General features: G+C 45.6%; 1 protein-coding gene across 2 annotated transcripts; it reads right to left on the reverse strand.

The window, feature by feature from the left end:
* Positions 1–2,536: 2,536 nt before the first annotated feature.
* CRHR2 (corticotropin releasing hormone receptor 2) lies at positions 2,537–271,260 on the reverse strand. 2 transcript variants are annotated; one of them, XM_065399012.1, is made up of 13 exons: positions 271,156–271,260; positions 237,750–237,843; positions 175,337–175,456; positions 100,097–100,182; positions 92,557–92,663; positions 69,314–69,431; positions 66,895–67,048; positions 63,808–63,868; positions 58,506–58,578; positions 32,521–32,606; positions 26,877–27,012; positions 24,475–24,516; positions 2,537–2,677 (listed from the first exon to the last, which is right to left on the reverse strand). In XM_065399012.1, the coding sequence occupies exons 1-13, from the start codon at positions 271,258–271,260 to the stop codon at positions 2,537–2,539; spliced, it is 1,323 nt and encodes a 440-aa protein (XP_065255084.1). The 2 variants fall into 2 exon arrangements, with proteins under 2 accessions (XP_065255084.1, XP_065255085.1); XM_065399013.1 differs by lacking the exons at positions 237,750–237,843; positions 271,156–271,260 and adding an exon at positions 175,588–175,705.
* Between the last annotated feature and the right edge of the window lie 305,456 nt (positions 271,261–576,716).

The raw sequence follows: 576,716 nt of genomic DNA on the forward strand, positions 1-576,716 counted from the left end.
CATAATCTTGACACAGGGAATCAGATCAACTAGGTAACTCTCAGAATGGGAACTGCTACAACACATTGGACCTGATTCCGCAGCCTTTACTCAGGGTGAGTCGCCGTTACTGCTAGTAATTCGACCTGTCCCACTGGACTCAGTGGGATTATTACAAAAATCTGACTATGAGGGACAAATATTCTGCTGGTGTAAGTGAGCAAAACTCTGTTGAAGTCAATGGATCTGCATCCATTTGCTCCTGCAGATAATTTGGCCCAGCATGAGGAAGGGCTGTAGAAAGGGGCATGTACTGATACATGCACTGTACAATAAGGGAGTAGTTCTAGAAGTTTACTGTGACTGGTAACAATACACTAGGGCTAGTAACGGTAAACGTTGCATTTACACTCATCTGAGACCATATTTGGCTCCAAATGTTAAACCCTTTTGAAGGCCACATGGATGGTTTTGATGAATACACACTCAGAATTGCTGGGCAAACCTCTAGCAGTTCAGCTGAAAGAAGCACCCAGGAGACTTCCAGGTGGGTTTTACGGACCCAGGAAGTTCCGAGAGTTTGGACAAGCATCTGTACGTTCGGGTGCTTATTTCAGCTGAACTGTTAGGGGTTTGTCTGGTCTCCGTTCAGTGGGAAGCCAGACTGCTTGAAATAGCCACATACCTGATTGAAATTCCCCATGAAAATGGGACCATTTCTGCGTTTGGAAGGAGACAAAAACTGAATTGACCTTGAATAGTTTTGCTTTTTCTTGCAAATATCTTGCACACCTCTGTGCTTTATAGCCTCGGAGGGACTTTAAGGATATGATCTAATTAACCACCCCCAAAGTGGGCAAGTACTTTCTCCAATCAGATACTCCCAGGAAGCAGCACAATTTCTTCTTGGCGCACACAGCTCATTCCCTGAAATGAATCTAAACATTCAGGGTGTGGGCAAGTCAGACCATGTTAATGGGCTAAAACGGTCCCAGCCTTTACCCACGACATGTTAGAACGTTCAAGGAGTCTGGCTTGCTACAGAGGAGATGCCAGTTTGAAGAGAGCAGAGAGGTTTGTGGGCTTAGAGACCGAACGCGGCAGGGAAGTCTTTGGAGCTCCACAAACCCGAGAAGGAAAAACGCAGCTTCCCTCCACGAAACCCCTGGCAGCTGTGTTGCCGCTCACCTGAACAGAACAAGTCACCCAGATGCTGGGGGAAGATTCTTTTTTCTCGGGCGAGAGAGGATATTTTATAACCTGCTTTCTTCTTCGCTACTGAAACTGAGTGTGATGAAAGGAACTGTGCACAGCAACGGGATGTCATCTAGGCTCTGCTCTTCAGGGATCTGATGCAAGGAGAGTACTCTGAGAATGGAGGAATTTCTTGTTCCTTTGAAGGGCCCTTTTGCGATATGTTCTTTTCAAGTGGGTTCTCATTGTCCAAGATGTTTTGTTGTTTTGCATTTCCCATGCTTAGGTATCAAACCCTCTCACTAACACCCAGGCCCCATTTCCTCTTCCTCCCCAATCTAAAGCAACATCTTGAGCAATAGAAACCAACCCAGAATCGTGTTTATTATTGAAAATATACAATATTTCTGAACATCACATAAAAAGCCTCGTAGATACGTTTGCTCTAGTTCAAAATGCAAAATCGATACTCTTTGTGCAGCACTTTGCACATTCCTCGTAACTCAAATATCATCCCCGGCACCATCGGCGTTATTCGTTTTTACACAGCTTCCCTTTTATTTTATGATTTTGAAACCCAAGCAATACAGCCGAGCAAATCCTCAGTTGTCCTTTCCTCGCCACCAGGTAAAACAAAGACGTCCAGTGGCTGCTTACACAGTTTCAAAACTATTCGGCTAAGCAGAGATGAAACACAGTAATTTATAGAGAGATCCAGAGATACCGCTGAGTTTGTCCATTTCAAAACCTCGTATGTGAACAAGGCTGGGCGCCAGCAGGACAGATAGCCAGCTGTTAAATAGCTCAGTGATTCCCTAACCCAGCAGAGGGAGCAGTGGGGAAGATATACACATCCCGATCCCCTCAAACACCTGCCAGATCCCCTTTTGCCTGCTCCCTTGCTCACTAGGCGAGACTTTTACCAAGCTCAAAGAAGGAGACAGACAGACAATCTACAGAACAAACCTGTTGAAATCATTGGGAGCTGAAGTGTGGAATGAGATGGGCAGTTGGTCAAAACAGTCTCTTTAACCACAATCCTTAAAGAAAAAGAAAATCGATCGTTCCTTCCGCCAGGTTGTTTTCCACTTTGTCGTTAGAGGCTGAAAATCTCCGAATGGGGCTACCAGTTTTAAATCCCATTCTTCCTTAAACCTGCACCCCCCCACCTCCCTCCCGCGCTCCTTTCTGTGTTATATTTTTGGCTGGTTGCCTTAAAGCAGCATCATATATAAATGGACAAATGTCCACCAAGACACAAGGGGGCGTCTCGCTGCAAGAGCACAGTGCCGAGAAAAGGAGGCAAGACAGACAAAAAGGGGGAAGAGGGAAAAACTCTGAAGGTGGCCGGACGTCTGCGTGGTCAAACTGCCGCCGTCTGTTTGATGCTGTGGAAGCTGATTCTTGTCGGGGAGGTGGGGATCGACATAGCCCGGGCCACGCGCACGCGCAGGGCGTGGTGGTCCTGCCAGCGATGCCAGCGTTTTCTCGCGGCCGAGCGGACCTGAGGGGAGAGAGGGAAGGGTGTGAGTATTCAGAAGGAACCTGCTAACGGGAATGCTGTCAACTTGCAATCGAGTCCATTTCAAAAGAGGGAGTGCCGGGTTCTGCAATGACCCAGAGTCTCCTTTGCTAATGTTGGGGGTTTTACAATCTAGCTTATGTGCTTCTACAGCCCCCCCATCACCGCAGTCCCAGAGCACCTCATAATTACGGCTCCCATTTTGTCACGGGGATTTTTAGTAAAAGTCACGGACAGGTCACGGGCAATAAAGAAAAATTCACAGAAGCCCGTGACTTGTCTGTGACCTTTATTAAAAATATCCAGGACAAAATTGGGAGGGAGAAGGCTCCAGCACCCATCCCTGCTGCTGGGGCTCTGGGGTCCCCCACCACCCGCGGCAGCTGGGCAGTTGCGGGGGCCCCGGCTGGGAGCTCCCAGGGTCCCCCAGCCGCCCGTGGCTTGGAGCTGCGGGGTCCTTCCGCCGCCTGTGGCTTGGAGCTCTGGGAGCCCCGGCTGCCTGTTGCAGCTGCGATTTGTGGGGGCCCCTGCTGCCCACGGTGGCTCGGAGCTGCGGGGGGCCCTGCCCGTGGGGATACTCTGCAGCTCCCAGCTGCCGCGGTCGGCGGGGGGCTCCGAGCCACCGCGGGCAGCAGGGGACACCACAGCGCCGCCCCGCCGTGGGTTGAAGTCACGGAGGTCTCTGGAACAATCACTGATTCCATGACTTCTGCAACCTGCATGACAAAATAGTAGCCTTCCTCATAATCTCTATTGTATTTATCCCCACAACCCTCCAGTGCGGCAGGGCAGTGATACTGTCCTTGTACAGATGGGGAACTCAGGCCCGGAGAGGGTACGGGGCTCGTCCCAGCTCACACACAAAGTCTGACTTTCCTATTTTTTAAACAACATTTTCCTGGCTGCTGCTGCTGCGTGGGACGTCCACACGTACTACAAGGGCAATAGACTGACTCTCCGACTATACAGCAGACGGGGGGGGGGGGGGGAGGAGGGGAAGGGAGGGAGAAGGAAGGGGGAATCGCGACCAGAAGTGCTCTGGAGATAGACACCTTAGGTGAAGGGGAAAGATGGCCGTATGGTTACGGCACTGGGCTGGCACTGAAGAAATCTGGGATGAGTCCTAAGCAGTGTCTCTAAGAGACCTTGCAGCCCACGGGAGGGGGGTGATGGTGGCTTTAAAGCCAACCTTGTGCCCTCTGATCCTTAACTGCCCTGCAGCTCCTGACACAGTTTAGAGAGCCCTGGGGACCTCCCAGGGCGGCTGCCTTAAGGGCTGCAGTGCTACCTGGAAACTCTGTCGCAGTGTGGCCCTTCTCCTGATACGCCCCTCCCACCATCAGCTCGGCCCCGGTGCCCCTCTCCACTGGGGCTCATGAGTGGGTAAGTGGAAGGCTGTTTTTCAGCTGTCTTCCACAGTGCGTGAGCCGGGGGATTCTCCAGCAGCCAGAACCGGGGCTGAGAGGGTATGTGTCTACTGCAATGGAAAACCTGTGGCTGGCCTGTGCAGGCTGGCTTGGGCTCATGGGGCTGTTTCATTGCAATGTAGGCATCCGGGCGCAAGATGGGGCCCGGGCTCTAGGATTCTGTGAGGTGGGAGGGCCCCAGAGCCTGGGCTCCAGCCCGAGCCCGGAAGTCTCCACAGCAATGAAACAGCCCCGCAGCCCGAATTGGCTGGCACAGGCCAACCGCGTGTGTCTAGCTGCTGTGTAGACGTACGCTTAGAGCCTCTTTATGCCGCTCCAGCCCTTTTATCAGGTGTAAAGTGGCAATAAGGGTCTCATCCCTGGGTTCGATTCCTGACTTTGCCACATACTTCTTGTGTGACCTTGGGCAATGAGTTAGTGTCTCTGTGCCTCATCTGTAAAAGGGCTGATAATGCTTCCCTTCCCCCCACCCTTTGTCTGGTCTATTTCGAGGGTAGGCTCTTCACAACAGGGGCTGTCTCTTACTCCGTGTGTGCACTGTCACGATGGGGCCGCGGTTTCTTTTGAAGACTTTAGGTGCCGCGCTAATACAAAATCATAATACTTGTATGTAACAATCGTAGGCAAAATGTCCTCAGACAGCAGTGTGAGTTTGAAGTGTCCCTGTAAGTTGCTGCCCACTCCGAAACTTGCACACACTACAAATTGGGTGCTACTCACATTCCTTGTTTTCCTAGTCTAATTTCCATAACCGTCATAAAAAGAGACTTGAATTATGAAATAGTGATTTTTACCCAGATAAAAGAGACTATTGAACTCTCCTTGGGGAAGGATAGCTCAGTGGTTTGAGCATTGGCCTGTTAAACCCAGGCTTGTGAGTTCAATCCTTGAGGGGGCCATTTAGGGAACTGGGGTAAAAATATGTCTGGGAATTAGTCCTGCTTTGAGGAGCGGGTTAGACTAGATGACCTCCTGAGGTCCCTTCCAACCCTGATATTCTATGGAGTAGGTCTTCTGCAGTTATGTCAGAAGCAGGCCAATAATGGTTAGTTGGTTCTTTTTATTGACCGTGTATCGTACAAAAAGAGCCCCCTGGCCTATGGGAGCGGCAGAAAGACAGATGCTGACGTGTGCTACAGAAATGCGGAGTGGTGAGAAAGTCAAGTCATAACCTGGGGGCTTGGTTATGCCTCTGATGTTGCCTGTAGGCAGCCCAAGGTGGTTCAATATAGAGCAGTGAAGGGATATTTCCCCCCTTCTGTTTCTAGGTGAACACACACAATAATGATATGAGCATCCCCGTCATGGCAGGTTTTTAAGAACAGGTTGGACAAACACCTGACCGGGATGGTCTAGGTTTCCTTGGCCCTGCCTCAGTGCAGGGAGCTGGACTTGATGACCTCTCAAGGTCCCTTCCATTTCTGTGATAACACAAGGATGGCACCCAAACGTGCTGTGGGTCATACAGAATCTAAGGGGTAATGGGGCGGTTGGAACTATCCTGTACTGAATGTGGGTTTTCCCCTTCCTTCCTTCTGCAGCACATTCGAGACCTCCCTTTGCACATTCCATAAGCACACATACACAAAATGTCACCAGATGCTGAGGTTTCGTTAGGGAAGAGATTCCTCCCGGAGTGAAATACATCCCTGTGCAGGAGGCCAACTTAAGCCCACCCAATCAGTGAATCACCCCCTGTAATACAGAAGGACGCTTGAGTGGCTGTCCTGTGTAGCCTGATAATTATCTCACAGACAGCTTGACAGTCCTGACTTAACTAATGCATCCCAGGTGCTTGCAGAACAGCACGCTGGTGGGTCATGGAGATAATGAGTTATTGAATGGCCCCGTATGCTTCTGTTTTGACCAGATACTTACCTGGATAATGAAGCCAGATTAGATTTATCAATTGAGCTTCAAGCCAATCAAGTCAAATAGAGTGACCTGGAGATAAAGACGTGAAGCTGAACAAGCAGTGGTTTGCACGCGTTCACGAGACCGCTCTTTACTTGAGACGTTTGAGACAGGACAACGGGCAATAACTGCAGTGCCGAGCTGTACAGCTGAAGCTGCCATTACCGGCCATACGGGTGTAAATGTGCTGCATGTTTAAGGAGATGAGCCGACACACACTTGGCAGTGCCATGCTGAATCCAACAATGCCCAGCATGGGTTAGAGTCATAAGGAAAAGTAGACACGGTGCCACTGAGCATCACCAGGCCTAACTTTTAGGCACCTGGACAATCACTGGGATTCACAACACCTGAGCTCCCTCTACCATGAATGGAGAGAGACGGGCGCCTCAGAATGGGATTCATAAAAGCCAACACACTAGGCGAGGAGCTGCCTCAGCTAGCCAATGGGGATGCCAAGGAGAAGGATACATGATAAGCCCCTCTCCTCTCAGAGATAGGCGCCTAAAGTCTGGGCTGCCGGGAGGCGCCTGCCTGAGCTTGGGACTCTCAGCTGCAAACCTCTCTAGGCATTAGGCACCTATGTCATTGTAGCAGGAGGTGATGATGTCACTGTTCACCTTCTCACTTTCAGCCCAGTGGTTACAGTGGGAGACACCTGGGTCAAGTCCTGAGGGGAAGCAGGGATGTGAGTTGGGATCTGCCACCTCTCAGAGGGGCGTCCTCACCCCTGGGCTACGGGATATCCTGATGTGGGGCTGCTCCAGTCTCTCCTGTTGAAGCTGTTCCACCCTGGATTATTAAAAAAAAGTCACTGGAGCACTGGGCCAGCCAGCTCCCAGGGCAGAGCTCTAACCAGCAGCCTACACAATTGCTCTCCCCACTTCATCATTTATACAGCACTGAAGACTGAGGGCATCGCATATCAGAACACCCCATGGCCCAGTGGATAGAGCACACGCTGGAGAGGGGACAGATCCCTGTTCAGACCTCTTCTCTGCAGGCAATGGTGGGACTTGAACTGGGGTCTCCCACATACTAGATGAGTGCTGTAATCACTGGGCTGAAAGTTATAAGGTGGGTACCAGCATCACCTCTTCCTCTGGCTGTTTGTGTAAGCTCACTCTCTAGGGGCCTGCGCCAGGAGGTGAGGTCTGACCACTTTTATGGGCTCAGGTCCCACAGGAGAGTTAGGTGAGGAACAGCTGTCTTCTCTCAGTTTGTGCACGGTGCTAGGGGTCTGGGTCCAGCCGCCTGGCATGAGGTGGCCATGCGCATGCTCGGAGGTGAAACATAGGCACCTAGGGAACTTTTACTGCAAAAGTCTAGGCTTGGAAACACTGAGTCCAAAAGCCCGGATCCCACAGACCCAGGATTACAATGCAGTGTAGACATCACATATGGCATTTGGGGGCAGCTGAGCGGGGGCTTTGTGCATCCCAGTGGGGCCTGTTTCTGGGATTTAGGTACTTAGAGTGGCAGTTAGGTGCCTCAATCCTATTGTGCATCTAGCCCGATGTGTCTAAAGCCCAAGCAGAAAAGGGTAATTCTAAATTTACCTCACCTCACTATGCTCAGAACTGAAACTCTGGCAGCGCTCAGCTAAAACCGAACTTTTGGATGGAGCATTTCAGGGAAAAAATAGCTGGGGCGGGTACAGCAGCATGTTAAAAAACAACAACAACTAATAAAGCCCATGGTGAGAGGACAATAGAAAAATAGCACCGACATTTAAAAATAATCTGCTTGACATCTGAATTGATCTCTTTACGACAGATGCTGTGCCTGTCTATCTAGCATTTCTGGAGCCAATCATCAGCTCCTAGCAACAGCATTAGTATATCAATGACGTGACATTCACAACACTAGCCCATCATAGCACACGGAGGCATAAAGACACAGACACCAGCATCAATGGCTGAAGCGCACACAAACGCCTGGAGAAAGAGAAATTAGCACCTTTGTCTCTATAAGCATCAATCACTTGAGATAACAGAGGTTGTCTGTGCTATTAGATCACAGAGTTCAGTTCTCCAGGCTCCAACTGTTTGGTCAAACTATGTGTTGCAAACAATTTATTCATGTGATTTGACCCTTTCTACCCTTTGCAAATTGCGAACTGATCATGCCCTTCCTGAATTTGTTTATCCCTTGGAATTGTTTGTCAAATACTATTTACCAACACATTTGGGCCTATGGGTTACCATGGGTTTGTTCTTTGTGAGTATTCCACTATTCAGTTTGTAGAATCTGGGCTGTGGGATTGGTCACGGAAGTCACCTGGTTATGGTTTTTGATTCCTGATTGAATGACCTACCCCAGGCATTCTCAAACCTTTGCATACTATGGAACACATCTTACTGGAGAGACTCCTGCGGACACCTCCATTCCCACTACCAGCCATAGGGACCATCAAGGAAGGGGAAGAGAGAGGGATAAAACCTGCAGTACTCTCCCTTGACCATAGTAGTCGGCTAATTTCTTGCAGCCATCAAGTAGAAGTTTTTGCTAAGGAAGAAGTGGAAGTAGAAGAGTGTAGCGGCCTTACAGATCTGTTTTGGGAGGACGTTTCATGTGTTGTAGGCAGAATGAAAGAAAACTAGATATGTTTGTACCATCCTTGACACGGTGGGGACCCAATCACTTGGGGCCTCTAGGTGCTAGGGCAAAACCCATAAATAATAATAAAATAGGTAAAGGGGTGGGAAGGGCCTTGGGTTGAAGACATGAAGCTTGAACATGATCTGGTGGAAAAGAGGGAGCAAATGGATGCATTCGAAGAAGGGGCAGCTTGGTGAGAACAATGGGAAATGATCTTAGCAGCTGCATTTCATATGGATAGAAGGGAGGTGATATAGGTGTTGGGTAGATAAGAAAGGAACAGGCTGCAGTAGTTATGATGGGATGACCACAGTAATGACCATTGTACCTGATTGTATATGGTTCTGGACTGTTCAACACTGCTTTGCTAGTGGCTAGGTCGCTACAGCTTCTAGACTCAGAGTGCCGGAACTAAAGGCCCCTGAAGTAAATGGAAAGGCTCACACTGATTTTCAATGGGCTTTGGCTCTGGCCAAGAGTTATCCCAATGTTTCCATAAAAACAAGTCCAAGCGATGAATTCACCAACAAGTTCCATCTGCCTTCTGCACGGAACGAGCTCATGCTATGTTCCAGTTCCCAGCACTGTGCTATGAACCGAGATAACTGAATTTGCAACTTGGCTTTGTGGTAACAAATGGATTTGGGGGATGACTCCTGGAGAAGCTGGGTGCAAGTTCCATTAAATTCACCCTGTAATCTAGAGGAGAGGACAAGGTGTGCGGCACCAAGTCTCTGACTGTTTTCATCATTCTCTCTATGCACCAAAGAGATTCAGAAGAGAGTCTGACAGTTATGCAGGAAGATCCTCTAGGTTAGAACCAAAGCTATTAACTAAATATTTAGTTAGGCCTGATCTACACGGGGGGGGGGGGAGGGGGGCGAGGGGGAGGGAGATCGATCTAAGTCACGCAACTTCAGCTACATGAATAACATAGCTGAAGTTGACGTACTTAGATCTACTTACTGCAGTGTCTTCACTGTGGTAGGTTGATCGCCGATGCTCCCCCATCGACTCTGCCTGTGCTTCTTGCCCCGGTGGAGTACCGGAGTCGACGGGAGAGCGCTCGGTGGTTGATTTATCGTGTCTTCACTAGACGCGATAAATCAACTCCCACTGGATCGATTGCTCCGGAGGTAAGTATACACATGCCCTTAGTGTTTCTTTCATCTCCCCCGGCCCCCAACCAGATTGCCTCTCCTTTATTTGCATGGACTGCAGCTGCAGCGGTCTGGGTGTTAGGCGGGCTCTTTTGACCAGTATACTGTCTGTCTGTCTAAGGCCCTCACCGTCGTAACGGAGGACCTACAGGAATTAGAAAAACAAGCAGGTCTTTGATTCTGGATTCTTGGTTTATGCTCAAAATATAAAGTTTGGCTTAAAAACCCCATTAAAATTATAATTGAAGTAGTGCCCTGCAGCATTACAATGTCAAACAATGCACCGTCTGCAGTAAATAAATCTCCCTGTCAACTGACCAATCACGTTCAATTGTTCCAAACCGTGTAAAGGGCAAAAAGTACACTGACTGGGCCAACAAGGAAAAGTGCAATTAGATTTGAAACGTTCATTAGCTCTTGTCGATGAGCATACACCTCTGTGGCTTCCCCGGAATCAGTTGTCCTGGGGGCTACCCAAGTCTTCTGTTTGGTAGTGCAGATCATTGCTGTTATGATGAAAGACAATCTCACATGTCATCAAAGCCAATGGGTGTGCCAAGCATACTGATTCAGGCTCAACAGTGGGATCAGTTAAGAATGTTCATGTAGTAAAGATACATTGCTGCAAACAATGGAGGTCTACTGCCCAAGGCAATAGGCCACATGACAGGTCAGAGCTAAGTGGACTGTGGCATCATCTCTATTTAAAGGAGCCCCCGATTAAATATTGCCGTTGGTTAATAGCCACACACAAATGTTGCAAGGGAAGTAACTAAATTGAATAAAAGTCAAAGCTCCTACATGAATCAATGCAATTGATTATTTAATCTTAAGAAAAGCAGCTCACATGGCCATTTTTTTCATGTCTGCAGATGGTGTGACCCAAGAATTTTATGTCACATCATTCTTTCCTTTTTTTCTAATATTTTTTTCCAGTTCATCATATTACAATTTAATCATTTTTCAGGAAACTAGCCTTTTGGCACCAATTTAGCAAATCCTGGTAATGAATGGATGGGTGTTTGCCATTAATCAGACTGGACCGCTGGGGTTTATTTTCTAAGATAACTAGAGCGATGTATTTCTATGCATGAAAATCTTCATGAAGACAGTGTGGGTTTTGCACAGTTTTAAGGACACACAGCACATGGTGCAGACATCAGGACAAACCCAGCGCCTCTCCACTGGAGTATAGAATGTCCAGCAGACAGTAGGACTAGCCCAGTTCCACAAATGGGGGCCAAAAGCGCAGGGAGCCTACTCCAGGCACCGGCACCTCCTTTGGGCCACGAAGCTCCTTCTACCCTAGTACAGTTTGGAGTGACAGGGTCAAGGGTTGGGGTTCCACTAGTCACAACATCCCTGTCTAGGGGAGAGGCAGGATCTAGGGTATGTCTACACTGTAAATGGAGGTGTGATTGCAGCGCAGGTAGCTACACCTGTGTTAGCTTTAATCTAGCTAGCGTGAGTAACAGTAGTAGTGAATATGTAGCGGCACGGACCCTGAGTATGTATCCAGGGTCCCCAGCGGGCTTGTACTAGGAAAGACAGGATGGGGTGGTGTGGGCTCACTACCACTGTTACCCGCACCGGCTAGATTTAAAGTTGGCATGGGTGTTCTTACTCACGCTGCAGTCATATCTTCATTTGCAGGAGAGGTTACTGCAGCCCTGAGGCGGTGCTGCTACTCTGGGGCCTGAAAGGGAAGATTTTGTCCCTCGCATGACCTTGCACTAAAGGGTAATCTCCAGTAGTAGTGCTTACATTCTCTTTGTAGGCCACCAGCCATCAGGCAGTGAAACCATACTAGATACACAATTAAACCTCCACCCACAGAGTCACATTCATTCAGCAGTTCTGAGGCACTCCTAATGCATGTCCCTCAGGTTCAGAATGAATATTGTGAAGACTGTTTTGATAGATGGCCAGGTGGATGACTAACCATTTAGATGGTGATTCATAGCTGGCTGCTATAATGAACAGGCTTCCAAGTTGATAAATTCACAATAGGCCACTTTTAGCATAATAGATTGTGTGAGATAGATAGTGCCTGGGCTAAAAGGGGAAGATGCTCTGAATCCAAAAATTGGACAAATTTATCCTTGCATTGTACCTAACTCCAAGGCCAATGAGATTAGCCATTCCAATCCTCCCTGATTATCCTTCTTTGCTAACTCGCCTGTTATCTATCTGTCTAATGATGTAATTTCTTAATCTGGTGCTATCAATTTATTAAGCCATCTATTCTATGGCACTCTATTGTACCATCACTACTTTATGGGGATGGAGTTGTTATTCTCCCAGGAAAGCTGGTAACATCCCTCCAAAGGGTTCCAGAATTTGAGGGATTGGGTTTCTCAATCCTTCGATGACTCCTCTGATGGCTTTCTGAGATATTATAAAACCCTTAAACATAAGCATACATGGACTGGCATCTACAAGAGACATTATCCTTCCCCCTCACCATCTTAGCAGGTCTCCTTGTCTCCATCATACAACTGATGAGGCAGCAAGGTCACAGGCCAGTCCCACTGGTGGAAAACTCATTTGGAGTCTGATCAATAGTTGCCAGGAGAGATTTTTTCTTCCTGTGCTGTGGAGGTGGGGGAGTCCAAGATATTATCTTCTCCTCTACCATCACATCCATGAGGTCTAGGCGAGCGGAACAGATCGGAGTAGTGGACAGGCTGATACATTCAGAATGTGAAACAGGGCAGAGTTTCTCTCTCTTTTCTGACGTTTTCGACTTTCATTTGGGAGGAGACAGACTGTATTCGAGCGGGTCAGGCTGACACCGTGTAGACAGTGTTGGAGAAGAAGAGGGCAAAAGCTCAATCTTCTTTTAGTAGGGTTTTATCTAGCCTCACTTAACGAGGCAGAAGATATTCTGGGAATTCAGCATCTAATTGCTTGTGAAGGGACCTACCTACCTCGAGGCTGAAAAAAGAACTCCATGAAGGCACTGGGGACAATGTTTTGAAAGTCAACAGAATTTAGGCTTGTAAGTCACTGAAGTGCTTTTGACAGTTTTGTCCTGGGTTCTTTGTGGGTTTCCCTTCATTCTTCCTTTTGAGGAGGCAAGACACCAGCTGACTTCAACTAGCAGTACTTCAGCCTGACACAAGAAAGCATCGTTTAACTTTGACAGTCTCGCCAAGTATTGTCTGGGTTTCAGAACTCCCTTTTTTAGGGAAGATCATGGAGACAATAGTTAGGAGGCTGTTCTGGTTGCATCTGGAGTCTATGAAGCTCCTGGATCCTCATTAGCTAGATTTGAGACCAGGCTATGACTTGGAGAGGACCATGACATTTTTGTCTGATGATCCATTTCTAGAAGATGGATGCCAGAAAAAGCATCCACACTGGTTATCAGATCTATCAGCAGCCCTTGAAACCACTTACTGGGAGTAGTTTAGCCCACTCGCTTACAGTTCCTCATTGGAGAGGAGAGGGGTCCTCTGGCAGAGCCTAGAGGGGGGTATTGGGTATGTAATTTTCTTCCCCACGGACTCTCAAATGTGGGATACAGCAGGATTCAGTTTTGTCACTTCTCCCATTCAATGTGTAAGCAAGGCCTCCAAGAGATTACGAACACCTGTCAGGGATAGTCTAGATAATTGGTAGTTCTGCCTCAGTGCAGCAGACTGGACTAGATGACCTGTCGAGGTCCCTTCCAATCCTACATTTCTGTGCTTCACCTGCCCCAGGTGTAATGCCATCCCTTTCTGTCTACCCAGCCAAGGCTTCATACCACTCTTCTCACCATGGTCTATGGGATACCTTTTCTAGTGTGGTTTACTGTCTCAAGGCCTAACCGAATCCTTGGGTACCTGGGTAGGACACATAGAAAGCAGCATCCTTTTCCCTTTCCCGGTAGCCAGGAAATCGACTATCCCTTACAGCGCCCTGTGCACAGGGCCCATTGGTGCACCATGGCGGTGCCTGTGCCATATGACTGCACCCAGCCAGTGTGCCCTATAGCCTTCTCTGTCTGTGGGGCCCATGGGTACAGCGTGATGGCGGCCTGCAGGCAGCGTGGCCTGTAGGGGTGAGTGGGAAGCCTAGGGCGGATTGAAAAGCAGCTTCTTAGTGCACACTCTTCTGTTCCAGGGCACCAACAGATCCCAGCTCTGGGACACAGTGTTTGCCGGCCAAGCCTTCCTGGAGGTAATGTTTCCTGTCGTGCCAGCCTGTTGGGCTGCCCCCCAAGGGACGTGGGTCTCAGACAGGCACCATCCTGCACTTTCCTCAGTGCCGTGGCTCTTGGGGCCCCGGCTCGTACAGCGTACGCTCAACAGCAACGTGAGAGAGAGGCTTCTGCAGCCTCAGGTGTGAAGACCAGACAGAACTGTTACGATCATCTGGTCTGACCCTCTGCATAGCACAGGCCAGAGAATGTCCCCCGGCGCTCCCTGCGCTGAGCCGGTAACTGGTGGTGCAGCCAGAGCGCAGCTCTTAGAGAGAGACCTGCAGGCTTGCGATCCCAAAGCACTCTGAATGCCTGCTAAGGGCTAGTCCAAAGCCAGGATCGATAACGTCACAGGGGGTCAACAAGCATGTGGGCAAGGGGGATCCAGTGGATAGAGTCTACTTAGATTTTCAGAAAGCCTTGGACAAGGTCCCTCACCAAAGGCTCTTAAGCAAAGTAAGCTGTCATCAGCTCTCATCTTACGCTGCATCCACCTGAGGATGCTTATTTCAGCAGTGTAATATAGTTGTTCTTCTCTCTCCTTCATTGGCCAGCATTCCAACCCGTACATCATGGCTGGCCGATTATGGTCTTATACACTTTGCTCTTTAGTTTACTTGGCTTATTCTTATCGCAGAGAATTCCTATCAACCCATACCATTTATACCAAGAGCGCTCCATGTGGCTCTTAACATCTGCATTTATATTCCCATCATGAATCAATGCTGAACCAAGGTATTGAAACTGTTGCAGAGTTTAATGCTCCATTTCTTGAGGTTCTTCCTTTCTGGAAGTTATGTTTTAGTCAAACACCAGTTATTGCACTCAACACTGGGGAACTGGGTGAAATTCTATGGTCTGTGTTATACAGGGGGTCAGACTAGCTAATCTAATGGTCCTGTTGGATTTTAAAATCTATGAATCTATATATACATACATACACACACACACTCAATAAGTATATAATATAGTGGAAGCATACACCTGACAGTATGCAGTTTTGCTGTACATTAACACCAAAATACATAGGTATATAGAAGTCAAACACATCCCTGGGAAGTACAAGATGACCACAGCTCCATCAATTAAAAAAATCTGAAATAATAAAGCTCTTTTAATGAAAGTACACTCAAATCTACCCTGTAGAAGTGTTGCATAGATAAGCAGTTCTCTCCAGAACAACCTCCTGCCAATCCGCCTACACATGCGGCAGTGACGTTTTAATTAAACAAACACGTTACATAAAATTAAATGTGCTGTTGTGACCTGTCAGTCAATTTAGAAAAGTCTTTCTGGAACATCTTGATCCATATTGTGATTGACAAATATAAAAGTTTGCAATCAAGGTTTATTGTTGCTAAGTGGTTTGTAACATAAGTGCAGGCATCTGTGTACGCTGTGTCATTTTTCATAAATTCATAGCTTCTCAAAGAATATATCAAATCTGCCTATCAGATTAAAAAACTAATTTAAACACACAGGGCTGAATCCAATTCACAGATATGCAAGGACTGTTTGCATCGAAGTCTACAGGTAGAAGTCAGCTCCATGCACCACTTAACATCCCCCAGAAGTGCTGTTTTCAGGATTTAAGTGGTATTTAGGCCTTGTGCCAGGGGTGAATTTGCACCTACACATTTGAGAGCAGCTTGCTAATGGAGGTTTGAAATAGCAGGCTTGAAATCCCACAAAAATGGGTTGTTTTAGGGGCCCCCTCCCTGTGCCGCCTGATTTCAGTCAGGTTTGAAATATCACAGGGTCATCTCTTCTCATGCTCTTTCCATCCCAGGGGAGGCCAGGATATGCAGAAAGCTACAAAACTGTGTGTTAAAAACACATTACCCAAACGCTTATGAACCACAACATAACTTTGGATTCAGTTGGCCTAGTATTTTGGGCGAAGGTTTGGGTCAGAGCTTGTTTTGTTTGAACTGCTTTAGCCATCCCGAGTGCTGATGCATAGACATTGAACAATCCAACCGAGCCGCAATCTGTGTCAAGGCCATGGCAAAACGAAGTTCTCATCTTACAAACTGGAACCAGGGGAGAAAGGAAGGGGAGAGGTCTCGTGGGTGAGGCGTGGCGGAGTGTGCGTCTGGGGCTGAAGAGACTAAGGTTCAGTTCCCAGTGCTGTCAGAGACTCCTTGTGAGATCTTGGGAAAGTCACTTAGGCCTGGTCTACACTGGGGGGGATCGACCTAAGATACGCAACTTCAGCTACGAGAATAGCGTAGCTGAAGTCGACGTATCTTAGGTCGACTTACCTCATGTCCTCACGGCGCGGGGGTCGACTGCCGCCGCTCCCCTGTCGACTCCGCTTCCACCTCTCGCTGCGGTGGAGTACAGGAGTCGACGGCAGAGCGATCGGGGATCTATTTATCGCGTCTACAATAGACGCGATAAATCGATCCCCGATAGATCGATCACTACCCGCTGATCCGGCGGGTAGTGTAGATGTACCCTTAGATTCTTTGGCCCAGATCTTCCAAGGTATTTAGGTGCCTAAATCCCACTGAAATGCATACATGTGCCTCTATACATTGAGGGCAGGAGCTCTTCCCTATCCGCCGGGGCCTTGTGGGGATAAGTACATTAAAGATTGCGAGATGCTTGGGTACTACAGTAAAGGGGCCCAGTTAAATAGATAAGATAATTAGCTGGAACCATATTTGGCCCATTTCTTGCCCTCAGATACATGGGGCCAGATCCTTATGAATGGAGCTACGCTAATTTACACCAGCGGGGGGATCTGACCCAAGGACTCAATTCTCACTGCAGTCAGTGAAACGACACCTGCCACCACTGGCCCTACGGTTGTAGGTGCAATGGTAGTTCTGTGCTTGGAGCACCGTCCCACGCTAAAACGTGAGGAAACGGAGGAGTAAAAAGAGACTTCCTTCACCTAATTCCAGGCACTATTGAAAGACAGTAATTTAATAGCCTAGCTCTTCCATATGAAGGATCTATATACACTACTGCCTACTCTAAGTACCGACAAATCATGAGTCAACCCACCCCCTCCACAAACCGAGTTTTTAGAAAATAATAAAGTTGGGGTTCTTTTTATAGGCCTTCTGCTCTCTGAGCCGTTAGGTTATGCTTTCTCACATTTTCAAGTTTTTCTCCACAACCACAAGGGCTGGAAACTTCTTCTTTTTAAAGAAAGCGGCAATTCTTATGTATTCCCATGACTCCAGTAGCTGGGGCTTTAAGAAAAGAACCATATATTGCACGAATTAGCAACATGGCATATGAAGCAGCTGCCGTAGTGCCCTGGCTGGTGTAGTGAACATTCCTCTCTGGAGCATTACAGCAGCAGTATGATGGCGGCAGAAGATGACTTGAAAGGGACCAGGGAAAAAGTTATCTTCCTAGTGACATGGGTTAGCTACTGACCCCGCCCCTAAACATGAGCGTAGGGGGCCAAAAGAGTGCTGCAAATGGTTGGGGGAGGATGGAAAAGGGAAGCAGTGGCTGTGTGTCAAGCTCCCCCCTCTCGCACCCCTTCTGTGCAAACATCTGGGGTGGGGGTGGCCAACCTGAGCCTGAGAAGGAGCCAGAATTTACCAATGTACATTGACAAAGAGCCACAGTAATATGTCAGCAGCCCACCATCAGCTCCCCAACCCCGCTCCCAGCTCCTCCCACCCACCGGTAGCTCCGCCCATCAGTGCCTCCTCCTCCCTCCCCGCACCTCTCGATCAGCTGTTTTGTGGCGTGCAGGAGGCTCGGGGGGGGGGAGGGGAGGAGCGAGGGCACTGCAGGCTCAGGGGAGGGGGCGGGAAGGGGTGAAGTGGGGGCAGGGCCTGTAGCAGAGCCAGGGGTTGAGCAGTGAGCACCCCCTGGCACATTGGAAAGTTGGTGCCTGTAGCTCCAGCCCTGGAGTCGGGGTCTATAAGGAGCCGCATATTAACATCTGAAGAGCCGCATGCAGCTCCGGAGCCACAGGTTGGCCACCTCTGATCTGGCAGATGTGGCACGTCAGAAGGAGGGCGGAGTTAGGGAGCTTTCTCAAGAAGGAAGTGGCAATAAAGACAGGTCCTATTTGTGATGCTCTAAGTTACTGCCCAGGAGACACTAAACTCTAAGACATAAGGACATAGTTGCTTAATCGAACTATAACTACAAGATTTTAGCCTGCCTGGCGAAGGTTGTTATCCAGGCCTTAGGCTAGAGATGCCACTTGCCTTTGCTCTTGTAATTTACAACAGAACTTGCTTTTCTAAAGAAGCTTTTGGATTCTGGCTGTTATTTGGGCAACCCTGGCAGGTCTCCTTGGGGGCAAGGGAAATTCACTTCTGGCCTCTGGTCAGAGGCAGGAGGGGGCACAAGGTACTGGATCACTCAGTCCCAGAAAGCTCCTAAGAGGCAACCTGTACTGAGCAAGGTGCACAAGAAAACCTCATGGCCTCAAGAAGCGGCCATATGGATCACCAAAAGCTGCACTGTACTTGAGTCCATTTTGTTTCCCATTAGGATTTATGGTTGGCCCACTTGTTATTCTTATAGTTTGTGGTAGAGTAGTGTCAGAGTGTTAGGTGCTGTACAGACACAGAGTAAGAGACAGTCGCTACCCCAAAAGGCTGATGGTTTAAACAGACAAGGCAGACAGAGGGAGAGAGATATTAGTATCCATAATTCCCCAACATTATGCCTTTTAAGTTTAACATAGATTAATATAGCAAAATGAACAGAAGGCTGAATTGAAATGTCATTTTAACTGGCTTTTTAAAATTAAATTTGAACAAAGAATGAGTTTGGAGAGAAGAGATGAGCAAAAATAAGCATCACTTAAACTTCCTTTTCTAGCAAACCTTTGCTAAACTATGCCCAGGATTATCTGGGCAGAAGATTGCCACAAAACACAGAAAGGCTCAGCTCTGAGAAATATAGACCCCAATCCACCTTTGATGACACTAGTGTAAATCTGCAGTAATTTTACTGCAGTCAACAGCGTTACTCCAGATTGACTCCAGAGTAACAAAAGCAGAACTTGTCCCCAGATGAATAAGGCACTCAAAGATGCACCTTTCTTTGAAAGCAGTGAGACCATCCTTAAAACAGGCACAAAAAGACCCTCATCTTTAGCTATCGTGGGCTACAGCCCACTTTATCGGATGCATAGAATGGAACATACTATGCATCCGATGAAGTGGGCTGTAGCCCACAAAAGCCTATGCTCAAATAAATTTGTTAGTCTCTAAGGTGCCACAAGTACTCCTGTTCTTTTTGCAGATACAGACTAACACGGCTGCTACTCTGAAACCTCATCTTAAAGTCTATCTCAGAAAAATCCCAAACACTCTCTGAGTTTGGAAATGTTGCAGCTGATGTTTGAAAGGATGGAGTGGAGAGACTGCATTCTCTGAGCCTTTTCTCTATGATCTTTCCAGAGGTGTCTGGGGAATGCAGAAACAGCTAGAAGAGCTGTGAAAATTACCAGGAAAGCCTACAGCAGGGAGAGAGATGGATAATACAAGTAATTGCATAAAGTACTACTGGTGAGGAAGGAGCATCTATCTGCAGGCACTCTGGAGAGTACTACAGGAGCAAAGCAATATCCAGTACTTGTAAAGCAGACAAGATTTAGGAATGATTAAACTTGGGATGAAATGTTTTCAGGTGAAGAGTCTAAGAGCCAATGATCTAGACATGAAAGAGACCAACAGACACCACCATATCCACTTCAGCCTCCAGCTTTGTATTCAAACACATAACACATTTTGCCTGATAAATCCCCTTTCAGCGGGCAAGTTTCACAGATGACAGATTGTCACCAAGTCAGGGACTTCAATCATTTTCATCTCCAGTCCATATTGCTTGAGAATTGCTACAGACAGTCAGTAGTTCATCAGTACCCCGCGGGGACAGAGGAACATCAGAACACAGAACTGCAAGAGGTTTAAAGCAATGATTTTTCCATACTCCTGTCATTGCTAAAAGTGGGTTTGGCCATCTAAGGGATGGATTGTTTGTTGGATACAATAAGGCTCCCAATACCATAGTGTCTGGGCAAGAATGGGCACATACAACCTTTTGAGATGTGGTACTGTAAGTCCCATCTATCACAGAAAGTAAAGTAGCAATCCAGCAGGGCACAAAGTGACATTTAAAAAGGCTTAGGGCTTGTCCGTATGGAGAAATTGACTGCATTAGCTATTCTGGAATAACTTTCGGCAGGGACACACGATTCTGGAAAAAAAGTTGATTTTATTTCAGAATAATTACTCCGCTTTGGATATGCATTAATTATTCTGGAATTAAGTGACTTTTATTCCAAAATAGAATGTTCACTTGGGGAGCTATTCCAGAATAGCTATTGCAGAATAGTGGATTCCACAATAGTTTCCCTGGTCAATTCCCCTATATAAACAAGCTTAGATATAGCTATTGAGAATGAGGTTCTAAAGCAGAGGTCACTGAAAAGAGAGGTGGGTGCAGCAACATCACAAGATTAATGAAGGTTGTAATTAATATCAATCAAATGAGCAGCCAGTGAGGGCATGTTTTTGGTCTCAGTAAACTGGTGTAGCTCCACTAGTTTGAATGGAGTTCCTTTGATCTACACTGGGGTAAATATGACACACTAAATATGTGGATGATGTCAGAAGAATGCAAACCATATTTCTGTATTTCCATTCTTCTGTCATTATTTCTGTTCACGTGCACTGAGAAATATTACGTTTCTATAGTAGACACGTGAATAATGTTAATATCAAGGTGTGGCCAAGACAATGTAGCAGTATGTGATATTACTTTCTGTCACTGTTTAGACATGGAAGGGGTTAATCATAAGCATATATATACACAGCCAAAAAAAATGCATCACAGAGAGAATAGTCTAATACATGAAAAATTAGCATACGTTTGAATAGCTGACTATCTTTTGGCAATGATTAGGCCAACCTGCTAAGGCATTGAGATTCAAATTGTCCCAACTGCGCTGCGGCTTTTGAAAGCCTAAACCTATCAAACAGCTTTACCAATAATGTTTTTCTAGATCTGGATTTAAATAATGGACAATACAAATTCAGAAAGCAGGTATAATAGCTATCTTTTAAAAGAAGCATTCTTAAGAAGATTTCAAAGAACTGAAACACGCATTATGCAGGCAAGGTGGCAAGATGGATGCATGTTGAATTTCAAACACGACTGGAAAGAAATCTATCGGACTGGATCATGGAACAATATATTACGTGTCTGGTTTTACATTATATATTCTTCCATCCTTTCCCTTCCCTCATCCTCTTATCTATACTTACAATATATAGGGCTAACTTATGCTCTCAGATGTATACACAAGGTTTCCCTTGATCCCAAATCAATGAGAGCCTTACTTATATCCTAGGGCACAATTCTATTCATAGCAGGAGATGCTGTGGGATGTTATGCTACAGAATGAATGCAGTATCCATAAGTATCAACAAGCACCTAACATGCTAGTGCTTGAGTATCCTAATAAAGGAGTGTGGTTTCCTGAAAGGTGGGAAGATTACAGGGATGCCTACCACAGTGAAGTCTCCTCAGGTTAGGATTTGCCTGCCCTGTATTAAAACAGATACAGTATGAGCTTAACTGGCTCATAGCGGACATCTGCAGGTCAATTTTGCCTGCCCAGTTTCAGAGTCACCAAGCGCCACTTAGCTCCACTCTTTCACATATTCCATGAGAAACAAGCTCACCTGTGATTCTTTTCATGAGCACAAATTATTTCAGGGAGCGGCTGGAATAAACAATGTGCAAAGAGGTGCTTTTGGCTTCCTTGTCAACAGGGGAGTTCTTTGCCTAGCTTGTGATTGTACATATTCCCCAACTAACTTCAAGACGTGAATGTAAAACTGCCTTTTTAGTACCAATCACCATATCTTTGGGCTCGTCTCACCATTAAACGCCCCCCTCCCAAAACCTAAAATAAAGCTGAACCAATGGCTCAGAGCAGCAGCCATTTGGGTAAGGAAAAATGATTATCTACAAGAGGAGGTAAAAAAGGAAGAAATAAAAGGATCAAGGACGAGTTGACTTGCACAGAATTAAGTAATTTAATAGAATGGAAGAGAATCAGCACTCACAGGTGGATTGAAAGTGCAGGGCATCAATGTGTGATCGCACAGTGGGTCCTTTCGGCAACGAATGGATTACACTCTGCCGCACATTGAATGGTATTTTTTCCCATCTGTGACATTCTTTTAATAGATCATGTGGAATTCAATTCAAGTTAATAGAAGCCTGAACTATTTTTCATTTTATTGGGTAATGCCAAGCACAAATGAATGGAGAATGCTTGCACAAAGCGGAATAAGGGGTGTGAGAAGATCTGATGTATGGCATGCCTGCCAGTGAAGGGAAAGCATCTCACACACTGGCTTGACAACTCAGGCCCTCCCACAGCCTAGGTGGCATGGCATAGCTAACAAGCTAGCTTTCTGATAAGCCTTTCTCGTCACAAAGAGGCATTGCTCAATCTCTACTGCAAAATGCTGCAACTGATGCGGCATGCTCTAGTACAAGGGTCGGCAACCTTTCGGAAGTGGTGTGCCGAGTCTTCATTTATTCACTCTAACTGAAGGTTTCGCGTGCCAGTAATACATTTTAACGTTTTTAGAAAGTCTCTTTCCATAAGTCTATAATATATAACTAAACTATTGTTGTATGTAAAGTAAATAAGGGTTTTAAAATGTTTAAGAAGCTTCATTTAAAATTAAATTAAAATGCAGAGCCCCCCCGGACCGGTGGCCAGGACCCGGGCAGTGTGAGTGCCACTGAAAATCAGCTCGCGTGCCGCCTTCGGCCCGTGTGCCATAGGTTGCCTACCCCTGCTCTAGCCCTTCCATGCAATAGAATCACAGCGAGGCTCTTGAGAACTAGTGGCAAATATGAATACTTCTTGTAATTCTTGCTCGTATCTAGGTTGGCTATTCTGCTTGGAACCTTCCGTTTCAAATGAAAAGTTTGCATTTGTCATATAATAACACATCGCCCTTATGTACCGCATTTCATCTTTCGATCTCAAAGCACTTTACAGCGTGGAAGTCAGTATCATTATCTAACCTGGTCCATGTTACATCTCATAAAGAAACAGCTAGGAAGCCCACTGGGGATTAGGCAGTCAAAAACAAGGCACACAGGAGACATAAAAAGACACAGAAACCCAGATAGGGACCCTAGTACTGATGAGCCACAGTTGGGAGAAACACAGACCTGGAAAGCACACCAGATCTGGCAATACACAGCTATCAAGACATACAGAGAAGTATATGGTAGCTCTTCTAGGGGCCAGGTCATCCTTGGTGTAAGCCCATTGAAATGAATGGAGTTACAGGAGGAGTGAATTTGGCTCAGGGTCTGGAAAAAGATCTTGGAACCCTGCTATAGAGAAGATGCATCTTTGTCCACGCAATATTGCTCCCACCTCTAGAAAACTGAAATATCCCCAGAATAATCTGCTAAAACAAACTACAGCAAGGACTGCCCACCTGCTCCTGGTCCAGTCCATAGAGTGGAAAGCTACTGGGATATGCAAGGCAATGGTAACATAGTGCACCAATCAGTGAGAGTCTGGGGTGTTTAATGAAATCAGTGGGCCAGATTCCATGTTCATTACTGCAGTGATGAGAACAGACCACTGTGCCCCCCTGGAGAATTTGCCCTGTGTAGTAGCAGCATAAAGTTGTCATATATGGCCCAATAGTGATAGAAGGATATACTTTTATGCACAATGCATAATTAATCTGTGGAACTCATTGCCACAAGATGTCACTGAGGCCAAAAACTTAGCTGTATTTAATACAGGATTACACATTAATATGAATAATGAGATCATCCACCGTTAGAGTAAGCAGGATAAGAAAAAAATGGAGAAGGGATATAAACCCTCATACTTCAGGGCCTAAGTCAGCCACTAACTGATAGGAATTAGTAAGAAACTTCCTGTATGGGCAGCTTACTCCACAATTGTTCATTATGGGTTGCCCCCTTGCTCCCCATGCTGCTTCCCTCCCCCTTCTTCCTCTGAAGCATCTGGTATGGATCACTCAGAGACAGAATACTGGATAAGAAAGACCACTAGACCAGTTCAGTTGGGCAATTCCTATGTGAAATGTGCTGTCATGTACTGTGGATTCTTAACCAATGCGTGATACAAAAGATATTGAATCACAATTAAATAAACAAACAATCGTCTATTGAACAAGCTCAGAAGTCATACACTGAATTAAATGCAATGAATTATTCAAGCGAAGAACAAAAATCAGCATCTATAGGTACGTCAGCATTGCATTAAGGTGTCAACCTCTGTTTGATAAAGGCATTGTAAGCAAAGGGCAAACATGTAGCGGGTTGTAAAGTTCAGAAGCACATCAATGGAGATGTCTTCAAGAGTACCAAAGGTGATGTGCAGTGCAAATGCAGTTCATTTCCCTAAAGTCAGACACTCAAGCAGCTTACACTTTATGATAATTAATTGCACTAACAGTGTAGGATGCTACTTACCTCGCCATTCAAGAAGCAGTAAAATACTGACACAAAGAAACCCTGGAAAAAAACAAAGGGAATCATTATTAGATCATTATTTGAATAAAGCATGGTGAAACATGTAGAAAAGTGGGTTTAGATGTGTCCCAGAGTTGTACTGCCACAATGTCTGACAGAAACTTACCACCCATCTCTGTTTTCTGTTACTGTTCTTAGAGGAAGATGGCTGCAGTTCGTTAGACTTCCTTGGGATCTGCTTCTGCAGCCACAGTCATGTCGAAGAGCACTTACCAGAGTGGCCCCATTGCTACTCAGTAGAGTGTGGGGCCCAGAGAGTTAAAGACGTAGGGCTGGAGTCTGCCACCCTCAGGGTATGTCTCTACTGCAATTAAAGATGTGATTCTAGCATGGATAGGCACATCGGTGCAAACTAGCAACTTGAGTACATACCCAGGGTCACAGGTGGGCTTGTATTGGGGCAGCTAGCCTGCGCGGCAGCCCATGGCACCATGTTTTCACTATTATTATTGTCTGTGCTAGCTAGATTAAAGCTAGCACAGGTATGCCCACCTACGCTGCAATCACACCTTCATTTGCTATCTAGACATACCTAGGCTTGTGTTCAGTGTGCTTTACACTGCAAGTAGACCCACTGCTTTGGGTGGGATTATGCTGGGAATGATGTACTACTCCATTAAGTCAGGGTGGTAAAATATCACCCATAATAAATAAGAATGCATTAAAGATAGCTGATCTAGCTACACAGGGTGAATTCCTTGCCCAGCTGAAGTCAATGGCAAAGCTTCCATTGACTTCAATGGGCCCAGGATTTCACCCATAGTTATGTAACCATTGACGTTACAAATGGAAAACGCCTATTAGATCACCCGCAATCGCAGCATGAAGTCCCCTGATGCAGGACATAGCAGATAATATGCATTTTCTAAAGGAGTATTTTAAATCCCGTTTACTGTCTCAGCTACTATTGTTATTATTTATTGGTACTGCGCTAGCACTGAGCCATGGACCAGGACCCTACCGCATGGGCCCTGTACAAACACAGAACAGAGGTTGGTTACAGTCCCAATGAGCCTATGACGGTTGCTCTTTCCATGAGAGCATCATGTTACTAAGAGTCCCATTCTGACCAAAAAGGGAATGCGATGCCCAAGTGATTGTAGGGCAACGGCTTACTCCTACTGAAACCATTGACTTCAGTGTGCGCAGAATCAGATCCTTGCGCTACAAAGTCATAGAGAGAAATATACTGTTTAGTGCAATGACTGAGTTTTACTTTCAGCAATGGGGTGTACTACCTCGTATGGTAACACAGATCTACTTCCCAGCTGCTCTCTCTTTCACATACCGCTCTGCAGCGTCATCGTTCTTCTGCGGGCAGCGAGCATGACCAGGTAAAAGATGCAATTTACTTTACACAATGAAAAATGTAGTGAATCTTATTGCTTAGGAACAAAATCCCTCCTTTAATAGTTTAAAAGGGGCTGTTTTTCTCCTTTGCTTTTGTGCTTCTGTTACTGGAGTGACACTTTGGGCTTCAAATACAAATATGAAATCATTATCCATATCCGAAAGCTTTAAGAACCCACAGTCATAGACCCTGCCTTTCCGCAGTAGTTCCCAATCATCGGCACTGGTGTTCTTGGCTGTATCCCTACTTTAGGGACTGATCCCATGGAAGTCAGTGGCAATACTGAACGTAGGCCCCTAGTCAGGAAGGTGAATAAACTTTAAGCACATGCATAGCTCCAGTGAAGTGCTTAAAATGAGGCATGCGCTGAAGTGCCTTCCTGAATCGAGCATTCAATGATGAGTCTGTGTGCTGGACCCGGAGTGCTGTTACTACTTCTGCTCATTGCCCATTCAAACCTGATCCTGTTCCCATCACAGTCCTGGCAAAACTCCCACTGACTTCAGTGACAGGAAAACACAGTCCTCAGGGGTGCATGCTCCAATCAGCAACAAAGTTTGGGACGGACCAAGTTCCACTGCAGATTAGAGCATGCGCCATTGCACAAGAAGTGGGGCAGGACCACGATTGGTACAACCAAACTCTTGATCAAGTGAACGCTTGCTTACTTAACAGGGGGTCTCTGCCGCATGCGACATACTATATACAACCACGTCATTAAAACAAACAAGCATTTAAAGAAAATGACTAATTATATGTATTGCAATGGTACCCAGTAGCCCCAGGCATGGAGCAAGGCCTCATTGCCCCAGGCACTGTACAAAGACAAAAGCAAAAGACAGCTCCGGCACCAACGAGTTTACATGCTAAGCCAACCTGTTTCAACAGTTATTTCTACTAAGAGGTTCTCATTGCCCCAAGCTTCACAGCCAAGAGCACTGGGGATCCCTTTAGCAGTGCCCAATACTTGCAATTAAGCGTTCTCTCCTACCTGAAAAGACTGCAAGAAGGAATTGAAGTAGATGAAGACTATCTGGGAAATGTCGTCTTCGCCGGGGTTGACAAAGAAAAGCATGTAGGTAATACCCAGAAGAGGCAGAAGGACTAACGTAGCCTTTACTGCCTTCCTGCAGGGTGCAAGCAGAGAGGAAAAGTTATTAGGAGAGGAAAACCAGGCTGAGTGATGTAACCCTCAGAGAACCACTCACCCACAGGGAATTACAATGAAGAACTGGAGAGAGGAGGCCTGAGACCAGCATAAACCAGGCATGACTCCACAGGGCTTACTGGAGTCACACTGGTGTGAGATCAGTATCATCTTTCTATCTTTTCCCAACAGATACTCCTTCCCCTCTTAGAAGTTATTCCCATCTTCTCCAACCCTCCCCGAATCTTTAGCACTCCCTTAACATCCCAGATTCCCCGCCCCAAGCCAGTTCCCCCCTGCCTCTACTCTGCCACCAGGCCACCTCCATATTTTTTCTCCTCACCAGTTCCCGCCTTAGACATGCACCCTAGGCTGCGCTCCCGTCTGGTTTCCCACCAGGGAGAGCAATGGTGAAGATCGATGAGGCATTTTAGCAGCTGGGAAGTGCTTTGTGTTGGGATTCTCTCCACACCTGCTCTTCCTAGTGGTGGTGGGAAACCCACATAGATATTGGTGCTTCTACTTACCTTCTCAGTGCTGGAAAATGAATTGAAAGGTCTGACAGAGAAGTACATGCTACTCTACAGTATGTTTCATGTTTACTACTACATTTACTAGATAGGCGTTGCAAGTTCAAGGGGGTTCAACATTGCTAGCAATTAAAGATGGGCCTGGATTGACATCTGGATTGAAACTACTTTGAAGTTCAGAGGAGTTGTTGGGAGGAGTGGTTTGGATCCAGTCCCATATTTTTAGCAATGACTGCAATATACCACTGTGATATTCAAGGAAGCTGGCAGTAAGCTGTGAAATGATTTGTGGTGGTGAGATTTTGTGACGTGATCAAATTACAGTCAGTCTATTCCAGCAACTTTGCACTGTGATTAGTGTGTCATTTCCAGTCTGCTAGTTAATTAAGCAACAAGAAATTACTGATTTATAATTATAATATTAAGGGAGATTACAGAGCGTAAATTTAACAGCCAGATTGGATTTGCACGGCTGATAGGGATTTTGAAAACAATATGCGACTGGTGTCTCTTCCTATCAGACTTCAGGAGTAAGATGCTGTATTTAAACAACTCAGGCCTGGTCTACATTGGGGGGAGGGGGGAATCGATCTAAGTTACGCAACTTCAGCTACGTGAATAACGTAGTTGAAGTCAACATACTTAGATCTACTCACCGTGGTGTCTTCACTGCGGTAAGTCTATGGCTGACGCTCTCCCGTCGACTCCACCTGCACCTCTCGCCCTGGTGGAATACCGGAGTCGACAGGAGAGCGCTCAGTGGTCAATTTATCGGGTCTAGACTAGATGCGATAAATCGCCCCCCGCTGGATCGATCGCTGCCCGTCAATCCAGTGGGTAATATAGACAAGCCCTGTATTGGTGACTAGTGCTGGCTATGCACATTATCTTACACAGCTCCTGTCAGCATGGGTATGCGAGCACCTCACCATTATTGATGTATCTATCCTCACAGCACCCCTAAGTGGTAGGGAGCTGGTGTTATCCCCCCTAACAGCAGGGAGACTGAGGCATGGAGAGATTAAGTGACTTGCCCAGCACAGCTAGGAAGCCCCAGTCTAGCGCCTTAATCACAAGACCATTTTTCCTCTCACCTCCTCTACGCCAGGGAGGAATGTGGCCCCCATATCCCTAAAATTCCTGAAATAAGGATTAAAATCATCCTTCTACTCTTTGATTTCAGGAACATTTGGGCTAAACTGGGGAAAGCTAGATAACAATGGATTGAAAATATGAGTTAACGTCTAATCTTGCCCTGGGATTCCAATTGATATGGACAGCTCATAGACTCATAGACTCATAGACTTTAAGGTCAGAAGGGACCAATATGGTCATCTAGTCTGACCTCCCGCATGATGCAGGCCACAAAAGCTGACCCACCCACAACAGAATCCTCCAGCCTGCGACCCCTGCCCTATGCTGCGGAGGAAGGCGAAAAACCTCCAGGGCCTCTGCCAATCTACCCTGGAGGAAAATTCCTTCCCGACCCCAAATATGGCGATCAGTAGAACCCCGAGCATACAGGCAAGATTCTACAGCCGGACCCTCTTTTTACCCTCGATGGCACGTTAATGCCTAATTGACTAAAATCACGTTATCCCATCAAACCATTCCCTCCATAAACTTATCAAGCCTAATCTTGAAGCTGATGGATTATTGTCTGCCCGGAGACAGGTAAAATCCTTCTATTTGCTCTTGCGAGTCAAACTAGCACTTAACCAGCATGGCGTTCCTATGTGTCTTTAAGGTCCTCATAAATGAACTATAATTAATGGAGATATTCTATCTCCTAGAACTGGAAAGGACCTTGAATCCTGCCCGCTGCCTTCATTAGCAGGACCAAGTACTGATTTTGCCCCAGATTCCTAAGTGGCCCCCTCAAGGATTGAACTCACAACCCTGGGTTTAGCAAGCCAATGCTCAAACCACTGAGCTATCCCTCCTCCCTCTGAAGACAAACAGAAGGCAAAAGGATAATCATGTAAGAGGAGGACAGGCAGATGGCATGCTCCGTCACCTCAAGGAAATGCTTGTCATTATGTACAAGAAAAAAGAAGGAGAAGAAAATAAAGAATAACCCACGGCCATTTCTCAGTGAAAAGGAAGGGAAATAATAGAAATCCCTGCATGTAACAGGGTGCTGAGCCCCTACTCTGATCTGGCAGGCAAGGAGTTAACTGTCTATCCCAATTACTGGCAGTGCAGTGCGGGCAGAGGTTAGCAGAGGGCAGGGGGAATGGGAAAGAACAACCACCATCGCACCAGGTTATGAAATACCATGTGGCTTTTCTGTCTGCTGCTGCTACTAACGGTTGTGACTCAAACTCCTGGCCACAAACACTTGGGAGAGGCGGCGCTCTGTGAAAGGCTTTTGATCATGCTGGCCATCCCTGCCAGCGAACACTGCATTTTGAACCCAGCGCAGCTCTGCAGTGACATGCGGGTCAGGTGGAAACATTCATTACCTCCATTGCGTTCCCTCTCTAGACACTCTCTGACCCACTTTCTCAGTCGCACTAGCAAGAAGCCTGAGCACAGCGAACACCCTGAGATTCTTTTCTGGGCTAGTGAGTGATTTCCTTCCAGTACAGGCAGCTCGCGTGCCCATCCAGTATCCTCCCACTGGTACCTTGTGCTCCTGCCTGTTTGTTGTATCCACCGGTTGTTTATCATCTTATACTTTGATTGTAAGCACTTTGGGACAGGGATTGTCTCTTTGGTGTATGTTTGTACAGCATCTAGCACAATAGAGCTGGCTAGGGCCTCTAGGAGTTACCACAATATCAATAAACAATACGAATATGGGGTATTCTTCACGCTTAAGTGACTATTGGGGCAATACTATTAGATATTACTTGTATTGCAGTAGCATGTAGGAGCTCCAGTCATGGAGCAGGACCCCACTGGGTGCGGTACAAACACAGAAGAAAAAGACAGTCCCTGCCCCCAAGTTCCAAGTGTAAGAAAAGAGACAACAGGCGTATAATAATAATAGCACCTAGCTCTTACATAGTGCTTGTCACCAGTAAATCTCAACGTGCTTTACAAAGGCAGTATCATTCTCTCTATTTTACAGATGGGGAAACTGAGGCACAAAGCGACCAGGTGACTTGTCCAAGGTCACCCAGCAGGCCAGGCATAGCACCCAGGTCTCTTGAATCTCAGTCCAGTTCTCTCTCTACAGACAGACAGACAGGGAGCACAAGGAAACAATGCTGGTCAGCACGCTAGGCAGTGGTCTCAACCCACAGCTGCCTAACCATTTAAAAAGGGCAGATTCTTTCATGACATTACTACTGTGAAGTTTAAAAGATTAGGTGAAACATGAGGGACCCCCGGTGCACTGCATGAGGCTTGCATGAAATTTAAATGTTTTTTTATTCACCGTGTGCAGAAGCCGCTTTGCAGCTTCTTGAAAACCGTTTGTGACAAAAATCTGATCATCACCACTTGTGCAGGGATAAAGCCAGCTCGTCTTATTCAAGCTGTCTGGAAATGTTTTTACATGCCCCACCATTCACCCCAGGGAGAGCAAGGAGCTGAGATCTCAGTCTTTCCCCCCTTTTGGTTTTGGAACCATTGCATGAGGCATGAGCAGGGAGAACGGAATTTTTTTCTACCATGGGCTTCATTTCTCAGTGAATGTGCAGCGGGGAATCGAAGCAAGAGCATCAGGCCAGTGCATTAACCTCACAGCTTACCCTGAAACCATGTTTCAAGGACAGAAGCAAAAGGAAAGCAATGGACCAGACACCAAAGCCACGTTACTCAGGCAAAGCTCCCTTTCAAGACACAAGCAGGCCAGACTTCAGGGTTCAGCGCTCAGCTTGGGAACCTGAGATTTCACACAGTAGTGACGGGTGACTTTGGGAGTCCCAGTTGTGCCTGCCATAAAACCCCTGCAGAGCTTGGGAGACCTGCATAACCACACAAGATCTCACTCTGTACTCTAAAGGTCCAGTCTTACAAGGCGTTCAAGTCAGCATTTCCTGCAAGGTGCTTACGGCCTTTACATTGCTCCCTGTATTTGGATGTACAGTAATCTGTGGGCATGAACAGAAACATCTCTGTGTCTACCTACTTGATCCATGGGCTCAAGACTATGACCCAATCCTGTACTCCTTGTTTCCCCTCAAACGCCTACTGCCTTCGGTGGGAATTTAGGAATGCAGAAAAGGGATCCGAATTTGTGCCTGCACATCAACTATTTATTTGGCAGTCAAAGTATTATTACATGCACCCACAAAATTGTGTGCATAAGCGGAGAGGCAATTTGGTACAGGTTGCGCATTTCTACACTCATCAGTCAACTAAGATCCATAAATATTCTAGCCATCAGTGTAGTGGATTACAGAAAAATGTTGTTTGTATAGCTATTGTAATATATTTTGAAACCGGTAGTTAAATGCTCTCCTCCCATGAACCAATCATATTTTACTGGAGAGGAAACAGTGGCCTTCTTGATGTATCACTTTTACACCAGACTGACCTAGCTAGTGACATTGGGCCAAATTCTGAAATAGGTACCTTTGCATATGTACAGTAGAGGCACATGAGCACCCTGAAGCATGTAAACAGGTTAGGAGATGCAACACCGCATATCTATCTGCACATAAATTCCAGCTGGGTGTACCTGATTTCATCCATGCACATAATTGGAATGGGTGCAAGAATGTATGCAAATTTCTGTAGATGCATTTTAAAAAAAACCCTGAAAATAACCTGCCCCATGAACAATGATATTGTGCCCTAGCAGGGCATGCCTAAAGTATAAGGAGATACAGTTACCAAGCCTAGGTGTACAATCCTAAAATACAAAGGCAGAACAACATCAGGGCAAGCGGTGGAGTATGCAGCGTTTTGGGTGTCTAATTAATAAAACCCCCACAGCGTACATACTGCATAGAGGAGGTCAGAACATTTCTTATAACAATTGTGAAAAGCACTGGCCAACTTACCTGTATTGTATTGTTTCTGAAGTGGTTGAAGCTCTCAGTTTTGTCATTAAAATCCTAACGATGTTAAATAGAAATACAAAATTTATCTGGAAAAGGGAGAGGAAAAGATCAGTGAGCTAAAACTGGAGTTAAAAAATGAGATCTACAGAGAAGAGACATCAACAGTCATTTACAATGAGCCTGATCCCACTGAAGTCAATGGGAGTTTAGCCACTGACTTCAATGAGGCTGGGATTTCCCACGTCATATCAGTGCGCATGAAGTCTGGTCACCTTTGGACAGCGGAAGCAGGTGCCATCTGAAAAGAGGTTTGTGAAACCGACTGTGAGGCCATGAATTCTTCCTGAGGCCATGCTGGTCCAACCCTCCCACTCCACCCCCGACAAATGGAACCATTCCAGCCAGCTGGGGTGCCAGGAACTAGTCAGGAATCTGGATGGGAGGCTCCAGAGCTATTTTCTAAGCCTGTAAACTCCTCCTTCCCTTCACAAGCCTGCTTTCTGCTGGAGTATCATGTCTGAGCTTGATGCAGATTTGGAAACACCTAGAAATCAGGCCCGATATACGTTTTCATGCATATTAAGGAACTGGAAGCACTGCAGTATTTGGACTCAGAGGAAGAGACCAAGGACAATGCTGCAGTGACCTCATACAGGATGTACCTGAAAAGTAAAATATTAAACAACAAATCTTCCCAAAACATCAGTGCAAAGCGTTTCTAGTGCTCCACTTTAGAAAGGTTTCAGCCAGCTACAAAATACAATTTTCCTGATTTCGATCTCACTTATACAAGCTTTACACTAGTTCAACTCCACAGACTTCAGTGGATTCACTCCTCCTGGACAGTGGTTATTGTTGTGGTAGCTAGAAACCTCAGTGATGGACCAGCAGGGCTGGATTAATCTTTTGTGGGCCCAGTGCCAAACATATTTGTGGGCCTCCATGGAGGCAATGGAGCCTGGCGCGGGGAGGTCAGTCCCTGGAGCGAGGGGCCAGCCAGAGGTAATGGGGCATGGCATGGCAGAGGAAGCCCCGCTCCGGCCAATGCAAGGGTAATATTTACAAACCGGCAGTTGCCAGACGCACAGTGGCCTGCCTTGCCCTGTGCTCCCAGTGTGCCCATTCCCCTTGGGGGCGGGCCCAGGCCACGCCAGACATCCCTCCCTGCCCAACAACCCCTGACTCCCTATGGCCAGAGCCGCCCCAGACCCACTATGCCCAGCGCCCCCCAGACCCACACACCAATGCACAGCGCCCTGCACAACACCACCCCTGCCCATAGCCCCACCACAACTGCCCAGCACTGCCCTCACAGAACCCCCACTCCCTAATGCCCCAACACACTGATCCTCCCCGCCCCTTCACAGCCCAGCACCCCCCCACACTTCCCACAGACCCACTCCCCCAAGCCCTGCCTCCCAGCCACACTCACCGGCCCTGCTGGAAGGGGACAGTGTCTACCGGGCTGACCCAGAATTAGTAAAGTTTGACTACATTTATTTCAGAAGCATTTTGGCTGTAGAGCAGTGTAATCTATTGTTGAAACAAGCCTCTGTACCAGATGATTGGAAGGTAGCTAATACAGTAAAAGCTTTTTTATCCAGCATGTTAAGGGAATCGGGGGTGCCGGTAAGTGAAAAATTCCAGTTAACTGAGAGGGAGGGAGTTTGGGGGCTGGGGCGTGGGATCTGGGAGTGAATTTCGGTGCAGGAGGGGCTCGGGGCAGGGTGTTGGGATGCGGAAGGGGGTGTGGGGCACGGGCTCTGGGAGGGAGTTAAAGTGTGGGAGGGGGCTCAGGGCAAGGGGTTGCGGTGTGGGAGGGGGCTTGGGGTGCTGGATCTGGGGGATGCTTAATTGCTAAGACAAACAAGTTTGTCTACCCTTATGGGAGATAATTTTGCCGCTTCTTATTTATAATGTCACCTGAAAGTGAGAACAGGCGTTTGCATGGCATGTTTGTAGCCAACATTGTAAAGTATTTATGTGCCAGATATGCTAAACTTTCGTATGCTCCTTCAGGCTTTGGCCACCATTAGAGAGGACATGCTTCCATGCTAATGGCGCTCGTTAAAAAAAATGCATTAATTAAATGTGTGACTCAACTCCTTGGAGGAGAATTGTATGTCTCCTGCTGTTTTACCCACATTCTGCCATATATTTCATGTTCTAAGCAGTCTTGGATGATGACCCTGCACATGTTGTTTGTTTTAAGAACACTTTCACTGCAGATTTGACAAAACGCAAAGAAGGTACCAATGTGAGATTTCCAAAGATAGCTACAGCACTCGACCCGAGGTTTAAGAATCTGAAGAGCCTTCCAAAATCTGAGAGGGATGAGGTGTGGCCAATGCTTTCAGAAGTCTTAAAAGATCAACACCCAATACGGAAACTACAAAACCTGAACCACCACAAAAGAAATCCTGATGGCATCTGACTTTGATGATGAAAATGAACATGCGTCGGTCCGCACTGCTTTGGATCATTATTGAGCAGAACCTGTTATCAGCCTGTCCTCTGGAAGGGTGGTTGAAGCATGAAGGGACATATGACTCTTTAATGCCACTGGCATGTAGCCGGCATTGCTAGATATTTACAACAGTGCCATGCGAACGCCTGTTCTCACTTTCAGATGACATTGTAAACAAGATGTTCTCCCGCAGTGAAATGTACTTGTGGCCTCAGACATACAGGCGCCACGCACACCAGTGGAGATAGAACCCTGGACTGTTAGCGCAGCCCACTGCCATTTGAACTATAGGAATAACTCCATCAGCTGTGGGTATATAGTGGGCTTTATTCCAGCCAGTAGGAGATATAACAACACATTAAAATCCAACGTATTACTTATGCAACTTGTCTACCTCGTGTAACATACCAGATCCCCCTATGGCCCTATGTAAATAATAATAGTGACTGAGGTTTCAACTTATCTGAGATAAAAAATGGTTTAGCGTAAGAGTTCTGAAGAAGAATGATTTCCTTGCAGTGCCTACACATTCCAGTAATATTATAATTGCATGTGTTTCCCCCGCTAGCCTCCCATTCTTGATAGTCTATTTGGTGTAGATATCCATTCTGGTGCATTGTCATCTAATCATTTATGCCTCCAAACCCCCAAGCTCCTTTCTACCCAAAAATAATTATTATAAATAGCTTAATTGCAAACATTCTTCCTTGAAACCCTTTGGGGTGAAATCAATATTTGGATATTATGCACACAGTTTAATATCTTTTCCTGGTTCACAGAAGGATCTCCAGCTGTTTCTCTGTCCCAGGAGTATTGGTGTCATGTGTTTTAATACAAAACTTGTTTGGTGACTTGGCACAAATTTGCTGCTTTGTAGTAAGTAGTATTGGTAATATATGTTATTAATACATGTTTTATTTATCACTGCAAAGCAGCTATTACCAGGAAGCATTTGGTGATTCTTGAGGGGAGGCACAGTAGAAGTTTAATAAAAATTGATCATTTCTTTGCAAACGGCCTTGCCAAAAATTTAAGAGGAAGGGAGGGAGAAGGACAGAGGAGCTTTAAAGACTTGAAGCAGCTGCCGTGGATCAGAGTGAAAAAAGCCCAGTGATTCAAATGACGTAGAGATGCAGCCCATGGCTGTGTAAGCGGTTCTGTTCTGCACAAAATCTGCTTCTCCAAACTTTGTGGCCTGATGCATGTTGTGCCAGACAACTAAGCAAGCTGTGTCTTAAAGCAAGTGACAGTGGAGTTCCTGGGATAGAGTGGCAGCGGCGCATCTCACTATGAACCTGTGAAGGAATCTAGATATTCAACTGGATGCCAGCCAATACCAGTGATTGGGGCCATGGGGTCAGAAGGACAACAGTTAACAGTAACTTCAGGCAGTTGCACTTGGAAAGGAAGGGACGGTAGGGGCACCTCTTGGGATGCTGAATAGAACTTACTGCAGTAAGATTCAATCCACATCTTGTAGTAACGTCTCGGGGCCATCATTAACTTTGCTGGCCAAAGCTTTCCTTTTTGCACAGCGCTATTGTTAACCTTGATTTTTCCTGAACCCCCTTGGGAAGGGGTTTCTTGGACCAAGCATCAGTTGAGCCAATAAAAGGGAAAAGTCTCTCAGAGACATGCTAAAGCATCTCTCCACATCCTCACTGGCTCCTACATCTCACTGTATTTTTTCCCTGTGGGTGAACTTTCCTGTCCACATCCACTCTCCTATTTCCCAGGCTGATGATGTTAGATTGTCCGATAGGGCCCACAATGAATAGGTCCCGACAGTGGTCTGGTTTGGAACTCCACCTCTCATTTCAACTTCCCCTTTGAATGAGATGCTAAACTCAACGTAACATTGTTTTGAAAATGTTTCTAGGATAGGAATATCACTGTACTCGGTAGGACAGAAAATGTGGCCTCAGTCTTCCATAGCCCTGACACCTGCTGCTTGAAAATTATTCTTGCACTTTGTCTCCTTTTTAAAATATACGGTCACTTTGAGGAGGAGATTTTGATTCATGATCTTCTTGGAAGAATTGTGCTTTCAGGACTGACTTGAAAACACTTAAGAACACATTGGTTTTAAGCATGTATTTAAGTCCCCTTATCTTTAATGTGTTCTCCTGCATATGGATGCTTTTTCTAAATCAGGGCTTAATTCAAGACTGGAGGTCCTCCTAAAAGATATGTTGAGTTCAACCAAAGTTACTGGTTTCAATTCAGCAATTGCTGGCCAAAATTGCACGGCCTGTGTTATGCCAGAGATCAGACTAGATGATCACAATGGTCCCTTCTGGCCTTAAAATCAACAGGTGAAATCTTGACCCCACTGAAGCTAATGGGAATTTTGCTACTGACTTCAGTTGGGCTGGGATTTCCCTCTGTGACTCTGTGAAGATGGTACATCAGGTCAAAAAGGAGGGTTGAATGTCTTATCAGGACCCCATGTGGAAGAATACCCTGAGGAGGAATTAGCTGAGGGTTGAATACAGAAGACCCAACAAGGAGGTATAAAAGTAGGGGAAATGCATGAATTTCTTCAAGGCATTGTCTATGGCAATGGCTCTCAACCTTTCCAGACGTCTGTACCCCTTTCAGGAGTCTGATATGTCTGGCGTACCCCCAAGTTTCACCTCACTTGAAAACTACTTTCTTACAAAATCAGACATAAAAATACAAAAGTGTCACAGCGCACTAGTACTGAACAATTGCTTATGTTCTCATTTTTGCCATATAATTATAAATTAGTTGGAATATAAATATTGTACTTACATTTCAGTGTATCGTATATAGAGCAGTATAAACATGTCATTGTCTGTATGAAATTTTAGTTTGTGCTGACTTCGCTAGTGCTTTTTATGTAGCCTGTTGTAAAACTAAGCAAATATCTAGATGAGTTGATGTACCTCCTGAAAGACCTCTGCATACCCCCAGGGGTACATGTACCCCTGGTTGAGAACCACTGGTCTATGGTAGGGTTTGGCGTCCTTTGATTCCCTTCACCTCTTTATACAGTTTAGCTACTTAGACCTCATATTTTTATCTTACCTGCTGGAGAAATTAGGAATTTAAACTCCCTATGAGAGCATCTTGCCTGCCCCCTGCCAATCCAATCCTGGCAGCCACATTGACTAGATGCCCTCAAACACATCTTTTCCCATCTATAATTTGTATAATGTATCTAATAAAAAAATCCCTATACTTGCTATCTCTTCATTTGCATCAAATTTAAATATTAATCCATTTGCCGCTCTTTGCCATTTTATAAAACGCAGTAAAATCCACCCTATGATTTAGTAACCCAAGCCGAATGCAAAGCAGTCATCTCATTATATACTGTCATCTTGACCTCACTGAACTAATATTCTGCCAGCTTCTTAATTCCCGTTTTAATTGCCCTGCCACATTGCTTTGACATTATTATTAGATGGAGCTCTTTCATTACAAGAGTGCCCCTTTCAAAGCTTACATGCATCAGAGTGACTCCTTTTGGCTTCTAGCAGGATGTGGAATCATCTCACTAGGGAAACAAGCCCCAATGCTTAAATTATTTAAAACTGGATTAGATCAATTTCTGGAGAATATAGTGGAAAATTTCACTGGTACTGGCTAGGGGATAGAATAAACGGAACAAACCGTCATTTACCCTCCCAAACTTTTATTCTAGGCTTCAGAACATACACACTTGTCTCTGACCATGAGAAACGCTGGACTGGAATGGCAGGGATGCTTCAGATTGGGCTGGAGGGGCATCTGTCAAACTTGGTGTGGGACAGCATGCCCGGCACCTGCCTGAGTCACGCCATTGCTTAAACAGGGACTTATCAGACCCCCGTGGTCAGCTTCATTGGGCAAAAACAATCTCAGATCAGATGTTTCCACGATGTAACAGACACCATCTCTTCCAGCTATTCAGCCTAAATTTTCATCCTCTTCATTTCATCCCATTATTCACAGCTATACCGTATTTCCTGCTTGGTCCCTCCAGTGCTTCTTAGTCTCAAGCAGTGAAAAAACATCCCAAAAGAACCACTTATTTGCGATATTTCAGCACTTCCAGCCCTGGGCCTAACCACAAATCCCAGAGACATGAGAGGAACGTGTAGGGGAAAGTTAACCAAACCTGTTCGGCCTCTGAGTCTTTGGGTTTGAGATTTGTGACAGAGTTTTGGTCCGTTCAACTGTCCCTCACTTTAGAGCTAAATTTACCTCCACCCCACACATATCTGCTGTTATCTCAGGGTTTATTCTGGTGCATTATTTACATATGAACTGCTGAATCCCCCAAAACATTACTGATATTACATTAGTAGTGCATCACCCATCAGCAGTGTCCCGAAATCAATATTTTTCTTTAGTTTTTCATTTTGCTTGTCTGCCTCATATTCAAGTCTCAACAAAGAGGTAGGCTGGTAACTGAGCTGAGCCCTTAATGCACATTAATGGAAAGGGAACGACTCACACCAATGCTTCATAACATGCAGGTGGTGACAGAAATGCAGTAGATTACACATTCCTTTTTGATAGCGTCCTGCCTATAAAATATATAAACAGGAGACTTCAGAGGCACTGCACAATCCATTCGGAGCAGTGACATGCCTGTACAAAAGTTAATACAAAAATTACCATTAGTTAATATATTACATTGTAGCTTGGTAATGCTTTTTGTTCAAGAATTGCAAAGCCTTAAAATACATAATGCAACTGACTTCTATGCAGACAGTGGGGTGGGATGAAGACCAATATTTTTGTAGGGGAGAATTTGCCATTAAGCATGTACTGGCCCCTCTGTTATCAACCCTTAATATACATCCACATCCTCCCCCCCCCCCATGCATTAATAGTGATGGCCTAGGCAGGTAACAGATTTTGCACCATGGTTTTATTAGGAAATGAGACTGCACAAAGAGGGCACCTTCCACTTTAATAGACTTGGGCTCAGAATCATATTTGCTTACCATAGTGACTAAAGTAAGCATGCACAACTTTTTACTATTGGTTCTGCAGGGTATGTGGTATGCACCTAGATGTGACCGAAAGCACCCCTGTATTCATACCCCACACTCTATTGTAAGAATATTTGTCCAAAAAACACACCTTGTGAGGTATCATTTGAAAATTAATAACTCACAGGATTTGAAAACCACTTCCCAGCCAGCTCTCCCTACATGGTAGTCTTCACTGAAATCTCTGGGTGGTTAAAGAAGAGAGCTGGATTCTAGTCTAGCTCATACACCATCAACGGAATTCAGTTCCAATGACAGAGCCAGTCAGCTATCCCTGTGCAACCACAATGAAGTCAAGGGGGCTACTCAGGTGTCACTGAAGCCAGAAAGCAATGGGGCTGTACAGGTGTATAGTCACTGAGTTCTAACTCTGGCAGAAGAACTTTTGCTACTGCTGGGTGAGGGACAGAAAGGAAATCTAACCAAACGTTTTCAGTCTTCGAACTGGTTTGCTATGAGGTTTGGTTGTTATTTTATCCAACCCCGTTTGACCAGACAGCTGTACCACCTGGTGTGGTGACCCAATGCTTTCACAAGCAAAGCAGCTCTAAGCCAGGTCAGTGTTAGACTAAGGGCATGTCTACATTGCCATTAGACACCCCATAGGGCTCGGGCTATAGGGCTGTTTAATTGCAGTGTAGACATTTAGGCTATGGCTGAAGCCCGAGTTCTGGGACGCTCCCACCTCGCAGCCCAAGCCTGAACATCTACACTGCAATTAAACAGCCCCTGTACCCAAAACCTGCAAGCCTGAGTCATCTGGCATGGACCAGCTGCGAGTGTCCAATTGGAAGGTAGACATACCCTATGAGACATCCACGGAACACCTACTGCAGAGCAGATGCTTAAGGAAGTGTTACTTATGGTCCAGTAGGTGGCACTCTTCCCTTTGAGTTAGAATCAAAACTCTGCTTGAGAGCCTTAGGAACAATCCTTGGAGGGAAATTCACATTTAAGGCATGTCTTCACTGCACAGCTAACCTGAGTGATCGGCACCTGGGGCTGAGCACTCTGGTTAGCCTAGCCCAGGTGTGAGCATCGCCCCAGCAGGGCCCCACCGTGCTCACCATTTCTGCACTTACCGATGGTCGCCTGGGGCATATCCCAGGGTTCTTTGTGCTGAGACGCTCTAGGATTCTTTATCAGTCAATTGTGACAGTTGCATTTGAACTTGTCTGTCCTTTGGGAGGAATTGTGGGAAGGGATTAGATAACTATCAGCACTTGAGGATTTTTTGCCTGTGTCCTCCAGCCTGAGTTAAACTGGAGGCCAGGTTCTAACCTATACTCCCTGCCGGATCAGTTAGCTTGGCTTAGAGCACCTCCAAACACGTCTCAGAGGTTTTTCTGTGTGGGTGCTATAGGGGTTTGGGGTAAGAACCAGCGTTAGGTGTGCAGTGAAGACATTCTCTTAGACCTGGCTAACGCTGCCCCTTGTTCTGCCAGTGGAGCAGCTGTGACCAGTCTTTAAAGTACAAAACTTGTCAGCTTTGACTCACTATTCTACTTGACTTAATGATTCTATTTGTCAGGGCTGCCCGGGGGGGGAGGACAAGTGGGGCAATGTGCCCCAGGCCCCGGGCCCTACAGGGGCCCCCACGAGAGTTTTTTGGGGCCCCTGGAGCGGGGTCCTTCACTCACTCTGGGGGCCCCAGAAAACTCTCGTGGGGCCCAGGCCCCCGGAGCTTCTTCCACTCCGGGTCTTCGGTGGCAATTCGGCGGCGGGGGGTCCTTCCGCTCCAGTACCCACCGCCAAAGTGCCCTGAAGACCCGCGGCGGGGGGTCCTTCCGCCCCGGGACCTGCCGCCGAAGACCCCAGGCCCCCTGAATCCTCTGGGCGGCCCTGCCATTTGTACTTGGCATAGACGCTACATCTAAAACAGAGGGGGACCTATAAAATGCAGGCTCTAGAACAGCAAGATCTCTGGAATATGAAGAGGATGGGTTTGATCAGAATGCCAGCAGTGAGGTGTTGCGTTGTTCAAAACCATCTACAGGAGAAGTGAACAAGCTTCCTACCAAGAACTAATTTAGAAAACTCCAGTTGAAGGCTTATGTGATGCAGATTCTTGTCTACATGGGAGGATCCCTTTCCGGAAGTCAGTTGGTGACTCCTTCTTCAGTATCTCTGGCAACAGAGAATGGGAGAACCAGGTTATTTAAAACAACTCCCCCATTCCCTCCTAGAACCTTTGTCCAGTTTTAGAATCATCATTGAACTAAAACTTTTGGAGGTTCTGAAATTTTTTTTTAAATTCACTTCCTGATTCCATCCAGGATCAGACAGAAAGTACTAAAATAGCATGAGGCTTTTTGGTGAGATTTATTGGTGGGGCAGAAGCACCAGAAATTTTGCAAGAAAGTTTGTTTGCATGAGAATTCGAGCTCATTGTAGCAGTCTCAAAAAAAAAAAAATCAAAACAAGTTTGGGTCAGTCTCTGACCTTTTGGATGACTGTCTGAACATATATTCCAAAATTTTAAAACATGCTTTTCCCTCTTTTCTTAATTTTAATAATATGGTTTTAAAAAATTCAATCAAACCTGCCACTGCAGCTTCACCCAGAAACACATACAGCATCTACTCCCAGGCACCAAGATCAAGCAAAACATCCAACCTATCTTACCTGTCTCCGGTACTTCTATGGCCCATATTACCACAGTACCAGAGCACCTCACAATCTTGAATGTATTTATCCTCACAAAACCGCTGTGAGGTAGATAAGTGCCCTTACCTCCGTTTTACAGATGGGAACTGAGGCAGAGAGAAGCTAAGTGATGGACGAAAGGTCACACAGCAAGTCTGTGGAGGAACTGGGTTCTGCTGGTCACACAATGGTAACTGGTTACGTGAATTCAAAACTACTCCAAATCTTTCGAAGGTTCATAATTTCTTAGTGTGTAGCATGTCTGTCAATGCCATGCTGCTTTGTAATTTAAGCCCATTAGATGTGCAGCAGAATATTCCTTGGTATTACAACCATCAGCTCTGCTTTGCTTACCTGGCTTTAGCTCTATCTTCAGTCAGGGTTTATCTGGCCTGATTAATCTAAGAGGTTTCATTGTATTTTGTGCTCTCTCCTACAAACTCTGACCTATTTGGGATCTCCGTTAAACAGTGCTGTACTAACCCTAAAAACTAGTAGAGAAATAAGCTCATTGGATCACTATTTTTCACAGTGCTGAAATGTTATAGATTGTGGCCAGAAAGGACCATTATGATCTTGTCTGACCTGCATAATAAACCACAGAATTTCACTCAGTGATTCCTGAACAAAGCCAGTAACTTGGGGTTGAGCTACAGTGTCTCTTTTAGAAAGACATCTGCGCTGCTCAATTTAAAGATGCCAAATGATGGAGGATTTGCTACACCGCTCTGTACATCGATTAAACAGTCTATTTAATGTTGCTCTTGTCTTCTTATGTTATGACAAAGTGAGATGCACACAGTAATTGATAGCAGAGCCGTAAGTCATTAAGAACACTTGAAAATGGATTTAAATTATCTCAAGCAAACCCTGGAGAACAAGGGTCAAATTCCACATTGCTGTACGCAAGCCTGCATCCATAAACGTAATAACACTTAGCTCATCTCTAGTGCTGGGCATCCATAGATCTCAGAGCACTTTACAAAAGAAAGTCTGTAGCATTAACCCCATTTTACAAATGGGGAAACTGAGGCACAGAACAGTGAAGTAACTTGCCCAAAGCCAAACAGATGATTAGTGGCATAGCTGGGACTGGAACCCGGGTCTCCCTACCTACTTACACTAGTAGTGAATTTATCCCTGTGAATTATTTTCAATTAGGTCCAAAATGCACAGGCCAGGAAATTGCTTAATTCTCAATCATAAAAAAAAAAAAAATCTGTTAAAGCTAAAGCACGTTTTGAACAGTCTAAATGTTATTAACCAATCAGCAGGGGAGCTCTGAGGTCTAGTGGTTTAAAATACCGAAAGTTAACAAACTCTTAGCTCCCAGAAATATTGCAGAGTGATTCAAATCCAGGTCCAGGAGTTAGTTAATACCATCAGATGCTGAATCAATTGAATCCACTGCTCATTTATTGATGGTTAGCCATGTGTGTATTACAATATTCTTGTAACCTTTTGATGGCTCGCCTCTGAGATGGATTGGGTGGAAGGCACTATATCAAATAAAGTCTTATTATTTCTCAGGAAATTCGTGTTGAAATTTGATGCGTTGGCACGGACTCTCAACCCTTCGCCTCCTGTGCCATGCCCCCACCCCAGACAGAGACATTAGATTAAAACCAGACTAGGCTAGTCCGAGCAGCAATAATGGGATTAGTACTACACATTCCAACTGAAAACATTTAGCAGAACCCTATTTTACAGCACCACAAGAAATTGAATTTCAGAGTATCAAACACGTTTGCAGGGCTGCATCTTTTGGTATTTTGCCAGGACTGGGATGCATCAAGGGACAAAAAAGAAATATAAAATATGATGAACTACAATTTCTCTCTCGTAATTTACTAGATAAAGAGATAGGCTACGGTGAACAGGATACAGGCTATGCATTTTATATTCATGGGTTCCTCTGAGATCCAAACAAAAAGCAGCTGGCAAAGAGTAATCTGGATCCCATCTTCCAATTTTTAATTTATGAAAACATTTTTATTGCTTCCAAAACCACAAAGAAAGCAGTTAAGCAATCATGATTCATGCCCCATTCAGAACCATAGTGCCTTGAGACTCAAGAATCAAACATCATGGTCTCGGGAACAAGAATCAGATGACTTTGTTCTCTATTGCCCTGCAGTTATTTACACCAGTAAAGGTGAATCCAAAATCAGAATGGTAGCAATTTGCACACCCCCTTTGCATTCATTTTGTACTGGTGTGATTGATTGCACATGGTGCAGGACAATGGTGAACCAGGTCCAAAGGGTAAAAAAAATTCAGAATGCCTAAGGCTATGTCTATACTGCAGCCAAAAAAACGCCGGCACCACACCAAGTCTCAAAGTCGAGGTCAATGGAATCGGGCTCACAGGGTTTGGGCTGCAGGACTAAAACTTGCAGAGTAGATGTTCAGGCTTAGGTTGGAGCCTGGTCTTTGAGATCCTCCCACCTCACAGGGTCCTAGAGACCAGGCTGCAACCCAAGTCTGAATGTCTACACTGCAAATTTTAACCCCACAGCCCATGAGCCCGAGTCAGCTGACCATGCAGCTGGTCTTTTATTGCAGTGTAGACGTACCCAATGTGAGTTAGGAGCCTAAGTCCCATTGACTTTCAACATTAGATGGATCTAGCTACATCACACGGGGCTGTGAAAAATTTTGCACCAAGTGCTATAATTAGGTTGACCTTAGCCCCAACGTAGATGCGGCTTGAATTCTTCGGTAGATCTAGCTACTGCCTCTCAGAGATGGATGAGCTACATCAACAGAAAAGCCCCTTCCATTGATGTCAGAAGCGTCTCCACTATGGTGCTACAGTAGCATTGCTGCAGTGCCATAGCGGTGCTGGTGTAGTAGCTGTAGTGTAGACATGCTCTTAGGAGCCTAAGTGCCTACATCTCTTTTGAAAATGGGTTTTAGGGCTTATCTACACGGAAATTTACCAGCAGGACTGTACCAGTATAATCATAGCATTATAGTTATACCAGTGTAACACCTCATTTGGACACTCTTCTTTGGGAATAAGAGTGCATTTTCCCGGTACAGTTTATGTGATTTTACACCAATACAATAATAGCAGTATAATTATACTGGTATAGTTCTGCTGGCAAATTTCCCCATATAGACAAGCTCTTCGGCTTTTAAGTCACATAGGAACATTTTACCCAAAGTCTTTAACTCATCATTGGTTCAAATCCACCTCTCATCAGTAATGACTGAAAGCTGTTACACAGGTTAATGGTGGTGTGTGCACAACTTCATTGTGGTCTTTTTTCCCTTTTTAGGGGGCCAGGCATCCACATCACACACAAAGACAAGACTGAATGGGCATGGAGACTGAGCCATGCTTTCATCCTTATCTGAATCAGGGCAAAGGCACTCTGGCACACTGGTGAGGAAGCTTGTCCTACCATTACCTGTACAGCACCCACTTAGATAGAGGACTTCAGTCTTCAGTGCTGTCAGTCCAGCACTTCTCACAATGTCCCTTTAAAGGTGCAGTGATAAATGACGTTTGGGCTGTGATTCGCTTGAATTGACTTCAATATACATCATATAATGACGGTATATTTCGTTGCTTTAGCACAATTTATGGGTATGCATTTTATGAGGCAGATTCAGAAACAAAAACCACAACTATGCAATCAGAGGACTAATTTAGAAAGAGTGTTAAGAAATATATTTTAAGTTCCAAGACAACGCGCCCTCATCTCTCGACCAAACAAAGGTGCAGCTGTGGCCTCTTATGTAATTAACAAAGATGGCGAGTTTTTCTCACCTAATTTCCTAAAATGTATCAAACTTTCTGAGCTATACAACGTAATTACTGTTGTATTCACCGGGGCCTTAATTAGAGCCCTAATGCAGGCCAATGAGAAGGGCCCAATTTGAAGGAATACCTGAGCTCTTTCTAGCGTAGCGCTCCCCAGATTTATGGTCTGTATGGTGGCCAGGCTGGCCTCTGGCTCAGTTTAGAGCAGTCTCAGGGCTGTTGTAAATTTCAGCCAGCTGCAATGGCCACCAAGGGACTATTATGGCAACAAAAGTAGGCAGTCTAGCTGTATCTCCACTTCCCTGGCTATGCCCCCAACATGCTGAGGGATGCGAGGGGCTATTCCACTCACTCTATGTCGCACAGGGCATTCCACAGTCAATTTATAGCCCTTTGGCACTTAGGATGACCACCTTTGTTGGATGGAGTTCAGGGAAAACCACATGAAAAACAAGAGACAATGCTTTATTTTAAGCGACATTTTAGGGAAATACCGTTCCTCTTAACATATCATGTATTTTTTCTTTCAAGTGTACATTTGTACTACCCTCAAGTATACAAAGCAATTCTTATAAGCTTCGATTTAATGTTTAAATGGTCAAGGGACATCCCTTAAAATAAGGGATGGGTGGTCACCCTAAGAGAAATCAATGAAATAAGGGATAGTTAAGGGACAGGTAATCACCCTATTTACATACAGCAGGGGTCCCCAACGCGGTGCCCATGGGTGCCATGGTGCCCACCAGGGCATCTAAGTGCGCCCTCGTACTGGCCGGCGGACGAGCATCCGCCGAAATGCTGCCGACAAGCAGCGTCATCCAGAGGCGTCGCCGCCGAAATGCCGCCTCTGGATGACACTGCTTTTCGGCGGCTTTTCGGCGGCTTTTCGGCGGCGACGCCTATTGACGTTGCCGCTTGTTGGTGGCATTTCGACGGATGATTGTCCGCCGTCACGGTCCTCCGCGGCTCGTCGTCTGGCGCCCGCCAGACGAAAAAGCTTGGGGACCACTGACATACAGCGTAAAGGGGCCATAACAGACCCATGATTCAGGCCTCAACATGATGCTGTACAAAATTAAAATACTGTATAGTCTGGCAAACCTTCTAACTACTGATGTCTAAATAGGACTCACCACTATAGAGTCACAAGCAAGTCAGCTTAGGAGCTACCTCTGCCTTGTGGTAAATGGTTTACTGAGAGATCATTTCTGCTGACTTTCTTGGCAACATATATCTATTCTCTTGATTTGTTTGGCTAAGAACATTTGCAAGAAAATAGGCTCTGTGTTATTGAGAGTTTATCCCCTCCTGCTGAGAGAGTTTTTACTCTCCTGCACACACACAATAATCTGTTTGCGGTATCTTCATAATTAACACAGCAATTAACTCTCCTGATTTCAGGTGAGGAAACAGTCGTGGCAACTGCTGAACTGCTAGGCAACGGAGAGGCTGGTTTAATGCAAAATTAAATGAAAAAGAGAAAAGGACAGAGCTAGGTTCTCCACTGAGACCACTGTCTGCGGGGCTCCAAAGAGCGGGTTACAGCTCACACATCCTGGGGTCAGTTCTATGCCAACCATGCACCATCCAGATCCCCAGCATGCCACTTACTCTTACCGTTTACCCTGAGGAAGTCTGTAGACCACAGTGGGGTAAGGCTCAGCTATGCCCATTCTACGTCAGTTGGAGGGTCTCCCAAGCTAAGGGAATCCTGAGGGGTGGGGATCTGCCTGCTTTTTGACCCTTGTGTACCATAAGTGTGCTGCAAAGGATGAAGAAGAGAATCTGCTCCCAAGCCTTTGGCATCCTTCGTTCTAGAGAGGATGTTTTCCTGAAGTTTCCCCATGAAGCATCAATAGGTTTTAACTAAGCATGGGGCTTATCGACCAGCACAAGGTCACTCACCCTGTGCAGTAACTGAGGTTCTGTGAGATGGTTGTCCCTGTGGGTGCTCCACTTTAGGTGAATCTGCACTCCTGAGCTTGTAAACGGCAAATTTGTAGTAGCGGTGCCTGTTTGGGTCACACATGTGCTGTCCCCATCTCACACTGCCTCTGGCGGTTACATAGCGCTGTGCGACCAATCCCCCATTGGTTCCTTCTTTACCACAGAGTCTATGGCGCAAAAAACCCTCTGAAATAGAGGGGAGGATGGAGGGTAGTGGAGCACCCACAGGGACAGCCATCTCGAAGAACTTCAGTTACTGCACATGGTGAGTGACCTTCTCTTCTTCTTCAAGGGATGTCCCTGTGGGTGCTCCACTTTAGGTGACGGTAGAGCAGTGCCCCTCAGGGGAAGGGAGGGGTTTCAGAGTTGCAGTCATGGCAGATGATAAAACCACAAGTCCCAGTACAGCGTGTGATGTCGAGCGCTGCTCTATGGCACAGTGCTGTGTGAACATATGGGTTGACGCCCAGGTTGCTGCTCTGCAGATGTCCACAATGGGCACATTGTTGAGGAAAGCTATCGATGTAGAGAGAGCTCTGGTGGAGCGTCTGTGGGTCCCTGGTGGGGGTTGTAGCTATTGATGGCGATAGCAAAAGTCAATGCAGCTGGAGATCCATTTTGACAGCCTTTGTCTGGATGCGGCGTATCCCTTAGATTGTTCTGTGATGGAAAGAAATAACTTTGGTGACTTTCTGAAAGACTCTGTCCTTTCAATGTCAAACGCTAGCACCCTTCGGATGTCCAGGGTATGAAATATTGCTTCTTGCTTGTTCCCGTGAGGATTTGGGAAGAATGATAGTAGATGGATGTGTTGATTCAAGTGGAATGATGGAACTATTTTAGGTAGGAACTTGGGGTGTGGTCATAGGGTAACTTTGTTTTTGAAAAATATTGCCATGAGGGCCCCCTGCTCTCCTACTTGTGGGGTGGATGTGATAGTGATGAGGAAGGCCACCTTCATCAAAAGGTGGAGAAGTGAACACTTCTCTAGTGGTTCAAAAGGCGCCCCCGTAAGGCATCATAGCACCAGAGTGAGGTCCTATGTTGGAAATAAGGGGCTCTTATTTCAGGGTAAAGGTTACAAAGACTTTTGAGGAAGCATTTAGTGGTAGGGTGGGCGAAGATTGAGAACTTGTCCACTTCATGGTGGAACGCCATGATTGCCACGAGGTGTACTCTGATCGAGCTCATTGAGAAACCAGGTTTCTTGAGTTCCAGTATGTAATCCAATACCATTGATAAAAGAGAGGTAGTTGCTATTGTTTGCCTATTCTGGTACCATGTATGGAATCTCTTCCATTTGCGGAGATAGGTATACTGTGAAGTAGATCTTCTGCTGTTTAAAAAAATGTCCCTTACCTCCTTTGAACAGGTCATTTTATTATCTTGGAACCATGGAGTAGCCATGCCTTCAGGTTAAGTCTTGCCAGATTCGGGTGGTAAACAGGTCTGTGTGGAATATATACTCTCCTGAGCCACCCTTGCAGGCATTGCATGTGTAGTTTGGCATGCTTGACAAATGTCGTGCTGACATATGGCCTAATAGTTGGAGGCAGGTCCTGACCAATGTCTGTGGGCTGGCTTGTGTTATAGAGATTAGGTTGCCAAGGGTGGTGAATCTGTGCTGGGGCAGAGAGGCTGTAGCTTCCAAAGGGTTAAGGTAGGCCTGATGAACTCTAGTCTCTGCATAGGTGATTTTTGTTCTGTCTTTTGGGTAGCTTCAAATGCCTCTTCTCGAGTTGAGGCTTTGAGTAAGCAACCATCCAGATAGGGGACTATTATGACTGCTCATCTGTGGAGGTGAGCTGCCACAACCACAAGGACTTTTGAGAATACCCGTGGAGCCGTATATAAGCCGAAAGTGAGTACTTTGTACTGGTGATGATCTGTTCCCAGAACAAATCTCAGAAACCTCCTGTGTGAGGGATGTATCAGGTGGAAATATGTATCCTGGAGGTTGAGGGCTGAGAACCAGTCCCCTTGTTCTAGGGCTGGAATTATCATTGTTAGAGTGATCATCCTGAATCGCTGGGTCTTCACAAATTTGTTGAGTCTTCTTAAGTCAAGAATGGGCCTCCATCTTCCGTTTTTTTCTGGGTTAGAATATAACGGGAGTAGAAATGCTTCCCTTTGTGTTGTGTTGGTACTGGTTCTACAGCGCCTAGATGGATGAGATGGTTTACCTCCTGTCACAGTAGGTGTTCATGAAAAGGGTCCCTGAAGAGGGATGGAGGTAAATTGGATGGAATAGTCAATCTAGATGATTTCTAATACCCATTTGTCTGATGTGATGTTTTGCCACACTGGGTGGAATGGAGTCAGACGGTCTCCGAATGGATGGATGGTGTCAGTTGGGTCCAGCAATAGAAAAAGTGGGAGATGTGTCTGGTCTCAACCCTGTTGTTTAGAGGGAGGTTGTTGAGATGTCGAGGGCTGAGAAAGGAGTGGTCACCGTCTTGCAGGTCTCTGCCTCTGCCTTTGTGGGTCATATTGCCTATGAGGTTGGGTGTAAGGCACAGATCTAGATCTTTGCATCGAGTAATCCTTCCCCTGTTTTTTCTTTTGTGTAGGCGTGTATATGCCCAAGGATCTCAGAGTCGCCCTGGAGTCCATCAATGTGTGAAGGGACTCATACGTATTGGCTGCAAACAGCTTGAGGCCTTTGAACAGGAGGTCCTCGACAGTTGATTGTACGTCTTTGGGGAAACCCGAGAGGTGGAGCCAGGAAGCTTCTCACATTACTATGGCTGTGGCAATGGAGCGCGCTGCCATGTCTGCGGAGTCCAATGAAACTTGTAAAGCTGTGTGAGCTAGGAGTTGACCCTTGGATATGAAAGCTTTAAATTGTTCTTTTTTGTCCTCAGGTATGTGTTCAATAAAGTCAGAGATTTTTGAGAAATTGGAATGATTGTGTTTGGCCATAAATTCTTCATATTGTGCAATCCTGAACTGTAGGGTTGCTGAAGAATAAGCTTTATGGCCAAAAAGGTCCAATCTCTTCCAGTCCTTGTCATATTGGGTGGATCTGAAAATAGAAATTCCATCCCCTTGGAAGGAACATAGTATTTTTTATCCACTCTTTTGCAGGTGGGCAGAATTGTTGCTGGGGTCTGCCAGGTGGTCTTGACTCAGTCCATAAGGGCCTCATTTATTGGGAGGGCAATCTTGGAAGAGATTGAAGTCTGGAGGATGTCCAACAACTTATGCTAGGACTCCACAACCTCTTCCAGCGGAATCTCCAGTGGGTGGTGTGGGCGTGATAGCTTCATCTGGAGAAGAGGATGAAAAATTGGCAGCTGGGGCGACTTCCTGATCCCAAGTCTCCACCAGTTCCTCGACTGCCTCTTCTGGAGGTTCAGAGGGTCCAGGTACAGAGGACGATGGAGAATGTCTCGACCTCTCCCTGTGTGGACTGGGAAACTTAGGATAGTGTTGGTGGTACGCTGCCCATGGGTCCCAATAAGGTCACTGTGGGAATGACATTTGTGACAGCATCCATGGGTGTCAGTACCATCCTTGAGTTTTAGGTCTGGGGTGGCATTCATGTTGGTTTAGTGGACCTGGTCTGGTAGTTGTGTGGATAGGCGAGAAGTGATGGGAGGAGTAGATTTCCCCTTCATCCTCCTCCTCCTTGTCGTTGGATAAAGGATGAGCTGATCTGGGTGGTGTGGTAAGTTGGCATGGTACCGAGCATGCTGGAGTGAGGTCAGTACAGGAGAGTGGAGATTCCGGTGTCAAGGAGACCAAAAAGTCTTTATGTTGGAGAAATTGCTGCGGTACCGAGAGCGTCGATACTGAGGAGGGTGTTGTCGGCGGTACCGGTGCCTTTACCGTGGTTGTTGGTGCCGAGGGTCGTGTGCTATGTGCTATAGAGGCAGAAGGGTGGCACCATAGATTGTAGCGCTGCCAAGCTGATCGGTGCTGCATGTTTGAACGGCTCAGGCACTACCGAAGCAGGGATGGTAGGTTTCCCTTTTGTGCCTTTTTCCGAGCCAGCCCACTTACGGGCTTTGGCTCACATGGTACCCATGATACTGGATGGTCTTGCTACTTCAGAGGTGGACACTCTCAGTGTAGTCGGTACTGATGGGGTCTGACAGGTCGGGGAACATCTCTTTTTGACAGGCTCCCAAGAAGGGGAGGTCAGAGCCTGTTTCTTTGTCACCGTTTTGGAGGAGTGCCCCTTCCTCAGGGAGTGGTGGGGAACCTCTGTCAGACGCCGCCATTGGAGACCGTTGTCCAGAAGGGGTTCGTGATCCTGGGTTGGACACCGGGCTCAGAGACTTCTCCACCATGAAGAGTTTTAGCTGTAGGCCCCTTGCTTTCCTGGCACGGGTCTTCAGATTGTGGCAGTGGGAGTACTTTTGGGGTGTGTGTCTCGCCAAGGTAGTGAATGCCTCTCAGAAACTGGGAGTGGTGACCGGCAAGTGAGGCAATGTTTAAAACCCAGGGAGCCAGGCATGCCCCTTAGAATAGGGTTTCTCCCATGAGGAAGGGTAACTATACTGCACTAAGGGGTATCCTAATAACTGAAACTTAAATTCATAAGATTTTTTTTTAAAGAAATAGATAAATGGGGAAGAGATAGGGTAGTTCACTATTAACTAACGAGTACTCTAAAGTTAAAGCTAGACTAAAGATAAAGCTCAGAGGTGCTGCCAATTACTCCGTTCAAGCTGAGGGCGGTAAAGAAGGAACTGAGGGAGGGTTGGTCGCACGGTGCTATGTAACCGCCTGAGATGACACAGCGCATGTGCAAACCAATGAGGCCCTGCTACTAAAAATGTCCAATTACAAGAGCAGGGGCGCAGATTCACCTAAAGTGGAGCACCCACAAGGAAACCTCCTTGTAGAAGAACTTGCTATTTTGTGGTCTACTTGCCCATCCCAGGTTTCATGTTTGCAGAAGGGTGCAACGTATGTAGGTGAGCAACTTGCTCATGGTCAATCGAATGATCATGGAAAAGTCAGAAATGTAACGTTAAATCATAATAATATATTTAATTCTTTAACGTCACTTTTCCTCTGTCGACCGCAAAACAATTTATGAAGGAGGGCAAGCTTCATCACAGAAGAAGAAACTAAGTCACAAAGAGATGAAGTGACTTGCACTAAAGTCAGCAAAAGAGGTAGGAACTTAGGTCTCCAGACTCCCAGAGCAGTGTGCTATCCACACGACCACCCTGCCTCCCAAACACTTACTGATTTGTTTTTATATCAAGCATATAATTGCACCAAAAAGCACCAGGGAGATGGTATAAAAATCCATGGAGTTGGAGAGGTTTGTACTCAATTAAGACTGAGCCAGAGTGTAAGGCCAGAAGGAACCACCAGATAGTTTAGTCTGACCTCCTGTATGTCACAGGCCACCACCACCACCCACATCTGCACACTAAACCCACCAACCTAAATTAGACCAATGTATCACAGCCCACAGGAGACTAGACTATTATGTGCCACAGCCAGGGAATAGGAGGGACGGAGGTGCACCAGTGCCCAAGGCCACTGCAATAGCAGGGAAATAATTAAGTGAGCTATACCCAGATAATCCTGGCAAGTGACCCACATACTGCAGAGGAAGGCACAAAAACAAATCAACCAACCAACCCCAGGGTAACTGTCAGTATGACCTGGGAGAAAATTCCTTCCTGACCCCACATATGGTGATCAGTTAGACCCTGAGCATGTGAGCAAGAACCAGCCAGCGAAGTACCATCTCAGAGCTCCAGCCTACCTCACCCAGTGTCTCATCTCCAGCTGTGGCCATCTCCCATGCTTCAGAGGAAGGAGATTAAAAACAAAACAAGAAAAAGAATACATGTGGGGGGAGGGGGAAATCCCCTGACCCCTGCAGGTGGCCAGCTGAAATCCTGAAGCATGAGCTTTTAGGAACATAAGACAAACCTTAAAAGAATCACAGGGTTGTTGAGCCCTCCCCCTACCACCACAAGCAACCCTGTCATACAATCGCACCCATGAATTTGTCCAGCTCTCTCAAAATTAATTAAGTTGTTTGCCCCCCACAACTCCTATTCGGAAGGCTGTTCCAGAACCTCACTCCTCTGCTGGTTAGAAACCTTCCAATTTCCAGCCTGAATTTGTTCATAGCCAGTTTGTTGCATTTGTTTTTGTGCCAATATTGTCTTTTAACTTAACTAGCTCTTCACCCCCACTAAAGAAGCCAAGCTCTTCCAGTCTCCTCTCATAAAATAGGCCCTCCATTCCTCTGGTCATCCTAGTAGTTCTTCTCTGAACCTTTTCCACTGTGAATTCATCTTTCTTGAACATGGGTGACCAGAATGTTACACAACATTCCAAATGAGGTCTTACCAGTGCAGTGTACAATGGCATTAATACTTCTCTCTCTCTTCTTGCCTGATACATTCTAGGATTGCATTTGCCTTTTTCACAGCCACACTACATTAGTGGCTCATAGTCATCTTGTGATCAGTCCACACACCCAGGTCTGTTTCCTCCTCTGTGACTTTCAACCGATAAGCCTCCACTTTGTAGCAGAAATTTTTATTATTAAACCCTAAATGCATGACTTTGGACTTCGGGCTATTGAATTTCATCCAGTTTCTGTCACTTCAATCTTCAAGGCCATCCAGATCTTCCTGTAGAACATTCCTATCTTCCTCTGTATTGATGATACTTCCCACCATGGTATCATCAGCAATACTCCTACTTTTTGTGCCAAGGTTGTTAATAAAAATATTGAACAACATTGGTCTCAAGACTGATCCTTCAACTTCACTAATAACCTCCCTCCAGTCCAACAATTCACCTTTCAGCACAACCCGTTGCCATCTTCCCTTTAGCCAGCTCCTTATCCACCTTACAGTTCTTGTACTGACCCCCATCTTCCCTAATTTAACTAATAACATCCCATGTGCTACTGTGTCAGATGCTTAATTGAAGTCCAAGTATATGAGATCTACTGCACTCCCTTATCTAAAAACAAACAAACAAAAAACACAACACTTGTGAGCTTTAGTCATCACTTGAGTAGATGCCTGCAAATGCAGTGGAATAACTAATGATTTAATTGCTTAATTACCAGCTGAAAACTCAATTTTAAACTTCCTATTACGTGTCTGCCATTTTATAATTATCCACTTTGTACTTGCCAAAGGCTATTAAACAAAACATATGCAACAGCAACAAAATAGATTGCACTTATGTAGTTGCTTTCATCAGAAGATCTCAGAGTGCTTTATGAATGGCAAGTAAGTATATTTTATATAGAGGATGGAGACAAGAGGTGTCAATCTTCTAATTGTCACAAGCCCAAGGCGTTGATCCTACAATTGACTACATGTGGACAAACTTCAGAGGGGCTCTGCACAGGCCAAGATGTGCATCTGCACAAAGTCAGCTGCAGGATCATGACCCATCTGAGCATTTACAAATGCTGTAAAAGTAAAGATAATAAAAGGTATCAGTCTCATTTGTTTGCAGGGTCCCAGTTTAAGACACTTTGTCCAGTGCCATGCTTCAGCTACAAAGACACATTAGCTTATTCTGCCTTGCCAGAAAGATACTAATTAGAGAAGGTTAACAAAACACTTTTTGTTGTTGTTGGAAAATCGACTTTTCTCTCAATGGAAATAATTTGCAAAAAAAAGTGACATGACAGGAGAAGCGCGATGTTACGAACACCCGTCTTATGAATGAAAAAATAGTAAAAATAAATATCACATAGTGAAAGTGAGGTCAGTGAACAACAAATTGACATCCCTTCATATTCCGATGCCTTCCATGCCCTGGAAATGGCTTTGCATTGCTCTGAAGGACAAGAAGAAAGCAACGCGGTGCACCATACAGCAACTTAAGCGCCGCATCTACCGTGATTTTGAGATGTTCATAACACTGAGAAATTCATAAAATTGAACTCGTCTATCAGTTCATGAAACGGGGGCTCTACTGTATGGAAGTCTGTCAAGTTTTTGTGATTTTGGGTGTTATTTTTCCCATAGAAATTTTTAATCAAACTTGTTCATTAACCAAAAAGCTGTTTTCCAGTAAAGGAAAAATGTGAACATTTGGAAAAAGTTCTGAAAACTGCTCGTCAGCTAGCAGCTCCCATTGTGACATCTATGGCCAGATTTTCAGAAGAGCTTGGTATATTGGATGGGAAAATATGGCCACAAGTATTGCAGTGAGAACTCCCGGGCATTGAGCACTTGCAGCAACTTCTGCTAAGTGTGCACATTTTCCATTTAACAAAAACCAGAGTTTTGGTGAGTACAAATGTTGATAAACACTTCTATTAAAACACACAAAAAAGTCATGAGAAATCTAAAAAATGTCAATAATGCCAACAGCATGGAGGGGGAGGGAGAACTTTGTTTTTAAAAAAAGGCCATTTCCCAAAAGAACTTAGCTACTTTTTTTCAGTGTCCCAATGGGAGCTGAGAGACCTTGGCAGGAACTGGATTGTCACAGGAAATGCTGCAATTTTGACTTTTTTTTCCATCCCAGGATGGAACAAAACCAAAAGTTTCATTATTTCCCACATGACAAAATTCTGAAAAACTTACTTTGGTGTCAACCCAAACATTTTTTTTAATAAAACTAAAACATTTCGTTCTTTATTTTGACTTTTTATATAAAAACAACGAATTTTGTTTCAAAACAAAAAATCGAAAAGGTCCATTCTGAAAACACTGAAATTGGATGCTTTTCACATTATTGACGTGTTTCATTTCAGTTTTTTTAAAACAAAATGTTGTCTAAATGGTCACAATTTTGAAAGTTTCGATTTCACCAAAACCAGCATTTTTGGTTAAAAAACGTTTAAACTAAAAATTTCGGAGCAGCTCTAAAGATGCGCTCTTTAGAAACTCCGGCCCAATGTGTCTGAAGTGTGTTGATACCGCAGTTACAACTAAGTGGGAAATATAATGTGTACACTGTTTGTATAAATAATATGAGGAAACCTGATAAGGACATGGACAGCCAGCTGAATTAGAGGAAGTCGTTTCAGGGAGATTAATTGATACTTTATTTAGTATAAAAACTTGTTGATGGGTGCCCAGAGAAGACTGGAGAGAATTTCGGATATTCTTTGCCCCTCATGGAACGTCCACACTGTAATCAAGGAAGTAAGGAGGGTGACTGCAGGTCAAGTGAGCGTAAACCTAGCCAGTTCAGGTACAGGCAGCCATGAAGCCATGGCAGCATAAAGTTTAGCATTGGCTGTACAAGCCTGCTTGGAGCCCGGGGTAGTTACTCTGGCAGCTAACCCATGCTGAAACAGCCTGCTGCGATGTCACTGCTATTGGTATCTGAACTAGCTAGATCAAAGCTAGCTCAGGTACGTCTAACCGAGCTGCAATCACACCTATGACTGGAGCGTAGACATCCCCTCCAATCTTAACAGCAATATACTGAGCTTCATCACCTACACTACAGTGTGGCTTAAGCAGCACACGGCTCCCACACGTGACCAGTCATATCGTTCTAAGTGCTTATTTCAGCTCCCAGGGGGATAGTCATTACAGACACGACTGCCACTAGCTTGAAGATGCAAGAACTCAGTAATTAACTGATGGACACAAACGAGGGGCTAGATTCATCCTCATTGGCACAGGCAGGTGCCAGCTGCATCTCTTGGAACCATCCAGGCTCCCTGTGCATAAAGCGGAATTCTGTCCTAGGCCATCGAGGGCTCCGCGGAATCCCCACCCCAGGAGGTGTAGCTGGGATGTGATGAAACTGCACATCACTGTTATCCTGGCTGTGCCCCCTTCCCATCCAGTGCCACCTAGCCCCATGCGTATGTGGAGGAGGGGAAGAGAGATTGTTCTATGTTTGTCAGGCAGGACTCAACCCTGTTTGCACCAGCTGCTGCGTAAACCAAGGCTAACAGCAGCTAAAAGTCTGCAGGTAGGAAGCGCTGTAAGACAGCAACAAGTTAGCCTGTTAACACTACACTGGGCTCTTCATTAACCAGTCAGGTGCCAGCTCACACAGCACGTTACCTAACGCACCTGCCTTCAGAGCTCTCTTCTGAAACCCTCAGATCATTTCCCCAGGTTTTGTTCACCGGTTGTTTTGTTTTAGTTAATTACACCTGGAAGACAGCAGGTGCCTATAAGATCATTTCACTATTGCCTCTTAGTCCCACGCATGGTCTTACCAGAAGAACGAGAATCACTGGGCCTTGATATATGTAGTCTATGTACTTCCCTGGTTCCTTTCCAAACCAGCATCTGTAAGAGAAAAACTATGGTTTACAAACATTCATGCATATCCCATATTCAGATTATGTACCCCTTAGGGAGATATGCACTTATACACCTGAAATGCTTGTGTTTAATTACATAGCCAACATGCAACTGCGCCACCTTTCTCCTCTCAAAGCTTTCACTGGACACAAATCCGAGCCCCAGTTTTTGCTGAGGGCAGCCAAGGCATGTACCTGCTCAGTTTCTGGCTGCCAACCCTAGAAACATTTGCCTGGAAACATGAGAATGTTTTGAGATCAGCTATAAAGGAGGATGTGAGCATCCTCACTGCAGATTCAGAACTTATGTTGCAAATTGTAACCCGCTATGTCAGAAAGAGGGCTCTTCCTTTGAATGAAACCTCCTGCCCCCTGAGCTTTCTAATTCAGTGCTCACAAATGATTCAAGGAAAGTCTGTTTATGCAAAGGCCTCTAAATCCACAGGAAGACTTTTCCAAACCCTGGTTGTGTGTAAACAGGGAATCCAACCCATGGGCCTTGAACAGGCAAAGTTTCCAACCCCAGAGTGCAACAAAGACATACCCATTTAAAGCTAGCTGGTCTGACAAGCATTCTCATCCAATATAATTCCAGGGAAATTCACTGAACTTCAGTTAAAAGGCAACGGGAGTTAACGGAAGGTCAATAAACCAGAGTCACGTACTGCAGAGTCGTTGCAAAGGGTTTACTTTGTCTTCATTTCTGTTATATGATTATGTGACAGGATTGCCTTAGATATCAAGGGACTGGTGTCAATGACCCAGGAGCTCACTTCCAATCCTATGTTAATGATGAACAACTAATTCCTTTCTCTGATACATGGCAAACTAAACCTGTACTTTCATACTGCCATATACTGGCTTTTGTGTATACCTTTTAGTGGATGGAATCCAAGTAGCCCAGTTCCTGTTTCCGGTGTCTAACATACAAGAGGGTATGACATCTTGAACCCTGACCTCAATATGTCACAAGCCCTTTAAGGTCTCCTACATGGGTCATGGGAGTTTGTAACCCAAGTGATGTGTTCTTTTTGGAGTTCAGAGTTATGACTTCTATTCCCATTTACTACGGTGATTTCATAGACGGCCACATTGTCAGTTGGTTTATGGCCATGGTACATTGCAACATCTGATTATGTGTAAAGCACAGACAATGCTTAGAAAGCCAAGACATAAAAATAAAGACATTCCCAGCCCTCAAGGAGTTTACAATCTAGATGACAGAGACAGATACAGGTTGGGGCCCCAATCATATAGTACAAAACAGTCATATAGTAAATAACAATCTCTACCCTGCATCGTTGGCAGGGCATTAGACTAGATGACCCTTGTGGTCCCTTCTAACCCTATGGTTCTATGATTCTACCCTGAGGAGCTCATAGTCTAGGAGACAAGAAAGAAATAACAGGCAAATGAGACAAATGAGCTGGTTTGAAGGAAAGCATGATTCAAGCAGAATTACTTTAAGAACTGCAGTGGCAAAAAAAAATCTTCTCTAATATGGGGGTGGCCTGCTAATGACTCCTAGACTAAGAGAATATATTTCTCGATGGCACAGCATTCATGGCACACATCGAGAAGAACATTTTCTTAGTAGAGAAACATTACAAAAATGTAACAGGTGCGATAGTTCTCAAACGCCAGAATTCACGCCTTTTCTCAGCTTGATATCCACAATAAAATCAGATTGAATGAGATCATTTTGAATCATTTGCACTAAGGTGTCTGATAAGTTATTCAAATGTTATTCCTGGTTGCACACAATATAGCTTTGTGCAACCTGATAACTATTTGCAAAAACATTTCCAAAATTTGACACTGAGAGAAGCAATTGGAAAGAGCTGTTTCTTGCTGCCCAAATTATTATCCAACTGGACGTGAGACCCCCCCACTCCCCTCAAAAAATGACATGGAAGAGAAAAAGAATGACTTGCTGGAGCAGTGTGTGGACAGAGAAGGGTATTGTGGGATGTATCAAGGAAAGGAAACAAGAGTTTCAGTGAAGCTGCCAGGACCTGGAGGAGTTTGGGGAAGCTACCAAGGAAAAAGAACTGAACTGTCTGAGACCTTCAGGAAAGGACCTTCTGGAAAGCAGGCTGTGCTAGTCAAGGAATCCCAGTGGGACTAATAATGAGTTTGACTGAGGCATATGAAGGAACTCAAAGACCAAGGAGTAGCCTGTGGAGAGCCAGCAGCTAATGCCCTGAGATTTTTGGGGAAGAAGTTACTGCCAATGCAACTGGTCCAGTTCTTTGGAACCAATACATCCATTCTAGTGTAGAATTCATATTTCATAGAATAAAAGCATTATCTACACCGAGGTAGTATCTAGGAGCCCCAGTCATGGACCAGGACCCCTCTGTGATAGGTGCTGTGAAAATACAGAACAAAAAGACAATCCCTGCCCCAAAGAATTTATAATTAAGTAGATATCAGGTGGCATATATCAATGCAACTGATATAATTCAGTGACCTAGACTTTCTCCCTTTACCTACATTAATTTTCACCTTTAAATCCAAACTAAGGCCCCAATCCTGAAATGAAAGCCACACAGCTTTTTTGTGTGTGTGTGTGTGTGTGTACAACAACCAACCAACCCCCCTGGGACTTCCACCTCCTAATCCCAGGGAAGTTATTATTTTGTTTATTTGGGTTTTTCGATAGGGTGGGTATGACAATTATATCTGTAGTGGAGAGCCATGAAAAAACTGCTATAACAACATATGCACTCCACCCATTCCCTGCCTCCTTCCACCCTCCTCCAAGAACAAACAAAAGCTTTTTCAATGTCAGGGAGGACAAGCCATTGAGTAGATCTCGTTAGGATGAAAGAAATAGGAACACCTGCACACTGAATAATGCTAATTAATATTCCCCCATGCTTCCCTGATAGGACTTTACATAACTCAAATATCACTGTCCTTTCATCATTGTTAATGAGACTTTTATTACTGCTCTTATCCTTACAGATTGTCCATCACTGAAATTGCTATAGAAGTAGCTCTTCATCACTTGTTGGTTGTTTTTACATGGTGCCTATAGTACTTCTCTTCTGGAGGGTAGCCAGATTCTACCACAGAGTTAATCACTGGACAAGATGTTCTCAATAATCCTAAATTAGATTTTTCCCTATGTTGATCAAAGGCTCTAATGCAGGTGAAATCAGGAGCTTTTCATTTGGTTTCAGGGAATCATTCATTATTTAAGCATATCTATTCTTCCTTGTGGCTGTAATCTTATTGATTTTATTATCTTTATAGCTACACAGCTTGAACCACAAAAGTACTTCCAATCCGCCTTGGTTATATTTCAAATTGCTTCCCCAAACTAATAGCAATATGGTCACATTTTGTCCTTGACTTTGAACAGTCCATAGGAACTTTTGGAGATTCCTCCCCCTCCTTTCTCCCCCCCCCCCCCCCCGTTTATCTGAATATTTTTGGAGGCTGCTGTTTGTTCTGTATTTCACATCTGAATTTGGTTTGTTAGGTTAAATCACATGGGAGAAGTCACATGTTATTTCTCCATGTCTGAATAGGCTGAGCACATCCCATGTGATCATAAGAGTCAGCCTGGCTTGGCAGAGCTGATTCCACTTAATTTCTCAAAAACAAAGAATCAAGTTTTACTCTTAGCCTTACATTGGCACAGATTTATGTATTTCACATTTCAGCCATTATTTCTGTATCTTTTCGGCACATGGAAAGACTTCTGGAGCCGTCACGAACAGAATGTAGTCTGAACATCTGGGCTGACTCATCCAGAAGGAGTTAGAGTTAAGTAGACTTTTGATTAAAAAACATTTTGATCTGTGCTTTAATTTTTCTGTTTAGTAGGAGTTATTAGCTATACCACCTGATTAAACAAACGTAATGTCATAGAAAATGCGTGCATATTTATAGCAATCAGCAAAGCACTGGCAAACAATTCATCTCTTGCTTTTGTTTTAGTTCATTAAGGTATGCTAAGTCTTACCCTGTGTATACCATTAATATAAATGTGAAGAACAGAACAGCTTTATTCCCTTATCAGCTATTCATTTATATGAGCTTTATTGTATCTGCATGATTGTATGGGTAAGATCTTCTGGAGACCAGCATCTGATATCTCAGTCTCTGATAGAGTGCAGAAGTACATGTATCCTCGGCCTCTCTGATGGGTGCCTGACATTACAGAATGTTTCATGCTCCAGCTCATAAGCATTTCCGGATACTAGTCGGGTGGGCAGATGACTGGATGCTTTGTGGTCTTGCCCAATATAAAATCATTTGAAGTCATGGCATTGATCTCAAAAGTCTGTTCATGGGGCATTGCAGGTTGTGCAAGGTTATTGTACGCCAGTGCAAATGTGAATGGAAGCTAGCTATATCGGAGGGCAAGAAAGACTAAGCACTAGGCATCATCCTCCATACTGAGTGATACTAATGCAACCCCCTTGTGTGGCCACTGCCTTATTTGCTAGCATACGGGGCAAAAAGGAATGGAGCATGGACAGGGAATGGGTGCATCTGTGAGGATATGGAGCTGAAGCGTGATTCCTATTTGTTAATGCAGCAGAATTATTCTTGCTACTAGGCAGGGATAACTGGGCTCTGTACAATTGCTCTCAATGTCAAATCAGATTCCCTTGTGCTTCCCACCCTGCCCGTCACATTTTACCTTGTCCTTATATGTATAACACCAGCGCTGCGCGGGATCAAAGCCAGTATGTGGGCCCTTTGTTTAATATGATTAAGCTGCAATACCATGAAGACTGTTCTTGGAACCTTTACAACCTACATGCATCCGATGAAGTGGGCTGTAGCCCACGAAAGCTTATGCTCAAATAAATTTGTTAGGCTCTAAGATGCCACAAGTACTCCTGTTCTTTTTACAGCCTAGTTCTGTGATCTCAAAAGGCCAAATCCTTAACTCAGTCGTTTTAACTCAGTCCCACTGAAGGAGTTTTACCTGAATAAAAGCTATTCAGGAAGGATTTCGGGATTTGGCCCAGGAATTTTAGATAAGCCTTTTAACTTCGGGGTGTTCACTCAAGCTGAGGTCAGAACTTTTTGAAGTTGTCGATTCTGAAGATCAATGGGAATGAGACAGCCACATCTGTTAGTTTTCATCTCCACAGTCTATGTAACTTTTAACATAATTGTTTCCGGCACTGGATATGTTTATGCTGGCTGGTAACTTGTTTATGTAAATAAAATCGTTAACATTACTTACTGTTCATTTTCATAATAGAGCTTGCCAATGGCCCAGGCAACAATGATCGGACAAGGAATACCTAAAAAAAAAAAAAAAAAAAGATCAAGAGTAAGTCACAATCCACACACACATACAGAACACTGTCAGTCAGTGTGTGTGTGTGTGTGTGTTGGGGGCGGGGAGTATAAGGAATAACGTTGATACCTGCCTTTGGCCATGGGCTATAGACCTCATGCATCTGCTAACTAGTTTTATGTAAAAGGAATAGAAGTCCTAGCAAGACAAGAGCTTTTCACAGTTTTAGTGCCATTGTTCGATAAGAGGCAGATTATTACAACAATTACAGAAAAATTGAAAAGCTACTTAAGAAACAGCAGGAGGTTCTGGACGAATCATAAAATGTTTTCTTCGTTCCGCGCGATATCTTAAAGGCAGGTTGAGCTTTCTGGGGGTTTTATTATCTGAGTTGTATTACCAGGCTGCAACCTCCTTATGGTTCTGCTGCACCATATGGATTGGGTGGGAAGCTCTGAAATTAACCGTCCCAAGGTAGAGGGCAACGTGGAGGAATTCTCTCAAGGTTTAGCTCTTGCCTAGTTCAGATGTTATTCTGGAAGTCTCTGAAGAATGCAATTTCTCCCAGCTCCACTGGTGTGTTCCATGACCTCCAACACACCATGTGTCCTGTCGGTGGCTTTTTTTAAATAAATGATTCTGAAATCCCATTAAGCCATGTGTTTGCTTTGCATGTCTTTCTCCCACTAACCTGGAATGCATTAAGGCAGATGCACCATTGCTCACTGGGAATTTAATACATCTGTAAGCTTCCTGTCCCTGCCGGGCTGTTGCCTCTGCTTTCACTCCTACTGCTTTATCTGTACTTTGTGCCCAGACGCAGTGGGCCAGATCCTTGCCCTCATAATGTTTATTTTGTGCCAGTCCCTTGGCACAAGCTGATGAGTAGCTGGCTGGTGGAGAATTCCCATCACAAAGAAGGAATCTCAAGGGGACGTAGAGTTAGTGTAGTCAGCTCTGTACCGTTCCCCTCCCTAGGCAAGTTCCCAGGGAAAAGGGAACGTAGCTGAAGCATCTTGTGCTCCAGTGACCCCTTGCTTCCAGGAAAGATTCTTGGAGGAGCTGGCACAGTTTACAGCAGCTCTGCAGCTCCTCTGACCTATGCAGGACAGGGAGGGGACAAAAACAGCTGCAATATCAGAGGAGCAAGCAGCTGGTTTGTGACCCTTCTTATCCTCAGCTGAATTTAGTGGGAGCAACTGAGAACCCAGCCCGGTAACATGGCTGGAACACAGTAATGTCATGCTGAGACAAACTCTCCTCTCACTCACACCCGCCTCATGTGTCCGTGCCCCCTGAGATTTCGGGGAGTGAACTCTGGAGTCACACCCGTGTAAGGGAGAGTAGAATCAGGAGAGTTTTCCAGCCCGATTTGTACACTGCTTTCAAATGGACCTCTCTCAGTGCTGTCAAACATCCCTGGTAAATCAGGCCAAAAGGCATCTCCAGGGCCACCCAGTGTGCTGGCTACCAGGTCAGCATTGCACTGCATTGCAGGTCAGCCTTTCCAAGGCGAAGCATGGCCTTAATTCCCATTGAAGTCAATGGGATTCGGGTACATAAGCTTTGCTGAACTGAGGTCTATAGCTGCGCATTGACCTTCAAAATGCTGACGTTTCAGTAGACTATGGCCAATGTAGGGAGACATCATGGCGTAGCCTCTGCAGCGGAGGCCAGCAGGGATAGGATTAAGGTGCACATGTAAAGATCAAGTATGCTTTGGGCTGTGACTCTGGGGATCTGCCCTGCCCTCCTGAGAAGACACATTCTCCTTGTTCAGAGTAGCAGCCGTGTTAGTCTGTATCCGCAAAAAGAACAGGAGTACTTGTGGCACCTTAGAGACTAACAAATTTATTAGAGCATAAGCTTTCGTGGGCTACAGCCCACTTCTTCCGTGTTCTTTCTCCTTGTTCAATGACTCAAGAAGACATCGTGCTTTCCGTTCTCACGGGGATGGGATGGGATGGAAGCGTCCATGCCCTTGTTGCTGGATAAGGACCTTTGGCTATTCCTGGCCAAAGCCTCAGTGGAGATCAGAGAACTGGATGTGAGATTTGCCAGAGGCGAAGCAGAAAGTAGGGCAGAGTGACAGGCACAGGAAAGGATCTAAAAGGGCGAGAGGAAGGGTGTGCTCAATCAGAGACCTAGATGTCTCAGGACTAGAGTCATGGACCAGGCAAGCTACTAGGACCTGTGATGCAGCCACAAAGGGGTCAGGGCACTGCTTGCTCAGTGGTGGGGAGGAGGGGAGGAGGATTGGCAGTGGCCAGGCCACTTCATGCTCCGGCCAGCAGAGCTGAGCTGGGGGTAGTAATTTAATTAGAACACCCATAGATTACTAATTCCTGGGAACAAGCTAGGAGCCACATTTCCTTCCCCATGCCTCTCCTGGGGTTGCACAGGCACATACCACCCTTTATTAAAGGCTGTGTTTTAGGAAGACAATCTAGCCCCTAGTGACCTCAAATGCAGCTGCAACATTGTTCCTGCACGGAAAGCGGCCCAATTAACTCCATGCTGAAGTGTTTTTCCTTGTGTCTGATTTGTTTTGTCTGTTTTAAAGCTGTAAGGGCCTGTAAGGCCAGGGACAATGTCTCCTGTTTCCCACTATTCTGAGCGCACTGTGGTGTTAAACAAATACAGACAATTTAGGGACGGCTGATCACCCGGAAGCAACACCACTGTGAACTGCTGCCCCTTGAAACTGCTGAGTCATGCACACAGCACCTGATGCTCCTGCCTTAACCCCAGCCATGGTTGGGAATAAAATCACAATGATCCGAGTGAAAGACGCAGACCTCAGCCATAACCTTTCACTCCTTGGCCTGCGTTGAGCTGTGACATTAAAGTATATTTAAATATCAACATTTAACTCAACCTGCTCTGATATTTGCCTTTGTTAAATGGGGTGAGATTTGAATGACAAAAATATCACTTCTCCGGGATTTCTTTTTTGTCAATCTTGGTTATATCGCTTCTTTAACACTGACTGTCCTATAGTACAGGAGTTCTAAAGCACACGGCACTTACACCATCCTATGAAGAGGAAGACCCATTTCCTCAGCTTATCTGTGGAGTAAGTCATCACTATCGCAGTGTGCAAATAGCAGCCTTCCACAAACATCCAGAAGAAGTTGGTCACCACAAAATAATTGTAGATCGTTGTAATACACCGACACCAGGGCTGGAACAAAAATATACAAGTGCATTTTAAACCCTGGATGATTTGTTGTTGTTTTTAAATCACTCAGCATTGGACGAATTCTAGCGATCGATCTATCGGGGATCGATTTATCGCGTCTAGTGTAGACGTGATAAAATCGAGCCCCGATCGCTCTGCTGTCGACTCCGGAACTCCACCGCGGCGAGAGGCGGAAGCAGAGTCAGCGGGGTAGCGACAGCGGTCGACTCGCCGCTGTCCTCACAGCCAGGTAAGTCGACCTAAAGTACGCAACTTCAGCTACGCTATTCGCGTAGCTGAAGTTGCGTATCTTAGGTCGACTCCCCCCCCCCCCCCCCCCCCCGTAGTGTAGACCTAGACTGGGTTTGTTACTATAAAGGCATGTTTTCTAATCCTTTAATTATTTGTGTGTCTCTTCTTTGAACCGTCTCCAATTTATCAACATCCTTCTTGCTTTGTGGACCCAAAACTGCACACAGGATTCCAGCAGTGGTCCCACCAGTACCAAATACAGAGGTAAAATAACCTCTCTACTCCCACTCGATATCCCCCTCTTTATGAATCCAAGGACTGCATTTGCCCTTTTGGCCACAGCATCACACTGGGAGCTCATGTTCAGCTGATTATCCACCACGACCCCCAGAACTTTTTCATAGTCACTGCTTCCCAAGATAGAGTCCCTCATCCTGTAAGTATGGCCTACATTCTTTCTTCCGAGATGTGTATATTCACCCATATTAAAACACATTGTTTGCTTGAGCCCAGCTGATCAAGTGATCCAGATCACTCTCTATAAGTGACCAGTCCTCTTCGTTATTTACCACTTCCCCCAATTTTTATGTCATCTGCAAACTTTCTTTTATGTTTTCTTCCAAATCATTCATAAAACTTTTAAATGGCATAGAGCCAAGAACTGACCCCTGCGGAACCTCACTAGAAATACATCTGTTTGATGATGATTCCCCATTTACAATTACGTTCTGAGGCCTATCATTTAGTTAGTTTTTAATCCATTTAATGTATGCCATGTTAATTTTATCTTTCTAGTTTTTTTAATCAAACTGTCAGAAGTATCCACTCAAATGCCTTACAGCAGTTTAAGTATATTACACCAACACTGTTACCTTTATCAACTAAACTTGTAGTCTCATCAAAAATATGTTGGCTGGCATCAATAATATTGCCCTCCTTTCATTCTATATTAATCAAGTCCCAAATCAGCTGCTCCATTATCTTGCCCAGGATCACCATCAGACTGACCAGCCTATAATTCTCTGGGTCACCCTGTTTACTCTTTTTAAATATTGGCGACTTTATCTTTCTTCCAGGCTTCCGGAACTTTTCCAGTATTCCAAGCCTTACTGTAACCTGGGGAGAATGATACTGACCTCCTTTATAAAGCACTTTGAGATGTATTGATGAAAATCCCCATAAAAGAGCTATGTATTATTATTATTATTCAAGGGCCCAATACTCCTACTCTTGTTCACGCTGAATGACTCCTAACTCTGCAATCGTCCCAGTGATTCGAGTGGGTAAAGTCCTTCTCAAAGTCAGTCATGAGAGGTGAATCAGGCCCCGAATGACCAAGTTGATAAATGTCACATCACTTACTGACATGACAATGAATTTAATGCAACAAGGAGTCCGGTGGCACCTTAAAGACTAACAGATTTATTTGGGCATAAGCTTTCGTGGGTAAAAAACCTACTTCTTCAGATGTGGGGGCATCTGAAGAAGTGGTTTTTTTACCCACGAAAGCTTATGCCCAAATAAATCTGTTAGTCTTTAAGGTGCCACCAGCCTCCTCATTGTTTTTGTGGATACAGACTAACACAGCTACCCCCTGGATACTTGAATTTAATGCAGATATTTGCATGAGCCAGAGTATCAGATAATTTGCTAAAGACACAGGAGTAAATATAAAACCACTTTACTCATTAGAGGCATCAATGCTTCTATATAATGGGATAGACAGATGGACAGGGTATACTGCTCTCCGTAATCTGTTTTCAATGCACTAGATTGTATTACATTCCCTTAGACCATAATGCACTATATGAAGTTACTGAATACGCAAGGAAACCAACAGTGAAAAGTTATGAATATTTATCTGATCAACACATATTGTTTATGCACTCAAACTTTTTAAAGTTATTTTAAGGGTGCAGAGAGCATATGGATGCTACCCTTTTTAGTATTTTTATACATCTAAATAAATAATTCAGTGTGCCCATGACAAGTGGATACCGTAGCCACATCACATACCTCATTGCTTTCATGTATGTTATGATCAACCATCTGAAGCAGGAACCACATCACATTCCGCAGAATGAACGTGGTGATCAGGTTCCAGTGGATAATATTTCGCAGGCATCTGATGCTCCTAATGGTGGAAGAAGGGAAAGATATGAGTCAGTATACAATGCCCACCGCAAATCTTCATTGTTTGCCTTTGGTAAGTTGTGGCATGTGTCAGTAGCACATGTGCATTAATCCTGCCTCAGCTAGGGGGTGGACTTCTTGAGATCCCTTCCAGTGCAAGATGTCTATGATTCTATATGAAAACTACCAAGGGAAGTACAAAATGCAAAGCCATTTGAATAGCTGGCCAATGGAAATAATTCAAACAAATTAAAGAATCAGTTGAACAAACACAAGCTACTTGCCTTTATTTTCGAGGCCCTCCACAGCCTATCCCAAGCTACCTAACACTTCTCACATGCTACTGAAACATTGATTCCTGCCTCTGATCAGCCAACAATGCCAGCCTTCAATGCCCACTTGTTAAACCTTCAAACAAACACCTTTGTGCTTTCTCCCATGCAGTGTCTCATGCTTGGGAGGAGCTCCCCAGAACCCTCCACAAAGCCACCTCATTTCCGCCTTAAAATCCTCCTTAAAACTCCTTTCCCAAGATGCCTACAACAAAAAGCCCAACGATGGTTAGACAGCTGGGATGCTAAGACTACTGCCCACGATGCTCACCAGTGTCATCTCATTTTCCTTCTGCTCTTCTGTCTGCCAGCCTGTATCCACCTGTTGACTGTCTCTGGGCTGGTCTAAACTGGAACTTACATTGGCATAGCTATGTGTCGCAGGGATATGAAAAAATCCGCACCCCTGAGAGATGCAGCTATTCTGACCTAACCCCCTAGTGTAGACAGTACTAGGTCAATGGAAGAATTCTTCCATTGACCCAGCTACCGCCTCTTGGTATGGTAGATTACCTACACTGATGGGAGACCCCCTCCCTGCGGCATACGTAGTGTCTACGCTAAAGTGCTACAGTTGCACTTGTTGCTGTAGCAATTTAAGTGTAGACATTCCCTTATACTTAAATTGCAAGCTCTTCTGGTCAGGGAATGTCTTTGTTCTGTTTGTACAGCACCTAGCACAGAGAGATCCTGGCCCACGACTGGGGCTGTCAGGCGCTACCACAACAACATAAAATAGTGAGACTTCTCCCCGCTCTGTTTTCAAAACACACCCTGTTAAGAAAGGATGCGTACCGAATGACAGGTTGGTGCAGGGATCTGTAGAGAGAGAAAGCATGAGTGGGCATGCCTGGAATTGTGGCGCGGTGGGGAAGACGGAGAAAGAAAGCACCCACATGAACACAAGATAAACAATAGTGCCGAGACTTCCATTTTTTCTGGTAAACTCTTCACTGTTACCTCATCCTCCCCCCTGCCTGTCCACCTGCTGCCTCTCAGACCATAACGTCTCTGGGGCAAAGACTGTCCTTGTGCGTAGCATACTGAATCCCTGATCCTTTCTCCGGGCTTCCTGGGTGCTAGCCCAGTACAAATCATAATGAACTAACTAAACAATATCAAGAGTGCATGAGCGTGATTAAGGCCCTGATCCTGCCTAACTTTAACCACGCTGAGTAGCTCGGGTGACGTCAAAAGGGCCACTCACATGCTTTAAGTTGAGCACGTGCACAAGAATTTGCAACAGCTGGGCCTTAACAAGACTGAGAATGCATTTCGGGGGATGGGGTATTGGTAGCATGTGTGGCGCACTTACATTCTGCTGGAGTATGTCGCGGTTCGGATCTTTACGGAACCTGCTGTGTATTTAGAGTGAGGAACATTTTTAAAAGCAGCACAGACTTTTAAAATATATTTATGCGAGACACAGCCTGGGGCGCTGAATATTTTTATTTCTTGATTGGAGGCATGACGTTTATGTCCCCAGAGGGTCAGAAGCACTGGCGTTTTTAAAAATCCAAACACTGCTCCACTGAAAGTCACCGGAGCGGTAAGACAATGCAACATGCGTAGCCAGGGGCAGAAAAAGATGAGAAATACCAGTGACAAATTAGCACTAGGTAGCAAGCATCAGGGGAATAAATAGACTGTATAGAGATGGCAGGGCAGAACACTAGAAAATTAATGAAGTAAAGTCAAACACAATAATACAGAGGGAGTTCTGTTCCCAGATACATGCAACAGGTGCTCTCATTTACTGCAATTGCATCTGAATGTGATTGTTATTTACAGTACAGTAGCACTTAGAGGGCCCAACTGAGAGAAGGGCCCCAGTATGCTGGATGCCGTATACAGACACAATGAGAGAAAACCCCTGCCCCACTGAACTGACAAGACTGCCAAAGGGAGTATTATCATCACCATTTAATGCATGGGGAACTAAGGCTCACAGAGATTAAACGACCTGCCCCAAAAAGTCTGTGGCACAGCCATGAATTGAACCCCAATCTCCTGAGGCCTAGCCTACGAGAACTAGCAGGCTCAACCAGATCCCTGGCCCAACTAGTCTAACACCCCAGCCCTAGCAATAGCCGGCAATAGATGCTTTCATGCTTCAGAGGAAGGTGCAACAAAACCCACAGTAAGTGGAATTTGGGATCGCCTGTCCCCCATGGAGCAGGGATAGCTGAGTGGTTTGAGCATTGGCCTGCTAAACCCAGGGTTGTGAGTTCAATCCTTAAGGGGCCATTTGGGAACTGGGGTAAAAATCTGTCTGGGGATTGGTCCTGCTTTGAGCAGGGGGTTGGACTAGATGACCTCCTGAGGGCCCTTCCAACCCTGATATTCTATGGAAGCCTTAACCACATGACCATCCTTCCCCTCCATGTTCCTATGAGAAAACTCCTGCGGTCATGAGTTCCACACTTCCTCTGGCCCTGCTCCTGCCCAGTCAGGTATCCTCGTCTGCTGGGTGTAAGGGTGGCTGGGCCATGGAGATATTCCTCCTCATCACCCAGGAAGTTCCTGTACACAGAGGACAGCATCTGCAGCCTGGCACAAGGGGTTAAAGATAATTAAATTGAATTTTAAAAAGAAAGAAGGAGCTCCAAGGGGACCCAAATGGGTTAAGCCAGCAACAGATGGTAGATCACAAAACCCTGTGCATAAATGACATGAAAAAAAATCAAAGCGCCATGGCAAGCGAAGTCCCTTTCTGTGTCAATAGGAAGCACGGCATGTTGGGTAGACAATGGCCGTTGTGCAGGATTTAGCTCAGCTTGCAGATACGTGGGAAATCAGGATAGCAGCACACAGGAAATACCTTCCCAGGATGACAGTGGACGTGTCAGAGGGAGGACTAGGAAGAAATAGGAGATCAGGGGCTCGTCGCTGAAATGCCATCGCAGCTGCAGCTGCAGAATTGTTAGCACGCTGCTATGATTTGCTGGTGTATAATTAACCCCCGGGGCCTAACATAAGGATTAAGAGGAAAGCTGCCACCATTATGTCAGAGTGAAATCTCCTGTTCAAACTGCTAATGAAGTTGCTGACCTCTCTACTCCGTTTACCACCCTTGATACGTATCCACAGGCCAGTGGCTGGCATAGGAACTGTACAGCCCTGTCACTGGAAGGAACCGAAGCACAAGTTTAAAATTACAGAAGCCTGGCGTGCAAATATGTCTCTCCTTTCCCTTCAGCAGGGACAATCCAGTGATCTAGGGTACAAATGTCTTCTGCCTAATTCCATCCTTATATCCATGTCCTTTACTGCTCCTTCTTAGTTAAGGATAATTAAGTCAAAGGTTTAGATGCACTCCCCTCCCTTCACATTTCCCTGCTGCACAGTCCTATGAACGGTAGGAATCAGAAAGGAGGTGATCCACAGACTTCAGGAATTCACTTAGCATCACAGCAGAGCTATCGAGACTACTGAGGAGCTGGGAAAAGCCTATTGTAATAATTGACGATGTGCAGGGATCAGACCAGATGATCTGAAGCTAGGTCCTTCTCGCCTCAAATCTATGAATTCAATCTCTCTGATACAAGTGACACTGCAGAACCACTTCATAGCAGTCCACCAGGCTCAGCGTAATGATGGGGTGGGCAGGGGCACCCTAAGAAATTGTTCCCGTGGTACGTACCCTCAACCTTGTGGAGACACTCCCACTGCAGCTGCTGGCCCCACAGACTCAGCAGGCGAGGCGCTATCACCCTCAGCCCCTGCTTTCCCTCCCAGCCTGCCCTGGGGCAGCATCACTCCCCATCCCTGAGAGGGCACACGGGCTGCAGAAAGTAGTGCAAGGCTGCACAGGCCCCAGAAGGAGAGCCCTGACCCAGGAGCCAGACCCACAGCAGCGGCGAGGAGCAGCAGCGCTGGCTGCCCCACTGCCCAGTGCGCCCACTGTGGTTTGGCCCCGCGGCCCCTCTGTCTGTTGTGATGGGGTGGGGGGGAGGCATGTACAGTCAGCGAGTGGTGTTGCGACCTGGTGCACAGAGGCCGCAGGGTTAATCCTGAGCAGCGCAGCTCTGAGACCTCCTTTAACCAGATTGCACCACCACTCACTCAACTTTGGCCCTGCTATTTCCCCTGGTCACGACAGAGGGCCGGCCTGGCCAAACCTGAGCAGGAGCAGGGTGGCCAGCGTGGCCGCTCCTCACTGCTGCCAACAGTATGCACCGCACGCTAAGAGCGTACAGCTGCAAGCGCCAGTAGGTTTGGGAACAGAACTCAGGACCAAAGGCACAAGCTTCTACAACCTGTGTTAAAGGAGGAACTCTGTTAGCTGGTGGCAGGAGTCGTCTTATTCCATATGAGCAAGAGCCACCTGAGGGACAGAGTTACATGCCCTCAGACTGAGGTCCTCAAGCCTCACAGTGGTTCCCCAACCTCACAGTGCGGCATAGTCTAGCCGTCATGTTGTGCTCACAGCAGGGTAGAGAGTGACTTGGACTGCATGGCCATGCGGGGGAAGAAGAACCCCTCTTACAATGCTACACAAACTACCCAGACCTAGGCTATCCCTGGCACTACTTGCCTGCTTACTCCCCCCTGCCCCAGGAACAGTTTGGTGGGGAGGAACACAGCCTTGGCTCCCCTTTCCCCACCAAACCCCGAGATGAACAGAGATGAGATGAACAGCAGTAAGTCACTAACACATTGGGATCCAGGAGGAAGCAGGGGAGGATTAAAGGTCTAGAAAACATGACCTATGAGGGAAGATTGAAAAAAATTGGGTTTGTTTAGTCTGGAGAAAAGAAAACTGAGAGGGGACATGATAACAGTTTTCAAGTACATAAAAGGTTGTTACAAGGAGGAGGGAGAAAAATTGTTGTTCTTAACCGCTGAGGATAGGACAAGAAGCAATGGGCTTAAATTGCAGCAAGGGCGGTTTAGGTTGGACATTAGGCAAAACTTCCTACCTGTCAGAGTGGTTAAGCACTGGAATAAATTGCCTAGGGAGGTGATGGAATCACCATCATTGGAGTTTTTTAAGAGCAGGCTGGACAAACACCTGTCAGGGATGATCTAGATAATACTTAGTCCTGCCATGAGTGCAGAGGACAGGACTAGATGATCTCTCGAGGTCCCTTCCAGTCCTATGATTCTATGAATTGCAACGCAGAGATGCAGCTCTAGTTACGCTGCTTGCTGGGGCTACTTGCGGTGTGGTGCAGTTTATGCCCCCACCATTGCTCGGGTATGTGCCTAAACACACAATCCAACCCTGGGCTACCCCAATGAAACACACATATTTGGCAGGGCACTCAGCAATCTCAGCTGAGCAGGGTAAAGTAGCACTTAAATGGACAATGCAGGGCCCTCAATCTGTGACTGCAAACAAATCGGAGAGATGGCAGTTCCAGGCAAGTTACGCCGAGAAGAAATCTGAAGGCAAGGGAGGAAAAAGTTCCCTAACACTAGTCATCACATGCGCCTAACTAGCAGGAAGCAAAACCTTCCTCACAGCCCTGAAGCAGGAGGTTTAACACAGGGTATGTCTGCACAGCAAAAGCTGTGCACCAGCTAAGCTACCGAAGCTAACTTGTATCCAGCTAGAGGAGGTAACAAGAGCAGCGATGTTAGAGCAGAGCGGGTAACACAAGCCCAGCACGGAGCCTGGCTCACTCGCCTGCGCTGAAGCCCAGCCCTGCCCTGAAGCAGTGAGAGGCAAAAAGGCATCTTTTAAAAAGTGGAAGTGAAATCCTAGTGAGGAAAATAGAAAGGAGCATAAACTCTGGCAAATGAAGTCTAAAAATATAATTAGGAAGGCCAAAAAAGAATTTGAAGAACAGCTAGCCAAAGACTCAAGGCAATTTTTTTTTAAAAGTACATCAGAAGCAGGAAGCCTGCTAAACAACCAGTGGGGCCACTGGATGATAGAGATGCTAAAGGAGCACTCAAGAACGCTAAGGCCATTGCAGAGAAACTAAATGAATTCTTTGCATTGGTCTTCACGGCTGAGGATGTGAAGGAGATTCCCAAACCTGAGCCATTCTTTTTAGGTGACAATTCTGAGGAACTGTCCCAGACTGAGGTGTCATTAGAGGAGGTTTTGGAACAAACTGATAAACTAAACAGTAATAAATCACCAGGACCAGATGGTATTCATCCAAGAGTTCTGAAGGAACTCAAATGTGAAATTGAAGGATTACTAATTGTAGTCTGTAACCTATCATTTAAATCAGCTTCTGTATCAAATGACTGGAAGATAGCTAATGTGACGCCAATTTTTAAAAAGGGCTCCAGAGGTGACCCCGGCAATTACAGGCCGTAGCCTGGCTTCAGTACCGAGCAAACTGGTTGAAACTATAGTAAAGAACAAAACTGTCAGACACATAGATGAATATAATTTGTTGGGGAATAGTCAACATGGTTTTTGTAAAGGCAAATCATGCCTCACCAATCTACTAGAATTCTTTGAGGGGGTCAACAAGCATGTGGACCTGGGGGATCCAGTGCATATAGTGTATTTAGATTTTCAGAGAGTCTTCGACAAGGTCCCTCACCAAAGGCTATTAAGCAAAGTAAGCAGTCATGGGATAAGAAGGAAGGTCCTCTCATGAATTGGTAACTAGTTAAAAGATAGGAAAGAAAGGGTAGGAATAAATAGTCAGTTTTCAGAATGGAGAGAGGTAAATAGTGGTGTCCCCCAGGGGTCTGTACTGGGCCCAGTCCTATTTAACATTCATAAATGATCTGGAAAAATGGGTAAACAGTAAAATTGGCAAAAATTGAAGATGATACAAAACTCCTCAAGATAGTTAAGTCCCAGGCAGACTGCGAAGAGCTACAAAAGGATCTCTCAAAACTGGGTGACTGGGCAACAAAATGGCAGATGAACTTCAATGTTGATAAATGCAAAGTAATGCACATTGAAAAACATAATCCCAACTATACGTATAAGATTGATGGGGTCTAAATTAGCTGTTACCACTCAAGAAAGAGATCTTGGAGTCATTGTGGATAGTTCTCTGAAAACATCCACTCAATGTTCAGCATCAGTCAAAAAAGTGAACAGAATGTTGGGAATCATTAAGAAAAAGATAGATCAGGGGTCGGCAACCTTTCAGAAGTGGTGTGCCAAGTCTTCATTTATTCACTCCAATTTAAGGTTTCACGTGCCAGAAATACATTTGAACGTTTTTAGAAGGTCTCTTTCTATAAGTCTATAATATATAATTAAACAATTGTTGTATGTAACGTAAATAAGGTTTTTAAAATGTTTAAGAAGCTTCATTTTAAATTAAATTAAAATGCAGAGCCCCCCGGACCGGTGGGCAGGACCCGGGCAGTGTGAGTGCCACTGAAAATCAGCTTGTGTGCCACCTTCGGCACACGTGTCATAGGTTGCCTACCCCTGAGATAGATAATAAGACAGAAAATATCATATTGCCTCTATATAAATCCCTGATATGCCCACATCTTGAATACTGTGTGCAGATGTGGTGGCCCCATCTCAAAAAAGATATATTGGAATTGGAAAAGGTTCGGAAAAGGGCACCAAAAATGATTAGGAGTATGGAGCGTCTGCCATATGAGGAGAGATTAATAAGACTGGGACTTTTCAGCTTGGAAAAAAAGACGACTAAGGGGGGATATGATAGAGGTCTATAAGATCATGACTGGTGTGGAGAAAGAAAATAAGGAAGTGTTATTTACTCCTTCTCATAACACAAGAACTAGGGGTCACCAAATGAAATTAGTAGGCAGCAGATTTAAAACAAACAAAAGGAAGTATTTTTTCACAGAACGCACAGTCAACCTGTGCGGAACTCTTTGCCAGAAGATGTTGTGATGGCCAAGACTAACAGGGTTCAAAAAAGAACTAGATAAATTCATGGAGGATAGGTTCATCAATGGCTCTTAGCCAGGATGGGCAGGGATGGTGTCCCTAGCCTCTGTTTGCCAGGGGATGGGCGACAGGGGATGGATCATTTGATGATTGCCTGTTCTGTTCATTCCCTCTGGGGCACCTGGCATTGGCCACTGTTGGAAGACAGGATACTGGGCTAGATGGACCTTTGGTCTGACCCAGTATGGCCGTTCTTTTGTTCTTATGCTATTGTTACCCATGCTAGCTGGACTCAAGCTCGCTCAGGTAAACTAGCCCGTGCTCAGCTTTGGCTGCGTACACATACCCATAAAGGCAAAGCGATTGAGGTGAAGGCAGGCACGTCTTTCATGTTAGCCCCAGTAATAGATTATTTCCCTCTTTGTCGAAATACTAATTACGTTTTTTATTCCATTAAAAAAAATCCTGCCTATTTTTGATGCTCCCACCCGGATTCCTTCTTTTCCATCTGTGTTATATTTACAATGTCCTGCACTGTGCTGAGTGCCCTAACAAGGATTCCATTTTCAGTGCCCACAAAACTGCTAACAAGCATAACGCACTCAAAATTCTTCCAGTCCATCTTCAAGGCAGGTAGATGGCAGAGTATCAGACTGGCTGATGCAAAGCCACAATCAGGCATTTAAGACATTTAACTAAATTTTATGGGCAAAAAGTGAAGCCAGGGTTGGCAAACCCACTATTACTTGGAATACCCTATGGGGTGGGAGCTAAATGACTATACTATTTCTCTACAGGCTTATCCTGGAGCTGTTGAAATCAATGGGAAAGCTCCCATTAAGTTCAATGGCTCAGAATCAGACCCCTAAAAAGGATTTACATAATAATGTTTGTATCACAAATGTATCCTTTTAATTCATTCCCGGTTCCCTCCATCATTGTATCCATACATTTGTGGTTTTAATATGGAGCCTGTGAAGCCCTTGTTTTCAAACGAGCCCAATTAAGTGAGGACACACATAATTAAAATTAGCAATCATACTAATGTGCCGGTGATGTAGAAAGCTAGTTGAATTAATAGAATAATCTGCATGGAATTAATTGGAAACAATGACTTTACTGAAGGCGCCTAGTGGCCTCCTATTAATTCATGTACCGTTCCATTAATAATGATGTCCAATTAAAGCATCTGTTGAAAAGTCTGCCATGAAAAATTTGGCAGGAGAAACCGAACAGAGCTTTGCTGGACTTTCGCGTTCACTGAATGTTACAAGCTGCTAGTGGAAGTCTTCAGCAATATTTAATAAGCCACTTCACAGATGGGACTCTGGCCTCTTTTGCTTTTGCTAGGCTATGCAAAGCTAATGGGCAAACCATAAATGGCTCAGATTGGGAAGGCTGCCTTTACATCCATCCCTTTCCCAGGCTCAACACCTGTTTTGGTCCACTACTTTCTGTAGCCTGTGTCCAGGCATCCTCAAGTAGACTGGGACTTCCCCAGGGTACGTATGATCTGCTCTGTCTGTGTAGTCTGGTACTCCTAACAGCTTGCAGACGGCGAAAGCATCTGGGTGGTTTGAAAGGACAATGGTCGTGTTGGTGACAGTTGTCTAGGAGAGCAGAAATATTCCCAAATGTAAGGTTAGGGGAGCCATGTGGGAAGCACTGCAGATGCTCATTCTGGATACTTTCTCTATTGCAGGAGAATAATGGGCCAGTTACTGAGGTTAGAGCTTAATCTGCTGGAGGAAGGGAGAGGGAGCCAGTTAAGTCAAGGCTTAATATGTAAATAGACTAATAATAAACAAGGGTTTAGTTGCGACACACACACAGGCCAGGGCTCAACCTACTTCATATTTACAGTATTTTTCTTCTGCATTCTAGCTGATTCTCAATCGCCACATGCCGAGGGTGGGCGCTGTTTTGCAGTTCACGTGTTAAGACTCACACGCTAGCCCTCCAAGTTTCGAAATGTCCGTGTAAACAATGCAGCACGAAGAACAACTGTAGCACTCGATGACTGTAAATGTTCATTGTTAGCAATAGTGCGGAGCATTGCAGGGCTGGGTGGCACTGTACTTAGGAGTACAGCCCTGAGCAAGAGGTGACGTGTGAAACTGGCCTGCCCCAGGAGTAACCCCAGGAGGCAGCTCCCGTTTCTTCCCTGCCTTCTCCTTGCCCTGGAGGGTAAGTGGGGGAAGTGTGTGTCTATAGGAGAATAGTAATATACCAGCATTAAAGTATGCCATCCCTGCATCAGTTCAGCTATGGTGTCCGGCATATTGGGATGGGGAAAGCGGGCAACTGTTCACGGATTTTCCCCTCCCACCCAGCCACCTGCTCCAGCATAGGGGCTGTTAGGGAGCAGGAACACACTACATCCAGAACCGAGGTGCAGGTGGCCTGCAAACTGGTATAGGGGTACTTACTTTCCCAGAGATGTGTAAGCCTAAATCACAAGCCAGCATATAGCAAATCAAGCCGCAGTCCCTGCTTTAGTGATCTGACAATCCGAAGTGATCATGACAAGGACACTGGGGAAGAAAGGACAAGGAGAAGGAATACACAGGAGACAGCTATAGGGTTGCCAGTAGGCTAGTGCAATGTTTGAATATCAGGGTGGCAGTGTGACCTAATAGATAAGGCCCCACACTAAGCTTCAGGGGGCCTGGGTTCTATTCCTGGCTCTGCTGCTGGAAGTCTTTCGGAAGTCACTTCACCCTCCCCCCCTGTGCCTCAGTTACCCCATTTGTACAATGGAGCTAATGATCCTTACCACGCTTTGAGGTCTGCTGATGAAAAGTGCTATATAAGAGCCAGATATTATGCTCAAGGCTACAATTTAGTCATGGACAATTTAGTAAAATTATGGACAAGTCACGGGCAATAAACAAAAATTCACAGCCCGTGGCCTGTCCATGAACTTTACGATAAACACCACTGATTAAATCTTAGCTGGGGGGGCCCCAGGAAACCACTGCTCTGGGGGGCAACCAGGGGGCTGCTGCTCTGGGGGACCTCTAGGGCGCCCCTGCTCTGGGGGGCCCCGGGGGTCAGCGCCACCGGCAGCTACTGCTCAGACCATCTGCATGGCCAGCGGCACTAGCCGCTGCTCGGGTGGTTCCCGGGGCCAGCAGTCGGGGCCACTAAGCAGCAGCTGGTGTGGCCACCATGTAGGGTGACCAGGCGTCCGGTTTTCAACCGGAACTCCCGGTCAAAAAGGGACCCTGGCGGCTCCGGTCAGCACCGCCGACCAGGCCATTAAAAGTCCAGTCGGCGGCGCTGCAGCGCTAAGGCAGGCTTCCTGCAGCACCCCGGAAGCAGCCAGCAGATCTGGCTCCTAGGTGGCTTTGGTTTTGTTTGGTTATTTGATCATGAATTTAAGTCTTTCAAGGTTGTTACCTTTATTGAAGATTTTCTCTCCTGGATATATGTGGGAAAAAAAGAATTAGAGTTTTGGATTTTGGCAAATGCAGGAAACAAAACAAGAAAATTAACTTACAAAATAGTGGGAATGTTCAGTTAAGCTACAGTATAAAATGCACATGAAGAAAGGAAGGGAAGAAAAATGGAATTTTAAAAAGGGAAGAATCTAGGGATTTGATAAAAATACAGGCTCCAGTCCTCTATGCATGACAGGAAATGCCTTCACGTGCCCTTTTTCCATGGTATAGAGCAGTGGTCTCCAAACTTTTTTGATCGTGCACCCCTATCAGTAAAAAGTTTTTGAGCACGCACCCCCTGCCGCGCCGGCTCTACCATTTTTGCCAAAGCAAAAAAAAAAAAAAGCCGCTCGGACTCCTGCCCGAACTGACGAAGCAAAAAAAAAAAAAGCGCTCCTCCTGCCGCACACCCCTAAGGATCCTCGTGCGCACCCCACTTTGGAGGCCACTGGTATAGAGTTCTCACATAAAGCTGGCTTAGTTCGTGGTCTGATCCACTGATCAGTTTCTGGTTTTCCTGATTCCCAATGTCTCAAATTGTGGCTGTGTAACTATCATGCTTATGCTTATCCAGATTAACCCCCCTCGCTCTTGATTTTAATTTTCCGGGCCTGAAGGTTGGGAGGCAATCTCTGGCAGGAGGAGGAATGGGGGAAAGAAGGCACAGAACCGGAACAGTGAAGCATGTGCGGAGGAATGGGTCGGGAGCTAAGAAGGCAGGCAAGGAGACCCAGAAGAACTGCTGGCTCTCCGTGCCAGCCAATAGGAGAGCACAGGGCCATGTATGCAATAGGAAGAAGCTATGTACCAACAGCCAGGAGGACAGTGAAGGATGGTGAACAATGAGGAATTCAGCAGGACAGACCGTTGGGGATGGCTATACATTGAGGGTTTCTGCTTTCTGGAAACTAAAGGGTTAAATTGCCTTTCAATCTTCCCCATAGTTTAGGCATGTCATACATAGTCCAACAGCGGAGTACGGCTCCAGTAGCAACTCCCAAACAGATGGATTTTTACGATGGGAAATGCTAAGAAAACACGTTCACAGTCGCCACCCGAGCAATCAGCCTGGGAACACAGTCCCCAACTCAGCAAAGCACTTCAGCGTGCGTGTAAGTGGTTTGCTGAATAGAGAAGGACTCAAGCAGCTGCTTATGTTCAGTGCTGAACCAGGGCCATGATCTATTCAAAGCAAACCAACACTCCTGAAATGGCCTAAGTAACTCTATTGAGCAGAATCTATGGAACTACAAAATCCTGACACCTTCTCCAAGGTCTCAATTTTTGTAACCACGAAGTGTGTAAGGAGTTTTAACGTATCAGGGTCATATAGGCAGCATCGATGGATGTACTCCAAGAGACTTATCTAATACGTTACACTGCTGCCGTACACTGTAGTCACCAGTCCAGGTAGCATCCATTACCATATATTTTTAGAAAGCATGATTTATAAAGCTGGAATAGACAAGCTGGAAATCCAGTATGCTAACACTGAGGCAGATTTTGTCCCATGGCTTAGTTAATGTGCTGCATCTGAGTGCATGACATGGCACTGCGTCATTATCCTCTCCTCGTTCTATGCAGAAATGGATCAGAGAAAATTAATTTAATACTTAAGCAGTGATTGCACAGATTATGTTTTTTTGCTCTCAATACGTACATCACTAATTATATCATAACATCTCATGTTTTTATATACCCCCCACCCCAGAAAATTCTTGAATGTGTCATCATCTGTCTTATGATTTCTACTAAAAATACAGCACAATTTTAAAGGACTACAGAAGAAATTTGTACAAGGTAATTCTTCACACTGATACCCCAGCGACTCAAAGACCCCCTGAAAAATAAAATTGAAACACTAACACAAATAAATCAGGCAAATAAAACAAGCAATAAATACCCTAAGTAGATTTGTTTTTACCCTATGAAGGGAGAAGTGCCAGAGATGCTATAGAATGCAACAGGGACTTTGCAATTGCTCTTGATTTTACTTGGAAGGCATCCAGACACTATGGTGATGGGCGGCAGGACAAAACCCTAAAATTAGATTAGATGAAATAGAACACTGTGTGCGCACATACACTGAACATCTACATTGACACTGAAGTTAATGAGAATTGCAAGTGCTCAATGTTTCTGGGGAAAAAATCAGGACTTTTCTACTTAAGTGTCTAATTTTAAAGACCCAGGTTTGAAAATATTCATTCTGGTTGCTCTTTTTATAAATACCTTATGTCATTGGCTCTCAACCTTTCCAGACTACTGTACCCCTTTCAGGAGTCGGATTTATCTTGAGTACCCCAAGTTTCACCTCACTTAAAAACTACTTGCTTAGACAAAAAAAACAGAAGTGTCACAGCGCACTACTACTGAAAAATTGCTGACTTTCTCATTTTTACCATATAATTATAAAATCAATCTATTGGAATATAAATATTGTATTTACATTTCAGTGTATAGTATATAGAGCAGTATAAACAAGTCATTGTCTGTATGAAATTTTAGTTTGTACTGACTTCGCTAGTGCTTTTTATGTAGCCTGTTGTAAAATGAGGCAAATGTCTAGATGAGTTGATGTACCCTCTGGAAGACCTCTGCATACCCGCAGGGGTATGTGCACCCCTGGTAAAGAACCACTGCCTTATATTACAGGTTTCAGAGTGGTAGGTGTGTTAGTCTGTATCAGCAAAAAGAATGAGGAGTCCTTGTGGCACCTTAGAGACTAACAAATTTATTTGGGCATAAACTTTTGTGGGCTAAAATCCACTTCATCTGATGCATGCAGTGGAAAATACAGTAGGAAGATATATATACACACAGAGAACATGAAAAAATGGGTGTTGCCATACCAACTATAATGAGACTAATCAATTAAGGTGGGCTATTATCAGCAGGAGAAAAAAAAACTTTTGTAGTGATAATCAGGATGGCCCATTTCCAACAGTTGACAAGAAGGTGTGAGTAACAGTAGGGAAAAATAGTTTTACTTTGTGTAATGACCCATCCACTCCCAGTCTTTATTCAACTCTAATTTAATGGTGTCCAGTTTGCAAATTAATTCCAATTCTGCAGTTACTCATTGGAGTCTGTTTTTGAAGTTTTTTTTGTTGGAGTATTGCGACTATTAGGTCTGTAATTGAGTGACCAGGGAGGTTGAAGTGTTCTCTGACTGGTTTTTGAATGTTATAATTCTTGATGTCTGATTTGTGTCCATTTATTCTTTTGCGTAGAGACTGTCCGGTTTGGCCAATATACATGGCAAAGGGGCATTGCTGGCACATGATGGCATATATCACATTGAAGTGCAGGTGAACGAGCCTCTGATGGTCTGGCTGATGTGATTAGGTCCTATGATGGTGTCCTTTGAATAGATATGTGGATAGAATTGGCAACAGGCTTTGTTGCAAGGATAGGTTCCTGGGTTAGTGTTTTTGTTGTGTGGTGTGTGGTTGCTGGTGAGTATTTGCTTCAGGTTGGGGGGCTGTCTGTAAGCGAGGACTGGCCTGTCTCCCAAGATCTGTGAGAGTGAGGGATCGTCCTTCAGGATAGGTTGTAGATCCTTGATGATGCGCTGGAGAGGTTTTAGTTGGGGGCTGAAGGTGACGGCTAGTGGCGTTCTGTTACTTTCTTTGTTGGGTCTGTCCTGGAGTAGGTGACTTCTGGGTATTCTTCTGGCTCTGTCAATCTGTTTCTTCACTTCAGCAGGTGGGTATTGTAGTTGTAAGAATGCTAGACAAAGATCCTGTAGGTGTTTGTCTCTGTCTGAGGGATTGGAGCAAATGCGGTTGTATCTTAGAGCTTGGCTCTAGACAATGGATCGTGTGATATATCTTCCTACTGTATTTTCCACTGCATGCATCTGATGAAGTGGGTTTTAGCCCACGAAAGCTTATGCCCAAATAAATTTGTCACTCTCTAAGGGGCCACAAGTACTCCTCATTCTTTTTGCCTTATGTTAGTGTCTTTTGTAAAGTAAATGATGCTCACAGGTGCTGATTTACACTTACCACTATCATGGTAAAAACTGAAATTTCGACTTTGTCTGCGATAGGGAAATATTTCAAAAACTTTCCCAGCATTTCCCAGTCTAGTTGACCTCCATGAGTATTAGCAACGGAGGGAGGACTGGGGTAGATGGGCCTCTGGCATTTTAGGAAACGTGTCATCTAATCTTGCACAAAGCAGATCTATTCAATATGGTGCTTAAAGGCTGGCCCCCCGTCTACACTAGGGCTCCCAGTGCTGCTAATACCAGTAGTGCTGAACCAGCGTTAGCAATAACAGGGAAATTTAAAAAAAAATCTCCTTCTTTTAGACTTGGCTTATGAGCGTGTAGTTCATTAACACAGCCCTGCATACATACACTATTAATGATTTGTATAACCGTAGGACCTAGATACCCCAAGTCTCATTGGAACCCCACTGTGTTAAGTGCTGTAAATAATAAGAGGCAATTCCTGCCCTGAGAAGCATACAATCTAGACCAGAGGTGAGCAAACTACGGCCTGTGGGCCAGATTGTTCTGCCCGGCCCTTGAGCTTCTGGCTGGGGAGGCTAGCCCCCGGCCCCTCCTCTGCTGTCCCCCCTCCCCCGCAGCCTCAGCTCGCCGTGCCGTCAGCACTCTGGGCAGCGGGGCTGCATGGCGGCGGGGCTGGCTCCGGCCCGGTGGTGCAGCTAACAGACATGCTGCTCTGAGCGGCATGGTAACGGGGCAGGGAGCGGGGGGGTTGGATAAGGGGCAGGGAGTCCCAAGGGGCAGTCAGGGAGCAAGGGGGCGGTTGGATGAGGCGGAGGCCCTCGGGGGGGGGGGCGGTCAGGGGATGGGGAACGGGGGGGTTGGATAGGTATGGGAGTCCCGGGGGCCTGTCAGGGGATGGGGGTGTGGATAGGGGTTGGGGCAGTCAGGGGACAGGGAGCAGGGGGGGTTGGATAGGGGGTGGGGTCCCGGGGGGCAGTTAGGGGCGGGGAGTCCCAGGAGGGGGTGGTCAGGGACAAGGAGCAGGGGGCGGTTGGATGGTCCTCGGGGGAGGGGGGGGATCAGAGGACAGGGAACAGGGGGGGGGGGTGGATAGGCGTGGGAGTCCCGGGGGGCCTGTCAGGGGGCAGGGGTCTGGATAGGGGTCAGGGCAGTCAGGGGACGGGGAAAAGGGGGGGTTGGATAGGGGGTGGGATCCCGGGGGGGGCGGTTAGGGGCAGGGGTCCCGGGAGGGAGTGGTCAGGGGATAAGGAGCAGGGGGGGTTGGATGGACTGGAGGTTCTGAGGGGGGCAGTCAGTAGGGAAGTGGGAGGGGGCGGATAGGGGGCTGGGGCCAGGCTGTTTGGGGAGGCACAGCCTTCCCTACCCGGCACTCCATACAGTTTTGGAACCCCAATGTGGCCCTCCGGCCAAAAAGTTTGCCCACCCCTGGTCTAGACAGACAAAGGATGGGAGAGGAAAGAGGAAGACAGTGAGTTGCCCAAGGTCGCAGAGTAGGTATGTGGCAGAGCAAGGACTAGTACTCAGGTTTCCCAGACCAGTGCCCTTGCCACTAGATCATACTGCATCAGACGTACTATAGGAGCTTCAGCCCTTTTGTTCCCTAATACAAAAGGTTGTAACAATGCCTCTCTAGTATCTAATTAGGTAGCGTTTCTTTGCAGAGATCTTTCCTTCAGTCTTGCAGCAGGAAGGGAACCTTCAACATAAACACATAATGGACGGTGCCAAATTCTGCATTCTTAAACCTACAATCTGAGTGCTCAGCTTCAGTCTGTCCCCGAGCATCTTTTTAACACGTCTTGGCACCGCCAGCTTTTGCAATAGAGTCTCAAATACGCCTCTTGTTTAAGTCACCATTTAAGAGCATTTTTCATTTTTCATGCCCTGCTGTGATAACTGGCAGACAGAAGTGGATTAAATGAGGCTAGTGAGAGAATGGCATAATGCACACACCTGCTACATTGCATTCATCACAGGGAATTGCTCTTTTCCCTTGCAAGTCTGAGTGCTGCTGTACAGAAAGGTACATTCAGATGCGTAAATGTCTGAGCCTATATTCCTATGATCACAGTAAACGTGGCCAACTTTTTAAGTCTCAGTCAGTATTAATTGCGCAAGATCTCCGCGCAATTTGGTCAATTCCCCAGTGTTCGTTATTTGCTAATGCAATGTCCTAGTACTCCACGTTATTAAGCCATCTCTGCAGGGATGCGCTGCCTCTCCCTTGACTGGTTTCTGTAGGCCACTCAATCATCCTCTTTCATCCTTACCAGCGATACTGCATCAGCTGGCAGAGTTTTCTCAGCAGCCTACGGATCAAGAGACAGTCAAAGGGACTCCTGTGACTTGGGGGATTGGAGAGCAGGCCCTTCTGCTTCCAAAACCACAGGCTCTTATCACAGAAGCTAAAGGGGAATCTTGGTTAGTCCCCTCATGGGGTTTCAGAGCCCAGGCAGCAGCCCGAGCCCAAATGTCTACGCTGCAATTTTTATTTCCGCAGCCCGAGCTCACTGACCGGGCCAGCCGCAGCCACGCCGTGGGTCTTTTATTGTAGTGCAGACGTACCCACAGACACTTAGAGCTGGCTGAAAAACGGCAAACATTTTTCATGAAAAACATTTGAAATATTTTGAAGAAAAAAAAAGGCAAAAATTTGAAAGTTAGAAAAAATGAGACCAGCTCTACAAACATTTAGAGCATCTTATTCCAACCCCTGGACAGCCTGGCTACGCTTAAACCAGCCTTGTAAAATCCTGTTTGCCCCAGGTCAGTAACGTTGTCAGGCAAGCAAAACCTCCTCCCTCCCCCCAGTCACCACCATGGCATTAAGGGTGGTCTCAAAAAGATTTTTGTGCCTGGGCTGATAAAGTCTCATGATAATGTCGCAAGGCTGCACGTTAACAGCAATGAGCGCATTAAGACTTTCTTCATTTTCATGTAAAAACCTGTACCCTGACTCATTCAAACGCGAGCTCACATTTTCCCTTTTCCACCTAGAGTTCTTAACATTCACAGAGTTTTACCATCCACACTTGGCACAGCAACGATGCAGGCTTTCCCGAGAGCAAAAGTTATAACAACATTGGTTCCTCAGTGATCATGGCAATGGGGTTGGTCAGTGCTAATAACGGTCATTGACAGCTGTCTAGCTGCAAGCTTTCACAGCATCCTTGTCTTACGGGAAGGAAAGCATTTGACAAGGGAGTTAATGATTGCCAACCCCGCCCCCCCCCCCCACACAGAGTGCCAGTCACATGTCAGGTGTACTACCACTTGAAGGCAAGCACTGTAGGTGCTAGCCCTGCTGGGTCCCAAAAACCACTCAGACACATGGCTAAGGGTCATTTACCAGGGCTGGTAGGAAAGGGAAGGGCAGTCTAGTGGAGACGGGACTTTTCAGGCCTAGTGCCTGAGATGCCCGCTCCAGTCCAGTCTCTAGACAAACAAATAGGAGCTTGTGGGTTTCTAAGCCAGGCTCAGTTAGTCTCTCTCATTGGGGCCCCTCCGCATTGGCTCCTTACGCAGCCACTGCTGCTCCCCCACAAGTCCCACACAGACCTGCACCCAGTCACAGCCTGGTCCACACGCACCTCTGCACATGGGTCCTGAGCCTTCTGCTTCGAATTCAGCTTCTCTCCAGCTCGCCACATGGCTGCTGCTTCAGCTTCTCTGCAGCTCCTGGCTACCCGGGCAGCTGCTGTTCTCATAGGGTTGCCAACTTTCTAATCGCACAAAACTGAACACCCCTGCCCTGGCCTTCCCCGAGGCTCTGCCACTTCTCCGAGGTCCCGCCCCTCTCTCAGTCCATCCCCCCTTCCTCTGTCGTTCGCTCTCCCCCACCCTCACTCACTTTCACCGGGCTGGGGCAGGGGGTTGGGGTGTGGGGGCGGTATGGGCTCTGGGCTGGGGATGCAGGCTCTGGGTGGAGCCAGAAATGAGGGGTTCAGGGTGCAGGAGAGGGCTCCAGGCTGGGGCAGGGGATTGGAGTATAGGGGGGTCAGGGCTCTGGGCTGGGGGTGTGGGTTCTGGGATGGGGCCAGGGATGAGGGGTTTGGGGTACAAGAGGGGGCTCTGAGCTGGGGCTGAGGGGTTTCGAGTGCGGGAGGGGGTGCGGTGAGGGCTCTGGGGTGGGGCCGGGGATGAGGGGTTTGGGGTGTAGGAGGGGGCTCAGGGCAGGGGAAGTGAGTTGGGGTATGAGGGGGGTTGCGGGGTGTGGGTTCCGGGAGGATGTTTGGGTGCAGGAGGGGACTCTGGGCTGGGGCAGGGGGTTGGGGTGCAGGAGGAGGTGCCCTTGGTTATGTGTGGGTAGGATCTGTGTCTGCAGAGGGATGACTTAAGCCTTTAATATCTGTGCCCAGAATATTCAGCCTTTGAGTTAACACAGTAGCAAGGCACCATGCAATCGGCACTGAGTAAGACTCCAAAGCACATTGCAGAAGGCGAGCACCATGGAACAAATACACCTGGCCCCTGCAGAGAGAGCCCGCTGCTTCTTTTAAATGGCTATTATTCCTTGTGAACAGATGTCAGGCTGGCAGCACCAGGGAAGGAGGTCCGCTGCTCTGCCCATAAAACAGCACAGGTTTACCTGGCGCTGCTTCAGCCTGGACCTTGAGGGACCACCTTAAGGAATGAGGCGGTAGTTTAACCTCTTTGCCAGTTAGAGCATTGGCTTCTCTGATAGGGACATCTGGTTCACTGGGTACTCAACTGACAGCCCACAGCCCTATTTCACACAGGCCATTAAAGAGTCATCAGGTGGTAATGACTTGTAAGTCACTACTAGCTTTGGGCCTGATGCTCCCTTCTACCTGCCCTGCCAGAGCAAAGGAAAAGCTGACAGACTGGGGGTGAGAAGATGGAGCAGCAGCTCCACAGCGTACTCCCCATCCATTGGAGCCTTCCTTCCATGGCAACTGTGGCTTGGGAGCAGGCATGTCACAGAGCTAAGGACATGTGGTGGGACGGGGAAGGGGAGAAGAGGAAGATAGCTAGAAATGACCAGGTCTGGTTCTACTACTGCTTGTAGCATTTAGTCCTGCTTATTTTATGAGAGAATATTCTGAATTCCCTTATTTTCCCTACTTAATCAGTGCCCTCATACATCCAGAATAAAAAAAGAATAGAAAAAAAAAAATAGAAAAAAGCCCCGTTGTTTTGCTTGTAGAATAAATTTTTTGGGAAAATGTGTGAAATATTTTTTGGGTCAAAAAAAGAACTGCGCAACAGGAATCTGGATCACGGACAATGGACCAGATCCTCAGCTGCTGTGAGGGCAGCTCCGCTGAGATCAATGGAGCTTATGCTGATTTACACCAGCCAAGGATCTGGTGTAATGTTCGTAGGGACTTTTGGTACTAAAATGACCCAGATATGTGCTGTATGGAACATGAGATGATCATTTTAAAGCACTTTAGTATTAGGTAATATATTAATTCATGGCATCTATAAAGGTAGCGGATACTATGGTGATGAACATGGTATAAGAGCCTATCTAGAACAGAAACCACTAAAATACTGCAATCATTTTTAATAAAAAACTCTGAAGTTGACTGCTGGGCTTCAGGCTTGAATTCAAGGTTTACAAGGCAAAAAACTAATTTAGAAGAGAGCAACTAGGTTACTTCTATATTAGAAGCTAGGCAAATTATACATTTATGAAGAATTATCTAATTGCGGCTTCCTTATTTACTTAGGCATTTATAAAAGATTTAGATTCAGAGAGGGAATGTAGTTAAAATGAATTATTTGCATCTTTTATTAGATATAAATTAACCAAGGTGCCCAGACATCATGGTGATTAGTGATATAGAAACAGTAAAGAGTCTGGAAAGTTAAAATGTCAGATCCCTTCTTGGAGAGCTCTCAGATATATTGGATGATAATGTTTTTTTCTTCCACTATTCTAGTATGGATGTTCCATGAAAGAATTTGGAGGGGAGGAGGAGATGATGGGTCAGATGTTGATAAATTTGTTACTCTTTGTAGGGTGGCCCAAGAGCAGAGCTTCGAGTAGGCTCCGCAGAATGATGGGCCACATTCTGCAGCAATGTTAACTCATGCCATCTTCATGAAAAACACCCTTCACGGCCATCATGTAATCCCTACAAAAGCCACACACAACTATGGCTTCCAGTTGAAAACAGTCAACGATGTAAAATTAACCAGTGGTAATTTTCAACTGTTTCTCCCCTCACACATGTGTTCTCCCAGCAGGAGCGCTGCCAGCTTTTCTGCCGCCCTAGGCGGCAGAAGGTCCCGCCCCGAAATGCCGCCTCCCACAGAGGCGGCGGAAGGTCCCGCCGCTGAACTACCGCTGCGGTCGCCGCCCCCCAAATTGTAGTGCCCTAGGCGACCGCCTAGGTCGCCTAATGGGTTGCGCCGGCCCTGTCTCCCAGCAGTCCCATATCCTCTCCCCAGGCCTTGCTCTCCCGGTGGTAACTTCTGCTCCCAGCATAGAGGAGAGCTCGTATCTGGTTTCAGTGATTCAACTCCCCTTAGTCCTGGGCCCTGGCTGCCCAGTGATGATGGTGGTATAAGAACCTACACAGAAGAGAAATCCGAAGGTCCTTATTCAGTTTATGCACAGTCCCTATTTAGGTGAACTCCTAAGGATTTCAGTGGGAGCAGGATCATTTCTGAGCACCGTAAAAGGTGGAGGAAGTCGATAGTTGCCACGATGGGCTTGATCCACTGAAGTCAATGGAAAGACTCCACTGAGTTCATTGGCTCACGCCCAGTTCGCACATGCAGCTCCTGACCGCGTGCAGATGATTATGCGCCCACCCATTCAGAACGCTGGCTAGGCTGGTCGAAGGACTTAACAGAAATTAACACGGATGGTGCCAGCAAGGGTTTTCATCAAAGGACAACACATGTGGCCAAAACAGAGATTTAGTCCAGTCCCAGGACCCTGAGTGGGAGGCTCCCTTCCTTCTCACGGGCAGGCTCCTGCATCTCTCTCTCAAGCGCCAATATATAGTGCTTCCTCTGAGAGCCAGTGCAAGAGCCAGGGGAAGCTGCAATTAGGATCAAGGTTTATTCTTTGCAGGCTGGTCACTGGGGGTGACAATCCCAAACACTTAGTGAGTTTTCATCCCATCTAACGGGGGCGATGGAACAGGTAAAGCCTGATCCAAAACCCACTGGCGTCAAGGGAAAAACTCCCAACGACCCCAGTGGGCTTTGGATCAGGACCTTACTCATCAGCTAGCATGTAACACACCTCATTTCCATGCATTTGCATAGCAATTTGCAAGGTGACCCACTCAAATACCAGCTCACGTATCCTTCCCTTATCAAGTGTTCTTTGCATTCACAGGTCCTCTGCTGTAGCATTAAATCATTCCATTTTACTTCTGAATACAAATAGGGCTCTTAGCCCTCAGAGCAGTAGCACATCACTGATATTATATGTACACTAATCAGTGGAAACTCCATACACAGTCAGAAGAATTGGATCTATATAGTTTTTCAACACCATACGCAATCCGGAGGATGCTATCACAGGGACTGAGTAACGTGAGATAGTCACACATCCAAGAAAATTAACCGAATATGAATAGATTACTCACCTCAAGCACAAGAAAAGCATAAAGGCAACAATAAGCGCTCCTATAGATATACAGTGCCCCAGGTAGTTTATGATGAGAGCAATCTTGTAATGGAGTGCATACTTCCTCTGGAGGTAAAGAGATAACATGATTAAATCAGCAGAGTCTCGGAGCACTGACATTAAGGAACAGTTAATCAGTTTAGGAAACTATAATTACTTTTCTTGATTTTAAGATTATGTTATTATAGTAACCCAAGGGCTACAGTTTATGGATTAGCCAAGCATATTGTCCAGACATAAACAAGCAGTTCTTCTAACCACAACATATGTTTCAGTTTGGAATTTTTTCCATATAGATCTGGCCAAATAGAACTTTTCTGTGGAATTTCAATAGGATTCAGTATTACCTGGCTTATACTGTTTAAATCTTCACACCTTAAAGCCAGCCATGGTGTCAAAGGCATGGGACACTCTGGAAAGACAAACTTCTCACGATTCCGACAGGAAACGAGACGGCAACATTTATTTTCTTTGTTAAATGTCCAGATATTATTTGTTCAGTAGCCAGTGTTAAGGTCGGGCTGGTTTCCCTAATATTAACTCTAATGGTTAAAGTTTTCTTATGAAACTAAATAAAAATAAATAATATTCTGTGTCATTGAAGCACTGTGCAAACTAAGGGCCTGATCCTTCAAACTTGTATTTGAATTTATAAAGATTTGAAAGAGCTGGAATCTGGTGATCTGAGCACAGGACTGGGAGCCCCCAAATTCTACACCCAGTTTTGACAGTGACTTGCTCTGTGGCAAACTTTAATGTACATTTCTCTCTGTCACAGGGTATTGTAAGAATAAATCAGCTAGACCCTGATCCTGCAGACAAAGGTCTAGTTTTAAGCACGTGAATACGCCCATTGAAATCAATGGGATTAATTTTGTGTTTAACTGATTAATTCTCACAACAAATACATAAAAGATTGCCTGTCTGTGAGCTGCAGTCAGAAAGAAGCAGCCCATACTTCATGCTAGTGGGTGGCAGGAATGCAGTATTAAAATGAACACGAGCACTGGTAGAAAGCCAGCAAGGATTTTCCATTGAAAAATCTTAAAATAAAGAGAAACATTTTCCTTTTGTTCCAATTTTTCATTGAATTGGTAAGTTTTTTGACTAAATGGAAAATTTTCAGTTTCTCCCCCATTTCTATCGTTTTTTCCCTCCCCACACTTGGTCCCACTGGAAGGCAAAAGAAAAAAAAAAGAGAAAGGGAAAGGAAACTTCAGAAAATGAAAAGCAATTTTTTTTCGTTTGTCAAAACCCAACAATTTCAGTTTCCCATCAAAACTCCCTTCGGCCAAAATGAAAAGTTTGTCAAAAATTCTCCTTTCAGTTGAAAAATCCTTTGTCGTCACATACAGATTTTGAGGAATGATTTTTCCCACCAGCTGAAGTAAATAGCTTTCTCAAGGCTGAAAAATGACACCCACCCTGCAGCAGCTCTCTAGAAAGACTGCCCTGCAGGCAACATTTTCATGATCAAATCTACCTAAGTCTTCAGCAGATAACATAATATGCTGTCCTTTGAGAGAAGTAAGTTATATGTGGCGGGGGAGTTAAGTGCATTCTGAAATCCCTTAAACTCTCACTCTCACCTGCCCATTTCTGAATAGCCCTGAGGAAGAACAGAAACAAGAATCGAACAACCTGACCTTTATTATACCAATGTCACCAGATAACCAAAGGGCGAGGGGATGTCTTATAATTTGAACTGTACCTAACTCATCAAATGGCAGTTTGCATACATCATTCATGTAAAAATATATTGATCCGATGCATTACAGTCTTTATTTTTTGCTTAAATGCCATTTGAGTGCTAAGCACTTTCTGGAAATAATATAATATTTCCTCCTGCCCAGAAGAGCTTACATTGTAAATTAGATATTACTCATCTCATTTGCGTCATGACTATTATTTTAACTTTGCACAACTTTGCACAGTGTTACAGTTTTGAAGACAAACTTTGAAAATATGAACTCCCTTTTCAAACACTGGCACCGGAGAGGAAAAAGGACCGCCTTTGCTGTCGGTGATGCTAATAACAGACTCAGGTTTTCCCCAAGGCAAACTCAGAACCCGTAGAGAGAAGCATGGTATTAATGCCTGTAAAACACTGGGCTGATTTGGTGGTAAAGCCACCCACGGTCCGCCTATGCCAGAGTTCACATCATGTGTAGAAACTGGAGCAACAGCACAAGTGCTGCAACACGCTGACACATTTTTTCCTACAGCCAACATACCCTGATCCCCCTCCTACACCCCAAACCCCCTCTGCTAATGTAACACATTGGTAAACTGTATGTTGCAGCCCCAACCCCGCCCTACCCCATGTCTTATTCACATAGAGGATAATAATCTACTACTGCTGCCAGACAGATTACGCCTTCAGTTCAAGTCGTTGATGTCAGTTTTGCACTGCTGAAGTTACCAGGATAAAATCCGGCTGCTAGCTCATGAGGCAGCTCCTAACACTAACAAGTGAATAAAGAGTCACATGGTATACAGAATAACATGGCCATCTCATAGCAGCCATGCCTACCAGACAGGCACAGCTCATGCTACACACACTAGAATGGGAGCGATTGGCTGATATGACAAAGTGACAATCATTACTGATAACGTGGTCATGCTGCACATATAGCGACATTGTTTCGAGTCAGCCTCTATCAGTTAAACTGGGACCAGGTGCAGGAAAACCAATTCAGTGTCTTGGATTCACAGGGCTGGTCCAAATGGTCTCTTTACAGCCAGAGTTCAAACAAACGCAAGATGCCTTTCTTCCTTCAACAGACTCTCCCTGTCCCAGCTGGGGTCTGATTCCCTAATCTCTCCAAACCATCCTGGCCAATGACTCAACATCTGACTGTAATCATAGCTCCACTTAACCGAGCACATCTCCCCAGCCTGAGCTGGATCTCATTTTCTGCTGGTTGAGTCCCCAGACAGTTCCTGCAGAAAGGGCAGGTATCTCTAATAGATTCCCTACTGAACCCCTTTGCAGAGTGTCTGGTCAGTCTAGATTTCATCCCGTACCTGCACTGAACTATCATGTCTAGGAGCCCTGACTGTTAGTGCTGGCACTGTCTGCTGCCTTGGTCTTACTGCACACAACACACAAATTTTCTAGAGTCCCTTGAAGAGCTGGTTCGAATTGACCTGTGAGACAAAGGAAAACTAGGAGCCCTGTTGTCTATGCTACCTCAAGGCTTCTGTATTTTCTCCCAAAATATTCCTCTAGGCTCCTGGGGGCTTTGACATCCCATGTACCATTTTGATACAAAAGCACATTTGTTGGCTCCTGCTCTATCTCCTAACGCAGCTACTTCTCGTCCCTTCTCTCTTAGCAATGTCAGAACATGGTCGCCCACCAAGCTTACGCAGAACAAAACCAGACATGCCCTGTGCGCAGGTGTAGCTACAGAAAGTCCCCCTTTTACAGCGCCTTGTGCACTCTCGCATGGCCTGCGAACGAGAATGTTACTTCAGGCCAGTTACGGGGAAGGTTTCCATGAGGCGCAAACCTGCTGAGCTGAAACTGTACATCAGTTTCCCAGGATGCTACCGAACAGTCATCAGATCATAAGGACTCCTGGTCACCCAACAGTGCAGGGGGAGGGGCACTGCCCATCACTCAGGGGGAACTTGGAAGTTGAGAGGCAAGAGTATGATGCACCAGCCATCCCCATTTACATAAGGGGCCCCACTTCAACGGGACTATTCGTGAGAGTAAAGTTAAGCATGTGTGTTTGTGGAACTCCCCCGTGAGTGTGTGCTAAAGGCCACCCCCCACCCCCGTGTGTCTGTTAGTGCCCCAGCTAGAAGCTAGCTTTAGCAAAAAGCGTAGCAGCTTGTGCTTTTTGGCTCTGAGGTTTCCAGTTCCGTTCCTGGTGCACCAGTCACATTTGAGGAATCAGGGCCCAGCCTGCTTTGAAGATAAGGATTTAGGCTCCCGAGCATAAGCATCCAGGCCTGAAAATGGCACCTTTTTATATTAAAACCAGATTGATGGATGTGGTCACTTGGCACCAACTCGCCCACCTGTGGCATCTATTAGGATTATTCAGTAACAATAGCGCATGCATGTGGGTGCATCTCACTTTTAATCAAAAAGGAGATTACAAGGAATCTGTGGGGAACACATTTGTTCACAAATCAACCCAGGTTTTATTCTTAGGTATTTCAGGAATATTCATAAACTTTAATACTTGTAAAGTTTGTCATAGCCCTTTAAGGATCTACTAAATGAGTTTTTAAGCTTTTGCAAACACAGAAGGTTGGGGGAGGGGGGGGGGAGGAAATCACAACTTTCATATACTTAAGAAATAGGTGGTTTAAGAAGTTTTATCGTATTATCATAGCTGTAGGATTTTAAAGCAAAGAGCAAAGGAGAAAATCCCCTACCGCAGTGGCAACACCTATCCAACCCCTGCAAACAAAACTCATCTGCATTTGCCTTTACAAAGATGTTAACTGTTCAACGTCATGCAAGAAAAAGGAGAAGTGGGTTTAGAATGTGTTTCCCTGGACAGGAACAGCAAACGATACTATTTGGGCACCACACCTGCCTGACCTAAGTTAAAGGAAACATATTTCTTGCGCTAAAATCACCTTCAAGGCTTTGCACATGACTGTTCCTGCCTCCATCTGAACCTTAGTTCCCACCTACATTAGTTCTCCCTGTGCACTAGGCTCTACTAACTCCTTTAATCGCAGGGTACGTCTTCACTACCCGCCGTTTCGGCGGGTAGCAATCGATTTATCCGGGATCGATATAGCGCATCTCGTTAAGACGCGATATATCGATCCCCGAACGCGCTCACCGTCGACTCCGGAACTCCACCAGAGCGAGCGGCGGTAGCGCAGTCGACGGGGGAGCCGCGGCCGTCGATCCCGCGCCGTGTGGACCCCAGGTAATTCGATCCAAGATACTTCAACTTCAGCTACGCTATTCGCGTAGCTAAAGTTGCGTATCTTGGATCGATCCCCCCCCCCCAGTGTAGACCAGCCCTTAATGAGTCCCTGGTCTCCTTCCACTGGTGACTGATTTTTCCTTAAGCCACCCTCGATGCCTCGAACAGTCTCCCCCGTCCAGTGCACCTGTCAGTCTCAGGATAGATCTACAAAAGTCATGGGTTGTGACTGCACCACTAACCACCTCTCTGCTGCGTTACTAGGTCTCACAATATGCAGTGCTTTTCTTCAGGCCGCAACTCCCGGAGTCATGGGATGTGAGAGAAGCTCAGGGTTCATTTTTAAAATAAATGTTAGTGTCTAGCCCGCAAGGTTGCAGGGAAGAGCTTGAAAACGTGACCTGAGTGCACTCTAAAGGCTCGGAAACCAACCAAAAGGGAAATGAAAAGCAGCCCATTATTTATGTTTTTAAACAAATCATGATTTCTAAGGCCTGGTCTACACTAGGGGAGGGGATCGATCTAAGTTACACAACTTCAGCTACGTAAATAATGTACAGGAAGTAATAATGTAATAATGTACATGTCGCTGGAGTACAGGAATTGACGGGAGAGCGCTATGGGGTCGATTTATTGCATCTACGCAATAAATCGACCCCCGCTGGATTGATCGCTGCCCGCTGATCCGGCAGGTAGTGTAGACATACCCTAAGGCACTCTCAGGATTTTGGGGGCTCTGTCTGACTCATGAATGTTGAATACTTGGGGTTGGCAATACAGAAAGTCCTGTGCCGTCTATTCTTGCTTTCACACCTGCCCTTAATCCACCTTAACATACAAGTCACATTAAACTAAAGCAAAAAGTTGGAATGAACAACTGAATTCTGAACACGAGCCAGCTATTTTTGGTGCTTCCCTCCCTGTCCCCCCTCCTTTGCTAGAACGAGGGCTAATTTTGATTATAAACTCCTCAGCCAGGTGAGACTTTCATCTTCACATATGTTTGTAAAGGGCCTTGCACCTCTCTAGGAAAGGAGAGAAAAAACAAAGAAATATCCGTAAATCCCTGTACTTCTAGAGTGAAATTCACCCCTGGGCAGAGGTTAGCACAACGCCTAGGTACCATTTACAAACTACGAATAGGAGAATAGAAAGGATTAAACTGGCACATGGGTGTTGAACCTGTGCTCTGTGCAAGGGTGAACTTCCCTTTCATCTACGTGGGGAAGTTGCCAATCTGAGAACACAGAATTTCACACAAAGCTTCCAGCCTTCTTGAAAGAGTCTGTAGAATTTAACAAAGAGGAATGACCTTTCCGTAAGCTCTTGTGGATTACAGGGTGTGCTGGCTCTGCAGTCCAACCATTCTGCTACAGGACTACATTATTGTCAGTTCTCCCTGTGTCTGCTGATGATAAAATGAGGTTGAGGATTGGGAATGCTTGGGACCGACAGATGCCATGTACCCTGCAGGACCAGGTGGTAAAAACACACCAGGCAGCAGTGAATATATTAGTACAGTAGTAGTAATAATAGTATGACAGTAGCAGCTATTGGTCCCAAACGACATTCAGTCCCCATTGTGCTAGGGACTGCACAGACACAGAATAAGAGGCAGTCCCTGCCCCAAAGAGCTTCCAGTCTAAGTAGCCCAGACAGACTGAGGTTATATCTATGCTGCACGTGTAGACATTCCTTAGCTAGCTTGAGCAACAATAGCAGGGAAGCCGTGGCAACACAGGCTGCACAAACCCACCCAGGGGGTGTGCAGAGAGAGGGGCAAGCAGGGGCATGGTCCCCCCACCCAAAATCTCCATGTGTCCCTGCAGCCCGGGGAGGGAGAAAGCTGAGCTCCTCACCCCCTGCTGGAGTCCCACGTTGCCTCTGCCTTCACACCCCCCCACTCATCTCAGAGGGGGTCTGCAAAGCAGGCAGAAGCACTGGGACTGCAGCAGCAGGGAAGGAAAAGCAGGAGGCTGCAGCTGTAAGGATGTGGGGAGGAGGATCTCAGCCAGCAGCCAGCTGCTCTGCTGTTTCCTCCCTCCCTGGACTGCAGAGACAGGGAGAGTGCTGCTGCCACGGGGAGCTGCTCCTGGGTGTCCCCGTTAGAGACGTCCTGAGAAATCTGGGGGGGGGGGGAAGGGGTGTCACGTGAACCTTTCTTTTGTGGGTGTTTAATGTGCCCCTCCAAAAACGTTCAAATTTAAATTCCTGTGCACGCCCCTGAACCCACCCAGGACCCAGGGTATGTACTTGAGCGGCTATTCGGTGCTGCTGTGGTTTCAGTGCTGTTATTTGAGTGAGCATGATCAAAACTGGCTTGAGGACGTCTACATGTGCTGAAGTCACGTCACTGGTTGCAGTGCAGACATAACCAAAGAATGGGAGTGTTACTATACCCCTCCCGCTTTTTAATTGACACATATAGTAAATGACTTGCCCAAGATCCCACTGGGACCTGTGGTAGAGCCAGAAATAGAATCCCAATTTCCTGACTCCCAGACTAGCACCTTAACCACAAGACCCTCCTTCTTTTCCAGTATGCTGAGAAAAATGACAACATTTGGAAAAATGGAGAGAAAGAGAGATACAGACCTTGTCGTCCAGAATAGGTTCGCACTGAGAGTAGTTGATCTTGGAAGTCCATGTCCCATTTCCCAGGCATTCTCTGTAGGCGTTTCCTAATAGGGACCAAAATAAATAAATAAATGCGCAAGTTAACCAACCTCCCCACCCCCCCACAGTGATAGCTTTACAGGTATAGATGTTAAATGAGAGCATTTTCTCTGGGTAAATAATGAATTCTGCCTCTGTGGGCTTTGCAGAATAGGTAACCTGCCACACTCAGTAAGACAGGAAAGGACTGTGAAGGACACACAAAAAAGAAGCTTAAAAATAAGGTACATTTTCTCATGTGCCTGTATCTGTCCTCTGCAGTCACTCTAGGCTCCTGTAATTGCCAGCAGTTACAAGTTACCACACAGCTCTTCCTAAGCAAGCACATTTATTCTTAAGGTGAAAACATTACAGAGAAAACATTAAAAACAATAAAAGAACCTACATGCACGCTACTAGCTTCCCAGAGATCACCCACCAACTCCAACAAGGGCTCTGGTAGGAGTCACTCCTTCAAACCTCACCACTGGGTTTATCTGTGGTTACAAGTTCTTAACAGCCTTAGCTCCGAACTATCACCCCCATGCATAGGTTAGTTTTTCTTTTATACAGTTGGACCTTTGATATTGAGACTCTGGGAACAGATGATCAGCAGACAGTGGTCCCATCCTCAGACCGTAGCTTCAAAAGGTTGGTTTTTGCATAGCCAGGAGGTGAGGGATTTGCATTCACCTCTCCCTAGAGACTCCCGAAGCAAACAGCTTGATACTGTTTGTCCCAAGAGTCCATTCACCTCTGGTACTTTGTTCAGTACAGTCCTTTGAAATTCAGAACACTTCCCAGGGTTCACAGCACATCTGCCCTCACAGAGTTTACATACAGTCTCACCCATTAGAATACACAAACCATTCATTCAATACAACGGACCCAGAACACACTTAAACTTAATTCAACAAGGTTTCCCAAGGATATTGCAGGAAATTGCCATATCTCTCACAGCCTTATGGAAAGGAGGTTAAATAAATTGTGCAAAAATTTTAGTGGATGCTTGGGTGCCTAATGCCACAACTTGGAGTGTGTCATGTAGTTTACAAAGTTGTTACTATACACAGAAATCATAGAATATCAGGGTCGGAAGGGACCTCAGGAGGTCATCTAGTCCAACCTCCTGACAGATTTTTACCCCAGTTCCCTAAATGGCCCCCTCAAGGATTGAACTCACAACCCTAGGTTTGGCAGGCCAATGCTCAAAACACTGAGCTATCCCTCCCCCCCTACAGACTAGGGCCTTGTTCCCCTCTCCCTTACACTGATGTAAACTGGGAGTAAGGCCAGGTCTACATTGCAAAGTTTTGATGGCATACCTGTCGGTCAGGAGTGGGAAAAAACCACACCCCCTAGCTGACATAGCTATGACGTCAAAACTCCTAGCATAGATGCAACTACTCTGACAGAAGAGTGCTGCCATCAGCATAGCTAACGTCATTCGGGGAGGTAGTGGTCCTACACTGGCAGGAAAGCCTCCTTGTGTTGGCCTATGCCCTGTCTACACTATGGAGCTCTGCGGACATAGCTACACCAGCAAAACATGTGTAGTGTAGACAAGGCCTAGCTCCCTTGGAGCCCCCGACTCTTCACACGTGCCGCCTTCCTATACAGCAGCATATAAAGCAAACGACTCAACGATTCAGGATTTGGATCAAGCTTTCTGGCCTTCCTAACAAACCAGTCAAACTAGTCACGCAGGCTGAATTCAGGCCAGCTGGCTTTCCCATTGGCTGTTAAGATTCTCACAGTCAGCTGCATGAGATGCCACAAGTGGGGACAAAACAACATTTCAGTGAGGCTGGGAAAGCAACACATGAACTTTGTCTGAATGGATTTCAGTTTTAATTGAGCGTTGTTCAGGCCCAGCCACCCGTCCTTTAAAAAACAAACCGCCCACAGAAAGAGTCTGAATGTCCGCTGGGGAACACGGGCGCGAAGGAGGAGTAACTGCCGGGCAGTCAGTGGCGTTACGCAAAACTGGCCTGAGCTGCTTCTGCCTTTTTGCCCAAACATTCTGGATGTCTCAAAGGCCGCCATTTGGTTAATGAGAGTTAACACAATACAGACTCTAGTCACTCTGGTTTTTAATTCCCCCCTCTGATATAATTGCTTTCTCCTCACTGACTTCTCTGAAAGCAGATAATAATATCATCTAGCCCCTGTCAGAGCTCCACCTAATTACTTGCCAATTCGTCCTGCTTCCTTATTTTAAAAGTATTGTGTCACCTACAGGAACTACAGAGCTCCTGCTCCGCACATCAGTGGACCGGAGACCATTCTGTGCTGTGAAAGTTAACGCTCTCTCACACACACCTCCTCCCTACCCCCGAAGGGGTACCAGTAAACCAAACGTTTGAAGTCCTTGCCGAGAAATGAGTTGCTAAATTCATTTTCATGTTCATTTGAAATATAGCCTTAAGGGACCCATGGGCTGTGCAAAACAGCATGCGTCTATTCTAGCTTTGGGGAATACGCCAGATAATTCCATGGCATCTTGAGAGGAAACTACGACTTTGAAGTACCAACTATTTTATTGTATATAAATTCTCTCACCTCCCCACCCCACACAAAAGCTTTGTGTAACTACAACATTTCCCCCTTTGTCTATTGCAGGCGATAGCCTATGAGAGAGTCACTGACAATTAGATAAACATAAAATAAAGAATAGACACTTCATTAAAATGCACACAGGACAAAGCTAAGCAACTGCATCCTCGTCTCCTCATCTCACCTTCCTCCTCTCTTTACCCCCATCCTTCTTTTTGTCCATTTGTCTTCATCATATGGCGCTGGGTCAGCCCAGCTGTTACACAGCTGTGCAGCATGGATGGTGGGAATAAGGAGCAAACCAAGAGCCCAAATGCTTACATGCTGCTTAAAATGCCTTTAAAAAAAATCACTGAAGCAGTTGCTAGGATAGGGTAGGTTGGGTCTTTTTTAGTATTTTTAAATAATGGAAGTTGATGGCATAAGTCTTCTTAAACCTACCGGTACCTAAGGGTACGTCTACACTTACCGGAGGGTCCGGCGGCAGGCAATCGATGTTCTGGGATCGATTTATCGCGTCTGGTTTAGACACGATAAATCGATCCCGGATCGATCCCGGAAGTGCTCGCCGTCGACGCCGGTACTTCAGCTCGGCGAGAGGAGTACGCGGCATCGACAGGGGAGCCTGCCTGCCGCGTCTGGACCCGCGGTAAGTTCGGACTAAGGTACTTTGAATTCAGCTACGTTATTAACGTAGCTGAATTTGCGTACCTTAGTCCGAAGTGGGGGCTTAGTGGGGACCAGGCCTAAGTTAACAGTAGGATAGTACACAGAGGGCAATACATGTGGCTTAGAATCCACATGTATTTGTTACAAGACATTTATGATCATTTGAGAGTTGATGCAGGGGTGGGGGGAATCTCACGGATGGCTACTGACATCTCGTGCTGATGCTGATGGCTAGTTAGCATTACTGACAACTTTCAGGGTATTCAACAGAGCTGGAAGGAATGACACCTAGATGCAAAACTGCCACAAATCGGGGTGTGAAGTGACACACAATGGATCACCTCGTTGCTTATGGCATGTGCTACATCTGTAGAAGACCATTCAATTTCACACAGTGTTGCATGCAGCTGAAACTTGGCTACCTACGTGTGCAGATTCACTGCTTTCTCCCATAGCAACAGGGTGGATACAATGGGTATGAAACATTGTCAGTGCATTAAGCCAATGAGGCGGGATGATTTTATAGCTCTGATCTCAGCTCTCAACATAAATGTTCATGTTATTCTCCATTCCAGCACGCATATATTGTATGAAGTGGCCTTACTATACAAGTCAATGGAAGTTAATTTTATCCTTCCGTTAGCTGCATCTGACACCAGCTGGGAACACCTGAGGGAATGAGCCATCACTACAGTAGACACTGGTTGAGAAGATACTTAACAGTATTCCATTACCCTCTGTTTTCACACACATAAGTACTGAAAACATTCACTTTTGGGGATGTAAAAAGCGACAAAGAGTCCTGTGGCACCTTATAGACTAACAGACGTATTGGAGCATAAGCTTTTTTGGGGATGAAATTTTCCATGCTTATTTTCGGACCAACGGAATTTGGGGTGTATTGAAAATTGTGTTAAAAATTACAAGCTATCACTTTAAGTGAAGGGGTTTCCAGGTCCTGCTTGCACTGTAGGGAAGCATGGGATCTGGGGCTCCAGTCAGTCAGTCTTCAAAGAGCTAGCCTAAAGCAAGGTGGGTCCCTCTGTCTTAGGGAGCAGCCTGTTTTGTTTGATTTTGGTTTCTTGTGTGTTATTCTAAGAAATAAAGTAGTGTTACAGTCCAACGTCCAGAAAGAGTATTTTATGTTTTTTATTTACATTTGTGTGTATGCTGTAATCATAAAAGGTGATTAGGGTTTATTTGTTTTATTTTCTGAAAGTTTGGACAAAAACTTTGGCAATTTTTGAGTTATAGGACAGTAAAAATATGTACATTTTCCTTTGTAAATAATTCTAACCACGCCTCTTGAGTAGTGCTACAATAAAAGACTACTGGAGCTTGGAATCTGAAACTTGGCATGACTATATCCTCACTGAGGACTTCTATTTTGCACAGTGTGAAAAAAAAATGGCTTTGGATTTAATAATTATGTGATGCTTGGACAATTGTGTCCTGAACATATTGCAGCAGACAATATTCTTTAAGTCTTTAAGGAAGCACTTAAATGGCTTGAATTTCCATTCCCGGGCTCTGCTTGTGAATACACAAAATTGCACACGCACTTTGTAGGTGCAAGCCCTTAATGGTTCTCATACCTGTGCATATATGACAGATTTTTCAGCTGCAAAACCCACTTCACCCAATGGGCTTGATGAGTGCAAATTCTCACACTTGCTCGTGTTCAGATGCTGGAATATTTAAAATGCAGATGGCAGGTACCCATATCTGCAGAGATCAGGTGCATGCACATTCTGGGCATGAACAATAAGTTCAGGCAGCAGCTCAGTTGAAAGTCTGGCCTCAAGTGCCATGTCCATCCTGCACTGCTAGGGGGAGACAATCAGAGAGGAGCATTTGCCCCCAGGGACAGTGAACTCCCAGGCAAGGCAGCTTTAAGTTTTCCATGGGGTCTGTAAGAATTCTGCCAGCAGAAGCTGCACCAGGGATGTGCAGAGTAATGGAATCTCCCAGCTGCCATAGTCTTGCCCCTTCCTCAGCCGGCCCCACTCACTTTTTGGTTGCCTATGTTAAAATTGACTCCAGGAGCAGTGTTAACTCAGCCGCATGGCACAGCTGTACCATTAAACATACAGCTGAAGATGTTCGTTTGTATCTTATAGGATGGGCAGTGCCGCAGAGTGCGCTTTCCTTATGGACTGTACTTCCCACCCATCAGCCCATGTACACAAAGCCTGAAGTCTCCAGCAGGGCTCGCTGCCACAGCTGCAGTGACCCTATAAACCCCCTGCTGTACTGTGCTGCTGGGAAACCCTTCAGTATTGCACATGCCTGCCACTGGCTTCAAGGGTTGCCAGGCACATGCACCCAGGGGGCAAAATGTTAGAGTTATAGCAGATTATCTCGGCGTTCTAAGAAGAGAGAAGCAAAGAGAAAATCACCCCTGAGATGTCACCCCTTTATCCTTCTATGTATTGCCCCATTACCACAGTATCTCCACAGTAGCCAATATGGCTATTGGGGAAAAAGCAATAATTTGTAGAAACACAGAGACACCAGGGGTGAAATCCCAGCCCCACTCACATCAGTAGGAGTTTTGCCAGTGATTTCAATGGAACTGGGATTTTATCCTAGAACTTTATTAATGGTTGGAAACTAATATCAGCATATAGGATCCACTTTAACCCTTAAGAGGATGGATAGGCTGGTGGTTAGGGTGCTAGCCTAGGATGTGAAGAAACCCCACTTCAATTCCTCGATCTACGAGAATGACCTTGGGCAAGTCACTTAGCTTTTCTGTGCCTCAGTTCCCCACCTGTAAATATGGGGATAATAGCATTGCCCTGCCTCACAGGGGTGTGTGAGGATGAATGCATTAAAAATTGCAAAGAGCAGTAGGGGCCATATAAGTACCCAAAAGAGAAGCGCACTTGACTGGTGTAGGAGTTACATACTCATTCAAAGGCCTGATTGAAGGGTCACTAATCATGAATCCTCCTCTGTCACATACAAACTTCCAGCTAATGAGCACAAAAATACTTCAGATATTTGACCCTCAGTTTGAATGCACTTGTCTTAATCGGCCACAAAACCATTTCACGGGGTTTCTTGCCTTTTGGAGGATGGCTTAAGAGGACACTGGCATGGGGGGAAAGTATTTTTCACAGATTCAAACCTATGCCTAGGAGATGTTATTTCATTTGTCACATGTGGCTCTCAGAGAGAGAGAAATTTATTTTGTTAATGTCAGTGGGTTAAAGTTCAGCTAACAAAGCTGAAAATCAACCTTGGCTCAGCAAGTAATGCCCCTCGTAAACAAGGCCCTTAATGAGGGAAATGATCCTTGAAGAAACATGTGATTTTTTTTCGAATCTTCTTCCCCGAGATGTTCCTGTGACGAGCATAAAGAAAACTCTTCTTGGCACCAGAAGTGATCCCATTTGAAAGTGGGGTATGAAGTAGTAAGTGAAGGCACTCTAAAAGCCATAGTAATGAAACAGAGGCTTAGTTGTACAGCACCTTCCATTTTGAAGGACCTCAAAACTACAGCTAGTCAGACCATTTTTACTGAACTGTTTCAGGGAGACATAATGGTTTCCAGATCTGGGATGACAGTTTGTGGCAGGGTTAGGCACCTGCAATCCATGCAATCGATGGGGGTCCCCAAGGAACCAAGGGGGGGTCCCCTGAAAGCCAGATTCGGTCCACGAGGACCTTCTGTTTTGCCTGCCAGGCATTAGCTGCTCCATCCTGGTTCCCACTGAGGGGTCCACAGTAGCGATGGCCCTGATACCTGGCTCCAAGCGACTGTGCTTCCCTGCCCGGCCCTGGCTGCAGCATTTCCACGCTGACCTGCCTGAGTGCCCCCCAGTCCTGCCAGCTCCAATGACGCTCTGCAGCCAGGAGGGAAAGGGCCAGAACTACCAGGAGCCCGAGGCCAACCAGAGCCAGCTCGGGGGGCTGCCTTTACAGCAGAACCCCTAGTGGGGACCAGGAAAGAACAGTGGACACCTGTCAGGCCAAACAGAAGGCCCTCGCCTGTGGCTCCAGCTCCTGTGTTCCCATGCCAGGCACCCCCTTTCACTCCTCTGCAGGTCAGCACAGGGACACTGCAAGCCAGGAGAAGGCCGGAGAGTGTAAGGACTGAGCAGCTGAAAGCCCAGGGTGGATCCAGAGCTGAGTAGCAGGGCCACCCAGACATCAGAGCCCCAGGTGGGGGCAGGAGCCAGGCATGGGGCAACAACAGTTTGGGCCCCACAATTGAGCTCTTCAGGGGCCCCCCCAAGGGCAACACTGCCACTGGTGACAGTGATTCTATAAGTTAATGATTAGGGCAATGTAGAACTGATGAATGAAATTGTTTTTAATTGTTTACTTTATTAATGTAACTTCATAAGTAAAGTTTTATGAATGAAACAATATTCATTCATAAAACCGGTTACCCCAATAACTGGCTAATTAACAATTAAGATGCTTGTTAAGAGCCATAGCTGTTCAGTCAGCTGCCTTTGTAAGTTTCACTATCAATCCAATTCCTGCTTAAATCACTGAGGCCTGGTCTACACTTACCCCCCAAGTCGAAGTAAGGTACGCAAATTCAGCTACGTGAATAACGTAGCTGAATTCGACATACCTTACTTCAAATTTACCGCGGTCCACACGCGGCAGGCAGGCTCCCCCGTCGACTTCGCGGTACTCCTCTCGCCGAGCTGGAGTACCGCAGTCGACGGGGATCACTTCCTGGTTCGATTTATCGCGTCCACACCAGACGCGATAAATCGAACTCGGAACTTCGATCCCCAGCTGCCGAACTACCGGGTAAGTGTAGACTAGCCCTGAGACTTGCACTGTTTCAGTATTGTAACTTCTGTTCACCATTTATCCATTACACTTGCCTACAGTGTAACTTCTGTTCACTGTTTGCCATCCATTATACTTGTCTATATTGTAACTTCTGTTCACTGTTTGCCATATTGTAATTCAAACCCCATTTTAAAACGCTTACTCCATTTTGTAAGGGCTTGCTGCAACCTTCATTTTTGCAAACCCTGCTGTAATCTTATTAGTTTAGTTTAGATGTGTGAATGAGGTATGTATGGATGATGGAATCAACCTCCAGCCCCAGCCTGTCTTGATTAAATAGAGTTCAACCACCAAAGGCTGAAGATGCAGACAAGAGCCCTAACAAAGTAAGAAAAATCCACCCTAAAAAGAAAAGGTACAATAGAAGGAAGATCAAAGCCCGGTCCGAGGCTGAAAGTCATGTCTGCAATTGACGGGTGATCAATCACCAAACCCGGAGGCAGCGTGACACAGCAAGACCTATAGGCCTGGTCCACACTAACCCCCCACTTCGAACTAAGGTACGCAAATTCAGCTATGTTAATAACGTAGCTGAATTCGAAGTACCTTAGTCCGAACTTACCGCGGGTCCAGACGCGGCAGGCAGGCTCCCCCGTGGATGCCGCGTATTCCTCTCGCCGAGCTGGAGTACCGGCGTCGACGGCGAGCACTTCCGGGATCGATTTATCGCGTCTAGACAAGACGCGATTGTCATAACTATAAAGGGAAGGGTAACAGCTCTCCTGTGTACAGTATTATAAAATCCCTCCTGGCCAGAGACTCCAAAATCCTTTTACCTGTAAAGGGTTAAGAAGCTCAGGTAACCTGGCTGACACCTGACCCAAAGGACCAATAAGGGGACAAGATACTTTCAAATCTTGGGGGGGGGAAGGCTTTTGTTTGTGCTCTTTGTTTGGGGGTTGTTCGCTCTTGGGACTGAGAGGGACCAGACATCAATCCAGGTTCTCCACATCTTTCTAAACAAGTCTCTCATATTTCAAACTTGTAAGTAAACAGCCAGGCAAGGCGTGTTAGTTTTACTTTGTTTTCTCAACTTGTAAATGTACCTTTTACTAGAGTGTTTATCTCTGTTTGCTATACTTTGAACCTGAGACTAGAGGGGGGTCCTCTGAGCTCTTTAAGTTTGATTACCCTCTAAAGTTATTTTCCATCCTGATTTTACAGAGATGATTTTTACCTTTTTCTTTAATTAAAAGCCTTCTTTTTAAGAACCTGATTGATTTTTCCTTGTTTTTAGATCCAAGGGGGTTGGATCTGTATTCACCAGGAGTTGGTGGTAGGAAGGAGGGGGGATGGTTAATTTCTCCTTGTTTTAAGATCCAAGGGGTTTGGATCTGTATTCACCAGGGAATTGGTGAAGGTCTCTCAAGGCTACCCAGGGAAGGGAATTAGCTTTGGGATGGTGGCAGCGGACCAGATCTAAGCTGGTAGTTAAGCTTAGAAGCTTTCATGCAGGCCCCCAGATTTGTACCCTAAAGTTCAAAGTGGGGAAGCAGCCTTGACAGTGATAAATCGATCCCAGAAGATCGATTGCCTGCCGCCGAACCAGGAAGTAAGTGTAGACCTGCCCATAGACTCTGGATTCAAACTAAAGCCTACAAAAAGGATGGGTGAGATGGAAAACTTTGGAGGAGGGTAACATTCTGCTGCCAACATGGAAGGGCATCGGTGCATGCCCAACAAAGACCCAGCTCGTCCTTGTGCCCGGCTTTCCTGGCCAGTTAGCCGCCACAAGCTACGAACCCAAGCTGCAAACTCAAGCCACAGACTCAAGCAGGACTGGTAACTATGCAGCAGCTGCAGAACATCTGATGGATGTGTGTGTGTGTGTGTGTGTATGTATGTATAGGTATTAGGTATAATGTGTGTGTATAAGGATTAAGATATTAGTTATTGGTCATAAATCAAATTGTTATCATAATAAATGTGGCATCTTTATCTTGTCCCCTTTAATAAGATCCTGCTAGTTTTTATTGGTATAACAAGGCATGGGGCAACAACAGTTTGGGCCCCACACTTGAGCTCTTCAGGGGCCCCCCCAAGGGCAAAACTGCCACTGGTGACAGTGATTCTATAAATTAATGATTAGGGCAGTGGGATGGAATGTGGGTGTTGTGGGTTCAACTCCCTGCACTCTCTTGATTTAGAGCAGAGCATTTCATCCCAGATGACTCCAAATCAGGCAGAACAGGGACTTGAACCTGGGGCTCCCAGGTCCTAGGCCAGTGCTCGAGCCACTAGGCGTCTCTCTCTCTCTCTCTCTCTCTCTTTCTGCCACAAAATGGGATTGTCATTTCCTGGTCAACTCTGTTCAAAACACTTCACAAGGCTGTGACCCAAATTCTCCTGTCTGCCTGAGGTGGGTTAAATTGGAGGGGGAGACAGAGGGCTTCTGATTTTAGGTTTTAACTGATGAACACCCCTGATTTAAAAAAGAAAAGGGGGTAGGGGGAGTTATCCAACAAACAGCAGGCATAGTTACTCAATTCATGCTGATTTCCCTCCTTTCCCATTGCAGTGTGTATATACAGGATGTCCCTGTCTTGCATTAAGGACTTGTCTACATGGAACAATAATGCAGGCAACAGAGATGTGATTTCTAAAGCGCACTAACATGTTGTGCATTAATTGGTCTGTGTAGACTAGGGTTACCATATTTTAATTTTTAAAAAGGAGGACACTCCATGGGGTCCTGGCCCCACCCCAACTCTGCCCCCTCCCCTGAACGCTCCGCCCCCTGCTCCTCCCCCTCCCCTGCTTCAGCCTGAAACAGGGAGGCAACAGGTAAGCTGGGGCGGGGTGCAGCGCGGCCCAGTCCGGCCCCCCGACCGAGTGGCTCCCTCTGGCGGTCGGCCGGCCAGCCGGCGCCAAGAGGCTCTGGCCCCGGCGTCTCCCGCCCGGCTCGGGCCCTGGGGCGCCGGCCCCCGGCCAAGTGCCCGCGCCCCCGGCCCCGGCGCCCCGGCCGAGCACCGGCCCCCGGCCGAGCGCCCGCGCCGCCGGCCCCCGGCCCCGCACCGCCGGGCCCTCCCTCCCTATTTTCCCGGACATGTCCGGCTTTTTGGGATTTCCCCCCCGGACGGGGATTTGAGGCCCAAAAAGCCGGACATGTCCGGGAAAATCTGGACGTATGGTAACCCTAGTAGACAAGTCCTTAATGTGAGACAGGGACATCCTCTATATACACACTGCAATGTTAATCTGCCTTAGGGAATAAAACGCCCTAAACCAGGGGTTCAGTAACAAGAATACATAGTTTAAACTAACTGCCCTATGCCTCTATTCCATGTGGAACATAAGGCCTTCACCACTACACGCCATCTTTGATGGTTTCTTGCTGCAGTCTTCGCTTCTTCTCAGGTCATTTTGATAGCTTTCAATTCTCCTTCTTGTTTGCGTGTAATAAACCAGCCACTAGGGGAGAGGGGACAGATAGCCATATGTCTCCTGATTTAACTATCTAGTTTTAGGTGTGTTTGTTGTTGGCAATGGCGGGAAGTGCGGTGCCTGTGTAACGCCAACAAACCCCGGTCGTCGGCAGCCGGATTGAACCTGGGACCTCTGGAGCTTAGTGCATGAGCCTCTACCGCATGAGCTAAGCGCCAACTGGCGGTTAGCGAAGGCTGTAGCAGACTCATTTATCTCTCTCTCTAAGTGGTCTCGGTGCCACTAGATGGGACAGAACACCACACCCAGGCGGTGTGTGAGTTACACTTGCAGAGCCACTGCAGACATGTGTTTGTTTTTGGCCTGAGTGAAGACTGTTAATACCTAACGAGGCTGACGTGTGTATGGTTTTACAATACAACATATGGCGATGAGACAAAGCTGAATTTACAAGAATGAAAAAAAAAAAAGAGAAAGATTTGGGAAGTCATCTGTAAGGAAGGCCTACAAACCCTTACAAACATAAGGGAAATGACTACAGCCTCTGGGACTATTTCACCACGATTTAATCCACCACACCAAACTTGGGAAGAATACCGTGAAAGAGCTTATGTTTTCCACAGCTAATGATATTTCAGATGACGCTAAAAAGAAAACTATCACAGTCAACAGCGTAGGGGTCAAGACTTACAGTTTAACGAGAAACCTGTTAATCCCTGAAGAGCCTGCAGACAAAAGCTTGATGAGCTAGGAAATCTGTTAAAAAATGTTTCAACCCAACACCTAGTGAAACAGTAGAACGATTGAAGTTTAACTCTCGGTCAAGGGCAGCAGGAAGACAGTAACGGAATTTGGGGCAGAACCGAGAAAGCTCTCTCAAGATTGTAGTTATGGTGTGTCCCTGACACAAGTGCTAAGAGACCGATTACTTTGTGGCATTAATGATGACAAAAAGGCAAAGGCGATTACTGTCTGGACAACAGTTAACATTCGAAACAGCTCTGAAATTGGCACAGCCTATGGAATCAACAAATAAAATTTTACAGGATTTACAAACACAAAACACAGGGCAGATGGAAACGGCACACAAGAAATAGAAGGTAGGTGGGAAAAAAAATATGCAAGGCAACCTGGGAAACAGATCCAATCAGCTAGCAGAGAGTGTTATAGTCATGGAGGCAAACACAACCCAATGGACTGCGGGTTGAAAAAATGAGAAACGTCACATCTGCAGGTTGACAGGGCACATCTGAAGTGTGTCAAAACAATACCAGGAAAGCAGAGACACAAAACCAGGATAGAAAGCAGCCTCATAGCCTTGGTACTTTTAATGTACTTCAGGTGAAAAGTAGTGAAAAGGAAGATGAAATAGCAGCTTATACTATCTATAGTATAACAAACAAGTATTCCTGAAATAGGTCCCATTCATATTGGGCTGTCTGTAAAGAGAAACAAAACATATGATTTGAGCTGTACATGGGAGATAATGTAACTATTATAAGCCAAGAAGCATATGGGACCTTGTGGAAAGATAGTGAGCCACCTCCACTGCAGAAATGTAGGACAAAATTACCACCACGCTGGAGAAGGCATAAAGACACTGCAAGCCACCAATGTGAATGTTTGGTACCAGAGACAAGTAAGGCATCTACCATTTTTAGGAGTCACAGGCACTGGCCCTGACTGGCTCAGAAGAGGGTGACTGGCTGTCCTTTCACTTTCACTGATTTCACTTGAAATCAGAACATGATCTAGTTCTGGAAACTTTGAAATACACATACAGAAGTATTTAAAGATGAACTGGATACTATAAAAGGCACTACTGCTAAAGTCTATGTAAACCCAAATGACACGCCTTGCTATTTCAAACCCAGATCTGTACCCTGTGTCATGAAACAAAACGTTGAAATTAAGTTAAAAAGACTACAGGCAATTGGCATTATTGAACCTGTAAAGTTTTCTAGATAGGCTGCCCCAAGAGTCCCAGGGAAGAAGCCGGATGGCTCCATATGCCTATGTGGGGACTGTCAATACGGTCTCAATTAAAACAGTGCCCAATTCCAAACCTGAACTGCTCTTTGCCGTTTTAGCAGGAGGGCAATTGTTCACAAAGTTACATCTGAGCCATGACTACCAACAGATCATCCTGGAAGAAGCCTGCAAGCAGTAGGTCATTGTAAACTCTCAAAGACTGTTTGAATATGATCAGCTACTTTTTGGTATGTCCTCAGACCCTGCTATTTCCAAAGAACTGTGGTGGGATTGATTCAGGGAATTCCACGTGGTGGCAGTATCTCTGGATGATATATTAATCACAGGTCCCACAGAAACAGAACATTTACAAAATTTAGTAGAAGAGCAAAACAGGCTAAAGGAAGCAGGTCTGCACCAAAAACGGAATAAGTGTTCCTTCCTGGCATACAAAGTGATATCCTTGGGCTGTAAAGTGGATGCCCAGGGACTCCAGCAAGTGAGAGATAAAGTCAAAGCAATTAGAGATGCTCTGGCACCTAGGAATATTTCGGAGCTGACAGCTTACTGAGGCTTGCAGAATTTCCCTAGTAAGTTTTGGCCAAACTTAATACTTCTCATGCCTCTGTATATGCTACTTAAAAAGGGGGTTGAACAGTATTGGAAATCAGCTCACGAACAAGTGTTTCAGGAGTCTAAACTATTGCTGCAGTCCCCATAAGTCCTGGACCATTATGAGGCTGACAAACAACTGATATTGATTTGTGATGCATCTTCAGAATTGGAGCCGTTTTAGCTCACCGGATGGAGAATGGATAAGAAAAGCTAACTGCATTTGCATCCCAGACGGTCTTCTGCTGGTCATAATTATTAATAGCTAGATTGAGAGGGATTAGCTGTTATGTTCGGGGTGCAGAAGATATTTCTATTATATATAGGCACCGATTTATAATTTGCACCGATGAAACCCCTACTCACATTGTTTAATGAGATGAAAATTATGCCACAGATGGCATCACTCAGGATCCAGAGATGGCCAGTGACATTAAGAGAGTATGAATATACCATTGTATACAAAACTGGTCAGAAGTTGGGAAATACAGATGCTTTAAGCCAGCTGCTTTTACTAGAGACACGAAAAAGATAAAAAAAAAAAAAAAAGGGAAGAGAGTGTTACTAATGGACTGTCTTCATACACCTCCAATGACACCATTACAGGTAAAAGTACTGGATCTGTACCAGTCCATGATTCACAAAAGTTTGAGAATTTGTGCTAAGGGGCTGGCCCCAGACCAAAGCTGATTAGAAGCTCACACCTTATTATAAGCGACACCGTGAACTCAGTGTGCAAGATGGGTGTGTATTATGTGGAGCACGGTCCTCATTCCACAGCAAGGATGTGAAGTAATAATGGATTAACTCCATCCACACACCCCATGCATGCACTCATGACCCCAAGAGCTATGCTGGCAGAAGTATAATTCCTGATTGGTCACCCGTGACAGACAGACCGAACGCAGCCCGCCAGCCCTCCTGGTAAGGGGTTGGGATTGGGCTAACAACCTGTTCCCGTTTAAAAAAGTAATTACAGAAACCTATACTTCTGCTCAGCTCACCCAACCAAGTCATTGTTAGACATATAATACAAATACAAGTAGATCTCATTTAGATGAAATCTTTGGGAAGTACCTGAAAAAAATATCCTCTCGTTATGGTGTGAAGAAGAAAGCCCCGAAAATTTTTTTTTCCCCCGGACATTACATAGTACTCAAAAATTGCCAAAATTAAACCCTGAAAAACAGCAGCCCCGTACTCAGTTCCTAATCCTGGTGCAACATACAACAGCCTCAGGGGTGCCCTAAATTTCATCCAGCTGCCTATGGCCAAAATACCCTGGGGATTGCTGCTCAAGAAGTGAGAGCAGTTAGTGATAACAGGCAAGAGATGTGAGAAAAAGCAAGGGAGAGCAGGAGGTGGGAAGGGAGGCAGAGGGATTCGGGATGAAGGGATTTAAGCAGGACTGAGAGCCAGGGAAGGCCAAAAGAAGGAGAGAAAAGTAATTAGTCACCAAAGCTCACTTAAAAAAATTATTTGATTTGAACTAGAATGTATGGATTGTCAGAGGTCAACCCAGTTAACTGGCTAATCCACGTGCAATGTCATCTCTTCCTTCACTGCTTTCACACTCAACTCCCTTTGGGGCTGCTTCTTTTTATAGCAGCAAATTCCCTTTCCTTTCAAAATACTACAGCACTGTAAGTGTGGCTTGAAAATCCCACTAGCCTTCAAATGGACTCAGCTTGCACAAGAGAGGCCTACTTTTAATTAGCATCAAAATTAGCAAAACACTGTGGATTTACTGCAGATTATGCAAATAATTAGGTTTCTAAAAGCTTCCCTTCCAACGTGAGGTCCACAGTCATCTCACTGTCCTCTGTTCTCTCTTGCCTTACACTTAAATGCCCAAAAGAACTTTCAATGTGTTATGTTTTTACAGTGGCCAGCACAACAGAGCCGTGGCCGCTAGGTACTACCTTAATACAAACACATTGTATAAACAAAGTCCCATTAAAGGTCATGTAATTTTACTGTCATGATTATTTGCCAGCTTGTAGGGCCAATTTGTGATCTCTGGATGAGTAGTTCCAGGGAAAATGGAGGAACTGCTCACCAATGAGAGTTAGGGATTCACAGTCTGTACCATTGAGCGCTTTGATTCCCCAAGTACTTTATCATGCTGTCTCATCAGGCAGAATAAGAGAAAAAGATAAGGATCAATATAAAAGGGCAAAGGCAATTAAACCTAACATTCAAATACATGAATCTTCCACTTAAGGTTAGAAACAATAAAACAGGCCTTTTGCTATATATTCAGAGAAAGAAAATGCATGAGCAGGAGCACCTAAATCTATGCAGTTCTTCTTTGGGTACTGAGGGCTGCCTTTGAGATCCCCAGCGCTCGTGATCTCTTCAATGATGAATAAACTGAAGGATAAGAACATTGGCTTTGCCAGACTAGATCAGACCCATGGTCCATTGGGTTCAATATCCTGTCTCCGTCAGTGCAAGAAAACCTGCAACAGGGAGATGTGGGATAATCTGCCCTCCCTGATGGTCTCATTCCAATCCTTAATAGCTAGAGGTTAGTTCACACCCATTTTACACCATCCACAAAGCCTTTTGTTACCCACTTCATCACCGTCTATTGCTAATGCAAAGAGTGTCGGTGACACCACGCATCCTTATCCAACTCCAGTCACAATATCAAACCACTCACCCAGGCTTGTTTCCAATCTTACTAGGCATCTAACTTCCATCATATAAACTCCTTATTATGTTGATCAGTTTGTCTTGCATCTCTTAGCTGCTAGCAATATCCACAGGGTCTCTCTGGGGACACTATTGAATACCTTCTTTAAGTCAATAAAGTCGATTAAGATGGATTTTTGCAGGCAGTGGCTTCTTTGATGATCTACCTGGATAGAACCCAGTCTTCTTCTAGTAATATTTCATCCAGCATCTTGTTCATTCTGTTCAGCATAACAGTAGCCAATACTTTACATGGGATTGATAGCAGTACAATACCTTTCCAGTTCACGCACTGAATAAAGTCACCCTTTTCCGGCAATTCTGGCAAGTCACTTGTTCTTCCACCCATATTTCATTAGAGTTTTGTTAGCTGCTCCATCAGAATTTCACTTCCTGCCCTTGCTACCTCTACTTGAATTCTATTAGTTCATTGGGTCCCAGCTCTCCCCTGTCTCCAGCATCCCTCACCAGCTATCACTTCAATGCGGTGGCAGTCCACCTTTCGGTAGGTAGCGATCAGGTCACCAATCAAATTTGCCCCCTTCCAGGGTAACAAAGTCCAACAAAATACACAGTCCAACATCCCCCCCAAAAAAGGGCTTTCAGCCCATCTCCAGACCCCTGTGGATGGCACACCCTCGAATTCAGACTTACAATGTCTTTATCCTCTCCTCCTGTCCAATTAGGGTGACCAGACGTCCCGATTTTATCGGGACTGTCCCAATATTTGCTTATTTGTCCCATGTCCCGACCTACCTTTGGTCGGGACGGGAATTGTCCTGATATTTTGCCTCGCCCCCCCCCCCCCCGCTCCGACTCCACCCCCTCACTCCCCATTGGATCCCTCACCAAATCCCCGCCCTGGCCCCGCCTCTTCCCCAAGCACGCCGCATTCCTCCTCCTCCCCCCTCCCTCCCAGGCTTGCGCTGATCAGCTGTATGGCGGCGCAAGTGCTGGAGGGAGGGGGGAGGTGGAGATGGAGCGGAGGCAAGTTGGTGCGGGTGGGGGCGGGTTTTTTTTTTTTTTTTTTTTTCTCCGCAGCCGGCTTTTTTTTTTGCTCCCTCCTCCAACCCCCCATGTCCCGATATTTCACCTGTGTGATCTGGTCACCCTATGTCCAACGGGGAGTGGGAAGGGGTTTATGCCCTTTCCACAAAAAGGGTCATTGGTAGGGAAGCCCAGCCCCTCCCTCTCTACCAGGCTGACAGCCAGGGCCCTATGAGAGGCAGTGATATCCAACACCCTGGAGTGCTTCGATGCTGCTTCCCTCGGCCACTTCCTACCACTTGCTTCTTCACAAGGCCTCAAAGTCCTTCACTTAAAGTCCAACAGAAAAATAGCAAAAAACAACTGAATCTTCAGCCCAGATGGTAGTCCTCTTTCCAGGCTATTCCCAGCTTCCAACTGGCCCAACTTCCTGGGTTTCACTCCCAACACCCAAGGTGGTCCCACTCCCCCTCAACCCAGAGTTTCAGGCAGGCTGTGGTCCCTGGTTGGGTCCAGTCTCCAGTCAGGCTTGCAGCTCAGCCTCTCAGGCATCTCTCAGCCTAAGGGAGAAAGCTCCCCATGTACCTCTCACTTGGTTCTCTTCCCTTGACCCTCCCTCTAGGACCTGCGGTAGCTGCCACTTGCAGGAAGGACTCCTGCTGTACCCTTATTCGGGATCTCCCAAGATAGGCCTCTCCTCCAGACAGTTTAATACGGAATGAAAACGTTCTGTCCATTGTCTGGCTTGTTTCTTATTAGTGTTCCTGAAAGCCCCTGTTCATCTGTTCCTGAAAGCCCCTGAGAGGCATTACCTGTGACAGTCCGGTTCTTCCAGAGAAGTCTGTCACTATTCTATAGAGCTGCTTAAGAAGTTTTCCCTCTGTGCTGCTGCTTCTGCCTCTGCAGCTTTCATGTGGCCCCAGGTATTTCTATCTTGCTTGCATCTCTCCTTTATTTCTCTGTCCCTCTGCATCTTCCTTTAAGAGCTCTGCTTGTGTCTTGCACGGTTCTTTTTTTCCCCTTCGGAACTTTCCACTCAATCACTGCCCAGATTCCAGATGTATTTTATACCTCTTTCTTCCACCCTCTTCGATGGCCCATTACTTCCTCTGCTGTCTCAACTCCCGTCTTCTTCCAGTTTGACCATTTGTCTTCTAGACTGTCATCAGCTTGGTTCGGTAAAACACTGGAACAATTGCTAAGTGCAATCTTGAATCTGATCTCCGTTTCTTGGTCCTTGAACTTCTCTATTGCTGCAACAGTCTTTTTGTCAGTCTTTGTGATCTTTTTGAGTTTAAGCTGTAACGCGGCCACTAAAAGATAATGATCTGAGACAACATCTGCTCCTCTGCTGACTCTGACATCCCTCAAAGATACCCATCTCTTCATCTATCTGCTTGACAGTCACATTGGTGATCTCCATGTCAGCTTGTGAATACTGAAGAAACTGTCTCCTTTGAACTGAAGATTTGGCTCAACCCTTTGATGGACTAGGAATGCACGGACTCTCTGTGAGGAACTGCAAAGAAATGCCCATATGGAAATCACCCCAGCAGTTGGGTGGGGAGTTATGAAAAGGAAAATTATCTCAGACGGGCTGGAACTTTAAGACAGTGGAGCCGAGCACCCTTAATGAGCCAAGGGAGAGTGGTCTAGTACAGGGCAGGAGTCAGGTGATCGGAGTTCTATTCCCAGCTCTGCAATCATGGGCAAGTTGCACTCCCTTGAATGGTGAGTTGTAATCCTCCTCAGATCATCTAGGTGGTGGGAAAGACTTCTTAAATTCACATCTCCCTTAAGAATAACTTTGCAGAGCAGGGAAGGCAGAATCTGGCCCTTGCTCTGAAGCATCAGGTGCCAGAAGAGACAGAATTAAATTTGCATATTCCTGAAGGATACTCAAAAAATAGCCAGGAAAAAAAAAAAAGGTGCAAGGGAGAACTCCGGTATGAAAGAGTGTTTGGAAAGTTCAGAGTAGGTGAACGTGTCCTCTAGGATGATGATAGTTACCAGTAGCTATGAATGTTGTTTCATTCCAGTGAAACAGACTATTAGTAGTTTTCATGTACTTACAGTGCTGAACTACAAGACATGTTCAAGCTGGGAGGGTTGCAAGTGCTTTGGAGGATAGGATTATGATTCAAAATGATCTGGACAAACTGGAGAAATGGTCTGAAGTAAATAGGATGAAATTCAATAAGGACAAATGCAAAGTACTCCACTTAGGAAGGAACAATCAGTTGCACACATGCAAAATGGGAAATGACTGCCTAGGAAGGAGTACTGCGGAAAGGGATCTGGGGGTCACAGTGGATCACAAGCTAAATATGAGTCAACAGTGTAACACTGTTAAAAAAAAAAAAAAAAAGCGAACATAATTCCGGGATGTATTAGCAGGAGTGTTGTAAGTAAGACATGAGAAGTAATTCTTCCGCTCTACTCCATGCTGATTAGGCATCAACTGGAGTATTGTGTCCAGTTCTGGGTGCCACATTTCAGAGAAGATGTGGACAAATTGGAAAAAGTCTAGAGAAGAGCAACAAAAATGATTAAAGGTCTAGAAAACATGACCTATGAGAGAAGATTGGGAAAAAAATGGGTTTGTTTAGTCTGGAGAAGAGAAGACTGAGAGGGAACTTGATAACAGTTTTCAAGTACATAAAAGGTTGTTACAAGGAGGAGGGAGAAAAATTCTTCTTCTTAAACACTGAGGCTAGAACAAGAAGCAATGGGCTTAAATTGCAGCAAGGGAGGTTTAGGTTGGACATTAGGAAAAACTTCCTAACTGTCAAGGTGGTTAACCACTGGAATAAATTGCCTAGGGAGACTGGAGATCATTGGAGATTTTTAAGAGCAGGTTAGACAAACACCTGTCAGGGATGGTCTAGATAATACTTAGTCCTGCCATGAGTGCAAGGGACTGGACTAGATGACCTCTCGAGGTCCCTTCAAGTCCTATGATTCTATATTACTTCTGTAATATATTTTCCTTCCTGTATGCCTCTCCTTTGTGGCTTACTTTATACTAAGGGATACAGATTTGTTTGAAGAGACCGATGGTATACATTTAATCATGCATGCACCTAGATTTGTGCACATACAGTTATTGCAGCTCATCATGCAATTCTGGCCCTTGTGATTTGAGGATTTCAGTAACTTAGCCAGAGGTTAGGGGTCTATTACAGGACTGGGCGGGTGAGGTTCTGTGGCCTGCAATGTGCAGGAGGTTCGACTAGATCAGGGGTCGGCAACCTTTCAGAAGTGGTGTGCCGAGTCTTCATTTATTCATTCTAATTTAAGGCTTCGCGCGCCAGTCATACATTTTAATGTTTTTAGAAGGTCTCTTTCTATAAGTCTATAATATATAACTAAATTATTGTTGTATGTAAAGTAAATAAGATTTTAAAAATATTTAAGAAGTTTCATTTAAAAATTAAATTAAAATGCAGAGCCCCCCCAGACCGGTGGCCAGGACCCGGGCAGTGTGAGTGCCACTGAAAATCAGCCTGCGTGCCGCCTTCGGCACGCGTGCCATAGGTTGCCTACCCCTGGACTAGATGATCATGATTGTCCTTTCTGACCTTAAAGTCTAGGAGTAAATGGATATTTGGATGTCTAAGCTGTTGGACAGACAACTGCTCAACTCTGCATGCAACTGCAACAAATGTAAACAAGCAAACACATGCACACTTCCTTCCATGGACCTCTGGACTTTAATTTCTTAAGTCTGGACCTAAATATCTCTTTGTCAATTAATGGTGTTTGCAGCGTTTGATTATTTCTGCCTCACCATCACTTAGCTAGAGGGCAGGGACGTGCAAGTGACACCCTATTAATATTAAGGAATTGTGCATACAAGTCCATTTTCACGAATGTCCAAACTCCAATTAAGGTCATTGGTTAGAGCTCAATAGAAGAGCTTTTATCCTCTCCGGGCTGGCTACTAGAGCATGTATATCACCACATTCACTCTAAGGACAATCACTCATGCTGAGCAGTACCTTATTCCATTAGTAGTCTCACTGGCTGCAATGGGGCTAAATCCTGGATAAGGTAGGAGTAAATGTGGCAGAAATGGGCCCTAAACCAATACATTACAGTACCCAACTCCCAGTTCTACTTACATCTGGAGTATTCACAGGAGTTCCATTTCTGACAGCAGGGATATATATATATATATATATATATATATATATATATATATATATATATATATATATATATCCATTTTTTTTTTTTACATACATACCAGGCAAAGTTTCAAACCCAGGTGTCTAAAATTAGGTTTCTAAATGTATATTTAGGCACCTATATAGAGGTAGCAAGAAGTGCTGAGCATTTCAAGCCCCCACTGACCCCAATGGGATCTGTGCGTATTCAGCAGTTTTCGAACAAAAATATTAGACCACCAATCTTAGGTACCCAGACTTGAACATGTTCGTGATGAGTCTTTATCAGGGACAGAATCCAGAACCTCATGCTCCTTACCCCAGACAACCTATACATGAACCAAAGGAGAATCTCCATTCTGTGCAGCAGTCTTAGGAGTGAGCCATGCTGGACCAACCCTTAGAAGGTGACATGATCACACATACCAGACCTGTACATTATCCTGTCACTCTTAGGGAGGCATCTCAAGTAGCTCCTACCTTAAGGGCCGAAAGATGTATTTCCCTTAAGTTTCCTATCATGTGAAGTGTGGGTTCATTCAGTGGATGAGGAGGAACTAACTTGAGTCTGATCAAACACTTCAGGAGTGTCATGTGGAGCTTGTTATCATTAAGTTTCCAGAGATGAATAATGAGACAAGCATAATGCAGGAAATAATAAAGCTCCAGCCCGTTTGCAGTTTTAGCATTTATGAGGATGCTGTGGCCAACACAGGAGAGTATTTTATGGCTCTTTGGTGAATTAAGTTAGAGAAACAACCAGGTAATAACAGAAATCGCCTCATAAAAATTATACAACTATATAAAACCTTCAAGTTGGTTTGATGGAGCATAATGATTTAAGCGCCAGCAAGATATTTCAAAACATAGATTAGAGGCATCTCGAATGGCAAAAATCTTTTTCTTTAATTATGCTTGTTATATACAGTGTGATCATACTATCCTCAATCATATTTAGGGCAACAGAAAACTAAAGAATTTTTTTTTTTTTAAACTCAATTGAAAAGACCAAGGCTATTAGTTCTTGAAATACAGAGAAGTTGGTTAACCCAGAAATAAAAAAGCTACCCAAATAGCATCCCATTATCCCACGTAGACAGCTTGCCATGCAATTCTGATCTCATTTAGAAGGATATCTGAAAAGTGTGCAGGCTTGAAGCCCTCTTTTTCCAGCTGCTCTGCACGGCCTCAATTCAATTCAATTCAGCCTCAATTCAATTCTGCCACAGATTCACTGAATGACCTCAGTGTAAAGTTCCTACTATGATGGGGGCCATATAAGTACTGGAACAAGAGTGGAGATTCTATCTATAAGGTCTCTCACAGTAGCTACTAATTTCCATGCAAGGAGAACGGGATGAAAAATGATTCACTTCCTGACAACACAGCTCCTAAACTGATCAAGGACCCCTGTGCCTTTTCCAGTGGGCAAATGGAAAAACAAACAAACTATATTTGTAACTCTTCTAGCCCCTCTCCTGGTCTAGGGTGCTATAGGCTAAGTCTTGTAACACCAACAGACCCTGGTTGTTGGTGGGCAGGTTTGAACCTGGGACCTCAATGCATGAGTCTCTATTGCATGAGCTAAAAGCCATATGGCTCTTAGCTAAGGCTGCAGAGTAAACTCATTCATTAATCTCTCTCTCTCTCTCTCTCTTCCCCTTCCTCCCCCCCAGATGGGACAGAACACCACACCCATAAGGTGTGTGGGTTACATTATGGTCAGTCCTAATCTGAAAGTGGATCCTCGTTACAGCTGATGATTTACGTAAAGACTGTCCATTGTATGCAATAGTGGATTGACAAGCTGCACCAATACAATTCCATTGGGTTTTGCAGCAATTGCTAGGCAGAAAACATTTGTATCCACCCAACACTGGCTCAGCAGCCATGGGAAATGATTTTTAGGTCTGGCAAAATTTACATCAATTTTATAGTCAGAGACTTTAATCTTAATTTTGTTGGTTACAGTTGGAAAATACAAGGAATAATATTTGAGGAGCATCTTGACATTTGGCTGTACCTTAAAAGAGCAATACGCCTTTTAGCTAGGAATAATCCAAAAGATATTCATTGGGGTTTTTTGCTTATATTTATTCAGTGAAACCCCATCAAAGACCTAAAACAAACACAAAACTGGCTCAAGGCTGTTATTTGTATGTATGTAATTCTTGGCGTTCAGTTAAGCACATCCTTCCAATCATTAGGAGGAGATAGACAAGTCCAGACAATGTGCACTAGTATTACCGCCATGGATCTTGCATTGTTGACAACAGGGACTAAGCTAATTTTGAATTGAGTTTAGTCATCTCGTTGTGTTTTACACAGATGATTTTCTGACAGGTTTCTATTTCAGGTCATCACAATTAAAACAAAATGCATCTTTCCCCAGCCATTCACCTCCTTTATCGTGGATTCCATACGCATGGAGAGCAATGCCCTGCAAATACTGGGGCAGATTCATCCCCAGCGTAATCAGCAGAGTTACTCCAGGGATCAAATGCAGCCCATTAAATAAGAGCTTTGCGCATATTAAAAGACAACCATATGGTTTGACAGCTGGCTGACAATGGGCTCAGGAAAGCTGAAAATAAGGACTTGTGAAGAAAATCCAGCTATTGAAATTGGAAAGTTTTGGAAAGCGGAGTTAACTGTGGCTAAGGCGATCTCAGAGAGTCAGACGTTACAGATGGAAGAGCCCACAATGGGTTATTTAACCCACTCTCCCCACCAACCTGAATTATTCAGTCCAGATCCCCATGGCTTCCACAGTTTTACTTTCCAACTGTACCTTTGTGAGACTAAGTATCAGAGGGGTAGCCATGTTAGTCTGAATCTGTAAAAAGCAACAGAGGGTCCTGTGGCACCTTGAAGACTAACAGAAGTATTGGAGCATAAGCTTTCGTGGGTGAACGCCCACTTCATCAGACGCAAGTAATGGAAATTTCTCCTCCTTTGGTGTTCACACCTCAACTGCTAGCAGAGCACCTCACCCTCCCTGATTGAACTAACCTCATTATCTCCATACTGATTTATACCTGCCTCTGGAAATTTCCATTACTTGCGTCTGATGAAGTGGGCATTCACCCATGAAAGCTTATGCTCCAATACTTCTGTTAGTCTTCAAGGTGCCACAGGACCCTCTGTTGCTTTTGTGAGACCATTTCACAGTCTAATAGCATGCACGGTTAGGAAGATTTCCTGATAGCCCAAATGAGGTCTTCCTTTTAAAAAGGAATGTCAACCCATTTCTTCTACGTATTCCCCTTCAAACCAGGCTAAATAATTCATCTTTCTTCTTGGCAGTTACACCCTGTTTGTAGACAGTCATCAAGTCCCACTTCACCAAGTTAATCTCTCCTCACAAGTCAACCACTGATGGCAATGGGAGTCTGGATCCCATGCACAACTCACCGGAAGTGAGTGCAAGGATCTGAGGGGAGAATTTTGCCCTCACAAGAAGCAGCCCTAAGACACTGCAGAGCTAAAACTAAAAAAGGGACCAACCTATATTGAAGTATCAAGTGTCCACACTACACATGAATCACCAACCCAGGGAAACTAGACTGAAAACAGCTTGCTTGTAAGCCCATCATAAGGAAAATTAAAGCAGAACAGAAAAGTTTGCGTGGTTAATTCTCTCTCTTTTGGCGTGTTCAGTGTTGTGCGAGAATCTTTTCTCTCGAGCTGGGTCTGCATTTGCAGCGTCAGGGCACCCGTCCATCTCTGGCAGCATGAGTGCTATGAAGCAGTAAAGCAAAAAAGATCAGAACACAGCTGGGATGAGTTTTCGATTTGGAAAACTGACAGATTAGCTCCCTCCCTTTGGCTTTAATGTTTCCGACTGAGGATAAAGGAATCATTTTGGGTTGAAGTTTCTATCACATGAACCACCAACAGGTTCAATTTACACGAAGGCTCCTTGAAGCCTCTCAGGTAGCATTATGGGGCCTTAAAAATCAGGCATAAATTCATTTTACTGCCCAAGGGGTTTAAAGGGGCCTTAACGTAAATGAGAATCAAGCCTCATATGCCTAGAACAGCCACACTCTGCAGTTATACAGCACCTTTCACTCAAGCTTCACAAAATACTTTACAACCATTAATTAATCCATTCTTTTAATGCCATCATCCAGGATTGTGAATGTTATTTTACAGATGGGGAAGCTGAGGCAAAGAGGTTAAAGTTCCTCTAGTCCTGGTTTTTGAAAGCACTGAGCAGGCTGGGATGAAACTCCTTCAAAAGACCATCTGTCCCATCACAACCCTCCGGGACAGCTGTTATCCACAGGCACACTTTCCCTGCATTGGCAAAGATAAGACTCTGAAGGTATGTCTACACTGTATTATAAACCTGAGTCTATGAGATCCAGGCTTGTGGACTTCGTGTTTCCAAACCCAGATTTGAGCATCCATACTGCATTGTAAGCCCAGGTTTACAGTTCCTGGACCCAGGTCTCACAGCTGTGCTAACACATCCACAGTGCACTACTCAGACCTTCTGACTTGGGTCTGTGGCTTGAGCTGCGTCCACACTGCAAAGTGACAGGGGTTGGACCTGACTCTCAGTGGGACCTGGACTCTCACCCACACCCCCATGAGGGTCTGAGGACCTGGATCCTGGGTGCTTGCTGACCCAAGTCAGACTGATTTGTGTGTAGACGGAACAGGGGCTTGGGCTCAAACTGGAGTCAGACCCTGGGCTTAGTGGGCAGTGTAGACATATCCTCAGGTGCAAAAGGGCATCTTCAATGGCAGGATCCCAGCTGACCCCTTTCCAGAGAGACTCTCAGGAAGCCAGGCTGAGTTTGAACCCAAGCAAAGGAACATAGGATGGGCAGGGATCTCCTGGGTCACTGAATCCAAAGTACTACTACTGCAGGCCAACCTGTCATATAATCCCATTCATAAAACTTATCAAGTTCATCAAGTTACATCTGTGTCTTACCACCATATTCATGTCTAAATGCAAAGCCTCTCCCCCACCTGCGGTAAAGCCTTCAAACAGTAACGGCATCTTTCCAAGACCAACACGCAATTGGTTGCTGGAGTTCTCAGCTCCAGCTGCCTTAGGCGGTCAGCCCTTTAACTTGCTACCACCTTTATTCAGCACACACGCCTCTGTTGCCAGAGCGTGACAATTTCGGCTCAGCACATGCTGCAGTAATATACTGATCTATGACCCCTGCTTCACCCCGTATTACTGAAACCAACTGAGTTGCTGCACCATTGTCAAGCAGTTGTAACCGAGTGGAAATCCAGTCCTATGATATGTAACACTACGCACTGCTCTTCTGCCTAGCAAGGGGCAACGAGACAAGCGGAGGACAGCAGAGACGATTCGGGTGGCTAGTCTCCTGGGAATGCATGTCATAGCTCTCACCTGTAACAACAGGCCCAATCTTGCAAGATGCTCAGCAAATGCCAACTCCAAGTGAAGTCAGTGGGGCTTGAGTTACGTGCACCTCGCGAGGGAGGCTCATATTTTAGCAGGATCAGGCCCAAAGGGAGACTGAAATAGGAAATTGCATCACATAAAAGGACCTTGCACTCCCCACTGTACACTATTCTTGGCAGGTTTTTAGAAGCTTTGGAAAAAACTGCAACATCTGTAGGCTAAAAATAGGAACCAAATCATGTTCTTTCAGTTGTTTTCACAGGTGCCGTCCCCCCCTGCATGCTATATTCAGTTGAGTTCTTTTTATTTTTGGAACAATTGTGCATATCCAAATAGGATCTATGGCTCCAGTCTGTTACTGGCGATTCCAGGAGACACAAGGTGAGGGCAGCAGCATCCTACCATAATTGCAACAGCTGGAAGAATTGTCTTGATTTGATTATTTCTTACAAAAGGTGAGGAGTTTGGACTTAAAGGGCTTTTTTTATTTTTTAAGTTGTGGGGGTGGGAAGAAAGTCCCAGCGGCTATGCAAAGTAGTCATATCAATAATGCACACTCCCTGCGTTTAAGATGCTGCTACCCAGAACCCATGTTCTGCACAAAGGAAGGGTTGTTATAAATATATTCTAATTTTGTTTTACAGTGAAGTTAAGAAGAAATAATCAGCTTGCAGAAAAGAAGAACTGCGTAGGAGTCAATTAAGGAACGTAAGCAACACATGATCCCCTGGAAGAATATTTCCAACCACGACATAGCTTTACAGTTGCACACACATGCAGATTTTCTAAAATTCGAAGAAAAGAATAAAATAAATACTTAATCCTTCTAGAGTGCTTTTCCTCCACGGAGCCTAAATTCTTTACCCAAAGTAGATCAGCGTCATTATCCCCGTTTTAGAGATTAGGAAGAATTAAAAGGACTCACCATAGGTTGGATAGCACATCAGTAGTAGAATTAAGAATAGAACCCAAGGGTATGTCTACACTTACAGTTCCCAGCCTTAGGCTTATTCCATGAAGCAAATTACTCAGAGTCCTGATCTTGCAAACACTTATACACATTTCAGAGTAGCAGCCGTGTTAGTCTGTATCCGCAAAAAGAACAGGAGTACTTGTGGCACCTTAGAGACTAACAAATTTATTAGAGCATAAGCTTTCGAAAGTACTCCTGTTCTTTTTACTTATACACATGCCTCCTTTTACTCACCTGAGCAGTCCTATTGAACTCAATGGGAACTACACTCACTAGTAAAGTTTAGCAGGTGCATAAGTGTTTTCAGGATCAGTGCCTAAAACCATGGAAGCCAAATTTCCAAAGGCCTATAAAATCGACCCAGAGTATTCGCAGTCATACTAGGCTATGGACAGAAAGAGACACCCCCCTCCCAAACAAGTGCTCAAAAGCAAGAATGCTCATAGTAATGCCCATAAAAATTGTGGGTGCATTTTAAGGGTCCTTCAAAAACATGGCCTTTAAATATAATGTCACAGAAATCAGAAGAGCTGGTCAAAATGTTTTAAAATTAATTGAAAATAATCTAAATTCATCAAAAACTACCCTGCCTCCAAACAAAAAACCCTAGAACATTTTTAATAAAAATGATCCAAATAGTTTTGGATGTTGATCAACTCTCAAAACCTATTGGGTCACCTGGTGTCAATGCAAGATTGTGCCATAAAATACACTTTGCAGTTAATTTTAAAGGCCTCCAGATTTGGGGCTCCTACAGTCATGTGGCAAAGGTAAAGAATCACAGAAAGTCGCTTTCTCCCAGCACTGAACCAGTGGTGGTTGGTGAACTTTGGGGCAAGTCAGACACCCCTGGGGCTCCCCCACACCAGAACTCCCCACTTAGCCCCAGACCTCCGGGACCTCTTCCCCCAATTCCCATGCTGTTTAGCCCTGGCGGTCTCTCTCCTCCCTTCACCCTAACTCCTCCCTTCTCCCAGACCCTGGGGCTTACTCCCTGACCCTTCCCCACACAGGCTTCACCACCTCCCAAACCCCCTAGGCCTCCCCCGCCCTCCTCTGGGCCAGGAGTGACAGATTTACCAGCTCAGTGGAGTGGCTTGTCTGGCCTATCTTCCTGCTTCCCCAAGGCATCCCCCAGCTCCTTGTCAATTTGCCCTCCAGCTTCTCCTCCCCCACAGGCTGTGCAGGCAAGGACTGATGGGAGGCAAACCGCAGGGATGTGGAGTCTGGGACACTGGATTCACCACCCAAGCCACAGGCTGTGGTGACTGTACAGCACACTGAAGTGTTACTCTGTCTACCCAGGGCAGTTGGAGTGTATCTATTCTGTGTTCACAGCCCAGTCTCAACCCCCCTCCCCCCACAAACCCCGACACCCATGTGTGCTTTTGTGTATTTTGGTGGAGCCCCAACACGTCTGTACAAGAGCTGCCACTGCACAGGACAAGGGATATCTGAACAAGGAAAACAGATTTATCATTGAAGTGATTTTGTCTCTCTCCTCACTATACAGCTCCTGCCTAGAACCTTCTCCAGCTCTGTTCTGGCTCGCTTCCTGTTGCAGATTTAAAGAAACCATATTCCTATCCTTACACATTACCAGGTGCCTTGAGAAACTATTCCACAGCCTAATAGAAGAAGGCTCTAATGCTTAAAGTTTTAGAGCCAGCATTTCAATGGACAAAGGCCCTTTGGGAGACACACAGATAGGCACAATTACTGTAATTCTACCAAAAGAATCGGGGGAATGCACTCAGTAGTAGTTAGGCGCACTGTTAAAACCTGTGTGTGTAAGTACTTGATCACAGCAGCCATGCAAATACACCCATTTTTGGTGTGCATGGACATCCATAAAGAGTGTGAGTGAAGATGTCTGAAGCATGAAGGAGATTTTTAAAACAGCATTTAAAATAAATGGCACCTTCTTGATCCTGGCAGAAAACTGCCATCGCTTAAGAGGTTGGAGTGCTCTCCTGACAATGTCTTGCAAGACTCATCTGCCGCTAATGAATGAAAACAATCTGTCTTGCTATTATGCTAAAGATACAGATATGCACAGCAACCATGCCACTTTAGTTGTTATCACACCTCACCGTAATTCACAATTCCCCACTGCATTATCGCCTCTCCAGCACACACAAGTGCATCCTATTATTAAACTAAAACCAGGGAAAAGGAAAGTAGTCAGCAACTTATTGTAGCTGGTGTATTCCTCATGCCATTACCTCTTCCCATGGCCTCACTGTAAACAGTTGAAAGCCAAAGAACCATTCTCTGCACTATCAGCTTTAACTGACGATCTCTCAGAATCTATTTAACCCCCCAACAGAGCTCTAGCCTGGACTATCACAACTACTGTCAGACCTCCCCACATGCCTGCTCAAACCAAGTCCACTTTCTTTGTCAATACTTGCCAGGCACAAAGAGAGTCAACTAACCAACCACTGCCACGAGGAATTGGTAACATTTCCCTAATTCTTTTGGTTTTGTTTTATTCCAGGATTATTAGGCTAGGCGACAATTTCAAAAGTAGAAAGGTTTGGTGTGGGAACGTGCTGAATTAGCCCACTCCCTAGTCACTGGGGTTTTGCTGCTTTCCCAGTCAGCGCTGGCCCCTTATGGGCAGTGCTAGTTCCTCACATAGGAGGGAAAAGTGGCTTTCTGCTGCCAACATCTCCATCCCTCCCGCCCCCTTCCATGGACTTTTGCCGCTAGGGATCCTCTACTAAGGGTACGTCTATACCCAGCCGCTAGTTCGGCGGCTGGCAATCGAACTTCTGGGTTCGACTTATCGCGTCTTGTCTCCCCCTGCACTGCTACCCCGTCGTGACCACATCTATGTAGGTCCACATGGCTGTTCCCAAGATTCATTCCGGATAAAGTTCATGTTACTTATTTCTATTTGAACAACAACAAAAACGTTATTGGCCCTAATGTAAAGAACAGTTCCTTCCCACAGGAACCGGACCCCTCCACACCAGTCAAATTCCTGGATCCCTAAGAAAGATTCGGAAAGACAGATTTTTAGAACAATATAGAGCCTTGATTTAACCATGCCATCACTTGAAGATGGGATGTCTTTCTAAAAAGATATGCCTTAGCTCAAACAGATGTTACGGGTTTGATGCAGAAATTACTAGTCATGGAAGCTCCTTCACTGGAGGTTTTCAAAAGGAGGCTGGAGAGCCATCTGTCTTGGATGGCTGAGACACAACAAATCCTGCATCTTGGCAGGGGGTTAGACTAGCTGACCCCTGCGGTCCCTTCTAACCCTATGGCTCTATGAGTCCATGGCCTGTGTTGTGTGGTCAGACTAGATTAGTGGTTCTCAACCTATTTACCATTGAGGGTTGCATGTGTGTTATGTGGGCTTCATCCAATACTACCTCTATGGCTCTGAGGATATCACATGGGCTGCATCTCTGTGCTGACTGGGCCAGAGATTGACAACCACCGGCCTAGATAATCACAATGACCCCTTCTGGCCTAAACTATCTACGAGTCTCTGTCTCACAACTTTTCAAATCTTAACACTGGGAAGACTGTGGAACCCCTGCTGGCCCCACAAATGTCCTCCCTCTTAATTGTACAGATCAGTTAAGCACACTGGGTGTTTCTTCCAAGTTAATGCATTGGATTTCCCCCTGCCATAGCAATATGGTTATAGGCTAGCGGTTGAGGTCCCGATGTTCACCATGACTGTAAGTTGCAGATAGGTCTCCTTTCATTTTCATGAACAAGATATATATCAAAATGAAAATTGGCGAGATTAAAATCAAAGTAAACAGTTCTCCCACTGGCCCAGTATCTCATTAACCTTCAAAATTTTCAATTAATGGTGTTGGGCAATTACACGGCATTAAAGCTGGGAGAGAAAAATTCATTATCCAGGTTTCGAGTGCAATTCAGAATTGCAGTTCTTGCTCAGAAAGCATACAAGAGCCACAGAGATGTCTAATGTAGTGACTAACCCTGTCCCTAATGTCTTCAAGCCCCTGCCTGATAATGATGCCGGATCTTTATCGTAATTGCCTCTCCACTGAAATTCAGAATTCAATTAGTCATTTGCTGCAATTGCCGAACACAGAGAGATGAGTGGCAACAATGGCAGGCGTAGCTGTTCTTTATTACCTGCCAATAAAGCAGAATAGAACTCAGGCAATACACGCTGATTCACACAGCAGCAGGGAGAGAGGCGTGTGTGCTGGAATTCTATTAGGGAACCCTGACCTAGAAAAATATTTGTACTATCAAGCCTGAAGGGAATGGGTCAGAGGCTGATGCCTCTACTCAGCAAAACTTCTACTGAGGTCAATGGGAATGTGACCATGTCAGGACTTGAGCAAAGCACTGGTGCTCAATGGAAATAAACCCTCTGGTCTCAGCTAAAGCTCTGCAAAAGTCAATAACTTAGGCCAGTGTCTGGGCTGACTTTTCCCTCTGGTGTCACTCAGTAGGTAGCACACGTAAGGAGTGAGCCATGGCTGGGGATTAGACAGTGAAGCGAAAGAAAGGAGCAAAGGACCCACCTGAAGCCAAGATCCTCAAAGCTATTTAGGCACCTATCTCTGGGAGTTAAGCACTAAATACCTATGAGGAGCTGGGCCTGAGTGACTTAGGAGCACAAGAGCACATTTACCAAGTCAAATAGCAGCCGGGGGCTAAATCCAGTGACAGCCAAGAGAAGCTGAGTGCCACTGGTGCAGCACTTGAGCCTTTGAACATCTCCCACCCAAGTCCCATTGACTTTGGTTTGTGTGTTCCTAACTCACTTAGCCGTGGTTGGAAATTCCCATTCCAAAAGCAGGAGAGAGGGAAGGGCTGAAAGATGTAAACCCATTGTCTGAAATTAAATGGAGTTAGTCACTGTTTATACCAATGCAAGATTAGAATTGGGCCCCGGGCATTGACAGCAGGGAGGAAAAAAAACAAAAAAAACAAAAAAAACCCCCAAGAATAAAGTCAGATTCTGATCTCAGCTACACTTGACTGAGACCAATGCAGTTACCCCAGATTAGAGCCCTGCGGCAGGACTAGGATTCCCGCAGAATCTGCTGCTATAATAGTGGGAGCACATAAAATGTAATTTGTTGCAGGCAGCATTGGGTGGGCAAAAAAACCCAAACAAACAAAACAGACTGGTAATTTGCGGGAAAATGCAAAATCTTTTTTTTTTTTAAATAAAGGTTTTAATATGTAAATTTAAGTGAGGGATAGAAAGATTTGATGTCGATTATAATGGGAGTTAAAGTATTTTTTACGTGGTTTAAGCAAGATTTGTTTTATTCTTTTAGTGGTAAAAATTGTGTCTGAATTCTGTTTATGTATATAATATATTAACTGGCTTTTTTTTTTTAGTATCATGGGGGAATCTCTCTCTTGCGGGATTTGCAGGATCTAAGGATTTTGCAGGTGGGAGTGGGATAAAACTGCAAGAAGCAATGTGGCAGCGGGTGGGAGTGGGTATTGCAAGGTGGGACTGGAGCAAGATTTAAAAAAATAGTCCTGTGCAGGGCTCTAACCTGGATTTACCCCTGTTGTGTTGACAGCAAAACCTTGCCTGTGACATTAAATCTAGCAGCCCCTGAAAGCTGCTACCTTTTAGAAATTTAAATCCTTCCTGGATGTCACTCTCATCACAAACAGCTCCTGCAGCCTGAAAATGTGACGCGACAGCACAAACACTGGGATGTCAGTGTATGGACAAAACTTTGCAGACATTCCAGTCAACTCGCTGCTGAATTTGGTAGGCACCCGTAATCATGGGTATAGTTTTGCCATCCATACATCTGACTACTCAAATTGTGAGTGCAGCCAGGTAACTTGCTGTCTAAGCTGCAGGCACAAAACATGAAGTCACTTGTCAAAATAATGCCTCCAGACTGAAGAGTTAAATATTCAGGACTCTTCTTAGCCTACACCTGCTTTAAACCAGGTATCCTGATCCACAGTTTTTGTTTTCAAAATTTAAACTTTAAGAAGGTTTTAGGTAAGGAAGGGGTTATTTTTCCTTTTAACACTCTCAATTTCTGTAAAGTCAAGTCTATTTTCCTGTTATAAAATCCCCCATGTTATTATACCACAGGATGAACAAAATATTCAATAACCCTAAGAACACGGGGTATTATATGTCTGCTGATTCAAAGATGGATGGAACAATCTTGGATATAAGCAAGTACATGGTCACAGAGGATACTCATGGTTTGTAGAGAAGAAAAACAAAGAAAAAACCCTACAGATGTAGGGAAATGCAGTAATGTAATTCTAAATATTACATTATATTAAGCATAATACAATACATGCCGGCCGCTGAGGCCAACCAGACTTTTAAGGGCCCAATCAGCTGTGCTGACCGGAGCCGCCAGGGTCCCTTTTCCACAGGACATTCCGGTCGAAAACCTGACACCTGGCAACCCAATACTTCCCTTTGCACACCCCATGCAGAAGGCTGAAACAAAAGTAACCCCTGCTTTTGTAGAATATCAGGGTGGGAAGGGACCTCAGGAGGTCATCTAGTCTAACCCCCTGCTCAAAGCAGGACCACTCCCCAACTAAATCCCCAAATAGCCCCCTCAAGGATTGAACTCACAACCTGGGGTTTAGCAGGCCAATGCTCAAACCACTGAACTATCCCTCCCCCCACCATGCTGCAACCATGCCTTAGCAACCCACCTCAAAAGGGGCAAGAAGGGGTGAGGCCACCAGCCCACAGACTTAGTCAGGCACCCTCAAGGAAATGGGCTGCAGCATGCAAAGAGATAGGTGTATGCTCACTGCACTCCCTCCCTCCCCTGCCACACAATTTAGAGCTGCCTCCTAGCATATTCCCAGTCCAAGGAAGTGCTGGACACCACTGCTGCCCTGCACAGACGTGAATCTTTCCTCTAGTGCAATGGGCTTGGGTGGTGCTGACAGCGGCCTACATTACTCCTCCCTCTGCCAGGGTTAAATTTGATCCAACGCTGGCAGAGCTTGCACACCAATTAGAGAGATACGAGGGCAAGTTTCCTAATTTCTGTTTAGGCTGTAAGCTCTTTGGGGGCAGGGACTATCTACTACTCTGTGTTTGTACAGCCTCTAGCACAGTGGGGCCTCATTCTCGGCTGGCTCTTCGGCACTACCGAAACAAACATGATTAATAAGAAGTTATCAAAATTTCCTAAAGCAATCATCCAAATAGAAGGAGCTAAGATGTTGCAAGGATAGCCAAAATCCAAAGAGACCCTCCCCCCGGGAGAAGACTATTAGTCCTGTTTTAACAACGATACTCCTAAAGCAAAACAAGAGCACTAGCGGACTGTAATAGCAAATGCTCTCTGTAATTTAGCGGACAGCCCACTTAGACAGCTTCCACTATACAAGCCCCCCAGGGTTCCTCAACCCTGACCAGGAAGGAGCACGTGCCCGGATGGGAACGCAATTCGTTCTCCATGCCCAAATCTTTCTGCTGCCAAGGGTTGCAACAAGGTCCAGTGAGTATGGTGCTTTTTGTCATGTGGCTTATCGTCCATTGGAAACTAGATTGTAACCACTAACTCATTTTGCCCTGGACACAAGGCTTTTGCTTTACCCACAATTTTGTTTCTCAGTCTCCTTTTGTAAGGGGCTGTATCCAGATCTATAAATACAGAGCTTGGCTTTGATGCCAGGTAAATGATGAACAGATTCTAAGACCAGAAGAGACCACGGTGATCATCTCATAGTCTGACCTCCTACATAACACAGGCCAGAGAACGAACATCGCTGAAATAATTCCTCTGAACTGCAGCATAACTCCACTCAAACCACGCTAGTGACATGAGAGGAGAATCAGCTCCGTAACAGCCTATCGGCTTCTTGAAACGTTCTGGGTCCTTTCCAATCACTTCACTTCTGTCCAGGTTTCTCACTGCTCACACTTCATTTCAAAGCACATCCTTCCCCCCCCCCCCACACCCCTTTTGAATTAGAAGCTTTTGTTAGGCTCTGCCTCCAAGTCATTTTATTGCCGTTTGTACTTCTGTATTTGGCTCAGCTTTAAATGTTCCTTTTAATCTTACTTCTGGTTACAGAAATTCACAGCAGTTTTCCCATGCCAGCAAACTAGCAAAATAGGGAGGTTACTTCAGACCCTTGCAGGTTTAGTGATCTTTTTTAGCTATATCTTCATGTCCCAAATGGCTAATGCAGACCTTTCCCTTCATTTCTGAGAGAAAGATTTTTAGTCAGAGGGGAAACATCCATTTTTAGAAATATTTCCTCCCTACACAACAGAGATATTTGGCATTTTTCCTTCCTTCGGGAAGTTTGAGTGAAAAATACCAATTCAGAACAAAACTGGTTATTTCATTTTTTATATGGTTCCAAAAAAGATCCATGCATTTCAAAAATCAGTCAGATGACAATGTGACAAGCTTACAGTCTAAACAGAGAAATGTCTACAGATGGAAGACAGAAGAGAGTTGTTTCGGTTGTTGTGTCCTAAGGTCAGGTCTACAGTACAAACTTAGATTGGTATAACAGTTGCTCAGGGATGTGAAGAAAAAAAAATCTACATCCCAGAGCGACACAGTTAAACTGACCCGGTGTAGACAGTGCTAAGTCGATGGGAGGGCGTCTCCCGTCGACACAGCTACCGTCTGTTGTGGAGGTGGATTAACAACACTGAGGAGACGCTCTGCAATCGGTGTAGGAGCATTTTCACTGAAATGCTACAGTGGCACAGCTGAACTTGTGCAGCGGCGTCACTGTAGCACTGTACATATGGACAACCCCTAACCCTCGAACATGTATTTAGTGAAGTAACTGCAGACTTTCTGCCACATTGCACTGTAACACAGACAAAGATGAGCACAAAGAGAGCACCTGTTCATGCCAAGAGATGGGCTTTACAGAAGGGAGAAGAAATAGAAAAAACACACTTATGCAGATTTACCGTTTCCTTTGACAAAAGGACAGAGGATTTCTATGCATAAGATCAGTCAAGTAATTTAGGTAGTCAGTTCTGAATGTGACATTCGCTGATTTGGGAACAGCATTAAAATCTTGGCATTCGCTCCCATTCAGTCTAGAGCCTACCCTTCAGATACTTGCCACTCTGATTGGTAGCAGGTGGTCTTAGAAATAGTCAGTGATTTTTTTCTTACAAGTCTTGTGTGTTATATTGGGCCAGATACAGCGATGGCGTCGCTCCAAATCCATCCCTTAAATAACTCCAATGAAGCCATTTGAGTTACACTAAGGATGAATAGGGCGTGCAGTATTGAACTGATGAACACACAAATTAAGACCATTCAATATGCATGCAGTTTGACACAGAACAAAATCTTCAAGACAAAGTGCCCGTAACTACCATGCAGTAACAAAGAAAATCAAGATGTGCACACTGCCAGGTTAACTGCATTGAACAGAAACGTATCTAAAATAAAAACAGATCATTGGTTGGGGAGATTTTTCCGGGAACAGAGCTATGATTTAATTTGCTATACAAGACCAAGCCTCTCATACCCCTCTGGTAGCCACTTTCTGAGCTGGGACAACCAGTCCCTCTTCTCCAGACTCTCTTGCTGACTCTTCTGTGGCTCAGCCCTCTGGCCAAGTCACTCAACAATTCAGTCCCCTTACAGGGCTCAGCTCTAAACCAAAGGTTCTTTGCCCCTCCTGGGTTCAACTTTGATTCCTCCTGCTGGGAGTCCAAGTACCATTAGCCTTCCGTCCTTCACGGGCTTTTGTCTCATTCCCTGGTCCTCAGTGACCTTCGCTCAGGGCTCCACCACAGGAGTTAACCTGCTTCTGCAGCTCTGCTTTCTGGCCACAGCCTATCCCAACTACTGGCCTTTCCTCCAGACCTTCCCAGGGAGAGGGACTTCTCCCTCACTCCTCCTTCCTGGGTCTCCTCACCCTCAGCTGAGCTCCCTCTGCTCTTTCTACAGCCTAGTTCCACCTTCTCTGGCCAGGAGGCAATTAATCCCCTCCCTCGTGCAGAGCATAACTAACTAGGTTCCTTCCATTGCCTCACTGAGGTTAAGCTCCATCACATATTGTGTTTCGAGGGTGGTGCCCTGAGAGTCCTTTCCTGCCTCAGTCACTCACCACAACAACCTAACCACCATCAAGCTTTATTTGATTCTTGCAGCAGGCCACAGCCTGTAGTGTTATCTACAGTCCCTAGCCAGCTCTCCCCACTTACCTCTGGGGAAGGGAAGGGAACAGTAGTAGTAGCAGCAGCAGCAAGCCCTGCCTATCTGTTTTCCTTCAGGTTCCCTACTCTTCCCTAACACTTCCTTCTTGTCTGCTTATACAGTGCCAGCTGCTGGGGTTGCTTCCCCCTTAATTAGCCTCTCAGCTGTAGCTCTACTTAGTGAATTGGACTCCTCTACCAGCAGCCTGTCTTTTAATTAGCGTCCAATTGATATAAACTGGTGGGGAGTGGAGTGACAGGGTGCTGAGTTAGTGCCTGAGTCTATACACCCTGGTACAGGGAGGTAGTTCTGATTGCCTTTATCAAGCGATGAAACATTTTGTATGGCAACACAACCCCGCTGCATGTGTTACAATCAGGGCTATATGAAAATTACACATTTATGGGAAACAAATCAAGTTATTAACAACATGGTGGCTGCTGCCACAATCCTGCGGCGTTCTATTCTTCTACAGTTGATTTCCATGGGAGGAGGAGGAGTTCTTCACTGCAACTTCAACCTCTGGCCCACAGACACTCAGTTTTACAAAGCAGATAAAGTGACAGCCACTTCCAAACAAATGACCACATCTTGAAGCCTTCACTCACTCCACCGGCAGGCCATACTCCTGTGTAAGGACTGCGTAAGGAGTGCAGGACTTGACCTTTTCTGCCAGGGAAGCCGTCAGTGCTACTCCACATCTAGATCTATTTTCATCAGAAATGTGCATACCAGTCCTGATCTTCAGCTGAGGTGAATCGATGTAGCTCCATTCAGGGCAGATGGTTCAGACCTCATCACTGAAATGTTTCATGTTCTCAAGTTTCAAACTTGCCCTTATGGAAAAGTCTTATAGAATTTGATAGAAAATAGCAATGTTTTCAATCGAAAGGCAGATTGGCCAGTGGGTAGGCACTGGACTGGGTTGCAGCAGCTCTGAGTTTTATTCCTAGCTCTACCACTGAGCTGCTGTATGACCTTGGGCAAGTCACCTCCCCTCTCCATGACTTGGTCTCATCCCACACCTTGTAAGTCTTGTCTAGTTGGACTGTAAACACGTCAGGGCAGAGTCTGTCTCTTAGATACTATATAAAAACACAGTAACACAATGGGGCCCTGCTCTCAATTGGGGCCTGGACACATCACTGCAATAAAAATAATAAATCATAATACTACAGACAGAAAAAACCACCTACGTTTAAATAATGTTAAGGTTGCAAAAGACAAGCTCTGAAAAGTTAGGATATGCCAGTGTTAAGGTTGCCTGGACAACCTTAATTCAGCCCTCTTGTGCAAATGCATTATGATCAAGGCTAATTAAATCACACTATTTTTTCCTTAGGACATCGGCCTCATTTAGTGCAGTACCTGTGCTGCCTATAACAGAACATTTGTATCATGTTATAGAATTTAAGCTTTATATCCTTGCTATCGAATTCTAGAGAGAATGAAAGAAAAGCTAGAAAAGGGCAATTAACTCCCTATTAAATTCTATAGGCTTTTAGAGCATCATCTTTACAGTCTCTTAAAATTCTATAGGACTTTTCGAGAAGGTGATAGTGAAACCCAGCTCACTTTAACATGGCTTTGGCTTTCAGTGCAAATATTGTGCACATCAGTCAATAAAACCCACTGATGGCAGCTCTCTTCTATTCTATCCTATATAGGTTTTTATACTGCGTTCATTGCCATGATATCTGAGTGCCTTCCAGTAGTGCATTAAGCAACATGACTATGCATCTGTCACAAGATGACCGATCTGCTCTTAGCTAAAAAGATCTATTCTGGAGACGCCAGTTAATGTGAAATAAAAAAGAAACTGCTGACAGAAAGGGTAAAGGAAACGTAGTTGTGTTTTGTCCTAGCTCCTGTTGCTAGTTATCTGCCCTACATAAGTATGTAGGTAGCCAATGAGAAAGGCCATTAATGGGAAGTCAAGGCATTGTGTTTCAGGCAGGGCCGGCTCCAGGCACCAGCTTAACAAGCAGGTGCTTGGGGCGGCCAAGGAAGAGGGGCGGCACCTGCGGCAATTCAGGGGCGGCAGGTCCCTCACTCCCTCTAGGAGCGAAGGACCTGCCGCTGAACTGCCGCCGCCGATCGTGGCTTTTTTTTTTTTTTTTTTTTTTGCTTGGGGCGGCAGAAATGCTGGAGCCGGCCCTGGTTTCAGGATAATTATGTCCTGCTCTGTTGATGCCTGACAACTTTGTTTTACTCAGTGGCACTTAGTGGTGGCTGGTGTTCTGTTGCTTGCAGCTCTCATTGTTTAGTTGTATGTAGAAGATGGGGACAGTTATCTTGTTGACCCATAAATAGCCTTTCCTTTCATGCTCCTGGTGGGAATTGTGGATGCAGTTTCCATTACTGCCCCTCTCCTCGCTGTCTGCTTTAGACCTTTGCTGTCTGCTTTAGACCTGTTGCAGGCAGGTTCTTGGCTTTAAGATGATTATTCAGCATGTTCCCATTAGTCTCACCAAAGCGGAGTGTGCTTTGGAGAAAACTAACAACCTTGAGTACTGCTGGCCAATGCTGGCTAGAGGAGATTTTATGCAGATAAATGGAGTAGATGCTCCAAAGGATGGAGTCAATGGTTTGGTACAGGTATCGTTACAAGCAAAATTAAGAGCATGCAAAACAAAAGGTCCAAATCCCACAAAGTGTCGAGCACCTTCTATGTGGTACTTCATCCCGAGGAACACACAGAAGCCAATGGAGCTAGCCTGTGAGCATGACTCAGCAAGACTAAGGTGGCAGAATAGGGTCCTTGGTTCCCAAATGTTTGCAAAACTTCTTCAAGATCCTTTGCTGAATGGTGCTGTACAGGTGCAAGCTGTTATTAAAGGGCATGTGACTCCAATAACTTTTTCAGTGGAGTTATTTACTCGAGTAAATGATATTCAAAGTAAGGATTGCAGAATCAGGTCCTAATTAAGCCTCACAATACCCTGTGCTGAGTCGCATACATTACCCATTTGAGGGATGTTGGCGCCCCCTGCCTGTGTGAGATGTACACCAGTTCATTACTGGCCCTCTGGGGAAGAAACATCCACTTCTTCACTAACTGCCTTATGGTGTTGTCCGTCTTATTGAGAGGTACCTTTAGGGTGACCAGATGTCCCTATTTTATAGGGACATTCCCGATATTTGGGGAATTTTCTTTTATAGGCGCCTATTACCTCCCACCCCCTGTCCCGATTTTTCACACTTGCTCACCCTAGGTACCTTCGTCATGGCAGATCCCATCAGGACAAATGAAATACAGGGGATTAGGAAGGTGTTCAAGCCATTGATCTTCTGCCAAGGTGCCAGTAGGGAGGAGTCGATCTTGGCCATGTCCCGTAGGATCTCCACAATGGTATCCTCAGGTGTCTGCTGGACGCGAAAACCCGTGGGCGTGCCAAGGTGTGATTTGTAACCCAACACCAGCCAAAAAGGGTCATTTTGGCCAAGCAGCTCCAGCTGTTGCTCACCTCAGCAGAGTAGGCGTGTTTATGCAAATACAGTCACCTCCTGTAGTCTTTTACCCCAGTTTATCACTGGATGTCAGGGGAGAGCTCATTCAGATGCTGCTTACATTAACAAAGCACTGAGAACCTTTTAGTAAATGGGAAATGGTTGTGACTGAAATGCAAAGAGCCAGCATACAAAACAGTAACATTTGAGATGTGCTGATACAGTTTCATACATTGGATGCAACATTAAGCCAAGAACGGGTCATTATGTAAAATTACAGAGCTTAATTGTGAGAGATTGAACACAAGCGACCTGGGGTGGAAACTTCCTGGACAAATATTATGGACTGTATGGTAGTTCTGGAGAAAGCTGATGGGGCTACAATCACTAAGCAACGGCAATCAAGGCAAATGATATTGTCTGCAGGATTAATGACTGCTTGGGAGGAACTGAAGGACAGATCTTAGCAAATCCCCCAGAAATGCCTTGCACTGAGGTCACTACTGCTATAATAAAAAGAAAGATATCAGCAGTATAGATATTTCCCTCTCCCCCAATAGATTATGTCACTTCAGACTTGATACTTAGAGGATATTTCTGTGTAACCAATACTCATAACATTAGCCAGCAATCTTTTTGTCTCAACAGTCCATCCAACTTAACATTATGCTTAGACTGCAAGTTGCCACTTTTCTTAAGAGTCTACAAACCACAGAAAGGAAGCAGCTTGCATACACTATCAGGGTGCTATGCCTGGCAGCAGTATTGCATTGGGGACTCTGGTAAATTAAGGGCAGGATGCTATCCAAGGGCTGGATGCAAACTCCACTGAAGTCAATGAAGTTTTCCACTGACTCGGATGGCCTTTTGCTAAGCCCTTACATACAGAACTGGTCAATTTCAGAGAGCTAACCCCAACTCTGCCATGCTCAAGGAAATGGATCTTGTGAGAAATTCAACTTGGGCACGGCATGACATGCAACAAACCTTACTTCCAGGATAAAAAGTTGGGAAAGAGCACTTACCAAACTAGTCGTTGGTCCCTTGCTGACTTCAGCAAGAATTGTGGGGGCTGAAGAGCTCCCAAGGAATAATCAGCATCTTTCAGGATCAGCGCTTTCCTTCTAAAGCATTATTTGGAGCCGGAGTGGCATTGACTATATTTATTACAACTATTAATATTAATAGTTTATTTGTATGTTAGTAGCTCCTCGAAGCCCCAGTCAGAGATTCTGGCCCCGTTGTGCGAGGCACTGCACACACATGTAATTTAAAAGAAATAAGCTTACAATTTAGGTCAGTGATGGGAGACAACAGGTAGAAACAACCAAGTGAGTTATACACTCGCTAACACTAACAGTAAGAGGACTGTGAGCAGTGTAATAAGCAGGAACCACTGGACATTGCTAGTAAAGATCACTGACATTCCAGGAGAGACGTCACTAACATATTTCTTATTAATTGCCATCAAACTCGGCACATCTTCAATGTGCTCTAAAAAAATGTTAACTTACAGAAGAAGTTGAGTGGCCAGACTGCATACTTTGGAACACTGTCCAACACTGTTATAGTATTGCACACAGCAACGACAAAAATATTCGTGGGGTCGGGACTGCTACTATAAGCCCCTGTTTTCATGGGGTTTTAACTTTAGTATACAGATTCTCCCCAGGCTGACGCGCAATAGTGCAGAAGGTCTTTACTCATAAGAAGTTTTTCTTCCATGTGGACAAAATTGGTTGTTGGGATTCTGTGTTACACACAGTAATGATGTATGGGATTTTTCAAAGGGACCAAGGAAAGCTGGGTGCCTAGCTCCCTTAGGTCCCGTTGGCAATCCCATCCAATGCCTTGAATGCATATAGTCTCTTCACCTCAGCTTCACTCATGCCTCCCCTTTTACCCTCCTCTCCCCTGCCCTGTCCTCCTCACCCTCTTGCTTTCCCTTCACAGCTCCCCGTTTTAGCTGTTGCTCGCCTAACTTAACTCTCTCCCCATGCTACTCTGCAAAACTGTGGCATTAACATGCCCTTTGCTGTCACCACATTGTTCACTGTGCATCTGTGTTCTACCCTTTCCCCCACTCAGGGTCTGTCTGGTCTATTTAGATTGTTAAGCTCTTTGGGACAAGCACTGTCTTTTTGTTCTGTGTTTGTACAGTACCTAGCAAAATGGGATCCCGGTTCATGACTAGGGCGCATAGGTGCTACGATAATACAAACAGTAGTAATAATAATAACCTCTTAACCCAAAGTATTTTTTTTTAAACAGACTATGGGCTCCATTCTCCTCTATTCAGGAACAGACCATAATGGACATAGGAAATTCTAAAATATTTAAACTCCGGTATGATCTGAAAAATTGGCCCATTATATCTATGTGTAATATCACATCCAGGGAGAATGTTGTTTAGGGATGGTTCAATTTTCAATCAACTGAATACTGAAACTCACTTATGAAAATGACTAACCTAATATTATTGTTTGCAGAGGATCTATCACACTCTATGGGAAGTGCTAAGATGCCAGTTTTTAAAAATTTTCCAGTTAAAAACAAAAACAAAAACGTCCCAATTACCATTTATACCTAAAGCAAAAATATTCTAAAACATACTTTTAATTTAGATGTTGTCTCCATGCATAATTCTGCATAATTTCTCCCTTCCCCCCTTAAAATATTATTGTATTTATATGGTAGATCCAAGGTCCTGCAACAGGAGTGCACTGGAAATTAGAATTATTATGCATCCAAAAAATTAGGTGTAATAGACCGGGGTCAGGATATATTAATATTATTTTGTGAGCCACATAATAGGACCGGTATGTGTAGCTGCTTACTGCATCATTATTTGATATAATGTATTATTATTCTGCATGTAACCTGTGCTTACACAGTATGGCTCTGGCCCCCTCTAGTGGTAGGTTCATGAGTCTGTCACTGGCTTTGAACTAACAAATGAGGGTCTTTTAGCTCAAGCAGTAAAGGCCCAAGCTTATAACTCCCCACGTCTCAGGTTCAATCCCTAGTTCTGTCAACTTATCCAGGGATGCAATGTTACAATTATGTAGCACAACAGTTGCACAAGGTGCATTAAAACCTAATTAAAAATAGCTAGACAGGAAGAAGTGTACAACTGTAGGGCCAGATCATATTGGGATTAGCCGAAGTCTCCAATCATTTCACTATAAGAGAGAAATCCCCACATGGACCAACCCACAATTCTCCGGTCTTAACATTTTTCATTCTATGGATGATCAGGAACGGGCTGCAAGACCTCAGTTGGAGGACCATTGCTCAAGCACATCCAGTGTAGCTCCATTTACTTCAGTTTGTGCCAGCTCAGGATCAGGGCCACAATGGGGGTGGATCATCAGGTAAGAGAAGAGTCCTCATACTAGAAGGCGAAGCATGCATTGCAGTCTTAAGCCATGCAAATAACACTTATACTTGCATATTATTGCCTCATTTCTAGATTCATTGACTGCTTATTCAGCCCATAACCAGATGAAACATCTAGCTCAAGTGTGGATAGATAAGTGGTCCGTGCATTTCTATGTCAGTGTTACTTCCTTCTGTGAAATTCAGAATGCCTTCAGAAGAGTCACAGCTGATTAAAACGAATATCTGCAAGAGTTTAACCACCAGTCCTTTACAATACCCTGTGAAAACACAATGCTAAGGACAATTTGTCTGGAGATAAAGGCAACAAAAGCAGATTCCGAATATAAATGCTGCAGAAAGCTGAAGTTCATCAAGAACAGTGAATGAAGCAGAAGTACTGAATCAAAGGCTAAACTTATCTCACTGCAATTTGTTTGCAATGCCTTAATAACCAGCCAATGGCACCAGTCACTATAAAAACAGAGTATTTTATTTTTGGAATAGGGGTCAGACAGAACAGTGGAGCATGTTAAGATTGCACAGCCTCTGGGAATTTTAGGGATCAAGTTACATTTTTTTAAGAACACCACTGAAGTTTGAAAGCCCACTGTATAAAACAATGGTGTGGCTTGCAAAGCAGTCTGGTGCAGAAGCATGAGTGATAAAGAGACTGCAGGTTCATCGCCGACCGGCGTTTAATATGAGATGTGTCCACACCGTAAGAATTACACAAAGAAACGGATTTTTAAATGAAAGTATTAGGATAGAAGTCAATGTCCATGATGTGTCTCACAAAATCCAGGAAGCACAACTTTGCTGCTTCAGACACATGCAGAGGATGAACGAAGGGGACCTGGTGAAGATAGCATGGCAGGAGAAGATGGTAGGAAAGAGACCCCAAGGAAAGCCAAGGAGGTGATGGATGGATTGCATCAGAGAAGATGGTAAACAGGTGGACCTTAGTGCCGCCTTGGACAAATGAAGAGGGCAGATGCTTGTACAACAACCCGGCCCCAGTGGATGGGATAAGGGGAATAAGTAGTAGTTTGAAAGTACTGTTAGGCAATGGTGATCAGTAGGGTTAGGTAGGCTGGTTACAAAGAAATAAGAATTGACTCCAACCTTTGGATTTCAAGGACAGAAACGGAACTCTGCATCGGTACATAAAAAGCAAGTGAATTTAGTTTAGTTTAGTTTCTCCATTTTGAGAAGGAACACAAGTGCTATAGGCAAGAGGCACTTCCACCTGTGTCCTCATTAACATGCCAATTGATGTAAGTGCCATCCAGTTCCCATGCTCTTTTGAGCCTTGGTCTCTTTGCTGAGTCTGGCAATAAAGGCATCATTGCTATAGTACGTTGTCCTCACCCACAACTATTTCACATTTGGGGACAATGTACACCTTCAAGTCAGCGGCACTGCTATGGGTACCCGCATGGCCCCACAGTACGCCAACATTTTTATGGCTGACTTAGAACAATGCTTCCTCAGCTCTCGTCCCCTAACGCCCCTACTCTACTTGCACTACATTGATGACAACTTCATCATCTGGACCCATAGAAAAGAAGCCCTTGAGGAATTCCACCAGAATTTCAACAATTTCCATCCCACCATCAGCCTCAGCCTGGACCACTCCACACAAGAGATCCACTTCCTGGACACTACATTACTAATAAGCGATGGTCACATAAACACCACCCTATACCGGAAACCTACTGACCGTTATACTTACCTACATGTCTCCAGCTTTCATCCAGACCACATCACACGATCCATTGTCTACAGCCAAGCTCTAAGATACAACCGCATTTGCTCCAATTCCTCAGACAGAGACAAACACCTACAAGATCTCTATCAAGCGTTCTTAAAACTACAATACCCACCTGCCGAAGTGAAGAAACAGATTGACAGAGCCAGAAGAGTACCCAGAAGTCACCTATTCCAGGACAGGCCCAACAAAGAAAGTAACAGAACGCCACTAGCCATCACCTTCAGCCCCCAACTAAAACCTCTCCAGCGCATCATCAAGGATCTACAACCTATCCTGAAGGACGATCCCTCACTCTCACACACCTTGGGAGACAGGCCAGTCCTCGCTTACAGACAGCCCCCCAACCTGAAGCAAATACTCACCAGCAACCACACACTACACAACAAAAACACCAACCCAGAAACCTATCCTTGCAACAAAGTCCGTTGCCAACTCTGTCCACATATCTATTCAAGGGACACCATCATAGGACCTAATCACATCAGCCACACCATCAGGGGCTCGTTCACCTGCACATCTACCAATGTAATATATGCCATCATGTGCCAGCAATGCCCCTCTGCCATGTACATTGGCCAAACCGGACAGTCTCTTCGCAAAAGAATAAATGGACACAAATCAGACGTCAAGAATTATAACATTCAAAAACCAGTCGGAGTACACTTCAACCTCCCTGGACACTCAATTACAGACCTCAAAGACGCAATACTTGAACAAAAAAGTTTCAAAAACAGACTCCAATGAGAAACTGCAGAACTGGAATTAATTTGCAAACGGGACACCATTAAATTAGGCTTGAATAAAGACTGGAAGTGGATGGATCATTACACAAACTAAAAACTATTTCCCCATGCTAATTTCCCCCCCTACTGTTACTCACACCTTCTTGTCAATTGTTTGAAATGGGCCATCCTGATTATCACTACAAAAGTTTTTTTCTCTTCTGCTGATAATAGCCCACCTTAATTGATTTGTCTCGTTAGAGTTGGTATGGCAACACCCATCTTTTCATGTTCTCTGTGTATATATATCTTCCTACTGTATTTTCCACTGCATGCATCCGATGAAGTGGGCTGTAGCCCATGAAAGCTTATGCCCAAATAAATGTGTTAGTCTCTAAGGTGCCAAAGTACTCCTCATTCTTATTGCTATAGTTCAGGGCCAGTTTGTGATGCCGACACCTGTCCAGTGAAAAATGGGAGGAGACCACAAATGATTTTACGCTAGCCACCAAGGAGCCATGCCATGGTAATGATTTTTGGTCATGTCCCACCTCCCTTGTATTTCAGCCTTTTGCCTAGGAGTGGAAGACTGCATTCTGCAACCAGTACACAGAATCACACAGTCCCCTTGAATTTATTTTTAAGATCTGAAAAGAAAAAGTTAAAATAACTTTTGTTTTGATTTTTTCTTTTCATTTTCTTCCCCCTCCCCCCACTCTCCTACATGCTACATTCTACTTTCCACATTTTCTGGGGTTGATCAGCAGTGAAAACAGAAGCAATTAACTGCAAGGCAATCCTAGCATGTTTTTATGGCCGGGGCTGTCTTTTTTGTTGTTTTTGTACAGGGCTTAGCACAATCGAGCCCTGGTCCATGATGGGGGCTCCTAGGCACTACTGCGATGCAAATAAATTCATTACATCATAATAAATATCAACAATAATTTCCAGCCTGGACAAAACTGCAAAATCTTCCCTGACGATATAAGATTTGCAGTCTCATCTCCAATCCAAAGACGATCGCACACATTTCAAATTTGGATACATTTTAAGAGACTCATCCAAACTTTTGGACACTTGCTGGTATCAGAGCTGAACTCTTGGGAGTTTGCCCAACCATTTGTAATTATTTGACATTTCTGTGCATATATTATCGCCTACTTCCTTGAAAAGTGCCTGGAAATGTCTGCAAATCCTTTCCTTCATCATCAACTTGAGTTACATTTATTTTTTTCATATAAAATTACTCTTGGAAAGCTTTCTGCCAGACACCTCCTTTTACAATAGCCAAAAGAGTGTGTGTAACGTTATTTCCAATACAGATGTCTGGGTCCAGTTCTCCCCTCTGCCTTGTACCTTGTGTAATATATATCCCACCTCTCACATACATAGATTGATGAGAGTGTGTGCAAAGAGATCTGGCCACCGTCTGTTTTTCCAAAGAGGGAGGTGCCTGTTAATATGGGGCCTAATCCTGCAATCCGTAGCCTTGCAAACACTTCTCATCCATGCACGTAGTGGTTCCACTGAACATCAACTAGTGAAGTGCCTTCAAACCTCATGGCAGAATTGTGCCTGTAAAGACTATTCCCACAACTACAAATAACCTGGGACACAGTATTTTCTTCTTGTTTGTGGCATTAAAGCCAAAAAAACATTGTTTGGGCAAGGAGAAGAGCAGCCCTGATTCTCCGCTGCCTTGCAACTTGTGCAGTCATCTATACTGATGCAAAAGTAGGTGGAGGACATGACCTTTCTGATTGCGTAGCATTTTACACCCTCTCTGCACAGGTGAACATATTTAGGCAGCGTGGTGTAGCAGACAGCGCACTGGACTGGGATGCTAGAGACTCAGATTCTAGTCCCGGCTCTGCCATCAGCCTGCGTGACCTTGGGCAAATCATTCCACCTCTTTGTGCTTCAGTTTGCTCTGCCTCATCTGAAAAATGGGGATAATGTCCCTGACCTACTTTGCTGAGCACTTTGAAATCTACTGATGAAAAGTGCTCTATAAAAGCGGGGTGTTATTATTACTACTACACAAGGATAATCAGACATGGAGTCTTTTACAGATATGATTCTGATTTAATCTATCATATTGAACATGGCTCATGACTGTTTTTGAAACCTTCACAAATACGCTGGATGCTCCACTATTTCCAGAGCCGCTGCCATGATCAACGTAATTGAAAAATTAGCATCTGGAAAAATTGAATCCAGGCCTAAATAAATCCAAAAGGTCAGACACCTAAATGCTGCATCTCAAGCAAGACTTTAATGGTAATAACTACTCCACTGTTTAGAATTACATTGATATAGCAAACCACTAACTCTGCATCGCCGGGTGTGATTCAAAAAATGTCGGATCCATGTTCGCTGATCACCGTGATCAGTGGCAACGGGATTCGTTCAGAAGGTTGAAGAGAAGGGAAAGTCTGCCTAAGGTACACAGTAAAAACATGATGCCCCAATTCTTTCTCAGATTCCCTCCTCTCACAACCCACCTTCATCCTGAACGCACCACAAACCAAAATCTATTCTTCCGCTAATTGCATGAGCCCAGACGTGTCCTTTATTTTATCTATATTCACCCCAATCCATTTCTAGTCCCTTTGATTCTTCTGCCTTTCAGCATCCCCGGTCTTTGATGTATTACATCACTCATCTGCACTGCTCAGAGACAGACACACCGCAGCTACATTAAACACACCACATACTTCAAGCAGGCAGAAATCCGTAGGAGAGTCAACATACTGGAACTTGGTTTTGGATTGGCACTAGGGTGCCATTGTGGAGGGAAAAGAAAATAGCCTTCGTAAATTCCTAACATCATAATCCTTAAACGTGCATCTGGGTTCCAGAATTTATGTTTATCACTAATGTAACCCCCGATCGGCCCTGTCCTTCCCAGGCTTCGGGCAGATTCTCTGCTGCTTCACTTCTCCAGGGCCTGCAGGCTGCCTCTCCCTCTCCTTGGAGCTCCAGCGCTGCCCCCTGGAGTTTCCCTCCTTTTTTCTTACTCTCCTCCTCCCCCTTAGGAAAAAGATTTAAAGGGGCCATGCTCTCTAAACCCCAAAGGGGTTACACTAACATGCTACAGTGCTTCTATATCTGAAAAGTCATTTTCATATTGCAATGTTACTATATTAGTATTTACAAAACGAAACTCTGTTCACCAAAAGTATACCTCCCTTCCCAGTCAGGGCAGTTCGAAGGCTCCTCTCTATTGCACCGTGGAAAGGGGCAGAAGCCCCACTTTGTGGGCTATTTGAAACCAGACTATGCATAGCACTAGAAAATGTAACCTAGGAACCAGTCCTGCACTGCAGCGAAATAACCTGGATAACCTAGGAAACCAGCTTTTTTAAGACTGTGCATGCACTTTTGCACATACAAAAATGTGCATGCAATTGTCCCATTCATTTGCATGCACAGAGGTGATAAGGCATGCAAATTCATGGTTATGTAGCAAAGGGATCATTTGTATGCGCAACCATGTGCAGATTAGACTTGCAAGTGTGTGTATATTTTTGGTGATGCAGCTATGAAGATCTGTCTCATCTCGATAGCTATTTTCCAAATCCATCTCTAACTTTAATGACTGTTTCTAGGCCATAACAGGAAGGCGTATTTTAATTCACCTTGCATTGACATTCAGGGAGTAAAAGTACCTTTTACTATTGAAAGAATTTAATCCTGGTTTGTTACACTCCCAATGATGGCAATAGATTAAAAACAAATTCTACACATTATAGCGTTTTGCATTTCTCTAGCAATCTTCTAAAAGGATTTTAAATGGCATTTTAAACATTAAGAGCCAAATTCTGTCCTTTGAGGTATCCTATCTAGCCCCCACTGAAATCAAAGTGACGCAGGGAATAAGTTAGAGTAAATTTTCAAACTAAGTAATAAGGCATCTACCACAATGCCCTTGTGAGGTAAGTGATTACCTAATACAGATGGGCCTTAGCTACAAAGTCTGAGGGATTTGGTCGAAGTTCTCGTTCAGGCTCATCTCTAATTATTGTTATGCCCATTTACAGATGGCTAGGTTGAAGGACAGAAGAGATAAGTGGCTTGCCCAAGGTCACTTGGCAGGGCAGTAACAGAGTCGGAACTAGATGTAGTTGGTCCTAGCAGTCGGTCGCCTGATCCAGGCACCAGGACATGCACTCACAAGATCAACAGAACTCTTTGGATCAGGGACTGTGTTTTTGTTCCGTGTTTGTACAGCGCCTAGCACGGCAGGGTCCTAGTCCCTGGCTGGGGCTCCTTGGTGCTATGCTAATACAAATAATAAATAATAATGATGTAAGTTGGAATAACTCCTGCCCTACCTATTAGCACAGAAGGAGAAAGCATTCTATTCGAGTCCTAGGTGGGGGTCCATTTCACTCATACGAGTGCCAAGTGATCCAACTCAATCACACGCCTCCCTTTGCTTCTCACACAGACACCTTTGCTTCCACACGGGATTCTGTATTCATCGCTTGGAGACGTCGGCTGCGCTGCGGTTGCTAATTGCGGCTATTTTCCCTGCCTGTGCGACCCCAACTGCAGTAAAGCATTTATCGCATTCGTTCTTTGCATCCTGAGCTTAACTAACAATTTCCCCTTCCCAGCTGCTGTTCTTTTGAAATTACAATTCAGATGATTGTGCCTTCATTGTCTCACTCGCTGTTGACAGCTTGCTTGCCTGACCCTTTGTACTTTCCCCATTGCTTTGCTTCTGCTTGCCATCAGTTCTCTCATTCAGCTCCCACACATGGTTCCTCTACACCTCTAGCTCCTTACTCTTTCCATCTCCCCCTCCCACAGGCTTTCCTCCAGCCTACGCCTTCCCCTAACAACCACCTCTTACCTGGCTCTTCCTACAGCTCATTAAGCACTCCTTCTCTCTTCTCCTCCAGCCTTTCCATGACCCTGAGTAACCCAATGAGCAATCCAAGTCGTCCATGTCAACCATGCTCTACGCCGATGATACTGTTCCCAGATCCTACCCTAGGATGGCTATTTTCTACTCCTAAAATATTCTACAGCAGACCTACCTGACAGAACAAGGAGTAATGGTCTCAAGTTACAGTGGGGGAGGTTTAGGTTGGATATTAGGAAAAACTTTTCCACTAGGAGGGTGGTGAAGCACCGGAAAGGGTTACCTAGGGAGGTGGTGGAATCTCCTTCCTTAGAGGTTTTTAAGGTTAGGCTTCACAAAGCCCTGGCTGGGATGATTTAGTTGGGGATTGGTCCTGCTTTGAGCAGGGGGTTGGACTAGATGACCTCTTGAGGTCCCTTCCAACCCTGATATTCTATGATTCTATGATTCTACCTTCCCTCACCCCTCATGTATGAGCCCTTCCACGTCTAGCCTATATTTTCCTCTACATTGCTTTCCCCTGTCTACCTTGCTTTCTCCCCAGGTTCTAGCAGTCAGTCTCCGCTGGGTTTCCACACGCCCATTCTCGCCACCGCAGTGCTCCCTCATCCCTTGCCTTTCTTCTGCATCCACTTCCACCATCACCACTCTGCCTCTCATTTCCAAGCCCTGTCTTTTTCGCAAAGAAGTTAGCTTTGGAGACCAGACAAAACTGATCAATCCCACTTAGCTGAAAATGTCTGATCTCTACATTTAGCTCTGAGCAACTGAAAAGAAATGACAAAATCAGACATTATGATTCCCAGATGCCCTTCATCTTCCAGTTAAATTACTATTATTATTTTTACACCACTCAAAACCATGCAAGGTGCTTTCCAATAGAGATAGAAAGATGAGGTCTTTGCCCTGGAGTACTGGAAAAGTAATAGTTAAAACAACGAGTGAAACTTTTCTTAAGAATCAATATGTCATTTAAAGAATTATTATAAAAACCAAGCGAATAGGCTGTCTTGGTCTGATGTGATATGTCACCCTGCAACATAGTCGTTCTTAGACATCAAAGCCAGGACTTCCAAATGGGACTAGTGATGCCGGATGCTCAACTGAAGACATTTAAAAGGGGCTGAATGTTCAAAGAGTAGTAAGCAACATTTTCAAAATGACATAGGAGCCTAAGTCTCAGTGAAAGAAAATTTATGCCTGTATCTGTAATTTTCACTCCATGCATCTGAAGAAGTGGGTTTTTTACCCACGAAAGCTTATGCCCAAATACATTTGTTATTCTTTAAGATGCCACCGGACTCCTTGTGGTTTTTATGGATACAGACTAACATGGCTACCCTCTGATATTTGGAACCATTGGAGCAATTTACCAAGGGTCGTGGTGGATTCTCCGTCACTGGCAATTTTAAAATCAAGACCGGATGTTTATCTAAAAAAGATCGGCGCTGGGAATTATTTTGGGGGCAGTTCTCTGGCCTGTGCTATACAGGAGGTCAGACTAGATGATCACAATGGTCCCTTCTGGCCTTGGGATCTATGAATCGGTACTCTGGGTTCTATTCTCAGGTCTGGATGCTCTGAGTAAGTTTCCTAGGTCAACACTGAGAAGCATCTACTAATTCTGGGCACCTCAATTATTGAGTTGTCCCAGCTTGACATACCCACGGCCCAATTTTCTGCAGTTCTGAGCACCCATCGCTCCCACTGATTTCAGACAGGAACGGCAAGGGCTCAGCACCTCTGAACAACCAGTTTCTAGGTGTCCTCGAGTTAGGCACCCAAAAAGCAAGGCCCTCAAAAATCGGCAGATGTGTTGGAAAATGTGGGCCCTAAGCTCTGTGTGCATCAGTTGCTCCGCTCGTAAAATGCTGAGCACGCTTATGGAGCTTGCAGAGACGTGAGAATTAATGAAGGTTCCCTGTGCTCTTTCAGACCTGCAAACAAATGGGGCTACAAGAGTGTCACGGACTATTATTATGCCCATGTCACACTTCTGCAATTAGAAACTGATTAGTAGTAAATTCCCAGTTTTTTTTTTTTTTACATCTGAGGTTGGATAGAAAAATCAATTACTCATCTCTCACTAGCACAGCTGCCTGCATGATATCCAGACTCTGTAGTAGGGCTTCAGGTTCCCAAGCCTCTCTTCGTTCCCTGTCTGCCACAGAGGAACGCTTTGGGGGCAGCAAGCAGCAGCGAGCAACCCGGCCCCAGCCCACCCCGCTCCACTCCACCAGCTCCCAGCATCCCTCGGGGGATGGGGCGGAAGCCAGAAAGAGGCAGGGTGGGGGCGGGGACTTGGGGGAAGGGGTGGAATGGGGGCGGGGAAGGGCAGAGCAGGGGCAGGCTGGGAACGGGTTGCTCACTGCTCCCGGCGCCAGGCCCCCCGCTAACCCCCACAGGCCACCCTGGACCCCACGTCCCCCTGAAGCGCGGGGCCCCCCAAAGCGCAGTAAGCCCAAACATTGGTGGAGCTGGGCCTACGTTCCTAAATATTGGTGGAGCATGGGCACCATGGGCCCATATAACTCGCTGCCTATGCTTATAGCAGGAGAATGAGTCCCCAGGTGTCCATATCGGAACTGAAACGAGTCCATTTGGCTGAGGTGGTGAACTACCCTCACCTCAAGAAAGTGCAGGGCCGATTCACTGTTGTGTTACTCCAATTTTCCACCATTGTAACGCCACTGGAATCAGGGGCACCAGGGCAGCATAGAACCAGAGCAATGCAGTGGTGAATCAGGACTTGTGCCTCCAATTGAAAGAGGAGGTACTGTTGGTGGGGTAGCGTGGGAGAGGTTTTCTCTGCTGCTGCCCCATAGTATATGCTGTGTGACAAAGACAGGACCTTGTTCTCAGTGAGTGTGCTGAGCCCACTGCTTACCATGCTGACCAATACTGTCTCATTGTTTCTTTGGACTCCTGGTCTGTCTGCCTGCATCCACATGTTGTCTTATGCCTTATGCTCAGATTATAAGCTCTTTGGGGCAGGGAACATCTTTTTCTGCATTTGTACAGTGCCTAGCACAATGGGGTCCTAGTCAATGACTGGGGCTACTAGGATCTACCGCAATACAATACAAATATATTATTATTAATAATTCTCCATGCCTGGCTGTAAATAATATATGTAAAGTAAAGAAGAAAGTGCCAGTTGGCATTTTCAGTGAATTTTCTGGATTGTCTCTCTTTCCAACCTTACATAACAACATACGAATGGCCATAGAGGGTCAGACCATCTAGCCCAGTATCCTGTCTTCTGACAGTAGCCAACACCAAGTGTTTTAGAGGGAATGAACAGAACAGGGAATCATCAAGTGATCCATCCCCTGTTGTCCACTCCCAGCTTCTGGCAAACAGAGGGTAGGGACACTCAGAGCATTCTGTGGCATCCCTGCCCATCCTGGCCAATAGCCATCGATGGACCTATCTTCCATGAACTTATCTAGTTCTTTTTAAAACCCTGAACCTTAAGGATAATTAGGTGTATTTTGTGTCTGAGAAATCTATTGTCACATCACCAAGGTCCAAAAATGAATCCACATCCTAATTCCTACATTTGTATGTTTCCCTCCATTGTTTCTCTCTCTCTCTGTCAGGCCCTGGGGTTGCAAGAGCAATCCAATGCCTTTCAGAAGGAGCAGATCCTCTTTCTAAGCCACTTTAACATCTTCTCACCAGAGTATTTATTCTCCTATCAGAGAAATTATCCTGCCTCTGCTCCCTTTTATCCTTGATGCTGTGTGCAATTGCAAAAAATTGATCTAGCTCAGTGTCTAAAAGCCATTTTCCAGTCCAGTGTGATAGTGCAGCAGCATTATACAGCACTGACTCAGGAGCAGAAAGAAACTCAGACCCTGGCCTCCTAGGGCCAGATTCGGAGCTCATTTGTACTGGTCTAAATCCAGAGTAACTTCATTGCTGCACAGAAGGGAGTATAAATCTTTTCAAATTTTAGTAGATTTGGGGAACTTTTCCCAAGAGACAAGGACGAAAGAATGTATGTTTTATAGTCTATAGCAGGGGTAGGCAACCTGCGGCACGCGAGCTGATTTTCAGTGGCACTCACACTGCCCGGGTCCTGGCCACCGGTCCGGGGGGCTCTGCATTTTAATTTAATTTTAAATGAAGCTTCTTAAACATTTTAAAAAACTTATTTACTTTACATACAACAATAGTTTAGTTATATATTATGGATTTATAGGAAGAGACCTTCTAAAAATGTTAACATGTATGACTGGCACGCGAAACCTTAAATCAGAGTGAATAAATGAAGACTCGGCACACCGCTTCTGAAAGGTTGCTGACTCCTGGTCTATAGGAATTAAAATGGAGTTGTACAGCAAAAATATTCTGTGTATTAAAAATAAACCCCCCTGCAATTCCAATTGGACACTGGGTTTTTCACTGCCTACCCCAAACTAGCATGAATAGCTGAACTACTTCGCTCCAGAAGCGGCTGCATTTCAGTGGTGAGTTCAGTGAGCTGGATCTCAATAGGGCAGCAAGGCTGAGCCTCCTGAATGGGCTGGCAGACCTGTATAGGGCTTGCTAGGAGGACTCATGGGGGTGAATTCCAATGAGTAACACTGAGTTCCTGTTAAAAAATAAATAAATAAAAATAACCCTGCCTCCCACAGAAGAGAGAGAACTTTAGGACTCCAGAGATTATTTTAAAAGTTTCAACAAAACAAAATTTGGATAAAAAACTGGGGGCTCATTGAGTCGCACAGAACAGGTTTCTTTTCATTTCTATCCCCAGAAGTCCTGCTGAAGGACAGACTAAGGGTATGTCTACACTACCCGCCGGATCAGCGGTCAGCGATCAATCCAGTGGGGGTTGATTTATCGCGTCTAGTCTAGACGCGATAAATCGACCCCCGAGCGCTCTCCCGTCAACTCCTGTACTCCAGCACCGCGAGAGATGCAGGCAGAGTCGACGGGGGAGCAGCAGCAGTCGACTCACCATAGTGAAGACACCGCAGTGAGTAGGTCCAAGTACTTCAACTTCAGCTACATTATTCATGTAGCTGAAGTTGCGTAACTTAGATCGACCCCTCCACCCCCAGTGTAGACCAAGCCTAAGGGTGGGACTTTTAGGCCCCGATTCCACACTGACTTGCACCCTGGTATGTTTTATTCCCAGTCTGCACAAGGCCATGGAGAACCAGGCCATTGGAGTTGCGTTATTGAAGTGAACAGGAGTAGCCCCTGCAGCTTGTCAGAGGAAAACGCCAGAGCATGGGTGGACTGACTCTGGAACAGATCTTATTCCACGATTAGCTGACATTGCAACATGGACAAAACGGAAAGGAAGAGCAAAATGAAATATGCTTGAAGAAGATCGTAAAGGGAACAAGAATCCCTTAATATTTAGATCACAGTTGCCAACCTTCATGCGGTAAATAAGCACCCCAACTTTCACAACAAGCCAAAAATCAAGCTAATCCGATTTCAAACCAAGGCCAAAACAAGCCAATCCCTAAGAAACCCAACACTATGTGACTAGATCCCCCCGGCGTGCAGTCTGGGACTGTGGTGGGCCCGCTGCACCCCAACTCTCTCCCCCCTTTGCCCCTGCTTGCCCCTTGCCCCTGCTTGCCGGGAGCTGATCAAAAAAAAAAAGAAGCAACAAGCTACAACAAGCAACGAACTACAAGCCAAAAACTAGCCAACAAGCAACTCACAAGCCAATTAAGCCAAAACCAAGCCCAATTTCTGCGGGGTTTTTTGCAGGTTTGGCATGTCTGATTTAGACATATAATGACAAGGGGGAAGTGCTCTGTGGGATCTTGGCACCTTTGACAAGTTAGAAAGTACAACTGAGAGACCCCAGCAGCCTCCTAAAACCTAGAGGTGACCACTGATACCAGATCAAGCTACGTTCAACATGGCCACATCACTGTCACCCACAAGTGCTGGCCCTTATCATGGGCGTTTCCACCTCTTCAATAACCTGTTTAAAAAAGGATCTTGTAGCATCCCTGGAAGGTCAGCAGATTCAGGTTCATTATGTTTATTTAGGAAACTCCCATGACTGGGATGTTGCTAAGTGGACTCAATTAGGTTTTCCCACAATGCTGAATGCTCTGGTAGGACTCATTCCGTCTTAAGAACATAAGGATGGCCATACTGGGTCAGACCAAGGGTCCATCCAGCCCAGCATCCTGTCTGCCGACAGTGGCCAATGCCAGGTGCCCTAGAGGGAGTGAACCTAACAGGCAATGATCAAGTGATCTCTCTCCTGCCATCCATCTCCACCCTCTGACAAACAGAGGCTAGGGACACCATTCCTTACCCATCCTGGCTAATAGCCATTAATGGACTTAACCTCCATGAATTTATCTAGTTCTCTTTTAAACCCTGTTATAGTCCTAGCCTTCACAACCTCCTCAGGCCAGGAGTTCCACAGGTTGACTGTGCGCTGTGTGAAGAAGAACTTCCTATTATTTGTTTTAAACCTGCTGCCCATTAATTTCATTTGGTGGCCTCTAGTTCTTATATTATGGGAACAAGTAAATAATTTTTCCTTATTCACTTTCTCCACACCACTCATGATTTTATATACCTCTATCATATCCCTCCTTAGTCTCCTCTTTTCCAAGCTGAAAAGTCCTAGCCTCTTTAATCTCTCCTAATATGGGACCTGTTCCAAACCCCTAGTCATTTTAGTTGCCCTTCTCTGAACCTTTTCTAATGCCAGTATATCGTTTTTGAGATGAGGAGACCACATCTGTATGCAGTATTCAAGATGTGGGCATACCATGGATTTATATAAGGGCAATAAGATATCCTCCATCTTATTCTCCATCCCTTTTTCAATGATTCCTAACATCCTGTTTGCTTTTTTGACTGCCGCTGCACACTGCGTGGACGTCTTCAGAGAACTATCCACGATGATGCCAAGATCTTTTTCCTGATTTGTTGTAGCTAAATTAGCCCCCATCATATTGTATGTATAGTTGGGGTTATTTTTTCCAATGTGCATTACTTTACATTTATCCACATTAAATTTCATTTGCCATTTTGTTGCCCAATCACTTAGTTTTGTGAGATCTTTTTGAAGTTCTTCACAGTCTGCTTTGGTCTTAACTATCTTAAGCAATTTAGTATCGTCTGCAAACTTTGCCACTTCACTGTTTACCCCTTTCTCCAGATCATTTATGAATAAGTTGAATAGGCTTGGTCCTAGGACTGACCCTTGGGGAACACCACTAGTTACCCCTCTCCATTCTGAACATTTACCATTTTCTCCTACCCTTTGTTCCCTGTCTTTTAACCAGTTCTCAATCCATGAAAGGATCTTCCCTCTTATCCCATGACAACTTAATTTACGTAAGAGCCTTTGGTGAGGGACCTTATCAAAGGCTTTCTGGAAATCTAAGTACACTATGTCCACTGGATCCCCCTTGTCCACATGTTTGTTGACCCCTTCAAAGAATTCTAATAGATTAGTAAGACACGATTTCCCTTTACAGAAACCATTTTGACTTTTGCCCAACAATTTATGTTCTTCTAGGTGTCTGACAATTTTATTCTTTACTATTGTTTCAACTAATTTGCCCGGTACTGACGTTAGACTTACCGGTCTGTAATTGCTGGGATCACCTCTAGAGCCCTTTTTAAATATTGGCGTTACATTAGCTATCTTCCAGTCGTTGGGTACAGAAGCCGATTTAAAGGACAGGTTACATCCACAATTTCACATTTGAGTTCTTTCAGAACTCTTGGGTGAATGCCATCTGGTCCCGGTGAGTTGTTACTGTTAAGTTTATCAATTAATTCCAAAACCTCCTCTAATGACACTTCAATCTGTGACAATTCCTCAGATTTGTCACCTACAAAGGACGGCTCAGGTTTGGGAATCTCCCTAACATCCTCAGCCGTGAAGACTGAAGCAAAGAATTCATTTAGATTCTCTGCAATGACTTGATCATCTTTAAGTGCTCCTTTTGTATCTTGATCGTCCAGGGGCCCCACTGGTTGTTTAGCAGGCTTCCTGCTTCTGATGTACTTAAAAAACATTTAGTTATTACCTTTTGAGTTTTTGGCTAGCTGTTCTTCAAACTCCTTTTTGGCTTTTCTTATTACATTTTTACACTTAATTTGGCAGTGTTTATGCTCCTTTCTATTTACCTCACTAGGATTTGACTTCCACTTTTTAAAAGATGCCTTTTTATCTCTCACTGCTTCTTTTACATGGCTGTTAAGCCACGGTGGCTCTTTTTTAGTTCTTTTACTGTGTTTTTTTAATTTGGGGTATACATTTAAGTTGGGCCTCTATTATGGTGTCTTTGAAAAGTGTCTATGCAGCTTGCAGGGATTTCACTCTAGTCACTGTACCTTTTAATTTCTGTTTAACTAACCTCCTCATTTTTGCATAGTTCCCCTTTCTGAAATTAAATGCCACAGCGTTGGGCTGTAGAGGTGTTCTTCCCACCACAGGGATGTTAAATCTTATTATATTATGGTCACTATTTCCAAGCGGTCCTGTTATAGTTCCCTCTTGGACCAGATCCTGCACTCCACTCAGGACTATATCGAGAATTGCTTCTCCCCTTGTGGGTTCCTGTACTTGGTGCCCGAAGAGAAGTTCCTCCTCATCCATCCTGTATGTCTAAGCTTTCCTGCGATCTTAACTGCAGTTTTCCAATAGCCTACAGGGGAACATCTCTTCCCGGGACTCAGGGTAGGTCTGCAATGCAACTGGAGGGTACAACTGCAGCATGTGCAGATATACCCAAGCTAACTTATCCTAGCTATCTCCCATACTGATAGCAGTAAAGCCATGGCAGCACATGTTCCAGCATCGGCCAGCCACGCGAGTAATTACCCAGCGTCCCAGGCAGGTTTGGACGGCCTGCACAGCCACAGCTTCACCGCTATTGGGTCTCATGCTAGCTAAATTAAAGCTAGCTCAGGTACGTTGGCAAGACCTGCAGTTACTCCCCATGACTGTAGTGCATATCCTCAGGGTGCTCTGGAGGAGCTCTCCCTGCTCCTCCCACATGGAGCAGCTCCTCAGAGGTCAGCAAGCACAAGACTGGAGTTCCTTCCATATCTTTTTCCAGGTGCTCCCTTTCCCCATTGTAGCCCTTGATTTGGATTCACCATCTACCTCAGCATCCCTTTTGCCCATCTTTAGTGGCAAAGGCAGCATGGCCTATTAATTAGAGCAGAGGACAAAAATCAGGACTACTACTCAACACCAGTGTTCTGACCCACTTTTCCACCACATGGCATTTACACCACAGTGTAAATCACCAATACATTTGGCCTTAGGAGACTGACTTTACCTGCACTCTAAGTGACACCTAGGGGCCAAGCAAAGAAATTGCAGGTGTATATTCACCCTGAATATACTTGTCTTTATGGGGCTCCCTTTTCTGTTACATTAAAGGTGGTGGCTGGAATACATGCACTGTAAACCACTGTCGTCAGCTGATCTCACGTGGTAGGCCATTTCTTAGGAGAGAAATTGTGTCCTGGCCAGCTCCCCTCTTCATCCCAATTCCAAAGCTTCCCTCAGGCAAGTGCTGGATTACATGACATAGTAGGGGAGGCTAAGGAAGGAAATAAATGTCACGCTGGACCTTATCGACAGCTCATTAAACTCAATGGGAGATTTGGGATCAGGAGCGTAACATACTGGGTGCGGGTATTTGGTAATATCCACTCATTCTGTTCTATGTAGGTTCTTATACTGCCCTCATCACCGTAGTATCAATAGCTTTCACTAGTGCATTAGGGGTGTGTCTACACTGTGATAAAAACCCTGCAGCACCAAGCATCAGAGCTCAGGTCAGCTGACTCAGGCTTGCAGGGCTTGGGCTGCGGGGCTAAAAATAGCCATGTAGAAGTTTGGGATCAGGCTGGAGCGTGGGCTCTGGGACCCTCCCACCTCGCAGGGTCTCAGAGCCTGGGCTCCAGCCCAAAGCCGATCGTCTGCAATTTTATAGTCCTGCAGCCCAAGCTGGCTGACCTGGGCCAGCCGCAGCCATGCCACGGGTCTTTTATTGAAGCATAGACATACTCTAAGCAAGGGGACGAGTATTGTCACATGTGGTTCATTCTCTCGCTCATTGTCTCCCCAGGCAGAGTTGTGCGTGTAGTATTTGGTTTTGCTTTGGCTCCTCCCGCTCCTCCCACACTCCTCTTGTATCTGTGCTGCTCATTTCCTATCCCTCTGGGTAGGGATTTACCTTAATACCAGATTATGTCCTCAGTGCTCCACTTCCCCAATTTCTTGGCTGCTTTGCAGTTTGATTCTAGGTGTTTGCTGCTCGTCCAGGATCAATCAAAAAGTGATGCACCATTCTCTTTGCACCAAAGAAAGACCTGACAAAGGAAGATATGGAGTAGCCATGCAGAGTGCAGGGATGATTTCCTACACCCACTGGGTTGGTCCCAAAAGCCTCTGAAAACCAGAAGAGTGTCCTGGACTGGCTTAGCCTATGACTAGTGACAAACACTGCTGCTTGACGACTGACAGATATTCCACCAATGTGACATAGACGTCTTCCCTGGGACTAGTGGGAAGTGATCCCTGAGCAACCAGTTGAGAATCACTTCTCTAAATATTTGGATGTCTGAGTCAGAGCGGCCAAGGACATGTTTCCCAGTGAAGTCAAGGAACCAGTTTCCCAGCTGGTATCCATCAGTGTTACACCACGGAGGTTGATCCCGAATTCCATCAGTCATAGCTCAAGCCCAGTGGGAGTTGTGCCTGAATCCGAACAACAGGATCAGGCCCTGATTTTGGAAGATTTGCCGAGTTTGCACAACATCAACAGAAACCTAATCATGCATGATCTGATTAGCGCACAGAAAACCGTCCTAATAACCCAACACAAAACCACACCAATTAGCATTTGATTAGCTGGAGAAAATTCTGAAAAAATGATTGAAACCCATTATTAATAATCTCCTTAGTGTACCACATGCTATTAACTGCAGTTTTATACTCAATGGGGAGATTACACATTTCAAAGGGTGATGATTGAACAAGGGTGAAAAATTGGTTGTTTTCATTCACTTTTTAAATGTTGCTTTCAACATGCACTTTCCAAATTGCAGCACCCATCAGGACAATCTTAGCAAAAATTATGAGAAAGAAAGAAAGAAAGAAAGAAAGAAAGAAAGAAAGAAAGAAAGAAAGAAAGAAAGAAAGAAAGCAAGCAAGCCTTGGGGAAAAAATGACACCCAACATTTGTGCATGAATTCAAACACATAGCCTCAGACCATCACAGCCAGGGTACAACCTGATCTAAAACTGTCAAGCGACCAAAGGGAATATCCACGTGATAGGTCAAATCCTCAGCTGTGCATAGCTCCATTGAAGTCAAGCCAACTGACACCAGCTCAGGGTCTCTTCTCAGATATTAACCCACAAATCTCATCTGCCTAAGAATCTACATCCCCTCTCTCCATATCTGACCTCTTCTCTGCCTCATTCTCTTCTCTATTTCTCACCCATCTCCTTTATCTCCCCCCCCCCCACCACCATTCTCTCACTTAACTTTAAGGTATACAAATTTACTCCCCAAACTGCAGTAATGATCGGGGTGCTGGAACAATTTGTATAGTGGGGGTGCTGAGAGCCACTGAACCAAATGCTAAACCCTGGATATGATGGAAACCACTTCAAGTCAGGGGTGCGGCAGCACCCCCAGCACCCCTAGTTCCAGCACCTGCCATAATGATTTTGTTGGGCTGAATCCTGGTTGCTGTAGTGCTGCTGTGCTGCCCACGACAGGAGGCCCTTCTTCCATCCCTAATGCAACCTCTGGAGAAGGCAGCCATTGTTTGGATTGGATGCACGGTGGTAAGCAGGCTGGGCACAATGCCAATGGAGCGACCTGCCCCGAGGGTGTATTATCTGAGAAGGGCCTCGCAATGTCCTGCTTTTCCCATCCCCACACACCAGCCAGTGACTGGAGAGCTGTTCTGAGTGCAGCACAGTTCACACCTGCAGAACAGGTGTCACATAGGTAGCATCCCAGCAACGTCCTTGGAAATGAGCTATTGTGGCCTGATTCTCCTCTCACACGGATTCCACTTCACTGGACTTTCTCCTGATTTATAGCGCTGTAAATGAAAGAAGAACCTAACTCTATAGCTGCACCTGCTTTCTCTAAAGGTGCCCCCCTTATGTAGGCTGCTCCCAATGCTGCTCACCCTGAGAGCACCGATAGGACATGGTCCCTTTGGCTAAGCACAGGGTAATCTTATCCTTCCAGTACAAGGAGACCATTCTGTAGGGTTGTTGGAAGTCAACTTTTCTTATTGGACCTCTGCTCATTTCCCTTTCCTAAAAATCCAATGAAAAACACTCATGGGATGGCCAGAAGCATGACAAGAGTGACAGAGGGACAGGTGGACAGTGCTGGGTCTCTGCAGAAATGTTTTATGTCCAGTGGATGCATTGACTTTGCAGGGTAAAGAGAGGGACGTGCATTTGGCTGCAAAACCAAATGTTATCTCCAGCTCTCTCTTGGCAAGGCCCTACTCTTCAAAATCTACTTTAAACAAATAAAAAGGCTCTGGTATATTGTCATTCTGATTTAATTTCAGGTTGGCTTTCAGGCATTGATGGAAGCTCTTGCCTTCCCCCTCTCCCTCCAATCCACACATCTTCTGTATCTCTGCATTGCACCCAACTGTATTTAAAAGGCGCCCGACTAACCCTAATTGGTCAAGCTGCATTGATGGGTATTTCATTTCTCTCCCTGACACAGAGTGAGGCTACCAGAACATAAGGTGAAAATCTCTTACCATGGTGCTCAATTTTCAAAGAAAACTCTCCATTAACCAACGGAAGAACCTCTTACAAAAGGAGACCAGGCAAAATTGAACTATGAATAGAAGGGCTCATAGGAGCAACTTCTGGGCTAAAGGAAGATGATGGGAGCGTAAGTAGAAATACCAGTACAGCATTCAGGGCAGCCACTTATAAAATGAACAGATCTATAATTACCCGAACAGTTACTGTGCTATAAAGCATGAACATGGCTCTAAGACTGATGATTTCCTAGAATGACTCCTGTTTTTATGCACTTAATTACAACCTACATTTCAGAAACATTTTCAGCAATTCCTTATTCAAAAGAAAAGCAGCAAGAATTTGTTCCCATTCAATGTGCTGTTGCTTAACTGATGACAATTATCCCGGTGAGTCTCTTTGGCCCAGTTAAACAATACATTTCCTACATTTTCCTTTAGAAAGGTGAAAAAAAGGGCCCTTAATGCCCCCCTTCCCCTATAAACACACACACAAAAGATTATTTATCTATGCTCAAGGCAAAGGTGACGAAACAAAGCACCGTGGGAAATTCTCGATGGAACATGAAATAGGTGATGCCTTTAATGGCTGAACTAATTTCTGATAAGAAACCAACAGCCATCTGCAAATACCTTGTTTTGTGGGTGTGCATGACAGACAAGTTGCGAGGGAGAAAGAGCTCAGTGGTTTGAGCATTGGCCTTAAATCCAGGGTTGTGAGTTCAATCCTTGAGGGGGCCATTTAGGGAACTGGAGTAAAAATCTGTCTGGGGATTGGTCCTGCTTTGAGCAGGGGGTTGGACTAGATGACCTCCTGAGGTCCCTTCCAACCCTGATATTCTATGATTCTAAGTTCTCTTGAGTCCCTTGAAGGGCTGGTTTGAATTGAGCTGTGAGATAAAGGAAAACAATTGTACTTGCTAAGACCCCAATTATCTATGCTAACTCAAGTCTTCTGTATTTTCTCCCAAAATACTCCTCTAACCTTCTGGGGGCTTTGACATCCCACGTACCATTTTGATACACAACCACATCTGTTGGCTCCTGCTCTATCTCCTAACGCAGCTACTTCTCGTCCCTTCTCTCTTAGGAACGTCAATGCAGAGATGCCCACTAAGCTTACAAAGAGCAAAACCAGACGTGCTCTGTGCACAGGTGCAGCTACAGAAAGTCCCCCTTTTACAGCATCTTGTGCACGGCCTGCGAATGAGAACAGTACTTCAGGCCAGTCATGGAGAAGGTTTCCAAGAGGTGGAAATCTGCTGAAGTGAAACCATGAATCGGCTTCCCAGTATGTTGCCAAACAGTGATCAGATCATAATGACTCTAGGGCTGGGTCTATCCTTACGGCGGTGAGTAGAGTAGAAGCACTACATGTGTAGCTACACATTGCAGTGAAAGGCTCTGGCAGGGGAGAGGCAGCGGGACACTACGGTTAGAATAGCAGTGTTGACATGGGAGGTACTGCTTGGGTGTGTAGAGAGCCTAGGTAGCGTGCATACCTGGGGGTTGTGTAAGGCATTCTGCTTTACTCACCTAAGCTGTGTCCCACTGTCTATAATGCTATTTATTTATACCCGTGCTAGCTAGCCATGCAGTGCCTGTACTCTACAAGCCACTGCTAGTGTAGATGTACCCTTAGAAAGATGGACCTTTACACAGATGTCTTGATGCAACCCAGAGCTCTGTCAGTGCACCCCAACCCTCTGCACTTTGTGCTTTGGCCTGGTCCACACTACCCCCCCACTTCGGACTAAGGTACGCAAATTCAGCTACGTTAATAACGTAGCTGAATTCGAAGTACCTTAGTCCGAACTTACCGCGGGTCCAGACGTGGCAGGCAGGCTCCCCCGTCGATGCCGCGTACTCCTCTCGCCGAGCTGGAGTACCGGCGTCGACGGCGAGCACTTCTGGGATCGATCCGGGATCGATTTATCGCGTCTAGACAAGACGCGATAAATCGATCCCAGAACATCGATTGCCTGCCGTCGGACCCGGAGGTAAGTGTAGACGTACCCTTTGTCAGTGCAGTCCAACCCCCTGCACCCCCTACTTTGTCAGTGCACCCCATACCCCTGCACATTGTGCTTTGTCAGTGCACCACAATCCCCTGCACACCCTACTTTGTCTGTACATCCCAACCCCCTGCACCTCGTGCTTTGTCAATACACCCCAACCCCCTGCAACTTGTGCTTTGTCAGTGCACCCCAATCCCCTGTACCCCTACTTTGCCAGTGCACCCCATACCCCTGCACCTCATGCTTTGTCAGTACACCCCAATCCTCTGCACCTCATGCTTTGTCAGTGCACCCCAACCCCCTGCACCTCATGCTCTGTCAGTGCACCCAATCACCCTGCACCCCCTGCTTTGCCAGTGCACCCCAATCCCCTTCACCCCCTACTTTGCCAGTGCACCCAACCACCCTGCACCCCCTGCTTTGTCAGTGCACCCCAACCACCCTGCACCACTTGCTTTGCCAGTGCACCCCAACCCCCCTGCACCCTCAACCCCCCTGCATCTCTCAATATCGTTGAGGAAAAAATAAGACATGTGAATGGTTCCTGGGAAAGGAGGGGTAATTAGGGGGTAGGGGGTGTGGGAATACGATAGAGAGAGGTTTGGGCTGCAGCAAGAGGAGGGGGGCTATAGGGAGGCAGATAAATGAGGGAAGAGTAGTAGAGAAGAAGAGAGAGGCTGGAGGCTCAGGAGATGGAGCCTTGGGGGTTAGAAGGAGTGGAGGGGTGGGACAGTGGCAGGGGGACTAGGGGAGAATAGAGGCAGGGATACCTGTCAGCCTCACATGCGCCCTTCCTGTGTGTGCACCCGGATCTGGGGGCCTCTTGCTCCTCTAGGGGGTTCTGGACTGCCCCTCTCATGAGATTGTGATTTTACTAAGAATTTCAACATAGTCCCACATGACATTCCCATAAGCAAAGTAGGGAAATGTGGTCTAGATGAAATTACTAGAAGGTGGGTGCACAACTGGTTGGAAGACCGTTCTCAAAGAGTAGTTTTCAATGGTTCACTCTCAAAGTGGGAGGTTGTGTCTAGTGGGGTCCCACAGGGGTCAGTCCTGGGTCTGGTCTTGCCCTCATCTTTCCTAAGTGTAGTGCCGAGAAGTTGCCATACCAACTCTAACAAATTGAATCTATTTCCCCACGTTAAGTATCCTCACACCTTCTTGTCAACTGTCTGAAATGGGCCATCTTGATTATCACTACAAAAGTTTTTTTTCCTCCTGCTGATAATAGCTCATCTTAATTAATTAGCCTCTTAGAGTTGGTATGGCAACTTCCACCTTTTCATGTTCTCTGTATGTACATATATCTTCTTACAATATGTTCCATTCTATTCATTTGATGAAATGGGCTGTAGCCCACGAAAGCTTATGCTCCAATAAATTTGTTAGTCTCTAAGGTGCCACAAGTACTCCTGTTCTTTTTGCGGATACAGACTAACACGGCTGCTACTGTGAAAGTTGTTCTCCATGTCCACTAAAGGTCGGACAAGAAGTAATGGGCTTTATCTGCAGCAAGGGAAATTTAGGTTAGATTTCAGGAAAATCTTTCTAACTATAAGGGCTGGTCTACACTGGGGGGGGGGGGATCCATCTAAGATACGCAACTTCAGCTACGTGAATAACGTAGCTGAAGTCGAAGTATCTTAGATCAACTTACCTGGGGTCCACACGGCGCGGGATCGACGGCCGCGGCTCCCCCGTCGACTCTGCTACCGCCGCTCGCTCCGGTGGAGTTCCAGAGTCGACGGGGAGCGCGTTCGGGGATCGATATATCGTGTCTTAACGAGACGCGATATATCGATCCCGGATAAATCGATTGCTACCCGCCGATATGGCGGGTAGTGAAGACGTACCCTAAGGGTAATCCAGCTCTGGAATAGGCTTCCAAGGGACATTGTGGAATCCCCGTCATAGGAGGTTTTGAAGAACAGGTTGGACCATCACCTGTCAGGTATGGTCTAGGTTTACTTGGTCCTGCCTCAGTGCTGGGGAATGGACTAGAGATGATCTCTTGAGGTCCCTTCCAATTCTACATTTCTATGATCTGGGATAAGGGAGGCTTTGCGCATCTGGAGATATCTGAGCCCATTTCACTGCCCCCATGTGAATGCCAAGATCTGGGGCTCCAGGTCCATCTACAGGGATCGGAAACCCCCCCTTGCTCCTCTCATTTGAGCCAGGTTCGGGGGGAGGTTGCCCTTTTGGGAGGGTCTGAGGTCTCCTCCCTGCCCATCCACCCCCCATGTGAGTCAGAATCTGGGGACGTTCTGTCTCTCTATTTGGGGAGCTGAGGATGGGTATACTTTTTGCATGTCATAGGCTCTAAAGCACTCAGGACAGGGATAGGAACCCCCATTGAGACGGATAGAGCTGTTATTTCAGGTTGAATACATCTCCATGGGGGTGTTCTCATTCAGCTGAGAATATCCACTGAGATGAATGGGCCACTGCTTCCCTTTCAGAGCTTCCTATGCTGCGGAGTGATGTGCAGAGGAGCACGGGAGGGTTTATATGCAGCCACTCTACGGTTACCTAGGCAGTTTGAGGGAATATGTGGATGCCTTGACCCCGCTGCTGCTATTTCTAGTCTGAACCTTTGTACACCTGCGCAATGTTCCTTGCTACACATTGTCTGTTTTAATAGCGGGTGTTTTTATGGTACAGGGAGGTTTACACTGAGCACAACAGAACAGTCAGCAGCCGACCTAACAAGAACTTTTATTATATTGGATGGGGATGAGTCTAAGACAGAGGACTTGCTGGGTGGGCAGCATGGGGAGAGCGGTTGTGGAGGGGTTAGGCAATGAGAATGGGTGGTAGACAAAACTTGGGCCGGTTGTTTGAGAAAAATCTGTATTTTCCTGGCTCTGGGGAGGGAGGGGATTGTGTAGCAAGTGGCTACGAATTAATGTGGTGTTCCCAAAGACACACAGTGCAGAGGTTTGGCCTTCAAGCACAGGCACCTTGACTGCTGCGGGGAAAGAAATACGTGCAATGCCAGGCTGACTGTGGATTCTGGGCTATTCCTGGATCACACGGTTGCAGAAGTTAGCGGGAGAGCACCGAGCACCCCTGGCATAGGAATGGCTCACTACAGGCGGCTTTGGCTTGGTATGCAAATTGCAGGACACGATACCTACAACTGCTTAAACAACTCTTCCCAACACCACATCCTTTCCTGTTAAAAAACAAACAAACTAGGAAATGTAATGACACCCCCCCACACACACATCTCTATTAGTTCAGAGTTAAGGTTGCTTGGCGGCATGTCGTCCCCTTGCAGGACACTGAGCTGAGCAAAACTCAACGTCTGAAGATTAGGAGATGTACAGGCAAGGTCACCCATGCAAGCTGAACTCTGTCCTTGTAAAGCAATGCGCCCATATGTCTCCTTCACACATATACCCCCGATTTGCCTCCTTTTACAGCCCATTCACTCTCCCTTACAGGATTCCATCCAACACCATTAAAGGACAAAAAGGTGTATGCTCACGATTAGCCACGTCCTTAGAAATAATACAATAGACGGACAATTTAAGAACCACTCCACAACCTCTTAAAGCTCCTCACACTTCTTCACAGGATACCATCTCAGACCTACACTTTCACTTCCCCATCATTAAAGCATTCAAAGCCTGTCATCTTCCACCTCACTGCTGATAGCATCCATTCAAATAAAAGTCTTCTGCCCCACTGCTGACAGAACCTGCCCAATTATCCATAGAAATGAGGCATACTGCATTCTGAAAACAAACAGCATCGCTTCCCTTCCCCCCCACACACACTTTGGAGGGTGGAAAACATACCTCTCATATCACAGTCACAGCTCTGTCACACACTTCACACTAATCCACACATCTCCCAGACACCCTCTCCTGACCAGAGCTAACTACTGCCTCCACCATTCAGTATAGCTACACCTAACACCGACCACAGTCACTTTACCTGGCATTTATGTTGATAATAAAGCCAACTCATATCCCAGCTTGCTACTGACAGTACCCCTTTAGTATTCTGCAAAGGGATGACATGCCATCAAGCTGGCTTAAGTCCACATTAATGTAGCTTTTTTTTGCCACACACACACACACACACGTATATAAAATGGTAGGGCTTTTATTTTAATTTGGGGGGGGTGTCTTATTTCTTTGTAAATTCGATGGCAGCTCAGTATATGAAAAGCAACTTGGCAACGGAATTTCCAGAACCCTGACCACAGAATTCGCTCTTGTTGGTACTTATTGGCGAGTAGGGTGAGTAGAACTGTGTTTAACATGTCTTGGCTTCATGAAATACGTAGGGAAAAAAGAATTTGCCGCCATAATGGAGCACACAGAATAAAGAGAGCAAACCTGGACCTGCTGCTTTACTAACCCAGCTGAAAGTTAGCAATGCCACTTGATAGCTCTCAGGGGGAAAAAATAATCACAGGGTAACTTACAGCAGAAGATTTTAGTTACAATCACAAGCTGCTCTCTCTGTCTCGTAGCTGAATGGAAATATCTGTGTACTGACTCTGGGTAGTTTGCATCTTCTTGTCTGTAGTGCCTTTTGGATCAATTCTGCTGGATCGTTTGAGGGTTTCCATTGTTACTGCATCTGCCTGCCTGAGTGCATGGGTTTTTGTAATAGGCAAGGCTGGAGTTGAGGCATTAGGATTCAGGAATATGGATTATATATTGGAGTTCCTGCATGATCCTTCTTTTGGTGGCAACTAGGGGGTTAAATTCACCTCTGGGGTAACTCCATTAAGAGCAGTTTGGCTCAGAGGATCAGTGGTACTACACTGATTCGGGCCAGCTGAGGATCTCGCCCACTGTGTTTAGAAGACCAAGATCCACGACTCCATCATTTGATTCCCAAGACTTTACAGAGATTAAATATGCAACACAAAAATATGGAATGGTTCCTAAGGGGTAATTGCCCTCAAACCAATAACCAAGTATCTTCCTTCTTCATGTCAACAGGATAATAGTAATAGCTAAGACAAACATTTGAAGTAGTGAATTTTGCAGTATGAGCATTTTTGTCTATAGTCCAAGGAACCAGATAAGAATGCAGCATAAGCACTTACTGGGGAATAACATCAAACTATTTCTTATCTGTACCTCTTGGTTCGATTTAAAATTGATCATGATGTTGTGCCACAAGCAGAAAAGAATTGAACTAAGCATTTTAGGGTAGAAATCTCTTGTGTCAATGCAAGTTATCTCCAAAGCAATCCTTCACTCTACGGTCGGCTATTTGCCCTTATTCGTGAGATTGAGTTACTGTTATATTCAGCTGACTGTGTTTATTTTACTATTTGCATAATGTACACAATCTGCTCCCAGACAGGGTTCTGCTGCAAAGGGTGTCCTAGTACATTTAATCAACTAACTAAGTGACACATCTCCAGCAGAAGTAGCCAAAACGTGGGAAGCAGCTGAGTGTCCAGGAATATCAGACATGCCCTGACTCTATTCCTGGACATCTCTTTCAAATTCCAGAAGTAATTGCATCTTAACTGTAGCAGACTGGTTAACAATTAACAGTTTCCTGTTGAAATATATTTAGGAAGCTCGTTATTAAGCAGTTGATTTTACAAGCTGTCTTGAACCCAGGCCTCATCTTGCAAACTGTCTTTGTTCACGTGAGCAAGGAGTTGAAGGATCGGGTCCATAGCTAAATAAACGGAAGAGTAGAATTTCTCTAGACATCTGCTACAAATTGTCACTGATGCAGAACCCAAACATCTCTAGGCGTTATTGAAAAGTGGTGCAAACATACCCCAACTTTCCTATGCACACATATAAATGTTTCCAATTTAGACACAAGTTATGATCCATTTCACATGACTATTGCAAATAGATTTTCCCATGCAGTATCTGAATATCTATTTGTGAGCATGTTATCCTGGAAACAGCATGTAACTAATGCCGAGCAGTAATAACTGTGCCATAGATCTTAAAGCCGGGTATTTAGAGGAAGTTTACTGCGAATGCAAGGTAAATAATCACCACCCGGAGACATTATGCAGAAAAGACCGAGCTTCCAATTAAATTAAGAAATGTTGAAAAGACCAGTTATAAAGAGTATCTGCATGAAAAAAAAAAGGGGGGGGAGTTAGGTCTTTTTGTTCGGGGCACAGGAACTCCATTTAACATCTCTCCCGTTTGTCTTTAAGGATGCAACTAGTTAATAACCATACCATGCTGTTTCCATCAAGCCCTTTGGGAAGTATAAAAACTCAGAAAAATCAATGAAACCAACTTCCCATACACACAGGGAAAACGGAAGATTAATAGTCCCCGTTCTTCTTTTACATACACTTACACGGAAGGCACATCGGCAGCTTTTAGGGCCAGATTCCTAATACCCCCACTCTTGCTGAATTGTTCCTGGCTCCTTGAATAGTTCCATTAATGTCAACGGTACTTGCTTGTGAAGTAAAAGAGTATTCATTCTGAGGAAGGGCATAGCACATTTCACCACAAAGAGCACGGCTTGCAGAAGGTTAATCCTGCAGCCCTTACCCAGGTGAACCTATGGCTGACTTCACTGGGTGCTTTGCCCAAGGAAGGGCTGCAGAAGGAGGATCCTACGCTGATTTTCAGGAGTGCTGGGCCTCCAGCAGCTCCCTTGGTTCTCAAATGGGAGATACTGGGTGCTGTGCCCTTTCGCAAATCTGGCTATTAACCCATAAAAGAGAGGGAGGGGGAGAGGAAATCCACTTCCAACAAGTTAAAATCAACCTCTAAGAGAGACACAAGGTTCCCGGAGACCCTCCCGCTTCAGATTTACAGACAGAAAGCCAAGTGAATTTGGAGCCTAAGAAAAGACTAAAGCCTTATTAACATGAATTAATTCCCCACAAGGACAAGGGCACAGTGAACCTTCCAGGGATGCAGAAACAGACATCAAAAATGTTCTGAAAAAGACTGTTAACCAAAGTCCTATGCATATGCGGAGCTAGCACTCAGGGCACTTAATCATCCAAAAGCTCCTAAATGGATTGATCAGTATTGACCAGAATGAGGGGAAATGAGTCTACAGCCTGAAAACAAACCCCTCTCAAACATGTGCCGGTGACTCACTATTGTGTAGTTATTAAAATATTTATAGCCAGCGGCAAACAATTTGTATGATACACATAAGACTGCACTTTACCGTGCTGGTAAATTTGATCTGTCTAATGACATCCTAGTACAGGCTCACCTGAGTTCCTGATGCAACCGGCTTAAGGCACTGCATCCATTCCTGATTAATAAGCAAACTGCCAGTGGAGTTAAGTAGATTCGGCACCTCAGCCTCTGTTGTTAGATCAGGACTTCAGGGCTTTCCAGTCCACTCTAATCCCTATTCAGACGCACATTGTTCCCTCCAGAGGGTTGGTTGTTCCCAAGCACATCACCAATTTATTAATTAAGACTGAGGACTAAGCAAGCCAGAGAGATAATTACTTTAATTGAAACATGTGCACAAACCAGGATCACACTTATAAATACCTAAGAAATTCAGTGGGCATGTTTAAATGTCCTTGTCTCCTTAAAAGACACAGCGTGTTTTCTTCTCCACATCTGCCTGAAGAAACATATGCAAGTGTTTAAAAGGCCAAGTTTACATTAAAATCGGTATCACTCAAAATAGGAATTTGCAGGCCTCACTCAAAATGTGCAGGAGGTGTCAATTCCCAGCCAAACACTTAAGAAGCTGCTTTTTATGAGGACGCATTCAGGGGCTTCATAAGAGCACTTTTCTCAGCACAAGCTACAGACAGAGAAGAGGGGAGTTTGTACTTACGGGTGGTGTTGTACTTGATCCCGTTGAAAAACTCCGGGCAGGGTCTCTCCACCAGTTCCCCAGCAGTGGCCCGGGGCCAGCAGGTCCCTATCTGATCGGTGGTGGCATTGCAATATGGACCTTCACATTAAAAAAAGAGAAACGAAAGAGAAGCGATTGAGAAAGCCCGTTCACATCACAAAGCAAAGTGTGACTCTAAGAATCTTAACCCCAGGCTTTTCCAAGCCCTGTTATAGGCTAACACATCCTACCATCAAAGCCAAGGAAGGGAACAGAGGAACTCTCGATAAAAGTATCCTGCAAAGCATCTAGGAGGCTGCAGTTGGCATCAAATTCGTCAATGATGATCTGAAATATGGTCGCATTCATTATTCGCCCCCCGGGGCTGTGGGATCTGAGCTCCTTTTCTGGGATCTTTCCCTCCCTTCTTTTCTCTTTCAAAGAGAAATCAAAATCTGAACACTCTGCAAGCTCCTGCATGCGCCTCTCGGTGCACTGAAGGGTGGGCTGCAATCCGGTGGCTGGCTCTGCAGCTAATTCCTCCGAGCGCTTCTGCTTTAAACAGCAGCTCGGTAACCAATAGAATCCCAGCGAGTGCGGAATAAAGGACAGGCCTCTCTCAGCTAGCCCCCCTCGCTTGGCAGCTTGCCAATTCCTGCTGGCATTGTCAGCCTTGCTATTCTGCTTCCTCCCCCCCTTCTCTCCACGCACCCAGGTTTATCATCAGCTGTTACTGGCTTGATTATTACCCCTCAGCAAGAATGTTTAATGTACATTAAATCAGCAATGAAATCTCAAAGGAAAGTGACACAGTGAAATTAACCTCTCGTCCATCTGCAAGCGAAGCAATTCCTGCCTTTTCTGTGTGGATGGGTGAGGGACGGCTTAGACAGAAGCATGGGGAGAGATAGATTGGGAAGTGGGAGTAATATCTATAAAGGGGCCAGACCTTGAGGAAAAGTGACAAAAATTGGAGGTGTGGGTAGAGGAGGGGGACTTTGGAGGAGAGCCGTGAGGAAGAGGGGTACTGGAGCAAAGGGGATGCATAGATCCATAGGCTAGAAGGGACCACTGTGACCATCTAGTCTGACCTCCTGCATAACAGGGGCCGGAGAACTGCCCCAAAATAATTCCTAGAGCGGATTTTAGAAAAACATCCCATCTTGATTTAAAAATGGTCAGTGATGGGGAATCCACCACAACTCGTGGTACATTGTTCCAATGGTTAAATAGCCTCACTGTTAAAAATCTTCACCTTATTTCCCCTCTGAATTTGCCTAGCGTGGATCCAGCCATTGGATTGTGTTAAACCTGTCTCTGCTAGACTGAAGAGCCCATTATTTAAATATTTGTTCTCCATGTAGGTAATTATAGACTGCAAGCAAGTCACCCCTTAACCTGCTGTTGGTTAAGCTAAAGAGATTGTGCTCTTTGAGTCAATCACTATAAGGCAGGTTTTCTAATCCTTTAATCAGTCTCGTGGCTCTTCTCTGAACCCTCTGCAATGTATCAATATCCTTCTTTAATTGTGGGTACCACACACAGCATTCCTTCCTCGCCCTACTATGTTCTGCTTCCCCACCTCGGCTGCTCCAGCTCCATGCATGAGCGAAGCAGCCAAGTGCAGGAGGAACATGACCATCATCAATGCATTTGTATGCTTCAAAAGAGCTTTCAGGACAAAACCTTACTGGACACTCCTAAGTTGAACCGGGCAGGAGATGGCTTTCCCAGTCTACAAAACTTTTAGATTTCAAACTACTTGCCATTCCACATCAAGCAAAAGCCAAGCTCTTTGGAATTTTTTTGTGAAACCCGGGGGGTGGTTACCGACTCCAGAATAGCCAGTAGCCTGGTGGTTGGGGCACTCATGTGGGATGTAGGTGACTTGGGTTCAACTCCCTGCTCCAAATCTGGCAGAGCAGTGAGCTGAAGCTGGGTATCCCCCATCCCAGCGGAATGCCCTAACCACCAGCTTGTTGGCTAGTCTTCTAGGACAAATCTCTCTCTTTCATATCCTGGAACTGAGAAACATTTCCGACAAGCGTTTAATCAAAACCCCAAAAGGGTTTGGTTTCTTCAAATTAGCATTGTCCAAAGAAAGAAAAAAACTTTTTGTCTGCATCCTCCCAACCTACAGGCTGCAGTACTCCTGGGTCCTCGAAGGTGATCCGAGGGCAGACTGAAGAATGTTGTAAGTGAGAGCACTTAACTGAGGCTTCTGCACTATTTAATCCTCAAGCTGAACATCACTGATCTGTAGTTAGCGTTTTTTAGGCCATGCGCCCTCAGAGGAGTGTGTGGGTATGCTTTGAGTTTGTGAGAGGAAAGCTTCTATTTGTTTGAGGCAGTGTAGTCTAGTAGATACAGCATTGCACTGGGGTTTATGAGACGTGGATTCCTTTTGTGCTTCTGCCACAGACCTGCTGTGTGACCTTGGGCAATTCACTGTAATGGTGCCTCTGTTTCCCTGCCCACCTGTCTTGTCTGTTTAGATTTGTAGTGGGGTGGTTACCCCGCTCCTGCCCTCAAGGGCTTAAAACAGCCCTGGGGGAAGGTTGTGGCTGGGGGCTGCTAAGCTAGGCTGATTGGGAAGTGGCTGCAGCTGGGCCACGCCCCAATCAGGTTTCAGCTGGCCCTATATAAGAGGCTGGGAGCCAGGAGCTCAAGAGTCTCTCTCTGAGTTCAGAGAGAGAAGGGCCTGGCTGCAGAGAGCTTTACCAGACACCTAGATTGGGAGCAGGGCTGGGGAAGGGCCAGAGGAGCTGGGAGCTCTGGCCTAGGAAAGCCCCAGGCTGCAGGCCTGGCAAGGCCTAGTAGGTATAGGGTTGCAGGGGGCAGCCCATGGGTAGGCAGAGGCAGCAGGTCTGAACCCCTTTGCCTGTGATGAGTGGCTGATACTGCAGTCTGCCCTAGTGAATGGGGCTAGATGGAGACTGGGCAGTAGCCAAAACTGAGGTGAAGTGGGGGTAGTGGGTGGGGGTTCCCCAGGAAGGGGAGACCCTAAGACTGAGGGGTTACTGCCAGGGGGCAGCACCCCAGGTACAAGGGCACCGGGGTCCTGGGAGGGCCACGGGGCCACAGGTAAGGCGGATCAACAGCCTGCAGGGGGCGCTCCGGACGCTGGAAGAGCTAATTCCCAGAAGTCACCAGCAGGTGGCGCCGCAGGGGTGAGTCCGCACTGCTACAAGATTGCAAACTCCAGAACCTGGTTGGGATCTCTAGGCACTACTGCACGACAAATAAAATAAGAAGTAATAAAGAAGCAGGAAAAGAAACAGTGAATTAACTAACCATAAGTAAATATGGATGGAAAAAGGGTAACACTGATGCTTCTGAAAGCACATTAGCATCATCATTCGAAAATCTGAAATAAGCTGTAAGTTGGTTTCTTATATAAAAAACTGCTCTTGGATACCATCCCCATATAAGACAGGACATACGTTTGCCTCTGCTGGGTCTAGTCTAATCTTGAGCATTTCATTCTGACTCCCTCAGCAGCAAAATGTTTCTATAAAAGCATTTACAAAAAATATATAATCAAATGCTGGAATCAATGGAGTTATTTAAATACCGGCACCAATTTAGAGGGAGCAAGAGAAGCTGCTGATACAGCACCGTTCTGTGGTGCACCTGATGCCCTCAAAAAGGTTATTCAGATCTCACTATTTGCCAGGGGACAGAATTGCCGATCAGCCAGTGCAAGTTTGTACTGGTTATCAAACCACAGCCAGAAAAGACTTTGTACACTTAAGGTTGATGCTCGGTGTGTATATAACGGTTTAGGAAAATGAAACATGAGAGTTGGAAGATAACGATTAAGAAATATCCAGATACACTCATCACAGTTCACAGCTTCCTAAATAGGAGATACACATGTAGAATATCATAGTGCATATCCCCCAAAAATCTTAATCCCAGCCCCACGCCACAGCCCAGCAACAGCTTATAGACCAGAAACCTTTTTAGCCCCTCTCATCACTATGTGCATTTCCATGGTAGGAACACAAGACATAGGACTAGAATATGAACTACAATATTGTGAAGTCTCCCCTCCCCACCCCTGACCTCCTATAGTCTATAAACTCTGAGCGGCCTTCAATGCACCCACCCGTTACTAGACAGACATGCCAACCTCTTGTCTTCAAAAACGCCGCTCTCTCCAGCTACCCACCGCGGTCGAGAAACCACAAATCTCAGACATTATTTTCTATATACAGTCAAATAAACAACTCCGTTGCCATCCCATTATTTAGCACTCCTTCCCTCCCCTACCTCACTATTAAGCAAAGCCCAATTCACCCCATCTAACCTCCTATACAGACTGCACATACCATTGTACCTTCCCTATTCCACTTCCCAATGCAAGTCAACGAATCGACCTTCCACATACACACATCAGTCTTCCAATCCATTCTTCACATACAGACTAGACTACAGACCAGCATGTACACCAGTCATCAAAAAGACCAGCATGTTATCCTTCTTTGGTAAACTAAATATGTACTATATTTTCATCTGTTCTCAATGGATTTTCCACACCAGTATAATCATATTCCTGCTAGATAGCTGATGGGCAGCTGTTCAAGGTTGATTTTGGAAGTGCAATAACATAAGAACATAAGAACATAAGAAAGGCCGTACTGGGTCAGACCAAAGGTCCATCTAGCCCAGTATCTGTCTACCGACAGTGGCCAATGCCAGGTGCCCCAGAGGGAGTGAACCTAACAGGCAATGATCAAGTGATCTCTCTCCTGCCATCCATCTCCATCCTCTGACGAACAGAGGCTAGGGACACCATTCTTACCCATCCTGGCTAATAGCCATTTATGGACTTAGCCACCATGAATTTATCCAGTCCCCTTTTAAACATTGTTATAGTCCTAGCCTTCACAACCTCCTCAGGTAAGGAGTTCCACAAGTTGACTGTGCGCTGCGTGAAGAAGAACTTCCTTTTATTTGTTTTAAACCTGCTGCCTATTAATTTCATTTGGTGACCCCTAGTTCTTGTATTATGGGAATAAGTAAATAACTTTTCCTTATCCACTTTCTCAACATCACTCATGATTTTATATACCTCTATCATGTCCCCCCTTAGTCTTCTCTTTTCCAAACTGAAGAGTCCTAGCCTCTTTAATCTTTCCTCATATGGGACCCTCTCTAAACCCTTAATCATTTTAGTTGCTCTTTTCTGAACCTTTTCTAGTGCTAGAATATCTTTTTTTGAGGTGAGGAGACCACATCTGTACACAGTATTCGAGATGTGGGCGTACCATGGATTTATATAAGGGCAATAATATATTCTCAGTCTTATTCTCTATCCCCTTTTTAATGATTCCTAACATCCTGTTTGCTTTTTTGACCGCCTCTGCACACTGCGTGGACATCTTTAGAGAACTATCCACGATGACGCCAAGATCTTTTTCCTGACTCGTTGTAGCTAAATTAGCCCCCAGTGAGTCCGAACTGCAGGTATATTTGGATCTTTTACCTATCTTTGCTTGATTGTTCTTTCATACTTTTAAATATGATTTTTAAAGGCACCATGAGAACCTAGATCCCCAACTTCTCCTTTGTGGCTTTTAAAGTTTCCCTCAGCAGTCCGTGTGAATGTGGTGGAATTTAGAGCTCACAGGGCCTGATCCTGATGTCAGTGCTACTCCTCACCTGAGTAAGGATTGCAGGATCAGACCCTTAATAAAAGCTATTACTTTACTGACTCGCCTTTAGACCCAATAACTGGGGGGGTTGCATCTCAGTGAGGATTTCAGGACTGGTCCTAGTGCTCTCAGCTCAAACTCAAGGGCAACCTGATGCTAGCTGGGGAAGGACTTGCCCCTATTTTTTTTCTTCAGACAAGCCAACAATGATACAAAGCACGAGAAGACAAAGCTCCTAGACTTGAAGGCAAATGGGACATGCTCAGAAGGCACCGTGTAATGCACTCAAATACCACAGCGATGGGCACCATATCTGAACCTCGCTAGGTCAGGTTTCAGAGTAGCAGCCGTGTTAGTCTGTATCCGCAAAAAGCACAGGAGTCCTTGTGGCACCTTAGAGACTAACAAATTTATTTGAGCATAAGCTTTCGTGGGCTACAACCCACTTCTTCGGATGCATATAGAGTGAACCATATATTGAGGAGATATATATACACACATACAGAGAGCATGAACAGGTGGGAGTTGTCTTACCAACTCTGAGAGGCCAATTAAGTAAGAGAAAAAAAACTTTTGAAGTGATAATCAAGATGGCTCAGTACAGACAGTTTGATAAGAAGCAAGTGTGAAAATACTTACAAGGGGAGATAGATTCAATGTTTGTAATGGCTCAGCCATTCCCAATCCCTATTTAGCCCTGAGTTGGGTCATTCACTCACACATCTAGAAGAGAAGCATCCCCGATGATGCTAACTTAGTGCCATATTTTGATACTCTTACTCACACTGAACAGCGCCATGCTCCAAGAGTACGCCCTTGGAAATAAACAAAGTGCTACTCATTTTATCGGAATCTGCTCCTTACATTCATTCACAGAAGCTACATAGGGTCCAGATTTGTGAGTTTTGCTCTAGACAGATGGATATTAAATGTAAATCAAAACAGAGCTCTGTTTCAGCTGATAGGATCATTTTTAAGCAGAAGACAATTTCCTTATTAGTGGAAATGAAATATGACTCTAGCGAGCAAGAAACCAAAAAACCCAATATGCAGATTTACAGTGATGAATCTGTAACTTCGTTGAAGTTGGAAATATTTACTGCAGGTGTAAAAAGATCCTAACAGCATAAATAATATATGGCTCCTAACTACATGCTGATATATTTCATCCAGAACATTAATACAGTTGTCATTCTCTAGAGCTATAAAAGCTGTAGAAGTGAACCATGAGACATGAGGAAAATGATGAGACATTGCAAGAGGATTAGAAGAACACACTTAAAAAAAATAAAATAAGGCAGCCTATGCACATTTGTAAGCTGTCAAGATTTTTTTTTAAAAGGTGATTTGAATCACCGAACACAGTAAGAGACCACAGTGATACTCATTTCAACAGAATTATTTATTCACACCATGCCAACAACAAGGGAGGTGCTTCACAGACAAATATGAAAACAAGGGGTCAGATCATCAGCTAGTGGAAGTACACTGATTTACACCAGTTGTGGATCTAGCACAAAAGGTTAAAATGTAAACAATGTACAGACAAAAAGAAACAGACGATGGGTGGTCCCAGAGCCCCGATAATTGTCAAGCGCTTTGTTAGTCCCGCTATTTTTTTTGGAGCGCACTGGAGTGTCGTTGGATAAGAAGTGCAGGATCAGACGGTCTTGCTCCGTGTACAGTTTAAGTGCAAATATGGGTTTGTTACCAGGTTGCACAACACCCATCATAACATGCACAGAGGAACTGTGTGCACGCTGCAGCTTGTTACACAAGAAAACTGTGTGTCAATCGCGTTTCTGTTGTCTACACGTACCATACGACTTCTTTGCATCAATGCAATCTGGCCAGCTACCCCATGTGGCAGTCTGTCCCCTGCTGGGGCACTGAGGACACAGACCCACCCAGCAGGACGTGAGGCAAGGGACTCTAGAACGCCTTAGCACTCAGAAACCTGGGAGGAAAAAAGGAGCTGACAAAATGGTAGGAACATAGGAATTGCCAGACTGGATCAGATCCACGGTCCATTTTAGTCCAGTATTTTGTCTCCAGCAGATGCTTCAGAGGAAGGCACAAGAATCCTGCAGTCCGCTGGTTACACAGGCAGTTAGGGTGTCTGACTACACACGTCACAATCAGGCAGACAACCCTGTAGCAACGGGCAAGGCACTGTTAGCCGCTATGAGAAATAACTCTACTGTGTGTGGACCAAAAACCAGGCCACTCCCTGGTTACAAACTCAGAAGTCCTATGGTGGACAATGCTTCTCAAAACCCATTATCCCAACCAGCTCAACTCCTCATTCATAAATCTAGGGGCCAGAGAAGACCAGTCTGACCTCTGATTGCCTAAAGAGGTTCACAGGCTGCATTACAGGTGGGCGTTCCAGAACAGGGCTGGGACACATTGGCAGAGCTTTTGGGGACCCTTGCCCTGCTACTGCCCAGGCTGTTCTTTGCCTAGAGACTTTTGGTCTCATTGGACTAAAATCTGAACATTACACGAGCCCTAAAATCCTCTTTAAGAAAAATCCCTATTTTCCAACATCATAATAATAGCTCAATAGGTGGAATATTTAGAGCAAACCATGCATTAGCCAACAGGCAGAATTAAAACGGACACTAGGCGGTGGCTAAGCAAAGAGCCGAGTGGTAGTGTGTAAGGACCAGGAGTTCTGTTCTTGGTTTTCCCAGAGACTTCCTGCATGACCTTGGGCCAGTTTGCTTGCACCCACAGTTCATAGCAGGTTTTATTTGGGGACCCTGAAACAGTGCCGTCCTTATTTAGCCTTTGTCTACTTGCAATAAAAATCAGGGTGCAAAAAAAGAACAAGATAAATTCATGGAGGATAGGTCCATCAATGGCTATTAGCCAGGATGGGCAGGGATGGTGTCCCTAGCCTCTGTTTGTGAGAAGCTAGGAATGGGTGACAAGGGATGGATCACTTGATGGTTACCTGTTCTGTTCATTCCCTCTGAAGCACCTGGCATTGGCCACTATTGGAAGACAGGATACTGGGCTAGATGGACCTTTGGTCTGAGCCAGTCTGGCCGTTCTTATGTGTTCAGCCTTGGTTCAGCTGCAGCCATAGTCAGCACTGGACAATTTCTGTTGTGTAAACAAACCCTGAATCTGGCTGTGTTACAGTTTCCTCATCTATAAAATGGAGCTCCTCATATTTAACAGCTTCACAGGGGTCCGATGAGGTTAGTTTAGTTGACATTTATAGACCTTAAAAATCGCAAATTATTATTATACCATACTTCTGCTGCACTGTAACATAGCACTTCCCTATTACAGTATCATGATTTGTATTATAGCAATGCCTAAAAGACCCAACCAACACCGGGGCCCTATTCCATAAGGCACTGTATAAACATGTAGTGAGAAATTGTAAACTCTTTGGGGCAGAGACTATCTAAATAGAGGTAGGATAGGAGGGGAAAACAGACATAGAGACTTGCCCAAAAATCAACTAGCAATTCAGTGGCAGAGCTAGGAAGAGATCGTAGGTGTCCCAAGTCCTAGTCAAATATCCTGTCCACTGATCCAAATCATCTTCCAATCCTCCGTCTGACAGAGCCATCTTGCAGTGAGAGCCATGTGAGCTGAAAACTAAAGATGTACCAACCTGGAGCCTGTCGTGTAATGTAGCTATTTAAACAAAACAGATTGACCATTAAGTTGAAAAGGCCCCATTGAGCTAGGAATGTTAAGATACCAGCAACATATCATTATGTGCTTAGTGATTTTGCTTCGTAAGTTTCATATAATTGAATGTTAAAAAAAAAATCAACACATGAAAGGAGAATGCCAAATAACAGTCAGATCTATTTCTCTGTTGATAACCAGCTGCTTATTATAAGAACTCTGTGGCAGTTAGACAGCACAGGAAACTCCTGGAAATTAAGCAGGAAGAAAATATCAGCAATCATGCCAACTTCTGGAAACGTGCTAGTAGTTCTCAAGTACATCTCCTCCACAATCGGGAAGGAAAACTAATAGGACCATATACAATCATATCAGGCTTGGGGGAAGCTGGATTAATTAAAAGTGTACTTTGCATACATAACATTTTATGGTGTCTTCCTGCCAGAGGTCACTAACTCTGGGAAACTTTTAAAGGAATACCTAGGAGCTCAAGGAAGTAGCAGTAGGTGGTAAGTCAGTAGGTGCCACTTTCCCTCTGTCAGTACTAACCTATGCCCTTGCTGCTATGCTGGGGCATTACACTGCCATCATCAGATCTGCTGGGGATGTGTCTTACAGGTGCCATCCAGGATACAACTGGTCCTGGCTTCTTGTAGTTATTAAAGATGTGATGACACTTTTTGTAAAACTAGAGGTGTGAATGCCAGTGTCCTGGCCAAATTCCAATGTAGCTGATCCCATCCTCTATGTCTAAATTGGTTCCCCCCGGCCCCAAGAGTTTTCAACTTGATAGAAAGCACTGTATTCTCCATTGCCTGCCCTACTCTGTTGTAGTGCTGCTGTTCACTGGACAATAAAGTGACTCTCGGTCGTATCATTTGTATGTCAGTCTACAAAGGACTCTGAGGTAAGAAGCTATATGCAGAAGTCTGATCATCACCCAGGGCTGCCACCTGCCAACATTTTACCTACAGAAGTGGAGTTGGAGATTATGGCTGTGTGTACAGATTAGAAACCAACCAAGGATTCAACCCTGATGCGAGCATTCACCAGCTGATGAGATGAGGCCATTCAACAGCTGGCATAGCTCATTCTGGGTCCATACTGAACCAGTGCCTTGGCCAGTCCCTTCCAGTGATGGAAGAATTTGGAGAATTTAGTTTTGCTGCTCACCTCATGAGAATGTTCTCTCAGAAAGGGGAGAATCTGAACCTGAGCAATTAGCAGAAGGGTGATAAAGCCTTTATAGGGAACACCAAGGTTTCAAAACTCCAGGCCATTTGCGGTACTGCTAATCCCAAGCATTCAAAAATCATGTCAGGCCTCAAAAAAAAATATTTTTTTAAATAAAAAGATGCTAGATTTTCTTTGCTTTCTGTGCATTTAGGGCACACTTGGGTCCTGTTTTCAAGCTTCTCAGTAACCGTGAGGGCTAGATGTTTGCTTTTTTCAAAAATGAAAGCAGTCAGTCTCATGAGATCTCTTGACTCCATCAGCTGGTGATTTAAGAAAAACATTAAATATTGCAAGAGTCACGATAAAAACAACGAGAGTTTGCACCAAATCAAGCACTGATGCCATCTAGTGTCTTCCAAAGCAGCAGCCACGACAAATAACAGGCCACTCTAAAATAGCTTTATGAGCCAAAGTTAAAATTTATCTTTCATCGAGATGGCTTAACGGTATCCAGAGTGGGGATGAATTGCACTGAAAGCCAAGAGATCCTGCCTATCTCTTTGAATGCTGTCTACTATTAATTGTTATGATGATGTTTCCTCAGACATGCACACACATGCTCACTCAAGCATACAGAGATATACAGAGGAGCGCAGCAGATTCTGAATGAACTAGCTGGTGTCATCTCATTTGCTTTCCATAGGCTACATAGTAGAGAAAACACGCTATAAATCTTTAATTACTTAAAGGGCACAGCTTAAAAATCTTATGTTGTAAACAAACATTGCTTTGCTTATGTTTCTAGTAACACCTTAAATTATTAAAAGTGAAAATAATAAAGAAATCCACTTATCACTATTTATATCTTTTGTTTACCGTTTGCATTTCTCTCAGGCTGGACAATCAAAACCAATAAGTCCCTTTCCCTTTTATTTATAGTCAGTTTCACTTTCAGGTAAATCTTAGATGCCAGTTGAGCAAAGAACTTAGACACCAGCTTAATTTTAGGCACATACTTCATTCCTTCCATTGACTTCAAGGTTAAGTAAGCGCTTCAGAGCTTTGGTGAATGGATACGTACTGCTGAATTGGGGCCTTAGTGCGGGTAGAAAGTGCATGCATATTTACTTGAAAATGACGACTTTCATTGGATATTTGATTTTTTAGATTTGATCTTGCAGTAAGCTTTAAAGAAGCTTGTTATTCCAAAATGTGTAGTTTGGCCAAATGTAAGTTGACCGTGTCAATTTAATTAATACATAACTCTCAGATTTAGTTTCTGTAACGCAGGAGACGTTATTCATGACTTAAGTGCTTGCTTTCAGTCTAGTGCTTAGACAGGAAGGGCCAGAACCACAGGTGCTGTCAATCAGTGTAGATCAATTGGTTTAAACAGAACTAAGGTGATTTAAACAAGCTGAGGATCAGACCTGAGGATTCAAAGGCAGGACAGCTGGGAGAAAAATGATGTAACTTCCTACATTAAACAGATGGATTGTCATAGGGCAGGTATACCCCGTAACCCTTTGGGGGGGGAGAAGGGGGCGTTATTGCCCTGGGGCAGAGTCCAAATAACCACCTTTAGTCTCAGGGCAGTATGGCCTAATGGCCAGAGTCAATAAGACAGTCTTCCCCCCCATGCAGGGCTGCATGGCCCAGTGGCCAGAATCAATATAGCTGCCCTCCTATGCAGAGCTGCGTGGCCTAGTGGACAGCGGGGAAGTGGGCCACCACCCAAGGGTGGGTGGCAGCCAGGGTAGGGGGACCCAGGCCCTCCCTACTCCACCAGGTCCCAGCCCAGGGGCCTATCAGTGATGACTGTATTCACCACTATGTCAGCAGGGATCCATCCAAAACATGCTGACTTTGCCCCAGTTCTACAACTGGACCAATATCTAGTTCCTGGGGGCTACTTCCTACCCTGTTTTCCAAAGCTGCCATTCACAGGTCTTCTGGGCCTCTGGGGTCATCGGCCAGCAAAGCTCCCAATGACTCTGTCCCCTCTTGGGCTTCCGCGGGCAGCCGGGTATCCACTCTGGGTCTCAGTGCACATGTCCTCTGTGGTCTGGGGCTCCAGGAGCCTGCAATACGCATCCTCTCTCCTCAGCAGTCAGCCCAGACTGAGTGCTCCCTTTTATACTGAGGCTCCAGTTGGAGCATGCCCAGCAGTGGCGAGGGGGTGTGGATTCCTTAGCCCACAATACAGGTCTGTCGCATCTTACGCGCATTTAACACGCGCGATTTCAGCTTTACGCGGTTGGCCAAAACAAAAAAAACAACAACAACAAAAGAGAAAAATAACTATTTTAATACTGTACCTGTAGTGCGGGTGATTCCGCCCACCATTACACTCAATGTAATTTTGATTAGACGTGATTTTCGCTTTACGCGCTGACTGCGGAACGTAACCCCAGCATAAGATGCGACAGACCTGTATGGGGTTAACCCTTCTTGTCCAGTGTGGGGCAGGTATACCCCATCACATGGATATTACAAAAAATGAAATTAAAATATAAAATTAAAAATAGACAATGGTGTGCTGGAATTTTTAACAACAGGTGCTGCAAACAGTTATCTACTCCCCGAGACTGACAATTTCAATACATTTGACTGATTATTTCACGCTGGCTTTTATGATGATGAATGGGGTATATTTGCATTTGATATGCTGTTTGTCTCGCTCCAATGAATATTTAAAAAAAAAATCCGTTTTACTTAAATGTGTGGCAGTGTAATTCGAATGTTTCGCCATTCAATCTGTTCTCACGCTGAATTACAAACATAAGACTTATAATTGTATTGCTAGAAGACTGCTGCTGTTATTAGAGATTCTGCAGACTGACAACATCTTTATCAACATTTTCAGAATGTTTTGCAAATGTACCTGCAACCAGGGAAGCCTACGTGACTCCGCTAACTTGAAATTGCCATGAGCAGATGACTCAATAGGTGGATTGATGCCCTGAAAACTCCATTTTTCAGCATTTCTTCCCTTCCGATGGCTAATAAAGTTATCCAGCTCACATTTACAGCAGTGTTTATATGCAGCAGCCGTTTGCCATAAAGTATTTCGTAGTCACAACTTTACTCTTTTCCACAGTCTATTTAAAGAAGAATTAACTACTGTTTCTGAGCTGATTTGTCTGAAGCTATTAAAGTCTGTAAACTCAGAATTACTGAACAAGTAGCAAGCTCGCATCACTTATATTCCACGTACAAAAGTCTTAACTATAACCCACTCTAGTTTAGTGCACCAAGTATTTTTCCACTCCTTCATATAAATAATCCATCCCTAGAAAGGATGAAAAAAATACATATAACAATACTCATCCAGTGATACAGATACAGTTTGACTTCTCCTGGATTAAAGGCAAAGTCATTCTTACCAGCATTTGCAGTGGCTACCTTTGAAATATTAAGTACATACTTTCCCCACTAGACTACACAGTCTTTTGGCTCGCCTCTGTGGAAACATGTATTTCCTATGTTAGCCATTGGAGGGCTCCCATCATTCTCCATTAATGCTAGGGAAACATATTGGAAATGACTGGAAAAAATTGTTCCCTGCATAATAAAGACTACAACATTCAAAGTAGGCGTTTCCTAGGTCCTTCTTAGATCTAGAGATGTGCAATGGAGATATTACTGCACTTTCTGCTTCTACAGCCAAAACAGTGCAACAAGAAGAGGGAAAATTTTCATTGAACAGCAAGTTTCTCCTTAAGCACAAGATTGTTACTTGCCGGATACAGCTGGGTTATGGAGTCAGGAATGGGGAATAGCCCCCCTTGCTCACAAAATGCACCAGCCACAAATCACTGTATCATTCTAGTCTAGGGTGACCAGACGTCCCGATTTTATCGGGACTGTCCCGATATTTGCTTGTTTGTCCCGCGTCCCGACCAATGTTAGGTCGGGACACTGGACAAACAAGCAAAGGCTCCCGCGCACAGGCAGAGACCGGAGGGGCTCGCCCCCCCGACTCCGCCCCCTCCTTCCCCCATTGGATCCATCCCCAAATCCCCGCCCCCAGCCCCACCCCCTCACTGCCGGATTGGATCCCTCCCCAAATCCCTGCCTCTTCCCCAAGCACGCCATTCCTCCTCCCTCCGCAAGTGCTGGAGGGAGGCCCGGGAGACGCAGGGGAGCGCGGGGCCGGGCTGAGTGTGAGTCCGGCCTGGCCCCGAGTGCAGGCAGGACTCGGGCGGGGCGGTACCTGGAGGAGGAGCAGGGAGGCGGCCCGCGGGGCCAGGCGGCGGCTGTTCTCCCCACCTGGGCAGCGGCCAGTGGGACTCGGGAGCAGCCGCTGCTGCAGCTCCCACTGCCGCGGCGGGAGGAAGTGGCTGCTGGCCAAGCACGTGGCGCTCGGCGGCTGCGGCTCTGGCACCCGGGGCGCGAACCCCCCGAGCCCGGGCCTGCTGTGGGGACCCAGCAGCGCGCACGCTGCGCCCAGCCCCTGGCCAGTCGCGTCTCGGCTGGCTGCCCAGCTGGTGCAATCCCGCGGCGGCCCTGGGGCGGAGGCAGCGGCAGCCCGGTTTGTTCCCTGCGGGACCTGAGCGGGACGGGGGGGCTGGGGCCTGCACCAGTGGGGGTGGGGGGTGCTCCGGCGGGTTTTTTTTTTCTCCGCCCCCCGTGTCCCGATATTTCAGTTTTGACATCTGGTCACCCTATTCTAGTCATCACAGTTTTTTAGCTAAGTGTCCTTCCAGACCCTTGCTTTCTATTTTCCACTGTATCCTCCCACCCAAAGTCCCACCTCTGTCTGATCCTTTTGTTTCTGGTTAAGCAGTAATGGGTAATCAGGAGGCAATAGCATCAGAAAGTTTCCTTCAGGGGCTCAGAAAATCCACAGTGCTCCTAGCCCTTACAAACTCAGGAAGTTCAAGAAGGACCCAACCATTGCTCTGCGTACAGCACCATTTGCTGTGAATCTGTAACTGGAAAGAGGCCCTGCAACTGCCCCAGTCCAAGCTAAAAGGGATTAAGAGCAGCTGAGGGAGGCTGGCGAGGTAGTTGGCCCCAGGTGTGGCTGGCTTAATCAGGCCACAGCTGGCCTGGATAAAAGGGCTGTGGGGCCAGGAGACAAGGAGTCTCACTCTAGCCCTGGAGTGGGAAGGGTTAGCTGCCTGAGAGCAAGGTATCTGAAGTAGAGTAGTACTGGGGAAGGGCAATAGGAGCTGGGGAGCTCCAGCCTGGTAAACCCCCAGGCTGTAGGCCTTGGTGAAGGCCTACAGAGGTACTGAGACTGCAGAGGTGTAGCCCGGGGATAGACAGAGGCAGCTGGTCCAACCCCCTTGCCAATGATGAGTGGCCATGACAGACTGCAGTCTGCCCCAGTGAGCGGGGACTAGATGACAACTGGCAGTAGCCACTGAGGCAAGGTGGGGATAGAGGGGTGGGGGTTCCCCTGGGACAGGAGACCCAGAGTGTGGGGGTATTGCTGGGGCAGAACCCTGAGGAAAGGGGCACCAGGGTCCGGGAGGGACACAGGGGCCTGAGGCAGGCGAGCCACAGGCAACAGAGGGCGCTCCGAGGGCTGGAAAAGAGCTAATTCCCCCAGCAGGAGACACAGCACTGGTGAGCCCGTTATTTGCTACAGGCCCCAATTCGGCTGTTACAGTGGTGTAATGCCACTGAGTTCAGCTGCATCACTTCCCATTGACTCCAATCAGAGTGCGATTTAGGTGCCCCTGGGTCAGGTTTAGCCAGTGATGTTTTCTTTCCACTGAACATCAGAGGATAGCTCTGAAGAGACAGTCCTGAGCAGGAGAGCTCTCCTTGCATAGGTGACAGAAAATCCCCCGCCAAACTGGGTTTGTGTGTTCTGACATCTACTTCCACCGCTGAATAGCAGATGAGCTATGGCTGGGCTTGGGTGCACTCAGGGCAGTGCTAATTACATGTTAATTAGTTTATTTTAAAAAATCACATGGGGATATTAGCTTGCCAGGTGACAGAGGAAAGTGCTTGAGATGAGGGGAATTAAAAATGTATTGTTCAAGACCCAGGGATCAGCAACCGTTCAGAAGTGGTGTGCCGAGTCTTCATTTATTCACTCTAATTTAAGGTTAGGCACGCCAGTCATACATTTTAACGTTTTTAGAAGATCTTTCTATAAGTCTATAATATATAACTAAACTATTGTTGTATGTAAAGTAAATAAGGTTTTTAAAATGTTTAAGAAGCTTCATTTAAAATTAAATTAAAATGTAGAGCCCCCCGGACCGGTGGCCAGGACCCGGGCAGTGTGAGTGCCCCTGAAAATCAGCTCACGTGCCGCCTTTGGCACGTGTGCCATAGGTTGCCTACCCCTGTTCAAGACCTTGACTGGGAATTTACATAAATCATCTTAGATTTATTACATGACTGTGATATAGTACAGCAATGCAATGAGATGCTGCTAGCTTTAAATTTCAGCTGCTGAGCTGCTTAAGCTATTGGCATTAAATTGAAGTCCATGACAGGAGTTAATAATATTTATTGTTTGTATTGTGATAGTGCCCCCAGTCCGGGACCAGAGCCCCATTGTGCCAGGTGCTGTAAACAGTCCCTGCCCCAGAGATCTCACAACCTAGTCCTTGTCCATTCTGCAGACCAGCAGGTATGTTCTTCCTCGATGTACCTGGAATGCTTTAGCTGCTCTCCTGGCAGTTCAGAGATAAAATCTTGACCCCATTGAAATCCCTGGCAAAACTCCCATTGATACCACTGGAGCCAGGGTTTCATCCTACATGTCATCATCTTCTATGGTCTGAGAAGATTTGACCCCCTTTTTGCTCAGTCTAACTTTTCCCCCTATGCAAACATTAACCTCCTTATAGGAGACACCCAAGGATAAGAGGGGATTTGTATTTTTGGGCAACCAGCTGCATTCCAATGGCAAAAGATATTGCTTTTTCTGAAGTGTTTTTATTGCCTCTAAACTGTGCTAGTTTCTGTGGATCCTAATCTCTGCAAATCTTTGCCATTGACAAAAAAATAGGAGAAAACATAAGCAGCCTTACTCACTAGGAAGTGGACAGATTCATGTCCTGTAATGTTCGGGCCAAATTCACTTACACACAGGTAGAGATGACCAAAAAACAGACAAACACTATATGCATAAGTTTTTTTTTTTTTTTAATCTAAAAATAGCCTCTTTTCTGCAAGAGCTTTCCATGGACCACTATCAATGATTACATTTTTTGCTCTTTGTGAAATTTCCCACTCCAATTTTTACTGACATTATCATCTTTTTTACAGCAAGACCTGGTTTTCAGTAAACAAACAATAAAAAAGTGGAAACGGAGTCAATCAAAAACCCCAAGAAACAGAAACAACTTCAGCATTTTTCATTAATTTGTTTTCCAGCCATGCCACCAGCCCTATACACATGTAACTCCAGCCAAGTCCCACTGGCTCTACTGCCCTGAAACCTGTTCTGTTCAGCAACTCCCAATGGAAGAAACCTTCCACACCAACCAATAGAGACTGCCTTAGAAGCTGTTATCCAATAGGTGACCTTTGACTTTATTAATGACCATTTTCTTATGTAGCCATTTTCTTATATAACTGGTACAGTCAGTCCAGACTAATCTCAGTACATTTGAAAATTCACTATTTTAAGAATAAATGAAACCTGTGAACTGTAAGGGACTTATGAAGATGGTGGGCACATATATTACAGAAGAGTCCATTTCTTTATTCCCCAGGAGTTTATAGAAGCCACGTTGTGACCCCCAACCTTTGCTTCTGCCTGAGGAATGCTTGGGCAAAACCAAGATGGCTGGGTGGAAAGATGTCTCTAAGCCAGCTGTCTGCACCCCTTTGGCATAAGTCAGAGTGGTCTTCAGTCTTCTCTAACTTGCATATTATGTGATGGGGATTGTTGGACACAGGCCCATTTCAGCCATATGCCTCCCACACAGGCAACATAGGTGGAGCCACTACAGCAGATATACACCCCTAGAGGATTCTCCTTTGGAGGGCTTTTGGCCTATGATTGAATGGACGTGGAAACGAAGCTACCTCACCTTTCATTGTGGTCCACTAGTTCAGGGTCAAGGCACAGAAGCAAGGTATTGTGAGGAAGCTTGTATGACGGCCGCCATCTTGGTTAAACTGGGGACCGCCAGAGCGAAAAGCACAAGGCTTTGCAGCTTGAAGCTACAAGGCTCTGTAGCTGGCGGCTGCAACAGACTCATCCACTGTGGTCAGGCCCAGAGGAGGAATGTAAAACGCACTGACCAGTGGGTTACACCCTCATGGATGGTGTCTGTTCTGTACCTGTTTGGTGGAGATGCAGGAGAACTTTGCTCTGCAGGGTTGTGAATCCAGTGCCATTTGAAATAGCACTAAGTTCAGACAAAACAATACCAATACGATGTAGCCCTGAATAATGGTCTTTATGCTGACTAGATTGGCCTGGATGGAGATACCATCTGTGACCTTCTGGGGCTTAAACATCCACCAATAATATATTGCATTCGATTGGGACCAGCCCATTTTTCAAGGTAGCCAAGAAAAGTGTTAGCTAACAATATCACATCTTTAACAACTCTAAGCGTATATGAATAAACACATAGGCAGTGCACAGTTCAGGAAGTTACAAATTGCTACTAGCTCCCAATTTGTAACGTTTTGTTTCACTATAGGTTAGTACAGCACCTAGCACAATGGAGTGCTGATCTGGAAATACAAGACAAAAGGCTACACCCCAATTTCTAATTTCATAATAATGCTTTGCAGTTATGCAGTGCTTTTTATCGGCACTTCTTAAAGCACTTTACAGAGGAGGTGAGCATTATTATGCCAAATTTTTACAGATGGGAAAACTAAACTGAGGCATAAAGGTGCAGCAACTGGCCCAAGGTCACGCAGCAGGCAGGAATAGAACCCAGTTCCCCAGCGTCCCAATTCAGTGGGCTGTCCATTGGGTCACAGTGTATTCCCCATATACCACATGCATGTTACTCTTCTATCTGCAATGATGTAATTGGGCCCTCTTTATGTTTTTCACATGGGTCACAATTAGTGTGAAATATGCCCTTTTCTCTCTAAAGAATGTATATATTGTGTCATGTTATTTAAGCTAACCTATATGCAGGCTAATAACTATTACAATCAGGGCAAAGTTGGCTGGATGATCAGCACCTAAGTTTCCAGATGATGTTTCTGCCCCTGAGCGGAGTGAGATAAATGTTTATGTACCATATAATCTACCCCTCTAATGTACTGATAAGATCTTTTCAAGCCTTAATGTAGACTGTTTCATTATGATGAATCACTGGGAGCAATCCTCAAATGGCACAAAAACTGTGGAATATTTGAACAGAGCAGGTAGCAATCACAGAGGAAAAGTAAACTCATTTTTAGCACTGTGTCTGCAACTTACACTACTGAGTCACACAGTTCTTCTAAACAGCAGTTTCCTTGGATAATTATGAACAATTATGTGAGAAACACACAAAGAGCGAGACCCAAGATGACAAACACAACGTTTATGCTGGTCTAATACCAGTGAAATGAATGTCACAAGAGAGGATCCCAGCTTGGTTCCCAAGACCTTCAGGGTAGGTCTACACTGCAAGTGAAGGTGTGATTGTAGCGCAGTTGGTCATACCCAGGCTACAATCAGACCTCCACTCGCTGTGCAGATGTACCCTCAGACTGAGGTCGTCATGGAGAGAGGATGACTAGGGAGTAAGCTCAGAGTGTGGAGTAAGCACTGAACTACTTTCATCTCTTTTCACTTGCCCTTCTGGCCTCTGCACAGAGCTGCATGAACCACCACGGCCAGGTGACAAGTAGCCACAAATTGGGATGTTGGAAGCTGTGGTTTAACGAGCCGATCATTCATCTAGGACTGAGGTCAGGGCTACACGGTGCTTTTCCTAGTACTCTCTCTGAGCACAGACACAAAGCCAAACATGTTCTGGCTGTCAGCACAGACCAGGAAAAACAGCAACGTGTCAGCAAACAGCAAATAAACCCAGGGGTGGGAACTCCAGCTCAGTGTTGAATCGTATTGACAGGGCAATGGGTGGAAAGCTCGTGCTGTCACTGCCCAGGATGTCCCTCTCATAGAGGAATGGATGGTTTGGGGGGTGGAGGAGGGGGAAGAGAGAACCTTTCCCCAGCGTTAACACCTGCTTAAAAAAATTAAGTAGGATATATTTTATTTCATGAATGTTTTGAGATATTAATATGTTAAAATGGAGTCTGCAAAACCATTTAAAAATATGAAATTCTCATAAAAGGTAGCATTTCTTTCCTTTGTTAGCAAATCCGTTACTAATCAAAGAAAGTGTTAAGTTTTGGGTTTTGTTTTTTTTAACTTATAGGAGGTTTTACATTAACTGGTTCTGACAATTTCCAGTTTGCTTCGTCTGAGCAGACATAAATAGCAAGTAAATTGACTGCAGATGCACACTGTTGTTGAGAAGTATTGGATACAATATGGAAAAGAGGCGGTTCGAGACAAAAGGACAGCTTCTAAAAAATTAGAAGTCAAATCTTACTGAGGAAAATAGAAAGGCGCATGAATTCTGGCAAGTCAGGTGTCAAAGTATAATTAGGTGAGCCAAAAAAGAAGTTGAAGAGGAACTAGCACAAGAGAAAAACAATCAGCATATTTTTTTAGTGCATCAGAAGCAGGAAGCCTGCCAAACAATCAGTGGGTTCACTGGATGACTGAGGTGCTAAAGGAGTGCTCACAGAAGACAAGGCCATTGCAGAGAAGCTGAATGAATTCTTTGCATTGTTCTTAATTGCAGAAGATATGAGGGAGATCCCCACATCTGAGCTTTTATTTGTAGGTGACAAATCTGAGGAACTGTCCCAGACTGAGGTACCAATAGAGGAGGTCTTCAAAGATATTGATAAATTAAACAGTACTAAGTCACCTGGTCTAGATGGTATTCTCCCAAGAGTTCTGAAGGAACTCAAACATGAAACTGCAGAATTACTAACTGTGGTATATAAGCTATCGCTTAAATCAGCCTCTGCGCCAGATGATTTCAAGATAGCTACTGTAATGTTAATTTTTAAAAAGGCTCCAGCAGTGATTCTGGCAATCACAGGCCAGTAAACTTCACTTCAGTACCAGGTAAAAATTGGCTGAATTTGTAGTAAAGAACAGAATTATCAAACACGTAGATGAACACAATATGTTGGGGAAGAGCCAACAAAGCTTTTGTAAAGGGAAATCTATTAGAATTCTTCGAGGGGTCAACAAACATGTGGACAAGGGTGATCCAGGGGATATAGTGTGCTTGGATTTTCAGAAAGCCTTTGACGAAGTTTATTACCAAAGGCTTTTAAGCAAAGTAAGTTTACACAGTGGAGAGAGGTAAATAGTGGAGTCCTCCATTGATCTGTACGGCGACCAGTGCTATTCAACATAATGCTAAATGCTCTGGGAAAGAGGGTGAACAGTGAGGTGGCAAAGTTTGCAGATGGTACAAAACTACTCAAGATCGTTAAGTCCAAAGCAGACTGTGAAGAGTTACAAAGGGACCTCACAAAACTGGGTGTCTGGGCAACAAAATGGCAGATGAAATTCAATGTTGATAAATGCAAAGTAAAGCACATTAGAAAACATAGTCCCAACCATACATACAAAGTGATGGGATCTAAATTAACTGTTACCACTTAAGAAAAAGATCTTGGAGTCACTGTGGATAGTTCTCTGAAAACATCCGCTCAATGTGCAGCGGCAGTCAAAAAAGCGAATAGAATGTTGGGAATCATTAGGAAAGGGATAGTTAAGAAGACAGTAAATGCCACTCTATAAATCCATGGTACAGCCACACCTTGAATACTGCATGCAGATTGTAGGATGGAGGGGAGAGAACAGGCCTAACCTGAGGGAAGCCCTCCCTTATTCAGAGGGTGGATCTTGGTGTGTATTAAAGGTGCCAGGACTGACCAACTTCTGCCAGGAACATACTGCAGTGAGGCACCTAGATTTTTTTTTTTTTTTTAAATGCTTACTAAGGTTTTACAGCACAATTCTGCAACAAGGTCTGGGACTGCAGAATTGTGAGGAACACAGGGCCCTGGCTTTGGACAGGTTCTACAGGAGAGGGTTCAAAGAAGAGCCACAAGAATGACTAAAGGATTAGAAAACCAGCCTTTCAGTGATTGAGCTCCTTGAGTCTCTGTCTTTAGCTTAACAAAGAGAAGGTTAAGGGGTGACTTGATCACAGGCTGTAAGTACCTACATGGAGTACAAATATTTAATAATGGGCTCTTCAATCTAGCAGAGAAAGGTCTAATTCAATCCAATGGCTGGAAGTTGAAGCTAGACAAATTCGGGCTGGAAAGAAGATGTAAATTTTTAACAGTGAGAGTATTTAACCATTGGGACAACTTACCAAGGGTCATGCTGGATTCTCCATCACTGACCAGTTTTAAATCCACATTGGATGTTTTTCTAAAAGATCTGCTCTAGGAATTATTTGGGGGAAGTTCTATGGCTTGTGTTATACAGGAGGTCAGACTAGATAATTACAATGATACCTTCTGGCCCTGGAATCTATGAACCTACAGTACTGCTGTTTCTCAATGCAAAAAAATTTAACACTGGGGGTTATCCAACTGATCAAAGCAAGACTACCTTGACTTTAAGTCCAACCTAATTAATGCAGCCAGAGGTCTCAAACAGAAGCACCTGTGACCCTAGACATGCTATAGGAAGCACCACAACTATGGAGACTTTCTTTCCATCCCCTAGCAGAGGGAGAGGAAGCCCATTATCAAGGTCAATGAGAATTTGTAACAGTGTAATGTAAGGAAAGATCATCTCAAAAAATACATCTTTGTAATGAAGGGACCATTTTTCTACTTATGTCACATTAGTGGCTAAGGACTGATTTACAAAGCACTTTTTTATTTATCTACCAGCCTAGTGCGCAAACCAAACATCAGCTATAACAATCCATGTGACAGCAAATCAAAAAATAAAACTAGAGAACAAGAAACACATTTTTTGTGTGACCTTGAAAATAATAAAGGAGGCGCAGAAAAAAAAATCAAGATGTAGAAAGAAATTCCACCAGCCTGGAGTCAGAGGCCATGAAGCTGTTGGACACCATGGCATAAATGCAGAGTAGTGCTGCCGAATGCAGCGGGCTCTACCCCAGATTTCATGCTTATGTAACAGAACAGAATTGAGCCCCCTATGTTTGGAAAATACACATGGCACAATAACAGGCAAGCTAGCAGAGCGTAGGAAGTGAATGAAAACATGAATCAAATTGCATCGTTAAGAAGGGAGATAATGAGGGAGCTTAAGAACGAACCACTTAAAATACAAGTTTCTAGGAAGAATAAGTGCCCTATTTGTTGAGGGGTTGCGTCACAATTGCAAGGCTAGCTTATTCATAGATTACAAGGCCAAAAGGGAACATTGTGATCATCTAGTCTGACCTCCCATATAACACAGGCCTGAGACCTTCCCAAAAATAATTCCCATCCAATCTTGATTTAAAAAGTGTCAATGATGGAAAATCTACCACAACCCTTGTAAATTGTTCCACTAGTTAAATACTCTCACTGTTAAAAGTGTACATATTATTTCCAGTCTGAATTTGTCTAGCTGCAACTTCCAGCCATTGGATTGTGTTAGACCTTTCTCCACTAGACACAAGAGACCATTTTCTTCATGTATAAGATGGGGATAATACTCACCCACTTACTTCACAGGGGCATTGGAAGCATCAATTAGCTACATGGTGCAGAGAGCTATGTACAGCTGCCCAAATGATCTCAGTTACATCAGGGTAAAGAAAGCATAGCTCAACGTGAATGGCATTAGAGTAATTGATATCAGAATCAGGGCCTATACATCTGGGGTTTATAAGAGAAGCCAGATGAAGAATAAAAGTTTGCTCTCAGCTCTGCAATGCAGATCTGAAATCCAATATTCTGTCTTACTTCCTGTGGGGACATACAAAGAGCAGAATAGTGAAGGCTAGTTATACTATACAACATACCAACTGCTTAGCATAATTTTGCCCTTTCTCAAATAAATGCACACATTTCTTTTTCAACATTATTGATGTCAGTGAAATTCTAGTATTGACAACAGGAAACTAGAAGAGAGGACTATTTCTGTTCTACACTACTGACTTCCTGTGTGATCTTTGCCTATGTAAAAAGAGCAATGATACAGTTGGCTTAGGGAAACGGTAAGGTTTAATTGGCTGGATTGTGCTATAGCAGCAAAGAATTTTTTTAAAATCCCATCATTTTGTTGGTTACCATGTTATTAGACAGCTTTTTTTTAAAATGTCAGAACAGTGCAGAATTTCTACATAGCCTGTCTCAGAGGCTCGGTCTGTAACTAGCAAACTTTTACATCTTTTTTATAACAACCAGAAAATTTGCATATTTTTGTAAACAGCTGCTGCCAGAAATCGTATACTGAATAAAAGATTCACTGATGGAGCCTGACAAGGAAATATGTGGAAAATCAACTAAACAGCCAGAGAACTAAGGGCTTAGCAAACAGCATAGGTTGCCTCATTATGCAGAAACGTACATTGTTACAAGACGAGCACATTAAGAAGCTACTATACACTTGATATAATTTTCCCTTCTGGAAGTTGAGATATTTAAAAAACAAGAAAAAAAAACGGTGACAAGATTTCTGCATACATTATTTTCAGGGTTTTATTTGGTTTTGCTGTTTGTTTTTAGAGTAATTCCTTAAAACTAGAGACTTCAATGTGAATTGTCAATGCAGTTCAAAGGAGATTTCATGTTTTCTGGAGGGAAAAAAACCAAACAAAACAAAGCACTTTTTTTTCAAAATGCACCATTTAAAGCCCTCAAGACGATTCCGCTTCGGCAGCAATGAAAGCTTTCATGGCCAATAAGGACGTAAAAAAAATCCCCAAACATGGCTCATGTCAATAATTGTATATCTAAAAGAAAAAAGAGTACACGACTCAGGTGTGAAGACAAACCGTGTTTGAAGTGCAGCAAATGCAGGAATTGTGCCCATAGCTCATGAAGTTTAAAGAGCCCGAGCTTCAGTAGAAGAGTCTATATGTCAGGTGCTCATCTAGTAAGAGAACTATCTGGAGGTCTCATGCCTAGATTCATGGTGACGGATCACAATGGCTTGGAAAGATTGAGCTATCTAGTGTTGCCCATAACCCAACTCCTGTCCACACCCAAAAATGTTTCTAGCTCAAGTTAAGTGGTGCTTAAAGCTCAAGCTAATTGGCCCAGGCGATGAGGGTGGGGACAGCTGGAGGTCGAACGCCACTGAAGCTGGAGCTAGTAATGTAGTGGGGATGCTGCAATTTGAATGACTACAGCACACCAGCTGTTAATCCAATCACTTCGTGTAGCCGGAGTGTTACTTTGCAGCGCGGTTGCTCTCACTCAAGCTAGGCTAGCTCAAGCGGAGCAACTCGAACGTACTAACTCGAGCTAACTGCCACCAGGTATGTCTACCCTTGGAGCTGGGGGTGTGATTCGAGGAGACATACCCATGCTAGCTCAGGTAGCCACAGTGGCGCAAGCGGAGGGAAGGACTAGCTGCCTGAGTACAATCCTGTCCGAGACTCAGCACATGCCCTCGTGGCAGCTAGCCCCTCCCGCTGCTGTGGCTACACTTTGTTAGTGCACTAGCTCAATCAGAGCCAGCATCAGCATGTCTCCTCAAGCTGGGAATCATACCCCCAGCTCAAAGGGTAGATGGGGGGAGGGATAGCTCAGTTGTTTGAGCATTGGTCTGTTAAACCCAGGGTTGTAAGTTCAATCCTTGAGGGGGCCACTTAGGGATCTGGGGCAAAATCAGTACTTGGTCCTGCTGGTGAAGGCAGGGGGCTAGACTCAATGACCTTTCAAGGTCCCTTCCAGTTCTAGAAGATAAGATATCTCCATTAATTTATTTAGGGATGTGCCAATCACTTTCAGGAACCACCCGAGGTAAGTGCCGCCTCCCACACCCCAACCCTCTTCCCCAGCACAGAGCCCGCACCCAAACTCCCTCCCAGAGGCTGCACCCTTTTCCCCCTCCTGCACCCCAACCCCCTGTCCCAGCCTGGTGAAAGGGAGTGAGGGTGGGGGAGAGTGAGCGACGGAGGGAGGGGGGATGGAGTGAATGGGGGCGGGGCCTCAGGGAAAGGGCAGGAAAGGGAGCGGGGGAGGGGCTAAGCAGGGGGACTTGGGGGTCGCTAAAGTTTGAGAACCGCTGCCCTAGGAAATAAACAGGTACCTATAGGCGCCCCGCATTGCCATAACATCTCAGCGCCTCGACTAAATATATCAACACCCTGCCCTTCCTAGCCTACAGGGTAGAGCCCAGAGGCAGGTTTGCAGCCCCTTCTTGTTTACAGTGGAGAAGACTTTCAAAAGTCACATGTGGTGGGTCAGAGCCCATCTCCCATTCACTTTCAGGGGCACTTAGCGGCCTAATTGCCATTGTGCAATTTACAGATCTCCCCGGGCATCTTTTCTTGATCTGACAGTGCCTTTTTAAAGACCCAGTTTCTGTTGTGATCTTAAATTTAATGGGTCACATGACTCAGAAAGGACCACAAGTTTACTATAAACAAAGGGGTATATGTTAATAATGCCTAGCTCTGACAGGCTCTTTTCATCAGTAGATTTCAAAGCAGGTCAGGATCACCACCCTCATTTTATAGATGGGGAAACTGAGGCACAGAGCAGTGACGGGACTTGCCCAAGATCACCCAGCAGGTCAGTGGGAGAGCTGGGAATAGGATTCAGGTCTCCAATGTCCCAGCTCAGTCCTCTGTCCACTCAGCTGCACTGTCTCACTGCTTGATATAATGAGTATTCCAGTAACATCTGGAGGCCCTAACTAAAATCGGAGCCTCTTCGTGAGAGACACTGCACCGTACTAACACAAAGCAAAAGATAGGCCCTGTCCCAAAGGACTTACAGTCTGAAAAGACAAGACACACTAAGGTGGGAGTGTAACCGTGCCTTAGTAGGTCACAACTGAAGATGCCACATTCAGGACGAACGGCTGAGAAATAGGGCAAACACAACCCAAAATTGGTGACAGCTTTCAGAGGGGTAGCTGTGTTAGTCTGTATCAGCAAAAACAACAAGGAATCCTTCTGGCACCTTAGAGCCTAACAAATTTATTTGGGCATAAGCTTTCACGGGCTATTACCCACTTCATCAGATGCATGGAGTGGAAAATACAGTAAGCAGGTATAAAAATGTTGGGAATGGGCCACTTCCACCCTGATTGAATTGGCCTTGTTAGCATTGACCCCCCACCCCCCCCCACACACACACACTTGCTAAGGCAACTCCCATCTTTTCATGTGCTGTATTTTTATACCTGCCTACTGTATTTTCCACTCCATGCATCTGATGAAGTGGGTTATACCCCACAAAAGCGTATGCCCAAATAAATTTGTTAGTCTCTAAGGTGCCACAAGGACTCCTTGTTGTTTTTGCCAAAACTGGTGGTTATTCTTTTATAAGATATACTAAACCAGCCACAAAAGTAAACTCCTGTTTCACCACATTGGCTAACAAGAAAACAGAAAGGCAGTTTCCTCAGGCATTCCAGTTCTTATATCACCACCAAAACACTCAGGGCCGGCTCTAACTTTTTTGCTGCCCCAAGCAGCAAAAAAAAGTGCCGCCCCCCGAGCCCCTCCCTGAACGCCGCACCCCGTGCCGCCCCCCGCCGAGCGCCACGCCGCCAGAGCCCGACCCCCCCGCAGAGTGCCACCGGAACCCCCCCCAAACGCCGCGCCCCGTGCCGCCCCCCCCGCCGAGCGCCGCGCCCCGTGCCGCCCCCCCGCCGAGCGCCGCACCGCCGGAGCCCGCCCCCCCCGCTGAGCGCCGCGCCCCGTGCCTCCCCCCCGCCGAGCGCCGCCAGAGCGCGCCCCCCCGCCGAGCGCCACCGGAACCCCCCCCCGAGCGCCGCGCCCCGTGCCGCCCCCCCGCCGACCGCCCCCCCGCCAGAACACCCCCTGAGCGCCGCGCCCCGTGCCGCCCCCCCACCGAGCGCCGTGCCGCCGGAGCCCGCCCCCCTCGCCGAACGCCGCACCGCCGGAGCCCGCCCCCCCCCCGCCGAGCGCCGCGCCCCGCGCCGCGCCGCTGGAACCTCCCCCGAGCGCCGCGCCCCGTGCCGCCCCCCCGCCGAGCGCCGCGCCGCCAGAGCCCGCCCCCCCCCCCCCGCCGAGCGCTGCCGGAACCCCCCTCAAGCGCCGCGCCCCGTGCCGCCCCCCCGCCGAGCGCCGCGCCGCCAGAACCCCCCCCCGAGCGCCGCGCCCCGTGCCGCCCCCTGCTGAGCACTGCGCCGCCAGAGCCCGCCCCCCCCCGCCGAGCGCCGCGCCACCGGAACCCCCCCCCGAGCACCGTGCCCCGTGCCGCCCCCCCCGCCGAGCGCCGTGCCACGCCGCCAGAACCACCCCCCCGGAGCGCCGCGCCCCGTGCCACCCCCCCGCCGAGCGCCGCCGGAGCCCGCCCCCCCCCCCCCGCCGAGCACCGCGCCGCCGGAGCGCCCCCCCCCCCCGCGGAATGCCACGCCGCGCTGCCCCTCCCCCCACCCCAAGATTGGCCGCCCCTTACCAGGTGCCGCCCCAAGCATGTGCTTGGTTGCCTGGTGCCGGCCCTGAAAACACTGGATTCAGAGATAAGAGGTTCTTTACAACCAGTCTCATCAAATAAAAGGTTCTTCTGATCCCAAAGGACCAGCCACACACCCAGGTCAATATATAACTTAGATCTTACCCAAAAATCACGCTGGTGCAAATCCTTTAGTATCTAAAATCTAAAGGTTTATTTATAAAAAGAAAGAAAGGTGAGAGTTGAAATTGGTTAAAGGAATCAATTACATACAGTAATTGCAAAGTTCTTGCTTCAGGCTTGTAGCAGTGATGGAATAAACTGCTGGCTTAAATCAAGGCTCTGGAATATATCTACAGCTTGGGTGGCTCATTCAGTCCTTTGTCCAGAGCTTCAGTTTGTAGCAAAGTTCCTCCAGAGGTAAGAAGCAGGATTGAAGACAAAATGGAGGTGTTTCCACTGTTCTATATTTGCTGCAAATATAGAACAGTGCTTGCGACAATGATCTATACGGTCATATTTTAATCAGATAATGTCATAGAGAGAGAGGAAGTATTATCAACCCCATTTTACAGCTGTGGAACTGAAGCACAGAGTGCTCAGGTGGTTTGCTGAAGAGTCACAAAAGGAGTCTGTGGTAGTCCCAGTGCAGGGCACTAACTACCCAGCCATCCTTCCTGCCATCCGGCTGAAAGAGGAGAGTCATTGCTGCTGTTGGAGAGCACAGTTACACCAAAATGGCTGAAGAGGGTTAATAATCAAAGACATTGTAGATTCCATGTTGAGGAAGACAGAGTCCGGCGCTTCTCCCCATGTAGCAGCATCTGCTGTTGGGAGCATGCAGCCAAGTCCAGATTCCATCCCCCCCCATAGCAGAGATACCTGACTCTCAGTGTAATGGAGCCTCCCCTGCCTCCGGGGGTGCTGTATTTGTTTTAGGCGCACAATAGAACAAAACACTCCAAAAAACATAAGGCCGAACCACAGAATTCCCCGCCTCAGCTCCACTACCATCTCCCTCAGCAGCATCAGTTATAAAGAATGTAAAATAATAATGGTAACAACACCATGGAAGAGTTACCCCTTCTAGCTTGTTGGCCTACAGGCCACATTGCATGTGGGTGGGCTGATCTGAGCTCTCAGGGAAGATCAGCAAGTTCTGTGTTTCCTATTGGATTAATTGAGAAGGGAATTTGGCCTCCTGCCAAGTAAACAGTCATTTGACCCCATACAACCCTACAGCGGATACAAGGATAGTGGTGAGGGGGTGTTTGTTATGTTTCCTTTCCCCTACAAGGCCAGTCAAAGAGGGTTTTGTCTGCCCAAAAAAGTTCTTCCCCGACCCAAAAGGCCAAATACAGCAATCACAGGGCTACCACATCCAGCAGTGAGCAGCTAGCTTATCCAAGTCTTCATGGGGTGAGAAAAAGGACTATGCACTATTAGTTGCCATTGTCCCCTATAAGCTCGGTATATACTGAAACACGTATAGGTCCCACGCCAGTACTGTATATGGATTTCCCTGCCAACAGTAAGTTAAGGCTATTCAGAGCAGCAAAAACCTGGCTATCAGTTTCCTTTAGCAATTCATATTGTTTTTTCCAGGATATGATGTGGTCCTGCGGCTCTGGCAAGCCACACCCCTTTTTTGGAGTTTGCCAAGTTCCTGAGTGTGATGCTTTTGGCGTATGCTGCTTAGCAGCATATGCCAAAGGAGGCTTTCTCTTGTGCATGGAATTCGTAAGCCGGTACTGTAAGATGAGGCTATGCTTTTCAGTGCAGGAGCCATGGTACATATAACCCAAAAGTCCTAGAGGTAAACCATCTACATTTGACTTAATCCATTCATGTAATACGTTTCCCTGAGATATTTCCTGAAAATCTAAACCAAAAGCCCTTTAGGCAGTCTCAGAGGGAATGACTGCATCAAAGGATGGGTTGGTGGGTTCTTTTAGAGCAGTAAGGAGGGCACTTCCCGGCTTGGGTAGATGTACAAGCGCTAATCCTGATCTACCTGATCTTGGCAGCATGGACAACAGCTTGAGCTAGCTGCCCAAATACAAACGCGCTCAAGCCCCTGGGTAGGTACCTGGGCATCTAGCATGAGCTGCTGCCCATGCTGCCGTGAGTACACTATTTTCAGTGCACGAGCTAAGCCAGGGCTAGCACAGGTATGTCTACCTGAACCGGGAAACAACCTCCCAGCTGTTGTGTAGATGTACCTTATATGTATAGATTGAAAATCTTCCCGCTGAGAGCATTCCAAAAGGCACAGATGGGAGATAGACAACCATTCCCTCTTGATTTTCACCTACCTGGCATTTGTGTTTGTAAAAATCTCCTTCTCAGTCTTTAAAGAACATATACCAGTGTTTATTTCTCATGTCAATTATAATTAATAAGTGTATTTGTCAACAGTATTTTACACTGGTAAGACATCTGATCATGCAAACCCTTACACGCCTGAGTAAATTTACTCAGTGGAGTAAATCATTGCAATCAATGGCACTGCTCACTTGAGTAAAATTAAGTATAAAGTTACATATGTGCAGGATGGGGCCCATACTGCCTTGCAAAAGATCCATATTACAAATTCCGTGAGTCTCCAGAGAGATCAGATGTGGTCTATGCAGATTGCACGGTACAGTAGTTGATGGGAAAGATACAAGCCTGGAGGAAAAATTCATAGATCTTTTAATTTTTAATAGAACATATGATCTCAGAGGCTTATAGCCGGCAGTTTGGGAATCAGCTGTGTTTTTGTTAACTTCAGCGCTTTGACATTTTATCATGAACCTGACTTTAAAATATGGAATCTGCATTTTAGGCTTATAGGAGTCTGAAACATCTCCCTCAAGCAAAAAGGCCTTGACTTAGATGAGGGTCAGAACCTGAGGTGCATGTGCTCTGTTAAAGAATTGAGCAGGTGCAGAATAACCACCAGTGCCAATTCTGGTGACTTTGAGCTTCCCCCATTTACAGCAGCTAAGGATTTTATCCATTATGCCCAAGGCTGGAGGCAAAAGTAAGAGGGCCACCGACTCTGTATCAGCATTGTGTCTCTATGGACAACACCATGCAGCATCGGCAGTTGGTTGGTGAGTCGCAACCTGAAGGGGGTCACAAAAGGCAACTGGTGGGAGGCGAAGCATTGAAAATGTCATTACAGTTAAATGCAAAGAAAATATTGCTCTCCCTCCTTCTGCACACCCTTATCCTGTAAGGTTAACTATTTTTTGTCAAACTCTCAAAACACGCATGCCTCCAAAGGCTTATCATTGATACATTTTTTACTCTTACATTTACTATCAAAGTAAGGGGGTCATGAACATTTTTGACTTCAAAGAAGGGGTCACCAACCTGAAAAGGTTCAGAAACACTGATCTTGGGGGAAGGACAGTACATGTTTTGATCCAAGACCATGATTTCCTTTAAATGAAAACCACATCACATCTGTTTAGCAGAACTCTTCAGAATCAAGAGTTTTGCAGAGTATATTTTTATCCAGAGACAGTGCAACAGCAAAATCTAATTTATAAGACGCACTCAGGAAATGACTTATAGTATGCCAGATACACTCCAATCTTTGAATTCATTTATTTGCATGTTGTGCTTGGTGATGTGTGGCATCATAATATTTTTATTGCCAGGAGTTTGGGGAGATCACAATCACTCAGCAGCAGCAGAGCCAGGATTATGGGATACAAGTCTTCCTAAATAAGAGGCAATAAAAATTCAATAGTGTTCCCCCAACTATTGTGTGTATTCTTTATGACACATACCCACCTTTCTTTTCTTCTTCAAACTTTTTGCCATTTTTAGTCTCTTTCTGGTTATTATCTTTAGAGTCCCAGGGAGGTTCAGGCAAGCAGAGTGACATCACCCATGTGGGAAATGTTGCCCACACACAGTGGTTAATGCTGCCATTTTACAAAAAAAGCTCCTGGAATCTTTAACGGGCACAAGCAGTCAGCAGTGCTGTTCTACATCCCTTCCAAAAGCCAGCATGTGCCATGTCTCAGCGCCTCCGGCTATCATTGCACTGGCAGGGGTGTGTTACAGACTTGCTCTTGCAAACAGCTCCAAACAGAGGCGGCTCGATGTTTTTTGCCGCCCCAAGCATGGCAGTCAGGCGGCCTTCGGCGGCACGTCTGCGGGCTGTCCGCTGGTCACGCGGATTCGGCGGTGTTTCTGCGGGTGATCTGCCGGTCCCACGCCTTCGGCGTACCCGCCGCCGAATTACCACCAAAGCCGCGGGACCGGCGGACCTCCTGCAGGAGTGCCACCAAAGGCTGCCTGACTGCCGCCCTCACGGTGACCGGCACGCTGCCCTCCGCAGCTTGCCGCCCCAGGCACGCGCTTGCTGCGCTGGTGCCTGGAGCCACCCCTGGCTCCAAACTGGCAGAGTGCTGTGCCCACATGAAGCTCCACTGACAAGCTCTGAACACGCAGAGGTTTCTGAAGGATTGTTATCTTCCAAGGAGGCACAGATTGTGGGTGAAATATTGACCCCCATCCAATGGGAGTTTTGCCATTGACTTCCATGCAACCAGCAATTCCAAGTGAAATCCTATCATGATGTCCTGTGGATGGAGGTCTCATCTGTCACAAGGCCAGTTCATTTTATTATTTCTTGAGGTTTATAGAGCAAAGCACCCACACATTGGCTCTAGGCACTTTTTACTTAAACACACCTCAGCAACATAACCAAAGCAATGGAAACAGTCCTCAAACAGCCCTAACCACTGAACCCTCCTTCCTCTCTGGAATTAACCACATACAGAATAAATAAAACAAATGCCCCCCTCCTCCCCAAGAATTAATTACTGAATTAAGTTTAAGTGTCTTAGGAGCTCATTGTATTAAAACTGCAAATATATACGTACTATTGTGGGTTTGACCATAAAATCCCTGAGGAGGTGGCCTGACTAATGTAAACTCCGGCAAGTGTTACAAGCTGCAAAAGGACTGGTTCACAGTCATGCTGGAAGGGCATAATGAGTGGGGTCCCGCAGGGATTGGTTCTGGGTCCGGTTCTGTTCAATATCTTCCTCAATGATTTAGATAATGGCATAGAGAGTATGCTCATAAAGTTTGTGGATGATACCAAGCTGGGAGGGTTTGAAAGTGCTTTGGAGGACAGGATTAAAATTCAAAATGATCTGGACAAACTGGAGAAATGGTCTGAAATAAATAGGATGAAATTCAATAAGGACAAATGCAAAGTACTCCACTTAAGAAGGAACAATCAGTTGCACACATACAAAATGGGAAATGACTGCCTAGGAAGGAGTACTGCGGAAAGGGATCTGGGGGTCATAGTGGATCACAAGCTAAATATGGGTTTCAGGGTGGTAGCCGTGTTAGTCTGTATCAGCAAAAAGAACGAGGAGTACTTTGGCACCTTAGAGACTAACAAATTTATTTGAGCATAAGCTTTTGTGGGCTAAAACCCACGTCACCGGATGCATGGAGTGGAAAATAGAGTAGGAAGATATATATACACAGAGAACATGAAAAAATGGGTGTTGTCATACCAACTGTAACGAGAGTAATCAATTAAGGTGGGCTATTATCACCAGGAGAAAAAAAATTGTTGTAGTGATAATCAGGATGGCCCATTTCCAACAATTGACAAGAAGATGTGAGTAACAGTAGGGGGGGAAATTAGCATGAGGAAATAGTTTTTACTTTGTGTAATGACCCATCCACTCCCAGTCTTTATTCAAGCCTACTTTAATGGTGTCCAGTTTGCAAATTAATTCCAATTCTGCAGTTTCTTGTTGGAGTCTGTTTCTGAAGTTTTTTTGTTGGACTATTGCGACTTTGAGGTTTGTAATTGAGTGACCAGGGAGTTCTCCGACTGGTTTTTGAATGTTATAATTCTTGATGTCTGATTTGTGTCCATTTATTCTTTTGCGTAAAGATTGTCCAGTTTGCCCAAGCTAAATATGAGTCAATAGTGTAATGCTGTTGCAAAAAAAGCAAACATCATTCTGGGATGTATTAGCAGGAATATTGTAAGCAAGACACAAGAAGTAATTTTTCTGCTCTACTCCGCGATGAGTAGGCCTTAACTGGAGTATTGTGTCCAGTTCTGGGTGCCACATTTCAAGAAAGATGTGGAGAAAGTCCAGAGAAGAGCAACAAAAATGATTAAAGGTCTAGAAAACATGACCTATGAGGGAAGATTGAAAAAATTGGGTTTGTTTAGTCTGGAGAAGAGAAGACTGAGAGGGGACATGATAACAGTTTTCAAGTACATAAAAGGTTGTTACAAGGAGGAGGGAGACAAATTGTTCTTCTTAACCGCTGAGGATAGGACAAGAAGCAATGGGCTTAAATTGCAGCAAGGGCGGTTTAGGCTGGACATTAGGAAAAACTTCCTAACTGTCAGAGTGGTTAAGCACGGGAATAAATTGCCTAGGGAAGTTGTGGAATCTCCATCACTGGGGATTTTTAAGAGCAGGTTGGACAAACACCTGTCATGGATGGTCTAGATAATACTTGGTCCTGCCCTGAGTGCAGGGGACTGGACTAGATGACCTCTCAAGGTCCCTTCCAGTTCTATGATTCTATGAAATGATGAATTTTTTATAGTTAAGTGGATTTCCCAGGAAGCTGCTCCATGAAGATGTATGCAAATGTAAACTCCTCTAACATAAAAATCCTCTAGACAAATTAGAGGATTGGGCCAAAAGAAATCTAATGAGGTTCAACAAGGAGAAGTGCAGAGTCCTGCACTTAGGACGGAAGAATCCCATGCACTGCTATAGACTAGGGACCGAATGGCTAGGCAGCAGTTCTGCAGAAAAGGACCTAGACGTTACAGTGGACGAGAAGCTGGATATGAGTCAACAGTGTGCCCTTGTTGCCAAGAAGGCTAATGGCATTTTGGGCTGTATAAGTAGGGGCATTGCCAGCAGATCGAGGGATGTGATCATTTCCCTCTATTCGACATTGGTGAGGCCTCATCTGGAGTAGTGTGTCCAGTTTTGGGCCCCACACTACAAGAAGGATGTGGAAAAATTGGAGAGAGTCCAGCGGAGGGCAACAAAGATGATTAGGGGGCTGGAGCACGACTTATGAGGAGAGGCTGAGGGAACTGGGATTGTTTAGTCTGCAGAAGAGAAGAATGAGGGGGGATTTGATAGCTGCTTTCAACTACCTGAAAGGGGGTTCCAAAGAGGATGGATCTAGACTGTTCTCAGTGGTAGCAGATGACAGAACAAGGAGTCATGGTCTCAAGTTGCAGTGGGGGAAGTTTAGGTTGGATATTAGGAAAACCTTTTTCACTAGGAGGGTGGTGAAGCACTGGAATGGGTTACCTAGGAAGGTGGTGGAATCTCCTTCCTTAGAGGTTTTTAAGTTCAGACTCGACAAAGCCCTGGCTGGGATGATTTAGTTGGGGATTGGTCCTGCTTTGAGCAGGGGGATGGACTAGATGACCTCCTGAGGTCCCTTCCAACCCTGATATTCTATGATTCTGATATTCTATGATTCTAAGGAGGGAACCTTTGACTGCTCATCACCTGGATCATGAGGACAGATCAACAATGTCCAAACAGGAAAAAAGAGTGACTCACAGATTCACGGGTGTACTTGTTCTGAGCCAAGGCAGTTATGAACTTGTTACCACAGAAAAGCCCCAGGGTGGGGTTTGAAACACTGACTCCTACCACAGGTGTTGTTGGAGTGATCTCTGGTAAGCTTACGGGCATGCATGAAGGTTCTCTTATTGTTGTAATAGGTTTTCTCGGTGATGTTTTCACCTTAAGAATAAATGTGCGCCCTTAGGAAAAGCTGTGTGGTAACGTATAACTGTGGGAAGTTTTGCTGTTTATAGCCTCTGAAGGGAAAGCAAAACAGGCTACTTAGGCAGTCTGACCTGCTGGGGAATTCACAGCGTAAGAAGGGAACTGGGCAGCCTGGAAAAATCCTGGTCTGGAGGGAGAGAGGCAAGTCTTTGCCCAAGAGAGGTGACAGCTGGGGATCTACAGAAGTGAGTGCCATTGCGGGACCATAGATGGAGGTACAGGTGCAGTTGCCCTGAACTCTAACACCCTAACCACCCAAAAAACTCCAACCACCACCAAATGCCAAAACTGAAGGGGTGTTGCTGCATGACCCGAAGATCAATAAATGGGCTGTTTCGAACCAATTTGGTAAAAAGGTGGGGGAAGAGAAGCAAAGATTTCCAAGTTTGAGAGAAAATACCCTGCCAGCTTCACCCTCCCTTTTAAAAGACATGGGAAACTGCAGCTAGAGCACCCCAGCTGATCACAATTGAGGGGAACTCACATGAAGAGAAAGGAGGGGGAGGTAATATCTCAAGGAGGCTGGTCCCAGCTTAACTCTGCAGTCAGTGGTTAAATCTATGAGGTTTCCACCCTTTGTTTCCAATTGTTTTTAAATCAGGGGAGGCCAAACACTGGCTTGTATGGTACGATGACCCTAGATGAAACAAATGTCAAGTCAAAAATTCACCAGCTTATTACCGTTACTATTAATCTAAATAAATTAAAAGAAGTTGGAGGACAGTGTGTGGTTTCTAATAACAAAAAAGCAGATTTAACATAACTTCATCTTTGCTTGTATGACCAGAAACTTCAGAGAGGGCGCCTAAAATATTAGACATGTTTACTTCCCAGGAATACATCGCTTGCAAAATAAGCCGCAAATGGTTTAGAAAGAGATGCTCCAAAATGTAAATCACTTGCTGTCAAACAACATTCTGGAGAGTAAAATGAACCTTGCCAGAACGGTCAATGTCGATTTTCAATCTATCACATAGTTTAAACAGCAGTGATCACTTTCTCCCGTCTGTTTCCCTCAAAAATGTCGCTATTTTTGAATTGCCCAAGGCTTAAGAAGTGTGGGTTTTTTTCCTTTCTTGAAGTCATAAGAAACAAGATTAAAAAAAAGACATTCATATACTACGCACACAGACAGATACATAAATACACTTCAGAATCGACTTTATATTAGGAAGTGCAAACTACTGCTGCCTATTTGAGGCAGACGGTCTGGTAGATAGTTTGAGGCAATGAGAAAGTAACCCACTGTTATTGCTTCACTTTTAACTAGAGGTATCATTGCATCTGAAACTGTAAAGTGCCATAGGCTTCTAGCTCTCATCCTGATCCTGCAAATGCTTACACTCACGGTTAACTTTATGTACACGAGTAGTAGCTTAATTTTATGAATGTGAGCCAAGTACATGCCTAAATGTTTGCTAGTTAGGAGCCTTAGGGTGGCAGTTTTGTGCCAATCAAACTGCCTTGACATACGGGTATTGTAAGAAAAATGACTATCATATGACATTGTAGAGTCCCATATTTATTCTCTTTCCATAGCTTCTAGATCAAATTGGCTCCATTTACAAGTCGAAGGTTGATTTTTTCTACCTACCAGGGCTGCAAGCTCCCCAAGCAAGTCTGTGTTCAGTCCCTTCCATCAGAACCAATCAAGATTGTTCAGCTGGAACTTAGCTGTTATTTTTGTTGATGATGAACAAGGCACAGTAGAAGCCTGTTCATTCATCCAGAGGAACAGGAGGAGTTCCTTACTCATGTTTGTCAGTAAACTAAGCACATGTGCCTGACAGTGGTTCGGATGCTGACCTGGGAGATGTTGGTTCAAATTGCTGCTCCACCACAAACTTCCTATGTGATCGCAGGCAAGTTACTTTGCTGCCTGGACACCATTTGAAAATCTGGCCTCAAAAACCTTTGAAAATTTGGCTCTAAGGGTGGAACGCGCAACAGGAGTTAAGTTCCTCACTTCCATTGATGTCAGTGTGACAAGGGGTGTGTGTGTGTGTGTAAGATGATCTCTCTTATTGGACCAACTTCTGTTGGTGAGAGAGAAGTCCTCAAGCTATACAGAGCTCTTTTTCAGGTCAGACCCTTCTCTCTCACCAACGGAAGTTGGTTCAGTAAGAGAGATTCCCTCACCCACCTTGTCTCTCTCATATCCTTGGTCCAACATGGCTACCACAACACTGCACATTGAAACCAATGGAAGTTAGGAGCCTACCTCCTTTTGAGCATTCAAGCCCAACTGTGCCTGAGTTCCCCATCCGTAAAACAGGGATAATAGCACTTCCTTACCTCCCATGAGAGTTGTGAGAATAACTACACTAAAGATTGTGAGGTGCTCAGATACTATAGTAGTGGGGGACATATAAATACCTTAGATGGATAGATATTGTCACCGTTCAGGACAACAGCACCTTTGTTTCCCCCCTCCAAGGGCCTTTGGGGGCACCCACTCTAGGGTCCCAGTTCCTCAGCCATCATCTCATTTCACTTCCTCCTGATTGGGGTTTTTCCCAGGCTACATAGTACCCTGCCTATACTGTGATAATCCCAGCAAGGCAGACTGCCTAACCCGGCCAGCGTCTGTGCTTTGCTTTCTCTCCAATGGCTATGAACAGCTGTAATTGCCAGCCGTTACAAGTTACCACACAGCTCTTCCTAAGCAAGCACATTTATTCTTCAGGTGAAAGCATTACAGAGAAAACATTAAAACAATAAAAGAACCTACATGCACGCTAACTAGCTCAGCAGAGATGAACCCCAACTGCAGCAAGGGCTCTGGTAGGAGTCAGTCCTTCAAACCCCATCCAGGGTTCTTCTGTGTTATAAGTTCACAACAGCCTTAGCTCAGAACTATCACCCACATGCATAGGGTAGGCTTTCCTTTATACAGCTTGGGCCTTTGATATTGAGATTCCATGAACTGGTGATCAGTAGACAAGGGGCCCCACCTCAGGGCGTAGCTTCAAAAGGCCTGGGGTTTTGCATAACCAGGAGATTGGCAATTTACATTCAATTTGTGCTAGAAGTTCCCCTGGCAAACCACTTGATACTGTTTTTCCCAAAAGTCCATTCTTGTCTGGCACACTGTTCAATACAGTCCTCTGAAACTCATAACACTCCCCAAGGTTCACATCACATCTTCCTCCTAGAGAGATTACATATAACTCCATATAACACACAACCTTTAGATTTAACACAACAGACTCCAAAGATACTTAAATTGAATTCAATACAGGTTTTCAAGGATACTGCAAGAAATTGTCATCTCTGTCACAGACACAGGGCTGGATTTTTGAACGTATTTTTGAAGTCACCTCATTGAATTAGAGGGCAGGAGTCGCACCTCTGAAAAAATCAGGCCCACAAAAAGCAGATGGGTTGACTAATATGATATATGCCATCACGTGCCAGCAATGCCTCTCTGCCATGTACATTGGCCAAACCAGACAGTCTCTACATAAAAGAATAAATGGACACAAATCAGACATCAGGAATGGTAACATACAAATCCAATAGGAGAATACTTCAATCTCCCTGGACATTCTATAACAGATTTAAAAGCAGCCATCCTTCAAAAAGAAAAAAAACTTCAAAAACAGACTTCAAAGAGAAACTGCAGAGCTACAATTCATTTGCAAATGTAACACCATTAATTTGGGCTTGAATAGGGACTGGGAGTGGCTGGCTCACTACAAGAGCAATTTTCCCTCTCTTGGTATTGACACCTCCTCATCAGTTACTGGGAGTGGACCACATCCACCCTGACTGAATTGGCCTTGTCACCACTGGTTCTCCACTTGTAAGGTAACTCCCTTCTCTTCATGTGCCAGTATAATAATACCTGCAGCTGTAATTTTCACTCCATGCATCTGAAGAAGTGGGGTTTTTTACCCATGAAAGCTTATGCCCAAATAAATCTGTTAGTCTTTAAGGTGCCACCGGACTCCTCGTTGCTTTTGTGGACACAGACTAACATGGCTACCCCTCAGATACTAAGAAAGTCTTGTATTTATGCAGGTAAGTTTCCAATTCCAGCCACCCTAATTTCACTATTTTTAAAGAAGAAATGAGGCACAGTGAGGCTGAGAGAATGGCAACAGCATTCTTGCAAGCAACAATCTTACTAGGTAAATTCCTGTTGTATCCACCAAGCAAAGTATTAACAACTTCAACAGAACTTTATTTACAGTGGAAGTCTCTTTTCCAAGCTGTAGCTGCACACACTGTAACTCTCCCAGCCCCCTCAACTCCTCCCCCCTCCTTCCTGTCCTTTCAGACTCCCAACAGCCAGTGCTCCCAGTTCTAATAATCACATGCAGCATCTAAACACCACATTCCCTCCTCTCTTAAGAAACTTTCCAAATTAAAATAAACATTGTTGTTCTAACCACAGGAACAAATATGAAACAAGACACTATACTGTTGGCAGGAATATTACACTGAAAACACTGTAGATACTACATAACATAGTCTTTAGTCCAGGCAGGTGGTCGTCTGAGTCTGACAGACCATCTCTCAAGCCCCGGTTCCAGTGCAATGTCTTGTTGTGTTGGTTCTACAGTGAAGTCATCCAGTGCAGACTGGGTGTTGGCATAATCTCCTCTTGGTGCATAGGCAGGTGCAAGATAAGAAGCATTCCATACCCGCCCATCAGAAAGTCGATAGGTGTAAGGTCCCTTCTTCTCTATGATTTTAAGAGGAGCTGTGAATTTATGGTCCCCCTTGCGTAAGAGTCCACGTTTTCGTATTCTAACAAAGGAACCACACTCAAACTTTGGTTCCTTAGCACCCCGCCGTTTGTCTGTGAAAGCCTTAGACTTTGCTTGGTTCTGTTCAACTGTCTTTCTTACATCATCCTTGTGTGGGGCATCAGGTCGTGCCTTTTACAATCCAGCAATGTTCAGTTTAATAGTCATCTGTTTCCCATGAAGTAACTCTGCGGGTGATCTTTGCATTGTGGCATGTCGTGTAGCCTAGTATGCTTGCAAGAAATCAGTAGTGAAGGGTATCCACAATCCCCCTTCCAGTTTAGCTGTTTGCAAACTCTCTTTCAAACTTCTGTTAAACCGTTCGATTTCCCCATTGGCTTGAGGGTAATATAGGGATGACCTCCTGTGTAAAATGTTTCTCTCTGCTAGAAAAGTTTCAAACTCCAGGGAAGTAAATTGACTACCATTATCTGAAACCAGTTCTTTGGGGTTACCTTCCCGGCTAAAAACTGAAGAGAGGAATTTAATTACTGTAGCAGAAGAAATTTGCGATGTAAACGCCACCTCAGGCCATTTGCTGAAATAGTCTATTAAAGTGATGGCATAACGACAGTCAAGTGGAGCAGTATCAAAGGGTCCTACAATGTCAATTGCCACTTTTTCCCATGCAGATTCAGGAAGAAGAACAGGCTGTAATGGAGGGGTACATGTCACTGCTGTCTTATCATGCATTTGGCAAGTGACACAGGATTTTATGAGTGCTTCAGTTTGTGAGTCCATCCCTGGCCACCAATACAGATCCCGTAGTCGTTGTTTGGTTCTGACAATTCCTTGATGAGTATCGTGTGCCAGGTGTATGAGTTTTGACTGTAATTCTTCTGGCACAAGTAGCCGGTGTGTACCTCGTAGCACACAGCCATCGAGCAAAGAAAGTTCATCCCGAACTCTAAAATAAGGCAGCAAAACTGGGTCAAGGTTTTTAGGGTTACTGGGCCATCTCTTTGTCAGAAATTCCCGTAATTTGTGTTGAATTGGACATGCTGAACAAGCAGCTTGAAATTGTTCTCTTGTAACTGCAGTAAGAGTGCTTGTAATAAGCGCAACTACTACATCCTCATCCTCCGGTGGACCATCTGGTGAAGGCAAAGGCAGGCGAGAAAGGCAATCAGCTACCACATTTTTGTTTCCAGGCTTATATTCCAGTTCATAATTGAAAGAGAGTAGTCTTGCAGACCATCTAGCAATACAATATCCTGCTCTTCCCAGTCCTTTCGTGGTAAGCAACGTTGTCAAAGGGCTGTGGTCTGTGCGCAACTTGAACGTGCGGCCCCACAGGTAAGTTCTCCATTTTTCAGTAGCCCAGACACAAGCAAGTGCTTCTTTTTCAACTGTAGAATATCTTCTCTCAGCATTACTTAGTGTCCTTGAAGCAAATGCAACAGTCCTCGCTGTGTTGTCCTCATGAAGTTGTGTGAGGACAGCCCCAAGTCCATAATCAGAAGCATCAGTAGTTACAATTGTGGGCAATGCGGGACTGAATAGTGCAAGTACTGGACTATGTACAATCAAGTCTTTTACCCTTTCGAAACTAGCTTGTGCATCCGTTGTCCACACTAAGGTTGAACTTCTCCGTAGTAATTCTCGTAACGGTTCAATGACAGAAGCATAATTGGGAATGAATTTTGCATACCAGGAGGTAAGACCAAAGAAGGAACGTAAGGTTTGCAAATCTGTTGGAGGAGGAGCATTTGAAATTGCCAGGATATGATCTGGATCAGGTTTTAGTCCAGCCTGTGAAATTGTATGCCCCAGAAAGGAGAGTTCAGTTTGTCTAAATTTGCATTTAGACCTATTGAGCTTGAGGCCTGCTTTGCTGATGCAGTTTAGTACAGACTGCAGGTTATTGTCAAGCTCCTCAGTAGTATTTCCAAACACAATAATATCATCCAAATAGCACTGAACTCCATGTTGATTCTTCAGAATCAATTACATCATTTTTTGAAAGGCACTTGGGGCTGATGCGAGACCGTATGGAACACGTTTAAAACGAAATAGTCCCTCGTGTGTAATAAATGCTTTGAGGTCTCTGCTATCTTCATGCAACATAACCTGGTGGTATGCGCTCTGCAAATCAAGAGTAGAAAACCTCTTTGCTACACGGAGTTCTGCAAATACTTCCTCTTTGTGAGGAAGAGGATGGCTGTCAATCACAATCGCTTTATTTGGCTCCCTTAAGTCCACACAAAGGCGAATGTCTCCACCCTTCTTCTGAGTCACTACTATAGGTGAAACCCATTCCAAGGAGTTAATCTCTTCAGTAATGTCCTTTTGAACAAGTTTTCTAAGTTCCTCTGAAACAGCTTCCCTGACTGAAAATGGTAAGCGCCGTAATTTCTGTCATACAGGCAACACATTATTCCGCATTTTAACTTTATGCAGAAACCCATAAGCACAGCCGAGTTTCTCCTCAACCTGGAGTTGGGTCCCAGCTGAAACTGGTGTGTGTACCGCAAGAGTGCTTTGCTGAGGAAGATCAATTCGTCCATTAACTACCCTGAGATTTAAAGCAGCTAATAAATCTCTGCCAAGGATAGGAGTGCCTTTGTGGACAATGTAGAATTCTGCAGTTACACAGCGATCACCAAAAGTAACTATTGCTGGCAGGCAGCCATGTACTGGAATATGGTTTTTCACATAGCATACCAAGTGAAGTTTGGGTTCAGTAAGAGGCACATCTTTAAAGTAACGCAAATAGATGGAATCAGGTAGTATAGATACTGCTGAGCCAGTGTCCAACATTAGCTGAATAGAGTGTGATTTGCCTGAGGGTATGGCAGAAACATTTACAGTGCACTTTATCTGTTCTGGAATATGTGCAGTAGTGATTTTGTCTACACTCAGCACAGTAACATCTGGTATTGTAACTGCATGCACCTGTTGATTGAACTGGCTACTGCGACATACTTTAGCAAAATGCCCAATCTTTTTGCAATGATTGCACTGAGCTACTTTTGCTGGACATCCTGTGTAGCTTGCAAGATGTTGTGGGGATCCACAGCGAAAGCATGCTTTTACTGTATTTTGCATTTGCTGATTCAGTGGCTTTTCATTAGTTTTCCTTTTGCAACTGTTTGTCTGCAGTGATAGTGAACTTTTCTGCAAAGGAGTCACAGCCTGGACTGGGCCTCCTGTACCCTGGCTCATTATTTTGGCTTCAGCTGTAGCTGACTCAATCTGAGTAGCAATGGTTATTGCTTTTTCTAGTGTAAGTTGTGGTTCTAGAAGTAAGCGTTCTCTTACACGAAGCACTGTTGTTTTCTCAATGAGCTGGTCTCTAATCATCTCATCTGCCATATTCCCAAAGTCACAAGTTACAATCAGATTCCTCAGGGAAGCAATATACTGCATTATAGTCTCCCCTGGTTTCTGCTCACACTGGCGAAATCTGTAGCGATTAGCAACTACATTCACTTTTGGCACAAAAAAGTTCTTTAATGCAGTGAGTGCAGTCTCATATTTATCATCTGCAAGGGGAAAAGTGTAAAATATACGCTGCCCTTCTGCTCCAAGGCAGTGGATTAGCAGAGCACGCTTTCTTACTTCAGAAATCTCTGTAGCACGGATTGCAAGCAGATAAGTCTCAAACATACGGATCCAGGCAGTAAAAGCAATTGGAGGCTCACCTGGGCTTTGCAGAAAGGGTGCAGGTGGGTTCAGAGGCAGAAGATCCATCCTCGTCGCCAAAATGTTGTATCCACCAGGCAAGGTAGTAACAACTTCAACAGAACATTATTTACAGTGGAAATCTCTTTTCCAAGCTGTAGCTGCACACTCTGTAACTCCTCCCCCCTCCTTCCTGTTTCCTGTCCTTTCAGTCTCCCAACAGCCAGTGCTCCCAGTTCTAATAATCACATGCAGCATCTAAACACCACAATTCCTTTCCTGTCCTTTACCCTTGGGCCCCCTCCCCAATATACTGCACACAATTATAACAAGACAAATTTTTGGGATGTGTTAATTACTATTGTGCAGTGCAGAGGTACAGGCCCAGCATTATTATTAATCTAGGCAAGTGGTGCCCTCTCCCCCCAGTGCCATCCTGAGGGACCTATGAGAAGTGGTTGCCACTGGTACCAGCCTAAACGCACCAGCTGAGGTAAATGTCAATGTAAAATGTTTGCCTGGCAATGCTGACCATCAGTGGCTTCAGAGAGAAGAAAGATCCTGCCCGGGAGCCGCCCCCAAAATGTCTGCCTAACCTGGGTGTCCGACACAGATAGCGGATCAAAGAAGAGGAGAAAGTAACTGCATCAGGAGCCTGAGAGTGACGTGCTAGGGTAAGTGCTGTATATAATCGTTCATTAGCCCCTTCGTTTATAAGCCAACTCCCCAAGATGGTTAGGTAAAAATAGCAAAAACTGTATGACCCTTTCATAAGCTGACCCTGTATTTCAGGGGTTGGCAAACTTTGGCTCCTGGACCGTTAGGGTAAGCCTTGAGTGGGCCTTGGCACACCACTTCCCGCAACTCCCATTGGCTGGGAACGGCGAACTGCGGCCACTGGGAGCTGAGGGGCTCCAGGCCTGCAGATGCTCCAGGTAAACAAAACGACAATGTATTAGATATTCAATTCAATGATTCCATAGAGTTTAAAATCATCAAAGTTTGGTGTAGACCCGTGTCATAACTATAAAAGGAAGGGTAACAGCTCTCTGTGTACAGTACTAAAATCCCTCCTGGTCAGAGACTCCAAAATCCTTTTACCTGTAAAGGGTTAAGAAGCTCGGGTAACCTGGCTGACACCTGACCCAGAGGACCAATGAGGGGACAAGATACTTTCAAATCTTGGGGTGGGGAAAGGCTTTTGTGTGTGTCCTTTGTTTAAGGGGTTGTTCGCTCTTGGGACTGAGAGGGACCAGACATCAATCCAGGTTCTCCCCATCTTTCTAAACAAGTCTCTCTTATTTCAAAATTGTAAGTAAAAGCCAGGCAAGGCGTCTTAGATTTACTTTGTTTTCTCAACTTGTAAATGTACCTTTTACCAGAGTGCTTATCTTGTTTGCTATACTTTGAACCTAAGACAGAGGGGATTCCTCTGAGCTCTTTAAGTTTGATTACCCTGTAAAGTTATTTTCCATACTGATTTTGCAGAGATGATTTTTACCTTTTGCTTTAATTAAAAGCCTTCTTTTAAAAAACCTGATTGATTTCTCCTTGTTTTAAGATCCAAAGGGGGTTTGGATCTGTATTCACCAGGAGTTGGTGAAAGGAAGGAGGGGGGAAGGGTCAATTTCTCCTTGTTTTAAGATCCAAAGGGGGTTTGGATCTGTATTCACCAGGAGTGGTGAAAGGAAGGGGGGGGAAGGGTCAATTTCTCCTTGTTTAAAATCCAAGGAGTTTGGATCTGTATTCACCAGGGAATTGGTGAAAGGTTTCTCAAGGCTTCCCAGGGAGGGAATTCTTAAGATGGTGGCAGCGGACCAGAGCTAAGCTGGTAGATAAGCTTAGAAGTTTTCATGCAGGCCCCTACATTTGTACCCTAAAGTTCAAAGTAGGGATACAGCCTTGACATGGTGGCACAGCGGTGGGATCGTTTTAAACCCAAAAGCCAGTAAGAGATTTTTTTTCCCTTCTAGCTGCTTGGAGAGCAGAGCTGAAGGTAGATGCATATCTTATCTCTCCTTGCCTGAAGGCAGAGGTGTTACGTTTTTTTTAACAAGGTCCTTTGTTAAGAGAATGGTTCAATCAGTGAGCAAACTTTGATCTGGTAAAGGTAATTTACAATCTGAATTGTGTTTTTTTTCTTTTTACATCCTCGGGAGTAGCTTGTTAGAAAGTCTCTGTTAACTCAGCAGCACTCAGCAGGAGCCTGAGCTAAATACATCCCAGTTTCAGTCAACTGCAGAGGGGTGTGGCCCAGCACAGGAAAGCAGGAAAATGACTACCAGTGAAGCAGCTAGCAAACTAGAACTGGCCAGACTAGAAGCAGAAGAAAATGAGAAAAAACATCAGAGACTACTTCAAATTAAAAAACTCGAGAAAGAAGCCAAAGAGGAGGCCCACAAGAGAGAGATGGAGCTGGAAAAAGCCAAACATGACAGAGAAGAGAAAGCCAAACAGGAGGCCCATGAAAGAGAAGAGAAAGCCAAACAGGAGGCCCATAAAAGAGAGATGGAGCTGAAAGAAAAAGAGATGGAACTGGAAGCAGCAAGGACTAGGCAGGGTGCATCAGACCATCCTAACAACTCCTCTCCAGGTACCACTTCCCATCCCAGGAAATTCCCCACCTACAAGGCAGGCGATGATACTGAGGCCTTCTTAGAAAATTTTGAAAGGGCCTGCCTTGGATACGACATCCCTCCAACCCAGTACATGGTAGAGCTGAGGCCGCAGCTCAGTGGACCCTTAGCAGAGGTGGCGGCTGAAATGCCTAAGGAACACATGAACAGTTATGAACTTTTTAAAAACAAGGCCAGGATCAGAATGGGGCTAACACCTGAGCATGCCCGTCGGCGGTTCAGAGCCCTAAGGTGGAAACCTGATGTGTCATTTACCCGACATGCCTACCACATTGGGAAAAATTGGGATGCCTGGATATCAGGAGCAAATGTTAAATCTACGGAAGAGTTGCCCTTCCTATTGCAAATGGAGCAGTTTTTAGAGGGTGTTCCTGAGGAAATAGAAAGGTACATCCTAGATGGGAAGCCCAAAACTGTAACCGAGGCGGGGGAGATTGGAGCCAAATGGGTGGAGGTGACAGAAAAGAAAAAAGCTAGTAGCAGTTGGAGCGAATATCAGAAGGGGCAAACCGAAACAAAACCTTATCACCGGGGACAACCCAAGGCCCCACCCACATCCCAAGAGAAACCCCAGACGCCTTCTCACCCCACCACACCAGTCTCCATCAACCAACATCGCCCCGGTGATACCTTAGCAGGGCGATGTTTTAAATGTAATGAACTGGGGCATATAAAGGCTCACTGCCCCAAGAACCCCAACCGATTACAGTTCATTACACCCCAATCACACCAAAGAACCCCAGACCCAGATGCCTCTCTCATACCCTCGGAGCGAAGGGAAACCTTGAGAGTGGGCGGAAAGAAGGTTATCGCTTGGAGGGACACTGGGGCACAAGTGTCAACTATCCACCAATCCCTAGTGGACCCCAAACTCATCAACCCGGAGGCTACAGTGACAATTCAACCCTTCGTGTCACAGTCTGTAACCTTGCCTACAGCCAAGTTGCATGTCCAGTACAAGGGCTGGTCAGGAATGTGGACTTTTGCAGTCTATGACAATTATCCCATTCCCATGCTACTGGGGGAAGACTTGGCTAACCATGTGAAGCTAGCCAAGAGGGTGGGAATAGTCACCCGCAGCCAGGCTAAGCAAGCTTTCACCCCCATCCCTGTTCCTGAGCCGTCCACCAGGATCCCGTCTGTGTTACCGGAGACCCAAACACAGGTGGTGGAACCGGATCCCCTGCCAACGACTGCAACAGCCGTAGTGGATCCAATCCCAGAGACCCAGCCAAAGCCAGTCCCAGAACCGGAACTGGCAACGCAACCAGCACCAGAACCATTGCCAGCACTGAGTCCAGCGCTTGCAACCCCGTCTACAACTCCAATGCCAGAGGGCACCAGCGAGCCTAAACTGGCGGAAGCAGCAGATAACCCTACCCAAGAGGCTCAGCCAGAGCCTGAAATACCACATAGTGCACCAGCGGACAGCGGTTCACAGTCAATGGAAAAAGCCCCAGCACCTGCATCGCTTCCAGAGGGACCAAGCCCCAGTCCACAGTCCAAGGAGGAACTGATGTCTCCAGCATCAAGGGAACAGTTCCAGGCCGAGCAGGAAGCAGATGACAGCCTTCAAAAAGCTTGGGCAGCGGCACGGAGCACCCCACCGCCTCTCAGCTCTTCTAACCGATCCCGGTTTGTTGTAGAAAAAGGACTTTTATACAAGGAGACTCTTTCTGGTGGGCACCAGGAAGACTGGCATCCTCAAAGACAGCTGGTAGTTCCCACTAAGTATCGGGTAAAACTCTTGAGCTTAGCCCATGATCATCCCAGTGGCCATTCTGGGGTGAACAGAACCAAAGACCGGTTGGGGAAGTCTTTCCACTGGGAGGGAATGGGCAAGGACGTTGCTAATTATGTCCGGTCTTGTGAGGTGTGCCAACGAGTGGGAAAGCCCCAAGACCAGGTTAAAGCCCCTCTCCAGCCACTACCCATAATTGAGGTCCCATTTCAGCGAGTAGCTGTGGATATTCTGGGTCCTTTCCCAAAGAAAACACCCAGAGGAAAGCAGTACGTACTGACTTTCATGGATTTTGCTACCCGATGGCCGGAAGCTGTACCCTTAAGCAACACCAAGGCTAAAAGTGTGTGCCAGGCATTAGCAGACATTTTTGCCAGGGTAGGGTGGCCCTCCGACATACTTACAGATTCGGGAACTAATTTCCTGGCAGGGAACATGAAAAACCTGTGGAAAGCTCATGGGGTGAATCACTTGGTTGCCACCCCTCATCACCATCAAACCAATGGTCTGGTGGAGAGGTTTAATGAAACTTTGGGGGCCATGATACGTAAATTCGTAAATGAACACTCCAATGATTGGGACCTAGTGTTGCAGCAGTTGCTTTTTGCCTACAGGGCTGTACCACATCCCAGTTTAGGGTTTTCACCATTTGAACTTGTGTATGGCCGCGAGGTTAAGGGGCCATTACAGTTGGTGAAGCAGCAATGGGAGGGGTTTACGCCTTCTCCAGGAACTAACATTCTAGACTTTGTAAGCAACCTACAAAACACCCTCCAACACTCTTTAGCCCTTGCTAAAGAAAACCTAAAGGATGCTCAGAAAGAGCAAAAGGCCTGGTATAATAAACATTCCAGAAAACGGTCCTTCAAAGTAGGAGACCAAGTCATGGTCTTAAAGGCGCTCCAGGCCCATAAAATGGAAGCGTCGTGGGAAGGACCATTCACGGTCCAGGAGCGCCTAGGAGCTGTTAACTATCTCATAGCCTCCCCCACCTCCAACATAAAGCCTAAGGTATACCATGTTAATTCTCTTAAGCCCTTTTATTCTAAAGAATTAAATGTTTGCCAGTTTACAGCCCAGGAAACTAATGACGCGAAGTGGCCTGCAGGTGTCTACTATGAAGAAAAAAGGAATGGTGGCGTGGAAGAGGTGAACCTCTCCACGACCCTGGGACGTCTGCAGCGACAGCAAATAAAGGAGCTGTGCACAAGCTTTGCACCGATTTTCTCAGCCACTCCAGGACGGACCGAACGGGCATACCACTCTATTGACACAGGTAATGCTCACCCAATTAGAACCCCACCCTACCGGGAGTCACCTCATGCCCAAGCGGCTATACAAAGGGAGATCCAGGACATGCTACAGATGGGTATAATCCGCCCCTCTACCAGTGCATGGGCATCTCCAGTGGTTCTAGTTCCCAAACCAGATGGGGAAATACGCTTTTGCGTGGACTACCGTAAGCTAAATGCTGTAACTCGTCCTAACAACTATCCAATGCCACGCACAAATAAGCTATTAAAAAAATTGGGACATGCCCAATTCATCTCTACTTTAAACTTAACCAAAGGGTACTGGCAAGTACCACTAAATGAACCCGCTAAAAAAAGGTCAGCCTTCGTCACCCAGGCAGGGGTGTATGAATTCAATGTACTCCCTTTCGGGTTGCAAAATGCACCCGCCACCTTCCAAAGACTTGTAGATGGTCTCCTAGCAGGATTGGGAGAATCTGCAGTTGCCTACCTCAATAATGTGGCCATTTTTTCTGATTCATAAACAAAACACCTAAAGCACCTAAAAAAAGTCTTTGAGCGCATCCGGCAGGCAGGACTAACTGTTAAGGCTAAAAAGTGTCAAATAGGCCAAAACAAAGTGACGTACCTGGGGCACCAGGTGGGTCAAGGAACTATAAATCCCCTACAGGCCAAAGTGAATGCTATCCAAAAGTGGCCGGTTCCAAAGTCAAAAAAACAGGTCCAATCCTTCTTAGGCTTGGCCGGATATTATAGGCGATTTGTACCACACTACAGCCAAATCGCCGCCCCGCTAACAAACCTAACCAGAAAGAAACAGCCAAATGCAGTTCAGTGAACTAATAAGTGTCAAAAGGCCTTTAACCACCTTAAGGCAACACTCATGTCTGACCCTGTGCTAAGGGCCCCAGACTTTAACAAACCGTTCCTAGTAACCACAGATGCTTCCGAGCGAGGCGTGGGAGCAGTTTTAATGCAGGAAGGACCGGATCAAAAATTCCATCCTGTCGTGTTTCTCAGCAAAAAACTGTCTAAGAGGGAAAGCCACTGGTCAATCAGCGAAAAGGAATGCTACGCCATTGTGTACGCGCTAAAAAAGCTACGCCCATATGTTTGGGGACGACGTTTCCAACTACAAACAGACCATGCTGCGCTACAGTGGCTTCATACCGCCAAGGGAAATAACAAAAAACTTCTTCGGTGAAGTTTAGCTCTCCAAAATTTTAATTTTGAAATACAACACATTTCGGGAGCTTCTAACAAAGTGGCTAATGCACTCTCCCGGAAAAGTTTCCCAAAGTTAACTGGTTAACAATTGTTTTTAAAATGAAACATATTGTTAGTTTTTATATAATCAGTAGTATGTCTAAAGGTACGTGTGTCTTATTAACTCTGTTTTCTCCTAGAGCTCCAGGAAAGAAATCACAGCCAGTGTGAAACCAAACGTCCAACACTATCTGTAATTTGGGGGGCGTGTCATAACTATAAAAGGAAGGGTAACAGCTCTCTGTGTACAGTACTAAAATCCCTCCTGGTCAGAGACTCCAAAATCCTTTTACCTGTAAAGGGTTAAGAAGCTCGGGTAACCTGGCTGACACCTGACCCAGAGGACCAATGAGGGGACAAGATACTTTCAAATCTTGGGGGGGGAAAGGCTTTTGTGTGTGTCCTTTGTTTAAGGGGTTGTTCGCTCTTGGGACTGAGAGGGACCAGACATCAATCCAGGTTCTCCCCATCTTTCTAAACAAGTCTCTCTTATTTCAAAATTGTAAGTAAAAGCCAGGCAAGGCGTCTTAGATTTACTTTGTTTTCTCAACTTGTAAATGTACCTTTTACCAGAGTGCTTATCTTGTTTGCTATACTTTGAACCTAAGACAGAGGGGATTCCTCTGAGCTCTTTAAGTTTGATTACCCTGTAAAGTTATTTTCCATACTGATTTTGCAGAGATGATTTTTACCTTTTGCTTTAATTAAAAGCCTTCTTTTTAAAAACCTGATTGATTTCTCCTTGTTTTAAGATCCAAAGGGGGTTTGGATCTGTATTCACCAGGAGTTGGTAAAAGGAAGGAGGGGGGAAGGGTCAATTTCTCCTTGTTTTAAGATCCAAAGGGGGTTTGGATCTGTATTCACCAGGAGTTGGTAAAAGGAAGGAGGGGGAAGGGTCAATTTCTCCTTGTTTTAAGATCCAAAGGGGGTTTGGATCTGTATTCACCAGGAGTGGTGAAAGGAAGGGGGGGGAAGGGTCAATTTCTCCTTGTTTAAAATCCAAGGAGTTTGGATCTGTATTCACCAGGGAATTGGTGAAAGGTTTCTCAAGGCTTCCCAGGGAGGGAATTCTTAAGATGGTGGCAGCGGACCAGAGCTAAGCTGGTAGATAAGCTTAGAAGTTTTCATGCAGGCCCCTACATTTGTACCCTAAAGTTCAAAGTAGGGATACAGCCTTAACAACCCGTGTATAAGCCGACCCCTGCTCTTTGATGCGTCACTTTTTTACCAAAAATATTTGGCTTATGAACAAGTATATACGGTAATTGCACTCTCAGGATAAGCCACCACATGGACGGGGCTGCCCAAATACTTCCACTAAGCCAGGACAAGCCCAGTAGTTAGAGGAGGGGAGTTGGCAGCAATGGCTGTTACGTGCCTAAATACCTTGTAGGATCTGGGCCTCAGCTTCCAGCAGGAGAAGACAACCAGGCAAGTTCAGCTAGCCGGCAGAAAGCAAGAGACTTCTCTGCCCTCAGCATGTGGCCACGTGTCATTCCAAATGGCCACATTGTCAGAAATGCTCACCCCGGGCGAAGTGCAGCAGCTCCTGATCAGTCAGATGAGGACATTGCTATCATCAGCGCAGTGCCACTGGAGAGCATGGTGCTTTGTAGACATGTAAGAAAGCCAAGTTCCCTGCCCCAAAATAGGTGATACCATGCAATGTACCAGAATAAATAGAGTTCCCTTGACAGTCTTTCTTCTGTGGTTATAAATATATAGCAAGTTTCAGAGGCCTGGGAATCATAATCCACTGAAAGACTGGAGCAGTCTGACACTAATAGTGTAGCAGATAACAGAGAGCCACCATCTCTTTTGGGGGGAGTAAAACCTTTACACTGCATCCTGCATTCACAGCACTAGTGAAGCCAAAAGAATTACACCTAGATTCTCTTTTCTGGCCAATGCATCAGTCTCCAGAATCTCTTGCCAGAGCAGAATATCTCCAGTTCCATAAATGGAACCAGCTGCCAGAATGCACATTTAACCCGCTGGTGAGTGTGTGCTACAGGTCTGCCCTCTGTACCTGATCTACAGAGGCTAGGAGGCTAGAACAGCCCCAGGTAGGGCGCCCTAGCTCAAGCAACGGCTACTCTTGCTTTTAGCTTGAGAGGTTCCTGCTTCAATCACCAGAGTGGTAGCCAAGATGGGGGCTACCACAGGTGGCAGAACTGAGTAAAGGAAGCCAGCACTGTGAATTTGGAGCAAATCTGCACGGTGCCATGCTGGTCTGGGACACAATGCTACACTGAACTATTTGCTTACACAGGTCTATCTTACATATTTCCAAGCTGTTGATATTTGATGTCCATAGAGGCTGCAACCAAATGCATAGAATGAACGACTCGGGGGAGGGTGATGGACACCAATCAAATTAGTGGCATATTGGCCAAGTGTTGGACCGAGCAATATCATTTTAAATATACTTGGTGTGCATAAACAGACCATAAGCTGGATGATTGTTATTTCGAAGGGGCTGTTGTATCACGCAGCCCCTAAGAAAGGGCACAAAAGTAAAAGCATACACAAGTGTAAAACAATCCAGATGAAAGAATAAAGTCCTTTGTGCTGTGGGTGAAAGATTCCCAGCCGGTGAGGGCGATTCCACAAATTAAACTGGCCTGGACGGATACGCAGTAAACAAAGCCCCGCTATTGTTTGGATAGAAATGCAAGTGACTGGGGATCGCTTAAAAATGGAACTGGACACAGGGTCTGCAGTGTCAATTATCTCCTGGAGGGATTGTGAAAGGCTGTTTAGAGCCATCCACAGTTGTGCACAGCTACAGTCTGTCTTGGGACATATTCAAAACAAGACACACAGCTAGGGCAAGGCCTCTACGTTGAGGCTGAATACAAAGGTGTGAAATGCTGGTTACATCTATTTGTTGTGGAGTCACAGGGACATCTGGCTCTACCTTTGGAAATTAGATTGGAACGACATCAAAGCAGGGCCATAAACACACAGTTATAATAATACCCAGCTCTTGCATGGCATTTTTCATCAGCAGATCTCACAGTGCTCTACCAAGGTCAATATTGTTATCTATATTTTACAAATGGGGAAACTGAGGCACAGAGGGGCAAGTGACTTGTCCCAGCTCACCCAGCAAGCAAGCCAGGAATAGGACTGAGGTCTTCCAACGCCAGTGCTCTATCACTACTCCACATTGCCTCCCCTCAGCCCTGGAAGTGATGATCTTTTAGTGTAGGCTCATGAAGCTACTGTGAAGGGAGAGAGGTGAGAACACATATGCCTTCCCTCTCCGTTCCATAGTCCACGGAAGGAACTGGCCATTCACAATGGCTACCAACTTGTGTTGGAAAATCTGTGCTCCAGGCCATCTAGAACGAAGGAGCTGTTTTTAATAACAAAACATTGATAAACAAATTGAAAAGTTGCCCAAACGACAGACAGTGTGTCAGCAGCCGCAAAATGCACCAATCCACCCTTGGGAATAGGGAGTGGCCAAAGATTTCATGGGACCTGTCCAGGCCCAAATGCACCTCGTTTTGGTCAATGCCCATTCAGAATGTGGAGGAAAAAATAGTCTAAGGCCTAAACTTTGGTCAAGTGAACTGTATGTAGGGTCAGATGAACTGTATCTGTGGACTGGAGGAAGGAGAAAAGGGTGGGGGGAAGTAAAAGGAGAAGGGTAGACAGAAATCATAAAAGCAGAACTAACTGTAGACATTATAAAAGTAGAATTAACCTTTGTAACATTATGATTAATAGATGTCAGGTGACAGAGCAAGAAACCGCAAAGGGCAAAACTAAGAAAAACAGGAAAACTTGTTTTGCTTTATTCCTTATATGGATGTAAAACTTTAAGGAAGTATATGTAATTTTTGTGGTTTTATCCTATATAATCTCTCGCATTTTATCTGTCGGGGGGGTTCGGCTGCGTTGGCTGACTCCCCCATGCATGCATGTTTGATTGTCAATAAAGGAGCCTCAGGCTGTCTGATCCAAAATCAACAGTGTGGACAATTTTCCACAACAAGAATGACCAGTGGTATTTTGCATGTCACCTGCAACATAAGCATGTTGAAATGTGACACACTTAGGATGGCCAGGTGTACAGTTTTTGACCAGGATGTCCGGTTGAAAACGGGACCTGATGGTGTCCGGTCAGATCTACAGACCGGACACCCAAAGTCCAGGTACTGTGAGCAAGGGAGGTGGGGAGGTGCAGAGTCATCACCCTCGGCAGCCCCTACTCAGCTAGGACCATCTCCTACCTGCATCGGGCGGCTGTAGCACCCAACTCCAGCTCTGCAGGCAAGTCCCCCCGACCCATGCAGGGAGTGGGGGAGAGGGGAAAAGAGAAGCGAACTAGGGGTGGGACCTCACGGGGAAGAGGCAGGGCAGGAGTGGGGCCTTGGGGGAAGAGGTGAGGCAGGGGTGAAGCCTGGGGGGAAGGGGCGGGGCAGGTCCTCTGGTCCTCTGGGGAAGCAGCAGGGAAGGGGAGGTTCTGGTGAGTAAACTTCTGTGCTGCACCTCTTACAGGTGTAGCCTACGCCTGGCAGCCCAGAGGAAAGAGGGGCTAATGTGTCTTTAAGTTACCTTTCCGCACCCTTCCAATCCTGGGCTGTTCTGAGATGGAGACACTCCTGAGGTAACTCAGAACAACATGGGTAGGCCCCAGGGGCTGTGGTCACCTCCCAGGGCTACCACATCAGATGCAGCCCTGTCCAGAATCTCTGCAGCACTGCATGCTGCCCTGACACATCCCCTCCCACACAGACCTAGACCTGTCATACTGCTCACACGCGGGATTGTGAAGGGCCAAAATCCATGTGCTGTTTATGTAAAAACCTGATACAGAGCGTGTCAGCTCTTTTTACAGGCCCAAAGTCCAGAGTTTGGTCCAGAGGCCAGAGACCCAGTAAACAGTGAACAATATTAGCTAAGAGAAGCAGCGCAAACAAAAGACAACCTTGCTTTTTACTAGGATAAACTTGGTCAGCACAATGCCAGAAGGGGACCAATCATTGGCACTTTTATCTGAAGCTGCAAACAGGCCAAAGGAATGAAAGGAGGCCATTAGGTTTGTGTCCACTCCTCTGGCAGAGGAGGTGGCCATACTCTCCCCACACATCAACCTTGAGTTTATGGAAGAGGTTCAAGCATGTCAGTATGAGGGATGACATCCTCCCTCCTGCTTCCCACAGATACCAGTGCCTGCCTTTAGAAGCACAAATGAGCAACATGGAAAACAATTTCTATTGCCAGGTACTTTTCAAATGTCTTTTTGTTTTAACCCCCAGGTATGTACCTGTTGGACAATCAGAAGGGCTACCTCATTCATATGGAACTCAAATCAGAATTCAACATATATATTTTATACTAATACACTTTATACATTGTTTAAAGAAAAACACCTTTGTACTAATTGTATGTTACTTGTTAACCTGAAACCAGGGGCAGAGACATTATGTAATCTTTGACTCTTGGCTACTGTGCTTATCTTGTCTTGCTGCTAGACCTACCCAGGGGCTCGGGACCACCCACCCCGTCACTTTCCTCTGCGTTATGAAAAATCCATATAATCCTTTGTAATCAATTGTTTTGCAGTGCCTCTGAGCCTAATAAGCAACGTGACACTCCGCCAGCGCTGCGTGTAATAAACCCACGTGCTTGACTCTACACAGTGTCCATTTTGTTCCTTTAGATTGCAAGAGGGGCCTCAGGAGACTGCCTTACAGCTGTCTTCTGCAGCAGTTGCAGCAAGGGAATCCTCCCCCTGCCAGAATTGGGGATGGAAGAGCCTCTTAATGCTGCTCCAGATCTTTGACCTAACATAAGAGGAGGGAGCACGGGTGAGATCTGCAGGAAGTGATACACCAGAGCAGTTCACTAGTGATAACACCGTTTACTTCAGCAAAATGTCAGAAATTCATTAAGTTAAATGGAATGGCACATCTAACCACAAACCCATACTATCTGTCCTCCAGTGGCTTGGAAGAAAAGTGTATTAATAATTATAAATGGAGATATCCTATCTCCTAGAACTGGAAGGGACCTTGAAAGGTCATTGAGTCCAGCCCCCTGCCTTCACTAGCAGGACCAAGTACTGATTTTGCCTCAGATCCCCAAGTGGCCCCCTCAAGGATTGAACTCACAAGCCTGGGTTTAGCAGGCCAATGCTCAAACCACTGAGCTATCCCCCCCGGGATATCACTATTCAACCACTATACACAGAATAACAGCCAATGACGTGAAAAAGGCCACTCAGGAAAAAGAAACTGGCCACCTCATCTAGACAGAAACACTCCAGGCAGCAGCACTGGCCAGCCACCATCTGTTTTATTTTTTGGACGACTCTGATTTTCAGCTGGGTCTCCTCAAACCAGACCTTTGAGGATTCATTTAAAGGTCAAAAGAAGCTGCCAGAAACAACATGCCATATTGCACAAATTGCACATGGGCCAAAATGTGCGGGCAAGAGACTTCCATGGAGACCAAAAATGCATCGGAAGTGCTCCTTGGCCATTGATGTACACAGTAAAGGCCAAAGATGACAAAATCGGGTGCAAAGACACAGGGTGGGGTTTTCAGAGGTGGTTAAGGGAGTTGGGTGCCCATCTCCCATTGAATTTCAATGGGATCTGGGTGCCTTGCCTCCCATGGGTTCTTTTGAAAATCCTGGTGTGTGTGTGGCACATACATACGTGTAGCCAACGTATTACAGAGACTCCTTGATTACCAGTGGCTACATCAGCTGAGTTACAACAGAGAAATCAAGCTACTTTGGCAGTTTCCCCTTTGCATGCAGAAGCAGAGCAAGAACTACATACATCCCACCTTGAGCTGATACAGGCCTGGTCTACACTTAAAATTGGTACTGGCCTAGATAGATGGCCGTAGGGACACAGATATGTCAACCTCCGCGCAGACACAGCTCTTCCTACAGAAGAATACTTCTGCCAGAATAGCTAGCATCGTTCAGGGAGGTAGGTGGTGTTACTACACCAGCAGAAAAACTCCTTCTGTGGGCAAACGCTGTAGCGAGCATAGGCACTGTAGTACAGGCATGGCCACAGTGCAGCAGTGTCAATACATTTCCCCCAAGGAGACAAGGCCAGGTAACCTAGGGATTTTTTCCAAGAAGCAATACCCACTGAGAGGAGCGCCATTTACCCTCCCCTCTTAAAAAGGCTTTGGTCAGGTAAACACATTTAGACTCTACTTACAGTGCCATTTATTCAGCGTAGCACTGAACTTACGCCCAGGTGACGTTACAAAAAGGCAGTTCTCACCATTGCTTCATTATACGTAGCGAGAAAGTTTTTTTGAAAGCGAAGCATAAAGGTGGTGCCAGTGTGGTGCCATGGGAGTGACCCACCTTAATTCCCCCCCCCCCCCAGCTGAGGCAACATTGGGTACAATTTAACAGCCCAGGCCAAGGAGAAGCCAACACATGCTAACAAATTAGCACATCCTCTTTTACCTGGGTTTCGGGACAGGAACAATCACAATACACAGTTTACAAGGTCCTTACCACAGAACCCTGGTACAGCATTCCCAAACTTAAAATTCACCAAACAGCATAGCTGAGTTTAGTAGGACTAATCTCCTGCCACCCAGAAGAGGAAACCCCCACATGTTACACCATGCACAACTTCTACTCCCCTTCAGCTTCATTTTCCTGTTTATATAGCCCAGCCCCAGGGCAGGGCCTCCTTGAGTACACTCAGGCGTCATAGAATCATAGAAGATTAGGGTTGGAAGAGACCTCAGGAGGTCATCTAGTCCAACCCCCAAGCTGAAGACTCCAGCTTGTCCTTTAAAGGGGCAGTACACACTTTCATGTGAAGTTAGCAGTTCTGCGGGGAGGAAACTCAGATATTGGACTGTTACAGAGCTCTCGTGACTGAGCGACAGATAAGGTAGACCAAACAAGGATTTTCATATGGATTGTTCTCCATGGTTCTTAATAAAGTTTATTCAAGATATTTGTGTGTGGGGGGGTGTCTGAGTGTGAGTATGTGTGTGAGTGAGAGAGAAAGCACGCCCCAAGAAAGTTTAAAGAGTACATACTAGAGCCGAGGGTGGTGTGTTACATAAAAGTAGTAAGTTGGATGGCTTCATTATAGATTGAAAGTCTGTTTAGTTCCGAGGCTGGTGTTTTGCTGATACCTTATAATGAGGATCCATGGTCAACTAGGTTCTCCTGATTTGCCTTCTGTATCTTCTATTGTCCCCTCTCTCTTTAAAATGCTGTTTCACTAGTGGAAATCTGCTTTATAAGTTTTGCCATATTCATGCCTTGCATAAAGAGCCCAGAACATTATTTATGCCAGCAATTAAGAAGTTACTTGTTTGCCAACATCTCAGACTGGCTGGTGTGAAATTTAATTTGTGCAATTAAATCCATGGATGGGGAAGCATGAAATGCCCATTATGAATTAATGGCAAGTTTTATTGTAATACTTAAAATAATATTCAAGAGGCAAAGGACACCTGAATGAAGTATTCAAAATTATGAAAGATATCAAGGAAACTGATCGGTCTTTCCTTTGTACTTTGTCTCATACTATGGAAGAGTAAGGACATTTCATGAAATAAATGACTGGTAAATTGAAATAAAAAAAAAATAGCAGTACATTGCATAAAGCATAGAAGGTAATGCCACAAAGTGCAGAATTCAATGTCGCTGCTGGATGCAAGTCATTGCACACATTTATATGCAAACTAAGGTACAGCTAAGGCAATAAGTGGATCACCCATTACTGTCAGGAGGATATTGTTGGGCGTGCGGGCACACACAGTGAGGTATGACTGGCTATGTGTATCATAGAGGGGATTTTACCTTCCTCTTGAGCACCAGGTGTTGGTCATTTCCTGAGTGTAGCGGGGTGGTTACCCGCTTCTGCCCTGAAGGGCTTGAAATCAGCCCTGAGAGAGGGCTGGGGCAGGGAAAAGCTGGGCTACGCCCCAATCAGGCCACAGCTGGCCTGTATAAAAAGGCTGTGAACCAGAGGCCCAAGGGTCTCTCTCTGCCTTCAGAGAGAGAGGGGCCTGGTTGCTGGGAAGCTCAGGGTGCCTAGAGTGAAGCAGGGCTGAGAAGCTCCAGGCTGGCAACTCCCCAGGCTGCAGGGCCTTGTCCAAGGCCCCACAAAGGCACTGGGTTGCAAAGAGAGGCAGCAGGTCCAGACCTAACCTTGCCTATGATGAGTGGCTGACACTGCAGTCTGCCCCAGGCTGCAGGGGCAAGTTGGTAACTGGCAGTAGCCTACGACTGAGGCGAGGTAGGAATAGGAGGTGGAGGTTCCCCTGGGTGGGGAGACCCTGAGACTGTGGGGGTATTGCCAGGGGGCAGCACCCCAAACACAAGGGGCACCGGGTCCTGGGAGGGACATGGGGGCCAGCGGCAGCGGGACACTGGCCTGCAGAGGGCGCTCCAGAGGGTGGAAGAGCTAATTCCCGAGACAACCAGCAGGAGGTGCCACAGGGGTGAGTCCCACGCACGCTTACACTGAGGCATGAGACCTCATCAGGGGCTGGTCTACACTCCCGCTTCAGTCACTGTAACTTATGTCGCTCAGGGATGTGAAGAAGCCACCCCCCTGAGCGACACAAGTTACATCGACCTAAGCGGCAGGAGACTCTCTCCCTCCGACATAGTTTCCGCCTCTCGCGGAGGTGAAGTAATTATGCCGATGGGAGAGCTGTGCTGGTGTAGCATGGTAGGGTAGACTAGCCCTAAATGGTAACTTCTATGTTCCTCCACATTTAAAAAAGATTCTCATATCATTTCAAACTTCTCCATTATACTCTATCGTGGTGCGTGCCTCATTTTGGTCCTCTGTCCCACACTGAAAAGCTAGAGTTAGAATCTGAGGCCTGAGAACTGGCTCACCACATTTAGGTTCTGAAGTTACAGAAAAGAGAGTCAGCTCCCAGTTTGCACCACAGTTTGGTGTCCAGGAGTAAGTGTGGGCACCGTTCATAGCACTTCAGTGTCTCACTGCTTGGTTTGGTACAATCAGACTGATAGATGTTTAAGGGCTATGAAGTCCTCCTGGAGTGATTGGTACCTTCCAAATCATGCCTGCAGTTGTTTCCAGGAATAGAAAATCTGAGGGGCCTGCTCAAAAACCAAACCCTTATAGACTGTTGCCGCTAAGAGGACCCAGGTGACTTAGCTATGTTTATCTCTGTAGGGATATACAATAATGGATTGAGGGCATTTTCAGAATGCTCTCTGATGGCAGTGATAGGCAGCAGTGTAAAAACTGACTGTTGATAGAAGTGAACGGAGTATATACCTGTGACATTGTAGAAAGGTGACAACTCTTCACAATACCTTTCCAGCAGAACAGACAAGGGCAGGCTCACAGAGGATTCACAGTGCAGAACTAACTAGATGAACAAAAGGAAAAGAAAAAAAAAACACACAATAAATATTTATACTTAACAAGCAGCAAGAGAAGGACAGAATTCTCTCTCCTGGGAGCATGATAATAATACGTGGCACTTTTATAGCAGTTTCAACTTACAGAATCATAGAATATTAGGGTTGGAAGAGACCTCAGGAGGTCATCTAGTCCAACATCCTGCTCAAAGCAGGACCAACACCAACTAAATCATCCCAGCCATGGTTTATCAATTGTGCAATTGTGGGTGAAGGCACTCCTGGGAGTTAGCAAATCAATACAGGGATCACTTCCACCCCTCAGTAAAATGCAGCCACCTCTGAAGTGGAGCGTGGCAGGTGTTTAACAGAGTACAGCAACAACACTACACAACAGTGTAGGATAGGACATGAAGAATATTGTATCCCCCTGAACCAACAGGGGGAACTTAATCACTGCAGAATGGAAGTACGATAGTTTTTATCATGGAGTCATAGAATCATAGAATATCAGGGTTGGAAGGGAACTCAGGAGGTCATCTAGTCCAACCCCCTGCTCAAAGCAGGACCAATTCCCAACTAAATCATCCCAGCCAGGGCTTTGTCAAGCCTGACCTTAAAAACCTCCAAGGAAAGACACTCCACCACCTCCCTAGGTAACGCATTCCAGTGCTTCACCACCCTCCTAGTGAAATAGTGTTTCCTAATATCCAACCTAGACCTCCCCCACTGCAACTTGAGACCATTGCTCCTTGTTCTGTCATCTGCCACCATTGAGAACAGCCGAGTTCCATCCTCTTTGGAACCCCCCTTCAGGTAGTTGAAGGCTGCTATCAAATCCCCCCTCATTCTTCTCTTCTGGAGACTAAACAATCCCAGTTCCCTCAGCCTCTCCTCATAAGTCATGCGCTCCAGACCCCTAATCATTTTTGTTGCCCTCCGCTGGACTCTTTCCAATTTTTCCACATCCTTCTTGTAGTGTGGGGCCCAAAACTGGACACAGTACTCCAGATGAGGCCTCACCAATGTCGAATAAAGGGGAACGATCACGTCCCTCGATCTGCTGGCAATGCCTCTACTTATACAGCCCAAAATGCCGTTAGCCTTCTTGGCAACAAGAGCACACTGTTGACTCATATCCAGCTTCTCGTCCACTGTGACCCCTAGGTCCTTTTCTGCAGAACTGCTACCTAGCCACTCGGTCCCTAGTCTGTAGCAGTGCATAGGATTCTTCCGTCCTAGGTGCAGGACTCTGCACTTGTCCTTGTTGAACCTCATCAGGTTTCTTTTGGCCCAATCCTCTAATTTGTCTAGGTCCCTCTGTATCCGATCCCTACCCTCTAGTGTATCTACCACGCCTCCTAGTTTAGTGTCATCGGCAAACTTGCTGAGAGTGCAGTCTTTAATGTGGTCAGAGCTTCCTCTGAATGAGCGTTCCCTGACATCATCAGCCAGCTGTCCTCCATACAGCTATCCTTCTCTTTGAAAAAAGGACTATCTGCCTATTTCCCCCTTTAGAGTGCTAAAACTGTCTCCCCGGTACTTAAAATCCCCAAGGACAAAGTCAGGATTCCTGCACGGCTCATTTCTACATCGTCACTCGGGCAGTGATACTGTCAGGGGCACTTTCAGGAAAAGTCACAGGTTTGTTATGGGGGGAAGAATAAGAGTCACAGAACGGTACTGGGAGACCGCCAGCCCTCATGGCCATTCATCTATCTTCACTTGAACAAACAAAATCGGAATAAGTTACAGTTAAGGAAGAGCTTGGTGTACCAAACAAGCAACCTACACAGCTGAGATATGATGTAGAGAGTAATTTCACTTGTAAGTCTTCTTGCAGCAAGAGGCATGGGGTTGTAATACATTCCTTCTCCATCTCACTATCCCCATGTAAACTAAAACTGCACAGCTCTCTCTTCTCTAATAGGTCACGTATTACTTAAGTAGCAGCTAGAGGGGGAGGGATAGCTCAGTGGTTTGAGCATTGGCCTACTAAACCCAGGGTTGTGAGTTCAATCTTTGAGGGGGCCACTTAGAGATCTGGGCAAAAATCGATACTTGGTCCTGCTAGCGAAGGCAAGGGGCTAGACTCGATGACCTTTCAGGATCCCTTCCAGTTCTAGGAGATGGGTATATCTCCATATATTTTATTTATTATTAGGGTGTGAAAAGGTAGCAACAAATGGGTCTCTTGCACTGATGAATTTAGCAAGCTGCTTATGCTAGTATCCATTGGTAGATATTACTGAAGTGATTTAACTTCAAATTGTTCAAAGCCATACAACATGGGATAGAACTTTGCTTATCCTCCTAACAAGACAATATTTCTTTAGACATCTGACAAAAAAAACCCCAGGATTTTAAGGAATACACTTAATACTGAGGCCAAAGAATCGAATCTCATTTTCACCCCCAAAAGGGAAATGAATTACTGCACATTGGAGGCTCAGCAGAGGTAGCTCCCAGAACAATACATGTAAATGATCAGTAGATGGCAGCCAGTTTTTAATAGGGAATAATAGCATTGCTACTGAATGCCATAACAGAAAGGGAGAATTAAAATATTCAAAAGTGACAAATTACTGACAGACACCGCTGGGCCATGAAATCAAACCTTTCTGACTCTTTATGAGGGTATATAATGCCTTGATAACTCACAAAATGCCTTCGATCTTCTATTTAAGCCGAGTGCCACACACAGCTCTGACTCAGGGAAAATAACATATCCACTGATGGTTTACATTACATTTATGAGCTTTAAAATGTGTTCAGTGATTGTAAAACACCATCTGTATTACTGACTTCCTTGTTGCATAACAAGGAGAAATGGAATAAATGATGGTGAAAATATGAACTCCTCAGGAACATTAATACATTAAAAACTTTCATTCCTTTTAAAATAGCTTTATATTTTTTCTTGGCATTTTTCAAAATGAAAATTCTTTAAACAAACAAACGAACAAAAACAAACAAACCCCTTCCAACATTTTTATTCCCATTGAGTGACATAAGTATGGTCTGATTTTGACACCACTAAATAACAAAATTATTCGGCATCAACAATAAATAATAAATACTTTGTACAGTGCTTTCCACCAGTAGATCTCAAAGTGCGTTGCAAAAGAGGCCAGTATCATTATTAGGGCCCTACCAAATTCCCGGTCGATTTTGGTCAATTTCACAGTCATAGGATTTTAAAAACTGTAAATTTCATGATTTCAGCTATTAAAATCTGAAATTTCACAGTGTAGTAATTGTAGGGGGTCCTGACCCAGTAAGGAGTGTGTGTGTGTGGAGAAGGTTATTATGGGGGGGGGGGGTGTTTGTGGTACTGCTACCCTTACTTCTGCGCTGCTACTGGTGGTGGCGCTGCCTTCAAGGCAGGGCAGCTGGAGGGCGGTGGCTGCTGGCTGGGAGTCCAGCTCTGAAGGCAGAGCCACTGCCAGCAGCAGCGCAGAAATAAGGATGGCATAGTATGGTAGTGCCACCCTTCTGCATTGCTGCCTGCAGAGTGGGGCCCTCAGTCAGCAGCCGCCACTCTCCGGCCACTCAGCTCTGAAACCAGCTCAGAAGTAAGGGTGGCAATATCGCAACCCCCCCTAAACTTACCTTGTGACCCCCCCTTCAACTCCCTTTTGGGTCAGGACTCCCAATTTGAGAAACGCTGGTCTCCCCAGTGAAATCTGTATAGTATAGGGTAAAAGCACACAAAAGACCAGATTTCACGGCGGGGGGGGGAGAGGTGGGGGGGAGACCAGATTTCATGGTCTATGACGTGTTTTTCATGGCCATGAATTAGGTATGGCCCTAATCATTATCTCCATCTTACAGATGGGGAAAGTGAGGCAGAGAGCAGTGAAGTGACTTACCTAATATCATCAGGAGGCTAGTCAGTTTATATCCATTTGTTCTTGTGTCCACATTAGTACTGAGCTTAAATAACACTGCTCTACAGCCAAAATGCTTCTGAAATAAATGTAGTCAAACTTTACTAATTCTGGGTCACTGAGAACGAAAATGATGCTTAAAATTGTTGATTGGCTCTAGTTTTCAAGATATGCTATTGGGTCAGTATATACGACCCTTGACTTGGGAATGGAGGAGGATAAGTGACTTATAAAGGGAAGGGATCTCAATTTAAACCAGAAATGACTAAAATACATCTTTGACTGGATCTATGAATAAATCTATGACCGGGTTTGGACAGTACTTGCTTTTTAGGCAAAACAATGAATGATGCAATCTGAAGCTGGTATTGTGTCATACATGATATGAATTGCATCATGTTATTCCTAGAAGTCATGGATGATGCAATCATAACGAAGCTTACATCACTCTGCTGAACAAATTGCCCTATATCAGCTCTAGAAATCATACAGTGTCGTGCTCTCTTATTTGTCAGTGTTTGATTTTGCAAAGGGACACATTTCTGTTTAGCCAAAGTGAGCAGAGATGCCTCGTACTTGTGTGAACAGTGCAGATAACTTCTGCTATGTTTGTGGTGAAGTGACTTTTGCATCACAAAAGCGCAGTATAACTACTATGGTTAAGAAAGCCTATCACCTTTATTTTGGCTGCAAAATTGGAGATCAGGACAAGAGGTGGGCCCCACACATATGCCGCAACACTTGTGCAACAAATCTTCGGCAGTGGTTGAACAGGAAAAGGAAATCTATGCCTTTTGCAGTGCCAATGATTTGGAGAGAGCCAACAGATCATACCAGCAATTGTTACTTCTGCATGGTGCCTCCAGTTGGGAAAGGTGTGTCAAAGAAGAAAAAGTGGACTGTGCATTATCCAAACATTCCATCAGCTATACGCCCAGTACCCCACGGAGAAGGACTGCCGGTTCCTGATGCACCAGAATCATTCTCACTTGAGTCAGACGAGGACAAGGAAGAGGATGAAACTTCTGGTCCTGAACCATCAGTGTCACAGGACCCACATTTTCTCCCATCCTCCTCCTCTGAACCACACCTCATAACACAAGGTGAACTGAATGACCTTGTCAGGGATTTGGAACTACCCAAGAGTAAGGCAGAGCTGTTGGGCTCCAGACTACAGCAGTGGAATCTCCTGGCAGGTGATGTTAGGGTTTCCATGTTCCGTGACCGTCAAAAGGATCTTGTCCCATTCTTCTTCATGGAAGGTGAGCTTGTAGCCTGCAACAACATCGATGGTGTGATGGCAGCCCTCAACATCGTTCACGATCCAGATGAGTGGAGACTGTTCATTGATTCATCGAAGACGAGTCTTAAAACTGTTTTACTGCAATGTTTTGCCATCAATTCCAGTTGGTCATGCAGTCCATATGAAGGAAACCTATGACAACATGAAACAACTTTTGAGGTGCCAACATCAGTGGCAGCTTTGTGGCGATTTGAAGGTTGTTGCTCTCTTGCTTGGTCTGCAGACTGGATACACAAAGTACTTCTGTTTTCTCTGCGAATGGGATAGTCGTGCAAGAGATTCCCACTACATCAAGAAAGATTGGCCACTCCGACAGTCATTGGAGCCTGGGAGGAAAAGTGTTTAACATCCACCACTTGTTGAATCAAGGAAGATTTTGTTACCACCCTTACACATCAAGCTGGGTCTGATGAAGAACTTTGTCAAGGCCATTGACAAAACACAAGCAGCTTTCAAGTACCTCCGTGGAAAATTTCCAAGATTAAGTGAAGCTAAGATAAAGGAAGGTGTCTTTGTTGGTCCTCAGATTCGTGAACTTCTTCGAGATGATGCATTTGACCATGCACTGCGTGGCCAGGAAAAGACGGCATGGAAAGCCTTCCAGTTAGTGGCAATAAATTTTCTCGGAAACAACAAGGCAGACAACTACAGGTTGTTGGTGGAAAACCTCCTCAAGGCATACAAAAGCCTTGGTTGCAACATGTCACTAAAGATACATTTTTTGCACTCTCATCTAGATTTTTTTCCACCGAACTGCGGAGCAGTGAGCGACGAGCACGGCGAGCGATTTCACCAGGACATTGCAACAATGGAGAAACGCTATCAGGGCAAATGGAGCCCATCAATGCTTGCAGACTATTGCTGGACAGTGACAAGAGATGCTCCATTTAATGAATAAAAGAGACAAGCCAAGAAGTGCCGAGTAGACACTGAATAGGACTAAACTATGTACATAATAGTTTTTTGCCTTTTGTTTCATAATAAATTTTATTTATACAACCCTTTTGCTGATTTTTAAAGTGTTACATAAACAGGACAGGTGAAATATTATCATGTAAAACAACCATAAACACATGAAAAGACCTAGGTTTACAATTTATGATTAAAACTCTACTATCTACACAATATACATAGACATAAAATGTAAAAACTTAAACATCTTAGAAACAGTAGCCAATCAGTTGTTTTAATTGTCATATTTGAATTCAGCACATCAAAATACATAATAAATAGCACATTTTATCTCTGAAGCAGACGACTTTTCAAAAATTGTAGACCAGTGTAATTCCTCTTCCTCCCTGGTATTTATCCCTCTGATATATTTATAGAGAGCAATCATATCTCCCCTCAGCCTTCTTTTGGTTAGGCTAAACAAGCCAAGCTCTTTGAGTCTCCTTTCATAAGACAGGTTTTCCATTCCTCGGATCATCCTAGTAGCCCTTCTCTGTACCTGTTCCAGTTTGAATTCATCCTTCTTAAACATAGGAGACCAGAACTGCACACAGTATTCCAGATGAGGTCTCACCAGTGCCTTGTATAACGGTACTAACACCTCCTTATCTCTACTGGAAATACCTCACCTGATGCATCCCAAGAACACACTAGCTTTTTTCATGGCCATATCACATTGGCGGCTCATAGTCATCCTGTGATCAACCAATATTCTGAGGTCCTTCATCTCCTCTGTTACTTCCAACTGATGAGTTCCCAGCTTATAACAAAAATTCTTGTTATTAATCCCTAAATGAATGACCTTGCACTTTTCACTATTAAATTTCATCCCATTACTATTACTCCAGTTTGTAAGGTCATTCAGATCTTCCTGTGTGATATCCCGGTCCTTCTCTGTATTGGCAATACCTCCCAGTTTTGTGTCATCTGCAAACTTTATTAGCACACTCCCACTTTTTGTGCCAAGGTCAGTAATAAAAAGATTAAATAAGATTGGTCCCCAAACCGATCCCTGAGGAACTCCACTAGTAACCTCCCTCCAGCCTGACAGTTCACCTTTCAGTATGACCCGTTGTAGACTCCCCTTTAACCAGTTCCTTATCCACCTTTCAATTTTCATATTGATCCCCATCTTTTCCAATTTAACTAATAATTCCCCATGTGGAACCGTATCAAATGCCTTACTGAAATCGAGGTAAATTAGATCCACTGTGTTTCCTTTGTCTAAAAAATCTGTTACCTTCTCAAAGAAGGAGATCAGGTTGGTTTGGCACGATCTACCTTTTGTAAAACCATGTTGTATTTTGTCCCAATTACCATTGACCTCAATGTCCTTAACTACTTTCTCCTTCAAAATTTTTTCCAAGACCTTGCATACTACAGAAGTCAAACTAACAGGCCTGTAGTTACCCGGATCACTTCTTTTTCCTTTCTTAAAAATAGGAACTATGTTAGCAATTCTCCAGTCATATGGTACAACCCCTGAGTTTACAGATTAATTAAAAATTCTTGCTAATAGGCTTGAAATTTCATGTGCCAGTTCCTTTAATATTCTTGGATGAAGATTATCTGGGCCCCCCGATTTAGTCCCATTAAGCTGTTCGAGTTTGGCTTCTACCTCGGATGTGGTAATATCTACCTCCATTTAGACTTGAAATTAGACGAAGGTTTCTAACCATCAGAGGAGTGAAGTTCTGGAACAGCCTTCCAAGGGGAGCAGTGGGGGCAAAAGACATATCTGGCTTCAAGACTAAGCTTGATAAATTTATGGAGGGGGATGGTATGATGGGATAGCCTAATTTTGGCAATTAATTGATCTTTGACTATTAGCGGTAAATATGCCCAATGGCCTGTGATGGGATGTTAGATGGAGTGGGATCTGAGTTACTACAGAGAATTCTTTCCTGGGTGTCTGGCTGGTGAGTCTTGCCCATATGCTCAGGGTTTAGCTGATCACCATATTTGAGGTCGGGAAGGAATTTTCCTTCAGGACAGATTGGCAGAGGCCCTGGGGGTTTTTCGCCTTCCTCTGCAGCGTGGGGCCCGGGTCACTTGCTGGAGGATTCTCTGCACCTTGAAGTCTTTAAACCATGATTTGAGGACTTCAGTAGCTCAGACATAGGTTAGGGGTTTATTACAGGAGTGGATGGGTGAGATTCTGTGGCCTGCGTTGTGCAGGAGGTCAGACTAGATGATCATAATGGTCCCTTCTGACCTCAAAGTCTACAACTCTATGACTCTATGAAGGAGCCAGGAATAGAACACAGCTCTCCTGAGTCCCCATCAAATAGGCCACACTGCCTCCCTGTAGTGGTACTGAAATAATTGAAGGCACGTAGCAGAGCTGGGTTTTACTTCAAGGGCTTGGTTTAGATAGTATCAGGGGGTAGCCGTGTTAGTCTGTATCCACAAAAACAATGAGGAGTCCGGTGGCACCTTAAAGACTAACAGATTTATTTGGGCATAAGCTTTTGTGGGTGAAAAAACCCACTTCTTCAGATGCATGGAGTGAAAATTACAGCTGCAGGTATTATTATACTGACACAGGAAGAGGAAGGAGTTACCTTACAAGTGGAGAACGAGTGATGACAAGGCCAATTCAGTCAGGGTGGATGTGGCCTGCTCCCAATAATTGATGAGGAGGTGTCAATACCAAGAGAGGGGAAATTGCTTTTGTAGTGAGCCAGCCACTCCCAGTCCCTATTCAAACCCAAATTAATGGTGTTAAATTTGCAAATGAAAAGGGCCGGCCCACAACATTTTGGCACCTGAGGTGGGGAGCTCAAATGACGCCCCCATTCCCCCTCGCTTCGGCCAAAACTTTGAAAGGTCTCAATTCTGCCTTCTTCCTGTTCTACTCCTCTCATGTTACTGCTCTGCTACCTACCCCAATAAAGGAGAACTAACAACTTAAAATGCCTTGTTCAAAAATTTTAAGTAACACTTAACTTTCAAATGCCTGAACAGCAAATGTAACTTTTCTTGTCTGCATAGTAAACACTGGCATTTTTATCTGTTTGAATAATCAAAGTGGTGCTTTCCGTGCCTTCTTGGTTGCAAAGATTTGAACTGCTTCCTTCTGAAGGTCCACAGTCTGGGCCAGCTCATGCTCTGTTGAGATGGTTGCAAGGCCGACCAGCCTCTCCTGTGTCATTGTGGAACGTAGATGTGTTTTTATTAACTTCAGCTTGGAGAAGCTGCATTCTCCACTGGCAACTGTTACAGGAAGTGTTAGAAGTATGTGCAGAACAACAAAAGCATTTGGAAAGAGGATGGTCATCTTATTTATGCACATATATTCCAGAACAGCCTTTGGAGTTGATCCTGCTGAAATGTATCTTGAAAGGGCTTTCAGTTCATCACCTAAATGACTCGCATCAATATCGCGCATGACATCATGTGTCAACACTGTCTCTAGTGCCTTGCATTGCTGGTGTAGGTCTTCTTCAGGTATAGTGAGGAGTTTTGGAATATCATACAACATCCCAAATATACTGCTGTGTTCCTTGAGCTGCATGAAACATTCTTCAACTGACTGTATTGAACAATCTAGCACCTGGTTAAAGAATTCCACTTTGAATTGTTGTTTGGGGTCTCTTATGGGATTATCCGGTGCCTCGTAATCAAAATGTCTTCTTCTTTGGTGACTCTTGTATTCTTGAATGGGTGAGAAAATAGCTTCAGTGTGAAGTTCCTCTGCCAACTTCTGTGCACTCTTCAGAACGTTTTGAAATCCCTCATCTGACCGGTAAGACTGTAGGTATGACTTTGCTTTGTCCAGTTCTCCCATTGCTCCAGATATATCAAGGTCAACACCTTGAAATCTCTTGCTTACAACATTTATTTCAAACAGTATGTCATGCCACAACACTAAGCCACACAGAAATTTGAAGTTATGTATGTTTCTGGTGATTCCATTTCCCTCTGCTACTGTTCTCCCACGAACAGTTCCTGTCATAGCATTATCCTCCATAATGGCAACTATGGCATCATCTATCTTCCCAATTTGGTGTTTGACAGGCTTTATCGCCTCCACTTGACTTTCCCATCGTGTGGCACTCAGTGGTTTCAGTGTCAGAGAGAAAGTTCCCAGATGTTGCTTCAAAATTTGCCATTGATGAGTTGATGCAGAGAAAAATACATAGCTGCTTTGAATTACATTAAAAAATTCAGCAGCCTCACTAGAAGCTGACGCTGCATCACTGACCACCAAGTTCAATGAATGAGAACTGCATGGGACAAAAAAAGCTCGAGGGTTTAACTCTCGGATCCGTGTCTGCACTCCTCTGTTCTTTCCTCTCATGTTGGCACCATTATCGTAGCCCTGACCTCTCATGTCAGCTATCGCAATTCCCGTATCTTCCAGCTTTTTAAGAAGCACATTTGTCATACCAGCTCCTGTAGTATCATCAATATCAATAAATTCTAGAAAATGCTCTGTGACAGTCACCATTGCAGGAACATTTTCACTAGGTTCTGTTGTTGTTACAAAACGCACCATTAAAGTCATTTGTTCCGTATGGCTGATGTCAGGTGTGCAGTCCAGAATAACAGAGTAATATCGTGTTGGCTTCAGATCTGCCACAATCTTCTGTTTGACTTTTGTTGCCAGTAACTGTATGATCTCATTTTGAATTGTTTTTCCAAGGTAGTGGTGTGTGTACATTTTCTTGGGTGGTGACTCTTCTTAGATGCTCCTGGAGTACAGTATCAAACTCAGCCATCAGCTCCACACTTTTAAGGAAGTTTCCATTGTTTGGCACATACAGCTGATCTGAAGTGCCACGCAGTGCTAGGTTTTGGGTAGCAAGCATTCTCACAAGGGCAATGAGCCTTTTCAGAACATTTTGCCAGTAAAGAGACTCTGATGCAATCTTCTCTTGACGCTGATCGTCTATTGTGACCTTTAACCTTAGTCTCATCTCAAGCTCTTTCCACCTGTGGAATGCTCTCTGGTGATTTGCTGCCTTCTCATGGCATGCCAGATTTCTAACCAGATTTTTCCAGTCCTTTGTTCCTGTAGAACCCAATGTGGCTGGAACATTAGACTGGAAGAGTTTGCAACAAAAACAGTATGCAGCATTCTGGGTTTTTGAGTACATAAGCCATGGCCTCTCCACTTTGTCACCATTGGGGTTTTCACGCCAGTAATGTGTTGGATGGAAACTTCTATTTTCATTGTCTTTGGGGAACATGAAGTTTTTCACTTGCTGTGGCCCATGCAGTACAAGGAAGTCCACAGTCCTGGATCATCTAGACTTAAGGAACTAAACTCAGCAGCAGCTGTTTCTTGCGCCTCCACCACACTCTTCTCTGATCTACGCTTTTCTTCAGGAATGTGCATGGCTACATCCATTTGAGATGGAGATATGGATGCTGCAGTTGCTGCCGGGTCACCTGCACTCTGACTAACTGGAAGATCAGGCATCTCCTCACCACTCACATCCTCACTGGGGCCGCAAGGCTCACCGTGAACATTTGTGTCTATGTATCTCAGGAGAGCTCCTTCCTGCTTAGATAGAAAAGCTTCCTTTGCTTTCTTTCTTTTTCTGAATGCTGCCCCAGAGGGGCGTTTTCTTCTTTCACTCATGACTGCTGTTCTGTGCCAGCTATAGTGGCTCTCAACACTCAGTTGAAGGGGACAAATAAGCAGGCTGGTAGCAAGGCCTGAGTGAGGGACGATATCGGCGTCTTAAGGGCCTAACTGGCTCCTACTACTTCAGTTGACTGCCTGTTCTCCTCAAGTGGGCGGTTCAGGGAAACAGCAGGAAACAGGAAGCTCCCTGCGAAGCTGGTGTTAATCAGTCCAAGCTCCTGGGGGTGCTAGAGAGGTACATAAGAGGCTCCTCCTCCTCTCTCTCCCTGCAGCTCCTGCTGCTTTCTGTTATTCCCTCTCACCTTTTCGCCTGCCTGCCTGTTATGTCTCTTGTGCCCTCCTTCCTCCGCACAGCACTCCACCATCTCTGTGCATCTAGAGCAGAGAGAATACATATGCACCAGCAGCAGACACAATTTTCTACACTCTAGGTCCTAGTGCCCTCCCACCCCCTACCCCCACAGTCTGGCACCTGAGGCGGCCACCTCAGTTCGCCTCATGGTAAGGCCAGTCCTGCCCAAATAAATCTGTTAGTCTTTAAGGTGCCACCGGACTCCTCATTGTTTTTTTGGTTTAGATAATGTACTATAAATACACTGTATGTGCAGCTGTCCAATTTTTGTGAGACAACAGGAGAGTCCAGACAGCATTAGGGATTTCACAATATGTGTAGGAACAAAAAGGTTGAATGTCATGTTTGTTTTAGGATCAACTTTTGGTTCACTTGGCTAGTCGGGAAAAAATCCTTGCACAGATGTTATATTACTTTTGCTTTCATTTCTAGCCCAGTTATCCTAATAAATGGGCTTCTTGTGTGTGACTTTGATTTAGCAATAAATAAATAAAGAAATAAATAAAGGAAAAGCATAAAATTTGCAAAGGAACACACAGAAAAGTACAGATGGGAAAGCTGGTAAAATAACTCATAACTTCAGAGGAAAAAGTCTTCAGCCATTTTAAAGATACAGAGGGGTGGGAATGATTGTATGAACATCCAAATATTAAATGTTTTCAATTATTAAAATATTAATCTGTTCTAGCCCCATTTTAAGAGAGAAAGCAAATATTGAAATTCCTTTCTCCAGAAAAACATTGCTGAAGACTCTTGCCTATCTTCTTGCAATCCATTCACTGAAAGGCTCTTAGACTCAGACCCATTTTCTTTGTATTTTGAAAAACAACCTTCCTTGGATGCTTGGGCAGAGACAGTATTTTCTGTCCTACAAGACAGAACATTTATGCAGCAAGTCCAAGCAGAGTGTTAGTTTCCAGTGTTCAGACTCTTTCTGGGAGCATAGATTGAGTTTAGTTATGTTTGAAAGAGTGAAACTTGAGCCGACTTGGTCCTACAGCTATAATTGCTCCACTGAGAATATTTGAATGCTATAGGTATCGACTGGAAGGTCTAGTTTAATAGGCTGTAGGGTGAGATTTTGACAGCCCAGCAAAAAGCCTCAGCGAGTAACTGGAATATCGACTGTTACACTGATTGCCAAAAGCAGCTAAGCTATAAGGCCTCTGCAGCAACCTTAGCATAATTAGGCAAGCCAGGAGGAGATGGGGGTGACCATAAGGGTGACCTGTGCCAGCCTGTCTTGCTTCTTTTAAATTACTAAAGTATGCAGTTTTGAAAAACAGGAAGTCTGTTTATATTTGACTTCTGGTGTGTGTTTGTCAGGGCCCATGAGACTGCGGACTCTGCAAAAACATATCTGTTCAACTAATGGCTGGAAACTTCCTGTTTAACTCTTGCTTAACATTTTTTGGGGGGCGGGGGGTTGTTTGTTTTTTTCCGATTGACAACTATGTCACACTAACATGCATAAAAGGGGAGAAAAGTCTTAGTTAGATAGACTTCATGGACCCATTTTAAGATCCCCAGCAGCAGATGGAAGGCTGGCTACCAGAAGCCTGTTGCTGAACCACTCAAACACCACTCCAGACTTTGGGGTAAATATAGGCTTGGGGTGCTTTACTAGCCTGGTGCGGATGCGGGTATGTGCTTGAGACCAAATAAAGTAAAAGCTTTAAGTGAAAGCACTCTTGTTTGCACTATTTATACCAACCACTTATCAAATGGATATGCTGTGTCCCCATTGATTTATATCCTGACACTGCCTCACAGACCGTACAATCATCAAGAGCTTTGGGTTCAGAAAACCCCAGGTAACAAGGCCAAATTCATGTTTGGTGTACTGCCACTGAATTTGACTGCTTATGTTTCAAGATATATGGCAGTGCAGCCTCAGTTGGAGGCCCCCGTGGGGCCTGATCCAGCCCAGTGACATCCTCTGTGTTGCCCACCTTTTACTTTTTGAATTTTTTTAGCCTATTGAAATTCCCCTCTCTGAAGACAAGGTCCCCAATTCTGAATTCCTCCCTCCTTGTACTGCCACAGGAATATCTTTGTGCCTCCCTAGTTCTGGGACCAACGAGGGCTCCCCTTTCCACCCATTTAAGCTTCAGATATTAGCGTATGAGTTTAGGTGCCAATCCTGATGCTGGATCTATGCAGGCAGACCCCTGGGACCATGTGGAGTTTCACTGAAGGCAAAGGAGCTGTGCTCAGATCCCGATGCAAGACTGGAGCCTTCAATGATCAAGGCTCCAACAAGCAGTACCCTTCCATTTGTAACAAAGAAGACATTTAGACTACATTATATGCAAAAAAATATAGATCATGATTAGAGCTGGGCAAATAACAGATTTTTTGGATCAGCCTGAAACAAAAAAATTCAATTTTTTCAACAAACATTAAAAAATAAAAAATAATCAATTTAAGGTTGAACAAACATAAAAATGGCCATACTGAGTCAGACCAATGTTCCATCTAGGCCAGTATCCTGTCTCTGACACTGGCCAGTACCAGAGCTTCACTGGGAGTGTACAGAACAGGGTAGTTGGAGAGATTCACCCTGTTTTCCCCTTCCAGCTTTTGGCAGTCAGAGGTTTAGGGTCGCCCCAAGCATGGGGTTGTGTCCCTGACCATCTTGGCTAATTGCCATTGATGGATCTTTCCTCCATCAACTTATCTGGTTCATTTTTGAACTCAGTTATACTTTGGCCCTCCCAGCATCCTCTGGCAATGAGTTCCACAGATTGACTGTGAACTGTGTGAAGAGGTACTTCCTTTTGTTTGTTTTAAAGCTACTGCATATTAATTTTATCAGGTGTCCCCTGGTTTTTGTATTGTGGGAAAGGGTAAATAACATGTCTCTATTTATTTTTCCCACACCATTTATAATTTGTTAGAATTCTATCATATCCCCCCTTAGTTGTAAAAACCCTAATCTCTTAGTCTCTCCTCATAATGTTCCATACTCTTGATCAATTCTGTTACCCTGAATCTCTGAATCTTCCTAGTTCCACTATATCTTTTTTTGAGATGGGGCAACCAGAACAGGACACAGTGTCCAAGCTGTGGGCACAACATAGATTTATACAGTGGCATTATGATATTTTCCATCTTATTTTCTATCCCTTTCCCAATAGTTCCTAACTTACTGTACTCCTGAGGGAATTCTGCACCAAAAAATAAAAATTCTGCACATTTTATTTGTCAATAAATAAATGTGGAGGCTCCAGCATGGCAGTGGGGAGCAGATCACCCTGCGGCCCCCTCCCCTGGGACATGGACTTGGCGGTAAGATTGCACCCGACCCTGACAAGCACAAGGGCCAGTCCTGCCCCAGAAACACCTCAGGCCCTGCCCCTCCACAGGTGCACCAAGATAGTAAGCGAGAGGGACAGAGTCTCACATGAACGCCCAGCCCAGGCCACCAATCCAGCTGTGGAGCAGGCAGGCAGGATCCAAGTGTGGAGAGGCTTAGTGTGGAGGGGATCCGGCTGTGGGGTGAGGGGTTCTGTGTGGGGCAATCTGGGTGCAGATGGCTCGGGGGGGGTCTGGGTGCAGGGGGGAATCTGGATGCACAGGGTCTTGTTGCGGAGTTCCGGGTGCAGGGGAAATGGGACTCTGTGGGGCATCCAGATGGAGGTGGTTGGGGCTCATTAGGGGGGGGGTCTGAGGGTGGGGGCATTGGGGTTAGCAGGAGGGTCTGGGTGCGGGGCAAGTGGGGTTTGTTGGGTGGAGGTCCGGGTGCAGCTGGTTGGGGCTCAGTGGGGTGGAAGTTCGAGTGCAGGGAGTGGTCTGGGTGCAGGGCGGCTCTGGATGCATGGAGGTTGGGCAGATGGGAGAGCAGCTCCCTGTACAGTGACCCTTCCCCCTGCAGCTGAGGAGCAATGGGTGTGGGAAGCTGTGGGGGAAGAGCTTCCTGCAGCTGGGGAAGGTTTCTGGGGGTGGATCGTACCTGGCCCTGGCCCCGACCCTGGACACTCCTTGCAGGGGAAGAGGAAGTCCCGTCTTCCCCCTCCACCAGCCCAGCCAGGACTAGCAGCTGAGCCCAGCGCAGGATAGGAGCCACCTGCCAGGGTGTCCTCAGCTCTGCCCTCTCCCCGCACGGTGATTTACCTCTTTGCTGACTGCTCCAGGTGCCCAAAATAATGCACCCGCACTGCTGGGGAGGGGCACATGACCGCTCTTGTGGCTTTCCTTTGCTTCTCCATCATTTTCTGCAGGGGAGCAAAGAAATCTGCGGGGGGCATGACTTCTACATGCACACAGTGGCGCAGAATTCTCCCAGGAGGAATACTGTTAGCCTTTTGACTTCTGCTGTGCATTAAGCTGAAATTTTCAGAGAACTATCCACTAACAAAACATTTTGTTTGACCCAAAATGAAACATTTCATTTTCTTTGAGGCTTTTTATTACCTTTAAAAAATGAAACGGAAGTAAAGTTCTAAACAAAAAGACACTGTAAAAGTCTAAACATTTTGTTTCAAAAATGTCAAAACAAAACATTCAAACTTGTTCAGAATGTTGTTTGTTTTCAATTGAAACCATCTGATGAATTCAACATGAAATCGAAAAATGTTTCAACATTTTTCACCAAATCTGCATTTTGCAGTGAAAAATGTTTTGTCCAATTTTTTTTTTTGCCCATCTCTAATCATAACAGTTCTTTGGGACCTCTGCAGTTTATTTTTTTGGCAAAACAAGATCAGCTGACCCTCTGCCCAAAGCAATATTTTTGGATGGTTTTAGGTCACAAAACATGCAATTATCATAGTTTCTATGGGTCTACTTTCCAGAAGATCCTTCACTCTCAGAAAGTGAAAAGAGGATTTGTTACAATCGCTTTACCAGGTCTGTAGACTGAAAGTTGTTTATCAAGCTCTCATTCAGCTTTACGAATCCACTTACTTCCTGACAGCAACACTTGGTGTTCTAATTCAGAGAGAACCCCCTCAGAGAGAATGGGATTGGAGATGCTTCCATTCAGAAATCTTATCAAAGGGGTGAGCTCTGTGCATCTGCAATGGATTGTGAAAAGGGTCATTTCTTATCTTTCACAAACTGAAGATTCCTGTTCCCCTTTCCAATTGCTACATTTGGATTCCCTGCTTCCCATTGGAACAGGCCACTAGACAGGCTCTGAAACTCTGCAGATACCAAAGTCATCCAGCAAAAAGCCCTGTACTTCTACACCAGCCATGTGTCCCTGATGACTCTCCTCCCCCAACTCCCGGGCAGTTGTGCTACATTAGCCAGCCAATGGCTACCCAGGGCCGGCTCCAGCATTTCTGCCGCCCCAAGCAAAAAAAAAAAAAGCCGCGATCGCAATCACGACCGGTGGCGGCAATTGGGGGAGAAAAAAAAAAGCTGCGATCGGCGGCGGCAGTTCGGCGGCAGGTCCTTCGCTCCTAGAGGGAGTGAGGGACCTGCCGCCCCCAAATTGCCGCAGGTGCCGCCCCTCTCCCTTGGCCGCCCCAAGCACCTGCTTGTTAAGCTGGTGCCTGGAGCCGGCCCTGTGGCTACCTCTAGGATCCACCCATAGGATCGTAGTCATATCATGTAATTTAACATAGCATCTGGCTATCTTACTTGTTGAAGAAAATCTCCCATGAGTGTGTGCGTGTGTATGAGGGAGAATGATGTGAAAGTCCCCTAGTCCTGGCTATCCACTCCTGCAGCCCACCCACGACCTGCCCTTCTCTGTTCTCTCATTGTAGGGTCCCTAACTATCTTCCCCAAGACTCTGACATACAGGTGACAGAGCTCCTTTCAGCATCGGCGGTAAAGAGCAATGCATGGAGCAACACCCTTTGTGGTAGAAAGACCTCAATGATGATGAAAAAATTGTATTAATAAAATTATTACAGTTTATTTTTTTAATATTAGGTTGTTACAAATTTGTTTGGACCTTTATTGACTATTAAGATATAGCTACAAGTATGTTAAAGGCAGGATGCTTGGAAATATACAAATACCTGTGTATGTTTTAGTTAGTTATGTTATAAAATGTTCAGGCTGATTAAAGATATTGCAGGAAGTTTCTGTTTTCTGTCACTCCAAAACAAACCAAATATCAGGGCGATCACCCTTCTTTGCCATAAAACCATGTTTATAACTGCAAAGAGTTTCTTTTCTAGAACAGGACAGCTAACTCTTGTATAAAATACCAGTCTGGTACAGCTGGTACCAAGAAAACAAACCATGAAAAACATGAATGTTTTAGGAAAGGGTGTGATTGTGAAAAGAAATGTAGGGTTGTGTTGTCAGAGCAATAAATGTAGGTGTGAAGTGGGCTTTTTCACCCTCCCAAGAAAAACTAAGTAAACCCACACAAAGAATTGTAGAAATATACTTGTTTAAAAGAATATTATAATTACTGTAAAAGTTTCATACAGAATAGCTTCTAGGAAAAAATGTGTCATTGGAAATGTTTTAAACCTTTGTTCATTTCTTCAATGGCAAATCATTCTGAATGGCATATTTGCAAGTATTTTAACTAAATGCAAAGCGTCTAATGTAATTTCCTAATATCATGTTAAGTAAATGGTAAAATGCTTTCCAATGATCTTTCTGAACTAATTACTCATGTAAGAAGCCATTTAAGTATAGAATATTTGTATTAATGAAGACACAATTAATTACTGGCAGTGCTCAAACCTCACCCAGCTCAGGATGACAAGAAGAATCATCTTTCCAAAAATTGTCATACAGAATCAACAACTTCTTTAATAACTATTTAAGCTAAAGTCTTTCTTTAAGAATTATTTAATTTTAAAGGATTGTTTTGAGAATTGTTAAACTCTAATAAAACTGAAGGAATATCAGAGAAAATGGACTGAATACAAAGAAAGTTAAATTCTAAACTTAAGGATCTTCTGTGAATCTCCTGCCACAAAGACATAGGAAATAGAACTGTAAAGAAAGAAATACAACCCTAAGGCACATATATGCATTAACAAACTACATATTCATATGTTTCAGAGTAGCAGCCGTGTTAGTCTGTATCCGCAAAAAGAACAGGAGTACTTGTGGCACCTTAGAGACTAACAAATTTATTAGAGCATAATAATGCTCTAATAAATTTGTTAGTCTCTAAGGTGCCACAAGTACTCCTGTTCTTTTTACATATTCATATGATGAAGAGGCTCCTAAGGACAACCCACAAAGGTACTTAACCAAAAAAAGAATGTCAGCATCCAGCTTTGAATCTAAACAAGCCCAAAAAAGGTGTGTTTTCCTGGTCCACACTAAGCCCCCAGTTCGAACTAAGATACGCAACTTCAGCTACGTGAATAACGTAGCTGAAGTCGAAGTATCTTAGTTTGAACTTAAAGGTACTTACCGTGGGTCCACACGTGGCAGGCAGGCTCCCCCGTCGACTCCGCCTACTCCTCTCGCAGAGCAGGATTACCAGCGTCGACGGCGAGCACTTCCGGGATCGATTGCTGGCCGCCGAACCAGCGGGTAAGTATAGACGTACCCATAGTTTCATCAAAATAGGAAGAAGAGTATAAAAGCTCTGAAGAGAGCACCCATCTCACATGCTCCCTGCTATCATGCTCAAACACACACAATGCTCATCAACTTTTCTTGTCCATCTCTACAAGCAAGCTACAAAAGAGAGCTAAGAAAAGCAGAGAAAAGACCCAAGAAGAAACCAACCCAAGGAAAACTTCTCCAGGACTTCAATATTGGATTGGTGAGAAGTTAACTAAGACACTTCCAAGGCACTACGTTTAAAACTCTTGTGAAGATTTTAGTAGGATATGGAAATACTATTGCAACTTAAGATACTAACAGTTCTGCCTATTAATTAACAAGTATTCTTGGAGAGGATACAGGAGCTAAACATTGGCAGAGGTGAAAGTAAGCCGGTCCGGTCAGGGCCGGTGCAAGGAAGTTTCGCCCTAGGCGAAACTTCCACCTTGCGCCCCCCCAGCCCTGCGGCAGCTCCCCGCCCCCCCGCCCTGAGGCGCCCCCCCCGCGGCAGCTCCCCCCCCGCCCTGAGGCACCCCCACCAGGCCAGCTCCTCCCCACCGGGGAGCCATGCGGCAGCTCCCCACCCCAGCTCACCTCTGCTCCGCTTCCTCCCCGAGCACGCCGCCCCCGCTCTAATTCTCCTCCCCTCCCAGGCTTGTGGCGCCAAACAGCTGATTGGCCCCACAAGCCTGGGAGGCAGGAGAAGTGGAGCAGCGACGGCGTGCTCGGGGAGGGGGCATAGCAGAGGTGAGCTGGGGTGGGGAGCCCTGCAGCAGCTTCCCCCCCCCCCCCCCGCCTTGAGGCACCCCCGCGGCAGCTCCCCACCCCCCGAGCCCGGGGAGCCGTGTGACACCTCCCCACCCCATCTCACCTCTGCTCCACCTCCTCCCCGAGCATGCCGCCCCCGCTCTAATTCTCCTCCCAGGCTTGCGGCGCCAAACAGCTGATTGGCACTGCAAGCCTGCGAGGCAGGAGAAGTGGAGCGGCGACCGCGCGCTCGGGGAGGAACGCTGTAAAAAAACTGGGGGCACCGCTTTTTGGTGCCCCCAAATCTTGGCGCCCTAGGCAACCGCCTAGTTCGCCTTAATGGTAGCACCGGCCCTGGGTCCGGTCCGGTCCGGCGTATCGGCAAGAGCCAGTACACCTCTGCAGCTGGTAGCTCTGGGGGTGATTTAAAGCCCCAGGGCTCCCAGCCGCAGCCAGAGCCCCTGTGCCTTTAAATCTTGATTTAAAGGTCCCGGGTATTTAAAGGCCCAACCTCTTCCGGTTGAGGCCACGCCTCTTCTGGTTGAGGCCACACACCCTGCTCAGGACTCCAGCGTACCGGTAAGTCCTTTAAGTTACTTTCACCCCTGAAAATTGGTAAACAGAGAAACAGTGGAATTTAATTAAAGATTCTTAATATTTGTAATTGGCCTGTCTCAAGGCAGCTCCTTAAATAGCATCTTCTAAGTAACTGATTGAAAGATTTCCTTCAGTTTCATAGGGTCTATGCCCAAGTATAAACAGTTTAAGTTATCAATGATATGCCAAACAGGACCCACCTGCCCTTTAAGAAATTATTTTGCCCACTTATAAACAGTTTACATATCCATGAGATCCTAAGCTGGGCTCACAGTAAATTTATGAAATAATATACTTTGATCTTAACTTCCCAAACCAAGAACACCCCCAGAAGCCGTTCATTCTCAACGGTGAAATGTCTCTTAAAGCTCTCCATAGAGACACACAGAAGAGATTGTAATGGGAGTAACTAGTTTATTACGTGTGTTCTGTCATTTGTATTGGTTTAATGCTTTTCCCCCCACCTTTCTTTAATAAAAAAATAGCCATGGTTAAAAATTGTGATTATTTTGCTTTGTTTTAATTGTGGTGTCCCCTAGGTATGTGGGAGTCACATCCCTGAACTGGCAATAAGAGAAACAGTGACTAAAAATCTACCCTTTCTTGTTTCTCTAAACTAAACATATTTGGTAATTTTTAAAATAAAATTACTTGGCGTCCAACAATTTAAAATTACCCCTTTCTATCCCACACTTTGGTCAGATCAAGAGGCAACAACTGGAACAACTTTAAGTGCATGCAACCTATGTTTTAATCAATCAGCTGATTCTTTTCATTTTCAAGGCCCGCAGCTGCCGCTTTGCATATGCAGAAATCCTATTGGCTGTAATAATATTTCTGGAGGTGGTGTGGCTTCTAATTTGAGCCCTTTGTTTATATTTAAGCTCCACTGAAATCTCGCTTTAGTATAGAGCCATGTGTTATCTTGTAGGTTTGATCTGCAGGACTCAAATCAGCAAGGACTTTCTCTTTTTTTTTAATAAACCAAGTAATAAGAAATTAATTCAAGAAATTCCCCTAACTCAAAGACAGCTTTTAACCTCATTAATGCTAAGCACTCCAGTCACAAGGAGATCAAGTATTCACTTGAAGAAAAGTCCCCGCTTTCTGAAACACACAGAGGTGAACAAAATCCTAAAGGAGCTGCTCAGAGCAACTGCCCAATTAAATATAAAAATTGCTAGTTTATGTCCAGAGAAGCACAGGTTAGTGGAGCAGTGTCTTCCTTCCCTCTGGAAACACAATTAAAGAGTGCAGTGCAACAAAAGCAAAGCAAAGCCCGCTGATTGAGCAGTTACTCTTCTCCCGTGACAGCGGAGCTGTGGGGGTCCATCTGCCTTTTTGAAAAATCGAATGAGGTTTATACCACCCCTATTTCCGTTAGCCACTTATGTTTTCTTTCACTGAACACCTGTGTGGGAATGAGTGGCTCGTTAAAGTGCAGGCCACACACCAGTAGCCCAGCATAGGAGGTCTTCCTCACATGGGCATGCTGATGTACCTCAGCCCTGGTTCCAAGAATCCCTGATCCTTCTGAACCTACTAACCCAAGTTTGCTAATATAGCCACATTTTGCGGTACGTAGTCATTTGATTCTGTAAACCAATGTCCTGCTGGACCTCACAACTCACTTTGATTTGTGGCCTAAGACTCAAACCCAGCTTCCCAGAGAGGAAAAAAGCTAGTGAATTAGCTCACTGTGCCACTCAGCCTTCAAAAGATACTCCCTCCGCAAAAAAAAGAAGAAATGCCAGTATAGTTCTCTTAAGAAAAAAATTCTCCATCATCTCTTATCTAAGTTCCATCAACTCATGCAACTTCTCAGGAAGGGAAGGATAGTCCAGTGGTTACAGCACTGCCTTAGGACACAGGAGAACCTCATTCAATTCCCTGCTCTGCCATGGACAGGGGCGGCTCTAGGCACCAGCAAAGCAAGCAGGTGCTTGGGGCAGCCCATTTGCAGGGGCGGCAGGGATCCAGCATGGAACCAACAGGGGGCCCTGGGAGCTGTAGTTCCTTGGTTAGCTCCCTGCCTATAGAGCCAGCCCTGGAGCAGGGAAAGAACTACATTTCCCAGCATTCCCTCGGCCAGTACCAACAGGAAAGAGGGGGGAGGGAGTGAGGAAGCTGAGACCTCATGCTGCAGCCTGCTATGAATGGAGAGCTGCGCTGTGAGTAGGGATTCCATATTTTAACATTCAAAAAATAGGACACTCCACGGGGAGGGAGGGTAGCCCCACCCTGCCCCCATCTACTCCCTCCGACTACCCCCCACAGAAACCCCAACCCATCCAACCCCCCTGCTCCCTGTCCCCTGATCACCCCCTCCCGGGACCCCTGCCCCATCTGCCCCCCAGGACCCCACCCCCTATCTAAGCCCCACTGATCCTTGTCCCCTGATTGCCCCCTCCTGGGACCCCACCCCCTATCTAAGCCCCACTGATCCTTGTCCCCAACTGCCCCCTCCTGAGACCCCCCCAACTTCCCCCCTAGGACCCCACCCCCTACCTGTCCCCTGACAAACCCCTGGGACTCCCATGTCTATCCAACTGCTGCCTGTCCCCTGACTGCCCCCCCCCGAACCCCTGACCCATCTAACCCCCGACCCATCTAACCTCCCCTTCTCCCTGCCCCTGACTGCCCCCCCGAACCTCTGCCCCATCCAACCCCCCCGCTCCCTGTCCCTTGACTGCCCCCCTGGAACTCCCTACCCCTTCTCCAACCCCCCAGCCCCCTTACCGTGCCACTCAGACCAGCGTGTCTGGCTTCGCGCAGCGCCAGACACGCTGCTGCATACATGTTGCCGTGCTCCCCTGCGGAGCCACAGCTCCCTCCCCCCCAGCACCTGCCTTCCAGATTTGAACACCTCAAAATTCAGGAGTGCTCAAGCTCAGTTTGGGCAGCTGTTACTTCATTTCTCCCAAATCAAATATACTGATCCACTGTAACTTGCTGTAGAAAAAGTAGGATAAAATTGAGCAAGAAATGCTTCCCAGTGGTTATTAGGACTGGAATTGCTATTTTCAACAGCCATTGCCTTTTGTTTGTTTGTTTGTTTGTTTGTTTGTTTGTTTGTTTGTTTAAAAGGAAGACAGTGATATTGCATTGGCAAATTCCCCATGAAAGAAAGAGTGGAACAAAAGAATAATAAAGGCACCTCAACTTTTCCTCATTTATGTAGGACAGTCTTATAATATGCATCCAGATATCCTCCAATCACACAAGCTGAAAATTGTTCCACTTTACTGCAGTTCTGTAACCATATGGGAACCAATCCTGTCTGTGTTCTGTGCACATCTAAAATTCCTGCTGAATGACCCGCCCTGGGAGCGAGTTACCAGTTACCCAGGGCTGTGGTGGAAGGAGGGTGCAGGTGGGGGGAGGAGCCCAGGGCTGGGGCGGCAGGAGGTGTGTGTGTGGGGCAATGGTAGGAGGGTAAGGGGGAGCCCAGAGCTGGGGTGGCAGGGGATGTGTGTGTGGGGGGAGAGCCCAGGGCTGGGGCAGCAGGGGGGTGCGGGTCGGGGGGGAGAGCCCAGGGCTGGGGCAGCAGGGGGGTGCGGGTGGTGGGGGAGAGCCCAGGGCTGGGGCGGCAGGGGGGTGCGGCGAGGAGCCCAGGGCTGGGACGGGGGGCAGCCAAAAATTTTTTTGCTTGGGGCGGCAAAAAACCTAGAGCCAGCCCTGGCCATGGACTTCCTGTGTGATCTTGGACAAGTCACTTAGCCTTTCTGTGTCTCAGTTCCCCATGTTTAGAGTAGAGAGGATAATGCTTTACAGGGGTGTTGCGAGGATAAATACTGTGAAGCGCTTTGAGATCTGCTGATGAAAAGCCCTCTATAAGAAATAGGCATTATCATGTCCAATTGTGCCTCTCCTTCTCATTTACATGCTACTAGGTGGCTAGGCAAACCACTGGCTAACGGGTGTGGTACGTTCTTCCAGTCAAGCCAGTGTTCTTCAGTTCTCACATAGGATCGCCTCTGTGCAGCCACGCAACACAGAACAGAGAATATAAACCTGCCTGGAATGGGAAGATCTTAAGTAAGGTCACCATACAGCAAAGCAAGTAAGCACATGCTGAATTATAAGCACATTCTTTAGATCCCGTTAAAGCCTGTGGGATTTACCACCACGAGCTTACATTAAGCATCTGCTTAAATACTTCCCTGAAGAGGGATGGAATACCTAACATGCTTAAAATTAAGCACGTGCTTAAGTGCTTTCCTGAATTAGAGCCTCTAAAGGGGAACTGTTCTGACTGATCCATATATTGGATTCATCCAATCAAGTTTCCTCCACCCCCAAAAGTCTCATCATACTCTGCCTGCTGGGGGTAAAGGAGCCATGATCTTTTCCTTCGAATCACGGGCTGCAGGTCAAATGCCAACAATCTAGTGGAAACAGGTTGTGCTGTTAAAAACCACACACCTCCTGGGTGTGGTGTTGTGTCCCATCTAATGGCACCAAGACCACTTAGAGAGAGAGAGATAAATGAATCTGCTACAGCCTTAGCTAACAGCCAGTTGGTTTTTAGCTCATGCAGTAGAGGCTCATGCATTAAGCTCCAGAGGTCCCAGGTTCGATCCCGCCTGCGGACCTGGGTCTGTCAGTGTTACACTGTCACATCCTTCGGGAGCCTCGTCCTTCACTCCATGGGCTGGCAGGGTCACATTCAGCCCTTGGAAGGGGCACAGGTCCTTCACAACTTCCCTGAGCAATTTCCACTGCTTTGAGTTATGTTCAGGGGTTGAAAAGCAGACCCTGAACAATAACTAGCAACGTTCGCTTTTTTAATTCTTCATAATAATACTCCGTGCTTTATTCAAACCAGGCAGAGACTGTAACTTGGTGCTAATGTGAAAAGAAAATACCATGTCCCCATGTGTTAAAGATATTGGCCCCGACTCTGTCCCTGGCTACAGTGTAAAGAGGCCATAGGAAGGACAGCACAGCCCCCTCGGGACTGCACTCGGTGGCATAGGGGCAGCATGGGTGGAGGCCTGGGGCTGCTCTAAGTTGCTCTAGGGACTGGAATTCAGAGAAGCTGCACTCATGCTCTCCATTCTGCAAAGCACGGCACTGGATCTGGGCCATGGCGTATAACTGTTCATTTGCATGCGTCGCCCCCATTAAACCAGCATGGGTCTTTGCTCCTCTATAGTGGCCAGACCATAGAAGAGCTTTTTAAGTCTGCCACTGCTGCTAGGTTGATGAATCTGATGCGTTAATTCAAGCAGCAGGCCTCATGCTTCTCGATCCTGGGATCAATCCCCACAGCCTGTCCAGGGTGCTTTAATTGGTGTCCGAGTGCATTTTAACACCGATTAGGAAAGCAGGTTGCTCTGCAAAATCACTGTTATCAATTCACCTACAGTAACTCCTCGCTTAATGTTGTAGTTATGTTCCTGAAAAATGAGACTTTAAGCAAAACGATGTTAAGCGAATCCAATTTCCTCACAAGAATTAATGTAAATGGGGGGTGGGGTTAGGTTCCAGGGAATTTTTTTTCACCAGACAAAAAAACTATATATATATATATATATATATATACACACACACACACAGTATAAGTTTTAAACAAACAATTTAATACTGTACCTAGCAATGATGAGTGTGAAGCTTGGTTGCGGCCAGCAAGCTCACTCCCTCCTGAGCCCTGTTGTGTCCCCACCCTGCTCTATATGGAGAAGGGGTAAGCAGGGGGCAGGAGCAGGGGGGAGGAGGACACCCTGACATTAGCCCCCCTCTTCCACCCCCCCCCCCCCGCACAAGCAGGAGGCTCCTGGGAGCAGCTCCAAGGCAGTGGGGGGAGGGACAGCTGAACTGCTGGCAATTGCTAGCCTGCTGGGCAGCTGCTGCACAGGGAACTTAGGGGAGCAGGGAGCTGATAGGGGGGCTGCCGGTCCACCTTGGTTCCAAGCCTCCACCAGGTAGCTCCAACAGGCTGCTCTTTCTGCAAGCCGTGGACAAAGCAGGCGGCTGCCAAACGATGTTAGAAGGGAGCATTGCGCTACTTTAAATGCGCATGTTCTCTAATTGATCAGCCAGGTAACAACAAAACAACGTTAACCGGGACGACATTAAGTGAGGAGTTCCTGTATTCTTCAGCCACTCCACTTGCCTTTCCATCTGAAAAGACATTCCAGCAGGAGGCAGCCTCCACCCAACCCAATGCAGAAATGTACTACTCAGAACACCTCCACCATCCCACACACTCATGTAATAGTAAGAGAAATTACAACACAGCTCCAGGGGGCAGACGGCTGCATTCCAGCCCCTGCACATTAAACTAGCAGTAGCAGGGCAAGAGTTTAATTTTGCAGTGGGAGAACAAATGTCTTTTAAACTCCATCTGTATTGGTCACTATTTACTTTCCCTGCAAACTCAACCAAGAGAGCTGTTAGTCATTCTGTCAGGGTTACGCTGTACTTTACAGAGTTCTAATTAGTTTTGTTTTCTTGCACCATTTAAATAGCGCTGTCAAAGGTACCCAAAAAGGCCAAAAGCATTTTCTTTTTGTTTGGTGCAAACACACCAAATTGTATCCCAAACATTGGTTTTAATTAGATCATTCCGAAATGATGACAGATTCCAAGTGTTCTGTACAGTTAGTTCTACAGTGGGGCTGCCAGTCTCAAGAATGAGACTTGTGTGAGCAGTTCAGCAACTGACTCTCAAATCCAGAACTCACTCCCAGATCCGGATAATCACGAGTCTCAGCCCTTCAGGACAAAATGGAAAACCCACTAGCATCTCCAAATCACACATGTCCAAAGTGACATGAATTCTGTCCACGCACACAGAGCAGACAGGACCTCCATTTGTAAGGTCTGATCCAAATTCCCCCAGACTCAGAATGCTACTGGAAGCATGATGTGGTAAGACACCCCCTTTTAATCAACAGAAAGAACACTGCAAGAAATGTCTATCAACCCCTCCCCGCTTCAGAAACTGAAAATATAATCTGCATAAATGTAGACACCATCTGATGACATTAACATGCAATTTTTGCCACCAATGACTGGAAAGAGAAAGTCTCTTATTCAACGGTAGTCACACCGTTAACTGACCAGCTTCTGTTTATTCGCCTATACATACATAGTTTCTTCTTAGTAGCAACGGCTAAGGCTAAGTTTATAAAACTCTTCTGGAAAAGCTGTTTATTCAAATCTAGCCTGATTCAAAAATAAAACAGATATTTTCAACTCTACCAAGATACAAAAGACTTATCAGTAAATACATTAATTATATTTTTATTGGTGAGTTGATAAGGAAATCTAGATGAAAATGCAGAACTTCCAAGGCTAGATTTGCGGCACTTATAAAAAGGCAAAAAGGGGCTGTTAATGTCTATGCAATGCTTTGAAAATATAAAGCACCGTATATCAGGAAGTGCTAGGGATTTTTGTGTTTTGTTGGACAGCTCCAACTCCTTAGATACAAGAATCAAGTTAGCCTTTAAAGGGCAATCTGCAGAATACAGGATGATCAAACTGGTGTGGGTTATTAGAAAAAGAGGGTAGAAAAAGATGTGTGTAACAGGGAAGGCCCACTTAATTTAGTTTATAGGTACTGAGAGCAGGGCCGGTGCAAGGATATTTTGCGCCCTAGGCAAAACTTTCACCTTGCGCCCCCCCGCCCCCGGTAACATCGGTTCATTGAGGGGCAAATCCCAACGAGCCTTTATAGACCCCAGGGGCCAGCCGTGCCCAGGGGCTGCTCCCCAGACCAGGTTCCCCCCTCCCCGCCCCCTGAACTCCCCTGGAGGGTGCACAGCCCCCCCCCCCGTGAGCCCTCCCTACCCCACCCCAGCGGCCCCCGCCCCGAGTCCACTCACTGGCTTTGCCGGGCTTGGTCCACTGCAGCAGCTCGGCAGGGAGGAGCTCCCTTCTGGGGGCTCCTGCAGCAGATGCATGTGGGCAGAGGCCCCCATGCACCCCCCCGACTCCCCCCTCGCCGCGCTTGGGCTCTGCGCCTCCTGGGAGTGTGAGCCGCCGCTGCCCCTCCCCCTCCCGGAGCAATCTCAGAGCCCCGCGCCCCGGCAGCGGCTCACATGCCCGGGAGCCGCAGAGCCTGAGTGTGGCGAGGGGGGAGCTGGGGGGCGCACAGGGGCCTCTGCCCGCATGCATCTGCTGCAGTCTGAAGGGGCCCCCTGGGGGAGCGCCAGGCCGCAGCCTGGGCAGGATGGGCGGGGGCGTAGCTGCTCCCCGCTGGCGGCGCCGCCGCCTTTGCAGGGCTCCTGCCCCCCTGCGCCACGCCAGCTCCTCCATGGCTGGGGCTCACCGCCCCTGCAAGCCCTATCTGGTATTATTAAACTGGTGCCCCTATGCCCGACGGCAGCCTGAGCTGAGGGGGTGAAGGGAGAAATGGATGGACAGAAAGGACAGGAAGACTTTGGAAGTAAGTTTTTTTTACTATAGTAATTAAAATGTGTATTTTAGATAAGGGTGGTCTTTTGAAGAATTTATTTAAAAAACTATATGTCTGAAGATCCAAGCATTTAAGGCTAAAGATGATTGTGCATCTAAAAACCTATGCAAAGATTTTTTAGAGATGTGATTTTATAATCTTCAACTCACTAATGAAATATTTTTAAAGCAAATTTTAAACTAAGGTCCTGTAGACTGACATGTTCTGAGTAAATATTACAGTCATGCACAACTGTTTTTGTCAGTACATTCAGAAACTGACAGTAGATACCTGAGGGTTGGCAAATGCCTGTTAAATGTTTTCATTATCCCTTGAATGGCTCTTTAACAGTTTCAGTGTTGTGCTACAGAGAGTCTTGTGGCTTTAGTGTTGTGCTAATAGGTCTGGCAGGCTGGAGACTGTTTCTCTTTTAACTACTAGATCCCCTTCCCAGGAAGACTCAGAGTCTGCAGGAAGAGTCAGAACAGGGATAGGAAAACCAGTAGGGTGGAAACTAAGACCAGTGGTGCCCCAAATTTTCAGGTGCCCTACCCAGCTGCCTATGTCTGAGGATGGCCCCGGGCGCCCCCAACCACTTGCCGCCCTAGGCCACTGCCTAGTTTGCCTAGTGGTTGCACCAGCCCTGACTGAGAGGAAGAATAAGCTTTTGCAAAAATACTAACCCAATGGAAGAGCTGTCATTTTTTTTTTTATTCCAAAGGAGACAGTTTATTTTCCCAAACAAAAATTCCCTGCTGTGTTTGCAATCCAAACATGGCAGCATCATGCTAGCCCATGACAACTGAAAGGGTATGTCTAGACTGCATCCCAGCCCAGGTAGGCAGATGTTTGCGCTAGCATGCTAAAAGCACCAGCGTGAACATTGAAGCTTCGGCTGGAGCTTGGTCTCTCACGCCACTTGAGAGCCCAAGTCAAGCCTGAGCCACAGTGTCCAGACTGCTATTTTGAGTGTACTAACTCGAGCCTTGCTAGGGCAAGTCCATCCACCCAGGTTGGCAGTCTCCCTCCCGGCTGCAGTGTAGACAGACCCAAAGTGACATTCATTAGAAACTGACCAGATTCCAAAGTGAAGCTAACTAGTCTATTTATACCAGCGGAGCTCAGAACAAAAATCAGAAAGTGAACAACTTACCTACAGAGTGAAAAGGTCATATCTATTATTATATTTCTAAAATGTTTTCAGGTTTTATAAACTAGGGGGCAAAAATGTGATTTTTTTAAGTTGACAGTATCCCATTAACTTCTCATTTTTATTGTGAATCATTTTCAGAAATCTAAAATAGTCAGATTCATACCCGACTTCTGTACTCATCATTAACACATGAAAGGATGATGATTAAGTTTAGAAATGCCTTAGAAAAAGGCAGAATTCACCTTTGGGGCAAAATTCTTCCCTCAGATACGCATGCACAATGACTCTCTGACAGCAGTAGGAGCTGTAAGTACGGTGTGGGGATGAGGACAAATCTGGCTCTAAAGGCCTTGACCCTGCAATGAGATCTAGACAGAATTCTGCTCCTGAACAGAGCTCCATTGATATCAGTGGGGTTCCCCATGGGCATAAAGATTCACACAGGGGGAGCAGTTTGCAGGAATGGAGCCTAAGAATTTAGAGGGTTTATCAATTATTTTTTCTCTCCAAGTGGTTGTAAATTTTTGGCAGATGCCTCACAAGGACAAAGGCTGAAGGTTATTTCCCCCCTGGCTAAGTGTACCCATGGATTTCATTCATTCAGTGAAACATTTCAAGGCAAAACTACTGATTGATTCATGCAAACAATTTTGCCCCACTTAAAACTGTTTTCTGTGAATGCACTGTAATTGCTATGCTATGGCTACAAAGGAAAACCCTGCCAAAATATTATAGCAATGCTGGTTAAGTAGTTGCCAATGTTCTTATTATAAAACACTTATTTTACATTAATTCAAACCTAGACTGAAATTTGGCACTCAGTCTAAGAATGGTTTTAAACTACCATCACTTACCACATATTGTTCAAATTGCCATGGCTAATTTTTAAGTTACAGGAGGGCATATCAATTAGAAGTTTAACAGACCGTCATGTTTTCTCTTCTGATTCAAAGATTGCTTTGTTGGGTTGTTTTAAAATGAAAACTCTCCCCAAAACCATGTGTGCTCTGCAAAGGCTTTATAGGTCACAAGGACTAAGTCACCATTTTTTATTTTTCTTTTCTTTGCCTTTATGTATATAAAATTTCTAGTACATCATATATAAGTTTGCTAGAAAACGTAAGTATAGAGTTGCATTCCCAGCTCTACCACTGACTTGCTATGTGACCTTGGATAAATCATTTAAACCATCCTTTTTAAGTTGTGTGCCCAAATCTATATCAAAAGTGGCCTCATTTCAGAAGTGCTGAGAACACACAACTCTTGTGGAAATCTGATTGCTCAGTCCTCTCTGTAAATCAAGCCATTTTTATTTAGGTGTGTAAGGTCCTGATCTTGCAAACAATTACACATGTCCTTAATTCCCCAAATGCAAATAGTCCTTTAACTTCAGTGGGACACCTTAATTGTTTAAAGTTAAGTATATGCTTAAGGGCTTTGCTGGATTGGAGCCAAAGTTTGAAATTGTTGGTCATAACCTCTCTGTGCTACAGTTTCTTCATCTGTAAAACAGGGATAGCGAGTCACACTTTTGTGAAACACTTTGAAATCCAGGGATTTAAAGAACTAAAACACCTGTAAGTGCCATGTATAATTAAAGATACTGCAGTGAAATCAGCTTGCTCGGGCACTGTGACTATACTGAAAAATGACGGAAGGATTATTTGAGGAGGGAGCTTTTCTGATCACTTATTTCAGGGTGGTTACTAGAGAAAGTTACTAGAGGACTGTCTACATCTGCTTACACAATAGCAGATGTAAAGGTAGCCATCTTACAGCAAAAAAACTTCAGGACCAGACTCCAAAGAGAAACTGCTGAGCTCCAGTTCATTTGCAAATTTGACACCATCAGATCAGGATTAAACAAAGATTGTGAATGGCTGTCCAACTACAGAAGCAGTTTCTCCTCCCTTGGTGTTCACACCTCAACTGCTAGCAGAGCACCTCACCCTCCCTGATTGAACTAACCTTGTTATCTCCATACTGATTTATACCTGCCTCTGGAGATTTCCATTACTTGCATCTGAAGAAGTGAGGTTCTTACCCACGAAAGCTTATGCTCCCAATACTTCTGTTAGTCTTAAAGGTGCCACAGGACCCTCTGTTGCTTTTTACATCCTGGAGGAGGATGGAGCCAAATCCTGAGCTCATTGGTCAGTGGGGGAATTAAGGGGAGAGTGGCTGAGATAAAATTGTGGCTCTGGGGAGGTGTTTGGGGGCTGAGCTGCAATCCCAGGGGGGTCTGATCACTCAGTGTTGAGGGTTTGTGGGGTGATCTGTGGGTGATTTTCCTGCAGGGGGGATAAACTGAGGCATAGCAGGGTCTACTTGGGAGACAGCAGGTGAATTGTGATCCCAGCGGGTCCTGCTGGCTTACTGCCATGGCTTTGCTGGATGATCAGAGGGTGGCTTTGCACGGAGGGAACTGTGTGCGGTCTAGATCAGTTATTTAGAGCTGGAAGGGGGTAAATTGCAGTCCCGATGGGTCCTGCTCGCTCAGTGCCGTGGCTCTGGGGGCGGCCGGGGGGACGGCTGTGCCCTGGGGAGGGGGGCTTTGGGGTACCGAGGCTCTGTTTGGTGGCGAGCAGGTGACTTGCGGTCCCGGTGGGTTCTGTGCCAGGGATCAGAGGTGACTTTGCCGGGGGCAGGGAGCTGGGGGTGGAGAGGGGCTATTAGGGAGCTAGAAGGGGGTGAATCGCTTTGCCCAGGCTGGATGACTCAGGGGTGCGATCCCAGGGCGCCCCCCCACACACACACACACCCCACCCGGCGGCTCCGGAGCGGGGCCAGACGCGTGTCCCTCCCGTGGAAGCGGCTCTGCCCCCCCGCATCACCGGACACTTACCGGGAGGAGCAGGAGCGCGGTGGCCGCGGCTCCTGGGACGCTGCGCTGCGGTGCCGGGCCCCCCATGGGGCTGCGGGTCCCGGGGCGGTCCCAGGGCAGGCGCATCCCCCCGGAGCCAGCCCGAGTGCCCCTGCTGGTGCCCTGGCATGGAGCGAGAGGCGGCTACCGCGGGGGAACCAGCTCCCCGCCTCCTGCTGCAGCGCCGGGACCGGGACAGCCCCTCCCCGCGGGGCCGCCGGGGGCACCCACCGCCCGGGGGGAGGGAGTGTCCCGCCCTCGGACCGGGGGGAGGGACGGGGGATCCCCCCGGGGAGGGGGCTATTCTGGGACCTGGCCTCAGAGCCAGCGCAGCGCCCCCTCCCTGCCCGGGAAAGCCCGGCGCTGCGGGAGCCAGCCCTGCGACGCCCCGCTCACAAGGGCAGCAAGGGGACCGCTGGGGGGGGGGGGGGGGTGTGTCTTGGGACACCTGGGGCAGGAGACAGAGCTGCTGGGCGCGGGGGGAGGGCTGGTTCCCCAGGGCCCCCTGAGTAAGTCATTTAGTCCCGTGCACAAGGGGTGGCATGAGGAGGGCTCCGGGGAGCCACAGGCAGACATATGGTAGCCCAGTGAGCCAGCGTACCTGTATTGTAGTCATTGCTTTGTTATTCTGCTTTACTGTATTTAGTAGCAATGCAAGGAACCTGCTGGTGTTTATCCTGTAAGATTTGGCTTTAGCAGATAGTGTGAGACTTAAGGCCTATAACCTTTGGCATAGATAAACTTAAGTAACTCATAAGTTAGGGGGAGCTGAAAGTAGCACGCCAGAGGGGTAATATTGTCCAGTATACCGACATCAGCCACCCACAGAACATAGCTGACACCAGCATCTGTAGGGTTCTGGACAGAATGTCGGACCGCAAAGGCGCCAGGACAACAAATTGACGTGTATGCTAATAGGGTAACATCGTACATATACTAACCTATAGAAAACGGATGGTGATGAGAAAGATAATGGTTAACAGGGCCGGCTTTAGGCCGATTCCCCCAATTCCCTGGAATCGGGCCCCGCGCCGTAGGCACCTTTTTAATGTTTTAATTTTTTTTACATACCCGGCGGCGGTCCAGGTCTTCAGCGGTGGGGGGTCCTTCACTAGCTCCAGGTCTTCGGCGGCATTTCGGCAGTGGGGGGTCTGGAGCGAGTGAAGGACCCCTTGCGGCCGAAGTGCCACTGAAGACCTGGATGCCGCCGGGTATTCGAATCGGGCCCTGCAGTTCCTAAAGCTGGCCCTGATGGTTAACATTCCAGGGTGTAAGTCTGACCATCCAAATGGACTTTCTGTATTATCTCTATCTGCCTTGTTGAGTTTAAGTGTGTGTATAACTTTGCTAAATTATTAATAAATCATATATATATATATATATATACACACACACACACACATATACAGAGTTCCTATAGTGTGAGTGTTGCACCTGTGCACATCAGGGTTCCCAAATTATATGATAATTTTACAATAATCTAACTGGGCCTGATTTTGGGACAAGAACCTGTTAATCCTCAAGTTACAATTGTATATACTCAACTTTGGGTCAGGTTACAAAATACATACACGAGAGTAACAGTCCCCCTCAGCTGCCCCCCCCCATACCTGGTGTCTCCCTTCCACTGGTGGAAGTAATGGTTGTCCTCAGACATCAAGGTGCACCCAAGGGAGGCAGTAGCAGCATTTCCATTGGAGTGAAGGAATCCCACCGGATTCGAATTGCCCAGCATGAATAATTTGAGTGTGTACCCGTCCCTTTGGGTCTTTTTTGCCGATGGGGAGGTATTCTACACTCCGGACAGAGCAATGCAGTGCAGCGCTGAACCAGGTCATGTATCCAGCTTAGATAACCCAATGAAGCTCTTTCAAACTCTAGCCTCTTCCTCACACCCTTTAGAACTCTAGTGGGAAACATTTTCACAAGGCAACTCTGCTTCCTCACTCTGCTCTCCCTTTATTTATTCAGCTGTTATTTCTATTTCAATTTGCCTGCTTGGCCCCGGAGGAGAAGTCTGTGATCAAGGAGTCCTGTTGGGATAAACTCAATATTTGTTTTGGTTAAAAAAAAATTGTGCACTCACTATTAATAGAAAAGTTTTCATGAAAATGGAAATAAATCAGTTAATAAATAAAAGGGAACCAAGTGTTTTATTGGGATGTAAAGATTCACTGGCCGGGCGGGAGACCCAAACACAGCCGGATTTGCACTAGTGCATGAGAACTTAAAGGTGTACCTGACTGTAGCCTGGAGCTTTCCGTTGGATTTTTGTTCTGTGTCCCTTCTTGGACTGTGCACATGGCTGGAATATCAAAAAGGAAGTTGATACATTGGAGGGGGTCCAGAAAAGAGGCACAAGAATGATTAAAAGATTAGAAAACATGCCTTATAGTGATTGACTGGAGGACCTCAATCTACTTAGTTTAACAAAGAGAAAGTTAGGGCTTGTCTACACGGTCACTTTACAGCGCTGCAACTTTCCGCTCAGGGGCGTGAAAAAACAACCTCTGAGTGCAGCAAGTTTCAGCACTGTAAAGCGCCAGTGTAGACCGTGCACCACCGCTGATAGCTATTCCCCTCGTGGAGGTGGTTTTTTAGAGAGCTCCCAGTACTCTGCCATGACTACACAAGCCATGTTAACGGGGTGGCATGTTTGTAGAAATTTTGGTGGTGCCCAGAACCCGCCCCCTCCCAAACTCCGCCCCCCCCTGCCCAAGGCTCTGGGAGGGAGTTTGGGTGAGGGAGGAGGAGGGAGGAGGTCTGGGGTGCAGGCCCTAGGCTGGGGCAGGGGATTGGGGTGCAGGCTCTGGGAGGGAGTTTGGGGATGGGAGGGGTGCAGAGGGATGGGGTGCAGGGGTGAGGGCTCTGACTGGGGCTGGCAATGGGGGGTTTGGGGTGTGGGAAGGGCTTAGGGCGAGAGTAGGAGTGTGGGGGGTGAGGGCTCTGGCTGGGACTGGGGATAAGGTGTTTGGGGTGCTGGAGGGGCTCAGGGCTCGGGCAGAGGGTCAGGGTGTGGGGGGATGAGGGCTTTGGGTGGGACTGAGGATAAGGTGTTTGGGGTGCTGGAGGGGCTCAAGGCTCAGGGTGCAGGGGAATGAGGGCTTTGGCTGGGACTGGAGATGAGGTGTTTGGTGTGTTGGAGGGGCTCAGAGCTGGGGTAGAGGGTTGAGGGTGTGGGGGTGAAAGCTCTGGCTGGGGGTGTGGACTCTGGGGTGGGGCAGGGCTGGGGATGAGTTTGGGGTGCAGGCAGGCTGCTCCGGGACAGGGGCCAGAGAAGAGGACTCCCCCCAGCCGTTTCCCTGCTGGCAGCAGCAAGCTCTGGGGGAGGAGCCCCCCTTTCCTGCCCCCCCAGCAGCACACTCACCCCCACCACTGTCACTGCATGTGCTCCTAGGGCCCCTCTCAGGTCCAGGAATCTCCCTTGCCTCCCCCGTGGTGGGTGCCGGGAGGCGCTGCGTGCGCCTCCTCCCCTGCTGTTGCCCCTGACTGTAGCCTCACTGGGGGTGAGGGATGGGGCTGCCTCCTTGCCCAGCATGGGGCAGGAGCGGTGACTGCGGGCGGGGGGACCCCTGTGCTGCTGGAGGGTCCCATTGGAAAATGAAAGGGTTTGAGGGGGAAGGGCAGGCTCATAGTCAGTCTGCCCTGGCTGTCGAGATAGGGGGCACTAGGAGGCAACATGGAGCTGCACACAGAAGAGAAAGTGACTCTCTGCTCCAGAGCCTGGGAAAGGCGAGCGGGGGGTGGGGGCAGCAAGTCAGGGCCGCGGGACACTCGGGGAAGGCAGCAGGTGGGGCCGGGTCTCCCCCCGACCCCAAATACTGGTGGAGCTGGGCCCCTGGTTCTGAATATTGCTGGTGCCCGAGCACCACATGGGTATGGAACTCATGGCCTATGCATGTTACAGCACTGCCACGGCAACGCTTTAACATTGCCAGTGTAGACTAGGGTTACCATATTTCAGCAAGCAAAAAAAGAGGATGGGAGGAGCCCCGCCCTAGCCCCGCCCCCATCCTGCCCTAGCCCCGCCCCTGCCCTTCCACTCCCTCCCACTTTCTGTCCCCCTCAGAACCCCCAACTCTCCCCCCCGCTCCTTGTCCCCTGACTGCCCCCTCCTGGGACCCCTGCCCCTAACTGCCCCCCAGGACTCCACCCCCTAACTAAGCCTCCCTGCCTCTTGTCCCCTCACTGCCCCCTCCTGAGACCCTCCCCCCATCCTAACTGGCCCCCTAGGATCCTACCTGTACCCTGACTGCCCCAACCCTTATCCACACCCCCAACCCCAGACAGACCCCTGGGACTCCCACGCCCCATCCAACCACTCCCCACCCCCTGACAGCCCCCCCCCCAGAACTCCCGACCCATCTAAACCCCTCTGCTCCCTGTCCCCTGACTGCTCCGATCCCTCTCCCCACCCCTGCCCCCTGACAGCCCCGCCCCCAGAACTCCCAACACCCCCCCCTCCTTGTCCCCTGACTGCCCCCTCCTGGGACCCCTGCTCCTAACTGCCCTCCAGTACCCCACCCCCTACCTAAGCCTCCCTGTTCCTTGTCCCCTAACTGCCCCCTCCTAAGACCCCCCCACCCTAACTGCCCCCCAGGACCCTACCCCCTACCTGTACCCTGACTGCCCAAAACCTTATCCACACCCCTCCATAAAGCCCCCCCTGAACTCCCGACCCCCCCCCGTCTCTTGACTGCCCCCTCCAGAACCTCCCTGCCCCTTCTCCGACCCCCTGGCCCCCTTACCCTGCCGCTCGTCCTGGCACGCTGGGCAGCAGGGGAGGAGGAGCGGGGGAGAAGCTCCAGACTGCCAGAGGCAATCTGCGAATGCAGGGAGGGAGGGAGGGATCTCTGCTGCAGGGGAAGCTGTCGGAGCCCCATGTAAGTGGCACCATCCGGCCGGCTGCCCTGTTAGCCGCGTGCGCTCTGCATGGGGGGGGAAGTCCGGACATTTACAAATTCCCCCCGGACGCTATTTTTAGCTCAAAAAGCCGGACATGTCCGGGGGAATCCGGACGAATGGTAACCCTAGTGTAGACTAGCCCTTAGGGTTTAATTTCATCACAGGCCATAAGTTCCTATATGGCAAACAAATATTTGACAATGAGCTCTTCAGTCTAGCAAAGGTCTAACACAATCCAATAGCTGGAAGTTGGAACTAGACAAATTCAGCTGGGAAATAAGCTGGACATTTTTAACAGTGGGGGTAATTAATCATTGGCACAATTTACCAAGGGCCGCAGTGGATTCTCCATCACAGGCTATTTTTAAAGCCAGAGTGGATGTTTTTTAAAAGATCATAAAATCATAGAAGATTAGGGTTGGAAGCGACCTCAGGAGATCAGCTAGTCCAACCCCCTGCTCAAAGCAGGACCAACCCCAACTAAATCATCCCAGCCAGGGCTTTGTCAAGCTGGGCCTTAAAAACCTCTAAGGATGGAGATTCCATCACCTCCCTAGGTAACCCATTCCAGTGCTTCACCACCCTCCTAGTGAAATAGTGTTTCCTAATATCCAACCTAGACCTCCCCCATTGCAACTTGAGACCCTTGCTCCTTGTGTCACCTGCCACCACTGAGAACAGCCGAGCTCCTCTTTGGAACCTCCCCTTCAGATAGTTGAAGGCTGCTACCAAATCCCCCCTCACTCTTCTCTTCTGCAGACTAAACAAGCCCCGTTCCCTCAGCCTCTCCTCGTAAGATATGCACTAGTTCCAAAACAAATTGTTCTGGGGAGTACTCTGGCCTGTGTTATGCAGGAGGTCAGACTAGCTGATCATGGTGGTCCCGTCTGGCCTTGGCATCTATGCATCTGAGCACCTTCCCGAGAGAGAGATGAGGGAGCAGAAGGAAACGAGACAATACTGATCAGCGTGATGGGAAGCGGTCTCCGTGTGGGATCAGCGTGGGATATACTGTGTGGCTCCAACTGCATGAGTGTGGCCATAGTGAGCTTAGGTATCGTAACAATGACTGGTAAAATACTTGCAGGCAGAAGGGTGGTTATTTTAAGGCCCCAATCCTGAAAAGATTTATACTTTGGCTTCACTTGCAGTAGTTCCATTGATTCAGTGTCCAAACTGAGTGAAATGCATGCTTTGATTGTAAACTCCTTGGTGCATGACCTGTTTTTTTGTTTGTTTTGTGTTTGCACAGCTCCTAGCACAGTGGGGTCCTGGGCTATGCCTGGCGCTCAGAGGAACTACCACAGTACAAAATAAATAACATAAATAAACACAGAGCACAAACAGGGGAAAGCAAGTTAGATTGTTTAAAATCATTTGGGTTTTATTAAGCTGATGTGTTAATAACAAAATTATTTTTAGAGATGATTGATAACCTAACAGTAGCTGAATCAAGTAGTTATGGTTTAAGAATTAACACTAGAACTAGGATTTAAGAACTAGGGGTCACTAAAAGAAATGAATAAGCAGCAGGTTTAAAACAAACAAAAGGAAGTATTTCTTCACACAATGCACGGTCAACCTGTGGAACTCTTTGCCAGAGGATGTTGTGAAGGTCAAGACTATAACAGGATTTAAATAAGAAGTAGATAAATTCATAGTGGATAGGTCCATCAATGGCTATTAGCCAGGATGGGCAGGGATGGTGTCCCTAGCCTCTGTTTGCCAGAAGCTGGGAATGGGCGACAGGGGATGGATCACTTGATGATTACCTGTTCTGTTCATTCCTTCTGGGGCACCTGGCACTGGCCACTGTCAGAAGACAGGATACTGGGCAGGATACTTTGGTCTGACCCAGTATGGCCGTTCTGAGATTCTTATGTAAGAACTCTCCTGCACTACCTGAAATGTTACACAAAGGAAACTGCATTTTCCATCCTCACTTTCACCTCCTCTGTTTCAATCCTGTTGCAAAGGCACCTACCTGACCAGGCAAAGCGGCTTACACTAGGTCTGAAAATGGCAGTTCCGGGAAGGAGAGGCACACATATCTGCTGTGCAGAGAGAGAGCTCAATGGAAAAGGCACACAATGACATTTGAAACCAAGAACATAATAATAAGGCCGGTAAGGAAAGCTAGCTTGAGGGCTCCTATTAATAATGAATGTAACGATTTCCAGAAATAATGCAGGGTCATGTTCAATAACTTGTGCCTCTTTGGATATTTTCCCCACTCTGACAATAGACAGGCACCCTGGGTTTTTTTCCCCACCCCCTTCAATAAGCCAGCACTTGCAATTACACTTCAACAGTGACTTTAAGTGGAAAGGAGGAGAAAAATGATTACCCTTAAAGAAACATCTGTAGCTTGAAATGATTCCTAACTGTGAAGATTGTTAGGCTGTGGAATTTAAAAGACTAGCAGAAGCATCGTCACTATGTATTAAAATAGGCTCCATTCACTGAGTTTCCCTGCCACCCTTCCCTTGTGGACATTAAGTATTCAGAGGGGAGCCGTGTTAGTCTGGATCTGTAAAAAGCGACAAAGAGTCCTGTGGCACCTTATAGACTAACAGACGTACTGGAGCATAAGCCTTTGTGGGTGAATACTCACTTCGTCAGATGCATGTAGTGGAAATTTCCAGAGGCAGGTATAAATATGCAGGCAAGAATCAGTCTAGAGATAACGAGGTTAGTTCAATCAGGGAGGATGAGGCCCTCTTCTAGCAGTTGAGGTGTGAACACCAAGGGAGGAAAAACTGCTTTTGTAGTTGGCTAGCCATTCACAGTCTTTGTTTAATCCTGAGCTGATGGTGTCAAATTTGCAAATGAACTGAAGCTCAGCAGTTTCTGTTTGAAGTCTGGTCCTGAAGTTTTTTTGCTGCAGGATGGCTACCTTTAAATCTGCTATTGTGTGTCCAGGGAGATTGAAGTGTTCTCCTACAGGTTTTTGTATATTGCCATTCCTAATATCTGACTTGTGTCCATTTATCCTTTTACGTAGGCTGTCCAGTTTGGCCGATGTACATAGCAGAGGGGCATTGCTGGCACATGATGGTGTATATTACATTGGTGGACGTGCAGGTGAATGAACTGGTGATGTTGTGGCTGATCTGGTTAGGTCCTGTGATGGTGTCGCTGGTGTAGATATGTGGGCAGAGTTGGCATTGAGGTTTGTTGCATGGATTGGTTCCTGAGTTAGAGTTACTATGGTGCGGTGTGTGGTTGCTGGTGAGAATATGCTTAAGGTTGGCGGGTTGTCTGTGGGCGAGGACTGGCCTGCCTCCCAGGGCCTGTGAAAACGAGGGATCGTTATCCAGGATGGGTTGTAGATCACTGATGATGCACTGGAGAGGTTTTAGCTGAGGACTGTAGGCGATGGCCAGTGGAGTTCTGTTGGTTTCTTTCTTGGGCTTGTCTTGCAGCAGTAGGCTTCTGGGTACACTTCTGGCTCTGTTGATTTGTTTCCTTATTTCCTCGTGCGGGTATCGTAGTTTTGAGAATGCTTGGTGAAGATCTTGTAGGTGTTGGTCTCTGTCTGAGGGGTTGGAGCAAATGCGGTTGTACCTCAGCGCTTGGCTGTAGACGATGGATCGTGTAGTGTGTCCGGGATGGAAGCTGGAGGCATGAAGGTAGGCATAGCAGTCGGTGGGTTTTTGGTATAGGGTAGTGTTAATGTGACCGTCACTTATTTGTACTGTGGTGTCTAGGAAGTGGACCTCCCGTGTAGATTGGTCCAGGCTGAAGTTGATGGTGGGGTAGAAGCTGTTGAAATCGTGGTGGAATTCTTCCAGAGGCTCCTTCCCATGGGTCCAGATGATGAATATGTCATCAATGTAGCATAGGTAGAGAAGGGGCGTGAGTGGACAGGAGCTGAGGAAGCGTTGTTCCAGGTCAGCCATAAAAATGTTGGCATATTGTGGGCCATGTGGATGCCCATAGTGGTGCCACTGGTCTGGAGGTATATATTGTCACCAAATTTGAAATAATTGTGCGTGAGGATAAAGTCACAGAGCTCAGCAACCAGTTGTGCTGTAGCATCATCAGGGATACTATTCCTGACAGCTTGTATTCGATCTGTGTGTGGGATGTTTGTGTAGAGAGCCTCCACATCCATGATGGCTAGGATGGTGTTTTCTGGAAAATCACCAATGCATTGTAGTTTTCTCAGGAAATCAGTGGTGTCACGGAGATAGCTGGGAGTGCTGGTGGCGTAGGGTCTGAGTAGAGAGTCCACATATCCAGACAGTCCTTCAGTGAGAGTGCCAATTCCAGAGATGATGGGGCGTCCAGGATATCCAGGTTTGTGGATCTTGGGTAGTAGATAGAATAACCCCAGTCAGGGCTCTAAGGGTATGTTGATTTGTTCTTGTGTTAGTGTAGGGAGTGTCCTGAGTAGATGGTGCAGTTTCTTAGTGTATTCCTCAGTGGGATCTGAGGAGAGTGGCCTGTAGAATTTGGTATTGGAGAGTTGTTTGGCAGCCTCCTTTTGGTAGTCAGACCTGTTCATGATGACAACAGCACCTCCTTTATCAGCCTCTTTGATTATAATGTCAGGGTTGTTTCTGAGGCTGTGGATGGCATTGCGTTCTGCACGACTTAGGTTATGAGGCAAGCAATGTTGTTTTCCCACAATTTCTGCCTGTGCACATCGGCGGAAGCATTCTATGTATAGGTACAGACTGTCATTTCGGCCCTCAGGAGGAGTCCATGTGGAGTTCTTCTTCTTGTGATTGAACAAACCTCGTTATCTCTAGGCTAATTCTTGCCTGAATATTTATAACTGCCTCTGGAAATTTCCACTACATGCATCTGACGAAGTGGGTATTCACCCATGAAAGCTTATGCTCCAATACGTCTGTTAGTCTATAAGGTGCCACCGGACTCCTTGTCGCTTGTGGACATTGTCGTCTTATAGAATAGATCAGGCAATGCTCTGAGATCCACACAGATCCCTCTGCCTATGGCTTTGCATTGGCTCTGTGCCCAAAACTGGGCTCCTCTCCTGGCTTTCTGGCAGTGCAACTTCAGAGCCATGCCAGCCAGGGACCTCTATCCAGCTAATGCTCATAGGCACGCCTTAAAGAAGGGTTCCACAGTGCCTTGGTGGAAAGTCTAGTTAATATTGTTTGGGGTGGGGTTAAGCTGGACTGGTCCCATGAATGGTGACATAAGTCCTGATTCAGGAAAGCACTTGTAGCACATGCTTCAGTCCATCCCTACTCAGGAAAGCACGTAAGCATGAGCGTACCTTTAAGCACATGCTTAAGTCCTGTTTACTTCAGTGGGACTTATGCATCTGTTTAACATTAAACGTGCTGAAAGTCTTTCCCTAGGGATGCTTTCCTGAGCGAGGTGTGGCGGGATGGGAGGAAGGAGATGTGCGGTTGCTTTGGAAGATCTATGCTTTGTGCCACCTAATGACATGGTGGTTCTAAGTGTAAATCAAGGGCTCCGGAGGGGCACCCTCAGGTGTGGAGTTTGTTTTAGGCTGAAACCTAAAGCTATATGTGAAATTCCTCTTATGTCATTCTAACAAACTAGGCATTTGGTTTGTAATTGGAATTTAAGCCACCTCGATATCTCATCAGTGGAGCTGGAATTTCACTGAACCATCAACAGTTTTTGTCTGAAGGAAGAAATAGGATCCTGGACTGGATCCTGCTCAGTCAGTGTCATTTTTGCCCTTGACTCAGTAGGATCAGAGTTGGGCCCTTTAATTAGTTGATCGGAATATCTGATTTAGCCTCCCTCTTCCTCTCCCTAATAAGGGTATTACACGTCTATTGTGTTTCTGATTCTACATTAGCCTCAGTTTCAGCACAGCAACACTGAAAAGACCCTGATAATAATGGGTTAGATGCGTATTGTAAAGATCAAGTTCTACGTCTTCTACACCCTGCTTTAAGTTCCATTTGATTCTTCTCAGGCTTGGGATCGGTCCTTTTCCACGCCACCGTTTTTGCAGGTTGCGGTTTCTAAGGCCGCTTCCCAAGTTCCATGCCCATTCTTCAATCACACACGTAATCTGTCCAAATAATATTCATTTTCCAAGGGAGCTACTGTGGAACTAGAGGGCTTTAAAAAAGCCGGAGGGCCGAAATGTCAGTAAATATGCTTCTAAGGAAATAAATGCCTTAAAGGTCAATTGCAAAGCTTAAAAAAAGGAAGGGCTGAATTATAGCGTTTCCTGCACCGTGTGCTTAAGGAGTAGAGAAGGTATGAAGAGCGTATCCTACAGCCCTCTGTAGCCTAGACCCTGCCATCCCCCTACAATGTTTTACCAAGCAATTCACCCAACCCATCTCTTCCTCCTTTCCTGTTTGATTTCTCTTTGCTTCACAGGCTTCATTTTTTTTGAAGGATACTTGTTTGGCTCAAATAACTGCTTGAACTGGCGGGGTTATTTTTGCCTCCCGGATTCCTCTTTTGTTTGAAGGTGTATGTGGCTATTTTGTGCTTAAATAGCTTCCATGCTGAGTCAGAGGATTTTGATTTTCTCTCTTTTGACTTTCAGGCCTTTTTGGACAAGCTTCATCTTTTTTTTTTTTTTTTTAAAATCCTGCTTTCTAAAGTGTTGTGTCACAAGGCTAATTTTTGGTTGGATCCCTTCCTAGAGGATGCAGAACAGAATTATATGATGGTCTCAGTTACTCAGGCCTTGTCTACACTACGAGAGTACTTCGATTTTAGTTAATTCGACTATGTGGAATCGATATTACTAAGTCGAACGTGTGTGTCCACACTAAGGACAGTAATTCGACTTTGTGAGACTTTGTGAGTCCACACTAACGGGGCAAGCGTCGACATTGGAAGCGGTGCACTGTGGGCAGCTATCCCACAGTTCCCGCAGTCCCCCCTGCCCTTTGGAATTCTGGGTCGAGCCCCAAATGCCTTCTGGGTAAAAAAATGTGTCGAGGGTGCTTTTGGGCGCCTGTCGTCATCCGTCCGTCACTCAAGCCCTCCCTCCCTCCCTCCCTGAAAGCGCCGGCGGGAAATAATTTCGCGCGCTTTTCTGATTACTGACAGCGCGGACGCCACAGCAGTGCGAGCATGGATCCCGCTGCGACCATCGCTGCAGTTGTGGCAGTTCTCAACGCCTCGCAGCTTCTCCTCCACCTGTACCAGAGGCAGCTGCAGATCAATCATGAGAGGAGGCTACGGCACTACCGTGACGGCATGAAGTCGGACACTAGCTCCGACCTCTCTGAGAACATGAGACCCAGCGCCCAGGACATCTCGCTGTCACTGGGTCTTGTTGATACTGTTGAACGGCGATTCTGGGCCCGTGAAACCAGCACGGAATGGTGGGACCGCATAGTGCTGCAGGTCTGGGATGAATCCCAGTGGCTGCGCAACTTTCGCATGCGGAAGGGGACTTTCCTCGAACTGTGTGAGTTGCTGTCCCCTGCCCTGAAGCGAAAGGACACCCGGATGCGGGCAGCCCTGACTGTCCAGAAGCGAGTGGCCATAGCCCTCTGGAAGCTCGCAACGCCAGACAGCTACCGGTCCGTCGCTAACCAGTTTGGCGTGGGCAAGTCTACCGTGGGGGTTGCTGTTATGCAAGTAGCCAGGGCAATCGTCAAGCTACTGCTATCTAAGGTAGTGACCCTGGGAAACGTGGAGCTCATCAGAGATGGCTTTGCCGAGATGGGATTCCCAAACTGCGGTGGGGCTATAGATGGGACTCACATCCCTATCCTGGGACCGGACCACCAGGCCAGCCAGTACATCAACCGGAAGGGCTACTTTTCCATGGTGCTGCAAGCACTGGTGGACCATCGGGGACGTTTTACCAATATCTACGTTGGATGGCCTGGCAAGGTTCATGACGCTAGGGTGTTCAGGAACTCTGGTCTGTGTAGACGGCTGCAGGAAGGTATTTACTTCCCGGACCACAAAGTAACTGTTGGGGATGTGGAGATGCCTACAGTCATCCTCGGGGACCCTGCATACCCGCTAATGCCCTGGCTCATGAAGCCCTACACTGGCGCACTGGACTCAGGGAAAGAACTATTCAACTACCGGCTCAGCAAGTGCAGAATGGTGGTGGAGTGTGCTTTTGGCCGTCTCAAGGGCAGATGGAGAAGCCTACTCACTCGCTGTGATCTCAGCGAGACCAATATCCCCATTGTGATAGCTGCTTGCTGTGTGCTCCACAATTTGTGTGAGAGCAAGGGGGAGACCTATATGTCGGGGTGGGAGGTTGAGGCAAATAGCCTGGCTTCTGATTACGTCCAGCCAGACAGCAGGGCGATTAGAAGATCACAGCGGGACGCACTGTGCATCAGGGAGGCTTTGAAAGCCAGGTTCCTGACTGAACAGGGTCTCCAGTGACTTTTTACTTTGTGGACACAGATGCTGAACCTGCCCCCGTTTCTTTACCCAGTTACTGTTGACTATCCTTCCAAGTTACATACCCCCTTCCCCACCTTCCCAACAAATAAAATCTGTTCTGTTCTGTTAATGAACAAGGTTCTCTTTTTTACTGTTTTCGCGGGAATGTTTTAAACCGGGGACGCAGACTGTGGCGGGGGGCGGGCTTACTGTTTTGATGCAAATGATGCTTCTAAAGTCCGGGAATGACAGGCTCCGCAGTGCTGCATTGGTTGTTTCAACGCAGCCTGCCAGCAGTCCTGGGCGGGACTGGATGTATGTGTCGGCCAAGTGACTTTCTGGCAGGGGGCGGAGGGTAACAGATCCCCTGCTGCGTGGCTCTGTGATCCAGGATAAGGACCGCGGCATAGGATCTCTAACTGCCCTCCCCCGACACAAAGTCACAGATCAACCCCCTCGCACCCCAGAACAAGAAAACCGCCTCCCAGACTGACCAGGGTAACTGGTGACTGTGCTGTGTATGTGTCCTGATGCTGGACCTGCCCCCGCCTCTGTAGCCTGCTACAGGTGACTGTCCTGTCCAAGTAACAAACCCCTTCCCCCCCTTCAGACAGAATCCCCTCCAAAAGACACTCTCGGAAACAGTACTTAACAGAAACAGATGTTTTATTACGAACCGCACATGAAAAGGGGGGGGGGGGAAGGAAACTTGGACATGGGCTAGTGTGAGATGGGTAGGAAAGGACTTTTCAAAGTTTGGAACGAGAGCCTTCCATTGCTGCAGCAGTGTGCAGTGGCCGACTGACAGTTTTAACGGCCCTTGCTGCCCCTCCTTCTTTGTACTTTTGGTGAGGGGGGTGTGGGACTTGGTGGCGGGGGAGGGCGGTTAGAGATAGACAGCAGCAGTGCTCTGTCCTCCTGCCTCCGGTCTTGCAGAACATCCACTAGGCGCCGGAGCGTCTCCGTTTGCTCCCTCATTAGTCCAAGCAGGGTTTGAGTAGCCTGCTGGTCCTCCTGGCGCCACCTCTCCTCCCGTTCCATGACTGCTCTGTGCATTTGTGACAAGTTCTCCCTCCACTGTGTCGTCTGGGCTGCCTGCTCTCGTGAGCACTCCATAAGTTCATAAAACATGTCTTCACGAGTTTTTCTCTTCCTTCTTCTAATCTGCGCTAGCCTCTGGGAGTGTGATGCCAGGCTGGGTTGGGAGACAGTCGCAGATGTGTCTGTGGGAATGGGAAAAAGGGAGTAAATTCCTGAGACAGATAAATGAAGTTGCTAACAAAGAGCATAGTCTTTCTCTGTGAACAACACCATGCACTGCACCTTTCACATGCGCACTCAGGACAAGGTCGAATTTTCGGCCCTCGCCTTATGTGTCTGGGGTCCTGCAGTTGCGATCAGAGAAGCGTTGCAGGACACCTCTACTTCTGCTGCGGGCAAACATGGTAAGCCGTAGACTTGTGGCAGCTTAAACATGTAATAGTAGCACTGGGCTCCTTTCGCACTGAATGCAAGGCCACTCTCTGCTGGCAGCAATCAGGGAAGCATGAGCTCTGCCCCTGTCCCACCACCTCGCGGCTGTCCCCGGGAAAGATCCCTGTATGCTGCCCCTCTGCCGCCTCCACCGCGTGGCTGTAAAGCAGTCCAAATACTAACATTCCCCTCCCTAATTTAAAGCAGGGCGTCATGTGTGACATAACCCTCATGAGGATCTCGGAGACCGAGAGGGGAAGGATGCTGCGTGAATGCATGCAGAGGCCTGGGCCGTATGCCGCCATGCTGTGCCGCGCACTGATCCCCGACTACCTCATGGACTCATGGCGTGGGAACGTGTGCTACCACGGGGGACCAAACAAGATTGCCCTGCCGTTGAACCTCGTGCGCATGCTGGAGCGGTACCTCCAGGAGAGCTATGCGGAGCTATCCCAGGAGGACTGTCTGTCCATTCCCGGGCACATTGACCGCCTTTTCCTTTAAGTTGAGCATAACGGACTACAGAGTGGAGGGGCCGTGTTGTGGACTAATCATGAATATCCGGACAGTACTTGATTTTCTATACATAGTTAGTAGTAAAAAGTTTACTAAGCCAAATAAATCATGAACAACAAATTACTGAAATAGTTATTATTCCTGTTTTGTTATAAATAAAAGTTTCTATGTTTAACTGAGTGACTGAAAAGCCCATTCTTAACAATATAAATATTCCACTTATGTTAAAATGAAATGTTTAGATGTTTAAAGCACTCACTGCTTGATCCTTCCCCTGATTCGGTGTCCGGGGTAAGGGCTGTGGACGGTTGGTAGGGGATCTCGGTAAGGGTGATGAAGAGCTCCTGGCTGTCGTTGAAATCAGCGGTGCAAGCGCTGTCGACTGCCTCGTCCTCCTCATCTCCTTCCTCATCTTCCCCGTCACCTAACATTTCCGAGGAGGAACCGGTCGTGGACAATATCCCATCCTCGGAGTCCACGGTCACTGGTGGGGTAGTGGTGGCGGCCGCACCTAGGATGGAATGCAGTGCCTCGTAGAAACGTGATGTGTGGGGCTGGGATCCGGAGCGTCGGTTTGCCTCTTTGGTTTTTTGGTAGCCTTGTCTCAGCTCCTTGATTTTCACGCGGCACTGCGTTGCATCCCGGCTGTATCCTCTCTCTGCCATGGCTTTAGAGATCTTCTCATAGATCTTTGCATTCCTTCTTTTGGAGCGCAGCTCTGAAAGCACGGACTCATCGCCCCAGACAGCGATGAGATCCAACACCTCCCGATCAGTCCATGCTGGGGCCCTCTTTCTATTAGATTGCACGGCCAACTCTGCTGGAGAGCTCTGCATCGTTGCTAGTGCTGCTGAGCTCTCCACGCTGTCCAAACAGAAAATGAGATTCAAACTGGCCAGACAGGAAAAGGAATTCAAATTTTCCCGGGGCTTTTCCTGTGTGGCTGGTCAGAGCATCCGAGCTCGAAGTGCTGTCCAGAGCGTCAACAGAGTGGTGCACTGTGGGATAGCTCCCGGAGCTATTACCGTCGATTTCCATCCACACCTAGCCTAATTCGATATTGCCATTTCGAATTTAGCGCTACTCCTCTCGTTTTCGAGGATTACAGAAGTCGAATTTAAAAGAGCTCTATTTCGAACTAAGTAGCTTCCTGGTGTGGACGGGTGCAGGGTTAATTCGATGTAACGGCGCTAAATTCGATATAAGCTCCTAGTGTAGACCAGGCCTCAGTGACTCAACTACAGTTACTTCTTGATCCAAGAATATTGATCTGTTACCTTAGACTTTCCTCATGTGTGCTCTAGCTCAGTGGGTCTCAACCTTTCCAGACTACTGTACCCCTTTCAGGAGTCTGATTTGTCTTGTGTACCCCCAAGTTTCACCTCACTTAAAAACTACTTGCTTACAAAATCAGACATAAAAATACAAAAGTGTCACAGCCCACTAGTACCGAGAAATTGATTACTTTTCATTTTGTCTGCATGAAATTTTAGTTTGCACTGACTTCAGTAGGCTTTTTATGTAGCCTGTTGTAAAATTAGGCAAATATCTAGATGAGTTGATGTAGCCCCTGGAAGACTACTGGGTGCCCCCAGGGTACACATATGCCAGGTTGAGAACCACTGTTCCAGCTGTTCTAAGAAGCACTTGTTCAAGATGTAGAAAAACGGACTCTCTAAACCTTCTGCCAATGTGACATCCATTACGTTTATTAGTTTTAGTTGCCTCTTTGATCTGACAACATTACAATTATAAATTTATATTTTTAAAACAAAATATTTGAATATTTCATCTCTCATTTAAGATTTGCCTTCAGCTCTTCATGCACTCATACACCACTGCAAACACATGAAATAACCCTCCTGTTTTCATGTAGTTGTAGGATGCTTACGACGTTAGCAAAGGAACCACAGACATTTGACTCTGTACTTGGCAGGTAAGTGCAGGAGGAACAGCTTTACAAATATTTATATAATGCCAATGCTCCTGGGTGGTTTCTGTCAGCAGAGGGGAATCAAATCTAGTACCTTTGGATCTTAAGACATGAGCCTTTACTGCTTGAGCTACAGGATTCAGCTCTTTTAACCACGGCTGTAGCAGGCTAATCAATCTCTAGTTGGCCTACCCACCACTAGAGTGGGACAGAGTCCTCTGTCAACTAGGTATGGCTTACATTTTCCCGCTGGCCAGGGAAAGTGCCTCCCAAGCTTCAGAGACATCCCACTTCGGGCCACCACTTATAATGCTGATGGCAGTGGTTAGATTGGGACACCCTGGATCTTAATGCATGTGTCTCTACTGCCTGAGCTAAAAGACTCACCTCTTTTTACCAAGGCTCAAGCTCTAGTGGCGGTATCCACCACTAGAGGGGGACAGAGTGCCTAACCAAATAGTCATAGCTTACATTTAGTTTTACAGTGTCACCTGTGGCTCTGATGTTCCAGTTTTACACTGTGTAACACCATTAAGTCAGTGCAGTTACACCAGCAAAACACTAAGGTAACACACTGGTGAAGCAGACCTGTAAAATGTAAAGAAATGAATCCTGCACTTCCGTACTCTGACAAAATGCTGCTACAAGCACCATCTCTTTCTCAACTCCACGCCCCAACTAGAGTCAGTGAGAAAATAGATTTTCTGACCTGTGGAAAATTTCAAGGTTTCAGGAAAAAATAATCATCCCAAATCATGACCAACCCCCACAATTTCAATTTTTTTTGCAAAATGCAATCCCCTTCAAAAATGTTGTTTCAGGTCTGTCAAAGGTTATGTCTCAAGGTCGGCCCCTTGGGGTGAAGGTGGGCAGCACCTCACTTACCTAAGACATCATTCCGCGGATGACAGCAGACCTCTGGTCTGGTCCTGGAGTAAGGGGTGTAACCCTCCACCTGTATCTTTTAGTAAGTCCGCCCCCTTCTGGGGGATGTAAAACAGTCCAAACAAAAATGGATATAGTTCCAAGGCCCACAGCGGGCCAGGCCTCCTCCCTCATGCAAAGATGGGGAAGCAGTCTTTCAGGGTCCCCAGGAAGTCTCAGCTCTTACCTCGTAGGTGCTGGAACTAGGGGTGCAGGGGGTGCTGCAGCACCCCCTGACTTGAAGTGGTTTCCCTTATAGACAGGGTTTACAGTTTGGTTCAATGGCTCTCAACACCCCCACTATAAAAATTGTTCCACACTCCTGTCTTACCTTCCTGTGCAACTAAAGGCCAAGAAAAACAAACCAGCCCATCTTCCTTTCTTAGAGGGTACAATAGTCTCAAGCTGTTTCTCAGCAAATAACCCAGTGTCCCGGTCTGGGAGCTCTGGCTTGGCTTGATTCAGAGTGCACTCCTACTGACTGAGTTCCTCCCTTTCCGGGGCCCACCCTCAGGCCTGACAAGCCACACGGGTGTGGACGGGTTGGGGCTGATAGTGACCCCAGGAGTTCTTTAACCCTTTCTTGACTGGCATGTGGGGGGAGGATCTGCCCCACCACAGGGTCACTGGAAATGTTTCATTTAGATTTCAACCCTTTTATTTTTTCTTATTTTACTATCAAGTAAATTTCAACATGAAAAGTCATTTGAAAATTACGCACCGGAACTTTTTTCAATTAAAAAAAAATATATATTGTCAAAATCCAGACAGCTTTGCAGAACATTTCGGTTTCATCCAAATGGTATTTTCTGATAGAAAACTGTTTTGTCCCAACACCACGTCCAGTCCCTACAGATGGGCAAGCCTTGTCTTCTATTAATAACTGCATTATATACTTTGTTTACACTGGCTACATTTTTCCAATTTGGGTGCCTAAAGCTGGCATCTAAATCCATCCCAAGCCCCTGCATACATGTCCTTACTTTCAGACGTCTTCCAATGACTTCAGTCAGTGAGCTTTGCACCCAGGCAAAAAGTGTAGCATTGGGTTCATTTGTGAGATTCAGTTTGCCTTGGATCAGACATAAGGCTATGAAAAGCTCTCTGTGCTGTTTGATATCATGAGTGCATAGCTGGGATTTGAAGTGTCCTTATTAGTATATTGTAACTTGGGAAAATGTTACGGTATTGCCAAGAAACTGACAAATCTTTTGTTAGGAAAGCAAGACAAGCAGCATTTTTTTCCCTTCCCTTCTCCTGCTAGATCTTCGGTCAACTTTGCGTTGCCAGCTGCCAGGATCAACACTACCATAGTTACACCAGCTGGCAAGTGATAGCTGCCTTAATATTTCAGGACCTGTGTCCCGTAGAGGACACACATCTCAGAATCTGGCATGGTTTGTTTGTTTAAGCTCTATGTTAAATATGAAGCTAGTGCCTGAGAACGTTGCTGGATTGGCGCTCAGCAAACTGAAATCCCCTGTCCACAGAGGAGGCATAGGGATGCAACCACATTGCCAGTCTCATCTACCACTGTCCCAAATCTTCCGATGATGTAAATTAGTGTAAGCATTGTGCTGATTTACACCAGCTGAGGATCTGGCCCAAAGTGCCTAAAGCCCCACCTGGAAGGATCATCTTAAGGAATGAGAGTGCTTTTCATTTCCCATGGCCATTTTGTTCTTGCCCACTCTGCTGAGCTTTCTAACATGAGTGCCAATTAAGGCTACTTCTCCTGGCGGTTTTCTCACGTGACCATCTGTCCTCCAGGAACTGAGCCAAGACCACTCATGTGACTTTTATTTTCTATAAGAGCTGGCACTGGTTGGAAAGCAGCAAGCCCTTTCAGTCACTCCTGTTGCCGACCGTTCCTTTGTTGACGCTGCAGCTATCAATGACAATGTTTTCAAACATGGTGCTTTTGAATGTGAAATTTTACAATGTATCGCTGTGTGCAATCCAGTCCCTCTCTCATCCCAATACATGCTGGCAGCCCTATCTCATTTCACGCAGGAATCAGCATTCGCAATCCTGTAGTCTTGCCATACAACGCACACAGTCCCTGTTGATTTCAATGGAAGTTCCTTGCATCGGGTCTGAACAGCTCTAGCAAGTCCTCTCTCCCTTCAAAGGTCACTGTCAAAAATTATTTATTTTAGAAAGAACAAATGTTCTTACCCGTGTTCCCTTGGACTATTAAACCTGAGTGAATTTAAACATCCACCGAACTTTTCATTGTTTATTTTATTTATTTAGATTTAAAATAATAAAAAGATGTATATTTAAGGCTCTAGACACCCTAACCCATCACTGAAAATACAGTAAAATCTCAGCAGCATTAAAGTAATCATTTCAACAGGAATCCAGCCAGCCACCTACAGAAACCCCTTTCTATGCCTTCATTGTTGGGGGAAGCATATTTATGTTGATTGTTTCCATTTTGCTTTTCTCTATCCACCTATCCAGACAAACTTCCATTTCTGTCATGTCTATCTTTCACCCGCTTCTGTGGTACCTGGGTGCTGAGCTATTGGACTAGCCCGTTTCTCTTTTCTTTAGATGTCAGTTTTTAGTCAATTTCACATGTCAGCACACAGAGGCAAGGGAGCAAGCCATGGGGAGCAAATGCAGCCCAGCCCAACCTCATAGTCCCCAGTACCCTGAGTTGTGCAGACCTGATGCTGTGGAGTTACCACAGAGGAGTGTGAGAAAACAGAGAGCGTGGCACTGAGCTGTTCTTTTCCCTCTTCTGCTCCTTTTCTGACTCTGCTGTCCCTTTTATAAAATAACCCTTACTCCCCCAGGGGTTAAGTTTTGAATCCAAAACCTTCCCCATCACAATGCAGACCTTGACCACTAGAGCTAAAGGAGTAACTCCATTGGTTGGTAGCAGTAGAAGGCTGTTACAGTGGACCCACCCCTGGGACAGAGGACACAGTGCATACTCTGCTGTTGTGGTTGCTTCCCTTGTGTCTCACCGGGCAAGGGAGCCCAGGGCTCAACAGTAACAGGGTCAGAAACATAATTCTATTTACCAGACTGTATTGAAATGAATTAGTACCAAGCCATAGAGCTCTCCCCTCAGATACCTTCCTCCACCTGCCTTTCTTTGAAGAACAGCCTGACTAATGAACTAAACTTTGAACCGGAGTCCAGGGGTGAAATCTTGGCCTTACTGGAGTCAATGAGGGATTTGCCATTGACATCAATGGAGCCAGGGTTTCCCCCTAGGGCTTCAGCATCCCGTAAAATAGTTATGAAGATGAAGGATCAGCTCTGGTAGTGAAATGCACCTTCTTGGACCCATAGTTCTTCACAATGCTTTCCTCCTGAGTGGAGTGTGAGGCAAAAGGTTCTCATTACAGACAGGCTGGGACAGTAGAGAATTTAGTCAAGTCTGTTACTGCTAATTAGAAAAAGTGGTGAAAGAATGGGTTCTGGTAGGTAGAGCGGGGGAGCTCATGCCTGTTTATCAGATCATTGGCATTTAGCAATTTCCTGTCTGCACTGACAGATCAAGTCCCCTGGGTATTGGCTTAAAGAAAATTGCCGTTTGCCAACAAGGACACTATCTACATAGTGGGGTTGTGCTAGAGGCATCTGAACTTCAAATGTCTTAGTATGACTCATTCATGTCACGGGTTTGTCGTTTTATTATATAACAAAAAGCAAAGGGTAGAACAAAACAAAGGTTAAAAACAACTAACGGAAAAAAGAAAAGAAAAAGGCAGGGAAAGAAATGGAAAGAAGGGATGCACAGAAGGGAAAAGAGCAATGTCTCTGTTTCCATCCACTGGAATTAATCAAATCCAGACCAAATCTTTTTACATTTGTGTGAGGTCCGTTTTCTCCAAAATGTTACCTGCTCTTTAGTTGCCAGGTCAGCCAAGTCGCCACACCAAGTTTCTCTCCTTGGAGACAGTCTGCTCATCCATTGAACAAATATGAGTTGTTTGACTACAAGCCGTGCTATAGAGAACCAAGCTGTCCATGAGCTGGAGAGTTTCCAAGATGATGGGATCTACCCCAAAACACAGTTCTGAGAAGTAATTTTTAAGGAGGTATCCATTATCATATTAATCCTCCTGCCTACTTCTAGCCAAAAGGATTGTCTAGAAAACATGCACCGGATTCTGCTCTCAGTTAAACTGGTGACAAATCAATGACAGACAGGAAAGCAATTGTTGGAACCATGGACATCTTCCTCGAAAACCAAGGCCTGGGTTGTGACTGATCACACTTCAAAGCTAGTAAAAGGGTTTCTCTCCCTTTGGACCCAGACAAGAAGGGAGAGGACATTTGCTTTTAAATCTTTTTGAACTACTGGCTAAGGGATGTAAGTTTCCAAACAAAACTGATATTTCCCCAAGTGCCTACAACTAAGATGCTGTTCAATGTCCTGGATGAGTGGATGACCAAATCGCAGTTCTTACCTTTCTTGGAATGCCAGCTGAACAAGTTAGGGCCAGAGGCAGAACACAGGAGCCTGCATTCCTCTAAGGGATGAAGAAATTGACAAGTTATCACACTTAAACAGACAGTGGGAAGCAAAAATTAATATAACCATGAGTGATATATCTTGGCCTGACATTACTTTAGAGATTGACACCACCTCCTCCCATCCACCGTGGAAAGATCTGCAGTGGAGTCCACCCATGACGAAGAAAATGGATCGATATAGTTTTGGTCAGCATGGGGGTGGGGGGAATTACCTATTATTGTCATATTTAATTGTCATGCCGCCTTGAGCTGGGGCAGTTGTTTTAAATAATAATAATTAATGGAGATATCCCATCTCCTAGAACTGGAAGGGACCTTGAAAGGTCATCGAGTCCAGCCCCCTGCCTTCACTAGCAGGACCAAGTACTGATTTTGCCCCAGATCCCCAAGTGGCCCCCTCAAGGATTGAACTCACAACCCTGGATTTAGCAGGCCAATGCTCAAACCACTGAGCTATCCCTCCCCCCCCCCACTGTTTTGCAGTGGAGGAAGGTGGCTTGGTAGGAAGCAGGAATAGGGCCAAAATCATGGTCAGTGCCAGGTGGATCCCTTCAAGGTTAACTGATCTATTGAGTTCCTGTAAGACTGGTGCCACCCGGGTGAAATAAGGTATGTCCTGATTTTAACCTGCCTCAAACCCTGCCACCAAATATTGATACACAGAGATGTTCGGAACCTGGCTTTCCGCATAACATGTTGAGTGTTGGATCCTCCATGTGGAGCCATGATGGAGTGGGCCTCTCTAGTGCTATCAGGTTCAGGAGTGAAACAGCAGGGAAGCTGAGCCACTGCGCCCAGGGCTGGTGAACAAACCACAAAAGATGGGCCTCTTTATTGCCTCCTGAGTTACAGCCATGCCAAAGAACAATGCCAAGGCTCTACCCTTCCCCAGCATTTGAGGGGTTCAAGGCGCTTCACAGATACACCAGGACAGGGCTTCCGACATAGGTGCTAGAACTAGGGGTGCGGGGGGAGCTGCTGCACCCCCTGACTTGAAGTGGTTTCCATCATATGCAGGGTTTACAGTTTGGTTCAATGGCTCTCAGCACCCCCACTATAAAAATTATTCCAGCACCTCTGGCTTCAGACACCCCCTGTGAGGCCCCTCTCATCAACTCTTCTCTTCTGTCCAGACTTCTCGCTTTTCATCCCAGGTCACTTCTCTCATCCCTCATGGCCTCTGTCTTCATTCGCATCCCTCATCTCTTGTCGTCACTGCTCCTTCCTTGTTCCCCATTCTCTGTCCCCCTCCCCACTGACCCCAATACATTCCTGAATGATTGGATTAAACTAACCAGGTACAAGGCATTGCTATTCTAGAACTGGAGTGTCCACACATGGAGTTTATCAGGAATAGCTATTCCTGAATAACTCCATGTGTAGACAAGAAGTAACATAGGTTTCCCCAGGCTTGCTTGGCAATGGAATATTCTAGAGCTGCTAGCCAGCAACTGAGAGTGAACTGTTGACATCACAGGTATGGGCTGGCTCTAACTAGAGCTGGTTGAATTTGTTTTGCCAAAACATTATTTTGATGAAAAATGGCTTTAAAAAATGTCCACTGGGAAAACTGCGGGGAGCGGGGATGGGGGGAAGAGAGGGAGAAAAACGTGGGAAAAGGAACCAGGGGACTGGTTGTTGTTGAGTTAGTTTGGTTGTTGTTTGGAAAAATTAAAAATGTCATCAAAAACTTCATCAAAACCAAACTTTTTTTTGCAACTTTCAAAAATTTGCACCATGTTTTCACAAAACATGCTCACCGCTTTTTAAAAACAGTTTTACTTCTAATCTGTTGACCAAGCCCCCACTTGCATTCCCAGTTACTTCTCTGAGTATTGGTTTCAGGGCAAGAATCAAGCAAGGCACGGTTGTCTAATGAGGGTCTGTGAATCAGGACTCCTGAGTTCTATCTGGCTCTGCGGCTGTCTTGGGGTACGTCTTCACTACCCGCCGTATCGGCGGGTAGCAATCGATTTATCCGGGAATCGATATATCGCGTCTCGTTAAGACGCGATATATCAATCCCCGAACGTGCTCACCGTCGACTCCGGAACTCCACCAGAGCGAGCGGCAGTAGCACAGTCGACGGGGGAGCCGCGGCCATCGATCCCGCGCCGTCTGGACCCCAGGTAATTCGATCCAAGATACTTCGACTTTAGCTACGCTATTCGCGTAGCTGAAGTTGCGTATCTTGGATCGATCCCCCCCCCCACTAGTGTAGACCAGCCCTTGCTGTGTAGCTTTGGACAGATCACTTCTCTCCCTTTTGGTTTTCCAAGCTGTAAAATGCACAGCACCCTAGCACATTGTGGGCACGACCACAATATAAGTAATACCCAATAAGCATTAACCCTGCAGAACATGGAGTGCATGCCTATTGCAGATTTAAACTACACAAAGCATTTTGATTCAGAGATGGAAGAGTAAGTATACAGATATGCCCATTGCACTGGTAAGAAGCTGATTAGTAGGTTTCATGAATATCAGACTAAAGCTGACCATGTTAATTCTTCATTAACTAGTGAATAGGTTAAGGGTGTAGAAAGTAGAAAGTAACTGGATTTAATATGACCAACTAATGCCAGCTTAATGAGATTTTAAAAAGATCTTGCAAACAGTTTAAAATTATTAGGCATAAGGTTTGTTTGGAATCATTGAGGCATGCAAAGAATGTTATTAATAGGCCTGCATTCAGCTCTTTAAATTAGATTCATGCAGTGGCAGGTAATGGTATTTTAAGGGAGCAGAAACCTGCAGATCTTTCAGTCCCAAAGATGATATCAATCAGCTTTCCAAAAGCTAAAAGGGGAATTGGAGGAATAGATACAGATAGATAAGTATAATAATATTTTTGATCTCACTTACATTGGTTTTACAGTTATCCCTGCTGTAAACACACACACACACACATTTTTTCCGGAATAGTACATTAAAGTTGCATTCATGCCACTTATTCAAGTGCCTAAATATGGACATAGAAGCCTAACTGTAGGCATCCATTTATTAAAATCTTGGTCACAATATTCACGTACAGTGGACACCACTGAAATCTGGACATTTAGATCACGATTCTGATGGCAGTAAAACTGGTGTAAACTAGGAGTATCATCAATTAAGCCACAATGGAGTTAGTGTAATAGTAGTATGAGTAAGATCAGAATCTGGCTGTAAGTGTCTTCATTTATACCCCAAATGCCATGGTATGTTTATTTTCTATTGGAAGTCTAGGGACTATGGTAGTGAATGTAAATATAATGGAGCAGTATATGCCCAGATTTTAATTATGTTCACAACATGTATGTGAAACACCTTGGCCAAGTGTAGCTATGTCCCCCTCTGGTGGATGGAACATGTATAGCAGTTTGGGAGTCTACTACCACTTCCAGCTTTTGGGCTTCATAGTCTAGAATAGAGACTCATGCTTTCAAATCACAGATTTTCAGGTTCAGTCCCTGCAAATGAACCAACCAGATTTGTCTTTAAAAGTGGTGGTGTATGCAAGCAGAGGCCTCACTAGAGGTGAAAAGAAGTGTCTATAACATAATGAAACATATCATAAATGTAAGCAGAGTCAGAACAGGCTCTACCCTGACATCTGGTGATGAGCTGTGGAAAAGGACTTCAGGGGCTGATCTCGTTTGCATGGGCACACCCACCCTGCCTAGCATGATGGGACTGCTGGCCCAAATGGTCACTTTGGCTGCTGTGGGATCCTCAGTATCTTCATTATTGGGGCAGGAGTAGTAAAGTGTTGTTAACCTGGTTATGTGAATCAAGGACAGTAGAACTGTACTTGGAATTTTATGACAGAGGGACTTGCCCTCAACTAAGTAGCACTCGCTAGGCAAGGGACATGGTTCCAAAACCCAGTGAATTGAGAGAGACCGGGGATAGGTATGTGTACCTAGTAGTGTAGGCCCCAAACAACAACAACAACAACAACAACAACAACAGACTCCTCTCTCCACTGTGTAATAACAGAGCTAATTTTGATTCTATTAGGAGTCTTGTTATATGCTGAGTTGAAATCACAATACTTGGGCTAGGGGTGTACCAGCACTGAGGCTCCCCTACTACCAGCTGAAATCACTGAGAGCTGTGTTAAGTAGGGGGGGAGCCTGAAGATATATTGGTGAGCGGCTAGCAGGATGGCTGGCTGAGAGGAGCGGCTCGTGGTGAAGACTGCAGCAGAACCCCATGGAGAGGCATGGCAATCGTCCGTCAACATGAGCAGCAGAGCACGTAAGGTGCCCCCACACCTCCCGCACCTTCCGTGTATGCTGGGAGGTTGACTCTGCGGAGGAACTTCTGAACTTTGGGGGCGCTGCATTGACTAAGGGCAGAAACTGTGGGAGGGGTGACTTTGGGTTATTGGACTCAAGAACCAAAGGGAAGGGATATGGTCCAATCCGCTTGGGGGTGGGTCTTCGGGTTCATGGTTTGTGTTTATGAAACCTAGCTATGGTGTTTTCCCAATTTAATGCTGTGTTGTTTGCCTCATGTTATTAAAGATTTTTGCTCACTGAGACTCTGTGTTTGCGAGAGGGGAAGTATTGCCTCTTTGAGGCACCCAGGGGTGTCTGTGTAATTTTCCCAGGTCACTGGGTGGGGGCTCGAGCCGGTTTTGCATTGTATTGTTGAAAGGGAACCCCTATATGCTGAACCCGGCCCTTGCTGCTGTCAACTCAGCCTGGCAGAAGGGTTACATAAAAATGGTGCATGCTTATGTAGGGAAAAATGATTCATATCAAACCAACTGGAAAGTGATAATAGACCACACTCTGCTTATAGTTACGCTTGTGTCAATTGGAGTAACTCATTTGACCTTGTTGAAGCTACTCTGGTTTCACACCATTGTCAATGAGAGCAGTATTTACCTCAATATTGGGTCAGATTGTACCATCAATTTTGAAGCCGAAATTCCCATTGATCTCAATGGCAATTTCTGTTTAAAAACCAATGACCCAATCTCATGCATTAAACTTAATAAGTTTCTCTCCTGCTTTTCAGCTGACAGCACCACTCATCAAAGGATGATTTAATTTGCTGAGGTTCTGAGCAGTTATTGAACACTGAAGAGTAAACACACGAACAGGGAAAGCTTGTTTAGAGTCAAGAAACGAGAGTCTCTCCAAGTAAGTTTGATAGTGCTCCACTCCTGCATAGAGAGGTATTAGATCAGCCACTTAGTTAAGCCCCAGTGCTTGTTGATTTCATTCATTAGGCTAATGCAAAATGCCAGCGTGATCCAGCTCCTTCTGAAAATCCTTCTGGAACACCACCATGCACCAGTGTGTGGGTACCCCTGCTCCGAAAGAGATGCACGGCACCTCAGCGGTGTGATTACCAGTTACCTTAATGGAAGTGGGACGGGTAAAGTTCATGAGGCATCTTGAAAACTTACTGGGAGAAAGTCATGGAGAAATGAGAGGACCTGTCATGGTGGATTAACCTTTTGGGGGCCCGGCTCCAAACATATTTATGGGCCCCTATGGGGACTGATTGTAAAAGACAGGAGATTGACACGGGAGTTGTCTTTGACCCAACACACAGGTTATATTTACAAGTTTAAGTTGCAGATTGAGGTGGCTGCCATTAGGGAACCAGCAATGGTAGCCCTAGGGCAAAAAGAAAACATACAAGAGCGCATAAAATAAATTCTAAAAGAAACAAAAATACAAACTAAACCAGAGTGGGTAAAAACAGCCATCAAAAGCCAAAGCTGGCTATAGCATCTGTGCTGCTCCCACTAAAAGTAACCATCACACTATCTCACCCTTCACATTTCTCAGATGAACTACCAGGGCTTGAATTAAATTTTTGTATGAAATTGGGGCGGATTTAAAAAACAGTTTAATACGTTTAAAAAATAAAAAATATGAAAAACTTTCAGACGTTTTATTTACAGCATCATTAGTCACATTAGTCTTGCTTGTAGCGAGGCACAGAGACTAGGATCAGGACCAGCCGTGCCCCCAAAAGACCGGGCCAACTCTCCAAATTGGACCAGACCCGCATCCCTCTCCAGACTGAACTGCCCGAACTGGACCAGACCTGCATCCCTCCCTAGACCAAAGTGGACTAGATCCCCATCCCTCCCCAGACTGAACCCCCAAAACAGGACCAGACCCACATCCCTCCCCAGACCTAACTGGACCAGACTGGACCAGACCTGCATCCCTCCTCAGACCGAACTGGACCAGACCCACATGCCTCGTGTGACAGGGTTGGGACTCACCACCACAGCATCTCCTACTGGTCGCCGCAAGGAATCGGTCCAATCCAGTAGAGTGCCTCCTTCTGGTGATGTCCCGTCTGTCGTCCTGCCAGGGGTTGGCATGTGGACCCGCTGTGCTCCCGACGCACAGGGTCCTCTTTCTGGGACACTGCCCTCCGACAGTGTCCTTCTGTCTATTCGCACCCCCTTCCGGGGGAGGGGGTGATCAACAGCCTCACACCTTTAAGTCTGATCCCTACAGTCAAGGATCTGGCGTGGTTCTGGCCGGCCGCTCCCTGCGGCCTATGGCTGAGTGTATGACCCAATAGAACAATAAGGGGGGTAAGGGGGGGGGGGGACTCAGGCCCGCCCACTACTCTGAGTCCCAGTCCAGAGGCCCTCAGGCGACAGTCTGGCTGTCCTCCTTCTCCTTCCTCCTCTGACTACTCCTCTGGCCCGCTTCCCCAACGGCCCTTCTCGGTGCTAGGCCTTCTCCTTCCAGACCTGCCGCCTGGCAGGCTATGGAGTAGGGCCTTCTCCCACTCTCTAAAGCTGGCCTGCACTGCGCTGTCCATGGTGCTGGCCTCCCAGCTCTGGAGACAGACCTTCCCCTCTGAAGGCCTGGGACAGACTGACTGCTCTCGCGCTGAGCAGCCTTTTATATGGCTGAGCTGGGCCCTGATTGGCTGGCTCCAATCTGTCCTCTGATTGGCTCCCAGTAAGCCCTTCTCTGATTGGCTGCGTGTCTATGCAGGCGCCCAGGCCTGCCGCAGCCCACCCTCTCCGGGCGTGGGGCAGCCGCCCCACCACACCTCCTCAGACCAAACCGGACCAGACCCGCATTCCTCCCCAGACCAAAGTGTACCAGATCCCCATCCCTCCCCAGACAAAAACCCCCAGAGTGGACTAGACCAGCATCCCTCCCCAGACCAAAGTGGACCAGACCCACAGCCCTCAATAGACCGAACTGGACCAGACCCGCATCCCTCCCCAGACTGAACCCCCCGAACGGGACCAGACCCACATCCCTCCTCAGATCGAAGTGGATCAGATCCCCATCCCCCCTGAGACCAAAACCCCCAGACTGGCCCAGATCCCCTTCCAGCCAGAACCGGATCAGACTCCTCTATGAACTGATCCTTCTCGACCTGAACCCCCCCACTGCCTACCAGAACAGGGCTCCTCCTGAACCTCTATTCCCAAACCAGACCCCCGCCCCCCCGAATCCCACCAGACCACTCTCGGGCCCCCCATTCTAGAGCCACCCCTGCTGTCCAGCTGCCCCTGTTCTCCTCCAAACCAAACCAAACTGGGCCGGGCCACACCTGGCTGCAGCTTGGCCGGGTGCAGCTCCCCACCAGGTCTGGAGCACAGGTGGGCCAGGGGAGCTCGGGGGTAGGAGGCTCAAGTCACCCCCAGGGGTGCTGGTGGGGCTATGGGGCAGGGGGTGCTTGGGGAAGTCCAGTTTCCCCTTGGGGTGCTGGTGGGGGGATGGGCGATGGTGCTCCAGCTGATCTGTGGGGCTGAGGGGGGTTACCTGGTGCAATGAGCACCCACTGCTTGGGGTGCCCGTGTGCCGGGCACCGCTGCCGCCTCCTGCCCAGCATGGTCCAGGATCCCCACGCTCCCTGGCCTCCGCCTTCGAATAATGGCAGGCGCACGGGGCGGGGGAGCTGTGTGCACAGCACCCTCCCACCAGCACTGCCCCAGGCCCGGCAGGGGCCTTAGAGCCCAGGGATGAGATGGGGGCTGCACAATCTACGTGCGGGCACCACGGGGGAGCCCAGCTGTCTGCATGGCAGCCAGAAACCCCTGACCCGGGCTTGCCGAGCCTCCCTGCCCGCTCGCTCCGCCAAGTGGTACCAGCAGCTGTCTGGAGGTGGGGCCGGATGCTGCCTCCCGCTCGCTGCCCTCTGCGCGCTCTGCGTTTACGTGAGGGGCAGACAGCTGCTGCCCTCGGCACACACCTGACCTGGAATGATGGGGCCTTTCCCGACTGTGGGCCCGGTGCCAGGGAGCCACTGGCACCATTATAAACCCGGTATTCTGTGGGATACAGATATTATAAGCAGTGGTGCAAGTAGAAATCATTTCTTGCTGGTACTGCACTCATGGGAGGGACATAAGGGGGGCCACGTGACCTCCCCACATGACCCTCCATGTGACTCCTCCCCACCCCGCCCCAGCCCGGGGCCAGCATGCTCTCCCCGTCCCCTCCAACACCCCCCGTTACCTGTCTAAACTTTGACAACTGCATCTTTTAAACAGATGCAGTTGTAAAATGATTCCTCTGTAAAATGAGTCCCACCTGTACTTCCAGGTGTCACTGAGGATCCAGCAGCACCCAAAATTGAAAACTTCTTAAATGAAAGAAGGATAGGAAGGGCAATCACCCCACTTTCCCTTAACACACTATCAGTGCCTCCCTTATGTCCAAACTAGCCTCTGCCAGCTTACCGTGATAAACTCAGGACAGACGGCTACAAGGGAGGGGTGACTACAGGTCAATCAGGTTCAGCTGAGAAGGGGTTACCAGAGATCAGCTAGGATCAGCTGATTCCAACTAAGGGCTGCCTGAGATCTTCTTAAACCTTCCCCTAGTGGGAGAATGGAGAGAGAGAGAGAGAGAGAGTCAGAGTCAGAGTCGGAGTCAAGCTACTAGTAGGCGAGTAGCAGCACGACAGTGAGCCTCTCCAGGAGGGAAGGTTGTATTCCCTCCCATAAGGGAGAAAAACAACCCCAAAACCCTGGCTGAGAGAAGGACGGACTGCCCCTGTGCAGCTAAGAGGGACTGTTTTACCCCAAGCCCATCTCACCAAGACTAGAAACAGCTGAGGCTGGTGAGACCGAGAAGGTGCCTTGCCATAGTGTCTTTAACATTGGTAGTGAAGACATACCCTTAGATAAAGTGCTGCCGCGGCAGCACTTTAATGTGGCTATGTAGTCGTGGCACCAGCGCTGGGAGAGAGCTGTGTAAAACCACCCCCATGAGGGGAGTAGCTCCCAGCACTGGTGCACTGTCTACACTGCCACTTTACAGCGCTGAAATTTGCATCGCTCAGGGGGGTGTTTTTTCACCCCCCTGAGGGAGGAAATTTCAGCGCTGTAAAGTGGCAGTGTAGACAAGGCCTAAGTATTGCTCACCGCCAGGAAAGCAAAGACGCTGCGCCCTCTGGGTTTCATGGAAAAGAGGCATAGAACTGTGTGTGCCATGTGCATCTTGATAGAACTACAGCCCAAATTGTTTTATTATTTTCCTCAGCATGACATACAGGAGGGGCAATCAAAATCAGCCCGGCAGAACGTGCCTGAGAACTGTCTCTGGGTAGATAAGTAATTGATCAAATTCACATTCTCTGATCTCTTGGGGCCAAATCCTGTTCCCATTGAAATCAAATGGAGTTTTGCTATTGAGTTCAATAGGAACAGGCTTTGACATTTGGAGAGGAAAGAACAAAACCACTCAAGCAAAGGCTATGTTGCTTATACCACAAGTATTAAAGGCTGCTGACTCGTGAGAAAGTCAGCAGACATCTGATCTTTGTCCATTGCAAGGGAGAAATCAGCAATCAATGAGGCTAGAACAGTCTTTGTACCATATCTAACTCATAAGTCCATCTGCAAAGGAACAAGGAAATATGAAGGCTCCAGATTACTTTAAAGTCCTCAGTCCCTTGGTGAGAATGCTCCCATCAGTATATATTCATAGTCCAGAGGCTGGAGCAGGAATCAAAAATACTGTTTAAACACCTTCCGTCCCACCCACCCTTCCTCTCTTGAGGACTCCTGACCAACTTAACAGCACAATATATATAGTAACAAACTTAAACAAAGCCTTTGTTTAAGTTTGTTAGCATATGTATTCTGTTGTTAAACCCATATAAAGAATGAATGCCCTCCCTAGCCATGTTCTGCTCCTTTAAGGGCGGGGGTAGCCTCCCCAAGTCTTTCCGGTACCCCGTATCCGCTAAAAACCTCTTGCCGGTACTGCGTACTGGAGCGTACCACCCTATGTGCACTCCTGATTATAAGTGAGATTAGTGCATGAAAGCATGTCAGAAAGTCCAAACCCTAACCACATTATTATGAACTTAATATCTATTTTAACAATGCTACCACACAGGTGAGCCAGACTGGTTTCCAGTTCTGCCTTTGTCAGTGTTCACTGAGACGTAGGGGCCTTGGCATGAGCTGGCACCTGGTCTGCCAGCGCCACAGTCTGCACTAAGATTTTACATTGAGATGGCAACCTTGATGTAAAAAAGTACACTATTTTATGCAGTAAAGACACAACCTTACTGTGAATAGAGTCTGCAAAAATCAAGGGCCAGCCCGGACTTTGGGCCATGTTTTGCAATGGACAGCAGCCTTTTAGGAGATTAAAGATCATTATTTAGTCTCCCAGCATGTAATGTCTTAGTGGCCAAGGCCCCGAGGGTGTAGCAGACTCTAACTAATGACTCTTCCAGCCTGGCCCTGCCTGTTTTGTAGCAAAGTAACAAAAAATCCTTTATTTAAGGGGGGAAGGGAACAACCAAAAACCAACCACTCATAACGAGCCACATAAAATCGGATTAAATGTGTCCAATGTACAATACGCAGGTAAAATCAAGCTCCAGGCATCGAGCATTACCAGCCAAGGAGATTGCTAAGGGAACCCTTATGTAATCGGCTTAATTTGCATGCCCTGAAAACTGGCAGCATTCCAAGCAGCCTCAGGCTGATACTCACATCTCATACCAGCAATTTCCCCCCCACACATCATAATCCAAAAAGCTCTATTGATAAAATGGCCATAGAAAAAGGCCTGGTCTTGCAAGGTGCTGAGTGCCTCCTGAGAGGAGCTTATTCATAGGTTCTGAGGCCAGAAGGGCCCACTGTGAAGTGATCATCTAGTCTGAACTCCTGGATAACACAGGCCAGAGAACTTCCCTGAATTCATTCCTGTTTGAAGCAGAGCAGATCTTTTAGAAAAACATCCGGTCTTGACTGAAAAATTGCCAGTGATGGAGAATCCACCATGACCCTTGGTAAATTGTCCCAACGGTTAATTACCTTCACTGTTAAAAATTGACACCTTATTTCCTGTCTGAATTTGTCTAGTTTCAATTGCCAGCCATTGGATCGTGTTATAAATTTGTCTCCTTGACTGAAGAGCCCATTATCAAATATATATTCCCCTGGTACATGTTTATAGACTGTGATCCAGTCAACCCTTAACCTTCTCTTTGTCACAGTTAAGCTCCTTGAGCCTACCTCTATAATGCACATTCTCCTCAACTTCGCTGACACTGACGCAACTGAACCAAGGTCCAAATGCCCTATAATGCCTATGTGAGCAAATGGGTCTCCAAGAAATGCTGCCCAATAAAATACTCTGACATTGATATTTTTCTTTAAAGGAAACAAACCAACCCCTAAAATGTTTAAGTCCCAATTTTCAAAAAATGGCCTCAAATTTGGGATGTGTCTATTTTTGGGTGTCCAGCTTGAGTCCCCCAGGACCCGATTCTGAAGATGCTCAACACCTACAACTCCAGCTGAAGTCAAGGGGAGCTGTGGGTGCTCAGCTGCTTAAAGATGGGTGCTAAAATATGGAAGCACCCAAAACCAGAGGCTGAACATAAGGCCCTTGTCGTACTTTTAGGGCTAGTTTGACAGCCGTGAAGGCAGAATTTCTTGATATATCCAGGCAATGAAAGCACAAGCGTCTTCACATCCCCCTACCAGTGTGTCTCAGCTCTAACCTGAAGGAAGCAGCTTTGTGCCTGAGAGAGTGGTTCATCCTGTGTAATCATCCAGGCCTAGGGGGAGGGATAGTTCAGTGGTTTGAGCATTGCCCTGCTAAACCCAGAGTTAGGAGCTCAATCCTTGAGGGGGCCATTTAGGGAGGGTTAAAAAAAAAAAGTTGGGGATTGGTCCTGCTTTGAGCAGGGGGTTGGACTAGATGACCTCCTGAGGTCCCTTCCAACCCTGATATTCTATGTCCTGACACTGATAAGGCTACTAACTATAGTGGTGATTCTGTTGTGTGGACCATTGTCCACTACAAACTGGATCAAGACCAACTCTTCACAGAGGCTGCCACTCAGCCACAAGAAGAGAGCAATTTTTGTTGACCTGAGATCCAGCCTAGTTTCAAACCAGTGACCACATGTAGAGAGGCTTTAGTACGGCAACCCTTCCTCCCCCAAGCCATCAACTCCCTCCTATGACCAAGGATTAATGTGATGGGATAGAAACACCTTCAAATACTGATTAAGGTAAATGAAGGGAACACAAATTGACCTGTGGAACTCACAACCACAAAATATCACTGAGATCAAGATCTTGGTGAGATCCAATAAAGTCTAGACATTTATATGAATAATAAAAGCATCCACAATTACATTTAAATAGGGTAAACTTTTATAAGGGATATAAACCACGCTTCAGGGTACAAGCCAACTGCTAACTACAAGTGGGTCAGAAAGAAAGTTCCTCCTTGGGCACATTATTCCATAATCATCCACTACAGTGTTTCTTGCACCTTCCTCTGACACATCTGGTACTGGCCAGTTCCAGAGACAGTAGACAGTGACTAGATAGATGGGCCCTTGACCTAATCTGGTATGGGGATTTCTATGCAACAGCAAACACAACAGGTGAAATCCTGCCTCCACCGAAGTAAATGGCAAAACTCCCATTGACTTCAATGGGGCCTGGATTTCACCCTGTAGTATTTATCGTACTCTGCAGGGCATAGAAGGTGGAGTTCACTGCTCCTCTCATGCTTTGCTGGATACCTATAATCTCCTGATGATCACTCCATGGTAATATCACTATTGGCGTGACATGCATTTTAATAAGTGAACATCATTTTACAGCATCTGCATATCAATTGCTGTGGGTTATGGAGTTTTCCCGGCTGGCCAAGTCTTTATTTCTTTGTTACAGAATCAATGACTGAGTTTAATTTGAAAATCAAAAGCCTTTTACAATGAAGCCGGAGGACACTTGCCCAAGTGTCTTGAGCAGAGGCTGTTTCATCCCGTGGTCTCCTTAAGTGGTACAGAACCGACCATATAGACTAGCATTGGTATGATCCTATGGGAGGACATGGCACACCGAGGGATGACGTTGGCATTTCTGAAGGGCTTGCGGGGGAGGGTGGTTAATAGGCACTAATTACAACAGTAAATGAAAAGCCTGTTTTCCAAATCCTGGAACTACCATGGCAATTTTTAATCTCCTTGGGAAACTGACAAAATGGACTATGTGTAAATGATGGTCTGAAAATCGCATCCTCGCCGCAGTTCAAAGTTAAGGTGCTGTAGCGACCCTGAAAGCTTCAAGCTTTCTCATTCGAAACCAGATAGTTTGATAAGGTTTATCCATGTGAATGTGTCAGTTCAGCTGAGAGCCCGACAGCCATATACCCACTGAGAGTCCAACATACTTCTCTCTCCTTAGGCCTCTCCTCAGAAAAGTGCTTTCATATTAAGTATTGTTACTCCTTTAAATAAATACAAATCAGGGGCTATGGAGCATGGGGAGGATTTACCCCCGACCCTCCTCTTCACCACAAGGATGCTCCTGTCCCTCCTGGCCTATCAGCCCTACATCCTCACCCTCCACATTTTAATGAGTGATGTTGTGGCCTGGTGCATAGGATCACAGTGCTGCTCAGATTTGGCTTGGCCAAAAAGGACAGAAAAAAGGTTGGAAAGCAGAGGAGAGAGAGGACAGAAACACTCGCCTCTCTCTGAGTTGGGTCTTTTCCCTTCTGTTGTTTGTTTGTTTCCCCCTTATTCTAAGTGGTTCTTGCCTCAGATCGTAGAGCCATGAAAATATAAGGGGAGTCTTTGCCTGTTCTGCCTACCCACAAACAGTCTCTCTAGCAAACCCAGCACTAAACTAAGCCTGGCTTCATAAACCAAATGTGTAGTATCAGCCTTTCTTATTTGGGATGCAACCACAGGAGCCCTGATCCTGCAAAGTTCTGAGCACCCTTCACTCCATATAAAGCCAACTATCAGTAATTGTAGCAATCTGCCTGGAACGTGTAAGAAGGTGCCCCGGTTTACAGGAGGGAGGAGTTTGGAGGAGGCAACAGGGAGTTAGTCTGTGTGCAGATGGCTGGAATGTTAGCTGCAGTTACAGCATCTCCATAAATAGTTCTCTTAATAAAGAGCCAGTTTGGTTTCACAGGCAGAGTCCTCTGATGTTATTTATTACCCAGCATGCAGTAGATCAAGCATGGTGGCAATAATGAAGACTTCAGCTGGAGTTGTGGGTGCGCATACTCTCAGGAACAGGATCTTTGGCTGTGTGACAGTGGAAAAGGCTGACACAATGCATTTGGTCTGAAGTCATTATTGACTTTATTTGAAGTTGAAGGGTATTTAGTACCTTTCAGGACTGGGCCAAAAGGTGGCAGAATAGGGAAACTGGAAATGTTGTAGGGAGTGTCACACACCCCATTCCAACATGCATATACACTTTATAACCTCAGTACTAAGACTTCACGTTCCCAGTGACAGCAACTGGCAGGAATAAACCTGCAAAGAAATGCGAGACCATAGTACGAGAGGGAGGTAAATTTGGGGTTAAAATGGATGAGGTGCAGTAGAACGATATGGTAGAGAAGCCAATATACACTCTGTAATTATAATGGGCTTTGCAAAGAAAAGCAGCTAGGCAAGAAAAGGATTCCAGGTGGGTGTTTACTCTTTATTAATGCAACCCGCTACCCTGGTTGACGTTTACATTTGGCACAACCGCCACCCGTTTCTTCTCTCTCTCTGCACTTGACAGATAGTTTGCTGGAAGCAGCGGAGCAGCTTGCAAAGCAAGACACAAGTGGAAAACTTCCTAGGGGAAGCAACAATTTTATTGGAGTGTTTTACACCAGGCCTACAATAAATTACTATCCACATCCTCATTTCATCTGTCTCTGGCATGCATTCTCCAATGCTAATCAGAATTAGCCCAAAGCTCCAGCAGCTCCTCCAGCCAGATGTCTCCTAGGATCCATTGTGAATAGATTAAAAAATAAATAAATCTGTGATTAAACTTGGCCCCTTCTTCACTAAATAGGAAATAAGAATTGAACATTAGCAATAAATGAATATTTTTTCCACACAATGTGCCTTCTTGCATGATTCTTTGCCTTGAGAATTAATTAGCACTTACTGAGCACTATGCGCTGAGTTAACTTTACCTGAAGTTTGCCAGGTGAAATTAACTTCATCGCCAATCAATGTACGTGCTGTGCCACACTTTGGCACAGTGGGCTGTTTCTGTTCAGAAGGTGGAGCATGTAGATTATTGATAGAGATGGGTCTTGTTATAGGCGCAGCTGGTAGCACCGCTTTATTAGGATGAAATTTTCCATGTCAAGGGTCTGCCTTGGGTGGAATGTTTTCGGAATCTTTCAGACAAAACAATGTCTCTGTTTCTGAGAACAAGGCTAGGGGGGAAATGTGTTGTTATGCCCATGTTCAAAAATGCTGGCAACTTTTTCTTTTGAGAAGATCCGGCATGCTCATACTTTGGAGCAGAGACTTGAATTTTAGCAAGGTGGGGTGGCCTTGAGCCATCCCTTGGAAAAACATGCTCCCATTTGAGCAAGTTATAAAAAAAAAATTACAGTTCACACATGCTCAGTAGAGACTTCCTGGCATTGAGCAGAATCTTCCAGAATACCTGGAAGATTCTGTCTGAACTGAAAATGTTCCAGCCTAAGGCTGAGCAGGTTGTTTCCTGTAACTGTAGCTCTGGGCTGCTGCTGCTGGGTCTGGGTCTCGGTACCTGAACTGAGAGCAGGGAACCTGTCGCTCCTGTGCTTTCAATGCCTCCCCTGCTGGGTCCACTCAACATGAGGAGGGAAGCTGCCCAGTTTGAAAGAAGAAGGGACAACAGCCAAAGGTGGGTAGGGGGAGTAGGTTGGGACAAGGTGCCAGGTGGTGAGGGATGGCGGCTCAGGCTGGTGGGGGGGGAGGGAAACTGTAACTGGGAGTTGGGATGAGGGGAGATTAGGACTGTCTGGGCAAGAAGATTGGGACTGGGAGCTGGTGGCGGAGGAGAGATGGGTTGGTAGACAGTGTGGGGGGGATGCTGAAATTGAAAGATGGGGAGAGGGGAGTGGCTGAGCAAGAAGACAGAGACTGGGAGCCAGTGGGATGTGGGGAAGGAGATTCCAGAGGAGAGAAGAGAGATCTGATGGGGAGCCAGGGTCTAGAGGGAGAACGGACTGGTTGGGTTAAGGAGTTGGGGAAGGGGACACTAAGATTGGATGAAGAGTCTGGGGAGGGAGATTGGCATGGGGAGTCAGTGGAAATTGGGAACATGGGCGAGGATAGGGTGGGGTGACTGGAGGCCAGGATGGGGGAGAGAGAGAGTGCAGATGAAGAGCTGGTATGTGGGGAACTTGGACTGGCTGAGCAAGGAGACTGGAGCCAAGGAGCTGGCATGTGGGGCAGTGGGGAGTTGGAGATGGCTCGGCAGGGATATTGGGACTGGGGGAGACTGGGACTGGGATGGGGAGTCTGAAGAGGAGAGACTAGGACTTCCTGAGAAAGGAGACTGGGACTGGGATGAGAAGCCAGAAAAGTGGAGACTGGGCCTGGGTAGGCAAGGAGAATGGGGCTGGGACAAAGAACCAGGGATCATAGAATCATAGGATTAGAAGGGTTCTCAAGGATCTTCTAGACTACCCCCCTGCCAAAGTGCAGGATTTGTTGTGTCTAAACCATCCAAGACAGATGGCTGAGGAAGACAAGGAAGACACCGGACTGGGACAGGCTGGAAGGGATGGGGCAGAAGGGATCACACTTGTGGGGAATAGGTGGCAGAATCTGTGCCCAATAGAGAACAGTCCCCTCCCAAGCCTGGAATGGAACCCAAGTTACCGTAGTCTCACCATTCCTCTGCTCTCAGCAAATCTCTGTGAAATCTAGTGGCAAAGTGTCCATCCCCCTTTAGCGCTGGTCCACATAGCAGATAACAACCTAACACTGCTATCAATTATTCCATTAGCTCCAGTGACAGAGGTCTGTGGGGCAGATCTGAAGTTCCCAACTCTGATGATGAACAATGTTGGGGGGTCAATATGATGCCACGTGATGGAATTTTTGTTTTGTCCATTTGTTTTTTAAAAACCTAGGAAATTACACATCCACAAAAACTCTGTAAAAGAACATTATTTAGGTTGCAAAATCAAGCACTCAGATGGAGCAACCTTATTCATATGCACTATGATACGGTCTTTCATTACACAATCACATTTTTTTCCACCAGTTCCATGCCTCACTCAGTGCACAGGATGGACCCGCTCTGCTCCATGTAGTGCAGGAGATTGTTGTCTGTAGGATCCCTACCTCATTTGTTACGGAAGTTGGACAGTGTGCAGTTAATAAGGCAGGGGATTGCAGGAAGAAAAGGGAGGGTCTCCTAGATAAGTCAGTTGAATGCTGCCCTGGAGAGGTGGATTCTATCCCAGCCTCTGCCACAGAGTTCCTGTGTGTTGCTTGTAAAGTCATTTAAACCAATTTTTTCCACAGATGCTCACTAATTGTGTGCCCTCATTTTCTGGGTGCCCATCTTGAGACCCTGGGGTCTGATCTGCAGAAGTGCTGAGCATTGACCACTGCAGCTGAAGTGAAGGGGAGCTGTGCCGTGAACATATACATTACTATTTAATGCAACGTGCTCTGAAAAAATCAGGTCCTACATGCCTCAAATCAGTCACCCAAAATTAATGGAAACTGTTGACCTGAATCTCTGTGCCTCAGTTTCCCATCCACGAAATCGGGATAACAGCCCCCCCCCACACACACAATCTCTGTGCCTCAGTTTCCCATCTACGAAATCGGGATAACAGCCCCCCGCACACACACACACACAATCTCTGTGCCTCAGCTTCCCATCTACGAAATCGGGATAACAGCCCCCCCACACACACACAAATACATGGATGCTGTGAAGATAAATTCATTAATATTTTGGAGCACTCAGATACTACAGTGACAAGTGCTACGGAAAAGCCCATAAGGAAATTAATAATTCTGTCTTCAGAGCACGGTTTGAATAGTGGGCAGCAAATAAGGCCTGGGGCCACACATTGAACAATGAGGAGAAAACAAAATATTGACTAGCTGCTCATTATGTGAGCACTGTCCATATGGTGCACTGAATGAGACCGGATGCAGCGGAAGTATGTGCCCATGTAATTAAAGACTACATCCAGGCTAGGTGATAGTGCTGGTGGAATGGATCTGGGGGTTACAGTGGATCACAAAATGAATATCAGTTGACAATGTGATGCCACTCCGAAAAAGGCTAAGGGGGACCTGATAACAGTCTTCAAATACGTTAAGGGCTGTTATAAAGAGGACAGTGATCAATTGTTCTCAGTGTCCACTGAAGGTAGGACAAGAAGTAATGGGTTTAATCTGCAGCACGAGAGATTTAGGTTAGAAATTAGGAAAAACTCGCTAAGGATAGTTAAGCTCTGGAACAGGTTTCCAAGGAAGGTTGTGGAATCCCCGTCATGAGAGGTTTTTAAGAACAGGTTGTACAAACACCTGTCAGCAATGGTCTAGATTTACTTGGTCCTGCCACAGTGCAGGGGACTGGACTTGATGACTTCTCAAGGTCTCTTCCAGCCCTACATTTCTGTGATTCTATAATGCACACACAAAAAGGGGGCCAAATGAAGGTTGCACAGGCAACCTGAATTCTGGATTAATGAATTTTTGAGTGCTTCACTTTGCATTCTTAATCATGTTATTTTAATGTAGGGTGTTGTGTGTGTAAATATTAAGATTACCATAATGCTCCAAATGCTGTAGGCACCTTTCAAAGACAGAGGAGCCAGACTGGGGAAACAATCAAATAATAATAATAATAATAATAATAGGAGGACACAGTCCCTACCTCAGAGTGTATAATCTAAAAGACAAAGATAGATGAAGAGTGAGGGAAAATAGGTACAATATCTAGGCAAAATGATCAGCCTGATAGAATCATAGAATACCAGGGTTGGAAGGGACCTCAGGAGGTCATCTAGTCCAACCCCCTGCTCAAAGCAGGACCAATTCCCAATAGACACCCCTCTTACTACTATTTATCATTATTATTATTATGGCAGCATTTAAAATATTTACATTGCAAGCACTTTAGTGCAGGGACTAGGTCTTTGTCTTCTCTGAAGCACCTTGAATACTCAGAGGCAATAGAAAATAATAAATGAATAGTCATAGCTATGACTAACAACAGTTGTTCTCCCTGAGCATGAGGCCAAGTATTGTTGGGTCAGTGGGCCAAATGCAGAGGTGGAATGTAAGATGATGCAAATCAGACTCTTCGAGCACTATGACATGCTCCGTTTAAGTGGACCAAGATTTCTGTTCAAAAATGTATTAGTTGCCATCCTACAGATTAAAAGCCATAAACTACCTTTTGTGTCCATTGTCTTTCCCAGCCACAAATTCACTATTACCTATCAATCAGAAATTACGGTTGTTTGCTTGTATAATGAATTACATGTGCTAAGTCTCAAGTATCTATGTTGAGTCAGAAGGTATAGTTTGTAAGTCTAATCAAGCCTAACATTTCCACAAAACAGTTAATATGGAATTCCTGGAAAGATGCTCTTCCCTCCTATAGATTCATTACTTAATTGACAAACGTATAGTTAACTAAATCTACTGTCTCAGAAGAGTATCCGTGGACTGGAAAGACAAACAACTCACTGATTTGGCACTGCGACAACAGCCAGGGGATATTAATGACACCAAATCCACAAAGGGATTAGTCAGTCAAATAAAAATAGAAACAAAGTTAGTGCTTTATATGAAAAGACAAAGAAGGTTAACAGCAACTTGGCTAGGGCAATTCAGAGAGAGAGAGAAAGAAAATTAAAGCACGTTCAGTAGAAATGGGTGAATAGTCCTAAAAGACTAATTAGTTCTCATGTTTCTGTTTGCAAGTTGACTGTGACCAGGTTGTGATTACTTATTGTTCAAAATAACTCATCAAAAACCTTCCCGCAAATAATGCTTGATCTGTAGATTGTTCATGAGCAGCTTATGGCAAAACTGGGCTCCTAGGCACTTCAGTAATACAAATCAATAATAAATAATAATATTGGACATTCAAAATTCAAGCCATTTTGATTGGCCACATAGTTCTCATGGTATGCTTCTGTGCCCTGATTGGAGAAGGATAACTCTCAGAATGAATCAGGTGTTTGGTGCAAATAGGCTCATGTACAAATCTAAAATCAGAGGTTACCAGTGACTTCCTTTCTATGAATATTTACAAGACCGTTCTGCAACATTCACACAAAATGTGCTATTTCTGCAGCCATTCCTGCCAGTGATCTCATCTGAGCCTACACTGACTCTTTTCAGTCTCCCCTTGCCATTCCCTGATATTTCACTGGTAACCAGTGATTTCACATGCGTCTGACGAAGTGGGTATTCACCCACGAAAGCTTATGCTCCAATACGTCTGTTAGTCTATAAGGTGCCACAGGACTCTTTGTCGCTTTTTAGTGATTTCTTGGTTGATCCCAGTGGTTGCCATACTGAGGCATGTTTGGTGATGGTTTTGCAATGGCTGTAGCCACTAGACTGTAACTGTATATGGGTGTGGTGCAGTCTGCTTGACTCTGTCCAGCACTTGCTTTGCACATCCCCTTAGTCACACTTTTCAGGAGGATGAATGTTTGCCCATTTGGTTCAGTTTCACGTGTGCAGTTTTCCTCCCAATGGGCTTGGGAAAGATAAAAAGAAGGTACAAGTTATTGGGCCAAAATTTTCTGCCCCCATCACAGAGGAAGACTTAGCTCTCAATCAAACCAGAGCTTAGAAGTCAGCTGGTGGTTAAGTACAGTCACAGCTCAGGCTATGTCTACACTACATCCGGGATCGACGCTCTGAGATCGATCCACCAGTGGTCGATTTAGCGGGTCTAATGAAGACCCGCCAAATCAACTGCAGATCGCTCTCCAGTCGACCCCTGTACTCTACCCCTGATGAGAAGAGTAAGATAAGTCGATGGGAGAGTTTCTCCCATCTACCCCCCGCAGTGCAGACCCCGCTGTAACTTGACCTAAGGTATGTCGACTCCAGCTATGTTTTTTGTGGATGGCACCTTTGTGTTTCTAAGAACTCTGCCTGGTGGGAGAGAGAGCAGCCATCTTTGTCTCAGAGTTACTGGAGCCTGCTGAAGGGAGACATACACTATGCTCTCTCATAGGTATTATATTTGGGTTTTGTTTTCTTTTGGCTGTTGTTTTTGTTCAGCTAATACAAAAGGCTGCTGGTGGGAATTCAATAGAAAGCCAGCACTGTTTTGGTGGCTGAGGAGAAAGGTTTAGAGAAGAGTGAATGAACCAGGGAAAGAGCATTTGACAGCTTGTTCTTTTTAAAAGCTCTTAGATGATACTGGATAATGGCTAATGGGAGGCCAAATTCTGCTGTCAGTTACACAATGTAAATTCAGAGTATAGCCATTTACTTCAGTGGAGTTAGACCAGATTTACACCAGGTAGCTGACTTCATCCATTGTGCAGAGAGCTCAGAATATCACCAGGCACTTTTCTTTTTTTGTAGATTTGTTTCTAGATCTATTTTATTTGCTGCTGTTAGTTGATTAATGATAAGGACTCGGATAAGATTCTGGTCCAGATATAGTCACTGGGGAAGCTGTAGCACAGATAACAAAGAGTTCTGCCAGCAAATCTATAAATGCAAGAGGAGTTAACTCTGTTCTCATGCAGCCAAAAAGGGAATTTACATGCCCAATCTACCCCAGTCCTATACTGTGAACTTTGTATTGGCCATTTAGGGAAACTTCTGGGCACCAGGAAATCTAGGATAATGGTAATCAGATGGCTTCATTAAGACAGATTCACAGAGGCACTGTGTTATCTGGGATGGCGTAAGTACGGATGGTATGAGGACAGCGATACTCAATGACACTGGACTGCAATGATTCTGAAAGCACACAGTACACAAGAGGCCTTCAGAGCAAATTGATCAGAGAGCAGACCTACAGTCCTCTCTTGAATAGCCAGTGGAACAGCACAGCATTGAAGGAAATAGGGTTGGTGATCTAATGTAGAGTCTCTTGATGCTTATGACTTGTACTTTGTCAGGCACAGCCAGAGACAGGGAGAAAAAAACCCCTGCTGATTGAAGCCTACACCTGTTCTCCTGACGCCAAGAACATTATGCACATTTGTCTGGCTGGGTGTTAATAACAGTGCAGGAGCCTGTTGTGTTAGTAGTGGCCCTGTTCCTTTGGATGATTCACTGTTTTTAAGCAGCTATGCCAATAATGTGCATCCTGAAGACCAGACAGTCTCCTGATAATGGTGTGATTCAACTGCCTTCTTGCTGAAAGGTCACCTAGGGCCAGATTTTCCAAGTTATTTATGCCCCTAACATGCAGATAGGCAGCTAATGGAATCTTCAAAAGTGCCTAAGTAGGCCCCTAACTCCCAGTGACATCAATCGGTTTGAATGATTGTTAGGTGCATAACCCTGCTTAGGCGCTGCTGAAAATGATATGGGACACCTACCTGCATCATTAGGTGACAAAATACTTTGGAAAATCTGGCCACTGGAACTTTTCAGCATGATTCTAGGTATTTTAGTTTGATAAGTCAGTGCCATTTTGAGAAACATGGACACACAATAACATAGATCTGGATTTCAGTCAGATGCCCTAGTGTCTGACCTCTGTTTTAGTCACTTACCTCTATGGAAAGTGGTTGTAGACCATTACCAGATCACACCTGTGGTAGTGTTTTTACACTCACATTGCACTGGTGTCAAGGACTAGGGATTCTAACCCATCATCTGAAAGATGCTTCAGGAGTAGCTAAGAAGTTGAGGCCACGGTAGTGCAAAAACACTTTCTTTTTAGGCATTGGAAGATCAGTGTCCCACCAAGATAGAGAGAATGATTACATTTCATGGCAGATATGGCTACATATAGGGCTAACTGTAATATTAGAGAGAGATGTTTGAGGCAATATCAAATACTTGTGGAATGAAAAGTCAACTGAACTTTGCCGCTTTGGAACTTTTTGATTATATAAATTAAACTATGAATATTGTGGTGATTTTCTACAAATATTCATCCTAATTTCTAATTAAACTCTGGTTCACGGTCACACCGCCATGACATTTGCTTTGACCTCATATTCCAGTGAGTTTATTGGCTGGAACATTTATGAAAACGGAACATCTTCATTGAACATTAAAGAATATTTGCTGAAAGCACATTTTTAATTTGCAAACACAGTCTTGACATCAGAAACCTAATTCTAATAGTTATTCTTATCCATTCAAGGAACAGAAATATACCACATGACCTATGCATCCAATGATAGCTATCTTAAATTCTGAATTTCAACTATTACATACTCATAAGAAACAGAAAGTACAGACAATCACTCTCAGATTGTTGTTATTCAACAAAAAAATGAAGTTATCAAATTCATTTGAAAAAATCGTGGATGAATCTCAAAAAACGGAGAGGAATTTTGTTAAGTTATTTGTTATGAATTACCTGACAGCTTTATAAATATAATTCATACCATAAGGATAATAAATACAGTGAAACATCCAACAGGCAACCCTGTGTCTTAAACAATCATTTTAAAGTTTCCCCAAGTTTTCCAGTATAATTTTGTTTTACTTCACCCTCTGTTGAGGTTATCTATCTAACCAAAATAGTGCAGAGTGCTGGGGTCCTACTGGATTCATTACTGCTGCATGACATCCCCACTGGTACAGTGGTTAGAAATGTCTTCCTTCTATAGCTAGCCAGAAGACTGCAGCTCTTCTTCTCTATTACAGGCCCGCCCACGGTGATCCATGCCTTTTTCACTTCTAGACTAGACCACCACAATGCATTCTACCAGGGAAATGATCATGGAAGCTACCAGTTATTTATCACCTCGCAAGGGTGACAAACATCATGTCGGTGCTCCAAATTCTTTACTGGTTCCCAATCCAAGAGTTCGATCCAACGTCCAGAAAGTCAATGGAAAGACATGCATTGACTTCAGTGGGAGCTGGATCAGGCTTTAATGCTGGATCATCTGCTTCAAGGAGTTTCTCCTGATCTTCAAAGCACTCAGTGGCTTCAGACATGCTCTTTCAATAGCAACATTTCCCTAAGTCCCTACCAGAAGCTATGATCAATGGGACATTTGGGTCAGGTCCTCCAAGTGAAAATAGCTGGGTCTGGGAACAAAAGGTTCCTGGTGGAAGGGCTCCAGACAGAGTTTAGATAGCAGGGTGAGCCTCACTTTTAGGACACATTGCAAGGCCACTTTGCACAGGTCTTCTCCAGTTGCAGAATGACCAGGAACATCCTCCTGGAAGACACCCCTCATGCACTGAACATGCTGAGGATACCAGATAAATCCAGGGATGGAGGGAGAGTTTGGGGCCTCTGGGGACAGAACTTATGAGAATCTCATTTTTCTACATGGCACCTAGCCACTGCATTGCTAGATTAGATGCCTCCTTTTCTGAGTGTGGAATCCAGTGTTGCTCTGCATAAGTGCTGTTTTGCTGAGATTGTATCCTCAGGATGGTGCGCCCTTAGCAACGGCTGCAGCTATAATTTACATTCTCTTGCATGATCTCATTTTTTCATAGAAACAGAAGCTTCACAAAAATAGGCAGAGGAGCGAAAGCTCAGTGAGCTGTATGGCTCATTGCCTCGGTTGCACTTCAGTTTATTCAGCTTTGGGAGATGTTACCGGCTCCCCCAATGTGCCCTGTGTTAAGAATCAAGAATCTCTTTGAAACCAGGAGTCTTTCACATCAGCAAAACTTTGTTAAAGTTGTACACTTTGTAGCCTGATCTATAGATTACGAATAAAAATTCCCACTTATCCCTTTGAGGGTTGACACGTTCTTGTCCCAAGATCAGGCCCAGTATTATTAAAATTATTGTATAGTTGGGAACCCCAATGTGCACCGGGGCAACACTCACACTAGAGGAACTCTTTTATATTTACAAATAAATAATTTATTAATACATTTAGCAAAGTCTCACACACTAACTCAGTAAGGTAGAAATAATCCAGAAAGTACATCTGAACATCCACACTCACACCATCCCTTGCAGAACCACCTGAAATGCTAGCCATTATCTTCCTCATCACCGTCACCTTCCTCATCTTCACCAGTGGCCATCATCCTGGCCCCTCCCAAGGGCTACATCTCTCTCTCCTACTGCCCTGGAATGCCACTTTTATAATATGTTACGCTGACATTATCATGTCTAACACATATTCAATAGGGGTTTCTCCCCTCTTTCTTATTAGTAGTTCCTCCCTTTGCCAATGTTAAGGTGTCTTTCCTCCACCGGGTAGTATATTGACAATTTCACCCCATTATCATATATTTCAATTCATTGCCATGGCTCTCTTGTGGTTGGATGTTCCGTCCAAAACCTTCCAGAAGCTGGTGTCTGTTCATGTTCTGTTGTTGGCTGATGTCATTATGGACAAAATTCCCCCCTACACTCTACTTCCAGTTCCCGAAAACATATGATTTACTGAGTTTATCTATGCCAAAGTTCGTAGGCCTCAAGCCTCATGCTAACTGCTGAAGCCAGAGACTTACAGGATACGAGCCTGTAGTTTCCTTTCATTACTGCTGAATATAATAAAGCAGAATATAATGCAAAGCAGTGAATATAATAGAGATAAGCTGGCCCACTGGGCTACCTCTTAAAGAGTAAGGATAAGATCATCTTCATAGCCCTCCATGGGAGATGAAATCTTGCTGCAGATGATGCTATGTTGCTGAATGTGCTACAATGTCTATCTCAGAGAGAATGGTAAAGAAAAAAGAAAGAAGACCAGGGACACCTCCAACAGCCCTGACAGGTGAAACTGGAAGGGACTACAAAACTAGGCCCCTGGCCAGCAAAGTAAACTACACTATTGCAGCTGCTTTCTGCACAGAAACCTCTCCAGCTAACAAACAAATTCAGCCTTTGTCCAAAAATAATAATTATTTATGACATAGTAAAATATTAATGGGAATACGGAATACATGGACCAGCTCCCTCGGCTGTAGCTCTATTGATTCTGATGGAGCTGTGCCAGTTTACACAAACTGCGGATCTGACCTAATGACTGAATTTGTCATCACTACAGCATGTCAAAGTTCTTGACCAGAAAAGACCCTGTACTATCAGAAAGAACAAACTAACAGATACAACTCTATATACAGTAAGCTTTAAATTACAGGGGAATCCTGTTTATCCATACTGCTGGATGGCAGCAAATATGTTTGGCTAATTGGATATTCAGATATCTGGGAATCAATAGACCAAAGAAACGCACTGATGGTTCCTTAGACAAGGAGGTTTGTATCGTGGGAGTTCAGATAACTGACATTATACTTGATCTCTATGTCAAAAGGAGTTTGCAGGGGCTGCTGTTGAAGACTGCAACTCCATAGCTTAAATAATAGAGTATCACAAGCAGTCAACTCTGATTCCATTTGCGGCACAGATTTAGCCTCTTGAATGCCCCACTCGCATGCCTTGTGTCTCAGATTGCCTCCTTATGTTTTGGGCAAGGGTAAGGTTTAGGCTTTATAACAATATTGATAACAAAATGTGTAGATCCAGGGGGGAAAGGGCAGAGAGGCCATTTGTATTCAGTACCAGATCACACAGGCAAACAGTTTCCTAGAGTGCAAACAGCTACAAGCAAGGTGCATCACTGCCATGCTTGGATATTCCAGGGGAAACACAGAAACATATGAAAGCAATGAGCCAGCCAGTCCCTTGGGAGCAGAACACATTAAAAGTCCTGCAGTATATTCTTTGCAATCTGCTAACCTGCTAATCCCAAATGCCTGGCTTAGCAGCCAGCACCTAGATAACGAATGGGATGACGCAGACCTTGACACGGAGAATACACACTATGCTGGGAAACAGCATTCATTGGTTTGCTCTGTGGCAGCCTTGATAACGGGTCTGTCTGCTCATCCCACAAGCACCTTCGCTCACACTTTCTTCCATGCAGCCTGTGATGCATGGAACAGCCCCGCCAAAGTAATCTGTAAAGCCACTACCCTGTCTTGCTTTGTGTTGTTCCCCAGTGTCAGAAACATGCGCTTGCAAGGTTTTCTGAGAATCTCTCGCTTGGTGCTTCAAGGTCAGTGGATCTATTATGTGCTTCTCTTCTAAGGCTCTCTGAGTCTAAAAATAAAAGATAGGCGATAAACAAGAAAGGTTAAACAGACCTGGGGAACGCTGAACATAAATTCTGTCTGGAAGTAGAAATGATCACATCCGAGATGGAAGCCAAACTCAAATATCTTAATGGAACCAAATAGAGTGTGGGGGAGATCATTTCTATCCAAGAATATTAAAGGAATTAGCACATGAAATTGCAAGCCCAACACCCAGGATTTTTAATGAATATGTAAACTCAGAGGCTGTGCCCCATGACTGAAGAATTGCTCATATAGTACCTATAATTAAGAAAGGAAAAAAGTGATCCTGGAAACTAGAGGCCTGTTAGTTTGACCTTAGTTGTATCAAATTTTAAAAGGGAGAGTAAGACATAGAGGTAAGTGGTAATTGGGATAAATACAGCAAAGTTTTACAAAAGGTAGATCATGCCAGACCAAACAGATCTCTTTCTTTGAGAAGATAATTGATTTTCTAGACAAAGGAAATGCAGTAGAGCTAATCTATCTGGATTTCAGTAAGCACGTGATACAGTTCCAGATAGGAAATGATTAGTTAAATTGGAGAGGATGCGGATTAACGTGAGAATCAAAAGGTGCATAAAGAACAGATTAGACTAGAATGGGTCATACTGAACAGTGAACTGTCAGGCGTGAGGGGGGGCTACTAGTGAACTTCCTCACGGATCAGTCTTGGGCAGATCTTATTTAACATTTTCATTAATGATCATGCCGACATCCAATATCATATAAGAAGAGTTGGAGAACCTTGAAAACTGGAGTAATAGAAATGGAATGAAATTTAATAATTTGAAGTGAAAGGTCATGTACTTAGGGACTAACAAGTTGTTGTGTTATAAACTGAGGATTTACCAGTTGGAATTGACAGAGAAGAAGACCGACCTGGATATATTGGTTGATCACAGGATGATTATGAGCCAACAGTGTTATGCATCCCTGAAAAAGGCTAGTGCAATCCTCAGAGGCATTAGGCAAAATATTTCCTGTAGAGATAGGCCAGTGTTATTACCATTGCACAAGGGAACTAGTGAGACCTCATCTGGAATACTGTGAGCAGTTCTGGTCTCCCATGTTTAAGAAAGATGAATTCAAACTGGAACAGGTGCTGAGATGGGCTACTAGGATGATCAGAGGAATTGAGAACCTGGTTTATGAGAAGAGATTTAAGGAGCTTGGCTTGTTTAGTCTAACAAAATGAAGGCTGAGGGGAAATTTTATTGCTTTCTATAAATACAAGGGAGGGAGAGGAGTTATTTTAGTTAAGGGGCAATGTCGGCACAAGAACAAATGTATATAAACTGGCCATCAACAAGTTTAGGCTTGCAATTAGATGAAGATTTCTAATCATAAAAGGAGTGAAGCTCTGGAACAATCTTCCAAGGGAAGTAGTGTGGGTAAAAAAACCTAACTTGTTTCAAGACTGAGCTTGATATGTTTATGGAGGGGATGGTATGATGAGATTGCCTATAATAGCATCAATAACTGCTATTAGTAAATATTTCCAATGGCCAGACATGGGACACTAGATGCAAAGGGTTCTGAGTTACTACAGAGAATTCTTTCCCACATGTCTGGCTGGTGAGTCTTGTCCACATGCTCAAGGTCTAACTGATCACCATATCTGGGGGCAGAAAGGAATTTCCCTTCAGGTCAGACAGACTGGCAGAGATCCTGGGTTTTTTTTAAACCTTCCTCTGCAGCAGCGGGGACAGATCTCTTGCTGGTTTGAACTAGAGTAAATGGTGGATTCTCTGTAATTTTGAGTCTTTAAATCAAGATATGAAGACTTCAGTAACTTAGCCAGAGGTTATAGGGCTATTGCAGGAGTTGATGGGTGAGGTTCTGTGGCCTGCGATGTGCAGGAGGTCAGACTAGATGATCATGATGGCCCCTGTTGGCCTTAAAGTCCATGAGTCTATGAGTTATTCATTGAAAAATGAAGACATTTCTGTGTTGTGTAGAATAAGCTCGGTAAAGGCCTTGAAAAGTCAAACTTGTAGTTGTTTGTCCTTGTGGTATTTGGTGTTCTATCAGGGGGTCTAGAGGCAAGTAGGAAAGGAAGAGCTGAGATTGCTACATCACTGAAACTCATACAAGTAAGATTTGTCTCCACCAATGTAGTGTTATTTTGCCTTTTTCTACTCTTTCCAAAATACTTTGCTTGCTATCACTGCAGCAGCATGACTGAGGGGTGCACAGAGTGGGCCAGGTGCATCATGGGGGAGACTATATCATCAAGGTGCAACTCTCCAGCTTCACCAGGCAGCTGAGAAAGGGATTCGGCTCCCCAGAGGCAGAATCCCTCTTTGAATTTCCACTTGGCTCCCTATTGTCCCAACACAGACCTACGCCTTAATGGCACAATCTAGCCACCATGATCATTTACTACCTGCTGTGGTAGCACACAGGATGTTCTACGCACCGTCCAAATATTCCAGAATGGAGACCCGAGAAGCTCACATTTTAGGCAAGCAGGCAGAGATTAGGGGAAGGGGAGCAAGAGGCAATTTATATACAGTTCAGCTCCACTCATTGAAGTCTATTAACATCCATATTAATAAACCCATCAAAGGTTTAGCCCTTCTTCAGCTGTACAACTAGTCAAATAATCTTGATATTCCCATTTCCTCCTCTCGTGTGTGACAAAGCCTATAATGAAAATAACACAAAACGAATGAATATTCAAGACACAGGAGCTGCAGCAAGGCCAGGAGATTGTCCAGAACCCCTCATTACCATTTGAAAGTTTTATTAAAATCTTTATAATCTTTAGGGATGAGCCAACTGCTCCAGATAAAATAAGAACCGATGCAAGACGCCCAAAACTTGATCTAAACTAAAGGCATCTTTTAAGTGCAAAATAATATAGTTAATTTTCCCATTAATCTTTGGGCAGCTCTCTTATTATTTATGAGTCGATTGCAGTAATGCCTGACGGTACTGTACATACATTTAACAAGATCTAGGGCTTTGTCACAAAGAGTTTACACCCTGCACTGGAAATTTACATAGGGCTGGCCAGGAAACAAGAGTACATTTTGCGGAAATTGTGAGGTTTTGACATTTGGTTTCTTTCCTCACCAAGAAAAAGCTGAGACCTTCTGAAGTATTTTAAAGAGACCAACCCACCCGCCCACCCCAAAATAGCCAATAACCCAGCAGTTAAGACAGTCACCTGTAAGACCCAGATTCAAGTCCCTGCTCTGAAACAGATTTGCACCCGGGTCTCCTACGGGCCTAACCAATGGGCTATTACAGATTAATCTCTTGCTGTCATTTTGATCAGAAATTTCATCCTGGACCCTAGGGAATGTTCATCTGACCCAATATATGTCCATGACAAGTTTTGGTTTCAATGAAAAAATGTTTTATTGAAAAATTCCTGACCAGCTGTATATTTACATGAATAAAAGAATATCCAGGGTTATAATAGTTACTGATAACACAAATTTTGGAGGGGATATCAAATCTCATGCTTCTGGTTTTAAACCCATCTCCAACTAGCAGGAATTAGTGGTGCTGGCCACTGTTGGAGACAGTTTACTGGATTAGATGTGGCATTGGTCTGATCTAATATAGCAATTATGTTCCTTTACCACATTACATTCTGATGTACTTCCTGGATTCTGCTGCCACCGGAAGCGGCTGAGGGATGTTCTGGAATTTCAAAAACAGCAGCAACCAGATGAGAAATCTCACATGGACAGCTGCTTTCATGAGATTTCTGTAACAGACAGGTTTGGATATGAAGGAGAGGATCATACAGACTTCTGGATTAGGTTCTTCTCAGAAGGGAACTTCTAAAAGCTTTGACATTCACCTGTCACTACTAGTAATAACTCCCTCCTGGAATGCTACACAGAAAGCATAATGGGCCAGATTCAGCCCATTGACGTCAGTGAAGTTATTCTAGGGGTGAATTTAGCCTCGAGCATCAAGCCTTAACCACAAATTTCTTTGCTTCGTGTAATCTTGAGAAAGGGCATAATTCTCCTGTCAGCTCCACACTGTAGATCAGGGGAAGGCAACCTATGGCACACGTGCCAAAGGCAGCACACGAGCTGATTTTCAGTGGCACTCACACTGCCCCGGTCCTGGCCACCGGTCCAGGGGGCTCTGCATTTTAATTTAATTTTAAATGAAGCTTCTTAAACATTTAAAAAACCTTATTTACTTTACATACAACAATAGTTTATATATAGACTTATAGAGAGAGACCTTCTAAAAACGTTAAAATGTATGACTGGCACATGAAACCTTAAATTAGAGTGAATAAATGAAGACTCGGCACACCACTTCTGAAAGGTTGCCGACCCCTTCTGTAGATCCATACAGTTGATCTGTATTGCATACCCTGCAGTCACTGTAGACCATGGGGTGTCAAACTCATTTGATATGGTGGGCCTGATCCAACACCTTGACACTTGGGCACGGGCCACATTCAACAAAAGTTATTAAAATAGAAATAGATAAATATAAACCATGTTGGTAATTACTTACATGTATTTTAGATTTTAGTGACTACTACGGTTGCTCCCTGATACTTGGCATCTCATAGCCTGAACCAGTGCACCAACATTTGGAGCAAATGACTGGGCTGTGACTAACCTGAGTATCGAGTTCAGATGTCATCTCGATTATCACTTCAAAAGTTTTTTTTCTCCTGCTGCTGATAGCTCATCTCAATTGATTGGCCTCTTACAGTTGGCATGGCTACTTCCACCTTTTCATGTTCTCTGTGTGTATAAATATCTTCTTTCTGTGTGTTCCATTCTATGCATCCGAAGAAGTGGGCTGTAGCCCACGAAAGCTTATGCTCAAATAAATTTGTTAGTCTCTAAGGTGCCACAAATACTCCTGTTCTTTTTGCGGATACAGACTAACACAGCTGCCACTCTGAAACCTGAGTTCAGGTGTGTGTCATTTAGTTGAGAATGTAGTATAGGATTTGCTGATATTTATGACAGAGAATACGTGTTCACATATATACGTGCTCCCAAACACAGAAAGAATTCTTGATGCAAAGGACTTCAGTTTGGGAGAATTTGATCCCAGATATTGATAAAATTTGGGAACACCAATATTGGAAAACTTGCCATTCAATAGAGCATCATACTTCACTTCAATAAATTCCACCGGGCGCTCCTCTGGTATATCATGCACATTGACAATTTCATCACTCACACCTGTCTCTGAGCCAAGCATCAGTGCATGGGGGTCACCATCTGGAATGAGTGTGTGGGGATTTACTCCATTCCTTTTCTTTTCCTGGCCAGCAGACATTTACTTTCTTTTTGGTGTGGTCTGAGGGAATCCTGAAGCATGCCAGTCTTACTCTGAAATAGGACACATGTTGAGGAACGAGAGCTATTTCTTGGATGCTGGGGTATCAAATGAGTTATTAAAGGAGGTTTTTTGGGGGGGAAATTAAGAGGTCAGATATCTAATTTGAAATCAATGGCCTTAAAGTTAAGCGCAAACTCTCCTTCATGGATGCTGAAGTTGGAGAATCATTCTTGAAATTTCTGTCTCAGTTCAGCAATTTTCCCCATGTACCTTTCTATGGCATTATCACATTGAGTCCCGAAAGCATTACATGCTGATTTCAAGGCAGGAAAATATGTCAAGTGACACCGGGAAAGTTGCTTCTCCCACAGCTGAAGCTTAATTTCAAAGGTGCAAATGCTGTCAGAGTAGTCTGTAACTATTTGGTTGTGCCCCTGCATTCTTGTATTGAATGAGTTTAAGTGCTCCATAATATCCACCATGAAAGCAAGTCTAGAAGCCATTCAGTGTCCTGTAATTTCGTGACAATTTTCTGTTCCTGATCCAAGAAAAGTTGGATCTCACCAGACAATTCAAAAATGTGCTTCAACACAGTTCCCAGCTTAGCCACCGAACTTCAATGTCATACAGCAGTCCACAAAGAATGTCACATTCTCCCAAGAGTCAGCTGACCGGCTGGTGGCTGAGGCCACTAGCTCAAATAAAATGTAGTTTTAACATCCATCACGACTCATTTTCAAAGTTTTACTACGGAGAACTTCTTGATGTAAAATGCAGTGAAAAACTGCTAAACTGCTGCTTAAGGTTGATAGTCTGCAATTTGGCTTTCAATTTTGTCACAACTCCTGCTTTCTTGCCTGCTAGAGAGGGTGCCTCAGCTGTGGCCAGAATCACAGCTCTTGTCCAGTCCACATCCAATTTGTTCATAGCTTCCACCTAGTTGTTGAAGAGGTCATTTGCTGTTGGTGTCTCTCTCATCGACACTAGTTTTACAAGCTCCTCTGCTACTCACATGTTCTCAGACTCCATTAATGAACACTGCTAGCTTAGACACACCATTTACCTCTGTGCTTTCATCAGTTGCAGTTGAAAAAGCAGCAAAGGATTTTTTATCCAAGAGTGACTGCTCAAATTCTCAGCTACACCATTGATCCTTTCAGCAATTGTGTTTCTTGAGAGGCTGATATTTGCAAACAGTTTACCGCTTATCTGGGCAGCTTTTAGCATGCAGTTTCCTCAAAAGTGCTCCCTCAGAAAATGGTTTCAATTACACAGCTATTACATGGGCCATCACATAGCTCACCTTAACAGCAGCATCGCTCATATGACCAGTATTAGTAAATACCGATTGTCTGAAAAAAGCAACAATGTAACTTTTCTAGGTACTTCTGACCCTGGTTTGCTTCAGAGTGCCTTTGACTGTTGTATTCTTTTCTCACAGCTACCTGTTGCTTACAAATCAAGCATGTGGGTCTTTCCATTCATGTCCACAAAGAAATACAAAATTCCCCATTTCTCTTGAAACGCATGATACTCTTGATCTACCTTCCTCTTCTTGCATAAGGACATAACGGTCACTTGTCACAAGCTGAATAAAGAAATGAAAGAAGGGAAGGATATCTCCCCCTCCCTTCCCTTTTTTGTTTATTTAAAGGAGAGTTTGCTGGTCTACCGGCTGCAATCAACATTCACCCGTTGACTTATCTGAAGTTTCCTTTTCTTTGACTTGCCAGGTTGGGGTATGTACTCTCCAGCTGGCAGATAAGTGTTCTTCAGTGCCATTTCCCCTTGCCCGGACACATGCCGGCTTCCACCAGACTTATGCCTCTCCAATGTGTCTTAAACGCATCCAAGTTCATCTACGCCTGCACGTGAAGTTTTATTGGATTGCTGTGCTGGAGTCTAGACTACTCTTGTAGCACACACCAGTGTGTTGCACGCCAATTCCCACGTGCTGACCCTGCTGGCATGCACTAAATGTTTCTCAGTGCACGTCGATGTTGTCCTGTTTGAAATAGCACTGCATCAATGCACACAACCAGGGTCGACATGGGGGAGTTAGAGCACAACCCACTGGTGAGCTTTACAAATCACACCACCATAGTGCAGACTCCGGGGTAGTGTAGACAAGCCCAAAGATTTATGGGAAGCTCACAGGCTGAATGAAACAGTTCTGCAGGCCAGATCCGGCCTGCGGGCCATGCATTGGACACCCCTGCTTTAGATGCAGAACTCTGATGGAGACCAAAGGAAGCACGGTAACATGGAGCAAATGCAGGATGTGCAACAGGAATCCGAAGTGCAGATCAGAGAGGAGAGTGAGAGGCATGAGAGACTCTAGTTAGCTGGCTGGGTGGTATTTATTGGGGTTTAAAGGCTTGCTATAATTATGGTGTCCAGTAGCTGCCTGGATTGGGTGTTAGATATGCCTGGGACAGAAAATACATGTCACTTCCAGTATGCGTATGATTAATCATCTATACCACAGCAGTGCCTATGGGTCCCAACCACAATCGGGGCACTGGTGTGCTAGGTACTGTATGTGCACATGGTAAGTGACACTCCTGCCTGGAAGAGCTTACAATTTAAACAGACAAGCCAGAGCAAGGGCGGCAGGAGAATCGGAGAGGGGAAGTGACTTGTCCAAGGTCACACATGGGTTGGGGGCAGAACTGAGAATAGAACCACCGACTTCAGCCCCCAACCCAAGGCTTTATCCACTGGACTATGCTGCTTTGCAGGGCTAGAGACATGTAAAATATCACTCCCTAGTAGCAGTCATTGTTTACACCATTGCCACTGGCACACATGGCAGCTCCCGGCAAGCCCCCACCACTAGCCCTCCTGGAAGGTTTGTTCTACATCCAGTTCTCAGGCTCTCCCTGTTATTTGTGGACTCTGATATCACAGTGCCACCCATTTACTCCTATATACATAGAGGCATCCCCGCCACAGGGACACTACCAAAACGAGAGGTCCTCTTCAAGATACTTCCTAGCCCTCTCCCAGCACAACCCCTTCCTTCAGCTTCCCCCTTCTGGGCAGGGCCGACTTTAGGACCTGCAGGGCCCAATTCGAATACCCGGCGGCGGTCCGGGTCTTCGGTGGCACTTCGGCGGCGGGGGGGGGGGGGGGGGTGTCCTTCAGTGCCATGGAAGACCCGGAGCCGAGTGAAGGACCCCCCGCCGCCGAAATGCCGCCGAAGACCCGGAGCGGACCCCCCCGCAGCCGAAATGCCGCCGAAGACCCGGAGCAGACCACCGCCGGCTGAGTAAAAAAAATTAAAAAGGCGCCTAAGGCGCGGGGCCCTCTTAGGCGCGGGGCCCAATTCCGGGGAATCGGGGGAATCGGCCTAAAGCCAGCCCTGCTTCTGGATCCTTTTCCTCTTCTAGGGCCCCCTCTTGTCCTTTAGGACATGCCCTCTCTGGGCCCCACATATTCCCCCTGGCCCAGATACTCACACCTGACTGAGCCAAGCATCAGTGCATGGGGGTCACCATCTGGAATGAGTGTGTGAGGATTTACTCCATTCCTTTTCTTTTCCTGGCCAGCAGACATTTAATTTCTTTTTGGTGTGGTCTGAGGGAATCCTGAAGCATGCCTGTCATACTCTGAAATAGGACGCATGTTGAGGAAAGAGCTATTTAAAGAGGCTTGCACTTTCATGGATGCTTGGGTATCAAATGAGTTATTAAAGGAGTTTTCTTTGGGAAAAGTTAAGAGGTCAGATATCTAATTTTGAAAGTTAGGCACATGCTTAAATACCTGGCTGAACTGGGGCCCGGAGGAGTTACCCAAACTATGCAGTCATTGCCAACAAGGTGTTGTTGGAGTTTATACACTGGCTTCGCATAATTCAATTTTAATGTTTATATCATTTCAATGGATAACATCAACAGTTATTTTTAAACTTTTTTTTCCCAATTTAAATATTCACAGTTGTGGAAAGTTATGCATTTTAAGCATTTTTTATTTAAATTTTCACAGTTGCAGTAAATAATGGGGTGGGGGATATCAGTCAATGGGGGGTGCCAGATAATAATTATTTAATGAGAGTACATGTTGCGATTCAGCAAGTTAAAGCTTTATAGCTGTTAAAACATACATTGTCGACATCACATGTCAAAATATACATGGCAAATATCCTTAAATCAAACTCTAGTTCTCAAGTAGCATTTTTCTGATTTTGTCTATCTGTGAATTTAAATTACTGATGGAAATTTTTTTTCCTTTTGTTTGTGTGTATGGTGAAATTGACATTTACTGATAAAAATCTAATCCTTCCAAGCCTATTTATACCAAAGCTAATATACTATTAACCATCCTGGGTGTTCCCGTTGCAGTAGACACTCCCTACTACAGATGCCCCAATGTTGGAGCTTTTATATTTAGGAAGGGGGCAGAGGATGAATCTGACTCCAACTCTGGTGTTCTAGGAAACAAAGTCAATGGAGCTCCCCTGATTTACACTGAATGAGGCTATGGCCTTTGAGATATTGCTAGCCTCTAATGCAGGGGTGGGCAAACTTTTTGGCCCACCCCTGCATTAGAAATGGGTATGGAAATTGTACGGCAGGCCATGAATGCTCACGAAATTGGAGGATTGGGGTGCAGGAGGGGGTGAGGGCTCTGGCTGGGGGTGTGGGCTCTGTGGTGGGACCAGAAATAAAGAGTTCAGGGTGTGGAAGGGGGGCTCCAGGCTGGGGCAGGGGGTTGGGTTGCGGGGGGGAAGGGCTCTGGCTGGGGTGTGGGCTCTGGGGTGGGGCTGGGGCTGAGGGTGTGGGGTGCAGGAAGGTGCTCCTGGGACCGAGGGGTTCACAGGGCGGGAGGGGGATCAGGGCTGGGGCAGGGGCTTGGGGCATGGGAGCGGTTCAGAGGTGCAGTTGCCAGGCGGCGCTTACCTCAAGCAGCTCCCAGAAGCAGCGGCATGTCCCACCTCCGGTTCCTACACGGAGGCGCAGCCAGGCAGCTCTGCACGCTGCCACATCCACAGGCACCGCCCCTGCATCTCCCATTGGACGTGGTTGCCGGCCAATGGGAGCTGTGGGGGTGGCACTTAGGGCAGGGGCAGTGTATGGAGCCCCTTCGCTGCCCCTACGTCTAGGAGCCGGATGGGGGACATGCCACTACTTCCGGGAGCTGCACGAAGCCACAGTATGCATGGAGTGGGGCAAGCCCCGGACCGTGCTCCCTGGCGGGAGCTCAAGGCCTGGATTAAAATGTCTGAAGGGCCAGATGCGGCCCCTGGGCCACAGTTTGCCCACCCCTGCTCTAATGATAGAAGCGTTACTCTCAATTCCCTGCTGGAACGACAGCTTATACTGTTGTAACCCAGGCCTGCTTGCTGTGGTACTCTGTCCCCCTCTAGCGGTAGTTCGAGAATAATGAGTCTGCTACAGCCTCGGCTAAGAGAGATGCAGCTTTTAGCTCATGCAGTAGAGTCTCATGCATTAAGCTCCAAAAGTCCCCGGTTTGATCCTGGCCAACAACTGGGTTTTTTCAGCATTACGGTGTCTCAGCAGGGGAAACCGAGGCAAAATACATAATACTAACCCAGGAATGACCCTGCTGTATGACCCTCAGTTTAATAGAACTGACAAGATCAAAGCCAGTGCATGACTAAAAGCAATTCCAATGGCAGGCTGACATTTCAGCTTTCCATTTGTTCCCAATGATGCATCTATCCAGGGTTTATTGTACAGTTCCAGCCCTCACTGGCCCTGGTCTTTTCTCAGGTTGCCTTTGATGTCCCTTTGTTATTTTGTCATTCTGTGCCAGCACCTCTCTGAGTAACAATGCTCCCAGAAGCTTCCAAAATCCACAGAAGGTCTGGGACCTAGCGTATGAGTCAAGCTACCACTCCACCAGGCAGGCTTCTCTTTAAGGGGGGTGTCAGGATGGGCCATGTTTTTTTTGTTTTACATTAAACTTGATCATTATTTCAAATCCACCAGCATAGTTAATGAGATCTATCTGCCTTGTAGCTGGTGCACACTAAGGGAAAAGACAATCTAAGCGCAGGGCAATAAAAAGGCTGCCAAATAAAGGAATGCAAAGGAGCATCCAAATGATGAAGAAGGGAGTTAAAGGCCACTATAAAAGATGTTGAGGGAGATGTTAAATCAATGAGATCACACGAAAAACCAATCTGAGCAACAATTCATCACAATTTTAGGCAAACTACTTCAATACAGAATTAGCACCATTTCACTAATTGACTATATTCTCTCTCTTTCATTTTGATCATCCCCACAGCTTGATCAAAGGGATGCTGTTCAATTAAAAAATATATACATTTCTTTACCTGGAACACTAATAATACCTTTAAATGATTAAAACTAATTTAAAAAAATCTAATTGGCTTTTCACCTTTTTTGTGTTGTTTCACTTTTTGTATTTAACTCAGTTTGAACAATACAACCCATGTGACCTGTTCTTCTTGGAACATACTATTGTGTTTGGGTTCCCAGTTTTGCAGGGAAATTTTTAAATTTAAAATAAAAATGCACTGATTTTTTTTTAAAAGGTCATAAAAATATTGTTTTTCATATTGGGTTTGGCAGAACCTTTTTGTTTGAAAACTTCATTTTGAAGCTAAACTACTTGCAAGTGCCCCATAAAGTTCCTGTCTGGCCACACATTCCTAGAACTAATTTCCCTGTTTTCTTAAAAAAATATCAATGATCATTGAAATCACAGCAGTGCAGATGGGTAAAGAGAAGAGGCAAAAATCTATCCAGAAGTTTATCTTAATGGAAGGAGCAATTTTACACTGGTGACCTACATACACGCAGCAAGAATTTCTGAAACTACTCTGAGAATATTAGCAACCACCGTATGGCTTCATAATAGATTAAAAGAACGAGGAGTACTTGTGGCACCTTAGAGACTAACACATTTATTTGGGCATAAGCTTTCATGGGCTAAAACACAAAAGAATAAATAGACAAAAATCAGACGTCAAGAATTATAACATTCAAAAATCAGTTGGAGAACTTCAACCTCCCTGGTCACTCAATTACAGACCTAAAAGTCACAATTCTTCAACAAAAAAACTTCAAAAAAAAAAGAGAGAGAGAGAGAGAGAGACTCCAAGGAGAAACTGCAGACCTGGAATTAATTTGCAAACTGGACACCATTAAATTAGGCTTGAATAAAGACTGGGAGTGGATGGGTCATTACACAAAGTAAAAACTATTTCCCCATGCTAATTTTCCCCCTACCATAACTCTCACCTTCTTGTCAACTATTGGAAATGGGCCATCCTGATTATCACTACAAAAGTTTTTTTTTCCTCCTACTGATAATAGCCCACCTTAATTAACTAGTCTTGTTAGAGTTGGTATGGCAACACCCATTTTTTCATGTTTCAGAGTAGCAGCCGTGTTAGTCTGTAGCCGCAAAAAGAACAGGAGTACTTGTGGCACCTTAGAGACTAACAAATTTATTAGAGCATAAGCTTTGGTGGGCTACAGCCCACTTCTTCGGATGCATATAGAGTGGAATATTTTTTCATGTTCTCTGTGTATATATATCTTCCTACTGTATTTTTCACTGCATGCATCCGATGAAGTGGGTTTTAGCCCACGAAAGCTTACGCCCAAATAAATGTGTTAGTCTCTAAGGTGCCACAAGGACTCCTCATTCTTTTTGCTAATACAGACTAATATGGCTACCACTCTGAAACCTGTTCCTAATGAGATTTTCAGCCACTTTTTTGCAGACTCAGGATAAATTTCTAAATGTTTAGTTGACTTGTATGATCCTAAACTCCCAACCTTTTGCTCCACACCATTTACAATCCCTCCAACGCAGATTTAAACAAGCCCAAAAAGATGCATTTAGGACAAAGAACAGAGCCTGATGCCGTTTGTGGACTTAAATTCATAGAATTTTTGCAAAAACAACGAGGAGTCCTTGTGGCATCTTAGAGATGAACGAATTTATTTGGTCATAAGCTTTCGTGGGCTAAAACCCACTTCATCGGATGCACGGAGTGAAAAATACAGTAAGCAGGTGTATATATTGCAGCACATGAAAAGATGGGATATTTGGTTTCCCTTGTTCCTTGACAAGACCAGGATGTGTTGTATGGAAGACTCACTAACGTGACGGAAGGAGATAGTTCTCGAGCTCTGTACGGAAGCAAATGGGGTGACTTCAGGGGGAGAAAATTTGGGCCAAATCTGAGCACTTTTGAAAATTCTACTCCTGGAGTCTGTTCTCTCTCTGCTACTACAACATTAATGACCTTCTGTTGGAACCCCCGCTATGAGTGAGAGCTTCTAGGGTTCTAGATCCAACCTCATACCTCCTTCCATGCTTCCTGAGAGGTTTCTGACCTAACCCCCTATATTCTGCTTATGTTTAGTTTCTGCATCTTTCCATCACAATCTGTGCAGCCAGCACCAAATGGGGAAGCATAATCTTTTTCTATGTTTCTGGTCTGATTTACATCTGGGAGGAGTGGGTGTCTATTGCATTTTTCACTCTCCTGATTGTATTTGGATTCTTCTCTGTCCTCCTTTATAGATTTGTTCTTATTAAAATGAAGCTTAATGGTTTTGAAGATCATCTGATTCCATCTGCCGATCACATCCACACAGTCACTGATATTTTATTTTTCAGGATTTACATCCCCTCTCCGTGGTTTCTCCCACTTCATTTCTCTGCTAAGACAAGGACACATGCCAGGAATAAGGAGCTCCATGCCATGAGATCACATGATGCACGGTGCTGCTAAATTAAGTTACTCCAGCTGAAGTTTGCACAAAGAAAGGCACGTGAGAACTCTATCGACTGTTTTTTCTCATCAGCTCTGATGATATCAATTTATAGAAACTTGACTCAATAGATCAGATTTCCCAACCCAACAGGCATCAGTTCTGGAACCCAGATTGGACAATGGGGAGGATGTAACAGTAGCATAATCTTTTTCAGCTCACATATTACCCAATAAGAGGTGTACAAGGTCTGCTTGATTTGTCACAGCATAGGCTGGAAAGAAGAATACCCTCCCACCAAGATGAAGTATATGTCTGTAGTGCCTACATGCCTCACGCAGTGCTGGGTCTCATTGTGCTAGGCACTGTACAACTATATACTAATTGACAATCCCTGTGCCAAAGATCTCATACAGAGATTACAGGTTACCGCCAACCAAAGCAGACTATATGTGAATAAGGTAATTGATGCCTTCCTGTAACGGTGGAACGACTCACCTGGCGGCGCCTCCTGCTGGTCGTCCTGGGAATTAGCTCTGTCCACTCAGGAGCGCCCCCTGCAGGCTGGTGTCTCACTTGCCACTGACCCCAGTGTCCCTCCCAGACCCCGGTGCCCCTTCTCTCAGGGTTCTGCCCCCTGCAGTACCCCGCAGTCTCGCTGGGTCTCCCCGCCCTGGGGAACCCCCAACCCCCTATCCCCACCTCGCCTCAGTCTTTGGCTACTGCCAGTCCCCATCTAGCCCCCCCTCACTGGGGCAGACTGCAGTATAATTGCTACTCATCATCGGCAAGGAGGGTTTGGACCTGCTGCCTCTGCCTACCCTTGGGCTGCCCTCTGCAACCCCAGTACCTTTTCTGGACTTTAGCAAGGCCTGCAGCCTGGGGGTTTTCCAGGCTGGAACTCCCCAGCTCCTCTGGCCTTCCCCCAGCCCTGCTCCACTCTACGCACTCTGTTCAGCTCCCTAGCAGCCAGGCCTGTCTCTCTCAATAGCTAGAGAGAGAGAGAGAGACTCTGTGTTCTCAGCTTCTGGCCCCAGCCCTCTTATAAGGGCCAGCTGGGCCCGGATTAAGTGGATCACAGCTGTGGCTGCTTTACTAATCAGCCTGTCTCCGCTGCAGCCCTCTCCAGGGCTGCTTTATTCCCTCCAGGCAGGAGCGGGGTGACCACCCCACTACACTTCCAAATAGAAACAAAGGGCATCTTGCGGCATCTCCATTGTCAACAGCATCACTTGCTCTATTTTCTTCATAAGTCCAGGCTTTGATCCTGCAAGTCCTTGCACAGTGCGCAGCATTGAGAACAAAGCAATTGTGCTCCTTTGCAAGTGTTAGTAATGCCAGAGGTGGGTGCGAATAACTGAGGTACACATGTCCGCATAGACAGCATTTTCTTGGAGCAGTGCAAAATGCTTGCGACAAAACCCAACACTCTGCAGCATCCGCTTGGTTTCAGGGTCTGTCACAAACTCAAAGCTCCGAGCAGGCTCACCAGAAGCTCTGCTAAGGTGCATGGTATTTTCAAGCGAGCCTGAGCCAGTATGTGAATTTGTACTAAAGTAATTTGAACTTTGCTGCATCACATCATTTCAGTTGCAAATCTACTTGAAACTCCCCTGTTTAGACTGAATAGGTCTTTGAGATGTTGGGCTTGTTTGGAGCTGAAACTCAAAGCCATATTCAGGAGTATGAACTCCCTCAGATCAAAATCAAAGAAATATCTGCATGAATCCCACAAACTGCTTAGTTCCTCATGGCCCTATACTTTACTTAGGCACATACCTGATGCTGTTTTTCTTTATACACAGCGACATCATCCAAGGTGTATGGAGAGGCCAAACTGAAAAATAACTGGAGACCTCTTAGATCCACAAAAGGACTAGCAGTGAGTGGGGACTTTGTTTCTAAATTGGTGCAGACACTTAGACTCCCGGCCCCACCATGTTATGCTTCTGGAGGCATTTATAAATCAGTGCTTCTGTAACGAGGTCGTGCATATTTATTCTCAGTGAGAAACCAACAGGTGGTCTGCTCCACTTCTCAGCTGACAGATGTTTGCCTGGCAGAGTCAGATCATATTCCCTACCAGGCCAGGGGCTAGCAAAGAGCTTTCCCCTAGCAAAGAGAGCCCCGCATGCATAACTACTTTCTGCAGAAGCCCACATTAAAACAGAAGGCTGTTGAATGATAAGTAGATACAAAATATGCTGGTAGATAAGGTACACTCCATGGAACACCATTCCTCTGAGAACTCTTCAAAAGCCTGAATCTGCCATAAAGGATGTGCTCAGCACAGCTCAGGCTCACATTATTAGGGAGTTCCAACAATCCGATCATTCATAGTCTTTCCCTGGAGACTGCACCTTGATAGGGAGGGAGGATTACATGTTCCAGTAACTCTGAGCGCTCTGCCAATGGGAGTTTTAATTCCTGCTAGGATCACCCAAGCCACACAGGTCGAAGTGCAGCGACCAGATGAAAAGCTGGTCCCTCAGGTTGGGGACTGAGCAATAGAGCTAAGTGACAGAAACACAACAAGGCATCTGAAGAAGTGAGGTTTTTACCCACGAAAGCTTATGCCCAAATAAATCTGTTAGTTTTTAAGGTGCCACCAGACTCCTTGTTGTTTTTGTAGATACAGACTAACACGGCTACCCCCTGATACTTGACAACAAGGCAGCCACTCCAACAAAGAGTGAGATAAACAGGGATGGCAGGGGCCTTATTTGTGCCCTAAATTTGGGGGTTGGACTAGATGACCTCCTGAGGTCCCTTCCAACCCTGATATTCTATGAAATGATGTCTGAGAGCATGGGGAGGATTCAGATTTGCATAGTTACAAGGGGAACTTAAAGGCATCTTTATGTGCTCACTCCTCAATTCGAAGTTTTGCGTTTCCTTGGAAACATCATTGCCACCTGGAGAGAACAGGAAGCGGGACACTTTACAATGCTGTCGTTTCTATCGCTGCGCAAGAATGCTGAACTTGGGTGAAGGAGGAATGGCTTTTTAAAACCCCAGGACCTTGATTGTGGCTGGGGAGCATACAGATCCACTATGGGCATTGGGGGAAGGGGACGCAACGGTGGCTTATCATCATCTTTGTCATTCCCCGATCTATGACCATCTATGTGCTCCTCCAGTCCTCTGCATGCCAGTGGCCACAACGGCCCCTTGTGGGTGGGTGCAGGGGAGCCCTACCCCCTTTGCAACAACCTCTACATGAGGAGGAGTGTATCATATGAGTGACTACGCCAGCACTATGTCCTGGGCTGGCCAAGCCAGATTTAAAGATGTTTTGCTCCAGCAGTGCAGGCTGAGTGACCACAGAGCCTGGGAGACTCTGGCCCTTAATTTGTAACTTTCAAACTTAAAGGATTTAGGATTGTTTATAGTTTGTAACTATCTATATTCCTTTTAGGAACTGGAATAACCCAACAGGGCCCAATTCAAAATCCATGGATGTCTTTATGTTGACTTCAGCGATAGTTGGATCCTTCCATTAAAAAAAGAAAAGAAAAAGGGACCTCTCAAATCCTTCAACAGTGAAAGCTAAACCATCACTCGATTGGCTGCAGGATTAATCATTCAACCCTTTGAGGATAAAAAGCTCACTGTCATGAAGGCTTGCTTTCTGAGGCCTGATTTGTATTATTACATTATTATTTATCTTGCAGACATGCCCAAACAGGGATCAGGATCCTTAGTGCTGGGACCTCTACAAATATGTAGTAAGGAGCCAGCCCCTGCCCCCAAAGAGTTTACCGTTTTGGTTCATGACAGGTGGATGACATAAACACATGGGGGAGGGATAGCTCAGTGGTTTGAGCATTGGCCTGCTAAACCCAGGGTCATGAGTTCAATCCTTGAGGGGGCCATTTAGGGATTGGGGGAAACTGTCAGGGACAGTACTTGGTCCTGCTAGTGAAGGCAGGGGGCTGGACTCAATGACCTTTCAAGGTTCCTTCCCATTCTGTGAGATAGGTATATCTCCATATATTTATTTTTTTATTTACAGGTGAAGGAGGTGTGTTCAGAGAAGGAGCCCTTCAGCACTCAAGGATGTAGCATCTCATTGTTTTGCATCCTTAGAGCAGTGAAATATCAGGGGAGCGTCTTCATCATGCCCAGTTACTGTTGGCTCATTCCAAATGTTTTCATGTTTATTTTTTGACAGAAGCAGAGATTTTAAAGGGAAAAGAGAAGATCAGAAAGCCTTTCCTGCCAAGATGGAGACGTCTGCAGCCCAGCTGGATAGCATTCAAACCTCACACTGGGTATTTATTTAGCCAGCAATTCAGAATCACAGGATCTTGCCATACGTCCTCATGGCTGGCACAGAACTACACTTGCGGTTTGAGTGAATGGCTATTTTAATTTGCTTCCAGTCATGATGGTATTGTGAAAATGAGGGCATGAACCCACCGTTAACTCTCAGAGAAAACTCTCATTGGCTTAGTGCCCCCCTGTCTTGAAATAAACCAGAAGATCTAGTGTTAGTTTAAAGTATATGTGGGGAAGTGAATGGAGTAAACTGTTAGGACCAGAATCCCCAGGTACATCAGAGCAGACTGGGATGCGGGGAGGTGTCCACAGGTGGTTTTCTGGTATCTTTTCTCATCCCACTCCCAACTCCTTGGGGCTGTTGGAAGCCAAATTGACTCCTAGGGCAAGTTAAAGTAGCCTCCTATAGAGCTGGCTGGAGAATCTTCAATGGAACAATATCCAGTTGGAATGTGGAGTTCCGTCCAAATCAAAACACTTTGGGAAATTGGGCCAATTTTGTCAGAATTTCGTCTCTGAAGAAAACCATGGGGGAAAGTTCCAACAATGTCAAAACATCCCATGTGGACATTTTCTGAACAAAACATGTTGTTTTGAAATGACATTTTGTGTTGATGTTTATATATTTCCTATTATATTATATGTTAGAATACAAAATAATAATTTTAAAAATCACAATAAAAATGAAATGTTTCAATTGACCCAAAATGGGAGGAAGTGTGTGTGTGTGGGGGGGGGACAAAACTGAGTGAGTGGTGTTGCAACCCGATGCCCATAGTGCTGCTGAAGTTTGGCCTGTGGCCTCCCTATCATGATGGAGTGGGAGGTGCAGGGTCAAAATTGAGTGAGCAGATGATATTGACCAAGAAGGAATTACAGAAAATAACTGACAAAGGTAGACGGGAAGCAGAAAAATTCAAATTGACAATCAGTATGGGGAAGGCAAAAATTATGGCAGTCGGAAGACAAGAGGAAGAGATAAAGACCAAAGTTGGAGACAAAGAAGTAGAACAAGGTACACACATTTTTCCACGTGAAGGATTAATATTGAAGCATAGCAATTGTGAAGATGACATAAGTAGTATTGTATTAGCAGCTCCTATATTTGGAAAAGTCTGCAAGATCGGGAAGTTTAAACACATTTTGATAAAAACAAAATCAGCAGGTATGAAGCAATTGTCATGCTGATACTGCTGTATGGGTTGGAATGTTGGAGAATGAGGAAAGCCGAGGAACAAAAGATATTGACGTCTGAAATGAACAGCTGAGGGAACTACGGAGTTTCAAGATCACAGACAATGAAAAAAGGATACAAAAACAGCTAGGGCAAGAAACGACACTGTTACAGACGAGCCAAAAAAAATGACAGATGGTTTGGACATGTGTCAAAAAGAGATCTGAAAATGATACTATACATGGTGATTCACTCTAGAGTGTAAGGAACTAGAAACAGAGGAAGACCCATGATGTGCTGGATAGACACAGTGAGGAAGGACATACAACAAAAAGGTTTAAAGATGAACAAAGCTGTGAAGCTGGTAGAAGACAAAGTGGTGGAAAGACTTCATTGAACCCCATTGTCGCTGCTGAGCTCATAGATAGGAATCAAAGAAGAAAGAACCCTGGATTATGGCCTATAATAATAAAAAAATCAAACATATGTTTTAAATGTGCTTTTCCATTATGCAATACAATAATCCGCCTGCATTGTTGTAATTAATGTATACAGCTAGCCTCAATTGTAAGGCATTCTGGCTAGTCCAGATGATGATTAAGCTATTACTTACCTATGCTTTATTTACTATATGAAACCAAAGGACATGTCATAAATAGTCCATTAAGGTATTGTGAAATTGTTATTTGATTGGCTTGATAAAAACCTAACTATATTAGACTGCTCATTAAAAAGATCCAGACTTGGATAACTAAGTATTAACTTCCAGAAATGAAATTAGACATATAATGCATCTGCCAAGCTAATTCCTTGTTAGACTGTGTCTGCCTCTGAGGCCCAAGATGATTTTAAAAAAGCAATGAACAATTATACTATTTTACATTGATAATTGAGATGAGTAATTTCATGTTTATTAATTAATGTGCCTATTTATTCTATAGGATTCCTGTCCCCGGGTTATTGCCTGGTAGGCAGGGATGACGTTTGGTGTCAGATTGGGATATCCCTGAGTGGGGAGACAAGAAAGGAGATGGAGACCAGAAGTCAGAGGTTACTGAGGTTTCAGGAGATTGTGGGGATACAGGATCTCAGTCTAGAGAAACTGCATCCAATGCACAGGAGAGAGAGAGGGCAGGAGAAAGGGTGAGTGTAGAAGAAATCTCAGGAGAAGAAAGAGAGACTGGCTACTCCTGCACTCCATTTCAAATTAGTTTGGGCAGGAGAACACCATCCCTCAGACTCAAGGAATCATTTCCTGACTTGAGCATCCTCTTCCAGCAATATTGGACAAGAGGGATAAAGAGATGGAGGCTGAACTTGGGGAGCTACAGTCCCTGTTTAGGGAAATGAAGTGGTCCCGTGGCTCAGAGCAATTGTCTAGAGCCCAAAAGAAAAATATAGAAGCTTTATTCCTGGGGCTTAGTCAGCTGAATTTATAGTACAAGCTGATGCTTCAGGAGTTATCCTTGAAGTAACATATTGCAAGAAAAAAAAAGGGGGGGGGGTACAACACACATGTATTTGAGCAGGAAGTTATTTCCACAAAAGGTTAATTGTCAGCGATCTCTCGGAGTTCAAGGATGATAGTCTTCCATAAAATGATAGCCAGTTATCGATGATTCATCTGCAGGTGGCTAATGAGACTGAGCCGGGATCCACAGATCTTGTCACAAATGGTGCACACATTTCCCAATGGAAGGGAGGAATCTGGATTGTTGAGTCAAGCTGTAGTATGTTCTTTCCTCCTTTCCCGTTTCTCTGTTGGATCTCTCAATACTGGGATCCTTGCCACAAGGTCCTTTTCCAGTTTGGTTGGTCAAAGGCTTGGGTTTCCCATGAGTTTATGTCAAAATTGCACTTCATGTTGGCTTTGAGGGTGTCTTTGAAACACTTTGTTTTGCCTGCCCCTCATCTGTTGGCCATGACTCAGCTGTGAGAACATGACCTCCTTTGGGAGTCTATTTTCTGGCATTCAAAGAACCTGACCAACCCAACGGAGTTGGTGGTGGATGATCACAGCTTCAGTGCTGGAGGTGTTGGCATGGGACTAAACACTGATGTGGGTGCGTCAGTCATCCCACTTGAGTCTAAAGATCTTGCAGAGGCACCGTTCAAGAACCTTGAGGTGTCTATTGTATGTGACCCAGGTTTCGGCACCGTACAAGACAGCAGGGATAACAGTGGCATGGTTTGATTTTTGATGTCATGATCTTCAAAGACACATTTTTCAAGTGTCTGAAAGCAGCACAGGCTCACTGAAGGCCGTGTTGAATTTTCTCATCAACGTCAGCTTTCTGTGATAGATAATTGCTGACGTAAAGGAAGTGCTCGACGTTCTGAAGGATCTCTTTATTGATCTGAATTATGGGAGCAGGATCCCAGTGGTTCAGAACTTGTTCGTGGTGTTCTTGGTGTTGAGCATGAGGCCAAGTTGGTTGTAGGTCTCAGAGAAAGTGTTGACTATTTTTTGAAGATCTTCTTCCGAGTGGGCGCACAGGGCACAGCCAGCTGCATATTGGCGTTCAATGACTGATTTAGCGATAGTCTTAGATCGGCGGTGAATGAGGTTGAAGAACTTGCTGTCCATTCTGTATTGGATGTCAAGTCTGGAGTGGAGCTTGTCAATGATGAGAAGGAGGATGACAGCAAGAAAGATGGAGAAAAGGGCTGGAGCAATTACACAGCCTTGCTCCTGTAACTAGGAAGGGGCCCTTTACACTCCATTGCTGACAACTGTCACAGACATATTGTGGTGGAGGAGTCAGAGGATGGCAACACATTTTGGCTACTGGGAATGGGAGGGGCCTGGGGCCTATATAAATCAGACCAGCTCACTCTGCCAGGAGAAGGGGGTGAGTCAACTTCAGGAAAGGTACTGCTGCTGCTAGAGCTAAGTGACATTGTTTTTCTGCAAAAAACAGATGAGGTGAAAATGAAATGTTTCATGAATTTGTATCAATTTAGTGAGATTGTTCATTTCCAGACCCCCTCTCTCACACACACACCTCGCCTACCTCCCAAAAAAATCAGAACAATCAAAATGTTTCATGTCAACATTTACACACACACAAAAAGTTGAGTTTTCAATTTGTAATGGCTTTGTCTCAAGATTTGCTTTAATTTTATTAAATAATTTTTTTAAATGTTTAAAATAGCTTGAAATGAAACATTTTGTTCAACCTGCAACCATTTTTTTTTTTGACTTTTCACTTCTCCAAAAACTTTTTAAAAATTGTTTTTGATTCGACCCTAAATGATTTTTAACTCCGATTGTTCAGACTCACCAGTAAACTGAAAACTCCATTATTCACCCAGCACTAGCTGTTGCATCCTGAAGGGTGGCTAGATGAAAGCTGGAAGTATAGAGACTCACAAGTGACACAGGAAGGCCAGAGTGACGCCCAGGAACAGGGGAGGACAGAAGACTGGAGAACAGGACAGACCCTTGGTAAGGAAAGTTCTGACCCAGGGAGAGTTTGGGCACAGGCTGGGCCTGCTCCCTTTCTATTCCTACAAGGAAAAAGGCTTTAATTGCACTTGAGAAACTCAGAGCATGTGGAATTTGTAGGATCTGGGACCAAAAAATAAATTGGTGTAAAACTCTGGCAAAATAAATACCAATAAACCTTTTGTTTTAAAGTACTGCTACTTTCTCTGACTTCCTTCCTCCCTGCTTCCCCTATTTCTGTGGTCAGCCAAGGAACCTGGCCCACCAGGCATCACCTCATGACATGCATTAGTCTGCTCATTGAAGAGATCCAGACCTAGACAACAGAGTATTAACTTTCAGGAATAAAATTACCCAGCCAGCCAGATTAAATATCTGCCAGGCTAACTCCTTGTTAGAGACAGAAACAATCTGAGTCTCGAGATGATTCTAAAATAAAGCAAATGGGCAGCATCAGAGCCGGGAATCGTTCTATTTTTAAACTGATGATTGAGATGTGTTATCTTATGTTTATTTATTAATGTACTTCCATAGGGTTCCATTCTGCAACCCTTACTTGTGCTGTTTTGCAATGACTTGACTTGGTCCCACAGACCATTCAAGAAGTGAATTGTACAGAACTTTTGTTACTCCAGGCGGACTTGGTGCCAAACCATTTGTTTCTGAAATGGTCTCAGAAACAAACCCAAATCAATCTGGAAGGCATCACATTTGAATTTTTCATCCTGTTCAATCACCTATCCTGATCCTGTATATCCATCTTGTACCCGGAGGGCAAAAGTGGGCTGTGTCCAGCCAAAGTTTCTATATCACCTTCCCCTATACAAGGTAATCTATTCTTCCTAAACTCACGGCAGATGACTGCCAGCAGAAAGCCCCATGTCTTCTTCTACAGGAGGGGAGATCAGAAGTGGCTACTTTTGCTTACTGACCTACAAAATGCAACCTCCAGAAACAGCGCCGGCTCTAGGTTTTTTGCCGCTCCAAAAAAACCTCCGAGAGCGCCCGGAATGCCGCCCCTGAAATTATGCCGCCCCAAGCACGTGCTTGGTTTGCTGGTGCCTAGAGCCGGTCCCGTCCAGAGCTAACATGTGACGTCTAAAGAAAAGCATTGCCTTACACTTGCCTAGTGTGTGTCATTCAGCCTGAGAAAGCCATCTGCGCTTTTACCGTTCAGCCCTGGATTTCCCTCTCATTTCAAGGAACTTGGACTATCTTCTTTTCCCACTCGCAGTTTACACTCAGAGCTTTACTGTCCACATGGGCGCTTGCTTCAAATTACCACAAACAGGATGTCAAAAGAAATAAAAATGAAAATGCAGACATACAGGAGGCAATGTGGTCTAATGGATAGGGCACGAGGGTGGGACCTGGAAGAGCTGGGTTCTAGTTGCAGCTCTGCCACTGACTTGCTATGTTTTATTGGACAAGTCACTTCATGTCACCGTGCCTCAGTTTCCCCCCATCCTTTATCACTCTTGTCTATTAAGATTCTAAGCTATTTGGGGCAGGAGCTGTTGTTTGAACACAGCTAGCGTGTGGGGCATTTGGGGTAGTCCCAGGCCTCTAGACACTACGGTAGTACAAATACAGAAACTCCTCACTTAAAGTCGTCCCGGTTAATGTTGTTACGTTGCTGATCAATTAGGGAACATGCTTGTTTAAAGTTGCGCAATGCTCCCTTATAATGTCGTTTGGCAGCCGCCTGCTTTGTCCACTGCTTGCAGGAAGAGCACTCCATTGGAGCTAGCTGGTGGGGGCTTGGAATCAGGGTGGGCCAGTAGCCCCCCCATCAGCTCCCCATTCCCCCTCACCGCTCCCCTAAGTTCCCTGTGCGGCAGCAGCCCAGCAGGCTATCAGTTGCCAGCAGTTCAGCTGTCCCTCCCCCCACTGCCATGTGCTGCTCCTGCCCTCTACCTTGGAGCTGCTCCGGGAGCCTCCTGCTTGCTGTGCAGGGGGGAGGAAAAGGGGGACTAATGTCAGGGTGTCCCCTTCCCCCCTGCTCCTGCCCCCTGCTTACCCCATCTCCACAGAGCAGGGGGCACACATGACAAGGCTCAGGGCGGACGGAGCTTCCTGGCAGCAGCTTGCTGCTCTACTTAAATGTACTTAGAGTGGGGTCAGCGTACTTAAAGGAGTAACGCGCATCACTCTCTCTCACACACACACAGCGTGTGTCTCTGTCTGCCATGCTGTCTCCCCTCCCTCCATTCGTGCTGCCTTGCACAGTGTGAGGCTACATTAACAACAATGAGTTAACCGTTGAGGTCTCAGCCAATTGCTAGTTCATCATGTAGCAGTAGGATGACCAGACAGCAAATGTGAAAAATCGGGACAGGGGGTGGTGGTGGGGTAATAGGAGCCTATATAAGAAAAAGACCCAAAAATCAGGACTGTCCCTATAAAATCGGGATATCTAGTCACCCTATGTAGCAGTAAGGCATTCCCTGGGAAATATCCCACCCTCTGACTTCACCACCTCAACCCTGCTTTCACAATCGTCAGTGCTGTGTACCAGTATTAAATTATTTGTTTAAAACTTATACTGTATATATATATATATACACACACACACACACACACCTCTACCTTGATATAACGCTGTCCTTGGGAGCTAAAAAATCTTACCGCGTTATAGGTGAAACCACGTTATATCAAACTTGCTTTGATCCACCGGAGTGCGCAGCCCCGCCCCCCCGGAGCGCTGCTTTACCGCGTTATATCCGAATTCGTGTTATATCGGGGTAGAGGTGTATATATATAAAAATAAAATATTGTCTTTTGTCTGGTGAAAAAAATTTCCCTGGAACCTAACCCCCCCATTTACATTAATTCTTATGGGGAAATTGGATTTGCTTAACATCGTTTCTCTTAAAGTTGCATTTTTCAGGAACATAACTACAATGTTAAGCGAGGCGTTACTGTAATACATTTCCTAACTCTCTGCAGGAATGCTAGGTCTGAAGAACCAGAGTGCAGTTGACTTCCTCGAACTGAATGCTTCCAGCTAGGTAGCTCCAAGACAGTGCCATTCTCTGGCTCATACATGGCTTGTCAGGCACTAGCTTTGGAGATTGCCTCACACACATCAGTAAGCAGCTAGAGCCATTCGAGTCCCCTCTCACAGAGTAGGACCGGAGCGTTTGGCTGGCATATTTGTCTGCTGGGGGGGAGGGGGGGGGGGGCTAGAATCCTGATGAGGAATTGCAGAAGCACCTGGGGTTATTGAGCGTGAAAATCCTTTCAGTTAGTTAGGTGGAAGTTAAGAAAAGAAAATGAGGATGGATTTCTGTAATGATTTCCTGATAGTGAGATTTACTCTAGAAGGTCCACAGCTCCTGTACACAGGAATCACCTGCTTAGGGGAGCATGCAGCTGCCTTGTGCTGTTTTAACAGTGCAATGTAGCTGCTACTTGGAGATTTCATTTGCATAGGAGAATCTCTATGATGGCCAGCTGTCATGGGGTAGCACAAAGCCACTTACTCCCTATTCCTAGAACAAGGGACATTCCCAGGGAGGGAAACAGGCATTTCTGAGGCATCTTTACACCTTGGTCCTCTCTGGCAGCCGGAACAGCCCCTTAGGACTGCTCTAAATTATGCTGAGGACTGGACTAGTTCCCACAATGATCAAGGGAAAACAAAGGTGGCATAAAGACACCTTTGCCCCCTCCCCTCTTCCAATCTCGTGTCAACCACAGTTCGGCCAAACCAGAGGATCTGGCCCCAAGTCAGATGTCAGTAATTTACAGGTATGTTGGGTAAAATTAGAGGAGTTAAAAAACTTATGAGCACTAAAGGAATATTCTAATCTGCTAAGAAGGAGAGTGCAGAATGGGAAAACTCCACCTCCCTGGGAGCGCACTACAAATATGCTCCGAATAATTCCCCAAGAGCTGGACTATTGTACTTGATAATAAGATCAGGGCTATTCAGCACAAATTAGATAGGATGCTTCCTCTTTGCAGGCGCAGCAGCCCTGTGGGGCTGGAGGCAGCTTCGAGGCAGGCTGAGTACGCATTTTTGCAGGGATCTGCAGGTCCCCTCCTGTGGGGAGCCGCTGGGGATTAATAGGTTTATGCACAAGCTTCTCGGCCTTCTCCGCTCAACACTAATAATCCTATTTCACCCAGTCTGAGAACTCAGCGTTAAGTGGCTAGAGGAGCTATTTTTCCATCTTTAAAGGAAATCTGTCCCTGAGCTAGCGAGGCAGAGCACATCCTTTAAATCATAGGCAGAGAAGCTTCCCACAGGCTCGTATTTTGAAGTTCCTGGAGAGGAATCCAGCCTTCTAATACTCAGACTTGCTTAGCTCACTGGTTTTGCTGGCACATCAGCTCTCCTGGCCATCTGTCGGGATGCCATTATACCCACTCACAAGGTGGCATGCTAGTTGCAGGAAGGGTTGGTAGTAATGAAATCTAGGTTGACAAGGATACCGTAACCTGCGGGTGGTACAAAGTGACATCCGAGCTGCAAAAATAGCCTGGTGGCCGGCTGGCCTGATTTAGGAACATGTGCTTATTGTAAGAGAATGCGTCTGTGGATACTCCCAGGCTTTATAATAGCAACACGTGTCTTTATCCTGGCTTTTGTTTGCCTGGGTGCTGGGAAATCGCAGAGAGAGAGAAATCTATCCACATGGTGTCCTCTAGTTCAGGGTAAGCTCAGACTTTCCTTGAAGGTCTCTTACACTGAATCCCTAATTGCTGTAGTTTCCCAGTGCTGCATTTCTCTAGCTCGTGAGTCACATTTGCAAGTAGAGGGTATTTCAGGGAAACATGTCAGAGGTGGTGCCAGGCTAGGAAATGGGTTTGATGCCCCAGAATGACCTTGGAAGAACTCCAAGCTCAGTATCCCCATTGCACACCTCTACACATTCCCTGTTACAATTCAGGGGTGAGCTGCTCCTTTGACCTCTCTTTGTGGGCACTTTTTAAGAGACAGGCCCACACCCATGGGTGGCAGGTACCATAGGCTGGTGGAGGCTGTGCCTCCCCAAACAGCCAGGCATGGCCCCACCCATGCTCCGCCCCCAGACCCTCCCACCCTGCTTCCTGCTCTGTGTGCGGCTCCAGTCCCTCTGTGCGGTGACCATGTCTCAGGCTGGGGCCGCACTGTTTGCCCTCCCCCCGCTCCGGGGTTGGGGAGGCTGCGGCTCCATGCTGCTGGCCCTCCCAGTGTGCTGGGGTAGGGGGACTAGCCTAGGGTAGGGGCCAGTGTCTGCAGTGGGGGGGGGGGGCGCCCTCTGGGCTCCAGTGTGAGGGGAGGAGGGGTGGGGCCTTGGGTGGAAGGGGTGGAGCTGGGGGCTAGCCTCCCCCAGTGGGTGGTTCATGCACCACCCAAGCCCACTCCTGCACTTCTCCCAGTGTGGAATCCTGTGATTCACCCCACTTTTAGACTAGATCACCAAGCTAAAGCACCCCATTAATCAACCCTATTATGTCAGCAGAACCAACTGGCTTTGGCCCCTGATATCTACTGCCTCTGGGAGCTGTGACCACCTGGTAAACACAGTGCTAGAGAACAGTTTCTCCAGAATAAAGTGTTATTTATTAAGCCATAGGAATGTGTAAAGACACCAGCGTTCAAACAACAACCGCCTAAGCATTTGCCTCATGCAAATAGGTAGGCCCAACTTATCCTTAAGCCCCCCCCCCCCCCAACCCTATCTTCTGTTCTCCTGGGGACAACCTGCAGCCTGATTTTCTGCAGACCCTCCTGACTCCTGTCGCCTCAGGGGTTCAGGTTTTTAACTGTATTCCAGCTTTGTTTGACAGCTGCCACTTAAAAGCCCCTGTGATTTCGAGCTGGAATCCTCTCCCCCCTGTCATCCCCACAGTGGGTTCAGCCAGACATTTGATCCGAATGTGGTGGGGATTCCATTAAGGGAACTAACACTTGTATTGTGTGTCCAGTATTGGTGACTGGCGTTAACCGCACTCATTGTCTGCATTCCTGCAATACTCCAGCACCCCCTAGGACTGAGTTAAGCCGTAGCGTTCCATATACCACTCAAAGGGAGACTACCCCGAGATCTGTAAAAATGATATCAATTGGTCTCATGTTTTCCCCACACCCCTTACTCTTACTGAAGTGTACAAACCAGTCCCTGTATTGTTATTTTTAGATGCTCTTTAATTACACTGCAGTTGTTCTGGCTGCATACTGCATAAACAGAGTTGTGGATTGTCGTTTGAATCCTGAAAAAGTCTTCTGCTTGACCAGGTACTGGCCCATTACTATTGATTATACCCCAGAATCAGTGGAAACAACTTTTTTGTTCACACAGATATTCAGGAGATGGTGGATCTTTGTGTGAACATCCACATACATATGTGAAAAAGATTATTTGAGTGTGAACAAGAGAATTCACTACTTGTCATCTGCTATTTTCCTGCTTATAGTGTTTCTATCAGAAAGAATACTAGGTAATTTCAGTAACATGTCACTAGTTGACATGCCTCATTTCAATTGAGCCTCCTTGTTCCCTTGGTCTGTCTGTATCCATCAGTTGTCTGTCTCATACTTAGACTGTAAGTTCTTCGGGGCAGGGACTGTCTTTTTGTTCTGTTTGTACAGCGCCTAGCACAATGGGGATCTGGTCCATGAGAGGGGCCTTGGCTGGAACAGAAAACACAAAAGCGGGACATCCTATGAAATTGAAAAGTATCACATTCAAAAACCAATGAAAAATGCTTTTTCATTCCATGTGTAATTAGACTGTGAAACTCATTGCCACATGATGTCATTCAGGCAAAGAACTTGGTAAGATTCAAAGACAAACCACACATTTACATGGAGGAGAAGAAGATCCAGAGTCATAAGAGCTAATGCAAACACAGTTTGGAAGGGGAAACCTCATGTACAGGGTTTAAAAACAATCTCTATTAGGAATTAGAATGGGGGGCAGATTATCCCACATCTGCCTACTGTGGTGCTGCTTGACTCTTACTATGATGCATCAGGTGCTGGCCACTGTAGGAGACAGAATTCTGGACTAGATGGACCAATAGTTAGATCCAGTATGGCAATGCCTGTTTCTATGTAATTTGCTTCTTTGCTTTACAGCTACCCAAAGCCATGGAGAGGGAGATGGGCCAAAACCAAGACTCCACCCACTTCCTGTGTCTCCCCTTCCCTTCCTGCCCACCGGGTGGGAGCATAGTGGGTACACAGAGACCCCTAGCTTGGCTGGGTAGGGATGTGTGTGGAGCTCACTACCCCTTATACTCCTGCACGGCTGCATTAGGTCTGGCACAGTCTGGCCCTGTACATGACCTGGAGCCTGTGTGAATTGACAGAGTTGCAGCTCTATTTAACACAGGGCCGCCCAGAGGATTCAGGGGGCCCGGGGTCTTCGGCAGCAGGGGGACCCCACTGCCGAATTGCCGCCGAAGACTCGGCACTTCGGCGGCGGGTCCCGGGGCAGAAGGACCCCCCACCGCGGATCTTCAGGGCATTTCGGCGGCAGGTCCTGGAGCGGAAGGATCCCCCGCCGCCGAAGACCACTTGCCCCTCCTCTGGGCAGCCCTGATTTAACAAGTGCCTTTGCACTCATGGGTTTATCAGCATCTTTCACTTCCCAGGCTCACTCCTCCAGGGGAGCCTGAAATTGCTCATTTAGGTGTGCAATTAAGGCTGTAACCACATCAATGATTCACAGGTGCCGGGTTGCCAGACCACAGACTGCACCGAGAATGGGCGCTAGGAGCTCTGCAAGGAAACTGAGCAAGGGACCTCGACATCTTGTTTGTACATTTTTGTGGGAGGGGGAACATGCAAATTAAAGTGCAACGTCTGTTGCACAAGGGAAGCCTCTGGCCTGACTCCGTTGTCTACCCCTCCCTGACAAAGAGGCTAGAGGATGAATTCAGCACATAGGCCTTAAGGAGCTTTGTGTTGACTATGGCCTGATCCTGGGAGGTGCTGGATGTTCTCAATTCCCATTGAACAGAGTGATTTCTTGTTACTAGTATTTGCATTGCCGTAACACCAAGTGACATAAATAGCTTTGAGACTCTGAGCCCGAGAAGCTAGAGGGTATGTCAGAGATCTGGATGAGCTCCTACTGCTGGAGGCGCACCAGACTGCTATGAGAGGATGCAGACACAGAACCCATCCCCCCCAACCCCCCATGCTTAAAGCTTCCCTACATCTCAATAGGCATCCAGCTACTGGATCCCATGTGTTTTAAGCCTCTGGATAACAGAGCCCAGATATTTTCCCTGTCTTGGGGTCCCTGGGCCCACTCTCAGGGTGAAGACCCTCTACCTAGCACCCTGTGCTGAGAGCTACAACCATTCAGTCCACTACCAAGCCCCTGGAACCAACGCTGACTCCTCAGACTCCACCTGTGGCTTTCAGACACCATCTCCCAGAATTCCACCCAAAGGAGTGAGTGTGACATACCAGGGTACAACCCAGACCAATGAGCAGCTATTTCACCCCTGCCATGTCACCTCAGGTGCCCTTTACAATGCCTCGCTGCTGTAGCCTTCAACGTGGACTGCCCACAGACAGCCTCCAGCGTGTAAGTCAGTCCCAGCTATGTCAGTGTGGGTGCTGCAGCCAGCCAGCCACACCTTGGCTCTTACCAGCTTTAAAGCTTACCACAGGGTGACCCCAACACATTCCCTGTCTCAGATTGTCCTCCAGAAACGTATGTCCTGTGCTGCCCAGCACAAATATACTGAGTCCGTTATTCCTTCAAGGGAATAATATGCACATAACTTGTTACCCCAAACGGAGTAACCCAGACACTTCAACTTGAACACACTGGATTATATAAAACAATAAAACAAGATTACTAATGACAAAAAGAGATTTTAAGTGAGTTCAAGTAATGAGGCATACAAGTCAGAAATGGTTACAAGAAAAATAAAGATAAAACACTTACTGGTGCCTAACAAACTCTGTTAGAGTCAAAACAAAGTTCTCTCGCCACGTGCTTTCAGCAGTCTTCCTGACCAAACTCTTTAGGTCAGGACTCCTCCCCCAGAGTCCCATGGCTGCTTCCTTTGTCTTTTCAGGTACAGAGAATGTGATGGGCGGGGGGGGGGGGTGGAAGAGAGAGAGAGGGGTATCTTGGGTTATTTGCCCATTTACTATAGTCTCGGTCACCCCCTCTTGCAAACATTTCCAGCTGGGAGCAAGATGACAGGCAGTCTGTGTGGAAGTGAACTCCATACTGTTTCTTTGCTAAAAATGTAGATTTATTTTGCCCCTGCCCCCCGCTTTCCTGCCAACCATCAGCCTTGTTTATGTCTGGCTGAGGTGTCAACTTGTCCTTTGTATCTTACCAATGGGTTTGGTCACTCCCCAGATTTTTCTGGAAAAAAACCCCATACTTGTTGTCATGATCTCAGCTTATGTTTATAACTTCACATATAACACTACCATGTGCATTTTTGTCATATTATTAATCAGAAAATTATGAGTTTTTTAATGATCGCTCACAAGGAACATCTTCTACAAACATTACAATACTGTGCAGGGTGTGAACATGGGTGTATATTCTGTTGCAATAAGTCTTCTAGGTTACAGTTTGGCTCTCTCAGGCAGCACATGACAGGTGCAAATACACAGGTTTTGCACAGAATTCTAATGCCATTACTCTTTTCTTAAGAAATAAAGCACAAGAGAATTCAGATCATTTAGAGAGCAGCAAAAGCAATGCCCAACCCTAGCTCACCTTTCCATTGAGAGTCCTTGGGGGATGATCTATGTCCAGGAAGGTAGGGTTCCTCCTGCTTCATTAGGATCCCACATGCAGGTCCTCAGCTTGAGCTGGTGAAAATGGTCAAAGACATCAGCTCCTACCTGGTATAACCTCCCAGACCCTCGGTCAGCTGACTCCTAGATTTGCCTCCTCGGGTGACTTCATTGCCAGGCTTCTTCTCCTAATTAACCAGTTCTCCCAGTTGGGAACCAGTTAATTGTCTAGAGAGTTTGTATTTCAATAGAGGACTATCCCAATTTAATGACCCTCCATTGTCAGCCCTGAACCACTTCTCTTGGAATTTCAACCCAACATGGAGGTAAAGTGACCACAGAGAAGGCAACTAGCCCTCTTTAAATGAATTCATTCACTACTAGGTATCCTCTCGCGGCCAGGTGTGGTGCAGCAGCTCGTACTTCCCAAACACTCTACTGCTGATGGTTGTTCTGGCACTGTGGTGGTTTTTTCTTCCAGTGACTCAGCCCTCCCACTCAATCACTGCCTTAAGTCCACTCCATTTGGGGGTCACAATTACCCAAACTAAGAGTCCTCAAAACATCTTAAAACACAAAAATTTTCTGCTCTCACTGGGGCTAATCCTCAGTTTGTAGCTTCCTTGCTGGGCTTTATAACCTTTGTGGTGGGCTTGTACACCACCTTCCTTGGGGCTATTAGGAGGAATGCAGTCCCACCCTCTGCTCTGGGTTCCAGCCCAGGGCCCTGTACTGAACACCAAGGTCTGCTCCTTTATCTGTACTGTAGTTTTGCATGGGACACTTCCTACCCAGCATCTTAAGTTCTCCTCTGGGTCACTCTGTCTCATCCCTGCTTAAGAAATGTCTCTCTCTGACTGGAGAGGCTTCCTTACTCTCTGAGCTTTCTGCCTGTCTCTCTTTCCAGCTGAGCTTTATCGACACTGAAGCCTGGCTCTCATTCCTATTACTTCTTCTTGTGTTTTATGACAAAGCAGACTCACTTGCCGAGACTATGACTGCCAAGCACTGGACGCCATAAACTCTTTCACCTTTCCCAGTATTTTGAAAGAATTGCAAAATTGTTCTTTTTTTAAAGGGCCCCATTTTCCTGATGCTCTTACTAGGATGTTGCAGTGAAATTCCCATTATTACCGCCACCTTCTGCTCTTTATGGGGAATTTGCCTGATTCCCCTCTGGTGGGGATCATTCTGTAATCAGTTGGCTTAGCTCCAGCCCTCAGGGCAAGCCACCCTGTTACACCTTCACACTGAAAATGGAGTTTGCAGCTTGGTAAAGACACATACAGAGAGTTCCTAATCTCACACAGAATTCATACGTTGTACAGACACATTCCCAAATCATCACAGGCGAGTGTTAATAAGAGTGAATAAACTCAATACAATGGGGAGGGGAAAAAGCAGACTTTTCCAGAGTAATATCTACACAAAAAAAGGCAAGTTGTCATTAATGAATGATTCTGGTGCCCTTTGGTATGGCAAATGTTCATATTTTCCTAGTGTTTGATATCTAGTCCCCTGGAATATCCAGTTATCTCACTAACAGTTTTATTGGTGAATAATTCTTTCCTTGTTGTTGTTGTTGATGTTCCTATTTATCTGTGCGTTGTCACACACTTTTCTTACTGTTCTTTGACCTTGTAGTTTGTATGTTGTGTGCGGAGTATATATTTGTGCCTATGGGAGATCCTAAGGCATTAGTTCTTCTATCAGTAAACAGGGGCAGATATTTGTGATCTAATTCAGCTGATGTCAGTAAGCATGTTGCCATTGACTTCAATGGGAGCAGACCCTTGTTATGGGGCTGGAGAAAGAGTCAAAGTCTTCAGCTGATTGTATTCACTGAACTGATTACCTTTTTAGAAATGGTGCTATACTAAACAACGAATTGATGTATAATCACTGTGTGGAATGGGTAAGATTGTCAAAAGCACCCAAGTGACTTAGGAGCCAAAGTCCCTTTTTCAAAAATGACCTAAGCACTTAGACACCTAAACACCTGGTGCAATCTGGTCCTAACTGCCATTGAGAAAATAGGTGCCTAAAACCTTTGTGTATTTGGGCCTTAGGATCTTGAGTTTAGAGAATCATAGAATATGAGGATTGAAAGGGACCTTAGGAGATCATCTAGTCTAACCCCCCAGGGCAAATCTGCAGTTGTGTTTTTTTGTTTGTTTTTTTTTACACCCCAGTTCCCTAAATGGTCCCCTCAAGAATTGAACTCACAACCCTGGGTTTAGCAGGTTAATGCTCAAACCACTGAGCTATCCCTCCCCCTGCATTAATCATCAATCAGACATAGGCTCCTAAGACACTTAGGTGCTTTGGGAAATGTGACCCTGACAACTTTACCCTTTGAGTAGTACCTTACTCCAGGAGTCATCCCACTAAAATCCAATTACTACTCAGAGAATAAGGAACTATTCACCAGGGATAGCTATGGCAGAATTGGTCCATATGTGTTCTAGTTTGCATGTTTGTTTATTTTTTAAAAGTTGCCTACAATTCAATTATAAATATAAAAAGGGACAGTACCATTAAACTTAACCTGATAAAGACCAGCTTGGAAACAGATGTTCCATAAACAGCAGACAAGTGTTATTACACAGTTTAAATAATGTAATACCAGAGTGGGAAAGTTAATTGCATTTGGACCTTCCTTGCATATTTATGGAGTTGAATGTCAATCAGTAGGTTTTCAATAAGAGTTTTTATTTAGCATTTTATTGTCCCCCATGTGAGGAAAGTCTGAAAGGCAGCCAATAAAATAATCATGCAGACATTTAGGAGGAGATTTTTTAAAAGTGTTTATTTTTCAGAATAGAAAGAAAGTAAGATGCAAATATAACCATCCATGTTATTTCTTAATTCCTGAGGAATGACACATGACATGGTTTTTGGTGATGTATTGCGTTATCCAAGGTGTAAGATGGAGAACACAGAACATTGCAATAACCATTCTCACATACTAATCAAGAGCACTGAGTCTTGTAATTCATTTGAGTCCCATTCCCCATTTGTCTTGTTGAAAAGAAATCAAAGTTCCAATAATGTCAAGGTGGAATGTCATACTTGAAGGTCTAAATCATTAATGCCTCAATCCAATGAGGACTTACACATGTCCTTAAGTCCCATCAGTTTACGTTTATTTTCAAGTGTTTTGATCCTTAAAGTAGCTTCAAAATGTCTTCCAGTTTTGTGATTTGTCGAGCTATTCTGCTACAACGTTATGAGCTAGATCCTGTAAACCCTCTCACGTCAGTAATTCTTACTCACCTGAATAGTCCCACCGAAACTTAATTGATTGAGTAAGGACGACTTATCTAAGTAAGGGGCTGCAAATTCAGGCCTCAGGTCTGTTTCCTGATGCAGCAATAGTTATAGTTTGTATGCTGTCTAATAAGCAGAGAACCAAAAACACAAGTCCTGATTCTCCTCTCCCATACAAAGGTATAAATTGGGAGTAACTTCGCTGAAGTCAATTGGTGTAAGTGAAGGAGAACCAAAACTGCTAGAGCTGAATGTTCACAGTTAGCTAACAAAACACTCAACTCACCAGAAGCATGTTACATGTTGGTGCTGTAGGTGGGAATGGAGTGCAGATAACTTTGGTTCCAGTCCTTCATTCCCTGTGATCTTTTTGCAGAATAAACCCACACACTGGAAAAAAAAGATTTTATTCCTTTCTTTTGTAAGGGGTCCTAGTATTTCTGCAACAGCTGTAATCTCCAGCCTACTGAGCACTTAGTAATTATGGCTTCCTTCATGCATTTAACAAAAGGCCTCAGTAATGAATGGCAATAACAAAGCTTGCTACCGTTTGAGAACTCCCTGTAGAACCAATTCTAAATACTATAATTCCATCTGCTCATGCTCATTTTTATATGCAGAAGAGTGGGGTTTCTAGGGCTCATATTGGCGTGCTCGAATATTAGCAGTTTGTCTCCATTTTAATGATGAGATTATCACAGAACCAAGTAACATATATTTGAATTCCTTTAGGGTGTTCTTTAATGTACATCATTAGTTTTGGCAATAGAAATAGGCTCCCATGGTACTTTCACATTTGAAACAAAAAGAAACAATATAAAAAATTGCGGGAGGAATAATAATTAACCATGGAGATTTTCTTAATTACTGTAGCTTGTTCAAAACCAGCTAAGGTTGTTACTGCTCACAGATTGTTAACACGTGAGGGAATTTTTGATGGCTGAACAATATGTTGGTTGTTTCAAGCCCAGTTCATAAATAGCACCGCGTCCAATCCTCCTTGCATTGACATAAAATCTCTCTACAGAACCAGCCAGCACTTTTGTATACAGTTCAGCACAGACCAATTCAGCAAAGAAACACACTACTCTCTCCAGGAGACATTACTTTTGTTCCTTTTTGTTTGTTGTTTTCTTAATATACAATAAAGATAATTTTGACTGAAATTATGTGGTTGCTCTTTGTTATGGAAAATATAATACTAACTAGAGCTGGCCAGGGAATAGCAATTCCATTTTGCAACAACTTTTGAGATTTCAGAATTTCTTTTCATTCTGAAGGGGGAAAAAAAACCATTCAAAAGTTTTACCAAAACAGAATTGTGTTAAAACATTCATTTTCAGAACAGAAAGATCAGGGTTTCAATTAGTCTCTCTCTTTCTCTCTCTCTCTCTCTCTCAAATTGCCCATAGAGTCCAAACTGGACTTCAGAAAACGTCCTAAAAATTGATACATCTCCGCAAAATGTTTTAGTTTCAACAAAATGGCATTTTCCCAACAAAATACCAACAAAAAGTTTCATTAAACATTTTCCGAGCTTTAACAACAACCTCTGGGGATGTCATAGGATACTTTCTTCCTTTAAGGAAGGTTTGTGCTGAAGCATAAACAAGTTGACAGCATTGCTTTAAGCCTGACAGAAACAAAGAATATTGTATTCAACGATGAAAAAGTGCCTTAGGAATATCAAAGAAGGAGTGGACTGCAGGTTGGATCAAAACTGCAAGCACTTAGAAAGACATAGCTAAATGGACAGAGAAATGAAGTGATACATGGAAGCTGTTTTCAACTTACAGTACATCAGGGCAGGTGTAGTAAAGTGTATTGAGCACAAAGCTGGGAGTTAGATGACTGAGGTTCTACTCCTCATTCTGCCGTGGATTATTGTGTGATGCTGGACAAGTCACTTATCCTCTCTGCACCTCAACTACCCCATCTGTAAAGTACAGGCCCCCACTTTGTAAAGTGTTTCAGGTTCAATGGATGAAGGATGTTACATAAGTACAAGGGGTTATTTATTACTATGACCCTGCCATGGCTGTATACTGGGAGCTGATGAATGAGACTTCTCTTATGGATGGCGGGGGAGGAGAGGCACGTTTATGTGTGTGCTGGGAGCTTGGCGACCAACAGTCAGTGAAGCAGACATCCTGGGTATGATTCTCCACTGCAGCCACTCTCAGCTCAGGAGCAGGGGAGGCTGGTGGGAGCTCCTTGATTCTCAGCTGCCTGGCCCCAGCACAAGTCAAAGCTGCGGTGGCAGTGGGGGGGATTTTAACTTACAGGGTCCTTCAAGGACCTAACTCCATGAGACTTGGGCACAGTGGAGATTCACGCTGCCATGGCCCTGTCTCTTCCCGTGATGCCAGGGAGGAGGCTTCTAGCATAGGAGGTAACAGAGCCAGCAGTAGAGCTGGCCCAGAAGGCATCAAAGCCACGTTTGCCATTTTGCACTGGCAGAGATTCCTCCTACACATTTTCTAGTGGGAATCTCTGGCCATTTAAGTTCACTTTGTGCCATGTGAGCAGCACAACGTGACCTTGGTGGACTGGAGACTCCAGCCCCTTGGACTTGATGGTGGTGTCAAGGATAACAGCTGGAACAGAGATGCCTGAGGGTATGTGAAGGCGACACCTACAAGGCTGGCAATGAGGGTGCTGGCGAAAATGTTCCGCTGGTCTCATAGGGAGCTTGGGTTTGGTCTCTCTGCCACCTGCAGATCACCTTCTCCAGTCACAGTCCTCAGTCCGCATTTATGCTTCATGCCCCATGGATATCAGGACACTGTTGTTCTCCATTAGCTACCTCAGGAGTTTCATGTCTCATCCACCACACTGGTATTTTCCCCTTCCCAAGCTGTCCCTACACGTCTGACTGCCAGATGCTGGGACTGGACGACAGGGGATGATCACTTGATAATTGCCCTGTTCTATTCACTCCCTCTGAAGCATCTGCTACCATCCACTGTTGAAAGACAGGATACTGGGCTAGATGGACCGTTGGTCTGACCCAGTGTGGCCGTTTGTGAGGGGGCACCTGCCCCACACTGGGCTCTAAGGGGTTAATAGAGCCATTGGGAGGCTGTGCATGAGGCAGCCAATGAGAGAGGGGCTGAGAGGAGCTGCCAATCAGGGCCAGGCTGGCCCATATAAGAAGGGCTGCAGAACAGAGAAGTGGGAGTCACTCCCTGGAGCTTGAGGAGGGCGGAGGACAGGCTGCAGGTAGCAAGCACCCTGGACAGAGCAGTGCTGCAGGCAGAGACCCAGGGAGCTAAAGGCAGCTCCTGGCAGGCTGCAGGGATCTGCAGGCTGAGGCCCTGAGGCAAGGGCAAAGAGTGTGCTGGGGCCGCAGGGAAGTGGCCCAGGGAGATCTACAGAGGAGTCGGAGGGGACGCAGCAAGTGGCGGCCATCTACAGGGTCCCTGGGCTGGGACCCGGAGTAGTGGGCGGGCCTGGGTTCCTCCCTGCCCCCCATCACCACAGTCATGAAGTAACTTGACCGGAGGGCTGTGTCACTGAAGAGGACACCACCGTCCTGGGAGTGATGTGGGTCCCACAGCAGAAGTGACAGTGGTGACGCACCATCAGAAGAGAGCGCACTGGTGAGAAGAGCTAATCCCTGTGACAGCCGGCAAGAGGCGCTGGAGTGGTGAGTTGCACCCCGTCACCCCATTCTTCTGTTCCGAAGATGACAGCTTCTGCCACACGGTTATTTGTTTTTTATCTCTTTCCGAATGGGAGATATGCAAAAGCCTGCTGCTATGAGGGACTTATTTTTAAAAATCTCATTATTTTGACGCGCACAACTCACGATTTTTCAATACTTGGGATTGGAAGCCCTGTAAACCCATTGTTCTTGATGACTTTAGGATCAACTTTCCCAAGAAAAATGGAAGATCAGGGACCAACTGGATTAGCCACATTAACAAACTGATCTCTGTTCCCCTCTACAGAGAAGTACATGTGTCTGCAGCTGGGTACAGAAACAAACATATGCTAGCCCTGGTTGTAAGCAGGTAGTTACAGGGGAAAAAACCCTGTGTGCAAATACAAAGCACACTGAAACCATATTTTCCTACAGGTAGGTTATGCCCTGGTAACTAACACAATGAAAAACTGCCCAAAGTGAAGTGGTCTAGATGTCACTCATCAAACAATTCAGCAAAGATTTAACATTAAAAGTAGGCCAATGTCTTCCCCACTGCACACATTTATTTCCTGCAATTACCATTTTTGTACATTTTCACCTCACTGAACTGTTTTTATAGTGAAACACTAAAAGAGGTTGGCATCTTGCTGTTAATAGCATGGTTGTGCCCTACTAAAATAATGAGAACGATTCAATCCAGGAATTCATCACATCCAGAGGTAAACAGAGAAATAAAAATTATACAAAAGAATGAGGTTGGAGGGCCAGTCTTTTAAAGGAGAGTCCAAGGAGATGTTGAGCTTGATTCACCGATGTGTTACTCCTGTTTTATGTCCGCATAGCACCATTACAATGGAACCAGTGGCTGATTCCAATAGTTACACTAGTATAAATCTGGAATGGCACAGTGGTGAATTGGACTCTTTGGTTTCTATTCCACACTGGTCCTGAATTGCTTTGTGTGACCCACAGCAGACAGTGACCGCTCTTTGCCTCCATTTCCCCATTTGCAAAATGGGAATATTGATGTTTACCTATCTTTGATAAAGCACTTTGGGATCTATCGATGGAAAAGTGATAAGAGTTTGTACTTATCATTTAACAGTAAGAGGAGAAACAAGACCTAATTTCATGAGTTAAGGAGATGCACGAAAAATTGTGGCTTTGTGCTGTATTCTGGCATAGGCTAGTATAAAAGTAGGATCACATCCAAATCCTCAAATATTTCTTTCCGATATTATGTAAAGTGATTCCAGAAATCTGAATTCAAAGGTATTTACTGCTTTTAACTGAGACTGTAATAAAATGAGATAATGGACTCTAGAGGACATATTCAGTTCAGAGTCAAAAGGGGTGGCCACATTTCCATTGTCAGACTTAAGCATTTCCTATCTCTTGCTCCAGCCTCGTTACATTTTCTGTATGAAATTTATGGCAGTGAGCTGTCTGATCTCAGAATTATTTGGGAGGGAGAGACAAAGTAAAGCACTTTAACTAATCCTGCTGATATCATGAACTTGTAAAGACAATCCAAGTGCGGTTATCATTTCTGGACAATTTACGAAGTGGTAAGCATAGTCCAAAAATGCTGGAAACATATATTCACACTGAATTTCAAAGTTGGAAAAAGAAGGCTAATAAAAATGTATGGGAAAGGTCTTTATTAAGTCAGAGTGGACAAATTCAGGAGAAATAAGAAGGGGTCCAAATCTTAGCCCATCCTATGAACCCAAGCCCTTTTCTTTTATAGCATACTTTTTTTAAAAAAAAGAAGCTGAGATTCTCACATAAACACATGACTCCAGGAGCTGGGGATTTAAGACAAGCACCATATTGTGACTCCTGATAAACTGGCAACACCACCTGCTGTTTATATAGTTTCCACTCTCCATGTAGGGAACAGAAACAGTACTGCAGGGATCGGCAACCTTTGGCACGCGGCTCACCAGGGTAAGCCCTCTGGCGGGCCGGGCCGGTTGTTTACCTGCCGTGTCCACAGGTTCAGCCGATCGTGGCTCCCACTGGCCACGATTTGCCATTCCAGGCCAATGGGGGTGGCGGGAAGCAGCGGCCAGCACATCCCTTGGCCCGCGCCACTTCCCGCAGCCCCCATTGGCCTGGAGCGGCGAACCGTGGCCAATGGGAGCCGCGATCGGCCGAACCTGCGGACGCAGCAGGTAAACAAACCGGCCTGGCCCACCAGAGGGTTTACCCTGGCGAGCCGCGTGCCAAAGGTTGCCGATCCCTGCAGTACTGTGTAATTCAGGCGCCCAAGCACTCGAGGGATGGTGAATAATCGATGGCATAGTTGTAGCAAACAGCTTGTGACTACATTTTTTTTCTTAGTTTTTGTTGAACAATTACAAATAAAAAATAAATATGGAAGGATTAAAGGCAGCTTCGGTGGTAGTTAGGGGTGCCAGCACCAGGCATGATTAACTTTCAATATGCACTTAAGGTTTGTTAAACCAGCTGGCTCAAAGCTTATTATTGGGTGCAAGTAAGGAAGTAGATACAGAACAGAGAGGATGTAGGACCTTGTGGTTGAAGCACTGGCATAGGACTCAGCTCAGTTCCTGGCACTGCCCATGACTCACTGAGGGCTGGTCCACACTAAGCCCCCAGTTCGAACTAAGATACGCAACTTCAACTACGTGAATAACATAGCTGAAGTCAAAGTATCTTAATTCGAACTTAAAGGTACTTACCGCGGGTCCACACGTGGCAGGCAGGCTCCCCCGTCGACTCCGCCTACTCCTCTCGCGGAGCAGGATTACCGGCGTCGACGGTGAGCACTTCCGGGATCGATTTATCGCGTCTAGACAAGACGCGATAAATCGATCCCAGAAGATCGATTGCTTGCCGCCGAACCAGCGGGTAAGTATAGACGTACCCTGAGTGAGCAAATCATTTAATTTCTTTGTGCCTTACTTCCCAAGCTGTAAAATAGAGACTACGATCATTGTGATCTCCCACTCTTGGTTTGTCTTGTCTAGTCTGTACATTCTTTGGAGCAGGGGCTGTCTCTTACCATGGGTATGTGCATTAAGGACCTGATCTCAGCTGCAGGCTTTAGGTACAACCAGAATATCAGTAAATAATAGAACGGGATTTAATATATTTACTGATATTCTGGTTGTACCTAAAGCCTGGAGCTGAGATCAGAGCCTTAATGCACATATCCATGGTATTCAAACCCATCCCCTCAAACACTCCTGTACTCCCCACACCTAGATAGAAATTTCAAACCACTTTTTACATCCTGTGAAACAAAGAATTACTGGAAGATTCCCTCTAAAGCTCTGTCCCATGGTGCACTGAACCATATACTAGGCTGAAACACCTATAGACATGGGCCAAATGTTCTAATTAATGTTAGATACCTAAAGTCTCAGCTAGATACCTAGTGTGTCTACCAATTTAGGTCCCCTGGTGAGTAAGGTGCCCAAGATTCTTACATTCACTGACCGGTAGCTGTCTGGCGTTGCAAGCTTCCACAGGGCTATCGCCACTCGATTCTCAACTGTGAGGGCTGCTCTCATCCTGGTATTCTGGCGCTTCAGGACAGGGGAAAGCAAGTCACAAAGTTCCATGAAAGTGCCCTTACACATGCGAAAGTTTCGCAGCCACTGGGAATCGTCCCACACCTGCAGCACGATGCGGTCCCACCAGTCTGTGCTTGTTTCCCGGGCCCAGAATCGGCGTTCCACGGCATGAACCTGCCCCAGGAACACCATGATTTCCACATTGCTGGGGCCTGTGCCTTGTGAGAGGTCTATGTCCATGTCAATTTCCTCATCACTCTCGTGGCCGCGCTGCAATCGCCTCCTCGGCTGGTCCTGGTTTTGCTTTGGCATGTCCTGGCTCTGCATATACTCCAGGACAATGCGCGTGCTGTTCATAGTGCTCATAATTTCCGCGGTGATCTGAGCGGGCTCCATGATCCCAGTGCTAGCTATGGCGTCTGGTCTGAAAAAAGGCGCGAAACTAGTATCTGACGGACCAGGGGAAGGAGGGAGGGAGGGAGGGAGGGAGGGGCGAGTGACGACATGGCGTACAGGTACAGGGAATTAAAATCAACAAAGGTGGCTGTGCATCAGGGAGAAACACAAACAACTGTCACACAGAATGGCCCCCCCAAAGATTGAACTCAAAAGCCTGGGTTTAGCAGGCCGTTGATTTGACGGAGGGAGGGGGAAGCAAATGAATACAGAACAAATCTATTTTTTACATCTTAAGACGACGGTGCAGCATGACTGATAGCCCTCAGCATCTTCTGGGTGCTTGGCAGCAAATACTGGGCGCTTGGCAGTTATAGCCACATTTTTCCTGTATGATGACGATGGCCTTCAGGCCTATTGCACGATCTGCTGCTCAGGGAAGACTCTGCTAACGTGCAATGATCCAACAGGGCGCTTGGCAGAAAATGGCATACTACGACTGATAGCCATCATCGTCATTGTGAAGGCAGCAGAATATGACTGGGGGGATGGGGAACTTCTGGGGGACATACGGAGTTCCAGCCACTGCTGTACGACGATGACGGTTACCAGTCGTAATAAACCATCTACTGCCAAAAGGCAAAAGGCAAGGGCTGGTGCAATGCAGCCCTATGGCTGCCAGCCCCACGGCTGCCGGCACCCAGATCGCCGATGAAGGCTACCAGTCATGCTGCACCGTCTACCGCCAAAAGGCAGTTAGCTGCTGCTGCTGTGTAGCAATGCAGTCCCACGTCTGCCGGCACCCAGATGACATATGGTGATGGTGAGCTGAGCTGAGCGGGCTCCATGCTTGCCGTGGTATGTTGTCTGCACAGGTAACCCAGGTAAAAAGGCGCGAATCTATTGTCTGCCGTTGCTCTGACGGAGGGGGAGGGGCCTGACGACATGTACCCAGAACCCCCCGCGACACTGTTTTGCATCATTCGGGCATTGGGATCTCAACCCAGAATTCCAATGGGCGGCGGAGACTGCGGGAACTCTGGGATAGCTACCCATAGTGCAATGCTCTGGAAGTCGACGCTAGCCTCGGTACTGTGGACGCGGTCCGCCGACTAGAGCACTTAGAGCATTTTATGTGGGGACACACACAATCGGCTGTATACAACCGATTTCTATAAAACCGGCTTCTATTAATTCGACCTAATTTCGTAGTGTAGACATACCCTCAGTTCTTAGATGCTGAGCAGGTCTAGTCTCCTCTTATTCTTATTCCTTACAGCCATGAAAATAGCTGTATCTGTAGGGAGACTAAACTACCAGTCAAAATCCCAGGGTAGAAACTTGCCCCACATCTCTTCCTGCTTTCATTCCAGACGCCCAGGACACTTGAATTGAGCTCATTTTCTGTTCCAACTATATATATATGCTTCAATGTCCTAAGTGCAACTCATAATTCAGTTAGCCATGTTCAGCACAGCAGAGCCATTTGAATGGTGATCTCAATGTTTCATTATGTTTGGTGGCTCTTTGTTATTTGCCAGCCCAGTGGTAAAGGTGATGTAGGTGGAAGTTGTTGACGTGCATTTACGTTCCCGTGTTAGTTTGTTTCTCCACATGACAGATTTCTCGTTGGTACCATTAACTTGTATAGTTTGTCCAGAGCTATTTTACACTGTGCTGAACACAGCATTTGATACAAATGAATTTGGGATGTTTAAGCAGTTTCAAAGGTATATGAAGGGAAGTCACATCATCACGGTATTCCTCAGTGAGCAGCTAATGCACATCTAAATTGTACTTTTCTAAATGGATTGCATCCTCCAGAGGCAGATAAATGTTGAACTCTTAATTTGAAGGGACGTTGTTTAAATGCATTGTTTTTTTGAAGTCCAACTTTTACCGTAGAATCGTAAAAATTAGAGATGATCCAGGCTGGGAAAAATCCAGATTGCTGATAAGGGCACAGGACAAATAGGAGAACTATCTGGGCAAGGAAAGGACAACAGAGGAGCCTGGGATGGGCTGCACTGAGCTGCCATTTATCAGGGAGGCGGTGGAAAGAAGAGCAATGAAAGTGGGCTTGCAATCAGAGGGGGAGGGCATGAAAGGAAGAGGGGCTAAATGGAGCAACAGCTCTTTTAGCATGGTTGTACCCTACTAAAATAATGAGAACGATTCAATCCAGGAATTTAATGTTTGGGTTTTTTCGAACCTGAGACTCAGGGTACGTCTACACTGCAGTTGGAGGTGTGAATGCAGCACATGTAGACATGCCCGAGCAAGCTTTGATCTAGCTACTTCCAATAATAATAGCAGTGAAGCCACAGCAACATGGGCTGGCACCACTCACCCTGGACCTTGGGTTCATAGTCAAGTGGCCAATCAAAACAAGCTCAGGTATGTCTACACATGCTGCAACCACATCTCCCCTGGGCAGTGTAAACACATCCTCAGTGTGAAACTCATGCGGGGAGGGGAGATTAAATCCCTGCAGATCAAAACTGACAATATTCATGTGAATCTCAGACTTTTGCTCTGAGAGTCCCCTTCCACCTGGCCAACACCTTCTCTGAAGGACAGAAGGTAGCATGGCTTTTTGCGGTTACCCAATAGACCTGACATTTGGGGGACTGGTGAAAATAGCAAACGCAAAAGTCTCTTTTTTCCCCCCTCAGGAATCAGAAAGAGAAAACCTGTTCAGCCCTCAGCAGAGTGGAAAGGTACAAGTAGAAACCCCTGCTGGTGAGTTAGTTACCTTCTCTGTAGGGCAAGCCATGGAACTTTCCTTGGTTGTTATACTCTTGGAGTTTACACAGAGTCAATCCTCCACTGGGGATTACATGAAGATAGGATCAACTCTTCACACAATACAATCAGACAAAGAAGATATATTTGTTTGAAGTTCAAAGCTGCCCGATATAATCTTCTTTCAACAAAGCTGCTGGGTTGTGTACTTATGTATAAACAAACTATTGACAGGAAACCAGGAAGTGCCAAAACGTTGGCAGGTGTCCGAGTTACATCGCTGGTACTCAGCACCAGCTGTACCTCACATCTCACTGCCCTTGAGGAGAGACCTCTGGGTAGACAATGACTGCACACCTCAAAGCACATGGGTCAACACAAGTTAAGGCTCAGCTGACGCTGGGGCACTAGAAAGTGCAGTTCTTTTGGGCTGTTTTTTTAAAACTCCCATTAAAAGGCATATGGCCTAAATTTTCAAAAGTAACTACTGATTTTGGGTATCTTGCACTGTGATCTTGTGGGTACCACAAAGGGGACTGGTTTTCACATGGCGCTGAGCACTGAACCTCTGAAAACCACGCCCTTTTCAAGTATCTCAGCTTGGTCACCTATAAATGGAGGCACCCAAATTCACTTGGCACATTTAACAACTTAGGCCACGATTAGTGGTTCAGCAAAGATATGAAGAACAGCGAAACGAAGGAAATAGCACTTCATTTCATTAGCATAGTGCCCGTACAGTCACAGATTTTAAAATAAAGCACGATAGATTCTTAATTTGTAAAACAGTAGATTTTATAAGGACTACATCATGGAAAGTGCCCCCTTTTCACTCCATTGCATATTCTGCATTTACAGAGGCTACAGTGGTCTCATCAGCAGCATGATCAGGGATGAACATTTTGCTCCAAGATTTTTCAGTTGAGCATTTTCCAGCCTATTGCACAAGGGCCACATGACTCCCACTGACATTGGTGAGGTGTTGCTGGATGAGTCCTCAGGCTTACAATCATAGAATATTAGGGTTGGAAATGACCTCAGGAGGTCATCTAATCCAATTCCCTGCTCAAAGCAGGACCAACACCAACTAAATCATCCCAGCCAGGGCTTTGTCAAGCCGGGCCTTAAAAATCTCTAAGGATGGAGATTCCACCACCTCCCTAGGTAACCCATTCCAGGGCTTTACCACCCTCCTAGTGAAAGGCAGGTAGTGGGGAGTATAACCTTAACATTAGCAAGACACCATCTGGTAAAGCTCCAAAAGAACAGGGTCTTCCCCTCTGATCTTGCTGCCAAAGGAGAGAGACCAGGCAGTAAATAGAGAGGCTACACTGAGCGATCAAGAGTGCAGGAACCCCAAATAGTTGCTTGGGAAGGCTGAGCTTGGAAGTCCCTCAAAATAAAGGATGTCTAAACTCCGGTTCAGTGCTAAGTAATAAGATTATTTTTCATTTACAAAGTTCTTTCGGCTCTCAAAGTGCTTTATAGACTATGGGCCTGAAGGTCACCCCTTGGGATGGCAAGGATTATGAGTAAGAGCAGAATTTGGTCCTGTATTAATACAGGAGCACTGAAAGTCTTCTGCCGTGGGGGTTGACTATTGCACACACCATCTTGCATGTGCATGGGTGTGAGAGAGTTTGAAGAGGGGGAAACCTTGGCCAAGATATTTGGGCAAAAATCTGCTCTTAGGAAGAGGGCATCCATCAGGAGACGGGTATCTTTAGCAGTTACTTTCACTGAAACAGGTGGGCAGCTCAAGTAATGGAAGCTGTGCTGACATGACGTGATACAGCCTGTGGCTGCAAGGGGTCGGGATCACTGAGAGGAGATGCCACTGTTCCTGCTGACACTTTGTACTGATGCTGACAGCTGAGATGGGTAGCTGGGATCTTCATCAGGTGAGCCTAGAGGGCTTTGTCCCTTTTAAATGTCAACTGTCTCCTTGATCTGTATTTTCAACACAGAAGGAGTAGCTACAGTCTACAGTGTAAAAACATTCAATCTTGATTTCAAATGTCCAGTGATGGAGAATCCACCACAACCCTTCGTAAGTTGTTCCAGTCGTTATTTACCCTCATTGTTTAAAAAATTGCCCTTTGTTCCTAGTCTGAATTTGTCTAGCTTCAACTTCCAGCCATTGGATCTTGTTATACCTTTGTCTGCTAGTGGTACCAACAGCGCTGCCTTAGGAAGATCCTCCGTATCAGACGGGAAGATCATCGCACCAATACCAGCATTCTCTCTGCAGCTAACATTACCAGTGTTGAGGGGAAGATCATGAAACATGAACTTTGCTGGGCTGGCCATTGTGTGCGTATGGCTGAGACTCGTCTTCCGAAGCAAGTCCTCTTTTGTCAATGTGGTCATGGTAAGAGGACTTGCAGGGGACAAAGGAAATGCTACAAGGACACCGTGAAAGTACATCTAAGTATGGAGCCATTGACCCCATGAATTGGGAAGAGCTGGCTGGCCATACACTGCAATGGCATCACATCATACACCAAGCCTCTCCCCATTTTGAAGAGAATCGCCTTGCTCAAGAGTCTGAGAAATGGGAAAGGAGGAAGGAAAGGGTACAGCGTCCCAGCCAGCAGTTGAGCTCTCTCCAAGCAACCACCTGTCACGTATGTGGAAAAATCTGTAGAGCACGGATTGGACTCCTCGGCCATCTTAAGTCTCATCAGTGACTTTTCTCCCGGCAGACATCATCCTCATTTTAAGGGATAACTGCTGTCACCAATCTTTGTCTACTAGCTTGAAGGGCCAGTTATCAATTTTTTGGCCCCCATGTAGGTATGTATAGACTGTGATCAAGTCACTCCTTAACCTTCTCTTTGTTAAGCTGAATAGATTGAGCTCCTTGAGTCTATCACTATACAGCATGTTTTCAGTCTTTCAGTCATTCTTGAGGCTCTTCTATGAACCCTGTTATCTGTATCCTTCTTGAATCAAGGACACCAGAACTGGATGCACTGTTCTGATGGAGTTCTGATGGAGTCATTCAATAGCGTGGATGGCAAATGGAGATGACAGGGGATGGGCAGAACAGTTTGAAGTAGCTGCTAAAATAAATGTGTGGAAGAAAGGATATAGTGTAAGCCAGAGGTTCTCAAACTGGGGATCATGACCCCACAGGGGGTCGCAAGGTGTTTACATGGAGGGGTCACATGCTGTCAGCTCCATGTGGCTGACAGCCCCAAGCCCCTGTTAAATTAACCCCCCCATTTTTAATTTATAAGGGGGGTCACATTGAGAGGCTTGCTCTGTGAAAGGGGTCACCAATACAAAAAGTTTGAGAACCATTGGGTAAGCTACCCAATTCTGTTAAGCAAAGGACAAGCTGGAGATGTGTACAGTGGCCATCAGAGGTGAGACGTGAATATGGGAAACTAAAAGATGTGGTAGAACAATAACCTGAAGTACAATACATATATATGCATGCTAGAGCTGAGGAGCATTCCTGTACAAAACACAAACCAAGCGAAAGCATCCTTTTGAGTACATAGGGTCAGCTAAGCCAATCAGAGAACCAGAAGCAATACCAAGTGACTTCAACCATGTGACTGTCACCCTACCATCAGTCCTGGCAAGGAATTCAAAATGAACCTCGCCTGGCTCTGCAGCATAAGGCATGGATTGCCTGCTAGGATCATGTGGGCATCTCTCTCCTTATCAAATTCCTGCCATTGCAGGGGCCTTGGGGCCTGGCACCTCGGTCTCTCCTGTTCTCTGTCTGTGGCACACAAATAGTTTAGGCTCCTGAGGACTAAAATTAGTGCAATCTAAGGGCAGGTCTACACTAACCCCCCAATTCGAACTAAGGTACGCAACTTCAGCTACGTGAATAACGTAGCTGAAGTTCGAAGTACCTTAGTTCGAACTTACCTCAGTCCAGACGCGGCAGGCAGGCTCCCCCGTCGACTTCGCGTACTCCTCTCGCCGAGCTGGAGTACCGCAGTCGACGGCGAGCACTTCCGGGTTCGACTTATCGCGTCCAGACAAGACGCGATAAGTCGAACCCAGAAGTTCGATTTGCTTGCTGCCGAACTACCGGGTAAGTGTAGACCTACCCTAAGTAACTGGATGGAATTCTCTGGCCTGTGGTATATAGGAGGTCAGGCTAGATGATCTAGTGGTCCCTTCTGGCCTTAAAAGCTATGAAACTGTGAAAAGCTGCATGGCCATTTTTATGCACATCCCAAAATGCCTTTTGTGACGGATAGCCATAGTTCCATACGACACGCTGCAGGTTCACTCACACTGTGCACAGTTTTTAAAATGGACAAATTTAGAGTCCTCCCAATCTGTCCCTTTTAAATTTAGAGTCCCATAGCTCCCAGTGGGCTGGCATGTTGAGAAAGTCAGATTACAGATTTCAAACAATCCTTTCAATATGATCTTCTGCCCCTCTTAGCTAGCACTTACCTGATTCTAAACAATCAACAACTTCTCAGCCAGAAGACAATTTAAACCCATTCCCTTTGATATATTTTATGGTTTGCATTATCATTTGGTGAATACATTACAAGCCTCTGTTGACCAAGGCTTGAAGCTTCAAGACATTCTATTCTATTCTAGGTATTATGAGTCTGATCCAAACCCACTGAAGTCAATGGGAGTTTTTCCATTGACTTCAGTGGGCTTTAGATCAGGCCCTATAACTTGCCCGTCCCTATGGTATCTGAGTGCCTGCAACTGGCTTCCCCTCAGGTAGTTATTTTATATAACTGAATATTTTAAATAACTGAAACTCTGAAGGGCAAATAAAAGAGTATGCTGCCAAAAGTTATTTGCACAAGGACACTCTGCCTTGATGCATCACATGTCACTGTCCCTTTATTACTGTTATTTCAGATCTTGGTAGAGGTATCTTAAAGTAATTTAATTTGCTGTGAGATGCATATGTATGAAGCTGCACCTTCCTAAATTGCAGCTTCTTATTATACATTTCATCCATTCAAACTGACTTATGTGGGAGATTGACTATCAACTGCGAAACCTCTTCACTAAACTGAATACTGCAAAAGAAATCATGGAGCTCAAGTTGATTTTTCTGATAGGGGCCAGATCCTGGGGTGGGGTAAATGGGTTTAGATCCATTTAGGTCAATTGAGCATTGCCAGTTTACACCAGCTGAAGATCTGTGTTTGTTTAATTTTTCCCTTTCATAGTGTATTCTAAAGATCATAGGAATTCCTATGCTGGGACATACTAACGGTCTTCCTAGGCTGAGCATCCTGTCTCCCAGGTTGATTTATAAGAAAGCACAAAACTCCCAGGCCAAAGTTTCAAAAGTGGCCACTAATTTTGGGTGCCTCAATTTTTGGGATGCCCCGCTGAAGATACCAGGAACCTAATTTTCAGAGGTGTGGAGTCAGCTGGATTTTGAGTGCCCATCTTTGAAAATGGGGCCCAAAGTGCTTGAGGTGGGCACCCAAAATCAGAGGTCACTTCTAAAAATAGGGCCCCATACTGTGGTTAGGGGGATGTTAGGAGTGTTCGTGACAATGTAGGATTCAGGCCTGTATTTTCACCTTGGGTTTTGTTTGCCCGTTTGACTTTAGATACTCTAAAACACAAGAAGAAAGAGAGGAAGACTGCAAATAACATGGAAACGAACAGTTCTGAACATCAAGCACCTCAACATGAAATGGGAAGATTTGGAGAGAAGGGCAGTTGACAGGCAAGGATGGCAAATGTGGGTAGCCCAATGTGCAGCAAAGCACAGGATGGTCTAAGATCTAAAGTATATCTATATATTCTTATATCTTACACTAATATGTGTGAACAAAGGACAAAGACACTATGTGTGTTGCTTATGCCTGACCAAATGGGTTTGTTAGTATAATGGGAAGAGATAAGGAAGAGAGTTAAAGTGTTACTAGGTATGGTGGGAGTGTAATATATGAGCATACACCGGAAGGCTGCCTGGCTCTTCTCTCAAGCCAACGTCAAGCAACCAGTTAGGAGGGGCAAGGTGGGATGGCAGGGCAGGCATAAGAAACACTAAAAGCCAAAGAAAAGCCTGGCCTTGGCCAGAACACAACCTCACTCCTTACCCCTCCCATGGGATACAAAAGAGGTGGAACAAAGACCCCAGAGGCATGACCCCACAAAATGGATAATGACCATAAATGGTAAGGGGTGGGAGCGAGGATGTGCACTACAGATATAATTATGCCTGCTAAGGAGGGGTGGAATGGGACAGTTGGAAACAAGGCTCGGCAGTGTCAGAGTTATGGACATGCTTGCTGGAAACTAACCCCAATAAACATCGCAATCGCATTGCCTGCACTTCGGACTTCTGGTCTTCTGCTTTCTGTCTGCGTGACAAGAGCCAGGGGAAAAGGTGAAGGGAAAGCCCTCTAACATGGGACAATCCTATTCCCTATTAAGTAAATTGCAAAACCCCTTTGATTTCAGTGGGTGTAGTACTTGGTCCTAATTGTACAAAATATAGCAGGGAGGGAATTTCTTCCCTACTCCAACTAGTGATTAGCTTGTGCCCTGCAAAAGAACATAACCCTTATAATTCCTGCCTTTATGAACCCTTGGAGAAATTATTTGGGAGCACCTGTCAAATCCTTGAGTTGCACAGACAACTGATAAGACTTAGTCCATGAACCTAATAAACAGTAAGGAGCAGCTGGACAGTAAGAGCATATAAGAGAGAGATCTTCTAGTTAGGGTAAGGTTCTTCGCTTGAAGGAAAACTATCTCAGCATGGGAGAACAATCAGATAACTGCATTCTCTCACCTAAAATAAAATATGCGCAGCCTGTTCTTCCCTCAAACACCAATTCAAAAGTTGTCCCTCCAGAGAATAATACTAAACACCCACTGACAGGGAGCATGCAACTTAACAAAGTATGTTCCATGCTACTCACAACACCAATTTCCAGCGTTGTGATCAAATTAAATGGAGTGCTGCTTCTTCCGATTGCTAATTTAGGCATTTCTCTTCCATTTTTAGCTCTGCTGTGCACAGGCAAACCGGAAACGCTCATGCTTGTACGGAGACACATGAGCCGTAATGGTGATTGCTTCTTGTAGCATTGTTGTCTGACAAGGGTTTGCTGTCCTGATGGTTTATTCTGCTCTGGAGGCTGCTGTAATCACTGAGCCGTACAGGCTTGCACATGGAGCGTGTCAGATCCAAGGCAGAAATCTGTACAAATCCCTCATCCAGATGACTTCAAGTCATAGAGTTTGTTCTCATAACTGAGTTGCTGTCATTAGCTACTTCATATGAGACCATTTGCTGGGTGGGCGGTGGAAGGATAGGAGGGGGAGTAAGGAGAGTACTGAGACTTGAGGGTGGAATCAGGTGGCTTCAGGCTGGGACGAGGCATCCCATTCCTGGGCAGCTGGTGGCCGGTGCCTTGTGCTCCCCCCTCTCTCCTGGGTGGCTGGTGTCCAGTGCACCAGTGCCTCCCTGCCGCCCACCCACATGCCAGTGCCCTGGCCTGTCACCCATCCCACCTCCGCAGCTGTAAGCACATGCTCTTCCCCTCCCATGGGCCGGGGTCTCCACTGAGACCTGCAGGGGCTGGAAGGTAGGACCAGGCTGGCCCAACCTCCTGCACTGCAGCAGACACTCCAGCCCTTCCTCCAGGTCCAGCTCTTGTCTCCCCACCCCCCACCCCAGTCCCCGGCATGTGTATGGGGGCTGACCATAGCCACCTCCCCTCCATGAGAGCAGTGGGTCAGAAAACACTAGGGGGGAGGCAGCAGCATAGATCTGCCCCCTCCCCCCAGTATTTCCACTGTGGGAGCTCTAATCCCCACCCCAGTTCTGCTGCCCCTGTGCTTATGAACTTATTAGCAAATTCAAGTTTGTTTGGACAACATGCCCAATCCAGTGCAGCCTTTAAAAACTACAAACGTGGGGGTCAGCAATGCAGTTTCACGTCACTTTAATTACGGTAGGGGGTGGGCACGGGGAAAGCTTGTGTGCACTGGGTTACCGTGCACACAGCCCCAGTAAACAGGTGTTGTACAGAAGAACTGTACAGGAATTGAGAGGATAGAATCCACTCTACACCAATAGGGTCTAATCCTCACAGCCAATTGTAGAAGCAGGATTTTATAATTATACTATAAAAATGAATATATAATTTATTTTTATTTTGCCAGCAACCCTTTTTATCTCATGTGCTTTGTTTAAGCATAACACAATTATATACAGAGACCCAGGGGACATATACAGCAGACCTACCTAGGAATGAACATAGGATGGATAGACGGAAGATAGAAAGATATCTAGGCAAAACCCCCACTCTTGAAAGGACTGATGAAGTCTCCCCCCTAAGGAGTACAAGTTGCATTATATCAATTGTAAACTCTCTGAGGCAGGGACTGTCTTGACAATGTATGTTTGTATAGCACTATGAGGTCCTATTCCTGACTGTGGTCCAGGGCTGTTACTGTAACAGAAGCAATGTAGCCTGGTGGGTAGTGCCATAGACGCCAACTCCATGGGTGCTCTGGAGCTGATCAGCTGTTCAGCGGCGGGCAGGAGGGTGGGAGGTGCTGGGGGAGGGGGCGGAGATAGGGGAGGGGCAGGAAGAGGGGAGAGAGAGTGGGGCCTTGGGAGAAGGGGCTGACGGGGGCCTTGGGGCAGAGGGGAAGTGGCACACCCACCCATAAAAATGAAAGTCAGCACCTGTGGGTAATGCACTAGATTGGGACTCAGAAAATCTGGGTTCTATTCCTGGCTCTATCGCTAGCCTGCTGGGTGACCTCAGGCAAGTCATTGTAACCTCTCTGCGCCTCATTTTCCCATCTGTAAAATGGGGATTATGATACTGACCTTCTTTGTAAAGTATTTTGAGATCTAGTAATGAAAAGCTTGGTATTATTATTAGTCTGATGCCTTGATTAGTACCTTATACTGTGAGCAGTCCCATGGAAGACACTACTCATTAGGAGTTCGGGGGGGCAGAATCTGCCCCATAAATCCTGACCTTGCGCCACTGAAATCAGTGGGAGCCTTTCTCACTTTAGTTCCATGAGCACAGGACCATATTGCATGAGGTCTTCTTGCACTGTTGGGGCCTTGTGCGGTCATTTTTCTTGCCCCTCAATTTGTGGCAGTTCCTATTCTGTCTAGAGTAGCCACAAACATTTGCAGTGTGTGTGTGTGTGTGTCTGTGTCTGGGGGAGGGCATTATACACAAAATATCTACTTTTGGAGCCTTGCATTGTGCTACCTGCTTCCCTTTCCCAGGTTGTTCATGGAAATCAGGAATAAAATACATTACCTCCATTAATGGGAACTGCTTGTTTATAGAAACCCAGGGAGCATATTCAGCTCTCTGCAATACCAACAGCAGTAGAGCAAGAGAAAACAGATGCACTGAAACAGGAAGCCTCGTGCCTTGCTCTGACCTTCACTACTAGGTTGGACTTTCTTCCTCAGCTGTAAGACATGGGTGATGGAAATTTGCCTGGAGGCAGTGATCTGGGCAGGACGCATGCATACGTACCACTGAGACTCCTCAGGAAGCTGACTGTCAGCACAGATTTCATTTTCTTTGCAGCCAGCTTGCCATCTGTTTTTGTTGGTGTTACAATGAAATGGAACATAAGAGGGATTTTTGTCTGTTAATTTCAGGACAACTTCAGTGCTGGCATGTGACATTTAGGCTTTGGGCTGGTCTACACGGGGGGGGGTGTCGATGTAAGATACGCAACTTGAGCTACGGGAATAGCGTAGCTGAAGTCGACATATCTTATTTCGACTTACCTCGGGTCCTCACGGCGCGGGATCGATGGCCGCAGCTCCCTGTCGACTCCGCTACCGCCGCTCGCCCTGGTGGAGTTCCGGAATTGACGGGGAGCGCGTTCGGGGATCGATATATCGTGTCTAGACGAGACGCGATATATCGATCCCCGATAGATCGATTACTACCCGCCGATTTGGCGGGTAGTCTGGACATACCCTTGGTCTGGCATTTTATTTTATACACTATATAACGGATAGTCTTGATGTATTTTGTGGGGAAAGGCATCAACCTTTTATCAGCTCCTTGTCGGCTGCACTCAGGGCCCACTAAAGCAAAGCACTTAAGGACATGATTAACTTTAAGCACATGTATGGTGCCATCCACGTCAATGAGACTATCCATGTGCTTAAAGTTACGCACATGCTTACGCGATTTACTGGATTGGGCCCAGAGTGCTCAGCACCTAAAGGATGGAGTCCTGAGCGCAGATGAAAAAGAGCTGACAAAATGTTGATGCTTTTCCCCATAAAATACATCAGTTATGTAGTGTAGACATTAAAATGTCAGGCAAAGCCCAAGAGTGTGGCATGCCCTCCTATCATAGAACAATGTCCTTTGTTGCATCAGACGAGGGTTTGATTGGTGGTGAAACTCCACTTTTCTGCCTGTACAAACTACTTTTGTCTCAGAGGACACATCCTACTTTAATTGCATGGAGTAGGTCAGCTTTTGTGGCCTCCATGCGGGAGGTCAGACTAGATGATCATAATGGTCCCTTCTGACCTTAAAGTCTATGAGTCTATGAGCTCAGGTAGGGATATCGAAGCTAGCGTTATGCTAGCTAGCTCAGGTACGGAAGCAGTGAAGCAGCAGCAGCATGGGCTAGCCACCAGAGAAATTACCTAGGATTCAGGATGGTATTATACAGCTCACACTGAGCCCTGCGCTGCCACAGCTTCACTGCGCCAGTACCTCTCAGTGATTGTCAGTGCCAATCACAGCCTGTGACTGCAGAGTAAACATAATGAGAGACTGTGGTAGTCTTCGCCACATTTCAGGAAAGATGTGGACAAATTGGAGAAAGTCCAGAGAAGAGCAACAAAAATGATTAAAGGTTTAGAAAACATGACCTATGAGGGAAGATTGAAAACACTGGGTTTGTTTAGTCTGGAGAAGAGAAGACTGAGGGAGGATATAATAACGGTTTTCAAATACATAAAAAGTTGTTACAAGGAGGAGGGAGAAACATTGTTCTTCTTAACATCTGAGGGTAGGACAAGAAGCAATGGGCTTAAATTGCAGCAAGGGTGATTTATGTTGGACATTAGGAAAAATTTCCTAACTGTCAGGGTGGTTAAGCACTGGAATAAATTGCCCAGAGAAATTGTGGAATCGCCATCATTAGAGCTTTTTAAGAGCAGGTGAGAGAAACACCTGCCAGGGTTGGTCTACATAATACTTAGTCCTGACTTGTGTGCAGGGGACTGGACTAGATGACTTCTCGAGGACCCTTCCAGTACTATGATTCTGTGATTCAGACGACCTTTTTAACGGTTTGCCCTGAAGGGCAAAATCTTCTGTTGTGACATGGTGTGGTTCCCATCAATTATTTCTGGATCTTCTATCCTCCTGCAATTTAGATGGTGATTAACCTCTGGACATGCTCTGTGTTATGGCTGCTATTGCTATTATAAGGTGAAAACGAACAGGGTATTTGTACGAATGATGACAGAATTTCAACTGGACACTCCTGGATACTAGAAAGGCAGTGTTGTCTACTAGACCAGTGGTTCTCAAAGCCGGTCCGCCGCTTGTTCAGGGAAAGCCCCTGGCGGGCCGGGCTGGTTTGTTTACCTACCGCGTCCGCAGGTTCGGCCGATGGTGGCTCCCACTGGCCGCGGTTCACCGCTCCAGGCCAATGGGGGCTGCGGGAAGGGCGGCCAGCACATCCCTCGGCCCGCGCTGCTTCCCGCAGCCCCCATTGGCCTGGAGCGGCGAACCGCGGCCAGTGGGAGCCACGATCGGCCGAACCTGCGGACGTGGCAGGTAAATAAACCGGCCCGGTCTGCCAGGGGCTTTTCCTGAACAAGCGGAGGACCGGCTTTGAGAACCACTGTACTAGACTGACAACATAGAATATCAGGGTTGGTAGGGACCTCAGGAGGTCATCTAGTCCAACCCCCTGCTCAAAGCAGGACCAACACCAACTAAAGTCCTGCCTGCCAGATCTGCGGTCTGGCTTTAGATGTTTCCTACCACAGCCTAGTGCTGTCTGCTCCCACTGAAGTCAGGGCTCACAGCATATTGCAGGACTGGGACCCTTAATTATCTGCTCAAAATTTCCCTGGTGTATCTTTATCCACTTCAATATCCTTACACCAGGGATGAATTTGTGTCTAAGTTACCTTATCTATGAAATGGGAATAATACCTACCTACATCACATAAGGATTAGCTAGCCGATAGCTGTAAAGTGCTGTGTAAGTGTCTTATTATTAATTAATGCTCCGTGCATTAGTCAATTACAGCTTGCTCTCAACACGCCATTCGGCTTCTAATTACTTTTCTAAAAACACGACATTGCCCTCATGCAACAAGAATTTTTCAGGAGACAATGGCCACTGGGACAGAACACATTTCAAGCTAATTTTAACGCATCCAGGAAAGGGTGATAAAATTGGTATCTCACTGAGCCTGTCTTTGTACTAAAACAGAAATCGCAAAGTGGGTGGCGCCATTCTTCTGTCCGAGATTTTACCAAGTTCTTTTTTCACTTTTTAATCATCATTTGCAATGTTTTCATTAATCCTTGAAAAGTCTTTCCTAGGAAATGGACTGTTCATTAAGAATAACTAAATGTGAGGGGATTTCAACATGCCACAAAGGTGTCTATAGGGGATGAAGGGCACTGGGGAGGCATGAATTTCCTGCTTAGAGGGTGCGTGATTTTCTAGGCCCGTATAGTCTAGCTATCCTAGGTACCGATATGGTTCCCATTGCCATAGTATCTAAGCCTGACTATCTTTAATGTATTTTTCCTCACAACACCCCTGTGAGGTAGGGAAGTACTACTGTCCCCATTTTAGAGTTGGGAAACTGAGGCGCAGAGATCAACCAGGAGCTAGAGCCACAAAGGGACTGGTGCCTAACTGCTACCCAGGATGCCTAAATCCATCATTTAGGTACCACAGAGATTCTCAAAATCCCCTTTGGGCTGCCACCTAAATGCCCAAGGCAGCTAAATTTCTGCCTGTGGACATGCGCAAAATCGCCTAAGTCTTGACACAACCAAGATGTTCAGCACCTAGTTCACGCTCAGGTTCTAGCAGGAATCCCAGACCATGCATTCCTCCACCTGCAGAGCCCAATCTGGTTGTTGTGCTCACTGCCTGCCAAACCCAGCTGGGGGCGAGCAGATCGGGAATGTTGGGAGGTGGCTGGCTGGCCTGTATGCAAAGTCTATGCAATGCAAAGATAATGCTCACTTTATAGCCTATTGATTCCCCTTCTTTTTCTTTCCATTATCTATTCATGATAAAATTAGTTGTTCTACATACATTTCCAGAATAACTTGACAGCCAGCCATTTGTTAAACATCTGCCTTAATTGCATTCTTCCCTGGATATTTAATCCACTGAGTCTTTGCCAGAAGTCTGCTTTCATTATTAGCCTGTAGTTATCAGGTAGACAGTTGTCTCCAAAGATTCAATGTTGCTTTCTCTGAACATATGTCTTTGCTCTTTAAGTCTATTTCAGGGTTATTTTGCAGGAGTTTGTCGAGTTCTTTGGGACTCAACCTTCTCGGTGAGTCTATGGGGACTGGCTAGAGCATTCAGTTCATATCCTCTGCCATGCTGCAGGAACTGGAAGATGGAGGAAGTAGTTTTGCTATGTACCCTGGTGTCTTAAGGAAAATTGCATCCCTTTCAGCCAGATTTTGATATCTGTACTAATGATGAGTGCCACCTTACTCTGTGAATAGTCCTCTAGTATGATACTTCTCAATGTTAGTTAGAGGTATTGCAATCTGGCCCTTAAAGACTGACATCAGTTTTGTTAGCATGTCAATCAAGAAGGGTGAATTTCTCTACCACATCCTGTTTCCTTCCAATGCCATATCAACAAGGAAAAACTTCCTGTCAGAAACTGGGATGGAGATAGCCAGGCCTAGTGATCAAAGCTGGAATCAGGAGTCCGGGGCGAGGTTAGAGCAAGGCTGGAGCAGGACTAGGAGCAGGACAGCGGCAAGAGCAGGGCTGGCACAGGACTAGGAACAGGGCTGGAGCAAGAGCAAGGCTAGAGCAGGCTAAGGCTTGGGGATTCTGTTGCCACCGTCAGGCAAGAGAGAGTTCCAAACCCTGGAGTGACACTGAGCAGACTAAGCTGCTGTTCATCCTGTGGGTTTTATATACCTAGTCTGGGAGTCACATGACCAGTTCCTGGCTTGTGGGTTGGCTGGAGCACGGGAGTGACTCATCACCTCACATTACCCCCTACGTTGAGGGTGCTTCCCCAGTGTCTTTGGGCCTGGCTTGTCGGGAGGCAATTCATGGAATTCATGAGGGAGGTCGGGTGCGTGTATGTTACCAGCTGGTTCCCATGAACAGTCAGCTGGGCCTTACTCTTCCCAGTCTTTTAGGTACATCAATGGTCCTCGGAGGAGCATAGAGGCCAGAACCTGTCTCACCACATATTCTTCCTGCCCCTGAACCAAGATGCAGGGGGATCAACCCAGGCTAGTTCATATTTAATTTCATCGTTCAGGGATGGTATAGGAATGGTAAATCTGCACTGCTTCATTCCAGGCCATGTCTGCACCCAGGTGATGCAAGTGTGTGGCATAGGCTGCAAAGGGATGGGGGCCTTGTATCAGTGACTGCAGGGCAACTTTGGCAGAGTGGGCACGGTGTGGGTCATCAAACATGAGTGAAAAGACACGAACAAATTTGTCAAAGTCATTGAGATTCAGGTCTTTTCGCTCCAGGAGTGGTGATGCCCAATCCAGTGCATTGCCTGTCAAGAGGCTGATGATGACACGTACCTTGGTCTGGCCATTTGGATACATTGATGGACACAAAAGGAACAGCAGACAACATTGATTGAGGACCCCTTGAAACTTCTGTTGGTTCCCATCAAATCTCTCCAGTAGTGGGATCTTTAGGCCCAGACCTTGGATTGTCATGGCTGATGGTGTGGAGTGGCCCAAGACCAATGGGACCTGAGTACGTAAGAAGGCATTTTCCTGTTATAGCTGGGCCACTTGGTCCTGGAGACCCTGAACTAGCTCTGACATCTCAGTGGCAAGGTTGCCTGGAGATTTCATTTCAATTGTGGAGGGCACCTGCGGGTGTAGGAATCCACCTTGGGCACTGTATCTGACGAGGGTGAGTCTGCTCAAACTGTCAGAAACTGGGCTGGAGATAGTCATGCCCAGTGGTCAGAGCTGGAATCAGGAGTCTGGGGAGGGGTTAGAGCAAGGCTGGAGCAGAACTAGGAACAGGGCTGGAGCAAGAGCAAGGCTGGAGTAGGCTAAGGCAGGGGAGTCTGTTGCCACCGTCAGGCAGGACAGAGTTCCAAGCCCTGGAGTGATGTTGAGCAGACTGAGTTGCTGTTCCTCCTGTGGGTCTTATATATCTGGTCTGGGAGTCACATGACCAGTTCCTGGCTTTTGGATTGGCTGGAGCCTAGCACAGGCATGGCTCATCACCTCAAACTTCCTCTCAGTCCTGAGACATTGGGCAATGTCAAGTATTACTTGTCTCATAAGTACCAATCTTTGTAGTTCTGATCCTCAGCTCCCAGAGCCAGATTGTGCTATTTAGGCCCATCCCTAAGAAAGGGATGGCACAGAGTGACACTGATCCAGAGTCATGAAGACAGAATGCCTCTTGGAGCTCCCATGAAATCAATGGCAAGACTCCCACTGACCTCAATGGACTTTTAATAGATTCATAGATTCCAAGGCCAGAAGAGACCCCTGTGATCACCTAGTCCGACCTCCTGTACGACACAGTCCATAGTAATAATTCATGTTTGAATTAGAGCATACCTTTCAGAAAAACACCCACTCTTGATTTTAAAATTGCCAGTGATGGAGAATCCAGCACACCCCTTGGTAAATTGTTCCACTGGTTAGTTACCTCACTGCTAAAATATGTCACATCACCAGTCTGAATTTGTCTAGCTCTAATTTCCAGCCATTAGAGCTTGCCACCCCCTTGTCTCTTAATCTGAAGATTCCATTCTCAAATCTTTGTTCCCTATATAAGCACTTATAGACTGTAATCAAGTCACCCATTAACCATCTCTTTGTTCAGCTAAATAGACTGAGCTCCTTGAATCTATCAGCATACGGCATGTTTTCTAATCTTTTACTCATTCACCTGGGTCTTCTCTGAACCCTCTCCAATTTATCGTCATCTTTCTTGAATTCTGGACACCAGAACTGGACACAGCATTCCAGCAGCGGATCCCACTAGAAACATACCCACTCGAAGATGATTCCCATTTACCATTACATTTAAGACCAGTCCATTAATGTGTGCCATGTCAATTTTGTATCATTATAGCTTTTGACCTGGCCCATGCTGAAGCTACATGACTGCTACTACACATCCATTACTATCCCCACACATGGCCAGCCAACTCCTCTTGTCAGTGGGTTGGGTTTTTATTGGGGGGGGGGAAGGGGGGCCCCTCCCTCCTTATTTCTCTGAAGGAACTCAGCAGTAGTTCCTTCAGAGAAATAAGGAGGGAGCAATTCCTGCACGCCAGTGCAATTCTCGGCAGGCCTTTATATAAGCCATTTTCTGTTCTCCTCACACCCCATCCCAACACACAACACCAAGATGCACACCCATTGCACAGCCATGGAAAGGGCTCCCAGTGATGTTTTTCTTATCAAGATGCCTTATCCCTACTCCAAATTCACATCAGTGATCCACTCCTTCCCAAATATCTCCGTAATAATTTTCAGTGCCCACCTGTATCTGAAAATTGGTTGAAATAAATAGCACTATTTTGTTACTCTTCCCTTTCAATGGACCAATCTTATTCAAAGCGGTTGAATGCCTGGGCACATATCTCAGCCACTAAATATCTTCTAATTTACCTTCTCTCTCTCTCTTTCTCTCTCTCTTCCTCCTTCTGCAGCTCTCTTACATTCTCAAAGAAACAGCTCCATTGAATTTCCCAGTGGGCAATGCAGTGATCAAAAGCCATCTACTGTTCATGGGCAGCAGTGGGACACAGAGTCCATTTCTGATGGGACATAGCACATCCATTTTTATTCATTATTCTGCTACCATATGCTCCCATTCTCAAAAATTTAAAAATAGTCTACAAGGATTAAAAATAATATTGAAAACTTTGCAAATGGGCTGAAGTTAGAGATGGAAAAGACCTAGTAAGTCCTCTAGATCATGCAGGCCTGTTGTCTACTGAACATTTAATAACATCCAGCCCAGGGTCAGCTCCTCAGCTGGTGTAGCTCACCTGACTGAAATGGATCTATGTTGATATGTACCGGCTGAGGATGTGGACCCTAATCTTAAACATTCTCAAATGATGGGGCTTTGACTTTCCCTCTAGAGAGAACATTCTGCAGCCTCATAGGAAGTAGAAGCTGGCTCTGATACCTTCTTTTGAAAGACAGAGGAGAAGAAAGTACTCAGCATCCACCCTCTGAAAATCAGGCGCCTTTAAGGTGTCTCAAGGTGGGCATCCAGAAATTGAGGTGCTCAAAATCACTCTTCACTTTTGAAAAATTTGGCATAGAGGTCCCAACAGAGCTTCCTAACAATGATGACCTTGGAACACTGCCTGGACATCGGCTCATTCTAGTTTGGCTACAAATTAATATGGCTCTGCAGAGTCAATTTTCAATTTTAATGTAGTATTTTATTATCAGACTGGACAACATTAAAATTGTTGATCAGAAGGTTGCTTCATAAGCAAGATCAGAGCACACAAAAGCTGATGAAAACGTTGACTTGGAAATGTGCATGTAATTTGTTTTGTGTTTTGCAATCCCTGAAATTTCAGTGTGTGCAGAATTTCAGGGACTGAATATTATTCACGGGGAAGGACGTGGCAATGTAAAAAATGGTGAATTTAGATGTAGCAATATTGCCACACAAACTAGCAGATTAGGCACGTTACTGAGAGCCAGGAAGTCCTTCATTCTGTTCCCTTCTCAGCCATTGACTGGCTTTAAGTCTTCTAAAACACACAAGACTTAGGAACATAAGCAATATGACTGGAAAGGTCTTCCTGAGTCATTGGGCCCAGTGTCCTGCTATCACAGACAAATCCATCAAATTATCCTGCTCATGAACTTATCAAGCTCTATCTTAAAACTAGTTAGGTTGGTTTCCCCCACTACTCCTATTAGGAGGCTATTCCAGAATGTCACTCCTCTGATTATTAGAAACCATCTTCTCATTTGCAGCCTAAAGTTATTCATGCCCAGATACCACATAGGTGGATGCCAAATAATTGCTTGTAATAATGACTGAAATAATGACATTAATACCACCCACAGGAACCATCCATTCATACCTAAAGATTCCAAATCACTTCACAGTCTACGTCTGAATCACTGTCGATGTCCCTGAAATGCAGCCACTGCTTAGAAGGAACGCAGCAGCTCTTTTAAGAGCACACTACACACCAGTTTACGACAGGAAGTGAAGATGAATGCCATACCCCGCTGAAATAATATGTAATCAAAGTCTGATTTTAGCCCTGACACAGCTTGGTTTTGAATATTACGTGTAGGTGCCATTCCTCAACATTATATCTGCATACAAACATGTCTGAAAGACTCATTCATTTTCACACTTGTCAAGGCAGAATGAAAATTCCTAGAGTGCTAACATGCCAGTGATGTTAGAGGAGCAAAGAACAGCAGTTAAGTTATTACTATTTTGATATCAGCAGTTTGCTGGCAACACTGCACCTGGGGACACCAAGTAATTCTCCTTTGCCATGCACATGCATACAGTTAGAACAGTAGGGCAGATTCTGTTCTCACTTACACCAGCCTAAACCTGCAATAACTCCACTGGTGTGAATGGGGTTACTCTAGAACTACACTAAAGTAACTGAAAACAGACTTTGGTCCCGCTATCCATGTCTATGCATCACACTGCCTCATTCTTCCCCGCTTTCTCTCTCTCTCCTATAATTTCACTTGTATCTATTCGAGAATAAAGGAACCTACTGAGCAGTGGAGAGACAGAAACAGCTGGATCTGCCGATAACAATTTGCGTGGACTGTCATGCAGTTAAGATTGTCTGGATGAGATATCACAGAGTGGCTTCCCTCATGAGCTGCTCGGAAATGTTGCCCTGTTTAATCAAATTAATCACTCTCTTACACACACACCATCTTAAAATAGCACCACGTGTGCTAATTTTACTGAGCACTAAAAGCCCTTTTATCTGAGGCCTTCCCGGGCCCACTATGCCACAGCCGGAGTAAACGGAGGCCACATCATTCTAGAGGGAGCTATGGGAAGAAATAGGTCTCCTCTAATTACTGTTGTAAATATGACACGAGATCATACATGGCTCTGGCCTCTCCACTGCGTTAATACAGTGGAGCAAATGAATTGCAGAGTCAACCTGCAGCCGGAAACCTCACTCACTCTGTACCTGTTGATTTAATTCAGACCTTTACAGTGATAGACAGGCATGTGGCCGAGTGGCTACTGCACTGGATTGGGACTCAGGAGACCTGCGTTCTTCTATTCCTGGCTCTGCCACTGGCCTGCTGGATGAGCTTGGGCAAATTATTTCACCCCGTCGTGCCTCAGTTTCTCCATCTGCAAAATAGGGCCAATGACCCTTCCCTCATTAGTCAAGCATTGTGAGAGCTACTGATGAAAAGCGCTATATAAGAGTTTGCTGTTCTTATTGTTAGAGCTGGTTGGGAACTGGAACATCTGTTCTACCAGAAATTCCGACATTTCCAAAAAAGAAAAATGTGTTCCAATTTGGAACAAAGAGATGAAGTGTCCCGTGAAATAAAAATTCTGAAAAATGATAGCATAAATACATTTGGTATCAATACTGTTGCTTCGATTCATTTGGTTTCAACTTTTATCATTTATTAAAATATGAAATGCAATATATAACATACACAATATTACATATAAATATTATATTAATAGGCTATTAGAATGAATATAATCTAAGAAGTTGAAATGAAATGAATCTAAATGACACTATTGAAATGAAACTTTTCATCATTGTTCTCACAAAACATTTCAGTTTCAATGAAATTACATGTTTTGATGAAAAACTGTTCAGTCAAAAGACTTTTGACCACCTCTAATTAATACTATTACTCCAGATCATTCCCTCTGTCTTAATTTCCTTTGCTTTTTGTTGCTGGAGCTTTTCAAGGTCAGTTTTAATGAAAATAAGAAATCTTTCCCAGTTGGTTATGAGCACAGGGCAGGCAGGTCATATCTCCTCAAGTAATTTTCTTATTCAGATAATTTTAAAAATGACTAATCACCAGGTTTTGACTTCTGTTGAGGAGAATAAGATTTATTAACCCAAAAGGTAAATATTGACAGCATTTTCCTTAGTCAACGTTAAGCCTGAGAGACACTTTCATGTCTTGATGTTCACAGAAAGATGTAGTCAATAGATGCAGTTCAATGCATTCTGAATGGCCTCATTAGACATCTAATTTTATATGCGCTTTTAACGAGCCTGTAACCGCCATATCTAAAATCTCTCCGTTATGAATTTCAAAACAGTTACATTTTTGCGTGACTCCATGAAGTCCACTAGGGACTTAGTTTTGCTTTGCTATTGATTTTACATGGAAGGTCCTCACATACTATGGTGATGGGCAGCAGTATAAGACCCTAAGAGAGATAGACAGACAGACAGGAGAGAGTTAGGGCAGAGATACACTAGAGAGTTTACAGCACCAAGTGCACCAATACAGCTGCGCTGCTGTAAGCTCTCTAATGCTCTCCCATCGGCTTAACTACTCTCTCTCTCATATCCTGTGTAGTGTGGTTGTAGCTTTATTGGTCCCAGGATATGAGAGAGAGTACTTGGTCCACCTCCAACGAATGGCAGAAACTCTCCCGCCGACATAGCGCTGTCCACACTGGTGCTTATGTTGGTGTAACTTATGTCGCTCAGGGGAGTGATTTAGTCATCCTCCTGAGCAACATAAATTATGCCGACATAAGCTGTAGTGTAGTGTAGTGAAAATTCGTGGCGATCAGGGGAGGTTCCGGACGATTGGAAAAAGGCAAATATAGTGCCCATATTTTAAAAAGGGAAAAAAGAGAACTCGGGGAACTACAGACTGGTCAGCCTCACTTCAGTCCCCGGCAAAAACATGGAGAACGTCCTCAAGGAATCCATTTTCAAGCACTTGGAGGAGAGGAAGGTGATCAGGAATAGTCAACTGATCTGAAGAAGAGCTCTGTGGAGCTTGAAACCTTTACTGTTTCACCAACAGAAGTTGCCTCAATAAAAAAATATTACCTCACTCACCTTGTCTCTCTCATATCCTGGGACCAATATAGCTACAACCACACTGCACATAACTTTATTTGTGATTTCACTAAAACACGGTCCTGACAAAGCTGCAGCTCTAACTATGACCAGCACTTTGGCAAACTGGAAGGAGAACATGGCTTTTTTCATTGTTACGTCTGGCATTACTGATATTACTGACTTCCAGGGAGATGAAGGCCTATGCTAGAAAATGGTTTCAATATGGCAATACTGGCAAATCCTTTTAGTATAGATGCAGCTTATACTGGCAAAAAGTAGTTTTGCCAGTATAGCTTATACCAGTTCCCCAAATGAAATAAGCTATGCCAGCCTCTTGCTGGTATAACTGCATCTACACCAGGGTTTTGGCTGGTATAGAATTGTCAAAAAAAGAAAAATCACACCCCTCATTGACATTACTATATTGGCAAGAGGTTCTATTGAAGACCCAGCCTAAGATTTTGAGAAGGCTGAATCCAGTGGAAGTTGGCGAAATCTGGAAGTGGGCAGATGATATTGATAAGTAAAGGCCCAGTCACTCAGTGTGCAGTTGTGAGTGGTGAGCACTGTATAACTTACTCAAACCATGAAGAGGGACCACCACTGACTGGTGCCACCAATGCTATTATTGCACAAAGTGAGTGTTGGGGGAGGGGGGGACTAAAAGTCACTCTCACAGGGTGAAATTCACCCATGTTTAACCAAATTAATCTCTCTCTCACACACCCCAGTTTAAAATAGAAAAACCTGCTGTGAAAATACACAGCATAAGGCATATGCATCACCATTTTGAGGACTTAAGTGGCACTGTTCTGTGTTTGTACAGGGCCTAGCACAATGGGGTTCTGGTCCATATGTAAAGCTCCTAGGCATTATAGTAATACAAATAAGAAGTAATAACGGTAACATAGGCCTTTGGCTTGCCCTCTGTACATGGTAATGTGATGGGGTATACAAACCGCACCCTGGGCCCGAAGGGGTTAAAAGGCAATGCTGGGCCCAGGTAGCCCTGCCCTTCTGGGCCTGCCCAGCACACTCTACCTGTAGGAGCAGGTTAAAGGAGCTCAGAAACCCAGGCAAAGGGTGGTGGGCAGACGGCAGGAGAGATTAATACTCTGGGAAGCCAGATCGAAGGTTGAGCCTTAAAGGGACCAACAGAGCATGTCAGGCCCACAGGCAGGGCCTTCTACAACTACCACCCCCTTTGAGAACCAGCAGGTCCTTCAGGGCCTTGTTCAGTTAGACCTTTTGTTAAGCCATTGACTGTTTGGATTATAGGGGCATGCCCCAAACTGAAGAAGCACATAGGTAAATAGCCGCCCAGGGCGGTAGACTTAGACTCTCTGCAGGAGGGACCCTGCTGACGCTATTTCCCACAGGGCCTGGGCTGGGACCCAGTGGAGAGGGAGGTCCCAGGTTCCCCTACCACGCCCCACTTAAGAGCAAAGGTCCGAGTGTGGGTGAAGTCCCAAACACTCAGGGCCGGCTCCAGGGTTTTTGCCGCCCCAAACAGAAAAAAAAAAATGCTGCGATTGCGATCTGCGGCGGCAGCTCTGCCACCGCCGCTTCAGTCTTCGGCAGCAATTCGGCAGATGGTCCTTTGCTCGGAGAGGGACTGAGGGACCCGCCGCCAAATTGCCGCCGAAGAGCTGGACATGCTGCCCCTCTCCGTTGGTCGCCCCAAGCACCTGCCTGCTGAGCCGGCCCTGCAAACACTCCCGGCATGTGGTCAGGAACTGGGCACCTCTACCACCCCCTGACAAAGAGACAAATGGCTGGAGGTCAGGTGTGCTAACCACTAAACCACCTGGCCCTTCGAGCACCCCATCACAGTGACCCACAGAGATCTGTTTAGATAGCATGCGAGTGCAGTACCTTAGTTTTTTCACAATACATGGAGATATACACCAGAATATCTGGGAACAAGTACTAATACAAGATTCCCCGAGGCTGGGACACAATGAACTGATTATTTTCGGATTTATCAACTGACACAGTCTGAAACTTTATTGAAATGCCAGGCAGAGTCAAATCATCTGGCATTTTATTATGACCAATCATATTTTGCTGCAGGTCTTTCTTGCTGAACTTTAATTCACCTGTTATAACAACAACATAGCCCAGTTACTTCACCGAACAGCCAATCCATTTAATACCTCTGAAAATACACATACATTTTGGCTCAAGCCATCCTGCATTGTCAGGCTCAGCAACAGATTATTCCAACTCTCTCTGACTTAAGCTTCTAAACCGTAATTGTGGAGATGAGATAATGTGACTCCACTTTACTTGAGCAATGGAGATTTTACTGTAATAACTAAAAGAAACAGAATTACTTGATTGTGCTCCCTAAGTAATCTGTTTGAGTGAGGATTAATTTGTCACAGCATCCATCACAGACAGACACTAGAAAAATGGAAATTAAACATATGGTAGTAATAATCATCATCATAATAATAGCCTGTTTACAGCCTGAGGCATAAATTTTATGTTCAGCTTAGCTAATAGAAATTCCCTCCTTTTAAAACAAAAAGCAATCGTGGTACTCATGAAAACACCGGAGACTGAAGTCCTTGGTTTGTCCACAGAATAAGTACAAGCGCTGAAAGTTTCCCTTCCTTGCCCCCACTAGCCTCTTAAAATCTGAGCTGAAGAGACAAACTCCAGGATGAGAGGGAGTTTTCAGTGCTTAGCATTGGCCTGACACTGCTCCTATTGAGGTGGATGATAAAACTCCCAGCGATGCAAGAGTAGGTCAATGCTGAGCACTCCTGAAAATCCCATTATTAGTCTCTAGGCACATTCAATCCTCTAAGGGTATGTCTACACTACCACGGTAGTTCGACGGCTGGCAATCGAAGTTCCGGGTTCGATTTATCGCGTCTGGTGTGGACGCGATAAATCGAACCAGGAAGCGCTCGCCGTCGACTGCGGTACTCCAGCTAGACAAGAGGAGTACCGCGGAGTCGACGGGGGAGCCTGCCTGCCGCGTGTGGACCGCGTCTGAACCGCGGTAAGTTCGAAGTAAGGTATGTCGAATTCAGCTACGTTATTCACGTAGCTGAATTTGCGTACCTTACTTCGACTTGGGGGGTAAGTGTAGACCAAGCCTAATACTCCGCTGAGGCTGCCAAGAAAGGTTAGTTTGTTTTTGTGGCATGGAGCTGCCCTCAAGAGTGAGAATACCAACTCACATAGAATCATAGGTTTCAGAGCAGCAGCCGTGTTAGTCTGTATCTGCAAAAAGAACAGGAGTACTTGTGGCACCTTAGAGACAAAGGGCTGGTCCACACTAACCCCCCACTTCAAACTAAGATACGCAACTTCAGCTACGTGAATAACGTAGCTGAAGTCGAAGTATCTTAGTTCAAACTTACCGCGGGTCCACACGTGGCAGGCAGGCTCCCCCGTCGACTCCGCGTACTCCTCTCGCGGAGCAGGAGTACCGGCGTCAACGGCGAGCACTTCCGGGATCGATCCCAGAAGATCGATTGCTTACCGCCGGACCCGGAGGTAAGTATAGACGTACCCTAACAAATTTATTTGAGCATAAGCTTTTGTGGGCTACATCCCACTTCTTCGGATGCATAGAATGGAACATATATTGAGGAGATATATATACACACACATACAGAGAGCATGAACAGGTGGGAGTTGTCTTACCAACTCTGAGAGGCCAATTAAGTAAGAGAAAAAAAACTTTTGAAGTGATAATCAAGATAGCCCAGTACAGACAGTTTGATAAGAAGTGTGAGAGGGTTGTGAGTTCAATCCTTGAGAGGGCCACTTAGTGAGTGGGGGCAAAATCAGTACTTGGTCCTGCTAGTGAGGGCAGGGGGCTGGACACAATGACCTTTCAGGGTCCCTTCCAGTTCTATGAGATAGATATATCTCCATATATTATAAATACAAAGCACAGGAACTGGACTCTCTGAGCTACATGAATGCCAGATGCTAACATGTTTTGTCATTTCAATTCTGCTAATTACACAAGGCTAATTTTTTTTTTTTTTTGGCAAGGGATTGGGCATTTATCTTACTCACATATCAGAGTGTACGGCTACAAGCTGGACACATGGATTTGAATACAAACCATTTCAGAGACTGGAATAATGTCCTGTGTTTTATGGCTCTTCCTTGAAAGTTGCTGCTGTCAGTTATACTGTCAGTTTTCAAAAGCGGCTTCTAATTTTGTTTGTTTTTCCAACTTGTGACTCCTGTGGCTGGTTGTCAGTCACGCTGATCACCAATGGCTCAAGACTGATGGGAGCTGGAGTTTCAAGCTCTAGCTGTCTCAAATTGGGCACCCAAAAACTGAGGCACCAAAATCTTGAAACTGTGTGCCACTGAGCCTTAAAATTGTGCATTTATTGCTTATATGGTCGCCAGGATAATTGCTCATGCACACACATATACCCACAAAAGCAACCAAAAAAACCCTCTATATAAGAGAGGTGGATTAGCAGGAAACATTAGCTTCACCCACCTTAATTTTTTGGGATAGAATATTACTCTCTGATCTGCAGGATGGACCTTTGATGCACAGGGGTGCACAGAATTTCCATTGGGAATGTGGGGTAGGTATTACATAGTCAAGTGGAACTCTGAGTGAAGGTAGAGCATTCAGTAGAAAACAAATCTGCACAGAATGGTCCACACTGAAGCCCTGAAATTCAAAGAGTTTCTCTGCAACATTAGAATTACATGCAGGATGCTTCCTTCTGCTTGACCCATTGTCATTATTCAAAATTATACAGGCCCGGAAAAGAATCCCAAGGCACTCAATGAGTCCCTATCAAATAACGGCTGGGTGCTGCAAACTGCTGAACGTTCTCAGCTCACACTGACTTCAATCCAAGTGGAATGTCCTTTCTGACGGGCAGGATTGAGCCCTAAGCATGCAATTTCCCAACAGGGCCAAGAGCCATGGACAGACTGAGATCTGACTGCAATGACCATTGCTTCCCTTTGCGGGGCAGTACTGAGTATCGGCATACATTTCAATTAAAAAGAAACATTAAAGCTGGTGGTTCCACATGAATTCAGATGACGAATGCAGCAGAGATCAACAATGGCAGGGCTCCTTTCAGACTGAAATATTGCTAATTAAATTTTACAGTATACCATACAATGTATCCTGCGGCACTTTCCGATGTAATGTCATGTGTGAATAATGTTGCTAACACAAATATTTTAAAAATGCATTTAGTTAAGTAGGCGCTTGCTCAAGTCCCCGATTGCAATCCTGAACAGAGAGACTCTTCATTATTTGCAAAGAGGAATGATTTCTTGTTGACTGGGACATCGGCGTATAGAATGTGCATGTAGTTTTGGTAATTGGCTGGTGGTGGTATATTAGGTAGAGGATGGAATTGAGATGGCCAGATACATCTCTTAAGTGCAGAGGGATTTACAAACTTGAGAAGTTCAAACACTGGGCCAAGTTCAGAGAGTACTACTAGCATGTTGTTCTCCATGAAGGCTCTTAAGCTTTGGAATTTGCTTCTCCAGCTCAGTCTGCCAGAGTTTGGATTTACTAACTTTCTGGATATTGTGCCAAGGTCGTCTTCTCTCAGGCATCTGGAATAGGATAGGAGGATGGGGTATGACTTGAAGGGTGGAGGGGAATTTTGGTTGTTAGGTCTAGAGGGAGTCTTATTATTGATGGGTAATGCTAGAAGCATGTGGATAGCTCACTATACTATGTTTGTGGTATCTGATCTTGATACTGTAGTTTTAATTACTGTAAAAAAGCTCAGAGCACTTTTGGATGGACACTTATTGTGACCAGACTATCTAAGAAAATGAGGCAGGTCTTGACAAAATGCAAGGTAACGCTTCTAGGGAACAATAATCGAAGGGGCAGATCTGCAAATAGAGGGAAAAAATCCTTGAGAAACTAACGCTGAAAGAGAACTTGGCGTGCAAGTGGGGAGTAAACTGCAGCAGATGTGTTTGCAAAGTGGTATGGTCGCACAAAAGCGCAAATGCTGAGACTTCAAAACACCTGCAGATAATGCTTCTTTCTTTATAAGACTCTGCTGAGATCTGACTTAGAATATTGCGTTCAGTTCTGAGCACTACGATATCAGACATTGGAAGAAGATCAGAGAAGAGCAACTAGGTTGAACGTTATAAAGGTCCTGATGGGTTAACCTTAGAAAAGTTAAAAGATAAAAATATCTTTAGCATGGCAAACTGATTACTAAGGTGGGAGCATGACACCAGTCTACAAATATCTGAAGGGTGTAAACACAAAGGAAAGTAGGGAATTGTTTAGAATGATTCCGAGGCTTAGTCCTGGTCTACACTACAAACTTACGTTGGTATAACTTAGGCCAGGTCTACACTACCGCGGTAGTTCGGCGGCTGGCAATCGAAGTTCCGGGTTCGATTGATCGCGTCTGGTCTGGACGCGATCAATCGATCCCGGAAGCGCTCGCCGTCGACTGCGGTACTCCAGCTCAGCGAGAGGAGTACCGCGGAGTCGACGGGGAGCCTGCCTGCCGCGTGTGGACCGCGTCTGAACCGCGGTAAGTTCGAACTAAGGTATGTCGACTTCAGCTACGTTATTCACGTAGCTGAAGTTGCGTACCTTAGTTCGAATTTGGGGGTTAGTGTAGACCAGGCCTTAGTTGCTCAGGGGTGTGGAAAATCCACACTCCTAAGCGATGCAGTTCTACCAGTCTAATCCCTGGTGTGGACAGCGCTACATCAATGGGAGGGCTTCTCTTGTTGCCATAGCTACTGCCTCTCGGGGAGGTGGAGCCTCCCGGGGAGGTGGAGCATCTAGGCTGGTGAGAGAATCTCTCCTGTCATCATAGGTAGGATCTTCACTAAGCACTACAGTGCCACAGCTACACTGGTGCAGCTGTGCTGCTGTAGTGTTTTAAGTGTAGACAAGCCCTTAGAAAGACACGGGCTAAGGGAATACCTTTTATTGAACCAACTTCTCTTGGTGAGAGAGACAAACTTTTGAGCCACACAGAGCTCTTCTTCAGGTCTGGGAAAGGTACTTGGAGCATCACAGCTAAAATGCAAGATGGAACAGATTGTTTAGCATAAGTAGTTAACACATATTCTAAGGGACCATTCAAAACAGAGTGGCCCGTTAATATCTCTGCAGTCATCGGACAAAAAGGGGGAGTTAGGGATTACATCTTGTTGTAATAAGCCATAAATCCAGTGTCTCTGTCATGGCCGGTTCCAGGGTTTTTGCTGCCCCAAGAAGCAAAAAGAAAAAAAAAAAGCCGCGATCGCGATCAGTTCTACCGCCGCCATTTCAGTATTTGGCCACAATTTGGCAGCGGGTCCTTCGCTCCAAGAGGGAGCGAGGGACCCGCCGCCGAATTGCCGCCGAACAGCCGGATGTGCCGCCCCCTCTGTTGCTGCTTGCTGGGCTGGTGCCTGGAGCCGGCCCTGGTCTCTGTTCAGTCCAGGATTTTTAGTGTCTAGCAGAGTTATGAATTTAAGCTCCCAGGCTCATCTTTTGAACGCGTTGTGCAGGTTTCCTTTGAGGAGGAGGACTGATAGGTCAGATATAGAGCGACTGCCTTGTGAAAAGTGTTCACCCACAGGTGATAGGGAGATTTTGTCTTTTAACATTATCCTGTATGAGTTCATCTGAGAGCGCAGTGATTGTCCGATTTCACCCACCTAGTTGTTAATGGAGCAGTTAGTGCACTGGATGAGGTACACCACACGTTGTGCTTGGCATGTGTATGGTACATGGAACTTGAAAGGTGTGCTGTTGAGGGTGTTGATCATTGTAGCAGTAGAGTGGTGTCTGCAGGTTTTGCATCTGTTGTTTGGACAGGCTTAAGTAGGAGTCATGGGATGAAATTCAGAAAAGGGAATTTGAAGCTGGGTATCAGGAGAAACGTGAGTGTGATATGAGACGTTGTCTGCAGTGTTGATGTAGCAGTGGTAGTCCCAGGATATTCGAGAGATAAGGTGGGTGAGGCAAAATCTTTTATTGGATTGATTTTTGATGGTGAAAGAGAGAAGCTTTCGAGCAACACAGAATTCTTTTCAGGTCACACAAGAAGTTGTTAGGGGAGGAGTGGTAGAAGTCCCATCACCTGAGACATTTAAAACCAGACTGGACAAAGAACTAAATTAATAGACAATAAGAAATAACCCTGCCCTGCTAGTGGCTTGGACTAGGTGACTTTCAAGTGAATAGATTGCTTTCCCATTTCTAACTTCTGTTTATTGATGAAATATGGAGAAATGCAATTAGAAGCCCGCAAGCACTAGAAGAGGCCACTGGTGCAAGGATCTTACTTAGAGCAATAAATCACCTTTACTCCACTCAATGTAGTATAAACTGAGCTCATACAATAATTCAGATCTCCAAGACCCCATTTTTATAGCTCTGCCTCTATTATGAGTGGATGGGAGGCAGATTCTGGCCAGGACAGCAAGTCCAGTGGACCCATCTCTCCACTTCTTCCTCTCATCAGACACATGGAAAGGATGGAGCAAATGGGACAATCATGGCTGCACCACAATGCTGTCATTCTCCAGAGCATGTCCTTAGCCTGGCCTAGAGTCCTTGCCCAAAAGAAACTAGGTCACAGCATCCAATAGGTATTTGCGTATGGGAAATTCTTCAGAATTTGTGTATAGCATGACAAGGCCTCAGGCTACTTCCCTGACAGTCATTAGCAGCAATGGAGGGTATAAAAACAAACAAATAATGCCACGAGCCAAAATAAATACAGGGTCTTCTTCAAAAGCAAAACCCAAGATTAAAGAATCTGGAGTGGTGCTGCATTGTGCCAGGGGATGATGTGACCATTAAACTTGACAGTCTAGAGGCAAAACATGACGTAGCCCCTGTGAAACCTACCAAAAGAGTCCCCACTGTACTACTTGTTTGCTGCTGCCATGTGTGATGCATGATGCAATTTAATGATGTGTTCTCATCACAGCGGTTCTCCTACCTTGCTACCTGAGTCCTGCTCCTACTTCTGCTGCTCCTTCTTTTCAGCCAGGAACCTCTGAGGTATCAGGTATCGCGGGGCCGGTTGATGATGACCTTGCCCAGGGCCTCAGCACCTCGCACTTGTAGTCATCGAAGTCGCTGTCAATCTGCTCGACGCTCTGCTCCTCCACCACCCACAGCTGGCAATTGGTCTCTGTGATCAGCTGGGCATCCTGGCTCACAATGATGACGGCCCCTTTGTACTCATTGATGATGTCAGCCAGGGCGTCGATGGACTCGGGGAAGCAAGGTCAACGCCCTGCCTAGTATTTCAATGGTTCACCTTGCTTTCTCCGGCGAGCACTAGCATTATGCTGTTGTTTGGGAGATGTGCTTTGGTGGCTGATACCTCAGAGGCTCCTGGCTGAAAAGAAGGAGCAGCAGAAGTAGGAGCAGGACTCAGGTTGAGTGGAAGAACCAGGTGAACTGTGTGATTGAACTAAATTTTACTAACTACCTGCATTGTGATGGCCAGAAAGGTAAACAACGAATGGCTGAACAAATTATGCAGCTCCAGCTCATAAGAGTGTGTATTTTGGGGGGATCCCACCCAGATCAGGGCTCTACTGAAGAGCCTGAGTCATGTATTTATTCGAATGGGAGGGCTGTTCCACCTCCACCTACAAACATCCTTGTAAATGTCCCTGACTGAATCATTAAAAAACAATGAAAGCCACCGACGCAAACAAAAACCATCCACCTGGTGGTATTGTTCTGAGTATTAGCAGAGCATCATGGCATGGTTAAATGTTCATTGTCCGTACTGTCCCTGCATTATATTCTTGCATTTAATCTTACTAATGGGCAAATTAAAATTGTATAAGCAGCAGTCAAGAGCAGCTTTGCAGAAGTAGGTCACTAGTAATAGCAGTAGTTCTCAGCTCTCTTTTCTTGTCTCCTCTCCGCAATGCAGAGGATAATGGCAGCAAATTGAGCTTGAAGGGCTTGTCTGTTTTTTCCACAGTCCATCCAGGAAGCTGCACATTCCTCTGCCATTCATGCAGCTTCTTAATGGACAGAGACAACTCTCACTTCTGAGGCTTGCTTTCTTGGGTGAGCCATAGAAACAAGGGATGAAACTTTCAAAAGAAAACAAGGGCAAGTCTACACTACAAAATTAAGTCGGCCTAAGTTACATCAACGGCACCAATGCAGCTGGGACGCTGTAGCCCTTCTGGTGAAGATGCTCTAAGCCAGCATGAGAGAGCTCTCCGATTGGCTTAATAATTCCACCTCCGCAAGAGGCAGTAGCTATGTCAGCAGGAGAGTTTGTGTCTACATGGCGATTAAGGTTGGTATAACTATGTTGCTCAGGGGTGTGGGTTTTTTCACACCCCTGAGGAACGCAGTTATGCCCAAGAAAGTGTGTAGTAGAGATCTGGCCTTAGGGTCCTAAGGGCTAAATCGACAAAGGGAATTAAGTGCCAACATTTAGGTACAACTGGGATCCTCAAAAACCCTATTCAGCTGCTGCCTAAACCTGCAGCCACCAAGTTTCTGCTGGTAAAGTTGCCATGGTGCCCAAGTTTCCTCTGGTGGGCATTTGCAAAACTACCTAGCTGCTCAGTGCCCTAGCTCACACCTGCGCCCTACGAGAGTCTCAAACTAGGCCTTCCCCGATGGCCAGTGGTAGGAGTGCTAGTGAGGATAATGTAGTATTCAGGCCTGTATATTTGCCTGAGATAGGATTTTGGGTCTTGTTTGCCCATTTGACTTTTTGATATTTTTATAGTCTTACTAATATGTGTGAACAAAGAACAAAGACACTGCGTGTTACATCTGCCCACAAGCAGTTGGGAGGGAAAGAGATAAGAGATAGAGCTAAAATGTTGCTGGGCAGAGTGGGAGTGTAATATATGAGCATACACTTGAAGGACAGTCCTGCCTCAAACTCCTCTCCCAAGATAAGCTCTAGCAACCAGTCGGGAGAGGTGAGGGGAATGAGGGGCAGGAGGTATAAGAAACACTAAAAGGCCAAAGAAATGCCTGTCCCTGACTGAAGCAGAACCTCATTCCTTACCCATCCCATGGGATACAAAAGCGGTGGTACCAAAGCCCCCAGACCCTCCAAAATGGACCATGACCATAAATTGTAAGGGCTGGGCCCAAGGGCATACATTATAGGTATAATTATGCCTGCTAAGGAAGGGGAAACTGGGACACTGGGAAAAAAGCCTCTGCCAGCATGCAGAGCAATGGATATGCTTGTTTGAATTAACCCCCATAAACATCGCATTGTCTGCGCGTCAGACTTCTGGTCTTCTGCTTTTTGTCCGCATGGCAAGAACCGGGGAAGGGCGAAGGGAAAGCCTTTAACAACCAGGGCAAGGGGTGTGTATGTTCCAGGATATCCCAGTGGTAGGGCACTCAGCTGGGATAGGGGAGACCTGATTCTAAATCCCCACTCTGCCTTATTTGGAGTGGGGGCTGGAACCCAGGTCTTCCACATCCCAGCTGTGCTCTCGTCACTGGCTCTTGGCTGTAATGGGATGGGGTTCTCTTTCTTGGTGTTTTTTGTTTGCGTTTGGGTTTTTTGGTGAGAAAGGGCTGACCTGGCTTCATCACCTGTCAGAGAGTAGCTGGCCTTCTGAAAGGGTCTGGGGCCCAGCCTACCTCTGACAGGCTCCACAACGGGGAATGCTGCATCACAGCTGCAGGCCCTAATAGCACCTCAGTAACTCAAAACTGCAGCTGGTGCTGGTGCTGGGGCCAAGTTTACTACACTGGCTTCTGAGACTCCCATGCTAGACACCTAACTCTCCCCTTTGTGGATCTAGCCCTGTGCCTCAATTTCCCCATCTGTAAAATGGGGATGCTTGCACTGCCCTACCACGCAAAGGGGGTGAGGGGATGAATACATTAAAGATTGTGAGGCGCTTAGATACTATGGTAACGGGGGCTGTATAAGTACCTCAGATAGATAGAGGAGCCCTAGGAGAAGCAGGCTCAGAGTTGCACTGTGCAGGACAAGGGAAGACAGCCATTTTGACGCTCCTTGTTAGAGGACTTAGGCCAACCTGGAGCTCCTCAGCTCCACAGTGGAGAGACCGAGCCCCAAGATGCTGCTGCTCCCATGAGGACTGAGTGCCAGGTGAGCCTGTGAAGGCCTTCCCTGAACCAAGAGCCAGGGGATCGCCAGGGCTTGCAGCTGCCAGGAACTCCATCCAGACGGAAGGGAGACCAGCCTTTTACATTGAGCTCCCATCCCAACACCCAGATAAGAGTGGGGGCAGCTCTCTCATTATACTGACTTAGCTTTTAGTTACGCATTTAGTAGTTGTGGGATTGGTTGGGACCTTGTTTATTTAACATCTTTGATTCCTCGGTCTGTTCTTTCCCCTTTTAATTTACCCCTACACCTTCTGGGAATAACGTGGTTGATCTTTATGTTGGTCCTTGATTTCCTGTACCTGTGAACTGTATCCTACAAGTTGAAGGAGTTATTTGTTTATGCATCCAGCCACTAAGTGGAGACACTGAGTACTAAAACTCCAGGGCCTAGTGATATTAAGGGGGATCTTGGAGACCATGAGGGAAGGGGCTTCACCAGCCTTGGGGATATAGGGGCGGGGTCTGCAGCTTATTGTGTTGATGAGGTAATTTTTTCCCTTCACTATTCCGTACTGATGGGAGAATTTGAATCATACAATTGTAAACGGCAGTTGCTGGTATGAAATACTGTATTACCATAGCTAATGATTGCTCTCTATAAATGTATCAGAGGAATAAATACCAGGGAGGGAGAGAAATTATTTAAGCTCAGTACCAATGTGGACACAAGAACAAATGGATATAAACTGGCCATCAGGAAGTTTAGACTTGAAATTAGATGAAGGTTTCTAACCATCAGAGGAGTGAAGTTCTGGAACAGCCTTCCAAGGGGAGCAGTGGGGGCAAAAAACATATCTGGCTTCAAGACTAAGCTTGATAAGTTTATGGAGGGGGTGGTATGATGGGATAGCCTAATTTTGGCAATTAATTGATCTTTGACTATTAGCAGTAAATATGCCCAATGGCCTGTGATGGGATGTTAGATGGGGTGGGATCTGAGTTACTACAGAGAATTCTTTCCTGGTTGCTGGCTGGTGAGTCTTGCCCACATGCTCAGGGTTTAGCTGATCACCATATTTGGGGTCGGGAAGGAATTTTCCTCCAGGGCAGATTGGCAGAGGCCCTGGGGGTTTTTCGCCTTCCTCTGCAGCATGGGGCACGGGTCACTTGCTGGAGGATTCTCTGCACCTTGAAGTCTTTAAGGACTTCAATAGCTCAGACACAGGTTAGGAGTTTGATACAGGAGTGGGTGGGTGAGATTCTGTGGCCTGCGTTGTGCAGGAGGTCAGACTAGCCGATCATAGTGGTCCCTTCTGACCTTAAAGTCTATGATTCTTAATAATTAAACACAGCAAATTGGTGGCAGTGCTATAAAATATTCTGAATTAAAAAAACAAGAAAACTTTATAAACAAAAGCAGTGAGGGGATACAACAGAAAAATGTCATTGGCAGCACCGTACATTTCCATGTCATGTGACTGCAATACGCAAGTTGTGTGTTCATTCACATCTCATTAGTGCAGAGGTGAATGCCATCAATATTTTAGTGCCATTCGCTTTGTAACTTTTCCTTGGAAAACAGACAACAGAACAAATTCGCACCCATTAATCAGCAGAGTCAGCGGCAGAACCAGTGCCCCAAAGTATGCACTGTAGTGAGCTAGCATCAGGCATGCTGCATTGTGGGACTCACTGTGTGACGTGTTGAGCACCATCAACTCTCATTGACTTCACTGACAATTGGGAGTGCTCAGCACCTTGCAGAATTGAGCATTAGGGTCCTGTACCAATGTACATTGATGGCAGTTGCTTTTTCCATTTGCTTCAAAGGGCATTGGATCAGGCCCTAGATATTATCCCACAGACATTGTATAAGGTGGTAATTTGCCCCACCACTTGACTGACACAAAGACACTGGGGCATCCTTGTATCAACTTCCCTTCATTTATACATAGGTACATACAAACTTGGATCACTGTGGCTCCGATTCAGAATAGCACCTCACTTTAATCATGTCCGTATAGGCTTTCCTGAATAGAGACGCTATTCTGAATCAGGTCCCACAAATGGATAGATAATTAGATTCGTCTGATCATGATAGACCATCAAGAGCATAAACCTCCACCACCAATGTCCTTCTTGTTGGCAGTTCCATTGTTGGCAGTCTGAAGACCGAATGGGCATAGAGACTGAACTGACTTTTAGAAGTGGTCTGCCAGCTAAGGACCATCAGCCCGCCCAGTAGAAAAGATGATCAAGTGGTTAGGGCACTAGCATAGGAGAGTTGGGTTCAAGTCCTTGTTCCCCCACAGCCTTCCTATGTGAAATTAATGGGATTTAGGCTCCTAAATAACATGGAGAATCTGTGCCACAGCTCCCCATCTGTAACATGGGGATAATAGGGCTGCTCTACTGCATAGGGTGTTGTGAAGATAAATAGATTAGGAGGTGATCAGACACTACCATACAAGGGGCCATGTAGGTACCTGATAGCTCAGTGGTTTGCGCATTGGCCTGCTAAACCCAAGATTGTAAGTTCAATCCTTAAGGGGGCCATTTAGAGAGCTGGGGCAAAAATCTGTCTGGGGATTGGTCCTGCTTTGAGCAGGGGGTTGGACTAGATGACCTTCTGAGGTCCCTTGCAACCCTGATATTCTATTAGATTGCAAAGTGGCTTGCACTACCTTTTCCTGGGGCCAGGGCTGTAGCAACAAAGAACATGGCCCCCTCCGAACATATGTCTGGGCAGGGCCCCTTACAATGCAGAAACTGGAATGCGGTATTTATTTTGCCACTTTTAGGGGCCACCTTCCTTGCAGGGCCCCCTCCGGTCGGAGGGTACGGAGGGCGCTCGCAACGCCTCTGCCTGGGGCAGGGTTGGTAGCTGTTCTACAGAGAGAGGATTTCCAGTTCCCAAGGCTGCTAATTTGACATCTTTCACCAGCACAATTTTTTTTTTTAAAGGGAAGAGGCAGTCCTAGAAAATACAAGTTTATCAGCAGACGTAGAGACAATTAGATTTTGATTTTATACATAGAATTGGAGTGATGATTATAATCAGATGTAAAACACGAATGTAGAAGGTTATGTCCCCTACCATGTGCATTCTTTTGCATTTATGGCTTTGGTTAGGTTTTACTGGGTGAAAGAACATGCTGTCTTGTTTCGCTTTTTTGTTCTTGCAGTTAAAACAAATAATAAAAATATTTTACGATTTTTAAGAAATCTATTTTGGGAAGTTGGGACTGAATAACCCTTCCCTCACCCCCAAAAACTCTAACCACCAAACAAACAAATCAAACAACCTCCACAAAGATACCCCCCAAACAAATGTTTTTACCTAATAAAAGAAAAGCAGATGTCACAGTTCAAGGCAAGTGCACCTATATTCCCCCTCTAAGCTTCTGACCCCTCAGCCATCACCTCTTCTGGGTAGAGACCCATGTCTCGCTCCCTCCTGACTGGGGCTTTTATAGGCCAGTTTTCTGCTTACACTGTGAATTTCCCAGCAAGTCAGACTGCCTAAGCAGTCCTGCTTTGCTTTCTCTTGAGAGGCTACAAACAGTGTAATTGAGCATGGTTAAATTAACACACAGCTCTTTCTAAGCAAGCACATTTATTCTTAAGGTGAAAACATTACAGAGAAAACATTAAAAACAATAAAAGAACCCATACACATGCTAATAAGCTTACCAGAGATCACCCTGAACTCCAACAAAGGCTCTGATCAGTCCCTCAAACCCCACTATGGCAGGGCACTGAGCAGAAAGACTGCAGAATCAGTCCCCTGCCACACCAGCCCCATTTAGGTGAATAAAGTGGAGCTGGCTGGAAAGAACCTGCCCTAATTGGGGAATGAGAGCCAGGTGCCAGCCCAATTAGCCCCAGGCTATATAAGAGGCTGGGAAGAAGGAAGGTGGGGGGGATGGAGGAGAGTGAGGGAGTGTAGATATGGATAAAGCCCTGCCTTCCTGGGTTCAGACACAAGGAACCCAGAGCTGTGTACACTGTATGATGAGAAGGTGGTGGGAACATAGACTTGTAAATAAAAGCACCAGTGGTTTCAGAACCAGAGGGTCTCTGAGTGACTATATCTGAGCCTAGCAGAGGCAGGAGGGCCAGCTGTGCTCTGTTACACCCACCAACAGGTTTTTCTGAGGTTACAAGTTCATGAGAGCTGTTAGCTCAGAACAGACAGCCCCATGAATAGGTCAAGTCCTTCTAACCCTTCCCAGGATGGACGGTGGCACCCCTCGGACAGCAGATCCCGTCCATTTACTGGAGCAGAAAGAAGGGCCTGAGTCCATTTAAACTGAGGCTATTTATTTTTGTCTGTTGGTCTCTGGGGAACCCAGTTTGAACCAGTGTATGTGAGTCTTTCCATGAGGTGGTGTCTCTCGGGGAAATGGTACAACCTGAGTGAATTTGCCTAATCGCCCCACACTGTTCTTAGTTCCTGGAGGGCCATTGTCACCATCCCCCATGGAATGACAGTCCATGGCCCACAATGATACATAAACTTAATACAGTGAGCACTCCCAAAGGTATGGTAGGAAATTGCCATAGCGGTCACACCAGCATGAAGTCCACTAGGGACTTTGCTATTGGTATCAATTTTACATAGCAGGCAATCAGATACTATGGTGATGGGCAGCATTGTAAAAGCTAGCTAGCTCAGCAGCGAGTATTTCATTTGACTAGCTGGTGGATGAGAAGACAAATGCTTGCATTGGACTTATGACCTTCCCTGATTTATAAAGTGACAGTTATGGCAGCAAAGCCTTGGATATTATGGTGGGAGACTGACTCTTTCCCCCCCTCTTTGTCATAGAATCTCAGGAGGTCATGTAGTCCAACTACCTGTTCAATGCAGAGCTAATCCCCAGATCCCTAAATGGCCCCTTCAAGGATTGAACTCACAACCCTGAGCTTAAGCAGGCTAATGCTCAAACCACTAAGCTATCCCTCCCCCTAAGCATAGGTCAGCTCAGTATCCCTGTGGTAGTTTCCATCAGGCTGCTGGCTTTTATGATTACTGCATAGGTCCATATTTGCCAGCCTGGAAAGAAGCCTTTTCTGGATTTCTGTGCAACACTGCAGTTACATTGCTGCAGCTTTAGTCAATTGGTGCCCTATTTATTGCCAGGTTTTATGATTGTAGAATGTTTTCTTTTTTATTAGCTTCTCTGGCTGGAATAGGTGCTGTGTGATTTATTACTGGTGTAGCAAAGTAATAAATTGGTGTTACGGTGTTTGTAGAGACAAGTGCTGAGCCTGAAAGAATTGCGAAATGAAAGTGACAGGCCCCAACCAAATCCTTGGAGCCAAACAGCCCCAAGTGTCAGGAAAGTTTTGGGGCCGAAGATCCTCGTGGTCGTAAACTAGCATAAATCCACTAACAGCAATGGAGCTATGTCAATTTATACCAGATCTGAACTCTGTCCTTCTTTCTAAGGGCTTGATTCTGCACCCACTGAAGTCAAGAGTAAACCTCACACCGATTTCAAGGTACTCAAAGGGTGGAATTGTAGTAACTCTGGGTCAGAAGCTGCCTGAACTCTGGTAGAAGTTTGGATCTAGATGTTCATCTGGGCTTTGAGACTAGTGCCCATCTTTATTAAGCCTGAGTGTCTAGTAAAAGGACAGGTCTAGACACTGTGCCCATTTTACCTTTCAAATCTGGGGAGACCTAGTGATTTCGTCTGTAAAATGATGTAAAAAGGGATTATTAATGCTGATCAGAGGACATTTTGTTTAGGACTATCATTCTGTGCTAGGAAATATATATGCCCCTACTATCCATGGTATAAGATATTCTCAGCAGGGTTTGGGTATTACTTGCCAAGTCTACTGAGCTCAAGCAGGTCCAGAGATTCGTTGTCTCTGACTTGTCATAATATGGCGATAAAGGGGTTTTGATTCTCTTGTCCCAGTTGTGACATTGATTGGCATTTGGAGAATCCAGAGGAATCCAGTCTGATGACGAGCAACTCTGCTTAGAGTGATGCAGAATGGAAGTTTCTAATTGTTGCAGTGTGTAAGCTGCAATTCTAATGAAAGTGAAGTGTCTCTTGGATAAAATGATATTGCTCTAAGCAGGTCACGTCGCATATATTTATTTCTAAAACTAGATGAAGGTGAGCCATTGTTTTCAGAGTCCACTCCACAATTAGATCAGCCTATGCAATGCTACCTCCCATGCTGATTATTCTAATTGGATTAGCTGGAGGCTGAATCATTTGTCATTTAGCAATCCTATGTTCAGACTCCATTCAAGTGAGCCATATTTCACAGGGCATTACACCTCATTCAGCCGTTTAGTTTTTGGAGATCCTCTGAAGGGAGCCACTATATCTTATGATACGCTCACATCAGGTTTAAGATGTAGGCAGAGACAGAGACTGGTGAATGAATACTGGTAGGTGCAAGTGGCCCAGGACCGCACAAGGATCTTTTGAAGCCACAGGACAAACATGATGGGCCTTATCACTAAGTCCTTCAGGAAAACCCGCAGACAGGGGGTAAAGGGGAAGAAATCCATGTGAGATTCCCCCCACCCATCAGAACAGGCCAACAGGTTGGCCACCAGTTCCCATGGATCTATGATAGGTGGATCCTGAGAGGTGAGGAAGCAGCTCTGTGTGGAACTGCGGTGCGTCTGCTAGGGCCTGGGGCTATCCATAGATTGTAAGCTCCTTGGGGCAGGGACCAGCTTTTTGTTCTATCCTTGTAAAGTGCCTAGCACAACGGGGTCCTCATCCATGACTGGGACTGTGAGGTGCTACCATGATACAAATAATAATATTATACCACCTTCAGTTCTGCAGACCAGGTGAGCAGAAGATGCGCATACACACACGACCCTTCACCCATCCCGTTCCAAAGACGCACAGTGTAGGGACCAGGGGAGAGACGGGATGCTGCCGCAGAAGCGTCTGACCCCGCTTCCTTATAGGACAGGGAGATCAGCCCACAGACAATCCCCTCTATACATGCATCTCAGGGGCACCACTGGGCCCTATGTTATTTGACTGAGAATAACACTTTTAGAGATGCAGGATCAAACTGGGAATTTGAGGGTGACCAGCCCACCTTCTGGGCAATCAGGGATTTAGTTTCGCTGCTGTAACTATAGACAGAGGTGAATGCTCTTGGTTGAGACCAAGTGGGCTTTCCACACTTTGCCTGGAAGCTTTATTGTGACCACAAGGAGGGTGATCGGGGTGATATACACATGCCCAGTACTCTCACTTCACATGTTCAAGGCTGTGAAGGCCTTTGAGCCATCCTGGGAGCTGGTGGGGCACAAGCATGTGGTGCCTGTTGCAGTCCTTACCCATACAAATATCACATGATCGTTACGGAGTAGAATTCTATCAACATGAAATCGAGGTGGCTCTTCCTTCCGGCGCAATTGGGACCACATTGCTCAGATGCTAGATGCCCCCACACAAAGGGGGGATGGCTCCCATTGTCTCTTCTCTCTGGCTCTTATTGCTTTACCTGCAAAAGCCTAGAGGGAATGTTTTCTGTGGGGCTGATTATTTTGTTGTTGTTCAATCTGGACACACGGGTTCCTAAGGCTGGAGAAATATGTCAGGTGCTTTTCTTCTTTTCTTGTGGAGAAATTAGAGCAATCAGAGTTGTTTTCCTCAGAGACGTGGTCTGTATGTAATGACAGCAGGCTGCTTTCACTGGACAATCTCCATCAGCCTGCAGCGGGGCACTGGGGTCAGCAGAGGGAGCTTTTTGGCATATTTTCACAGAAATACATGGCTTTCGTTTTAAAGCCCCTTGGGCTTTCAGTCTGTCGGCCTGATTCACCATGGCATCAGCACAATCCTATTTGCATATTATTGGAGTAACTATAGAGGTGAATGAGACCCTGTGATCTTAAAGTCCTGTTATACTCCCTCTAAATCCACGCAGTTTCTAGTCTAGCACGTCAGCATCCTAGCTGCCTACCTCCTTGAAACTCTGGTCATAGCCTCAGGAGCCGACCGTAAATGGATGTGACTAGCTGACTTAGAGCTCACATGGACCGTTAATCCGGGGCTACCTTTCATCTTCCAACCCCAAAAGGGAGGTAAATTCATTCATTCCTAAAATTATCTCCCATTAGTGGACTCTTTTTCTGACTCCTGCCACAACTTTGCAACCTCCATGGGCTCCAAAGAAATGAATTACAAGGCAATTTTCCATCCAAGTGAGCCAAGGGACATATCACTTAGCTTGGCCTCCATATCTATCCTCACATATACAATGAACATAATGGCTGCTATTAAACATGCCGTGGAGGATTCAGAGAAGGCCACAGCTCTGCCTTCCTATACTGGACAGAGACTAACCCGGATATCGCTATTTCTATGCATTCTGTGTATCCTCCCAGGACAGGAAGGAATAGGAAAGGAAGGAGATTCAGACTGATTTGCCTGAGGGACCGGCCAAGGTATCAGAAGTTACCAGAGACTTGTTACAGTGTCTTGTTACCTTTAGGGAGTTAGACACCAGTCTTGCTGAATTACATTAGGTCAAGTAAAGTGCACTCCAGACTGGCTGGCTGCATCTCTTAAAACAAATGAAAATTATGACCCTTCTGCCTCATTAAGATTCCCCAGTTTATTTTGCTGCTGCTGCCTAGTCTATGTCCAGGGAAATTGAAATTAGGGATGTAGGAAACTGGCTCTTTTTGAAATTGCTGGACACTAAATACTGCATTCTGATGCCAAAAGGGTCTGAGAAACCTGCATCAGTTTATAATGACTGAGTATCTGGCCTTGTTGACTTCAGTTGAGCTACAGCAATTTACACCAGCTGAGGTTCTGGCCCAAGAAGTGTTTAAAGAGAAAATATGGTGCTTTTCTAAGCTTCCAGGCACCTGCTTTCAAAATGCTTCCTCATGGCTGACCTAGACTAGCCAGACACAGGATCACCTTGAGAAATGTCCTGCTTGTCAAACACAGTCACCATCAACAGGTGACCTTTACCCACAAAGAGGGTCCCAGCGATTCTCTGTCACACATGCTCAGAGCAACTCAAAATTCCATCCTTCCTCTTCCACCACTCCAGTTCTCAGCCCCAGTTCCAGCATTAAATCCCATGTCTTTTGATCCCCCTTTCCCCATAAATAAGCAGTGTATTCATGGGGGGTGCATACATTAAATAGGTTCTGAACGCTCATCTATGCAGCCACAGGGCGGCCTGCTGGAATAGAACAGATGGCAAGATTGGGGCCTTTGTCAGCTGATTTCTTGTAACCCTCGCAGAAGACACGAGTCTTTCGGAGGGATTTAAATAATTGTAGTTTTATTTAGAAAATGTCAATGAAAACAATGTTTAGAAAACATTGTCACAGAAACAGAGATCAGAAATGAGGATGACCATTTAGTGCATAGAATCATAGACTATCAGGGTTGGAAGAGACCTCAGGAGCTCATCTAGTCCAACCCCCAGCTCAAAACAGGATCAATCCCCAACTAAATCATCCCAGCCAGGGCTTTGTCAAGCCTGACCTTAAAAACCTCTAAGGAAGGAGATTCCACCACCTCCCTAGGTAACCCATTCCAGTGCTTCACCACCCTCCTAGTGAAAAAGTTTTTCCTAATATCCAACCTAAACCTCCCACACTGCAACTTGAGACCATTACTCCTTGTTCTGTCATCTGCTACTAATGAAATAATGAACAATGGTAACATTGAGACTGTGATTTGAAATCCTGGGATTGGAGATAGAGACCATCCTGGAAAGACTTTACTCATAGGCATTTCTCAATTGACTTAATCACAGAATTGCTTAAAACCACCTCTTGGCAAGGATCCCAGATAACATCCAACACAACTGGATGTCATCAAGGAAGATTAAAACTGTTAATTTATATTGTGCTTGGAAACGGAGTTGCTTTACTCTATAATGCTGACCCCAGGAGTAAAGTATAAATATGTGTATTGCAGTTTAATGATTTTGATTTAGGATCTACAGAGTCAAGGTAAAAGAGCAACAATGTAATAAGTTCTCAGATAAGTAGATATTTTATATGCACAAGCAGTTTGGAATCCTACTAATGATGGATGAAATTTAATCAGTAAGATACTTCCTTGCAATAATGAAAAGCAACGTGTGGCCAGATCCCCAGCTAGTGGTAAGTGGTGCAGCTCCATTTACATTAAAGGAGCTCCACCATTGTGATGAATGCAGTGGAGCTCAGTATCGACTACTGATCTGTATCCCAGAAATGTGATTCCTATATTGGATTTCTAAGATGCTGTGGTCAGTTATCAGAGGGTAGCGGATAGTTTCAATCCCCTTGCCTAGTGGTAGAAACAGCCACAAGACCAGAAATTACAAGCTATTACGACTTGTAAACGGTATGTCTACCTGCAGGGTGCTACGTAGTTGGTATACACAGGGTAGAATAGACAGATCTTGGTATAGGAGTGGAAGAACCACAAGATTCCAGCCCAAGACAGGTAAGGACAAGAGGCCCCAGATCTGAGGTGGATGCTGTCATAGAGACCAGCAAAGGGGCAGAGGTGCAGCTAGCCCAGTAACTGAGACAGCCACGTTACACCAGCTGAGAGTTTGGCTCCTTGGTGCGGCATTGTTGTTTCATAGAATCACAGAAGATTAGGGTTGGAAGACACCTCAGGAAGTCATCTAGTCCAACCCCCTGCTCAAAGCAGGACCAACACCAACTAAATCATCCCAGCCAAGGCTTTGTTAAACCGGGCCTTAAAAACCTCTAAGGATGGAGATTCCACCACCTCATTAGGTAACCCATTCCAGTGCTTGTTTCCTTAATATCCCTGCCCCTGCTAAGCATCCAGCTGAGAAAGCAGAAGATGTGCCCTCATATTAGGTAGATCAGAACATCTTGGCTGTTTCCTGGCATATGATGCGACCATATCTGCCCTTCCAAGATATATGTAAGGCCCAGGTTATCACTTGGGAGAACAAAATCTCACAGTAGCAAACTGGCCAATGACCTCTTGGATTTGTTGGAGAAGAATTCCATTGGCTCGGTTAAGTGGACAAAACAGAAGTTTTCAAAACTCTTGCCTCTGTTTCCACCTTTATTCTTGCATCTGTTTCCACCAGCAGATTCCTTTACAAACAAGTTTACTTTGATCAGTAGTAGATTCATAGGGTTTACAGCTAGAAAGAACCATTATGATCATCTAATCCCACCTCCTACATAGCACACAGGTCACACGATTTCACCCCCACAATGCCTGCAATGGGAGGAACTATTCTTCCTCAATACACTAGTGAATGCCGTCTAGCCCAATACCTCAAGCAGAAGAGAAATTCTAGGCAATACTAGACCTAAGGTGAAATCCTGGCCCCACTGAAGTAAATGGAGTTTTCCCTCCTGTTTGTGCAGAACTGCTGGGGGCGAGAGAGGTAGGGAAGATCCTGGCTGGTTAAAAAAAAAATAAAAATCTTTTGCCGTTTATTTTAAATTCAACATTTTAAAAAAAGCTGAGTGGCCAATATTTTTGAATGGCTGTGGATCAGATACAAGGAGTTAGCATATCCCAGGCACTGGTGTTACCTTCTTTCTCTTTTTATTTTACTTATTTATTTCCATGATGAAGCTAAATTTTTACATAAATAAATAAACATCTGTGACGGGGTCGGACTCACCACTGCAGCGCCCCCTGCTGGATGTGCCAGGGATCAGCTCTGCTAGCCAGTGCTCCCTCTTCTGGTGGTGTCTCACCGCCGTCACTTCTGCTCCATGGACCCATGTCACTCCCAGGACTGCAGCATCCTCTTCATGACACAGCCCTCCGGCTGTGCCACACGCTGTGCTCCCCTCTTCCGGGGGAATGTCCCAGTCCCTTAGTCCAGCCACTTCCTCAGTGGCGGGTGGGGACGCAGGAAGGGGGGGGAATCCGGGCTTGTCCACTACTCCGGGTCCCAGCCTAGAGATGGACGGCTTATGGCACCCCCTCCGACTCCTCTGTAGATATCCCTGGGCCACTTCCCTGAAGCCCCAGCACCCTCTTTGCCCTTGCCTCAGGGTCTCAGCCTGCAGATCCCTGCAGCCCACCAGGAGCTGCCTTTACTTCCCTGGGTCTGTGCCAGCAGCACTGTTCCATCCAGGATGCTTGATGCCTTCAGCCTGCAAGGCAGCCAGTCCTCCACCCTCCTCAAGCTCCAGGGCGTGACTGAAGCTGCTCTGTTCTGCAGCCCTTCTTATATGGGCCAGCCCAGCCCTGATTGGCTGCTCCTTGCAGCCCCTCTCTGATTGGCTGCCTCCTACACAGCCTCCCAAGCGCTCGATTAACCCCTTAGAGCCCAGGGTGGGGCAGTTGTCCCATCACAACATCCCTTTTAACTATGTAGATGGTAGCATGACAGACACTAGTGCTGACTTTTTTATTCTATTTTATGTACTTACATGACCCCCCATCACTACAGTATCTGAGCCTCACCTCTGCAATGCATTCATCCTCCCAACAGCCTTGTAAGGTAGGGCAGTGCTACTATCCCCATGTTACCAGTGGGGAACTAAGGCACCGACAGGCTAAGTGACTTAGCCAAGGAAATACAGGATATCTGGGGTGGAGCAGGGAGTTAGGCCTCTCAGAGCCCCAGCTAGTGCTCTGACCACTGGACTATCCTTTTGTATTGCGGTAGTACCTTGGAGCCCCAGTCACGCACCAGGGCGCCATTGTCCTACGTGTGCTAAACACACACACAAAGACAGTCTTTGCTCAACGGCGCTTCTACGGGAAACTTGCATAATGCAGTTAACAAGGCTCAGTCTTTGCAGGGACACAGCATTCTGATAGGCATCCCTTATCCTCCCCTATCAGCCCATAAGTGACCATCCTGAATGGAGCCTGCTTTGCTGAGCTCTGCAGTGGAACGACACCCACACGTGTCACCATTTGCTCATTGGTCAGACCCGTGTTGTCTGCCCATGGTTGTATTTTCCACAGTGGTGTCAGGCCCCAAACTCTTACTTCCACCACGACATGACTTTTTTTGTGTGAAATGTGGGCAAACAGTGGCGATGCTTCTGCTGCTACGGGGACTCTTGTAAATGGTCCTTCTTCCCAGAATAAAAGCACCGCTACCTAAAACCGCATGGCGACTCCTTCCGGCAAACGGAGTGTGAGAAAGGAGACCTGGCCTATATAAGGCTAGTCCTAGTTTCTGCCAATCTTGTACCGAGTAGTAGCTCATGCCGGGAACAGTCCCATTGAAATCAGTGTGAAACCTCTGGCCCAGGTGCAGCTAAGGCCCTCGTCCTGCCACACAGACCCCTGCACTCAGGTAGAGCACAACTGAAGTCATTTACATTGTGAATTAAATTATATTAAGAGCTTCCCCTGATTATTAAAATGTGCTCTATGAAACAGGAGTCACTGAGGCTCTGTACAAACCCTGGGCATTCTGTGGGGAACTGTAACAACCAACAGCAGGCTGAGACAATGACGCCCCAGGACATGGCTCAAACAGAACAAGCGGACTTTCTGCCTTCTAACAGCAGAAGTGCTGATTTTCCAGGAGCCCGACAGGTCCGAGCGGCAGCTCAGGGCACCTCAGAGGCTGAAGATTGTTAGCAAGTTCAGTAGTTCTAATCACTTGAAACTATGTACCACTTGTAACGCCGACCCACACAGGGGTATCGGCAGTGGGATAAAACCTGGGACCTCTGGAGCTTTATGCATGAGCCTCTAATGCATGAGCTAAAAGACACTTGTCTTGCAGCCGAGGCTGTAGCAGTCTCATTAATCTCTAGCTGGCCTAGCCGCCACTAGAGGGGGACAGAATGCCACTCCCAGCAAACTGGGGTTACATATGGTAATGTTGATTGTTGTTATGTTTGGCTGGGGAAGGAAGATGTGGGGAACAGTACCTTTAAAAGGCTCTGGCCAGGGCCAGTTGGAACCGTTTGTTATGCAGTGGCTTGTGTTAGGCAATGCTGATCAGTTAGAACTCAGACACTGAAGGACACAAACCTCGATCAAACTCCTTGGCTCCAAGCGATTACTGGACACTGCAGATCCAACTGCAGGACTGAAGTTTTAGTTGCACACAGCTAGAGGATTCTCATTCACCCTGCCCTACTCCTCTCCAAAAACCACTCTCTTGAACTGAAAGAATCTGTGTCAATGCTTACGCCTGGAGCACATTTTTATAACCAAGTTATGGTGTTTATAATGGAAAACCTGGCAGATCCCTACCTATGAAAGAAATACTGGCCTAAAACCTAGCGAGTAACACACAGTAAGGTATGGAGAGTACAAGACCACCAGGCACAAACATAACACATCAGTCCCTTGCAGATGACCGCGATGAGACCTTGCCAGATCACTGTTCTTGCCGAGTGGCAGAAATAGAGATGTTATTTTTTACTTTCCACAGGGGAAGCTCTAATATAAATATTTTTTTAAAAATCTAATCTTCTATTAAACGTATGTAGGCAAGTGTAGAAAAGAGAGATGCTGTCACATTTGATGGATTATCATGCTGCAGAGCAATTGCATTATAAAGAAGACGGTAAACATTTTCTCTCTCCCTTTTAAATCAATTATGCCCAGCTGGTAGAAGCTTAGCTGCCTTAATAAGGCCAATGATGACATTACTGGCCTTGTGTCAATAAAGTAAAAACTGAGCATATTGTTTTAATTTGCAGCTGTTTAGCATGGCCATCCATTCAAATGGGTCAGTCATTTGCTGGGGACACTGTTCTTGTGAGACCTTCTTGGCTTGGATAGCCGACATACATTTTGTAAGCACCTGCCCCTTCCCCATTGCTTTTCCTTGGGCAATGGTTTTTAAAAAAAGCAATATTTTGGGTCAAATCCTTATTTGATGCAAATTTTCATAGCTTCTTTGATTTCAATGCAGCTATACAGCTCTAACCTCCTGAAGATCTGGCCTTTTACGTTTTCTGAGCAGAATATTTTCTGTGACCCTTTATTTCCAAAACGTGCAGGTCACAGGAGAAATATAGCTGAGCCATACTGACCAGTCACTCAGAAGTGATCCATCTTGCCATACTCTGCGTGCTCCAATAAAAAGATAAGTAGCTACTGCCATCCAGTTCCTAAGAGAAATGAGCTTGGGCTTTGTACTCTTCATCAACGAAGCAATGCGACAGCTCAAAAATGGATGGGTTTTGGCAGTTTTGCAAACCGCCATAAACATCTACAGCATCTGAGCTGCCACAGGCTAATGTGAACACTGGTATAATGTAAAGACCGTCACATTAAGTGCCATGACCAATTAGGAAGAAAAGGAGTTGAAGGGGTTTGGCAGTTCTCAAAAGATATAATACTAGAGGCTCAACATCACGCTATTTCGATGCAGAGCAAAGAAAAGAAGAACCACAGGCGGCCAATGTCGCTGCACAAGGAGCTTTTTAGCTTTTTAAAAACCCAAAGGGATACCTACAGGAAATGGAAGGAGGGGCATGTCACCAAGGAAGTATACATGGGAATAGCGCAAGTGTGTAGGGACAAAATCAGGAAAGCCAAGGCAAAGAATGAGTTACAGCTGGCAAGAAATGTTAACTACAACAGGAAGGGGTTCTTCTAATATGTCAGACAAAAAAGAAAGTTCAAGAATGGCGTGGGTCCACTGCTCAATGGAGAAGGTGAGCTGGTAATGGAAGAGGATAGGAAGAAAAAACTGCTCAGTGCCTACTTAGCTTCAGTCTTCTCACAAAAAATAACATGTGACCGGACGACTAGCGACGTTACCACAGACAATAAAGGGGAAGGGATGCAGATCAGGATAAATATAGAACACATCAGAGATCTTCTGACCAATTTGAATGAATTCAAGTCAGCGGAGCCGGATGCTATTCACCCCAGGGTACTGAAGGAATTAGCTGAAGAGATCTCGGAGCCACTGGCAATAATATTTACAAATTCATGGATGACAGGAGAGGTCCAGGAAGACTGGAGAAAAAGAGGGCAAAGGAGGAGCCGGGGAACAATAGACCAGTCAGCCTGACTTTGATACCTGGGGAGCTACTAGAGCAATGTATAAAACATTCAACTTTGTGAATGCCTGGAGGATGAAGGGGTGATCACTAGCAGCGAGCATGGATTTGCCAAGAACAAATCATGCCAAACCAGCATGATTTCCTTCTTTGACAGGGTGTCTGATTTGTGGATAGGGGGAATGCAGTGAACATAATATACTTGGCCTTCAGCAAGGCTTTTGACACAGTCCCTCATGACATTCTGATATGTAAACTGGAGAAATGCAGGCTTGACAGAACTACCATTAAGTGGATACATAATTGGTTAAACAACTACAAACAAAGAGTAACTATTAATGGAATGAATCAGTACTTGGTCCTGCTAGTGAAGGCAGGGGGCTGGACTCGATGACCTTTCAGGTTCCCTTCCAGTTCTATGAGATAGGTATATCTCCATATATTAAATATATTTATTAAAATGATGCCGGATTGGAGTGAGGTCTCAAGTGGGGTTCCACAGGGATATGTTCTGGATCTGATGTTGTTTAACATCTTTATTAATGACCTGGATGCAGGTAGAGAGAGCAGACTGATTAAGTTTGCAGATAACACAAAGCTGGCGGGCGGGGGGGGGTTGCCAATACATGGGAGGATAGAACTAAAATTCAGAGGGATCTTGATAAATTGGAGAACTGGGCTAGAGACAACAAAATGAAATTTGGCAAAGACAAATGTAAGGTGCTACACTTAGGGAAGAAAAAGCAGATGCACAAATACAGAATGGAGGGGAAATGGCTTGGCGGCAGCACTGCTGAGAAGGATCTGGGAGTTGTGGTGGATCACAACCTCAACAAGAGTCAGCAAGGAGATGCTATTGCAAAAAAAGCAAATGCAATTTTAGGCGGCATTAACAGAGACATAGCCTGCAAGTGACGGGAGGTGATAGTACTGTTCTACTCGGTGCTGGTTAGGCCTCAGCTGAAGTACTGTGCCCAATTTGGTCAGCAATGTATAGAAAGGATGTAGAGAAATGGAAAGGATCCGGTGGCGAGCAACAAGGATGATGAAAGGGATGGAATGCAAGCCATATGAGCAAAGGCTGCAGGAACGAGGTATGTTTAGTTTGGAAAAGAGAAGAGGAGATTAAGGGAGTCTATGCTAGTAGTCTTCAGATATGATAGTTCAGTGGCTTGAGCATTGGCCTACTAAACCCACGGTTATGAGCTCAATCCTTGAGGGGGCTGCTTAGGGATCTGGGGCAAAATCAGTACTTGGTCCTGCTAGTGAAGGCAGGGGGCTGGACTTGATGACTTTTCAGGGTCCCTTCCGGTTCTATGAGATAGGTATATCTCCATATATTATATTATACTTGAACGGCTGCCATAAAAAAGATGGAGAAAAGTTGTTCTCTTTTGCTACGGAGGGCAGGACAAAAGGCAATGGGTTCAAACTACATTATAGCAGACTTAGATTAAATCTCAGGAAAAACGTCCTAACTGTAAGAACAGCAGGACAATGGAACAGATGCCTCGGGAGGTTGTGGAAGCTCCTTCACTGGAGGCTGTGAAAAGGCGGCTGGACAGCCACTTGTCTTGTATGGTTTAGACACAACAAATCCTGCATCTTGGCGGGGGTTAGACTAGATGACCCTTGTGGTCCCTTCTAGCCCTATGAGTCTATGATTCAAAATGAGCTAGCAGAGACTTCTTTGGGGGAAATCAGCAGCTCCTTGTTATGTAAAACAAAAGATTAAAGGCTGGCCACTTCCCTCTATTTAAGGCTACATCTTATCTGTTATATATTATAAACAACATGTCTTCCGTAAAAGAAGGCTCCCAAATAGTGCAATGCACTACTAGTGTGTATTGCTCAGTAAGAATAAGAGCCCCAGGATTTGGCTCATTCTAATTAACAGGATACAGTTTGTGCACCATTGCCATGGGCAGGATGCAATCTGAAGAGCTCAGATGGGTTTCATGGACCCTATACAGCTAACAGAGATTCTCCTTCAAGGACTTTGTGTTCTTAGAGCAGGAGGATCTGATTTGTTCAGATTTTCCAATATGTTCAGAGCATCCCTGGGGTGTGGCACAGCGACAACTTGTGAAATTCATCTAAGCGATGGATTTGTTATGAAACGTACAGATTTGCACACACCTCTCCATCAGCCCTCTAAATGGAAAAAGTGTGCATGAAGAAGGCAGCCTTTCATTACAGCTCCTAGACAAAATTTATTACCTATGCTTACAAATGCCACTGTTCTATCAGCACATACACCAGCCCAGCAAATTGATATTCAGATAACTTGTTCATGAATAGGAAGAGAAACTAACCACAACAAAAAGCATTCTCTTACTACCATAAAAACCATCCAACTTTGGGTCATCATTTATCAGTTCTCCAGTAAAACCTGTGCTTAAGGAATGTTAGAAATGATTTGATCACAATTAGAAATGACCCAGACATGTTCCCCAACTGACTCCAAACTGGGGAAATTTCTGCTCTCTTATAATGGGGGCCTCAGATGTTTGAAGCTCAAAGAAAAGTTTAACTGCTTGTATGAGAGAGCAGTCTAACAGAAGACCCAAGTGGGGAGAACTACCCATTGACAGGTTAAGCCCGAGATTATATGAAACCGCAGCTTTCTCTGAAGTCTAACACAGAACCCCAAGGGAACAATAGAGAATTAAGAACCAGCTGCTCAGTGCACAATTCACAGCTGTTGTTTTTTGTCTCATACTTGGATTGTAAGCTTTTTGGGGCAGGAACCATCTTTTGTTCTGTGTTTGTACAGCATCTGGCACAGTGGGGTACTGATCCATGGCATGATGGTAATACAAAGAATGGATAATATAGGAAGACAGGTAGTACTATTTCCCTAGGGTTCTTAGACTGTGGATTCAGGGACACAGGTAAAAAAAAAAAGCAGTGCCCACTTACCACTGAGAACTACCATCTTGGAATTATGCAGGAGATCCTAAGTGTGCTTCTAATTTAGCCTATCAAAGCACCACAAGGTTGCAGCAATGCAGTATTGCAGTCTCCCATCAGGATGAATGGGAAACAGCAAATGCCATCTTAGTTGTTGTTGGGAATGTAAAGGTGGGAAACTGAGTCACAAGTCAATTTTCACCTCTATTTATACATTTTCAGATGGAATTATTGTCACTTATAGAGTCTGAGCATATATTTTATGCCAGACAGTAAACAGATAAGATGGAACAGGTAGGGGCCCAATTTACCAAGTCTCGGGGTACCGGGAAGCTCTTCTGTACTTCACGATGATTGTCTCAACCTCTTATCCCTGGTTTGGTCCTTTAGCTTTGTTCCTTCAATTTGCCCCTCCCCCTTCCCTTGGATTCTTATACATTTCTACATTACATATTCATTAGCCCTTCTCAAATGAGCATAAAGCATTTGTTTTATGTAATCCACACAATAGGCATGAGCAAGCTTCAATTCACACAACTTTTGCTATTTGCCTTATTTTTGGGTCATTATGGCTTCATGTCACCTCTCCCTTGTGTTTCCTAGTAAAGGGGATTTTAGCATGACAGGTCTGTGTATTTATCATACTAATTAACTTTTCTTTTTATCTAAAATCTTCCAATACAACATAGCACCTTTGTCCTGTCAGCAACAGCTGTATTTAAGCTGTATTTAAGTAAGAGAAAAAAATTGGCAAAGCAACGCTCACACCAGGCAAATTTAGGCTGAGGCCTTGGCTGCAAAGTTACCTCAACCACACTCATTCACTATTCATAATTATAAACTATTAAAGAAACAAACCCCTGATTTTTATCATTTAACAATTCTTCACCTTTATACTTCAATATCGTAATTCAGTGTCTATGTGTTATCATAACTTCTCATTTTTATTTGAAGGGGGACATGATGTGGGTTACCAGGTCTTTAATGTCCACATTTTTATCTTCTTCAACTTCAAACATGGGTTTTCAGAGGACTTTCTGCTCAAAGTCCAGCATGATGTCAATAAATCATTTAAAAAAATAATATTGTTAGTGATTTTACCTGAGGGGTACTTTATTGTAGGGCCTTGATAATCATTGTTCCCTGATTTGACTTGCCTTTGCATGACTGGATGACGCTGGCCTCCCCTTGCTTCCTCTTAACCAATGTCAGTGAAGGGGAAAATTGTTATTCTGGGAGTGACTCACAGAAAATTGGAAGGGGCAGACTGGCTGAAGGCAGGAAAGCTGGTCTTTGTGGCTGAGACAAGGTAGCTGAGATCAGGACTCAATCCATATCAGGGCTCTGCCAAAGCCAAAACTATGCTCTCGATAAGGAATAATCCAGCTTGTGTGTAATCAGTTTAAAACAAGAAAAGAAAAGCCAATGCCTTGATTGGACTCCATCTGTTCCCGCCTCTCTCCCTGCAGTTCTACTGCTTCAGCTGTAGTGAGACAGGTCACTAAGGAAAGTCCAAATTCAGAAAGAAGGTGCATCTGGGTGCAATGTTACTTTCTTCACACTGCCATCGGCTGGATGGAGTAAGAGCACTGAACCACCCCAGTTAGCATCTTGATCACTACTCCTGCCTCGCATCCTTTCCCAGAGGAAAACAGTCGAAGCAGCAGTCAACTTGGGTGCCCATAGCCACTTACGATGAAGTCTCAAGGGTTTGGATCCATTTTAAAAAAAAATTATGCCCCAGCACAAACCACTGAATTGTTAGAAACAAATATCCCCACTATTCTATGCAATTGAAGACCTTTTCCTTATTCAGAGAGGCTGCAAAGTCAGGGCAGAGTGCCAGGAATATCCCCAAGCAATTAGAAACTGTTAATTGGCTCTTTGAAAGAGCAACATGGAAGGTAATGCTACGGTACAACAATATTTTTAGATACTCATCTTCTGAGAAGTGGACTGAGACCACCATTCATTTTACAGTTCTCTGGGATCTAGGCCAGATTTGATCTAGTAGCCTGAAGGGGGAAAAAATTACATATAACAGCCACTTTGCTCTACTAACAAAAAAAAAAGGTAACCACTCATGAAATTAAACCATGCCACTTCTACAGAAACTCCTTTCCTAATACCACTGCATTAGCATGGGATCTCTTAATTATTACAGTCATTTAGTCCTACGTTCGTTATGATGACTGTCGCTTTGTGGTATTTTCCTAAGTGCAAACATTCTGAGTCACTGCTTGCTCTAGTACTTGCTTGTCTACTTCCATTTTGTTAGGGCAGTCATACAATATGCCTGGTTCTTGCACACACTAGACCTCTTTTCATTTTATTTTATTTTATTTTAGAGATGTGCACATAGGAAAGGAAAAGAAACAGGCTGCACAGATCTATGCAAATTAGAGGCTTTTTCTACAAATCAGGTCTATTTCCTACGTACCAGGACCAGATACAAGAAAGAGATAATGTTCCCAGTGACTTGGCTCCCGTATGTGTGGGATTGCAGGTAGTTGTATTCCATCAGTGCCGAAGTTGGGCAGCTGACTACTCCTCACCTTTTCTACAGAGGTTGAACCCTGATGTGCTGCAGAATTCCAGGGCTCAGAGGATACTTTGCTGCAATGCATTACAGGACAAGTGGCTGTGGAAGCAGGTGCCTTCCTCTATTGGCTATGCAGCATATTCATGCATGAGCAATCAATTTCACAATATAACAATTGGATGGAACCAAAATATTACCCAGTGCAGCTCTTATAGTTAGAACATGAGACTGGACAGACTGTCTCAGACCAATGGTCCATCTAGCCCAGTATCCTGTCTGAAAGTGGACAAAGCCAGATGCTTCAGGGGGAATGAACAGAACAGGGCAATTTCAAATGATTCATCCCCTGGCATCCAGTCCAGGTTTCTGGGAGTTGGAAGCTTAGGGACACCCAGAGCATGGGGTTGCGTCACTGACCATCTCGGCTAATAGCCATTGATGGACCTATCCGCCATGAACTCAACTAGTTCTTTTTTTGAGCCAAGTTATACTTTTGGTCTTCAGAACATCCCCTGGCAACAAGTTCCACAGGTTGACTTTGCATTGTGATTTTATAGACTCTATCATATCCCCTCCCCCCACCCCAGTCCTTTCTTTTCTAAGCTAGACAGACCCAGTCTTTCTAATCTCTCTTCATATGGAAGCTGTTCCATATCCCTAATCATTTTTGTTGCTGCATGAAAGTTCACCACACCAGTGCTATACGGTTCCTTCCCACTAAGATTTTTTTAGCCATACTTTATCTCAATTTCTTCATCTATGGTACTTGCAAATGGATAAAATCAGTAGATGAATCTATAGGTCCTAAAGCAGGTGACCCCATTTATCCTGATTGCGCCAATCACATGCCTGCTGGTAGTAGTTGGCAGTAGTTGGCAAGGTGGCAGGGGCAATTACCAGCTTGAACAAGATTTGGTCACTGAAAATCTACAACTCAAAGGCCAGACTATGAATTTTCAACTCAAATGGTATTTCAGGTATGACCTGAACATACGGATAGCAAAGCTGGAAACCTTTCTAGGTATAGACAGACTTCTGAAAGCCTTCGAAAGCATATGCCTGAGAAAAATATGAGGTACTAAGTGGAATGAAGCTCTAACAGGTGCCAAGATTCATCAGAGAGTTAACAACCCCTTAACGCTAACAGTATCCAGAAAAGAAGATGGAGATACCTGGGACACGTGTTAAGAATGATGTCAGTGTGTCTGCCATGGCAGGCGGGCCACTAGACAGCTGCAGGACCATGCAAAAGGGGCCGACCAGAAGAATCCCTCTGTCTAACAGTACTCGGACAGGGAAAACTTAAGGGACGTAACACAACACAGGACATAAAAAGAGCAGCCCAGGACAGACAGGGATGGCCAAGCCTTGTTCGTGCCCTGACAGCACTGGAAGGAGTTGGAGATTTAGATTCAGTAAGGATGGCAGATCTATTAGCTGCCCTGCTTTAATATTCCTATGAAAATATACTTAACTTCCTTTCCTTTCTTTTAAAAGGGGGGGGGGGGTTTGATTACTAGTCTTATGCAGTTTTACAACCTAAAGAAGCCAATAGTGCAGAAAAACAAGCAAACAGGAATTTTTCAACTGTGCGGCCATATTCCTGGCTGCGGTAGCTAGGCATCTGCTCATCGACATCCACAGGGCTATGCTGATTTTCACCAGCTGAGGATGTGGCCAGTCATAAATGGAATCTTCTTGCGACTAATTCTGTTCTGCTTTCACACATGTGACTAAAGGTGAACAGTATTTAGACCTTTCATTTTAATAGGACAACTTTTTGACTGATCAGTGACTATACCTAGTTTTTACACTGTGCTTTTCATCCGTAGATATCCGGAGGGCAGAGTTTCAAAGGTATTTAGACACTTAAAGATGCAGAAAGGCTCCTGCTGAGATTTTCAAAAGTGCCTAGGCACCCAATTCCTATTGACTGCAATTGATTTCAGTGGGAGTTAGGTATCATAGAATCATAGGGTTAGAAGAGACCTCAGGAGATCATCTAGTCCAATCCTCTGCTCAAAGCAGGACCAACCCCAACTAAATCATCCCCGCCAGGGTTTTGTCAAGGCCTTAAAAACCTCTAAGGATGGACATTCCACCACCTCCCTAGGTAACCCATTCCAGTGCTTCACCACCCTCCTAGTGAAATACCTAAGGCCCTTAAATGCTTTTGAAAATCTTACTAAGTGCCTATCTACATCTTTAGGCCTCTAAATACCTGTGGAAATCTGGCTCCAGAGCTTCACAAATGAAGGGAAGTATCATCGCCCCCTTTTCCAGATCACTAAACAGATACAACCTTAACAGATCAGACAGGTGCTCTATGAACTGTGCTATATAGCCTGGTTGGGAATCCGTGAGCGCTATTACAACTATTTGTACCTATCTTATAATCTTGATGAATCATCTTAATGTTGATTCCTGCTTTTCCAGAGATCATTAAAACTGGCGTGAACATTACCTTTGGGGAATGAGGTGATAAGTCTGTGTGTTTAAACTGAAAGCATTGGCAGAGTAATGAGTCTAACCACATGCGCGCGCACACTCACACACACACACACACACACACACACACACACACACACACTCTCTCTGTCACACACACACACACACACACACACTCTCTCTCTCTCTCTCACACACACACACATAAACAAAGTGTTAATCATGTTATTTGAAATGATTGATTGTGATTAACTCCTTCTGAATTATGTGTTTCAAATTACCAGTCAAGATCCTTTATCCAATTACCACGCTGATCCTGATTAATTTGTTCTCATATTGGTTGTTTTTTATCACGGAGACATGACAATGTGTTTTGAATAGACTTTTAATTAAATGAAATTGTGACTTATCTGATAAATTATTATCTACAGAGATGCTAACATTATACAAGTATCAGAGGGGTAGCCGTGTTAGTCTGGATCTGTAAAAAGCAACAAAGAGTCCTGTGGCACCTTATAGACTAACAGACGTATTGGAGCATAAGCTTTCATGGGTGAATACCCACTTCGTCAGACGCATGTGAAAGCTTATGCCCACGAAAACTTATGCTCCAATACGTCTGTTAGTCTATAAGGTACCACAGGACTCTTTGTTGCTTTTAACATTATACAGAATCAAATCCAGTTATCTGAATTGAATTCAGCTTTACTAGATGCTCTATAACTAAGAAAAAGTTTACAATACATAATCTAGAATTTGAAGCTGAAAGCACTGGATTATATTTTCAACATGCTGCAGAAGTGACTGCCTGTGAAACTTTGCACAAGTCACTTACCATCTCTGTTCCTCAGTTTCCCCCTCTGTAAAAGGTGGGAAAAAGGAAAAGAATATTTAGCCACCTCAACCTTTTGAGACTTTTTTCCCCCAGGGCTAAAAGGAGAAAGGACATAACAACTGATGAAATTTCCTGTGAGTTTTCTTTCACAGAAAGGAAAAATTGGCACGCAATTTGAAATTAGGGGAAAAACCAACAACAACCCCCAACCTAACATGTAGGACCTTTCATCTTTCTCTCCCAAAGTACTTTGCAAACAAACTTCACAATACCCTTTTGAAGAAGGTAATTATTATTATCCTTGTTTTACAAATGGAGGTTAAGTGGCTTCACACACAGGTAGAGAAAGAAATAGCACCCAAGCACCCTGATAGTCCTCCTAGACCTGTGCTCTAAACACTAGATCCCATGTATCTTAAAAAGTGAGACAATCCGGTGAAAATTCCCACCCTGCTCTAAACTGAGTATACCTAGAGTTTGAGGCTGGTTACACTGTATTTTCCTTGATGTAACTTGGTGTTGGCTTTAATGGAGTTACTCCTAGTTCACCCTGGTGTAGGTAGGAACAGAATCACGCTGGTGGTATTGTAATCAAAACATACCTCTTTCCTGGAGTTTGGGCTTACTGGTAACTTAAGCAAAAGAATAAACTTCAGCTCCAGCTTTTTCCCCACGATTATCTGTTTGTTGGGGTTTCCTTGCGGATCTTCCTCTGTCCCCGCTCCCCATTCCCTCTGCCACTCCAGTCCCTCTTACGTCCTGATTGGAATTTACACGATTCACTTGGCAACATGAGTCAGCAGCTACATCTTTATGCAGAGTCCTAAAACCTGAATTTCAGAAAGCTTAACAAGATACCCCTCAGTTCCTATCCAGGATCCTGTAACCTGCTGTCTACCTCTTGCCAATTGTTTAAAGGAAGACTTTTATACACAAACAGTTGCCTTGGCTAGTCCTATCTATATTCCCTTTCAAGGAGGAAAAGAACATTTAGTTACCCCTACACTCAAAAATTAACTGAATTTTAACCTCAAATGAGCAAAATTGATCACACTGGCACAATGGGTGTTGCCAATGCAAATGAGGTCTGCTTCTGGTTTACCAACAGATGGCGCAGAGGGCTCGTTTGCCTTAGATCCCTAGCCATTGGCTAATGCTGTCATTTTCAATGCTTGTGTTGTACCTGCAGCTCCTCCTTCTCACAGCCTCTTTCTACTTCTTTTGGTCATGTCATGAAAGTCTCCACCCATTATAGGTGTGTGTCACATCTAGGGCTCATCAGGAAATTTCAACAAAAAAGGGAAAAGTTCACCAACTATTTCTCCCTCTTCCCCCCACTTTCCAAGCAGCTTCAAACAGCCTGTGTAAATAAAATAAAACTATGATGGTACAAATCCAGCCGTACAATTTGGCTGCAGGATCAACTGCAGGATGGAGAAAGAGGTGACAAGGGGAAAGACCTTGTTTGAAAACAAACATCTCCAATAACTAGCACGTGTGATAAGAAATACAAATGTGAACGATAATCTGTTATCCAAAGCCTACAGAAGCCCAAATAAAAATTCCCATTGAACAAGGGCTATAGATGGGGACTTTAAGGTTTGTGCTGTAAGGATACTTTAGGAATTTTTAGGAAGTAGTAAGGATATTGGGAATTTTATTAAGCACTTTAAATATTAGGAAGTGTTCCTACTATGAATTAAAGAGAGATGAGAATGCAGCACTTTGATCCAGAACCTAAATAGGTTTTGGTAAGTGTATGAGTGGTTAGAGTTAAACGCCAAATCAGGGCTAGGGTTCAGGTTCAAATTCAAAGCCACTGAAATCTCAAAATATTTTGGTCCAAAATGGCAGAAATAATCAGGACAAAATTGTCACTAATGAGCATTTCAACCAGCCATTAAATCTTTCACCGGCAGCCTAGCTGCACTTAAATGTGCAAAATACTTATCCCACTGTGAATACATCAAAGCCTATTATTTCCAGTCTGATCCCTGCTAATGAACACCCCACTGATCAGCATAAACACAGATAAACATATCAGCACTAATAGGCTTTGGATGGGAGTTTAGATTTTCTCCATAGAACTTGAGGCTATCTCTGCCAGAAGTGATTGATAAAACCAAATTCCATTATGGTATACGAATATGTCTATATAAATTAGCATAAGCACATGTATGAGCAATAGCAGTACAGCTAGTTGGACAATTGTGATGATTCTGTGGGGTTTTTAAAAGAGAACAATTTTTTAGAGTGGGTTGAAAAGTGGAATTTTGTCCTGTGGGAAATTCTGATATTTTGAAATTTGATTTTGCCCAGAATTGGAATGAAAAGTAGAAATCTTGGAATTTTTCATGAAGCTAAATATTCCAAAATATTTTGTTTTAACCTTCTCAAAATGTTTTCTTTATATAAGGTGAAAATGTTTCATTTTGATCAGATTAAAATGTTTCATTTTGAATTAATCATTTACATTTTTATTATATAACAAAATGTTTTCAATAATTTCCCATGAAACATTTTGATTGCATTGAATCAGCATTTTCCAGGGGACAAAACACCTCCATAAAATTTTCAACCAGGTCTGAATTTTTCATGTATTCAAAATGTTCAGGTTTTGAACATTTTCAGCTTTGAAACTCTTATTTTCCAGGTTTAGGAACTCCCACCCCCAACACACACACACTTTCTCTCACTTGTTTTCCTTTCCCTCCTTTTTCATTGTTCTCCTTTTCCCCTTTGAAAAAGTGTGTGTGTGTGGGGGGGGGGGGGGACAGAAGAACTGAAAATTTTAAAAAATATCAGAAAAATAAAAATATCAAGCAACCAAACATTTTTTGATGTTATTAAAAAAAACACAGATCATTTTGAATTTTTTTTAAAACATTCATGTAATTGTTTTTAAAAGCCCATTTTTCATCCAAAAAAAAGTAGTTACAAAACCAAAAAAACAAACAAATTGTCAACCATCTCTAGCTAGCATTGATTCTTCAGAGTAAGCAGGGAATGCATTCGAAATGTTATTCAACAATCGTAGGATTTCTGAATCAATTTTACCTTTGGTTTCAAGATTTCCTGAGTTCCATATTAATCACAACTAAAATCAATTGTAATCAATGAATACATGTTGGTCAGTTACCCTCCTTTTGTATAATGACACTTTTGGAATACTAACTCCTCAGGGCAGGGATTATGTCTTCAAATACTATATAAACCAAAATATGTGTAGCTATCACAATGTTAATACTATGGGAATTGGGGATTTTATATGTAATTCTAAGTATCATTTTAATTTAACATCTTCTTCTCCTTTCTTGCATTAGTTCCATAAAATGGCGTCGTCTCTACGAGACCTCTCCAGTTTAATTTAAAATCAATTTGTTTTTATAACTATGTCCTTGTTCAGTGCTTTGTTCCATTATCACCAAGTGATTTCTTGGATCATCCATGCTATTAACTGGGTGGGAAACTCCAAATACACAAGGAATGAAATGTGAAGGGATTTGTTCAAGGATTACTTGGATCTCATATTTGTTTCTCCAGCAAGAATATGTGGTTATAACAAACTAGCCATGATCTTGGGATGTGTGTGTATATACAGGAGGTCACACACACACACACACACACACACACACACACACACACACACACAGATTTTAGGGCCAGATGGGACCAATAGGTCATTTGTCTGACCTCCTGTATATCACAAGTCTTAGAATTCATATATTAGATATTTGTCTGTTTAAGTCATACTTCCATGTCTCTTGTATTATGGATGGAGAATTTTATTGACTGGGGCCAGAGGAAGAAAGTAGCAAAGTAAGAGGACCAAAACAGCCATTTGTACTGCTCTTTGTTGGTACAAGGAAGCTATGGTAGAAGCCCCCACTTTTGGCTTGGATACAGCAGCCAACGCATCTGATATTTTTAAGTGCAAGTTTGCTGTTTCTCTGCCACACAGAAGGTAATGAAATCTGACTTATCCAGATTGGAATTTCACTTGTCCTGGGCGCCTGGAAAATGGCATTTTTCTAAGCCTGCCACAAAGGAAAAATAATATTTCACATATATATTTGCTTTTATCTGAGGACCTCCATGCTCTTTGCTAACATTAATTAGGGACAAGAGTCTTGAGTATCCTCCTCTAACAGTACACAGCAACACTATGTGATTGTTTAGGACGGGAAGGGATGAGTACCCCATCCAAATGAAATGGCAGGTGCAATTTTAAGCAGAAAGGCTGCAACTACCCAGACTAGAATATGTTCATCTCCTTTCAGTCTTGCAAAATATTCCATAGGATCTTCTGACCGAAAGCCACCAGGAGTTGGTTTTATATCTCATCTTACGGACGGTACCTCCATCAACAGAGTGCTGTGCAAGAATCTTGCTGGAGCATTGGCTTAGAAATAACCCAGAGGGGACGCTGGCCTCTTCTGAATCCTCAACATCACTTCCTGCACCATCTCAGGCAATTCCTCCGGTGCACTCATGCTATTTTGCACCACACTACGCGTGGAATCTAGCCCTGGAGGAATCATGTGGTTGCACAGAGCTAGTATAAAAGAGCTCCTATCCTGCCCCTTCCCTGCTGCCATGGTAGAGGTGTGGCTGGAGAAAGGAGTTCTGAGTGAATCCACCCCTATGCTGTGAAAATTCCCAGGTGCAATTTTGGACCTGGTGGGTGGCACTGGGAATCTGCATTAGGGCATGTCTACACTGCAATCACAGGTGTGACTGCCTCAGATGTAGACATAACCAATCTAGCTTTGATCTAGCTGGCTCAAATAACAACCGCAGTGAACCCACAGCAGAACAGGCTAGCCACTCAAGTATATACCCAGGGTTCTGGGAGGGTAGGACTGTACAGGCTTCAGGCTGCCCTAAATTATGCTAGAGGACCAGCCTGGTACACAGAGGCTCCAATATCAGGACACTTAAGGTGACCAGATGTCCCAATTTTATAGAGACAGTCCCGATTTGTGGGTCTTTTTCTTATATAGGCTCCTATTACCCCCCCACCTCCTGTCCTGATTTTTCACATTTGCTGTGTGGTCACCCTAAGGACAGTGCAAAGGTGAGTTTGACAGTACCTTTGCAATTCCACTGATCTACAATGCAGCTGGGCTACACCCAAAGATCTGGCCCCCTAGGTCTGCCCTACGACACTCCCTTCTATGTATTCGCCTGGCCCAGTCCTGCTTGGTTTAGGAAACATAAGCTCACAGCTGGAAGTGGTATAGCTGAAGCTGCTAGTCAAATTACTACATAATTCTGTAGCAGAAGGAATAGCGTATAAAACATCCTAGAAAATAACATATAACCCGTGCACATAGGACATTAATAAACATCAGAACTCCCCACAGTGCAGCTATAGTCTGCAGGGACAACAATTAGCACTGCAAAAAGATAGCAATAAACCAGCATGATAGCAAATACTGCATCACATTGCTCTGCACTTCTGCGTGTGCCTTTATAATATTTTGGAATGGAGGAGTTCAGACATATTGCAGCGTCAGCTTTGTGAATAAGGTTGGATTTCAGGAAATTCAGGAGCACTGAAATGTTTCTGAGATGTAAACAAACAGAAATGGACAATAGAACAGTCATTAACCGTAATCAGCATTATGTATGCTGGTAGAAAAGTGCCTTATCTTTTATTTTTCAGCTTGGAAAAGAGGAGACTAAGGGGGGATATGATAGAGGTCTATAAAATCATGAGTGGTGTGGAGAAAGTGCATAAGGAAAAGTTATTTACTTGTTCCCATATTATAAGAACTAGGAGCCACCAAATTAAATTAATGGGCAACAGGTTTAAAACAAATAAAAGGAAGTTCTTCTTCACACAGCGCACAGTCAACCTGTGGAAATCCTTGCCTGAGGAGGTTGTGAAGGCTAGGACTATAACAGGGTTTAAAAGAGAACTAGATAAATTCATGGAGGTTAAGTCCATTAATGGCTATTAGCCAGGATGGGTAAGGAATGGTGTCCCTAGCCTCTGTCAGAGGGTGAAGATGGATGGCAGGAGAGAGATCACTTGATCATTACCTGTTAGGTTCACTCCCTCTGGGGCACCTGGCATTGGCCACTGTCAGTAAACAGGATACTGGGTTGGATGGACTTTTGGTCTAACCCAGTATGGCCGTTCTTATGTTCTTATGTTCTATGTTCTTATTTGGATATAATATGATTCTCCCCAATTCTACTTATCTGTTTTTTTTCATATCCCTCTCCATACACATTCCATATGAGATAACACTATTCTAATTACTGTGGGTATTACAGTCATGCCCAGAGGCACTCAACTCAGCTCAGGGCTACATTATGCAAGGCACTGGGTGCGCACATACTAAGAGGCAATCCCTGCACCCAAGAATTTACTGACTAAGGAAGCATTACTACGCACATTTTACAGCTTGGGAGTTGAGGCACAGAGAGATTAAGTGGCTGGGGATTGAAGCCAGACCTGCAGAGTCCCAGCCCAGTGTCTCACCTACAAGACCATTCTTCCTCAGCACACTTAGGACCTCTGGGCACGTTGCTCCCTACTGCAGAACAACTTGTTGTGGGGAGGCTGTTCCTTTCCAGGGTCTACCCAGCTTATTCGGTTGGAGCGAGAGTGAAATCTGATACCTTTCCCCTGCAGAATGGGCCCGGGGCTCAGCCCCCTGAATCCTGAAGCAATGCAAAGGGAGCAGCATAAGGGCCTCTCTCCTCATGCCGTACCACCGCAACTATGAGCAGCAGAGACACTGGAGCTGGATCATTATGAAAGAGAGGGGGTAGCTGGCAGGGTGTTTGTTCTCTGTGATGGCTCCAGGAATCTGGAACTTGCTCCCCAACTTGGTCCGAAATAGCCCCAGATTTGGCGACCTTGTAGGCACGCAGCAAAAGCCATAATTTGTGTGATAAGTTTCTTTCTGGAGTAGCTGACAGCATGCTGCCCAGAACCATGAAGGACTAGAAAAGAACTTCAGCATAGGTGTCTGGTGGTATTCCTGTCTGATTGTTTTAACGCTGCTGGAGTTGTGCTGTAATATTCATTCAGAGCGAGTGCGCCTGGGCCCTTCATAGAGACATCGCTTTTATTATTAAAATCAAAATAAAGAGTGGACGGGTCTCAGCAGAAAAGCGGATACAGCCTCCGGCTGCACTTCATAATAGATTCGCTGGGAGGGCAACAAGGGTATTGTTGTTATTAGAGGGTGTAGAAATTAGCTCAAGTCCTGCAGCGTTATGATGTGTAATAGTCTCGCTGCCAGAGATGGAGCACTTACGTACATCACAGGTACCCGGGGCACTGAGAAGAATGGCGCTTCCAGTGGCCACTTGCGTTGCTTCTGCTAAGACGCAGCCCACTTACATGAATGACTGATAATTGAATAAAATAGTAACACGGCCCTCTCAGTGTAAGAGCTGTTTACGAACCTCTCAGCGAGTGCTGCCAGTGTTACATGTGTAAGCAGGGTCTGAATGAGCTCTCCCCTGACATCTAGTGATGAACTGCTGGCAAAGACCTCTGGAGCAGACTGTGTTTGCATATAGACACTCCTTCTCCGACTAGAGGATCAGCAGACAGATTTGCATTGCCAACAGGGGCGTGTGCAGGAATTTAAATTTGACTGCTTTTGGAGGGGTAGGTTAGAGCAGTGGCCCGGGGCTGAGAAAGCGGCTGGCAGCCAGCCACTGGGGCTGGAGCAGCGGCCCGGGTCAGTGGCCGGGGCCGGAGCAGCAGCCAGACCTGGGTCTGGAGCAGTGCGTGGCCAGGACTGGGGCAGTGAATGGCAGTCAGCAGCCAGGGCTGGAGCAGAAATACATATTTTTAGATGTATATTGGGGGGACTGTGCCCCTTCTTGCCCATCCCGCCTTGTGCATGCCCCTGATTGCCAAAGGGATCAATTTTGGCTGTTTTGAGTTACACTTTACTCCAGGGGTAATGGAATGTTGGTATCCTGACTGTATGAGAAAAGGGCAGCCGGACTGTACATAGTATTAGCTGATGGAGGGGGTCACCTTGGGTTAGTCTTACTCACTAAGCAAGGGACAGTGATACCAAATTTAAGAAAGAGTCAGGAGAAGGGGAGACAGATTGTTGTAGCTGGTGATGTGGATCTGTTTAAAAAGTCCTGCAAGCCACTTGATCCTCCACCAGTGTACAAAGACGGGGCTGACTAGATTCCTGGGAGCGTCCTGGTTCTTTCTCAGCACTCACTAGAGCATGGAAAAGGCAGCAGCAGAGAGGTTCCCCACTCCCCAGGGAAATCACTGAGAACTGGGCTAAGTGGTGGAATCTCAGAGTACAGTACTGAGGCGGCTGTGGGGGTGGCAGCTGTGAGCAGTGGCAGTGACAAGCAGTAGCAGGGACACTGATAGCAAGTCACAGCAACACGCAGCGGCAGAGACAGAGACAAACGGCGGTGGAGACTGCGGAAACACTGATGAGCATCACTCAAGCACCCTGGGCGAAAAGAGAACCCTTGTTGCTGCCTACACCACCTGGCAGGAGGCTACACATGACTCACTGTTCAAAGACTGCAGTGCAAAAGCAATTTAAAAGAAATCCCACACCATTATTCCTTGAAGTGCTCTAGTGCCTCATGTATTCTGATGGCATCATCTGTTTTTAGTTACAGTGTCCATTGACAAGCACAGACAAAGTGTCAGTAATTACCTTAACTATCACAGAAGTGGCACCTGCATATGGCTAATATCTTGGCACATGTCTGTGCTTCACAGGGACCATCCTCTGGTGTTTGTGTTGAAAACAGAGATGGTCTTGCATTTAAGATACTGATGCTCAACAGATCAATTCCCACCTCTACCACCGATTTTCTGTGTCACCTTAGGCATGTCCCTTCATGTCTCAGTGAATCAGTTTCCCCATCTCTAAAGGAGAGTTAATAATAATATATATGGAGATATACCTATCGCATAGAACTGGAAGGGACCCCAAAAGGTCATTAAGTCCAGCCCACTGCCTTCACTAGCAAGACTGAGTACTGATTTTGCCCCAGAACCCTAAGTGGCCCCCTAAAGGATTGAACTCACAATGCTGGATTTAGCAAACCAATGCTCAAACCACTGAGCTATCCCTCCCCCATTGAATTAGCAATCCTTCTTTTGTCCATCTGGTCTATTTAGCTCTAAACTCATTGGGGGCAAATAATAAAATAAAGTTCCAAATCACAATGAACCAAAAAAGGTAAAGCAAAAACAAGTCATGGTTCACCTGGTTTTGGTGTCACAACTCTGCCTGTTTTTTAGCACCAAACTGCAAAATGGTCCGGGTTGGCTTGAAACTGTACCCAGATTTGCTAGAAAAGTTCACAAAGCTTAATAACTCCTTTGACAAACCTGGCTTGAAAGGAAACTCTAAACCAAGTCTGCTTTGAGTGCCCACAGGCTGTGTTCTCACAGCTTTAGTATTAAGGTCATATCTGGAGGTTATAAATTTACTGCATCTCAGCAGCCTCCCAGTACTTCAGGGGATTAATTTAAAATCCTGTCGTTTTGGGTTAAAATTAAAAACAACCACTCGAATGAATAAAATTGTATGGCAGTGACGTTAATTTATCATTAAAGTTTCTCTTGCTGCTGCACGTACTCCCTGTCTTATCCGTTCTCCTCTCCTCCCTAGTGCCCACAACTCATTGCATCAGATTTAACATTCATTGGAAAGCTTTTAGAGGCTTTTCTATTTGTCTTTTACAGAGCCCAGTACAAATAATGATGGCCAAGGTTTTCAGAAGTGACTAGGGAGTTTGGATGCCCAACTTGAGACACCATAAGGGAATCTGAGTTTCAGAAAGGTGGCGCACTCACCCTGCTAAAAATCAGACTCCATAAAGTATCTCAAGTTGAGCACTCAAAACCCATCACTGCTGAATATTAATAACGCTATTGTTAATAAGGGACCATATTCTGCTACCCATACTCATGTTATTACCTTACTATGTGGATACGCCCACAGATTTCAATGGAGCTACTTGGTGAGTAAGGTACTATTGCAGTGTGGCAAACTCTCATGATATATTTAATAACGTGTTGCTTTTTTTAAAGCCCCAAGTCCTGACTTCATGGCATGATGGGAGAATCTCAGCTTTCATTTAAAAACAACAAAAAAGGGAGTTTCTCACCCTCTTGGTTGCAGAAACAAGCTTGAAAATGTGACCCCTAAAGAGTCCAAGAGCAGATGACAATGAAAAAGAACCCCAAAGTTGGTTTGTTCATTTTAAAAGAAAATACATTTTATGATTTTTAAGGCAATCTTATGATTTTGGAGGGCCTGACTGACGATTGTTTAATGTCAAAGGTTGGCAATTGAGTGTAAGGATGGTAGAATTGGACCCATGAGTGCTTTCTGCTGAAGGAATGATTTTGGAGTGCCGGGGATATTTGAAGATTTCCGCCTGCAAACAAAAGAGGCAAATTTTCTTCCTCCTATAATACACCTCTTCCTGTCTCCTCTTTTTACGGCATCCTACTCTTCTTTTCTTAAATTGTCTCATCTATTTCTTTCCAAAGCTGTTCTTCTTCTTGTTCTTGCTCAGTCCTTCCAGATTTTCTTCACCCTCCAAAGGCTTCAGATAAACTGGAGGTAAAACCATCTCAACAGAATGATGTTAGAACTGCCCAGCATAGACCAGGAATAGCCATTTTATAATCCGAGGAATAAAAGAAATGATTATGGCCTTGTTTACACTGGTCAGGCAAACTACACGCCCACCTAGGTAGTTGCTGGTGTTATTATATATAAAAGAGATTTCTCTTTCGCTCTGTACACACACACACACATAGTTAATAGAAAGATCCCCATCTATTGGCTCATACGAATATGTAGTTTTGTCTCTGAGGGTACGTCTCTCGGGGATCGATTTATCGCGTGTAGTGTAGACGATAAATCAATCCCCGATCGCTCTCCCGTCGACTGCTGAACTCCAGCTCGGCGAGAGGCGGAAGCAAAGTCGACGGGGGAGTCGCGGCCATCGATCCCGCGCTGCGAGGACGCGAAGTAAGTAATTGAAATTCGATCTAAGATATGTCGACTTCAGCTACGCTATTCTTGCTATTGCCATGAGTGAGAGTAAACAAGCAACAGGCCTGATCCAAAGTCAATGGAAAGATTCCCACTGATCTGGATCATGCCCGATGGGAGCATGTTATTCATGCGGTTATTCATTTCTGGCATGCGCACATCTTGATGGTTCCATTCATTTATTAACTTCCCCCTCCCTCCCCCAATGTTCCTGCCTTGCCTTCTGAGATCAAACTCAGCCAGGGAGACAGTGCCACCTCCTCTCTAGCATTCATAAGCAAGGCTACGATTTAGCCATGGAGGTTGCGGAAGTCACAGAATCCGTGACCTCTGTGACTTCAGCCTGCGGTGGTCGGGAGCTGTAGGGTCCTCCACTGCCCGGGGGGGAGGGGGGGAACCCCTGAGCTCCCATCCCTCACACACAGCGGGGAACCCCCAGAGCTCCCGGCCACTGCGGGCAGTGGGGAAACCCTTGAGTTCCTGGCCACTTTGGGATCTTGGAGCTGAGGGTGTCAGGGGTACCCCACAGCTTCCGGTCCCCACAGCCACAAGAGAACCCCTAAAGCTCCCAGCTGCCATGGGCCCCCAGAGCTCCGGGCGGGGGGGGGGTACCCTGGAGCTCCCAGATGACACAGGAGGTGGCACCCCATGGGCAGCGGGGGACCCCTGGATCTGCAGGCGGCAGGTGTACCCGGCAGCCCCCAGCTGCTGCAGGAGGATCCGAGCCCCTGCGCAGCTGCCCCGCTTCAGCGGTGTGCGGACCTGCAGATCCCCATTTTGTCATGGATATTTTTAGTAAAAGTCACACACAGGTCACGGCTTCCGTGATTTTTTCTTTTTTGCCCGTGACCTGTCCATGATTTTGCTAAAAATATCTGGGACAAAATCTTAGCCTTATTCATAAGTCAAAGCAGTATCTCAAATGGCATCCACATTAAGAGTAGCTAACAGGAAGGTCTTGCCTCCGAGCTGTAGGACAGGAGTAATGGCACTGAGATTGTCACTGCTAAGAACAAGGTCAGCCGTGGCTATAAAAAGAATCCCTTTGCACAGATAAATGAAGTGAAATATAGTCTGAAAGGCTCCCTCCACTTGCATGGAAGATAAGGTCACACTTTCCATTTAGAAGCAGCACATCTGTAGTGAGGCTTCTGTTAGGGAAACCCTGGGTCTGCAATATCTAGGGGTTACACCCGTGGGCTAGAGGCCAGATCTTCAGCTGGTGCAAACCAGCACAGCTCCATTGAAACACAATGAAATCAATGGGAGTTAGTCAACTAGAAGTTTTTGTAAATCCCGTTAGTTGGCTATCTGCATCTTTAGCTGCCTAAATACCTTTACAAATCTGGCCCTAAGATATTTTTGAAAATGGGATCTTGGAAAATTTTACCATAGAACTAAATAGCCAACTGCCTATTTGCCTGCCTATATCATGCCCATCACTGTAGTGACTGAGATATTGTAGCCTAAGACAGTGATGACTTAAGTAACTACATGCATCCGATGAAGTGGGCTGTAGCCCATGAAAGCTTATGCTCAAATAAATTTGTTAGTCTCTAATTTGTTAGTCTCTACAGATCACTGGAGGTGTATTCCCACGGAAAACCCCTTGTTAAGAGGAACTGAAAGTTGTGGGTACATAGCAGCAGATGAAGCACTTAGAGGCTATTTAAGCCAAAAACCAGAAATCCTTCAAAATGTGTTAAATCTGACCTAGTGAAGCCAATAAAGCTCGAGCAGGCTACAAGAAGGAAAATTAGAAAGGGCCAAAATGGATTTTGAAGAGAAAATAGCTAAAAGTGTAAATCCAAAGCCACACGTACTCCTGGTTTTTTTGCGGATACAGACTAACACAGCTGCTACTCTGAAACCTGCATCTGGAATGAGTCTTCATCTAAAATCTCCCAGTTTAGTTCCATATTCTCTTGCAGCTGCTCATTTCAGTATAAAACTGCGGTCTCAAGAAGACACAGATGTGTGAGTTCATCCCCATGAAGTATGAGTCAAGAAATATCATGACCTTATAACTTAGAATCATAGGACGGGAAGGGACCTCAAGAGGTCATCTAGTCAAGTCCCCTGCACTCATGGCAGGACTAAGCATTATCTTGACCATCCCTGACAGGTGCTCTTAAAAATCTCCAATGATGGAGACTCCACAACCTACGTAGGCAATTTATTCCAGTGCTTAACCATCATGACAGTTAGGAAGTTTTTCCTAATATCCAACCTAAACCACCCTTGCTGCAATTTAAGCCCATGTCTTCTTGTCCTATCCTCAGAGGTTAAGAAGAACAATTCTTCTCCCTCCTCCTTGTAACAACCTTTTATGTACTTGAAAACTGTTATCATGTCCCCTCTCAGTCTTCTCTTTTCCAGACTAAATAACTCAATTTTTTCAACCTTCCCTCATAGGTCATGTTTTCTAGACCTTTAATCACTTTTGTTGCTCTTCTCTGGACTTTCTCCAATTTATCCACATCTTTCCTTAAATGTGGTGCCCAGAACTGGACACAATACTCCAGTTGAGGCCTAATCAGTGCAGAGTAGAGCAGAAGAATTACTTTTCATGTCTTGCTTACAACACTCCTGCTAATACATACCACAATGATGTTAGCTTTTCTTGAAACAGTGCTACACTGTTGACTCATATTTAGCTTGTGATCCACTATGATCCCCAGATCTCTTTCCGCAGTACTCCTTCCTAGGCAGTCATTTCCCATTTTGTATATGTGCAACTGATTGTTCCTTACTAAGTGGAGTACTTTGCATTTGTCCTTATTGAATTTCATCCTATTTACTTCAGACCGTTTCTCCAGTTTGTCCAGATCATTTTGAATTATAATCCTATCCTCCAAAGCACTTGCAACCCCTCCCAGCTTGGTATTGTCTTGAATTCATGGACTCACTAGTGTATTGCTGATGAGCGTGATTAGTGTGGATCTCACTGCTATAGAAACTGTTACTCACTAACAGCAGATTCATACATTATGTCTCAAGAGAGAGAAAACATTTATCAGGCAATCAAAGGTATCTGTGAGCCTCATTCACAAATTAATTTGAGAGTAAAAACTCAGATACCTAGATCACACTGATATTGACAGGAGGCTAATGAGGCTAAAGCCAATTGTGTTCAAAGCCATAAAGACTCGCATGGGTTACCACATTTTTCATACAGGATTCTCCCTAGGAGGCTGAACTGAAAAGACAGAGGAAAAACATCTAATTGGAACTGCTGTGTATAAAATTCTGGATTTCAACTATAAAGATCTATACAAGTGTTATCCAGATGACTTCAATTTACAAAACAGCCTTTCTCTAATTAAAACGAGGTGTGTTGAAATCCCTGGAGCTACTCCAGTTTACACTTGCCAAGGGTCTGGTCCAGTGATGTTAGTTCTTGAGAGCAAGCACTATACAGATCACTGGAGGTGTATTCCCACAAAAAACCCCTTGTTAAGAGAAACTGAAAGTTGTGGGTACATAACAGCAAATGAAGCACTTAGAGGCTATTTAAGACAAAAACCAGAAATCCTTCAAAATCTGTTAAATCTGACCTAGTGAAGCCAATAAAGCTCGAGCAGGCTACAAGAAGGAAAATTAGAAAGGGCCAAAGTGGATTTTGAAGAGAAAATAGCTAAAAGTGTAAATCCAAACAAAAATACTCTCTAACTACAGCAGAAACAGGAAGCCTGGGAAAGAATCAGTGGTCTCCTCAACCCGCAGGGGCTAAAAATAGTGATTAAGATAAGGACACTGCTGGGAAGCTAAATGCGTTCTTTGCATCAATCTTCACCACCAAGAATGTTGGAGAACTTGGATGGTGCTTTGATTCCCGGTCAGAGCCCAATCCAAAAGATTCCTGTTTTCTGGATCTGAGTCAGAGAGAGCTCACAATGGTGAGAATCAATTCCCTATCTCATAAGACAATGGGAGTCTTGCAACACCAGCACAATCTCTTGAGCTTTATGCCATTTGGAGCTGAAATATCATGAGTATGACACATATGGAATTTGGCCTTAGCCTTGGTGTGGACTTCACCCTGAGCCCCAGCCTAAGCATAATCAGGATCCAAATCCAGACATCATCACATTAGCCTTTCTCCGATATTTTGTGCTGGATAAATAAATAATATAAGCCAACAACTTATTGGTTGGGTTTAGGAAAAGACTTCCTTGATATTGCATAATTGTCCATCATGGGGGTTTTACTCTTTCCTCTTGTAACCTTTTTGCTAGGTGGTGTCAGCAGCAATAGGGGCTGGGTTCAGTGTCTAGGGCTTTCTCTTCACATTGCAAAATAGAATTGGCTCGAGCCCTTACCCCGTGATTTGGGCGCCTCTAAGGGTACATCTGCACTGCAGTAAAAGACCTGCAGCATGGCTGTAGCTGGCCCAGGTCAGCTGACTTGCGCTCCCATGGCTCAGGCTGCAGGGCTAAAATTGTCATGTAGATGTTCGGGCACAGTCTGGAGCCCGGGCTATGAGACCTCACAAGACCCTACAAGCAGGGTGTGCTTGTTCAGCTTGGTCCTTAAACACTGGGAAGAGATGAGTCAAATGGTCTCGAGAACTCTTTAAACAGAATCCGCAGACCCAGCTAGGAACACCAGTCTCGTCTCCCATCCCCCCTTGAGTTACACTTGGATTTTAGCATCCCTGCCCCCTGCTTAGAGAGAGTGACTCAAGTTAGTGTGACCCCCACACACACTCTTCAACCAGGGCAGACTAAGTACAGTTCTGCTGCTCGGCACTCATACAATCAGGACAACACATTTCATTACCCTTGCATTCAATTCAATAAAGTGAATTGTAACCCTAGACAGCCCAAACTGATCACTCTGTCTGCTGAACCCCCAAGGCAGAGTAGGTGTGTCCATGCAAATATGGTCAGCACCTGAAGCCTTTTTCCCCAGTTCATAACTAGAGGACAGAGGAGAACTCATTCGGTCCCCGGCTTACACTCTGAAGCAGCTATTATTGACTACTGCCATAAACAAGACACTGGACTACATGGACAGCCAGCTAGGTCAGTATGGCAACGCTTATGTTTAAAGTTTTAAGCAAGTGCAACTTCGGTGTCCACACTGGAGAATTTTGCCCACCGTGCTACACAAATGGAGTGTATCGACACCATGGACCGAGGTGCCTTTGATCTCATGGAGGTAACAGTGCAATGTATAAAAAGCTGAGCCTGTCGTGTCATTATGGGTAAAATTCACTGGAGTACAGAGGCCGCACGCCACTCTTAAGATCCTCTCTCAGGCTCCCTCTGCACAGAGATCAATTCCACACTATACCATTGCCATCATTAGCCACCACTGAACTCCACTCAGCAGTTGGCAGCACATGTCAATCTCTTTTGACAGAGGGCTAATATCCGAATCACTGTCAATGCCAACACAGCACAGATCCCACTGATGACATCGCCAGTTTAGTACTGAAAAGGGTTTGCAGCAGACCATAGAAAACATCAAACATAAATGAGCTCATGCGAACTCCACCACTCCAGGCAAAGCCACCTGGATACCATGATTACAAATATACTAAATATAGAGTATATAAAATATACACAGTAGCATATAACGATGTTGCATCACAAACATTTGGAATAATCCAGCAGCTCTTCCCATAACTGCTCTCCCTGCTGCCGCGGGCAAGTCTACTTTGTGTTTATTTCTTGGCCCAAGCTCTTCTGTTTGTGACATTTGGCGCCACGCCACTCAAATCCGAGCATCCAAGCACTCAAGGACAGAGACCTGGTATTTCACCTTTGATAGATGGGAACTAAAGTTGCTTTTGGCAGCTGCCTTGGAGCTTCTGTCAGGAAAACTATGGGCTCAGTCGTGGAACTGCCAGAATTTGTAGGTCTCAGTGACAGGTTTAGTTAGGATTACCTGGTCTCAATTCTAAACCTGCTGCAGAGAATATTATTTTCATATTATTTGCTGAAGTGCATTTGGAAATGTCACAGCCAGTTTAACTGGATCGTATTAACGGTAGCTCCACAGTCAGTAACAAACACTGAGTCCATTAAACATCAACACATATTTTTCGAGCAACAGGATGAAATATTAAAACACAGAAGTAAGGACACTCAGACTTGAGAGGAGAGCAATGCTTTATCAGAGAAACCTACCTTATCCTTCCCCATTGTGCCCAACTACTTTAGTCCATATCATTGCTAAATCACACTCTACCTTAATATAGCTTCTGGGCATACATAGCTGGCATTTGCAGCATGTGTAATATATTTATAAAGAGCTATTCTGCATTTCTTTGAGATGTGCTATAAATTATAATAAATAATACCATCTAGCTTTTATACAACATTTTCCTCCAGTAGATCTCAAACTGCTTTACAAAGAAGGCCAATGTTTTTCACCCCATTTTTTACAGCTGGGAAACTGAGGCACAGAGAGGTTAAAGTGACTTGCCCAAGGTCACCCAGCAAGCCAGTGGCAGAGCGAGGGATAGAACCAAGTGTCACAGTTCAGGGCAACTGCACATGTATTTCCCCTCAATAGTTCAGCAAGGGCACCCACTCTTAACTTCCAACTCCCCAGCTGTTGCCTTTCTGGGTGGAGACCCTCATCTCTCTCCTTTCTGATCAGTGTATTCCTAGGCTGCACAGTTCCTTGCCTTCTCTGTGTATTTCCCAGCACAGACAGGTTGTCCAAGTACACCTGCTTGCTTTCTCTTCACAGAGCAGTTCCTATGCAATCCAACTTTATTCTTATGGTAAAAAGCATTACAAAGCACACATATTAAAAACAATAAAAGAACCTACGCATGCTAAAAAGCTTACCAGAATTCTGGCAGGCCCAGTCCTTCCAACCCTACCCTAAGGATTGGGGCCCTCTGCGGATCAGGGGGTCCTGTTCCTTTGCTGTATCAGGAAGAAGGTTCTAAGCCAGTTGAAAACCAGGCTATCTATTCAAAACCCCTTTGCTTTATCTGTCGGTCCCTGGAGAATCCAATTTGAACCAGTATATGCATAACTTTCTGGGAGGGTGGGCAGGATTTCTCTGAAGATGTTACCAGCTACATGAATTTCCCTAATCACCCCCTGCAGTTCTCCTATTTACCGTTCCCTTGGAAATACATAGAATTCCACAATAAGGCATACACAATTGCATTTTTAATACAAAGGTATTAACCTAATTCAATACAATTTAACTTAATTCAATAGAGTTCATTCTCAATATTGCAGGAAATTGTCAGATGAACAGATGCCACATTATCACCTATTAAATACTGAGCTAGGTCCTCTGGGATTGTACATGAGTGTAACCTCACTCATGTCAACAGAGCTCCATCTGTTTTCACTAGCTCAGAATCTGGCCCACTGTATTTCAGAATAATGTATCTCCACAACATGTAACATACAATTATTTAAAAAAAAAATGAGGAGTCCTTGTGGCACCTTAGAGACTACCACATTTATTTGGTCATAAGCTTTCGTGGGCTAAACCCCACTTCATCAGATGCCCCTTAACCTTAAAGTGCCTCTTAGCCATTTATTATTCATATAAAGTGTAACTGAAATTCCTATCTTCGTGTACATAATTCACACCCTTAATATTATTTGAACATAGTGTTCTCTTTCTTAATGGGGCAGTATAAAGAAACGTTCATGGACAAGTGGCCTGATCTTGCTGCCACGGAAGTCAGTGGTGAAACTCCCATTGTATTTCACAGAGCAGGAGGCAGCCCTGATTGCTGCTACTGTCTCGTAAAAAGCATCGTCAGTTTTATGTATTCTAATTCATCCTCTGCCCGTGCAATGTTCTATACAGTTATTACTCTCCCAGACCCATTCTCACAATGTTACCAAGGCCATGCAAGAATCACTCAGGCAGGGAAGGGACTGGTGTCAGTTTGACAGCAGAGCAGCCAGTGAACAATTTGTCTGTGAGAAAAAGGAGACATGCCAGGAGGCATGTCATGCATGGGTCCAAGATTGCTTGTGCTTAATTAGGGACTGATCCAACTCCCAGGGAAGCAACAGCCAGAACCAAATCTCCAGATCTAAACTCACCAGGCCTTTGTGCGGTTTGAGATCCTGAACAGAATTCTGCAGCTTAATACACAAAGGGTACAATTTTTGAATGCACCTAGGTGATTTAGGTGCCTTGTGAGATTTTTCAAAACATCTAAGCAGGCTAGGTGCCTAACTCCCATTGATATTAAAAAAGTGAGTTGGTTTTGAAAATCACACGAGGTACCTACATGCATTGTTAGACACCGATGTAATTTTGAAACATTGACCTTTGTTAGCTTTCAGTCAGACTTGGGCTCCTAAGTGCTTAAGACACTGTTTAAAATGGGATTTAGACACTTTTGAACCTTTTACCCAAAGTCCTACTGAAATAAATGATGCCAGGGTCCCAGTCATTCCAAGGGGGCTTTGCATAATAAAAATTCTGCTTCTGATTACAGATAGAGCTGAGGCAAACAGTTCCATCAGGATCTATGCTTTCCCAGAGTATGACAGTGTCCATAACTGCAGGCCTATCCTCACTTAGGCCAGGTTAACGCTAAAAAGTTAAATCAACCCGGCTATGTCACTCACAGGTGTGAAAAATCCACAGCCCTGAGGGATGTAGTTAAGCCAACCTAACCCTCAGTGTAGACAGCGCTAGGTCAGTGGAAGAAGTCTTCTATCGACCCACTGACCATCTCTTGGGAAGGTGGATTAACTTCAGTGATGAGAGAACCCCTCCTGTCACTGTACTGAGTGTCTACACTGAAGCCCTACAGCAGCGCATTGTAAGAACATAAGAACGGCCATAGTGGGTCAGACCAATGGTCCATTTAGCTCAATAATCTACCTTCCGACAGTGGCCGGTGCCAGATGCTTCAGAGGGAAAGAACAGACCAGGCAACTATTGAGCGACCCATCCCTAATGTCCAGTCCCAGCTTCTGCAGTCAGAGGTTTAGGGACACCCAGAGCATGGGATTGCGTCCCCAACCATCCTGGTTACTAGCCATTGATGGACCTATCCCCTATGAACTTATCTTGTTCTTTTTTGAACCCCATTATAGTTTTGGCCTTCACAACATCCCATGGCAATGAGTTCCACAGATTGACTGTGCAGTGTGTGAAGAAAGTACTACTTTATGTTTGTTTTAAACCTGCTGCCTATTAATTTCATTGGGTGACCCCCTGGTTCTTGTGTTATGTGAAGGGGTAAATATTTACTTCCTCTATACCCTTCATGATTTTATAGACCTCTATCATATCCCCCCTTAGTCATCTCTTTTCCCAGTCTTTTTAATCTCTCCTCATATGTAGTAGTTTTAGTCTAGACACAGCCCTAAGAATAGCGCTGCGCAAGCTGCTCAAACTACACTCTGGTGGGAAACCCTAGCTCCTCCTTGAAGGGATATGTCACTCGGCCTAGGCTGACATAAGTAAGATGGCTGCTGCAACATAAAATGGCACCTATGTGATGTAAGTAATTACTAGGCTGAACTTGTTTGACCTGTTTGACCTAATCACGAAATAGAAGCCACAAAGTTGGTAAATAAAAACCGCTAAAAAGTTAAAACTAGTTCTGGGTGCTATCAAACTTTCTACTGTACAGGGGTATCAGAAAAGGTAACCAAAATAGCAAGTTGCTCTGAAGCCCTGAAGACAGCCAGAACCACGTGGAGCACCAGGAAGATGTGGTATGTTCTGCTTCTGGCTCTGCTGCGAATCACTGATCACGTCCCCTAGTAGTTACGTGGGCATAATAAGGTAGTTGCTAATTGTTATTCATTTGTAATGTGCTATTGGGCTGAACAGACTTTGGGCTAATCAAGGTACTTTTAGTGTAAGTGTTGACTCCTGAGCCTCACTGGGGTACCTTGGCCATCCCAGGGATAGACTGGAAATCCCAACACTCCTCCACAGATGCGGAATGCCCAGACGCAGAAGCGGAGGCATGGCTCCATTTTATGGGAGTCTGCACCGCTTGCATAGAATAGAACGCAGCTCCATAAGAATTCCCAGTGCATCCCCACATGGCAACGTTTGGGAGAGGACAGGCCTGGCTGTGGAGCTTGGGGCGTTGTGGGGGAGGACCATGCCTGTGTGCTGGATTCCCGGCAGGTGGAGCAGGTGGGCAGAGGATGCTCCAAAGCAGCGTTTCCCAGGTCGATTTCTGGGATGGGGCGAGAGACCCAGGAAGGAATCCTGAGGTGATCGGAGGGGTGAAAGGGAGTTACAAGGGTTTCTGAGGGGGTGGAGGGGCAACGGGAACTCCTGGGGAGAGAAGGGGAGTCCCAGGAGAAAGTTGAGGGTCCTGAGGGAATGGGGTGAAGATGAGTTCCACGGAAAGGGGGGATCCTGAAGCCCCGTGTTTCATAGACTTTAAGGCCAGAAGGGACCATCATGATCATCTAGTCTGACCTCCTGCACATTGCAGGCCACAGAACCTCAACCACCCACTCCTGTAATAGACCCTTAACCTCTGGCTGAGTTACTGAAGTCCTCAAATCATGGTTTAAAGACTTCAAGTTACAGATAATCCACCATTTACACTCGTTTAAACTTGCAAGTGACCCGTGCCCCATGCTTAGAACCTGAGCATGGGGGCAAGACCCAACAGCCATACACTTGGGAAAGAATTCTCTGTAATAACTTAGAGCCTCACTACCTAGTGTCCCATCATCGGCCATTGGAGATATTTGCTGCTAGCAGTCACAGATTGGCTACATGCCCTTGTAGGCAGTCTCATCATACCATCCCCTCCATAAATTTATCAAACCCAATCTTAAAACAAGTCAGGTTTTTTGCCCCCACTTCTCCACTTGGAAGGCTGTTCCAGAACTTCACTCCTCTGATGTTTAAAAACTTTCATCTAATTTCAAGCCTAGATTTATTGATGGCCAGTTTATATCCATTTATTCTTGTATCCATATTGGCGCTTAACTTAAATAACTCCTCTCCCTCCCTGGTATTTATCCCTCTCGTGTATTTATAGAGAGCGATCATATCTCCCCTCAGCCTTCTTTTGGTTAGGCTAAACTAGCCAAGCTCTTTGAGTCTCCTTTCATAAGACAGGTTTTCCATTCCTCGGATCATCCTAGTAGCCCTTCTCTGGACCTGTTCCAGTTTGAATTCATCCTTCTTAAACATGGGAGACCAGAACTGCACACAGTATTCCAGATGAGGTCTCACCAGTGCCTTGTATAACGGTACTAACACCTCCGTATCTCTACTGGAAATACCTCGCCTGACATATCCAGGACTGCATTCGCCTTTTTCAAGGCTGCATCACATTGGCGGCTCATAGTCATCCTGTGATCAACCAGTACACCCAGGTCTTTCTCCTCCTCTGTCACTTCCAACTGATAAGCCCCCAGTGTCTGGTGGTGCTTGGGTCAGGAAGGGGTGGGGCACTGTGGGGAGAGGGACAGGTGTATCAAGTGATGTGGTGGGCTCCTCCGAATGTGCGAGCAGCGAGAGCCAACAGCCAGGAGCAGGGAGCTGGGCCCAGCCCTGTGGGACAGGAGCCACTGCTGCAGGGTGAGTGTAGGGCAGGCTTAGCCCCTTCCCCCCACTGCTGCCCCCAAGAATATTTTCACCAGTGGCCTATGTCTATATCTGTATTTAATCAAATGGATTTGAGGAGACGGTACATAGAGTATCCTTCCTTCAGTTTTGTTACAATCTGTTTGTAACTGGAAACATCCTGTTCTACCTACTCTCTCCAGGTTGGATTAAAATGCCCCCTTTTCTCTAGCAGCAAGACTTTGGCAAAGACCTAAGCACCCATGTCTTTGAATTGGCCCTGTCAACACTGGTTCTCCACTTGTGCGGTAACTCTCTTCTCTTCATGTGTCAGTATAATAATGCCTGCATCTGTAATTTTCACTCCATGCATCTGAAGAAGTGGGTTTTTTACCCACGAAAGCTTATGCCCAAATAAATCTGTTAGTCTTTAAGGTGCCACTGGACTCCTTGTTGTTTTTATAAGCACCTAAATACCCCTGAAAAACTGTCCCTAAAGACACGCCTAATGAGATTTTCAGAAGTGCCTAAGGTGCTTAAGTCCCACTGATCTCAACAGTAGTTAGACACTGAGGGCACGTCTTCACTACCCGCCGAATCGGCGGGTAGCAATCGATCTATTGGGGATCGACTTATCGCATCTAGTGAAGACGCGATAAAATCGATCCCCGATGGCTCTTCCGTCGACTCCGGAAATCCACCGCGGCAGGAGGCGGAAGCGGAGTCGACGGCGGCGCGGCAGCAGTCGACTCGCCGCCGTCCTCACAGCCAGGTAAGTCGATCTAAAATACGCCACTTCAGCTACGCTATTCACGTAGCTGAAGTTGCGTATCTTAGGTTGACCCCCCCCCCCGTAGTGTAGACCTAGCCTGAGGCACTTTTGGAAATCTCACTAGGCGCCTATCTGCATCTTCAGGTGCCTGAACACCTTAAAAAATCTGGCCAAGAGACACCAGTCACACTTTGCAGAGAAAATTACACATGTATCCCAGGAGTTGCTTTTGATTTTCCTATGAAGGGGGCAAAATGCATATTCTTCAATTCATACATTCCAGAGAATAAACACACAAAAAGGCAGACTAATACCTATAGAATAAAGTTGAAAGGGGAGCACTCTGTCTTTAGAAGATCCAGACACCAGTTAGCTGCTTCTTGTGTGTTTGATTCTTTGTTTACATAATTAGAACAATGACCTTTTGGACCACATTTTCAAATAGAAAGCCGAGTTCTCCTTTTATCCTATACAAGTCCATTGAAGTCAAGGGGCTGCACATATGAAAGAGAATAGTTTTTCCCATAGTCACCCAATTTCCCTCTAGAAATTATGCATGCATAATGATACCAACTCTTATTCAGCAGCTTACATCAGTTGATCTTGAGGAGGTCAGTATCATTATCCCCACTCTACAGCTGGGGAAACTGAGGAACAGACAGGCGAAGCGAGCTATCTCTCAGACTTGTTTCCAGATGAACATTCACCATGAAAAAGGCTACCAATTCATTAGCAGGTTTCCTTCAATGAGTTTCCTGTAGTTTAGGAAAACATTGAGGAACACTGAAGAATGAGGGGGGATTTGATAGCTGCTTTCAACTATCTGAAAGGGGGTTCCAAAGAGGACGGATAGACTGTTCTCAGTGGTACCAGATGACAGAACAAGGAGTAATGGTCTCAAGTTGCAGTGGGGGAGGTCTAGGTTGGATATTAGGAAAAACTTTTTCACTAGGAGGGTGGTGAAGCATTGGAATGGGTTACCTAGGGAGGTGGTAGAATCTCCTTCCTTAGAGGTTTTTAAGGTCAGGCTTGACAAAGCCCTGGCTGGGATGATTTAGTTGGGGATTGGTCCTGCTTTGAGCAGGGGGTTGGACTAGATGACCTCCTGAAGTCCCTTCCAACCCTGATATTCTATGATTCTATGATTCCCCCACTCCAAAAGGCATAATGCCTCATGGTGCTGGTAGCCCTCCAGGGACAGAGTTAAGGTTGCATGGTTGGGCTGTGTGCAAAGCAGCACCTTAACTGGGCATTTCCTAGTGTTTCTAACTTTGGCGTGTGTCTTCTTCTTGTTACACTTTAAAATTCTTTTGGGGGAGACCTTAACTAGGCATTTCCTGGTTTGGTAGCATGTGAGTTTGTGGTTTGAAGCCCTACATCCTGGAAGGATTTGGAGAGCATTTATGACAGCTCCCTTAGCTCCCTTTGACACACCGCTCCTGTGGTCTGACTGCGTGGCAGGCTCACTCTCCAGCCAGCCCAGGCCTCTTCTCCATACTGTGCCAGATCTAGGGTTGAGGGAGCAGAGGGTGCTGCTGCAGGTAATTAGTGCCCCCTTGATGGGGCAAAGAAGGGGGCATTTTTATCAAAAATTAGAGAGCAGTCATGGTCAATTTAGTAACCCAGGACGTTTACTAAATTGACCATGACTACTCTGTAATATTTGATTAAAATGCCATGCCGAATCTGCAGCCCTACTGATGAGTTTCTGGGGGTGACTGGCAGGGGAGATCATGGACGAGGGCTTCCCCTATCAAAAAGGAAAGGAGATAATGACAAAGAAGCCCCACCAAGGCAGAGATGAGGCCAAAGATACTTCACCATGCAGCCAGAGAAACCATACAGCAACCCCAGGGAAGACATTGTGGAGAGAATGTCAATTTCTTCTTTCATTCCTTTTACACCCAGTGGGTCGCAGATTTGAGCACAGTTATACTGTAGTGATCAATAGACTAATCCAGAATGTGGTCCACTGAATTGAATTAGTGTACATTTGTCCAGGAACAAATGGGGTGATAGACTGAGTAAGCTGGTCCTCTAGGGCAGGGTTTCTCAACTCATGTGTCAGGACCCAAAATTGGGTCATAGAATCATAGAAGATTAGGGTTGGAAGAGACCTCAGGAGGTCATCTAGTCCAACCCCCTTCTCAAAGCAGGACCAACCCCAACTAAATCATCCCAGCCAGGGCTTTGTCAAGCTGGGCCTTAAAAACCTCTAAGGATGGAGGTTCCACCACCTCCCTAGGTAACCCATTCCAGTGCTTCTCCACCCTCCCAGTGAAATAGTCTTTCCTAATATCCAACCTAGGCTGCCAGAATGTTTCAAAGAGTCACATGGCAGATCTTGTGGCTCCTGTCCCACGGGGCTGGCTGGGCTCACCGCCCTGTTCCAGGCACTGCAACCTCTGAGGTCCCAGCGCCGCTCAGGTTTGGCCCAGATGCCAGGATGACAGGAGTCCGGGTAGGCCAAATTTGAGTGAGTGGCACTGCATCCCCATGAGCCAGATGACAACTCTACTCAAACACATTTGATCCAGTCAGAAAAGGCGGCGGGGCGGGGGGGGGAGCAAACCTGAGCAGCACTGCAACCCCAGAGGTTGCAATGCCCAGAGCAAAGAGCCAAGCCCAGCCAGCCCCACAGCACAGGAGCTGCAGGAGCCGCCACTGAGGGGTGAGTGCCAGGCAGGATCCAACCTTCCTGGAGGGGCAGGACCCAACCGAACCACCCCAGGGCCTCCACCCTCTGATTGTTTATTGAGTCACGGAAGGCCATAAATACAAATGGGTTCTGAGCCCAAAAAGGTTGAGAACCATGGCTCTAGGATTTTTCCTTGAATTTTCAAAGCTAGGCTATGTATTTCTATGGTGCTTAGAAGCCCCAACAGAGATTAGGGCTGCATTGCACAAGGCACTGCATATACACATGGGGAGACAAACCCTGCCATCAAGAGCTGGCTCTATCTACGTTAGACAAGCCAGACACAGGGTGCCAGAAAGGAAGTGTCATTTCCTCCTTTTTCAGAGGGGAATGGAGGGGCAGAAAGACTGAGTTACTTTCCCCAAGTTTACACAGGAAGTCTGTGGCAGAGCAAGGAAATTAATCCAGATCACCGTCTCACTCAGTGCCTTAATCCCAAACCCATCCTTCCTTTTCTCTACTGTGAGTTCACTTTAGCGTGATGAGCTCCACCAGGAAGTACATTGTTTTTATGATGTGTGTCATTTAAAAAAAATTAAAACACGCCCTGGATTAAAACTTTGGGAACTGAAAGAATAGTGCAGAAAAGATGTACAGGCCCTGCTGCTAAATGTCCTGCATCTGACATAACTGTCCCATTGTCCAGACTCACCTGGAGGTGCACACAGACTGAAATTCACGCACTGAATTAGGTTTAGGTTGGGGGAATATCTGCAAATGTAATTGTAATAATGTTAAATTAACATGTCTGGGAATAACCAGTAAATTCTCTCAACCCCCATCAGCAACCATCTTTCACCACCCTGCAAAATTATGATCTGAGCTGTCGGATGTCTCCCTATGGAATGCAAGACAGGTGCAGCCTTGTGGGAAATAACATGAATATATCAAAGTATAACCCACTGTCCTAAAAACTCCACATGTCATGCCTTTTTCTGCTTCTATATTTTCATTTCATTTCTTCTCTCACTGCTCCTCCATCTTCCTTTCCATTTACTGTCTGGCTTCCATTTTGTCTATTGTCTTCTGCCCATCCTTTTGCTAAGTCCCTCCCTTTTATTTCTTTTCTTCTTTCTTTAAATAATTATTTCTCCTCTTTTATTCTCACTTCAGGGAATAAGCCATGCTTTAACTAATGGAGGTTAAGAGGAAACTTTTGGTGAGCATGGGTTATCTTACAACTCTGCATTTTCTGCAGCTGTTGGCCCTGGCCCCCATAGGAGACAGGATACTGGACCAGATGGCCTGCTTCAACTTTTGTTTAACTACTTATTTTTCAAATTATCCTTGTGCTGTTTGTTGTATCATTCATGTGCCCTTGAATTTTGTAGTGGTAGCAGAATGGAAACTGTGGTCTTAGGCCCACATCCGGCTGGCAGTCCATAAAATACCAACATTCCAAACATTACCTGGTAACTAGATTGCAGAAGGAATTTATTTTAAAAGAGAGTGTTAGATTTTGGTTACTATGCAAGGTCTTCTGGGCAAAAGCAGTCTTGGTTTTCTGTTTGTACAGTACCTAGCACAATGGGACCCTGGCCTCCTAGAGGGATCATAAATACTCTATCACCAAAAAGAGAATGAGAAAATCTTTGTCTGAGACACTGATGAATATGTCTAGTGTAGGGATACAAAATTGGTAATTATATGTAGTGACATTATAAAAAGAAGCGTACGCGACTTATATATTTAAAATGTGTAGTTGTATCGGGCACATCCAATTCCTGATCCACTTTGTTTGTCTTCGTTAGTTTGTTTTAGTTTAATGAGCAGGGGCGGCTCTATGTTTTTTGTCGCCCCAAGCATGGTAGTCAAGTGGCCTTCGGCAGTCCGCTGGTCACGCGGATTAGGTGGCGTTTCTGCGGGTGATCTGCCGGTCCCGCGCCTTCAGCGTACCCGCTGCCGAATTGCCGCCAAAGCCGCGGGACCAGCGGACCTCCCACAAACATGCCGCCGAAGGCTGCCTGACTGCTGCCTTCACGGCGACCAGCACGCCACCCCCCGCGGCTTGCCGCCCCAGGCACGCGCTTGGTGCGCTGGTGCCTGGAGCCGCCCCTGTTAGCGAGGTGGCAAAATTTGCAGATAATACAAAATTACTCGAGATAGTTAAGTCCAAAGCTGATTGTGAAGAGTTACAAAGGGATCTCATTAAACTGGGTGACTGGGCAACAAAATGGCAGCTGAAAGTCCATATTGATAAGTGCATATTAATGCACATTGGAAAATATAACTATACATACCAAATGACGGGGTCTTAAAATAGCTGTTACCACTCAAGGAAGAGATCTTGGAGTCATAGTGGATAGTTCTCTGAAAACATCTGCTCAGTGCGCAGCGGCAGTCAAAAAAGTGAACAGAATGTTAGGGGCCATTAGGAAAGGAATAGCTAATAAAACAGAAAATAGCATCAAATATCTTAATGCCACTATATAAATCCATGGTATGTGCACAACTTCAATACTTCATGCAGTTCTGGTCACGTCATCTCAAAAGAAATATGGTAGAATTGGAAAAGGTAAAGAGAAGGGCAACAAAAATTATTAGGGGCATGGAACAGCTTCCATATGAGGAGAGATTAAAAAAAACAGGGTCTGTTCAGCTTGGAAAAGAGATGACTAAAGGGTGATATGATAGAGGTCAATAAAACAATGGTGTGGAGAAGGTGAATAAGAAAGTGCTTTTTATCCCTTCATATAACACAAGAACCAAGTCACCCAATGAAATTAATAGGCATCAGGTTTAAAACATCAAAAGGAATTACTTCTTCACACAACACATAGTCAACCTGTGGAACTCATTGCCAGGGGATGGTTGAAGGCCAAAAGTATAATTGGGTTAAAAAAAGAGTTAGATAAGTTCATGGAGGATAGATCCATTAATGGCTATTAGCCAAGATAGTCAGGAAGATAACCCCATGCTCTGGTTGTCCTGAAGCCTCTAATTGCCAGATGCCAGACTGAATGACAGGGGATGGCTCACTCGATAATTGCTCTGTTCTGTTCATTCCCTGGGAAGCATCTGGAATCAGCCACTGTCAGAAGACAGGATGCTGAGCTAGATGGACCATTGGTCTGACCCAGTACGGCCAGTCTTATGTTCTTATGTTTAACTGTGAGTCTGGGAAAATTTATGAATGACAATGGCACTTAAGCTCCCACTTCCTGCCGTCTGGCTGCACCAGGGCCCCGGGGTTGTTCCGTGAAGTTTGTGGGAACAATGATGGAGGTGTTCAGCTTTCTGCTTACTGATATCCTTGCTTCTGAATTTATTTATTTCAGTCAAACCAAAATGATGCCACAGAAAATTAATTGTTTTAATGAATCCCCGTTTTTCTGCAGATAATGTTGTCGAAAACAAACTCAACCGGCTGCAGCTGCTGCCGCTGCTGCCTGACGGATTCTTTTCAAAGTGCCCTCAGTCGAAAAACTCACAGTCCGGTACAGAAAGCTCTGGTACTTCCTCTCAAATGTTGACTGTTATGTTATTCCTATTATGGCAGAGCTTCCTCCCTCCAACTGAGCCCAGGGATTCCTAGTGGTAGGTGCTGTACATATAACATAGCTGGAGGCAGTTCTTGCCCTGAAGAATGTACAACCTCAGTCGAAAAGTCAGGGAATAGGAGGGATTATCACCCCTGTTTTACAGATAGGGACCTGAGGCACACAGAAATTAAGAACCTTACCTAAACTCACATGGGAATTCCATGTCAGAGCTGGGAATTGACCCTACATCATCACCTGAATTTCATCACAAGGCTACCCTTCCTGCTATAACGCTGCCACTGGCAAAAATTATAAAAGGGTTTTATGTTCTTTAGCCTATGTCAGACAGAAAATCCTCTCAGCAGTAAATTATGGCATAGCCAAGCAGCCACAAACCTTGGTGCATATAGACAAGGGACGGTTTGCCACCAGCAAACTTAGTACCAAGGCGGCAGTGCTCCACCCACGTAGTATAGTTTGCTCAGCATATGTGCTCTTGCCAGCCCCACTGATGCATCAACTAGGTCCTGTCCAAAGTCTGCTGTGAAATCAATGGACAGCCTCCCACTGACGGACAATGCAAATTCTTCAAATGGACCAAAAACTGATGAGGAATGTCAAAGGCTGGAGCACACGTGTTATTCAATGCTGCTGCTGCTGCTGCCAGTCAATGAAAATGGCAGTAAGAAGAGCGCAAGTGTTCTTGCCTTCCCTTCACCGTCATTCAATCCCGGGATAATCTGAAATATGATCTTAATTGGAACAAACTGGGGCATCCAATTGTCTGTACGGAAAGGAAAGTAAGGCAACTGCCACCATTTCTGTACTGATTAATTTGATCCATTTACACAGGTGTTACTGGATAATCAATCACTGGGGTTTGAATGAAATAGAGAATAACACAACATCCATGTCACGATGATCAAGGAGTACAACTACAGGTTGCATTAGTCAGACATTGTTACTGACATCATAAGCACCAACATGAATCCTGCCAGCCAAGACAGGCCGTCTGAAGTCATAAGGAAAACGAAACCAACTTTTTAATCAGAGTGATAGGAAACTGACTTCCTTGCAGTATTTTCAGAAGTCCTGATTTAAGGGCTCTTCTACACAAGGACACTCAGGAAAGTTAAGAAGAATCAGCTAAAGGTGTGAAGTCAATACACACAAATTAAAGTGTGTTCTCCCCAAGGGGATGCTCTCGTAACCGTAGCCCCTGTAACTTAATCCTCCTTGGAGAATTAATGCTCTCATGCCAGAGTAAAGTGGTCATAGTTTGTTGTAAATTAATTCTCAAGGAGGAGAGACAAGGTGGGTGAGGGAATATCTTTTATTGGACCAACTTCTGTTGGTGAGAGAGACAAGCTTTCGAGCTACACAAAACTCTTCTTCGGGTCTGGGAAAGGAACTCCCAGCGTCACAGCAAAAAGCAAGGTGGAACAGATTGTTTAGCATAATAGTTAGCACTTATTGTAAGGCAATGGTTCTCAACCAGGGGTCTGGGGCCCCCTGGTGGGCTGCGAGCAAGTTTCAGGGGGGCCGCCAAAATAAACCAGAGAGCAGGGCCGGCGTTAGACTCACTGGGACCCAAGGCAGAAAGCCCAAGCCAGAGCCTCGCCGCCCAGGGCTGAAGCCAAAGCCCGAGCATCTTAGCTTCACGAGGTCCCCTGTGTCGTGGGGCCCTGGGCAATTGCCCTGCTTGTTACCTCCTAATGCCAACCCTGGCTTTCAATCTACTGGGTATGCAAAAAAAACCGGTGTTGTGGCACAGGAAGTCCGTGGAGTTTTTATAACATGTTGGGGGGGGGCTCAGAAGGAAGAAGATTGAAAACCCCTGTTGTAAGGGCCCATTCAACATAGAGTGGCCCATTAACACCTCTGCAGTCACAGGACATAAAGAGGAAACTAGTGGGTTACCGATTGGTGTCATATGCCATAAATCCAGTCTCAAGGAGGATTAAGTTATAACAAACCAAAGTCACTTCATTCTTTAATGAGAGCATGTGAGGGGAGAAGGGGATGGAGGGATAAAGTGCACATTGACTTCACACTTTTAGTTGTTTTACCTTAACTTTCCTGAGTGTCTGTGTAGATATGGCCCAAGGCAGTGGCTCTGAACCTTTCCAGACTACTGTATCCCTTTCAGGAGTCTGATTTGTCTTGTGTACCCGTTTCACCTCACTTAAAAACTACTTGCTTACAAAATTAGATACAAAAATACAAAAGTGTCAGCACACTCATACTGAGAAATTCCTGACTTTTTCACTTTTACCATATAATTATAAAATAAATTGATTGGAATATAAATATTGTACTTACATTTCAGTGTCTAGTATATAGAGCAGGATAAACAAGTCATTGTATGAAAGTTTTGTTTGTACTGACTTCACTAGTGGTTTTTATGTAGCCTGTTGTAAAGCTAGGCAAATATCTAGATGAGTTGATGTACCCCCTGGAAGACTTTTGCGTACCCCCAGGGGTACACATACCTTTGGCTGAGAATCACTGGCCTAAGGTATACATGCTCTCCATTACCATAGTACCTAAGCACCTCACCATCTTTACTGTATTTATCCTGACAACACCTCAGTAACATAAGGAAAGTCCTATTCTCCCCATTTTATAGATGGGGAACTGAGGCTCGAGATTAAGGTCTAGTCTACACCTAAAACTTAGGTCAACCTAGCTACATCGCTCAAGGCAGTGACAATCATCACACCCTGTGGAATGTAATTAGGTCAGCCTAACTCCTACTGTAGACGCAGCTAGGTTGACAGAAGAATTCTTCTGTTGTCTTAGCTACTGCCTCTCGATGGGGTGGATTTACTACCGCAACAGAAAACCCCTTCTGTAGGGTGATCATACGTCCAGGGTGATCATACGTCCTCTTTTGGTCGGGACAGTCCCCTTTTTCAGCTCTGTCCTGGTCATCCCTACTTTTTCGCCCAAACTGGGCATTTGTCCTGGCTGCAAGGCAGAGGGGTGGCAGCTGCCCAGGGGGTCAGCTGAAGGCAGTGCTGCCCGCCAGCGGGAGAGTGAAGAGCGGCTGCCCGGGGGGTCAGCTGAAGGCAGTGCTGCCCGCCAGCGGGAGAGTGAAGAGCGGCAGCGGCTGCCCGGGGGGTCAGCTGAAGGCAGTGCTGCCCGCCAGCGGGAGAGCGAAGAGCGGCAGCGGCTGCCCGGGGGGTCAGCTGAAGGCAGTGCTGCCCACCAGCAGGAGAGCGGAGAAATCTGCTGCTGGTGGGGAGCGGTGCCTTCAGAGCTGACCCCCCCGGGCGGCCCAGAGCTTGGCGGGTCAGCCCCAACCCAGCCATAGACAGCATAGGGCTCGGGCACTCAGCCCCAGCTCCGGGAGGCATGAGGAGGGCTGCTCTGGTGAGGGGGACTTGGATGAGCCCCAGGCCATTCCATTTTTACTTTAAGAAATATAGTCACCTATCCTTCTGTCGCTGTAGTAAGTATCTACACTACAGTGGCACAGCTGCAGACACACCCTAGGTCCCAGATTCTAAAAGATACTTAGGCACCTAATTCCTATTGATTTCAAAGGGCATTAGATGTCTAAATACCTCTGAATATCTGCACCTAAGTGACTTGCCCAGGCTCACACAGGAAGTCTGTAATAGAGCAGGGAATTGTCCTCCAGCCTCTTGAATCCCCAGCTAGCACCCTAACCACGGGGCCATGCTTCAGCTCTGCTGTTTGCATTGCATGGGAGGTGTGAGCGATCTGCACTGTCTCTCTGATAAAGACACCAGTTCACCTCTAACCCCGAATGAACAATCCTGTACAACTGGATGTAAAATGATAACCTTTCTATAGGTCTTTTCGCACCGTCCTGTGAGATTTAAGAGAGAATTATACACTTGCTAAAGAATTCTCTAAGTTGATTCAAAAAGCTAGGGAAAGGTTATGGTCGATTAACATCAATTAAGTTCTATAGACTTTTAAACTTATTTCTGTAGAATCACATTAAGGGCCATTCTTACACGGCTGTAAATTTTGAGTAACTGCAGCAAAGACAATGGAGTTATACCAGTGTAAAACCAAGGAGCGAGAAATAAGCAACTATGATTTGTTTTACAGTAGCATCTAGATGAGATCAGGATTCCAGTGTGCTAGGCATTGTACATGCACATAATAAGAGAAAGCCCCCTACCCTGAAGTATCAGAGGGGTAGCCGTGTTAGTCTGGATCTGTAAAAAGCGACAAAGAGCCCTGTGGCACCTTATAGACTAACAGACGTATTGGAGCATAAGCTTTTGTGGGTGAATACCCACTTCGTCAGAGGCATGTGTCTGATGAAGTGGGTATTCACCCAGGGAAGCTTATGCTCCAATACGTCTGTTAGTCTATAAGGTGCCACAGGGCTCTTTGTCCCCTACCCTGAAGAACTTATAGTGTAAATAGACAAGACTGACAAGGAGTGGGAGGGGAAACTGAGGCACGGAGAGGGGAAACTGGGGCACGGGGCGGGGAAGTGACTTGCCCAAGTTTACAAAGCCAGTCAGTGGCAGAGCCAGGAGATCTGTGTTCAATTTCTGAGTTGCAGCCCAGTGCCCAATGCACTGGGCCACCGTGTTTCTTCCAAATTCTAAAATCAAGCCCTAAAATTCCTATAGGACCCTGTAGGTTATTTCCACAGTATTTTTCCATATGGGGGCTTCATAGAATATGGCTGGTGTTTTCAACGTCACATTAAAGATTTTCACACCAAATTCCCATTCATTTTAAAGGGAAAGGAGCATCTAAGTCCCTTTGGCAGCTGTGAAAGCCGCAGCCTAGATGTATTTTTGCTATGCCTGTTATCAAATTGCATTAGTATGTAAAATGTTACAGCAATCTAGTTAGCATGTCCAAGAGAGTTTGAAGCCATTTATTTGAGCAATCTCAGCAACAGCCCGTTCTCTCTCTGTGACTAGCGGATTTCTTCCCACATCCTTCACTCAGGACGACTTGTGCTCTGCTTGCTCTCACTGCCATCTCTCAAAGATGGTGTTTCATTGCAGACGTTGCTGCTGTTTTGGCCACAAAGAAAATATTGTCACTGAAAAGCGTTGCTCCCGTTCTAGTTGAGTTGTCAACAGCTTGTGAAAGTACGCTTCTCAAAGCTTACCTATTCATCCTGTGCCAGAAATCAGCAGTGCTTCAAGATTCCATACCCAATGAGCTACTCACAGGGAGACCAGCTGTCTTCCAAAAATAAGGAAGGGAGGAAACAACTGCGGCTTGTAAATTTTGGTTCCGTGCATCACAGCATGTTGTATACAGTAAATCCCCAAGGAAATGGTTCAAGTGGCACCCTGGCGTAGCAAAGGAAGCTGTGGTTTATAAACTCTTGTTTTGCAGATTACTACAGTTGCTTTTTGATATCACCCATACATGCCGCTTCTATGATCAGTTGCATGGAATTCTAGGGGGGGACCCTACCACTACCCCACCACTGTCCAGGGACACCTGCAAGGGGGGAGTCTCACGCAACACGGAGGAGTATTTTGTGGATGAGGAAGAGGAGGAGGAGGAAAATGCGCAGCAGGCAAGCGGTGAATCTGTTCTCCCCAGCAGCCAGGACCTTTTCATCACCCTGGAGCCAACACCCTCCCAAGGTGGGATCCCTGACCCTGAAGGCGGAGAAGGCACCTCTGGTGAGTGCACATTTGTAACTACACTACAGGGTTTAAAAGCAATAGTGTTTAATGTTTGATTTGCCCTGAAGACTTGGGATGCATTCGCAGCCAGCTACTGGAAAAGTCTGTTAACGTGTCTGGGGATGGAGCGGGAATCCTCCAGGGACATCTCCATGAAGCTCTCCTGGAGGTACTCTGAAAGCCTTTGAAGAAGGTTTCTGGGGAGGGCTGCCTTATTTCGTCCTCCACGGTAGGACACTTTACCACACCAAGCCAGTAGCAAGTAGTCTGGAATCACTGCAGCACAAAGCATGGCAGCGAATGGTCCTGGATTTTGGTCACATTCAAGCAACATTCGGTCTATATCTTTCTGTGTTAGCCTCAGGAGAGTGATATCATTCATGGTCACCTGGTTGAAATAGGGGAATTTTTGTAAGGGAACAGTAAAAGGACCCCATTTATGCTGGGCTGTTTGCACTTGGCTAAAAGGGATCATCCCTGAGAATAGCCACGTGGTGGGGGGAGGGGTGAAGGGATCATCCCAAATAGCCACGCGGTGGGGTGGGGGGAGGGGTGTGCTGCACATCCACCCAAAACCCACAGCCCCTCCTTTTAAATGGCAAACCCAACCGGCATTGCTTGCTATGGGAAAGGAGGGCGCTGCAGTTTGAAAACATTCCCATGTGTTATGAAGGCATTAGAAGCCAAACCCGCGTACCCTTTGGCTTACCATGGCTGCCTGGAAACCAAATTCTGTTGCCCAGTCATGTGTGATGTGTCACCATACCAGCAGGCACTCAATATAAAAGGCAAAATGCGACCTTGTACCTAAAGCACATGTGCTGTCTGCTGTGAATTGCTTGATTCACTGTGAAAGAGTCTCCCTTTTGTTCTCAGAAATGTATCATCTTAAATTTTACTCTCCCTTTTTATCCCCCTGTAGGTGCAAATGTTTCTATGCTCCCCCTATCATCTCTGTCCCTGAGGTTATCGCAGATTAGAAGGCGAAAAAAACACACTTGCGATGACATGTTTTCCGAGCTCATGCAGTCCTCCTGCACTGATAGGGCACAGCGGAATGCATGGAGGCATTCAGTGGCAGAGGCCCGGAAAGCATTAAGTGAGTGCGATGAGAAGAGGCAGGAGGCGATGCTGAGGCTAATGGGGGAGCAAACAGACATGCTCAGGAGTGTGGTGGAGCTGCAGGAAAGCCAACAAGAGCACAGACCGCCGCTGCATCCACTGTACAACCGCCTACCCTTCTCCCCAAGTTCCATATGCTCCTCACCCAGACGCCCATATACTTTATAATGATATGAATTTGTGTTCATAGACAAAGGTGAGTGAAGAGGGTGGGGGAGAGGTATCTACTATATTGTAACTGAACAAATCTAATCAGTACCATAGAACATGTACTTGGTTTATAGTAATATTGGACTCATTTTCATTGGACTTTTTCAAACACGACGGCGGCCTTGTCTATACACAAGAGCATTCCTGCTCTCACTATACTGGCATAGTTAAAGTGGTACAACCCCCGTAGTGTGAACACAGTTATATAGTAATAAAGGTACTTTTTACAAGTATAGCTTATCCCTGTAGGGGAAAGTGAACCAACTATGCCAGTATAACTGCATGCACCCTAGTAGTTGTACTGGTAGAATTATTTCAATAAGAAACCCATACCCCCAAATAAAATAGCTATGACAGCACAAAATCTGTGGATAGACCAGACCTAACTCACATGTTGATATTTTCACACCATTTCTGTGAAATAGCTACTATTGTTTCCATTTTACTACTGGGAGAAAATGAGGCAGAGAAGTTAACTGACACGCCCAAGTCTGTGACACGTTAGGATTTCGTACTTCTTCGTCCAGTCATGGATTCAAGCCACTCAGTCACAACTGTCTCTGGAATAAGACTATCATATTATGCATTATTGGGAAAACTTTTTCTTCAAATGTTGGAATAAAATGGTTGCATCTCTAACAAACTTGTTTTGGAACAAATTACAAAGATAACTTCTTGATATCATTCATATTTTATTCCTTACATGTTTTAATCCTTTCTTTACGTTTATCATAAAATCAGTAGGAACTGTCTGCATGAAAAGGAAAAGCGATTGATATATGAACCTGTTTTATTCGGAGTATCACTCCTAGCTGAGATTCGTCAACGAAAATACACCATATGTCTGGCAAATCTTTGCATGGCAATAAAGTATTGTATGATGACAACATAAAAGTATGTCATTAGGTAGTAATTTACTTTTAAAATTGCAACACTAATCACAGGATTAGGAATTTAAATTCAGAAAGAACACGTTTTATTCAATCTTGGCTGAATGACGAAGAGTACACTCTTGTGTTCCTCACACTTACACAGGTTTTACACCTGGGTGACGCTTCACTTCAGTGGAGTTACTCCTGATTTACACCAGTGTGAGTGAGAGGTCGGTTAGCCCACTGCAGAGAAGGATTCACTTTTAGGAAAACAAAATAAACAAATGTTTTCATTCTTTAAGGTTTTTTTTGTAAATTGCCACTATTAAACTTACATCAGTACATGCAACCAGAAGTCACTGGTGCGTTTATATTGTTCTGCTTTATTGTTTTCATTTGCTTTCCTTGAGCCGTAAACATCTTGCTGTACTATGAAGAATGGCTCCTTCTTGCCTTTGCACAATCTTTCTAAAGAAACCAAGGCACGACCTCTGGTTCTCTGGAGAGAAATTCCATTTTGAGGGCTTAAGTGGCACATATGCCACATGTTGGCCTTTTGCACGGGGGCTGATTTCACCCACAGGGCACAGTAAATAAGTAGGAGGGAAGATTATGTTCATCTCACATGCTCTATGTGATGTACAGCACTGGCTTTCGTAAGGATCTGATCAAAAGCTTACTGAAGTCAATGGGAGACTTTCCAGTGACTTCAACTGGCTTTGGAGCAGGCCCTATATACACATTATTCCCACCACCGCCAGAAATGGACATATTCTGGTCTTACTACTGTGAGGTGCTCATGGATGGGAGAGGAGGATGGAGTGAAATTGACATACAGTACCTGAACCAGAGCAGAATGGGTTATAGGAAAACAGGGATAGGGAGGGTGGGTGCAATGTTCTGCAGCTTTCCTTAGGGCATATCTCCACTTACCTCTGGAGCGATCGATCCAGCGGGGGTCAATTTATTGCGTCTAGTAAAGACATGATAAATCAACCGCCAAGCAATCTCCCATCGACTCTGGTACTCCACCAGAGCGAGAAGTGTAGGCAGAGTCGACGGGCAAGCACCAGCAGTTGACCTACTGCAGTGAAGACACTGCAGTAAGTAGATCTAAGTACGTCGACTTCAGCTACGTTATTCACGTAGCTGAAGTTGCGTAACTTAGATCGATCCCCCAACCCCAGTGTAGACCAGGCCTTAGTGTTGGCTCCAGAAAGGAGCAGCGTATGATTTTTATATCTTTCCTGTCAGTTATGGGGTACTTTCAGGCAGCACAAGGGATCTGCCTGGGGCCAGACTTCATTCCCCCTCACCTCCCGCAAACTCATGAGACAGTTATGTCCTGCCATGCTCTGGCAAAGATGAAAAGAGAGCTAGCTGTAGCCATGCAATTTCCACTGTAAAAGAAAAACACGATTGTTTTTTTTCTTAGCTTGTGATTTCCATTGTTTTTTCTCCACTCATGCTGAGGGTCATCAGAGAGAGCAAGGCAGCCTAATCAAGAGCTTGACTTTGAGTTCAGTTAGAAGAGCTCCCAAGGTTCAGAACTAAGCCTTACTACACTAGCCCTCTAAGTTGACCTCCTTGCAATTTGTAGTTCAGCATGGCACATCACAACTCATGAGAGTGATAAATGAGTGCAAGTCTCAAGGTGAGACACTTCATATCCAGGCTAACACAAGCAAGTTTCATTGCTCTTTTTATTCCCTTCCTCCCCCCCCCCCCCAATTCACACTCTCACTTTCCACTTGCTCCTTCTCCTCTCAATCTGATCAAAGCATATAGTAGTGTCATCCCAATGGGGCAGCAAACTCTTAGAGCAGGAACAGGTTTCACACCAAATAAAGACGTGTGAAGAATGAGAATGGGCTTCCTGACATGGTTGCTGTTTTGTACATGAAGCCACCTGGAGGCTCTGAATATTATACCGATTGGAAACCGTCTCCCATCTCAGTTGTGATTATTATAAAGGATGGGTGAACTAATTCTGACCCCCTGGAGTTGATGATTTACAATCCCAAATTTCAGCTAAATCCTCTTGTAAATGACTGAGATAAACATCCTACAGAGAAGCTTATTATGTTAAAGTAACACTAGTATATCATTGTAACACAGCTCCTGACAACTCTTCAAAGGGATGGCGTGTTCTACTGCTCTGTTTTTAACCACACTATATTTAAATTACACCCAGAATATAGTCTTGGATATTTTCAGAGATGTTTCTCCTTCCCTGTCCTTCTGACTCTTCATCCAGACTGACTTTTGATTGCTTGGGGGGGCCCAGTGCTATTTTTAAAAGACCTACAGTATTCACTTGCAACAGCTTTACCTCACTTGTAAAGAAGTGGTTCCATGGCTTCTGTCCATTTTTTTGATTTGGTCTGGCACCAGTGGGCATATAAATATATTATTATTATTAGCACATAGTCTAAGATCAAGTGCTGGTGACAGCTCCAACATTTGGTCTGGATAGAAATGCTCTGTAGAAATAGTTAGAGATATTCCTCTGACAGATCTGGGAAGTGTGTGAAGCTGCTCGGTATATACAAACCTCACATCCCTGGGTCCAATTCTGCAAAGTGCGAGAGGGGTCAAACATGCAAACCATCTGGCAGGCCCAGGCCCATGATCATGGTTGCTGTCAGGAGTTAGAGCTTTGTGGCTGATGACCCCTGAATTTTCAGATGGGCGTTACTATCTGGATCAGAACATGGGTTTTCCTTGGCACTGCAAGAAGTGAAATGCCTCTGCTTTTATGGCTATATACGATCAACTCAAGGGGGGGTTCTCTATTCACAGTTCCTGTATCTTGTTATCTGAATAATAAACTAAAGACTGTACACGTAATTACAGGACTTGCAATATGACAACATCTGAAGTTATTGTTTGTTTTAAAACTGAGAAGGTCATCACATCCCAGAATGCTGGCCAAAATGAATAATGCTTAGGGCATGGAATGTGTGCCAGAGGGTGTCCAGGGAACCAAATTTCAAGTCTTAGCTAGCTGCAGACCCCCAGCAGAGCAAGAGTTATTGGTGCCTTTCCCTATTATGATACCAGTGGGTGGTCTTTTTAGCACAAGGCCCGGGACCAGAAGCCAGCCAACTGATTTAGGGTGAAACAAGCCCCCTGTGTTTATTAAGACTCAGGAGTAGACAATTTGCGGTAACTGATCAGTCCATTGTTCCGTAAAGTCTGGTATCTCAATTTCAGCAGTGGCCAGTACCTGATGCTTCAGAGAAAGGTAAAACACTGTCATAGTTCTAGCCAAAAACATAATGCTGCAAGCGGGAGAAAAGGCCTGCCTGGCTCCTGCAGTGAACAGCTTATGCCACAATGCCTGGGATATAATTAACCATATTTTGACTACCTTTGGTATCTTAGAGTCCTGTGGCACCTTTAAGACTAACAAATGTATTGGAACATAAACTTTCGTGGGTGAATGCCCACTTCGTTGGATGCATCATTCACCCACGAAAGCTTATGCTCCAATACATCTGTTAGTCTTAAAGGTGCCACAGGACTCTCTGTTGCTTTCTATAGATCCAGACTAACAAGGCTACCCCTCTGATATTTGGTATCTTAATTACTCTTATTATAGCATGCTCTGCATACTGTAATTCACTGGCATACTGTAACCGTTTCTGTCTAAATTAATACCTTTTAGGGAGTGAGACTTACCCAGAGTAATATATTTTTCCTTTAGTGTGCGCTGTTCATTTCTTAATATGAGAGCAGTGAAGGGAAGCTGTAGGCAGCTGCTGGATTCCGCTCAGCTGCGATCCAAAGTCCACACATCTGTCCATCCTCTGAGCCATTGTCCCATTAAAACACCATCAGCCCTTTCAGTTCTGCTCTGTAACTCCTCGGAGCATTTCCAAAAAAGCAACAGTGCTATGCACATCAAAGATGTGACAGCTTTATGAGGGCTAAGTACCCAATGAAATGAATGTGTCTGCATTAGTGTGGGGATGAGTGTGCATTTGGTCAGCTGGATGAATGGGTGGGAACTGGTATTTTTGAACATTTTGGCAGATTACAGTTCTGGAGCCAGAACACTCCTGGTCTGCAGGGTGAATTCCATTGAATAACACTGAGTTCCTGTAAAAGAGGACAGACAGACAGAAAGGATTTTAATACTGCGGGGCTGTAGAAACTATTTCCCTTTTGCTTGCTTGCGATCTTGCTTGCTTAATGGCAAAGATTCATGCGAGTGATGCTTTTCTCATGCTAACACGTGTACGATGTGCATTTGGGGCCATACCTAGAGCTGATTTGGTCCCAAAAGAACATTTATGTCAGACAAATGCAGAAGTAACTTCGTGCTTTTTTTCATTCAGTTTCTTCAAGAGAGACTGCTGCTTCTTCGCAACCAATCACCATGGGCTGCCACTAGCAAACTGACAGATTATGGTGAAGAATTGACAGATTAGGATTTGTGACGGCCAAATATCTGTATTGGGCCCAAACATATCTTTTTATTATTCCCCCTTCTCCCGCTCTTTGCATGCGCCAGTCATTAATAGACAGAGGGAAAGACCCATTGACTGTTTCCCTGGGATTTTTGCTGGAGAGTTGACACAGGTGTATTACCCAGCTCATTTCTCAGCTGGGACTGCTGCAATTGTCATATGTCTGTAAGCATGGTGAATGGCAATGAATGACAGAAAACTGGAGACCTGGGAGTAGAAAGAAATGCCCATGCGGTAATTATATGGAAATCCCATAGCATATGGGACAGAGTGCCATGTTCCTTCCCAGACTCCCAATCTGAGCCTTGACACAGAGGCTCTTAGAGGGATTCTCAGCATGCTCTTTTCAGTTAGGACCATGCTGTTTCATCCAGGCCAAAATTGTTGTCAGATGTTGGCTGCGTGTGTGTTCTCTCTGCACTGGCTCTGGCCAGATAGCACGTTCAGCAGGCTCCGATTGAACTGCCCAATAACCACAGGCCCGTTAGTAGCGAAGGTACTCGGTCAGGTTTATTGTCGATGAAGCACAGTACTGGCACCTGACAGACTCTACGTGGATACTAAGGCCAGGTCTACACTACCGCGGTAGTTCGACAGCTGGCAATCGAAGTTCCGGGTTCGATTTATCGCGTCTGGTCTGGACGCGATAAATCGATCCCGGAAGCGCTCGCCGTCGACTGCGGTACTCCAGCTCGGCGAGAGGAGTACCGCGGAGTCGACGGGGAGCCTGCCTCCCGCGTGTGGACCGCGTCTGAACCGCGGTAAGTTCGAACTAAGGTATGTCGACTTCAGCTACGTTATTCACGTAGCTGAAGTTGCGTACCTTAGTTCGAATTTGGGGGTTAGTGTAGACCAGGCCTAAGACACATATGCCCGTGACAATGGACTCAGCTCAGTCAGTGGCAGGGTTTTCCACTTCCCCCTAGGCTGGACAAAGACACTCCCCCTGAGACTCTATTTTATACACCGATACAAAGTACATATTGTCCCTCTGACATGGTCAGTTACCACCCTCTGACATGGTTAGTTAGCACTCTTTACCTTGTACATGTTGGTTCGATCAAAACATCTCTATCCATCACACTGTCATCCTGACCTTATCTTTAAGAGAGGTCAACGTGTTCCTGTTATCTCTGGAGTGTGTGGATACCATACTTGGTATCGGGGTGTTCTGGTATCATCCTTCTGGAATGTGTCTGCGTGAGTGTCCTGTGTTTAGTACTCCTCAGGAATGTGTATAATTTTGCAATACCAGCCCTGTTCTTGCCAGATTCTGTGAGCTGACACACAGGCAGAGCCTGACTTCTGCTCACAGCCTGTCTCTTGCTAATGTAGCTTTATATTAGCAAGGCTTGACCACTACTTTAGTTCAGGCCTCAGGCCTCACACAGGGCCTCTGATACATAGCCTTATGCCTCAGGCTCCCTTTCTACTACAATGATTACCGGTGAATTTGTTACAACAGCTGTAGTGAACGGGGCTCAGTCCGGAGACCCTGCATTCTCATAGTAAGATGAGCAGTAAATGGCACTTGACTGCACCTTTCCATACTAGAGTGGCACACACTCCTGGCCGGAGCCCGGACACAGAGACAGTGGAATAAATCAGACAAGGAACTGGCTGCATGCACCCTTTGCCACTGAAGCTGCACATGCCACTTTGTGCGAATTTGAAGAGGAAGTTGTGTATTAAATCTGACCCCAGATCATAGTGTACAATAGACTCATGTCTCCATCAGTACTCTCAGACAATGTGCTATACAGGCAGCATTTAGAAACTGCCCTTGTCTTGTTGGCCTATCTCCTAACTCCATTAAGGGCTGTAACCAGGGCGGGGCGAATGGGGCAGCTGCCCAGGGCACAAAGCCAGGGGGAGTGGAAAAATGGGGTGGACAAAAAAAAAAGGTGGGGGTTAGAGCCCTGCAGCGGGACTGGGATCCTACGGGTCCATGGGTGTAGTTTGATTGCAGGGGCAAAATGCACACACACACACACACACACACACGTGCACGCTGAAGCCTGTTCCCTTGGCTCACTGGTTGTCTCCCTCCATCTGGAGGGGTACCTGGGCTGCCGGTGCTGGGAGGAGGGGACAGGCTGGCTTACCAGTGGAGCCCCAGCCGCTGCTGGTGGCCACTCTGGACCAGCTGCTGCAGTGACGTCGCTGCTCTGGTGCTGCTGCAGCCGCCTCCCTGCTGGGGCTGCCGCTACTGCCGAGGGGATGCCACATGCCGGGCTCCTCCTCCCCCCCAATTCCCATATCTCCTTCTCTTTCCCATCCCCTCCCCATTCCTCTCCTCACTGTCCCCTGCCTCAACCCATCCCCCATCCACTTCTCACCTCCCTGCCCTATCCCACTATCTCTTCCCCCAGCCCCACCCCACCCCACCCCGCTTGCCCTGTCCCTCCCCCCCCCCCCCCCCGGGCACTCCCCATTGCACAGGAAAGAGGTGGGCTCTAGGAGGAGGAGGAGGCAGTGTCCAACTGCTGAGTCAGTGACCAGGGAAAAGCTGCTCCATCCCACCCCTCTGCTCCCCATGAGCCAAAACGTGTGGGGGAGGGGTACAATGTGGGAAGCACAGAGCCCCTCTCCCAGGCAGGCTGAGCAGAGCAAGCCCAGCAGGACAGCTCGGTGCTCACAGAAATGGAGGAGGGAAATGGCATGTGACCCTACGCAACACCCCCCCACACACACACTTCGTCTCTGTTTTGGGGCTCAGTGTCTCCTTGTGCCTCCCCAAACTAAACCCATGCACAGGTCCTGTTACCATACCATGCCCCCCTTACTTCTGCGTTGCTGCTGGCGACGGCACTGCCTTCAGAGCTGGGCACCTGGCCAGCAGCTGCAACTCTCCAGCCACCCAGCTCTGAAGGCAGCGCCGTGCCAGCAGCACCACACATGTAATGGTGGCAATTACCATACCATGCCCCCCTTACTTCTGTGCTGCTGCCGGCAGTGGCAATGCCTTCAGAGCTGGGTGGCTGGAGAGCAGCAGCTGCTGACAGGGCGTTTAGGTTGTTTGCAGAATGGGAGGACTATTTTTTTAATGCCGCTCCTGTCCCACCCTGCAATACCCTCTCTCACTTGCTCCTGCATTGTTTGTTGAATTTTTATCCCATTCCCACTATTGTGGCATCTGGTGCTGCTGCACATGCAGGATCCCAGACTGGCACGGGGCTCTACTAGGGGTTGCAAATATGCTTGCTTGCCCCGGGTGCTAAAATGCCTAGTTAGAGCACTGACTGCTCACTTCTTCCCTGAAAGAATCAAGGACTTAGTAGCATGTTCACACCTTAGTCACACTCATCCAATCAGGGAAGAGAAACAAAACCAGGTGACTAAGCTGACGAATCAGACTGCAGCAATATTGAAGAATGAATGGTGGGGACATTGTCCAAACCTGGCTTGTGAGCAATTCATAGGCTGAAATGTGTTGGTGTGAAAAACTGATTGAATAATTCAGAACAAGGATCAACATTGGTTTGCAAACTGAAATAAAGGACAACAACATCTGTTGAATAAATCTGCTGCAAATGGTTCACACAGCTCCAACACAATGTATGAGAAGGAACAGGTGTTGTATGCATCTATACCAGGGATCACCCAATGAAATTAGTTGGCAGCAGGTTTAAAACAAACAAAAGGAAGTACTTCTTCACAGTGGGAACTCTTTATCAGGGAATGTTGAGAAGGCCAAAACTATAATAGAGTTCAAAAAAGAATTAGATAAATTCACAGGGGATAGGTTCATCAACAGCTATTAGCCAAGATAGTCAGGGATGCAACCCCATTATTTGGGTGTCCCCCGCCTCTGATTGCCAGACGCTGGGAGTGGACAACAGGAGATGGATCACTTGATGATTGCCTGTTCTGTTCATTTCTTCTGAAGCACCTGGCACTGGCTATAGTCAAAAGACAGGATGCTGGGCTACATGGACCATTGGTCTGACACAGTATGGCCGTTCTTATGTTCTATGAATGTGTGCAAGTCTCTCTCTTTTGCTGTAGTCTATGCACCAGCTGGATGTTGTCAGTTTATATTTAAATTGAATCTCCATCATTCCATGGAGCAATGTCCTTGTCATTTCACTAAACCAACTGTTTCTTCAATGGGCTTATTGTTATTTCTTATCAGCAACCCAACAGTTGCATAAAGTAGTAGCCTCTCTGGCTATGCTGGAAGCGAGGCAATTAAGCATGTGCTTACATAAATGATGTCGTCCTTCTGTAATAACAACAACCCATGCACATGTGATGATATGAAAGCCCCATTCTAATGAAAAAGTCATTGTTTTCTGATCAATGAGGTTTTAATACCGGCTTAGAGGCATGCTTTCGCTGTTTCCTTTTAGAATTGCTAAACCCCTTTGTAGGTGCTAACTACATTTTAGTAATTGGGTCTTATCTTACACTTTTAAAGTTGCTCTTCCCTGCAATTCCTGCCAGGCAACATGGAGTGTTTCCCTCCCCGGAACAGACTTTTTAAAATGCAACAGCGGCTCTATAATCATGAATCACAGATTAATTCTATCATTTGTGCCAAATCACCTTCCAGTCAAACATATGGGCAGCATCACTGTAATAATGATTGGACTGTAAGAAGCAACATTTATATTTTAATTGATTTCCAAGATGCATGGGCAGAATGTAGATTGGCTCATAATGCAGAAGTTTAAGAAATGTTTTATTAAAAAAGAAAAATTCACGTAATTTGCAGTTACTCTGTTACATTGTAAGTAAGTGTTGTAAGCAAGACTCGAGAAGTAATTCTTCCGCTGGAGTATTGTGTCCAGTTCTGGGCACCACATTTCAAGAAAGATGTGGACAAATTGGAGAGAGCCCAGGGAAGAGTGACAAAAATGATGAAAGGTCTAGAAAACATGACCTATGAGGAAAGATTGAAAAAATTGGGTTTGTTTAGTCTGGAGAAGAGAAGACTGAGGGGGACATGATAACAGTTTTCAAGTACATAAAAGGTTGTTACAAGGAGGAGGGAGAAAAATTGTTCTTCTTAACCTCTGAGGATAGGACAAGAAGACATGGGCTTAAATTGCAGCAAGGGTGCTTTACGTTGGACATTAGGAAAAACTTCTTAACTGTCAGGGTGGTTAAGCACTGGAATAAATTGCCTAGGGAGGTTGTGGAATCGCCATCATTGCAGATTTTTAAGAGCAGGTTAGAAAAACACCTGTCAGGAATCATAGAAGATTAAGGTTGGAAGAGATCTCAGAGTGGTCTGGATAATATAGTCTAGATAATATAGTCCTGCCATGAGTGCAGGGGACTGGACTAGATGACCTCTTGAGGTCCCTTCCAGTTCTATGAGTCTATGATTTACATACTGTAGCTGTAGTGATCATGGAGTTCTGGTGAACTCCCACCAAGGGTCCCCACTGAGATATGGGGTCCCCAAATCAGCTTTGATTAAAGATGATATGAAAACATCACTCTCCAATACAAGTTCACTAATAGTAAAACAGTGATACATTAAACCTTAAACAGTGTATTTAATTTGAAGAAAAGCACTCTACAGAGTTCATTCACTCTATTTTCATATGATACGTTTAACTTCGAGCATTTTAAGTATGACCCTGTTAAGGATGTCTCAGATAGAACCTGAGTTTAGGACACCTTGGTTTGTGATTTAGTGGACAGATTTAGGGAAGCTGATATAACTTAATAGATAATGAGCTCTGAGGAGGCACATCTAAAATGCTGTGGCATCTGCAAAAGGATTTAAAGCAGTTTTTTTTTTCCCCTCTAACAAAAGCTAGGAAATTAAATGAAAAACTAATCTTTAGTTTAAGCAATTAAACAGTCAAAAATCTGAACAGCCCAAAAGTTAATCTGCTTCATTGCTTAATAGTGGCTTAAATTTTCAAAAAGAGACTAGTCACTAATTTCTAAATGCCCAATTTGAGACACCTTAACGGGATTTGATTTCAGAGTGTCTTGAGCACTGTAAAAACCAGGCCCTTAAAGTGTCTCAGAAGTTGGACATGCAAATATCACTAGTCACTTTTGAAAATCAAGGGTATTTTCTATTCATTTTCTTCTTGTTAAATGTAAAATTTTAGTGTTTTATATTATGTCATCTATACCATAAAATATCCAGGAGAAGGTTTGTGGAAGAGTTAAAGCAGTTACATAAACCTTAACTTTTGAGAGCTTGATTTCTCAAATCTCAAATATTGCATTAATGCTAGATTTTGCATTTATTTACCAATTAACAATGACAATGCTACTGCTGTGAGTGACACAAGCACTGGGCAATAAAAGAATGCTGGCCGCATAAACAGGATATTTAATATTGAGTTAGGATTTGTCATTCTTTGTCCAAATGGAGTCCTTGTTCTTCTCCCAGTCCATCATTAGCAAACCCTGCTTGTACCTAGTTGGTTTCCCTATGTATTATAATCCCTTCGATTACTATACTTTCCCAGGAATAGCTAGGAAGCAGGCTCTTGCTGAGACTATAACTGAAGCTGTTATTATGAATTGACAGTCTGCAGCATTAAGAGCAGCACAGCTAGTATCTTGGAGCCTGAGGCCTGGTCTACACTGGGGGGGGGTCGATCTAAGTTACGCATCTTCAGCTACGTGAATAACGTAGCTGAAGTCGACGTACTTGGATCGACTTACCGCGGTGTCTTCACTGCAGTGAGTCGACTGCTGACGCTCCCCTGTCGACTCTGCTTGCGCCTCTCGCCGAGCTGGAGTACAGGAGTCGACGGGAGAGCACTCGGGGATCGATTTATCCCGTCTAGACTAGACGCGATAAATCGACCCCCGCTGGATCAATCGTTGCCCGCCAATCAGGGCTGGCTTTAAGCCGATTCACCCGATTCCCCAGAATTGGGCCCTGCGCCGAAGAGGGCCCCGTGCCCGCGCCTAAGGGGGCCCCACTCCGGGGGGTCTTCGGCGGCATTTCAGCGGCGGGGGGGTCCTTCGGTGCCGCGGAAAACCCGGAGCGGACCCCCCGCCACCGAAGTGCTGCCGAAGTCCCGGACCGCCGCCGAGTATTCCAATCGGGCCCCGCGTGTCATAAACCCGGCTCTGCCGCCAATCCAGCGGGTAGTGAAGACATACCCTGACTGTATCAGCTCTCCATAACATCAGCAAGTGGTCTACATCAGCTACACCAGCAAGAGGACTCCTAAGACTGGAGATAATGCACTTGGATCAACAATCAAAGCTGTTACGTTCTGCCCGTCTTTGCATTACTAAACAAGGGCAGGAGACCTCTAAACTACCTATCCTAATTGTGCGAATCTTCCAGTGTCAGACAATGAACAGAGTTGAGGTTCTCTTGGTTTACAAAGCCCTGGAAGCTGCACTTATGAGGCACTGGATATATCAACAGATAGCGAATTAGCCACAGAAGAGGGCACAGCATAAGAGAGAAGGAACGGAGGTAATAAGTAATCCGTGATTCCCTTTTATAATCTGCTGTAATTCCTACAATGTTTCACTGCTGACTTTGGCCCAGGGTAAAACAGTTGACACCACTAAACTTTCATATCTTTGAGATCCTCATTACTACAGATTCCACTATTCACTGGTTTGGAACTCTTTGTGCTGTGTTATATCTGAAACAAGGTGGTGCAATTGCTTCTGTTATGCACTTATATTCTTCTGTTAACCTTCAGGGGAATATAGTGTATATTTAACCAGTCATTCTAATCACAGCTTGGTTAATACCCACGAGACTGCAACTAAACTACTGCAGGTCTTATTTTGAAAGATAGCTCAAGAGTCTGCTGTCCCATTAGGTCCAGCTAATGCAGAGCAATCCTCTGTCTGCAGAGCTGTCATGCTGTGAGAATTGAGCTAGAGTCCATTAAAAAGTTGCCTTGAAGGCAAATCGTAGCACATGGCCAAGTGCCATTAAAACTCTTTAAATTTAGAATAAAGCTGTTCTAACTGTTAGACTAGTTTTGAATCAGACATAAATCCTTACACCAAGGCTTGGTCTACACTTGCCCCCCAAGTCGAAGTAAGGTACGCAAATTCAGCTACGTGAATAACGTAGCTGAATTCGACATACCTTACTTCGAACTTACCGCGGTTCAGACGCGGTCCACACGCGGCAGGCAGGCTCCCCGTCGACTCCGCGGTACTCCTCTCGTTGAGCTGGAGTACCGCAGTCGACGGCGAGCACTTCCTGGTTCGATGTATCGCGTCCAGACCAGACGCGATAAATCGAACTCGGAACTTCGATCCCCAGCCGCCGAACTAGCGGCTGGGTGTAGACGTACCCCAAGTCGAAGCTATCTGGGCTTCTTAACTCATCCTGTTGCATCAAATGTGGCGCTGAAAACACGGCACAGCACCAGTATGTGAAGTGCCGTGATAATCAGAAAAGTGGCAATGCAAAAAAGGCACCTTTCTATTCCACCGATCCTCCTTGCATGTGAATTTTGAGACATCCTGTATCAGTGTCCTTTACTGACATACATCATATAGAATCTGCAGGTTGAGTGTCAATGTCCAGTCCTCTAGCCTTACTCCGTTCAGATCATCATTAGGGTATCCCCAAGGGAATGGTGTGAATCACCACAGTAGACTGCAGGTCCTCAGAAGATGGATAATACAGGAGTTGGCCAGTTGGCAGATGGAGGTTGTGATGTTGCAGTCTATATGATTTTATAAAAATATGCTAATGAGTGAATATAATGTAACTGGAATATGCCTCATGCAAAAGGTCTCTTGTAAGGTATCATTACAAATCTTATAATCTACTGAGTGTGTTCATTCTATTTCTATAAATGCATCACTCTTGTATCTAAAACTAGAAATATGAAATATAACTCTGAGGGCCTATTGTAATTATGCAAAGTGTTGGCCATTAATGGTGGTTTGGAATCTTGATGGCTCCCATCAACCAGGACAATTGACTGTGGATGGCTCTGTTGCAGGCAAGCCTTCCTGTGTGTCAGGCTGGGAAGAATGAAGGCTGGGGGTCTTACAGTGACATGTGGGTGGGTCAGCTTTTGTGGCCTGCATCATGCAGGAGGTCAGACTAGATGATCATAATGGTCCCTTCTGACCTTAAAGTCTATGAGTGATCATGTCACCTGAACTGGAATCCATCTTTAACCTGGTACTTTTCCAGTGAGGAGGGGTGGGAACCCAGAGGGACAAAGGATTCCCACCTTATGCAAAAGATATATAAGTGGGTGGAACAGAACAAAGAGGGGGAGCTATCATGAAGAATCCCCTAGCTACCACCTGAGCTGGAACAAGAGCTGTACCAGGGGAAAGAATTGTGCCCAGGCCTGGAAGGTGTCCAGTCTGAGGAAAAAACTTACTGAAGCACCTCTAAGGATGAATCATAGAATCATAGAATCATAGAATATCAGGGTTGGAAGGGACCTCAAGAGGTCATCTAGTCCAACCCCCTGCTCAAAGCAGGACCAATTCCCAACTAAATCATCCCAGCCAGGGCTTTGTCAAGCCGGGCCTTAAAAACCTCCAAGGAAGGAGACTCCACCACCTCCCTAGGTAACGCATTCCAGTGCTTCACCACCCTCCTAGTGAAATAGTGTTTCCTAATATCCAACCTGGACCTCCCCCACTGCAACTTGAGACCATTGCTCCTTGTTCTGTCATCTGCCACCACTGAGAACAGCCGAGCTCCATCCTCTTTGGAACCCCCCTTCAGGTAGTTGAAGGCTGCTATCAAATCCCCCCTCATTCTTCTCTTCTGGAGACTAAACAATCCCAGTTCCCTCAGCCTCTCCTCATAAGTCATGTGCTCCAGACCCCTAATCATTTTTGTTGCCCTCCGCTGGACTCTTTCCAATTTTTCCACATCCTTCTTGTAGTGTGGGGCCCAAAATTGGACACAGTATTCCAGATGAGGCCTCACCAATGTCGAATAAAGGGGAACGATCACGTTCCTCGATCTGCTGGCAATGCCCCTACTTATACAGCCCAAAATGCCGTTAGCCTTCTTGGCAACAAGAGCACACTGTTGACTCATATCCAGCTTCTCGTCCACTGTGACTCCTAAGTCCTTTTCTGCAGAACTGCTACCTAGCCATTCGGTCCCTAGTCTGTAGCAGTGCATGGGATTCTTCCGTCCTAAGTGCAGGACTCTGCACTTATCCTTGTTGAACCTCATCAGGTTTTTTTTGGCCCAATCCTCTAATTTGTCTAGGTCCCTCTGTATCCGATCCCTACCCTCTAGTGTATCTACCACGCCTCCTAGTTTAGTGTCATCTGCAAACTTGCTGAGAGTGCAGTCCACACCATCCTCCAGATCATTAATAAAGATATTAAACAAAACCGGCCCCAGGACCGACCCTTGGGGCACTCCGCTTGAAACCGGCTGCCAACTAGACATGGAGCCATTGATCACTACCCGTTGAGCCCGACGATCTAGCCAGCTTTCTATCCACCTTACAGTCCATTCATCCAGCCCATATTTCTTTAACTTGGCGGCAAGAATACTGTGGGAGACTGTATCAAAAGCTTTGCTAAAGTCAAGGAATAACACATCCACTGCTTTCCCCTCATGAGATTATCTGTATTCAGTTTGATTAGACATAGATTTGCGTGTTTTATTTTATTTTGCTTGGTGACTTACTTTGTTCTGTCTGTTACTACCTGGAACCACTTAAATCCTACTTTCTGTATTTAATAAAATCACTTTTTACTTATTAATTAACTCAAAGTATGTGTTAATACGTGGGTGGGCAAACAGCTCTGCATATCTCTCTATCAGTGTTATAGAGGGCGAACAATTTATGAGTTTACCCTGTATAAGCTTTATACAGGGTAGAACGGATTTATTTGGGTTTAAACCCCATTGGGAGTTGGGCATCTGAGTGTTAAAGACAGGAACACTTCTGTAAGCTGCTTTCAGGTAAGCCTACAGCTGTTAGGGGACGTGATTCAGACCTGGGTCTGGGCTAGTGAGTCTGGCTCAAACCAGGCAGGGCACTGAAGTCCTAAGCTGATGGGGCAGGAAAGCAGGGGCAGGAGTAGTCTTGGCACATCAGTTGGCAGCTCCCAAGGTGGGTTCTGTGATCAAACCCGTCACAGAGGTTTTTAGATGTTGATAAGAATTAGGTCCTTTACTTTTATAGCCTGCCATTTGATGACATCATTTGGACCTGATGAGACTGGAGTTGCTGAAATACCTTCCCTGACGTAGAATACCTGTCCATAACACCCTATGAGATGAGAGACAACAGCAAACCCAGGAATTGGTAGTTAAGTGTCAGTAGTGGAATGGGTTATATAGTGTTTCCCAAAGCAAGATGATGTGTGCTTAGTGTTGTATGGCCAACAGGAGGAGGATATCCCTTTTGGCCACTGAGATTTCCTCAATATTGGAAGTACAGCACCTTGACAGCTGACCATAGATCTCGGGTTTGTGATGCTGGCCCCATTGAAGGACTCCTTCGGGCTGTATAGGTCTCTCTCTTTTTACAATGAGAACTTGAGCTCTGAATTTGCATTTTGTCGACATTAACTTTGCTTTTCACTACTGAGGAGGGGGCGCCACATGAAGGCAGTACATTTATTTCCTTTCCTGACTTACACAACCAGACTACATCAGGGATTTAAATCTGCCACGAACGAACAGGAAGTTTCTGAAGAAAGTAGAAATCTTTTTCACCTTCTAGATCAAACCAGGCAAGAGTGCTGGAAAGGAACTGTTTCCAAATTGAATTTCACACATTCCGGTTGCAAAGCCTGGCAAACTATTAAGAGACTGAGCTGAGAGTCTAGTCTGGGCAAAAGAGAATACCGAGTCACAGCAAACTCCATTGCATCCTCAGCTGGTGGTCAATGGCAGGGCTCACAATCAAGACAAAGCTTTCTGCTGTACAGTTAAAATGGTGGCTGCTGAGAGATGGCCGGCCCTGATGGCTCCTTTTACTGAGCAAGAGCTCAACCTGACTATACATTGGCTGCAGCCCAATAAGGCTCCTGGTCTAGGAAACATCCACAACAAGTTTGTCTCTCACTTTGGGCCAATCATCCAAAGCTGGCTGTCTTCCATTTTTGAATCATTGTACCCAAGATTGCAGAATCCCAAACATCTGGGGCAGGGCAAACGTCAAAGCTGTTCCCAAGCCAAGGAAACACACAGACCCCAAAAGCTACCAACTGATCTCTCCAGTGTGTGTTATCTACAAGCTGATGGAAAGATTAATCCTGATGCAGATTTAATGAGCTGGTCAAGCCTCACCTGCCTTGTATTCAGGCTGGATTCAGGAGGGAATGATTCATGCAAGATTTGGTATCTCTGTCTGACTCAATACAAAGAAATGCATCTGAGTTAGGAAAGGACGTTGGTTAAGTCCTCATTGATCTGATGGCAACCTATGACCCCATGTGGTACATCAGGCTGACTGCCAAGCTGCTTCAAGTTATTCCTTGTAGGGCAATGGTGCGGTTCATTCAAGAAATGATTAGCAACTGAAGTTTCACCCTGCAAGTTGGGGAGAAAAATCAGTTGCCTTAAACATCCTCATAATGTCTTTCCATAAGGAACAGTTCTAGCTCCCCTTTTATTCAATATATACCATACATCCTTCCTGAAATGCTGGTCGAATGGTATGTGTATGCTGATGACATCTGCATTGCTGACACTGGAAAGATATTCCATATCAGCACTGGCTCTGGCGTTTGGTCCGGCTGAATACTGCTCTGAGGTCTGGGGGTGCAGTCACCACATTCAGCTTGTTGACCTGAAGCTGAATTTGGCCACTTGTCTTGTTAGTGGCTGCCTGAATTATACACCAACCTCCAGTCTGTATGTGCTAGTGCGCTTAGCTCCACCAGACCTTCAACAAGGTGCCATTACGGTCAAGTCTACCTGGAAACCCGTGACAGATGAAACCATGTCTGGTTGACTGGTGCTCCATTTTCAGACAAGAAACATGCAGCACCAACTTGAAGGTTTGCTCGTATTCAGGGGAGGAATCTCACCCCCTTCAAACTGAGATGACACACCACAGCTGATCTCTTGAAACCCCTTTGCTACAGCAGCTCCTGTGCTCTTGGACAAGAGCGCTACCGGCCCTTTTCTATGCACAGGCAATCAACCCCGCCAGGAAGCAGAAAACTCCATTCTTTCAAAGTGGAAAGATCAGTGGGAAAGAGAATCGAACACATTCAGTACATTCAGGAGACGATCAATGCATCTGCTTCCTTGTCCACTTGATTGCAGATCACGGACCAGGCTCGATAGGGTATTCTCTGGCTTGTCCAAAGTTGCTACAACTATGTACCAGCTTGGCCTGGTTTCCTTCCCACACTCTGTGGTCGGGGCAGAGCTGCAGACAATAACTGATGTGGTGGAAGAGTGCCCAACCTGACATCTGGAGGGCATTTTACAATGCATAGTGTCTCTTGATAGAGAGGCTGCCCTATGGTTACAAAACCTGGACATTGAGCTCTAATGTATGGATACAAAAGAAGAAGACTGACATACATAAGCTTTTACTCCTGTTAGCCTTGCAAGACCAAGACAGCTAAGAGTAAGCTGGATTCTATTCTAGCTTGGCTTCACGATAACTATTGTTAACTAAGTTTAGTTGCAGACTGCATTGTCGCAACATCTATCATACGATTCTGTTAGGTCAAGTTTATGAGTGATGGATGTGCAAGCCAGAAAAAACATGGGGCAGGGAAGGAAATTGAACAAATATAGTCTGGAATCACTGAGAGAAACAGATTCCCCATAATGACAATTTTACTGAGTCTCTTTTCAGATCAGAACTGAACTTTAAGGTCCACGGTTGTTTCTGATAGAGGCCTATATGTCCTGTAGTATCTACAAACATTGCATCAGATTCTTCCCTGGAGGAGCACCATGGAAGTCAACTAATTTGTTTGAATAACCTTACACCAAACTAATTTAAAGTGGTCAGAGCTCCACTGAAGACAATGGGGTCTGCCCCCATGTAATAGGGTGGTATTTGGCTGCTTGTGTATATGAAAATGGCTATCCTTAGTTGGACACACATCAACATCAGGTCCCTTTATTAGACTCAGCTTGGCTGTAGGCCTGCGGGCTCACTAGCCTTCTAGATTCTCTGCCTGTTCCCCCCACCTGATTTTCTTTCCAACATCCATCTGTTTTTTTGTTTACACTACAATTTTGAACGGCAGAACTTTCCTGTCTCATTCCCAGCCCTGCTACTCCTCTTTGTCTCTGCTGGGCAGCCGCTGGTGTGGTCACCATGACTGAAATCTTATACTGGCCAGCTGATACACTGACCCCTCCTACCCCTATGAATGACTTGACATTTCTCAGCTTTTACTGAACTATATGCAGTAAGTTACTTCTTATAATAAGATATTATTTAGGTCAATTATGTTTATTTTTTTCTACTAAGGCTTCATCATAAAACTATGCAATTACAATTGTAAAGCTATCAGTGCTGAAAGTAATGATCTCATTTGGAATAATAAAAAAATACAGAAAGTCCTGCAAACTGGGAGGATTGGGATCTGTGTGTGTTATCTGGTGCTTAGTAAAAGCAGACAGGGTACGCAGGAAGGTAAGGGAAGGAAAGGCATTCTATTAGGTGGAAACTCTGATTAGAGCTGGGTGAACGGTGTAAAAATAAAATTTAATGCTATTCAGTCAATTTTTAAACAAATTTGCTTTGGTTGTGTAAGCAGAGTCTGAATGAGCTCTCCCCTGACATCTAGTGGTGAGCTGTGGGAAAAGACTTCAGAAGCTGATCTCGTTTTCATGAACACACCCACCCTGCCTAGGTGTTCAGCATGATGAGATTGCTTGCCCAAATGATCACTTGTGGCTGGTGTTGGATCCCCAGTCTCCTTGTTATTGGGGCAGGAATAATAAAGGGTTGTTATCCTTGTTGTGTGAACCGGGGGCAGCAGAACCGTACCTGGCATACCCCAATGGAGGGACTCACCCTCAACTGAATAGCACTCGCTAGGCAGGTGACATGGGTTCCAAAGCCCAACGAGTTGAGACAAGGTGGGGATAGGTACTTATAGGTGTGGGGATAGGTACTTATAAGTGTGGGCCCTGTTTAAGAGTCCTTGACACCATTTGACCCATCCTCTCTTCATGGTATAATAAAAGAGCTACTTTAGACTCAATTGATACAGAGCTGGAATCACTGATACTTTGGGTCTAATACTTAGACCTACTTTGGGACAGAATCTCTATTGCAAGAGGCCGCCCTACTAACAGCTGAAATCACTGAGAGCTGTGTTAAGGGGGGGCCTGAAGACATCTTGGCGAGTGGCCAGCAGGGCGGGTGGCGGCCAGCAGGGCAGCTGGTGGAGAGGCGCGGCATGCGGCCAGCAGGACGGCTGGTGGAGAGGCGTGGCAAGCGGCCAGCAGGGCGGCTGGCGGAGAGGGCCAGAACCAAACCCCATAGAGGCATGGCAATCAGCCGTTGGGGCAACAAACGAGTGCCTGAGCATTGCAGCATGTAAGGTTCCTCCTTACCCCCTCCCACCCCGCCTTCCACACAGGGTGGGAAGTATGTGACATTATTGACATGAACTGTGACCATATAGATAATTGTTGAAACCAAAGGAGGTCAAGTAAGGTGTCTATGGAAAGGTTGTAATTTGCTGGTTATGATTATGCTGTCTGTATATGTGTATCATATTTGTATTTGAAGTTATGAATATTGGCTATGTACTTGTATCTCAATGTGTTTGATTCTAAGTAGCATCAGTGAAGCATTTGGTCAACTCCTTGAGAAAGAACTATTCTGAGTAAGTGCCCAATCAAGAAACACTTAACTGACAATGGATTTTGGGAGACACGAATCCACATCTGAGCTTTCCTGGGAATGTTCAAACTATCATGTAAACCAGGGATCGGCAACCTTTGGCACACGGACCATCAGGGAAATCTGCTGATGGGCCGGGACAGTTTGTTTACCTGCAGCGTCCACAGGTTCGGCCAATCGCAGCTCCCACTGGCCGCGGTTTGCCGTTCCAGGCCAATGGGGGCTGTGGGAAGTGGCATGGGCCGAGGGATGTATGCCAAAGGTTGCTGATCCCTGGTGTAAATAATGGCGTTGGCCTGCAAAAAGCTGAATCATTCATGGACATGTGTCTTGCCCAGGTGGCTACAAACTCCATCTTGGTGCTGTGATTTGGCACAGAAGAACAAAGAGGTTTCCACCCACAAGAGAGAGAATATAAAAGGCCTTGGAAGCCCCTCCATTTTGTCTTCAGCTGGCTCAAGAGATGGCCTTTCCACCCCAAAGAGATGCTGGACCCAGGCCATAAACTACAACCGTGGTCTGAAAATATTGGGCCCAAACTAGGAAGGAGTCCAGTCTGAGAAAGAAGCTTACTGGAACATCTCTGAGGGTGAGATTTAATCTGTAATCAGTTTCTTAATGTATTAGGCTTAGACTTGCATGCTTTGTTTTATTTTGCTTGGTAACTTACTTTGTTCTGTCTGTTATTACTTGGAACCACTTAAATCCTACTTTTTATACTTAATAAAATCACTTTTGTTTATTAATTAACCCAGAGTAAGTAACTGATACCTGGGGGAGCAAACCAGCTGCGCATCTCTCTCTCTATCAGTGTCATAGAGGGCAAACAATTTATGAATTTATCCTGTATAAGCTTTATACAGAGTAAAATGGATTTATTCAGGGCTTAGGCTCCCAGAAAGACGGAATACTGGGTGCTGGGAAAGTCCCTGTTAACTGAGAAGCCCCTGGGCTAAGTGAATCTTAATTTCTGTGAACTCCAGGGGGGTGTGGCCCAACCTCGTGGTCTGTGCTGGAGCTGACTGGTGTGTCTAGGTCAGCATGATGGGAGTGGAGGGAAGCCTTTTCTGGCAGGGGGGTTTGTTCTCAGTGGTATCCCAGCACATCTAGTGACAGTCTTGAGGGAGTTTCTGTGATCCAACCCATCAGAGGTGAACTTTGCGGATGAACCTCTGAACTCTGGGGCTGCACTGGCCAAGGACAGCAACTGTGAGTGGGGTACAGAGAAGGGACGGGCACGTTTTTGGGTTGCTGGACTTAAGACCCTGAGGGGAAAAGGACACTGCCCAACTTACTTGGGGGTGGGTCTTTTGCTCATGGTTTGTGTTTATGAACCCTAGTTGCGGTGTTTTCCCAAATTAATGCTCAGTTAATTCCCTCCTTTTATTAAAAGGTTTTGCTACACTCAGACTCTGTGCTTGCAAGAGGGGAAGTATTGCCTCTTAGGGGCGCCGAGGGGGTGGTGTGTAATTGTCTAAGGTTACTGGGTTGGGGCTCGGGCTGGTTTTGTGTTGTATTATTAAAAAGGAACCCCTAGATACTGAACTCAGCCCTTGTTGCTGCTGGCTCCACCTGGCAGTCGTGTTTCTCTTTTTCTGTTCTGAGAATGCACCAGTGAGGGAGTTTACTGGCATTAGTGTTTGCAGAAACTGGGAATTTTAAGTGATCATTGCAGAACCTTCATGAAAAGAAAATTTCAAATTCATAACTGTGAGCATTTGCAATAGAAAACTGATTCTAAGAGTTATGGTAATCCAATTAGCAAACATGAACAAGCTACGGGACCCTGTGTCAAATCAAAACAGTTTGGATCGGAATCACTCAGGATGCTGGTCTCAAACAAATCACATATCAAAAAGCACTTACATTTTTTGGTGAGTAATTCCAATTAAAGTACACATTTGAAAACACAGGGCCAGACTCCAAAGCCCAATGAAATCAATAATCTATTGTGATCTGTTCACTGCCAGTTCACAGAAAAAAAGAGGTGAAATAAATTGAACAAGTTATACATTACAACTCTCCCCCCCCCTCGCCCCTCAATCCAGTTTTAACACTGCAGGAAGCATAACGACTCATCAACGACTTAGATATTGGCATAGAAAGTACGCTTATTAAGTTTGCAGATGATACCAAACTGGGAGGGATTGCAACTGCTTTGGAGGACAGGGTCATAATTCAAAATGATCTGGACAAATTGGAGAAATGGTCTGAGGTAAACAGGATGAAGTTTAACAAAGACAAATGCAAAGTGCTCCACTTAGGAAGGAACAATCAGTTTCACACATACGGAATGGGAAGAGACTGTCTAGGAAGGAGTACGGCAGAAAGGGATCTAGAGGTTATAGTGGACCACAAGCTAAATATGAGTCAACAGTGTGATGCTGTTGCAAAAAAAGCAAACATGATTCTGGGATGCATAAACAGGTGTGTTGTGAGCAAGACACTTGAAGTCATTCTTCCGCTCTACTCTGTGCTGGTTAGGCCTCAACTGGAATATTGTGTCCAGTTCTGGGCACCGCATTTCAAGAAAGATGTGGAGAAATTGGAGAGGGTCCAGAGAAGAGCAACAAGAATGATTAAAGGTCTCGAGAACATGACCTATGAAGGAAGAAAGAATTGGGTTTGTTTAGTTTGGAAAAGAGAAGACTGAGAGGGGACATGATAGCAGTTTTCAGGTATCTAAAAGGGTGTCATAAGAAGGAGGGAAAAAACTTGTTCACCTTAGCCTCTAAGGATAGAACAAGAAGCAATGGGCTTAAACTGCAGCAAGGGAGGTTTAGGTTGGACATTAGGAAAAAGTTCCTAACTGTCAGGGTGGTTAAACACTGGAATAAATTGCCTAAGGAGGTTGTGGAATCTCCATCTCTGGAGATATTTAAGAGTAGGTTAGATAAATGTCTATCAGGGATGGTCTAGACAGTATTTGGTCCTGCCATGAGGGCAGGGAACTGGATTCGATGACCTCTCGAGGTCCCTTCCAGTCCTAGAATCTATGAATCTATGAATCTATAAGCACAAAACTTTGAAGCTGCAACTGGGTCTGTGAAGTCTAACTCAAGCACAATAGGGAAAAAGAGAAACATGTTGATTAGGCCTACAAGCTTTGGGTCTCATCATGGGAAGTGCTGAGGACCCAAGCATCTGTATGGGTTTCAAGCCTCACCTTAAAGATGCCTGATTTTTAGAAAGTACAGAAAGCAACGCCTCCAAAAACCAGGTCTCTTCAAGTTGCCTCAAATTGGGAACCCCGCACCCTTAATCACTTTTCGTGAGGCCTAAAATTCAACTCGGTGGCACGTCAAATAATTTGTCATTCTGCCCTGTCTTTTCCCAGCCCCTACAATTAGCTACCAATGAAACACAAAAAAGTTATTTTTTTTATATTTGCTAAAATGTGAGTGATTGATCCTAGACAAAACATGAGACTATTTAAGAGACTGAATGGAAGCTCATAACAAGCCCCAGACATAGGACAGAAGTGCTTTTAATCAGACAACCACAAGCTAATGAAATTATTAGTGCTGGGTAGGGCTGATGGAAAAAATGGGACAAACTTTTTATGAAAATGTCACCCCTTTTCCCTGCCCTATCAAAATTCCGCATAACTTACACAAATGGAAAATTGTGAGGTTTTTCTACCAACCCTCATGCTGGGTTAGGCTGACCAGATGTCCCAGTTTTATAGGGACAGTCCCAATATTTGGAGCTTTTTCTTATATAGGCTCCTATTACCCTCTACCCCCTGTTCCAATTTTTCATACTTGCTGTCTGGTCACCCGATGCTGGGTGGACTTCAAAGGTCTCAATTCCAAAGGAATGCTTATCTGAATTTGGGATGGGCTTCTGGCATAACATTCAGATCCGGATTTCACACACCCCGAGGAAGAGATATGAGGTTGAAGTTTTATCTTAGATTCAGCTGAAGATTCTTATTTTATTTCAATCAATTATTTCAGCTCTAATCCTTATTACAAACCCAACAGTGCTTTCTGTCAAGGTTTCAGCTAAACAAGCCCATAAAAAACACATTGGGATGAGCAGTGGGGGAGAGAAAGCTTTAACAATTAGACAAAGGGATGCTATTGTCAGATCACACAATAGTAAGAGAACTCATAATTGCCCAACAGAGGAATGGCATTGTTAGAAGAAGAGCGCTCTAAATACAGAGGAGGAGAAGGCTGGGGAGGAGAGGGGGGGGAGAAGGAGGAGGAGGAGTAGAACAGACCAATCAAAAGAAGAAGCATGCACAGAGATGCTAGCAATAACCCTTACCTCAGGGCCCCAGGATGCTAAAGTGGAGTGAACACCTAATTGCCTGCGCATATGAAATATAATAAGAACCTATTAGGATTTTTAAAAAAGGATCAGACATGTATATGGATTATGAGAATATCCATGGTGATATCAGTGAGGATAAATATATAACGAATATAAACCCTTATACTTCAGGGAACAAATCATCTGCTAAATGATCGGGATTATCCTGATTTATGGACCTACTGCACTATTCACCCATCCCTTCGCAGCCTTTATCACCCACCTCAATGCCCCTGTGCCTTCTCCCTCACTGCCCCTTCTGCATGGGGGGAAAAAACCTCCCTGATAAAATCTGAACAGCCACTACCTCCTGTTCCTTCATACTCAAGCCTCATCTCTGCTGTGCTCCCCCAAAAACCCAGCCTTATGACCAAAGGTGATGAGGTGTGATTATTCCTCTTCCCCTTCTTTCCTTCTCCTACTTCCTTTCTCTAACTCCAATTAACAAGATCTGCAATCCATGTAACTACCCATGCTGGGCCAGTATCTCACCAGCTTCATTTGCTTGTATGTTGTATCTTCACGCCTTACCTTGCATCTGTTTTGAATTGTAGGCCCTTTGGGGCAGGGAATGACATTGCTTTATTTGTCCAGTGCTCAGAGCAGTGGGAACCCAGCTCCCAACTGGAGCCTTTGGGTGCTATCAAATATATTTACTTCTACTATCAATACTTCTTCAACAATATTAACAGCTCTTTAGACCCTAATCCTGCAATGGGATCTGAACACGCAGACACCTAAGCCATGTGGCACATCACTAAAGTCAATGCAGCTTGCAGGATCATTTGCAACAAAGCCATGGCCGTGTATTGGCTACACAACCAAACACAACTCAAATTCAGCATATTTGTCATCAGTAGACAGTAAAATCAATAAATCAATCATATATATTTGTCAAATTCTGCTAACAAACATGAGAAACATGAGAGCACAGAGGGGAAAAAAAGGGTGTATGTCAAAAAAATCTCAAAAACAAATACCAGTATATTGTGAGTTGCTCATGGAGGAGCCAGGAGCAGAAAAAGGCTAATTTCACCAAATAAAGTACTGGTTGCAAATTATTTAGTTATGTATGATTTGATCAGGTGAGTAAAACCTAAGTGAGGTTTTGCCAGTTCATTACTGGGGATATTTTTAAAGCTCTGTATTAAATTTCATTTTAACGTCACTTTAATTAGCCCAAGAAAATCCCTGAAACTGTGTAAGATAACGTTTAGCATTTCTCATATCTTTCATTTATGTTTAGTACAATGTAACAATACCAAGCCCTTGCTCCATGGGCGTCTGGAAGAAAAGTGAACCATGAGCACAGCCTGCTGTTTCTAAGCCAGACTGCAATAGAAGACATTATAAAGAAGGAGTACGTGTATTTGACAATGTATATGGTTTGGTAATTAAATATTCTTACATTTCTGTGCTTTGCACATTAATCAACATCTTCTCTGCTGCAACTTTTGTTTATTTGGTTGTGTCCTGGATCATAGCCCCTGGAGCCTAATTTAGTGGGCACCTGTGGTTTTAGATTAGCCAATTCGCTTTGATGAATCAGAATAATGAACTAATTCATCACTTCTCTTGTGGGGATGTAAAAATTAATTTTTGTTGTGGAAAAACTTGTGTTGACTGATTATGCATTTTAAAATCTACCTTCACAATTTAGTAACAAAATTAAAAACAAAAAGCAAAACCACCACACCAAGAGTTACAGCTAAAAATCTAGAGGGTTTTTTGTGTGTGTGGGATTTATCATATGGTTATCATGGGATACAGAGACTAAACTCCAGGAAAAAGGAGGAGTCTGGGGATCATCTCCACTGAATTTTGAAACCATGTCCCTGATTCTGCAATCTGATATATGCAGGCTGGCCTTTACACTTGCAGAATCCTGAAGTCCAGGGCATTTCCCCATCAGCTCCATGCTCTTCCCACAGCATCTGAGAGCCTTCATGTGAGTGTTAGGTGCTCTCACTGATGACAGAGAGGTGATTTTAACAGACCATCATACAAAGCTTCTGGACTACCCCACAATACTCCTGGATCTCAGATCTGGAGAACCAGAACACCAGCATCTTCAAAAACACCAGGAATCTACAGTTGCTCGCCACACCCAGGGAGGGATTAACCATTAGGCTAATAAGGCGATAGCCTTAGGCCCTCCTATTTTTTAGGCTCTGCTGGTCAGGCAGGTTCGCGGCCGGGGCCGGGTGAGAGCGCGTTTGCTCACATAGCCCTGCTGGAGTGCTCCTGCCAGCAGGAAAGGCAAAGCAGCCCCCTGTGGCTTGGAAGGAGCTCAGCCGGCAGCCTGCTGCGTCTCCCCGCGCTGCAGGAACACACTGCCAGGGATCCGGTTAACACTGGTGACTGGACACTAAAAATCCGGTTACCACGGGAATCCGTGCCAGCTGTGGGTGCAGTTTGAGCAGGTGTTGTCCCTCAGTTTCCCCTGATTTCTCCAGCACTCTGCTTAGCTGTCAGGGAGGGAAGAGGCTCCCTCTGTCCCTCTCCTCTGCTGAGGCTGGCAGGCAGCTCTAAGACGCTGCCTCCTGGGTCCTAGTGCCCATCACCATAATCTCCTTTGTGTGCTGGGTCCCGTTTCTGGACAACTGGTGAGTGCCTGTAGGAGGGCAGGGCCAGGGCCACCCAGAGGATTCAGGGGGCCTGGGGCAAAGCAGGGGAGCTTGTACTCACCGGGTGGCGCTCCGAGTCTGCGGCGGCGGTATTCAGTGGCAGGGGGCCCTTCAGTCACTCCGTGTCTTCAGCAGCACTGAAGGGCCCCCCGCCGCTGAAATGCTGCCGAAGACCCGGAGCGACTGAAGGGCCCCCCACCGCCGAAATGCCGCCGAAGACCCGGACTGCTGCCGGGTGAGGAAAGGGATTCTTGGCCAGGGCTCGCGGGGCCCCTGCGGGACCTGGGGCAAATTGCCCCACTTGCCCCCCACCCCCGGGCGGCCCTGGGCAGGGCAAGGTGGTGGCAGGGAGAAGAGGCAGTACCAGAGTGGTAGGGTGAGAAGCTGTGGGTGGGATAGAGTTCACTTCATTTCCCATCTCCAGTGCCTTAAAAAAAAAAAAAACTCCCATAGAAAGTAGCTGGAGACCCAGAGTTCAGCCTCTAAGGATTTTCAGCAAGGACTGCACAGAGTCAATCTCCCCACATTCAAGTCCCAAAAGGAACTTAAGAAATGAATTTAATTAAATAACTTTATAAACTCTTATGATGAAAAAACAAATAAAAATCCAATTTTTACAGCATGACACGGCTATTTTATAATCCACAGATGTTACCTTCACCGTTATACATAAAGAAAACAAATTAAAATCTGAACAATTCAGTCCCCACAGAAATACAGTGAGAAGAAACTGAGAGCTCCCCAAAGCTTAGGTTTTGTTCATCTAAGTCTCAGTTAGAGTTTTTGATCACCACATCTATACACGTTGCTGAGTCTAAAACAACATCTTCCCTCCACTTGCTTGTAGGACGCTTCAGTTGGAATCCAGGCAGACTCTTCCTCTGCTGAAATCACTGCTAGCCAGTCAGCTGACTGATTAACCAACCACTCCCTTAAGTGCATAGATTTAAAGAAAACTCTGCTGCAAAATGCTTCAGCGTTAGGGACACCAGCCTGCTTCCGGCTTCTGGGCTCAGCTTCTCCCAACTCACACAGGGCACATGGCCTTCTGCAAAGCAGCTGCCCAGACTGTTTGCCCTCATGGAGTCTGACCCAAGCAACAGGGAACCTATTGGAGCAGACCCAAAACTACCACACTGTGACGTTGTGCAGTCTATATGGTTTTATAAAAACATGATAAGAAGTGAATATAACGTAACTGGGATATGCTTCATGCAAAAGGTCTCTTGTAAGGTATCATTACAAAGCTTATAATCTACTGAGTGTGATCATCCGATTTGTATAAATGTACCACGCTTGTATCTAAAACTAGAAATATGAAATATAACTCTGAGGGCCTATTGTAATTATGTAAAGTGTGGGCCATTAATGATGGTTTGGAATCTTGATGACTCCCATTAACCAGGACCATTGTCTGCAGATGGCTGTGTTTACCTGTTAGTCTTCCTGTATATGTGTGTGCTGGCAAGTGGGCAATGAAGTCTTGCAGTGACATGTGATCATGTCACCTGAACTGGAATCCATCTTTAACCTGGTGCTTTTCCAGTGGGGGGCGGGGGGTGGAAACCCAGAGGGACAAAGGGTTCCCGCCTTATACAAAAGATATATAAAGGGGTGGAAGAGCACAGAGAGGGAGAGAGGAGCCATCATGAAGAATCCCCTAGCTATCCCCTGAGCTGGAACAAGAGCTGAACCAGGGGAAAGAATTGTGCCCAGGCCTGGAAGGTGTCCAGTCTGAGAAAAACTTACTGAAGCATCTCTGAGGGTGAGATTATCTGTATTTAGTTTGATTAGACATAGATTTGCGCATTTTATTTTATTTTGCTTGGTGACTTACTTTGTTCTGTCTGTTACTACTTGGAACCACTTAAATCCTACTGTCTGTATTTAATAAAATCACATTTTATTTAGTAATTTACTCAGAGTATGTATTAATACCTGGGGAAGCAAACAACTGTGCATATCTCTCTATCAGTGTTATAGAGGGCGAACAATTTATAAGTTTGCCCTGCATAAGCTTTATGCAGGGTAAAACGGATTTATTTGGGTTTAGACCCCATTGGGAGTTGGGCATCTAAGTGCTAAAGACAAGCACACTTCTGTGAGCTGTTTTCAGGTAAACTTGCAGCTTTGGGACAAGTGATTCAGACCCTGGGTCTGTGTTGGAGCAGACTGGAGTGTCTGGCTCAGCAAGACAGGGTGCTGGAGTCCTGAGCTGGCAGGGAAAACAGAAGCAGGGGTAGTCTTTGCACATCGGGTGGCAGCTCCCAAGGGGGTTTCTGTGATCCAACCCATCACACACACCCAATTCCGGAAGCTTCTGGATGTGGAGTGCTTAATCAGCCTAGCAACAATGACTCAGACACAACTCACTCCTGCCTCCCCACAATGGGTCTCTTAAAGAGATATCTCCCTATTAGGCACATAGGTTACACTTGCACAGAACCTGCACACGCTCTATTAGGGTGACCAGATGAGAATTCCAAAATATCGGGACCGCCGCAGGGGGAGCGCCTTTTCAATTGTTACACTCACCCTTCGGCGGCGGGTCCTTCAGTTGCCAATGGTCTTCGAAGACCGTCAGCGACTGAAGGACCCTCCACCGAAGTGCCGCCGAGACCTGGATGTGCCGGGTGAGTGTAACAATTGAAAAGGCGCTCCCCCTGCCTGTCACCGCCGCCTAAGCAACAAGAAAAAAAACCCCCGCCCGAAACAAAATATCAGGACAAATGGTGTCCTGACCGTACTTCGGTCGGGATGCGGGACAAACTGCTCGATATCGGGACATTCCCGATTATATCAGGACGTCTGGTCACCCTACACTCTATCCAGCTCCCACTAGAACTATTGCCTCTCCCGGGTATAAGGAACGAATTCCCACATATTTGTAGGAAAAACAAAACAAAACATTTCATTCTAGATACCAGTACTTTACCTTCCATCAAGGGGCTTCAGATTTATGATGCGCTGTGTTCAATACTGTATTGAGTTGTACTAAAAATCAAAGACATCCAATTTTTTTCTTTGATGTATTTTTCTGTACTGGGATGCACAGGCCACCAAGTTCTTTCCTTATGCTCAGCCTAGTTCCACAGGTCAACACATCTTTGTACTTTTAAGGGGTTGCCAAAGCCCTGGAGGAAGCATATCACACAATGTTGTAGGTTTCTCCCTCCCCTCTCCCTCAAGGATTTTAAATCCACTTCTTAGCAGGCTATGATAGAAAGACTGGCTAAATAGGCTAAAGGCAGGTTCTGTCCATTTGCTGGTTCTCTAACAGTTCAATTCATCATAAAAGTACCTCACATTTGATTTCTTTTGAGTTTCATTCCAAAAACTTAAAGTTAAATAAACCTGAAGTTAGTCCTAATTTTTCTGCCCCAACTCAAACTAACATCTTTCCCAGGTGGAAAATGTTGGGTAAGCCTGGAATGTGATTCGAGACGGGAATGAGAACACAGGCCAGTTTCTGCTGACAGTTACACCTGTGTAGCCTTATTGATTTCAGGGAGAACAGATTTTTGCACAAGAATAGATTTTGATCCCTTCTGCTTTTTCACACAGGGTATAAGCAGAATCTTATTCACTTTCCTCACCTAAACTCTGAGCACTTTAAGGAAAAAAAGATCCTTAACAGTTCTTTTAAGCTGCTGATTTTCAGTGAAGTCTTTTTGTTCAGGGGGGCAGAGAGCACAACAGGGAATAGCTCTGTTTTGTCAACTCCTAGTCATTCAAAAGCGGAAAGGCTTTAGATTAAGTTTTTTAATGTTTGTACAGTGAATTTGAAGAGCTAACATAGTACAGAAGTGCTAAATATCATGACTGCGCAACCACCTAAAGATCTGTGTCACTTCTATCTGTTTCCTTTTTCTTACAGAAAGCTTAAAACAAACAAATGCAAACCGTACGGGGCTGGTGCACACAGAACTCATGCTTAAAAAACCTCATGTCAAAGCTCCCGATCACACATTCTAGAATAGATAATACTTAGTCCCTCCATGAGTGCAGGGGACTGGACTTGATGACCTCTCGAGGTCCCTTCCAGTCCTATGATTCTATTCTATGATTCTAATTGTGGAAGAGCTTGGTGACAGAATGGCCTGATGTGGTGAATCACTAGAGATTAACTGCATTGGAGATTATTTGGGTTCAATGTGTAAACAGTAATTCATTGTCCTCAGCCAGTACAACACCGGGAGGCAGCTTTCGGAGCAAGACAGCCTAAAATACAATAGTACCCAATGTAATTTTCCCACTACTACTTCCTCTACTCCAGGGGATTTTACACCTGAGTGGCTTTCTTTTACATAATAAAAGCTGGCTGCCTCCCAGACTGCAGTCAGAGTGAGATAGGGTGTGTGGTGTAGAGTCCATAGCTTGGGGGAAACACCTGCAGGGCTTGGCTTTGCACTGTGCCATGTGGAGAGCTGAGGGTAGAAGCACCAGATGGAAAGAGGCGAGCAGGATGGGGAATGTTGCAGTGTTCACCCTCATACAGATGAGCACTCCACTACCTAGGAGGAAGGAGGCCAAAGAGAAAGACAATATAGCATCTCTCATGCTACCTCTTACTTAGAAGTATCTGTTTGAAGAATTGAGTGTAGTGAGAGTAGCATAAACTTGTTAATTTTACATAAATAAATAATATGTAAATATGTATGTAGATAAATATTTTATGACTTCATAATTATTTTTGCAATATGTCATTCATACTTAGGCCCCTCCCTCCCATTAGGCTTACGCCCCTCATAACCTTAATCTGGTTAAATCCCTATTATCCCCTAAGTCCCTATTATCATTGTGTTGAGAAGCTGTCCCCCAAGGACATCATGCCCTAGGAAAAGCCACTGTCTGATCAGCAAAATCACCAAGAAACAGAAGATTACAACAGTTTGAAGCTTCTGATGTTGATTGCAAGCTCAGCCATTAACAAAACCACCGACAACCTTGATTTCATTTTGGGTGAAGTCAGGGCCAGCTCCAGGGTTCTGGTCATCGCAAGCAGCCAAAAAAAAAAAGCAAAAAAAAAAAAGCCGCGATCGCAATCGCGATCTGCGGCAGCAATTCGGCGGAAGGTCCTTCGCTCCGAGCGGGAGTGAGGGACCTGCCGCCCCTCTCCGGAGTGGCCGCCCCAAGCACCTGCTTGCCAAGCTGGTGCCTGGAGCCGGCCCTGGGTGAAGTATCCCGCCTTGCTTGTGTCACTGAGATCTGGCTCAAAGCGACCTCCAATCCTACCTTAGCAGTTAGTCCCCCATAGGATACTTTATGTACACAAACCAAGATACGCCCCAGAATGCACCAGAAGAAAAGAAAAAGAGATGGAGCTGGAATCCTGTTCCCCTGCAACCTGAGAGATAGAAGTTGCTCCACCCCAGAAACAAAAACATTTGAGTGACTCCATATGATCTGTGAGACAGAGGACAAGAGAAACCTAGGACTCCCAGGGGTGTCCAGATCTCCAGATACAAACCTTGTCAGCGTCCTGGAGGAACTGATGGAGCTGCTGCCCAGTATGACACTGGAGCTCCCAGATTCCTTGTCCCTGGTGACTTTATCTTCCAGAATGCAAATGACCCACATGGAAGCCAAGGGATTCACCCAGGTAGTCTCTGGATGCAAACCTGCAGCTGGACATCTGTTGGATCCTATCTTCTTCCTGGGACTAGATATCAGAGGCATCACCAGCATACCATTCCCCTGGTCTGATCCTCACCTCCTCCAGGCAGAGACGAGAGCCTCCCATTCTTCCCATCAAGGAACTGAGCAAACAAAGCTGATCCTGTCCCCGAAGACTCCTGAACTCCTTACACTTTTAACTCACCCTTGGAGAGCCAGCCACCCAAATACAAGACCAAGGATTCCCCCAGAACAGTAAAACAGTACCATTGATGCCTTAGCCCCAAGCCATCCACTCCCCCCACAACAACCAGGCAGATCATTGTGGTTCACAGATATACTATGGTAGGCAAAGCACAGAGGCAGAAACTAGAACACAAGTGGTGCAAATCCCATTCTGCATCCATCTCACAGCACCATAAACAACGTACAGGACTATATGACTACAGTACAGGAGACAAAGTGAGCCTTCTCTTCCTCTGCAATCATGGCCAGCAAAGCTAGTTCACAGAGCGAAGCAGCTAATCAACCCAGACATTGAACCCCAGTGTTGACTGCTGTGAATTGCTGCTGTCATACTTTGCTGATAAGATCAATTGATTATGTATGGAACTAAGCAGGCAAAAAACTTCCCTTCTTGACCAGATCGTATTAGCCACCCTGCCACCCTTGTGCGTGGCCCCATCACACTTGCTGAAGCACAAGAAACCCTGAAAAGTGTTAGAGCTACAACTCGTGAATTGGATCCATTCCCCTTCTTGGTGTTGAAAGACAGTGAAGAACAACTATGCACACTTCTAATGGAAACCTTTCAATGCAGCACACCTACCAAACATCATGAAGATTGGGTAGGCTATTGCATATTTCAAGAACCCACCACTGGACCCTGAAGACTTCTATAACTACTGTCCCATTTCTACCTTCCTATTCCTGGGCAAAATAATCGAGAAGGTAGTAACCACGAAGCTCCAACAACATGTGACATCAGTCAACATCCTGGATGCCTCACAATGAGGGGGATTCAGACCAGGGCGTAGCGCAGAGACAGTTCTTTTAGTGCCATTAGATAATCTCTCTTATAGCCATGGACACAACAAGATCTTGCCAATACTGCTGGACCTGTCTGAAGCTTTTGACACAGCAGGCGGCAGGTTAGTGCTAACCTGCCTGCATCCCATAGCAGTAGATGGCCCAGCACTACAAATGCTCTAAATAATTTCTGTCCAGCAGAATTCACAGTGATTATGGGTAACTGCTCCTCCTCTGTGAGAAAGCCGTCACCTGCAGGGTTCCACAAGGATCCATGCTACTCCTGAGTCTCTTCAATATCTGCATGAGATCAGTGGAAGAGCTTGTATGATGCCATGGGCTCAGCTGCCAAAAGTGGGGCAATGCTGCTCAACTAAAAAAAAAATCCTGAAATGACCAAAAATCAACAAAACCAAAACAATACCCCAGTTTTTATCAGCAAAAGGAAGAAGTGCCAGAGACGCCATGGTGTCCACAAGGGACTTCTCTATTGCTATCAATTTTACATGGAAAGTGTTCAGACACTATGAAGATCGGTGGCAGTAAAAAGATACTGAGATAGATAATTATTGAATAGTTTTAAACAAGTCTTGGATTCATAAAAGGAATCCCCCAGTGGAGCCGAGAACAGTTCACATAATAGTGTGTCATTTTCTGTTGCTGGACTGTGATTTCTTTTGCATTCCATGGTACTAAACACTTGACCAGAGGTCGACTTTAGGAGTCCATCTCATTTAACTTCGGGGAACCTTTTCAAAAGTGCCTAAATAACTTTGGAGCCTAAATCCCATTTTCAAAAGCAACAAACTATTTTCAAAACATTACTCTCAATCTACATACTTGCCAACGCAACAATTCTGCAGAAGACATCTGGGTTATTGAATAACGGGTCATTGTAAGCCTTGTACAAAATCTAGGACAACTGATTTCCAAGGCTGTCCTTGAAAGTCAGCAGTATACAAAGAGCCTTTACAAAACTCAGTAGCACTTTTCAATTTGCCTCATGGTCTGAAGGGACTAAATGGAAGAATGATGATGCTTTTTCTTTGTTATTTCTCTCCTTCAGAAATTCTTCAAACTTAGGGTATGTCTACACTACGAAATTAGGTTGAATTTATAGAAGCCGGTTTTATAGATATCGGTTTTATACAGTCGGTTGTGTGTGTCCCCACATAAAATGCTCTAAGTGCATGAAGTCAGCGGACTGTGTCCACAGTACCGAGGCTAGCGTCGACTTCTGGACCGTTGCACTGTGGGTAGCTATCCCACAGTTCCCGCAGTCTCTGCCGCCCATTGGAATTCTGGGTTGAGATCCCAATGCCTGATGATGCAAAACAGTGTCGCGGGGGGTTCTGGGTACATGTCGTCAGGCCCCTCCGCCTCCGTCAGAGCAACGGCAGACAAGCAATTCACGCCTTTTTACCTGGGTTACCTGTGCAGACAACATACCACGGCAAGCATGGAGCCCTCTCAGCTCAGCTCAGCTCACCGTCACCATATGTCATCTGGGTGCCGGCAGACGTGGTACTGCATTGCTACACAGCAGCAGCTAATTGCCTTTTGGCAGTAGACGGTGCAGTATGACTGGTAGCCGTCATCGGCTATCTGGGTGCTGGCAGACGTGGGGCTGCATTGCTACACAGCAGCAGCCCCTTGCCTTTTGGCAGTAGATGGTGTATTACGACTGGTATCCGTCATCGTCGTATTCCAGTTCAATCAGAGGCACCTGGGCAGACATGCTTTGTCTCCTGAAGACTCAGTCCTGCCGGCAGTCCTATTGAACCGTCTTGACGATGATGGCTAGCAGTCGTAGTACAGTATCTTCTGCCAAGCACCCAGAAGATGCCGAGGGCTATCAGTCATGCTGCACCGTCTGCTGCCAGCTTAAGATGTAAAAAATAGATGTATTCATTTGCTTCCCCCTCCCTCCGTGAAATCAACGGCCTGCTAAACCCAGGGTTTTGAGTTCAATCTTTGTGGGGGCCATTCTGTGTGACAGTTGTTTGTGTTTCTCCCTGATGCACAGCCACCTTTGTTGATTTTAATTCCCTGTACCTGTACACCATGTCGTCACTCGCCCCTCCCTCCCTCCCTCCGTCAGTTTCGCGCGTTTTTTCAGACCAGACGCCATAGCACTGGGATCATGGAGCCCGCTCAGATCACTGCGGCAATTATGAGCACTATGAACACCATGCGCATTGTCCTGGAGTATATGCAGAGCCAGGACATGCCAAAGCAAAACCAGGACCAGCCGAGGAGGCGATTGCAGCGCGGCAACGAGAGTGATGAGGAAATTGACATGGACGTAGACCTCTCACAAAGTACGGGCCCCAGCAATGTGCAAATCATGGTGTTACTGGGGCAGGTTCATGCCGTGGAACGCCGATTCTGGGCCCGGGAAACAAGCACAGACTGGTGGGACCGCATCGTGTTGCAGGTGTGGGACGATTCCCAGTGGCTGCGAAACTTTCGCATGCGTAAGGGCACTTTCATGGAACTTTGTGACTTGCTTTCCCCTGCCCTGAAGCGCCAGAATACCAGGATGAGAGCAGCCCTCACAGTTGAGAAGCGAGTGGTGATAGCCCTGTGGAAGCTTGCAACGCCAGACAGCTACCGGTCAGTCGGGAATCAATTTGGAGTGGGCAAATCTACTGTGGGGGCTGCTGTGATCCAAGTTGCCAGGGCAATCAAAGACCTGGTGATATCAAGGGTAGTGACTCTGGGAAACGTGCAGGTCATAGTGGATGGCTTTGCTGCAATGGGATTCCCAAACTGTGGTGGGGCGATAGACGGAACCCATATCCCTATCTTGGCACCGGAGCACCAAGCCACCGAGTACATAAACCGCAAGGGGTACTTTTCAATGCTGCTGCAAGCCCGGATGGATCACAAGGGACGTTTCACCAACATCAACGTGGGATGGCCGGGAAAGGTACATGATGCTCGCGTCTTCAGGCACTCTGGTCTGTTTCGAAAGCTGGAGGAAGGGACTTTCTTCCCGGACCAGAAAATAACCGTTGGGGATGTTGAAATGCCTATCGTTATCCTTGGGGACCCAGCCTACCCCTTAATGCCATGGCTCATGAAGCCGTACACAGGCAGCCTGGACAGTAGTCAGGACCTGTTCAACTATAGGCTGAGCAAGTGCCGAATGGTGGTGGAATGTGCATTTGGACGTTTAAAAGCGCGCTGGCGCAGCTTACTGACTCGGATAGACCTCAGCGAAACCAATATCCCCATTGTTATTGCTGCTTGCTGTGCGCTCCACAATATCTGTGAGAGTAAGGGGGAGACATTTATGGCGGGGTGGGAGGTTGAGGCAAATCGCCTGGCCACTGATTACGCGCAGCCAGACACCAGGGCGGTTAGAAGAGTACAGCAGGGCATGGTGCACATCAGAGAAGCTTTGAAAACCAGTTTTGTGACTGGCCAGGCTACAGTGTGAAACTTCTGTTTGTTTCTCCTTGATGAAATCTCCGCCCCCCCACCCACCCGGTTAACTCTACTTCCCTGTAAACCAAACACCCCACCCTCCCCTCCCCCCTTCGAGCACCGCTTGCAGAGGCAATAAAGTCATTGTTACTTCTCATTCATGTATTCTTTATTAATTCATCACACAACTAGGGGGATAATTGCCAAGGTAGCCCGGGATGGGTGGGGGAGGAGGGAAGGAAAAGGACACACTGCAATTTAAAACTTTAAAACTTTAACACTTATTGAAGGCCAGCCTTCCGATGCTCGGGCAATCATCTGGGGTGGAGTGACTGGGTGGTCAGAGGCCCCCCCACCGTGTTCTTGGGCATCTGGGTGAGGAGGCAATGGGACTTGGGGAGGAGGGCTGTTGGTTACACAGGGGCTGTAGCGGCGGTCTCTGCTCCTGCTGCCTTTCCTGCAGCTCAACCATACGCTGGAGCATATCAGTTTGATGCTCCAGCAGCCGGAGCATCGACTCTTGCCTTCTGTCTCCAAGCTGATGCCACCTATCATCTTCAGCCCGCCACTTGCTCTGTTCAGCCCGCGATTCATCCCACCACCTCTCCTCTCGTTCAAATTGTGCTTCTTTGCACTCTGACATTGACTGCCTCCACGCATTCTGCTGTGCTCTTTCAGCATGGGAGGACATCTGGAGCTCCGTGAACATATCATGCCGAGTCCGCCATTTTCTCCTTCTAATCTTCGCTAGCCTCTGCGAAGGAGAAACATTTGCAGCTGGTGGAGGAGAAGGGAGAGGTGGTTAAAAAAGACACATTTTAGAGAACAATGGGTGCACTCTTTCACGTTAAATTTTGCTGTTCACATTACACAGCACATGTGCTTTCGTTACAAGGTCACATTTTTCCTCTTATATTGAGGGCCTGCCGGTTTGGTGTGAGAGATCACTCATGCAGTGCCAGGCAACAGAATTCGGCTTGCAGGCAGCCATGGTAAGCCACAGTCTTTTGGCTTTTTTAACCTTCATAACATGTGGGAATGGTTTCAAACAGCAGCGCCCTCATTTCCCATACCAAGGACCCATTGGGTTGGCCATTTAAAATGAGTCTGCAATGTAAAAGGAGGGGCTGGGGTTTCCGGGTTAACATGCAGCACAAACCCAACTACCCCCGCCCCACACACACACACCCAATTCTCTGGGATGATCACTTCACCCCTCCCCCCCACCGCGTGGCTAACAGCGGGGAACATTTCTGTTCAGCCAAGCAGGAACGGGCACCTCCGAATGTCCCCTTAATAAAATCACCCCATTTCAGCCAGGTGACCGTGAATGATATCACTCTCCTGAGGATAACAAAGAGAGATAAGGAATGGATGTTGTCTGCATGCCAGCAAACACCGGGACCGTACGCCGCCATGCTTTGTTATGCAATGATTCCAGACTACGTGCTACTGGCCTGGCGTGGTAAAGTGTCCTACCATGGCGGATGGGATAAGGCAGCCCTCCCCAGAAACCTTTTGCAAAGGCTTTGGGAGTACATGAAGGAGAGCTTTCTGGAGATGTCCCTGGAGGATTTCCGCTCCATCCCCATACACGTTAACAGACTTTTCCAGTAGCTGTACTGGCCGCGATTGCCAGGGCAAATTAATCATTAAACACGCTTGCTTTTAAACCATGTGTAATATTTACAAAGGTACACTCACCAGAGGTCCCTTGTGTGCCCTCAGGGTCTGGGAGCACGCCTTGGGTGAGTTCGGGGGTTACTGGTTCCAGGTCCAGGGTGATAAACATATCCTGGCTGTTTGGGAAACCAGTTTCTCCGCTTCCTTGCTGTGAGCTATCTTCATTGTCTTCATCATCATCATCTTCCACGTACCCCAAACCTGCTTCCCTGTTGCATGATTCTCCATTGATAGAGTCAAAGCACACGGTTGGGGTAGTGGTGGCTGCACCCCCTAGAATGGCATGCAGCTCCGCGTAGAAGCGGCATGTTTGCGGCTCTGCCCCAGACCTTCTGTTTGCCTCTCTGGCTTTGTGGTAGGCTTGCCGTAGCTCCTTAATTTTCACGCAGCACTGCTGTGCATCCCTGTTATGGCCTCTGTCCTTCATGGCCTTTGAGACTTTTTCTAATATTTTGCCATTTCGTTTACTGCTACGGAGTTCAGCTAGCACTGATTCGTCTCCCCATATGGTGAGCAGATCCCATACCTCCCGTTCGGTCCATGCTGGAGCTCTTTTGCGATCCTGGGACTCCATCATGGTTACCTGTGCTGATGAGCTCTGCGTGGTCACCTGTGCTCTCCACGCTGGGCAAACAGGAAATGAAATTCAAAAGTTCGCGGGGCTTTTCCTGTCTACCTGGTCAGGGCATCTGAGTTGAGAGCGCTGTCCAGAGCAGTCACAATGAAGCACTGTGGGATAGCTCCCGGAGGCCAATAACGTCGAATTCCATCCACACTACCCCAAATCCGACCCGCAAAGGCTGATTTTAGCGCTAATCCCCTCGTCGGAGGTGGAGTAAAGAAACTGGTTTAAAGGGCCCTTTAAGTCGAAAGAAAGGGCTTCATCGTGTGGACGTGTCCAGGCTTAATTCGATTTAACGCTGCTAAAGTCGACCTAAACTCGTAGTGTAGACCAGGCCTTAGTTTCTGTGAAATGAGGTCCTTCAACACAAACTAGTCCCCTGGTAATTTCTTCTTTATTCAAAACTATTAACCAGAAGGGTTAAAGTAGCAAAAATGTACATTTCAAGAATAGGGGATAGCCCTTTTACAATACATCACTAAACAGGTATATGACTGCCATGCGTCACTAGTGCATTAAAGGCAACAGAGCACAGGGTTGCTTTACGGAAATCACCAACCTGAATTTAGGCTTTTGTAAGCCATGGCTTCTGCAAACACTGCAGATAATTATATTCAGACAGGACTGACACAGGTGAGATAGTAGTTAGCATTACTACAGCATGGCATGGCTGTTGTCCAAGAGCTATCATAATGAGACAGTTTATGAAGAAGGTGAGGGGGTGAACTGCAGTTCTCTACCCTCTGGATGGTAACATTAGGGTTTGGGGCAGGTTGCTTGGCCCAAGGGGGTGGCAGCAGTAGCCACTGTCTTTGGGGCCAAGGCTAAGCGGTGACATACAGAGGGGGCTGCAGGAAGGACAGGTCTGGTGTAGGAGGGGGACACTGGAATGACCTGTTGTGGTCAACAGCTGTAGTGAACACAGCCTGCAGGAGAACACCCAGCCATGTTCTCCATCTTGCAGCACAGGTGGCTGAAAGGAGAAGGGACAGGTGGGCCTGTGTCCAGTTCTCTGGCCTAATGGCACAGGAAGTGACTATGCCCCATGAATAGGGTGTCTGAACAATTCAGCACCTTCACCAACCTCACAGAGGCCCTGGTGATTCTTCACTACAGGCAAGCCCCGAGACCACCACACTCCTCTATGATCTTCAGCAGGCCACATTTTTGCCCTCCCACCCCAACTTGGGGTTGCCAGAGCCCTGGGCAAACTGACTGCGTGGTCCTTTCTAATGGTCAGTCTCCCAGTCCTCCACTTCCAAGACTGTGGTGAATTCCTGCTGGCCACAGAGAGAAAGGTGCTACCGCATATCATCCTCCCCAGGGGCAGGAAAAGGCAGTGCCAGGGGTTGTTGCCATTTTACACTATTCCTCACTTTCCGTCAATGCTGGGTGTCACGGACAGAACTCCTAGCCTCACAAGGACTCCAGTCTACCGCCACTACAGGCGGCTTTACTCAAAGTATATGCTCTGCGTCTGCAGTGCCAAGGTCCTGCCACAGTGCCTCGCAGAACCAGACCACCAACAGCTTTCCAGTGCTGGCACATTAGATCTCGTCATCTCTGAGCTGCCACCCAAGCCATGGACAGAAAACAACCACAGTAGCTGCACTGGCCCTACACAGCAACAGGGAAGGAAAAATGGTCTCTCAGGCGACACAGGGCACTCCACTTCCCATCCTCGGATGAGGCTACAATACCGCTACAGAGCATCGGGCCTGCCCAAGGTGAGGTTCCAGTGTTTGCATCACAGGTGGTAGGTTACTGTGTGCCCCTGTGGAGGTCAATCAATATTCCTGGTGAGCCGTATGTTGTACAACATTGCCATCTTCACTGGAGTACCACCAACCTGACGGAGAAAACCCTATGAGGTCCCTGAGGAAGAGTCTGAGGATGAAGGAGCGAGGAAGCCCAGGGGGACCCAAAGGAACTACCAAAGGATAGCCCTGCAGGACTGGAACAATGTACTTCAGCAGCAGGTCCCAACCCAAGGGTCATCCAAGACAGGCTCATTGCCACTAACTTTGCAGGTGAACGTGAGAGAGAGGATGGAGATGGCACAAACCATTCAGTAATGACACATGTGCAGCGGGACAAAACAATGTCCTACTCCAGATATTAATGGTATGCCTGGATCAAATAAAAAGATATGCAGGCTTTGTGTAGAGAAGGGAAAACAGGAAAAGGTGCAATGGGGGAAACATGGTTTCCACAAAACACACACTTGTAATTTCTGACCTTCCATTTTAACAGGGGAAGGGGATTTAGGTTTCCTCACCCAATGGCTCATGTGGAATTATGGGCCACTACAAGATAGGGTGGTGTCCTACACCTGTCCCAGAAGGGATGAAAGAAGGCATCTGCAGGACTGGGAAGGAGCACCGGTGGCCCAGAAAGTGGGATGTCTGTGGCCTCCAAAACTGGACCAAACAGAAGTTGGACAGGGGTCGCTGGCATCTCTTCCAGGTCTATCACCTGCGGGTCCACAGGGACCACTGTCTCCTCTCGCCCCTCAGATTCCTGTTAAGACTATTCTGGAGATCCTGGCTTGGGTGGATTGGTTGGCCACTCTGGAGATGCAGCATCTGTGCAAAGAGTACAAAGAAGCACGTCTGAGGAGATCACACATCCATCCTGGGCAGACACGGTAATTAGGAAGAGAATAGCAGCACCAGAGAGCTCATTTTTTTTGGCAAGAAAATGTAATCCAATGAGATTTTCTAGGCATGGCTAATGACTGGTCTGTGCAGCTATGAAAAAACCCAACTACATAGTTAAACTAATAAATTATTGGTGGAGCAAAGGGAAACCGTTTCTGTGCAGCTTTAAGTTTTAAAACACATCCTCTGCATGTTTAGAAGATAACGTTATTGCTGAAATGTAGCTGCTGATATTCTGTTTTCACAGTAGTCGTTGCTGTGCAGAAATGGGGCAGGTTATATTCTCTTCTATTCAGGTTCTTATACTGAACCCATCCTCCTGGTTCTCTGGAAAAGAAATGTAGATCTTGGCATATGTATGTAAAACAGAGAAGTTCTGACTGAGGACTGCATGGAAAGTGAGAGCATTTCTAGAGTGCTTTTGGGGGTGGAGGGTGGTTTTGTTTTTTTGCTGTGTGTGTGTGTTTTAAGCTGCCACTTTTATTCCATGTCATTGGAGATATTAGATTTCATATTTCTCCCTGAAACAATGCAGTAGTTATGCCAGAATGTTATTGTTCTGCTTATTTTTATTGTGTCTGTCAGGAACATAATGGTTTCGGTTACTATGTAAACTACAAAATCTGCTCTTAGCTCCCTAAATAAAAGTAAATATTTCCATCACCGGAGATAGTGACTAGATTTGACAATCAACTATTGGAGCTGATTGAGGAATAATGAAATCTATCCTGCCATAGAGGGGTGGATTGGATGTCCTACAATGTCTGCAGTGTTGCCAATTAGAGGGAGCTGGGGGAGGCAAATGCTTGAAAACATTGAGATTTCAGTTTTTGGCCAGTTCTGCTTCTTTGTGGGAGGTTCTGCACAAGCAGCTGCAGTTTCACTGACATTTGCACAAGTTCCAACTAGAAATGTATCCATCATTCCTAGTGCATTAAGCAATAACTTTAACAAGCTTTCTACTATCAACCACGCAGCAAGAAAGAGACCAGATAACTGACTGGGCTGTTGTTATTTGATAGCCAGTGACATGTCAGCATCACTCCCCATTGTTGCATCTATGATGTTAGGGGATCTGTGTACAGTGTTCGATGGAACATCGCGTCAGTCTTGGCTGAGAACCACACCAAGACCATCCATGAGTCACATGGCTAACCTGGACAACAACCCTGTCCCAGGCAGACACCTGAACATGGATATTGAAATAAAGATATGCTTAGTGCTTTTTTGTAAGGACCTAGGGACTAGAACCCAACTCTGTAGAGCCTAGGGCATCCAACATTCCCACCGTGCCACCAGAAGACCCTGCAAAGCAACAACCAGAGAGCACTGTGGACAGTAGGCACCATAGGACAACCCCCCCCCCCCTTACAAGACCCAGAGTGACAGTACCTGTGACCCTCTGTTTGGCCATGTGCCCCACTTAACCCCAGGGATTGCCCCAGCAAGTTGTCTGGGCAGCCACACAGACCTTGCCCTGCTTTGATGCCAGACTTCACCTTGTCTCCTGATCTCTAGTCTCTGACTCCAGCCCAACTTCAACTCTGATTCCTGCCTCTCGATTCTAACCGGTACTACCTCTGATCTCCGACCTCAGCCTGACTCTGACCCTGACCCTTGTTTATGGATCCTGGCCTTGTGATTCCTCCAACTCTGGCCCCGTCCTTGGTGAGCAGAACTCAGCCCAGCTGCAACCACTAGGCAAGACCACCTTCGCCCTGGTCCCTTACAGTTCTGGACAGTTATTTTCATAAGAATGCCATGGAATCTTGCAGGGGCCAGTTGATCTTCACTTGTCACATTCTCTGTTCATGTTGTTATTGAAAAAAAGGAATGCAGCCCACATTTTAACTGAATACCAACTTTTGTCCCAAGATACAATGTTTACATCAAGTATTTTTGATACAAAAAATCTGTGCTGTGCTATCACATGCCAGTGATCTAAGTAAAACAAAAAGTAATAATCCTATTCAACCCAAGCTAGATACCAAATGAAGACACAATTTTCTGCTCTGTTTACTGACACTTCACGGGTAATTGTTTGCAAATGGGTGAAAAAGAAGGGAAACAAACATTTATTGATGCTTTTTTTTTGACATGGAAAGATGCAAATGCTCTTTTTCAGCAGCTTTCAGAAAGCACATACCACAAACACTCAATTATCTCGTGGACTGAATTTAGTACGATTTTAGGAAAAGGAAAACAATAGATTGCTTCAAAAACTTCAACAACCAGATTGACAGAAGCTCAGGAGGATAGGAGTCACATGAAGGATCTTCTTTGAGCAACAAGGAAATCAAGGGCTTGCTTTCCACGACATGATGACTCCGAAGGATCAGAAAACAAAGGAAACTTTGCTGAGTTCCTTGAATCTTTATCAGAGACAGATGCAAGCCTATGCTCAAAAATGTAGCATTGGTACAGTCCTTACTTATCTCATGAATATCAGAATGATCTGATTTGGGCTTTTGGTAAATGGATAGAAAAAAAGCACCACTTTTTTGCTGTTTTAGTTGATGACACTAAAGACATTTCTAAGGAGCAGCTTGCTGTTAAAGCAAGAGCTATTGGTACTTACCACATGCAAAAACTTGATGCTGATTCCTTGGCGAACTTCACCTATGACAAAGTATGCAGCATGAGACTCAATTGGCAGTTTCGTGTGGGATTCTATGATGGTGCAAGTATCATGAGTGGATGGGTTCAAGCAAGAACTAAAAAAAGGCACCTCATGTGGCGTACAAAAAAAAGGCACCTCACTGCCATGCCCACAAGCTAAGCCTCGTTCTTCTTTGAGTAATGGTCCCTATGTGTATTCCACACGTGGGTGTGCATGCACACCATGAGCCTCAATCCAGAAGTTTTCTCCATGCAGTGTCCATTGACCCACACATGTGCAATATGTCTCCTCATGCTCCCAACTGAAGGTATAAGGGGCAGTGCAGGTCGACATCACTCCAGTTCCCTCTTTCTGCCGCATGGCCTCAGTCAGAACCTCTATTCCTCCTTCGCTCTTATCCAGATAAGAAAGTTGCCTTTCTCTATTATACCCCCCCCACACACACACACATAGATTCTTCAGCAGGAAACGGACTCTCTGTGCTGCAAGGGTGTGATAGAGGGTGTCGTGCCACAATACCATGGGAGAGGATTCTATTCACCATATTTCTCATCCTGAAAAAAGGCAGCGGGCAGAGACCCATCCTGGACTGTGGTAATCTAAATACATTAATCAGGAAGCTGAAATTCCACATGATCACACTGGCATCAATAATCTCCTCCCTCCAGGAGAGAGCATGGTTTCCATCTCTCAACATGAAAGACACATACTTCCATATAGACATACATCCATCACACAGGAAATTCCTTCATTTCAAGGTGGGACATCAGTTTTGCTTCCTTCCCTTCGGTGTAGTGACTGCACCACAGGGCTTTATGAAGGTATTTACATTCATGGCAGCTCAGATGAGACATCAGGGTCACACAGTTACTCCCTTATTTGGATGATTGGCTCCTAATAGGACAATTGCGACAACAAGTTGTCACCACGATCCAATCTCTTCAAAGACTCTTGGACTTCCTAGGAATCTGCATGAACGAAGACAGGTCCATTTTGTCACCTACGCAGACGATAAATTTGATAGGGGTGAGACTGGACTCGGTCATTGCATGGGTCTTCCTCCTGGCAGACTGCTTTGTCACGGTGAGCACCCTAATGGCCCCACAACTGCCGCAAAACTGGCACAACAGTCCATCAATGCCTCTTTCTCTTGGGGCACATGGCAGCCTGTACCTAGGAAAGTGAGTCAGGACAGAGCCACCGTCATTCACATATCACCCTACCGGCCCTGACCATTCTGGTTCACGGACCTCCTGAATCTCTCCACATGTCCACCAATCAGGCTCTGGTTATCCTCAGATCTTCTCACGCAGGATCAGGGCAGGCTTGAATATCCCAACCTGGACACCCTTCACCTCACAGCCTGGTGTTTGGTTGGGTATCTGACATAGACCATGCATATTCTGCACCAGTCCAGCAGATCCTCAACCAGAACAGAAAAGAATCCACCAGAACATGCTATCGGACATACCCCAGACACGGTGACCATTCCGGTCATCCTAGATTATCTCCCTGCCCTGAAAACATTGGGCTTTGCTCTTAGCTCTATCTGTCTGCTCCCGGTGGCACTTAGTGCCTTCCTTCCCCCAGTAGATGGACGCTCCATCTTTACACCCTACCCCGGTATGATTCATGAAAATCCTGCTCACAACCTTCCTACTGGTCATCAAACCCACATCTCAGTGGTACCTTAACCTCATCCTCTTGGCCCCCATGAGACCACCTTTTGAACCTTTTGCAACCTGTACCATGACCCACCTTTTCATGAAAGTGGCATTTCTGCTTTCCATCACTTTGGCAAGAAGGGTTAGCAAACTAGCAGCCATGATGGGTGACCCTCCCTACATAGTATTCCACAAAGAAAAAGTTTCCTTGAGAGTACACCTCAAATTTCTCCCCAAGGTTGTTTCAGAATTCCATCTCAACCAGTCCATCCACTTACCTGCGTTCTGCCCAATGCTGCATGCCTCCCCCACAGACAAGAGACTACACTCCCTCAATGTCAGGCAGGCCCTGGTGTTCTACCTACAAGAACTAAAACCTTTCAAAAGTCTACAAGACTCTTCGTAGCCATGATGGAGAGATCAAGGGGCCAAGCCATATCCTCACAGTGGATATCAGACTGCATACTGAATGCTACAAAATATCAAATCTCCCCCATCCTGGGAGTGTTACAGCTCACTCTACATGGGCACCAGCCACTTCCTCAGCTTTGTTAGCTGACATTCCGTGGCAAGACATCTGCAAAACCGCAACATGGCATTCTGTACTCATGTTTACTACACATTATGTCCTGCATCACATGGCAGCCCTGGACACAGCGTGGGATGAGCTGTATTTTACAAACAGCGCTATCATCAGCCTACTCATACCCACTGCCACACTGATCACTCCTTGCAAGTCACCCATGTGTGGAATACACATAGGGACCATCGCTCGAAAAAGAGGAGGTTACTTACTGTAACTGAAGGTTCTTCAAAATGTGTGGTCCCTATCTGTATTCCACTACCCACCTCCTTCCCCTCTTCTTTGGACTTGACCACACTGTAGTAAGAGGAAGAACTGGAGTGGCATCAACCCACACTGCCCCTTATGCCGTCAGTTGGGACCATGAGGAGACATACCACATATGTGCGGGCCAACAAACACTGCTTGGAGAAAACCTCCAGACTCAGGCACATGGCACGCATGCACACCCACATGTGGAATACAAATAGGAACCACACATCTTGAAGAACCTCCAGTTACAATTAGTAACCACCTCTTTTAGTTGACACTACCTCAGGTACGTCCACAGAATTCAGAATTTCAGTATTCTTTACCACTGTACAAGCTTTGTATAACGTCATGGCCAAAAGCAAAGCCAAGCACTAGTTATTTGTTCAAACTCACAAATGGCTCCAGCAGAAAGCTATTCAGCTAGAGCAAATTACAATGGCCAGGTGGCTTTATTGGTACCAAGCAGCAAATAAAATAAAACGGTGCTATGAAGCAATTCTTATTGTACTAGAAGCAGTCATTACAGATCATTTGGAAATTTTGGCCAGGGCAAATGGATTGAAAGCTAAGCCATAGTCTGCTTTATTCTTACTGTAGATGCTTATCTTGGAAAAAATACCTGACATGACTAATGCATTATCAGAGCAACTTCAAGAAAGTGGACTTCTTTTTGCTAAATGCTACACATGTGCTCAAAGGAATGTGAAAAGAACTAGAACAAGCAAGATCTGATATTAAGTGGAAAAAAATAATGGAAAATTCATAAGAGTCTGCTGTTGGTATTGGTAATGAATTGGATTTTGGGACATTTGAATCATCTAAATGCCATGCAAGAATTCAGAAGGTTTCAAAGTTTCTTGTTGACTATCTGTTGAACAGAACTTCTGGAAAAAGGAATATCAATGAGATGAGTCTCAATTATAGATTTTGAAGGACATATTTAGCTATTCTTGACCATTTCATTTCTGAGTTTGACATGCTTTTAATGGACAATCAACAGTTGTTGGAATCTATGGAGGCATTTGATGAAGATTCCTCGAACTACATGGATTTTAAGAAATTGGAAGATTTTTCGCAATTTTACGATTCACACATCAATGAAGTCCTTTTGAGATTGCAAGTCTCTGCAGCAAAATCATTTGTGGCACCAGCTGAGAAGGAGAAAAAGAGTAGATATATTTTTTATCTCTACAGCAAACTATACTGCCAGTTGCATATTTAGAAGTGTTGAAACTGCTGCAGATTGTCTTCACATTGCCAGTCACTACAGCTTTAAAATGAGCATTTTTTCTCTATACTGAAAAGTCAAAACGTACATCTGATCAATGTGTGGAGATGAGAGGCTGAGCCATTTGATGCTTATGGATGTATGATAATCAATGGTAAAATCATTCACTCTTCACTCAGTGGATGATTTTGTTGTACTGTGTGATCATCGCTATCCTCCATTTGATTGAACTATATATTGTATGTAAGCTAGCTATTTTCAATTACAATGTGGAAATAAATCAAAAATTGTCCATTAAGTTGGTTTTTATTGTCTATTTAAGTTCACCTCTGAAAAATTTGCCCACCCAGAAATATACAAGTTGGTGCCACTGCTTCCCAGGGCTTTTGTACCCAGATGATTCTATAAAAACATTGGTGCATAATGAAGTTTCTCTTGGTTTAACAATTTTTAGATAATATTGATCAGAACAACGTACGGAGCTACGGACAGAGAGAGCTCTGAAACAATTCTGCACTGCATGATTTCTGTAAATTTATACTGGCATAAATGTATTGAATTTTTTTAACAACCTTAAGGTTTTTTAGAACCTTTAAGATCCAGTAGCCAATATAAAAAAAAACCCCAAGGATGAGCCATATGCACAGGGACTGCCATACTCATAGGCACCATTTGTGAGGGAACCTGGGACATTCAGCACTTAGAGCACAAGATTTTTTTTACTCATTAAGCTATGCGTAAGCAGATGCCTTAGTTAAGAAAGGTGACGTCTACATACTGGAGTTAACATGGGAGGATATATTTCCCTCCCTCCATATCTGATGAAAGCATACAAAGTTATTCAAACATCGGACATGTATCCTGAGTTTGATCTTCTAAATCACTAAATTCACATGGCCCTGGGACCTTTTCCTGATATAAGTAAATCTAGAAGTAAAAGGGAATTGTAAAACTTTGACCCTATTTCTCAGCTTGTGGTAGCAGCACAATGTTCCTAAGATGAAACAAAAAGGCACTTGCAGTTGCTTGCTTTAAAAGGGTACAGACTCTTATGCAAAATATTGTAGACGGTACAACCATACAGAAAAAGGAGGCCCTAGTGATTTCAATACAATGTGGCTCCTTTGTAAAGGAGCTTGAATAAAACAGACGTTTAATGATACTGATACAGTTTCTTCCTGTATTCTTGCTTTCTGGGGTCCCCTTCTCTTATTCTATTTGTGTGTGTGTGTGTGTGTGTGTGTGTGTGTGTGAGAGAGAGAGAGAGAGAGAGAGAGAGAGAGAGAGATTGATTACATTTCTGATATAATTATGCTGTAATGCCTCTCCTACTTTCTGTGATTCACTGTTTTTAATTCTCTCATTTCTGAAATGAATAACATTTTTATGTCTTCAAAACAGAAAACCAGTAAAATTTAAACATTAGCACCAATGAAATGCACCATGGAAATCAATTCATTCCCTCCCAAAACTGCTTCCACAAAGCCACTGATGCTAACCAATTATCAATTAATGTCATCCCCCAGCCCTACATTAAATAACTATGAAATAGTTAAAAAAGGAACCCCAGTAAGATTTCTTCTATAGATTTCCCAGTAAGGCTAAAAGATAAGACTGAGCATCTTAGAGCACAGGCTGTTCTGATATTTCCCATATACAATGCCAAGCAGACTGGCAGTGCTCAAACAATATGGTGCATCTTAAATGGAACACACTGAATTGGAACTCAAAGCTCCAAACTCAAGTTTCAGCAGCCAGGGGATTTGCAAATATGTTAACAATCTAATCACCACAATAGCAACAGAGCTGGTTGCCATGGCAGTAAATGCTCACAGGTACTTGCATGCCTGAACAACCTTTGCAGCAAACAAAGGATGTGTATTAAAAGAGGAGAAATGTGTTTGGATGAACGTAGTTATGGAAAATACACTGTGGTGAAGTGAGGCCAGCTGATATAAATAAAACACCTTGGACCATGAAGTGCATCTTCATGGCTTCTGTGCTCTCTTTGTCTCTGCCTTGTATATTATATGGAAATAGTATTGATCAGCACAGATCACAGCCCACATTAGGACAATTGTCCATGTATGGGCATACAAAGTGGAAAGGACAGAAAATAATTTTTAAAAGGGTTAACAACAACTGAAAGTGTTGCAGGAAGAATGAACACAATCAAAATTCTGAAAAGCAGGATGCACTCTCCAACCTGATCCCTGGCATATTTAAATTGTATCACTCGTTGTTATCTGCTCGAATGCGAGATAACTCAAGCACTCTTCAATTTCCAAATACTTTAGAAATGCTGGGGGCTAGATTATAGTCCCCTTGCTCAGGTTGTGTAGTACCTTACTCTGGGAATACTCCCAAAGATTTCAATCTGGTCCTAAGAAATTAGCCCTCACAAAAATTTAAAATACACTGTTCATAAGATCATGGCAGATTTAAGCAGGCAGTAAGAAATTAGATTTCAAACTGAATGCTACCACCCATGACAACCATAAAATCCTATACAGCCTTCCTAAACCGCAACATACAAAATAAATACAATCTTAGGCCTGAATATGCAAAGGGACTCAAACACTACAAAGCCTAAGTAAATGCCTTGGAAAAATAATGGAATCCTCAGACCTGAAGTATAGGAAAAGAGCCTCTGTGCCCTGGGACAGACATAGGCTGAACCCTCCCTCCCACTGCAGAATAGGACCACACCTCTCCATGATGGCCAGACACAGGAGGGTTACGTGGGGACTAACAGGTCCATGTGGAGGAATTTGCAGCCAGAAATCCTGGGGCTCCACAGAAAGCAGTCCTTTGAATCAACATTTCTGTGTATTTCCAACTCCCCTGCCTTTTCCCCTCTGGGATACAGCACGATCCAAGGCCTAGGAAGGCTGCTAGTCGCTGTTTGCTATGTAATAATGCAATAAGATGGGGCCTTACATTAGAGTTAGGTTGCTGGGAGTGCCACAACTACAGAGGCACCTATGTCCGAGTGTGATCCACAGGCCCAAAGAGGGGACTGGAATTAGGCACCTACTCAGTAGCGCTGAGTTGAGCAGAGATTGCTTGCTAGATTGGCATCAGTTTTCTAGGATGAGGGTGTTAAATGGCAATGCCTAAATCTACCTTATTACATTTTCACTGGACTGTTCTACTTCATCTCAGTCCAGCTAATTTAAATCAGTGCTGCAAACTACTGGCCAAAACAACTTCCATCATGCACTGAAATACTGGCCTCACTAGAAAGAGTTTTGGAAATGAAGATATTTTTGTGCCAAATAACCGATTCAAACCAGAAGAATGAATAAGTCTGGTTTGTAAGCACTCTCTGGTATGTTTTATTTCCAGTATTACAAACGAGTTCTCTCTTTACACATGATATTATATTACAAGTGCTGTTGAATGGCTTGTTGACAATTTGTCCAGTTATTCAAGTGCTGTTTAGCTGACTTTCCATGAAGCATTTTTGCACAAACAGGACTGACAAATCACTTTCTCTCAAAGACAAATGGCCTAATCCTGCATTTCTTGGACATCCAAAACTCCCCATCAATTTATGTAGGATCTGGGGGTATGAAAGGCATGAAGGATAGAGCCCAAAAGCTTGTTAATTCAAACACTATATATGCAGTTGATCTCATTCACTTACATGCTTGTTCAGCATGATCTATTTTGCATTTATAATCATGGAGGGAGTACAGTTGGCAGACTCAGTTTGAAGTACAAAGTCCTTAACACAACGCCTAATCCGCTAATTATTGGGTTGCTTCAAACTGGGGCTTCATCCATCTGTCTTGTCCTTTACTGCAATTGTTTCTTTTAATTAAGACTTCAGTTTAATGAAGGGTTCAGCTTTCTCAAACAGAAGCAGTAAGATCATTTGGAAAGTATTATAGAGTATGTGACATTGCACTGTATATGATTTTATGAAAGTATGCTGATGAGTGTGAATATAATGGAACTAAAATATGCTTCATGCAAAAGGTCTCTTGTAAGGTGTCATTACAAAGCTTATAATCTACTGAGTGTGGTCATCCTATTTGTATAAATGTATCACTCTTCTATCTGAAACTAAAATATGAAATATAACTCTGAGGGCCTATTGTAATTATGCAAAATGTGGGCCATTAATGGTGGTTTGGAATCTTGATGGCTCCCATTAACCAGGACAATTGACTGTAGATGGCTCTGTTTTACTTGTAAGTCTTCCTGTATACATGTGTGCTGGCAAGTGGGTAATGAAGTCTTACAGTGACATGTGATCATGTCACCTGAACTGGAATCCATCTTTAACCTGGTGCTTTTCCACTGAGAAGGAGGGGTGGGATCCCAGAGAGGGACAAAGATATATAAGTGGGTGGAACAAAACAAACGGGGCTGCAGTTATGAGAAATCCCCTAGCTACCACCTGAGCTGGAACAAGGGCTGTACCAGGGGAAAGGACTGTGCCCAGACTAGGAAGGCGTCCAGTCTGTGAAAGAAACTTATTGAAACATCGCTGAGGGTGAGATTTTATCTGTATTCAGTTTTATTACTGTATTAGGCTTAGACTTGTGTGTTGTATTTTATTTTACTTGGTAATTCACTTTGTTTCGTTTGTTACTACTTGGAACCACTTAAATCCTACTTTCTGTGTTTAATAAAATCACTTTTTACTTATTAATTAACCCAGAGTATGTATTAATACCTGGGGGGGGGGCAAACAGCTGTGCATATCTCTCGATCAGTGTTATAGAGGGCGAACAATTTATGAGTTTACCCTGTATAAGCTTTATACAGGGTAAAACAGATTTATTTGGGGTTTGAACCCCAATGGGAGTTGGGCATCTGAGTGTTAAAGACAGGAACACTTCTTAAGCTGCTTTCAATTAAGCCTACAGCTGTTAGGGGACGTGGTTCAGACCTGGGTCTGGGTTTGCAGCAGGCTAGCGGGTCTGGCTCAAACCAGGCAGGGCACTGAAGTCCTAAGCTGCCAGGGCAGGAAAGCAGGGGCAGGAGTAGTCTTGGCACATCAGTTGGCAGTTCCCAAGGGGGTTTCTGTGATCCAACCCGTCACAGAGTATACTAATGAAATCTCACTAAAAGTACCATTCCACCACTGAGTTTTGCAATTAAAGCAAGTCCCATGGATGTAGGCAGACATGCAATTTTTAATTGCAATGTGGCAATGTTTCATATGGCAATTAACAGGTGCTTTGTTCTTCATCAGGCTATTAATTAACAACCCGCTGGATATCTTGAAGTGTGCCTGCTCTGATAGGATCAATGTGTGTATGTAATGGCATGTGTACTGGGGGAGATTATGAAGGTATTGCATAGATGTGTCAGGGCAGGGTATATAGTTCAGATGCTTAGTTGTAACCTTGGTGAAAATAAGGCCCAGATCCACAAATGCTCTTAGGTGTTCAAGTCCCAGATTTAGCACATGGCCCCCCCCCCATGATACACACAAAAAAACCCACAGTCAGCTACCGTTTTACCATACCTAGTGAGTTTAGGTGCCTCAGTTTCTGCCACTGGGCATGCGTACAAGGCGAGGGGTGATCCCCACCCAGAAGACAGGTGCCTACATAAGAATGGCCATACTGGGTCAGACCAAAGGTCCATCTGGCCCAGTATCCTGTCTACTGACAGTGGCCAGTGCCAGGTGCCCCAGAGGGAATGAACAGAACAGGGAATCATCAAGTGATCCATCCCCTGTCGCCCATTCCCAGCTTCTGGCCTAATTCATGTCTAAGCACCAGAGTGATCTGCAATCCTAGCACTCCCCCATGTATCCCGTCTGCACAGCCCAATCTGGTAGGTGTGCTTAGAGCATACCCCACACCTGCCATCCACCAACCCCCTGCAGCACAGGAAGGGGGCAGGGGGCAGGGCACCGATAGGTACAGGGCTGCACAGCCCATGCCTAAAAGGAACATAGGGGTCTGTCACAGGGTCCACTCACCAGAAGGGGCACCTCCTCCTCGCCGCTCTGGAGATTAGCTCCTTCCAGGCCTAGGGCCCCCTTCTGCTGCTCGCTACATGCCCTACTTCCACTCTCTCTCTCAGTCTCTGCAACTCCGGGTGCTCCCTCTTCGGGACTTGGCTCTCTGGCCTGGTCACAATACATGTTTCCCCCTTCCAGGGTATCAAAGTCTCCTCACTAGCAATCTCAGGCAGTCTTCCCATTCACTGCCCCATGGTGCCACTCCCTCAGTGGCTGGCAGGGAACCCAGGCCCAGCTCAGGCACCCGCTAGTCAGCAGCCAAGGTCTGTTCCCTCCTGGACCTTACTGCCTTTTCCCTACCTTCTGGCTCTCCAGCCCCACTTGGGGTTTGCCAGCCTCACAACTCTCTCCTCCCAGGGAGTAACTGTAGGCTACTTGCCTCTGTAGCCCCAAACACACCTCCCTTGCCTTGTCCCATGGAGTGACTGTACCCTACTTCTCTCTGCTATCAGCTTCCTGCCTTTATAATCTCAGCCCAGCTCCTTCCCCCTCAGCTAGGCTTCCTCATTAGTCAGTCAGGGGATTACTTAGCCACCGGATTCCCCTCAACTGTGGCCTGTCTGATTAATTGGCTCCCTTTTTAGCCTACATTAACCCTTTCAGGGAAAGTGTGGGGTGAACACCCCATCACAGGGCCACAGGAAAGTGTAGGTGAGTGTGAACAAGAAAGACCATAGGTGCTGGATCTAGGGGTGCTGCTGCACCCCCTGGTTTGAACTGGTTTCCATCATACACAGTGTTTATAGTTTGAGTCAATGGCTCTCAGCACCCCACTATACAATTTGTTCCAGCACCCCTGAAGGAGACAGGACTTTTCAGGGTGACAGACTAGGTAGAGGTACATATAGGTGGCAGGGTAGTTGGTCAGGGACAAGGAATGGGTTAGTGGAGCAGTAGGCTAGCTAGTGGGGCTCCTAGAGGGGCCCAAATCACAGGTCAGGAAACAGCTGGGGTAGCCAGATAGGATGGGGAAGAGGAACTACTGGTAGGCAGAGCAGGGAGGGCATCCTGGGGAGGAAGAAAGGGGTGGGGGATTGCCAGAGGCAGAGAACTATAACCATGCCTATAAGGAGACTCTGTTGGTGACAGAGCCTTTGGCATCCTAAAGATGTGGTGAAGGTGTCCCCACCCATCCGGTAGAACACTCAGTATAGATTGAGGAAGGTGTGTAAAATATTCCTCACTTGCTGCATTCCGCATAATCTCTGAGCAGCTACACACAGAAGAAAGGGAGGAAGGGGAGGAGTGAGAAGAAAAGGCAGTGGTGGAGAATGCTGAGGATGATTGACACAGGTGTCCCCCACCAGCATATGGTCCCACGCAAGTGTCTGTTGTCGCCAGAGGATAGCGCATCAGGGATTGACTTTGGCAAGTACTGTTCCAGAGTACTGGTTTTCAAACTGTAGGGCATGCCACCTTGAGGGGCATAATGTGGTTATCGGGTGAGGTGTGCAGGCCTGACTGGTGACGCTTTTTTTCTTGTTTCTTCAAAATATCAGAAATAAAATGAGAATCTCCCTTCAGAAAGATCCCGTTGTAGCCATTCCATGTGGGTTTTTCCCCTCAAATCCAGAGAATACCAGTGCATCGTAACAAAGCTTCACTGACCAATGTGTTCATGCTACAACAGTGCCCACACACTGTATAAAAACCGTGAGTGTGACATTTCATTCCTATGTCCTTTCCATTTGGTAGAGACCAGATGCTTTGGTGTTTGCTAACTGTGAATGAATGGTGAATTTTTTGAAGAGTAAAGTGGAGGACACTGATCATGGGGAAGGAGCAAGTAGAGAAGAGCAAAAGAACAACAGGAAATATGATCCTTCCTACTTGGACTTGAGATTCACATTTACTGGTTCTGACAGAAATCAGGTTCTAACTGGTGAAAACTGGTTCTAACAGTGAAATCTTCGGTGAGCTTAAACACAAAAAGGAAGTTTACAAGAAGTGGAAACTTGGACCGATGACTAGGGAGGAGTATCAAAATATTGCTCGAGGATGCAGGGGTGTAATCAGAAAGGCCAAAACACAACTGGAGTTGCAGCTAGCAAGGGATGTGAAGGGTAACAAGAAGGGTTTCTACAGGTATGTTAGCAACAACAAAAAGGTCAGGGAAAGTGTGGGACCCTTACTGAATGTGGGATGCAACCTAGTGACAGATGATGTGAAAAAGCTGAAGTACTCAATGCTTTTTTTTGCCTCAGTCTTCAGACAAGATCAGCTCCCAGACTGCTGTCCTGGGCAACACAGTATGGGGAGGAGGTGAGCAGCCCTCAGTGGTGAAAGAACAGGTTAAGGACTATTTAGAAAAGCTGGACATTCACAAGTCCATGAGTCCAGAACTAATGCATCTGAGGGTGCTGAGGGAGTTGGCTGATGTGACTGCAGAGCCTTTGGCCATTATCTTTGAAAACCCGTGACGATCGGGGGAGGTCCTGGATGATTGGAAAAAGGCAAATATAATGCCCATCTTTAAAAAAGGGAAGAAGGAGAATCTGGGGAACTACAGACTGGTTAGCCTCACCTCAGTCCCTGGAAAAATTATGGAGCAGATCCTCAATGAAACCATTTTGAAGCACTTGAAGGAGAGGAAGGTGATCAGGAACAGTCAACATGGATTCACCAAGGGAAAGTCATGCCTGACCAACCTGATTGCCTTCTATGATGAGATAACTGACTCTGTGGATATGGGGAAAGCAGTGGATGTGATATATCTTGACTTTAGCAAAGCTTTTGATACAGTCTCCCACAGCATTCTTGCCAGCAAGTTAAAAAAGTATGGATTGGATGAATGTACTATAAGGTGGATAGAAAACTGGCTAGATTGTCAGGCTCAATGGGTAGTGATCAACGGCTCAATGTCTAGCTGGCAGCGGGTATCAAGCGGAGTGCCCCAGGGGTCTGTCCTGGGGCCGGTTTTGTTCAACATCTTCATTAATGATCTGGACAAAAAATAATTGACTACCCTGATAGATACTAGCTTGTCAAACTTCACAATGTATCTTGTTACATTTACATGTTACCTGATCCTATTGGGTACTGCAAGCCTCAAAAAGAATGATGCTAGAAAGTATCTTTGTAAAGGATACTTTTGTTTCTCTTGTTTGTATTAGTCAACAATTACAACATTAAATTTCTATTTTTATGTTAACTGACAATTTTAATAGATAGATTAATAAAGTTCCCACTGGATTCCTGTAGGAGATCTTGAAATTCAAATCCAAAAATTATTGCAAATTTCATACACTTAACATGCACAAGATTACACAATTAAAGAGGAATATGTTTTTTTTTTAAATGAGTTCTCATGGAAAAGTACCAGACAGGACCACATTCACACCTGGTGTAAGCCTGTGCAACTCCAAAAATTCAGTGGCACTGTGCATTGCTTTTAATTTGGCAAAATACAGAACTATGTAATTCATGTTCATCTCAAGTAAATATAATTAACTTCATGCTGTTATCTGCTATTAATTATGTAAGTAGACCCAGAATCCATAAATTGGGAAATAAACTCTGCTAAATTAAATGCATCATTACTGTTGTCAGCCATCCAAAACATTACAATCACTTTGACATCAACATAGTGGAAAAGAAAGCTGGTGAAGGCTATTTGTGTTTAGATACATGAGTCATGTTTAACAGAGGAGAGTGAATGGTGAATTGCTAATTGGGGAAAGTTTACAGATGAAAAAGCAACAGGTGGAACAAGGGATTAATTGACTCGCCTTGCATCACTTGGCACCTGGGTTTACGTATGTTTAAGCTCAGGAGCAAGAATACAGATGCGTTGCTTCAGACAGTTGGTGATGAGCTAGCATCATAGGTTCTATTGGAAGAAGAGACAAATAAGATGCTTATCCAAGTCCTTAATTCCACTAAGGGTACTTCATCTCTCCCCTCTGAACACAAGCCTAACTCTACGACATACCCATGGCCCCTTAGGTAAGGATCCTTCATTAGCTCGCTACCCTTTGACATAAGCCTTCAGTTCCCTTCCTCTGCTCCATAGCTCCCACAACTGTGGTCTACATTAACATGAACTAGGTACCTTTTCCGGTGCACGAGCAGGGTCTACACGGTGCAGTTATACTACCCCCCTCTATCGTGCTTGGCAATGACACCATGTCGACTACAGCTACTTCCACCACTGGTGGCGTGTAGGATTTGTGAGGCTACTACATGGCGCAGTGAAAAGCCTGTTGTGTCCTCATGTGTAGTTACACGTGTCAGTGAAAGGCTCTCGCAGGGGGGAGACAGTGGGAAAAAGCTTCAACAGCTCCTCCCTGTCAGAGCTTTTCCCTGTGGAGGGGACAGGCTCCTGCATTGGGAAGCTGGTGGAGCCTTTCCCCCCTGTTGCAGTCGTTCCCCGCAGCAGGGAAAGGGTCCTCAGTGGGGAGTTGCTCAAACCTTTCCCCACTGCTTCCCCCCATCCAGAGCCTTTCCCCACTCAGCAGTCTTTTCCTGCAGGGAAATACTAAATGCTAAACACGGTGGTGTAGACAGGAATGCAAAGCTTGGGCAAATAGGAAGTTTAGGTAACCACATACATACCCACACCTTTCAGGCAGGTCTTTACTTGCCTAAGCCGTGCCTCCCCGGATACACTGCTATTTATACTTGTGCTAGGGGGCTATGAATGAATGTATTCTACACACCGCTGAAAGAAGTGCGCACTGTAGATGTACCATACATTTCAAAGAAAATTGCTAGCAAGGCTAAGTTCTTTTTGCCATCCCTTTTTGCCATTCCATTTGTAGTTAATATATTAGTCCCAGTCATTTGTGTGTTCTAAGTAAATCTAGACATACAATAATTTCCCCCCCAAAATCATTAAGTATGGAATCATCTTCATCAAGAATAATGGTTTGGACATTATTAATGAAATTTGTTTTCCAATCCCAGTTAGGCATGCTAAATTTGGCACGACTAGTAAACCTGGTAACAGTTTTTGCTAGACTTCCAAATAATTCTAGATTTCAAAGCAGCTTTTATCGAGAGATGTAGCAGTATTTCCAAAAGCAGAAGATCTCAATATGAAATTACTAAGGGTATGTCTACACTGGCCACACTGACATGGGCAGTGTAGTCACGCTTTATCGGCGCCGGAGAGCTCGCCCGGCGATAAGAAAAGACCCCCCTGAATGAGCGGTGGTAGCTTTATCGCTGGGAGCCCGGCTCCCGGCGATAAAACACTGTCTATACTGGTGCTTTTCAGCACTAAAACTTTTGTCGCTCAGGGATGTGTTTTTTCACCCTTCTGAATGAGTAAAGTGACATTGCAGACACAGCCTAAATTCAGCAGTAGGAGCTGCTTCCAAATCCAGCTGTTCAGTGTAGCATTACTGCCAAGTATAGTTGCCGCATATGGCAGCTGTTGTCATATGTGGTAGTAATGCCAAATACTGAAGTACAGGTGTAGTTTCCTTAATGTTGTTAATTTTTTAACAGTTCATTATCCTTGACAATGGGGAAATATGCCAAATACACCACTACCCCGATATAACACGACCCGATATAACACGAATTCAGATATAATGCGGTAAAGCAGCGCTCCGGGGGGGGGGGGGGGGGCGCTGCGTGGTCCGGTGGATCAAAGCAAGTTTGATATAAAGTGGTTTCACCTATAACACAGTAAGATTTTTTGGCTCCTGAGGACAGGGTTATATCGGGGTAGCGGTGTACAAGAGGTAGCATAGAGTTGAATGGGAGAAGATGAATTAAATGAGAGGATTCATGAAGCAAAGTCAAACTAATGAGGATTCAGCATGCTGTATTGCATGCAGAACAGAACTGTCACCCCAGCTAAATGACCTAAATATAACCCTTCTGCCGGGAGAAGTCAGCAGCAACAAGGGCTGGGTTCAATATCCAGGGGTCCCGCTCAACAATAGAACACAGAACCAGCTCAAGTCCCCCAGGGAGGTGATCCACGCTGCATCCGGCATTTCTTGCCCCCTTTGTGAAGACTTAGCCTGCCCAAGTCTTTTATACCCACCACCCATGCTCTCTACTGTGACCTCTGCGAGTCGGTCTCTTGAGGTTCCACCCAGCTCTCAGTGATTTCAGCTCTCAGTGGGGGAACCTCGCTGCTAATGCAGACTGGGCTGTCTCTTCCACAGAAACACTGTCCCGCAGCAGGTCTAAGCCCTTTCAGCTGATTATCAGTGATTTCAGTTCTAGTGGTCACTTAACAAAAGACGCTCAGTGGAATTGAATGAGCTCTATCTTTAAATAAGGGAGAGGGGCAGGTCAAATGGTGCCTATAACTGTGAGGCAGAGCACACACCTCCAGGCAGAAACATTGTCCCCACCCGCTCTCTCTTTCCAATGGGATTTGGCATCTGAACCCTCTGCTTAGTGAGTGAAGTTAAGTTGAGGGTGACCCACTCAGTCAGGACAGGCTAAATACAGTTCTGCTGCCCTTTACTCGTGCAATAAGGATAACAACATTTCATTACCCCTGCATTCAATACTAAAGTGATTTGTAACCCAACGCCAGTCAAAATAGATCACTTTGGTAACACAGCTCTGTCGGCTGGATACCTAGGCAGAGTAGGTGTGGTCATGTAAATACAGTCTGTTCCTGAAGCCTTCCCCCCCCAGCTCATTACTAGCTGTCAGGGGAGAGCTCATTCAGACCTTACTTACATAAGAAAGCAATCTGTTAGTTCAAAGCATAAAAGACCTACGGTCCACACTACACCAGGACCATCACAGCCAAGACTGGATGATTCAAAATTTGTAGTTGAGAAGGAAAGCAGCTGAACTAGTAATTTCTTCCCATATTCCATGTCATTCTTCTATTAGGACAGTTGACCATATGGTTGATGTGTTGAAGACAAAAATGCCTGGAGAAATTACATCTGATATGCAGATACCCAAGTCTAAATGCACTAAACTCATCAAAAGTGTGATTGGTCCTTGTGTTGTTGATGAACTGTCTGAGGATACAGGAAATTCCAACTTCTCTTGTAGATGAATCTACTGATATTGCAGGTCCAAAGTGTGTGTGTGTGTACACATTAATTCCTTATAGAAGATCATCCCATCAAGTTTGGTTCCAGTCATCTCAATAACACCAGTGTCTCATCTCTATTCTTGACAGTCATTTGAAGCAAATGAACATAAGCATTGAAAACTATACTTGAACTGGTGCAGTTGTTTGCTAATAATGTGTGGATCCAATCAGTCACTTCACCACACTGAAGGAAAAGTGTCCAAATCTGGTATTGTTCAAGTGTGTTTGTCACTCAATTCACCTCTGTGCTTGCAAAGCAACTGAAGAAATTCCCTCTTGTATTGACTTTTGGCGAGGAAAACATATTCTTGGTTTCAAAGTGAGCACAACTGGTCATGAAGCATTTCAACAAATATACACTCTTATCAATGATGGCAAAATTCCTGCAGCATTTGTTCATCCTTCTCAGACAAGATGGCTATTTTGTTCTGAAGCCCCAGATAGCCAGAATCCTTGATTCTTAGACTGAGAACAAGATATATTTCCAGATGGCAAGTTCTAATAAGCATTGCTACATGGCTCAAACACTCAGTGAGATGCATGGTGGTAAGAGGAACAGGTTGTGTCTTCTGTTTCTGAAGCCAGTCTTATTGGAGGTCCAGTGCATGAAATTGCTTTTCCAGCAAACAGAAACAGATCATTTCTCTTTACTGAAAGAGCACGAAGCATTTCCTTTTCCTGGTTGAAGCAAATCCTTCACCTGTCACATGTCAGGCTGCGTGTCAATACAGATTTTGTTTTCATTTAGCTCCCTCTTGACAAGGTTGACTTTAGTTCATAGGGAATTGCAAGCAGCCAGCCTTGGTTTTGATTCCAGGATTACTTTGAAAGAAAGGTTTCTCAATTTTCTGGAACTGGCTGTGGCAGAAGTAATGAAGAAACTTTCTTTAGCATTGACTGTACTTTACAAAATCAAACACCTTTCTCTGGCTCCTTGTTTGAACCAAATCTGTCAAGTGATTTTCCCAAGATTTGTCATTACAGCAATGCTTTGCCCAATGTGACCTGTCTAACCTGTAGAAGCAGTGGTGCAATTTAGCGTTAACACTGGTCTACAATTTTTGAGAAGTCGTCTGCTTCAGAGATAAAATGTGCTATTTATTATGTATTTTGATGTGCTGAATTCAAATATGACAATTAAAACAACTGATTGGCTACTGTTTCTAAAATATTTAAGTTTTTACATTTTATGTCTATGTATATTGTGTAGATAGTAGAGTTTTAATCATAAATTGTAAACCTAGGTCTTTTCATGTGTTTATGGTTGCTTTACATGATAATATTTCACCTGTCCTGTTTATGTAACACTTTAAAAATCAGCAAAAGGGTTATATAAATAAAATTTATTATGAAACAAAAGGCAAAAAACTATTCTGTACATAGTTTAGTCCTATTCAGTGTCTACTCGGTGCTTCTTGGCTTGTCTCTTGTATTCATTAAATGGAGCATCTCTTGTCACTGTCCAGCAATAGTCTGCAAGCATTGATGGGCTCTATTTGCCCTGATAGCATTTCTCCATTGTTGCAATGTCCTGGTGAAAACGCTCGCCGTGCTCGTCGCTCACTGCTCCGCAGTTCGGTGGAAAAAAATCTAGATGAGAGTGCAAAAAATGTATCTTTAGTGACATGTTGCAACCAAGGCTTTTGTATGCCTTGAGGAGCTGGTGACGGGTTGGATCACAGAAACCCCCTTGGGAGCTGCCACCCGATGTGCAAAGACTACCCCTGCTCCTGTTTTCCCTGCCAGCTCAGGATTCCAGCACCCTGTCTTGCTGAGCCAGACACTCCCGTCTGCTCCAACACAGACCCAGGGTCTGAATCACTTGTCCCAAAGCTGCAAGTTTACCTGAAAACAGCTCACAGAAGTGTGCTTGTCTTTAGCACTCAGATGCCCAACTCCCAATGGGGTTTAAACCCAGATAAATCTGTTTTACCCTGCATAAAGCTTATGCAGGGCAAACTCATAAATTGTTCGCCCTCTATAACACTGATAGAGAGATATGCACAGTTGTTTGCTCCCCCAGGTATTAATACATACTCTGAGTAAATTACTAAATAAAAAGTGATTTTATTAAATACAGACAGTAGGATTTAAGTGGTTCCAAGTAGTAACAGACAGAACAAAGTAAGTCACCAAGTAAAATAAAATAAAATGCGCAAATCTATGCCTAATCAAACTGAATACAGATAATCTCACCCTCAGAGATGCTTCGGTAAGTTTTTTCTCAGACTGGACACGTTCTAGGCCTGGGCACAATTCTTTCCCCTGGTACAGCTCTTGTTGCAGCTCAGGTGATAGCTAGGGGATTCTTCATGATGGCTCCTCTCTCCCTCTGTTCTCTTCCACCCCTTTATATATCTTTTGCATAAGGCGGGAACCCTTTGTCCCTCTGGGTTTCCACCCCCCCTCACTGGAAAAGCACCAGGTTAAAGATGGATTCCAGTTCAGGTGACATGATCACATGTCACTGCAAGACTTCATTGCCCACTTGCCAGCACACACATATGCAGGAAGACTCACAGGTAAACACAGCCATCTGCGGATAATGGTCCTTGTTAATGGGAGTCATCAAGATTCCAAACCATCATTGATGGCCCACACTTTACATAATTACAATAGGCCCTCAGAGTTATATTTTATATTTCTAGTTTTAGATACAAGAGTGGTACATTTATACAAATCAGATGATCACACTCAGTAGATTATAAGCTTTGTAATGATACCTTACAAGAGACCTTTTGCATGAAGCATATCCCAGTTACGTTATATTCACTTTTTACCATATTTTTCTAAAACTATCCCAGTTACATTATATTCACTTATTATCATGTTTTTATAAAACCATATAGACTGCACAATGTCACAGAGGTTTTCCACCAACAACCTGTAGTTGTCTGCCTTGTTGTTTCCGAGAAAATTTATTGCCACTAACTGGAAGGCTTTCCATGCCGTCTTTTCCTTGCCACGCAGTGCATGCTCAAATGCATCATCTCGAAGAAGTTCACAAATCTGAGGACCAACAAAGACACCTTCCTTTCTCTTAGCTTCACTTAACCTTGGAAATTTTCCACGGAGGTACTTGAAAGCTGCTTGTGTTTTGTCAATGGCCTTGACAAAGTTCTTCATCAGACCCAGCTTGATGTGTAAGGGTGGTAACAAAATCTTCCTTGATTCAACAAGTGGTGGATGCTGAACACTTTTCCTCCCAGGCTCCGATGACTGTCGGAGTGGCCAATCTTTCTTGATGTAGTGGGAATCTCTTGCACGACTATCCCATTCGCAGAGAAAACAGCAGTACTTTGTGTATCCAGTCTGCAGACCAAGCAAGAGAGCAACAACCTTCAAATCGCCACAAAGCTGCCACTGATGTTGGTCATAGTTTATGCACCTCAAAAGTTGTTTCATGTTGTCATAGGTTTCCTTCATATGGACTGCATGACCAACTGGAATTGATGGCAAAACATTGCCATTATGCAGTAAAACAGCTTTAAGACTCCTCTTCAATGAATCAATGAACAGTCTCCACTCATCTGGATCGTGAACGATGTTGAGGGCTGCCATCACACCATCGATGTTGTTGCAGGCTACAAGATCACCTTCCATGAAGAAGAATGGGACAAGATCCTTTTGACGGTCACGGAACATGGAAACCCTAACATCACCTGCCAGGAGATTCCACTGCTGTAGTCTGGAGCCCAACAGCTCTGCCTTACTCTTCGGTAGTTCCAAATCCCTGACAAGGTCATTCAGTTCACCTTGTGTTATGAGGTGTGGTTCAGAGGAGGAGGATGGGAGAAAATGTGGGTCCTGTGACATTGATGGTTCAGGACCAGAAGTTTCATCCTCTTCCTCTTCCTCGTCTGACTCAAGTGAGAATGATTCTGGTGCATCAGGAACCGGCAGTCCTTCTCCGTGGGGTACTGGGCGTATAGCTGATGGAATGTTTGGATAATGCACAGTCCACTTTTTCTTCTTTGACACACCTTTCCCACCTGGAGGCACCATGCAGAAGTAACAATTGCTGGTATGATTTGTTGGCTCTCTCCAAATCATTGGCACTGCAAAAGGCATAGATTTCCTTTTCCTGTTCAACCACTGGCGAAGATTTGTTGCACAAGTGTTGCAGCATATGTGTGGGGCCCACCTCTTGTCCTGATCTCCAGTTTTGCAGCCAAAATAAAGGTGATAGGCTTTCTTAACCATAGTGGTTATACTGCGCTTTTGTGATGCAAAAGTCACTTCACCACAAACATAGCAGAAGTTCTCTGCACTGTTCACAGAAGTACGAGGCATCTCTGCTCACTTTGGCTAAACAGAAATGTGTCCCTTTGCAAAATCAAACACTGACAAATAAGAGAGCATGACACTGTATGATTTCTAGAGCTGATATAGGGCAATTTGTTCAGCAGAGTGATGTAAGCTTCGTTATGATTGCATCATCCATGACTTCTAGGAATAACATGATGCAATTCATATTATGTATGACGCAATACCAGCTTCAGATTGCATCATTCATTGTTTTGCCTAAAAAGCAAGTACTGTCCAAACCCAGTCATAGATTTATTCATAGATTCAGTCAAAGATGTATTTTAGTCATTTCTGGTTTAAATTGAGATCCCTTCCCTTTATAACTCACTTATCCTCCACCATTCCCAAGTCAAGGGTCGTATATACTGACCCAATAGCATATCTTGAAAACTAGAGCCAATCAACAATTTAAAGCATCATTTTCGTTCTCAGTGACCCAGAATTAGTAAAGTTTGACTACATTTATTTCAGAAGCATTTTGGCTGTAGAGGACTGCAATAACTGGACCAATCCCAACTGATGTTGCCACTTTCTGGTGCAAAGTATCTGACTACAAGGATCTGCTTGGCAGACATCCATGTAGTGAAATTTCACAGGATGCATGCCTGCCAATAAGTAATACTGTGGCTGAAAGAATCTTTTCTATCGTGAATTTAGTAAAATGCAAGATTCAAAATAAGAGTTTGGCCATTTACTATATGCTATCTTATATGATCAGAGTTTCCCCTCAACAACCATAGACTATACTGCAAATCATTTACTTCAACAAAAGAGATGATTGTCCAGTTTGAAACAGACATGAATGATTTTAAGCAATAATAACAATACCAGTGGCTGTAGCACAAGTAATTTTACTCTAGCAGAGGACAAATTGGACAATTCTGAGAAGATATTATGTGTGCTTGAACAGGGGAATGCAATCCGCTGTTCGTTTTACTTCTTTTCTAAACAGCACTACTTTTGTACTTTTTTTTGCAGGGTGGTTGGTAGCTTTTGTATCTACTTTCAAATAAACTAAGTACTTGGTGGAAGTAGACATATTCTTTTGAAATGGCAAAAAATCAGGATTTTTTAACCAAACTGTTGTTCGGCAGTTTTTAGGATACGCTTCTCACGTGATTGGCAACAGTGGCCCTGAGGACTCACCCGCTGATAGAGGCAGGGCCAAGAATTGTTTCTGCTGTGAGAGCGGGTCCCCAAACCTGTACCATTTTGGATATAGGTGAGTGCTCTTCCAGCTTTATTTGCTACAGAAGCCCTACAATAGGGTAAAGTTTGGTCCACTGTGGTGTGTTTTATGAACCTATTTCTCACCCCTAGAGACTACAGAGCCTATGGAACTTACGTTTAGCTATCAGCTAACTGCTTTAAACTGGGATTCTGTCGCAGTTAAAGGGAGAATGGGGAAGCACTTAGTGAGGCGTACCAATGCTTTCACCACTTTGGATACAGGTGTACCAAGCCTGACCCCTGGGGTATTGAGACAGAGTCTGCAGGAAGTCCTCCAGCTTGTATGTAGACGGCCCAGAGCGGACACAGGGAGTGGCTGACTCGACGGCAGTCAGAGTGGGAGGGGTTTCCCCCTCCAGAGGCCTTGGCCCTGACTGAAGGGTTTTTGAATTGCTGGTTCCCCGGGGGCAGGGGTGGGGGCTAGGGTAACTGGGGAAAATAGGCCTCAGGTTACCAGATGCTCTTAGGTAGGCTGATTGCAGTTTGGTGGAGTCAGATGGCAGTTGTAACTGTGGGTGAGCAGCCCCTTTTCTTGTGTTTGGTACCAGACAGCTGTACACAATAAAATGTTCTGCACCATGTAAGTGAAGTGTATGCTTGTGTTCATTTTAAACAAAATGTGATTTACAAGGTACTTATGCATAAAGAAGCATGTTGTGGCTCACCACCCTAGGAACATTCTAGAAAAGGCCAAGGGGAGGAGGGTGAGCTCAACATGTGGAGTGGAGAAGTATAAGCATGTGATGAACAAATCCATATATAGAAAGGTTACATATGATTGGTTAGAGGTTTGTGTTATGTAACTTGTTATGTAACTGCCATGTGCTATAAAATAGCAATGGGAGGGGCTCCTTGCTGGAGGGACTCTGGCTGATTTTTGTACTGGGGCTCTCCCTTTGTGCACATTGAATAAAGCCTTGTTGAATTCAATTGAATTGAATTGAATCGAATTGAATTGAATCAAGACGAACCGAAGACCCTTGATTCTGCCTGGCATCTGACTCATTTGGGAACCACAAAATCCCAACATAAGCCATCTCCTTGCGCCCAATTTCTCCAACTTTGGTTCCAGTCATCAAACCCAGAACTTCTCTTGGTCAGCATCCACCCTGGCACCCGAGATCCCTAACCTTACCACACAGGGAAGAGGGGAGAAACAGAGGTGAGTGCTGTTCAAGCTTAAGTTACTAGGGAAGCCCTCCGTTAAGATAATGTTTGCTCCACCACAGTGTTTTATGTAAGGAACACTAGTAGATTTACTGTCTAATAGCAGTTGTTTAAAAGTTATTCACAGTGTTCCAAACACAATTTACGAGCATCCCTCACCATCTAGTTACACAGAGTTTCTATGTACAAAGGTGAACTTCATCTACAGTGAGTTGCCTTTATTAAAGTAGTTTGAAAAATAAAAGATGTTCAAATATTCCCTGAAAGAAGTGAGCAAGAAGAGAGAAATGGGGGTAAAGGGAACTAAACTCACTCAAGTTTTCATTGGGAAAAATATGCCTATTTGGAAATTCTCCTGACTGAAAACTGCCAGTCATTAAGAACAAACACAGGAGTTTGTGTTGTTTAAATCTAGCAAGAAAAGTAAAAAGTTAATAATGTACAATAGCAGAAACCATTAATACAATCTACTTTGTGACAGCATTGAATGAAAAATGTTGTTTCATTCTGTGCAAGGCAACGTTATATTTATTTTTGAGTGGCTAAAGTGAAGTAGTATAAAATGAAAACTTCTAATGCACTCCTTTTTCTATGATTGCGTATTGCATTTTCGATATAACTTTTTAGATAGAAAATCTTATAAACTAGCTATATTACATAAAACAATATTTAGCTTTATTGCTACAGAATTCACTGATGCAAGATGATATGGACACCAAGACTTTAGAAAGATTGAAGGAAATGATCAGGTATACTAGATATGATTTTTTAAAGGGATATATAAGTTCTCCTGCATCAGGGCACAAGCTATCAACTGATGGGGTTTGGAACTCGGGAAGTAACATTCCCTAAAGCAGGGGCGGGCAAACTTTTTGGACTGAGGGCTGTGGTTTCTGAAATTGTATGGAGGGCCAGTCAGGAGAAGCTGTGCCTTCCCAAAAAGCCAGGTGTGGCACGGCCCCTGCCCCCATCCAACCCCCCCGCTTCTCGCCCCCTGACAGACTCCCCCAGGATTCCAGCCCCATCCACCCCCCCGCTCTCTGTCCCTTGACTGGGCCCGGACCCTCCACCCTTAACTGCCCCCCGCCGCCCCATTCAAACCCCTCTCTCCTTCCTGACTGCCCCCCCGGGACCCCTGCCCCATCCAACTACCCTTTCTCCCTGACCGCCCCTAGACCCCCCGCCCCTAACTGCCCCCCACCCCAACTGTCCCCCTCGCCCCATCCAACCCCTCTCCTTCCTGACTGCCCCCCCGGGACCCCTGCCCCATGCAACCACCCCTTCTCCCTGTCCCGTGACCGCCCCCGGAACCCCCACCCGACTACCCCCTGCTGCCCCCTCCAACCCCCCCTCTCCTTCCTGACTGCCCCCCCGGGACCCCTACCCCATCCACCCCCCCCGCTCCCTGACCATCCCCGGAACCCCCGCCCCTGACTGCCCCCCGCTGCCCCATTCAACACCCCCTCTCCTTCCTGACTGCCCCCCTGGGACTTCTGCCCCCATTCAACCCCCCTGTTCCCCGCCCTCTGACCGCCCCGACCCCTATCCACACTCCCGGCCCCTGACCACCTCCCGAACGCCCCTGTCCTCTATCTAACCCCCCCTGCTCCCTGTCCCCTTACCGCACTGCCTGGAGCACCAGTGGGTGGCGGTGCGACTGCACCAGGACAGGCAGCCGTGCTGCTCGGCTGGAGCCAGCCATGCACTACGCAGCACAGACCACTGGGTCAGGCCAGGCTCTGCAGCTGTGCTGCCCCAGGAGCTCGCAGCCCCGCCGCCCAGAGCATTGCGCCAGCAGCGCAGTGAGCTGAGGCTGCGGGGGAGGGGGACAGCAAGGGAGGGGCCGGGGGCTAGCCTCCCGGGCCAGGACCTCAGGAGCCGGGTAGGAGAGTCCCGCAGGCCGGAGTTTGCCCACCTTTGCCCTAAAGGCTGGTTATAAGGGTCTACTGTGGGATTTCTTTTACCTTCTTCTGAACTACTGGACATTGGTCACTAAGTCAGGATACTGGACTAGATGCAGGAACTGGTCTGTTCAGTTAACTACCCCAGCAGCCTTCCTGCCATCTGGAGTACACAACCCAACATCAGTCCCTTTCCTTTGCTCACACAGCTCAACATTGCTCTGGTAACCTGCTTTCCGAGGCTGCATCCCTCCTTCCAGTAGCTCTCCAGGGACCCAAATCCTGAGATGTGCCAGGCACCTCAGCTCCTAGTAATTTTTCTTGTAACATGGGCCGTCTGTGCAACCAAATGTGATCCAATTGAAAATATGAGAATGGCCTTTGGAGAAAGAGTTGCATGAAGGCTAACTGCACTTTATATGAATAATACGAAGCAGCTGTCACATTGCTTTAGAGTGGGGCATATGCTCCATTAGTCCTCACCTTGCTGTACTTTTACAGAGGTGGTATGACATGTGCCTTCCCATTTTATCTCCACGCCTCCACTCCATTCACCCCGACTTGCTATTTGCATAATACCTCTGTTGCTGGTGAATTGAGCGGTATGAGTCCCCAGGTTAATGGAACTGTTGTTTGAAGTAGGCAGGCATTCTCTGATGTCAAGGGAGCAATGAGAGGTACAACGTGGCCTACAGTAACTGCTTATCCCACTGCTCACATCTGAAAACACTGGGAATTACAGAAGTGATGACTGGGTGTTGTAGCACAGCAAATTGAGACAATGCAAGAGGGAGCTGCTTCCACTGGCATCTGATGAGCTGCCTGCCTCCTACTCGTTTGATCCTTTCAATGCTCACTATAAAACACTCCAACAGAAGACAATGCATTTCTATCTCTTTCTATTACATTGTCCACAACCACCTACAATGGTTTTGAGGCCAACATATCAAATTATATCTATTTAGCCAACAACTGAGCACTGTGGGCTGCAGGCAGATAAAAGATTATCGAGGTAATGGATCATAGCCTAATACATATGCAAGGCATGTATTGTTTGGGTATTCTCCTTTATATATATGTAATTGCTTCCCATGACCTCCAAAACCATCTATGTTCCAATGGAATCATGAAACTGTTTACCAGGAGCGGGGGGCAGGAGAGAACTTATGGAGTGTGGGAGAGAGGTTTCAGAGAAGTTGGACCTAGACTATGGGTGACCTTGTCACTTTCAGAACTAAATGCAAACTTCATCTTCTACTAAGTTTTCCTTTAGAAAACCTCTCCCATACATGCATGTCCACCCCCACACTAATCAAGCTACAGGCTGGGTAGGAAGAAAAATATGTTCAGACAAGCAGTGTGGCCCAGTGAACAGGCTCCAGGCCTTGGAGACCTAGGGTCCATTCCCAACTCTGCCACAGACCTGCTGTGTCATTTCACCTCTCTGTAGGCCTCTGTTTCCCCTACCGTTCTTTGTCTCACCTATCTACATTTTAAGCTCTTTAGAATAGGGGTGGCCTCTTCTTACATGTTTACATAATACCGATTACAATGGGGCTCTGATCTCACTTGGGACCACTAGACACTACCATAATTCAAACAGTACATATTCCTATTTTCAAATTCTTGGATGGCATTCAGGAACTGCAGTGATAGGGGCCATAAATATCCAGATACAGGGAAAGTGTCCTTTTACTATGAATTAAATTCCCATCACACCTAGATGTCATGTTTGATAGGCACAAAAATGCTTGATCTAAATATCGCAGTGAAGAACAAAGATTTTGAACTGCCATCTGGCAGAGGCTTCTCCTTCCCCTCACCAACAGAAGGGAGTATTTACTTTTGCACTGATACGTCTTTCCTGTGTTGCTCTGATGTGCTGTATTTAAGAGAGCTGATTAATTGATATTTAGAACAAACTCTCTCCAGACTAAAAGCTTGACGTCTTAACTGTTTGTTTGTATGCAAATAGGGTACATGTTGGCTCTTTGGCCTTTTTGAAAAATAAGATGTTTTAAACCATCGTAACTACTACTTTTGTTTGCTTAAATATCAATTGTGACATATTTTAGTCACAGTCAACCAGTTTTCCAGTGTATCAGGCTTATGAGTCCAGATTTTTGTTTGCTTTTTTTTTTTTAAATGTCCCATTTTTGCCTATAATTTCCAAACACATTGCAGGCAAAATTTAGTTAATTTATATGTATGTCTACATTTACATTTGCAAGGAAAAAGCTAGAAGCTGGATCCACATGGATCCTACCAATTATTCCCTCTAAGCCGCCGAATTCCACTGCCTAAATAAAGAACACATCCAGTTGCAAATAGCATGCCAAAAAGGTGGCTCTGGAATACAGATCATGCTGATTTTTGTGCCCACTCCTCCAAATTCCACTCTCTAAATAAAGAACCCATCCAACTGTTACTTATGTGCCAAAGTATTCTGGAGTACTGCCTATCTTGGGGCTGCGACACACTAGATGCAGGACATGGATCCTGCCAATTTTTGTGGCCAAGTTCCCCAAACTGTTTACAGTTTAGTCAGCATTTTTTTCTAAAAAACAAACCGGTAACTCCAATATGAGAGTATCATTTCAATGAAGTCTTAGTGGAAATGATACATTAACATCTCAACAACCATGTATCAGACCACAAATTAGATTTTACACACACACACACACACACACACACACACACACACACACACACACACACACACACACAATATCGATCTCTGTGTCTTTTAATAAGTAATACTTAATATTTCTTATTGTACAGCACCTAGAGTGTGCTAGACAAATTACAGATCACAGGAAGGGCATGGTACATTCCCTGTAGAGTTACAGTCTCAGTATAGACATAACCTTCTGACCTCAGGTTGTAGTTCTGCTGGCTGGATGTAGAACTGGGGGTTAAGCCAATGCCCAATAAAAGATGGCAGGTTCATTACAAAATAATTAAGATCTACTCTGAGGGCATGCTTATTTCTGGGAGGCTTTTAACACAGTGCCTGGTGGCATGTGTGCGATTGGTTTAATCTCCCCGACCATGCACAGATCCATTCAGTACTGTCTTCAGGGGGAAATGGGTATAGATATGGCCCCATCCACTTCTGGGTGTGAGGCAGAAATTCAATCCCCCCAGGCTGTTGTGAAGCAGGAAGAGCAAGGTGTTCTGGGTTTGTTTGTTTTTTTAATAAAAAAGAAAAACTGGTCAGTGCTGGGGACTCGGGTTGGGGAGACGAGACAGGGAGGCACTGCCGCCCAGCACTACTACCCTGGCAACAAGCCTACAGAAATGTGTTGGCTTCCCTGGATCTACAGAACGGTTTTGTACTGCAAGCAAATTGTTCCTTCTACAGTAGAAGAGGCTTATGAGATTCTGTCATGTCCCAATCAGAAATTTAATTCTGACCCCCATGCAAACACGTTCCTATACTGATGTGTTCCTATGCCCTTTTAGAGGTTGGCCCTGTAAGGGGAATGAAGGATGTGATCACCAATATCTTTGGCCAAAATAAATGTCTAAACTCTGGACATTTAAAAATCACAGAATCAAAACTCAGTCAGGTACAGGAAGTTTTCATAGACATGGTTACAGGCTAATTGATTTGGAATCCAAAATGGCCCTTTAACACTATATAGAAGTGTGATGGGGTGTACTAGGCGTTTGCTGCCTCCTGCTGGAGGCCTCACTGCATTGATGCACCTGGTCCGAAGGTTCCAGGGTAGAAGGAAAGATCAGAAAGTTCAGACCTCCAGGAGTTGCGTAGAGAGGCTTCCCGTGATCAGCTGCAGGCAGAACCAATCAGAGTTGGTCCTCCAGCACCTAGACAAACTAGCAGCAGGCAGAGGCCAATCAAGGCCCAGTATGACAGATAAACAGGGCTAGCTGCATTTCTAGTAGGGGCCAATTCTGGATGAAGCTAAGCCACAGAAAAAAGGTGTTCCCTGCCCGAACCCATGTAACCTGGGCCAGCAGCTTAGGGCATAACCCTGATAATATTTGTCTTGGATCTCTGTTATGGACTTCAATGCCCAGGGGCCTACTTTGAGTTCAGCATAAACTTGCTTTCCTATAAACCTGAGGTGAGCCTACTCCACAGGTTTCAGGCTCAGACAAGCCCTTGACAAGCAGATAAAAAAGGATTTCACCCACAGCCTCAGAGAAACAGGTAGTAGTATTTAGGACTCATGCATGCCCAAACCACACCTTCAATAATTTGAAAATGATTGAGGAAACTGGAAAGCCTGCTAACATGTATCACGACTTTGTAACAAACTAGTACCAAATGCAAATCATAGACTTGTTAGCACAATCAAGAGACTTGGGTTCAGGCCCTAGTGGGGGCCCACCAACACTGGCTCTCCACTTTCCGGGAACTATCAATAAAGCCTCCTATTTCGCGTCCATTGGATTCAGATCTAATTTCCCTAGACCGTGGTTGACAGCTCCATCTGAACATACAAGCTCTTCACTTAAATGCATGAATGCTCCATGATTAGATGACAGAGTCTTGTTCAAAAGATGTGCAGATGTCCTGCTAAACAGTAGAAAGCCATCCAGTAGGGCTACTTACCTTTCTAAATGGAGGTGTTTTTTCATCTGGTCATGCCATTTTGGTGTTTTGCTGTCCTGTTCCTTGATCCTGCACAGTCTAGAATACTTACTGTACCTGAAATGCCAAGCATTGACCATTAGTTCATTCAAGGTGCACCTAGTGGCTCTTTCTGCATTCCACCCTAATGCAGATAATTGGTCTGTTTTTTCTAACATGTCAATGAGGTTTCTCAAAGGCCTGGACAAATTGTAACCTCAGGTGCATGACCCTGTCCCCCCATGGGTCCTGAACTTAGCATGGTTTATGGGTCCTCCATCTGAGCCTTTGGCTATATGCTCTCTACTACATCAATCAATGTAGGTAGCATTTTTGGTAGCCATCACCTCTGCAAGAATGGTAGGAAAGCTGCATGTGCTGATGTCTGGGCATCCCTATACAATCTTCTCTAAGGACACGGTTTACCTTTGCCCTCATCTGAGATTTGTCCCAAAAATGGTATCTACATTCCATGTCAACCAGCCAATTTACTTACCTTCATTCTTTCCAAAGCCACACTCGAACAGAGAAGGGGGACATTTGCACACCCTGGATGCCAGAAGGTTGCTGGCATTCCACCTCGATAGAGCTAAGCAGTTCCGTAGATCTTCTCAACTGTTTGTGGAGATAGCGAACAGAATGAAATGACAACCAATCTGTACTCAAAGAATTTCTTCTTTGATAGCCTTATGTATCCACATGTACTATGATCTGGCTAATATCACCCCGCCGAAAAGGATCACAGATCAATCAAGATTGCAAGTGGCCTCAACAGCTTTTCTGGCACATGTTCTGATTCTGGACATTTGCAAAGCAGCTACCTGGTCCTCAACTATAGCTAACTTATCTAAAGGTAGGGTAATAACTGGTATGTTTTTATCTAAATTTCTCTCATTTTTCTCTCAATAGGGGAAGAGGTTCAGCATTGCCCTGAGTTCTGTCTTCAGCCGAGGATGGTTGAGAAGGAACTGAGGGGGTCAGGACGTGCGTGCGCCAAAGAGACTCCAATGATGCCGCGAGACAGCAACTACTCACGCGCGTCCTGACCAGGCACTGCTACCGAAGATCTCCGATCAACAGCGCTGGGACGCACCATCACCTGGAGTGGAGCGCCTACAGGGACAGCACTCAAATAAGAACTGTTTACTTTCAGCCATGTATCGGAGGTAACATCCTTTTCAGTGATGCTGTGTTTTAGCTATTACCACAGCTGCAACACAAAGCCCGACCACTTCAGCAAAAGCTCCAACCTCAGCAAAGGATGTAATAGTTGTCTGTGGTTGGTAAAGCTGGTAGCTGATTCAAACACCTGGTCAGTTTATAGGATAATTCCTAACTTTAACCAGTTGTCTGTGTAGTTACCAGGGCCCAGATTTTTAAAGGTATTAAGGTGCCTAACTCATTGAAATCACTCGGAGGTAGGTGCCTAAATACATTCAAAAATCTGGGTCCAGGTGACTTGTGAAGTGTCATTTATCACTAACCATCTAACTGGCATACCTACCCTACTCAGGATTTTTATGCTGAGCTGTAGATTAAAACTGTTCCTTTCAGAAGAAAACAACCAGTTACAAACATGTATTTTCTTTAAGAAACAATTATTTTTTTCTTACAAAAGCATGGTAATGTTATAAAATTAATCGTGAATAGGTCTTAATTCTTTATATCAACATGCAATTACATACTAATACAATCAAGTTTAAGTGCTCCAATTCCATCAAACAAATAGGAAGTATTTACCCCTTTAGTTTCTCCATAGGTTTAATGCATCTGGTACACAAGATATATTTTAAATTTGTTCCAGGACTTCAGTTTTCAAAATCAGTAAATTGTCCCATCACTAGATTTAACTGAGTTAGTTATTTCTGAAAAGGTAACTGCATTTCTCATGTATTGATGTTACTCGTCCAAATTATAACATGAGATTTTTTTTTTGCCAAAATGTTTTTAAGTGCTATTTATAATTCAAAATCACAACCACACGATTATCCAAGGAACAGGAAAATAAAGCAATAAGAAATGCTTTCAAGTCAATACAGAGAAAAACCACATAAAACAGCCGTCCATTAAACCATCACTGTTTGGAACTGAATTTAAGGAATCAATTAAGAAGGAAAACTGAGTGGGAAGAAATAATTACCACTAATTGTCTCAGAAAGTGTTAAATGAATCATCTGTTAGAATAAAAGATAGTAGACATTTCCAACTTAACAGAGATGATAGGAACAAAGGAAATACATCATCTTAAAAGGAGTCTGCTTTTTACAATGGCCAAGCATAATTTAAACAGATGCAATGGTAAACTACATTACATTGGTTAAATTGTGTCCTTTGCTGTCCCTGTCAGGTCACTCATGGGTATTACATTTTTGCATCTGCTTCTGGAGATGAAAGATGATTATTTTTCAACATTTATATTGTAGTACACGGGAGGGCAAATAACGGCCCGCGGCTGGATCTAGCCCGTCAGGGCTTTCCATCCGGCCTGCGGGATTGCCAGCCCTGTGGCGCAGCGGGGCTAAGGCAGGCTCCCTGCCTGCCCTGGCCCTGTGCCGCTCCCGGAAGCGGCCGGCACCACGTCCCTGCAGCCCCTGGAGGAGGGGCGGGACAGAGGGCTCCCTGCACTGCCCTCGCCTGCAGGCAATGCCCCCCTCAGCTCCCATTGGCCAGGAACGGGGAACCGTGGCCAATGGGGGGTGTACCCACAGGCGAGGGTAACGCGCGGCAGAGCCACCTGCCCCACCCCATCCCCAGGAGCCACTGCCGGACATGCTGGCCACTTCCGGGAGCGGTGTGGGGCCAGAGCAAACAGATATAGAATCATAGATATCAGGGTTGGAAGGGACCTCAGGAGGTCATCTAGTCCAACCCCCTGCTCAAAGCAGGACCAATCCCCAAATAAATCATCCCAGCCAGGGCTTCGTCAAGCCTGACCTTAAAAGCCTCTAAGGACGGAGATTCCACCACCTCCCTAGGTAACCCATTCCAGTGCTTCACCACCCTCCTAGTGAAAAAGTTTTCCCTAATATCCAGCCTAAACCTCCCCCACTGCAACTTGAGACTGTTACTCCTTGTTCTGTCATCTGGTACCACTGAGAACAGTCTAGATCCATCCTCTTTGGAACCCCTGTCGTGGAAAAAGTCACCCACGCATTGATTTTAGTTCACAGACTCAAGCCTGAGGCCAGTTTATTGCAATACATACCAACGCGTTGGGGTAGCAGTCCGAAAACTACCACACCCAGCACAGCACGCAGGCTGCTTTTATTCCTTCAAACCGCAAGCATAGTACAAATAATACGTCATTTGCGAGTAATAAGAGTTGGGGTCTGTCCCCTTTCTCGGTACCTTCCTCATTATTTTTCTGAGAATTGGGTGCCTATTGGGTGGGGGAGCTCTTGGTGGTTTCCGCCATGGGTGGTACTTGGCACCAGTTGGAATGCTTTTCTCGTCAAGGTACATATCATTTTCCCGGGGTTTTACGGTTAAGGGCATAGGGGTTTATCACAGGACGCCCAAAGAAGATATATGATTGGCTAGTTTGGCAGTTAGCTGGAACTACAGGAGAAGTTGGCCTTTACTAGAAGGGATTTCTTCATATAAGCGGTTATTATATTTCATAAGCAAGCGGATATTATGTTAAACAAGCGGTTATTATGTTGCTGAGGCCTTCCGCATTGCTCCCTCCCCCTCCCTCCTCTGGTCATAACCCTTGACCGAATTTGGCAGGGAATTGTACAGCTTAGTCTTGTTCAGGCCCTGGCCTGTACTGCCTTTTGTAAGGGCAGTCAGTATATCGAGCCTCTGTCAGAGGGCCTGAATTTGGGCCTTCGGTGTTACTTTGGCTGTCATAAAGAAGGCCACCCAGTTCTTTTTCTCCACACCCCCTTTCAGGTAGTTGAAAGCAGCTATCAAATCCCCCCTCATTCTTCTCTTCTGCAGACTAAACAATCCCAGTTCCCTCAGCCTCTCCTCATAAGTCATGTGCTCCAGCTCCCTAATCATTTTTGTTGCCCTCTGCTGGACTCTTTCCAATTTTTCCACATCCTTCTTGTAGTGTGGGGCCCAAAACTGGACACAGTACTCCAGATGAGGCCTCACCAATGCCAAATAGAGGGGAATGATCACATCCCTCGATCTGCTGGCAATGCTCCTACTTATACAGCCCAAAATGCCGTTAGCCTTCTTGGCAACAAGGGCACACTGTTGACTCATCTATTAGCTTCTCATCCACCGTAACCCCTAGGTCCTTTTCTGCAGAACTGCTGTCTAGCCACTCGGTCCCTAGTCTGTAGCAGTGCATGGGATTCTTCCATCCTAACTGCAGGACTCTGCACTTGTCCTTTTTGAATCTCATCAGATTCTCATCTGAATCTCATCTGGCCCAATCCTCTAATTTGTCTAGGTCCTTCTGTATCCTATCCCTATGCTCCAGCGTATCTACCACTCCTCCCAGTTTAGTGCCATCTGCAAACTTGCTGAGGGTGCAGTCCATGCCATCCTCCAGATCATTAATGAAGATATTGAACAAAACCGGCCCCAGGACCAACCCTTGGGGGACTCCACTTGATACCAGCTGCCAACTAGACACAGAGCCATTGAACACTACCCATTGAGTCTGACAATCTAGCCAGCTTTCTATCACATTATAGTCCATTCATCCAGCCCATACTTCTTTAACTTGCCAGCAAGAATACTGGGGGGGACCGTATCAAAAGCTTTGCTAAAATCAAGGAATAACACGTCCACTGCTTACCCCTCATCCACAGAGCCAGTTATCTCATCATACCCTGCCTTAGCCCTGCTGTGTGCTGCTGCCACTCCAGAGCCGCTCGAGGTCAGTGGCGCTGGGCCGGAGCCCGCACCCCGAACCCCTCTCGCACTCCACACACCCTGCCCTGAGCCCCCAGCTGCACTCCACACCCCTCCTGCATCCAACCCCCTGCCCTGAGCCCCCTAACCCCCTGACTTGAACCCCCTCCTGCACCCCAACCCCCTGCCCTGAGCCCCCTAACCCCTTGCTTTGAATCCCCTCCTGCACCCCAGCCCCCTGCCCTGAGCCCCCGTCACACCACGCACCCCTCCTGCACCCCAACCCCCTACCCTGAGCCCCTTCCGGCACACTGCACCCTCACCCCACCCCACCCTCCCTCCCGCATCCCAACCCCCTGCCCCAGCCCTATATTCATGGCCCTACATACAATTTCCCCACCCAGATGTGGCCCTCAGGCCCACCCCTGTTGTAGTAGTATCAAAAAGCCACAGTCACATTAGCCCCCATTGTGCTGGTCACGGTAAAAATAAACAACAATCCCTGCCCCAACGAGTTTACAATCTGAAAACAACCACACATGTAATGTGGGTGTGTACAGTAATTGTATCAAAAGTAGGTAGGTCCTTGGCAAATAAAAAATACATTGCAAGCCTACACTGCCTTTCCACATCCTTCAGCCAGAGAATGTGTGACAAAACATGGTGGGGGAGGGGAAATTCTTCAAAATGCAGACACTGATATCTTTGAACTTGTTTAAGTAAAATGTCGCCTATTTGTGTGAAATATTTATATAATAGCATATTTTAGTGGAACTTTTTTTTCTAAAATTTCATCTCCTGCTTTTAATTCTCTTTTCTCTCTCTCTACGCAAAATCTTATTTACTTTCCCTTAAACTTGACTTTCTGCGAGTTACATGCATTCTGATCGTTGACAGGACTTTTACATTGCTTTACAACCCCAATTGATCCCCAACACATCTGTGAGGTAGTCAGTGACGTTAGCCACCCTGGGAGAGAGCGTGGCTGTCAGAATTACAATCCAGGGGTCCTTGGACTCAGTCCCCATGCTAAGGAACTTGAAGAAAGCCTGGAACAGACAAATTGAAATAAGATGGAAAAACATTTTTGCTGTGTAATAAGTTTTTCAAAAAGCAGGCTGCTTTCTGGAAGAGTAATATGGAAGTTAACAGTTCAAGATACCTTCTGCTCTGATAAACCTATGAAAATTAAAGATCTTCTTTCTGGAAGTGGGGAGAGGATTTTTTCTGATCAGCTGGAGTTTTTCCTCTTCTTGAAGAAGATACTGGCTGTTCACCAAGTCAGCCTAAGAACAACAGCTTCACTCAAGCAGAATCCTCCTAGAATTAGTCCTGCCCCTCGGCGCCTTAAAAATTGATCAGCCGAGAAAGATTGTTTGTTTCACTTTCACATAAATAATTCACAGAAGGTTGTGCTTTATTTTAGCTTTGTTTGCTCCTGTCCTTGACAAGATTTGCTCAATATTAAGGATCTGAGACTGCCAATGGAACACACATCTACAGTATGAAAGGCACAGGCAGGAAAATATGTTGAAACACACATATTTTCAGTGCTCTCTGTTAGTTCTTCATTTATTTCCACTGCAAAAATGAAAAAAAGAAACTTTGGTCTAAATGAAATCTTTAAGATCCTAAACAGGCTGATCCGATCTACATCAAAAACCATCTCTCCATTCATGACCAATCAAGACAGCAGTATTCCTCAGGGACAACACAACTAACAGAATCTGGCTTGACTCTCACAAGGGCTGGACTTACGCTGTACTCCTCCTAGGGTGCTCAACTGCGGAACAGACTGATGGAGGAGATAAAACTTAGCACAACCCTAACTGTTTTCAGAGGCTGCTGAGACGTACCACTTTTGCCTTTCTCCAATCAACACGAAAGGAACTGCAACACAGTATGTACAAGCTGCCACTGTGGAAATTTGTTGGACACCTTTTGGACTACTCTAAGGACCTGATCTTGCTTCCACTAGTCAATGAAAGTGTTGCTGTTGATGTCAGCAGGAGCAGAAATCAAAAGGTGGGAATCCAGAAGTTCTCAACAGTGCCTACACTATGCCCATTGACTTCATCAGGAACAGAGTTCTTGGTAGTCCATCGATCCGATGATGACAAATCTGTGCAGATCATCAGTTGTTGGTCTCATGGTGTGCCCTCTGATGGCTATACAAGCCAATTCTAGAGGTGCACATTTTGCTGCAGATGGTGCATGGGAAGTTCGCGGTCAGTGGATTGTGCACTGCTGATGCTCTGTGACGTCGTTCGCGTGCCTCTTGTAGACGCCGGCAGCGGTCTTCCTCAAAGGCGATGCAGGTATTTCTGACTGGTGCACGCCACTGTGTTCTATCGCTGGCGGCGTCCTCAAGGTCCCTAGGTTTGATACTGCTGTACTGCAGATTGGCTTTGATGGTGTCCTTGTAACGTTTCTGTGGACGACCTATATGCCGGATGCCCTGGGAGAGCTCACCATACAGAAGCTGGCGGGGGATTCTGTTGGCATCCATGCGGCTGACATGACCGGTCCAACGTAGCTGTGACTTCATGATCATCATTTCGATGCTTGTCATCTGGGCTCTCTCGAGGACTTCGAGATTGGACACTTTGTCTTGCCAGCCGGATCTTCATGATGTTACGGAGGCAGCGCATGTGAACTGCTTTGAACTGCTTGATGTGACACCTATATAGTGTCCATGTTTCACGTACAAAAGAGATGAAAGAACAACAGCTCTGTACACAAGCAGTTTTGTTGACATCCGTATGTTATGGTGATTTAAAACTTTGACACGCAGACAGCCAAGTGCCTGGCTTGCTTTGGATATTCGTGCATTGATCTCATTATCCAGTGATCCATCACTGGATATGACACTACCCAGATATTTAAAGTTCTCCACTACTTTCAGCTGAGTGCCGTCAATGGAGATACTCGGGACAGAAGCATTTGATCCAGGTGCAGGTTGATGGAGAACTTCTGTCTTTCTGAGGCTGATAGTTAGTCCGAAAAGTTGCGAGGCCTCAGCAAACTTGTTGACAATGTGCTGAAGATCATTTTCAGTGTGAGCCATGAGGGCACAATCGTCAGCAAAGAGTGCCTCAAGAAGGAGTTTCTGCACTGTCTTAGTCTTTGCATTCAGGCGACGGAGGTCAAAAAGTGAACCATCGTGCTGGTATTTCAAGTATATACCTCGGTCCAGATCTTTCACTGCATGGTTAAGGACACATGCAAAGAACAGGATAAATAGGACAGGAGCGAGAACACATCCTTGTTTCACGCCGTTGGTGATGTTAAAGGGGGCTGATGTGGCTCCATCAGACAATACTTCACCTGTCATGCTGTCATGAAAAAGGCGAATAATCTGGACAAATTTTCTTGGGCAGCCAAGTCGTGTTAGAATGGTCCAAAGGGCTTCCCTGTTGACGGTATCAAATGCCTTTGTCAGATCTATGAAGACAGCATACAGGTGCATTGTCTGTTCAATGCACTTCTCTTGTATTTGTCTGACAGCAAACACCATGTCGACTGTGCTCCGGCCAGGTCGAAAACCACATTGACTTTCAGGTAGATTTGCCTCGGAAATACTGGCTATTAGGCGGTTCAAGATGATGCGGGCGATGATCTTCCCTCCAACAGAGAGGAGGGATATGCCTCTATAGTTTCCACATTCTGCTTTGCTGCCTTTGTTCTTGAAAAGAGAGACAATAGTAGCATCGCGAAGGTCCTATGGTATGTTTTCATCCTCCCAGATGTTGATGATCACGCTGTGGAACGCTGCTAGTGCTGCTGGACCTGCCGCTTTATATATCTCTGCTGGTATCCCATCTTTTCCAGGAGCTTTCCCTGAACTCATCTGGCTAACAGCTAATCTCATCTATAGTGGGCGGAAAGTCAAGATCAGGAACAGAGTTAGGCCAGTGCTAAACACTTAGGAAAATTCCACCCTAAGATGTTGAAGGTAAGTGTGGAAAAGAATGTGATTGTGTAATGAATGCCTGTTCTAAAATACTGTTCTAGCAATGTGGCAGAATTAAGGCTGAACAAGCAACTTCAACTTTCTTGAGCTTTAATTGTTCCTCTTTGCTGCCTTAACGTTCCTTTAATGTCGTTCTTGTACAGAATTTTCAGTGTTGTTTTTAAATATGAAAACGGTGAAGGAAACAAACTGCAGCATGCCAGACTATTTACTAACCATCAGTAGACTGCATCACTGAGTGCACTTCTTGTGCAAGAGAGAGCTAAGATCCTGTGAAGCCCTGCCTCATTCCCTGCTCAAAACTGCACACTCAGTGAGGCAAGGCAGAGCACATCAAATGACTGTTGTTATGATTATGTATTATTTGTATTACCATGGTGCTTAGAATCTCAAGTCATGGACCAGGACCCCACTGTGCATGGCTCTGTGCAAACACAAAACACAAAAACAAAAAGACGAGACCCCAGAGAGCTTACAATCTAAGTTTAAGACAAGAGACAACAGATGGATAAAGACAGATGGGAGAGTATAAGGAAACAATTAAACAATATTGGTCATTGGGATAGTCAGTGGCTTTAATACACCAGAAGCCTAAACATCATTGTACTTGTTGTCATGCGTTTATACTAGAAGTGTTCTTGTGGTGATTTTGAAAAGCTCTTTATTATTCACACAGTAGATTAGAACACATTACCGATGTTCGTAAAGAATTCACAGTTATAACAAGGACACCCTCATAGGTCATTTAATCAGGGAACAGGAACAATACTCCGACTTGGATGACAACAGCAAATACTCATAGCAACCATTTCATGAACAATCCTAAGGCTAAATTTGTTCACATGTGTGCACGCACACACACACACACACACTTCAGAACAACTGGGACTAGTAAACAAATTAACAAAAAAAAAACCCACCACCTCATCATAGTTAATTCATAAATGTAAAAAAACAGCCACATTCACACACTAAATTGCCTGTTGCGCATAGCTCATCAGCTGTGCTATGAAGCACTTGTTTAAATGTCAGCCTGATCTGAAAACTATATTTAAAGAGCATTTAGTTTAATATGAACTAATTGCTTTGTATAGCTCAAAGCAAAATTTAAAAGAAACTAAGCTATTTATCCTCAGACTGCTACACAAGAAATTATATTGCTTAAAGATTTCCATTGCGCACACAAAATAGATATTTACACCAGAGACCACTGCTCCCATCTATCAAGTAAATAACATGCTCTTTAAAACTTTCAGAATTCATATTTACTTGCAAACCTCCCGCTCAACAACAGCTTTCCAGCTATCATTCGGAACTGTCAAAACTCTTACAACCATGCACTTCAAGAAGGAAATATTTTCCTTTTCAGTTTAGTGTCTAAAACTGACTATACAAAAACAGTGAGCCTGATGCTTTTCATTTAGAATTGTTTGGAAGCATGAGCAGGCCCAGTGTTGGTTGCTTAGATTGACGATAGCTGGTAAATTTCTGGCTCTCACTACAGTAAAACCTCAGAGTTACAAATACCAGAGTTACGAACTGACCGGTCAACCACACACCTCATCTGGGACCGGAAGTATACAATCAGGCAGCAGCAGAGACCAAAAAAAAAATAAAAGCAACTACAGTACAGTACTGTGTTAAACAAACTACTAAAAAAAGGGGAAAGTTAAAAAAAAAAAAAAAAAAGATTTGACAAGGTAAGGAAATTGTTTCTGTGCTTGTTTCATTTAAATTAAGATGGTTAAAAGCAGCATTTTTCTTCTGCGTTGTAAAGTTTCAAAAATATATTAAGTCAATGTACATTTGTAAACTTTTGAAAGAACAACCATAATGTTTTGTTCAGAGTTACGAGCATTTCAGAGGTGTTCGTAAGTCTGAGGTTCTACTGTACTTTCTATATGTACACATCTATGGTTTCATTCTAGTAATGTTGTGCTGCTTCCCACCACCACCATGTTCTGGGCTGCTTTTTATCAAGCCTCCAACTAGTACTGGAGTCAACTGTGGAAAGTTTGACCTGAAGCTATAAAACTAGCCCAAAAGAAAAGACAAGAGTTCAGAATCTGCTGTGACCTGTGCTGCCTGGAGTCCTAAATGCCTACAGTTTGCAATTTGATGTTTGCAGGATTATTTTCATCTAGACAACTATTTGGCTTTACGTACTTATATCGCGGCAGTATCTCAGCACTTGAAAAACTGAGAACTTTCTATGCAAACACCACAAATTAAACATTTTTTTTTTAAAATAAACCTCTTCCAAAGCTTGGTTGCCACTGCCCTCTTCTCAGTATCTAATGAAATCCTCATTCATCTGTTCATCACACTTCTTACCCACTGCAACCATCTTCTCTATGATCCTTCCTGAATCCTAGCTTTGTACATCCCAGCAAGTGTAGACTGCTGCTGCCTCTTTCTCACATGTATTACACATCATAGCCTTATCATCCCCATCTTCAGACAACTCCATTAGCTCCCTATTGATTTCAGGGTTAAGCTCAAGATCATCTCCCTCTGGGCTTTCCCCTCCTGCCTACCTCAGTCTGTTTTTCATCTGTTTGGTAATGACTGCTAGCATTTTCCTTCCTCCTGGAGTTTTCTTAGGAGCCCGGATAGGTCTCTTGCAGTTCACTTGTGTACAAGCAATGCCATCACTTTATTAAATAGAAATCAGGGTGCTTTGGGCGGGTTTCTCATGTGCAAATTGATTTTTGAAGGCTACGTCCTCACTACGGGGGGGGGGGGTCGATTTAAGATACGCAAATTCAGCTACGCGAATAGCATAGCTGAATTCGACGTATCGGAGCCGACTTACCCCGCTGTGAGGACGGCAGCAAATCGACCTCCGCGGCTCCCCCGTCGACGGCGCTTACTCCTACCTCTGCCGCTGGTGGAGTAGAAGCGTCGATTTGGGGATCGATTGTAGCGTCCCAACGAGACGCGATAATTCGATCCCCGAGAGATCGATTTCTACCCGCCAATTCAGGCGGGTAGAGTAGACCTGCCCGAAGAGTATTAACAGTCAGGCATGAGTACAAATGTGCTAGAATGCAACACTTTGCACACTTCAGAAGCTCTTTTATGATTAGGGTTTGTCTGTTTTCTTTCTATCATGACTGCTTCACATGTCACTGGGGGTTTGTCCCCTTTTTTTCTTGCTGGTTCTAAGGCATGTAGTGCAAGGTGTGGATTTGTCCCCTCCCATGGCTTTCTCTCTCTGGTATGATATATCATCCTCAGTCCAAGGCTCTAAATTAATTGACCACTAGCTCTTCTCTGTGGGTTTTCTCATGCTCTTCCAGGCATAGCCTAAAGCAGTGGTTCTCAAAGCCAGTCCGCCGCTTGTTCAGGGAAAGCCCCTGGCGGGCCAGGCCGGTTTGTTTACCTGCTGCGTCCGCAGATTTTGCCGATCGCGGCTCCCACTGGCTGCGGTTCGTCGCTCCAGGCCAATGAGGGCTGCAGGAAGCGGCGCAGGCCGAGGGATGTGCTGGCCGCCCTTCCTGCAGCCCCCATTGGCCTGGAGCGGCGAACCGCAGCCAGTGGGAGCCGCGATCCGCTGAACCTGCGGACGCGGCAGGTAAACAAACCGGCCCGGCCAGCCAGGGGCTTTCCCTGAACAAGCGGCGGACCGGCTTTAAGAACCACTGGCCTAAAGCGATTTAAATTGAAATTCCGATGAGAACCTTGGCTTGTTGTGCTACTGGGGAGAAAACAGGGGAAATCTGTATGAAACAAAATGGGTTTCATTAAAACAAGGCTCCACCGGAAATTTTTTTTTTCAGCATACAGTACCTCTATTCTCTCCCTTTACATGCTTAAGTCTATAACTACAGGACAGGTTTTAGACGTTACTGAGTACAGTAAACAGTTGAATGTGATGAAGCAAGATGATACTAACAAACCAGTATCCTGAATTACTCGCAGATACTGACAGCCTCACATATTTTGCCTTTTCTGATAAAAGCAAAGATTTCCTCATTTTTTTCAGGAATGAAGAGATCTTTGAAAAGTGAGGCAACAGCACTGACTGGATGCTGAATATCTATGGTATCAAATGGCTTATTAGGTCCAGCCACAAGACTTTTACCACCTAAAAATGAATTATTAATCTGAATTGGGTTTTTAACGGTAGTTGCAGTGCTTACTTTTCTATGAGAATTTGGGCTTCTGGATTTTTAATCTGCCTTTACTTTGAAAAATGCTTCACAACTGGCCTTAAATAGAACACTTTCAAATGGAAAATCGTGGTTTATTTTTAAGGACAGCAGTTTCTCATCACTCCTTGGCACAATGTCTGACCTGGACAGGGGAAGGGGGTAATGTGCCATTACTGACACTACAGTTTCAGTATTTAGGCCACTGTCCAACACCTCTATTATAATATTTGGCTGTTGTGCAAAGCTAAGGAATTTACAAGTTGTACATAAGCCATTTTACCCATTTTAAGAGAACATTTTCCAGGTTTTACAAGCTTATTTGTTTCTTTTTACTGATTTTAATCTAAATTATGGACCACCTGATTACAGGAAAACACTAATTATGTTGTGATAGGAGGTTGCTGAGCGGGGGAAGGGGTGGTTTGACCAACATGCGCATGAGAAAGGGGTACCACGGTTGTCTGGGCCACGCTGGGGCTATGAGAATGATGTTGGCTCTGTCTGTTCTTATCTTCTGAATTGCTCTGTTCAATAGAGGCATTGGTGGGAACGCATACATGAGAGTTTCGGTCCATGGGAGCATAAAGGGTCTCCCCGTGAGTGTTTCCCCAGGCCTGCTCTGGAGCAGAATGTCGGGCATTTCTTCTTCGAGTGATTGCTCATGTGTATTCCACAATAGGTATGCGTGCTTGCCACGTGCACTGGTGCCAGAAGTTTTCCCCCTAGCAGTACCTGTAGGGGAGCGCCCCTAGCGACTCCTGGAGTGGTGCCTCCATGGCGCGGTATAAGGGGCGCTGCGCTCTCTCCCCACCCTCAGTTCCTTCTTGCCACCAGTGGAGGTGCGTCAGAACTGCTCTGCTCCAGCCTTGCTGTAGCTCGTCCCCAGAACTGCTTGTTCGTTCAGTGTTGGTACCTGTAGTTAGTTAGTTATTTAGTTAGTTTAGTTTAGCTAGAGCACCTGGGCCGGGGCATGCCCTGTGCCCTGGGTTTTAAGTTGTGCGACACTGGTAGGCGACTGATGCCAGTGAGTGGTCCGCACGCAGTCTGTTTACGCTGTTTGGGGGAAACCCATCTCAGCGATCGCTGCAAGATTTGCAAGTCGTTTAAGCCTCGGACCAAGAGAGAAAGGGACATCAGGCTCCCGGCTATTCTGATGAGGTCGGCGCTGACCCCGGCTCTGGTGCGCCACTCCGAGTAGGCCTCGGGCACCGTGGCATCGGTGCGCGGTGACCCTTCGGCGCCATCGACTAGTCAGCACCGCTCCCTGTCCACGGGGCACGCCAAGAAGGCTAGGAATAGGCCTTCTTTGCCGCGGCACCGGAGTAAACCTCGGACAGAGGCTAGACCCATGTTGGGCAGTCCTCGATCCCCACCGGCCTCTAGGCCTCCGACTCAAGTCGAGCAGAATAGCCCAGCCCATTTGGAGCAGACCTCCCTGGATGTCCGGATGCCCTCCACACCAGAGGCCCTGCAGGTGGCCCGGGATGTTATGTCCATGCCGGTACCAGGAGCACCACTGATGTCGGCCCCGCGCTCCACAGGCAAGCCGCTGTTGGGATCTCCAGTCGCCCGTGGCTCAGTACTGGTCTCGGTTGAGGGAATGTTCCTGACGCCATTCACCGCCCAGCGACCATTCAGGGCAAAGTCCACGTGGATTGCCCTCAATGATTGTATTTCAAAATCAAAATCTTAGAGAGCTAAACTCCACCAAAGAAGTTTTTTGTTATTTTCCTTGACGGTATAAAGCCACTTCAGCGCAGCATGGTCAGTTTGCAGGTGGAAACGCCGTCCCCAAACATATGGGAGTAGCTTTTCCAGAACGTACACAATGGCGTAACATTTCTTTTAGGTGATTAGTAGTATATGGCTCGATAGTATTCATCACCATGCAATTTTGACAGGTCTGTATGCCCCATTTAGAGGTTATGTCCCGCCTTCCCACCCTGTTTCCGTTTTTGCCAAAGTTTGGCGCCATCGGCCATTTTGAAAAAAATTGTGTGTGTGTGTGTGTGTGTATTTGACTAGGGGGGGTGTTGTGTGTGTTTGTGCTTGGGTACATGGAGAGAAAAAGGTTGAAAGAAGAGTGTGAGAGAGTTTAAAGATGAAAAAAGAAAGTTTGAGTAAGGTTTAGAGAAAAAAAGGAAAGAAAGGTTCTTTGGGGAGGTTGAGTCAGGAGAGAGGATGGTAAAGACAGGTTATTCAAAAATAGAAAGAGAGGACAAAATAAAGCAGTAAGAGAGTCTGTGTTACTGAACACATGCAGAGTGAAACATCCTACCCCAGCGACTGTTGATAGTGAAATGATAGCTGTTCTGGGTGATGAGCCTAGTGAGCTAGCCTCACCTTTTGGTGAACCAATCAGAGGTTGTTTTACAGCTAGGTGACAGAATGCACTTGTTAAACCAATCCTGTAGTCCCAAGATTTTAATCAAGAACCTTTTAGAAATGAACTATTGCGTGGTGGGTTATTTGAAAAACTCTAACCAATAAGCATTTGGCCCTGTGTATAAAAACACGTATTTTTGCAAGTGGGGCTTTAAAACTGGGAGCCTAGCCACAAAGACATGTCTATGTACAAGACGCCTACAGAAGCCAAGAAGCCGGAATTGCCCCTGGGTGCACCAGTACATGTTCAGAAGAGAAGGCCTCTTTACTCTTATTTTGCTAACGAGGCAGGACCGTTGCAGAACCCCGTGTTTCAACCTGAAATTGAACCGAAGAAAGAGGAAGACTTTATGGAGCCACAGCCATTTGTAAAAGAGAAAAAGGATAAAGTGCGAAAAAAATTGTTGTCGGATTTGGAGAAAGCTGACTCAAAAGCAGAGGTAAGACCCTTTTTATAACAAATTAATGAAAATTTACAAATGTTTTATAAATATCGATGGTTAAATATTTTGTTTTTTATAGATAGGAATGGAAGAAGAGCCTGTATACGAGGACATGGCAACTGAGGGACCGTCGGAGGACAGCGATGTTGAGAACCACCCGATAGACCCGAGTCATGGAAAGACAGCGACGTTGTTACGGTAAAAGCATGTGAAAGCTTTACCAGTTGTGAAAAAATTATTACATTTATGAGGCAGCTGCATATGAAAGCAAGGTTATTAGACCCCTCGATTTTGAACAGCCCTGCACATCCAAATTCCTCATTACACAGAGCCAGCCGGCCTTAAAAAGGGCCAAAAAATCTACCTCTGAGACAGCTGCAGTTGGAAGCAAGGGTATTAGACCCCCCGATTTTGAACCGCCCTGCACCTTTAGAGCTAAGAAATCTACCTCTACAGCTTCTAGAGACATTGGTAAGTGAGGTAAAGGGGTCAAAGCCCCTAGTTTTCAACAACCCTATGCCTTCCCAGCCCAAAAGGAAACAGCTTTAAAAAAGGTAAAGGCAAACAATTCTGTAGCAGCAACTGTGCCTAGGGGTGAATTTGAGCAGGGTGTCAGCCCCCCTGATTCTGGGCCCCGCAGAACCCTTGCTACAAATAACAATCTCCCCGTAGGGCTTGCTGCATCAGTTGTTGTTTGTAATGAGCTGTTTAGTGTTTGTACATCTCTTAAGCGTTTAATAGATAAAAAGTTTTCAAAGCTAATTCTTGAGGTGTTTCAAAAGCAAAATTTTCCAGAAGGGTGGTTTTAGACCAAAAAATAACAGATACCTGGGGGACTAAAGATAATGAGTTCATAAATTCCGACGTGACCTATAGTGTTTGAGTTCAATTTAAGTTCCAGAGTGAACCACATTAAATTGTGTTTGGTACAGTATTTCAGAGCTCAGATAGATTCGGGCACCATGTAGTGGCACTACATATTATGCACCTAAGTACAGTTCATGAATTAAACCACAGCATGTAAGTGCTTTTATTTTCAAGACTCTGACTTTTCTCTATTTGTTGCTTTTTTCTGTCTTCTCATTGCCCAGTATTAACCCTGATATCTACCAAGAAAACTGTGAAGGTATTTTTGCACCGGTTTTCATCCAATTAATTTTGTGACAAACACTGATAAATTCCCAGCAAATTTTAACCAAATAAAAACTGAAACTGAAGAGCCCTAGTTATACAACATACAGTAACATCTTGCAGCAGGTCCGTTGATAACAGATGCAAACTAAACCAGGAGCTAGTGGCAGAAGACTTGTAATAAGCAAATCCCGAGGAGATGAAGGGTATACATAATGTATGTAATGTCCCCTTCTTTATATCGAGGTTATGGAGTAATTGGATTGAATACAAAACAACCTGGGCATTCAGCATTAAAGAGGGAATTAGTACATTTGTCACTTGCACAAAAGCCACAAGTGGAGAGAAATGGGAATATTGTTGTAGAGTGACACATTAAAATTCATGCCATTTCTCTGGTAATGATGCTAGTATATTTTCCATGAGATAGAAACCATATTACAGCTGTAAATTATTTCTGCTTCAATAGGTGAGGGGGAGAATGGGAAGAGGAAAAGGAAAATATTTCATAATCACACAGGAGCTTCCCTTACTGAATCTGCAATAGAAGCTTTAAACACATACAATATATAGCCTGTTACCAACTACGAAGGTTGGAACTTGGTGAAAGCACATTTATTTCTCATCTAAAATATGAAAGCAGCAAGGTATGTTTTAATGCTACCCAATGAATCAGTCACATTTGTTAGAAGACGAGAATCATGATTTACCACAGTTGCATCCTGTTTATTGCTAAATTGAATTTACACTCAATTGGGAGGAAGTCAGATTTCTAGCTGTATGATGGCTGCACTAATTAACCTGCTTGGAAATCTCAGACCAACATAATTGAAACACTATAGGCATTTTTGTATTAATCGTGTTCTTAGCAAGAGCAGTACTTGCGTAGATTCTGATCCATCCCCACCAATACTGTTCCCTAACAGCTCTCACCTAACAGTAAGTTTTGTTGAATCAAGAAAAAAGCTGCTATAAAAGCAGTTATAATCCACTGGTTATGGAGGGAGGAGAGAAGGTGAAATTATTAATACTCGTTTGTAAAACACTTTCTTCTTCAAGTGATGGTCCCTATTGTAGACTGCTGAGGGTTACGCATGCACACCAGGCGCCTGGAGTCAGAGAATTTTGAACATAGTGTCCATTGGTCCGTGCATACGCCCTGACTTGCCTCATGCTTCTGAGTCGATAACAGGTGGGGTGGAAGAATGGCGTCGCCAGTTCCTTTTCACCACTGCATGGACCGGTTTGGAACTTTCAATGAACTTGTCTCTGATGAACTTCAAAAAAGATCAAAGTTGTAGTTAGTTTTACCACTTTTTATCTGTAGTTTTACTAGTTTACATTTTTCCTAGTTTTAGTAGTTTTAATGTTAGTGTAGAATAGCGTCAGGGCTTTATCGCCTATCTCCCCATCCAAAAGGTTCTGAACTATGCCCAGGACTCCAGGCTTCAAACTCTGTGCCTCCTGCCTATGATCTTTCTCGGTCAGCGATGACCCTCGACACTACCTGTACTCCGTGAGAGAAGCTCAAACCACAGCTAGGTGCAGTATTTGCCAATCCTTTCCCAGCCGAACCCGAGAAGGCAGAGCTCTTTGTCTCCGCAAGTATCTCTTGGAGATTGCCATAAGACTGCACTCAGACCCAGGCCAGGGATCATCTTTCCCCCCCAAGAGATACATACATTGGCCTGATTCAGCGAGGAATGCATCTCCCACTACTACGTCCGATGCCGGTGCCAGTGGGACTACCCCAACTGAACCCATGGCAGTACCTAGTCAGGAGGTTTGAAAGCACCCCACAGACATGGAGTTAAGTCTTCCGCTAAGTCCAAGAAAATGGACATTCCCTCCTCTAGCTTGGCCAAAGGGAACGGAGCAAATTCAAAGTCCCACAGGCACAAGAAGACGACCCAGAAACAATGGGATCCAGTGGTCTTGGGTGTTGAAGTGCCAGTACCGCCATCACCAGCACCCCACAAGGCACAAGACCTGCCTATACCAGGGAAGTCCTCAGTGCCAGTACCAATAACTGGGGGGGGAAAGAGTGCACCTCACACCAGGAAGATCTGGATCTGTGGCAGACCCCAAGAGGTCTTCAGCTGACTGGATCCAGAGTCCCCTCCTCCATCAGGCCCCTCCACATTCAGGGAGATCATATCCCCTCCATGGGATGTGCCTAGGATATGGGGTCTCGCTCTCCTCTCAGATACTATACTCGGTTCCATTAGCTCCGATGGTACCACCACTAGAATCGGAGCCCGCCTTCTCCTCTTCTGAAGGATCGGGACTGAGAGAAGAATTGACTCTTCCATACTGCTCCTATATACAATCACAGAGACATGCACATCCGTGGGAATAACTACCTCTCACTATTCTTGGAATCACTGATACCCTCCAATGAATCCAGCTTACTGGCCATATTGGAGACCTTGAGCAGTATCCTCCCTTGGAACCTGCTCGATCCACAAGAGAATCACCACCTGTTTCCATGCCAAGGGACCCATCAAGCAGGTTCATGGATCTGACAGTGGAGGAAGAATCTTTCACCCCGGTCCCGGTGGTTCTACCAGAGCTGGCTAGGTTACCATTCTCCTCACCAAATGAAGTGGTAATTGCATCATTTCACTCCTCATCAGATTACTTCAGATAGTTCCGGGAGCTTCTAAAGAGAGTTGTGAGAGAACTTCAGATCCCATTGGAGGAGATTCAAGACTCACAGCATAAGCTCTGGGATATCCCACACATCTCGACACTTGCAAGAAGAGCACTCCCAATTAATGATGCCATATTGGAGCCTGCAAGAGTTGTACGGCATATCCCTGTCACATGTTCCACCACTCCCAAAGGATAGGACAAACAATACTATGTCCCTACCAAGGGAAGAGAATTCCTTTTCTCCCACCCTGCTCTGAACTTGTTGGTGGTTCAGTCTGCTGCAGAAAGGACCAAGCAGCAACACCCTGGGTCCCTCCTGGGGACAAGGAAGGGAAGCGTCTTAATGTTCTGTGGAGGAAAGTCTTCTCTTCCTCCAGATTACAATTCAAGATAGTCAATTATCAAGCACTATTGGCTAAGTACGACTTCCTGAATTACACTAAGTTTGAGGAATTCACTGATGTCCTATCACAACAAGATCATGCCCGCTTCCAGTTTTGAACAATGGCAAAATAAACTGTTTCAGAAATGTCATTTTGAATCCACATTCAAAACGTTCCATTCAACACCCAAATGAGCTTTTGGAGAGGTTCGTTTCATTGAGAGAAAACAAAAAAATCAGTTTTGATTCTAAACGAAATGATTCTTTCTTTTAGGTTTGGCCTATGAATCACAAAATCAATTATTCGCTCATCACGGCTGCAATCATATCACTCAGCTGAGTCGGAGCTAGATCAGGTGTCCTACACAGAGGTCTTCTCTTCAGCAGCAAACTGCATAACCCGTTACAGGATGATGGGAGGAACCCATGCAGATCAGAGCCAGATGGTGAAGACAGAGGCGTTAGAAGCAGCAGCAGTGATTAGGAGTAATACAATCTATACAGGAGGCACAGGTGGAATTATTAGTCTCAAGGAATGGTAGAGGAGAGCTCACTTTGGAAATACCAGGGGAGCAGCAGTCTGGGATACATATTTAAAATGCCCAAGCTAAAGGTGTGCAGTCTTTGCAGATTGCATTTGGTCCTGTTGGTAATGCTCCTTCAATGAGGAGTCAGACAGAGTTCTTTTTTGGTGACACCAGTAAGGGCAGTAAGTGGCAAATGGAGTCAGTTTGTAAGTGTCTAGAGCGGTGTTTGGTCATCCTCATGTATGGAGTTCATGAAGGGGAATAGAGAACAATTAAATGTTAAGGCAATTGTTAACAAGAAATTTGCATTAGGTGGAAGGGAGGTGGAAAGGTAGCAGGAAGCAGAAGAGAAGGCTTGGGAAGAAAGCAGTAGGAATAGTCTTTTTTCCATTATTAAGGGGGAAAGAACTTCGGGAAGGGCCTGAAGTATGGAACCTCAGAGAACTTTTCATACATCCTCTGCAAAACAGCCACTGCAGAGGACCCCCTGAATTCCATGTACCAGGACAGCTTTGAGAAACTGAGGGATTGAAATTCTGCATGATGCATATGGTGAACCTCACAGCCACATGCTTTCGATCTCTTTTCCTTATCCCACATCCAATCACTCCTACCTAATTCACATCCCCACATGTTCCTAAGAGAGTTCCCTGTGACATATCATAGAATCATAGAATATCAGGGTTGGAAGGGACTTCAGGAGGTCATCTAGTCCAATCCCCTGCTCAAAGCAGGACCAGTCCCCAACTAAATCATCCCAGCCAGGGCTTTGTCAAGCCTCAACTTAAAAACCTCTAACTTATCACAACTTATCACTTATGTAAACCTCTAACTTATCACAACTTATGTAAGAATACTAAGAGCACACCAACATTTATATCAAGGCATATGGCACACAAATAACCAACATTAGGAACATTAAAATTTCCAACATACAGTGCACACATCTTAAGCTTCCCTTTTGCACTTCATCCTAGTAATTAAAAGTGAATGGCTGAGTTCCTGTGGAACTGAAGTTTATAACGCTGCTGAGATTTAATTGTTCATTCTATGATTATGCTAGGACTCCTATAAAAGATGAGAAGCAAGCATTTAACTATGTTCATGTGTGAACTAGTTACAATGCTGTCAATGCACATGTACAAAAAGTGCCATATTGCAACAATACTGTTACATAATGAGAACTGCTCATAATCTAACTATTTACTAACTATTTACTAACTATTCATAATCAAAATAAAAACCATACTTATTTTAGCAAAGATTGCAATGTTCCTTTAGCTCCAACTTTCCCCAGTAGTCTCTGTTAAGAATTGTCTCTACAGTCTAGTAGTCCTTGAACATTTTGTTCAGGATTCCCAACAGTTGCTGATTCTTAATGAGTTTCAAAAAATTACTAAATACCGCTTGCTCTGAAAAAATAACCTCTTCCTGAATCACAGGAGACAATGATTCTTTTATTGCATTATGTAGTATCTTTGTGTCAATATTTCTATTTGTGGCAGATTAGCTTTAATGTGTCATGATTACTATTGATGTACAGTAGAATTAATTTAAGAATTAATAAGAATTGTACAAGCCCTGTACTTTTAAAGCAGAATGAGCCAGCTTCAACTTGACACTTCCAGCCAAATCAAGATACATTGCTGGTTAGGCCAGCACAATTAGCAAGTGTTAAAAGGGGCAGTGTTTATTTGGGTGCGAAGATAGACAAAGACAGTTACTGTGTGAACACAGCACCTTTATAAACACCTGAATTTGGACAAGTACCAGGTACATCCACATCACCAAGGCAGTGGCTGCATCACAGCATTTCCTGCACATCAGCCCAGTCAGGTGTATTAAATGCACAAAGGGAATTTTATTAAAGTGAATGTTTAAAATGAAATATACACGAGTTAAGAGGCAAGGTACTGTACAACTGGGGTCAGGCTTGGGTTATGGGGGGTTACAGGTATTGTTTGCAAGGATGTAAAGATACATACATATCGCATAACCTGCATAGACCCAGATTGGGGTGCAAGAATTTTTAAAGTGTCAGTGGATAAGTGGGCTCGGGTACGCCACCCACGGAATGAATAAGGAGTCCAAGTCAGTATCGGTGTAGCGGATAAGTACATGGGTGGGGTACCCTTGGTCTGTCAGGGAAAGAAGTGGATTATTTCCCTGGTCGGCGGTCTCAGTTACTCAGTGTGGTATTGACGGTGTCCTGTGATGTGTTCCGTATAAATGTCTCTGGACCACCTGATGGCATCGGACACCATGAGCTGTCTCATGAGCCGGGCATAGCGTCGACCAACTCCGCACGCTCTTAGAACCGGCTCGTTGAGGGGGTTCCAGGAGCCCAGGGCTCCCACGATCAGGGCGTGTCTCTGGACCTCGTAGCCCTGGGCTCTCAGGGTCTCAGCCAGCGGGGTGTACTTCGACGTCTTCCGTGCTCGGGCCTCGTGGAGGGCCGGTGACTGGTTTTCAAAAGGCACCATGACGTCTACGATGAGGACCTTCTTCTTTTCTGCGTCTGTCATGACGATGTCGGGTTGCAGTCTGCTGTCTGTCCCGGGGATGGCAGCGTCGAGGGTGATCTTCCCCAGGGATGGCAGGATGGCTTTCACCAGCCGGTTTTGGATGGTGTTGTGGCGGTGCCGCCAGGCTCCGGAGTGCTGTTTGCATCCACACAGGACGTGGGGCAGGGTCTCGTTTGCATAGCCGCACTTCCTGCAGCGCTTGTCCCGGTTGCCGTGGCGGACTGCTCCGTTGAGGGGAACGCAGTTGAGTCGGGCCCTGTGGACGAACCGCCAGTCGGCGAACCTGGTGAAGCTGCCCCCGGGGAGGAAGTGGTTGCTGGCGTCCCACTTGCTGGACACCTCGAACACCTTGCCCTGGTCCGGCTTCCGCTTGAGGTTGTCAGCGTAGTGGCAGCAGATGGTGTCCTTCAGGGTCCTTTCCAGCATAGCTCTGGCGGTCGGGGTGACGATGGTGTGGTCCGGGGTCTTTAAGCTTGGCACCAGTATTCCCAGCTCCCGGCGCTCCTCGCACCACTTCCAGCAGCAGCCGATCCTCTTACCCAGGCATCTCGAGGCGTTGCGGGCGCGGGACCAGAGAGAGGACAGGTCTCCCCCCTCTCTTCTGAACTCAGCCTCCAGGGAGCCGCTGAGGTAGGTGGTGATGTCCTGCTCGGAGGGGGCCCTGGCGATGCGTTTCTTGACCATGGCCCGTACGGATTCCTGTGCGATGCTCCTCACCGTCGGGTCTGGGCACGTCAGGAGGCGGAAGGCGTGGGTCATCACCGCCACGTCGCACAGGTCACCCATCCGAGGTACGTTGGCGCCGCCCTGCCTGTGGGAAATGTAGATGATGTCCGTGCTGGCCCTCTGAGGAAGGTAGAGCCACTTTTTCACCAGCTGCCTGATGGTGCGGTCGGCCTTGTTCGGGGCACCTTGGCTACGGCCAATCCCCTGAGGACAAAGGAGATGCGGGGGATCAGGAAGGTATTGAGGGCGTTGATCTTTTGCCAGGGGGCGAGCAGGGAGGAGTTGATTTGGGCCGCGTCTCGCAGGATCTCCGCGATGGTGTCTTCGGGGTCTCCTGTGGGTGTGCCGAGGTGTTGGTATACCTCTCCCTCTTCGAGGGAGGCCATGGGCTCGCCCTGGACCAGGAATCGTGATGGCCGGACCAGCGCCATGTCGCTACCCAGCTAGGGCAACTGTTTGAGCTCCATAAAGAGACAGCTTCCTCCATCTTCTGAAGAAGAGTGAGACATGCACAGAATTCACCCAAACCATGTGACACCTTTCCTGGGAAAATTTTCCTTGCAATGCTGTAAAGAATGACCCCTTGGTAGAAGTTTCTCCTGTGGATGGGAAGTCACCAAGGTATTCAGGTGTGTTACTGGACTGAACCTGGAAACCACAGCCACCCCTAAGTACCATTCATTACCATAAAGGAGTCCAAGGGAGACAACTGATTTCATATAAATAAATTTAATCAATAAACTAGGCAAATACATCTTAGATGGGGCTACTATACGGTGGGTGCATAACTGGCTGGATAACCGTACTCAGAGAGTAGTTATTAATACACCTCTACCCCAATATAACGATGTCCTCGGGAGCCAAAAAATCTTATTGCGTTATAGGTGAAACCGCGTTATATCGAACTTACTTTGATCCGCCAGAGTGCGCAGCCCCGCACCCGGGAGCGCTGCTTTACCGCGTTATATCCGAATTCATATTATATCGGGTCGCGTTATATCGGGGTAGAGGTGTAGTTCCCAATCCTGCTGGAAAGGCATAACAAGTGGGGTTCCGCAGGGGTCTGTTTTGGGACCGGCTCTGTTCAATATCTTCATTAACGACTTAGATATTGGCATAGAAAGTACGCTTATTAAGTTTGCAGATGATACCAAACTGAGAGGGATTGCAACTGCTTTGGAGGATAGGGTCATAATTCAAAACGATCTGGACAAATTGGAGAAATGGTCTGAGTTAAACAGGATGAAGTTTAACAAAGACAAATTCAAAGTGCTCCACTTAGGAAGGAAAAATCAGTTTCACACATACGGAATGGGAAGAGACTGTCTAGGAAGGAGTACGGCAGAAAGGGATCTAGGGGTTATAGTGGACCACAAGCTAAATATGAGTCAACAGTGTGATGCTGTTGCAAAAAAAAATCAAACATGATTCTGGGATGTATTAACAGGTGTGTTGTGAGCAAGACACGAGAAGTCATTCTTCCGCTCTACTCTGCACTGGTTAGGCCTCAACTGGAATATTGTGTCCAGTTCTGGGCACCGCATTTCAAGAAAGATGTGGAGAAATTGGAGAGGGTTCAGAGAAGAGCAACAAGAATGATTATGCATCCGAAGAAGTGGGTTGTAGCCCACGAAAGCTTATGCTCTAATAAATTTGTTAGTCTCTAAAGTGCCACAAGTACTCCTGTTCTTTTTGAAGAATGATTAAAGGTCTTGAGAACATGACCCATGAAGGAAGGCTGAAAGAATTGGGTTTGTTTAGTTGAGAAAACTGAGAGGGGACATGATAGCAGTTTTCAGGTATCATAAGGAGGAGGGAGAAAACTTGTTCACCTTAGCCTCCAAGGATAGAACAAGAAGCAATGGGCTTAAACTGCAGCAAGGGAGGTCTAGGTTGGACATTAGGAAAAAGTTCCTAACTGTCAGGGTGGTTAAACACTGGAATAAATTGCCTAGGGAGGTTGTGGAATCTCCATCTCTGGAGATATTTAAGAGTAGGTTAGATAAATGTCTGTCAGGGATGGTCTAGACAGTATTTGGTCCTGCCATGAGGGCAGGGGACTGGACTCGATGACCTCTCGAGGTCCCTTCCAGTCCTAGAATCTATGAATAAAGGTCACACCTGTCAATCAGAATTTTGAGGTAATGGTCAAGACTGAGCATGTGCAAGTGAGGTAACTAGCTAAGAATAGGAAGCTGTATAAAGACAGAGCTACAATGTAGGATAAAAGGCCAGCTACCAGCAACATGTTCGAAGTCTGGAAGCAGCAGCTAAGAAGAGGGCTGTGCAGAAAGAGCTGGGAAGCCAGCAAGAGAAGCCAAAAGACAAACTGCTGCAGAGAGATAAAAGAAAGCTAGAGCTTGATATAAGAGGCTTTTTAGCTGCTCTGATCCTGTATAAGCAATGAAGCACCCAGGACAGAGACATGCACACAGCTGTAAACAGCCAAGGAGAAAACATGGTGAAAATTCACCTCTCCCAATTAACATAACAAAGGTGGTGACAGTATCATAATGCTTTAACTTGCTAGTTTTAGAATTAAGGCATTAGATAAGTAGTAATTAATGATAGTTTAGAGTTAAAAATCCAAAATGGTGGCTGCAATGATTCTCTATGAGAGTCATCAAAAATGGAGGACTCAGATCAAATTGACCAATAGCAGATATGAAATAGGGATGAAATAAAGTTCAGCAGGTATGACTCAGCTCACTCCTAAATACATTAAAAGAGGGGTTAGGAGGAGGTTCGGCTTCAGTGACAGGCAAAGCTGATTGGCTGAGCATTTGCCATCCTAAGAGGAGGATCCATGCTAATTACTGGAATTGGAGAAGCAACCAATCAGAGAAGGCCAGAAATTGAATATAAGGCTGACAGCCTGCAGGTTTGTGTGTGGGTGTGAGGGAGTGGAGAAGGAGCACTGTGTGTGTATATGTATGGAGAAAACCAGAGAAGAAGCAGCAAGAGAAGAGCGGAGATAGAAAAGCAGCAGCAGCAAAAGGAAATCAGAGAGCAGCAGACAGATCAGAAAGACCTAGATGGTTCAGAGGGATTTGAGAAGACAGAAAGTAAGTATGATTTCTGTTTAATATATTAAGGGAGTGCATGAGTATGCTTGTAAATAAAGCTGGATGCCTGCGTCTGAGTGGATTTCACCCCAGCCATTCTGTGATTGTTTGGCCAGTGCTTGCAGAATGTCGGTGTTAAATAGTAAATGATTCACTGATGTGTAATGTTATAGTGTTCTCTTAATACATATGTATGGAAGTTTTGCATGTTACATTGTAAGAGGTTTAGTATGGCATTGTATTACGGCTTTAAACATATGTATGAAGGTCTCTACATACCTTAAGTATTACATTGTAATTGCTATATAGTCTGTGTATTCTGTGCATTTTATTCTGTTAGCACTGCTTGAGTGTATAATTTCTAAACACAATGCAATTGTTTCATTGTCTTATGTACTATTGTGTATCCTTTTTTGCTTTGAGTGTAGTGTAACTGATTATTTCTTCTAAATAAAATGATACTTTGAAGAATTACTGCTTGAATGTCAATCCTTTGAGCGGAGTGCTGTATCCATGTCCTCCCACGGGTTTGCAGAACTGGTCTGCTCTGGGGAGTCCTCTGTGGGTCAGAGACAAGCCCCCTGGTAAATCCCAGCAATTCCTCTAGGACGAGCCACTTCTTGTTACCCATTTGGGCAGAACAAATTCACTTATGGTCATAGGCAAGACTGCATTGGGGTGCCTTGGGTCCAAATTTTGGGGTAACAGAGCGGAGCAGAACTGCCTGACCAGGAGCTGAACAACAGGGAATTCAAGAAGAGTTCATCAGAAGGCCAAAAAGCAATTCCACAATTGAGATAGAGCAGGAGTTCCTAATCTTTTCCCACTGAGGCCCACCTGTGCATTAGGCACTGCAGCCCACTATTAACACACGTCTGTCAGTGAGAGGGGCACTGCGGAGTGTGCACGGCCCCTCACCTCAGCAGGAACCAGGGCAGCAAGAGCGCAAAGGAGCCAGGCAGGTGCCAGAGACAGCCCCCCAGAGACCCTCCCACCCAGCACCCTGGCACACCTCACTGGCACCCCCAGCCGGACAACAAGGGAAGGGCTTGGGGGCCACCAGTACTGGGCAGAGGCAGGTGCTCAGGCTGAGCCTGGCTCTTACCTATGACAGTCCCAATCACGGCATTGTTCATGTGGAAACAGAGCAGCACCGCCAAGCCCCAGTCCCTTGGGGGGCAATACTCCAGGGGGCCTGACAGACCGGGATCATTGGGTACAGTGGCTCAGAGCAGGAATGGCCACAAACCCTCCAGCCTCCTCCAAATGCCCTTGAAGCCACCACTCAGAGCCAGCCCCTTCTCCTCACTCTGCCCAGTGCCCAGAAGCTCCCCTTTGCTTTGCTTGGGGCACTAGGCTCCTCTGGCCTTGGGTGGGGGCCATCACTGCTCACTATTCCACCAACATATACAGTTTTGGGGGGCAATGTCCCCCCTAAGCTCTGCCCATGGCAGACCACCTGGTATGGTGTCACAGCTGACCTTTGGGGTGCGGCCCAGTTTGGGAACACCTGAGCTAGAGGACAGCTTTGGGTAAAAGCCCATCCTGGTTAGAAGTGAAGCAGCAATTGGAAATAAAAAAAGCAATATATAACAAGCAGAAGGAGAAAAAAAATCAAAGTAGACATTATGAAGTACAAAAAACTAATAAGGGAAGCTAAAGACATCTGGCCAAAAACCCTTGGCCTGCAGGGCTAAGGACAATAGGAGTTTTGCTCTCTGCCACAGAGGACTGGAGACTCCTTTTTTGTTTCTCACAACCAGAGAGATCTGACTGCCGGCAGCAGCCAGCAGGCCTTCTCTCTACCAGAGACTCTGCAGCCTAAAACGAGAACTGTCGGCTTCCCAGCTAAGGACATCAGACCTTCAGCTCTACCACAATTGACAAGATCTGCGAGGAGATTCGGGGGGGGGGGGGATTTCTTTTTATTTTGTTTGTGGGTACCTTGTATTCAGTGTTGTAGGACTGCTTGGGTCCTCTTATTTGGTATCCTTGATTCCTCTGCCTGCTCCTTTCCCTGTTTAATTTATGCCTCTCCTTTACAGAAAAGTTGCTTCTCTTTATCTGTGATCCTCAATTCCCTATTATAAATTGTAATATCCTAGAGGCAGAAGGGGTTAGTTCATGCACCTGGTCACTAGGTGTAGGCATCAAGTGCGAAGAACCCAGGGCCCACTGGTCCTAAGTGGGGGAGGGTCACCAAACCCCTGAAGAGGGAGAACTAAGGGGTTCTATCACCCTTGGTAATTAGAAGTGCCCCGGGAAGGGGTTCCATAAATCAAATAAAATATACAGTATCTACACACAAATCTGAGTCTTTGCTCAGCCATTGGGATGGCAGCTTTAGGAAACTGCCCTCAGGAGAAGGAATGAAATGGGTCACATGTGCAAGGGCTGCACATTAGGGCTTGCACACTAACCCGCCACATATTGATCCATCTCTCCTCCCTTCTCTGCTAAATGCAGACGTAGTGTTCTCCCTTCCCTCCCCTTCATATGGTCTTTGGAGATGAGGGAGAAACACTACCACCTCCTCTTCCTGGGGCTAGCTGTAGCTCTAACATGGAGGAAAACTTTTTACACAGAATCTTGTGGGGGGAAAATAGCTAAGCAGTTAACTGGTGACTTAATTATTGGAAATGAACTTAAGTAACCTTAACTAAATCATCAGATTTTTGGGTAGGCATTTAACTGCCAACTCGCTCCTTTATAAAAATGGTGAGTTTTTCAGCTTGCCCAAGCAGCATTGTTCCCTACAGTGTATTTTCTAGTACTTTGATACAGAAGCCAAACAACTTATACTGGACACAGTACACCAGTGTCCTAGAGCCCCTTTTTGAACCAGGGAACAGTTTAACGGCTCTCAATTTCTGCATAGGTGTAAAGTGGAATATAATTCAGCCCATGTATATCCACTATTTAAACTACTTATGAAAAATACAACCAGTGAAAGAAGTTCAAGCTAAGTGCATCCTAAGTAGCGCAAAAATATCCCCTAAATCAAGTGTTCAGTTGCTGTCACGTTGAAAAAAATAAACTGCTGTTTCAAAGAACATTTGCAAATGATTTAATGGCAGAGTTGTGCTCTGACAGGATTCCTGATGAAGGCTCACATTAAAGGTTAATAATAACGTTTAAGAGGCAGCATTTCAAATACTGCTATGTGAAGACATTTGGCCCAGGAAATAAAAGTGAAAAGGAAACAACAGAAAGCAATTATTCCTCTGAATCAGACACAAAAAATAATAGCCAAGTCTATAAATCTAATGCAGTATCAGACTATTAGAACCAAACGAACATTAGGTAATATAAAAAAGGGAAAACAATTAGCTGTTGTATACCTAAGAGTATATTGCAAAATTCTTTTATTAAAAACAACCTCATGTAAGGCCTTTCGTGTAAAGAAAGGGGAATATGGCTGAAAGAAGTGTTGAGGAAAATTGTATGTATTCTTTTTCTGGTAATGCACACTATGAACTAAGTTTTGTAGAAACAAAAAGAAAGGCATGGTCTCCTCCCCCACCCTCTCCTCCCAAAGAGTCTACTTCTAAAGAGAGCAACTTTTTGCATGAATAGAAAACGACTGAGCAGCTGAAGCAGAACCAGTGTACAGAATAGATAAAATAAGGCACACTACTGTAATAACTGGGTAGAAAAAAACTGCGGAAGTACTAATTTATATAGTGCCATTTAGGTGTTTATGTTACTTTACAAAAAAAATCCTGCCTTACTCATCATGCTGATATGCCAATTGTAACGGCCACAAAAGTAAGAGTGTATGTTGCTTTGGTTCATTAAGGCCTGGTCTACACTAGGAGCTTATATCGAATTTAGCGCCGTTACATCGAATTAACCCTGCACCCGTCCACACCAGGAAGCTACTTAGTTCGAAATAGAGCTCTTTTAAATTCGACTTCTGTAATCCTCGAAAACGAGAGGAGTAGCGCTAAATTCGAAATGGCAATATCGAATTAGGCTAGGTGTGGATGGAAATCGACGGTAATAGCTCCGGGAGCTATCCCACAGTGCACCACTCTGTTGACGCTCTGGACAGCACTTCGAGCTCGGATGCTCTGACCAGCCACACAGGAAAAGCCCCGGGAAAATTTGAATTCCTTTTCCTGTCTGGCCAGTTTGAATCTCATTTTCTGTTTGGACAGCGTGGAGAGCTCAGCAGCACTAGCAACGATGCAGAGCTCTCCAGCAGAGTTGGCCGTGCAATCTAATAGAAAGAGGGCCCCAGCATGGACTGATCGGGAGGTGTTGGATCTCATCGCTGTCTGGGGCGATGAGTCCGTGCTTTCAGAGCTGCGCTCCAAAAGAAGGAATGCAAAGATCTATGAGAAGATCTCTAAAGCCATGGCAGAGAGAGGATACAGCCGGGATGCAACGCAGTGCCGCGTGAAAATCAAGGAGCTGAGACAAGGCTACCAAAAAACCAAAGAGGCAAACCGACGCTCCGGATCCCAGCCCCACACATCACGTTTCTACGAGGCACTGCATTCCATCCTAGGTGCGGCCGCCACCACTACCCCACCAGTGACCGTGGACTCCGAGGATGGGATATTGTCCACGACCGGTTCCTCCTCGGAAATGTTAGGTGACGGGGAAGATGAGGAAGGAGATGAGGAGGACGAGGCAGTCGACAGCGCTTGCACCGCTGATTTCAACGACAGCCAGGAGCTCTTCATCACCCTTACCGAGATCCCCTACCAACCGTCCACAGCCCTTACCCCGGACACCGAATCAGGGGAAGGATCAAGCAGTGAGTGCTTTAAACATCTAAACATTTCATTTTAACATAAGTGGAATATTTATATTGTTAAGAATGGGCTTTTCAGTCACTCAGTTAAACATAGAAACTTTTATTTATAACAAAACAGGAATAATAACTATTTCAGTAATTTGTTGTTCATGATTTATTTGGCTTAGTAAACTTTTTACTACTAACTATGTATAGAAAATCAAGTACTGTCCGGATATTCATGATTAGTCCACAACACGGCCCCTCCACTCTGTAGTCCGTTATGCTCAACTTAAAGGAAAAGGCGGTCAATGTGCCCGGGAATGGACAGACAGTCCTCCTGGGATAGCTCCGCATAGCTCTCCTGGAGGTACCGCTCCAGCATGCGCACGAGGTTCAACGGCAGGGCAATCTTGTTTGGTCCCCCGTGGTAGCACACGTTCCCACGCCATGAGTCCATGAGGTAGTCGGGGATCAGTGCGCGGCACAGCATGGCGGCATATGGCCCAGGCCTCTGCATGCATTCACGCAGCATCCTTCCCCTCTCGGTCTCCGAGATCCTCATGAGGGTTATGTCACACATGACGCCCTGCTTTAAATTAGGGAGGGGAATGTTAGTATTTGGACTGCTTTACAGCCACGCGGTGGAGGCGGCAGAGGGGCAGCATACAGGGATCTTTCCCGGGGACAGCCGCGAGGTGGTGGGACAGGGGCAGAGCTCATGCTTCCCTGATTGCTGCCAGCAGAGAGTGGCCTTGCATTCAGTGCGAAAGGAGCCCAGTGCTACTATTACATGTTTAAGCTGCCACAAGTCTACGGCTTACCATGTTTGCCCGCAGCAGAAGTAGAGGTGTCCTGCAACGCTTCTCTGATCGCAACTGCAGGACCCCAGACACATAAGGCGAGGGCCGAAAATTCGACCTTGTCCTGAGTGCGCATGTGAAAGGTGCAGTGCATGGTGTTGTTCACAGAGAAAGACTATGCTCTTTGTTAGCAACTTCATTTATCTGGCTCAGGAATTTACTCCCTTTTTCCCATTCCCACAGACACATCTGCGACTGTCTCCCAACCCAGCCTGGCATCACACTCCCAGAGGCTAGCGCAGATTAGAAGAAGGAAGAGAAAAACTCGTGAAGACATGTTTTATGAACTTATGGAGTGCTCACGAGAGCAGGCAGCCCAGACGACACAGTGGAGGGAGAACTTGTCACAAATGCACAGAGCAGTCATGGAACGGGAGGAGAGGTGGCGCCAGGAGGACCAGCAGGCTACTCAAACCCTGCTTGGACTAATGAGGGAGCAAACGGAGACGCTCCGGCGCCTAGTGGATGTTCTGCAAGACCGGAGGCAGGAGGACAGAGCACTGCTGCTGTCTATCTCTAACCGCCCTCCCCCGCCACCAAGTCCCACACCCCCCTCACCAAAAGTACAAAGAAGGAGGGGCGGCAAGGGCCGTTAAAACTGTCAGTCGGCCACTGCACACTGCTGCAGCAATGGAAGGCTCTCGTTCCAAACTTTGAAAAGTCCTTTCCTACCCATCTCACACTAGCCCATGTCCAAGTTTCCTTCCCCCCCCCTTTTCATGTGCGGTTCGTAATAAAACATCTGTTTCTGTTAAGTACTGTTTCCGAGAGTGTCTTTTGGAGGGGATTCTGTCTGAAGGGGGGGAAGGGGTTTGTTACTTGGACAGGACAGTCACCTGTAGCAGGCTACAGAGGCGGGGGCAGATCCAGCATCAGGACACATACACAGCACAGTCACCAGTTACCCTGGTCAGTCTGGGAGGCGGTTTTCTTGTTCTGGGGTGCGAGGGGGTTGATCTGTGACTTTGTGTCGGGGGAGGGCAGTTAGAGATCCTATGCCGCGGTCCTTATCCTGGATCACAGAGCCACGCAGCAGGGGATCTGTTACCCTCCACCCCCTGCCAGAAAGTCACTTGGCCGACACATACATCCAGTCCCGCCCAGGACTGCTGGCAGGCTGCGTTGAAACAACCAACGCAGCACTGCGGAGCCTGTCATTCCCGGACTTTAGAAGCATCATTTGCATCAAAACAGTAAGCCCGCCCCCCGCCACAGTCTGCGTCCCCGGTTTAAAACATTCCCGCGAAAACAGTAGAAAAGGGAACCTTGTTCATTAACAGAACAGAACAGATTTTATTTGTTGGGAAGGTGGGGAAGGGGGTATGTAACTTGGAAGGATAGTCAACAGTAACTGGGTAAAGAAACGGGGGCAGGTTCAGCATCTGTGTCCACAAAGTAAAAAGTCACTGTAGACCCTGTTCAGTCAGGAACCTGGCTTTCAAAGCCTCCCTGATGCACAGTGCGTCCCGCTGTGATCTTCTAATCGCCCTGCTGTCTGGCTGGACGTAATCAGAAGCCAGGCTATTTGCCTCAACCTCCCACCCTGACATATAGGTCTCCCCCTTGCTCTCACACAAATTGTGGAGCACACAGCAAGCAGCTATCACAATGGGGATATTGGTCTCGCTGAGATCACAGCGAGTGAGTAGGCTTCTCCATCTGCCCTTGAGACGGCCAAAAGCACACTCCACCACCATTCTGCACTTGCTGAGCCGGTAGTTGAATAGTTCTTTCCCTGAGTCCAGTGCGCCAGTGTAGGGCTTCATGAGCCAGGGCATTAGCGGGTATGCAGGGTCCCCGAGGATGACTGTAGGCATCTCCACATCCCCAACAGTTACTTTGTGGTCCGGGAAGTAAATACCTTCCTGCAGCCGTCTACACAGACCAGAGTTCCTGAACACCCTAGCGTCATGAACCTTGCCAGGCCATCCAACGTAGATATTGGTAAAACGTCCCCGATGGTCCACCAGTGCTTGCAGCACCATGGAAAAGTATCCCTTTCTGTTTATGTACTGGCTGGCCTGGTGGTCCGGTCCCAGGATAGGGATGTGAGTCCCATCTATAGCCCCACCGCAGTTTGGGAATCCCATCTCGGCAAAGCCATCTCTGATGAGCTCAACGTTTCCCAGGGTCACTACCTTAGATAGCAGTAGCTTGACGATTGCCCTGGCTACTTGCATAACAGCAACCCCCACGGTAGACTTGCCCACGCCAAACTGGTTAGCGACGGACCGGTAGCTGTCTGGCGTTGCGAGCTTCCAGAGGGCTATGGCCACTCGCTTCTGGACAGTCAGGGCTGCCCGCATCCGGGTGTCCTTTCGCTTCAGGGCAGGGGACAGCAACTCACACAGTTCGAGGAAAGTCCCCTTCCGCATGCGAAAGTTGCGCAGCCACTGGGATTCATCCCAGACCTGCAGCACTATGCGGTCCCACCATTCCGTGCTGGTTTCACGGGCCCAGAATCGCCGTTCAACAGTATCAACAAGACCCAGTGACAGCGAGATGTCCTGGGCGCTGGGTCTCATGTTCTCAGAGAGGTCGGAGCTAGTGTCCGACTTCATGCCGTCACGGTAGTGCCGTAGCCTCCTCTCATGATTGATCTGCAGCTGCCTCTGGTACAGGTGGAGGAGAAGCTGCGAGGCGTTGAGAACTGCCACAACTGCAGCGATGGTCGCAGCGGGATCCATGCTCGCTCTGCTGTGGCGTCCGCGCTGTCAGTAATCAGAAAAGCGCGCGAAATTATTTCCCGCCGGCGCTTTCAGGGAGGGAGGGCTTGAGTGACGGACGGATGACGACAGGCGCCCAAAAGCACCCTCGACACATTTTTTTACCCAGAAGGCATTTGGGGCTCGACCCAGAATTCCAAAGGGCAGGGGGGACTGCGGGAACTGTGGGATAGCTGCCCACAGTGCACCGCTTCCAATGTCGACGCTTGCCCCGTTAGTGTGGACTCACAAAGTCTCACAAAGTCGAATTACTGTCCTTAGTGTGGACACACACGTTCGACTTAGTAATATCGATTCCACATAGTCGAATTAACTAAAATCGAAGTACTCTCGTAGTGTAGACAAGGCCTAAGGAACCATATATTTAGAAGGTTTTGTGAATATTTGTATGCCATTCCATCTCACAGTGCAAATGAGCACAGTACAAGAAGATGGCTGCTCTTACTCATTCCCTGAGAAGTGGCAGGTGAAAGTGGTTGAACCTGAGAATGAATGACACAATGTCATTGTCATTCTACATATGGAATAGATAATGCTAAGGTTTCCTCTTTCTATCAACACTGATTGATAAGGATATAATCTGCACTACTGTATGTCTGTCAAATTTCAGGTACACCTGCACAGCCTGGAGTAGGGTGACCAGACGTCCCGATTTTAGGGGACTTGTCCCGCGTCCCGAGCTTACATTGGTCGGGATGCCCTTTATCCTGATATCGGGGGCCGTCCTGACTGCAGCCACGGCACTGCTGCTCACCGCTTCCTGGGGCAGATCCTGGCGCCCGCCCGCCGGCAGGAGCGCTGCGTGCTGCAGGGGCAGGCCTTGCAGGCGTCGGGAGTGGGCAGCGAGCCCTCCACCCCCACCCCACCCGACCCTAGGAGCCAGAGGGACCAGCCTGCCGGATGCTTCCCGGGACAGGAGCCGCCCCAGGTAAGCACCGCCGGGACTCCCCACCTCGCCCCCTGGCAGGTCCCTCTGGCTCTTAGGGTGGGGGGCTCTGCATGCTGCCGGTGCCTGCAAGCCCTGCTCCGCGGCTCCATCAGCTCCCATTGGCGCTTTTCCCAGCCAATGGGAGCCACAGAGCTCGCACTTGTGGTGGGCGCAGCACGTGGAGAATCTGGAGACTCCCCTCACTGCTCTCACCCTAGGAGCTAGAGAGGGGGAGGGATAGCTCAGTGGTTGGAGCATTGGCCTGCTAAACCCAGGGTTGTGAGTTCAATCCTTGAGGGGGCCACTTAGGGATCTGGGGCAAAAATCAGTACTTGGTCCTGCTAGTGAAGGCAGGGGGCTGGACTCGATGACCTTTCGGGGTCCCTTCCAGTTCTATGAGATAGGTATATCTCCATAGAGGTATACCTCCCAGGAGCGCTGGTGAGTGTGACCAGGGAAGGGGGCAGGGTGTGATGGAGTGAGTGTCGGGAAGGTGTGTGTGGGGGATGCTGGGCTGTGAGGGTGTGGAGGGTGCTGGGCAGTGGGAGAGATCTGTGTGTGTCAGGGCACTGGGCAGTGCGGATCTGTGTGGGGCATTGTATAGTTGTGGTGGTGGGGCTGTGGGGAAGGGCACTGGGAGGGAGGGAGGGGAAATCTGTGTGTATTGGGAAACTAGCGAGTGGGGGGTTCTGTGTGGGGTGCTGGGCAGCTGTGGTGGGGCTGTGGGCAGGGGGGCGCTGTGCGGGGGGGGGGGTGTGCACAGCACTGTGCATTTGTGGTGGAAAGGTTGTAGGGGGGCTCTGGGCATAGTAGAGCTGGGAAGGGGAGCTGTGTGGTGCAGCATGGGCCCACCCCCCAACAGGAAGGGGCACGCTGGTAGCACAGGGCCAGGCGGACCAGTGTGCCTCTGGCTCCGGACGGGGCTGTGCATCTGTGTCTGTCTCTCCCTCTTCCCCCCCGCTCACCCATTGTGTCCTGATATTTCTCTCTTGCGATCTGGTCACCCTAGCCTGGAGACACGTGTGGCCAGCAGACCTCAACCACCAGGAACCATCATCTATCAGTTCTTTCAAAGCTGTTGGTAACATTTTACACTCCATTAGGAAGAGCAGCTACTGCAAAGAATAGCCTGCTGTTGTCTGCCATCTGTAGGGCTCATCTGAAATAACATTCCTCTGAAATCTAAAAATAAAGGGGGTGGGCAAGCACCATGCAAATACTGAATGGAGTCCTGACTCAGAATGGAGCACTCTTTCCCCTTGAGTTTGTAAAACAGTTTGCTTGCCATTAAGCTGGAAAAAGCCATACTGGAATACTTGCTAGCCAGTGCTGTTCGGAAGCACTTGGTTACACAAAACTGCTTGACGGGCGGATGTATAAGGGGCCCACTCCAGAGAAGAAAGTGTTAAGCAGTCAGGCTGTTCATGTCCAGAACAGCTGGTTTTCTAACCAAGTGCAGTATTATCAATCCTGTAAATAGCAGCAGCTTGACAACAGACCAGGAAGTGGGCAACTTCATCTATCCCCATTGGCAGAGGGCAGAGAGAAAGAGAAATGCTATCATGCAGATGTCTTGTACCCTGACTTGAGTGCTACATAAAAATAAGTTTGCTTTATACTGCCACTTTGAGTGTCTCCTGAACCACCAGCAGCACTACTCACAGAACCTGGTCATTCCAGTGGAAGGACCAATCCCAAATCTGCTTAGTCTGTGAAATCTGACAGGAACACCGAACAAAGGTGTGTGATTACACACAGAACACTGACTTAAATGTTTTCTCCATACTCCAGTTTCTCTCTAGTGGTCTATTTTAAAGAGATGTTTGAATTTAGCATGATAGTTACTTTATATGTTTTATAATAGTTTTAGTTTAGCACTCTACCTCACATCCATAAACAGTCAAATCTAATCAACTAAATCCTGCCAAGAATAATGTCTCCTCAAAAACCTTCTTATTGCTGCACATGAAAATCCTGTATAATGCACTGGAGGATAAAAAACCTGATTGGAAATGCAACCTAGCATGACCATACTATCAAACACCATGTCGTCAAGCGTCACCAGTGTGGTGTTCTGCTCTATCCAATGTTGATAACAGTCGGCTGCGTGCGTGTGTTCCCTCTGCGTGCTGCCCCGGCTCTGCGCAGATCGCTGGCACAGCAGACCCCGAGAGCAACCCCAATGACCACAGACTCCGATAAGGTACGAAGGCACCCGGCCAGGTTTATTGCCAAACGAAACACAGTCTCTAGTGCCCCGAATCAGATGTCTACAGTTCTGCTAGTACATACAGGGGCGGTGAGTTATATACACTCGTGGGTGCCCAGGCTCCAGCAATATTCAGGGCCCGGGGACCCGGCTCCACCAACGTTTGGGGCCGGGTCTCTCCCCCAGCCCCGCCTGCCGCCCCCACGCACCTCCCCCGAGTGTCCCCCAGCAGCCCTCAATTGCTGCCCCGCTCACCTCCCCCGGGGCCCCAGAGCCTGCAGCTCACTCTAACTCTGCTCTGCCGGCTCCCGGAATCAACTGCTGCCGCGGGGTCCTAGTGCCCGCCAGCCACTAATGGCAGGGCAGGCTGCCCTTACCCTGCCCTAGCCCTGAGCCTCTCCAACGCCCCAAACCCCTCAACCCCAGCCAGAGCCCTCATCCCCCCGCACCCTAATCCTCTGCCCCAGCCCTGAGCCCCCCCTGCATCATGAACCCCTCATCCTCAGCCCCACATCCCTCACCCCTGCACCCCCTCCTATCCCCAAACTTCCTCCCAGAGCGTGCACCCCCTCCCCCTTCCCATACACCCTATCCTGCCCCCAAACTCCCTCCCAGAGCCTGCACCCCCTCCCTCTGCACCCCCTCCCACTCCCAAACTCCCTCCCAGAGCCTGCACCCCTCACCCCCTCCTACGCCCCCACCCCCATCCCAGAGCCTGCACTGAAACTCCATCCCAGAGCCTGGACCCTGCACCTCTCCTGCACCCTAATCTCCAGCCCAGGGCCTGCACCCCAGACCTCCTCCCCTCACTCAAACTCCCTCCCAGAGCCTTAGGCAGGTGGGGGGCGGAGTTTTGGGGGGGCGGGTTCTGGGCACCACCAAAAT

Source organism: Emys orbicularis, chromosome 2, assembly GCF_028017835.1.
Source record: "Emys orbicularis isolate rEmyOrb1 chromosome 2, rEmyOrb1.hap1, whole genome shotgun sequence".
Lineage (NCBI taxonomy): Eukaryota > Metazoa > Chordata > Testudines > Emydidae > Emys > Emys orbicularis.

What these genes read in the sequence shown, in the direction of transcription:
- CRHR2 (XM_065399012.1), bottom strand. Translation starts at nt 271,260, where the DNA reads ATGCGCCTGCCCTGGGACCGCCCCGGGACCCGCAGCCCCATGGGGGGC. An exon ending in ACATACATGAAAGCAATGAG is followed by an intron (nt 67,049 to 69,313) that starts GTATGTGATGTG and finishes TTTTTGTTCCAG; the next exon opens with CCCTGGTGTCGGTGTATTAC. An exon ending in CTCTATTATGAAAATGAACA is followed by an intron (nt 58,579 to 63,807) that starts GTAAGTAATGTT and finishes TTTCTCTTACAG; the next exon opens with ATGCTGGTTTGGAAAGGAAC.